The sequence below is a fragment of the Polistes dominula genome, unplaced genomic scaffold, assembly GCF_049000335.1.
Source record: "Polistes dominula isolate Pdom_NZ unplaced genomic scaffold, Pdom_raw_medaka contig_22, whole genome shotgun sequence".
Classification (NCBI taxonomy): Eukaryota; Metazoa; Arthropoda; class Insecta; order Hymenoptera; family Vespidae; genus Polistes; species Polistes dominula.
In genome coordinates this window covers 1-425000 of record NW_028300966.1, presented here as the reverse complement: position 1 = coordinate 425000, position 425000 = coordinate 1, and the positions used below count along the sequence as shown (strand labels likewise).

Sequence of the window (425000 nt, the reverse complement as noted above, 5' to 3'; positions counted from 1 at the left end):
GAAAGAACGACGATAAAGGATAGAAATGAACAGCTGACATCGTTTAGTTAAGAATTTTGCAAAGATCTCACCACATTCGTTCGTCTCTTTGTCCGGCAAAATGGCGTGAAATATCGAGGGTCGTTCCTAGTTGTAGGTACCTCTGTTACCCTCCAACGAAAAACGTTCTATATTTTCTCTAAACCGGTTTTGCGAGGACGTCCCTTATACCTTTAGAAAAAAAAAAAAAAAAGAAAAGAAAGAAGAAAGAGATAAAAGAAAAGGTAAGTACCCATGACGAATCTTCGAATAAGGGAACATCTTCGAAGGATACGCTATCAAATTCGGCAAACCTACCTATTTAAGAATAGTAACATCTTAGCAAAACTAGAGAATAGTAATATAATATCATAATTATTCATTATTTTCCTAACCATTAAAGTTATTCTTATTGAGAAATAAAAAACAACATGTGTGCAGATCACACACACGTATTAGAAGTGAGTTTTGAGAGAATGAGACAAATGCAGAATATCAGGTGTAGGATAATTGTAGGATTTATTTGTTATAATATTATTATTATTATTATGTTATAACATTTTCTCTTCTTATTTAGTATCTTGGCCGTTTCATTTTTTCAAATCACACCCATTCTAAAGAAATTTTCATTTCAACAAAAAAAGAAATGTATTAATAACTTCGTGAGTAACTCTTTTCTAACGGTTTCTCACTTTCACCCTTCTTTTCAATAAGGTACTTTTTCATAAATGTAAAAAAAAAAAAAAAGGAACGAAGGTCGAAACGTTGAAATCGTTTGCCCGTAGATCCCTCGCGATGACCAAACAAACGTCCCAGGAAAACAAGGAAGTGACGTCGTCGGTACGGTATCGATGATTATAATTAGCGGACCGATATACCGGAACAGGAACGGACTGATTACCGTAATCAGTCGCACGCAGTCGCGCGCGGCACGATTCTCCACGTGAGAGGTTGCTTGCTTGCTTGCTTGCTGTTACTACTATTCCAAAAGAGAGAATAATTCTTTGTATATGTGTGCTTTAGTATTGGTGGGTCGCGTGGAGGAGTACAAGAAAGGAAGACCAGAAGGAAGAAGAAGCAGAAGAAGAAGAAGAAGAAGCAAAGGAAGAAGAAAAGATGGAAGTGGTAGTTTTGTTGTCATGACACGAATGCGTGTGTGTAACGCAACTCTTTCCTCTCTCTTTTTTTTTGTTTGTCTCCTATTTCTCCCTTTTTCCTTATTCCTCTCCCACCACCTACTATCGTCGTCTTTCTTTTTTCCCTCTCATTTTTTGTCCTCATCCACGTATAACGCGACTATCATTATATACCGTGTATAGTACTCGGTGGGACAAAAGGCTCCCCATATGACGGGACCGACTATTCGTAAGCTAATGTATGTCTTTAAAAATATTACTCTATGATAATTAAACGTCTATGAGTACGGGCATTGTTACGCTCGTAACTTTGTGCAGCATTACCTGGAATGACACGTTGCGCTACAATGCTTCCGATGTCGTGAACGCCGTTCTGAACGACCAATCATTCCAACCAAATACAATAATAAAATAAAATAAAATAAAATAAAGTCTTACAGACCGCGGGAAAATTCTAACAGATAGACCTCTGACGTTTTTCTTACGAGAGAGAAAGTCTCAAGTTTTCCAAGTTCTCTCCAACAACTTTTCCTTAGCTCTCAATGATCTACGACGTGAGAATTTTCAAACTAGAAAATTATAGAAAGTGGTGATTGTGATTTACGATGACTATCGTTTACGTAAGTCTCGACGATTCGTGGCCTACTTTTAAAGTAAGAAGAAAGGAGAGAATAAAAGAGTCAAAGAGAGAGAGGAAGAAGATGAGAATCGTCGATGGTTAACGGAATTGGGTCAGTGGAAGATAAATGCGGGGTAGAGTACGAAATTTCGAGTGGTCTGCGGTTAGTCTGGAACACGTATATAAGTACACACACGTGTGTATCGATGATAGCTGATCTTTCTTATTCTCTTCTTCTCTCCTCAACTAATTTTCTTCAGAGATCGGCACACGTGAATATATTCAACGCCTTCTTTCATTTTCCCTTACACTCGGTAAAGTCATCTGCATTCGACCGACCGCAAGGCATCTGCCATTTCTCGCACTCAGTCAGTGAGAAGAACCCCCTAATTAATAATAATATTCGACGATGTGCATTGCGAATCGAACAATCGTTTCGTCGTGATAACATCGCCAACGTTTAGTCGGTAGTCGATAAGAAATCAAAGATTATCGTCAATATTTTTCCAATAGATGATAATACGTCTGCGAGATAACAAAATATAAAATACATTTTTTCCGCGATCGCGTAAAATTACAATATAACCCAACTTGAAACACCAATCATCTTGTAAATTATCTTATCATCTTAAGTCGCACAAACTTAATCCCTTAAACCTCGTGTATAAACTTATTAATATATAAAGATAAAATCTATTGGAGGATCAGAGGGAAAAAAATGTCACGTGACCCGCGTCAGAGGATGTTCGCAGGGGGAGAGAAAAAAAAAGGAAAAAGCCCAGAGAGAGAGAGAGAGAGCAGCAAGGAAGAACAAAAAAAAAACAAAGTTTTTGTAAAACAAGATCGCTTGGTTTTTTCTCCTGGTAGAAAATTATTTATATATTCTCTCCCTCTCTCTCTCTGTTTCTCTTTCTGTTGAATCGGGTGCATCTGCCGCGAGCGAATTCTCGGGGGTTGGTACGGCGACACGAGCGAATATCAGGGCACGTATATATCGGGGCGTGGCCGATAGTGTCGTTTCCTACAGGGCATTGTCCCAGGACGAGATGCACCTGGGAGTGAAGGCACCACGCCTCTGAGAGCCACGTAAGCTTTTCTCTCTTACACGCACACGCACATGCACAAGAGTACCCTCCTAGGAGCACGCGTGTTCGCGCGCACGCGTGAGTTTAGTAGATCGTACCACCTTTTCTTCCTTCCAACATATACATACATGTACAATATGATATGGTCATATGTGTTTGTATGAGTACGACATACGGGAGCAAAAACGAGAAAAGACACGATACAACCGCGACGGTCGGTCATTACGCGTCTATAGGCATTGTTCGCGATATATATGCCGGATGCTTCCGAAGAAGAAGACCAACGAAAGAAAAGTAAATGGTCTTTTTTCGAACCGGTTGCGTATGTTGCCCTGTTCAACAGTTACGAAAATTTATATTCTCCAACTAGAATTCCTTCCTAGAGACGTTCAAAGTAACCCCTCTATGTTCGTTTTTTCTTGTGTCATCCTTGTGCTTACATAAAAAGAAACAGTAAAAAATTATATGATATTAATGACAGTGGTGTAACATTCATTTTCCAAATATGAATTTACAATCGTATGATTATTATCACCAACATGACTCTTGAGAGAATAGTTTCCATTTAATTAATTAAATATATACGTACTAGGGGGTGCCCCGCCACGCGTTGCTGTGGCTCAAAATCAGTCCAATACACACGTCTTATTATAAAATAATATTGCGAATTATAAATTGAGATATAAACTATCCTATCTTTCAAGTTGGATGCAACTGCACACAGTGTGCAAAAATTTGATTAAAATTGGTTCAGTAGTTTAGGAGTCCATTGCGGACAAACAACACGTAATTTATATATATTAAGATGAGACCACATGTGAAGTAATAAAAAAAGAAAATCGATTAGATGTTAATCGAGTATAGAATAGACAAATAATTATAGTGTAAAACAGGAAAGTGTAATTTAATATAATATGATAAGACTCATATGTATATTTCGTTGTATAACTTGAAACTATTTCCATCACAAATTGTATTGTTTTATATTTTAAAGGTATGTACTTAGAGTCGAGTTGTAATCGAATGAAGATCGATAGATGCACGATGGTATATCGAGGTAGTGGAGAAGAAAGAGGCAACGAGCCGTTTAAATTAGCTCACAATGGCGGTGTCTTTAGAATCGCGACGATCCAACGACGCGACACGTACACCTAAGCGCGGCCCCAATACGCCCGGGGGCGGCAAGGGCGGAGGCGAAGCCGCCCCCAGGTGGGTCAGGGTGGTACCCGTTCTATCTCTCTTTTTCTTCCATTTCATCTTTTTCTCTCTCTCTCTCTCTCTCTCTCTTTCTCTATCATTTTTTTTTGTTCTCTTCTTCCTTCCTTCGTGCATAAATAACGTGACAAGGAGGACTCTCGAAGAACGACGTAAATTGTAGAAATACGATCAACGCCCACGCCTTCACTCTTTCCGTCTTTCCGTCTGTCCTCTTCTTCTTCTTCCTTTTCTTTATCTCCGAACGGCTAATTTTATCCTTCCAGGACGTTTAAATTTATCAACGATTTTTCCAAGAATTACAAAATACCACCGACATCTTTTAACATTAATCCTGTGTCTAACCTAGTTATATTTTTTGATTAAAATATAAACCATACTCTCTTTCTCTCTCTCTCTCTCTCTCTGAATAATTGTAATATATTCCATACGTTCGTTTTACATAAGAGGAAATTTTTGTTTTGCTTTTTTTTCAATGAAACACGATCGGTCGATCCGAACAATGAAAGACCGTTGCGTTTCCGAAAGAGGATGGTAGCCAAAGTTTTATCCGGAATGGCAACAGATGGAGAGAAATACGTCCAATAGGCACGTCAGTATCTTCGAAAGTGTTTCTTTGACTATGCATGCTCGTACCTGGCCCACATATGCTCGAAAAAAATAATCGTATGCAATATATCCTTTCCACACGGGAAAGGAAAGGGATATGCGTGTTACCGCAGATTCTCTCTCGCGCGCGCGCGCGTGCACTTCGACAATTGTTACTTCCGTTTACCTTCAATAACGTTTCGCAAGCGGAAATTGAAATAATTCATAAATGAATTCATTCATTATTAATTATCATTGAATTTCGTATAAATGAAATATTGTAATGTTATTTAAAAATATTCTTTTAGAGACGTGTATCAAATGAAGTGTAGAAAATGAAGTACCATGTACACCTAAACCCCCCCCCCATATCTACTCAACTTGGTGTTAACGAGGGTATCAAGAAGTCCTGTTTACATTGCAAAGCCCGATAATCGATGACAAATATTGAACAGATGCTCAACCGTATCCTCCATCACCGCCCTAAATTTTCGTGACACCTCACGATCGAGAATAAGATAGGGAAAGAAATAATCGAGCCAAGGCAAGTTTTTCGCGGTAACCTTTGCACTTTATTGTCGGCGTGGTTTCTTTTGTCCCAATTTGAAAACATAAATCATCTAGTAGTAGCAGATCGAGAGTGGGAACAAGAATAGGACAATCGATTTAGGTTTTTGGATGGTGCATCCTCCAGTAGTTTTTCGGTAGTCTTCAAAAGCAAACGTAGAAAATTCTCAGGGATGTGGTATTTTCCAAAATGCAAGCAGAAAGAAAAAAAAAAGAAAAAAGAGGCGCGACCACAATGTGAACGCGATGACAAATGGCGCTAGCCATTTCGTAGCAACACACAAAACGAAGGAAGGAGGACCTTCTTCTATATTCCTAGCCTATATTTTATATTATATATTATATTACTAGAATCTATATATGTACAGAAACTTATGTGTCATTCTCTGATACTTCTTAAACGCTTCTCGCGCTTGGAAACTCTAAAAGGATACTTCCTTTGTACACGGTTCTTACCGCATTTTACATCATCTCGATTGTATCGAAAAGGCAAAGGAGGAGGAGGAGAAGATGCTCGTAATAACGGACAATAAGAAATAAACGAATGTAAATGGACACAATAGCACATAGAACGATCAAGAGTTCTGAGAAGAAGATCGTTCTCGATTATATTCGCGATGACAAATCGTTTTACTCAAGAGAGAGAGAGAGAAAGAAATTCACCAAATCGTGGAATTTTATTCTCGATTAAACTGGATAAAAAAGTTAACTTTTAAGAATTATCGTGATTGACTTATAAAAAAGTAATCGAATGCATTTAACTTGAATTCTCAAAGAAGAAAAAATCGTATCTTCTGAAAATAACCGATCGGGCGTCTCCGAGATCGCGTAAAAGTCTGTCTCATCTTCTTCTTCTTCTTCTTCTTCTTCCTCTTCTCCTTCTTCTTATTCTTGTTCGTCGATCTTTGCTCCTAGTGTCACGAGCTTGACGCACGACTAGCAAGAATTACGAGTTCACGGGGCGATAAAGTTGGCTCGCTGCAACGCCCAGAGTTGAAGCCAACGAACAGATTTCTGTCGGCGGTTAACTTGTTTTATGGTCGTGCGACCGTCAGGAAAACGTTCGTACCTCTTTCTGCTCCATCTGCGCTTTATGACCCTTTAAGGAATTTTACTTTAACCGAGGAATCTCTCTGTTTAACTTCAACAATATCCGATTAGCTAACTGGTCTAGGTCGAACAAACACAAAAATCATTGTTCTAAGACGATTTATTATCCAAATTGAGAATATACTGTAATAAATGAGGAATACTAATAAATAAAAATACATATATCTATAAATAAAAGGAAGATAGGAGGAGGAGGAGGAGGAGGAGGAGGAGTACTGTAAAGAAAATGGAAATATGCGTGAAGGACGGTTGTACCAGTCGACGTCGATGGGCGTCGTCGAGGAAAGGAAAAATAAGAGGCAAAAGAAAAGGAAAAAAAACGCAAAGCTTTGGGGTCGAATGTCAAACGACTCGGCAAAGCTTCATCTCCTCTCTTGGAGTCGGAGTCGTCGTCGTCGCCGATAGTCGTCGGCCCAAGACCGATCTCACGAGCCGATTTTCTACATTGCTTTACGGTACGAGAAGGATCAAGAGATAAGAGTAAAAAGCTTTGCGAAGAGAAGACGACTCGAAAGATAGAGAAAGAGTTTTAACACGAGGAAGAGAGAGAGAGAGAGAGAGAAAGAGAGGTGCCTCCGACAGCATGTGCTCGGGGCGTGGACCAACGCGAAAGAGATATACTGCTTCGCTCGAGTATTTATGGCATATCCGCACTTCCTCCAATACTATCTTACACTTATTCCAACTGTGTAGAAATCTATACACATACGAGTTATCCAAAGGATACGCGGAATGCAATAAGAACCATCCCGAATAATTGTTTCTGGAAGTGCAAACGACTAACTCGTTTAACGCATTCGACACTTCTTTTTTACTTGTACCTTTTTTTTCTCTTATCGATTAAACAAATTTTTACTCGCATCATCAAAAAGAAATTGCAAAAGAGAACAGGTATATGTATGTATATATATATATTAAAATAAATGAAGAAGAAATAATAAAAAGGGGTAGAAGGGTAAAATAAATCAAAACAACTACGAGAGTTAAGTGAAAATCTGAAAGTCTTGAGAAAAAAACATTGTACGAGGGTTTTTTTTTTTCTTTTCTTTTCTTTTCTTTTTTGTACTTTGCGATCGAGTTTGAAAAGAAGTAATTAAGGGACCCGAGCGAAAGATAATCGAGTACGAGGTGACTTTGCACGACTAGATTTTGTTTTATTTCGCACAATTTTACATCCTTCTTCTTCTCCTTCTCACTCACTCACTCTCTCTCTCAGTGTTTCTTTCTTTTTCAGTATGAGTCGCGTCGCCTGACTTCTTCATCCGCACGATGATAAATTGTCGACGAAGGCAACGTACGTACGCCGGTGGTGCAATGTAACAAATAGTGCTGAAACATGCGCTCGGGTTCGACCGTAATTTCACTCCATTCGATATATCCAACCGAGATTTATGTATCTTCGCTTGCTCTATGAAATCGTTAAAGTCGAGACCTGAGAAGATACCTAACATATATATATATATTGTATATACTATCTCGAATCTCATGAGTCAAACGTTTTGCTTCTACCTTTTTCATTTTCTTCAATTTTGTTCTTTTTCTAATACCAACTCTAACATCTCACAAGATTCTCTTTGTGTAGCAACGAAAAAAGAATGAACATGAAAAATACGAATACACTTCCGGTTGAATTTTTAGCACTAACGTATTAACATTACTGCAGCGAACTTCCGCTAATGCGCCAATCTACACCTTAAATTGTTGCAACAAATCATAGAATGCACGCAACTCTGACGAAACCCTGACGAAACCTTGACGGTTGCTGTGTGCAAACAAGATTGCTCTTTATTGGCGCATTAGCAGAATTTTTGCTGCACTGGCGTTCGTATACTAATTATGTTTTTAGTCAATTCGATATGAAACTTTTATACACTGTAAGATTATTCCAAACAAAATATAGGGTTTCATTTAACAACAACAAAAATGTGTGTGTAAACAAAAAAATAGTTGCAAGAGTAAGATCCTATTTAACCGATGAGACAGAGACATCCTTTATAAATGCATACATATGTAAGTGCATAGTCTAAGAAGTAACATTAAGTAGACTTGCGGAGAGTGTTGAAGAAAAACGAGAGAGAGAGAGAGAGAGAGGAGGGTTTCTTAGGCGAATCATCCAAGGTAAAGAGAAGACTACTCTCCTTCAACAACGTAAGGTTGATTCTTCGGAGCAGCAGCCATTCTTCCACGGTAATGATTACCGAGCACTTGCCATACATGGCTTAGGAACGAGCACGGTGACACATTCATTACTGCAAGAGGTTTAATAGACCTCTTCGGTTCTTCCCCTTCGTGTGTAAAAGCATTTCTTGCAGGTATCAAAGTAACGCTTGTACCGTGACGTTAGTCAACGTATCCCTAGATGCTTCTCTTTTTCTTCCTTCATCTTCATCTTCATCTTTTTCTTCTTTTTTTCTAAAGTTACGTTCATTCGTGAGAAAAGTTTCATCCCCCCCCTGGCAATAAAACGAGCACCTTACTCGTCGAAAGGATAAGAACTTTTCATGCGTGGGAAAAACATTTTTGTGTTAAAATATCCTGCGTGAAAATATCTCTCTGCAAAGAGAGAGAGAAAAAAAAAAAAGAAAAGAAAAAGAAAAGGAAATGGAAAGAATCGTCTCGCAATTTCGATAGATAGATATATATTTTCTTTCTCTTTTCTCAAAAGAAAAACGTAAGGTCTTCTTCTTCTTCTTCTTCTTTTTCTTTTCTTCTTTTTAAAAGATCGGCTCAATAAAAAGTCCCTATATGAGTTAGAACGAGGCAATTAGTATCGGATGACGATAGGAACGTTTCTTCTGTATATGTAGCAACCTGCGTATAAACGGGCCCGCGGCTTTCTCTACGGGGTGCAGCAACCTGTACGCTTCTCTTGTAAAGATCGAAAAAGGGCGGCCCTTTTTATTCAACTGGCCTAGCAGGCTACTAATAGTTCGCTTTCTCATTTCATTCAGGATGAACCGTCGGGGATCCGATTCATACCGTAAAACTTCGTTCTTTCGGATGATCCCTTAAGATTGTGGTTTTCTTTTTTTTAACAATTGCTATTATTTCACATGTGAGAATCTCAATCGAAAATAATGATCATTATGTACCAACGTAAATAAACATATATTTTTAAGTAGATAGACGACCACCTTTTTTTTTCCTTCTCTCGCGCATAATTATTAATACTATTTTTGCTATATGACTAACCCATGGGGTATATTATTTATCATGGGTCCAATGAGAAAAACAACGGCAACGATCACCCTTGGGATTCGAGTAGACAGCGGATTTGCTCGGACAATAAATATCATTCGTTCCGATACTCGAGGCAAAAGGGCCCTTCGGCCCGGCATGCTTCGGCACAGTGTGTAACTAAACCGAAGGGCTGCTTACCACCATGTGTTTGTCTTCCTGCCAATATGGATCCGCCCTTTGCCCTTGTCTCGTTTTCTTCTCTCCTAAACGATCCTCCTAGCTACGTCTCGATTTCGTTAACTCCAAGTATCATTTCTTTTTTTTTCTTTACAATATTTTTTTTATTCGCACTTTTGATTTGAATTTGTGTCCAAGGAGTTAGAAAAAAAAAAAAAAAAGGTGCAAAAATATCCTTCGATTATACGAAACGTGTAAAAGAAAATGCTTATGGTGTGATCGATTTCCGATGAAATAGCTCAAAATAGTTCGTAGAAATGTTTCCCTTTTGGCTCTAGACTTTTACGATCACCGAAGAGAGGTTTGACCCCGGATCTAACTCGTGGAATCGTCGTCCTCCTTTGCTCGAGATAAACGTAACGATTGGTTAGAATGGAGGGTCAAATCCCTCTTGCTCGAGGGACCCTCGAAAACTCCTTTCCATCATTGTACAACGGAAAGAGAAAGAGTGGTAAGATAGAAAGGAACGGAACGAAACGGAACGGAATGGAACGGATAAGTGGGCAGTACTGGCTAAAATCGTATGGCCATGGTTGGTGCTTGACGCGTGCTGCTGGTGGACGCTTGAGAAAATGGTCGACGATAAAGCGGACACTCGGAAGAAGAGATCCCGGTGACTTCTCTTACCACTCTTTTACCGAAGAAAAGCTCCGAGCCATTTCCTGTTTGGCTTCGGGCCTTTTCTTCTCTTCTCTTGACCATAAAGCTAATACGTCCGTATAGCTATAGCGATTAGGGTATCTTTAGATCCTATTCCCCCTTCGCCACTGTTTTCTTTCTTTCTATATATATATATATACCGAGTAGCAAACTGCTTTAGCCATTGTTCGAAGAATAGAGGGATATCCAGGAAAAGTTTCTGACAAATTGGTCGCGTGTCGTCTAACATGGATGCATTTATGGATCATGATGATACTTAAAAGCGGAAGGAAGCTGCAACCAACCAGTTGGGTATACTTTAACGAGACTCTTGATGAATCGCTATCGGAATTGTGTAAAAACCTTTTCGAAGGAGGCAATCATTTTCATCGGCAAAAAGTTCCAGAGAAAGATGGGATTCGACAGAGAGAAATATCGAGCTGAGCTCCTCGTTCGGCAGGTCATAAAGATAAATAGTTAGCCAGCAAATTTACACAATTTGCGGCTGCTCGACGTGGATACGTGAGAGTGAACAAGAGAGAGAGAGAGAGAGAGAGAGAAGGAAAACGAAGGCTGAGGTAAGATAGGAAGGAAAGAGGCAATCTGAGGAAATTGGCAAGAGCGACGAACCAATTTCCGAAAGAGGCCCGCAAACACCGGGCCAGGGGTCAGCCGGGGTGAGGGTTAATCGTCGATAAAACGAGTCTCGTTAACGCGCCTCGTTGCTGTACAACCCTTTCGCTAAAAGAGAAACAGAAATATAAGGAAAAGAGAGAAAGAGAGATTCGCGACCTTCCAATGCTTGACACGTCTTTGATCATCCAACGCTACCGGTAAGGCGGCCAAGCATTTCTGTGAAATGAACATTCGCTTGCAATTTAATGCCAACTTTATAATATGATCCTTATCGTTTTCCTTTTTCATACTTGATTTTTTCTATAGGATTTCATTAAAAGATCATTTTACGATAGGTACAAGTTTCAATGAAAATCACAGATAAGATTCGTTTTCACGCGACTACTTTTTCTCCCTGAATAAGGGAGATGTACAATGGCGCAAATTATACCATGGAGAATTTGAAATTCGTAAGACACCAGATATCGCATTCCGTTCGTAATCTCGCCGAGAGCTATTCTTGGCAAAGAGCACACAGGACGACTTCGACTCGCCATAATGCACGTATCGTCAAGATAGAAGGAGAACAAAAAGGGAAAAGGATAATAAAAGAGAAAGAGAGAGAGAGAGAAAGATAGAACCCGAAAACGTAATTTTGCTCCCTCCCTCTCTCTCTCTCTCTCTCTCTCTCTCTCTCTCTCTCTCTCTCTCTCTCTCTCTCTCTCCTCGGAGGGACCACCGGCTGGTGCTGCTGCTGCTGGCTCGGCTGGAGGACGATTAACATTCCCAAAGCAATTGCACCCACGACGACGCGCCCGGGCCAAGCAATTGCTTTTCTGGAACGTCTGCCGAGGAGGAATCCTCGGAGGTTCCTATGTTGTATTTCAAAACAACGCCTTCAGATGGCAGCACCGATCGATCCTTCCAAGGAACAAGGGACTAAGTAAGGTAAACCATCGCCGAAGATATTGCAGTAACCGCGAATAATCAAAATGTTCACAAATATCTACCAAAATAAATTCAATTGAAACAACATTTATTGTTCGTACGATATCTAAATGTTAAGGTAAAATAAATCAAAGATTGTTTAAACAAAATACAAAAGTGACAACAATCAACGATTTAAAATGAAAGAAATAAAAGAGAGATTGTGGAAAGGTACTCCACTCGTCGTTTTATTTTCAAACGGAAACGAATTCCAAAGCCGCGAGAGTGGTCTCGAGGAAGGAAAGAAGAAAATTGAGGAAGAAGAGGGCGGAGGATAGGAAGAGGAATAGGGAGAGGACATAAAACGAAAAGGGAGATAGAATCGTGGTCGTTCGTTCTTGATTCACGCTGAGATTTTTGTCGCCGAGTGTCGCTATCGGGCGGCCTCATCAGCCGGATTACAGGCTTCGCTCGTGTTCGCGGTACCATCGTCGGAGAGTCGCGTGGATAGGCGGAGAACAATACTACTACTGCAATGGAAACCAAGTATAAGTACCTTCTACCTTTCAAGGGCTGACACGAACTAAACGGAAAGCAAACGAATGTACAAAAATTATGGTAAACGCCATGCTGCACTATTTTTCTGTTTAAATTGTTAATATTAATAAAAATGATATTACGTTGTTGTTCCTAATTTTTTTTTGTTTTTTTTTTTTTTGTAAGACTCAGAAAATTTTGATTTTGATAAAGAAAATTGATCTAGAAAAGGACAAGGTAAGAATGAAGAAGAGGATCGGATAAAGGATAAAGGATCCCGAAGGTTATATCGAGCGAAGGCACGTCGCGATGAAATGAGGAGCGGCAATGGCAAATAAATCGGCTTGCTGGCGTCACGTCCACGATCCGAGACGAGGGCGAGAACGCTCACGAAAGCTTCATGATGGACCCGCACGAATCGTTCTTCTCCATCTCTTTGATCTTCACCGGCACTAGAAAGTCCACCGCGTGTTCGATCCGTTGACAGAATTCGATCTTTTCCTTTTCCACCTACGACGATCCAACTCGATTCAACTCGGTTCCGCGTCTCTGAACAAAGAACACGAAAAAGTTTAATCTAATTTCTAAACAGAATGAGACATTTTATTTGATTTTATTTACTCGTAGATAATATTTACGTGATTTATTTACAATTAGTTGCACGTTCATTTATTCTCGTCTTTCAACAAAGTGTGCAACGAAGTTAATTTTACTTGCTGTATAAAAGTGAAACGTGTGTTTGTCCTCCAATACACATACTTATTTATCTTCCTTGATTTTTTTTTGATTTTTTTTTTATTATAATATTTTAATTAATTTTTTTGTCTTTCCTCTTAGATCATTTACCGCACGACACAGTGATTTATTGATTTTTGCAACTTTATTTTCTTCATCCTTTGTTTTTTTTTTTTGCCCACCTATAATAAATCGTTCTCTCGTTTCACGATATTGTAATTTATATGAATAATTTATAGGTAAGAAAAAAAAACAAGATCAAAGATTTCTTACTAATACTTGCGATTAGTTAGATATTAGTGTGTCTTTTTTTATAGTCATACTAATACAAACTTACTTTGTTAACTTTTTCTTTTTTTTTTTTTTTAATAATTCTTGGTAAGATATCAAGATTGTTCAATTCTTTATTTTACCAGTCTCTTATTTAAAACCAACTTAACTATGATTGACAATTATATTTGCCATGAAGAAATCTCTCTCAAATTGTTTTATATTGTAAACAATATGAGGACAGTTTTTAAATACTTTATCAACAAAACCAAGAAACTTTATTAGAAACTACAGTTAATGAATTGATTTACGAACTGTTGCATTGTGAAGGAATAACGAGAGAGACAGAACAAAATAAATTTGATCGAGAATGAGACGAGAAAAGACAGAAAGAAAATGTGAGAGTAAGAGAGAGAGAGAAAAAAATGAAAAAAAGGGAACCGGTACGCAAAACGACGAGAACTTTGCATCAGCCTGCATTAAAGACGCAGTAACGCCCTCCGACTTTAATAAGAACGCAACGTGACTTCGAGGAACCGCAACGTAATAACGAGTTTCAGTTTCGTCGTTCTTTTTGAAAAAAATAAAAAATAAAAAAAACAAAAACAAAAATTATGCGTCTCCTCGAACTACCGTGTAACGGCTCACCTTTCAGTCAGTCTGTGTCCTTTTTCCCTTTTCTATTATTATATAAACAATTGTAGTACAATATATTAGATGGTTCGGAAAGTTGTTTCATTTTTCTTTTGTAAAAATGAAGATAATTTTTGCTTCGAAATTTAAACTTAAACCTTTCAAGTGATCATAAATAATTGAAATTGATAAATTTAACCTCTCATCGATCTCATGTGTTACTATTTGTCGGTTTGCATCAACTAAAGCAGAAAATTGTGTCAGGAAAAAATGAAATTACTTTCCGAACCATCTAATATTACAAGCATTTACTCCCCCTAAAGAAAGATCGAAACAAACGTTTCACAGTAATCGAACACGCCATATCTTACATAAAACACGATTTGCCGTTTGTTCGGAGTTAGTAAATAATCCTTGAAAAATATAGAAGAAAAAGAAGAAAAAAAAACAGACAAAGTGACAGACACAGGTCAGTTAGAAAATGAATGCAAATGAATAGGTTTGTGTCTCTGAGAGAGATATTTAACAACTAAATAAAAATCATTTCTTGTTAGTTGTCAAGAATTGTGCGAAGAAAGAAAGTCGATAAACAACGAGAATAATAAAAGAAAAAATTAAAAAAAAAAAAAAAAAGAAAAAAAGGAACTAGAGAACACGCAAGAATAATTACACGATCAAGGACAAAAAACGCGATTCCATACGATAGGAATTAATCGTTGTTACACATTTATCGAAGTCTCTAAAGAAACCTTTGATGAATATCGACGTCTTTGTCTATAATTAACATCTTTTAAAGGATACGCGCGTGACTCGGTTACATCGAGAATTTGCAAAAGTGAGACATAAAGTTTAAAAAAAAGGTAACAGCATCGCGTGTGTCGCGCATGCGCGACCATCTGTGCCCGTTCCTTTTCCATGCGTGTAACTCTCGCGTATTCTACACCCCCGTGCATATTTTTATTATTTTATTTTTTATTTTGTTTTATTTCTTTCTTTCTTCTCGCGAAATATACAGAAACCACCACCAACTAGTAGTAGTAGTAGTAGTAGTAGTCCTGTTGCTGCTACCGTCTATGCAACGAAATTATTATCGAGTTATTATTACTCGACTAGCGAATCTAATAAGTAGTCAAGGTTTTATCTTTAATTTATGTGATAGCCGCGAGTATCCGGTGGAACGAGCAGACCGACGGGAACGACGACCATCGCGAAATCCGCTCGCACGCGTCATTGCTATAAACATATAAATATGGAAAAAGTAAAAATATTTGCTATCTCATTCAATTATTCCAATTTCAAACTATAATAAAACTAGGAGTGCCCCGCTACGCCTTGCTGTGGCTCACAATTAGTCCGATACACACGTCTTTAAGTCATAAAATAATATTGCGAATTATAAATTGAGGTATAAACTATCCTATCTTTCAAGTTAGATGAAACTGCACACAGTTTGCAAAATTTCATTAAAATCGGTTCAGTAGTTTAGTTTAGTTAGGTAATTTATATATATATATATATATATTAAGATTATACACATTACATCTAACGAAATAAGAAAAATGATAATACATGAAAGGAGCATATAGTTTCTAACGGGGGTTCTAATGATTAGCGAGTAAATTTTTATGTTGCTTTGGATTATTCGTATAGGAGGGGTCGTATAGGTCAGAAGGAAGAAGCAACTTTATCGATGCAACAACAACACTGAGCGAGAATTTTACCACGGCATAATAGTACACAGAGTAGTATAAGAAGGTAAGTGCATAAGATGGAAAAAGATTATGCAGAGGCGGATGTATAGGAAGATTTTTGGCATTTCGCCTCGACCTACCTCTCCCAAGGAATCCTAACATTTTTTCCTCTCCCCTGTTCGTTCAACCTTCCGCGGTCTATAATCGTGTATGCAAATCGTCACACGGCGGCGGGGTGAAGCAATCGTCTCGCAATCGTGCCTTATTAAGTCGTTCCGCTGATTTTCTGTATTCGATCGACGGGAACCCGATTGCCGAGGAAAGGACTACCTTGACCCCGAACCATCACCAGGTCGTTCGAGATTCACCGTGATCCGGAGCCACCGCGAAACCTTTTACTCTCCCAACTTTGCAACTCTTCTTTTCTTCCTTTGATCGAATAAAGATCCTCCGAGTGTGTGTGTGTGTGTGCGTGTGTGTATATAGAGTAAGTACTTAGTATTTGCACCTTTCATCGTCTATCTTCTTCTCTAGGAAATGATGCACCTGATGCCACCGTCTCCTCCTCCTCCTCCTCCTCTTCCTCCTCCAAATTACTACTTACCATGCAAATCGAGACGACCAAAAAGGAATATTTCAAACGGTTAGATTCCAGACTCCAAAACCGTTTCTAAAATCAATTCGCGACGAATGTTTTTTTTTTTTTTTTTGTTTATTCTTCTTCAACCTTATTCATTATTCTCATTCCTTTAAGGAGCATGGTTTACGGTTCCTCCTCTATTTGCATTTGAATTTCATTTATCCTGTGACTTGTCTCTCCTTTCACGAATTTCTAAATTATAGATTAAAAATAAAAAAAAGTAGAGCAAGAAATAATAATATAAGGGGGAAGAGACATTTCTATGCAGGTGTAATAATGGAAAGCTAATTCCCGATTATAGAAATTCGATCAACGGGAAGTCTTTTGTACGATAACAAAATGCTTATTGAATTAGCTCGATGTAACACGAGATCGGCATTCGTCGCGTCATTCAATAAAGAATCGACGAAGGTATCGGTCTAATAATCTGAAATCGGAGAGAAAAATTCGAGAAAACGGGCAAAAAAATGCGAGAACCTGATCTGCCAAATTCGTTCTATGGGGTCTCTTGTAAAAACGAAATTTCCAAAAAAAAAACCGATTACAACTATTAAACTTAGAACATACCTTAATCGAGATAAAATTTTGTTGCTAAATAAAATAACAAACAAAAAAGAAAAAATACTTCTAACATTGATTATAAATCAGGGGGACACGCGTATTGTGATGCTGAACCCTGTTTAACGTGGGAATCTCTAACGGGGTGATCACGAGCTTACCCCTGTAAGAAAAAAAAAAGGGAGCCTAAGGGCTAATCGTTCGATCGTTTCGTCGGCGTTGACAAATTTGTGAGAGGACAGATGATGGATGTCATTGACTGAAACGATACGACGACGAATGATCGAAAAGCGATATAGCTTTTCATCAAAACTCTTCAATTACAACCCTTCGTAACTTTGATACTTCAGATCTTGAGATAGCACATTTTTTTAGTCGATACGACCTTACATAAGTATTTATAGAGAAAATGAGAGAGAGAGAGACAACGAAAGTAGACACGTGCCTTGAAATTTTCAATTACCTTTTGTCGAATACACAAGTGAATATAATATGGGACTTTTCTAATCTACCATTCGATAAACATGATTTTACATCATCAAATCAAACGTAAAAAATAAAACTATCAACTATCTGTAATATCGAAATGAATAACGGAACGTTACATTGTTCTAAAAAAAATTAAATAACAAAAATGATGTTCTATAAAGGTAATAATAGAAAAAGCTCTTAACACTTGAATCGCTTTACAGAGGAATCTACTGTATTTTCCCTATCCAATATAAGTCGCAAAAAAGAGTCTTTCTTTATCCGTGTGTCATTTTTGGAGGAAAGTGCGGTCCATTTAGCATCATCCTATATTATCCCCTTAAAGCGCCGATCCGGATCGAAGTATTGTAATATCGTCAGGTAAATCTTGAGCTTGTCTCTCAATGCGCAGTTCTATGTACGTTCTGTTGATGGCTTCTCTGTCGGTGTTAGAGGCCCCGTCACTTTGATATGTAAATACACGCACTGCAGGGTGTCCCCGAAACGTGTACCACGAATTCACACGCATACAAGCGTTTATTAGATGTATGTGTGTATGTGTGTGTGTATAAACGTCTGCTAGACGAGATCTGCTACGAGGTATATGTATATATATCTATATGTATATGTGTACATATATAGGTTTGTATGCGAAACGTTAGCAGCAACCCTAGTCGAAGAGCAGCTCCCGATGTGCATTTGCTTCAACGAACATCCCACAATGGGCTTCTGACTATGAAGGCAAATCCACGAAAAGGGCGGCACGAGAGAGAGAGACAGAGTGAGAGAAGGGTGAGAGAGATCGAAGGGCTCGTCCTGAATCCACGAGAGACATCCAATATCGCCGTTATCTCCATTTGAACCGCGTCAATATTGACTCGGTGAAGCATCCTATCCAAAGTTGAGGAACACTTTTCAACCTCGATCAAGATCTGCTTTGCTTCGAACGACTTTATCGAAATATTGTATAAAATTCGTCGACTAAATTTCTTTGACCAGGTATTCCCTTTCAAAGGATTCCTAACTAATATTGACTGTACTTTTTTTTTTCTTTTTGTCAAATATTATTGAGTTTATTGTTCGTCACGATTGATTAAATCATCAGATGCGCAATATTGTTTAATGCAAATAAATTTCAAATCTATCGCGTGATTTCGTGTCACCCTTTTTATGGTGTGTTTCAATGACATTAGATATTTTAATATCAACAAAGATCGAAATGGGTAGATGATGGTAGTAGCAGGAGTTCGCATTACGTTTCCTCGGACATTTGCACGAAATAATTGACGTTACGCGACGTTAATTTAATAAGAACTTAGCTAATATTCGTAGATAAGCGGGTTCTAATGACCGCGTATCGAGGAAGTTGATCTACTGAAAGGTGCTTTTCTTGATTTCATTTTTATCATTTTTCTCTTTTTTCTTTCCCCTCCCCCTTTCTTCAAATTACACCCCAAGTCCTTTCCAACCCTTTCCAAATGGAGAACGACTGGAAATGATAGCGGTCGAGAGATATCTATCGTCGCATGCCAAAGAGTAATACCGTCGGTTAGCAAAGAAAATGAAAGAAAGAGATGGATTGATTATAAGATCGTTGCTTGCTACTCGTATTACTCGTGTTCAACGATGGGCATCGTAAGTTCCTACCGGTGCATCCGTCAGAAAAATTCTATATGACTACTTACATGACTATTTAAGTAATCCGTGTCGTCATCTTGCTTTGAAATATGTTACAACAATAAAGAGAAAAAAAAAACAGAGACATGAATTAATATTGAAAATCGATTAAAAACGAGGAATAAAGATGGGTTTGCTTAGAAAATTGATCGGGTTGAGAACGTATGCATATATCTATGTAAGTATGGTGTCTACTTGCTAAAGTTAGCTTGAAGAATCTTAGCGATCATAACTTGAACTCTTTCACTTCTCCTCCACCTCCTCATCCATGCACCCCTTTCGAACTCGTTGCAGCAAGCGCACGAACGCACGCACGCACGCACGCACGCACTCACGCAGTTTATTCGCATGTGCTGGTAATGGTGATGGTAGTGGTGGTGGTGGTGGTGGTTGCGCATAATGGTGCCCGTTTAATGTTAACGACGCCATTTTCTGAATATGGATATCAAGCGCCTTTGACTCGAGGCGCTCATGAATTTTCATACGCGCGAATGCTCTTTCTCTCTTTCTCTCTCCTCTCTCTCTCTCTCTCTCTCTACACTCCTTTGCGCCATGAAACCCTTCGAGCCGGCTTATACGGCCATTGCTTTTTATCCCGACTGTTACCATTCGGTTTCTTCCGCAATGCGGGGCCCCTCGCTCGATTTTTTTCTAAAAAAAATCATTCCCCATTTTTATCTGCAACTTCTTCTTATCAATGTCATAATTCGAATCATCTTGAAATTATCCATAAATTTTGATAAAATAAACCTTTTTCTCCTAAATGTAATTAAACTTTTGTTTAAATTACATTTAGTTAACGATAACGAAAACGAAACTATTCTCCACGCGCGTTCCATGTAATTTAGGTATTACACACAAAGTAAGTATATACATATAATTTATACATTCATCCAGATAATATCTTATTTATATACATATTTAACTCATATTTCATATACTTCTTTATCTATCTCTCTCTCTCTCTCTCTCTCTCTCTCTCTCTCTTTCTCTTTCTCTTTCTCTTTGACGCACATATCCCATCTTAACACGCCCATCTTAAACGCGTTATTATATACTTCCTTCGATATGAACATCTACGCTCTCGATCTCAATACACTTTTATCAAACTAACAATGTACATAAGTAAATTATTCTAACGATCTATTGGAATATTTTTTCTTAAATAGCAACAAAAATCTATTATTATAGAGTTAGATAGATCATAGACGATTCCAAAGATCGATTGGATATTATTTTCTTTTTTTTTATTTTAGGTTTTTTTCATTCAAATATATCGAAGATCCTAGTATATAAAATAAAGTCTCATGCAACGATTATCAAAAGGAATTTGAGATAAGAATTGTCACGTAGAGTACACATAGACGTACAAGTAACGTCCTTTACCTGCGGTTAAATTGAACATAACGTCAAGTGACGTCATTGTCAGCCAGGTAAGACCTACCACTAATCCCCACCATCGGTTATTCTCGTCGCAGGTGAGAAGGCGTGGCCTGTTCTCGACCAATCGTGTACTCGGGGCAGGCCGATACCTGCGGAACCTGATAGTTCACCTGAGACGCGCGCAGCCTAACGAATATTCGAAATTGCTCGAGAACGGTTTTACCGACGGCAATAACTGTCGATTAAATTAAATCAAATCAAATAAAATAAAATAAAATAAAATAAAAAAATAAAACACACAAATATTTGCACAATTTTCACGATCAAATAATATTTCATAAAGTATCGTATATTATATGATTACAAATAAGTGTGATACCTAAATGATAATCGAAGAAAATCAAATGTTACTTCGTAAAGTGCAAATTTGTCGATAAAATGGTAAAAACATGAAAGACTTCATAGCTACATGCAGCTAAGGTTAAAGATATAATCACGTTGAAATATCCTGAGGAGTATAATATCACCTTAACGTAGGATACTGCAAACGTAGTAGTGGTGGCATTGCGAAAGTTGCTACGCGTAAATAGATCCATTCTAGATACGTGATTATTAACCGCTCGCTCGAGCACGACCTCGCATTGTTTACCGATTTTATTATAACAACGCTCCTTCCACGATCGATCGTTGATATAATAGCTAAATGACATGGTTCGTCATAGACGCGTCGAAGCTATAATCCGGTTGCAACTATATCGCGGAAACGTGTAGGTTGTTAAATGCTAAATCGTGATACGGTGTTGAACGATTCGTTATATCTAAACATTTTAATAAATTCGAAAGAGCATAAAGTAATAATAATATGCAAAACAAAAAAAAACCCCCCCTTGATGAAATCATTGAAAATTATTCAATCATTTTTTTACTTTCAAAATATTCATGCATACTGATGCAATTCATTTTTCATCGTACTGCCTTACTACTACATTTTTTGTTTAAAAATAATAGTACAAATATTATTAGATGGTTTTGGAAAGTCGTTTCGTTTTTTTTTTTTGCTGACACAATTTTCTGCATTAGTTAAATGCAAACCGGTAATTAACAAGACGTGAGATCGATGAGAGATTAAATTTATTAAAAATTGTGCTATATGCTAAGTTGGGAAAAAATCACGTGCGAAATAAAATAAATTTCATTAAGATAAGTTGAGTAGTTTTGGAATTATTAGTGGACAAATATATTGTGACACTGAATTTTTATATATAGAATTAAATTATATATTTAATCTTATTAATTAATTAATTATTGTTGTTTCATCGGTTTCACGGTTTCTTCCGTTTCTAAAGAAGTATTCATTTCAAAAAGACAATATTCTGATACGACGATAAACGATGATTAAACGCAAGAAGAAGAAGAAGATCTAAATGAACTATTGAAAAGATTAAAGCAAAGTGTAATTCTCATCCCGGACATCCGTTTAACAGAGACAAGGCGTGACTCTACCGTCTTTCCCGTCTTTCACGCCGTGATCTCGATTACGGACGAGTTAAATAATAATATAAATTAAAGGAATGGACCTCCTGAGAAGATAATTCAGCGGTAGCCTCCGATATTAGATACGGCTGAGGTGAGGAGAGTAGCAGGACCTCCCAGCTGTCCTCCCACCGTCCCTGAGATTACAATAATTATCATTCTTATTTGTTCCTTCCCCTTCTCTTTCCTTTCGAGGGACTATTTTACCAACAAAGACTCAAGAAACTTTCTATCTCTTTTTCTCTTCCCTTAATTCTTGACTCAATTCATCACGAACTAAATATTTCATTTTAATCCCAAAATTAATTGCCAATCTGCCAACGAATCACGAATCAATCGCACGAGTCCAGCGGATCCACGTCGATCTCTTTCTACAAACCAAATCTAATTCTATTTGTTCATTATCGAATTACCAATATCGGCAAAAGAAAATCTCTGATTAGTATGCATGATAATTACAAATGAAATAATTATACCATTCGTGAGTTTATTGATAAGCTCGGATCTTCTTTGATAGCATTATTATTTCATTATGAATGATTTAAATTAAATATTTAAACAACATCTCAATTATATATAAGATCGAATCAAGTAGACATAATGTATGCTAATAACATGTTATTTCATTTCTAATACTTATTATATTATAATATTATTTATACCTCTATCTATCAACGACCACAAATGAGTACAAATGCTAATGAAGTTAATGTCACATGGAAAAACCTTACGAAACGAGTTATTTCTTTATCTTTTTTTTTTTTTTTAATCTTTATTAATTCCGTATTTATTATTATTACCTGTCATTCGTAATTTAACAAACAATGTAAAAAAAAAAAAAAATAAAAACGAGTAAAAATCGATGAAACGATATAAAATACGAGAAGATAATTGATAGTCTTTGAAGTGTTAGAAGGTAGGTAGGTTGGTATATGCGATGAAAGTTGAGATGTCGGTGATCATCGGTCCAGTCAAAAGGAATATGCTTGAAAAAAAAGAAAAAAAAGAAAGAAAAAACTATGTATATAAAAGAAAAAAAGAACCGGCTAGCCACCCGCGAAGATAATTTGATGGAGAGGCACCGCGGGACACTCTAGGGGCACCCTTACGGTGTCCTGGTGTGCACCCGCCATAGGAGGTCACCGACTACGCCCCTGAGATATGCGTCGCTTCACCCTTTGCCATTTCACCCTCTTCTTTCTCTTTACCGATACGGACCATTTTCTTAGTACACCGCTTAGCAAAACGCCCCGGAATCGTTGCAACCGCTACGCATTAAAGAAAAAAAGAGAATCCGTGAACCCGTTTTCGCGTTTACGCCCACCGGAAACAGCTGAGTTGTTCGCTGAATGCTGCTCCTTCGATGGAGATCCGTGAGCTTTAGGATCCGATTACGAAAAAAAGAAAGAAAGAGAGTGTACGTACGTACGTACGTACGTTTGGTTCAAACTTGTTCATACAACTTTTGTAAATTGTATATGAACCTTTGTAAACCTCTTTTCTTACCTTTTTCTTTTTTTTTTAATATCTACAATATCTTTGGTATAATCAGATATTTAGAAATTCTACAAAATGTATGTGGGATTCGTGAAAAAAATTGGACCACTGGACTGGGACTCGAACCACTGCTCTTTAACCAATTGAGCTATCCAGGGCTGCCCACCGATGACCAATCCTTCTCACGAATGCCCGGTAAGTTTGACATGGAGACGCTCGTCCCACATATATGAAATAATTTAATAATATAATAATACTGTTGCAATATACTGGAATAATATCTAACAGTTACTTTTGATAATCTTACTAACGGTACACAAGCAAATTTGATCTAAAATCTTAAAGCTTTATTATTTTATACCGAGATTGGCAGATACTTTACTTGTATACCTAGTCGTCGCATAGTAGTCAAGCGACCCTTCGTAGTTTATACCCTTCGCAAAGTGGCCACAGCCGGTCATCGATGAAGGAAACAAGAAGATTATGGATCACCCTTTAACTCCAAGTTTCTCCGGCGAAAAAGAAAAAGGAAAAGGGAAAGAGAAAGGGGAAAGCATATGCTTGAAGTTTCTACGAAACATCGTAAAAGAGAGCGCGCAGTATTTTAAAACCGTACGTGCGAAACTATTCTCTATCTTTTTCTTTCTATTTATATTTTTGTTTTTTTCAAGTTGCTCCAAAAGATGAGACCGGTTACGAATTTAATGATACATTAGAACGGCTAATGAGTTGAGTAAACATTATATTCGTCTTTTCTCGGTCCTCTTCCAAAAAATGAGAAGGGAGGTTTAGGGTTAAAAGGGTGGGAGAGTAAAAAATAAAGAGAGAGAGAGAGATAGAAGGTCGGTGGAACAAAGGAAAATCTTCGAAACTCTTCCCGGTCGGGTATCTCTCTGTTGGACCCAACGAACCCCGCCCATCCTACCGTTATTACGACTTTTTCCATAGCTTTTGTCGGTAAAGCAAAATTTCGGAAACTACCTAAGGACTCCCAACGGTGAACGACTTACGAGATCGTTATGGTCGCCCTCGAGAAATCAACTTTGGACTATTTTTCCCCCCCCCTTTTTTTTTAGATAACATCGACCAAAACTTTCATCAGTACAAATGATGCTTTTTAGAAAATGTCGACTTAAATAAATGTTGAAAGTTTTTTAAAACATTATTATTATTATCTGCTTGTATAAATATTCTATATAAGTTAAAGTGAAAGAAGAAGAAGAAGAAGAAGAAGAAATTGAACACCTTTCCAACACATGTTGAGTCGTCATTCTGACTATCAATGCAAAGAGGCAGAAGTTTCGCAGATGTTCGACGTGCTGTCCGGTTAGCGATTATTCCTCAGTTCTACAGAAGATAAAAGAGACAAAATTAAAAAAAAAAAAAATCAACTAAAGCCAAAGATCGTCGTCATCTGTGCCGAGAAAAAGCATCGATCATGGTTTGAGTTCGTGTCAAAACGAAATACTTCTATGAGCATATGTCGGACAATATTTGACAAAGTTAAAGAGTAGTGAAAGGAAGACTTCGTTAATTCATAATTTCCAATGGTATATAATACATCGGGGATTTCTTTTTTATAGGCAAGGAAAGGGGGGAAGGGAGGTCTTGGTCGAATTTCAGAAGGCAACAACACAGAGAGCAAAAGGAGGAGTATGGACCGAATCGGAGACAGGAGAGAAGTGTACAGTGTGGCAGATCGCAAAAGGGGAGGAGGAGGAGGGTTCTCGAAACTCGTCACGCCCACGCCCCTGCCGAGATAATTCTGGCCCTGGTTGCTTGGTTGCTTGCTTGCTTGCTTGCTTGGTTGCTTGGTTGCTTACCCGCGTGCTGCTTTCTCGCTTTCTTTCATCTCTTTTCTTCTCTCGCGTGCTCGAGAGAGGGCAACGGCGTAATCTTCTCGTATCCACGAGCGAACGTAACGCGCGCGTGTGCCCCGACTACCGTCGTCGGTGAGGAGTTCTTGTGCAGCACGCGCAGGGGCGTATCAAGGACGCCTCGGTCCAACGCCTCCGTCGACCCCTAGGTGGTCCAGGGCGTCGCTGGGTGGTACGCTTTAATTCCAAACGAGCGCGTCCCACTCTACCCTTCGTCGCCGATAAATGTATGTATGTGCATCCATACATATATATAGATTCTTACCAACTATTTCCAACTATTTACTAACTCAATATTCATTGTCCATTATCGATAAGTCAACTTTTGGAAATGATATCGTAACACAGGCAGCATCTGTTGATTAGATACGTTATAAATTCCAATTAATAAGAAAACGTTGGCAATAGCAAGGCCCAGTAGCCAAATCACAGATCGCATAAATACACACGGCTCATTAGCCACAGAGGGTCGGTATCATCCGGCTTTTATAGTCTAAGGTGACGGTAGTGTTGGTAGGACGAAAACATTCTCGGTTTACGATGGGACATAAAGCTGCTACCAGAAGAATATTTCAAAGGGATTATAACTTCCTTCGAGCAGCTTTATGTTTATTTCTTAACTACTTTATTCATTTAAAATAATTAAAGGAATAAAAATCAATTGGATATAGTTATTGAGAAAAACAACGAAATGAATGACTTACTCAAAGAGAATCAATTTTTGATTTTACCGAACGTAATGTAAGCTCTTCGTTAATAGTAAATCATAAAAGTGAAGTGGACGTATCGTTGCGAACTGTAATCCAACGTAGACTGATTGAAAACTGGCACGACTGGCTAGCGTTGCGTAATTTTATGCTTCTAATGATACGTTCATGATTTCAAGTTGAGAGACGCGAACATTTCCTAGTGTGTACGCTTCAAAAGGCTTCACCCTTAAATAATGACAGAGCTCGACATCGAAGCCGAGCAGCACGTACGATCCGGAAGCTACTCGCATTGTTACTCGAGTTACTTTTCGTCACGATGGATCATCCACCATCGAATCGTTTACATAATTTATAACCCCCATATATTTCTATTCATTTTCAATTCAGATTGAATTGTTTTTTTTTTTTTTTTTTTACAAAAAGAATTACGAAAAGTAAATAAAGGAAAATAAAGAAAAAACAACTCGCGACAGACAAAAGTTTCGTTTGTTCGAACACAAAGTGTATGTGCAACTCGTAAAAACAAAATTAAAAAAAGAAAAAAAAAGAAAAAAAGCACGAAAGAAATAGAAATAAACACATAAAACGCATCGTCCCTAGACGAGAGTTCCCACGAATAAAACCACGTGTTGGTTGGATATACCTACAATTAGGCGCCATTTTCAAGTGGAAATACATCGAGTATATAGGCAACACGCACGAATGGTAGCAAGAAGAACGTGCACTGTAGTAGCGCACCTGAGAGACGCCATGTTTCGACTTATCGATCGTAGTAGGTGTACTCGGGTAGCACCGATAGGACGCAATGTCACGAATGCATTATGCACATGACTCTTTTCTCTCTTTCTTTCAAAGTATAACAAAAAAAAAAGAAAACAGAAAAAAAAATAATAAAAGAAAGGAAGAACGTCCTATAGGACGCTCGTTTATCGGTGCAATGTGCCGTATTACTACGGAACAATGTTTCCAGTTTTCTTGTCTGATATGTCAGACAACGATGTAGAAGGATCGCTCGTAACTATTATTACCACACCTCGTCATTACGGTGTGCTGAAACCAGACGGTGAGTCGTAAATTTTGCCTCAGCGATGGCTACTTTATTGCTACTTAATGTTCCCTTCTTAACTAAAGCCAACAATAAACTTTCAAATGTCTACGAATAAAGATGTAAACATATTTTTTTTTGTTTTGTTTTAACTTGCAAATTCATTTTCCATCGGCCTATTTACTTTCTTTTTTTAATAATCACGTAATTCTTGTCGTCGTCATCAACAAAAAATATAATAAAATATCATAATGTTAAATATTTTGTAATATTATATAAAGGATAGAGGTAAAGAGTAACATCTCTGTAATATGAAAAGTGTCCGTTGAAATGCATTCAATTAGGGTGGCGCCACAGTAGCTTGAGGGTAAATTTACATACTATTTACAGTTCACGAAATAAAATCACTTTAGCTACACGTTTTCTCATAATAATTCTTTAAAGTTAGATTTACTACATTATTACATAACTCGGCATACTTCAATTCGTTTACAATTGCTACATTAATACCATACCATCTACGTTCACCAGCGCCATTCTGGAAGATTTTTGAACTATTATTTATAGAAAATGCTGGACACTTCTTCTTCACATTTTCTCCCATAAGAGATATTACTCTTTACCTCTACCCTCCATAAATATTATTAAACATCTTATCATCATAGGTATATGCATGTTACCATACAGATACATACTATAAAGTGGAATTTATTTCAATAGGTGGAAGCACGAACCGAATACACGTATGAAGACAGGCAAGGTAATACTGTAACACGGCAAAGGGTTGTAATTAGTTCACAGGCGGCACAAGAACCACCAACCGGAGGGTGAGCCGACGATTGGCAGTACGCAATTAATTAAATAATGATATAATTGCGCCGAAAGGCAATTAGCTGATTGATACACGTGAGCACGATGGTCGGTGGAAAGAGACACAAAGAGAAACAGAGAGTGAGTGAGTGAGAGAGAGAGAGAGAGAGAGAGAGAGAGGGGGAGGAAAAAGAGAGAAGCGATGCATCGAAGCCGGAGGGAAATCGTTTCACAGAAGTTGCATGCAACTGCACAAATGACGGTTAGGGCTATAATTTATTTGCAATTTGCATTCGATTTGCCCAGTGGAATTTATCGCGACGCGAATCGTGGACGGCGGTGCAATGAATCGATCGAGTTAAAGAGACGGTAAACAAAATTGAGCGGATCTTATTCCAGGGTCAGGATGCATCCCGGATGTTAGAAAGAAAATTCTCTTAGGTTTTAACAAAAATGAGTCGTCGTCGTTCCCTCCCCCCTCTCTCCCTCCCTCTTGAGTATTACGTAATTGATGCGTAGAAAAAATTCATATTGCAAAGTATTCGCTACACAGAAACATATCTTCTCGAAATGATATTCTATGGGGGAAAAGAAACAAGAAACGAATAAAATGAACTGTTTAGAGAGGGAGGAAAATATTTGGTTGAAAAAGGAATCCAATTTGTAAAGAGTTAATGATTATTATCAAAGACACGATCATCGGGGTACACGATTGTAGACAAGGCGAGAGAAAAGTACAAGGACTTAGGTTGTAAGAGACAATCGTTGGGTTAGGAGGATCGGTCGCATCCTGGACAACGTGAAAGAGTGACGTCCGCGTTGTGGCTAGAAAGAAAAAAGAAAAGAAAGGAAAAAAAAAGGAAAGAAGCGGCGCCAAAGAATCCTTTGATGCTCAACCGCACGGATGCTTTTTCAGGGAGCTACAGACGCATTAGTCACTCCTCTCATTCTCTTTCTTTCTTCCTTTCTTTCTTCCTTTTTTTTTTTTTTTATTCTTTTTTTCATTCTGATCCTCATCCCTCTTCAACGCCATGACCAAAGAAGGTAGGTACAGGTATCTAAATGAGCTGCTCACAATCTTTAATAGGCCGCAACAACGACCAACGCGTGTCAACTTTTTCAACTACGATTTCACCTTTCGAGATAATCAAATTTTGTAAATGTTAATCATACCTGATTGTATTTGATCATCATTTGAAACAAAATAAGAAAAAAATAAATACGATATTATTTTACAAAGTTTTTCATTAAATAATTATCTAAATATTCTTTTTAAAACATATTACGGTTAATTTATCCTCGATATTGCTTTTTTAAAGAAACACCACCATAGCTTATGTCGAAAGTACTCTTTTGTTCGTTATAAAACCGGAGTATAAAGCCATCAAGCTGCCACGAAACCACAAGTCCTCTTTTCTTCTTCTTCTTCTTCTTCTTCTTTCTTTCTTTCTTTCTTTTTAATCTTCCTATCTCTTCTTGTCTTCCCTCTTTGGTCTCTGATGTTGGCGCCAGTCGGGGAGAGCCAAATCACGGCCTCATTATAAAGTAATTAAAAGCGATTACTAATGCTATCTTTTATCGAAGGGAAGAGAAGAGAAAGAGAGAGAGAGAGAGAGAGAGAGAATCTTAACAAAGAAGCGGCAGTCAGACCCTCGTCTAACACCAATCCGTTGCGAGCTGAAAACTTTGATTTTCTCCGCATAATCCAATAATAAAAATCAACTGGTATACAATCGACGTTGTATTCCCCAATCCTTGACCCATCAATATCCGTCCTGGAATGGCCTTCGAAATAAACTCGTTACTCCTATCAATCGAATTACAATTGTCTAATTGCACTGTGCCATTTTTCTTTTTTTTTTTGGGACTCACAATGTCATTCTTAACAATTATAATATTCGAATAATTATGGAAAACTTGGGTGAGGTGTGGTGCGTTCTTTCGAAAATCTTAGGGGGTTAGTCTCGTTCGTATTAAAAAAGTGGTAGCGACAAAAAATGGGCCTTAACGGAATAAGGCCATGACTAAGCTACTGGCGCCGGGTCTGTTCCAACTCATTATCCGATTCTCCTCGATGATTTTGCATCTAATATTTGGGATCGAACTATCGATAATATCGATGGACGACTACTCCTCTTTGTCTCTCTGTAATTTTATAATACAAATTTATCATCGTCATCTTTTATTGTTCATTAACATTTTATATCTGTGGAATTCGTGAAAAAAAATTGGACCACTGGACTGGGACTCGAACCACTGCTCTTTAACCAATTGAGCTATCCAGGGCTGCCCACCGATGACCAATCCTTCTCACGAATGCCCGATAAGTTTTGGCATGGAGGCACTCGTTCCACATATCGATCTAATTAAATGGAATTTAACAATACCAAATATTCCGTTTTTTGATATCAATTTTATACGTAACTGTTAATCAAAAAGTATTTTTGTTTATTCGAGGTTTTATTGAATTTCATTTGATTTGTATGTAAATAGGTTAATAGAGTCGTAAAAGAATATTGTAATAGACCGATTCGTTAATCGAACAGATGACACATTGATGAATGTTTCTCGAAAAAAATAATTGAATAACTGAACAAATAATTAATCCTTTCTACGGGTTACCCCCGTATAAGCCAAACTTTCTTTTGAGATAATATCGACCTATATTAAAGCGTGGAAGCGGCAACGAAAAGAAGGATAAACAAACAAGACACGTCCCATCGATCATACTAATAACAGGAACGAATTCATAGCTCGTCTACGAATAAGAAATATTTACAAAAAAAAAAAAAGAAAAAATCAAAAATAAAAACACCTTCTTCTAAACGCGTACGCGTTGAATAAAACGAAAATATACATGGGGGGGAAGGCTCGTTAAATATGAATTTGATTTTAATAAAACTCGTGTAATTTATTTCAATTAAATGAAATTTATGATTTTTTTTCTCTTGTTGTAATTCGTCGCTCACATTGTTAGTTTATAATCAATTTGAACATGCTGAGTCATATCTATCAACAGTTATTTTTATCTTTACGAATTGACCATCCTGTATAACAACTGTGTGATTAGAGAGAGGTGCGACATACCTGCGATCCTATCAGCAAAATTCCAGCATCATTTTTCGCATACCGACAAAGCTCGAGAGCTCGAGTAAAGGGTACCAAAGATGATGATGAGGAGAAAGATACAAATTGGGGTCGGAAGAGCAAAGGTCCAATCCAACGACTTCAAGATCTTATCCAACTAATGGACAGAAGCCACTGCGGACAGAAGTTAAAGATCATCTTCTCTCTCTTTCTCTCTCTCTCTCTCTCTCTCTCGTATTCTATTTCGAAAGAATTCTAACCCTACGTGAGGAAAATCAACTCAAATGTCCGTTTCGATCTCTTGTTTTTTTTTTTTTTTTTTTTTTTTGACATTAATAATTAATGTAGTACGTCGTTGAAAAATAGAAGAATAAAAAAGAGATATGGTTAATGCGATTCAAACAACTTGAAACATATTATTAGATAGACAAGTATCTCTCACGGAAATGCGAAACTAGAATTGTATAAGTATATGTAAGAAGTTTCTAGTTTAATTTTTATTTTCTTCTTATTTTTTTACGAAACGCTTTCTCCTCTGTTCTATTCTAAAACCTAAAAAGAAGAAGAAGAAAAAAAAACGCTATAATTCCAAGCAACGTTAATGGCGCACATTAACCACGATCCTCCTGGTATTCGTTGAAAAGATACACGAAATTTAAACATCATCGTCTGTTCTATCATTTTTACGTGCAACGAAGAAAATGTTTCGATTCAATTTTTGATGCTCGATGATATAAAAAAAAAAGAAAGATGTAATTCTCGTCAGGTGTAAAATGAAAAAAAAAAAAAAAAATAAGAGTAAGAAGAAGAAAGGTTTAGTCGTGAAATAATGACGCGAAAGATGGCAATCTTGTTCTCTTTGACGTTCTCGAAGCCGCGCTAATTGGAAAGACGAGCGATGTGTCGATGGATACAATAGGACTCTTCTTGAAGAAGTGCTTGACCAGTGAAGTAGTGACTGCCCAGATAGAGAACCAACCGACAGGATCCACCACCCGCTGTCGAATGAACGAGGAAAATAATTTAATTAGCCGCCTCTTCGTAGTACAATATACTCGAGTGGCATTGATACATCCTTCGAGAACTACACCGGATTATCTCAGCTTTATAGTTCTTCGAATTCATCGGGATGAATCGTTGAAAGTCAACAATAAATAAAATATAACGTTATCTTAAAAACGAACGTTTCATTCCTTCGATATCTTCTTATCTTTAATATATATATAAATTACGTCACGTCACGCTGTTTGTCCGCAATGGACTCCGAAACTACTGAACCGATTTTAATCAAATTTTCCACACTGTGTGCAATTTCATCCAACTTGAAAGATAGGATAGTTTATATATTATTTTATAATTCGTTGACTTAAAGACGTGTGTATCGGACTGATTGTGAACCACAGCACCTCTAGTCATTTATAAAAGAGATGAACATTTTGTTATATTTTTTAATATTAGAAGTAAGACCTGTAATTTGATGAAAATAAATGTTCACAAAAAAACAAATAGATTATACATAATTTGACTCTATGTTCCCAATTATCAACTACAAAGTATGACGGAATATATAACTCGACGAGTTTGAGAAAAAAAAAAAAAAAAGAAAAAAAAACAGAAAGTTTCCATTTAAGTCAACCGATTCGGATGCTCGGAGCATCCTGTAGCAGCTTTACGTAGCCTAAGGCATCAGAGTTTCCGTCTTTTATAGATTTACTCACGCCCCCGGAACCTCGTTTACGTGGGCACGAGTATATTCGCCGATAAACATTTATCGTCCCCTCTCGAACAAAACGTCGATAACGTTATTATTACCATTACACAGCTTACCCGAGGCATTCCCTAAGTGCTTTTCGTTCTGCAACATCGAAAGTACCTATTTTTTAAGATGAGAATCGCGCCTCGATGCATTCAAGATGCATCCGGGATCGAGCGACGTTCCTCTGACTGCAAGTTTTCTTACTCGTCCTTCGATGATTGAAATTCTTCAAGGGTTCAAAAACCAATAATCGCGATACGATCGTACCATCAACAAAATTCAATGTTATTCGATGTTTGGCATATGTACGAGAAAAAATGCTTACGCATTAGACAAATTTCAAAGTATCGTAAAACTAAAGAGAAAATATCTACAGATATCGATCAGTTATCTATTTAAAAGGGTGTTAAAAATATATCCTAGTAATGTTTGCCATGATTTACGAGACTTACATCTCTTGAAAGTATATACAGATCTAGCATTTCGATAGGCAATTCTATATACGTTTCTCTGTTTATCTCGTAGAAAAGTCTTCTTACGCCGTAAAGCTTGAAAATCCACTTTCGAGCTCTGGGATCTTTTATATAGGGAATAGGATCGATGGCCGCGTTTGGACCAAGCTCATAAATCGTTCGCAGAGCGGTTAGCATTGTGTGCTGTGGTGATTTACCGGTGCAAGTCCATTAGTCGTAAAGCAATGCTCCTCGCCATTACTAGATGGCGAATGATAAGACAAACTGCGTTTCCAGCATATAATGCCTGCGAACGGACGGACGAACGGACGAACGAACGGACGTAACTCGCGTTCACCATACCCAAAAGGGTGAATCGTTTCTGTGTTTGAGTATACCCTTCCCATATATATACCCTATATTTCTATGTATGTATGTATGTATGTATGTACGTGCCTGTGTGTTGATGTAACGTCGTTCGCGAGTCCGACGCTTCTCCCTTTCATCGCCATCGCTCTCTTTCCTCCTCCAAGAGAGAGAATCCTACTACCATCAGCTTTCCCCACTCTCTTCTCCTCTTGGAGCTTTCAGGGAATTCTCTTGCTCTCGACGTCGTAATTTACGACGTTGGCCTCGTCATTACGAGACCAAACGCTTTCGTCGGACCTTCGTTAGTACAGTTCCAGAGATATCTAGGCAAGGGTAAAACAAAACTGGACGATCGTTTGCGAGTAATGCGCATTGTTCTATTCTATTTCTGATAAATCGTCATAACCCTTCTGTCAAAACCGTTCCCTTCTCTTCTCTTCTCTCTATTTTGTTGTTCCATACGATTTACCATAGTATGAAAGAAAAAGTCATCTAACTAAAATAAGTATATACTTATTAGTACAATCAAAACCATATCTCTTTCTTATTTTTGCCGTATATTCTTAATAAAGATATAAACGTAGGAAAGTGGAAACAATTTTCTTCTACTTCGTTAATGAACTCAACGTTAATCACCATGGATCGCTAACGAACACGATTATTCGACTTCTTCTTCTTCTTCTTCTTCTTCTTGGTTTTATGTTTCACGCGACTAACTTGGCAGACGTTCCTCGCACGAATGACTTTGTCTTACGCATAGTATATATAAACATATACAAATACAAAAACATTGATATTAATGTTTACCACTCTAATAAATATTTCCCTTTGATTTACGATAGTTTTATTATTTATACAACACTATTTGACGAATATTTTGTATATATTTATATTATACAATCTCTCTTGTATTATTTTAATTTGTATTTTATTTATATTTGCAGCATTCGTGCATTTAAAAATGCAAAATATAACGTAAATGATCACTAAAGTGAACGCAAGAAACATAACGAGATGAACGTTAAACCTTCTCTCATTCGCGTAAAGACGCTATTCACGATTTTATGGGGTCGTACACTTCAAGAGAGAGAGAGAAAAAGAGATAGAGAATAGTAAGTAGAATGGAAACGTTATATGTTAGTACCTGGTACGTTAGTGTAGGTGTACAAGAAGGATTCCGCAAATATTCGTGATCGTGGGTGGATCGTTCGAGTAATAGGACGACCATCGTGGCTCGTGTTCCGCCATACGAACAACGCGGATCTATTCGTGCATTACGCATCCTTCCGGTGTACTTAATTATGTAGTCGCAATGTTTGTTACGGGGGAGAGGGAAACAATGGCAACGATGAAATTGCAGTCTTCCAGTACCATACGCCCTCGCGAAGAAATATTTCCAAACGACTCATACGAGGAAACTTTAATGCACCTTGCAGATTGAATTTTAACTCATTTCATATTAGTATTCAAAACGAACCATGAAATTATTTTAAAAGAAAAATCCTATGCAGTTTTCTCTCTTTATCGTGAATCACACCCTGTATAATAATTTTACCTAGTGTAACACTAAGAATTTTTGAAAATAATTTCTCAATGATCCATCTACACATACATTGAAATTGCATTTTTTAATATAGATCGATATTACAAAAGGAAAGATTTTAAAGGATCGATGTACAATAAAAAGCACAAAGAGCAGAGGAAAAGTAAGGATTTTTCTTTTGGTAAGCTACTTTTATGGAGACGTTCGATTTCATGGCATTTCCGTGATGAATGTCTACATCTCTTCGTATCATTGTAACGGATTTCTTTGGTTCTTCTTTGCCGAAAGACCGTAACAGAACTTGTAACAGGAGACTCGAAGTAACAACAGCGGCCGGTTAAAATCGTCGGTAGACAGGAAACGATACAATGACAAAAGAACCGTCTGTAACATGGTGAATATATCGTGGGCGTGTATTGCAAAGACCGATTTCACGTATTTGTACAAATTTTATTCTATTTCAGTTTAATATCGTTTCGATTACGATAGACAAAAATATATATTTATATATATATATATATATACTATCTTACGTAAATGTTAAACACAATAAAATGACCGGTTACGTTCTGTTCTAGGTATGTTTAATATAAGAAGATAAAAAAAAGAAGAAGAGAAAAAAAATTAAAGAGAACAAAAATGTAGGGGGAATTGTGTTCTTTAATCGACGATATTATGTAACATCAAAGACGGAAGTCCCTAATTTTCTGCTATCCTTTCCACGCCTTGTACCATAGTTATCAACCTATACCCACTTCTCAAAAAGGATTTTGCAGAAATTTTTCATTCGTTCGTATTCGAGCTTTCATTATACGTATGTGTGTATTGGTTCTCAACGAAACCATCTGTCGGAGAGTGAATCCATCGTTCGCGATAATTTACTTTCGTCTCGCGATACCGATCAAATAAGCATTCCGTGTAGCAAACCTAAAGATGATTGTAGTCATTATTACGATTAGAATTTCTATCGATAGATACTTTCGATTATTCTTCATATATGATGTGATTTTGTAATCGTACGCAAATAAACTAAAACAAAAAAAATCTCTGATCTCTCATCAGATTTATCGTTCATCATCCATCTAATAATAATCAGTTAAATGTTCAAAATTTCTAATACGTTAGTTCGAATACTAAGATTCGGCACGTTGTGTTCGATATTAAAGCTAATAATCGCAATTATATATTATACGAACAGCAGCCCTTTTTCTTTGATGAAAGAATTCAACGAAGAAGACGGAAAGAAAAAGAAGAAGAAAAAGAAAAAGAAGAAGGAAGGTACCGGAAGTTGGTAGAAATCGGAGCACTGCTTTTTCTGCTTGCTCCTTCCTGTCACTTGAAACTCTTTTGGGAGCTCTGCCTGAAAAAACGACTCCTCCCTTCGAGGTACGCTAATAGACGACGATTCTATACCTAATAGGGTGCTGGGTCCCTCTCTCTCTCTCTCTCTCTCTCTTCTCTTTTTCTTTCTCTCTTGGACGTTCGTTATTCTTCTTTGGGTGTTTGTCGCAGGGTGTAGCTTAGGGTGCAACTGCCTTAGTCGATAGAGAATGTGCTACGGTGGGTGTCGACGGTTATGCCTATTGCATATCCCTCTCCCCGATACATTTTTTTATGGTTTTCAGAGATGCAAGAGCCCTTCTTTTTACCCTTTGCACCCTTCGCTCTCCTCTCTCTCTCTCTCTCTCTCTCTCTCTCGATTATCCATTGTCCTTTGAAATTTGAATTTCGATTCTTCAAACGTCGTCAACGATCTAATTATTATTTTTATTTAACGTTTGATTTTAATGATCTTATTTTTATTTTTCAATAAAAATAAAGAAATGAATTGTATTGAATACTCTGACGATAAATCGATTTATGTTAAAAACGTGTTTTGAAACAAATTAATGAAACGTAGGATACCTACTCCTGTCATATGCATTCTACTAACGCGTGCACGTAAAACTTGACAGGCGGTATATGGGACGCGTGCGGACATAGAGTGTACAGCTGCAACCCCCACGCCCACGACACACCCCCTTTAAGATTCACAGGGTGGCACGCGTTTTCGTCTAGGCCTAGCGTTACTTCTTTTCTTTCCCTTCCCTCAAACGTAACCGATGAGAGATTCTTCGATTGGGGACCATGACTCTCGAGAACAGATGACGATCGATTTATCATTGATTCGCTACGAGCTCACACATAAATCTATTTAAATAATTATTTAGATAGAGCATTTTTTTGAAATAATCTCCATTAAACCTTTTTTCTATTTCGCACATAAAGATGGATTTTCATTTGCAAGAATTGATCCTCCGTATAAATCGGGAAATAATAAAAAAATGTATGTACATATACAATGAGAATGTACCGAATAAACGAGTAGAAGAAAAAAGTAAAGGTAAAACGAAAGTTAATAAGAATAAAAAGTAAGAATAGACACAAAGTTCTCGGTGGATATTACGAATGGGTGTGGAAGCCGAAGAGTCCGCCTATCGACCTCGAACATCGCCACCATCCTCGCCACCATCCTCGCCACCATCCTCGCCACCATCCTCGACACCGGCATCGCCGTCGTCGTTCCGTTCCTCCGCGACTGCCAACCACCCCCGGGGGGCAGTAATCTCACATGGAGATCCGGCTTAAACGATAGGCCCCGTTTCCAGGACCGCCCTCGTACGCGAGAGACTCTTAATTTCCAAGCGAAACGAGCGCCACCACTACCACCATTACAACTACTACGACCAACCACCACCCTCGACTCTCCCTTGCTTTCCACGAAAATACTGTCTGAACACTACTCTCTTTCTCTGTCTCCCTCTCTCTTGGTCTCTCAGTCCACTTCTGCAGACATCGTCGTCGTTTACGAAACGGGCCACCCTGTGCCGTGTTATTACACCAGCCTCGAATATTTCCATATCGTTGGACTAGACGAAGTTAATGCCACTCTCGGTTAATACCAACGAACCAACCCCTTACAATTTAACAACAGAGGGAAAAAGGAAAGATGATTATCCAAAGACGACTTTCTCACTTCTTCCAAACGGAGAATTTCCTTTCTTTTTCTCTTATAATGGAACTTGCTTTTTCCCTTGAGATATACTTTTGTTCTTTTCTACGTAAACAAGTTTCATTTTATTTCATTTTATCAGGCTTATTATTTCGTTGAATGATCTATCGTTTCTGATTTCTCCAATGGATCTTCGTAGCAAGGATTTGTCTTATCGGTGAACGAATTCTACTTTGAAAGGAGGGATAAATGTTTAAGAGTTAGCCTCGAGGAGTATAAAAGGAAAGAAGATATCATCGCGCTGTCGAGTCGGAATAAAACTATAAACCGAAGAAAACAATTACCCCGACTCTTCGGTTGAAGAGATGCGGCTTAACGATAATAGTGCTTGCTCTCTCTCTCTCTCTCTCTTTCTTTTTTTCTGTTCGGAGGCAATCATCGACGAGATACCGATCCGTTTTTATTCGTCGTCCACCTTTCCTTCTTTCAAATCTACGAAGATCGTAGCCTAGGGTCATCCAAACGATCCGATTATACTACAAGCAAAATCCCGATGTCTTTCTAGTTGCGTTTTAGTTGGGTTTCGCAAAATATTATAAATGATTCCTTACCAATACGCGTGTTTAAGGTAAAATCTGGTTGTATTGCGTGTACTCGATTCGTTCCATAAGTCAAAAGAAGAATTATAAGGTAGGAAAAGATCTAACGATTGCATGATCTCAACTATGTTACAAATTTCATACGTTGGTAGGTACATACATATGTATAGGTGTATATCTGTAAGAAATCTACTACTTGAAGTTAACTTCGACGATCGAGATTCCGCGATAATCAAAGAGCGGGTTTTGCGAGCTAGCCGTTTTTCTACTATGAAAGAAAAAGCAGTCCGGTAGCTATGTTAGATGGATCATCGAGTTCGCATCGCGTTTCTCGACGCTATCGCGAAACGGTGAATCGGCAAGAAGCAAGCAAGGCTTTAAACGTCCTTTCAATTTCCTCGTCAGGTAGATCGGCTTGCATATCGAGAGAGAAGAAGAAGCAACAGCAGCAGCAGCAGCAGCACCGAAGAAACAGGAAAGTACTTACTTCTCTCGCACACAAACACAGAGGCACCGGTCGTTTTCTTTCGCGTGGCGAAGATCACAGTGTTCACGGAAGGCATCTAATTGCCAAGCTCTCAACATCTCGCAGCTCCCTTCCCATAAACTTAACGACCAGCCTTAACGGTTGGCCCTCCGCGGTATGCTAAAGAGCACCGTTTCTTCGGCTATTTCGCCAAGTACCCTGTTAAAGACTTCGATGGACCAAGTACGTTCAAAGCACACGCGTGCGAAACTCTACATTTTCTGAGTAATATATATTTTCCCTATACTAGAACGTGTTCAATGAATTTCAAACTATCGCGATAACATCGAGCTTATAACCTGTTGCTTAGGAAAGACCTCTTTGGACTTTGAGTTAGAACAAATAATCGGAAGTACTTATCCCTTGATCGACAACTTATGTACTTGCATATTGTAAATGATGAGTACTGAATTATAGACAAGAGTAAAAAATGAATCTTCATTATTCAACTTGTATAAGGAATCTCCTTTTGAAATGTTATCGATTCTTAGAAACCAGTCCTGATTTCGTGGTATCAGATATATCTACTTATAAGTTACTCCCCGAAGAATAGTCCCTCAAAGTATTTGATTTTTTCAATCGGTTTGCATGATTCCGATTGGAGTGATCGAGAAAAAGAGGTGGATAGGGGTGTGCCAGGGATGGAAAAATGGTGATTGGCGGGGCATTAGCGTAATGAGAGTCTCGAGTCGAGGGTTAAAACGATGACGATACGTGGCTACCGGCGAAGACTCATTCACCATGATTAGAGTGGTCTCACCTGTATTTTCGCCCAACGTATATTGTACAAGTACCTTGGCGAAAACGTTCGTGCAATTTTAATCCGTCTCTTCTTTCCGCCCCATCCCCACCCGCCTCATCCCTTTCTACAAGAAGAAAATAAGGAAAGAAAAAAAAAACACGGCTTTATTCGGTACGATGAACTCGCTTTAGAGAAAATCATAGAAAACGACGAAACGAGGAAACCGAGGGAAACGATTACGTTCAGAGGGGAAACAAAATTGTCGTGTCAAGGTACCGGCATGCGCGAGACTCTCTTGCATTAAGTATCAAGGACAAGCTCTGTTAGAAGGACGTACAAAATATGCACGCTGAAACGATGTTGCGTGTCTCTATCGATATGATTTATATTCTCCCTCTATTTCCAACCTTTATCCTACCTCCTCTCCTCCTTCGACCCCTTCTTCTTCAACCACGACCACCTTCTTCCTCGCAACGTGATGGCCATGCAAAACGCGAAATTCCGCCATCGGATATACGTTTCTTTGTATCCTACTATCTATCTATCTATCTATAGATATACTAGTTACTTTCATTAGTATAAGCATGCAATCGTATTTTATAATAGATACAATATTTCTCTTGGAAATTGAAAACACCGTGCCGTTTGTATGTACCACACAGGTATGCACGATCGGTTGCATTCGTACAGGAGTATTGGAACAATGGTTGTTGGTTACTCAACTAGAGTTGGTCAAAACGTACGATCATGGTGTATAAATAAATCAACGTAAGGAGGAATCTTATAGAGAGAAAAAAGAAAAGAATGAACGATAGGGCTTTTTAAAATGCGAATTCAAAGTAAAGGCTCGAAGAGCCGCGTGTCTCAGCTCCGTTCGACATTACGTATTCAGTGGCCAGCGCCATTTTGCCTCGACCATTTTTGCCGATCAAATCTTAATTGTTGGCTGGCGGCTGTCTAAGGAGGCGTGGCCACCGGTTGGTTCACTTTCAGCCACGCGATGCACGAACGCATCGATTTCTTTCTTCTTCTTCTTCTTCTTCTTCTTCTTCTTCTTGTTTTTCTTCTTTTGCCAATCACCGGGCCGGGCCCTTACTCCGATCGCGGGACCACGAGGACGCGATTCATGAGAAGAAAATGCTTGTGCGTATGCTAATCGTTCTCGAATTGCTTCGTTTCGTGAGCGATTAGCATTTGTATAAGTAGACATATACATACATGTTACTTTTTACCATAGAAGAAAATGACGAGATGAAATTAAAGTAACCTCTACCCCGCCATTTTAAAATTTCACCGTACAATATTATTATACATCTAATGTGGAAACTTATTAACAGAAATATATATATTGACATTAATGAAGTCAGTTGAATCGTGTTAAAATATAAGCATCGTATATAATATTAAAAAAAAAAAAAACAATTGTTGCAATTAGTTACTACGATATAAAGTACCTATATGAGGCGGTAATTATTGATTATCTAACAACAATCTCTAACGTTAATAACACCGATGCACGATTCTTGATAGTCACAAAGAAAAGATAAATGCTCGTTAAAATTACTCGACGTAATGCGACGAATATGATAAAAAAAATTTTTAAAAAAAAGTAAAGGAAATAAGTACGCGTATTGTCGTAAATGATAATAGAGAAAATTCGTGATACAAAGTCGTAACAATTAAGAGATATTAAAATCTCGATAGATCGTTTAAAATAGTTTCAAAAGATACGATTAAATTTACGACCGTAATCAAATTTTTGTTATTACAATAGGTGTCGATAACACTGCAAATGTTCCTTTTATTACAATAGAGAAAAATTAAAAAAAAATAGAGAGAATAATATACATATACTCTACTTAATTATCGGAAGGATGAAACGCATTGTAAAACTTATTGTTAGTCGATTTCGCTCGTGATGTGTGTGTATGTGTGTGTGTGTGTACGCGCGCGCTACCGCATGAATCCAAAGGATGGCACGTAATTAATTCGAAATTAATATAGCATACGGTGTAATCAGAGCAATATATGGCAGGGTACTGTGCAGTGCCGGCAACCTTCTCGCTCTAATCACACGTATTACTCTGATTGGCAACAATTGGTAACAATTGACGGGCGGAATCGAGTCTCGGAGGTTCCGCTACTTTGCCCGCGTTGTTTACGAGCAGAACTTCGAAACGTTACACCTTAATTGCGTGTCTACATGCTCGGAGAATTATCAGGGTTTCCTTCTTATGGCTGCCGCCTTGCTATTTCTCGTTAGAGACTTACGTACGTGAGAATTATAGCTTTCGGATATGTAAAAGTTTCCTTTCTTTTTATTCTACCTCTTAAAGGAAAAAACAAAACAAAATGAAAATGATAATACAACTAAATATATCTATATGATATATATATATAAGTAGGGGTGTCCCGCCACGCGTTGCTGTGACTCACAATTCGCAATAAAATAATATTGCGAATATTATAAATTGAGATTAAGATATAAACTATCCTGTCTTTCAAGTTGGATGAAACTGCACACAGTGTGTTGTATAGATTTATAATATGTATATCTATATGTTTCGCAAAAAAGGAATAAATTACATAAAGATTATAAATAGATAAAAAAAAAATTAATTATCTATCTCACAACTCAACCCCTCAAATTATTATTACACGATATATATATATATATATATATAGATATACACATACACCTTTCCAACTGACCGACCCTGAAATTTTCTTAACTTTCTTTTTCCATCTGGCGTCTACGTTTTACTTGCCAAATACGGATATGCAAAAGAGTAAAAGGATGGAAAAAGATGTATCGGGGAGGTATCGCATAAGATGGTGAAACTCGTGTAAGAGAATACTCCTTATAATCTCTCATTTGCCTCGTAAAAAGGTAAGAAAGAACGGATGTAACGCAGAAACAGCAACGAGTTTTACGAGCTCGTAATGCAACCGATGGAACATCGCTAGGGTATGTCCGACTTGTCGGTAAATTATTACACAACGTTGTTATACGCTGCTGATATTTTTTTTTTACATCAACGTCCCACGGAAGTATCTTTAGAGATTACCTTAATTATGGTTTAACTTGGCTTCATTGAATCTTTCATTTTTACCATCTGTCTTTGGTTGTATAAAAAGCATCAACGTAGGGGTTGAAAATTCATCTCCTTCAACTATATTTCACTTGCATCTTACTGGTGCAATTAAGAAGGAAAATAATTTTCTTTTTTATACGACACCCCAAAAAAAGGAACCATAAGAACCATAAGTAAAGGTAAGTCAATGAGAATTCTAAGAGGCGTGTAAGTATTATATTAGTTTGTACGATGATGTCTTTAACGTATTTTCTTCTGTAGGTTCTTCTGTACTATGCCAAGAGCACATTACGATGGTTACTTAAAAGTAGACCATTAATCTTTCTTTTCTATACCGAAATATACACCGTTGTATATGTTTCATTTCGTCTATGTGTTTTATACATAAATATATTACATGATGAGTATTTTTTTATAAAGTTATAGCCAATTTTGAAAGTAAAATTGAGTCGTTACTATAGCCCTTGTAATTTATGATTAAAAAAAATATTCGATACAGATGAGAAAGAAATAAAAATTTCCATTGATCTCACCACGGCAGTGGCCTTCGCGAAGGAATAAATCTCGGCGTAACGATCGGCACATAGATCGTTGTGAAAGAAATTAGTAACGCAATCCCTTCAATTCAGCGAATATCTAATCCCATCAAAATTCCTATAATTCGTAGCTCGCTAATATCCTTTTCATCGAAATTATCGACTGAAAAAGGGGGAAAAAGGGTATGGTGAAAAGAGGGAGAATCGATCGTTCCTCTCCTCCGTCTTCCCCGACGCGCTAGCAAGATGTTATTCTTTCAAGAGTGCAACCAGTGACGTCAGCGAGTTTGCGGTCTCCAAATTACAATATCGTTAAAACGAGCGAGTTGAGATCGTGTGCGGGTAAGCTCTCGCAGAGAAACAGAGAGAGAAGGAGAAAAAGAGAAGAAGGGTGGATGAGGAGGAGGAGGAGGACCTTTTTCGTTGGCCGTGCGCGTTCGCAGAATAATGGCCTCCTGATTATATGCATTATATGGACCAAGATTGATACGATACGTAATAAAATAATTGAAATAATCACATGGCGCAACGACGATTCGCGGTACGTTAGAACGATCGAACGAACGAACGAACGAAGGAACGAACAAACGATCCAACGATCGATCGATCGATCGTAACTTACAATGCTGACTTTTCCAAACGTGTCAAATCTTTTACTCAACATTTTGTTGATCTATCTCTAATCGATTACAAACTTTAATACAAATATATATATATATCTATCGAAGAAACAACAAATCTTTTCCATCGAAATTTTATCTATGTGTGTTGAATCTGTTCATGTTAATCGTTAATACTATTACAATTATTGATATTACAATGAAACGATTTAAAAGAGAGAGAGAGAGAGTATTTAAATAAAACAAACGTTTAATTTGAAATTCGTAAATAAGTCGAAAAGAGGATCTTATTTAAAGGGGCTGAATGATGTTCCACGCGCGAAGGCGTAGTCGCAGCCGGCGCGCCCTTTTCCCTTGCCGATCTCACGGCGCCACTAAAACACATACGCAACTTCGATCCTTTTATTTCATTCCTCGGCAATCTTAATATTATCCCAGGAATTACGGGCTCTCCTCCATGGTGATTCACGATCCCATACGCGCGCACGTACCACGAATTAGACTCGGATAATCGCGATCCGAATCCTTCAAATTTCTTTCCTTCCTTATACTATCCTTTATAACCATTTAGAAAAAGGAATTATTTTCTTTCTTTGTCGGTGAAACGAGTCAGAAATATTTCCTCCTACAAATTTATTCCATAAAATGTCATATAAACAATTGAACATTTGCATGGGAACTGATTGCATTCTTACCACCCTTTACACCTTGATTCCTGAAGGACTTTGATACTCAAAGGATTAACACCTGAAGGAATTCGTGATAATAAAGATAATTTCGCTCGAGAAAAGATTTGTTGTTTCGTGCAAATAAATGTACAAGCGTATTTTCTGCAATGTACAAAGATAACCTAAATTTCATAGAATCGATAAAAATATGTTTAATTATTGTTATAAATATGATACAATAATATGTCAATTAATACATATGATATAAATAATAATGATATGATAATCATATCGTAGAAATTCGCGCCAAATTTGATTGTCGAGAAGAAGAGGAAATATTACCTTTGGTCAGGGAGAGGCCGCACAACACGACTGTGTCGATAGAATAGAAAACTGTTTCGCAGCGGGAGACTGCCGGTCGAAGTCGTCTGACGTCATCAACGTGTGCTGTGTATTTGCCATCGTGAAAGTGCGACACGTTGTGCTAGAAAAATCATCGTACGTGGCTTGCCGAGAACAAAATAAACAAGGTATTTCGAATTAACGAAAAAATATACTCATTTATTTAGCGTACAAATAAGGCGTCGTTGATTTTAAAGGTGTTTCGTATTTCATGCTAGGAATCCTGGATAAAAACGTGTTCAATCGTTCAATAGTAGTTTAATAATACTCTTTGTAAGATGTCGACGACGAGCATAAGTTTCTTCAAAATCTCTCGTAATTACTTGTTTATTAAATCTGAATAAAACGAGCCGTCTTATCTTTTACGCTAGTGTCAGAATCGTAAACTTTTCCGTGATAGAAGTAAGGTTAAGTTTTCAGATGTAGCCTCTGCACTTCATTGATTCACTTTGGTAAAGACAGAGGGCAGCACTGAACGTGCATATCAGCGCTACGTGCGTCATCTGATTGGACGAATAATTTAAAGTAAAAAGGCGGTAGAATTCAAATTGACAAAATATGAAATTAGTAAAAAACAATGTTGATTAATAATGGTAGGTAAATAAAATTCGAATAGTTTAAAATTGGAAAGTTAAAGTTAGCGATAGAAGTTAAAATAAAAGAGATCGTCGAAGAGAAACGCCGTGGTCGGTCATTATCGTACGTAGATAGATCCCCGTGGGCAAGACGACGTCATAAAGGAGGAGGAACGGTCACGGCGTGATGCTGCGGTGCAGTGGTGCAGTGGTGCGACGATGCGGCGGCTCTTCGTCGAGGTAGCATCGCGCCCCGCGACCGAACCTCTTTCGCGGCTTCTCCATTATCGTAATTTGCAAATTTCCTCGGGATAGCAATGAAAAAAGGATGAAAAAAGGATTTAAAAAAAAGAATAAAAAAAAAAAGGATGAAAAACATCAACGCGGTTGGTTCGCCTTGGTCGTTATTCTTTTTTTTTTTTTTTACGGAGGACGATGGTTGCACGATCTCGTGGCAAGAAAGGGGAGCAGGGAGGAGAAAGATAGCAAGAAGAGCGATAGCAAAAAAAGAGGGGTAGGGCAAGGGGAGCAGGAACCGGGAGTAGACGGTGGCGGATTGGCGGCCTCGGGCGTACTCGCGGATTCTCCTTGTGATGCCGGTGATTCGCGGCTCTGTTGCCCACTAATCCTTGCTTGCCCGCCATCTTCCTCCTCCCTCGCTCGAGATATCGGTAAAAGATCCACGAGGAGAACATGGATCGCCGGTAAACACAGCGATCGTTCGACGTGCCGTTCTCGTATTAATATAATTAGTCACCGCGAGCGTTCTTCGAGAGCCCTCCCTTCCTCCCTCCCTCCCTCCCTCTCTTCCTTCCTCCCTCTTCGAGTATTTCGATTTCGCGCCTTCAGGCGCTTCCAAGCGACTCCTTGTAAAACGATCGAGACGATCCAACCAACCTCTTCCTCGAAGGATGCGCGACGCCAATTTTTAATTACTTCCGTTCTCCACCAATTTTGTCTTCTTGCTGCTTTTTCTTTTTTTACAGAATGGCACCGAAAAAAGTCGAGGAACCCGAAAGAAAGCCACTCATAGGACGAGTAGGGACTAATTTAAAAGTTGGTATCGTTGGAATACCAAACGTCGGCAAGTCTACCTTCTTTAATGTACTCACTAAAAGTCAAGCAGCGGCGGAGAACTTTCCTTTCTGCACCATCGATCCGAATGAAAATAAGTATCTGAATTTTTATACATTTTTATTATTCTCTCTGATCAAAGTTTTGTCAAGGCAATACTTAGTTTTCGTTTGTTCGTAACTTACTTCAACTCACAACGTTTTATTTATAACATTGATATATATATATATGTATAACCCGATTATGAATAATGTGTAATCGAGCGATTGAACGCTTAAGAAACGATAGTCAAAAGGAAAAGAATAAATTTTACGTCACATCGTCATACATATTAAGAAAAAGTTTCTTACGATTCGTCAAGGGCTACCCTCGTCAAGAATACGTTCCCTTTTGGCCACCAGCTCATTCAATTCCTAATCCAAAAGCCAACATTTACTATGCCTTTAACGAAGACACAAATCCCTTTACAAGATTTTCGAATACCTGTAAATGTTCGAAAAATGAATATCAAGCGCATTTTGAACCACCAACGGAGCCCTTTGTCCACCGCGATCCTTATTCCGAGGAAGAAACGAGAATAAAATATCTCAAAACGAAACCAGTATCTTTTGTTATATTCGGAAAGCCAGGTGTAAATAGTCGAGAACTCGCTATGATGATTGCCGACGGTTGGAAATGCGTTTTAATTTCTCCGGAATCTCTTGTCGAACAAGAAATACAATCTAAAACGAAAAAGGGCAAGTACATTGAACAAATTTTACATTCCGGTCAAAATTTAACTTCCGAAATCATTCAAAATCTAATCCAAAATAGAATTAATATGAGAGACGTTAGACATAAGGGTTATGTGTTGGAAGGGTTACCTTTTATTCCTAATAATTCAAATGTCGATCATTTGTTTTATCCTAAAATCGCTGAATTACGTATTAAATCGATGATAAATGAAATCAACACGGAAAATGATCACTTATCGACCTGTGAAACGATATTAACACCGAGTTCAAGCAATTCCGAAGATATACAAAAATCCTCCTGCAAAATGAGAATTGATCCAGAACAAGATATACCTAACCAGATCGATGAAATCTTTTCAACGTGGCCTTTAAAACCATCTATCATTATCTACATAATATGTCCCGACGAAGATCTTTTGAAAAAATACGAACTTATGAGAACAGATTCGTTGATCTTAAAATCTGTAGACTCCACTTTGTCGGTGAACACTATTGAAAATATTCAATTATTTACAGAAGATAATATCGACGATAATATCCAAAGTTCTGATTCAAATGTATCGGATACATTAAAAGAAAATAAAGAATATTTTTCTAAAGAAATGGACGAAATTCTAAAGAATGTGAAAAATCGATGCGAGTTATACAAACGTCTGGCTATACCTGTGATAGACAAATGGATTCTTCTTCAAAATCCTCAGAACGTAATACGCGTAGATGGTCGTACAAATCCTTTGCAAATGTTTGAAATTGTTAGTGTGCGTTTGCGTATATTATCATTGCCACGATTGTTACTTCCAAAACGGTTGATAGAACGAATCGACGAGTTAGGGATGGTAGAGGAAGAAGAGGAAGAAGAAAGAGGAAAGGAAAAAGAAGACACAAGGCAAATTACCTTGGAGGAGGAGCTCGAGGGTATGAGCAAGGAGAATGCTTTTCGAGAAATGGCGAGCAAGGAGTCCGTAGGTTTGAGGTTTCCTTGGAGACTGTCGCGTTGGAAATTTTATTGCCCGGTCGAATTGGCCAAAGGAAGAACCGTCGAAGGTTTTTCAAAATATTCCCTAACATTTCTCAACAATATTTTTTTTCTCTCATCCGATGAAGCACTTCAATTATTTTTAAACAATCCTAGAACATTTTTATTACCACCCAATCCGCGTTTAACTTGCAAGATTGCAATTATCGGTCCGAGATATTCAGGTAAATCGAAGTTGAGTCGAGAATTGGCACAAATTTTCAATGGTACGGTTGTCGATGTTAATAATTTAGAAAATAATTTGAAAAAAGATTACATTAATAATAAAATTATCGATGGTATGCGTGAAATGGTCGATGATGTTATACGAGAATTGAGAATGAAATTGGAGAAAGAAAGGAAAATGAGACAAGTGAAAAAAGAAGCTGATCTTAAAGCATGGTACGAAGATATCGTTTTGACTATTCAACGTGTGATGGACATCGTTCAATCTGAAAATACCATAACACCGCGTGAACAATACAAAGATATACGTGACGAATTGAAATCATTACGTAAAATATTACAAGAGAATAATATTGGACACGTTGAAACGGACCATCGTCTTTGGCAAGAAATAAAAAAGGATAACAATATTTTGCATGCTTATGCACCAGATAATTTAAGAGAAGATGAACCACCGATTAGAAAATTAACCGAACATGATCCTGAAGTTTCCAATATATTACAGAATCTTGTCAAATATTTGTACGATGAACCCATCGAATTAAGCACCGATGAAAAAGCTGATTTAATTATTAAACATATAGAAAATATTCCATACGAAATATTGGAAGATGGAATAAATAGAGACGGTGGTTTTGTTATCGATGATATGTACATGGAATTTGATGTTTGGACGAAAATTCTAAAAGAGAGTAACATTATTTTTGAAGACGTTGTAATCATTTTCGAAGAGGAACCATATTATCATCTTATTGAAAATTGGCAAAATTTTCAAACAAATTATGAATCAGGGGAAAATGAATTTAACGATGATATGTTTGAAGATGAATCAAACATACAATTAGAAAAATATCTTCAACATCTTGACGATTATCAATCAACTTTGAGAAATTTTCGATATGACATGAAAGAATTCAATCAAAATGTGATACTTTGTGAGATCGGATCAATCAAAAATATTACTAGTCACGTTGTTAAACAAATTAAAGATCGTTATGATTGGAAAGCAACTGTGATGAGTGAAGAAGATAAAGAAAATGAAAGATTGATAAAGGAAGAAGAAATGATACAAGATAATACGTATACCGAAGATGAAGATAAAACACGATCGATTAAAAGTCAAATCATTTCTAAGGATAATCGTCGATTAGGTGACAGTAATAATTATTGTCCTGTAGTGTTAACAAAATACAATATCCTTTGGAAAGGTAAAGAAGATTATAGTGCAATGTTCATGAATAAAATTTATCTATTATCCAATGAACGAGCATTACAAGAATTCATTGATAATCCATCGAATTTTTCTATTCCTTTGATAAAACCACCAATGGTGATACCACCATTACGAATTAGTGTCATTGGTTTACCTGGAAGTGGAAAAACTACTTTGTCAAATGCTTTGTCTAAAGAATATGGATTATTTCACGTTGATTATATGAAATGTTTAGAAAAATATATGACAAGTAGAAGAATGAAAGCTTTCACGTTAAAAGATAATCTGATAATTCCTGAAGAAACAGAACTCGATGAAATTGATTTACCTGAAGATATAAACGATATTAGATACAATACAAACGAAACTTTCATATTTATGTTTATCAAAGAATATATTAAAAATGGTGGAACATTAAACAAGTATATACTTCGTGAATGTTTTTTAAATTATTTTCAATCACCATTCGATAAATGTGGTCTTGTACTCGATGCTTTTCCAATTTGTTCTCAAGATGTAGAAATGATGTTAGAAAAATGTATGGTACCTGAAGTAATAATCGAACTTAAATGTAGTTTAGAAAAATCATTGGAAAGATTGTTACCGAAATATCTTCATTTTTGGAAGGAACAACAAGAAAAAGATAAACTTATCGAAGATGAAAGATATAACGAAGAAATGAATAATTATATTAAAAGACGAGACGAATGGATAGAAAAAATAATCCAAGAAAAACGTGAACAATTGTTCAACGAAGAAGAAGAAGAAGAAATGTTTGAAGATGAATCGTACGATTTTTCTATGAACAATAATTATTTCGAATTAAGTACGAACGAAAGAATCGAATTAGAAGAAATTTGGCGAGAAGAGAATACTGAGCCTGTGCGATTTATCGATTGGGAAGATATCGTTACAGCTAGAGAAAGAATTTCGAGACAATTGGAAGAAATGTATGAAAATAATCATCAAAAAATACAATTCATTCGTACTTCTATGGAAAATGAAACGATACCTTGGATAGAAATAGACGGTGAACAAAGTGAGCGCAAAATGATAATACAAGTACAAAGACATCTTGAAAACTATGTCTTTCGAGATACGTCAATGTTCGAAAGAACTTATTCCATCGATATGGAAACAGCCGAACGTCTTTTAGAATGTGGATATTATTTTCTAAGCACATTTGGTCGATGGTGTCCGGTTCAATTATATCAAAATAAAATACCAATTCAAATGTTTTTACCAATGGAAGCGAAAGATGAAGTGATACCTGTGATCCATCGACAGTATATTTATTTTTTATGTGGTCAAGATGCTGCATCTGTTTTTATTAAAAATCCATTGAAGTATCTTGAACAAGATTCAGTGACACCGCTCATTTCAATGAATCTTTCCATCATTGGTCCACCTAAATGTGGAAAGACAACACTTGCTGAACGTTTTGCCGAAACATATGGTTTAAAATTAATTTCAATCGATAAAGCTTTGCAATATGTAACGAGTAATTATCCGTGGACCAATTTAGCTACAAAAATTGAATCAAACTTTGAAAATAACGTTACTATTGATAATAAATTAATGAGTCGAGCTGTTGAAATGTATTCGATTAATCCACGCACAGCTTCTCAAGGCTACGTTCTCGATGGATTCCCATGTAATCGTGGACAATCCGAAGAGTTGGCTTTTCTCCATATACGTCCAATGATCGTCATTGATCTTAAAGCTGATTTGAAATTCTGTTTGGAATGTTTGTCTTACGTTAATAAGGAAGCTAACAAACCGATGGACTTTGGTGTTGAACATTTGATTCATCTTTACAATCAGTGGCAAATTGATCAAGACAATTATCGTGATTGGTTAAAGAAATTTTCGCAAAATATTTTTGAAATAGATGCGAGTAACAGCAAGTGGGGTGTATGGACTTATGCCGATCAAGTGGTACGAGAAAAATTGATGAACATTAGACGATACTTTCGTGAAGCTGATTACGACAAAGTTCATCATTTAAAAAATATGTGTGTATCACCTTACGAATTCAAATCATGTCAAAGTATTTACGAATCGTATTGTCCTGTTTGTCTATTACTCGATGACAGTATAGTTTCTTCAGGTGGACTGATCGATCGTATCGGAGTAGTACAATTTCGTGAATATTTTTATTGGATATGTACGAAACACAAAAAGGATTTTATCAAAGATCCACTTCGATATATTCCACCAATGAACACAACTATTTTACCAAAAATTCGTCCACGAATCGTAGATGAGACGATCGATTTGAACCACGCATGCTGGGCAAGACGTTTGCAAGCTAATGGATGCTGTTTGGTTACTTACGTCGACAGTTTACCCAATCGAAATCTAATCTCTGGCAAAATCGATTTAGCTGTTCTCTATGACGACAAGCTCTATCTCTTCTGCAGCCAACATTGTCAAGATCAGTTTCTCTTACGTTGGATGAAATATTGTGACATACAAATTCATTTTCCTTTCAACATACCCGACATTAATATCAATAAATTACCAATTATCGGATATTTAGAAGAAACGGTAGCAAAATGTGTAATAAAAGCTGTCAACGAAGTTGCAGTCTTTCGTCCAAAAATTCCAGGCTTGTCTGTTGCTGCTAGTGCAGCAATTTACATGGGTGTTCTTTTCAAAATTCGTAATGTATCTTGTACTTTTAAAGAAATGGATATTTATCGGAAAGTTAGCGAACGTATGAAAGCTCGTAAACGAATCATGGAAATGACGATTTGTAACATGAAGCATAAACTTAATCCTAATTTAAAAATTCCAACGAGTTATTATAAAATGAGAATTAATGTTAATTCTGATATACGACGAGTAAGCTCTATTAAATTCCGACGAACATCACCGACACAGATTTTAGATGATCCTGAAGATTCTTCCTAACCTTCTACTGGAATTATTAATTATTAATCAACATATATTCTAATATTATATTAATATAATGATTATCAAAAAGTATGATCTTTGAAATTGTTTGTTAAGGCACGTCGTGTACCAGTACCCGACGCAAGGTACGACTATTTATGCGAATACTTCAAACCGGCCAGGTAAGCAATCGTGCAAACATTATTTGATCATAGCTAGCTAGTCGAATGTCTCTCGAATACGTTATCGTCGTGTTGAAAAGGGAATAGAAAGAATCTATCTAACATTTCTTTACTTTTCTTACGTATTTACGTACATATACACTTGCAAAAGTAAACGATTCGGAATAACCAACGACATTTCCATACTTCCTTCGCCTTTATTCTCTCGCGAGGAGAGGAGACGATAAAAGAATAAAAGAAAAGAAACGAAACGAAAAGAGGTAGGGTGCACGTTTCGTAGCACGTGATCTGCAATGCAGATTGACCTAAATTTCTCTTACAGACGTTAGGAAGGAACCATTGCTAAGACTTTACTCAACTTTATAAATTGCAACTGTTATTTTAATTTAAGAATTATTTTCATTTTAATGTAAATTAATTTATCACTCCTACGCAGTGATGACTTCGAGGGTTAAATGTTGCTGTAATATAAGTTAAGTGTATTAAAATATTAAAATAATTATTAATTAATGAATACAAGTGTCTAATGGTGTCGAAAAACTCGAATTATATGATCGGAGTACCGTACTCTTCAAAATTCTTATATTAAATGTTGTTTATATGTCAGTCTAAAGGTGAATTCCGAGAAAGACGTTACTGCGATCATATACCTGGTGGTTTTTATTAACAATACACATTTCTTTCGATTAATTAACAATTATTTGAATATTCTAATATACTCTTCTTATATTATAGCATAATTTAACCCTCGAAGTCATCACAAAATATACTAAAATCAGAACGTTATAATGTTAAATACTTTTTATTAGGAATATTATTATTTTTTTTTTGTATTATAATATAATTATTTATATAATTTATTTCGACTAATTCATTTCCAAATATTACGCATGTGTACAGCGGTAATAATATTCCTAATAAAGCGTATTTAACGTTATAACGTTGTAATGTTGTTATTTTATTAATTTTTATCAATCATTTTCAATGAAAAATTTCAATCGAAACATGTGAAACAAGGAAAGAAAGAGAGAGATAGATGATAGATAGATAGAGTTAGTAAAATCGATCGAAAGGGTCGCATTTACACGGATAGTCGCGTTGATAGTCACCAACGATGGTTCAACGATGGTTCAACGAGATGCTCGTACGTACCTAGATATATGTCGAAAACTCCCAACTCGGGCAGAGTATCATCATGCTAGTTCTCTCACACACAAACACACACACACATACACACACAATCTCTCTTTGAATCGTGCGGAAACCGCTGTATGTGCTGCGGTGTCCATCAACGCGGCTAACCGTCGATGAAAACGGTGTTTACCTTGTCGCGCGTCATCGTCGTGCTTGCACAACGACTCGGTGAAATTGAAAATGCAAAGCAGTTAGGATCATGCAGAAGGATTGAAAAAAAAAAATCAAATTTTCGATTAAAGGATTACTCTTATCGTATCAAATCAATTTCTTTCTTTTTCTAATCAAATCTGTTTTCAATTAAAATGATTTATAACAATGAGAAATAATGTTGAATAAAAAAGTATAAATAAAAAAGTGAAACTTATTGTCCCCCTTTTGGAACTATTCGAATACGATCATCATCATACTTTCATTGACGATGTATCGTATACTCTCATTGATGGCACGTGTCCGAGAATTCGGCGATCTGTGATGAAAGCCGCCTATAACGCGTTCACCACCACCCTTCTCGTTTGCTTTTCCACAGCGCCTCTCTTCAAAGGCTAATTATTTAATGAGGCCGCTGGCATTAGCATTTAAATGTGCCTCGTTGTCACTACTCACCCTCGTTTCCATGCAACGCACGTGCATGGGCACCACCGTACACCCTCGACCTTTAATCGGAATTCTCCCTGTCTCTTTCTATCTCTTCTTTCTTTTCTTTATCAATAGGAGGGGGGACAACGTGAACGTATTTGAAAAATTTAACTTTACAGAGACATTCGAACAATTCCTTTAAGAGACTTGATAAATGAATCATTTTTTTGTTTGAAATTATTTCAAAAGAAATGTTGTATTTTTTCTTAGCAAAGTCCCAGCATTTTTAAACGTAGTGGACATCGCTGGTTTAGTAAAAGGTGCTGCCGAAGGACAGGGTTTAGGAAATGCTTTTCTTTCTCACATCAGTGCCTGCGATGGAATTTTTCATCTTTGCCGTGAGCATGATATTTGTATAATTATTATGTTGATAATAAAATTAATGAGAAAAATGAGATATCGAACGAATGATTGTATGTATATATCTACAGGAGCTTTCGAAGACGACGATGTTACTCACGTAGAAGGTGACGTTAATCCAGTACGAGATCTGGAAATAATTAGCGAAGAATTACGACTGAAGGACGTCGAGTTTCTGAATGGTCATCTTGAGAAATTGGAAAAATTGGTTGTTCGTGGTAACGATAAGAAATTGAAACCAGAATACGTGAGTGTTAACGAAAATCATTTTTTTATCGAATAATCAATCGAGTAAATTAAAAAGACTAAACAAAGTTGTTCTCGGAACAAATGTACTCCTCGATTCTCGTTGATCAATTTCCAAGCAATTTCCGACTTTCCAATTTAACAAAACTCCAAAACTCGCGTGATCGAACAATCGTCGAGATTGATTTCAAGTCGATTTTAACTAGTACGCTACTGCAGTAATTCTACTTGCGTGTTACAAATCGTTAATAGTATTTTGCCTGTGTGTTTCTTTTTGTTTTTTTTTCTCTCTCAACAGGATACACTTTTAAAAGTTAAAGGTGTTTTGGTAGACGACAAGAAGCATATCAGGTTCGCCGATTGGAGCGCAAATGACGTAAGTTTGCAAGTTTTCCTTCCCATTGTCGCAAGAAACATGCAATTTGCTCGTTCAATCGTTATAGTACCATCTACGATAACAACGCACATTCATGATCGTCTTTAACATTTGATTGCAGATCGAGGTACTCAACAAATATCTCTTCCTCACGTCTAAACCAGTTATTTATCTGGTTAATCTTTCGGAAAAGGATTACATTCGTAAAAAGAACAAATGGTACGTTTCATTCTAATTTCATAGAAATATAAAAAAAAAAAAAAAGAAAAATAAAGAAACGAAGTTTTAGATCCTATTAATAATCTTGATTATAAGGATAAACGTAGATTGTACAGAGATAATATTATTTTCACAAAATAAATCGCTAGATATTCGTAGGAATACTCGTCGTTTCATTTTCCGCACGTTTCTATCGACGTGGTGGTGGACGGTGAAGCGCGTTGCAAAACACTATAGAGAACGGAATTATTTATACGTGCGTGTCGACATGTAAACGCGTATTCATACGCACGCTCGAGGGCTCACTAACACTCCAATAGTTTCGTCGATCTATTATTCAGGAACGATTTGCAGAGGTGCATTGCGAAAATGATATCGTGGGAAAGTGCAGTTGAATTGTAAGCCTATCGCGTATACTCGACGTTAAGTTAGTGCATGATTCACAGAGCCCTTTTATAATCTTTTATTTTACATCATGCACTTTCACGCTATTATATATTTGAAAACAATTTGTTTGTTCGATCAAAAAAATCTCGAAACTTTCATCTAATCTTAACGATGTTTCAGGTTAGTCAAGATCAAAGAATGGGTGGATAAGAATGATCCAGGAGCTGTGCTCATTCCTTTCAGCGGTGCATTTGAAAATAAAGTTTTTGACATGGAAGAACCGGAACGAGCTAAATATTTCGAGGAAAACAAAGTCACTAGGTAGGCATCATTGCTTTCAAATCTGTTCATCCTTGATCGATACGACGAATGTACGTTTTTACAAATGGGAGATTATTTTTATTTGAAAGTTAAAAATTGTCGAAACGTTTAGTCGCATTTTCTTCAAATTCACGAATAAAGAAAGAGATAAAAATACGTAGGTCCATGGAATAACAGGGGGTTCCCACATTTAAGTATGCAACGAATTATCTTCTAACCGTACTAATAACGGCTGGGGACGACTCTTGGAACGTCTAGACTAGTTCTCTCTCTCTTTCTCTTTCTCTCTCTATCTTTTTCTCAACCTTTTTTCTCTCTCTACCTTTTTCTTTCTAACGCGAAGAGAAACTAATAAAAACTACGGTTGTTTCGATGAGAAGAACGAAGAGAAAGAGAGTTAGAGAACCGTATTATATTTTTACGAACAGCTATTCAAATTCTTACGAAATTGCATAAAAACTGGCCGCCGCCCTCGCGCGTACCCAGGAGAGAAGAGGGTATAATCTGTGCTGAAGGAGAGCCGAAAGGCAGAACGGCTGAGTTGGCTAGTGGGTCAATCGTACCCGTAGGGTGTTCAATGCACGTGTGCCACGTTCAAGCAAATTTACACGAGACTACGACATTGTATTGTTAACTTTTACAAATGGAAAATTATTCTCAAGTAGATTTAACTTTGCATACGATCAAATATGTTTTCATTGAACTCACCTTTGAAATACTAGTTCTCTTTATCATAAGATATTAATAAAACTATCTTTATACGAAAAATGTATACACGAAATAAGGAATAGTGTTTCACCTTTAATTTCACGGTCAAAAATAGAACACATCTGTTAGTATGTATTTGCCGTCGTCGTCGTTCGTTGTCGTTCGTTGTCGTTCGTTGTCGTTCGTTGTCGTCGTTTGTTTTCGTCGTCGTCGTCGGCGGCGGCGAAGTAGGTCTCTGAAAGTCAGAATGATAATATTACGGCATTAAGTCGTTCGGCTTTATGCGTATTCCTTGAAGTCTGGAGAGAAGTTGTGTTGAGACCTACCAAGTGGGAGAGCTCATCCCGACGTACCCTGTCATTAGACGATATTTGGCCCGAGACAATCATATTCCATGGTCCAACGTTTTGAACGTTCCTCCTTTTGAACGGGAATTCATCGTTTTGCAATCCGCAAAACTAAAATAGTCGCCCTTTGTACATACCGCTCTATCGACTTCAACTTTAATCGATTTAATGCGAGTGATTAAATTCTTTATTTTCTCTCTCTCTCTCTCTCTCTCTCTCTTTTCTACTTTCTCATCAAAAAATATAATAATAAATATCATAGAAATCTAATCTTACATTATTCATATTAATTCTTTTGGATCTTTTACAGTGCCCTAGACAAGATCATTGTCCAAGGCTACAAAGCATTACAATTACAGTACTTTTTTACTGCCGGTCATGACGAAGTTAAAGCATGGACTATTCAGGTAGTTTCTTAACTCTATTTTATATATGACTACACCTAAGTGACGATTGGACTCGTCTTTTCGCTTCGTTAACTTTTATTATTATTTTATTATTTAGAAAGGTACAAAGGCGCCTCAAGCCGCTGGAAGAATTCACACTGACTTCGAGAAAGGTTTTATAATGGCTGAAGTTATGAAATTCGAAGACTTTAAAAATGAAGGCTCGGAAGCTGGAGTTAAGGTATTGATTTATTTACACTACTGTATCTGCAACACTGACAAATTAAAACACCTGTACTAATTGTACAAGCCAAAGATATAACTTTAGAATTTATTGGCGGATATGTAAATATATATATCTATTTACGACATTCTTTTTCCATTGCTCAATAGGCTGCTGGAAAGTACAGACAGCAGGGCCGTAATTATGTCGTCGAGGATGGTGACATAATCTTTTTCAAATTTAACGCTGGTGCTGGACTGAAGGACGCAAAGAAGAAGTGATGGCACGCGTTCCTCATGTTGTTGCTCGTCTTTTTGTACATCAACATGATACTGCTCTCCTGTTGCATGCATCCACCTCATGGCAATCATTCTCAACCGCTTTCTCATGTTCCCTGATTTCATCTTAATTTTTTCCCCTTTTCAATATATATATATGTTTAACTTTAAATAGTGTCGATGAAAAAAGATGTCATACGAGCAATGTGAATATTTTTTTATTGATCAAATGTTTGCTATACTAAAGGGACTTGTTATTTCTGTTATTTTCTAAATAGCAAATGAAATGAAATAGAAAAACATGAAAATTAGTATCATCGTCATTAACATTAACATTTTTTTGTTTATCAAGTGTGTAACTTTTGTTTTTACAACATGCACGATTCTATTTAGAAAAAATGTAACTTTTTTTAAGTTTTTGTCTATGTAAATAAATAGCCTCGTCTCTTTGTATAGCACGCTGTGTGTGTGCTTATGTTGGAAAAGCTTGCATAATGTTTACTGTATCTTTATCTTCAAAGATATAACATTTCAAAGAGACAAAATCATTTTTGTACAAGTTTTTTCTCAAAAGAGATGATTGTATATGCGAAATGGACAGAAAGAAAGATTAAAAATTGAGAGCTATGAAAATAACTCACATCAATTTGAACATTTCTTAATTCAACAATTCTCTGTATTTATTCTACAAATGTTCAATAAATCAAACGTAGAAAAATCATGAAAATGAAATAATGCATTACCGTTTGCTGCTATCCAAAAGCATCAATCACATCTTATAATAAATGTAATAGAAACTCCTATGATAAAAGCTGGCGTTTCACATACCAACAGACGTTAAAGATGTTAAAGGGTTCAAAAGGTTCAAAGTTAAAAGATAATACTTTTCATCATTATCCTATGTAAAATAAAATATTGGGATCTTTTGCAGGGGCGTGGCGTAGCAATTACGACCTATCTACTCTAATTTTGAAGTTAGCCACCAGATAACGTATTCAAATGCTAGAGATCCCAATATATTTATTATATTTACATATAGTTTTTATTGTACATTTATATTTAACTATTTAATAGTAAATACGTCAATATGTAAAAATTGCATTGAACTTTGTCCCACTAGTAATGCATTGTAAGTATTTGTTTTTATTTACATTTTATTCAATTATATTGCAAATAACTTATCGTTATGTTCTATTTTACTTTACAGATAAGACGATGGATTTTTGGTGGAACTTTCCAATCGTTAGACTGCTATGCTTGCTACGAAATAATAAAGTTTTGGAGCCACCGTAGAACTTCTTAACTCGTGAGTTCAAATTAAAAGTTTCTCCTTAAAACGTTTTATTTAATAACAATCAAAACTCGTCATGGAGGTTTTATTAAGTAATCGAAATTTCAACCATTTGTAAAATTCTACTTCATCCGCCATTACTTCTTCCAATATCTTTTTCGTTCGAGCTTTGAGATTTATCGAACGTTTTGATGAATTATTTTCTTTCGGTCCTACGAATAAAATTGACTTTAAAATGTAAATAGTAAATTATAAAGAAAAGAAAAAAAAATCCAAATACTTACGCAACTTATTATATATTCGAAGAGAACCGATAAAAAAGTAAGGAAATTCCTTTTGGAGAACGTGTAAAGTTTCTTCCATGTAATCGAGAAGACCAACCACTGGATACCATCTAACAACGTTTGCTTTAGCTCTTTGTAACGCCCATTTGTTATTTCTCTTACTAATGGATGAAAAAGATAAAAATCAAAAATAGATTGAAATATTTCTGTTATTATATCAAGAAAATTAACCAGATAGGACTATTCATTATCACGTGAAATCATTTTCAAACAAAAGGGACGCGTTTTATATGAGATGAAGAAAAAAACAGAAATAGTTAAGTTTCTCTAACAACTATGACACAAGTTTCTATACACGGTATGTAGAAGCAGTTCATTGATCTTCATTCCTTGCTATGGTCATCCTCTTGCGCAACCTTTGCTAAGTAAGAGAATGTAAAATGACTTTACGTAACTTACCTTAACTTCGAGATGATCCCACGTATTAATGATAACGATAGGAAACAAATATCTTAGATATTCTCTGCTGTAATCTCATTCATGCGATCATTTAATCGAATCGACTATCGAAAGTTAAGTTATGATTCAAGGAATATCCTTAATCATTCTCGTAAAACTGGTTATTCTACTCTTTTTATTGGATAACTATATATCTACGTCAACGTTAATATACGTACGAGCAACGAGGATCCTGTCCGCAAAAATGAGAGATAGTTCCTCGATAAAGAACAGCAGCACCGCCTTTCCGATATCTGTTTAAAATCAAATGAAAATCAAATGTTTAAAATAAAACAAAATTAATTTTCTTTACAACCGAAAACAATTTAATGTCTTACCTATATAAAGTACGTGGATCCAAAGGATCCCTTACTAATGCTAAGAAAGTTGGTGCTTGACGACCAAATTCCGTAAAATTTAAAAACCTTACGTCGCCATCGAAACTCAATGGAATAGCTTCTTGCTTTATAATACTTGTAATCTCTTCCACGAGAAGTTCCTGTCGATTTTGACACATAAATTCAATTCATCGTACAATGAAATTTCTTCACAATTTCTCGTAGCTCGTAAAATATTAACGAAATATTGGGATCTCTGGCAGGGACGTGGCATAGCAATTCGACCTATCTACTCTAATTTTAAATTTAGCCACCAGATAGCGTATTCAAGTGCTAGAGATTCCAATAGATTGCAAATAATATTCGTTAAGTGAACGAAAGTGATATACTTTTTCTTACGAAAGCAGAGATACTTGTCTTAGTTGTTGAACGAATGAAAGGATCAACGACCGGTATTCCGGATCTTTGTGTGATTCCATTACTCTGATACATTCACATTTGCTCTTTTATCAAGAAAGTCAATATATATGTCAGCGTCAAATTGTATAATTCAATTCAATCGTAAAACTAATGTTTACTCGAAATAACAAAGTGTTTTTTTTTTTTTTTTAGCAAAGCAACTTCTATCCCATGTTATTAACAGATATTTATAAATATTTGCAATGATGGGACAAGATGCATTCATCGAGACGTTCAAACGTTTCCCATTTATGAGAAATGTCCTCGAGTGTCTCACACAAAGATGGGATGCATTGCGAAATGCATTTCTCGTTCTTATTCAACCAACTATTTCCTTTATTGGTAAACAAGTATTTTATACTTATATTAAAATTAACTTTAAATTAATTTATTGCAATATATAAAATATGAAATATTTCTTTTGCAGAGATTACTAAAATTTACCTGCTGAAGCGTTGTCAAAAGTCCAGAATCACCAGGTGGCAAACGAATATGTTTAAAGGCATTGTAACCTTGTAAACGTTGCAGAATCAACACCAATAGTTCTGCACCGGCACCAGGTACACGTGTCAGCATGAGTACGTGCTTATTCATCTCGGGCAAATTTCCACGACCTCCCAATTCAGCCAGGGAAGGCGTGACGTATCGATATGTCTGTTTAACAATCGTACGATGATTTATTGAAAAGCTTTAGACACACCTGTTGGATTTGATTAGAATGATGTGACTTCGTAAAAATGTGGAAAAACATTAAATAGAAAATATCCTTTTATAAATTACTTTTTATTGAATTCATTCAAATTTGAATAATTATCTCATGTTGAGAAGAATTTTTGATAGATAAATAACACATGTTTTCGCTTTTAAACCGGTTTACTCATAAACATACCTATTCAATAAGAGAGAGAGAAAGAAAGTATATCGTTCGATGTGATTCATTCGATAAACACGTTCGATGAATAAATAATTTGTTAAAAATGTGGATATTGTTTTATAGTGAAAGACGATGAAGAGAGAAGGACGTATTAAAAAAAAAAAGTAGCCTTGCAATTGGAAAAATCTACACCTCAGAAACGTGAGAAAGAAACATATAAAGCGTGAGAAGATCGCCTCGACGCGATTGCATCCTATGATGATGCACTTTCACTGGAGACACGTTCCTCTATTGAAGCAAAGTCGAATAGAGGATCGTGACTTCTTCAAAATGACAACAACTTACATTTATGATGTGTGTATTTATAAAAATAATTTTCATTTAAATTATTTTCAATTGAAACAATTAAATAATACAAATGTTTTTATAAATTCTTAAAATTCTATAAATTTGTATGAAATTGAAATGATTAATTTAATAAAAATGTTCTATTTGTTTGTTGCATGATCACCTGGCTAACGTTGGATCCATAATTTTCGACTAAACGAGCACCCTCTCTATCGAAATTACGAGGCTCAATAGTGACATCAGCGGAAGAGTTGAGTGTGATCGTACTTGACCTTGAATTTAAAAAAACGAACACGAGAGTGACACCAAGAAAAAAGCCAGGAAGAAAACCACGATGAACACGCATCACGATCAATGAACGACACCTTAATATTATGTTCAAAATGATCGTCCTATGACGTCCTATGAGCTCTTGTTTCGATTATCCGTGTTCCTGTGTAAGTCTACCGAGTAACTGAAGAGAATGTCAGTGGGTCAGAGACTTCGCATTGGCCGATCCCCACGTCTTCAGTGTAGTGGAGATCCGAGGGTTCCCCACCTTTTTCCTGTGAATCACAAAACTCATTTGAGATTCGACCACAGGATAAAATAATAATCAAGTTCATCGTTTTTTTTTTTTTTTAATGTCAAACGAATGGTCCTTGGAACTCATCGTCTTCTATTCAAACTGACTGAACTTTGGAATCTCCTTCAAATCATTATTTCGACTTTCATCGATTAGTAGAAGACAAACAAAAATTATTGATTATGTTAAACACTTTGTGTTTTATTAATTTATAAACAAAGTTTATTTTAATATAAGATTTACGTAAATAGACAAATGGAAAATGAGAATCAACGAACATTGTTATTAAAGTCGGAAACATTAATATACGATTGAGAAAGTCTTCTTACAACTGATACGAATAAAAATGCGTTCGGTGAAAGCTATGACAAATGATATGATTTCTACAGTGTATATATGCATGTAGTTACTTATATATTAAGCATAGAAATTAATTCAATGCTTTTTTAATTCATCGAAATAATCTGCATTACTTTCGATTACTTTGGTGCATCTTTTTAATTATTGCAATTAGATAAAGAAAATATTTCGAAAGGGAAGATATATATTATTTTGATGTGAAAAAAATCGTAGACGAACGCATGCCACCTCCATTACGATTTTTTAATACCAAAAAAAAAAAAAAAAACAAGAAAATTAAGATATAAATATAATTGAAAGAAATTTCTATCGCGCGAAATTCAAAAAGGCTTGAACCGCGCGAAATTTGAAAAAGTGAATGTTTGATTGGTCAATAATAATCAGCCGGCCGGCATGGTGGCGCCAGGAGTCCACGTGGTACGAAAGGTATGTGTGTGTACGTGTGCTTCGGGATTCTTCTACCATCAAGTTTATTTGTAAACACGCGCATCAATGCGCATTGCCTCGTAAGATGGACGCGTACGAATCACGTAAGAGAGATTGGGAAGATTTAGATGTTACCAGGGAAGAATTAAAAAATTTAACAGAATGTTTGAAAAAGGAAGAATTTCGTAAATTACTTATCGAATATGCGGAAGAAGTGACCGATCCAGAAAATCGTAAGATTTATGAAAAAGAGATCACACAATTGGAGAAGGAACGGGGCGTCGACGTCACGTTCGTTAACCCCCAGCCTGGTTACGTCATAAAAACTAGTGTCAATGGAGAAAAGAAATGTTTTTTAAATATTAGTAAAAGTGACATTGTTGCACGACCTACGAGTCATCCTTCATACGAGGATGGTCATCGTGGTTTACAATGGTCAATTCCATATACTCTGATACCTCCTCGCGATGACCTTGATAAAAAAAATGTTCGTTGTCTCGTCTTCGATGTGGTATTTCATCCTGACACAATTTACCTCGCATCGAAAAATTCTAGATTTCGTGACATCGTTAATAACACTGCAATAGATGGTGTAGAAAGTAATTTTAAGGTTAGTATATCCTTGATTATATTAATGTATCTTGTACTGGATTTATCAATTATCATTTGTTATTTTTAGGTGCAACTTGACAGGAAGAATTTGAAGTATCCTAAAATGAACTTCAAAGGTATCTCTCATCCAAGCGTAATTAGAAAACAGTCTAAAGAACCACCTAAACAATCTTCAGACATGAACCCAGAAATTTATCAAAAACTTATGTCCAGTTATGATGAGAGTCGTGAACAGCAACAGTTTAAATACAGAGAGGAGAAGCCCAAACGTGTACCACCTGAAACCATTTATTACAATAACAAGGAATCCAAAATAGAAACTGAGAATGGTGAATATGTCACTCCAAAATTCTTGGTAAAACATCAGACGAATGTTGACATGGAAGATTTTGTTGACAGTAGAGATGGAAAAATGTATGCAACTGTTCCTAAAAAATTAGTTATCATAATAGATTTGCCATTGTTGGGAAAGGCAACGGATGCTGTTCTAGATATTCAAGAACGCTCACTTTACTTGAAGAGTGAAACACCTGCTAAATATTTCTTACATTTACCCCTGCCATATAGTGTTGACGAAGATCATGGTAATGCCAAGTTTGATTCTAAATATAAAAAATTAACAGTAGTATTACCAGTCATTCGTAAATTAGTGATGTTAGAAGAAATGAAGAAAGAAGACAGTGACATGGACAGTGATAGCAATTGCTCATTACCTATTGTATCCAACGAATTAAGTGAAAATTTATCTACCATGGAGCCAACTATGAGTGATTCCCTTTCAAATTTAATGCTAGAAGAAAAAACTATACCAATAAATAACAGTGAAACTTCAGATAACAATGTGTTATGGACTACTAATTCGTTAGAAACTATCATACCCTTTATGAATTCCGATATAAAATATACACTGCCATCATTTGCCTGTAATATGTATGACAATCAAATAGCTTTTACAGTCAATGTTAAAAATGTTGATCCAGATTCCATAAAACATAGAATCTTACAAAATAACACAGGAATACATATTCTACTAGCATCAATGGGTGCAGGATTTTTCCCACAACATTATTCTTTATGCGTTAAATTAGAAGAAAGTTTTATAGAAAAAGATTCACTTATTATAGAACCATGGGATAATAATCTTGTATTTAGTATTAAGTTAAATAATTCTGACAATGTATCACACTATCTTGTTGGCGTGAACGAAGAGTTCATGGAAAGAAAAGAATTATCTAGTTCCTTGTCATTCAAGAATAGATTAAAGGAACTAATGGTAAGGGATTATTAAATCTTATTATATTACATGTGCAAATTTAGAATGATCCAATAAGCGTATACTTTTAGGATACAGAAAAGAAAGATTCTGAAGTACCATTAGAAGTGAAAGTTCGAGAAGAAGATAATTCTATCATCATAAATATTCGTTCTAATCAGCTGGATTCTGATGATGAACATGATGAAGATGAACAAAATAATGTAAATCAAAATAGAAAAGGTATTATAAAGTCAAGATCTGTCTCAGAAAGCAGTGGAGATGAATTACCAAGTAGTAGTGGTAGTATGTCGAAAGGGATATTAAAATTGCATCGTACTCATGAATTTTCACGTTCTGTATCTGAATCAAGTGCAGACGAAAATGGTATAGTTATTTCTTCTGCAGATTTTTCATGCAGTTCAATTCACGACCCACAATCTGAGTCGGAGTGCTGTAGTCTGAAAAAGACAGTACGATTTAACAACGTTGTATCTCGACAATTGTTCAGGTAAATGTCACATTTTCAGAAAGCTCGCTACACACAGACGAATTAGGATGAGGAATGATAAATAATAAAATATAATTCTGCAGATCTAACTCTAGCATTCTTGGTCAACGAAAGAAGAATCAACGTAAATTGCGAAACAAGAAACGCGCTCATGAGCGCAAATTAAGCGAAAGTGAAAATTCTGAAACAGAAGAACGTGATAAGTATAAGGTTACTCCAAAAGCGACACCAGAAACAGACATTTCTGAAAATGTGAAATCCATTCTCAGTCGTGAAAAACAGTCGTCGGATAAACAAAACGAGACTTATGTTAAAGTTAAAAAATTAAAAAAATCGAAAAAATTACTTTCGGGTAAACGTAAAAGTAGCATCGAAGAGGAAAGTACAGAAGATACGAACGAAATAGTAGTTAATAAAAATTCAGATCAAGGTGAATTTAAAAATGACTTAATATTTGATCTAGATATATAAATCATGCACTCATGAACTCAATTGAGAGATCAAGAAAAAGACAGATTTGACATCATGGTGGGTAACATGTACGATGATAAATTTCTGGTGTTACATGAATGATAGGAATATATTGTTCGTAATATTATTAACGATTGCAATAGAAATCAATCGATTTGTCACTAAATGTTTTTTAAAAAAATGTTTTTCAAGAATCCACATTAAATGTGATGATAAAAATTTTTTAATATATTCTAAATCTAAAGTAATATGAAAAAAAAAAAAAAAGAAAAAAAATCATATGGAAACATCTTTTACAATGTAGACATATTAAAGTCTACTATTTGATTGAAAAGATTTTCTTTTGATTATTATATTTTGTTATGATGAAATCAGATATTTTTCGTTTTTGTTTCGGCTTATTAAAGAATAAGCATTTGTTTTATAAATTATCATCTAAATAATTAATACTTCAAGAATTTCTCTGTTATTATTTATATCACTAATATATATTTCTTACGCACTTTATTTAAAAAAAAAAATTATTATACTTTATCAAAAAAGAAGTGTGTTTTAGAAAAGAATCTCTAAAAAGATATATTCAATATAAATCTTGTATCTATGTTTTGTTATAAAATTATATAATGCAACTTCTATTTATATTTCGGTAGAAAGAAAATTTAATATATACACGTTTTTAAAATATTTCTATTCGATTAATCCAATGAATCAATTTTTATTGGTACTTATATTATATAATATTTTTAAAACTAAAAAAAAAAAAAGATAAATCGTACCGGTGAAATTATAAAGAAAGGAGCGCAAAACCAAAAAAAAAAAAAAAAGTCGCATTATGTATTATGAAATTTTTAAATTACCAATCCCTTATTATAACAGATTTATATGCTAATATCATATATTTTATACACGTTAGAAAAACAAAAGATGAAAATTAATTAGGATAATTAATCCTAATACTTCGATCACATATCCTGTAGCTATGTTACACATTTAATTCACACAAAAAAAAGCTGCTTGCAAAAGAAACGAAGCAGGATAATATGCAATTATTTACTATTATTTTCGTTGCTTATGCAACTTATTGCACACAAAAATATTCAAATACATCCTATAGTATTTAATCGACTATTCCTGTATTAATATTGTTTAGTTATAGTAAAAAGACAGTAAAAAACAATTAAAAAAGAAAAAAAACAAACAAAATATTTACAAATGATTTGTTTTTCCTTTATTAATATATTTATTGAGACATAATTAATATCAAAGCAAAGTTATTTCAAAAAATGCTTTAATTGTTCTTTTATCAATTTTTTGGTGGTTTAATCATTCGACTTGTAGGTGGTGGAATCTTATCGAAGCCAGCATTGTCAAAGACTGGTAGTAAATCTCTAACTCTTTGACCAGGATAGATTGATGCAAGTTCATTCCATCTAAAATAAATAAATACTTAGGAAATATTAATCACTGTATCATTGCACGTATACATATATATATATATATATATAGCTTGCTAACCTATTGTTTTTATATTTAACAAGCGATTGTGATGAAGTTAATGGTGTGTCTGTAGGAAAATAAGTTGCTCCATAAAAATCTAAGCCTTGACTAAGCAATACACTAGTTTCTTCCAAACTAGCAAGAGTAACTCTTATAACAGGTGGTCCAGTGTAAATTGTTGCTGGCTCATTTAAAGATTGTGCTTCATTTTTTAATCTATCATTGATAGCTTTTACTAAATCATACATGAAAATAATAAAAAAATTGATTAAATAATGAAATAATAAAATAATCTTTCCTACGAATGATAAAGAAGATTCCTTTTTAAACTTACAAACAGTTCCAGTTGCAAGAGGAACTCTTGTTACTTCTACTATAGAACGGTATTTAAATAAAGCATGTCTGATATCATCTTCTGGTAATTCTTCTGGTACATCTAATACGTACACTGTAAATGTCTTCGCTGGTCTACATGGTATAGCAATCTATAGTCAAAAATATTATTCATTTTAATAATAGTCTTATATTGTATATAATTTTGTACAAGTTTTACCTTTTTATAAAAACGTGCACCAGTTACTTTATGAAAACCTTTCTTATACACTGCGTTATAATCGTCAATGTTGCTAAATTTAAAAAGTATTCCAGTAGCTGTTTTTGTTAAAGAAAATGCCCCGCTGAAAATTTTTATAGTATAAAAGATTTAAATGTATCGTTGAAGCAGTCTCATATATGTTTATTGATTTTAAATTTGGCGCCATTAAAAAACTAGCGGGAACGAGTATCATTTGTTTTGAAAAACGCGGGAAATAAGCGCGTCAGTGATCTAACGTATCGAAGTGCATTTGATTAAAGAAATATTAATGTAAGAATTCTTACCGAAAGTTCATTTTTTCACAGATAGACGCTGCCTTTTCTATATTGAAGTCGTGGCTAGGTGTTAATAGGAATGCACCCTTGGTGATGAAATCATTGTCGCTTATTTCCGAATCGGTTTCACGAGTTTGCCAATCATCGGAAATATGACGAGCCTCTTGATTAAGTCTAAGAAGAGAACTGCTTTTGGACGTTGACATGTCTCTTTTGTAAGTACAACTACGGCTCTCTTACCTTTGCAACATCTTTTATAGTCAAGATCATAGTATATGGGTTTGTCTAGTCCAGGTCTTTAAAATGATAGAACGTAATTCGTAACGCAATACGTTACGCGAGATCGCCTTCTTGACTTGAAACACAATCGAGCAGAAAAATCATGCTAGTACGTATGTACTGTATAATACTAATCGTTTCTTTCTATTTCTTTATACAGGGTGAAAAATTAACTTTTGTTCCTTACAACATTACTTTTTTCTCACAAATATTATCAAATTCATCTTCTGTCACACCTGTACTGTTCATTTAAACTACAATACTCGTATAGAATATATCGTTAATATTCATTTTTTATTCTGTTATATATTAATCATGAAAAAAAGCTTTTTTTTATACATTTTTTTATAACCTGTGTGATTTAAAACTATGATGGTAATTGAGAAGTTTTCAAAGTACCACATCGGTAAGAAAACTACCTTACTTATCTTCATTATCTATTATTGATAATACATAGATTTTATTTTATTAATTATTTACAGAATAACGTTTAAAATAAGATATTTCTAATGATAAGAAATTGTTGATCTACCCTATATATATATACACACATTGACATAAATTTAGCGTTTGTCCTTTGTTTCTTATGATCTACTCGAAGAGACGGATTAATAGGGCTTGTCTCTCGGAAGTTTATTCGTGGGCGTTGTCATCTATTGTTATTACTATGTGAATATTCGATCAGTAGTGTGTAAATCATTGTAAAATGTGTATGTATATACGTATACTACATTATTACAGAATAATTGGTTATTATCTGTTAAACTTCCGTTCCCTCGTTCGTGTTTGAAAAAGATTACGTGATAAACTAAAAGTTACTTATATATATATATATTTTCAAAAGATACTCTCTTATTATAATTATCTGATTATAATCTTGTACAAATAAATAACAACTTTGTATTATTTATTATAAAACCTTTATAAAATATTTATAATATTTATCATTAATTTAATATCAATACTAGATCTGTCATTTAGGATTTGTTTGTCGTCGTCGTGTGACATTTAACTTTCTTTTCTTCACAAGGTTTTATTTGTTACATTTTATGTGTGTCATATACCCTGCTTTTTTTTTAACAGTATTTTATTGTTACTTTATCATGTAAAAAAAGAAAGTATGCTAAGTTTGTTATTATAGTACTAATGTAAGTAGTGACAAAATAAAGATAATAAAAGTGAGGTTATCAAGTTTATAACTTCATAAATAACTTTACCGATTGTTAGTTTATGTTTGTTTTAATCATAATTATAACAATAAATTTGAACAAATCTTCTTGATTATGTCAATTTTATTCTTTTGATCATTTAATCATTTATTTTGTAGAATTATATAAAAATGATCTAACACTGTTTCTACATAACTTTAGTTTACTTATTACTGTTTTCATTACTTAAAAAACAAACTTAAATACTTTTCAATATTTCTGTATATTGAATTATATTGTTCTGAAGTATTTCATTTATTTAGATTACAAAATGTAAATATTATGTTTGCTGTTAAACAAAATCTCAAGACGACGCTTTTACATGGACCAGCAAAATTGAGCAAGACATTCTTATATGAGGTATATAGATGATATTATATCATGGTAATGAATAAAGATAATAGATAAAGATACATTATTCAACAATTTATATTTTAAATAAATTACATGTTTCTCGGTGTAAACAGAGACATTTTTTCTATTAGAAAGAAATATAATTAAGTAGAATAGTTAAAATATATTATTTAACAGGCAGCCATTTATTGGGCAGAAGAAGGTAATCGTGTTTTCTTTATCACACCGATACCTTTACAACAAATTCCTTCAGCTTGTCATGAAAGTAATCCTTCAACATACTATACATATAAACTGATTACATTTTTGTAAGTTTAATTTTTGGTTGTATTTCAAATAAAGTACATAACATTCAATATTTTTTTTTTGTGAAGTATGAAAATAAAAATGTACATATTCTTGTAAAAGAAAAGAAAAAAATCAACAAACATTTATGTATTATTATTACTGGAAATTATTAGAATTAATTATAGAAAAATAATAAATTTATAGGTATCTATCGGATTACAAATCTTTAGCAACACAATTAGCAGAATTGCATACATTTATTTCATTACCTACAATACTTTTGTTAGACGACATAGATCATTACATTATTAACGATGATGCAACAAAGAAAGAAGATCCTTGTGAAGAAAAAACAAAGATGCGTATTGCCAGAACGTTTAGTGTCATCTTTGATGCGATAAATTCGTGTTCACGAATTTCTAATACCATTGTAAGCTATACTATTAATTCATGCATAAACGAATAACACACGCAGTATTACCAGTTCATTTATTTTCTTAGGTACACGCTTGCGTGTGGTCTTCGTCGATTTTAAAAAAAACCAATTTGGATACTACGATATATTTTCGTAACATCTGGAACGTATCGGAAGACGAAGAGAAGAAAATCATTTCGTTAAAAAAGATTGATCGTGAAATGCATTTACCCACTGGCTATCCAATTTTCGAATATCACAAATTTCAAGACGGAACACGAATTTTAAAAAATATTTATCGTGAATTTTTTCATTGATCGATTGTAAGTTTATTTTATTTTATTTTATTTAAATATTTTTTCTAATAAATAAACAAAATACGTATATGCATTTAATATATATTTAATATATTGTTAGGGGCTGTACTGGTTTGGTTTGAACAATTCGAACCCATTGTTAAGCTCGTGTGTTTCCACGTTTCAAATAAAAAAAAAACAAGAAAGAAAGACAAGATCTTTTCTAAGAAAAAAAAATCCTTGAAAAAATAAATCTATATTTTTAATATTTATTATTAAATTAAATAAATATAAAATTTCAGGATATATTATTTCTTTGAAAAAATAAGATAGATATTCTCAAACGAAAAGACATAGGATGTTGTAAAAGAGACAAAACACATGTTGGAAGGTCAAATTCAGTAAAAAAAACATTCGTCACTCTTTTCAAATTGACAAGTAGAATTAGTAGCTGTAAGAGAGAGAGGTAGTTGGGATCGCTTTGTTAAATGATAGGAAGACCGGGCTTAGAGACATGCAGGCATGCATGTAGGAAAGCAGACTGGCAGGCAGACAGGACAGGACAGGCCAGGCCAGGGTAAGCCGAGCCATGCAGGCAAGTCAAGAGAAGGCAGACAGGCAGGCAGGCACAGGAAAGAGCCGTCGCTGTTGAAAGCCGGGACAGGTTACTTCGGCAGTAAGCAAGTGGCAAGTGTTAGTCGTCCGACAGCACTTGCCACGAATAGGCATGCGATGGTCCCGTTAAGTACCGATTTTACGTTTACTTGTCTTCATATCCAATCAAATATTGAACAGTGAATCATTTCTAACGTTTTGCAAAAGTGACAACGTTTAAATAGATTAATAAAAAGAGATATTACTTGATGAAAACCTTTTAAAATTGATTTTCATATAACATAGGAAAATAGAAGAGAGAAAGATAGAAAGATAGACAGAGAAAAGAAGAGTGTCTATCTGTTAGCTATTCGAGTGTCCAGTAACAGACAAAATAATGAGTAAGAGGATAGCATATGTCTGCAGGAGTACAGGAACGAGTGAATGCATTTGAGCGTGTGCGTGCACGTGCGTGTTTCTGATCCTGATCGACCTCGAAGACGCGCGATCATCTGCCTTCGAGGACACGATGCTGATGCTGACAATTCGTCTCGTTTTACTTTCGATCTTCTTTCAACATTTTGTTGCCGCTAATCCTATCACTTCCGCTGAGGTATTGTCAACAACATTTTTTTTAAATATTATTATAACTTATTGTCGAAATTAAACGATAACATTATTATTATTATTATTATTTTTGAAACAATTCACACGAGGCGATGCAGACGGCGCGTCATCGAACGGTTTAGATCGTTTATTATGTTTCAATTAAATAGTTGAAAAAGAAAAGCATTTGCCGACTATTCGCCTCAGATAATTGAAGCCATTATTCTATGCAATGCATAACTTGTACACTTATCGTGCTCTCAAGCGGTGATATCTGTTGTGCTAAATGTGCGCAGCTTACAAACATCTTACAGTCATTTCGAATGACTATTATATTGAATCGACTAAATAGTTTTTTAATGTTCGACGTTTAAAAAAAAATCATCTGTATAATTTGATAATAACAATATCTCTATGATAAATACGAGAATTATGATAAATAAATAATTACGATTTCTGTCCCATGAAGTACGTGTGTAAAAAAAAAAAAAGCAAACAAAATTTTTATTCAAGAGAATGAGAGAAAGATGAGAGGCGCCACACGATATATGAAAATTATTAAAGGATTACAACATTCTCTCTTTGAACGTTTTAACTTACGACGCGTAAGTACGCGTTTTATTTACACTGATTGCGAGCAGAAAAGTAAGACAAATATCTGCGGCCAGATTAAAGCTCAAAGTATATTTTCTTTTTCGCCCTCTTCTTTAAATGATATATACTTTGTACATGTTCAGAAAGATAGGTCTACTAAACTCCATACGTTTTAGATGAGAAGATACGCTTTTGTTATACCAAACTAAGATAAATATCTCTCGCTTTATCTATTTTTTGTTATTTATCGGTTCTATGTCTAATTAAACATTCATTATGTGTAAATGTTAAATCGAGTATCATAAGTGTCATCATCATCATCATCATCATCATCATCATCATCATCATCATCGTTAAGAAGAACATTTGAAATGGGAGGAATAAAATATTTCATCTTATCTTACGAAACAAGAAATCCTTTGTTTGCCAATGATCTTGTTAAGTTAAAAGAAAGGTGAAAGGCGGTACCTCTAACTAATGATCGAACATTTAAAGAGCGTGTTTTACATTTAATAATAGGCGCCTTGTACGTCTCTCTGTTAGTGATTAAGCGCGAGACTTATGTAGTATATATCTATCTATGTATATATATATATATATATGTATATACGTACTTACTTACGTTCGTTTGTACCGACGACCGAACGATAACTGAATTACATAAAACCTCGTTGGTAGTCATTATCTTTTCGACGAATAAACTTATATTTACGTTAGAGAAATAAATGTGCGGGAATAAAATCAACTTGAAATATAATCGAACTATAAGATACTGTATAAGAGGCTTATTGCCATTTAGAAACACGTTCTCTACCATCATCATCACCATCATCATCATCATCATCGCCGTCGTCGTCGTTCTCATCGTACGCGTCAAGTAAATTATGAGTTCAATCAATTTCCGTATTGATATCTTAATCTTCGACTTCACGATCCTTCTTCTTCTTCTCTTCTTTTCATCTCGTTATAAGAGAATCTCGTCGTTATTTATAACACTGCTCTACGTTCTCCCGATATACCTAATTAATTATGATAAAAACATGAAAGCTAGTTGTTCCATTTCGATCGATTGTTTATAAATTGTTTGCATACGTTTTACAATGAAATCAGAGAGAAAGAGAAAGAGAGAGAGAAATAAATAAATCAATACTTATTTTTTTTTTTTAATGTATTCTATTTTGAATACTTTTACTCTCTCGTTCGTTGCTAAGACTTGGTATCGAAAACACGTTCGTACAGTTCGATATTTACTTTCTCTGATTATTCTCTTTTTTTTTTTTATGAAACTTTTATATACCTGAACACCTATCGATTTTCTATTTCGAACTTGTATCTTTTTTCAAAGAATTTTCTTTCCTATGAAATAAACCGAAAAATATTCTCAAAAAGAAAAAAAAAATTCGTAAATAAACGAGACGAATTTCTGCTTGACATAATCGTTAGAAAAGAACAACGTTGTTAATCTCTCTCGAAACATTTGTTTAAGATCGACATGATGAAAATTTTACTATCTACTATCGCTTCTAAGATTATTTTGTTTAATTAATATAAGGTAAAAGGAATAACGATGATGAGACAGAAATAATAATTGATGCGAGACCGTGAACCCCGTAGCGATACGGTACGGTATAGTCCAGTGCGGTGTAGTGCGGTACGGGACGAAGAGCATCAGGTACAGAAAGCGTCTAAGAAACCTGTTTGGAGACAGCCAATATCTTACGAGGCCTTTTCTCTTTCTTGTTGCTTTTCACGACACACACGCACGTTGATGCATTCCTGCGTACGTACAAACAGTTCCTTCCGAATACTTACTGCCAGCTACTCTCTGTCAGAGTATTTATCCTTTTATTCTTCTTATTCTTCTTCTTCTGTTCCTCGTTTTACGTACGCAATGGTATGCGAGACCCTTCGGTTACATATGAGATAGCTTACGACTTTTCTTCTTTTTTTTATTCCTTTTGGGTAAACACCAATTAATGAATTACATATAACTAATTATACGACGAACAAAGATTTAATTCAAGAATAATTGGTTCAATCTAAAATTGTTCAATTAATCATTAAACGCTCAGCAAAGTACATTTTCGTTTATAATTCTATTATCCTAGGAACAATGCCAGAAGAAATTAGCCGAGTGCACGATAGAAGATAAAAGTGAACCGGTATGTGGAAGCGACGGTGTCACGTATCCTAGTCAATGTCAGGTCATTTCGAAGCAGTGCCAGGGTGAATCTATCCTAATTAAACACACCGGACCCTGTCCAGGTTCGTATGACAACTGTAAATATATCTATTAATTAGATGATTAAATAAACTCGTGGAAAGATAGCAAGACAGTATTAGTCATTGCTTGAGACACGATTATTAACGATTCTCTATTTAAAAAAGAATAAATTAAGAATACGTTTGAATAGGTAGGGGAAAAAAAAAAAAAAAAACATTAACGAAATTTGTTTAGAAATGCCAGCATGCTTTTCGGCGAGATTGTCGTCACGATCGAGAGTACGACCGGTTTGCCGACCAGATGGTACATTTGCGCCGGTGCAATGCCACATGGAGACCGGGTTTTGCTGGTGCGTAACATTGCAAGGACGTCCACTGCCGAATACCTCGGTAAGGCACCAAAGACCGAGATGCGAGAAACTCGCTCTCAGATCTGCCATTGCTACTAAGAGTGGACACAAGAGACGTTCCTCTAATTTGAAGGAAAATGGACACTATAACAATACAAAACGAAATGCATGTGGTCGTCTTGAAAAAACCAAGTTTAATAATAATCTCATAGATAATTTTAGGATTGAATATAAACGAACTAATATATCAGCGAATGGTGAGTGTTTAGAATTTAACAGAATAAACAAACAACGCTGTTATATTTTCATATTTTTATTACTATATTTAATCCAAATAAATCCATTGATAAATTCGCGTTGATCTCGTTCGTTCATTCTTAGGTGACAAAAACGTGGAACGCGTATTGTCTTGGAAATTCAGTACTCTAGATCTAAATGGGGATGGTTATCTGGATCGTACGGAGTACAAGGAACTTCGCAAAGTTGCTAAACAAGTAGTTAAACCTAAAAGATGTGCTCGTACGTTCGCCCGAACCTGCGACATCGATCGAGATCTCAGACTTTCTAAGCAAGAATGGGGTACTTGCTTATCCAACGATTTCACTCGTAAGTCTTTTACGTGTATCACCTTTTACCTAATTTTTCTTCTTCTTCTTCTTCTTCTTCTTCTTCTTCTTCTTTATTTTTTCTGTTATCATTTTATCGATAAATATTTTTGTCCTGAATGCGAGCTGATTTAAAGCCCATTAAATGCGTGGAATATCCTTTGCACGATTATTATTTACCATTTTTTTCCGAACTGTCATCATTGATAAATAATTTAAAAATTCATTATCATTTTTATTTCGATGCTTGCAAGCCGAATAATTATTTTCTTCTTCTTCTTCTTCTTTTCCTTATTCTCTTTCTTCCTTCCTTTCTCTTTTAAATGGATGGTCGAAATCTTCCTCGCATTAGTCACGCACGCATGATGAATCATTCTATTGGAATATAATTACGTTACTATTCGAAATATGAAACCGCAAGAGAGCAAAGTTTGATCTTTCTTTAGACATTTATCCTTTGCTATATCAGGAAGTACATTATATATACTAAATGGGGTTCCCCTTCCTCCTTCTCCTCCTCCTCCTCCTATTCTGCACAAATGATTATAGATTCTTTTAAGGATTCTTGGTAAAAGAAATACAATTATGTCCAGCATATCTATAATGGATATTAAAATTTAAATATTTAGTATATCTAGTTTATCTTTATCAATATTTCAAAAATCATTCGTTCTATGGATTAAAATAATTGGAAATAAGATGATCTCGTTACCATTGTATATGACATTTATTTCTCATAGTAAAAAATAATTAGGTACACAAAATAATAGTATTGCTATCATTGTTAAAATTATCCTCGAAAAAAAATGATATGTGGTTGAAATGACTGCTAATCAAATGACAGGATTATTGGAAACAATATGCGAAAAGAAGATGAAGAAACGAAAATGGAAACGTGTAGAGACGAAAAAAAGGTAAGTTTTTTTTTCTGACATTTTTTTTTACAATACTAATCCTAAACTATGTTAATGAACAAATTCTTCTATCTCTATTTGAATCTTTACGTTTAGAGTTGTTGTATGCTTCTTTATTATTATTCATTATGATTTCAGTAGGAATTCTGCGTCAACGTTATCGTATTTATTTGACCGAAGATTCAAAACTTCAAATACTACTACTTCTAGTTAAACTTCTTGTCATCGACTAAAGTGTTCTTCAAAAAATGAAGAAGTTAGTAATAAACTCTCGTATAATAAAATTGCTAGAAAGAAAAAAAAAACAATTTCTTGCTAATACAAATATACGTATGCAGGATGTTTCCTTTATCTCATAATGTTGAAATATTTTACGAGAGATTGAAATTATCTGACTAAGTATCCTAACATTTTTTCAATACATTTTTTTTGTGTTCTTAAGAAAATTCTTTTATAACTCTTTTATAACTTTATATATTGCAACATTACAAGTTAAGGGAAATACCATAAATATATTCTGCTATTTGTTGGAAAAAAAAACCTAATAATATATGTTTCAAAGTATGATTAACGTGCACCTCTACGAAGAAGGTGATGGGGGTGTAAAAGAAGATCAGGAGAAGGAGGAATACGACGAACGACGACGATGATTGGCCAGTGTTGAGTGAAATATCGTCATCGTCGGGAATAAACCTTTTTGGACCGATCGTGGTAGAAAAAATAATGAAAAAAAAAAAAATAAAGATAAACAAACTACGATCATTCTTCATATATACACGATAACGAGATCCTTAAGTGCAGTAGGATAATTAATAATCATTAAGCAAGAACACAAACTTGCGTTTTATCGAAAACAAACTATCGTTCTCGTACTAGTCTTTGAACGATACGAAGATTCATTCTTTGATATGCTGGACATAGAAAAGAGAGAACTTTTTTCATTGATCAAACGTTTGAAATCCTTTTTCCTCTTGACATTTGTCTCCTCCTATATATAATCTATCATACCAAAACTAGAGATATGCATGTATTGCAAAATATTGGAAACAAAAAAGTACAATGCGACAGAGAAGAAAAATTGTTTTAATGCAGTTTTTGCGTTGTTGAGATAATCCTCCTTCTCCTTAGCTTCGTTAAAATTTCGCACAAGTTTGTTTTGTTATTTAATAAGTGCAACAATAATGGGCAAACAATATTTCCCACCGGATGTAAGATAGGCAGGCTCGCTAGAAATGCACATGCATGTATTTCTGTTCTTGTTATTGTTGTTGTTGTTGTTTAATAATATGTAACATGCTTCGCGTCGAATTCTAATCCGCTTGAAAGCTTCTATCAATATACCAGCATGATGTCAAATAAATATATACTATGATTTCGTTTACTACTTGGTGGTTCATTGATCTTGGTAATGCATATTATTAAGATGCAAGAACTTACGTTGATACGCGTATCGACTATCAACGAGGGATAAAACTAAAGTCGCGTTAATGTTAAGTCGCGACGATAAATTAAGAATGGTTCTTCGAGACAGGATATATCGTAAAATGCGAGACCCGCTGGATAGTTCGTCGCGCTGAGCTATAATATTCACAAATTCTGCAGGAAGTTTGCCCACACGTACGTAGCTTTTCTCTCTCTCTCGTTTAGGAAGGAATTGAAGCAATTGACTTCGCGTAACACGCGCCCGTTTAAAACTATCCTCCTTATACTTCTCTTCTCTTCTCTTCTCGTTGTCGCGTCTCAAGTTTTTTACACCCACGCGAGATCTTTCGTCAATAAATACCTTATTTTCAGGTCGAGACAAAATTGAGAAAGGAGATTGAAGTATTTAGAACGATAAGAGGCTTTAGCATAAAGGAAATTTACAATAATTATATTTAAATGTGCAATTTAAATAAATCGTACTTTTTTTTTTTTTTATTGAAAACGATAGGTTTACACGATTTAAACGTTGAACACAATGGAGTCCAAAATATATGCGTTATAGCATGATCCCGTGCGTGCATGAGATTTCACTATATCTCTTCTTCTTTTGTCATTCACAATCACCTTACCCCCATTCATTCACACAACCCATCCTCGCCCCTTTATAAATTATAATTTGCTGCTACGCTTTTGAGCAATGGTGCGCGAATGACGCAAAGCAAACTGTACATATATAGGTAAAGCCGGTCGGCTGAGTGACATCATTGTTATCATTTAGTACGTTTGTTCTTGTCGCTGAACTCCGCAGCAGATCCTCGCGAGGTCCCCGAGGACCAGAGGACACAGGCCACTGATAAAGGTGAGTTTCAGTCCTGTAATGTCCTTTGGGTTAGTGCAATTTTCTTTTTAAACAAAGATATTTGTTTAGCGAGCGATAAGATAATTTATTATACGCGACTATTAATCTTCTAATATTTCATGTAAATATGTAAATATGTTATTTATTAAACTACTAACACACAAAATGTTGTTGACATACTAATATACTATATAGTAATCTCTATAACTTCATTCGCATTGTTCCAGTACTCAAAGGTAATGCCTCGCCTACAGATACAAGAACCACGTATTCTGATAATCCAGCCGATACCAAAGAAGAAAATGATGGTATGTTTCTTCTAAAACATGTACAATTTATTTTCTTTAGTTATTGTATTTTTTGCCAAGTAAATAACATAAAAGAATAATTTTTAATGCATCAGCAACGGACTGTTTATCGGATAGGCTATCGGTAATGGAAGATCAAAGAAATAATTCACAAGAAAAATTTTATATACCACAATGCACACCTGATGGTAGATACGAACAAGTCCAATGTTATTCTGGTTATTGTTGGTGTGTTTATCAAGACACGGGTAAACCTATACCTGGAACGTCTTCGAAAGACACTAAACCAAATTGTGATCCAGCACCTACACCTAGCAGACCAATAAAAGGTATGCATTATTTAATATTTACTTTTTACCTTGTTTTTTAAATCATTTTTGTCGCTCTTTTGTCCCGCAGGATGTCCCGAGATTAAAAAACAAATTTTCTTACGAAACTTGATGGATGTATTGAAAAAGAAAATGAAAGATTCTAATTCAAGTGAAATAACAGCCAACTGGCAGGCTTCCAAAGAAGAACAAATAGCCACGTGGCATTTTGTAATGCTTGATAAAAACAAAAATAAGGTGTGTAATTATTTTATATCATTGATGTAATACACGTTTAACTTGATGAAATTTGATCAAATAGGTACTGGAAAGAAAAGAATGGAAGAGTTTTCGCATCATGGTCTCTAACAATAAGTTGCTTCGTAAATGTGGCAAAAGATTGCCTAGGTATTGTGATATCAATAATGACAGAAAAATCAGTATGACGGAATGGTTGAGTTGCCTAAGTACTCAACCTGTAGCAACAGGTACCTTTTTTTCAGCTAAAAATTGTCATTATTTAATAAATGATTATTTTATTATTATAAATATATATTATTTTTTTAGCTGAAAGTTCTGAAAATTCATCTACGAACAAGCCAAAGAGGATGGGTCCTAATCCATTGGATCAATTTCTCAATGACGACGATTAATACAAATTTGATGTGATATGCATTATCATTTAATCTATGCAATGTTAAATGCATTGCAATAATTTAGTATTATTTAATCATGGAATTTAATTGAAAATTAGATTGACAAATTAGTAAAAATCATTTATTCATTTTACTTTGTTGTGCTTTTTTTCTATTCTTATCAATTTTCTTTTATATAATAATATTACCAATAATATTGGTAATCTATTAATAAACAAAAAAATGACTAAATCTAAATAAAAAGTATATTGTATATAAAAATCAATCGATCAAGTAATTTCGAAAGCTAAGCAATAATAATAATAATAAATCTATGAATATATTTTTGTATACTTGTCTTAGAAAATATAGATACCATTTGCAATATTGTTTGAAACCTTTAACACTGGAGAAGTTACTCTCGATTACCACTCAGTTTAACACGATAATTTGAATAATAACAATATTTATTTAGGTTTTATTTGGGCCAATACCATTTCATAAATGCTTTCAACAATACAAGACTTCAACATACAGCATAAAAGGGGATAATGAATTTATTAAAAAATTATACAAAATATAATTTACTTACTTAAGTGTATAACACGTTTTATATAATCTATTTTGTACTAATCATCAGAATGCATGGCAGTTACTGTGACGTAACAAGGATTGTCATATTAATACATTAAGCGACATATAAGAAATTTAACGCTCCGACGCCGGCAACGTTTCAACTACAACGTACGTTTTGTTTTTTTTTTTTTCGTTAAAAATGTAAATGTAAATCAACGTGTAAGACACCTACTAAACAAACAAAACAATTTTGCAACATTTCAGTGCCAGCGTTCAAGCGATAAACTAAGAAACCCGCTTTAACATGGGATCGGCGCTTAATGTGTTAAATTATGATGCACATTTTTATAAAAATTAATCTAAAAAATGAAGTAATACATATAACATATAACATTGTTATTGAATTACTTCAAATGTTCAATTTCTTCTAAGAAATTTACTATCTATTGGAAGTTGAATTAGATTTTGATGCACCGCCTGATGCTTGAGTAAAAGGAACATTGGTAGATCTTGATGCACCGGGTGGTACTCGAGTAACAGGAACATTAGTAGATCTTGATGCACCGGGTGGTACTCGAGTAACAGGAACATTATTAGATCTTGATGCACCGAGTGGTACTCGAGTAACAGGAACATTATTAGATCTTGATGCACCGGGTGGTACTCGAGTAATAGTAAGATTATTACTCCGCCTTGGTATAAAAAATTCAAACATGCTATGTGAATATCGTGCTAACATTTCAGTTAATTCACAAGGCATTGGATCTGTCCAGAAGAAGTCATGATCTAATGCTAAATTTGCATCATACCTCTTACCAGGATCAAGAGTAAGAAGTTTATCTAACAAATCAAGAGCATTTGAATCTTTTATACAAATCCCCAGTTTTTCGTTAATCTAAGAATAAAGACAAATATTAATGCAATATAATATTATTAATATAATCATATCAACACAAATATAGCAACATAAATGAATTCATTCACAAACTTTTCTTGTTTGATCCTTGGGCAGATGTATTTTATCATACAATGGACATTTTACTACACTTGGCCAAACTTCTTTCGTTATAGAGCCACACAATTGTGAAATGTATAATAACTGCCTTTGTTCTGTATCTCCTTTCAATATAGGCGTTCTGAAAATTAGCTTAATAATCCTGTACAACCACTTTTAAAAGCCCATACTTTTAATATATAATAAGTTAAGATTTCTTTCATATTTCATTAATTAAAATACATTATACCTTGTCCACATTTCAGCCATTATACATCCAGCAGCCCATATATCTATTGGTGGACCATAGTTCCTAGTTCCCAACAGTAATTCTGGAGGCCTATACCAAAGAGTAACGACCCTATTTGTATAACCCTTTGTTTGTTCAGCCAATACTCCACTAAATCGTCTTGCTAAACCAAAATCAGCAATCTTCAATACACCATTTTTCATAAGTAAAATATTTGAAGACTTAATGTCTCTATGTATAATCTGGAAAAAAAATGATTAATCACAAATTTGTTATTATTATCCATAAATATATTCGTATTGAATTATTTGTACGTAAACTTACTCTTCGTTTATGTATATAAAAGAGACCGTTAAAAATTTGTTTAAGCACATTCTTAATTTCTCCTAAATTAAACTTAACATTTGGATTGGATAATAAACCAGCTAGATCATGTTCGCAGAATTCTAATACGATGTAAAAAGTGGTTTGATACTCATTTTCTCTGTTTTCTACAAGTTAGAATTATAACTTATAAGATTACAATGAAACAGGAAATATTATCGCCACATTGCATTTTTTTCTTAAATGCAATCATTAAATTCATTCAAAGATAACCTCTAACTTTTTGGAATCAGAGTTATTTTTGTTGAAATAAATAAAATTTATAGAAAAATAGATACCTCCGGCTCTACAAACTTCTATAAGTTTCACTATATTTTCATGATTCAATAATTTTAGTATAGTGATTTCTCTCAATGCTGTTCTAGGAAACTGAAAATAAGAAATAATATAAATCATGTGAATATTAAAAGTAGTAAACTTCTAAAACGTCTTAACTATTTCATAAATTAACTGAATTATGCACTTTAACGATGACAACATATATACATACCTCTTGTGAACTATTTTCTTTTAATATCTTTTTCAAAGCTACATATTTGGTAGGATTTGCCGTATTATACCCTTTGAATACCTCACTGTTATTGAATAAAAGAAAATATAATTGAATTTCAACTTGAACTATTATCTAATATTTGAAAATGTTTCCTTATTGAAATGTTTTATTATCCAAAGATAATTAAGACATGGTACATCCATCGTCTTTGTAACATATAAAAATTGAAATAAAACAAACATTTCACTATATATATATATATATATATATATATAAATATATTTTTAGTATATATAAATTATACACATAAAACTGTATATGAAATCTAAAGACAGTATATATACATATATATATATATATATAACCTATATATATAATATAATACAAAGATTGAAATAGCAAAGTTTAGAAACTTACCCAAATGTACCCTGACCAATTTTCACAATCTTTTTATATTTCACAACATTGTCACAAAAAGGAAATGTAAAATTTTGCATATATTCCTCTCTATTTCTTCTATCCATGTTGTTTTTTCTAAGATTACAAGCTGTCACTTTAATAGATAATTTAAATAAAAATCAAACACTACTTGGGTTAACTGAATGGCGATCTTGAAGAGAGCACAATGAAATTTAAAAATGTCTAACCTGATCCCGCGTAATAACAATAGTATAGTAATATTTATGCTCAATGAACGAGACGCATGTCTAGGGTCTTTTTTCTAGTATTTCCGTTTTGTATTTTTATATACTTCCTGTGAAACACATTGATTATGAAATATGATTGGACATAGTTATTTGAGTGTTCCACTTTATGGCATTTTCATTTTTTATTGTAAACTAGCCTTAAATCACTATTGAAAATTGCATAGTAGAAAAATGGTGGACCGGTTAAACAATAACGCTTTATTATATGTTATTATTATTTTCTGAAAATAAATATTTAATATTAATATTTGTAATATATATTCAAAAATGGGTCTTTTAGGTAAGAGTTAATATATTCGATGACCATCATCGATATTTATTTATGTTATATTATGCATAGAAACATGTCAGGTGATTTAATTACTTTCTCATTAACTTAACCTAACATCTGTAGGGTGCGCTGTATTGGCGCCAAAATTTTGGCGGTATCAGTCACTTACTCACATTAACGTATCACTTTTAGTATATTTAGTAATAGATTGTGTAAACGGATCATTTATTTGGAATTATTTAGTGTTCTTTGATAACGTGTGAAATAATGTAATTTTTATATAATATGTTATAACATTGATTATTTATTTATTTATTTATTTTTTTAACTACAGTGAATTTGTAATATTGTTAGACAAATTTTGTTGACTGGTGTATTAAAGGGTATTTAAAACGTCAAATATGTCATTTTAGAATATCAAATTCTTTTCTTTTATAATTTTATTTCTTCTATTAACTAAATATTGTAACTATGTTTATAAGTTGATACAATTAATTTCTCTTTGATAAATTAAATGACAAAAATGATGTATTGTTTCAGTTCGACAAATTTGTAATATATTAAAAAAAATGCCTGGAACTCCTAATAAGATTTACAAAAGACCATTTACAGTCTGCGTAGAAGGTAATATTGGAAGTGGAAAGACTACTTTTTTAAATCATTTCAAAAATTATGATAATGCGGTGGTTTTACAAGAACCTGTAGAACTATGGCGTGATGTTGCAGGAGTTAATCTATTAGTAAGTCATTTTATTTTTATCAATAATATGTCAAAGATACATCAAAGATACATATGTGATATTAATTTAATAATTATATTTTAGGATCTTATGTATAAAGATCCAAAGCGGTACGCTTTTCTATTCCAATCTTATGTACAGTTAACGATGCTTCAATTACATACTTATAAAACACAATCACCTTACAAAATCATGGAGAGATCGGTTTACAGTGCAAGATTGTTTATAGAAAATATGAAACGTAGTAAAATGTTGCAAGATATTGAAGTTATTGTTTTAGAAGATTGGTACAATTGGTGTATAACAAGTGCTAACATAGAAACAGACATGATAAGTAAGATTTACACTAATCTATTTACATATTGAATTAATATTAGAATACTTTATTCATTAATACTGTTTATCGATTATATAGTATATTTAAGAACAAGTCCAGAAGTTGTTTACCAAAGAATGCGTATACGAGCTCGTAAAGAGGAAAATGCTGTATCATTGGAATACTTGCAACAAATTCATCAAATACACGACGAATGGCTACTACAACAAAGCTTGTTTTCTTTGCCAGCACCAGTCGTTGTCTTAGATGGAAACAAGAGCATTAACGAAATGGTTGATGAATTTGAAAAATGCAAAAGTACCATTTTTTCGGATAAAAATCAAAAAGCAAATAAAAGTGAAATAATAACAACAACAACAAATACAACTTTCTCACAGGCAAAATTGGATTATTAGAAATAAAATATAAATAATGTAGGTATTAAAAATTTCTGCATTTAATAATTTAAATCATGCATTTCTAGTACTCGATTTTGTTTCTTTTATAAAAATGTATTATGAGAAAAGATACACACAATCATCATTTTCTATAAACCAATAGAAATTTCTTATTTATTAAATATTATTTATTATTTGTGGGCTTATATATTTATTGTACAGTTAGTAAATATTTTAAAACTATTTACTAATATTCTTTCCTTCATCTTTTTATCAAATCAATTATAATATTATTATGAAAGATCTGCATCACATATGTAAACATTTAATGAGAATTGTAATTTATATAAAATATTGTAAATAAGGAAACAATATATATTTGTATGCAATTGTTTAAAATGACTCTATTAAATCAAATAATTTGTTGGAAATTATCATAAAAAAAATCACTTGTAATGTAGATGAAGTAATAGCCAGTATTGCTAGATGGCGGTACATCTTTTATCAGTCGGTAAGATAAAGTAACAGTTATTGCCGCTAGATGGCGGCATATATTGTACAGTCGGTAATAAAATACAGATTTTCCATTATGATGGAACTTTGTCCATTATGTCAGATTAATATTACTGACGTATTGTAAGTTAATATAAAAATATACTACATAAGTAAATTTAATCTTATTCGATATTGCATTTATATTATAAATATCACACGCACATATCACTTTGTTGTTATAATTTTGTACGAGAATTGGCTACTCGTTCCGCACAATCATACTCTTGACAAAACCATAAAACATCTATTAAATTTCCAATTTGTGCATCTTTCGTGTTAGCCTGTTTCCAATCTAAAAGCAACTGATACATTATCTGAAATAAATATAAATTGATATTTATTAAAGTATAAGAATTTGAAAAGTAAAATCAATACATTGTACAAAATGAATAATGAATTACCTCGTCTACACCTTTATGTCGATAATTCTCTTCAAACTGTTCAATCTGACCATCTGAATAAGAAAGTCTCCTAGCAACATCTTTCCAACCATGACCAATATGAGTTTTTATTATAAACATATCATCAAATGTAATTTCATCTTCACACCTAGTCAACGATTCAACATTTTCCGGCATTAATCTTGATTTAGGTTTTGAACAATTAGTAGTATCCATTGGGACAGATTTATCTGTTGTAAAATTGTTGATATTACAAATATAACTTGTCCTTGCTCCAATTTTCACTCCATTCGAATTAACAATATTGTAATTGACGACGTTTGCTGATTGTGCTGTAAATAAAAAGACAAAAAAAAATATACATTTTCTATGATACATATTTTTAAAATATATATATATATATACATTTCGTTGCTAATACCATTGTCAGTTTTGTTTGCATGATTAAAGGATTATATTATCAGGATATTCTGCTGTTAGTCTTATCGATAGTCTAAATAAAAGTATGGATATTCGTTCGAGCTTTTATCAAATACATATATCATGACTTGCTGAAACGTTTAACACAACTTGCACATCCATCAATATATAATCTAATTCTTGATGACCGACATATTATCATATTTATCTCATGAATTATTTAGAACGATCCCATCTACTTTCTAATCATTCATTAGCATATTCTTAAGAAATATGTTATCATTTCAAAGAACCGCAAATATTAATCAACTTGACTTATTTCAGTTGTATTGTACAATAACTAAATGAAGCCACCTATACTCGGTATACTTACAAGGTTTCGTTGTACGAGACTTCGTTTTCGTTTTAACATTTGGTTTTTTATATTCCCTAAAAGTATTTGTTGAAGGTAGATCCTCCTTGTCTATGTCGTTGTCATCGTTATCAAGATTTTTTGGTTTTTTAGGAGAAAAATCGGAAGTAGTAAAAGGTGTAGTAACACCACCACCATCACCATCACCATCACCACTCGGTGCTGATTTTTGTCGTTGCAATGGTGTTGCAATATTACTTTGTTCACAATTATTTTTCTTTGATATTAATTGTCTTATAGAAAATTTTCTCTTCTTTTCCTCTTCATTATTTTGTTGCAAATTATTCGTATAATCTTGAATAGGTACACGTGGTGGATCAGGTTTTGCATCGGTCGTCAATAATTGAAATCGTCGAGAGAAATCGGAAAGTATCGGCATTCTCGAGGAAAACTTGATATCCTGTTGAGATTAACAACAACTTGTTTACTCTTTATTTTTTCAAGTATTGTAATGTTACATGTATAGTAAATGAAATATTTATTTGTAAAACTATAAATAGGAATATACGTGACACCTTTATCGTTTTAAAAATATCTACATAATTAAAACGAACCAATTCATGAAGTAGATACTCATTTTGAATTTTTATCAAATGATAAAATCGATCAACTGAAGTATTCTCTTTCTATCTTTTATATGTATCCGGTATAAAAAAAACAAAAAGGGGGAGAAGGGATACGATAAGTTCGAACACTTAAGATGAATTTCAACAACATGAGTAGAAATAAATGAAATACAAATGGTGATCTATGCACTATATGCTGATTCAATGTAAAAAACAGATCATCATAAAGAGAAACGGTTCACTGACAAAGGCACATAATACTTGAAATAAGTAAATGTAAAATGATAAACCAAACGACCTCGCGTGATCTGGGTTTTCCAATGGTAAAACCGGTAACCATTAGCAGTAGTGCTAATCAAAATAATAAGTATGTTAAAACAGACGAAACAAAAGACGCGATGGTTGTCTCTTTTAATCTTTCCTTTTCGTTCTTACAATTTCTTATTAATAATGTAATTTTAATCTTGTAAATATAATAACTTCATTATTCTTATTAGATCATAAGAAATTGAAATGAATTATCTAAACATTTAATTAACTCGTGATATTTTGAACAAATGTTCTTCTTGTAGATAAATCTTCGAGATAAATCTTCGTTATAAAAAAAAAAAAAAAAAAAAAAAAAACAGAAAAAATGAAAATGAAAATGATTAATGGATATCTTCTTAGAAAGAATATTTTACTGTAAAGTATACTAATCTTTGAATTTATTTATTAATAATATATTCATCAAAATATTATTTCATTTGTTTAACATCGTACAAATTTACATATCCAAATTGATTATGTAATCGATTAGAAATACTTCATTGAAATATTTCAAGCATTTCTACGATAATCTCCATTTGCAGATTATTTTCGATCAAGGCCTTTATTTTTGATCATTATCCATTTTATTTGGTTTACCACAAACGCGGAAAAATAATATTCACAAAAACGTTCTTCTTATAATGAAACTTTGCAGAGGAAAATTCATTTACAAATACAACAATCGTTCGTAACATCTTCAACGTACACACTGTATAGATATCTTTTGTGTTTTTTTTTTTTTTTTACATTTTTATACAGTGTTTTTATGATAATAATATAAAATGATATGACGAGAGAGTATGTCCTTTTATCTTTCATTTTTTTTAATCTATTCCAACATGTGACATAATCTTGATTAATTTTGATACTTTGTTTGGTTTCATCATTGCATACACACACACACACACACCGATATGCAAATTCTACTTTCAAAAGTCATCACAAAAATACAGTAGTGAGTAAACGTATCTGTTCTTCGATTCTATGCATGTTGCAAACTGCATTTCTCAATGTAAGTAAGTAAATATTTCTGAGTACAGTTGAACATCTTCATCGATAAATCATATTTAATGTTTACTTGATAAAGAATTTCCTTGAAATCTAAGAGGAATGAAAATAATGCATTTTTTATTTGTAACTAAGGATTTGTATTTTATTCAATTAATTCATGGAATATGATTAAATTATAATAAATGATTCCTAATATCTATATATTATCTTATGTATCTAATAGAAAATGATGAAAAGACAATGAATGTGTTTACTTCGTTGGCGCTTTTTTCTTTTTTACAGAAAATAAAAAACACGACATGATTACTTATCTAAAATGATAAATACGGCGTCGTAATTTAAGAATTGTGAATAAATCAAGCAGCTTTTCATTTAAATTGTCAACTAATAACAATGTACTTTACATCTGCACTTACCTTATTATCACGAGATTTTGAAAACAATCTTGAATTTGTATATTATTAATTGTTGACACGTGAAAAGGAAAGATAGATCAATTGTTTATCAATAAATCGTACTTCTTTTTTGAAAGGTATATCTCAAATAAATATAGAAGAGCTACACAATGTACTGTCCAGTCGTAGAACTTTCAACAAAATGATGACGTCTTTATAATCATGAATTTAACGTGACGAACCACTGCGATCAGTTGCGACTGAGCTACTAAACGTCACGCGCACGCAAGCGAGACAAATCTAAAAAGAATGGAAAAAGAAAAAGAAGGAGGGATGAAAAACACTTTGGTACGTAGCATGTTTAATAAATAGTATAGTTCTTTTTTCCTGTTTGTTCTTTGAGGTGGCACAGTGGCATGAAAAATGATATGTTCATTCTACCTATTCACATTTTGGATGTTTCTCAAGGTCCACACAGAATAAAAGCAATCTGCATCAGTGTTTAAACTTCTTTCCTACTCTGTTTCAACGAGTTCTGTTGTTTCTTTCTTTATTATGCATCCAATTAATAGTTATGAGCCTTTCTATTAATCAAGAAAATAACGTCAGAGTTATCAAGAAAAGGCGGGGGAACAGTTATCTATTTTAGCCAATGAAAATCAAAGGAGAATCTCCCTCCATGTGGATGTCAACTGGTCATAAACGAACAGCACTATATACACCGTTTCACTTTTAACTAGGAGATATGCTTGCAATGTAGATTTTTTGTCAATTGTTACAAATTTAAAATTCACATCTTTCCTTTTCTTTACAAGTGCATTCTAAACAAGGAGAGAAAAATGTCACAAGATTTAATTAGTCTTCATCGTTATAATTTATTTTGTATTAGGTGAAACTTCCCGCGCAAAGTAGTTCTTCGAACGAATGACTGGTTGATCTGACGGAAATTGACGATTATATACGAAGTTATTACGCATGCGCAACATCCTCGGCTTTTCCCGTATTTCCCCCAATCACTTTCATCATTTTTTCTGGCGCGAATCGTTATGTCATTTCAATTATTATTTTCCTTTTTTTTTTTTTTTCTTTGAAAATGAATATTAAATTGTCTTAGGAAAAATGCTTGATAAATCATCATTTTAATGCGAATCTATCATCGTTGGAAATTATGGAAGAACAAAATTCTTTTGGAAATTATGCGATATCTGAACGTGCTTTAATGAAACTTGAAACTATTAAAAATGCGTTAAAAGATGACATTTGTAAAGCTGATTATAGGTGGACAGTGATAAGAAACAAGGTAAGAATCTTTTAATTTTTATTTTGTAAATAATGATCGCCATATTTATTTATTTATAATTATAATCATATAGAAAACAGATAATGGAGACACGGATACTGAGGAATCTGATGCAATGGATATCAAGGAATCAATGGATATTATGAATGCCACCCAATTACCCTCGACTCAATTTTATTTTACTCAAGTTACAAAAAATCATATTAAAGAAGATACTGAAGATAAAGATGATGTCGTTTTAAAAATATGTGATATTATTGAAGTTTTGTATGAGGGATTAGAACGAAATAATGGAATATTGGACTTTGTTCATTTAGAAAATCTATCGAATAATGATCTAATCAAAGTTTTCACAGATTTAGGTGAAAAATTAAGTATTAAAGGTATTTACAATTTGTGTTTGTCGATCAAAGATATTAATCTAGAAGATGGAATTAAATATATGGGTCTCATATGTACTTATGTGTTATTACCAAAGGTATTGGTTTTTATTTATTATTCTTTAACAAAAATACAATTTGTAATTCTTATATTTTTATTCAGATAATTCAACTAGAAGGATCATCAAGATTAATCACATCTGGTATTGGTGAATGCGTTGACAAATTTCCAGATGAAGTTATAAAATTTATTTTCATACCTATTTTAAATATTGATTTAAAAGATTCATCGATTATTAATTTTATCGTTAGTGCTTTTCAACCTGTGAAAAGATCTGTTCTTATTTTGTAAGTAATTTCATTTCATTCCAAAATATGTGTTGAAATACTATATTAAACAAATATGACAACTTATTTTTCTATATTCATTAATATTATTTTTCTATGTTCAGAGAATATGTAGAAAACACAAAGGAATTAAAAGAGTGGCATATATCTATTTTAGAAACATTGTTATCTGTAAAAGTAGACCAAATGATATTTGATAAATTAATAAGACTATTATTAGAAAAAGCAATTCTTTTTTCGAAAAATATGAAATTTAGCAAATTACTTTTGTCTTTTTTAAAAGCAAATACAATTACATCGGAAGAACAGAAAGATTTACTGAGAGAAATAATTGAAGTCAATGAAACCTTTTTAAAAAGGCCTATTGAAAATATTTTAAGAAAAATGTAATTAAATTATAATCTGTCAAATCATTTTTGTATTATATAAAATTTATATTATAAAAGTTGTATTATTATTTTTATATTGTGATTATCGTATATCTATATGCCTATACTTTATTATCTAGACCCTATATATATATATATATGTAGCAATGGTTTGCTATATATATAGTAATACAGTACAAGCATGGCTGAAGAATTGTCAGGTGTAACTATAGTAATATTTATAGCTGCTGGAGTATTAACAATATTGTTATTATTCATTTTTGCAAAACGTCAAATAATGAGATTTGCTTTACGTTCACGACGTGGACCACATATTCCTATTGGACACGATGCTAAAAAGGTATGCGTAATTTTAAGGTTATAATTATTTGATTTTTATCAAAGTACAAATTTAAATTAATGTAAGTATATTATAGTCGTTAAAAAGAGAAATTGAAAGACGAATAGAGGTGATACCAAGAATTCAATATGAACCACAACTTATAAGTGACTCCAGATATATTTTAACTCCTGGCAGTCAAGTTCCGCCACATTATTTTAGACTGAAAGCTGTAGACGATATTAAAACCTTAGGTATGTATATTTAATAATTATTGAAAATGCATATATATATATATATATATTTTATTGAATATTTTTATTAATATAGAAGCTGAAATAACAAAATATGATAGTTGTTTAAAAAGGCATCCATTTGAAAATTTAAGAGCGTATTTATTATCGACACTTGCTACACCATTAAATGGAAGTGGTCAACGTTTGATTCATCAATTTTGTGATTTATATGAACATGCTAAACATGATCCAACAGAATTTGGGGACGAAGAATATCAAGTATATACACGTTTGTTTCTTAAATTAATGGATGCGTAAGTACATTATTATTAATATGTTGAATAAAGTAACAAATCAATGGTTTCCATTATAGTCCTGTGGTGGTATTGATTATTTATGGTTTTTAGAGCTCGCCTTTTGAAGTCTTATCCAAGTAGTAAAAAATCTAGTCCAAGTCGTACACCAATAAAGAAGAACGTAGAAACTAAAAGAAGTATATTAGAACCAAGAATGCGTTTACCTGAGGATCAGGTGTTAACCGGGTCAAGACCAAGCACATTAACAGTAATGGCACTGGATAATAGTGAAACATCTGTTTAGCATTATGAGAATCGTCACATACAACATATGTGACGAGTTCAATGTGTATATAATATATATATATATATATGTGTGTGTACATATAATATTTATCTGATTTAAGTCTTTTTTTTTTTATATTTTTGTCCATATATTCATATAAAAATATAGATATATATTTATAGCTGCTTATCAAATGAGTATTGTAAGGTGAATATTATATAGCTAGAAATTTAGAATTAGATAGTTCTAATTTTTATATATAAAAAACTGCCCTTTTTGATATTTATTAGAAATGTGTGTGTTTATCATATAGAATTGAATGTTTAAAAAGTAAATTAATTGTATCATTGTATATTTATACATTGAAATCTTGTAGATCGTTTACTCTGCTAAATAAGTAAACCACTTTTTATTGTAATGAGGATGATGTTTTAAGGAGATTAATGAATTATGAAATGTAGATTTATAGAGTTCCGGTATAGGACATTTTCTCATTTGATGTAACCACTCCATTACCTGAGAAAAATATTATTCAAAATTACTCTTAATGTAGTATCAATTAAAAGTTATTCACATGTATAATTGTATATGTCTGCTATAATAGAAAATATCTAGTTGTTAAAGATTACCTGAGGAATCATATGATTTTTCCAATGTTGTAAATCAGCAAGCCTAGCAATAGCTTGTGGAAATAATCTTGTTCTAACTTGTTGTGAAGATATAATAGAATTTGTATCTAATATTATGCAATCCATTCCAGATAAATAAATAATAGAAATGAAAAAAATATCACAATAAAATATTATTTTTTGACTGTATTCAGATATTTCTGGTATAAGTGCTTGAATACGATTTATAAAATCGATAGCCCAATCAACTGTATATATTTTAGATCGCAATTCAGTTGGCACTCTTCGAACTTCTTGTAACAAATATAATTGTACACTGCAAATATATAAGATTTTTATTTTCTTAACAGAACATTATTAGAATTATAGCAGTGCTCATAAATTCATTGTGATTCATTATGACGTTTACTTATATTTTTCCTTACCTGGGCATAGTTGCAATTAGATTAATTAATTCGTTCATCCAATTCAAAGGCATTTGAATGCTATTTATAGATAATTCTGCCCTAATAGTTATAGCATTTTTCAGTTTTGTAACTGGTGTTTCCCACCATATATTAGGCGATGTCATTCTCTCGATGTGTTCAACTGGTAATGCTAATACTGCAGAAATATAAGGTTTATAATGATCTTGCGTTAAGTCTACTTGATCTAAAAGATTATCTAAAGTAGTAGAAAGCACTGATCGAATAGCATCATTTATTGTTTCATTTTTTAAAGCATTAGCATAAGATTGCATAATATTCTTGAATAAAATTACATTTGTATCATCATCACTTGATAAATTTGCCATAACATGTGACAATGTCGTATCTAACAATGGCTTCATTTTTTGTATTTGCATAGCTTCACAGAGAATCTCTAGATTTGAATATAATATCTCATGTTCTTTACTTTCTAATAATTCTTGTAGATTTTCATTAAAATCATACATTAATAAATGTTGTTCAACAAAGTTTCTGGCACTCAATGATATGACTGAATGATGACATGCAATAGCGAGACAGTATTCTTTAGCTTTATGAGATATTTCAGAAATGTTATGTAAAAAATTCCAATTTACATTTGGCAAAGGCTTCGGATATTTGAATGCAAGTATTCGTAAACATTCTAAAACGACATTTTCATTGATAGATTGAGTTCTATCTACACGTCTTATATATTCGCCGACTGTTCTTATTATACTTCTTTCTGGTAAGTATTTGAAATCATTTGGCTCTCCATATGGCCAATTATATATTCCAGATCGAAAATTTGAAACTTCGCGTGTTATAAATGAAATTAAAATATTACCAGCTGCATTCAAAGTCATTTTATTGACTTTCTCTAACATTTTGATCCAGCACGTGCCTGGTATATGCTGAAATATATCTTTTGATTCTGTATCAGTCGAAGTTGATGTAGCAATATCAGATTTAAAATCATCCGGTAAAGTTTCTAATGTAATATCTTCCAATCGATAGGAAGCTATTGCCTTAAGTGCAGCTTCACTTATCTCTGGATCATTTTGAATAACATATGACCATAATATCTTTAGTATATCGTTAATCAAAGTCTCATCTAAGTAACTACCTTTATTTGTAAAAGATGGAATATCCCCAAAGAATTCACATAAGGTTTTTATAACAATTGTACGTTTTTCTTTTCTCATTTTTGGTGCTATAACTTTCCAAACAGAGGAAAAGTGAATAACAGAAGAACTGCAAAGAGCAGAAATACTTTTAAGTGCAAGCGCTGTTGCAATACTACCATTTTTATCCACACACTTATTTAATATTTGTGATATAAGTGGAACAAGTTCTTCAGCACATTCTGGCCGTTCTTCGCAAATGTGCTTGATCACTTCAGCACAAGCTAGATCAGCATACCACGATTTATCAGTTTGTAATGTTTTAATAAGTGCTGATGAAAGATATTGATAACAGCGTGGATCTCTATCGTTCATCGTTGAGTAGAGTTTGAGAGCATAATATTTTAATGGTCCTTCAGTATTAAATAATGTTTGCAATGTCTTATTTATAAATACTACATTTTCTTTTGTTGTTACTAATTCCGGTAATATAAAAAGTAAGTATTTCAACTCTTCAGGATCACGAGATTTTGATAATTTATGCATGATCAGTGGTAACATGTGAGATGCAAAAACGATTATTTCTTTAGTGATTTGCATAAGTATATCACCAATGGCTATTGTTATAATAACATTCTTACTTTGTAAAAACAAACCAGAAAGTATTAATCTATATTTAAAACGTAAATCAATTGGACTTTTTGATAACATTTTTAACCATGATAAAATATTCTTATCTGTTACTGTATTTAACAATTCGACACTTTCTGTGTAAAATTGAACGTATGCATCAAAATGAAGTAATTTAGCGAATATTCCTTCTGGGTAGGAATTGTTGGCTTCTTTTGTCCATTTTACTTCAGTAAGAGCTTTATTTATTATAGTATGAGCTTTAGTTAATGCTTCAGCAGACAATACAGAAGGATAAGGCATCCACTTCAATATAGATGCTATTATCACATACATCAATGTTATATTGCATGACATTTTATTCAATACAAGTTCACCTGTAATTAAATTTCAAAAATATTATAAGTTACATGTTAAAACAAATATTGAATTAATTATTATTAACGTATACTTACATAGTTGTAAAACATTAGTTAAGTAAAATACAGGACATATCACAATCATTTCGGATATTAATGCCAATATAATATTTCCCGATAAATTATTATATTTATTTATAATAGTAGATATTGTGTCAAGATTTGCAATAGGATCGAAACCATGTTCAAGAAACCATATACATACAGATGACAATAATGGAAGTAAGGCTATACAAGTATCTTTGTCATTTTTGGATAGAGATGCTATTGCAAATCCAGAAATTGTATAATACGTTTCCAAACAATTATCTATATCATTTGTACGAAGCCATAATAGAATTTCGATCTGCAATTCTAAAGCATTACTCAATTCAATTAATTGCCAAGTTTTTTTTTTGCAACCATCTGATAAAGTTGAAGAAGGGTTGCATAAAATAAATAGAAAGACCGGTCTTAATATTTGTATACTATTCTTCTTTATCCTAAAATAAATAATATCTTATACAAAATGTTTCATTAAATGCATGTTAATACTTCAGAAGGTATTAATAAGTACCAATCTAAACCAAGTAAAAAAAGTCAAATGAACATATAAGTAATGATACCTTAGTTTTTGATTTATAGATGATTAATGAAAATGTTCGAAGTGCCTGCCTCTGATTACCAGAAATGCTAGTATATATAGTCTCAAGTCCATATTGTATCCTTTCTTGTACATCATTAACTTTATTTACTTACACATATAAGGTGCAGTGACACTACTACATGTGAGGTATAAAGCAGCTTGTGCTGAGGCAGGCATTGAGAACATTTTTTACTTGTTTTAATGCGTAGATTTACCCTCTGAAGTAGACATGCATTTATGAAACACCTTGTATATAACTGTTATCATATCAATAATATTAATATATATAATACAGCACACACTGTTCATCAGGATGGTTCATTATAAAATGCATTTGATCTAACACTGCGTGCCAAGAATTTCTATCTTCTTTTAAAATAGTGATAAATGGAAACTGAGGCATTAACGATGCATATGAACACTTATCTTCAGTAGCATTAAGTTTAAAATCCAATATCAGTAAATGACTTATGCTTACAGTAATGGCAACATAATTGCTAGAAATGATAAAATTATTATTATACACACATATATGTATATATATATATATTTATATTTATATTTTATATGACATAAATTTGTACATACTTTGTAGAAGAAATATATGATATCAAAGTACAGAGAGCCATAGTAATAGATATTACTTCATTTTCTACAAGTCTCACTAATGCTTGACATACAGACGAAGTAAGTAATTTATCTTCGCTTTCAAGTTTTGACGTAAGAAATTTAAATTCTGGTATCTACAATAATATACACAAATATATACTATAATAAATAAAGTAGTTCCTTGTAAACTGTAAAATGTTTTCCTAACCTTTAAAACATCATTAACTTTTCCATCTTTGTACTTATTTTTGATTATTTCATAAAGTTTAGATACTCCCTATAGGATAACAAAGAATGGTGTAAATCATTTTTACATACATTTATACACACGTGTACTTTCATAAGGTTCACCATAACAGTCTTGTCAAAATTGTGAGGTTAATCAATTAATAAAAATACTTACATGTGATACTAAAACAGGATTTTTTGAGGCTAATTTATATTCAATTACATCCATATTTTAGCAAATTAACGTTCTTCTATTATATTTTAAAAAAGTATTTAAGATATATTAACGTTTCCGATCGTTGTTCATAACTCTCTTTAGAATGCCTATATAACCTATATTTTAAAGTATAATATTAACGAAAATAGATTGTATTTTACATTATTTTATTGAGAGTCGAACATGTCAATTTTCCAAGTATAAAAACATTCTTCTTTCAACTTTATCTACATTCTTATATTTATCAAACTTACCTCAATTATATATTATTATAATATATTTTAGTTAAATATATTTCTGCGCAACTACACATGACAGTTTGAATAATGCGCATGCGTCGTAAGAATCGAGTGAGTCAAAAGAAAGCCTGTACTAACTAACAAAGTACAAATTATTCTGACAATCATATGCAAAAACGTTTATTTAATAAATATTATCATTTTTGTTAGTAATATTTCAACTATTAATTTATCAAAAAAGAATTTATATACATTTAAATCTGCCACGCCCGGTAATAAAAACATTATTGAGATTTTTTCATATATTTATTTGTATGGACAAGTTGGAGCATAGTGCACAATATATTTAATATATAGTAGTCTGGGGAAGGGAATCAGAGTACATTCTGGAGTTTGAACACAATATCTTACAATTTAACGACAAGATGCCTGCATTTCTGTATTTGCTTCTGTACGTTTTTATGTTATTCGTATATTCATATATTCGAGATGTATAATATATATAAAGCGCGTAACGACTCACTATTTTTATCATTCTAAAAAAAAGGAGACGAGAGGAATACAGGTCCTTTTTGTTTAGTTGTGTCGTGTTTTCTCAGTCCAAATATATATATATATATATATATATATATATATTATATATATATTATATATTATATATGCCACACATATACATCATATATATAATAATATATATATATATATATACATATATATTTTGTTTTGTTTCAATGTTTTTCTTTTCTTTGTCTCTTTTTTTTATTCACTCGACGATTTCTTTTTTTAATGTGTAATTATGCTACGTCGTGGCAAATAGTACTTGCTAGATTATATCTTAAGTCAGGAGATTGTCTCCAATTGCTAATTACATTCGTTTTCTATTAGACATTAGGGTGATAAAAGGGAGACGCGAGGGCGAGGGCGAGGACGAGGGCGAGGATGAACTGTGTGTGCGTGGGCAATCCTGATACGTTTTGTCATCATCTTCGTGGGATTAAATTTCTATCACATCTTCCGGTAATGTTATATGCAATTGCAAATGCGCTAGGTACATTAAGGCTTTTTACTTGCGAGGGCTGTGTTTGTTGTTTGCTGTTATTGTTGCTGTTGTTGTTGTTCTTGACATTGGATTAAATTTGTGAATGGAAACGTTATTATACGATTGGAGACAGCTCCTTTTATTTAATCTTCTTTCTCTCTTTTTTCTTCCTTCTTTCCTCGATCATCTTCTTCTTTTTCTCTCCCATCATTAGCGATTAACAATCTATATTAAATTTGTTTCAAAGCAAATACATTATACAGCCTATACACAATCGGTAGAACGTAAGTTTGTCTTCCTTTTTTTTTTTTTCTTCTTTTATTTATCTTCGTTTATTCTTGCGAAGAACGTAGGGCAGGGTCCAGGTACTTAGGCTATCTGCACATTTTCATAAAAATGTCCTTTTTTTTTAAGATCATTAATAGAGATGATACAGAGTGACTCTTGTTTTTTTTATTTTTTATTATGTACTCTCGGGCCTCTGACATTTTCATTCGTTCGTTCGTTCGTTCGTTCTTTCTTTCTTTTTTATTTTTATATTTTTTATAAAAATCACAGCGTAGCTTTAGCATTATTTTTTAAAGCCCACCCTTTTTCTTCTTCTTCTCCGCTGATGATGAGTAACCCCACTAAAACTGAGGCAACTCGTTTCATTTCTACTCTTCTGTTACATCTCTCCTCTCCCCATTTAGTAAAGAATTGATTTTTGTTTTTGCTTTTACTTGTTTTGTTTCGATTAAAAACACGTTTTTATCCTTTTCCTTTATTTTTGATTTGATTTGGCATTTATAATACACTATGCGATTAGATTTACATTTTGTTGTCCGATACCAGTGGCAACAGGAATAGTTGTTATTTTTGTCCCCCAATTGATATCATCACTCTTTTCATCTTATTCGATGACGATGATGATAATAATAAAATAATATAATAATTAATAATCATAATAAAAGATAATAATAATAATAGTAATAGTTGTTACTAAAACTAATTTTATGATAGTTTATACTTTATGTGTACCATATTATACGTATGTAATACATTTTTTTACTTTTTTTTTTTCGTTATCATCATAGCATTTCTTATTTTCTTGTTTTTTTTTTCTTTTCTTTCTTTATCATCTTTTTTCAACGACGCTGCACTTCTATTTTCTTCTTATCTTTTTTTTACTTTATAATCTGTAGTACAACTTTGTTTAGCATTTATTTTAGTAAACAAATAGCGTTTTCTAACGTTCAAATTTACAATCATTTTTTTAATGTCATTCTAATTATTTAGAATTATCATTCTTTTTTTTTTTAAATCTATTTGTTGCTTTACTATATATATATATATATATGTATATATATATATTCCTTACAATTGTCTTGTTAAACATGTAAATCAATTAAATTTATTTGAATACGCGTAATAAAATTTTTCTAGTAGGTAATTTTTCAAGGTATCATACAATCGTTTCTTTCTTTCTCTCTCTCTCTCTCTCGCTTTCTCTCTCTCATTTTTTCTCATTCTCTCTCACTTTTTTTTTATTTCCTACAAAAATTGAAAGTCAGCATTTTCATTCATTCCATTTTTTACAAGTTTTAAAATTACACCGATTCAATTTGACGTTTTCAATAATGAATGCACACGCGTCAGCACACACATACACACACGAATATTACTATTTATACAATTAAACATATGCTCTTCTACACACACACACACAAACACACACAAAATTTCTCTCATTTCTTTTCTTCTCTTCTCTTGTTCAACTTTCTTTTGCAACTTTCTTACGTAACTACGTTCAATAAAAATTGTTTCTTTGTAAATGGTTAGTAATCTAAGTTTAAAAGGTCATAATAAGTGAGAAGATGTACTCGCACAGTATAACCAACGGATTTTTCTTTTTCAATGTACATTTCATTTTTGTTCCTCTTCATTTTTTTTATATTTCTTTTAATTTTTCTTTTTCGACAATCGTGCAAGAACAGCTCCGAAAAAAAGGATCTCAACAAATATCCTTGTAGTAGTTTTGTTCAGTCTAACGAGATATCTTTATAGATGTTTTTTTTTTTTATGTCTCTCTTTACTTCTCGCAGCTCTCATTCGTTTCTCTTACGTACTCACTCTCTTTCTCTTTTTACATATATAGTGTATATATATATATATATATATTCTCAATTAAAATTCGACTGATTCGATTCACATGATTGATCATCAATTGAAAGGATTTTTTCTTCTTTGCGATTTACACGATTTAAAACCTTCTCTCTTTTTACTCCTTATTTCCTTTCATCCTCCACCATCACGCTGGTCGAAAAAGCTTTTCCATTTTCAATTGGATATTTCTATACACCTTAAATCGTATTGATAAAATACGATTGTTGGTCATTTCCTATATTTTTGACCTCGAGGTTCATTGGATCGATCTTTGTACGAGGACGAAGATAAGCTTTGTTGAACCAACGTGAATAGAACATTCATATATATATATATACATATATATATATATATAGCTTGCATTGTCAAAAGCTTAATTCACGATTTCTTTTATCGAACCGTAAATAATTTGGTGAGTCGATTGAATCAAATAACTCGTCTCGTCTCTCCACGCTAGCTAAAGCGCCATTTAATAAAACATCATTTTCGCGCGTTAATTAATTGTTTATTCATTTTTATTAGATAAAAACTTTACTAAGCTCTATTATGATATATTATATTTTACAGTTACATCTTATATATATGTATATATATATATATATATATTGATACGACGACGCTTGTCCGAGATTAATATGCTTACAATTATATTTTATTTACAAATTTATTTACAAAGGAAAATGTTTGATGAACCGCAAAATGTTTGTTTTGCATCCGGCCGCACCGAACTCAAATTACACGTTCATATTTTTTATTTATAGTATGTATATGTGCATTAAGTATGCATTTATTTATTTATGTATGTATGTATGTTTGTATCTATGTACGTATTTATTTATGTATATATATATGTATGTACACAAAAATCGGTTCACGCGCTTGCATCGAAGTTACAAAAAACAAAACAAAAAAAAAAACAAACATGAAGAAAGGAAAGACAGTAAAAAGTTGTTTTATTTCTTCAATCTCGTTTACGATACTTTGTGATAAGAATAGTTCGACGAAAGAAATGATTTTTCTCGGCAAGATTTAACTATTACTTTTCAGTCGGACTTTGACGACGATGCTCTCTCAATGAGGATCTCTTCGAAGGTAGCTGAAGTGCTTGTCCAGGGCTCTCTTCGTGATTTAAGTACCAACAGCCTCTTTACGGCTCGTCCAAGGTATGAGACAGAGATAGAACAGAAACAGAGAGAGAGAGAGAGAGAGAGAAAGAGAGAAAGATTGAGATTGAGATAAGAGAAAGAGAAAGAGAAAGAGAAAGAGAGTAAGATGGCGAGCAAGTAAATGAACTTGAAAGAAAATGGATAAGGCGATCCTCCAGAGAGTATTCCTTAGAAGAAGAAGAGGATTCCTGCTTAGGGTTGTCTGCCCGCGACAGCACCGTTCGAAGCCGGATGCGAGGCGTGGTGAGTTTGTGCGGAGCTGGTTCCGGCGGTTCCGGGTAGTACGGGACCGGGGGCCGCGGGTCACTTGGGCGGAAATGGCGAGATCACCGAGGCAGCTACCGCGGCGGCCTGCTGACTCGCTAGTACTGCCGCTGCAACACACAGAGACAGACAGCAGGCCATTAATTTTTTCCAATTTTTTTTTTTGGGGGGGATTTTGATACAAATTATTTTTCTAATACCGAGATAACTACTACTCCAATCAATCTCAAGAATTTTGTTATTTAACGCGCGTTTTTCGTTGGCAATTCTTGCCAATCCAGCCCAAGAATAATTGTTCTGTGCGTTAGTAGTTGAGAGACCTTTGCGATATTACCTTTACAAAACATATGAATTTAATCAAACATTTTATTTTAGCATTCACGATGGGGAGGAGAGTACAATACGAGTACTATATAGATATTTTTTAATTTCCAATTTTTAAGCGTTTATTATTATTTGCGAGAAGTACGAGGTGAGAGATTACGGAACGTGTATGTTATATGTGGTGTTTAGAAAACAACAGAAAAATATTACAAGGTTAGATGCAACACGTGTATCATTCGCGTTTTTTAAAAATCCTTCCTCCTCTCTTTCTCTCTCTTTCTCTCTCTTTCTCTCTCTCTCTCTGGCAGTGATAAGCTCTATTTAACCCTAACAAAATCCGATTTGGTCAAATTTAAACGAAACGTTGTTAATCATACAACGTGGAGAGTTCGATGCTCTGATATTATTTTCGATATGAATTGTGATAAAAAAATTGCGTTGCGTTGTATCAATCAAAACGATTTTACAAGAAAATTTATCCTCATTGCAATTGAATTAGCGGGATTTTTATTATTAACTTTCGCTGTCTCTTTTTTCTCTCTTCTCTCTCTCTCTCTCTCTCTCTTTTTCTCTCTCTTTATATATGTATAGTTTATATATATATATATATTCTTTATTCTTCCTTCATCATTAGCATGGTATCATAAAAGCTTTACACAACTTCCGATGTAAGCGCGCGTATTCTATCTGTAAAATTCATACAATGAATTTGAATGTGTGTTTGATAGCGCTAGATGTAGAATAAGCTTCATCTGGAAGACTACAGAGTCTAACGAAATATGTATGTATGCATATACATATATATAATTGTATATATATATATATATATATATATACAAGTCATACGTTTCGTTCGAAAAATTAAGGACTACTCTGTCCTATCGTTTACCGATCATTTATATATCTAATATTAATATTAATATTATTATTATTATATTATACTACTATTATTATTATTATTATTAATTTTAATATTATGATCATTATGTATAATATTATTATTATCATTATTATTATTATTATTATTATTATTACAATTAATATTATTACTAGTATTATGACAATTACTAAGAGTTTACATCATACGAGTTTTTAAGTGATTTTTCTTATTTTTCTTGTGGTTTTCGGAAAGTAGTACGATAAATAATTATCACAGTCTGAACTATATACCTAATACCTACGCACCTTATGACGGTACACGGCTTTTATATATGTTTCATTCTTATAACGGCCGCACTTATACTCCAATATTTCCAAAATATTCAGTCCGTTAACTATGCAATTATTGTATGTATGTAAGTTATATATATATATATATTTTAAATCGTATAAAACAAAAAAGAGAAAACGAAATATAAAGGAAGAAGATAGAGAGAAAAATAGACAGAAACAAATGCTATCGCCAGAGAAACGACAATGATGATGATGATGATGATGATGATGATGATGAAGATGAAGATGCAGATGATGGTGATGACGATGATGATGATAATAATGATGATAATGATGATGACCACACGCACGTTCAGGATCGTTGCAATTTTTGTCGATGGAATTCTATTACATACACGTTTATAAGAAGTTTGCTAGTTAGAGCGCTTAAAAACGTCGAAGTAGCTCTCTCTTTCTTATTTTTCTCTGTTTTTTTATTTTTTTTTTTATATTATTTATTTTCCTTTATCCTTTATCTTTTCTCTTTCTTGTTGTTTTCTATAGAAAAAATTGTGTTTTTTTTTTATTATCGATTTTTCGTAACAAAATAATAGTAGGTCGGCGAAGGCTACAAATACGCGATTAATATTCGTTTGATCTCTCCTTAAGGAGAAGAAAAAAAGCTCTGTTGTTTTTTTATTCCCTTTTTTCTTTTTTTCGTGCATTCCTCGTCGTCCTCCTCGTTACTTTTAATTTCATTTCATTTCATTCCATTCCATTTCATTTCATTTCATTTCATTTTATTTAATTTAATTTCATTTAAATTAATTTAATTTATTGAATTTTTAAATTTAATTTAATTTATTTCTATACTCTATTTTATTTATTATTCTATTTTATACTATGTAATAATGAATCTTTTTCTCCGTGTTCACTTGATTAATTTGTTTTGAAAATTGTGTGTTCATTGAAGCACCAATATGGTGTACACGGTTCACGCGCTCGGAGCGTGTGCGGTTCACACGCTGCCGAGATTTATTTTCTCTTTACCCGCTTCTCCAGCGATCGCGCGTTAATCTCGTTTCTATCATTAAATAGATATACGATTAAAGTCTTTAACACTGTCGATCGAAGAAAATCGTTTATTCCGCCGAAGCGCAGGACACAACACGTGCGACATGCAAACGCGTGACGAACGGTAACGTTAACTCGAAACAACCTTTTTTACCGGCCGGCCCCCTCCGATGATCCTCTTTTTCCAATCGATCGCTTTTCTTAAATAGGCAAGTCTAATCTAGGCTAGATTTTCAAGTCTTTACAATTGTGTTCACATAACTCTTGCCATGATTACTATTAAGGAGAAAACGATATTTCGAGGAGATGTTCTATCAGTAAGAAAGATGCTTACGCTCGAGTTTCCTCGAGATTTCTCATCTATTAAACCAAGAGAGAGGCACGGTCTCATCAAACATACGACGATCGTTCGACTCGTTGGTCCAATCTGAGTTGGAGTTCGTTTTCCGTTCATTTAATTATCCCGCGAATCGCCGGAAGCCTTACTGTCAGGGTCTGACGAGAGGCTTACCTCCGTAAGGAGCGGGGTACTGTCCCGTTAACAGGGGGTAGCCTAATCCCACATGGGTGTGATGGTGCGTGTGTACATGTCTCTGAGGTGGCGGCGATCTGCTGTCCTTTCCAAGATTCCCACTACCGGTATCAACCGGCCCAGATTGTTGTTGTTGACCCCCAGGTTGACCTTGTTGTTTGCCAGGCTGTTGACCCTGACCCTGAGGTGGACCTGGGCCCGCTACAGAAGTTGGTGGTCCGCTAGGCGGTCTGGCAGGCGTTGGTCCGGCCGAGGACGGACTGGCCGATGCCGCGGACGTTTTAGGCGTTGGCGATTTTAGGGCACGTTCCTGAAGTTCGTGGATCTTGTGTGCCGCATAATACTGACTTGCGTGGTGCCCCATTATATCGAGGGCTTTGCCAGCCGGTTGACGACTGAGATCCTCCGCCGTTGCGTGATATCTAGGTGGTAACTGATGTAGGTAAGGATTACTCGAGTATGGCCCAGGCACTAACATAGGACTTAGACCTCTGTAAACTGGATGACCAGGGTCAAAAGGTAATGCACTGTAATGTTGCGGTGGCATGTATCCCGGATGTATGTATGCGTATTGCGACGTGGGCGGTGGCGGTGGTCCCTGAGTCTCCATGGTAGGCTTCACGCCCTCTTGTTTGTTCTTAGAATCGTCGCTCTTGCCCAAATCTTGCGGTTTCTCTTGCTTCGGTTGATGCTTTGGACTCGGCGGTGGAGCTTTCGTCTGTTGACTTTGTTTGCTCGATTCTTCTTTTCGTCTCTGTTCTCCAGGATACAGGTAATACCTTCTGTCGTCTTGCACAGGACCAGGAGGTGGTGGAGGAGGTGCCGCTCTTTGACTTTGCGAGCTATGGTACACGTGATAAGGACTCATTTGACTCTTCATCTCGATACTTTCTTTTAGTATTTGATGATTTTCGTGTTGCTTGTCTTTTAAGCTCAATTGTTGCGATTGCGGTTCTTGTTTCATTTTGACTTTTTGCTCGTGCGCCTCTTGTTCCTGCACTTGTTGATTTTGCTGTTGTTGCTGTTGTTGTTGCTGTTGTTGTTGTTGCTGCGAAATCGCTTGCGGTGGCTGGTACGGATAGCCAGGAGGCATGTATCCACCGTAACCACCGTAATAGTGCGGCTGCTGTTGAGGTTGAGGCAAAGGCTGACTCAGTTCCTTCTTTTCCTTCTCCGAGACGACGCTTTGCAAACTCGCCATTGATGGCATTTGCGGTATGTTCAAAGGTTTCATTTCCTGTTTTGGCGTGAGATCGCTCGGTTTCTGGTCGACCGATTTGCTATCCTGAACGCTGGGCACCAAGTAAGGAGGTTGACCGTAATACGGATAAATTCCAAAGTGAGCAGGTAGATGCGTCGGCGCACTAGCCTTGTTGTCCTTTTCTTGAGTCTGTTTCGACTTGTCAGCAGGTTCTGCCTCGAGAACAGGCGCCGCGTCGTCCGATATGTCCGAATAGGCCGGACTTTGAACGTCTTCCCTCGCGGAATCCACTATCGGCGCTTCCAAAGGCGAAGGATGTGGACTACCACCGGGTGATTTCTTTGATTTCTTTTTGTAGCCTTGTGGTTTCGACGTTCGTGGATCCTTACTCTTATCTTGCTCTGGCATCAGTGCCGCCGTAGGCTTTACTTTGAATTGTGGCATCTTCGTGTGCAATGCAACGCTTGGATACTGTTGCATATGAGATTGTACACCTTGTCCAGGATGTCCAGTCGGAGGTGGTCCACTTTGTAAACTTGCTTGTTGCGATACTTGTCCAGCAAGACCTTGCAGACCTGGGTGCTGACTCGCCATACTTTGCAAACTTTGTTGTTGTTGCTGTAAATTAGACTGTTGAATGATGTGCGCTTGCGCTGGTTGTCCCAACTGCGTGGATAAGGGATGCTGCACGGGTTGTAACTGATGCGCCGGCGGCAATTGTTGTTGCATAGATGATTGTAATTGTTGTTGCTGTTGCTGTTGACTTGGTTGCATTTGAGGCGGTGGCACGGTTTGTAGTGATTGTTGGGCTTGTTGCAGTAATGGATTTTGTTGCTGATGTTGTTGAACTTGAGATGGTTGAGGAGGTTGAGGTATATTGAGTGGTTGTGGTATGTTTGTACTGGGATGTGGCGAAGGCACAGGCCTGGGAGATTGACTTGGATGAGGGCTCGGACTTTCAGGAGGATTCGTCGACGTTAACGACGTTTGACTCTGCTGCTGTTGTTGCTGTTGTTGTTGCTGTTGTTGCTGCTGTTGCTGTTGCTGCTGCTGCTGTTGCTGCTGCTGTTGTTGTTGTTGTTGTTGTTGTTGTTGTTGCTGCTGTTGCTGTTGTTGTTGCTGCTGTTGTTGAATACTTTGTTGTCGCGAGGAAGGTGGTACAGCGGACGTGGGAGCAGGTAAATCGTCTTGGCCGAACCTTAAAACACCAGGTTTGACGATAGCCTTGTCAGAAGTTAAAACTGGCATAGGTGTCTCTATGCCAGGCGAAGGTACTCGAGGTGGTGGCGGCGGGGTCTCCGGTGGTAAACTCGTTGCCGGTGGACTCGCCGCTCTGACAGGGGTTCCTTCTGGCTTGTCTGCTGGAGATTTTACCGGCGTCGCTGGACTAGGAGCTTCAATGTTGCTCTCGTCGTTTTCGGACATGCTGGTGATTCCCTCTTTCGTATCATCGTCGTCCGCGGAACCGTGCGCGTGACTCTGATGATATTTCAGTCCATTTATGTGTTTGTACTTTTTACTACAATTCGGTTCGGGACACTCCAAAAGAACCGGACTAGCCGGAGGTGAACCACTCGGAGGCGTAGGAGGTGGTGCCCGTCTTTTGTTTTTCTCTTCTTCCTCCGGACCGCGAGACTTTCTCTTCGTAGCCGGATCCGATCTCGGTGGCACAAAGGCAGCTGGACTTGGACTCGCCGCTGGTGAACCTTGTGCACCTCTTCTACCTTTCGCGCCGCCATTTCGTAACTTGCTATGTACTGAGCTTCTTGTCTCGGTAAAATTACTCAGATCATTCCCTGGTGTAGAATTAGCTGCTGCTCGGCCACGCTTTCCACGACCTTTTGGTGTACGTGCATCCAAATCGCTGGTCGGTGAATCGCAAAACCTTGGAGGTGCCCAATCATGTCGCGTGCAATCCAACAAAGTACCAACGTATGTTTTACCCCGCCACGTTACGTTCACGACCAATACACCTGCAACAGAGAGAGTACGTCCCAAATAGTAACGATCGGTAAAGATGTTATTTAAAAGAACATCTCTCTTCCTCCTACACCGGCTTAATTCGAATTTACGTTTACAGTTAAATGGATCAGTAAGTGTTACATGGAAATGGTCATAACGATCACAATTAATTATTCGACCTCTTATTACAACTCTTTTAAAGTTAAATACAATATGACGTAGCCGTTTATCTAAACGATGCAAGAAGAAGAACGAGAGATGCCTAATCTTACTCGATGCTGGATAAACCGGTTCTAAAAGACTGCTTGCTTGCTTGCTTGCTTGCTTGCTTGCTTCCTTCCTTCCTTTTAATATCGATAAATTCCACAAGATCTTACGCCTATCGGATAATAAATTTCGTTCAAAGAGTTATATATGTCGGTTACTTTTAACTTAACCATATTCTCTACCTTCTCAACAGAGATTGTATATTTAATTGAAAATAGGTATGCGATGATGATCTTGGTACCTGTCGACGCGTAACCACAAAGAGGATTAACATACTACAAGGTGTCTTTGTCTGGAATTTCATAGCGGATTTGTTCTATAAGGAACGTTTATATATTATTTATATATTAGAAAAGAAAAACATCGGCTGTAGAAGAGGAGAATAGTCGTCGGTCGAAACCTCGAGGCGTTTTGCTTGATTGAGTCGTTCCCCCTCGAGTCGTCGACGTCACTCCTATTTACCGCGAGAAAGATAAACGTATAGCCGAGGAGGACCGTGAAGAAGGGGGATGATGAAACCGTCCAACCAACCAACCGTCCATCCAACCAACCCTCGTCATGCGCCTTTTCAACCTTTCCAATTCTTTTCTCTTTTTTCTTTTCTTTTCTTTTCTTATCTTTTCTTTGCCTTTTCGTGTCAGCTAGTGGCACCTAAGTGACTAAATGCATCTCCATCTACAACGCGGACAAAACGGACAAAAACTATTGCAAGACTATTGTGTGTCCCATGTAATCATGTCAAAGTTATCAATTTTTCTTTGGACCATGGAAGGAAAGACAACAACAACAACAACAACAACAACAACAAATACGTATAACAAGATCACGAGTTAGGCTAAACAGCAAGAAAATGTTTTCGTGTAGTAAGACACAAGCGCGATGATGCTCGAGTTGTTAACTCGAGGTGAATCGATTAAAGGGGTTAATGGAAGCCAACGAAGAAGAGAACATCTTTTCTCCCACCATATCATGTTATACTAACTTTCCAACCTCGATAAATCTTTCTCCTTGCCACTTATTCGATCCTCTTTCAAACTTATTCATTCTTATCGTGTAATCCGATAATAAATTGAAGTATACGGTGGTAACGAAAGATATTGGAAATATTATATAAAATGTATGTATGTATGTATTCTACATAGATATATATATAGGTCGAGGTGAATTCGATTGTTCGGTTATACTTAGGATGAACAAATCTTGCTTGGTGCACGATGTTGGAATGAAATAAGAGTTCTACGTTGGAGCAGTGTGTGCCGTGTTGGTGAGTATTAGAAAAAGCGAGGAGCAAGGATAGAGAGAAAAAAAAACAAAGACGAAAGGTAGAGGTGAGAGAGAGAGATCCAAAGGGAGGAGCAAAAAGAGGATGAAAAGAGAGAAAGGAATAATGGTGTTCGTAAAGAAGCAAGATGGGATAGAAAAAGATGAAGACATATAAAAAGAAAGGAAGGAAGATGAAACGTAGGGTGAAATCGGTTGTGGAATAAGAACAGACGAGGATACTGGAGGGACTGTGGAGCTGGATCCAAAAGGGGCTTGCTTCCAATAAAGAGAAGCTATGCAGTTATATAGAACTTTATGTCCTCCTTGGTACAATCCCACGCGAAAATTCTCAACGGTTGGTGGTGGTGTATCTCCTATGAGAAAAGTAAGAAAGAAAGAGTTTGCAAGTTGCGAACGTTCCTATGGCAACAGAGAGATACGCTTGAGTGCTATCGACGAGGTATGTACATGTCACGAAGCTGTGTTATCGGAGGTGTGGTCGGTGTTAGGATCATACGGTCGGCTTCTAATCCTAATTAACGCATTTATCGACAAGGGCACTCGGGCCAAGGTATAGTCTATGTAGAAAACTCGTTTAACTTCGATTAAAAACAGGAGGAGGAGGAGAAGAAAAACTGGATCTTTTTCTTTTTTTTTTTTTTTTGTTCCAAACACATTCCATTTTCATTGAATTAATTTACCAATAAAATATGCAAACACTAAGTAGAATACATGAAGAGAACGTATTATTGAAACATATATATGTAATTATATTATTCATTGAAAGAATATTATTCATTCCAGTTATAACGCAACTACTATACTAATACACTGTATGATTAAGTATGTATTTGATTTTGATCAATGTAAAACTATCGAGAAGTAATTCATATGAATTATATATTCATCGTAATTGAAAACATTCGACACATATTTTCTAAACTTTATTGTACGATAAAAAATGAGAAAAGATTTTGAGACTATTGTCAATTTGCTTTTATGGAAAGTAACTTTTATATAGGGTGACACACTATGAAGAAAAACGCCTACGATATTCGATTATTTGAGAATTTATGACATCCGGATAAAACTTTTATAGAAACTATACATATCGTTGAACGTGTCTCTGTTTTTTTGTTTCCTAATTAAGAATTGACGAAAATTGTGGATAATAATAGAATAATATTCATTTTGTTCTATCTTATGTCAGAGTAGAAGAAAATCGATAGACTCGCGATGCTTTTCTATACATTTTATTACCTTTACACAAGTAACTATATCTATCTATCTATCTATCTATCTATCTATCTAATGTAGAATCTAGTAGGTACAGTCTAAAGGAAAAACTCGTTAGAATCTAATAGAAAATAGTTTAAGGATTTTGTGATGATATATCGTGAAAAATATCGAATAATGTTGTTGCCGAAACCGGTAGCAGCAGCAAGAAGAAAACGACGACGAGAGAAGGACGAGAAAGAGAAATGGCGTTTCAAACTATTCGCGATAATATCGAATGCGAGTCTACGATATCTCACAATTATTACCGAGCTGTGTTGTTGAGCCTCTAGAATTTACTGTCGCGATAGTAAAGCATATATACCCCGTTGATAAGATGTAATAACAGTATTTACTCTTAATGCCACGAAGGCGGTCTTCTAAGCGAATGTTTCGCAGCGTTTTGCAGCGGCATATGCCAAGGAGTGACACATTTCCGATACCATCAAGAGAAATAACTATTTTTAACGTCACCCATTATCGGATATTACTTTCTTTTCTTTTTTTTTTTTTTTTTTTTTTTATCACGAAAGGTTGTAGAACTCTTTTTAATAAAATTGTAATCAGTTAAAAATTGAACGTTCACAATGATTTTGCCAAGTTCACCGTCAAATTTGTCTCTTGAAAATGATACATAACTTGATGAACAAAAACAAAAAAAAAGTAATGTTAAAATTTTTTTTTATCATCGATTCAAAGTAAAAATGTAAAAGGATAAGAAAAAAGTAATAAAATATGAATGTGGTGGTGGTGGGGGGAGGGTTATCGAGACGTGAAGGACTACTACTCGTTCTCTTTCATCTCCTTTTTCTGATGACAACTCTGGACCACACACATGAGTGATGCAGTTTCGTACATACAAAAAAAAGAACGTTTCTCTCTCTCTCTCTCTCTTTCTCTCTCCTTAGGTGTGTTCTTCTTTTTTCGTTGACAAGAGAAACGTGTTTGTATATTGCCTTGCAAGTATAAGACGACTCTCAGGGCGATAGACTTTGTATGCTTTTTATAAGATCGATTGAAGGTTCGAGAGACAACAACTATGGTTAAAGAAAAAGATACGTGTTGTATGGTGACGTGTACCAAGAGTGGAGAACACGCGTTGTTTGTTACGCATGGTTGATTAAATTAAAGTCAAGGAGTGCATTGGTATTACAACAATGACAACAACAACACAACACGACGAGAAGGAAGACTATGGTGACAATCCACCACCACACCATTGCCTTGATCGTTCATTTGCATTTCTGCTTTATAACGGTTGATGTATTAATAATTTCACGTGGGGGCTAACAGGTTAATCTCCGGCAATAAACGTCCTATGAAATACGAATGCGTAATTATACGTTTATAGGTAATTAATGATCGCGATCGTGTAACAGAAATATAACGAACGACGATATCGATAAATTATACTACTTACTACTACTACTTCAACAAAATATCACTTTTAAATGAAAGAAGGAAGAAGGAAAATCGATTAATCCAATATGTTATTCCTTGATAAGGAAAATTTATATAACACATCGAAATATATCGGTTTCCTTTCTTATATATCTTTTTTGTTTTGTTTTATTTTTACATTTCATTCTCTTTGCTAATAAAATGATGAGATAAACCAGTTTTTTTTTCTCAGGTATTTAACATTTCTTTTTTTTTTTCCAATATTTTATTCGATATCTCTCCTTGAGATTTCTATCGATACTCGGAAGAAATATTTTTAAACAAGCTTTGAGATTAATCAGGTGAATAACACGCAAGTTGTTGTTTCTACTACTACCTGCATTTCATCGTTGAAATTCCATAACGATAGAAACTTCGTTTATTACCTTTTACGTCTACGTCTACATGTACTAAGTATATATACATGTAAGTGTTTAAGAGAAAAAGAAGGAAAAAAAGAGAAAGGGAGAGGAGAACGTGTTATTTTATTGAATGATCGCGATAGCAGTCATTATTTCTTTCTTTCTTTCATTCTCGTTATCTCTTTTTTTTATCCTTGATATTGCAACACACTCTAAACTCTCGCTACAATCAAATAACTTTCATACACTTTTTTTTTATAACGAATTAAACTTTTGAACAAAACGATGAGCTAAATAAATGTGCGTATATATATATATATATATATATGTGTGTGCGTTTGTGTGTGAGTTGGAAGAAAACTGGTCCCAAAGAAAGACTTGGATGCCAAGAATAATATAAGAGAAGCAAAGAAAGTAATAAAACAACACACGATAGGGCGCCGAGTCTCGACAGATTGGCCCGGTATTTGATGGAGAATTCGATGAATTTATGGATTTCCTAATCCCTCGTTATAGCAGAGAAACGAACCCTTCGGGAGAACTCCTATGGGATAACTCCTACGGGAGAATCGATACTTTCTTGTTCGTGACGTGCGCGAGAACCAACATGCTTTTACTGACAAGATAAAGAGTGATCGACTTTGGTATTACGTTGCAAAATCCTTAGGGAAAATTTTCGAACAACACATCGCATATATCCACTGTATTTTTTTTTATTATTATTTTCAATACTGACATATAGAATAACAAAATACGAAGGATATTTGTTCAATTTGGTCCAAAAAAAAAAAAAAAAGAAAATTGGTTAAAACCAGCAGAAAATACTTTGGAATTATTTCAAGAAAATACTGTAGTGGATGATGCAAGGTATGAAAAAAGCTTGTTTTACTTTTTTCCATTTAAAATACGTACAAACTTTTTTTACTCGATCCTTCAAAGTATTGGTAATAATCGAATCTGAAAGTCGTGCAAAGGAAAATTAGATTTTCTCGACAAAGACGAGAGAGAGAGAGAGAGAAATCGAACCTGTCGAATTATCGATCAATTTACTCGAACTTCCGTGACTATCTCTCTGGCTGTTATTAATTAACATGATATACGCTTCAAGTATTCAAATGGACAGACAGAGAGAGAAGATAGTATGGGATGATGTCCGTAACGATAGAGGACCATGTTCCCATTGTGGCATTCCCAATTAGTTATGATAAATTATACGAGATAAATTCATTTCTCGTTTAAACTTCTGTCGTTATTACCATTATTAGTACTGTCGGCTATCATTATTATTATTATTATTTTATGTATTACGATTATAACTAATATTATTCTTATTATTATTAATATTAATATTATTATTATATCATCATTGCTACAGACATTTCTACAACAAGCATATCTCGAATTGAAACTAACGCTGATGATATCTGTGTTGCTAGATTTGTGTGGTAGGAAAATGCTATGAAAAGCGTTGATTTAATTAACACGAAAAACACTAGTCTTGCATTACCGGAAAATGGCGTAATGCACCTTTTTTTTGCTTTGACACGTCGTCGACAGAGATCAATTTTGCGAGCGTGTAATATTTGCCGATAATGAAATTAAAACTAAGACAAACAGACAGACAGACAGAAAGAGAGAGGGAGGATCAACCAATCCTATTGAAGTCCTCTCTTTCTCTGCATTTTCCTTTTATATATGTAAAACCGTCTCCTCGTTAGATTAATTCCGCTCCAATTGCGCTTTATGATATTTTTTCCCTATTATTTCGTTGGAACATTTGTACGATACAAATATTGATAATTACACCTGATCAAGATTTTAGCGTGAAAAAAAAAAAAAAAATAAAGTAAATCATGCATTAAACTCACTCGTCGTACCCGTACAATATTTAACAATTGAAAGACCTGCTTCACAACTGTGAGATGTTAATAATCGTATTTAAAAGAAAAAGAAAGAAAAAGAGCTGTGATAGGTCCTCACCTCCTTCGGTCTCATGCCAAACGATACCCTCGAGCGTGACTGATGTGCCAGGCTCACAGGGTCCCAAACATTCGGGCTCGGTAATGGTCCCCACGCTGGTCCCAACACAAACGTCGGACATGTCCTGAAACATAGACGTTGGTACATCGGTGAGCTAGGATTAAATGTATGGTACACCATTGACTGTAATAGATGGTCGCTAGGTTTACAGGGTTTAGCGGTTTCGTTTAGGGCTTTCTGCGGTTCGTAGTAGATCGTCGATCAAGAGTATGGGGAAGGTGATATACACGATGAACATGCCGCGAGTTCAAGCCGCGGCTTTAAAAGCAATTAGAGGATATCTCACCAATTAACATTCACATCTGCCTTTCTCCTTTCTAGCGAGCGGAACGGCAACTTGCAATGTACGAAGAACACGATTGCGAACGAATTCGTTAACTTGTTACAACGCCTAATTCAGATAAAATCAACAACTATTTATTTGATCAATTGAAAGAAAATCTACGATCATTATCGAGAATCTATTTTCTTCTTAATTAACAAACGAGTACGTAAATAATGTTATACTAATATTATACAGTTTATAAAGGTGACGGTTGTGTAAGGGGCATTCGAAAAGACAAGGGAGAAGAAGAGAATAACGTTATGGCGTTGACATGAAACAGAATAGGAAGAAGGGTGGAAGGTAAGCAGTCTCTATAGTAGTAGTAGTCTCACCGCGAAATTACAATGGCAGTTTGAAATGCAAATCGCAAAATTTATGCTTGACTTCCATAATTACAGAAGCGGGTCTGCATTATCTTTCATAATGTGCATACAATACACGCGAACCGGCCGACGTAATCGCATCGTTATTATGGCATGAAACTATTTCGCTGTTCGCGCCGCATGACGTTACTATGACGGGGTTCTCTTTTTCTCTCTTTCTCTCTTGAGTGAGTAAGAAAGAAAAAGGGATATTCGAGGTAGATGGCAAAATGTAGGAGAGAACGTTTAACAACGCTGTACGAGTGAAACAGAGACAGAGAATAAGACTGAGGTGAGATGCTTGCAAATGGCTGGGAATAAATAGAATCCGACCACGATGTATTACGATGTGTTACGAAGATGTTGATTCTCTTGGAACCGATCCTTGGCATGTCTTTTGATAAATGTAAGAGTGATCCATATCCAAATAGTTTTTTTATCATTATCAACAAATGATTGATTTATAAGTCGGAAAAGCATCCTATGCTTAATATTAAACGACCAATTATTATATAATTGCTTATACAATCCGAATCCGGATGGAATGATTTAACTGTGTCACGACTTTGGCAAAACTTCATTTAAACGATTAACATGTTAGTTATCGAAAAACCACTGCCATACGAACAATAATAATCTTAACAATATGAAAAAGTGCAACGATGTAGAATAGTTGCAAATCAATTTCTTTTTATACTTTCAATCTACTTTATCGAGTAAACAGGATGATTGGTTTTTTTCGAATATTACATATAAAACGAAAAAGAGAGAAAGAGAGAGAGAGAGAGAGAGAGAGAGAGAGAGAGAGAGAATTTTGATTAAGATTCGTTGGATGTTTTTCTGGAACACCCGACGTGTTATTACCTCGCGAGAAGCGCATTTCAAGAGATCCTTGTCGATATCGCATGACACGCATCGACCTATCGACATCAGGGACAGCAACTCGATCCTTTTATAGAGAGAGAGAGAGAGAGAAAAAAGAAGAAGAGAAAATATGAACTGCGATCGAACGAACGTCCGTTGTATGGCATTTCACTTTTGCTCTTTTTCTGCCCCCCCTTTTTTTTTAACCATTCACTCACTCACTCATTCTTTTTCATCGTGTCGTTAATATCGTTGAACAATTTATTACAGTCGCATTTTGGGCCTGGCGAGAAACTCAATCGAAAAGTGGTTGGGCACACAATGAACGTGTTCAAGGATTAATCTTCCTTTTTCCAAATGATAATATTTTACTTAACTTGTAGAAAATAAAACGTTCAACTCTCTTTCTACATATAGTAATTGTCGTTTAGAAATAATAAAAAGTAAAAAAAAAGAGAGAGAGAGAAAATGGAGAGAATGGAAGAAGAAGATAGGGGAGAATTGAGTTTCATCATTCAGCGTGCGTGCGAGTGATCGTAGGTTAATGAATGTGAGGAAAGTTACACATGAGGGTAAGGGAAGAAGGGTTGTAACTATTTTATGAGTTGTACTCTAAAGAGAGATAGAGAGAGTGGCTTTACTTGTACGATGAAAATGAAAGAAAAATGGGGGAAAAGTCGAGGTAGCTTTCGAGGAGGGGCACAAATAGAAATATCAAATTGTAGATACGCGAGTACAAAAGGGAGAAAGAGATAAATTGAGACAAAGGGAGAGAATAATATCGTATAAATGTGTATGTGAATGTGTGTGTTCTCGCAAATGTTAGTGTATAAGTTTTAAGGGAGACAAAGAAATCGAAGGAAGAACGGTGGATAGAGTCGGTGTGTATTATAATAGGGCGGTAAACCGTCTTCAACTATTATGGTCGTATAAACCATTGCCGTGTAATAAAGGTTTCCTATCTTTTCTTTCTTTTTTCTTTTTCTTTTTCTTTTTTCTTACCCTCTTTTGCCGCAATTTGTTCGCAAGTTACGCTGTTTGAATAAAAATAGAAAAGTAAGAGTACAAGAAATAAATATAAACGAAGTACTTTGACTAAATTGAAAAATCGTGTAGCATTAGAATAAATTATATCGATATTATATATCGATAGCACTCTCATTTACGGTACTTTAAAATAATCGAGGAAAAAAGAGAGACATTTGTGTGACTAGGAAAGATTAGGATCGAGGAATACGTTAAAAGGTCCGCTGGTGGGGTACAGATAAAAATGAAAAAAAAAAGAAAAAGATTTTCGGTGATGGAAGAAAAAAGGATCTTAAGCTCCAAAGGAGAGACAGCTTTACGAGGGTCGCAAGATAAACGAGAGGAGGGGAAGTACGAGTCAATCCAGGTTCTTTTCAACGAAGGAAGGAAGAAAGAAAAGAAAGAAAAGGAAGGAAGACTCTCCTCCTTTCCAAAGGGAGACAGATTCCCTCCTCTCTTTCGGTCGATGGATAATCGCACACTGGCTTTCAAATCTTTCCGATCTTTTCGTTCGAATAAAAACTTAGAAATTTAATCCAGCTGCTGTCGATCCGTAAAGGGAGGAGGAGGAGGAGGAGGAGGAGGAGAAGGAGGTGGAGGATCTGGCAACTGGAGAAAAAACAAAAATAAGAAGAGAAAGAGAAAGACAGATTATTAATTTAATTATACGATCCTCTCTAAGAATGAAAACAAACAAACAAACAAACAAACAAAAAAACCTAGAAAAATGTGATTTCACGGGACGACAAAATGGTGACAGAGGGAGAATAGGATAATCTAAAAATCCGATCGCGAGCTGACAAACAAAAATAAAGATGAAGAATTAAAATGATGCAAAGAACGAGAGAGATTAGAAAAATATGATAAAAGAAAGAAAAGGAGAAAGAGATTTGTGCATGTATAGGTAAATGTTGATAAAGGCCAAATATATATATATATATATATATATATATATATATATATATATATATATATATATATATATATATATATATAGGAAGGAGAAGATAGATGGAGATAGACAAATAGATGAACCGATAGATATAGCATAGGTATAGATATAGGTAAGAGGTAGGGACGAGTGGTTACGGGTATGAGGGAGAGAGAATATCAGCCAGGCAGGCAAGCAGGCGCCATGTTTCCTCTCATGAATATATTCATGCAAGAGACTGCATATGTAGGTATTAGGCCAGCATCCCCCCCCGTCTCCTCCTTCCAAGCACTGTACGCGAAGCTAGTTAACAAGCACATAACGCCATACACACAGGGCACGTTAATTCCACGCGTGATAGACGCTTTGCTCTACGCATACACCAATTCGGATGAAGAGAGAGAGAGAGAGAGAGAGAGAGAGAGAGAGAGAGACTTGCACGACGAGCAAACTTTTAGCTTAAATTAACATCGGCATTAGAGAATGTTATGTTAAATAGTTTGATATATTTTATTAGAATCGTCCTACATCACATTCGATTTTAAATTTATCCTAATTATTACATATCAAGCAAAATCTATATAAATAATTTCTTCAATGAATCGAATTAAAATCGATATATAGCTTTTTACCTAAATCATATATTTATCGTGAAATGAGTTCCACGAACGATTTACCTATTCCCGTCTAATCAACATCTTTTACATGCTATTGCTGTAAGGTACACCTCACAACTCGCTTATTATAAGGAAAGTTAAAACGAACGAATTTGCACGCGGTTGTATGGAATCGAGTAATCGCGTGATAATTGCACTTTATGCAATTGCAGTTAGACCCTCACTTTCGAGAAATAATGTATGAATGAATGAATGAACGGACGGACGTACGCACCCACACGCACACGTGTAAATACTTGTTCCGTTGATATATATATATGGACTATATTATACTATTCGCGATGCACAAGGTGTCACGCAACGTAGCCGTTACGCCGTATAATTCTTTTTGCGATTAAAGATGATTTACGAGTCACGCACGATTTCAATGAAAGATCGAGCAAAAGAAAAGCCGACTTTTCCGAACCTTTCATGCTGCTGACCGAGATCCCCATCGAGAACCTGCATATTTTTGAATTTCATTAACGTATATATATGTAGAGAGAGAGAGAGAGAGAGAGAGAGAGGGTTTATTGATTTTTTCCAAAGGTCTCTTTTTATCCTTTCAAATGCGTATTTTATACGAACATGCAAGAGAATATTAACCCCACGTAACCTAACTTCTTTTATGGGTCTTGTAATATTATATCAAAGGTATTACAAAAATACGTAATAAATATTGACCTTCATCTTCTTAATATATATAAATTACGTCACGTCACGTTGTTTGTCCGCAATGGACTACTGAACTATTGAATCGATTTTTAATCAAATTTTCCACACTGTGTGCAGTTTCATCCAACTTGAAAGATAGGATAGTTTATATCTCAATTTAGTTCAATAAGATTCTAACAAATGGCGGTATAAGGTAATTCGTTGACTTAAAGTCGTGTGTATCGGACTGATTGTGAACATCCCTAGTATTATATAAAATAATGATTAATTTTTGATGTTGCAAAGAAGTTCTGCAATTATATACGCGTAACTTTCAAATGACGTGTCGTCGTTGTCGTTGTTGCAGATAATTATTTAGACGTGTGCGATTTGAAAATTAAATATTATTATGTAGAATTAAACTCGAAGAATTTCTAAATGACGATGAATTATGGCTTCCGTCAAGTTTTACAGAAAAGTTGATTACGAGAAAAGATTGGAGTTTCGTTTATAATAGTTCAAATAATCGCCGCTGTTATTTTGATTTTTCTTCTTGCGCGTGTGCTACCCAACAACTTTGTTCTTTCTTTCTTTCTCTTTTCCTGTTTTTTTTTTTCTTCTTCTTCTTTCCTTTCTTCGCGTTCTCCCACGCTCTTATCGTGTTCTCGATTCACGCTGAGAATAACAAAAAAAAAAAGAAAAAAATATACATCTACGTGCACCGGAGTTTAAATTTTTTATCCTCCATCGAGATAAATATAAAAAAAAAAAGTGTTCGCAGCAGCAACGAGTAAATTCAAGATGACTGTGATCCAAAGTAAACTTCTCTTCATCGAGTTCACGATGATCGTTTTATTTCTTTTGTTATATTTATGAACCTACTACCACCAACGAGTCAGCATTTATTTTATACAATCTCTTCAAATAATATCACCATTTTAAATATATCCCTTGATCTATACAGTATAAACTTCAATAATTTGAATGACGTTTTATCCGAATATAGATTGGAATCACGTATGTGCATACTAATACAATTATGTATTCAACGAAATGTATTCTAGGCTGCTGCTGTTTCAAATATTTACAGTTTAACGCAATAGATTTTAGTTTTAATTTTACATTTATAGTAAAAATTGTTAAAAAGAAAATATACACAACAGGGTGGTGGTAATAATTTCGTATACGTGCCAAGAACAACGTGGTGATGGCAAACAGTTATTCTCGTCATCCTAATTTTTTCTTTTTTTTTTACGAAAGAACAAGTTTTTAATTCCTCTTGCGTATTATTTGTTGTTCTCTCTTTGGTAAAAAAAAAAAAAAATATTTCTAAGAAGGAGAAGTCTCAAGTGAGGAATGCAACCACATTTCAACCCTACGATACTGGAGATCGTTTGAGAATCGATCAGTCGTTTCGAGAAGAACAACAACAAGAAGAAGAATAAGAGTTTCTTTTTAGCATCCAAGAGGAGAACGGACTACCGTTGAGGTTTTAACTTTCCAGTTTCTAATTAACTCTACTGAAATGACTCTCTTTTTAGGCAAAACGATACTTGAAATTAATTACACGTGTCTAACATTACAAACTTAAAGTTTTAATGTGGGACAAGTTTTGCGATTCATTATCGTTCAATTGATTGAAAGTTGAATCGTTTCAAAGAATCCCCCCACATGTAGGAACTTTGTTGAGAATACAAATGTTAGAAGAACAAATAGAGTGAGAGAGAGCTTAAAATTTGACCTCATTGAAAATGTACCCACGTATGAAAAAAAGTTTGACGTTAGATGAAAAAATGGAAATAATATATAAAACGAAATTGAAAGGTTCTTTTTGAAAATATAGAGAAATATAAATAAAAAGGGAAGGGAGCATTGAACCGAGAGAATAATATTTTATTAAAATAAAAAAAAATAAAATAAAATAAAAAATAAAACGCCTACGCGCTGAGTTGAAGGTAAAAGAAAGGAATTGAAACGGTAAGGCGGTAGGATTCGTTAACAGCCAGCCAATTACGATAAAAAGCCGGTCTTTGTTACCAGTCGGAGAGGAGGAGGAGGAGGAGAGCATTGCAACGATCAACTTTAATGGAAGCAATAAAATGCAGGTGCTAGTGCCGGCGCATTCCCTTTGGCTGTGAATCGAGCTACGGACATTGGCGTACCACTCGAGGATTATTCTTTCACAAAGTTTATATTTCTGGTTCGAGTAGGACGGAAATATTCCGACGCCGTTGTCGAGTTTAAGATTACAAACCGCGTATTCCGTAGTATGTAAGTATAATGTACTTACGAAACGCGGAAGTGTATCGACAATGTTAAACTTGTTCATTTCGCACAAACAAGCCGACTCTTTTATTATTATTATTATTATTATTTTTTTTTTTTTCATCTTCTAACAGATAAGATTTCAACATTATCCCCCAAAGTCGAGAGAATTAATTGTTTTATCGTATTATTTTCTTTGTTTTTCATTAATATTGAAGTACTCGTACACCCTTCTTCGTTTATGATTAAATAAAAAAAGAAAATCACATTATAAATCTTGTTGCTTTAAAGTTGTAAAACATCGAGCGTATTTAACGAGAGAACTTTCAAAAGTATAAACCAACCACAAGAGGATAGATGATAATTTATCTCGTTTTATGCCGTTTCTAATTCTCTTATACGCAGAGTCGAAGATATACACATGTGTATACGAAAGTACATATTTCACAGAGTCGAGGAGCGTTCTTCGAAAGGCGCGAAATTGTGTGGAACTTTGAAGGCAGTAGAGAAGTTCGTCTTTCTCTCAACTATAGCTAACACTAGACGGAGAGAAATGCTCGTTGTAGGATTTACAATCTTGTTGGAACACATATTCGAGTTTAAAACGAGTAACAAAACTACTGTTACATGCTGCTTGGATTAATCGTAACTATGTTGGATGATAAACGAATAGCTCTTTTTATATCAAAATTAATCTTATTTTTGTTGTTTTTCAAGTGAAAACTTCTTTAGAATGGGTGTGATTTGAAAAAAAAAAAAAAATGTAACGGAGTAGTAGGCGGCTATGAAACGACCGCGATACTAAATAAGAAGAGAATTACAATTATCCTACCACCAGATATTTTGTATTCGTCTCATTCTCTCGAAACTTAGTTTTTTTTTTTTTTTTTTTTTTGAAGATTTCACTTCTAACACGTGTGTGTGATCTGCAACATGTTTCTTTTATTTTTTTTTTCGTCGTTATTACAAAAATACATTTATATCCTAAGCACGTAAACTTGGACGTATGTAGATGTAACACGAAACTCCAATTATAGTCATCGAGAATGTAAACGTGGTTCGTCCTATTGCGAAGACTAGTTGGAGTTTATCGCAACTTAACAGAGACGCAATAATAATCTCTCTCCCACCCCCCTCCTCCTCCTCCTCCTCCTCTCCATGGAAGAGAAAGCACGTTAATCTCCCGCGGGGGATTCTGCTTTCGTAGCACTTACTGTGATTAGTTGCAGAATAAGAGAACACGAGGTTACTCTCCGGGGAAGATAGACTACGTTTACAAGGAGTTTCCTAGTTACACCGAAAACTCTTCCAAATCTTCGATAAAGAAACTTCTTCTTCTTCTTCTTCTTCTCTCTCTCTCTCTCTCTCTCTCTCTTTCTCTCCTTCTTGTATTTTCACAAGTTACGAACACCATGGAAAAAGAAAAGAAAAAAAAAAAAAAAAAGGTCGTCGTCTAACTAGAAACAAATTTGTTCGTCATGATTTTCTTCCTCTCTGAAATGTCTCTTTGATTTTCTAATTTTTACCGTAAACATTTGAGCTTTTTTGCGTTGAACGGATTGACGTCAGTATGCTAATGAATCTGATAAACTCACGACTATAGTATCATCCTTGTTCTAAAACTCTCTTTCCCACGAGAATAACACGTTTTTGCTGTATCCAATGGTACAAACGAATAATTTTAATATCCAATTTTTATAAAAGATAATATTAAATGTAATTAAATGAAACGTAACTTTGCATCATATCATTATTATCTTTCAAAACGAAATGTCCTTTTATTATGTAAAAAGAAATGAACAAAAAAAAAGCAAAACAGTTTTACGATCGTTAGATAATAAACTCATTTTTTTTTTTACAAGATTGTCCCAAAGTTAAGCTGGATGATAATCGGAGCGTGCGTTACTTCAAAACACCCTTCTTTTCATCGTGCCTTTTCGATCAGGATCGACGACGTAGAGAGAGAGAGAGAGAGAGAGAGAGAGTATCAAGGATAAAACGATGATCGAAAATGGCTCTCTTCCTCACCCACCTCCCTTAACCGCACCCTCCTCCTTATTCTCCTCCCGCAGGCTTCTGTTCGACGCTATCGTCGTCGTCGTCCGTTGTGTTCTCGTGAAAATAAAGCAAAACGTTTATTCTGTGTAAGAACGAAAAAGATCGTCGTAAATCGATCACGGTCTGTCGGAAGGATCAAAAGCGCCACAGGAAAGAGAAAGAGAAACGAAGATAAAAAGAAGATAAAAAGATGATAAAAAGAACCCTACTACTACCTCTTTTACTTTTTCTTTTCCTTTTCTGTTTTTTTTTTTATTTTTATTTTAAAACCCTCTTTTTCTTCATCGGAGATATTCGTTGCTTTAACGATAAGCGACGTTAACGATTAAAAAAAAAACTACGAGAAAATTATCGAGAAATTGTATTCTTCGAATTTACTCGAATCATTTTTTTTTTTTTAATGTATATGTCAAATTTATCTTGAAAAAATTGACTTAAGAATTGAAATAACCCTTTGATTGCTCTCGAACGAATTCATTAATTTGAACGTAATTCGTAGAACGAAGTTCTTACTTTCGTAAGAACGAAACAGTAATAAAAGTATTATAGTAAAAAAATTCACAAGGGAACGTATATATACGCCTTTAGCAGTCAAAGGGTTAAAATAACCATGACTGTTGCTTCTTCTTCCCCTGTCTTTTTAGATAAAATTCATTTTTGTTCTAATCGCATCGTGAATAATGTTATTTATTGTAAGATAAAGAAATTAATCAGTATAATGAAATGTCAAGAGACAAACAACGAAAAAGAAACATTTGTTTATCGTATCTTTTTTTTTTTTTTTTTTTTTTTTGAAAAATAACAAGATTAATGATATAAATACATTAAACGTCAAATTGTATTCCTGATAATTGCTCTCTGCCACCGCCGTGATGATATTCGTATTATTCTTTTTTATACTCGAGGTATTAAAAGAAAAGTTTAATAATAAAAATAATCAAAAAAAAAAAAAAAGTATTGTCGATTTGTCTTTGGATTTATCGGATCTACGAGAACAGTGGGGGCCTAAAAGATTAAAGCTCCATCAAGAACGAGGTGAGTGAGGTTTTTTCTCGGTGTGTCTGCAAAAAAGAAAAAGAAAAAAAATGTCCGCTTTTGTCGACGAACGTACTCTCGCTTGTTATCCGATAAGATATTAAGCCAATTACAACGTAGTCTGACACATGACGTGCCTGTTACCTATATACATGCATATATACATGCATAGTAGTATCCTTGTGTAGGAATCACGTTTATAGACGCGACCACACACACGTTGTTCACGTACACTATTAAACGACGCGTGTCTAACCGCATAGCATTAAAAAGTCAACTAGAAGACTGTGTTTAGTTGGTGTACGCATTATCGATACATATACAGGCTCGTAGATATCGACGAATGAAAAATATAACAACCATGCTCTCGTTATGGGTTTATTATAATATTCTCCTTATATACTCTCTCTCTCTCCTCTTCAACACGTGTACCTTTTTATAACTTTTTTTGTTTGTTTGAAACATATAATTTTCAGTTAAGCACACATTATCGTTCTCACGTTATCTAATAAATTATGCTAACTTATCAAATATTATTTCAAGACACGTTAACAATTCTGTTTCTCTCGTATAAATAAAGATTAATTTTAGAAATTTCGGTTTTTTTTCCCCCCCCGATCTCTGATATAACTGAGTAAATAATACGCTTTGTTAGTTATGTGGGATTCGTGAAAAAAATTGGACCACTGTTCTTTAACCAATTGAGCTATCCAGGGCTGCCCACCGATGACCAATCCTTCTCACGAATGCCCAATAAGTTTGGCATATCATTTATATTTCTTTTTCTTTTTCTACGACTTAATTATGTATTTTTTGGTTTTTTTTTTGTTTGGAAGTTTTTCTTTATTAATGCATTACTTTGTTAATTTTATATTCCTTTGAAACAATATAACTTTTAGATCCTATTAACTTTTTTACTTCTATAAAGTATAATTGTGTAATATCTTTTTATACATCTGTTTAACGATCTATCCATCTAATCTTTCTATTTTATCTATCTTTTTGCTATCTCTTTATTTCTCTCTTTATTTCTTTCTTTCTTTCTTTCTTTCTCTGTCTCTTGTTGCGTGTGCACGAGAAACACGTGAACCATTACTAGCGGTTTTCTCATTAAATAGCCGCTCCTGTGGTTTCTAATTACCTACGTGTTTATCATCTCTTTCGCTATCCATCTATTTTCAATTCTCCGTGGAACAAAAAAAAACGACAAAAAATAAAATAGTTAAATAACACTTACAATTTAAATGATAGGAAAAAAATAAAAAAAAAAACAAGAAATACTTCAAGTTGATACATTAGTTGTTATCAGTGAAATTATTATTCGGGGTGGTGGTCGGTGTGTGTCTTGGGTGAGTCACTCGATATATGGGAGACATCATTAAAGCTCGTACTTGGTAATAAAACGGGTTTGCAAGGTGTTTTGCATAAACGCTGAAATCAGATGCGATCGATTCGACGAAGCGCGAGTACTCGGAAGATCAGTAGGGCAAAAGCACGTGTGCGATCCCAAAGCGTAATTGAAATTGCAATTGTGTTGGATCGTTCTCCCTGTGGCTACATCGATGAGACAGGGAGACAGGGAGGAAGAGGAAGAGGAAGGAAGGAAGGAAGGAAGAAGCATGGAGAGAGAGGACAAGAGAGAGAGGGAGAGAGAGAGAGAGAGAGAGAAATTTAACGGAGTGGCTTAATGGCACGTCCACACAGTAGACCGACGTACATCTCGATGCATTTCGACGAGCTATCAGAGAACGAGCTTTCCTCGCTCGAACAACCACCTCACATTGCCAAACGTATAGAGACTACAGTGGTGCACAAACTACTCTTACAAATGCACTACCAATTTATTCATACAGATTACAAATGCGTTACGATATTAATTATTCTTTAATAACGTCAAGTGATAACTTTAGATTTTGTCATATTTCAAATTACTAGTATTACACTTTTAAATTAGATATCCGTATTGGTCAAGTTTGTAGCTTGAGTACCACTGCTTATAGACGTTTGATGGAAACACGACTTTGGTTGCTACTTGATTTATACATCTAGTAGTTTGTGCCATTAATTGTAAATACCCGATGTCTAACCTTTGCAGTTGAGTTGGTACAATTGTGTCAATGTTATAAACAATTGATAACATTTACCATTAAACTTTTCCAACGTGTTTGTTTGTTACGCTATTACTCGATTAGATACAATTTTGTTCTTTAAAAAGAACAAAAGAAGCTAGAAAAAGAATAGACGTGCGAAGGAAAGATGAGCGAGAAGATATCGTCATAGCAAAGATTTTGCGTTTCATCGGCTCGATTAAACGACGAGAACGCACCTCGTGGAATCTGCGACTATAAATATTTACTCTGAAAGCATGGCAGAGAAAATGTTTTCGTAGAGATCAACTATGCTCTTCCTCACATTCCGCACGGATGCATCGTACGCTTTCTCGAGTGTGTTACGGTTCACCTCGAGTGTATACGAGCCAACGCAATTGCAATTAGATCTCCGTAAGCAAGACGCGAATCTTCTAAAGCCTTTCCCTTATTTTCTACCCCTTTATCAAACCATCCACTTGACCATGATATAACACACTTTTCATCTTCATCTTAACTGCTGCCAAAGTTTTCTTTTCTTTTCTTTTTGTAGTACACATATACATGTACATATATTATTCTACATATTACATAATTGTTTTCTGAAAGACCAAAATATAGAATATTCTGTCAGAAAAAGAAATCTTTTTGTAATCCAAATCTAAACGCGAATGAGTTTGTCCCTTCTAAGCTTCAACAACGAATTACCTTCCGCCCTTTCGTAGTCGACAACGCGAGCCATCCCATTAGTAACGACGACGACGACGACCCTTCCTTCGCATGGAGTTCCCCTACTAGGAAAAGCCATGTAACAAGAGCTGAATGTTCTCCTAGCGTAAAGAAGACTCCACTGTATATGTGTAATACATATATGTGCGTGCGTCCGTGCGTGCGCGAGTTCGTTTATATACACACGGGCACGTGTGCATCGTGTGTAGGGAGAAGGGGAGAGAAAGGTTCAGGAAGTTATCAGTCCCGAGGGATTAATTCACCGTGAAAAATTAATTTTGTTCACCGCCAAGCTGGAATAATACCCTTTTCTCTCCCTCTCTCCCTCTCTCCCTCCTCCCTCCCTTTCCTTCTCCGGTTGAATGAAAGGCAAGAGAATCGAGCTCTGGGAATAACGCTTTCTCCTTTCAACGTACTGATTGCGGTTTGTACGTATCACCGTTACCAGCTTTCCGAGCTAAATCGTAAAAAAAAAAAAAAGATGAAGAAAATGAACGAAGGAAGAAGACAAAGTACCAGGAATTAGAAAATCCTTGAGAATGGGAACCAACGTGAAATGATCAATTCCCATTGGATCTTTTTCGTTCTATCCAACGACTCAAATTCGTATGGGTATTTCTCCCTTCGAGCACAGATGTGTGCCCTTTTAATGAATGTTTTCGATCCCTTTCTATCAGTTAGGTTTTATCCTCTCTCTCTCTCTTTCAAAAAAAAAAAAAAAAAAAAAAAAAAAAAAAAGAAGAAAAAATTGTTTCATTTAGTTTCGATTCGTTTCGTTTCGTTTCGTTTCGTTCTCTTTTTCTGTGCAATTTTGGAAACACGGGCACATACAAACACGCGGCAGCAGTCGATGTAGTCAGATAGGCAAAAGCGGCCTGTTAAATACATCCCCACGTGAGTTAGACGCGCGTGAACACGTATACACGCACACGTTCACAGATATTGATTCATAGAATGGCGCTTTCTCGCGCCATCTGTCAGTGAAACAAGGCTGCTGTACAATGTGATGGTGTGTGTGTGTGTGTTAGTGTGCGTACACGAATATCTGTCTCTATATTATGTTCTACAGCAGTTATATACAGTTTGTTACAAGAATTATTTTTTATAAAATCTATTACTTTTATTTATTTTTTATATGAAATATACTTGAGAATATACATTGTTCTTAATCCTTTAAAAATAGTTCAGAAAATTGTTTATGAATATTTTTGTAACATACTGTAAAGAAGTACTGTGCATACGATATATATATTAATATATACAAATTACGTGTCACGTTGTTTGTCCGCAATGGACTCGTAAACTACTGAACCGATTTTTAATCAAATTTTACACACTGTGTGCAATTTCATTCAACTTGAAAGATAGGATAGTTTATATTTCAATTTATAATCGAATATTATTTGTTTATTAACAAAGAATCAGAGTCATTAACAAAGACGTATGTATCGGACTGATTGTGAGCCACAGCAATGCGTGGCGGGGCACCCCTAGGTATATATATATATCTCTGTGTTCTCTCTTTGTCCATGTGTGTTAGTGTAAGAGCGTATATTATATCTCGTTGGCGGCCGGCTTAGTTTCGTAAGCCGACGGTTAGATAATATTTGCTCGCTCGTGTAAATAAACACGTGTATCTCTCTCTCTTTCTACGTACATACGTTGCATACGTTGATTTTCACGAGAAACGTGAAAGTCACTGGTCGACGATCGATTAATGAGCGTATTCCGTTAATTAAGCAGGAAGGAAAAAGAACCGTATATAGGAGGAGGATCCTTTTTTGAAAACTTCTTGATACACGTAAAAACAAAAAGGAGCAATTGTTGTTTCAACTTTGATGGACAATTGTTATAAGTGGCAGTAATCATACACCAAACGTCATACATTTGATATTTTAATTAATAATATTTGATTTGAACGTATCACATCTTAGAGAGAGAGAGGGAGAGAGGGAGAGACAGCTTTCACGTTCGGTAATAGGTCGATTGAATAGAAAATAGGAAGTAGCTCGGATAAATCCGTTCCCCATTGTCTTTCAACCCGTTGTGTACTTGTTGCATCGTCGATTACGGAAAAAGACGAGGAGGCGCGATAGAGTCCAGAGAAGAGAGTGTCAATATTTATGACGCACGAGAGACCGTTCTTTCTCTGTTCGATTTCATTTTCCATTTATATACAGAGCTATATATCCTCTATCTATAGAGATATGTAGATACATAGATAGATGGATAGCTTGATATAAATGTTTAATAAAGAAAGATATCGAATACAGATATTTAACAAATTATAAAATCTTATCTCAAAAACGTTCACAACATTTTCATTCTTTTTTTTTTTTTTTTATATTATTTCAAATTAAAACAACTATGAGTGAGAAAGGTAAATAGGAAACTAGATATATATATAATGGAATGTAGTCGTATTGGAATCGAGAATGTGATCTCGCGTTTGTGAAAGGAAGATCGATGAAATCATTTTGGAACGATGAGGTTCTGACGTATACGCGCACAGCAGACACCACATACACATCGACACATCATACATAGACTTTATACATAAAGAGAGATAGATACCGTCGGGTACAAAACGGCTGAATTGTGAAATGTCGCTTAATCACTGCCACGCCTCGATTTCCAAGCATTATCGATATGAAGGTGGACACGCTTCGATGATAAACAAATGTCTACGTATCGAGATGATAGAGAGATAGACAGAGAGACAAACATAGATAATCGCACGTCACAATTCTCTTCGCTTTCAATGATGATTTCATTCAGAATAAACCTATATTACCTAATAAAACGCGATTGTTCAACAACAACAACATTTATGAATATCCTAAGAGAAATTATTACGTGATTCTTCCAAAATATTTACAAGGGAATATTTTCAATCATTTTTCTTTTATCGTCAAATTTACAGTAATAAGATAATGAGAAAACAAATCAATTAAAATACCGTTAAAAAAAAAAATTAAACATGTATATTTTGAAATGTTATTTCTACGATGATTATCATTTAATATGACTGTATACACTATCAAGTTAATGATGTGGCGACTATCGAAATTTATGATATTGCAAACATTAATTTATATGTGGAAATAAAATAATCAAATTCTATTTAATCGTAGAGAATACGGGTAAAAGAAATTAGACAAATAAAATGAAATGACCGTCAGAAAGATAAAGAGAAAGAGAGAGAGAAAGAGAGGGGTGACAATCCTTCCTATTACGTCAGAGACCGGACGACAAAATTATCGTGAGCTTGATTAATCAAAAGGAATTATAACTCGTTTGTCTCCCGACTTAATTAGCCTCGTGTATCCTTGTACTCGTCATAGTTCTATGCTGAATAATACGTGCCACTGATACTTCCTTTCTCCTTCTAACAACTTATCATTAAGTAAGAGAATAATAATAAAGACTATTGAGATAACAAATAAAGAAAGAGAACGAGAAATGATGATGATGATGATGATAAATACAATTGTTTTATTCATGGATAGTTTGCTACCTCTTAATTCTCTGTTTCATAAAAATCTGGGCACGGTTCGCATTCTCCATTCCATCGTGTTGTTCAAACTTTCTATCCCTTTTTATTATTTTTTTCTTCCTTTGATAGAACAGCAAGGAGGACTCTCGCAAAGTTATAGAAATACTTTTTAGAAATACCTTCATTTCTTCTTCTTCTTCTTCTTTCGTTGCTTTCTGCTTTACGTAAATAACCTTCCCTGTTTCTCTATTGTGTACCAGAGTGAGTAAGATATATGTACGATAGGAGGGCAAACACGTTTGAAGAACACGCACACACACAGAATACTAAACTGGAATCGTTGTAGTCTCTTGCAGCACCAAACGACGATAACAACACGACGAAAACGACGACGACGACGACGATGACGACGACAACTATGGTAAAGACAAGGACGAAAACGAGACAGAGATAGAAGAAGAAGAAGAAGAAGAGATTGTTATTCGTATGGAGAGAACAACTCTCGTCGTGTCTTTCCCCTTTTCGACGAAACAAAATTCTTAAGTGAACAAAATTTAACAATAAAATGATTCCAAAACTGTTAAACGTTCAGGTGGTTGTTTAACAAATGATTTTGAAAAGAAACAACAAAATGTATAGGCGTTTGAGAAAGGTGCACCATCTACTCGTCATAATTTTAACATAATCAGAATATTTGATGATTGAAATAAATCGTTGTTAAAAAAGTTAGATAATTAAATGAAATAAACACGTTCGAATCCTCCTGTCCTATTTTCCTTTTCCAATTGTTCTATGGTGCATAAATCCAAGATGATTCTCGACAGTGATTATCATCAACATCGAACAACGCTTTGGGATTCCACCTTGCAAATGTCGAGACAAAGGTGGTAATTACCTGACAAATGAATGCCTTTGCGAGAATGTAGAAGAAGAATGCGAAAAGTGCTTGGCATAATTGTCACGTCAAATCAACGGTACCACGCTGAGTTTATCTCGCGTTTCTCATAAGAAAAAAAAAAAAAACAATAAGAAGAGACTAACAAAATGGGAAAACAAAAAAGCTTTTCTAAGTTATCCCAATATTATTAATCCTTTCTTACTTTGATCTTTCGTTTCCTCTTAATTTGTAGAAGAAAAAGAAAAGTAAAAAAGAAGGTAGGAAAAAAATCATTAAAGATTCTTCTTCTTCTATGGTGGAACTCTTTCTTTCTCTTTGTTCCTGCGAATATTTTCCCTTTTTTTTTTTTTTTAAATCTTTATTTGCGTTGAGAGTGTAAAAGAGGTAAAAAGGGAAAGCAAAAGCAAAAGAAAAGAAAAGAATTTCTTTGGCTCGGGGCAATATTCACGCGATGGTATCTTTTCTCGGAAGCAAAATAGCTCGGACGGACGGATTTGAAAATAAATCTTACACCTTCCTAAGAGCGACTCTCTCTCTTTCTCTCTCTCTCTATATATATATATATATGCACATACACCTACACGTGTGTCGAGAAAAGAGGTATAAAGGGTAAGCGGCGTTGTCCACAATGGTAGGAGAAAATGAAGTAACGACGTTGAGAGAGTAACGAGAGAGAGGGAGAAAGAGAGAGATCGTCGAGACAACGAGCTGGCTCGCTAATTGGACGCTTGACGAATTATTTGAACGTTGGTTGGGCTTTACGAGTATATTCGCAGCTGAGAGTGACTGGGTCGTCAACTGAAAGAGAAAGAGAGAGAGCCTTCGTCAAAATTTATTCTCCTAATAATAAAAATAAGACATGCATTATTTTACGAATATAAAACACCAAACGAGAGATTAAACGCAGCAATCGTTGCTAATCTTCAAAACAAAAAGGACATTTTAATTAAAACGAACGCTTAATTACCAAAATCACCGGTGTTACTGCTCTCCCCATCATTGCCCCCCCCTTTCTCCAGTGACTCTAAGAAAATTTCCGAGCCGTTATTCGTGACGCAATTTGGTCTCTACCCAAGCACCCTTTACTTTAACGGAAAAGGGCTAGGTAGGAGAAAGAGGAGGAGGAGGAGGAGGTCGAGGAGTTCACTCGGCAAACTCCCGAGACACGAATCGAGTTCGCTTCGACGCTCTTCCTCCTCTCTTTCCACCACCACCACCACCACCACTACCACCATTCAACCCTTATTTCTTTTTCCCGGACTTTGGAGTTTTCCCTCTTTTACCGTGAAATCTTACCCCCGGTTCTATACTTCCCTCCCTTTTCTTCCTACCCCCCATCTTTCTCTTCTTCTTCTTCTTCTTCTTCTTCTTCTTCTTCCCACGAAACTTTTCACTCCAATATTCCTTCTCTCTTTCTATCTTTCTATCTTTATTTCTTTCTGTCTCTCTTTATCGTTATGTTTTACCCTGTACTCTTCCATCTTTCCTCTAGGTGGAAAACTTTGTTTTCTTTCTTTCTTTCTTTCTCCTTTGTGCCCATCTCACACACACACACAATGTTAGCGGTTTTCTTCTTCTTCTTCTTCTTCGTAAAGTACTTTAAGCCCTTCTTGTCTAGGAGGAGTTCATACACGTACACCAAGAAAAAAGAGAAAGAGTGGTACGGACACGAAGGAGGAAGAAGAGAGAGAGAGAGAGGGAGAGTTGAGCTCACGCACGCACGCGTATGCGCGGCTAAGGGCGTGGCGCGTTCAAGGACGAGGAGCTCAGACCTAACCCGGAAGAATCTAAGAAGAAGAGGAAAAGAGAGGGTTTTACTTGCGAATGGTTACCCAACCTACTCTCCTGATCCTGGACGAAGGGATAACTGTTGCTCTCTCTCTCTTTCTCTCCTAACACGAAAGTTTTAAATAAATTGTTCATTGATTTTGGAATATAAATAAATACAGATGGTAGAATAAATTTGGTAAAAAGGGAGTTAAAAATAATTGATGAGAATTGAATGACTCTTTCCCTAGTTAACTCATTTCTCATTGAGTTGTTGTTTTATTTGTAAAAACAAAAAGAAGAATGAGAGAGAGAAAAAAGATATGATCAAAGAAAAGAAAAGAAAAGAAAAGAAAAGGGCGGCCATTGGAGAGATCGAAAAGAGCTTTCTCTCTCCTGTTAGCCAGGATGCAGCAGATCGGAATTGCGGTTCAACGGGGAAGGCCAAATTGCATGGACGAGCTGTGGGAGCGCGATCGTGAGTGGAATATCGTGTATCGTGTATCGTGTATCGTGTATCGTGTATCGTGTATCGAGTATCGAGACTCGATATTCGATGAAGCCGAAAGGGTTCGATAATAAGAGCCGTACCTGAATCGCGTTAAGAAAACGCGAACCCCATCGATTTGTTTTTAACGCTCTCTTGCTCGCTTGCTTGCTTGTTCGCTTGCTTGCTCGCTGCTGGTTCCTTTATGTACAACTCAAATGCAAAATTATTATTCTCTTACGGTTAAATAATCTTTCATCGAGATAACGATTCTTACAAAACTCGAGTAAAATTCAATGGACGCATATATTATTTATTGGATTGGATTGGATTGGATTGGTCTACATATTATTATTGGCAAACGGATACAGATTTGATTCATTTATTTTTCATTTTCTATTATTAAATTTACGATATTCGTTTTGCTGCATGGATAATAATTTTATTATGACAAATCCAATAATTCTCTTAATAGTTTTTTTTTTTTTAGAATAAATGTGGGACAAATTTATCTTACGATAGAAATATTTTTTTGGTAATATTTAATAAACCATTTCCGATGTGTTTAAAAAAAAAAAAACAAAAAGAAAGGAATTATAAATTCATATTGAATCATAATAAAATAAATTTATTAATTTATTAATTATTAAATATTATTGGATCGATGCAAAGGATGAAGAACGAGGGAGGGAGAGAGAGAGAGAGAGAGAGAGAGAGAGAGAGAGAGAGTCTACCTAATAAAAGATGAAATCTTCAAAAGGGCATACATCATATTTTCTTGTTCTTCTCTCTCATCCTTTCAGCGAAATATAGTCATGAACGTCGGCCATTATGATCTCTGAGAAGTCGAAGTGCTTCTTCCTTCTACTACGTTCGTTTCCTCTTACAATTCCTACTTGCAATTCTCTCTCTCTTATGTGCGTTTCAACGAACGCGCCGTATAATCGACGACGCGTGAAAAGGGCTGAAAGTAAGCGCTGAACGGAAAAGAAGAAAAAAAGGGCCGGAGGAGGTCTTCGGGTCTTCGGAGTTGGTTGGATAAGTCCGTGAAAATACAAAGAGAAAGAACGAACGAACGAACGAACAAACGAACGAACGAGATCTACTTTCCACTCGAATGGATGAGCAACATTTTCATTCTTTTTCTACTACTACTGTATAAATGGTATGTATTTTTTCTTATAATTACTCATTTCTAATCTTACACAACTTTTCAATTAAAATAGTATTTTTTTTTTTTTTTTTTTTTTAATCAAAGGGGTAGTAGATGATAAAACAACACTTTAACTGATTTTCTATCAATATCTTAAAATAAACAATAGAAATTTTCTCTATTGAATAAATACTACGAGCTGGGGATCAAAGTTATATATTTTATTATAAAAAAGAAATCAAAAGATTCTCGGCTTTTTCTCATCTCTGAACTCGATTTTTCTAAGAATATAAAAGTGAGGAGAAGAAGAAGAAGAAGAAGAAGAAGAAAAAGAAAAAAGAAAAGAAAAGAAAAAAGTAGGAACTCGAAGAGCAAAGAATCTAAAAGAAAAAGTAGAAGAGAAAAAGAGAGAGCGCTACTACGGGGATATCTGAAAAGGGACGACAAACGGCGTCGTCACCGTCGACTACGACGACTACTACAACTACGATGACTACGACTACGACGACTACGACGACGAAGTCGGCGATGCTCGTGTTTGTTCGCGTATTCATCCGTGTATTCCTGAGGGCGGAGACCGCAGAGTATTGATTTCACCCTCTTTGCCTCGCGCCGCGGTGTCAGCACCCACCACCACCCCTCCAACATAGTTGGAAACGGCGCGGCGTCGCCACCGTGGTGGTGGTGCTAGTAGTGGTGGTGGTAGTGCTAGTAGTGGTGGTGGTGGTGATGGTGGTGGTGGTGGTGGTGGTGGTGGTGCTGCTGCTGAAGCCACCACCCATTCACCCTCGCTTCCTCTCTTCTCGACATCCCAATTTTACTCAAAGCAGCCGCGTCGTTGCACCTTTACGCACACACTAACGTAAACGACACCATTACGATATCTTCTTCGTTCCCCTTTATCAAACTATCCATCCTCTGACTGGACCAATCAAGGACTCGAAGAATACAAGCGTTTTTCTTGATTTCTTGATCCTTATGTCTTTCATTAACCCCTATATTAAGCATGACTTGTCGTTTCTCAAATATATTCGCGATAACTAAGGAGATAATGAACCTGTGTATTGGTGTATTTATGTAAGTACTTGATTACTTTGCACGGTTCATTGGTGCGTAGCAAATCTGTAATTTCCTAGTAATTTGGTCGCGCGATCTTAAACGACATACACAATGATTTCCTTAAGAAAGATGTAGGGAGGGTGGTAAGAACGGAAGGAAGGAAGGAAGGAAGGAAGGAAGGAAGGAAAGTTGTGCAAGCGGAAAGTAATTTTAGGACGTAGTCGTTTGTCGCGAGGACGAGAAACTACCGGGGACTTCTCCTTCCTGTTCTTCCAAGTGTAACGAGGACGATATTCCAAAGAACGACTAAATAAATCCTTCCTTCCTTCCTTCCTTCCTTTCTCTCCTTTAATTTAACGTAACCAAAAGTAACGGTAAAGGTAACACAATATATTTTCTTATTATTATTATTTTTTTCTAGCGATGCAACTGCTGCAATTTATCGAGTGTTGCAGCACCTCCTCCTGCCTGTGTTATACGCACGGAGTGTCAAATGATTTTATACAAAAATGCCGTTGTACGTTGTGACCGTTTATTATGAAATTATCCAAAATGCGGACTAAAAGAGAATACGAACAAAAAAGTAAATGAAGGGAGAGAGAGAAAGAGAGAGAGAGAGAGAGAGAGAGAGAGAGAGAGAGAGAGAGAGAGGTGGAACGGGTGTTGAAATAATTCAACAAAAAATAACGAAGCTATGGGAAGAAAAAAGAAAAAAGGGAAAAAGAGAGGAGGATGAAATAATGGAAGCGTTGCAGAATGTAAATAAACGCGATGCTATCGACGAACGTCGAGACGGTATGGGTGAAACGTGTACGTGTATCTATCTATGATGAAACTGTGTGTACAAGCGGGGCTGGATTATTTCCCGTCCCCCCTCCCCAAAGCTCAGAGGGAAAGGGTGCTGCGATAGATCCACCCTCCGCGTTACCGAGTCTGGTTTCAGCCCTCGTTCCACCCCCTTTAGCGAACGTCGATAAACGTCAATTCGCAGTAGTCTGGGGTGCGATCAAAAATATTTACTAAACGACGCGTCGTCCTACGACTCGATCGAATCCCTACACCCAAGATGATCTTCCTCTTTTCTATCCTTCCTTGTCCTACGCGAATTCGGTGATCGGAAACCGCGAATCATGGCTTTCATGGCTACGAAATGAGGGGAAAAAAGAACAAAAAAATAAAAGGGAGAAAGAGAGAGTGAGAGAGAACCTGATTCCATTTTCTCTTTTGACGAACGCATCGAGATTTTCAAGCGATCAGAACTTATCGATCCAAACTCCCACATTTTGTTCGCTATGCAATCACAAAAGCGTTGAAACTCCGGCAATTCGAAGAGTTTTATTATCTCGAATGCTCGATAAAACAGAATTCTTCTATTTTGTTTTTTTTTCTTTCTTTTAAACGAACGGAACGGATATTTAAATCGCATTGGTCCCAATCACGCATTATGTAAATAACGGGAACAGAAATGAATTTTTCTCGACAGAGTTAGCTGGAGGGTTCAAAAAAAAAAAAAAAAAAAAAAGAAAAAGAAAAAGAAAAAAAAAAAAGGTATTTAGTAAAAACGCGATTCGTAGATGGTCGATCCAATTAGGTTCGGTTTAACTGGAAGAATACTGCTTTAGTTCGGTCTACTCGTTTTGTTCGTCTATTTGTTTCTTTCTTTAAAAGGAACTCGACAGCTGGAATCCAGGACTATAGGTTGTGTTGTGCGAAACGCACGTGCGCTGGAGGCTAATGCTAATGAGCGTAGACTCGTCTCGTAATTGACTGAGAAGTGCGAACACGCACAATCTATATTACCACCACCACCACTCCTAACTCTACCTATCTACTACCACCAACCCCTAACCGTATACCTACCGATGATCCCCGTCTATTCTTACGTATTGATCGATCATCCAATTGACACTGATCTATACGTCGTCGTCATCGTCGTCGTCAATCATTTCCATTTGTTTTTCTTACTTTGTAGATCTTATTCGGTATTCTCCTTCGATTATTTTCTTCCATTTTCACGCGAGTTTTAAGGATAGAAGATCCTACGGCAAGATTCGTGATCGAGTTTTTCTTATCAACGAGTATGCAGAAAACCTTTACGAAAAAGGAAATTACCTTCCATGTTCGCGTTTTTATTTTCTATTTGCTCGATGAGAAAAACGAGATACCTCGAGCTAAGATGATTCGATTGGTGATTGCTCGTTTCAACCTCGACGTTCGATACCCTTCATTCATTTATATATATATATATATATATATATATATATATATATATATATATATATATATATGTTGTTTGTCAAATCAATCAATTTACGAAATAATTATAGCGACTTGTTTAAATATGAAAGAGGACAGGATTACGTGCTTATACCATATACGATCGCGTGTGCGTGTGCGTGTGCGTATGCGTACGTGTGTATGGAAGTGTTATATAGGCGAGAAACGCGAGATCGGAAGGTGCGGAGAGAGAGAGAGAGAGAGAGAGAGAGAGAGAGAGAGAGAGAGAGAGAAGGTACGAGTCGATGTGTGCCAAGGCGACTCTGTACTGAAGCCTTCGTCGATTCTTCATCGGAACAAGAGGAGGAAGAAGAAAAATAAAAAAGAAAAAAATATAATTGAAGAAAGAATATATACATATATTCTGTTTTTATTTCTTGGAAATAATTCCTACTGCGATTTGTGAATGTTCAAGGCAAGGATAACTATTTTTTTTTTCTTTCTTTCTATCTCACACACATTTCCAAGTGAAAAATTCGTGTTGGCCTAGTGTCGAAGCTCAACCGACTCGACTCAACTCGACTCGACTCGACGCGTGCGGCCGAGCGTAAAATCGGATAACGTTAGAGACCTTTTCGAGGGGAAATAATGCACGGCTTTTGACGGACGGATCAAGGAACGATATGTAGCAGGATTTACGAGAGCTTGCTGAAAAGAGAAACAGAGTAAGAGAGAAAGAGAGAAGGAGGACAGCTCGAAGAACAGCTCGAAGAACAAAAATTCCTCATTTTTTCAATCAATGGCGTGAGAAAATCCCACAGTAGAGAGTATTTCTAATCAAATCATTTCGAGGAACGAAGTGACTATCGTCCAACGGTAGACGGTAGTTGTGTAGTAGCAGCAGTAGTAGTAGTAGTAGTAATAGTAATAGTAGTAATAGTAGTAGTAGTAGTAGTAGTAGTAGTAGTAGTAGTAGTAGCAGTTGTTGAGTAGAAGTAGAAGTAGTAGTAGCAGCAGCAACGGTAGTAGCAGCAGCGGTAACTCGCGAGAGATAAATGAAAAGCCGAGCGTACGGCTGTTTTCATTTTACATCGTTCGTGTTTTCCCATGAACTAATGAAACTAGTCGGCTAAAGGAGAAATATAACGTATATTTAGTGTTGTCGCACAAGTTTTGGTAGGTGTTAAGAAGTAAGGAGTCGGTAGAAGACTGACGTAGTAGTAGTAGTAGTAGTAACCGGGTTGGCTGTTTTACCTTTGGTTCGGAATTGGAGGTCTTCATCTTTTTGGCCGGAGGCGGACTAGCAGCGGTGTCGATGGCCTCCTCGGCCGGTGTGGTAAGGGGTGGTCCCGGAACGGAGGCCACCTTAGTTTGTTCCGGCTTAGCCGGGGCCCCCGCTGCGGTGGCACTGGCCGGACTCGGGGGAGGACAGGGCGCCGCGGCGCTAGTCGCCGGTGGAGAAACGGAAAATCCCGTTCTCGAGCTAGGTGGTGGTCCCTGAGTCTGTTGGGGCGCCGTTGCAGCCGGCGTAGGTCCTTGTGATTGGGTTGCTTGTCCCGCCGAGTTTTGACTCTGAGGTGCTGGCGGTCTGCTGGCCGTTCCGTTCATCTCTGGTTTCGATTGTTGCGGGGTATGATTGTTCTGAGGTTGTTGTTTGTCGTGCTTCTCGCGAGCTTTCTCACGACGATGTCCACTCGATCCGCGCTTAGAACCCGCCGTCGAGGATTGCGCGTTACCCGTGCCGGTCGCCGAACCCGGCGAGTGGCTTGGTTTAGATTTGTTCGAGGAAGACGATTGTCCGGTAGCACCTGTTTGCCCGCCGGCCGTGGTATTGCTACCACCGCCGGCGCCGCCAGCGCTCCCGGCACCACCGGCACCACTACCAGCACCACTACCACCACTACCAGCACCACTTCCACCACCGGCACCACCACCACCACCACCACCAGCACTACCACCACCCGCACCACCGCTTCCGCACTCCGAATTTTGAGAGTTTTGTCCGACCGAAACCGAGGATGAACCAGATGAACCACCAGCACCCCCCGTTGCCGCCGAGGACCCCGAAGAAGAACTCGACGTTTGGGAGGATCCGTTGTTGTTGTTGCTGCTACTGCTGCTGCTATCCTGTGAAGAGGCGGTCCCGTTGATCTCGTTCGATTTGACGATCTCGTGTTTGGCCTCGCTGCTCTTCGTGCCGGGCTTGGTACGCTTGATCTTCATTTTGAGGCCCTTGTCGACGGTCGCCGAATGTTCAACGGCCATCTTGCCGGGATTTCCGCCGGCGCTACCGTGTAACACGGCGTTTACCGCGCCCACTACAGTCGCGGCGGAGCCTTGCTTTCCTCCCGTAACTAGCTGCTGCTGCACCTGCGAAGATGTTGAACCGTTGCTCGTCTGATTGTTATTAGTAGTACCGTTGTTACCGCCGATGACAATCGGTCCGTTCGCCGTAGGTCCGTTGCCACCTGTGCCTACTACTAAGCTACAGGGGCTTTGGGCTCGGCCGTTTCCCGAATTACCGACGACGACGACGCAACCACCACCGGCACCACCAGATGAGGAAGAGTTCGAAGAGGAGGAGGAGGACGACGACGACGACGATGACGAGGACGAGCCTGAGGAGGTCGACGAGGACGATGACACGCTAGACGAGTTAGACGAATTCGAATTGGACGATAACGAAGAAGATTGATTAACCGCGTTCGATACTACAACGCTGGACGATACGACAGACCCGGATACAGAGCTGGACGAGTTAGACGAGTTCAAAGCTGACGCTGAGTTTTGAAGATGATGATGATTCGGATTATTTGTTGCCGATGCTGCCGAGGCAGGCGTAGAAGCCATGCCTGTCCCCGCCGAGGAGCTCAGTTTCTCGTCCCTCGTCTTCTCAATGTCCGCATCAAGATCGATTATAAGATCTCCTATGCCAATGTCCCATTCGTTGTCGTCGTATTCAAAGTTGTTGGTCGCATTAGTCGCGGCCGAATCCAGTTCACCGGCGTTAGCAGCCACCGTGCTTGTTTTAGCTTCGCGCTGCTGGCACGCACCACCACTGCTAGACGACGATGACAACGAGGATTGGGGAGAGGAAGCGGAGATGGAAGATGAGCAGATAGAAGAAGACGAGGAGGAGGACAAAGAGGAGGATGAACCGGATAAAGAAGAGATAGAGGAGATAGAGGATGCAGCTGCTACTGCAGCTCCTGACTTGTCTCGACCTTGATGATGATGATGATGATGATGGTGATGATGATGATGATGATGGTGGTGATGCCGATGATGATCCCTCCCAACTGTGTTACGATCTTGCCTTTTCTGACTACCACCGTTATTACTTCCTATGACGACGTTATTGTTATTGTTGATGTTGTTGTTGTTGTTGTTGTTGCCGCCACCGCTACTACTACTACTACTACTACCACCGCTGTTGCTGCCACTGCTACTGCTGCTGCTGCTGCTGCTAAGACTGCCGTTTATGTTGCCACCGTTGTCGCCGTGGTTGGTGCTGTTGTTGTTGTTGTTGTTGACGATATTGCCGTTACTAATAGCACCACCACCACCGATACACGGGGATGGTCCTTTGCGGTTAATGTTAGGGAGGCGACCGCCTAGTGGCGTGGTCGCCATGCCCTTGGAAACGTTTCCCCGGCACCCGCCAGCCTGATCACCGACTGCCCACCTTTTCTCACGGATCCCGAATAATGGCAGCGCGAGCGACACGCGTTCTTTTTACCCCGACCACCGCCCGCGAGACGCGCCTCGTCCATCGAACACATCACTTACCCCGCGGCTACTCCTTTTGGTGTTCTCGATATCCAAATAAAAAACCCGCGCGCGCACTTCTCTCTTACTCTCTTTATTTACTTTTTTTTTTTTTACTTTCTATATCCTCCCTTCTCTCTACACATTAACAACTCTTTTCTTTTTTTTTTACTTTTTAAATTGCGCGCGCGCGCGCGCAAAAACACCTTTTTTATGCACCTCCTTCTCTTCTTACTCTCCCTCTTGTGATTCCGTTGATATTTATTTGAATTTATATACTACATATATCCTGGATATTCCCAAACCTTTTTAGATCCAACGAATAGACTCCTTTGCACCATCGACACATAAAGCACTGAAGATTGTGCCCCCTCGGGGCCACGAACACAGGGTCACTACCGATCACGACACATCACCGACACAAACACGACCAATCTTATTTCGAATTCCTACTCTCTGCGATGTTATCCGTTGACTCCAAAGATCTCTGGGAAACTCGCCAAGATCTCTTGGGGTTCCGGCCTTTACTTCTTTCTTTCTTCCTTCCTTCCTTCCTTCCTTCCTGGATTCACAGCCGATTCATTTTTTTGTAGTCCGGTCACGCGACGTCTTTACGATCTTTCTTTCATGCCAAGTTAAACTAAGTTTCGTAGTGCGTTGGATCTGTAACGAAAAAAATAAACGAGCTTCGTTAAAACTTGCAAGTTGGTTTTGTAAAAGCAAGATTATCGAGAAAGTGCAAGGCATTATTATGTTCATAACGTTCAATGCTTTATCAGCAAACTTTGTATTATTTCGAAAGACATCTTTTGTAGTTTTATCACGATAATAAACAACAGCGTTAGAGGTAAAATCTTGGATGGATTTTTGGGTGATGGCCAATAATCAGCGAGCACATCGTTTAACAGTACGAGTGTATGTTCACGCACAGTAAAGCAGCTTGTTAGTCGACGATTCGATATAACTACGTGTTTAGAAAGTAACCACCACCAGCAGCACCCCTCCAAGATCTCTCATTTCCCTTTATTTCCCTCTCTTTCTAGTCTACAAATTGGTATTTCCACTTAGAGAGGAATTCGTGTCAGAGAACGATTAATTTTACCGGCGGCATTTTGGCCATCGTCCAAACGTACGTACGTTCGTTGGTTGGTTGGTCGTTCGGTTGGTTGGTTGGTTGGTTCGTTCGTTCGTTCGTTCGGCATCGGAGACGGCTGGCCGCGCGCGAGAAAGACCAACCCCCACCATCAGCATTACCATCACCACTACCAGCATCGCGCTACCACCAAAACCATCTCTTCCTTTCCTTCTAACCCCTTAACCACGATTTCAACTTCCACCTCCCTACCGTTCCCGCGGTTATATACACGCTAACTACCGACCATCGATCAGCTGTCCAACAGTCTGCCTGTCTACTTTTTTCTCTCTCTCTTTCTCTGTGTGTTAATTTATGTGGACGTTAACCGGTCGATGCTTTACCGTTAAACGTTGCTCTATTTAACTAGTAAGAAGATGCTCTCTTTCTTTGGGACACACTCGAGAGCAACCAACCCTCTATTGTTTCCAAAATGTTTTCTTCCTTTTTTTTAGAGCGTCTTCGAACTGTAAATGAAAATTTGGAATTGGCTCGAGATTGTCAATGGAATTAGCACGAGGATCGTTCGCTCGATTGGTGAAAAGGTCATCGAGGATGCAATCCAGCAGGTTGTCCTTCGCTATCGCTAAAACGATTCCATGAATGGAGATCGACGACATGCCTGGGAGAACAATTGGTAAACCCAAACTATTTGCTCCTGTTCCACACCACTCGCTTCCGGTAAACCCCGATCGTAATGACATCAATGAAGTCTATTGCCAACCATTCAGATAGAGTTTACTCCCGTTCGATTGCTACACAACCAACGTTCATGCATGGATTCTCCATTAAGGTGAAACAAACAACGATAAGGACACTCGTAATCATAACGATTATATGTGTATTAATCTACTTATCTTTTACAAATGACTATTTTTTGTCACGTCATAAAATCTATTTAGCATGGAACCTAATGGATTTCACAAGTTCTCCGATTACACTATCATCGTGTCAGATAGGATACGTTTGGTGGTTCGATCGTATGACTCACAGATCCCGTAACTCTCTAGCAAACTGAAAAAGTATAAACGTAACTCGATCTACTTCGATGTTTCACAAGATCTCGTGGTATTCCTCAGGAAAAGACGTTCAATCATACACTCAAAGTTGTATCAAATTTATTGTTCACGATGAAAACAGAGTAAAAATGTTTAACTTATTGTTTTAAATATGATATGCTAGCAATGTTAATACATTACTTACCGGCAGCCAACTGCACTGTAAACGTTTACAAATCATTAGCAATTCGCAGAAATATTATAAATAATAGAGACCGTTAAAAATGAATAATACACATTCGTAGGGCATGATGCACTCCTCCTTATCCTCTCCTCTCCTTTCCTTTGTCTGTCAGTTTTAATGACTCGGTTAGTATTACACATGCAAGGTAGAAAGCAGGAAGAGGCAATCGTTTATGCTAACGACGCTAGCTACTGTAACTTCCTTCGAGGAAGGGAGGGGAAAAGATCTCTTAACTACTTCAATTAAATGTCCACAGATTAAGATCTTAAACGTGCGTTAGAAACTTTATCGCAGATATCAGCGTGAAACTTTTTTCCTCTAAAAAAAAAAAAAGAAAAAGAAAAAAACTGCATTATCCAAAATCAAAGAGGGTAAAGGGTAAAGAGAGGCCCAGGGAGAGCTGATAAAAAAACGTTTGCCACCATTCTTCTCTCTTGTTTAATATCCCATGATTGATTTTGATTTGTATTAAATTTTTTTTTTGTTTCCTTCTTTTCCTTCCTCCCCCTCTTTTTGTTGTCCCCATCGATTTTGATGTCTTTTACTTCGTTTCTGTCTCTCCCAAGCTCCCATCCATTTCTCTTTCAATATCTATAATAAAAACCGGCCTCGTTTACCATATGCCCTCAAGCTGAGCAGTCCACCACCACCAATGCCTCTATAGCGCATTATAGAGGGTGCTTCAAAATAAAAATCTTTTCAACCAATTGGATTTGTTAAAAAACACAAAAACGAAAAAATACTCTCTCTCTCTCGATGAAAAAGATGAAAGTTTATTCAACGATCATTGAAATATTTGACTCTAGATTTCAAGTTTCAAATTGTTGTGAGATACTAACAAGAAGAGTAGTGGGTTTTATAACGGCCTGTATAAAACTACAGACAGACAGACAGACAGACAGCCAACTCGAATGATGACGATTCCGAAAGTCTGACAATGCGGCAGATGCTGTTCTCTTTTCTCTCTCTCTCTCTCTCTCTCTCTCTCTCTTTCTGTTCCTTCCTTTCTCTGTACTCTTTGACCCCCTTTCATCTGGACGGTTCGTTCTTTCGTGTCATCGTCGTTGTAAACAGGAGCTCCTACATACGTTCGTTCCATCTCGACAGCTTTCTCGAAAAGATCTTGTAAGATACTCACGTGATATCTATTCATTTGATTTGTTCATTATTTTTATTAACTAAACGTATAATTTTTGTTTAAGAGAAAGTATATTAATAATAAAGTATTAAGTTATCTTTTTGGGGACAGGAGAAGTAATCCTAATATTTGGAGCAGGTTGTAAAAAAATGAATGAAAAGAGGAATTTTCTTGTTCTTTTTCGCAGACTTTCCGTCATCCACGTCGTCGTCGTCGTCGTTGTCGTCGTTTCGCCGTTCTACGCTCGATAATTCCCATTGTTCTGAAGGGTTCTTGGATTTTTCGAGTGTGCCTACTTCGAGCCAACTTTTCGACCCTTATAGAATACTTCCGCGTCGGAGGGATATAACCGTCGGCGGTATTGTGTGCAACCTGCACTACTACATTGCAATTATCTTATCTTAATATATATAAATTACGTGTGACGTTGTTTGTCCGCAATGGACTCCTAAACTACTGGACCGATTTTAATCAAATTTTACACACTGTGTGCAGTTTCATTCAACTTGAAAGATAGGATAGTTTATAATTGCAATATTATTTGTTTATTAACAAAGAGTCATGATTATAATAACCCTAGTTATTATATATACATAAGACATAGATCTGTCGTTAGTTTGCAAATACATAAACGAGAATGATATAATTACGCAAGTTGAGATTTAGTCCTGTGATCGGGGAAAAGGGTTAACACACATATACATGTATGCATATAGGACCCAGGAAGTTAACAATTGCTATATAAAAAAAAAAAAAGAGGAGAGAAGGTATGAACCTGGTGCAGCTGCAGCTGCAGCAGCAACGGATCGAGGATGGCGTAGACAATCGTGGAGCACTCGTCTAGAAAGGAAACAGGCTTTCACCATTCCGCTTTCCATGATCGTTCAATTATTCAGTAGGGTGGGAGAGAGAGAGAGAGAGAGAGAGAGAGTACTCTTCTCAACGATTCCCATTCGAATGACGGAATGACGTGGCAACCAGTCACACAGGACAAGTGTAATGGAATATTAACTTGACGTAATTTCTATTCAATTTCGAACTAATACTTTATCAACCACATAGGATTTTTTTAATGGAACACAACATTTAAACAAACACAAAATACACCAGATTTGAATACACTGGACGTATTTCTTTCACAAACGAAGATTAACGATCGAATGATTTTTCTTCGTAAAACGTAAAAATACTGAATGTTGAATTTTTCTTTCTCGTAGGTTGCGATCTTTGTTCGCTTTGAAAAAAATTTAAAAAAATGTGATTTCTCGACGAAAATAGCGAAAGCAAGAGAGAGAGAGAGAGAGAAAGAGCAAAAACACGACGTACGCGTACACCAAACAAGATTCCACTTCCTTGCGGTATTTATTTTAGGAAAGCGCGGAAAGCAAGCGCCTGCCTACGCCGGCAGATCTGAGAGATTCACTCGGAGATTTGCCAAGTAACTTGAAAACTCGCGTTGCAACAGCATCATCGCCGTTAATAATCGTCGATGTCTGCCTGCCTGCCTGCCTGCCTGCTTGCCTGCCTTTACTTTCCAATCTACCTCTAACAAATTCATGGAAAATCTTTCATTACTTTTAATTGAAACAATGTTAAACGGTTACAAGTATCGATTCGCAAGAGCATTCAAGTAGCAAGTTGGTCACGTTTTGACACGTTGGCATCAAGGCCACCACCACCACTACTACTACCACCACATTACTGTAAATGGACACAAAAGAAGGAGAGAGATGGTCTGTTCGTTCAAGCTGCGAGGCCATGTCGTTGTCGTCGTCTTCGTCTTCGTCTTCGTCGTCGTCGTCGTCGTCGTTGCACAATCAACCAACCAACCAACCAACCAACCGACCAACCAACCGACCAACCAACCGACCAACCAACCGACCAACCAACCAATCAAGCAAGCACTACTACTTTAGATGCCTCTCATTCTTTCCTACAAATATTTATTTCCACGAATATGTTATCACACGGATGGATGAAAGGACACGGCGGTAAATTACGCCTCACGTATCTCTTATCTTTTTTTTTTTTTTTCTTCAAAAATGTTATCATTACTTTTTACATTTTTTTTTTTACCGTTTTATTTCTACAAATTACAATATTCCGGTTTAACAAAAAAAAAAAAAAAAGTATACTAACGTAACAAGAGTTACCAAAATTTTTATGTAAATTTTCATATAAATGCATATAAATAAATAAATGTATGTACATATATGCGTATTTGAGAAAAGAGATTTTATTTTCAATGAAAATAACGAAATCTATGAGACGTCTTGAAATAAATATTTTGTTTGTAAAAAAAAAAAAAAAAAAAAACTACCTTTGTCATCCAGGTAACTAAATTTATAATACACGTATGCATAATGTATACGCTTTGAATAATTAGCAGAATAAAAAGAAGAAGAAGAAATAAGCGAAGTTCCGACATATACTTTCCAGGGGTTTTTACCATGAACAACGTCTTTGTACTGCACAGTTGGGCCCCCTCCCTACCTCCCTCCCTCCCTCCCACCCTTCCTCCTCCTTCTTTCCCTCTTTTGGCTTAACATTTACTTTCAACCGGTGGCACGTTGCGTGATACGAAATTACGAGAGGTAGATGATAATTATTATGCAGCTGTCACCTGACTCGGTGTAATGGAAAAAAAAGGAAAAAAAAGAAAAAAAGAGAGATTATGCCGCAAGGTTCAGCAAAGAGAAAGGTGAATCCTCTTAAAAAAAAAAAAAATAAAATGATCGAAACGAGATCGAACGATTTTATATACATACGTCGACTTGGTATATAAGTTCGTGTATTAACCGATAAAGAGATTTAAGAAATTATAAGGGATTTGAAAGATTATAAGGGAGGCTTCTCTTTATCGATGACTTTACACGCCCATTTTATTTTCTTCTTTCTTTATTTCTTCTTTATCTTTCCTCTTTTCATCCCTGTGTGGTCATCTTGCATTTTTTTACGATCGCATTTACTTGCAAGTAAAATGCATTTCGCCAGGGTTCACCAATTTCTTGTAAATTCGCATATTTACGGGCATTCTCGAAAAGAAAAATATAAAAAAAGATATAAAAAGAGTGAGAGAGAGAGAGAGATTACTGCAAAGATACAAGCATAAAAGAAGAAGCATAGCCAGCCTTGAAAACGTATTCGTTGTGTGAGCCGGTTTTGTGCTTCGACCATCCTACTACCACTAACCACCAACCTATAGCTACACATATGTAGCTATATACTAGTTTCTACAGACATTATCATTAACTCGTTAAGAAGCCGAATAATATATCTACAGTAGTTGTATTCTAATATCTTTTTAGAGTGTCTCTTTTCAATGCATTCTTTATCTTTCTTTCTCTTTCTGACTAACTCGTTAAACGATAAACGACGTTACGTTGAAAACATGATTACATTATCCTCGAATACCACTCAGGGTTGTTTCATTCTCAAAGATTTATTCCTTTTTAAAATACAACCTCGTAATTGCTAATATAATTGTTAAACAATAACGATCAAAATAAAAAGCCTTTTTTCCATATTTGTTGTGTAGTCAATTTACAAATGAATTAATATTTTAATCATACAACTATGGCACAAAAAGTTGTATAACTGGCAAAATGAAAATCGTCGGCACCCCTTATTTTATTTTCTATTTCTTTTCTATTTGTCTCTTTCGTTGGTGCATCGAATGCTTGCAGCAGCAGCAGCAGCAGCAGCAGCAGCACGCTCTCGAAAAACTTCAATCGCAAATTCATTAGAGCCCTCCAAGCCGACGAGCTATGGAAACTCATCGCGGGTTGATGAAAAGCGAAGTGGAAAGTAGTTCACCGAACAAACAGAGATCTGCTTGGCCCGCATTCGAGTTTCGCTTAGCCTTTCTCCGTTCCTCAACCCCATTCCTCAACCCCGGTTACTTTTCTTCCCCCTTTTACCTTCTTTCACCTTCTTTCACCTTCTTCTTCTTCTATCTTCCTAACGTCAGTCGACCGATCACTGATAAAGCTTCTCTCTATATCGAGATTCCTATTAAATGAAAAATATTCAAAGGATTTCTATCAGGCCCATAGCTCCTTTTGCCATTACCAACCCCCTTCGTTTTACCACTTTCTCAAGAATTTCGAATAATCGAGAAGAAGATGAATTATATTTAAAGAAATAAAATATTTCATATTTTTTTTCTTCTAAACTTCTACATTTATCTACTACGTTTATACAATGTTCAAAACTCATTATACTAATTTATCTATCTTATTGGTACGTCTTAGATGATGAACATTTTTAATAAATAATTTAACACGAGGGAGAGAAAGAGAAAGAGAGAGAGAGAGAGAGAGAGAGAGAGAGAATCGTTGTTGAGTTATCGTCCAATGATGAATAGTGCTCAAAGAAATTCGTACAAGACGCAAGACTTTGAAATATTTTGTTCCCGGCCGACAGTCTTTGAAGCTGTGCCAAAAACTATCTATCTCTCTCTCTCTCTCTTCCTTATACTATATATATATAGGGTGAGCAAAAAAGTTTGGACCAATAAACAAAAGTCTTCGCAGGCGTTAAATCGGGAGACTTTTAGGAGATCGACTGAATCATTGAGAATTTAAACGCACATGCGACAACGTCCTAACAAATCTATGAACAATACTTTATAACATTACAATAAAACATTTTCTGACATAAGTTTATTTGACTTTAATATAATCGATAGTAAGTATCTAGAAGTTTGGTCGCAAACTTTTGAAACACACCATATATTATACTAGAATCGTTTGGACAAGGATAACAGCAACATTCGACGATCTTTTCTTCCATTGGAAAAGTATTGAGAAAATGATCTACTGGTAACGATCGGAGAAAACCTATATAACCAACGTCGACTACTATCGATGCTGTCAACCCACCACCCGTCGTCGAACTATGGACACGACCATTGTCCATGTTACTAACTAACTTTTACGAGTTCAACTCGATTTAACTTTGTCCCGATCCCGTTCAACATACCTTTTTCTATTTTATTTACAGACATTACTACTTTTGCTACAAAAACGCGATACGTGATTTGCATCTTTTCTATTACGATCGTTATCGTATCTTTTTTATCCGTCTATGTTGTTCTATTATAGTTCAAACACAATGTTAACAGAGTGAGACATTTAAATGATCAAAGCCTTTTTTAAATTGCACGCTCTATCGCCTATGTAAATACGATACATAATATGGAACTCGTTCAACCACGAATAAATATGTTCAAATGACGATTATAAACATTTCATTATCTAAATGAAGTAAATCAATAAATATATATTCGACATTAAGATAAAAAGAAAAAAAACTTTAACAGTTGAAGAATAAAAATCTGAAGAAAAAAAAAAAGTTCAAACGAGAGACAATTTTAACATCGTCGGATGTTTATCGGAAACCGGATGTGGTAACGAGCGTGCCTTAATAACGCAAAAATCATTACGGATTTCAAACTGACAATTTAATACTTCGTATCTTTTTTTTATAATTCTTCGGATAAAATAAAAAAAAGAAAAAAGGAGATAACAAGCAAACGAGGAGAGAACAAAAATGTTGAAATAATTAAAAAAAAAAAAAAAAAGAATAAGTTTTCATCGAGAGATCGAAGGATGGATCGATGAGTTAGTTGCTCGCTCGGAAATAAACTCGAGGATAAAAAAGGATCGAGAAGAAAAGCTCTCGTTTCAGTAATTTAACGGAAGGGAAACAGAGTCTCGTCGTCTCGAACGAGTCCCCTATCGTCGATCTCAATTAATACCACCAGCTATCCAGTCGTGCGTGTGTGTGTGTTTGTGTGTGTGTGTGTGTGTGTGAGAGATAATCGATCGACGAGATTCCGATCGGTTTTAGCACGAAGCGATTGCGTGAAAGGAATCGCCTTTTTCGATGCAAGTCACGATCGATCGATCGTTCGTTCGTTCGTTCGTTCGTTCGTTCCTCGGCGCTACGGCAACCGGTAAACTTCGAACGTCATCATTCTCCAAAGATCGATGATGATACCGAGTCAACTATTTTTTTTTTATCCAAAATTCCAACTAAATTCTTTTATTTTCTAATATTAACCATTTGCTCTTTCTTCTCTTTTACTCTGTTGGAAAAAAAAATAAAAGAGGAGGAGAATGGCTGAGAGGTCAAATGTTTGGCCTCGCGCAGCTGCTGCGCCTACCGAATCCTTGTAATCCAATGGTGTTAAAAGATACTCCCCACAGAGGAGAATTTCTACAAGTGAAATCTCGATAAATTTGCAATGAAAATGAATTCGTAGTTGTAAAGTTAATCAACTGACCAATAAGAAATCAAACAAAAAATGTAGGATATTGCAAAATGGAAGATAAGCAACTAAAAAGTTGATCGTACGCCGACACCCAGTCTTGGAGACGGCACCAACAGCTAGCACCAGCACCAGCACCAGTACCAGCACCAGCAGCAGGAATTCCAGCATCATTGATCGCGAAAAAGCTTAAAGCCGGTTCGTGCCGAGAGTAGAAACACCTTGCGGCTGCATTTTTAAGCACCTTTCACACGGAACGAGATACGAATATATTATATATTTAATCGAATGAACATTGCACCAAAGATTTTCACAGAGATATATCCTACTCAATTTCAAATCGTTTAAATAAATCTTTTGTTTAAAGCTAAGATAGAAAAAAGAAAGAATTAACACACGTTGGAGAAGGTCGATCATTAGACCGGATATTCCAACTCCATAAAAAGAATTTAACATGCCGGAAGGCAAGCTAAGTTGGATAGCTTGCTTTTTCGGTCAAGACTTTGTCTACGAGCATAGAACGAACCTCTGCCTGCCTGCTTGCCTGCCTGCTTGCCTGCCTGCCTGCCTCTTCGTTTATTTGTGTGTGTGTATGTGTGTGTGTGTGTAAGAAAGAAAGAAAGAAAGATATATGTAAGAGAATGAGCGAGCAAGAGAGACCGGTAGAAAGACGAATGGGATTGAAGCCAAGGGTAGCAGCCGTTGCTGTCGAGTAATGATCAGAGATTCTCAACTTGAAAGTAATCAAATTCACTCGTGTGTTCTTGGTTCTTCTTTCGTTTGTTTTTCTAATATTTAAATAGATATTACTCTTTCAAAGCTATAAGCAAGCATACGTTGTTGAACGATAACCATTTTCATAAATTCATATCAAGATATATTCCATTGTCATTTTTTCTCTCACTTTCTTTTTATCATGGATTATTGTACACGTAAAAGATAGATCCGTTCTTTCTTCCTTAATTTCCTCCTCCTTTCTTCCCTCCTCGCTAATAAAAGAGAAAGAGAGGAAGATTCATTCTTAACAAGCGAGCAAACTGTGTGCAATGGTTCTCATTCCACGGCTCGTAAAATATCAAACCAAATATTATTTATATATTTCAAACTAGGGGTGCACCGCCACGCGTTGCTGTGGCTCACAATCAGTCTTTAAGTGAAATTTCTAATATACTTTTGGAAGATAAATCGATCGAGAAATGAGAAACACTGTATCCCCCCCCTCGAATCTCTCTTACCAACGACTACGACTACGACTACGACTACGACTACGACTACGACTACGACGACGACGACGACGACGACGACGACGACGACGACGACGACGACGACGACGACGACGACGACGACGGCGGCGGCGAGAGCGCACCGATATAATTAGCGTGTTTAACTCTGATTTATAATGACACTGGAAACGCCTACTGTCCATGAGCCGTATCAACCGTAGAATCCACGTACGTACACGCAGCGTATGCATGTATGTAGAGACAGTTAATATAAGCGCGTGCTCTACTACTCTCTGCCCCTTGCTTCTGCCCCTTGCTTCTGCCCCCCTACCCCTCTCAATCTTCATTTCCCTCCTTCATCTAATTCCTAATTATCGTTCCCAATTACGCTGACACGAGATACGTGAATAACCACCATAACAGATAACAATACCGACAAGATAGAAACGTAAACATTGCTTGTATTATATAAAGATGAATAGCGTACCTAATTCTCACGATTGAAAACAAGTCAACTTTTGATAAGATGTCCTCCCCTCTCACTCCTATATACAGGGTGTTCACTCAAAGTTGTATCGTTTCTCGCAGGTGAATGTGTTCAATGAATTAATCGAATCTAATACACATAAATACGTTTGCGATAAGATAATGTAGAATAGAAAAAACAATGTGTAAATAAAATATGACGTTAAACTTTCTTACAATCTCTGTACAATGTTATTGTTAAAGAAATTAATTATTATACGATATTAATCGAGTCTAATAGAAAAGGTCAATTGAAATAGGAATTAATTGTAATTACTTTTTGTGAAAAAAAGGGAAAAATATATATAGGGTGTAAATGTAATATTCTGACACGACTGTTGACGATTGGATAAAAAGAAAATAAAGGAAAAGTGATAAAGGGTAAGAACGGAAAAGAAAGAACGATAAATCTTCGTTGGGAGAAAGCACACACACCTGTTTCTTCTTCGTTGCGTCGATAAGAAGAAGGAAAAGAAAGAAAGAAAGAAAGAAAGAGATGGATGAATAAAGAGGAAGTAGAAAGGAAAAGAAGGAAAAGAAGGAAAAGAAGAGAAAGGAAGAAGAGAAGACTTCTTGAAAGTCTCGTGCAAATAGTTACTCGGCTATGGACGCGCGCGGCTCGAGTTTATCGCGCATATATACCGGGTGTCTCGAGTAGATAGACTTTAATAGTCTCTCATTTATCGACTTTGCGTGGTCGCAAGATATAAATGTGTATGTGGGCGATATATGGGGGAAAGTTTGCAACGAGCTTACGTTGTCGTCGTCGTCGTCTTCGTCGTCGTCGTTGTCGGAGAAGGAGGAGAAATGACAAATCGGAAAGTTTAACTATGTTCGCGATATCGTAACGTCGACGGCGCTTCGAGAAAGATAATGTTGGATAACGGCTGAAATATGAGCTCTACGTTGCACCTCTAACCATTGCCAAAGTGACGAAGGGGTGGGAAGGGAAGGAAAGGGAAGGGAAGACGATCCGACGAGACATCGACGTTTTTATCTTCCTCTTTCTCTCTCTCTCTTATATATGTGTGTGAGGACGATAATTCACGCGATATCGTTGACAACAACTTTCCGTGATATCTCTGCAAATATATAATTATATATAATTTCAAAATTAGGATAGACATTTGTTTATAATATTATAAATAATCAAATTGTGTGTGTGGGGGAATGTATATTTGCCATTGTATATCAACGAACGTTATATATAAGCGATAAAATATTACAATGTACAATGGTAAATCATATTATAAGGAAAATAATGTAACGTCTATCTCAGAAGTTTGTTCGAAGAAGCTAATATTTGCAGTGATATCGATAGGACTTTGGTTGATAATAACCCACCTAGTAAACATATAATTCGATTCTTTTCTTGAAGGTAGTAGTAGAGAGAGAGAGACTCGTCGTAACGACGGACGACGATTCACGAGACTTTGTGTTAAACGACGATAACGTTTAATTCCATCAATGATTAATAGTCTTTCCTTTATCGATAACGTGCTATTAAAATTATTTAAACGTTTCTAAATACAACTTCCTAAGAATATCTTTTCAACATGTCAGAATATTTAGCTTTATACAAAGTGTTATTTTTTTTTTTTCTATTAACTATAAATCGTTTCGTAAGCTTATATCTCTCTCTCGGTAATTATATATTTTAATCGAAGAGAATATTATTTTTCATTGCTTAATAAAGATCCATCTATTTCTCCTTGTTTTTTTTTTTTTTTTTTTTTTTTTTTTTTAACTCATTCAACTTCGCAGCAAAAATTCTTCATCTTTTTTTTGTTTTTTATCTTTCCCCTCATATGGTTTCCCCAACGGACATAATAATTTATCGAGTTTCTTCTTCTTCTTCACGGTGGACTTAAATAATCTACTAACGCGTCCTCTTTCCAAATGTCCAACCTTTGTCGGCGCTAATTTCTCTCTCTAATCATTAGTTTCTCATTAGGCGTATACAACACACAAGAGAATAATTATTCTTCGAGCTATTTCGACTCTTCTTCTTCTTCTTCTTCTTCTTCCTCCTCCGACATGAAATTTGTCGATAGGACAATACAGTTATTGTTCGTCGAATAAGAGAGTTACGCAAGTTTTCAACAATCAGATTTTGTAGAAAAAAAAAAAAAGAGAAAAAATTGTTCTCACGAGTAGACACGACAGACTCGAGTGATGGCGGGCGATAAACGAAGATCATAAACGTGATTACGTTCGTTGGGACGGATACACTAAGTGAGATAGAGAAAAGAGAGAGAGAGAAAGAGAGAGAGAAATTCTAATCGCCGTTAGGTGGCCTTCTTGTTTGGATTCAATTACTCGTCACGCTCGGAGAACAAAATGCGTGCACGAACAATGGCCGAGGAGAGAAGAATCGAATGGCTCGCAGCACGTAATACACCTACCTACTCGTGCTTCTCAACAGCACATTTCTTTTTCCTTTTCTCTCTCTCTCTCTCATACACTTGGTTAGTGCGACGTACATTTCAAACTCGTTTCTCGATTCACCAAAAAGGAACGACGTTCAAAACGATAAGCATCACTCGCTTTCTCTCTCTCTCTCTCTCTCCCTTTTTCCAAGTCTACAACACGCTCGATTTCTAATCTTTTCTAACGCTTTTAACCTTTCATCTAATGATGTGCAAATTATACGTTATTATTATTATTATCATCATCGACTTTGCACGTAATATAAATATAATACCTTTATTAAATAATACAATTTCTCTATTTTTTCCTCAATAATAAAATATGATATAATTATAGTCATAGTTATAGTAATATTTCGTTTAGTTTAAGAATATTATTACGGTAGATTGAACAACACATAGGACGGACGACTCCTCTCTCACTTGATATGCATCGTTGGCACATACGACATGGCGTACATGACGACGCCACCAGACTCAACGTCCGTTTTCCTGTCACGCGATTTTTCCTCACTTTAAAAACGTCTTTCAATAATTTTATATCGTAGACAAAGAAAGAAACCTCATTAACACGCGTTCTTTGATTATTTGTCAATAAATTGTTAAGGCTTTTTTCTCTTTCATTCATTCATTCAAATTTTTCGAAAGAACAGTTAGCAACTAATTTAGTATTTCTATTAACGCAACATCAAACACTATTAAATACTATAGGCTCGATTCTCATTACGATCTTACTATCTGGCACCGTTTCCACCAACTTGAAGACTTATTGCGTTTCCTTGGCAAACTACATTGCCAGCTTCGATACTGCCAATACTCTTATACAATTTGTTGACGAGACCATTAAGAAGAGAATACTTGCCAAAGAGTCACAGTCGTTTTCTTTCTTACGAGGAGGTGCGAGATCACGAAAATATAAAACCTACACTTAGTTTCAATGTAAATTTGAACCTACGAGAGAATACTTTGAATGTTCAACTTTGGCACGATGACTAATGTTTCATCAATCATTTATATATGCGACAAAATAAAAAGATAGAAATAGAACACGATGCATATTTATGTAAGTACTAGGGGTTCCCCCTTCACGCGTTGCTGTGGCTCACAATCACAGTCCGATACGAATTACCTTATACCGCCATCTGTTAGAATGATATAAACTATCCTATCTTTCAAGTTGAATGAAACTGCACACAGTGTGGAAAATTTCATTAAAATCGGTTCAGTAGTTTAGCAGTCTATTGCGGACAAACAACGTCACACACAATTTATTTATATTAAGAAGAGAAGATGTAAAGGAGTCGCTAAAGTAAATATTCCTCTTTTTCCTCGTCATATTGTGTTAGTGGTGTGTGTAGTCATCGTCGCAATACTTGCAAACGAAACGACCAAGCTGTCTGTCTCTCCCCCTCTTTCAACGTGAGTCCCATTTCCGGTGGAGGGTTCCTCGAATGAGAAGAACCACCATCAACCTGCCATCAGAGAAGAGCAAGCGAGCGTGCAATGCAACATCGAAGAGCTATTTGTAATCGTTAAACCAACGGATAGAATCACTGTCTTTCCTTTACGATCGATCGATCGATCGTTAGATAGATCGATTGGTAGCCTGCTGATCTTCGAATTAAACTCTCTTAATTAACTTATTCATTAGCAAAAGAGAAAGAAAATATATGTTTAGAAATTCAATCATTTAACCTATTAAATACAACTCTTCCTAGAATCGTTCCTCCTTCTTCCTGTTTAATTAAGTAATTAATTAGTGATAGAACAAAAAAAACACAACCAGAAGAAACATCTCTTTAAATATATAAATAGGATCGATAAATTGCTAATGTGTGATCCGTTGAATTCGTTAAACTCTACTACTCTATGAAACGATTCTTTCTTTTGATTCTATCTTAATTAATGTATTCATTAGCGAATGAGATAAAACAAAAATATGTTTAGAAAATTCGATCACTTAAATAATTCATCAAATCATTCTCTTCATTTTTTCCACTTAATTAGATAATTAATTAGTAGCAAAGGAAAAAGGAACAAGAAATTTACGTTATCATAGTTCTTTTCTAAAAATATATCAATTAAATATAAATATTATTATCATATTATATAATCATTTGTGTTCGCATTATCACAAATTCAAAGTTACTTTTAATAATTTCTACTAATTGATTAATTAAATAATAATTAAAAAAAAAAAAAAAAAAAAGGAGAGAGAACAAAACAAACAGAGATAAATTATACGAGCGATAAATTTAAAAAAGAATTCAATCGAGCGTTTATAATGTCATTCGTTATCATATAGTTGAGAATTTGACTGGAACGTAAAAGATCTAGCATCGTTAAAGATCTATCTACAGGTGATTTAACATTTCTAATTGAAAAATGATCAACGCAGTTTTCAAATAGATTAGTTTTTGTTTGTTTTTTTTTGTTTTTTTGTCGTATGGATCATCCATATCCATTTTACTAATCGTCTTATGATCTGACCGAGAACTAAGTAATAATCCAACGATGATTAGACTTTTTAATTAAATGTTTCCTATAAACTAATCTAATAATAAATACTACAAATTAATTACTATTAATAACTTGTAATAATTGAAATAATTACGTTCGATTGATAAGAGAAAAAAGGAAAATTCCCCGACCAATGATGATTATCGTTCAAACGACTCAAATGTTTTTCTTATTTCAAAATATAAAATGAATTTATCATTAATGAAAAAACAAAATGATCAAATAATGAATTAGCTACTGTGCGTATATCGAGCGAATGGCACATTACGATCGATTGTATTGGATTAAGGCAAAAGCCTGTTAATTAATGGAGCGTATTGACCCTTCGATTAGTTGAGAGCAAGTTTCGAGAGCAGACCAACCAGACCAAACCAGACCAGACCAGACCGGGCCAGAGGGGCCTGGGCTTTCGCTCATCTCGTCGTTCGTTATGCGCGTTCGTTATGCGTTGACGCCCACCACTTCTCTTCCCACACGCGTTTCATCCATGAAACGCACCATTTCTATCGAGATTACAACTTATTGAAGTGAACATTTCTTTAGAATCGGGGTGATTTGAAAATCATCAAACGAAAGAACGTGAAACCGATGAAACCAAAATAATTAATTAATTAAATAATTTATTTCACTTAGTGATTTTTTTTAACTTAACACAAGGTTTCACTTCTACCGTGTGTGATTTGCACACATCTATTTTTTTTTTTTTTATGTAACGCAAAAAAACAATAAACTCCAATGGTCATTTTGATGGAAAAAAAAAAACAAACAAAAGTAAAAATAGCAAAAAAATACTTTTCTTTTTAGTTATTTGAACAAATTAACGAGGATCTATTGTTTCATCGTACACATAACTGTGTTGATATGTGTCACATATGCATATTTATTAATACATATATATATATACATACATGTACATATTACTAACGCGTCAAGTGTGCACGAGATAGTATCGACGGCAAATGTGTTATTAAACGCACGATGCGCTAAAATCATGTATGCGGCTTAGCACGACGGAATGCCGATGTAATTAAATTCGATAACTTTATCACGGTATTCGATTAATGCCATACGATACGATATTACGTTAGCTTGCCGAGAAGAGATAAAATGTAATTATAAAACGGTGCTGGCAGTGTTCAACACTCTGTCGTGTTTCTACACTATCTATATATACATATATATATATACATGCATATGTATATGTGTAACGTGTATGTAGTATGTGCTGCTAACGCGACGAGTAGTAACGAGTGGAGACAAAAAAAATGGATGAGAGAGAGAGAGAGAGAGAGAAAAAAAGAGGTGGACGCACGATCGGTGTACTCAAAAAATAAAATAAAAAAAAATAAAAAAAATAGAAAAGGCGAGGGAGAAAAGGCGATGGGGAAAAATCGGGGGAAAAGCCGAGAGATAAACGCGATATGAAATTTTTCTACCTTCGAGCGAATGCATTTTCTAGAAATTGGGGGGGGGGGGAGTGACGGCGGGAGAGGGGAAAGAAAATAAAAAAAATAAAAAAGAGAGAAAATACGAACAATAGGAATACGAAATTGATAGAACAAGCACGTGTACAAGATAGATAGATATACCCTACGTCATCGTTTATTTCTACGTTACATATGTATATGTTCGTTTTGAAAGAATCGAACAAATGCGGTGCTACGGAAAAACCATTTTTCCAAAACAAAGAATTCGTATAAACTCTCCCTCTCTCTCACTCTCTTTTAGGAAAAGAAAAACATCATTTTGTTATTCAACGTTCGTGAATGTTGCGTTAATGAATGAATAATATTACGAAGGTGTGTTTATATGAGAATGAAGTAAAAAAAAAAAAATCCCAAACGTAAAGAGGAAAAAGAAAGAAATTTACGATGATCTTCTCTACTAGAAGAATATTCTGCGAACAGCTGACGAGAGACTTGTTGTAATGGTTCTTTCCTCTCGTTAACTCGAGCCACGCACAAAGAAGGCATGCTTATCTCTTTCTTTCTCTCTCTCTCTCTCTCTTTCCTTATCTTTATCCGTTTCTTTTTTCTCTCTTCGTTCTTCGAAGAGAGACGAACCATGCAACACGTACACGCATATGCATCGAGCGCGAATCCGCTGTGAAAAAAAAACAAGAAAAAAAAAAAAATAAGAAAAAAAATAAGGAAATAAGAGAATAAAAATTACACGATATTTTCCTTGTAAAGAAAAAATTGTTTTAGATAAAAGGCAGACAAAAAAAAAACAAATGTATGTATAAATCGTTCAAAGTAATACGAGGAAAGATTACACCGATAAAAATATTATCTTTGCAAATACTAATTAAATATCTATACATCTATTAACTCTTTGAGGCATGGTGGGATTAAAAGTGTCTCCCACCTTTTTTGATACACCATAATGCACGTGGTGGGAGGACATCTTTAGTCCCGCTATGTAAAATACGCGGTGGTATTTTATGGAGAGTTACTATAGTGGTCCGTAGTAGCGAAAGGGTTTAATGTTTGCCATAAAAATAAATCAATTTATCAACAAATTTTCAAGTTTTATTCTCGAATAGAGCTAATAAAAAAAGAAAGAAAGACAGAAAGAAAGAAAGGAAGGAAGAAAGATAAGTGGGTGGAACAAGTATTGACGAAAGCACGCACGTTAGCGTGACACTCGCAATAGTCGTTTCCGCTTCACGGAAATCGTTCGATCCTATTAATCTCAACAATAAGAGTCTTATACTACTCGATACTTACAACATGCCCAGGGACGAGAAATTTAAAAAATCTTTGTCCAAAGTAGACAAGAAAATAAAAGAAATAAAAATATGTTTTGTTTGTGGAATTCGTTAGCAAGTGATTAAATCCTCCTTTGAAATAATCGTCTCGAATGACTCGTATAACTTTGCAATGAATCTTTGCATTTCATTTCTAAACACAATACTTTATGTCTTGTAAGTACTTCATTAGAAAATTTAGACTTTTGCAATGAATTTTCAGCATTTGCAGAATTTCGAGCACGTATATAAAAAGTATCAGAATAAAATGGAAAAACATATGTAGCTGTTCGAATGAAGGAATTTCAAAAAGGGAAAGAGGGAGATAGATGAAAAAAGGAAAAAGGAAAAAGGAAAGATAAGCATTAGAGCCTATTAGGTGAACACAACGAGCGCTACGATTAGACGTGTAAACTGGCTTAGACACTGCAATTTGCCTTGCACATAGAGAAAGCTTTTACCGCTTCGACGTAGCCCTCCTCCTCTCCTTTATCCTTCTCAGCAGACCGTTGTGTGTATCCATAAACCTTATGGCCTTTTAAGAAAGCGTCGACTGGAAAGAACCCATATTACTACTTTCCAAGTAAAAAAAAACTAAAAAAAAACTAAAAAATAACTAAAGAACTAAAGATTACTGACCACCACCACCACCTATGCCAATGGGGCATAGTAGTGAAACGAAAAAATAGTTTTTGTCTATAGTTTTCTCGACACCCAATATAACAAAACGAATGAACGAAGAAAGAAAGAAAGAAAAATTATTGATTGACACCACCATTTCATCTTTGTACGTCGCGAGAATTTTATTCATTGCACCAGGCCCAGGTATCTTAAGTAACACCTAATAACAATGTCATGTTGATTGTAAAGATTACGTTGTAAAACAGACTATATTTTTCTCTTCCCTTTTTCTTTTTTTTTTTTTTCTTCTCATCTTTATGTATATTCTCAAAAACACAAGTAACGATAAATAAAGATGAGAGAGAGAGAGAGAGAGAGAGTTGCATATAGCAGACGGTTGGTTAACAAGCATAAATCATGCACGACGAACACACGCTGCGGTACGAGTAAAATCAGCGAGAAACATCACGGCGACTTGTGATTTATACATCTTAAACGCCCCCCATAACTTTTCTACCAAGTTATTTCCCTTTGATCATTAATTTGTATTAACAAAAAGGAGAAAAGAAAATATCTCGATATCGTCAATCGACTAAATAATATTCGTGTAAGACGCGACCATTTCAACGAAAGATAGAGAGAGAGAGAGAGAGAGAGAGGGAGGGAGAGAATGAAAGAAATACTATCGTGACTTGACTGAAAATAGCGCGCGTGCGCGTGCGCGTGTTTAGGTGAGCTTTTAAAACATACATTTGTGCATCTATCTTTTTTTCTGCAATAGTTATAATGCGATAAATAAAATGAGTTATGTTAAAAATTGCATTAACGTTTTAAGACGTTACTTTGGAAAAAATAAAAAGAGAAAAACAATGTCGGCAAGTTAAGTTGCGTCTTATCGCTCGAGCGTGCTAGCTCGCACGCCGTTCGATTTACTAACGACTAACGGCTCGTTCTCGTAAGACTCGTCGGCACGTAGTCACAATACCTCGTGCAGGTCGATAAATAATCCGGGCAGCTCCACTGCTGCTCACTCCCCAACTCACACAACCATCTCTCTCTCTCTCTCTCTCTCTCTCTCTCTCTCCCAATCCTACTATACATGCGCTTACTACTACATCTACACACATATATAACCAACCAACACATTGAATACACGTTTATCCTTTGTCCCACGCGGAGATCGACGTCCGAAGGAGAAGGCATTGAAGAAGAAGAAGAAGAAGAAGAAGAAGAAGAAGAAGAAGAAGAAGAAGAAGAAGAAGAAAGGAAGGGACGAAACGAATGGTATGATACATGTGTAAATATATAAATATGAGAATAGAAAAAAAAGAAATAAAATAAAATAAAATAAAATAAAAAATCAACAGCCGTTATTTTCTTTTTATCTTTCGTACAATCAAAATGTTATACTCGTAAAAGAAAGTCTAAGAAAATATACTTACGACAAATAGTCATCGTCGAAATTCCAAAATTTCTTTTAGATTTTCTCCTGTAGTAATAATATTTACAGTCCAATCGAAGATGATAGGTGCACTAATGAAACTACACACAAGTACAGGAGCCACACATATACACGTTAAAGCATCGAAGGATATTTTTCCCAGTAGATAAAACGTAGAAATTCCGGATTATTTTGCTTGGCGTAGTGTATAAAAAAGGACGGAAATGCGAAGTTAACAAAACAGCAACAGAAGGACGATGTTGCAGTTGTAACGGTAACGATGTAGACGACGACGACGACAATAACAACTATTAACAATGAAAAAAAAAATATTTAATGCACTCACACTTCACGCGGTACTTTGCAAAAGCGGCATGGCCGACCAGCACCACTAACACACGTAAAATCGGTCGCACGTACGACGTGGCACGACGCGTTACACACACACGAAACCTGCTGCTGCATCGTCGCCGAGCGTTCGACGAGCCGAAACGAGACGAGTGGGCCCGAACGACACCGACTAAGAGACAGAGATAGACAGAGATAGAAAGAGAAAGAGAGAAAAAGATGAATAGAAGAAACGGGAGCTATGAAGAGAAGATACAGGGGGGGGGACGCATATATACACGAAGAAAGATATTAAGAGAAATATCAAAAGATGGAGAAAGACAGCAAGCTCTTGCCAGAGCATATAATACACCTCACGCACACTATTATAATATCAAGCTTGGGAAGCTCACCGATGCACTCACTTTTTTTCTTTTTTCCTTTTTCATTGACCGATTAATCGTCGTCCGTTGTTCACTTTTTCTTTATCCTTTTTCTTCTTTATAAATGGTTAATGTGACACGATTTAACTGTATAGGTAAAACTACGTAGTCGATAGCGCCGCCGGTCTTTCGCGAGCCACGAAAATCCTTTTCTACGATGTGTCTTGTATGTGTGAATGTGTATGTATGTTGTGTATACTCGTGTATGTGATGTGTGTGTATATATATGTATCCTCATTCACTACACTTCACATGGTATCATACCGGCTCGGGCGCTTGACGCTTACTGAGCTAACGCTATCCCTTCCCTTCGGTCTACCGGTGCTACGGCCGGCACTCGCCCCCCTCTCTTTCCTCAACTTTCCCTACCACCATAGCGCTACCTACACGCTACTTCTGCTGCTGCTGCTGCTGCCGTTGCTGCTGGTGCCGCCATTTCCTCTCCCTTCACGCCGTCACCTCCCTATCCGACCTCTCTAACACCGCGTTACTACTCTTTTCTACTCTCCTCTGCCAGTCACGCTCGGTCGCTCTGAATATCCTCGTCCTTTTTCTCTTCGTTCGTTCGTTCGTTCATAACGTCCGTCGTTCTGCATCACCACCAAGTGTCCGCCATACAATAATAATATCTTGATGATCTTTTTCGAAAACTGATTGAACAACTCAGCATCAAATATTATCTTAGAAAAATGTTAATAACTTGAATCGATTTTAACAACGTTCGTTCGGTTGTCATTGATCCAAGTATTTTCTAACGAAATGGCAAAGTAGGAAACGTTGGAGTTTTGCTAGCTTGGAATTACCACGCAACGATAATTCATAATCGCACCGGCTTTAAACCGAGCGGCAGACGGGAAAAGAGTTTTAAAACTCGAGTCCGACTTTAAGTGCCTCGGTAGAAGAGGGATTATCCTCGGGACTATGAATAAACTCTTTCTATCTCTCGTGCTCTTTCCATAGCTAGCACGAACAGAATATATAACGGATAGAGCTAATATTGCAAGGATGAATTTCAAGAGTGGTGTAATAGAGAAATGAGCCCCCGTTCACCCGTCTTACTTTTTTTTTTTTTTTTTTTTTTAAACACTTTTTACCTTTATTAACTGCACCAGGTAAGAGAAGAAAACAATGTCAGGAAATATAATAAGAAGTGACAACAAGTACTATTCTATGTTCTTATGATTACTACCATTAGGAAGAATGCATTCTGATCCATCCTAGATATTACCACCGCTGGGTTGATTAAAAAAACATTTAAATTATGAAGTCGATGAAGTAGGAAGCTAGCATGAACCAAGAATACAAGTTATTTGCATACGAATGTAAAAGTCCGTTTTCTCTTTATCTTCTAACTGGAATTTCTGTTCAATGTTAATGCAGTCGATGCATATGTACATATGCATTTATAATGTTTATCAACATTTGTTACACGTGATCGATAACACAGGAACCTGTAATGCAAAATCTTATCTCTGTTTCTTTTTTTTCATTTTGTATGCGCTCGGTTAAACATTTTCAAAATTATGTATATGGTTTAAAAGCGTGACCAGAAATTTCATTTTCTTTCAAAAGAAATATAATAAATAATAAAGATAAAAAGAAAAAACTATATATAAAGTAAAAAAAGAAGCAAGGACACGAAAAGCCCTCTCTCGTCTGGTACTCTTAAAGGCGTATGAATTATTTAAAGAGACGCGAGTGAGCGAGCGATGATATATGCACGCCATAAAAGTGAACTATCCTGACAGTCCAAGCTCGTGGATTATAAAATTTGATTTTTAAATAAACGACGAATTATATAGAATCCATGACGTATAAATATTTATACTGACGGTGAAACTGACGTCGACGCAAACGCCACGGTGCCACGGTGCCACGGTACCACCGAGGCTAGCAGCAACAACACGCGTGTATATTTTTACGTACACGTCTCTATGTGAATTTTTGCCCCTTGTTTTCCTTCTTTTTTTCCATTCGTTTATATTTGAAAAAGTTGCAAAAGTTGTTGATCCTAATAATAAGAAAAATTGGAATAATGTTTCTTCGTTTGCTCTCGTGCGTGCACTCGCTGTCTGTGTTGTTCCCTCGCTCGATCGAATTTCAAATCAAATATACAAATAAAATGATATATAATGTATGCAATAATATAATGAGAGAGGCAACAAATCTTGATATTTCTCATCTCATTTTAGTCTTTAAAGTAATAGACGTGTATTAACTATTAAAAAGTTTGTGCTGTTAAAAGATACAAAAAAATATGTAAAAGTAAAAAGAGAGAGAGAGAGGAGAGAGAAAGAGAAAAGTGCACGTTAATAAACGAGTTAAAGTTTCCTATTCTCCTCTCCTTTGAACTCTCCTTTTCTCTTTTCATCTTCATCTTCATCTTCTTCTTCTTCATCGTCTCATTCAAACGTAAAAAGAAATTCATATACATGGAAAGAGAGATGGAGAGTGCCGACGTGTCGGAGAAAACATGAAAGTTCGTAGTTGGCTCACGTATTTGAAACTTGAAAAATATATTTCTGGACTTCTCTGATCCCAGCTTTTCGACGAGACGTACCACCCTAAAGGAAATGAAAATGCGTTTGTTCCTATCTAAGATCGCGCTACTTTTCCTAAAACGTGCGTCTACATAAATAATATTTCCTACTTTTTGTTTCTCTTTCTCTCCTCGACTCTGTGATTTATTATTTTATTTATTTATATGTGTCGCAATAATGCTGAAAGAATATATAAATATAACTGTAAATAAATACATAATATTAAAATAGATATTAGATAAGTAAGAAATAAAAGATAACATTGATAAAGCTTTGAAACACTTGGAAGAACGACGATTACGCATGATCTATTTTGAAATGAAAAAAAAATGTAATCGACATAGTGCGATTTAATGATTAAAACGGAACAACAATAACAACAACAACAACAACAACAACAACAACAACTCTCGTTGGAAAGATAATCGTACGAGGGAATAATAAAGAAGCGAACGACGACACGCGTGTTCTACGCCATTTCGCGCATCCGTCTTAATCGTCAGCACTAACTTTCACGTTCCATAAAGAAAGACGTATAAAGAGTCTCGTATTATCTCCATATATTATCGCGCTCACACGAATATAACACTCGTGTACACGTGTAATATATATACTGTTTATCGTGCAATCGTATCATTCTCTCTTTTTCTCTTGAACTCTGACGAAACCACGCTTGAGTCGTGTAAAGCTTGCTCTTATCTATTTAAACGTCCCACGCATAGCGTTGAAAGACACGAGAATAATAAAAAAAAAAAAAAAAAAAAGACAAAGATATCGCTCTTTGGACGATATTGTTTTTTAAACTACGTCCGACATCTTTGCCAAGGGGTTAAACGAATTCATGCGAACGATTGATAAATATACGTACCGACAGAATATATTTACTTTCATTACGACATATCACTGAGATTCTTCGAATTTGTCAAATTCCGAATAAAATAATAAAAGGTGAGAAAATGCGAGCAAAGAATGAACATTGCAAAGCGTGACATTGTCGCTCTGAAGTTTTATGGAACACCTGGACGGATCGATGGAAAGGGATGTGTCCCTTTTTCCTTCCGCCATATACTTCACTACCCGCATTCGTTTGTAATAAATCGCTGAGTAAATATCCTTCTTCTCTCTCCCTTTTTATATCCATCTTCCTCTAGTATTTCTCTTCCAATTTTTCATTAAATACAAACTCGAGGAAAATTGTTCATTATCGAGCGTAAATATCCAGTGAAATATAATTTCGCAATAATCCCTTGTTTGAATTGTTCTTTATTTCACATTTGTAGTTTTCGTTTATTTATAAATTGTGCTCTTTCAATCAAAACCAAACGCGAATTTTGGATCCCTTCAAAAAGACCGTACGTATGTTTGTTCGTTTCATTAAAATTTAACTGTCGACTGAAAATTGACCAATTACACGTCCAATATTTTCTATCTTTTTATTCTCTCTCTCTCTCTCTCTCTCTGGACACGCGTTGAGTTGCATTGCGTTGCATTGCGTTGTCGTCCGTTTGCATCGAGCACAGCAAACCTCGATAACATCTACCAACTCAAAGTTGCTCGTGTGTTTGTCTAACCAGTTATCGTATCGTAAGCGACTTAATAAAGAGAAATGAATCGGCGAAAGATTTATTCCGTTACGGTAATACAACCGTGTGTGTTTGTATTTTCTCTACAGTACGATAGACGAAGAAAGAGAGAGAGAGAGAGAGAGAGAGAGAAAGAGAAAACCTTGCAGGATGCAATTACAGAAGAAGAGTATTCTAGTCGAATGACTCGAGTATCATAACCAAGCATATAATAAAAGTTATTATAAAATTGCATCTGTATGATCTCAACGATTATGTATTCTATTTGCAATCAAATAAAATCAAATTAAAACAAAATGTAGGTAAAAAGAACTAATTGATTAAATTGAGAATCATTAATTCATATGTTGACGAATTTGATCAACCGTAAGTAGAAATGTTTGAGAAATACTTGAAAAATGTTAATCGATAAAAAACAAAAAAAAAAAACTGTTAAAAGGCTCTTAACTCGATCGAAGTAAATAAATCTCACAAGATTATTCCTATCTCTTATCGATGAACGATGTAATACGAGTTATGAGATAAAAAGTAACCACTCGTTCCAAGAATTCTTTCGTTTGTTTGTCCTTTTCTTGCAAAGGTAAACGACGAAGAAACTAAGAACTTTTTTTTCAAACTTTTTTTATTCATCTATTGCAAAAGGCAAAACTTAGGAATTTTGTAGAATATATTTGGTTGGTCCAGCGATTGGAGACACGAATGTGTCAGTTTTGGTTTAGAATATACCTGGGTCATATTCTAAAAGAAGAAAAAACATATTCTAAAGGCATGGTCTGGTACAAGTAGAAAAAAAAAAGGAAAAAAGAAACCTAACAAAATGGGAGAAGAATTAAATAATTTCTTTTACAAAAAGATGAACGTTCTTTTTTTAACAAAAGAAAAAAGGGAAGAGGAATTCTATAGGATTTAGGATAATAAGGAAAAAAAAGGAAATCCAAAAGTAATAGAGTAATCAATCATTCATCAGCGGGAATCAAAATACTATCCAATTGTGAGACAATAAAAAGAGAAATTCTTCGAGAGATTTACATGATCAATGAGGAATAGATAAATGGATGAAAAAAACATTCTAAAAAAATGTAGACTATGTGGAGCAGAAAATCAATTGTCATTTCTTCGACTCATCAGTTAGCTATCCTCATCCACTGTTGGATGTAAGCCTCCCATCGGGTGGGTGGTCTTCCTCTGTTGCGAAATGCATTCTAACTGCAGACTAACTTTATCTTAAGTTATTAAACATTGAAGTTCTTATTCGTGTATAACGAAAAACTTTTAATACGGATCTTCAATTAGATTCAATAATTATCTTCGAGAAGATTACTAAACTAACGGAAACATCTTGAGATAACATCTAATACTATTGATAAACTACATTCTATTTCATTGGTGTTAATAATCGAATAAACGTCAACGCTTAGAAACAACGGAAAATACATGCTCGATCAAATGTATTTATATGTCATTTAATAAATATGTATGTATGTATTTATGTGTACGCGCGTTTATAACTGGCTTTTGTAATGCAGCAACGATTCGTAGTTGTAGTCGTAGTCGTAGGACCATAGGACCATTATGGAGGCGCAGATGTGCTCCCTACGATTGATCCTATTACTATCCTCGTGGGCATCTATCTGTCACGACGACGATCGATACCAACCGAATATCCATTAAGTTCAACTTAAGCTTAAACGACCTATATACCTTTACGAAATCAATTCTATAAACTATTATTTTATATAAAACTATTATAAATTGAAATATAAACTATCAACAGTTGGATGAAACTGCATAGAGTGTGCAAAATTTGATTAAAAATGGTTCAGTAGTTTAGGAGTCCATTGCGGACAAACAACGTCACACGTAATTTATATATATTAAGAAGATGAAGATTAGATTCATTTCAATAGAACATTTCTCTATTTGATTTTTATAAAAGCCTAAGGAAAGGAAAGAAAAAGTAATATTTGCATCGATCACCCGGTATAAGTCAATGATGGTTATAGAGAAGGGTCTCTCGTAAATGGCCCTACCGTACTGCTTCGAACACTTAGCGTTTACGGAGGCATCGTCGTCGTGTCTTCCACCCACTTCTCGTATCCCAGACATAGGCGTAATCGTTAGGGGACTACTAAAATCTCTAATCTTGTTATTATTCATTTTTACATTTGATCCAGATCAAAATGAAATCAAATATTATTTTCCTGTCTTCTTAATTTAATTAAGAACAGAGAATTTCTCTGGCACGTTGGAAAGTTTAACGAGCGAAAACGAACGAAAATGTTGATCTCAAGGAAAAAGACATAGTTGTTGAGATGACCCAAGGATATACCTGCCATAAAATCTTTCAAATTCCTTTTCTCGATAATAACTAAATGGTCTGGGAAATTTCGAGAGATGGGATAAAGAAGAATACAGCTGTTGAGGGCATAATTCTTTTCTTGGACCACCTCCGACGAGCTATTATTAGAAGAGTATGAAAGGAATAAAGAAGAAAAGAAGAGAAAAGAGATAGGAAAGAGAGTGGGAGAACATTTCTTTTTAATTCCTCGCAATTTGATGTGACATCTTTTACGTAACAATTTCAAGAATTCGATTTTTCTTTTTTTTTTGAAATAGCAAATTCTCTTGGCAATTGAAATAAAAAAAAAATGAACGTGTTAAGCTTTATCCATCTGTTTTTTTTCCCTTGGTTTCTTCTTACGTTAGTCACAGCAAGTTTTTCTTTTGCCTAGCTTGTCCCTGAAAACTTTTGAAACAGAGTGCTGGTCGTGGTTCCAATATCAAAGACAAGCTGTTGAAGAGAAAAGGGAGGATAAAGGGATGAAAGAAGAGCTTACCAGACGAGGGGAGAAATTAGATCAGGAGAAGTAAAAGGAGGATAGGCGATACCACCCTCGTTCCGATCAAGGACACAACACACATGTTTGTACGTTTCCACAAAAAGTACAACATCTTTTTTGGTTATGAGTTAAAGATAAAACATCATATAGTACGGATATAGTTGTAAAGACGCTTATAAATTTCATCGTAAATACGTTCAACGTGGCAGGTTATTAATTGTAACCAGAGGCAATAAAGCGAGCGAGCTATTAATTACGTAAAAGGCGATTCTCGTTCGATCGAACCGCTAAAGATACAAGACTACTCTTTGAAAAATAATATTTCAATTGATGAAAGGTTCTTTAGAAGGTTCTTTCATATTTTATGAAAAAAATTCTACGAGAAATTTGCGTTCGTAGGATGGTATTGCTCGTAAGAAGAAAATTTGTTCAATCTTTTTTAATTATAATAAAATCTATATAATTTTGAGTCTTTTGTTTCGTTTTTTTTAATTTGAAAAAGATTTCTTTGGCTCATTAAAAAGGAAAGGACGAATTTTATGTCTGGAACACGTTTCTAGTTCTGTTTCTTTTCTTGTTCTCTTTGTGCAGCACTCTCTACCACACTCGGCATCGCCGTTATACAGCCGTGGAAGGTTTCCTACCGAGGAGAAGCCATTAAAGACCTTGCTGTACGACGTTGGAAGAATGAAAATTGCTGCTCGAATGGAAAGAAAGAGAAGGAAGGAGTCTTTGAGGCCGTTAAAAGAGAACTTTCAACGCGGTGGCTTCCTTCTTCTTTTTCTTCTTCTTCTTCTTCCTCGAATCCCAAAGAGTTGACTTTTCTTTTCTATTAAACAACCAAGATGGTGCTTCTATCCTTTGACTAGTCATCTTAATATATCGATAACTTTATTCTTGAAGATGTTTCAATTTTTCATTAATTATAAAAGTAGGAATGTATTTTTTGGTACTTTTCCAATCAGCTTGAAGGATACCAATAACCCGTCGTGTGTGTTTTTAGCAACAGTGATCCTCTAATAACTGTGGGAAGGGTTCGAAGAGTGAATAAAAGAGATAGAGAGAGAAAGGGGGGTGGAACAATGGAGAGCACTCGGTGTACATCACGGACAATCGTCGTAGTCGGTGGTGTAGCAAGTCGACCAAGAGCTTTCGAAGGAAAAAGAGAGAGAGAGAGAGAGAGAGAGGCACCGGTTGTAAGTCCTTTGATTCGTCGACGTCGACTATGAAAGAGAGAGGGTAAAGGGAGAGGGGTAAAATCACTTGGCTTTCACATTGGAAGCTGCTCGCTTACGTGATCGCCCACGACGACGGCGGCACTTAATCTCGTTTGACGGACGATTTGTCACATTTATACTCGCTTGTAAACGCTTCCCGTCTCTCTCTCTCTCTCTCTCTCTTCCTTGATAACTCGCTGGAGAATAGAACTAGGCCAAACGAAATGAGGGTGTTTCGAGGGATACGCATCCGTCAGCGTTCGTCCTACACACAGAGTGTGTGTGTCTTGTATCCTCGTGTATTCTTTTCAAAACAAAACCAAATTTCAAATTTATCGATCATATAATATGTAGAAATTGTACAAAAAAGAAAAAAAAACTTAACCTAAATAAATAACAAACAACAAGACTATACATTGCCGATAATAAAATTGATAAATTAATCAATGAATTTTGTAGCCTGACATATGTACACATGTTAACTATGTTGCAAAAATAGTAGATAGACTTACAGCTAGTCAAATAAAAAAGAAATATCTCGATATAATAATACGCACACATTAATCGTTATTTCTATCGTGTCTAAATCATTTAATTTATCGATCGATATTAAATTCAGCTTGCATACATACATACATATATACATACATACATTATAAAACTGGATAGGCTTCACCTAGTTAAATAAGAAAATGAACGTCTCGAAGATACGCATTAATCGATATTACTTGATATCTACTCAAATTGATAAATTAATCAATATATTCTCAAACGATGTGTATGAAAACCTACTATTACAAAATAGAAAAGTCGACATTATCTTATATCAAATTTATTGAAAGAAAAAGGAATAAATAAATAAATAAAAAAATCGATAATTCTCGATGTCTACGATAATCGGTCGACGATAAAAAAGAAAAGGAGATAAAGACAAAAAAAAAAAATACTCGTGTAAAAACAACTAGCGGAAAGTAGAAGCGGAACGTTACCCCGACAAATTGATTTTTCACGGTACATCGCTCGTCCCCATCCCCATCCCCATCCCCAACCCCAACCCCACCCATCCCTCCTATGTTTTTCTCTTGGCGAATAATTTTCGATTAAAATCTCCTCCAACACTCTCGTATATATGCGTTAGCGATAATCACGGTTAATCGACTGGGAATTTTCTTCTTTCATTATTCCATTTTTGGAAAAAATTCTACAATTGCCTACATTTACTTATGTTTATAGACGAGTAATAAAGAAGCTAAGCTCGTTGGAAAAAAAAAGAATGAGAGAGAAACCGCGCAAGGACGATCGCCGACTCGAATTTCTTGAAGGAAGGCGACGTCGACTGGCTCAGAGTAAGAAACAGCTTGGACTTTTTCCCTCTCTTTAGGTTAGAGGGTGAGGAAAACAGAACGTTCGGTTCGGTTTGGTTCTTTATCGTAAGACGATCCTTTCTCGTCGTGGAACAAGGAGGCAGATACAACTTTCCTCGGCAAATAAATCGATCCTCCGAGTCGAAATTGGAGAAGCTTCCATTGGAAAATACAATCTGTTCTTTCGACCTACTACTACTCTCCTCCCTCTCCCTTTTCTTCCTCTTCATTCTTGATCCTTTACGAAGAAAAACTTGCCGTTTACCTGAAATATTATCCTTTCTTTTTCATAAATCAAATTGTCAAAAATTGTATTATACGTCAATAATAACGCAAAACAGAGAAATATATTTAAGCGCCACGACGATGACGAAATGCTTCAACTTTCCCATTTCAAACAATATTTCAACAATACCTATAACGCATAATAACAAATCACCGTGTAATTTCAAATTTACAATATAATAGTCCTAGGGTTCTTTTATATTTCCACTATTCTAGGAGCCTCACAGTTTGAAGAGTGTAAAAATGTTCCTCTTTCTTTCTTTCTTTCTTTCTGTTGTGTATCTTTTCATCCATCAATTTCATTCGAATCCTCTCTTTTGTCCGGCCTTTTATATTCTTTGTTACTTTCACTATCCTCTCTCTCTCTCTCTACAACTTTACATTCTTACTGTCTTTTATTTCCTCGAGGGATTTTTATTACTAATACTGTATTATAAACTTCATGCTTTTATATAAACAAGCCACCTGTTAGAGAATTTCCAAAAATCGACCTTTTTTTAATTTTTTTTTTTGAATACTTTAGTTCAATTCAAGACAATGAAAATTAGAGAAAATGTATTTTATATAATTTAAATATAATAGAAATTCTTTTAGTGAAAATATATTTTACCGAATTCAATTTGTCATAAAACACACATATGTGTTTTTCGGGGTTCATTAAATAAATATATACGGAACGTATTAATGTTACTTTCATAATCAGGTGCAGAGGCGTTATTTCATTATTGGAATTATTCGCATTTTCATTTATACACGTTTCAAATTGAAATTCATTATCACTGTTCGTAACAGTTAATAAATCATAATTAAATTTGCTGCGTATTTTTCAAAATCAACTGAATAATATATATATATGAAACATCCTATTGTTCTGATTATTTTTCAAATAAATTTTGTAGCAATGAAAGAAATAAGACAAGAAAGTTTTCCATTGACAAGGAAAATCAAAGAAGAGTCTCTTGATGAAGTGGCTAGCTAGTATAAGTACGTGTCACGCATCATCAATAGAAAAATCAGTAGGCAAAGAAAGCCATTTTTATTTTCTACGCACGATCTAGCCTTTGTACAGAGGTGATATGCTATATACGTGAACACAGGAGGCTTCTGTCTCTTCATCGCGAAACACCAATGCTGTTTTTCGAGTATGCTCAGCCTCCTGTTCGTACAGTGAAGGGTACCTGAGTGTCTCACTCTCTCTCTCTTTCTCTCTCTCTTTCTCTATTTTTCTTTGCATCTTTTTTCTACCCCTTGCTCAGTCGTGTGCATGCATGCAAGCAAGCAAGCAAGCAAGCAAGCAAGCAAGAGGGAGAAAAAAGATGCAAAGAAAAAAGATAGATAGATGGAAGGAGCAAGGACAGAGGAGAATATTACAACGAGCCACTCAGGAATCTCTTGGTTTCCCTAATAGGCAGCTGACTCCTTGACTCGACCGCGTTTGTCTATTGGTCCGCGAACCGAAAGAAGAGACATCTTTCTTTGTTCTTGCAAGTTTTTTTTTTTTTACTATTAGTATTGACTAAAAGTTTGTATTATTACTTTTGTATTTCGTCAAATAAATAAGGATAGAATATCTATCTAACGTACCATAAAGAAAGCATGTCGTTCCACTGGAAAGTCGTCGTTTCGCCGAAGAGTTCCCTCGGCCAAAGCTTCGTCTGAAAAATAATAACACGAACACGTTAAAAGTAACTCGCAAACACAAATGCAAGCAGCACGCGCTCGCACGCAACCAAGCAATCCGGTTGTATCGCAAAAACTTATCCTCGGAAATGTCCATAATTCGGTTTACGTGCTGTGACGCATGAAATATACATTGCGTAATTACGTATAATTTCGTAAAGGTAGTTAGTTAGTACTCGTACGTTTTCAAATAAGAAATTGACGATAAAATTGACGATAAATAAAATAGACGAGAGCGAGGAAGGAGGAGAAGAGAGATAGAAATTGTTATGAAACGACACAAATACGAGACGACGACGACGACGACTGCATTCGAGCGAATGCATTTATGCACACGTTAACAACATCTCATGTAAAAGAGATCCTAAGAAACGAACAAGAGGATAAACTCGAGGAGACCAACCAACCGATCGACCGACCGACCGACCGACCGACCGACCGATAGACCGAAACGGCGTTTGTATTTACACACCACTTCACTACGAAGATTGTCATTCGAACATTTTCTTTCCAATCGGATTATGACTAGCTTACTTACGAGTATATGATAGATAGTTGGTTTTATCCTCGCCAATTTTCCTTTATATCCTTTCAACAATGATGTATAAATAGTTGATAACAATTGAAAGCAAAGTGGTGTTTCAAAGTTTGTATAAAAGTTATCAAATGAAACTATGGGTAACCTTAGGGTGCAATTATAAGCATACTCGTAGGTAGAATAGTTAGAGGTAGTAGGCTATCTCAGTAACTAGAATGTCACGCATTCGCTTATTCTCTTCGATGGAGACAGACAAAGCAATTTATCCGATGGTCTATGCCGTAATTACACACCGAATTAACGACGTGGTTGCACAACGAATTAGAAGCAGGTACGCTATGGTTTCGCATTTGCAAACGCTCTACCGGCAGCCCCTGTTTGCTCCTGGATTTCATTAGGACACCCGTAAACATACATGTTCGACTGTAAACAGCGTGTTGTCAGAATTGGACTGTTTCTCATTTGGTATCTCCTATAACTTGCCTCGAACTTTAACCAAACGGAAACTTCATTCTCAGAAGGGATATTGAAAATCATTCGATTATATCAAAACAACAGAGGGATTGGAAAAAAAATGGAATATAAGAAAGAAAGAGGGTTAACTCGATGCATATTCTTTTAGGAGCAGGAGAACCAACCCTTCTCTCCTGTTCTCCTGGTGGATATCGAATAACGGTGCTTGCCTCGTGTTACGCGATACATCCCCACGAGTGTGAGTGAAATGCTAGATACACATACAGATAGTACATGTATACAATCGCGAGCATGCATGCATGCATAAACACGCGCCCATCTCTCGATAGGTCGATGTGGTTAGATGGCGCTTCGATCCACAGGGATAGGGATAGGGAGAAGGTTCACGGGGAAGAGACCACCACGCAATATCGTGTATGTATATAATACGAGAGACAATGTAACTCAGTTGGGTACGCCGCACAATTAGTGTGTACGCGGTTATCGTTGGCCATACCATGAAAGCGGGAGAGAGAGAGAGAGAGAGAGAGAGAGAAAACGCGTGTCGCTTGACGTTGCCAACGCCTATGTTGAATCGCGCGCGCACCGCACACACAGTGTTCCTACTCTCATGTAATTGTGCTTTTCCATCTCCGCATTGGTCGTATCTCCCCTTCTCGTTCTATCTTTCTCTTTCTCTCGAGCCGTTACCATAGGGAACAAAGTGGATACGAGAGATAAAGAGAGAGCAAGAGAAGCACCATGCGCTATAAGTATATGTGTCTATGTATGTATGTATATATGTACAGCTTCGTGTGAGTAACACGAGTAAAAGAGTAAGAGAAATGGCGCTATCTGTTCAATAAGGAGACGGAACGAGAGAAAGATGGACTTTGCGTGCGACAGAGATGCACGTACGATTTCGAGCCTTGAGGAAGAAGAGGAAGAAGGAAGAAGACGGATCGGTGAGAGAACGACAGAGAAAGAGAACGAGAGAGAGAGAGAGAGAGAAAATTGTCAAAGCGTTGAAACGACGAGGATGGCGAGAGAGAGAGCAAGACGAATTCTTCGATGCGCTCGAGCAAGAAAGAGAATGATGATTCGACGACGAGGACTTTGAGATAGAAAAGAAGAGACAGAGAGATGTATATATAAAGCGTGTTGAACGACAGAGAAATGACACGAGTAAATAGAAGAGGAAACGGGAAAGAAATAGACAGAGGAAGAGAGAGAGAGAGAGAGAGCAAGAACCACTCGTATATTCTCTCCTTCTTTCGCTCCCACTATTTCAGTATTATTCTATCTCTTTCTATCTCTTTGTACCCCTTTCTCTCTTGTTGGATGATTCGGTGTCTCTCTCTCTCTCTCTCTCTCTCTCTCTCTCTCTCCTCACACGTAGGAACGGTCGATCGCTCCTGCTGGCAGCCATTTTGTGCTTGCCCGTAGAGCCGACATTCCTGACCGGGGAAAATATTGGCCACGATTCCATCCTAGCAGAAGAGGAGACGACGACTACTACGAAGACGACGACTACTACTACTACTACTACGACTACTATGACAAAGAGGCAGGCGAGGAAAACGAGGAAGATACGCTCTCGAGGAAAATCATCTTATCGAATGGCGAGAAAGAAATAAAAATATAAACAAACAAAAAAATGCAAAACAAGGATCGAAGAAGATCGCAATGTTTTTGGCGGTAACGAGATGAAAGATCGAGAATCCCAAGGCGTATTCAATGATGTCGGGACCGCTCTCGAATGTCCTGCGGGTAAGGGACAATTCGTTCCAGGCCAGACTCCCTTCCGTAGTTCATCGGGTACAGTCTCTCGAAAAAGTACAACAGAACTCTCTTTCTTTACAGACGAATGAAAGAGAGAGAGAGAGAATATAATCTTACGAATATTATTTCTTACGTAGCAATAAATCAATCGATTATTCGATGATTGTGTTAATCATCATTATCTCATATACAGTTTGATATATTTGTCTTGTCTAAATACTCAAGAGGAAATAATATAAGATAGTTTAATCGTTTTAGAAATGGGATAGGATAACACTTGGATCCTTGGAAAGGATAATACTGATTGTAGGAGACTAAGAGTCGAAGAATTTGTCTATCTCTGTAAGAAGTTTATCAGAGAACCGTGACTGTACGGCTATGAGTTACGAGTGCCATTCCGCCGGCATGAATACGGGATGTCTTTTGGATGCGCTCCAGAAAGCTTTTCAAATTGAATTAGGAGAAAACGTTCGCTCTGCTTCTGTGCTGGCTCTCTCGGTGGTGTGGTGTTCTCCGGTGTGGTGGTGTTCTCCGGTGTGGTGGTGTTCTCCGTGTGGTGTTCTCTCGGTCACCGAGCCTTGCTTCGAACCAAAGAGAGAGGTCGAAAGGTTCTGTCGGGAGTGTCCATCCAAAATAGGATTAGATCAAAATCAATGAAAATTTGTCATCGTTTCTAAATAATAAAAAAACAAAGTTTATTTCAGTTGGAGTAGGATTATTGGAGGACCACCCAGTATATAATAAACAGTTTAGAATTTTCTACAGACGACGACTCGTTTATTATCTCAAACGAGGTAACATCCTCGAAAAATGTAAGTACTGTGTGAGGGGATGAAGGAGAAGAGGAAAAATCAAAATAAAAATAAGAAAGAGAGTTCGGTAAACGTCTCGACTCGGTGATTCGAAGTTTCCTCTCGAGAAAGAGGGTGCTTTGTAGGTGCGTGAGAGGGATTATCGAGCGGCCCGGCTTTCAGCTTGGAAAAATAAAATATCGTCGAAAGGCTAAAAAGAAAAAGGGGGGACGAGGAAGAAGAAGAAGAAAAAGAAGAAGAAGAAGAAGAAGAAGAAGAAGAAGAAGGTAGGGTAGATGGACCAGTACGAAATAAAATCGTTCCTTGTTTTGCGGAGCAACGAGAATGAAAGAAAACTTATATATGTATATATAGTGTAATGACGAGATGAATTGTTAACAAAAAAAAAAAAAAAACAACAACAGAAGAAAACAAAAAGGAAAAAATAAATTTAAAAAAACAACAAAATGAATTCGAAGTAGAGAGGCCGAAAAACGAGAAAGACGGCAACCCCTATTGAAAAGGGTAGCAAAAAAAGAGTTAAAGAGAGAGAGAGAGAGAGAGAGAGAGAGAGAGAGAGAGAAATATGCATTGTACTCGTACAAGTAGCGCCACGAAAAGCACTGCTTTTCTTCCCTTTTTTCGCTTTTTTCTCTATCTCCATTTCTTTCTTTTTTTTTTTTTTTTTTTATTATCTTTTTGTGTTTTTGTTTTCCTCCTTTATTTTTTTTTTGCCTTTTTCCCCTCTTTTTTATTCGAGAATGTTTGGCACTCATCCGGAAGCAGATCGTGCAAATATTAAGTCTACATCTTTCTCTCTCTGTGTGTGTATGTGGGTGTGCCGTGTGCTGTAGGCGAGAAAATTCCGTGCTTTCGTGCAATAATTGGATTGGAAACGTTGTTAACTACAAAAAAATTCCAGTTTTCACGAGTTCTGTTTTTTTTTCTCTTTTCTATTCTTTTCTTTAGTTATCACAATACATGCATGAAGATAATAATGTATAAAAAGAAGACAACCTTTAAATCGATACTCTTTACGAGAGAGAGAGAGAGGAATTAAAATGCCGCTAACGGAGCATTTGGATCGATCGTTCATATATTATTTCTTTTAATTTGTTAATAACATGAAATAAAATACATATGTCTGTACTCAATTCAAAGAGAGAAAGAGAGAGAAAACAAATGAAATCAAATAAAAAATATATTCTTTCTAACAAAATTGAATCTCGTGACAATTAAACGAATAATCTATTGGCATCGGATGATTAAATGTTAGCTCCAATTAATTCAAATGGAATTATTTATTTCAATATGAAAATATTAAAGTTAGAAAAAGAAATTTCAAGCTATTCAAGCTAATTCAAGTTATAATAGAAATATTTGAAATTTAATAATTGACGCTGACGATGAGAATAATAATTAAAAGTCATACACACATACACACATGTATATGAACTAACTCGCATTGTATAGCAGGATTTTAAACAAATTTCTAAAACAATCCCCCTAGTCGCGAATTTAGAGACGTATATCTCGCAGTTGACGAGTTAGCAATACTCGTCAAACTTTCAACCATCAGGAGACTAGTTTCGCGTTAATGAGTTTCTCAACGACTCTTCCACTTCTCTCTCCGAATTTCTCTCTGTGAAGTTTATCGTTAGCGATTTATTATTTCATTTATGTTCGTCTCGTCGTCGTCGTCGTCGTCGTCGTCGTCGTCATCGTCATTATATACTACTACTACTAACACTAGAGTTACGTAAACGTTCAAGAATGAAGAACAATATTATCGAACGATCAAATTTATTATTAATTTATTGAGCAATCATATTTAAAAATCCATTGGAATATTAAAGCGAGTTGCTAGTATTTAAAAATAGTTAGAAAATGTTGCGAACAAAACCAATAGAAAATTGATTATATTTTAAGTTTATTGAACCGAATTGGTTCGTCGATACGCATTTAAATTGAAATAAATGAGTGTGTCATGTTTGAATAGTTGATAAGTATTTTAAACATGAACTATTTAAATGAACTTAAATAGATATCTAATTGTAAATCAAATGGAAAATCAAAAAGATATGGCGTTTTATCAAGGACTATTACAAAGAAATAGGAGAAAGTAAATAAGATGAATAGGTTTAGTAAGTATAAGGTCTCGACTCGAGGAAACAGATACGATTACGATAAGCCGAGTATGTGTTAACACTGTTAACATTTAAATGGGGCCAGGAATCGAACGGAAGGGATGAGTGCGCGTACACGGGCATCAAAACAATCGGCTATTGTCGATTTCTATGCAAGCTCACCGCACTGCACCGCACTGCACCGCATTGCATTGGGTCCTCTTCTTCGACTATGCGAATAATTAGCGACTGTGCTAGTCACGAAGTAGTATCCTTAGCAAGCCGTTAAAATGCACCAACTACCTTCCCACAATACTTTGACGAGTTAACTTTATAATACATTAATAATAAACTTGTTTAAAACTACGATACGCGATCTTTAGCTACAATCTTTCTTTTCTCCCTACAGAGATATAGAAATCCCATTAGCGCGATCATGAAGTATTTTCTTTATATCTTATTTAAGGATAGGGGTCAAGATAATGATTTATTTTAGTTAAGAAGAATTCATTTTCTTTTCTATTAACCGTGATCGTTTGTCAAAGTTCGAAGATCGCGGCGTCTGCAATGCAATCAACGTTTTCTTAATTACTCAGCTTGGATGGAAAGTAGTGATGGTTGCTTTTCAGTTAATTGACTGAAGGGAAAAACAGAGATGAAATAACTTTTCTTAATATTATTTTATTTCTATTTGTTTGAACTTCATTACATCGTCGTGACGCACTTTAACGATCGTTCAAATGAAAATATCATTAATTAAAGTATTTCAATTTGGATAGCCTTTATCTAAATCCATAAAGCTTCTCCCCCCCCCCTCTCAACCCCCGTAACGCGATAATTAAACATTGATTTCCTTGTTGCCGAGTAAACGTAGATTTTCCAAGAGAATCTAATCGATGAGAATGTTCTAACAAACGTTTACCAGCCAGTTAGGTGTATCGAGCAAAGCCAAAGTAGGAAACGGCTGCCGGCTAACTCGTCAAATTAGTCCCTCTAAAGACTTTACGATTGATAAATAATAGATTAGACGAGTTCCCGTGTCGTTATGTGAACCATATACGACAGATTGTATAGTTATATACTATATATATATATAGATATAATAGGTATATAGAAAGAAAAGGAAAGAGATAGGAAATTCTTGACGACCCCCCTTCTTCCTACCCCTGAACAAATGCTCCTTCTCGAGTATCGTGTGAACATTTTTTTTATACGAGGGTACCGAAAAATTGTCAACTCAAAGCAAAAGTGAAAGGCCTTTTGAATGGTGGCCTTGGGAATCTATATTTGTAACTATTTCAAACCCAAATTTATTTTCCTGCCATTTGTACAATTTGAATAAACATTCAAATTCGCATAACCAAAGTAAAACACACCTTACTTTTTGCAATATGTTATTTTGCTTGTTGGTTTATTTTGTTTTTTTTTTTTAATTGTGCCTCTACCATCGACGTCGTTCCAACTCGCCATTAGCTCTTTCCGTACCTCGTTGAGAGATAAACTTACGATCCTGTCGCAAGTTACCACGTTCCTCCTGCGTTTATATACCTCCGGGGATTTTTTTTTCTCTCTCTCTCTCTCTCTCTCTCTCTCTCTTCCCTTGTGAAACGAGGCGTGTTTCACGAAGCCTAGCTTTAACACGCTCTTCTTTTCATCTCTGTATATGCTATACAGCAAGAAGGGAGAGAGGAAAGTGTATCTCGATGATCTTTACGCCGGCGCTGACACCATGAACGTCGTCGATCGAGTGATTGCATTGTACGAGACAACAACGCTGTGCGAAATCCAATTTTCCTTTCATCTTTTTTATTTATTCTTCCTTTTATCACATTAACAAGTTTCTTCGAGAAATGAAAAAGAGAAAGAAAGACAATTCAGTAGATTTGCCTTTTTTTCTAATTTAATCCTTTTAGACGTGACTTATTTCCAATGTAGATCGCATTAATATATCATTTGAGAAAAAAAAAGTAATTAAAAAAAAAAAAAAAAAAACTAGCTGAATAATAAAAGATCGTGCAGATAAATTGGACAGAAGGACGAAGTGACAAAATAAATGAAATCGTCTCGAACAAATTATCGTCCTCGTGGATTTGAAGAGGGAAAAAACGAAGGTCGAACTGCCAATACGAACATCGTCCGAAATTGTTTTCACATCGTCCTACCATCGTCTTCGTTTTACCTATACTACACTACTAGTTGCGAGCTGAAGCGTGTGCGTGTGCGTGTGTGTGTACGTGTGCGCGCGAATCGAATGAAGCACTTAAAGGGATTGCCGACGAGGTATACCCTACGTATCGACGAACATATACGACAAACGACGGCAGGGAGGAAGTCACTTAGTTTAATGAAAAAACCGAGGCGACTAACAGCGAATGAACTTCGCGGCAAAGCTTCTCCAGGGACTCTCTTAGTTTCGCGAGAGGATCGAAAGCGTCGACTTGGAACATTCACAAAACTTTTATTAAATCGCTCCAGGCGGACCGACCCGTCGTTCCGTCTCTTTCTTTTATTCAATGGTATAAATAATTAAAGGATGCCATAATTATTTTTTAGTTAATGAGTCTTTGCAACTTCAGATTTTGATGGTCAACGTGAAACCTGCTCGGAAACGCAGTATATATATATATATATACAAGAGTTCGAATGTTATCAATGTTTATTAGCGATTATTACGAATCACAATTTGCAGCGTAAGTGAAACGATGTTTTTCCATTCTTTCCATTCATTTGACTACTACTTGGACAACAAAGATAAAGATATTTTGAAAAAAAAAATGATAAAGCTAATTAAAAAAGCATCCTTTCAACGATTACACGTATCGATTACGACCAGTTAAAAGTTCAAAATGACTAATTACGTGTCAAAAGTTTCCGCTTCTCGTTAAAAAAGGGGGAATTATTTGGATAATTAAAGCAACAACGTGTATATAGAAATGTATTAGAGAAATAAATGATCGATTTGTCTTGTTGTAAAGAACGAATCTAGGATCACATAGAAAAACCGATTAGAAACATAATCGAGCTCGGTAAATTATCTTTCAGTTCACGGAGGTAAAGTGCTCAAGGCACTTCCATTCCTTATCGTAACGCGCGTCCCATGAGATAGAAAGGCAAAGAAAGAAATAAAGGAGAAAGAGAAAGAGAGAAAGAGAGAGAGACTGTATGGCCTTTGAACACGACATATAATTACCCGAGCGTCCATTTAAAAATAATACTTCGAGTCAAGATAGACGAGAATTGGAGAGAGAGAGAGAATGGGAGAGAATGGGAGAGAGAATGGGAGAGAACATGCGCATAGAATACGGCGTTTACGCGTCCGTAGTTTTATGTAGTATATGTAGTATATGTAGTATATACAGGCGCGCGCGTGATTCTTGCCGGGCGCGACTAATACAGACGTAAGTACACGTAACGTAGAGGATAGATACACGGATAGAGATCGTAGACAAACGGAGCATGCGCACGACAGAATCTAACGAATGTGTATTTTATACGTGGCTTACCATCATGCAAGTGGGGGAGAAGAACATTCAGGACCCGCCAAAAGAGAAAAGTTAAGTTTTTTAACTGAATAGACACCTGTCTTTCTCGTACCTACCGACCATTACCATATCCCTTCCTCTCTCTCTCTCTCTCTCTCCCTTTATTTACAAGAGAGACAGATGGTTCTCGTAAGTTGGACACTTCCGCGAGGAAGAACAAGTACTAACTGTATATACATCCCTATGAAGAAAATTTGTTAAAAGAGATTAACGAAAGAGAAATGTTTCCATATTTCATTTCATTGTATTTGTCAAATAAAAATCGAACAGAACGATTAGCTTTTCGCTCGTTCGATTTAGGACGCGCGAAGGATGCGCGCGCACATCCATTCACCCAAAGGAAGCCCTCATGCCACCCCTGCCTGCGATTCTGTTCTCCCCTTTTCTTTCTTTCTTTCTTTCTCTCTCACCTTTCTTATACTTTTCTTTCAACTCACCGTAATGCATACGCATATGTCTGTCTTCTTCTTTCCTTCTATATATCCGATCATTCGACTCTGTCTCTTTTTTTTCTCTCTCTATTCCGTCCTTCTTTTCACTCTAGGCGATAAGAAAGAAAGAGATGGCGATACCGAAAGTAGCTGTGCTAAGAAACGACACACACGCATTCACACGCATTCACCCGCGAGGCACCCAAGCTACACATACACACACACACGCACGTATATAAGTATGTATAGACGAAAGGATAAGCACGCATATACACAACATATACACGTAATACACACACGAATGTACACACGTACGTACACGCGCGCGTACAGATGTCAAAGAGAGGGAGGGAGGGAGAGAGAGAGAGAGAGAGAGATCGAAGCAACGTTTTTCTTTTTAATGTTTTTCCTCCGAATATCGTCAACGACCACTAGCAACGTAGTTCACGGAATCAAAAGGAAAGGATTAATTATTACACTAGCACACACTTTTTTTTCCAACTACAACGTTCCATGTCGTATTCGTAATCGTCTTCTCTTCGTCGTCGAAACTCCAATTTAAGGAGACACGTTGAGGAGCACCGCGCGTATCGCGAATCGTTCATTCGACGACATTACAATTATTCGCGAGAAAATTATTGACGAGGAGAGAGTAAACGAAGAGAAAAAAAATGCAGACACCGCACCTCCCTTGTCACAAAGCACTCGCGACAGACCACAACACATGGCTGCGGGCCTCCACCGAGTTCGGCCAAACTCGACAACACTCGACTAACTCCGTGCAGACTCGTCGCTAGCGATCGAAGGCCCACGTTACTTCATCTCTACGTTATCATATATTCATATAGAAAATGTATCGTTAATCTTTTTTCTAAACTAAACAACAAATCATTAAAGTTATGCTAAAGATCGCGTCAGATAAAAAATGCTCATTTCTCAAATAATATAATCCTACTTAATTCTTTTTTTTCCTTAATTGCTACTCGTTACGATAAGAACGTGTTACCGACTGCGTTTATATGAAAAGCTTATGTTCTCTATCTTTCAGGCAAAACTGGGCTCTACCACCATTAGCAAAGTCGTTAAGACGAGGCAAGAGGAAGTTGAAAATGTAAAGCAATATACATATATATATATACTACTGGTGCTACTATTACTACTATTACTACTACTATATGTACGTCGGTAGACCTTATGTCTTCAACATTAATCGACTGATTATCATCTTTCAAGCGAGCAAAATAACTCGTATTTAAGATATTCTACAAGTTGTTTAAATTTTTGCATCAACAATTCTTATAAATTCTTCTTTTCACGAGCTTCCTTTGTTCTCTACATAGGACCCATCACTGCTGCTGCTACGATGAGAAAAGGGTGGAAGTCGAACTCCTCTTTCTTTCTCTTTCTTATTCCCTGGCAAAGCCAAGCGATTCGATCCCAGCATTTAATTTGCACTTTATTGCAGCGATTAAGGCGAGCTACTCTACGACGTCTCGTGTAAGTAAAAGTCTGCACGTAGTACCTTACCCAGATCACGTTAAACATTTCCCCCGAGGAAAAAAGAAAAAGAGAAAAAGAGAAAAAGTCAACTTGGAGCCTAAAATCTTCGTAAAACTCCGTTGCATAGACCACCACCTTTCGTTTAATTAAAAACTGCCTTCCAATGCCCCTTTCTCAAGGAAAAAAAAAAGGAAAAAAATACAGACGACGACTGTATCGAAGGAGACGCGGCATATTTGAAATGTATATTTTTCTCGAGTGGTGTAAATCTTGGAAGAATTTCTTTCTCTTGATGTCTCTCTCCCTCTCTCTCTTTTATTCCAATTTTCCTCGCTTTTGATATTCACAAGCATCGATCTTGTTTCATCGAATTTATTCAACGATCTAAAAATATAAGAGATTAACGAGAACACTTGTAAAGAGGTCGAAATTCAGTGGTTCTTAACGATGAGAATAGTCTCCTGTTGGTTCCAGTTAATTTCTGTATCTAAAACGTGATGAGAAGTAACGGGGAATATGGGGGTAGAGAGAAGATGTAAATGAAATGACTATTTTGGAGAACGAAAGGCAAATAGTAATAGTAACAGTGGTTGTAGCAAATGTAGCTGAGTTGCCAATTTCCGATAGTAGACACATGTTTGCATAAACTAAAAAAAAGTGAAAGTTAATATTGTTCTAATATAGGAAAAAGGTTGTACATCTCGTGTAGGTTTACGGGTACGTCATTGCCGGCAACTCGAGGACGCTGATCGTCTTCTGCTGAAGGCCGCACGGTGTCACGACTAGCGTAGCTGGGAGAAGCCAAGGGAGCTGAAAGGAACACGAAGGAGCACGAAGGAGGACGAAGGAGGACGAAGGAGTCGGCGCATCGTGGTTGGCTTCTATGCCGGCTCTCTGCGCCGAGACAAAGGCACCTTCATTTTCTCTTCGTCTCCCTCACCCTCTTCCTCACCCTCTCCCTTCACTTTTGCTCATGGTTCTTTCCGCCTCTCTATTATATCGCCCTCCTTCCTTCCTTCCTTCCTTCTGCAAAGAACTCTCCTCTTTTTCCCGTCCTTCTGCTCCTCCCATTCTTTTCTTTTTTCTCTCTCTCCAGTCTATCTGTTAGTATATTTCTCTTTTATCTGTTTTTTTTTCTTTCTTCAGCATCTCAAGCCAAGAGACGAGAAAAAAAAAGAAAAAAAGAATTGGGTAGATTTCATCGATGACAAACAAGACGATGCGACGACGACGACGACGACGACGATATGCGGGCGAAGAAGTAGTAAAGTGACGGCAATTAGAAGACGTCCGATTGAACTCTTCTCCTTAATTTTCAGCTTACCGTCGTCGTATCAATTGATCGTACAACTTGAGTAACATTACCCTATATATCTGTCAACTATTATATAAATATTCATCATCTTTTCCAAACGATTGAAACAACAAATATGATTAAATAGCAAAGTTCATAGTGCTGTTATCAAAGAAGATAGAGTTATCCGAGCGTAAAGAGAAGGAAGATCGAAGATGGTCGTGTTTTTACTTACGCATACGCCCACAATGAAAACGTAGAGAAGAAAGAGAGGAAGTGTGCATATAAGAGTAATACGAGAAGATATATACGCGAGGAGGCGTAGGCGGTAGTAGCAAATAAGAATACCGTGAACATGCAATAAAAGGAGTAACAAAGAACGACGTACATACATAGCACGAACGAGAGTAAAGCTCGTACAAGGAATCTTCGATTCTCTTGGGTTTTCGCAGAGCGCACCCTCGTCACGCCTCTTTGATAAAGAGCGAGAGAGAAAGAAAGAAGGATCAAGCAAGAACGTCTATGTATCCTCGATGTAAGCGTGTATATATCAGCTTTGGTCCTCTCCCTTTTTTTTATTTTTCTTCTTCTTCTTTTTCTTCTCTTCTCTTTCGTCTGTTTTTTTTTTCTCTCTCTTCGAAGAGAGACTCGTAGAAGAGACCCCACAATGAACTACACGAAGAGGCTCGTGTTAAGGGTAAACGCGCATAGTAGCTTGGCTGCTTCCCTTACCCCTTTCCATTAATAACAGCTTCAGGGATCCTTCTCTGCCTTTTTAACAGTCGCACGTGAAAACTAACACGAGTGCTACTACCTGTCTCCTGCATGTGGCCAAATGCGAGAGCAAAGCTCTCTGCGGCTTCTAATATCTCGCCTTTTCGATTGTGTCGGTGTTGCTTGTTACAAAGCACCGCCGACTTTCCCTGAATAGAATGTGTACACTCGTTTCTTTTTTATTCTACTCTTTTAAAGCAACCCATGTTATACCACACCACCACCACCACCACAACTGCTGCAGCTACCCCACCACTTTTTTCTTTCTATCTTTCGTATTTCATCTCGTACGAATTATTCGCCAACATTTTTTTTTCTTTTACGTTCATTATTAAATATATATTATATTTTTCATATGTATTTTATTAAAAAGAGTTTGAGGAAAATAGCAACGTTTTTTCTTTGAATAGAAAGACAAGCGACATGGTCATAGATATGTGAGTCATCTGGTAGTATATTAAATTCTCTCTCTCTCTCTCTCTCTCTCTCATCCCTATCTTCTCGAACAAGCCCGAAGCCAGAGGATTAGATGGATCTGATCGCCGTTGTATAAAAGGGCTGATCGACATCTGCTCTCTAGTCTCTTGCGGTGACATACACGATCGTATTTGCTTTTGAAAAGTTGACAAAAAAAATGCAAAAAATATACGATGCAATGAAGTGTATATTTGCCTAATCGTAGGAAAAGAGACGACGTGGGAAGGGTTTGGAAAACATGAAATAATCATAGTCATGATTTCTCATTGCTACTCGAACGATTAATTAGGTACGATAAACGCTCTTTGCAATTGGTAGAAAGGGGTAGTCAGTCGATTTAGTGAAAATTAGAGCCAGGAAAATCAGTGCGTTGCTATGGAGTTTCGTTTGATAAAATATCTACCCTTCTCATTCGCCACACATATAGCTGAATTTTATGTAAGAGAGGGGGAGAGTGGGGACGTTGAAAAGCATGGCTCGTGAAACGATTCCCAGCCCTCGATCGTGTCGTCAAAGCGGTTAGTAGGGTTCATTTAATAAGCAAACTGATGCACGTAGCACGTATGTATGTACGCGTATGCATGTAGGTAGACGCGACATGTATATGTCGGCGGCGTTAGATCGTATAATTCAGTTAAATCATGGAAATCCTTGTTGGTAAAATATACGAAAAGAAATTAATTACGTGCTAAAACTATTAGTTTCAGGAAATAACGAGATTATATGTGAATTCACGCGAAGCAAGTATTATGGTTAAAGTATGAAAATGAAATTTGATCCCAAGTATGTAAGAACAAATATGTAATTCTACCTTCTTTCATACTGTTGTTATCGATCAGAGGATAAATATTTGAGAATTTAGGATCATATTAAAAATCGTAGTGTTTTCCTAGAACGTAAGGGATACACCCTACCTGATAAAGGAGGCTTGGAAGAACTAGCGACACAATCATTTGGCCAAATAAGCGTGAAATTCTCCATTTGCTTCTGCGTAGACGCAGTGGGTGGCTGACAAAGAAACCGAATCATGCTGCTTCGATTGTATGCGTGCGTGCGTGCGTGCGTGCGTGCGTGCAGTCACGTGCACGCTGCGCTTCTCATTCTATCTTTATTTCTCTCTGGCGTTGTCGGTGTTGAGAAAAGTTGCCTGGTGCACTCTCCGTTGTGCACTCTCCGTTGTGCACTGTTCGTCGTGATCGTATGCATTGGCCGTAGGCCGAAGAAAGAGAAAGATGTAGTAGATGTTTGCTGGCACGGAACGAAACCAAACCAAACCAAACCACACCAAATGCGAACAGGGATAAAGTGAGGTGTATGCATGTGTATGTGAGCGCGTGCGCTTACACGGAATAAAAGAGGAAGAAAGAAATGAAGATAGGATCAAACTAAACGAAGAAAAAGAGTAAAACGACTGATATATATATATATATATATATATATATATATATATATATATATGTGTTTCATAGAGGATACCGAAGAAAGATAAGGAGCAAAAGGGGGTGATAAAAGTGCGCACAAAATGCGTCCTACGGCACTGACAATACCTACTATTATAAGTTGGAAGGCAAAAAGTAAGCAGATTGAGAAGCGCTTTGCTTTATTTTATCGGAGGTTTAAAATAAGAAAAAATAAATCTCTGCTTGTAGCCCTGCCTGCGCAACATACTCTTTGACGCAGCAAACGCAACCACGGAACACGAGAAAGGTGCGAATAATCGTTTAGCACTTACTATGTACGCACACACTTCTTCTTCTCTCTTATGTTTTCTCTCTTTCTATCCCTACACGTCTACAAAGAAGACTATATAATTTGTATGGGCGTTCCTAGCGATATCGTTCATTTGGCGTCAGAGTGGAAGTCCTTATCCTTTGAAAGGGAACTTTTTATCCGATTATGAGAATTAAGTAAAGGTGACTGCGATCAACGCGACATTCACCGTCGTAAATCATTTTAATGATCCTATGATTACGTACGTCGATCCTTTTTTTTACTACTACCAATTACATTTACATACATACATGCATGCACGTGAAAGTCCCTGTGCATGTATGTGCGTGTTCTTATATTCAGATAATATCGTTAAGCTATCGAACAATTTCATAAATACTAGTATTAGCATCCAACAAATGCGATCGCATTATCGTATCAACCGGAGAACGATTTTCTCGATCTCCGACATTGCTTCCGAACGATTTCCGTATCTTATACGATCGACGACAGTATTACGAACATCGTAACAAGTTGCTCTCTTAACCAGCGGCTGTTGCATTTGCTCCTGCTGTTGCTGCTGCTGTGTTGCATTTGCTGCTGCTGTTGCTGCTGCTATGCCCGTGGCGATATTCAATGCAAAATCGACGATGCGTGCTAGTGTTCTACGCCTCTTTCTCTAGTTATTCTATCCTTCTATCTATCTATCTCGACTTTGTACCAACATGTAATTAGAAAATGATCTATCGCGTCGAAGAAAGTTATAAATATATATATTGTAGCTATTTATTCTTCTAACATATACGTAATATCATTTTATTAGATAAAAATACGATTTCCTTATTAATTATCAATATCTAAATGTTTAACAATTATATATGAAAATAAGAACAAATTTGTAACTATTGTAAGGATGAAAACTTGTTGTGAATCGACCTGTATTTCAAAGGTAAGTACGTGTACTGACAAGAGCCACCGTAACACCACCCCTGCTGCTGCTGCTGCTGCTGCCGCAATCTACAGCTTGGTTGGTATATTCACTCTGCTATTATAATTCCATATCCTCGTGTTATAGAACGAAATAGTATTACTCTAGTCCCACATTGACCTGCGCCCTCTTAACACTCGCATACACCTACGCACACGTATGATTATACATAAATGCCAGTTTACACGGTATTAAATATTATTTCGTGCCTCCGTGATCAAATTGATTTCATTATCGGACAATTTTAAACGTATTAGCATAAAATTATCGAAAATACGTATTTTTGATTGGACGTGGGTGAAGATGCGCGAATAACTTTGTATAATCATTTTAAAGGAAATTCCAACGACGTAGTTTGTACTTCAAAGATCGTCTTCGGGACGACGATGGACCAACGTATCCACGAGCGTATTTGCTTTAGCGACGTTGTGCTAATATACGTATGTACGTAAGTACACGTAGATGTGTGTGTCCATGTATGCGATGTGCGAGCGATTTGCACACACATAACATAGCGAGTTTCTTTGATGTCGAGGCCACGTCAAATACCGGCTTAGCTCCCCAAGAGCGAAGGTGCAATCCATCGTGAAATTGAAAAGTCGCCGACAACTACGATCCAGTCGAAAATTGATTTTTCGATGATCATGTGCATCCTACAATTTATCTTTGACGACAACAAATAGAAACATGAATAAAAGTACGATAACTTGGCCACATGCATATGCTTCCGATTTATCGCTTTTTAACTTATTTATATCGTTACGCTCGTAAAATGACCCTTCCTATCCCCCCCCCCACTTTTCCTTCGTCTTTGATTCCTAACTCGATGCGACGTGGAGGATGGTTTTTTTTCCGGTCTGAAAAATACAAGCGAGAGAGAGAGAGAGAGAGAGACTCGGTAAGGACGTAATTTTGATCGAATCGGTCTTCCGGAGAATGGCTCGTGAACGAGATGAAATACGGTGCACGGATGATCGTGGCATTAAGCGAGTTTCGATTCGTTAGTCAGCCTCCTCTCTCGTCGTTCTTTTTCTTTCTTGCCAGGTGAGAACGGATATAAAATCGAAAACTCGTTCCGAAGCAACGCGAACAACGCGAGAAAGAAAGAGAAATATAATGCGCGCGTATTATGTGTGTTTCTGTGTGTGTGTGTGTGTGTGTGTTTGCAGTCGAATGTTCGGGTCCATCGTCGTTGTCGTTCTCGTCGTCGTCGTCGTCGTCGTCGTCGTCGTTGGTACGCAATCATAACTGATTGGCGCAATCAGGTCGGCAGAACGAACAGATTGTTCCCGGGTATAATGGTGCACGCGCGCAAACCTTTGCTTTATCGTGGGAAAATCGGCATGTAATAATAATCGTTGTGAAAATCGCACACAACGGTAAATATGTTTTTAATCAAGTAAAACACAATTCTATCGGGGGGCTATTCGATTCGACACAAATACCAAATAAACAAGTACCTACGTAAATATGTGCATAAGTAGATATTACTACGATTTATTGTTTTAAATGGAATAATAAATAAAAATTCTATATAATTGAAAAAAGAAAAGGGAAACGGTATAGTAGGATTAAAGCTTAGGGATTATCACGAATATCGTTACAAGATGGTTTACTATAATAACCCTTATATACATATACAGGGCATATATACAAATGTACATAAATCATTAGTCTCTGAATATTTTCCGATAGGAATAAACGTGACGATAAGGGTGAAAGATATCCGGAGGGCAAAGTATCAACGTTGTAGCTAACAGCGCGATAGGAAGTGGCACCAAGGGAAAAGAGGGATTGTGTGCAAGCTGGCATAGCGATGCACCCGGTTGCAATGATTGTTATCGAGTGGAGGTTAGCGGACAGGCCACGTCGTTGTTTGCATTCGACGAGGTTTGGAAGGAAGTGCGGGTGAGAGATCGCATGGTGGCGGCGTCTCCTGATAGGCGGAGCCAAGTGGCGGTCGATATGAAACACCCCCTCAATGAAACAACCCCCGCCAGCCACCTTTATCTCCCTTCCTTCCCCTCTTTCCAAAAGCCTTCCTTCTCCATTCCTCCCTCTCTTCTTTACTTTGCCGCCACCACCACTACCACCACCACTACCACCACCACTACCACCACCACCACCACCACCATAAACTCCTTCCTTCCTAGCTTCTACCTCAAACTCAAACGCTTCTATATATGCATATATAGAATATCTCTCTGTCGCTCTCTTTCTACAACTTCAACCTTATATAACGTAATCCGTCATAACTGTAGCCAACGATACGGTCTTACCAAAAGAGATAATCACCGGTCAAATTTCGTTGATGCCAAAATGGTAAAAAGTCCTAAAAAGTAGTTCGCAACTATCAGTTTTCCCTTTCTTGATCTTTTATCCGGTAAAGGGTAGAGAAAAGGGGTTTACCGAGTGTTCCGGGTATGTCGATGATAATGAAGGTTTGTGGGTTTCCTAACTGGAAAAGGGGCAAAAAGGAAATAGGGTTTAGACGTATTCTCTTTCTTTCTTAGATATAAAAAAACAAAAAAAAAAACAAAAAAAAAAGAAATGGATTATAAGTTGTATTTTGTTGTTTGGTAAATTTGGTCGAAAAGCAAAGCACGTCCGACGGGTAAGCGAAAAGCAACGCGCTGTCAACGAATCGATATCCGGATGGGCGTGGCTTCCTCGATTCTCTCGCGGATGGAATAACGTGGAATCTCGCAATGCAGATGGTTCACGCTCGATGGATGGATGGATTTACCATCCATGGATTCCAATTCATTTTAATATCCAACTCCAACGGTAGTGTAGTATCAAAGGAAATTAAACAAAAATGGTGTTAAAGATGTAAACACCAAAATTCGTTATTTATTTTAACCAACGTAAAGTGGAATTAAAATCAACGTGGAGAATACTTTAATACCTATTCAATGGTAACGCGATAAGGACATGATTTATTACTACAATAAACTTCCATGTCGGTGGGATATTCGTGTCAGCCAAGCTACTTGTTTCGCTTCAACACCCATCGTTACGACGAGCCTTTCCTTTTCTCTCCCTCCCTCTCTCTTTCTCTCTTGAACAAGGGATCGATGTATGTAAATTACTGAACGGCGGACTGAAAAATCTGAGCACGGCAGATTTGCAATTTATATAGGAACAAGGAAGGACAACGCGAAAAGTAATCGGCCAGTAATAAATCGAGTTCTTTCTCTTTCTCTTTCTCTTTCTCTTTCTCTTTATCTTTTTTCCTTTGTTTATTCCTCGTGGGAAAGTTCGAAGAAATAGAAAGAACAATTGCAATAACAATATTGTATTATTGAAATAAAAACTAAAAAGCTGTTTAGCTATTAGAACTTGGAATACAAGATTATGGGAATAAACGGCTAACGTGGTGTAGGAAGCACGCATATCAAGAGAGCGAGAGAGAGAAAGAGAGAGTTATAGGTAGCATAAGCTCGAGGCAAAGCTGATGGTAGGAATATAGAGCGAGCAATGCCGAACGATATTTCATCGAAAATAGGGAACGTATAGTAGTAGGTAGCTGTGGTAGCGATCGATATATCTCATTATCCTGCTCGAGCTCGTAGCGACTCCATCAAAGCGCGATCCATCACGGTCCGCATACATAGACCGCGAACCATCGATAAGAGCTTTCTTGCGAGTTTATAATTCGCCTTCGAGTCCAAAGAAAACGCGCACCATGATGATGGTAGTTGGTGAACGACCACGCGTCACGACGATATCACGATTCCAAACCTTTTCCATAAATATCTTTTATTATAGTTGCTACTCTCTCTCTCTCTCTCTCTCTCTCGACATGGATTTTCTCCAAGATATTCGCCTTGTATAGGTTGCTCATACTACCTACAGCCATGTATGGAGAGCACAAAAGTTCAGGGGTGCAAATTTTGACCACGATAATTAGTCCTATCGAATAAACTAAATCGATTGATTATCGATATTTCTGACCACCTCAATTATATTCAAATAAAAAAGAGAGAAAGAAAATGGGACGGATTATGGGGAGAGGAACAAAGATGCAGTTAGCAAAGAGGCAAAGTATGAAAGTACTACATATGTACACAGTCTCGAGAGTAGCTGGTCGTATCAATAATAAGAGATTCTGCCGAGAGAAAGAGAAGAAAACTAACCTAAGAGAAATAAAGAAAAAAAAAAAAAAAGAGAAAAAAAAGAGAAAGAGAGAGGACTGGCTCATGTTTATATGCAAGTTTATTTCTTTCACGGTCTGGTCCTCATTCACGAGTCGCATTATCTCGCTCTCTCGCTCGCATATTCCGCCTCTTAGAGCAAAATCCCTCCTTTCATAAGCCCTTCCCCCTTTTTCTTCTTCTCTTTCTAGCTACCCATTCCTCGGTCCTGCTCGAGCCATTAAAATTCTGAGCGCCACACTGCTGAAAAATTACGACCCTTCCTTCCTTCCTTCCTTCCTTCTCGCTCCCGTCGCTAAGCTAGTCGTCCCTCTCTCTTTCACACAAACACTTACACACACACTTACACACACTCTATTCCTTCTTACTCGGTCCAAGCAAGAGAACACGTTGGCCGTCTTTCTCTCTACCACTTTTATCTCCCGCTTCGTATCTTCCTTTCGTCCTTCTCCAGCATAGCACCAACACAAGCCCGTGTTCGTCTTCGACTTCGTCTTCTTCCATCCCCAACTCGTTCCTTCTATCTCCCTTGCTCGCTCCTCTTCGAAACTCTACGGGAGAGTTCTCTTTTCTCCAAGCACGCATACACACACACACACACACACACACACGATCTCCCTAATGCTTGTGCTTTCTTACACACGCAAAATCTCCGTCTATCCATCTATTCGCCAGATTCCGTGCCTCTATTTTCATCTCGCTTTTATTTCTATCTTTTTCTATCTCACGGAGAGACAACTTCACCTATCCAAAAGGACGGGACATCGTAAAATATATTTATTTGAACAAAATCCCTCCTACATTCGCCAAAAAATAAAAGAACAGATATATCGCACGAAAATATCGTCGACTGTATCAAACTTTTTCTTCTAACTACAAAATAATACTTGCAGCATATACGTGTATAGAAGAAAGTATAGAGAACAAATATTGTTTTATTAGCATTGAACACTAACTAAATTAATTTCAAAACGTATCTCCAATATCAGCATGGATGCAAACTCCATAACCATGGATGGATTAGGCAGATTTTCACAAATAGGTATTGCTAGCCTTTGGAAACATGAGAGGGAGACAACCGAATGGCGTTAACTGAAAACAAGCGCTATTGCAACTCTGGACGAATAGCATTACGAGGCTCGCATTGTTCCTGGTATAACCAAATACGAGAATACAGCGTGTTCCTTCTCTCTCTCTCTCTCTCTCTCTCTCTCTCCCATACGTAGTTATCTCGTTCCCTTGGCTCATAGTCGTTCGACACAAAGCCTGGCACGTAACCAATCAATATTAATGACATATCAATTCATAGCTACAATGTGGCCAATTACAAGAGCTACGTCATCTCCTTTCCTCTTCTACCTTCGACTCGTCTCTCTCTTTTTTTTCCCTCCTTTTTTTCCTCTTTCGTTCAGTAGAGGCAAGTGAATGCGCCCTTTCGTTCGACTATAATCATTATTGTCCGTGCTTCTACCTGCGTGGCATCGCGACGTCTCGCACCATTGTCCGTCAATCTACAGTTCGAACGATCCGAAGAAAAGGGAAAGAAAAGGGAAAGAAAAGGGAAAGAAAAGGGAAAGAAAAGGGAAAAGAAAAGGAAGGGATGAACGACTCATTTTTAATGGGTCATTTAAATCATTACAATTCGATGAAGCAACTTATTACAATATTATTCTTATCAAGTATCTTTTGTTTAAATCATGTCTATCTAGCAGAGCTAGGTATATAGGTAACTAAGTCGATTTCATTAATCCTCTCGTTTATTTTCTCTTTTCGCACTGAAATATCCTTCCTTCCTTTCTTCCTTCCTTCCTACCCTGCTTCCTTTACGAAGGAAGAAATTTAATAAAGCCATGCCCTGGTGAAAGACGACTTCTACAGAAAGTCCTATTTTAAAGTAAAGAAAAGGGACGAAAAACTCTTCAAGAAGACGTTTCTTATTTATCGACTCGACTCGATGCACCTGCATGTACATCTATGTCTATATATATAAATAGAAAGGTATATAAGCGAGGAATTCGAGTTCCAACGTTTTACGAATTTGAAGTACAATTTTCGAAATAGAAAAGGACGAGAGAGAGAGAGTAAGAGCAGAACGATCTTCCCTCTCAGATGCAATTAAGTAAGAGCTACGAGAAATTCGAGGAAATTGCGACAAGACCAATTCGAAGTGGTTAGGAATTCGCTTGGAAAACTGAAATGATGATGGCTTCCAAGTTTCGAGTGGCTCCTGAGAACTCGAGTGGCTAACAGCTAGGTATAGGTACTCTTCTTGTTAACAAAAGCGTTTACACCGGAGTTAGATATACATATGTACATAATTGTTAACGCAATTCGAGTAGGATTAAAACGTTCCATCGTTTTTCGCCATTCTCTAACTTTTCTTATATTTCTAATAACACTCAACGATTCTTAACTTAATTCATTCAAATGAAATTGTTTACTTTTGCAGATAGCTAGGATATGACCGAAAGAAAGATGTGCCAAAGTCCGGGGGGGGGGAGATATCATGAAAATAATTTATATGCGTTTGAAGATTGCAAGTGGAGGGTGCCGTTCTTTCAACTAGTTTGTTAAAAATGTCCAACGATCCTTGCAATAATTTCAAGAATATTTCTCGATTCCTTTTAAAGTTGTCGCGAAACAACGAGGGTCGTACTTTACTAAGGGAGAAGAACTTTGTCGAGCGTAGTGAACAAAGTCGACGGAGAATAAAAAAAGAAAAAAAAAAGAAAAAAAAGAAAAAACAGAGAGAAATAAGAAAAGGGAATTGGAAAAAAGAAAAGTTAAGGTAAAACGAAAAATAAGGATAGAAAGGAAAAGAAAAGGAAAATAGAAGACAAGGGGTTGCTTTAGAATCTCATCACGTTTCGACCCCCTAGCAAGGGAGATGTTCACGGCATGTGGTCTCGCCTACTCTCGTTTCTTCCCTATACCACACCATTCCACTTCTATCTCACTTTGGTTCACGAATGTCGTCGTTCTTTTCCCCCTCGAGTTCGAACTCGCTTCTGAACAAAGTTACCCTTGTTATAAATACTAATTGCTTTATACAAACGCCCGAAATGTGTTTAACGTTTCTTCGACACGTGATCCCTTTAACGTCCCCTTACAATCCTTTTCACGTACTTATTTTCCTTTTCAATTTTTCATTCGACGAAACTGATCAAATTTCGCATAATATCGTAGCATTTTGTTAGTCTATGATGAGTTTAACCGAGAGAAGATATCTCGCGGACCGATCGATTATGTCATCGTATACGCCGTGACCAGGGAGATTAGATCGCTGGATCGAAACGGATCGAGGGAGGGAAGGAGGGAGGGAAGGAGGGAGGGAAGGAGGGAGGGACCTGGAGAGAAGGTGAGAACGTTTAACCGCCAAGCTACTTTGTCAAAGTAGGTTTGATCGACTACTACCCACCCGATCCGACTACTACACTCTCTATATATGTACCATGGCATATACCATCATGTAAATATATACATGCACGTTTGCACGTACAAACGTGTTCCTACTCGACGCATCAATAATCGTTTCTGAGATATTACGAGACTATCGAGGATAGTCTCGATCGAGTTGGACGAGGCTTGATAAATTCTGCAGTTGGTGGTTTTTGGTCAGTTCTCGTTCATTCTATCGATTTATAAGGAAGGAAAAATAATATAAAATAGTACAAAAGAGGGAGGAAAAATTGTCGGATAATAGATTACTCGACTGACAGATGGGTAGCTACCATGGCCGGAAAGAGAGATACAGTACGCCCACGATGGTGTCGGATTTACTAGAGAGAACTACTCGAGGAGGAGGAGGAGGAGGAGGAAGCCGGCAGTGACGTCTACGTTCTCATGCTACGTTCTCATGCTACGCCCTGAGACTATCGATTTTTTTTCTCTTCTTTTCTTTTTTTTTACTTTTCTACCTTCACGTTCAACGAGTCATACATTTTTCTTTACTCAATATTATTCTATAAATGCTTATACAAATATAAATATAATTCAAATGTAATTATCCTATCTTTTGACAATCGCAGCTCGTAGAAGACGTAGAAGACACGTTACGGCGTGAATGGGCCTTCCTTTCAAAGGGTTTTCACGGCTTGGATTACGGCGATTCTTCCTTCCTTCCTTCCTTCCTTCTTTCCTTCTTTCGCTTACCTGCGGCTCTGGCTTGCCTGCTTGCCGAGAAGATGCCTGCCTTCGGGGGAAAAAAAAAAAAAAAAAAAAAAAAAAAAAAAAGAAGACGAGATGAAAGGAGAGAAGACATAACAAAGCGACTTTGCTATGACGCCTCCTCGTCAACCATATACTACTACCTTGTAATCGATACGTTTGTTTACATGTTTAGTCAACCGATTGTCCCTCTACTCATGTCTTTCATTTCATCTCTTTCTGCTGAATATGATGTCTTTCAAAGATTTCTCTCGATAAATGGATCTCACGAAAGGGAACCTTTACTATTATAGTATCTCGTTGAAAAAAGAACCACTATTTCAATACCATAGAATAAATGTTTCAAAAGAAACAATTTATGAATAATATATATATCGTTGACGTTACTTGGATATGACTTGAGAACCTGTTCTAAATTGAATGCAAAGTTAGTAAACTCGAATTGTTTGCTTTAGGAGTATTGTTGAAAATATAATACAATACGTAAAAGATGAAGAAAGAAAAAGAAGATAAAACACCTGTTACTTTTTCGTAAAATGCATCGACAATTGGTTCGACGAAATCGTGCTAATTCGATTAGCGCGTAACGCGATTTTGTCTGCCAATCATTCGAGATCCTACCGTAAGTGGGCTAATTACCCTTTCTTCTAATCCTGCTACCATGCCACACAGTTAACCAAACCACCTACTAATTTAATTTCCCATCTTACAATCTTCTTTCTCTCTGCATGGTTTACCAAAGAATATTTTCATCAACTTTCTAAGAGGGGAAATTCTATTTACTTGAAAAATGCTATCTTTTTCAATGTTTTATTCAGAAAGAAAAAACTTGAACTTTTACTTCGTTACATTCGCTAAAAGTAAACGAATTAAAATGAAAAAGATAGTACAGGGTAAGATACTTTTAGCGAGTCTAATTAAAAGAGAAAATTTGTCAAAAGTAATAAGAAGAGGAAAAGATAAAGATAAAGAGAGATCTCATTGGGATGCACAAGCACGAGATATGTTGGGACAGGTTCATATGCATACGCAACTAAGTAAGGGGAAAAAGAGGAGACGAAAGGGACAAATAGAATGAATAGGAATTAAGGAAGAGAACAAAATGACACGAACGAGCGTGAATGAGAAAGAAGAGAAGGTGATGCAAGAAGGTGAGAGTAGAAAAGAGAAGAACGAGCATGGCACAGTAAGAATCCTAAAGGATGACCACACACACTAACACACACACACACACACACATTCGTTCCTAAGCGATAGAAAAAGAAAAACACGAAAGCGCTCGACCAGTTCTTCTCTTTGTTGTCGTCGGAGCTTCTCTCCTTTTTCTTCCTCTCTTTTTCTTCTTCTTTTTCTTGAAATAACTCCCTGCACTTGTTCATTTAACTCCCTTTCAACTACCGATCGAAAAGTGTATCCCTATTGTGAACAATGATTATCCCACCAGCTTAACTTTACCCTTCTCTCATCTTAGTATAATATATTTACAGTCGTCAACTAAAATATTGGCATAGATTACATTTTCCTACAATATCTAAAAGTGAAATACAACCTATGATTACGATTTCTTAGTAAACTTAAAGTGCACGTGTTGGAAACACGCCGAGGCTTGGCGATTAGCTTTTAATTATCGGGTTAACGTGTTAACGAATATTAATTGCATGGCTACTACAAGATTAACGAGCCAATAATGTAATCTCCTTCCAAATAAGCTAATGTACACCACATTCTTGTTTAAGACATGGCGACCTAATAAACGTTTTTATAGTACGATCAAACATGTCATAAAACATGAACGATAAAAAAGAAAACTTCCAAAAAGAGAAAATCAACTTTATATTCCGAGATTGCAATCTATCTATCTATCTATCTATCTATTTATCTATCACCTCGATAGCTTCAAATCGATGATTTTATTACGAGCTTAATGAAAGCTAAACGATCGGCAGTGTCACGTTTTTTCAATCGGCCTGATATCACGAGAACATATATAAGCACATTATTATTATTATTATTATTATTATTATTATTATTATTATTAATAATAAAATATATCGTATGGCTTTCAAAGAAATAGAAGTGCATTGAAGTTAATTATACCGAGAGCACGATGTCTCGTAGATTTCTCGATGATGTGTCATTAACAACATAGCATATACTAGATGGACGAGAAAGAGAAAGAAAAAGAGAAGGAGGAGGAGGAGGAGGAGGAGATTTAACGCCACTGCGATAACTACTACCTTCGACTCAACCGTTACATGGATTCTACGTGATTACAGAGTTACGAGTTACGAGTTATTTAAGTATCCCAGCTATACGAACGAGCCCCATCGATATTCACTTATACAATTCGCTCTCATTACCATCAACATATCTCTGTCAATCTATGATCTAATCATGCCAATGTATATTCATTTCTTTTTCCTTTCAATCCTGATTTTAGTTTTCACGATAAACCATTTAAATCAATTTCTAATTGATGATTCTTCATCTTTTTAATAATAGGTAGTACATACTACGATAAGTTTAAATCAAGTTTGAAAATATTTGAAAAACTTTTCCAATTATATAATATCTTGTTAGCTTATTCAATCAATAGGAAAAGTAAAATATACGGTTTATAAACGATTTCCGCGCGACCAAGTGTAGGTAGATATACATTGTAAGTTACTTCCTTTGCTTTAACAGGAGAAACCGAATAAAAACGGGGGTGAAAACTATTTGAAAAGACAAGTTGGTAAACGGAACCAAACTATTTTCGTATTCGACGAAGCATAAAAGTAGCGCGAGTTTGTAGCGGTATTCTCAATAAACGTGCAAACTCGGTAAAGACTTGTCTCTTTCTTTTTACCTGTTTTCTTTCTACATTTCTGGGTAGGAAGGAAGGAAGGAAGGAAGGAAGGAAGGAAGGAAGGAAGGAAGGAAGGAAAGAGAGAGCATCGTCGCGTCGATCGGTACAAGTGACAAATTCTTGAAAGTGCTGCCCTGTTCATGGAGGCTACTTCAATGGAGCGATTTCAATGTAAATCACTTGATCGTCGGCACATACATTTGATCACGGGCAACTTGGAGAGGGGTATTCAGGACAGATCGGCTTGCCTGTAGTCTCCTAGCTTAGACTTAATTACTACGATTAGCGTGAGAGGCGGGTCGCTATATCTGCACGTATTACACGCCAGAGCCAAGTAACCAAGCAAGCAGTCAAGCAACCAGGCAGGCAGGCAGGCAGGCAAGCTGTAAGTGTATACATGTATATATGTGTGTGTGTATGGTGTAAGAGATAGAGAGAGAGAGAAGGAAGCAACCTCATCTCAGTCAGCTCAGAGGTTTGGAGAGTTCAAAAGCGTAGGAGTGGTGCGAGGAAAGTGAGTAACCCTCTTGTATCACTACCACCGTCAAACCAAAAGCCTACACTGGTGTAGGGACCCCCTCTTCTAGCTGTTCACCTTTCTCCACCCTTCCTTGCAATGCCGAGTCAAGCGATTCGCGTACCCTGCCTTCCCGAATAAATCCCATTCGTATCCTTTCTTTTGATTTTCTCTAGGTACCTTGTAGTTTCCCCTCGAGTGGGAATCAGCAGCACACCTATAATCGAAGAATTGATTCGAGCTCGCTCGCTGCCATTTTCAAATTCAACAGAAAAAGAAAAGAAATACAAATGGATCCAACATGGATGCTTGCTAAAGTTTTCCTTAAAAACGTCAATTCTCACTTTTTAATCGGATTAACTTACGACACTTTTCTCGAGTCTCTCTCTTACCGTTCCTAAATAATTTACCATGAAGTCAAAGCTCGAAAGCTGCTCTCGGTTTCCGAACATTGGCGTAGAACTTGGATCGTTGGTGCTTCCGCCGATGACTACTTCTCTCTCTCTCTCTCTTTCTCTCTCTCTCAACAGCTTCGTCGCACACATACACGCGTTCTTGAATCTCGGCTGTGTCTCTCACTCGTTGGTTCGTTCGTTGGTTCGTTCGTTCGTTCTCTCGGTATTACGGTATATACCCACCGCGAGGATCTCGGAAATGAAGTCGACCCTCCACACCCTCCTTCTCACCCTCCTCCTCACCCTTCTCCTGAGCTCTCCACTAAAAGCCTGCCGGGGTTGTTACGCAGACAGAAATTCAATATAGCCGTTACTCTTAGGCGGTTGTATGTACTTACCATCTTCTCTGTACTCCATGCGCATAACGTATTATTATCGTATGTTAGGCTAAAGAGAAGGAGGGTTTTGACTGTGTAAAAAAAGAACAAAATAAAAAGTAGAGGGGATGTTTTTTGAGAAGTATACACGCCCTTTCAGAAATACTTTCGTGAGCCCGAACCATTTCGATATTCATCCTTGATTACGTTGGATAAGTCCGTAGTTGGATTACGCTTTAACGATAGAAATCCTTTATCCCAATTTCATCATGATTTTCATTATGAGGTAATATCGTGTAAAATTCTAGCGACAATCTCCTTACGTTCCGTGAGAATGTTCATATTGTCGATAAAGTAGAGAATTTACCTTAACGACCCTCTCTCTCTCCCTCTCTCTCTCTCCCTATATATATATATATATATATATTCGATTTTCTTGGTGAAAATGACGACGACGACGACGACGACGACGACGACGATATCAAAAGCGATTCTTGGCGAATCTCTTCCTTAGCATTTCAAGAGAGAGAGAGTAAAAAAAAATTGTCGGTATAAAAGTTTTGAAGGTAATTCTTGATAGAAAAAGCAAAGTGTGCACCCAAGCGAGGTGCACAGGTAAGAGTGAGTAGGTTGTATGTATAACATAGGTTAAAGGGAAGTAAAGCAGCAAGGCGGAGTATTAAGCGTGGAGATCAGATCTTAATGCGATTTGCATTGAGTAGGCCAAAGTTTTTCCTTCGACGAAGCGTACCCCCGTTGCGTTACCGAGCGCATTAAATCGAGGAAATACAGTCGTCGCGTGTTCACCTATAATATATTACGTTTCTCCTCAGAGATGTAGGTACAAACGGTACGCAAGATAAAAACAAAGAAAAGAATAATTAATTTTTCTCGATCGAATAAAGTTACTAAAGGAAAATCATTCTATTTTTGAAGCGAATAAATCAAGCTTCAACGAACAATCGAGTCTACAATAGAATTTTGTAAAAGACATTTCTTCTTTCCAATAGGATGATTTTCTTCTGTTGCTTTCTTTTTTACAGTGACATAAATATGTACACTCGTACACATATTGTATTGGATATATATCGTTATGTCAAAACGTAATACAAAGAGAAAGGTATACCTATATCGACCTGCGCGTTATCTCGTCTTTCGAATAAATATTGAAACCATTCTTACCGCTCTGACACAAAACACAACTAATATAGAAAAATTCGTAGTTCCCGAAGGGGAACTACTGCCTTAGAATAGTTTTATTATGAATGGAATACAGACAAAGGGCCTTCTCTCTTTGTAGACTATACCTAATCGCACGCAGTAGCGACCCTAGAAAAAAAGGATCATCCAAATCTCAAGCTGTAAACATCCTATTCCACAAAGCTTACCATTGTATTGGTAAACGATCCTGCATAGAAAAGTGCATTACGGATGACATTAAAACCAATTCTCTTTTCTTGACATTGCTTTTCTTCAAAATCGTACATTCTATGTTTATCCGGCGGGTCTTTACAAGTGGTCACGTGTATCCCGCTTAACTGTAAAGCGTCCTAGCAAAACATAAATCGGATCGGATAAGACGTAAAACCGTGGTCGAAGTAGACCGGAAGCTCTCTCCATATATGTATACTAAACAAGAGAGAGAGAGAGAGAGAATAAAAAAAGGTAGGGTGCTGAGATTTGCGGTTACGTCACTGGCCGACTACCCTCGAGCAGTTTTGTGGGTTGCTAGGAAACACCCCGCACCGAGTCCTCTTCATCCCCCTGAACGAAGAGTGCTGGAGCTAAGGAGAAGAAAAAGGAGACGACGCCGGCTCCGCTTTTATGTTGTTTCTCTCTCTCTCTCTCTCTCTCTCTCTCTCTCTCTCTCTTTCTTTCTTTCTCTCTGTTGTTCGCTCCAATCTTAGGACGCATCTCGCACGTAACTCCATTGGGGGTTTCCATGGAAGGGTGAAAGTATAGAAGCGAATTCGACGTATACGAGTTGTTTAGTAGATACGATCCTCGAAATAGATATTTGTCACCCTAATGTGACGGGACAAGGGGCCGCATATCAAATGACACGCTTGAGAACGTCTTCTCGAGCCTCTATCTTACTCCCTCCAACTCGCCAAAAATGTCGACTAACGATTAGTGAGATGAGAGAAAGAAAAGAAGAATAATACACATGTGCTTCAAATATATGCGATTATTTTCTTAACTCTTGACAACTTTTTGACAACGACACCGAAAAATGATCTTTGCCTAGAGCAAATGAGATAAATGCCAAAAAATGTTCAAGCAATTGGATAAGAAGGAAAGATACAGCGATTTGATTTACGCGAAACGATTCGAAACCGCTTGACGGATCCATCAAGATTCCAGATAATTGAAAAAGGAGGCATCGTCGTGAGAACAAAAAGAAGAAGAAGAAGGGGAAGGGGAAGAGAGTAGAAAGAGAGGGGAAAGCTCACCTCGGGAATCTTGTCGTTCGCGCGTGGAATTCCAAAGTTTTTCTAGGGGCCGATTAAAGCCGGCATGCCACGAGTATCCGTATACAGGCTCCTTCTGGCTCATTTGCCAGAGATCTCGTCTGAAAGTACGTAACGGCATACCAACTGGGTGGGCCCTCGTACTAGAAAGGATACTGCCTTCGTGTCTTCGAGAAGGAGATTAGAACCGAGATTTTCAATCGATAAAATTGATAATATAAAAGTCCAAAGGGAGGAAGAACCTTCACCACGTTTAGCTAAAACGCAGCAAGAGATAAAGAAAAGAAGAATAATGCAAAGTAGTTTGTAAATGAAATTAGGACTTTTCTACACACATGCCAATATACGACGACGATACAACTTAAACGTTCTTTGAGCAACATGGAGAAGAGAAAAGGAAGAAGAGGAAGACCCGGAGGGAAGAATGAAGTTGGGTGTGAGAATGAAAAGAAATAAAAAAGAAAAGAAAGAGAGAAGTTCGAATAAATTATGAAGTTTTCGTAGAGTTCACGAATAATCGTAAATGTGGTTTTGGAAGATGGGAAACGATCTTTGAGAGGGCTAATGAAATGCTAAAATGAAAAGAAAGAAGAACTGGAGAAATACAATAAAAAGAAAAAGAAAAAGAAAAGATGAAGAGAGAACTCTGAGCTCCAGGCGATAGAGAAAAGAAGAAGAAACTGGAGAAGAGTGGGGTGCGGTTCGCCTTGAAATAAGAAATACAAATAAAAAAAAATAAAAAACGAAGGATTCAAGGCTCGGGACAAAAGAAAGGACTTGTCAGGTAAGAGACGCCCTGCCCTTACGTTCCCTGCCCTTACGTTCCCTTCCGTTCCCTTCCGTTCCCTCGAACTCTCTTCTATCACTACTATTTTACTCGACTCTCATCCTTCCTGCAGCGTTTCTTTCGCTTCCATTGAACATCCTTTCGTAACTACTTACTTCTACTTACTTCTACATACTTTGTACCATAGCAAATAACGGAATATGATATACTTCAGAATCAAAAAGGTTTTCCAACTCTTTGGAGCAATTGCGAAGTAAGAAAAAAATAGTAGAAAGAGAGAGGAAGCTGTTTTTACAGCATGCAGGACATCATTCGTTAATTCGAAGAACTTAAGCGACGAACGAGACAGCTTTGTTTTCAAGTTCTTGGAAAAAAGTCTGCGACGCGAGTCCTTAACTAAGGTTGTTAGAGGTTTGTTCGGAGAGTAGAAGACGACTGAAAGGATCTTACCGAAAACGACGCTTCATTGCACGAAGAATATAGCTTTAGAGGAGAAAAGTTAAAGGAGCATTTGGAAGCTGTGTGGGTCCCCCTACTATCCAAGTACAATCCGACTCTGACTGACTTCCTCCTTTCTTTCATTCCTTCTTTATTTCAGAAAAGGCAACAAAGGCGTTCCCCTTCATTCAACGACGTGGTTTTCATAATGCACCGCTAAAGGGGTTTGATAAAAACGAGCAAATGAGAAATAATCACTGGAGCTGCCAAGGAAAAGAGGGGAGGAGAGATAGCGTAAGAGTGGCGCGCTCTGACGGTGGCGGTGGCGGTGACGGTGACGGTGACGGTGGCGGTGGCGGTGGCGGTGACGGTGACGGTGACACCCGAGCAGCCCTCCGGCTAATGGAAATAAGTTCGCCTTTCCACCCTCCGGTGCCGCCGTCGCCGAGGGTAAGCCCTTCCCAAGAAAGAAGGAAAGAAAGAAAGGTGGTATACCGCTGCAAAAGAGACAAATACAGCACCCGGGGGTAGAGCTTTCCACCGAATTAGACGATAAATATCTCTGATTTACTGCGTGCACAATTTTACACGCAATCGTTGTATCCTTCCTTAAATACGTATTTACTTGCATGTAGAATTAAGTAGAAAGACAGAGAGATAATCCGTAATCTAAAGTAAGACTCCCTCATAATTGTCCAAGTCCCGGGCATCATAGTGTTAATTCGTTTACTCGTTTTCACGTCCACAATCGATGGGTCGATCTCTTTGGATAATTAACTTCCCCGGACTCGGACAAACTCAAGGGGAAGAGATAATTAGCCAATTAGGCGTTACATGTCACACTGTGCATATAACAACACACATAGATGCGATCGACGCGATTTCTCTCTAACTGACAATGACTCAAATTACTCTATATATTTAGTATTGAGAAATTAGTACAGGTAATTAGCCTTGGAGAGGTTAAACTTGAATGAATAATTCGTTAACGAGCGGAAACAACTACTCGTCGATTTGGAAAAAAAAGAGATGACTTTCTACATCTATCTATCAGTTACTTTCTGTAACGAATGAAGATCGGCGGCAATCGTCGATTCGTATTTTAAGGGACGTGCGCCCGATCGATCTCTGTTTTGCGTTTGACGGAGCGTGAAAGCGCACGCGGAGGCCGCTGTTCACGGCTAATTTATTCCTCCAAATTCTTCAAGAAGATGAAACAGATGGAAGGGCAATCCTTCCATCGGTGGTGCGTCGACGAAACCCTGACAATAATACGATATAAAAACTGGAAGCCGCAAAATATAACACAAACTGCGATGCGTATAATTAAGGAAAAGTATTATTCCCTTAGCATATACTCTATATCCTTTGGAATCATTTTCTTTTCCCTTGATATATTCTTGAAGAGAATCGATCATCGCGAATAGAGAGAAGAAACGTTGCAACGTCGTAAAGTGTCGTACGTCGGTTTATAAACTATTTATGCTAATGGTCCGTAGGAGGGCCGTACCGACGACTCATCGCTGACAGTAAAGTCGTAATTGCTTTTGCTCGAATGCAATTACGGCGTTTTAACGATGACGCGACGCACTTAATTGCATTTATACTCGCGCGGGATATCTACGTAATGAAGAAGACAATGCCACCAGGAGGGCTGAGAGGGGACCGTAGCCTCTGTCCTCGCGCGTTTCGATCGCCTTTTCTCCACATTCTTTTTTGCCCTTGCCTCTTTCATCCGCGACATTCTCCAAAATCCTTAAGCTTAGCGCTAAAACGCTATGAAAAGTTCAACAAAAATCGATTATTTTCCTTAGAGAACAATTGAAAGGATACCACCAGTCGTTGATTAGCTTTCTACCACATCGAGAAACCTACTACTAACGACTTGCTCATACATAAGTTTACTGCCCTTACGTTGGATCTTACTTAAAGTAATAAAGTAGAACTCGAAATGAGAGTTAGCAATCCGGACGGACCCAGCGGCTCGTAAATTTCTAATACCGCACACGTTTCCCCTTCCCTACTCGTTCTACTTCACTACTGGACGACGAAGAACACGTTTTCAACCCCATTCTCTCTTCTTCTCGACCCTTGTGCCACACCCCCTCCCTCTCCTCCTCCCCCTATCTTTCTTTCTCTCTTTCAGTCGCAACAAAGGGAGGACGACGGACGACACAAGGGTCCGTTCGAATAACAAGGATTACTGTGGGATTGTTCCGCATATCCGGACACCCAATCCTCACCTTTCTTTTTTCTTTCTTTTCTTCTTTTTTACCACGATTATTGTCATACGTTAATTATGTTTGTCGAAGAAGATCGGTTAAAGTTTTGAATGTTTTAACTAGCAAACAAGTTAACTCAAATTTAACGAGTAATTATTTGTGAATAAAAATATGATTTCGAGAGATAAGAAAAAAACATTCCAAATGTTCTATAGCTGTTAATTAAAAAGTGATGTTTCATTCATTGATATATCAACGATTAGTTATGGCCATTTCTTTCAAACTGTTATCATTTATATCTACCATTGTGATAAGTCAACGATAAACTTTTACCGACCGTTAGGAAACTGCATTACCGATCATGACAATTTAATCAATAAAGAAACAATGTCTATTATTGCTAGTTTCAAAAAAAAACTCATTAAAAAGATAGAGAAAAATAGGTTAAAAGAAAGAAAAATGAAAATAATCGAACAAGGCGAAGTTGATAACGGGATATATAAGTTATGCTCGACTTCCGTTCAGCCGACTAAATTTTAACACGGGTATACATATGACCTCTCTCTCTTTCTCTTTCTCTCTCTTTCTCTTTCTTTTTATTTCATATATAGACACGCGTGGTATTCGTTATCTTATCTACAACACGTTTTACTACAACGACGACGGATTGCTCGCTAGATATTTTTACTCGTCTCTCTATAAAGATGAATAACATATACATATATATATATATATATATATATATATACACATGCAATGCGTTACGTTGTTATTATTATCAATTATCTTTGGCGCAAATAAAAATAACAATCAAAGAATTATCGAACATGGCTTCGTTCGATTGATTTAAAAAGCTGAAAAAAAAAAACAATTAAAGAAAAGAACAAAAAAATGAACAAATCTTTCACGTAAGTATCTTGATTTAATTTAACTGCGATTCTGGAAGATATCTTTACCCTTCGTACGAGATAAAGGATCGACTTAGGGTTCGAGTTCCCTGTACGGAATGAGATTACGTAATCCTATCGATTCACGAATCCTATATTTCGTTCTGTAATTATTTATCGCGATTTCATTTGTTCTCCACGCATCCTGAAAAATACTTTCCTTTTTTTTTCTACCAGAGAACAAAACAATTAGTGTAATTGATTTTATATCTCTTTTTTTCTCCTGACCTCATATCTATCGTACTACATCTGTCTCTATTCTTTTCTCGCATATATATGTACATGTGTATATATATATATATATATATCTTTCAACTAGGTTGCAAAGCACGCAACTTTGTGTGTCCGCTTTAAAACACGTTGTTTCTAACGGCATATCTTTGTAATATGAGGATTACATTTGCTGTTAAAAAACTTCGTACTTTCTTTTTCCCATATTTTCTATAAATGAAATTACAAAATGATCAATTATGTTTATGTTGCTATAGACATAGGAACATTCCGTTAGGTTTGCCTATTGCAAGTTAGAGGAAAGGGGGAGGAATTGATGTCTTCCGAACGAAGTCGAGCGATGTAAACGAGGGAGTAAATCGCATTCATTATGCAAATCTATGATCGCGTTTATCCCGGCTTTAGAAACTTGGCTACAACATTATACACTACTTTAATCGTTTCTAACTTTACCGCGCGCGCGGACTGTGTTTTATGTTAGACGAATGAAAATACAAGATTCCAAAATGTGCATGTGTATAAGCATACTGTTGTCTTTTCGTTTGTTTGTATTCTACATACATATATAGAGATTGAAAGTCGAGCGTGTATAAACAGAATAATATCGTCGACTTTTTAATGTCATTTTTAACGAGCACGTTTATCCAATTAACTATTTCCGACGAAGCGGTAAAATCCGAGGATATTCACTAGCGTGAGATTCCCCCCCCCCCTCTCTCTCTCTCTCATTCCTCCATTCTTCGAAAGATTCGCTTTACGATCCCGGACACGAAAGAGAAAGAAAGAGAAGAAGAGGGCAAGAAAATTTATTTGCCACCTCGACGAGCAAAGTCGAGTCGAGTCGAGTAAAGCCGAATCATCTGACCGAACCATCGCGCAATGTCGAATCGAGCAGAAATTTATTTTTCATTGCAACATACGGTTATGGACAATTATGTACCTAGAATGCGACATTATTCCTACGAATATATCGCATCGCGGTAGGGTAAACGAGAAAGGGTAAATCGGCAATTGCGGTCGTATTAATGCGGTCGACGCCGATATATACCCCACCACATCTGTATATACATATATATATATAGTATATGTATACATAATGTATATACACATGCTAACTATCAGCCTGGATACGCGTAATTAATTTCCCTCGATTAAAGAGCCACCTCGCCGGTATATTATACACACATACATATAAATGCATATCAATGTATTACGCGTCGATGAAAAAACTTTTCTCCTTAAATAAATGTGATATGTTACTTTAGACAAAAATAAACTTTAACTTCTTTATTCCAATGTGACGTTAGATGTTGTAGAAATCTTTAAGTATGTAAACACTTGAGAAGAACTTTATCCTAAAGCGTATGTCTCTTATCACTCGACGAAGTTTATATCGACAATCCAATGCAAGCTATGTATGGTACTTGAGAATGCTGTGTTTATAGAGCTAAACGAATACAGCTATCTTATGTAAATTATAGTACATATTCTTACGAATAAAATACAGAACGAATGAGAGATCCTTTTAATGACGTTTTTCACCAGTCAAGACAAAAGAGACCAAGCAATCTTTTGTTTTTTATTCTCTATAGTTCGTTCTCTCATCAGGTAAAAAAAAAAAAAAGAAAAAAAGAAAAAAAAGAAATAAAAAGCTAAAGAAAGTATAAAATATAGTGTCTTGCGATAATGTATAAAAAACAGCTTACTCACGTTTATCGTAGATTTCGATGTGGAATTAATAGTAGAGTTTGTCAGCCAAATCGAAAGGGTCATAACGTTTGTTTATCCTCACGTCCAATACACTGTCAAACGGTCGAACTATGTCCATTTTTTTCCATTTATCTATCAACTATAAACCATTGGCGCCATCTTGCCAATGATCTGTCAATCCTGACTCTTTCAAATTGACCATAGCCGATATTATGCCTCCCCACTCGTTTTTTTCAACATTAATCTCACACAAATACAAAAGCACACAACACATAATAGTAATAAACAAATTTACAAGATTAAACACAATTTAACACACTATTAATCGAAAGATTAAACGTCACGACGTCGAGTTTTCTTAACCAACATCCCCGGATCTTCGATAAACAAGAATCCTCCGACGAAATCTTCACACGGTCTAAACTATGATAAAGATGGCTGACCGTCGACCAATCGCGTGGCTCTGTTCAGCGCGCTCCTTAAGTCCGATCTACACTTAACATTACATGAACGAACAAAAATTTTAATACAGAAATCTTTCCACATTTTTTCTTATATTCATCGTTCTAATGAATATTTATTGCATTTATTATTTATAAATAAATGTATTTTAACATTGTATTTATATATATTAATTAGGTCGGTTTCGACGATACAATCATGTGGCGAAATTAAGAACTACTATTCCAGTCAAAACATATCTTTCATTGCTATAATATTTTTGTTTAAAATTATTTTTCTTTTTTATATAATTATAATCTTTATTGACAAATATTTTAATTTAATCGACATAAATTTATAATGTAATAAATATTATTATTTTATATGTTGTATTTATAGAAAATGTTTTGACTAGATAGCAGTCAAAATGTGGCGATCGTCACAATCTCAAGCGTTAGTGTTTCATGGTTATTTTATGTAGGCTTATCGTTCAGCGTAAACGTGAGTGTAAGTTTTAAGGTTAGATATTGGATATTGTAACTTTTTTATTCATCGATGAATGTGTGAAAGGTTTAAAATATTTGAAAATTTTAACTATCTATTATTATTATTAATTGGCATTAAGAACTCGAAAATTTATTGCCACAAATACTAAATTTCGCCAGTGTTCCATCCCTAAGTGTAACTCCTTCATTCGCGGTCTTTGTAGTCTATTTCCTTAAGATCTCCAAATAATATTGTCCTCCTATCTACATCTCGATCAGTATTTTATGTGCTGTTTTAAGTATCTCTATGTTTTGTAAATATTATTTTATATCATTCGTTAAATGTTCTAACACTGATCTAGTCCACGTGGTAACATGTTTTTTTCCTTGGCTCTTACAAAATTCTCTTAAGAATTATTTATATTGCTACTAATTTGCATTGTTTAGTTTATTGCATTTAATTTGTATTATTGATAATCTTATTTTCTTTTAGAATCACAATGCCGGATATAGAATCTTTTGATGATGTTGTGGTAACTACTACCTCCACTATACCTGCCGCACTTTCTGCCGAGTTACCAGAAATCAAACTGTTTGGTCGGTGGAATTGCGATGATGTGCAAGTCAATGATATGTCTTTGCAAGATTATATTGCTGTAAAAGAGAAGAATGCTAAATATCTACCACACTCCGCTGGCCGTTATGCTGCTAAACGTTTTCGAAAAGCTCAGTGTCCTATCGTAGAACGCTTGACAAATTCATTAATGATGCACGGAAGAAATAATGGGAAAAAATTAATGGCTGTCAGAATAGTCAAACATGCCTTTGAAATTATTCACCTTCTTACGGGTGATAATCCTTTGCAGGTAATTTTTTTGTCATAGTAGTTACTTGTTCATATATTAGTATGATTCTTATGATATTTATGATCTTCTATAGGTTCTTGTGACAGCGATTATTAATTCAGGACCAAGAGAAGACTCTACCCGTATTGGTCGTGCAGGTACAGTTAGAAGACAAGCAGTAGATGTTTCCCCATTACGTCGTGTTAACCAAGCTATTTGGTTATTATGCACTGGTGCACGAGAAGCAGCATTCCGTAATATAAAAACAATCGCTGAATGTTTAGCCGATGAACTTATCAATGCTGCGAAAGGATCATCGAATTCATATGCGATCAAAAAGAAAGATGAACTAGAACGTGTTGCTAAATCCAACCGATAAAAACTTGTCATTTATTAAACATTTACATAAATCTTTTGTTTTTCAAAAATTCTCATTAAATGCCACTCTCTATGTAAATAGCATATTTAAAGTGATTTATATAACATACAGTTATTGCTCTTTCTACCCCTTTCTTTTTTTTCTTTCCTTAGAATAATTCTTAATACATTTAATGTTGTCAGTCATTGATGACTAAAAGTAATCCTTTGCATTAAAGTGCACTTGCAATGTATGCAACTACTATGACAAAAAAATAACCTAGACAATAATATGTTTAAAAGTAAAAAATAATAATCTTGTTTGAGAAAGAAGCAAATATTATAATACTGTTAAAATACATTTATTTTTATCATATAAAAAATGATTTACGTGTTGCACATTAATTTTTAATCATTTAACTAAAAAAATATATTGGGAAATCTGTATTTTAGGCTATCTGGAGATTCACATCACTTTTCACTTTCGAATTTTACCAACGAGAAAATATAAAATGTATTATTATTAATAACAAGTACACTCTTAGACACCATAAATAAAACTGACATCTCTCGAGTTTGACATGCGCAGGCGCTAGTGTATCACGTCGATACGCAGGCGCTAGTGTATCGCGTCGATGCGCAGGCGCTAGTGTATCGCGTCGATGCGCAGGCGCTAGTGTATCACGTCGATACGCAGGCGCTAGTGTATCGCGTCGATGCGCAGGCGCTAGTGTATCACGTCAATGCGCAGGCGCTAGTGTATCACGTTGATGCGCAGGCGCTAGTGTATCACGTCGATGCGCAGGCGCTAGTGTATCACGTTGATGCGCAGGCGCTAGTTTATCACGTTGGTGCGCATGCGCTAGTGTATCGCATCGATACGCATGCGGACATCATTACACTAAAATATGTGCTGCTGTCTAGTGGTGTCAATACGTGATGGTTGTTAATTGAGCAGTTCTATTATGGTTACCTAATAACAAAGTAAAGAAAAGACAAAAATTTCGAAATGTCACTTGGTAGTGGTCTTAATATTTTAAAAGCTGAAATATTAAAAAAACGCAAGCAATTAGAAGAAAGTAATATTTTAGTGAGTATTATTTTCATATATTATTTCTTACTTTTGAAATGTCTCGCTTTCTATTTATGTATAATTATTTTTATTTATTTAGCAACAAAATAAGAAATACTTTAGAAGGGGAGAACTAGAGTCTCAATATAAAACAGAAAATAATGAGACTTGTGATAATAGTATTAATATTGTAAAATCTGATGTGAGTGAAGAACAAGAAGAATCCGTGAAAGATAATAGTTTGGAACAATCAACGTTACCTAGGCCAGAAGTAATACGAAGATTAAGAGAACGAGGAGAACCTACATTGTTATTTGGAGAATCAGAAAAAGAAGCATTTAAAAGATTAAGAAAACATGAGATTTTTGAAGCAGAAGTGAACAAGGTAATACATTGTTTTTTAACTAACGTTTTATTAACTAACCTATGTAATTGTTAAAATGTATAAAATGATAACACAAAATGATATTGTTTGTTAAAAGGGCTTCAGAAATGATTTCCAAGAAGCAATGGAACAAGTAGATCAAGCATATTTAAATGAAATTTTGACATCTACTAAATCACAAGACCGTAATGTTAAAGGAGATGTCAATGTACCAGAAGAAGGTACCACTTATGAAGATATACAAAAAATGTCTGACAAATTAAACAAAGGCGATAGGGACTTTGATATAAATGTTATCATTCAATTTATCCAATTCTTAGTACAAGTATGGGGTAATCAATTAAATAGTAGAACGACTGAAGAAAAAATGAGTACGCAAGGTAAAATGGCTAGTGCGACTTATGCTCAAACAAGAGAATATTTAAAACCTCTTCTAAGGAAATTAAAAAATAAATCTCTTCCCGAAGATATAACTGACAGTTTAACTGAAATTATGAAACATTTACTTGAACGTAATTATATTTTGGTATGTATATTGCATTTATGAAATAGATAATAGTTTAGATATATGTATGCATTGTTAACGACTTAATTAAGAAAATTTGTAATTTTAGGCTAGCGATGCATACTTACAAATGGCGATAGGAAATTCTCCTTGGCCTATTGGTGTAACTATGGTTGGTATTCATGCTCGTACTGGAAGAGAAAAAATCTTTTCGAAAAACGTAGCGCATGTAATGAACGATGAAAAACAAAGAAAATATATTCAAGCTGTAAAAAGGTTAATGACTAAATGCCAAGAATATTATCCTACAGACCCTTCACGTTGCGTGGAATATGCTAAAATATAGGTACATAAACAATAATTATAACATATATAATCTTAATAAACTAGTAAATTTGATAAATATTATTATTCCATTATTAAAAATCATAACTGTTATTAAGATATAATAAAAAAGATTATTTTATATAGAAAAGTAAGATATATGATCTTTGTTATAACTTCACGTTTATATAACGTATAAGTATAATAAATAAAAGTTATTTATAATACGTCCTTTAAATTGTTATTCTATTGGTATTATAAACATCTAACATATATATATATATATATATATTTGAATGTAGGAAAGAACATCATTCGAAATTGATCTTACGAATATCTTATAATAATTATAATACACATTTAATCAAATATAACGTTTATTTTATTTGATCATCATGCAAAGAAAATTACTATTCATTAAAGGGTTTTTAGTAGTATTAACAATTGCATATGCAGACGAGGAATTTACAAAAATCATAGAAAAAAGAATCAGAAGCAATCCGTTAAAAATTGCTATGCTTAAACTTCTATCAAATAAAGAAAACTGTACGTACTATAAAACTATCATTAATTTTAATATTTTATTTCAACTTATACACATTTGTATTTTACAGTTAAAGAGGAGTTTCTTGAAAGTAGAAAAGAATTTTCAGAAATTATTCAAAATTTACAAGAAGAAGATGAATATTATCTTCAATTGCAAAGGATTAAAATTTACATAAAAAATATAGTATCAAATATTGAAGAATCTATATCAATAATAAATAGAGTTCAAATTATTTCTGACAATGAATCTACTCCAACAATTGAAAAACTAATAAATGGTAAGTCAAATTTATATGTCTTTTATATTTATATATAAAAGAAATAAAGAGAAAAATCAATATGTTTATGGGTCTCATAGCGTTTTTCTTAATATTGGAGAGCACAGCTGTTTTTGGAGATGTCATTTCTACTTTTCCTGAAATAACTACTTCCATTTTAAAAATAGAAAAGAAGTGGATAGATTCACTTACTGTGTCTCTGATATTTGCTAGAGCAATGGAAGATTTGTTAGATCCCTCAACTAATAATGTCATTTCTACAGCTCAAAAGCAACTACACGACATAAAAAAAGGACTTAAATCAAAAATAAACAAAATATCAAAACATCAGGTTTATCCGAAATTCTTAAGATTGGAGTTATGAACATTTCTCTGATAATTACAAGAAAATAATAAGAAATATTTCATGCTGTAATTTAAATAATTTGTTCAAAAATTGTGTTAAAGTATTTTTATATTAGGTTGCCTTTATATATATATATATATATATATACAATAAAATACGATTTATACAGTATAACACAATTGTTTTACACTTTGAATATAATATGATTTCTATATAATATTATATATATTATTTTTAATTCCATTTTGTGTTTGTGTACAATTAAAGCGTTTATAAAATCAACATTATCCGTTACAACACTTGACATTGGTTTACATTTCCTATTGAATTAATATTTATATTTATATACGTTCTTAGAAATGTCCTGTATATATATATATATATTTAAATTTAGAAAAGAACTTTATTCTATTGTACATTTTATCTTCGCATACATTATATTCAATTTGTTGTATCATCATGCAAGTAAAATTACCGTGGGTGTTAATATGTATTCAATTGTTATTAGTATTATCAGCAGTTATGTATATGCAGACAGAATCCACAGAGAATAATACCAAAATAATGAATAAAAATCTATTGGAAGATGTAATATTTAAATTTGAACCAAACGACACATCGTGTATGTACTTTAAAATATTTATTTTACATAAAAATCTAATATTAATATTAATTTCTATTTATATTTATACGCGTTATAGTTCAAACATCCCTTTTAGAACGTAGACAACAGTATGCAGAAATTATTAAAGCTATTGAAAAAATGGATTCATATGATATGAGATTTGAAACGATAATATTACTTACTAAAGATATTATTGAATCTAGTCAAAATAGTTCAACATTAGTAGAAAATTATATAAATGATGTTCCTGGTTATGATTTAAAAGAATGTATTATTGGAGATGGTAAGAGTTATATTTATATTTAGTACAAAATAAATATCATATAGCCAATATTTGACATAGTATGTTGCTAATATCATTTTTGTTAACTTTATAGCCTTGTTTACAATACTAGAAAACACAGCTTTTCTTGGAGATATAATTTTTCATTTTCCGGATATTATGCAGATAATATTAACAGGTAATGAAGAATGGATGGAAACGTTATATTCGTCTTTTCATTTTGCTCATAAAATGAAATATTTGTTTGACGAACAGACGATTTCTATCATTTATTCAGCACAAAAAGAATTAGGTTTTAAGAAATGAACGTTTGGATTTATTAATTTCAATTTGTATGTGTTAAGTCTAAAATTTAATTTAATTTAATTTAATTTTTGTGTGGTATATCTTTCCATTTAGAATATTCCATTTACATATATAATATTAATATAAAATAGTGGAATAATATTTATCAATCTAATCATATACATTTATTTCAAATGGTGATTACAATTGTTGTAATTAGATTTTTGAATACAATTATAGTTTAAATATGTACAGCTCTCTGGACAAAAGAGAACTTTTATAAATGAACCATTTGCTAATTGTTTCTATAATATATTAATTAATATTTTCAATGACTAAATAGATTAAAATCTTATACTTTATAAATATATTTATGTAAGTACTCAAAATTTGCTGTATCGCAAATTGAGTAATAAGAAATCGACATTGTTAACGTTTTTCAATACTTCAAAACTTTAACGAATCAATTCGCGATATAACAGATTTCGTATTTTTACCAATATATACACATATAGAATAATAGAATAATAGATATATCATTTTTAATTTGTAATATTTATCATTTAGAGAACTACAAACTCTCTGCATGTTTCTCTTTGGCACATGAATTCACTTTTACTTCATTTGAAACATTTCTTATAACTATTAACAAAAAAAACAAAAAAAATAGAAATCTATTACACTACACGATACACGACAATGATTTATCAACTATTTTCTTGAATAACTTACAATTAGATATCTATATATATACATTATATATATATATATATATATGCCACATATTATTTTTCATTTCATTATTTATATTATTCCTTCTTTTAAATTAAAAACAATTTTGTACTTTTTTCTTTGGTTTAATGAAGATAGTAAACTAATAATATTTTTTATAAAAGTACACAAGTTAAAGAACTTATTACTTCCAATATTAATACATATTCTTACTCTTATTTATACTTTAATTTCCAAAATTATATATTAATTATTTTTGATAGATTAATTATTAATAGTTCAACAATATTGTTTTTTTTTCTTATTAATGACTCATTTTTTAAATGAGCAATAGTATATAATTGTATAAAAAGATCTTTTTTTTTTCTTCATATTAGTGGGCATATTTACAAAATTTTTATATTATCTTTTAAAGATTGTTAATACTCCTGCGAATCATAAGCCAGAAGGCATGCAGTAAATGAATGAATAAATAAATAAATAAATAAATAAATGTCTATATGTAACAATTGTACAAAATTTCTTCGTATTTAGTATATGTTTTTCACATTTTGCTTGATTCTGCCATCATAATTATTATGTAGTATCGTTATCAATATTATTTTGAACTTTTTGTAAATATATACATGCTCTAAATACATATTACTTTAAAATCTAACGTGTACAACAGAAGGAACATTATTTATAAGTATGACAGATCTACATCCAAATGTTAGTTAGATGTACCAATATCACAGTGACATAAAAGCATCAAAATTAGTTTATTACTTACTCTGATTAAAACGTTCTTATTAACTGTGTTTTGCCCAAAATGAATGTGTTTTCCAACGCCAATACCATCCCATTTCAATTTGATTGAATCCAGTTGTAAATAAAGATAATCCAATAAAAAAGATAGCATGTATCAATGCCCACAGTTGAAATATTGGAGAAACAATTAATAATAATATCGTCATACCTATATAAATATTGATTATATTTAAAAGTAAATGAATAATATAGTTTCATTAGAATAATGTACTAATGTATTATTACCAGTTAATATACTCCAGAAACTAAACGCAGCTTGTAATGGAAACATTTTTGCTCTTGGCCATACTTCAGTAGGAAAACTTTTCTTTTCATAAAAAGTTTTCAATATTTTTTCTTTGTTAGACCATCTATCTTCTAACCACTGTCGTAACATCAATTCATGTGTCGGTATATCAGAAAATGGTATTCGTTTGATATAAAAATGTACTTCATGAGGTAATTTGCCTTTAATTAAATCAATTTCAGACTGTGGAACATAATCGGGATATGCTATTGTTAAATCATATATAGCATCAAGATAATTTGCTCGCTGGAGATGTTGCACTAAGTAACTAAATCCTGTAGTTTTTGGATGTAGTGTATAAATATATTGAGGTAGTTGATGTTGTAAAGCATATTTATCAGACTTCTCTTTACTAGTTTTTGTTAAATCTGTACCCTCTGGGAATATAAGTAATTGTGTACGTCTTTTTAGTGCTACCAAATAGTCCAAAGTACGTAATAGACGACCTTTGTCTTCTTCCCAACGACGTGTTATGTAGAGGAAGCCATTCATTTGCATTATCCATCCTGTCAAACATATCAGAATGACATAGTTTATATTATAACATTTACAATGATTGTTTTTTTATTCACCTGGTCCTGGTATATGTCTTATTGGATCTTTCAAAATAAATTTCAATCGATGACAAGCTATATCAGGCATACAAGCTTGATACATCGCAGCCCATAAAAAATTCCAGTCTACTCGTGTTCTGTGATTCATTACAAGAACAGCTGATTCGTTAGGAGAAATGTGATCTCCTGATACCAAAATTTTCACACCAAATATCTTTAACAGCGCCTAAAATAAATGTATCTAACATTCATTGTCTATATAACAAAATGAAATAATGAAAAAATCAATACAATAAACTCACTGTGGGATAAAGTTCCCAACAAGAAAATAGCAAATCTCCACATTTTCGAAATTTTGGAGGACTGAATAGCAAAAGTGGTAAAAGTGGACAAGCAATAAATAAGAAACCAGCTACGATACTACCATACCAAAGAGCACAGTATAACATACCACGCAACAGTCCACGCATTACAGCCTGTAAATATAATTTAATACAAAATCAAATATTTCTTATTATTTTCATCTTCATTTTAATCATTATTTTATTATATTATACATATATTAACAACTATTATATTATTTGCACTATCGTTCTTCTTCTACTTTACAATAATAAACTTCTACTTACTTTGACATAAATTTGACAATTCAACTATTCTTCATAGGCATTGAATGTCAACTGCTTTCTTGTGAAATATCGTTTTTCTTAGGCTTCTCTACAACCTTGTTACAAGGGCTTCACACTGTACCACCCTTAACACCCTCTCTTCTTTACCCAGTATCAACTGAGTTGTGGGATGCTGCTGGACCATTATTGATCTTCTATATACAGGGCTACAATCCTCAAAGAATAACTTATGATATGCCATATTATGCTATTAATAAATAATTCAACAATTATTTAATACAAATTAATATGAAACTATTGAAAAGCACAATGTGAAAATACAAAATATATACATATATATATATATATATATATATATATATATATAAAAAAAAAGATGATTATCTTATATAAACCAAATATAATATATGTATAAGTGTGTATGAGCGAAAACAAATATTGTAATCAAATCCATTTATTGGGCCAATATAGGCCGTAAATTAGATAAACATCTAAAATTAACGACCTTTATTTAACAAATAGGAAAAAGATATCCAAAAACTACAAAAAAATAAAATATAACATATTCCCCGCAATTAAATATAACTGTTAAATTTACAGATATTTTTGTACTAAATAATATTATTATAGTAGTCATAAAATATATAATGGTTACATTTAAGAAAATTGATAGAAAGAATACAGATCTTGATGTTCTATATAATAAAGGAGCATAATTTATATGAAAAGAAAAAATAATCATATAAAAGTTACAAAATTAATATATATATAAATATATATATATATATATATATTTTTTTTTTTTGAAGTATTAAATATCATTTTAAAAAACCATATTGATTATTGTTACATTTTCCAGAATTATAATACGATTATTTTTTCTACAACTCACTGTTATTACGTTGTCATCTATATACTACAGTAAGATCATTTTCACTTGTTTAGTATTTAGCTTTCATTATTCAATAATTAAGCCATAATACCATTAGTATTTTGTTTGTTTTTTTTTACAAATTTCACTATACAATAATATTACTATCAAATCTTATTTAGTTTTTTTTTTTTTTTTATAATCAAATTAGAAAATATTATGCTGAAAAATGTAGAATAAGCAGCTACACTTCAGATACTTTTTTAAAGATATTTTGAATGTGTTTCCAATAATTTTTTTGCTTCAGATTGTACATTCTGTTCTTCTTTGGTTACAACCGATTGTTGACAAATGTCATCCAACAAATGAACTGCCTTTTTAAAATTACTTTTAGCTATGTAGGCTTTGCTAAGAAATAAACGATTTTCTAGATGTGGTACAGTTGCTAATTCTTCAGCTTGTTCGAAACTTTCAATTGCCTCATCGTAGGAAGCATTTGGAGGTTCAGCAAAAAATGTTGATGCTAACTGTTTGGAATATAATTTTAAAATAAAAAAATAATTAAAGATATTATCAGTTGTTAACAGAAATAGAATATTATTACAGATAAACATACTTTTTTTTCAAACCAAGATAAACCAGACAGTTCAAATTGAAATCTACCAAGGAGATGATGTAGAGAAGGATCTTTTGGGCGAATTTTTAAAGCTATCATTACATGATTCTTAAAGACAGTTCCATTTTTTATTTTTTCTGCCGTTGGCAGATATTCACCGTGTGTACCTATGAGAATAGCATACCATTTATGAAGATCTGCATCCTCTACATCAATAACTCGTTCACAAGCTTTGAGTCCTACAAAATAAAGTAGTATATAATGTAATTTTAATACTAATACTAATATATAGATATATATGTATATACTTTACTATCTCTCTCTACTAATTGCAAAACTACCTTCACTAATAATTTCAGTTTTATGTTCTACATCAGTAAAATTAGAAATACAACTGTAACAAGCTCTAGCAAATCTCCATATTACGCCTACATTATGTGGATGTAATTCGATTAATTCTTTTAATTTATAATATGTGGTACATTCATTCTGTTCTTCCGTTCTGTCTTGTGCATCAATTGTCATGAGTTCTGTTTCCAATTGGTTTATTGACGTTGATTCCCTGTATCACTAAACATATAATCTCTTCCTTTCATGATATACATTTTGATTTAATAATAATCATACAATTATTTAAAATAATTTTGATATATGTCAAACCTTGATTCAATATCTTCAGTACCATCTTCAACGTCTGAACAGTCAAAAAATTCATCATCAGCAATATCAGTTCCTGCTGTAGAATATGAGTCTAAATCGTTTTCTGTTGAAACATATGTATTATCATTAGAACTTAATGTATTTTTTCTATTCAAAGACGTTGATCTCTTCTTCCTTTTTTGTTGTTGTCTAAAAAAGACATTAGATGTTATTATACATAACAAATACAATATTATTTTATTTGATATCATTTATACCTTAGTGCTTCTACTTCTTTTTGTAGTTTGGCAAGACTTTGATAAACAGGTTCAAGACTATTATTCCCTGCTTGGTATTTTTGTTTATTGAGAAATTGTTGATAAAAAAACATACCAGCCACACTAATAACACCAACAGTAACTCCAATCGCAGCTGCAATTAGAGCTTTACTTTCTAAATTACTCATTATTCTGTAAAAATAAGAATGATAGAGATTTCAATAAATATAACAAGTAATATAGTACACGTTTTATAATGTTTCAAAAAGATTTATACAAAACTACAATACTTTTTTTTTAAAGCAGATGGAAAATGAATACATTTATATCTAGTTTGAGTATTTTCTTCTTTGGTCGTTGTATACTAGCCGTAGTATGCACTGCAAAAGACACGTATGTTTTTTATTTTATAATTTCATTTATTTTTCAAATACAAAACAGCAAATAGAAATCATAAAAACTTTTATCTTATCATGCTTAGTAAAACTGAAATAAAATGTAAGCAACTGAATAGGATCACAAGAAAAGGAAATAATTATATTATTTTTAAATAGATCTAATGTAAATCATTGAAAATTAAGAACTATGTTCAAATTATCTATTATTAATACAATACACATGTTCCATGATAGGTTATAGAAATAAATATCATGTATGTATATATATATATATATATATGCACGATATATTAGTTTCGATAATTTAAAAAAATTCTGATATTACTTAATGTTTTTGTTTTTGCTGTGTTGTCACAAATTAGTATTCCATAAATGTTTAAAGTCCATGAATGGTCGGCATGACACGATTTGCCAACAATAGCTTGACAGAGAAGCTGTGATGAATAAATAAATTATGGAATTAATTATTCAGATGTAAAAATTATTAATTTCCTTTTAACGTTTTACTAATTATGTTATCTTACATAAACAAAATTAAAAAAAAAATATATATATATATATAAACGTAACTCTCTCTTATTCCTTTTAAAAAATATGTTACATTAACTTACCGTGTAAATTTGCACTACACGAAGTAAATATCGTATATATAATAAATCAAATTTATAATGTTTTTTTTTACGATCTATTTATTAACTAGATAATATTTACACGCATAGTATAAAAGATCAGTATAGTCATTTGATGAATGAACAGACTTATGTACGTACGCGCACGCACACACACGCATATTTTTAATTAGTATTAATAAATGTAGAAAAAACGACAAGCAGCGCCATTTGTTTCATCATTTAAATTTGGACAATATTTAAACACGAATATATATTAATGAAAATATTAATTTATTAACATCAAGAATTTTCGCATAAATAGCATTAAATTGGACAATCTCTTTTCGTCGTATATTTAAAATATATATTGATTTAATCGAAAAATATTAGTATTAAAAATTGAAAAAGTAAAATGCAAAAATGTTGGCTGGTGAAGTCAAAAAAGAAGAACCTCAATTTATATTTCATACGTATGCCTTATGCAAGGTAGAATTTGAAAAAACTATGAGATATCATAAAACTTTGTAATTGTTTAATACTTTTGCAGTATACAGATATGCCAGAAGAAATGAAACAAGAAGTTATGGAAACGTGTTCTACTGCTGCTGAAAAACATGCTGAGGATTATGAACAAACGGCACGCATGATCAAGGAAAGTTTGGACAGAAAATTTGGCGCGCCTTTTCAAGTTGTTGTTGGTGAATCTTACGCTTGTGCTATAACCCATCAAGAAAATACTTTATTATATATGTTCACGGGTGGAAATATTGCTATTCTTGTTTGGAGAACGGTTAGCCAATACAAATAATATGATTTTCATATTAATTTTATATATTTTCAATTGTGTGTTTTTATTACTTTTATTTACTTATAAATATACTTATGTTATATTGTGTAGAAACATTAATGGTATTTCTTAATAACTATATACACAGAGCACACATGTCTTTTCATTACATATATATATACGTAAATATAAATTGTAAGTATTATTCAATAGTGTTATACTTTCATGGTATTTTGATTTTCGTATATTTGTTTTATATGAGCAGCACGATGTTCTTCAAAATATTGTACAGACTAGATTAATTAATTATATTGCATTTCAGCTAATGCATTATTAACATTAATAAAATGCACAAATCATAAATGAAGATTTTGCAGATTTCATAAAAAGTGACTTCTTCTTTTGTCTCTTTGGACAAATCAAATTATGCAGATTTCCAAATGCATATTGCTAAGTTACCAGCACAATACATGTATAATAAATGTTTCAATTGATACGTTATCTCAAATCCATAACCTTCGCCAACAACGGTATGCCAAGAAGCTCCAAACTTTTTATCCATCGTTTCTTTGATCATCCGAGATACGCTCTCATAATTATCGGCATACTTTTCTGCAGCAGTCACGCATAATTCCATTGCTTCTTGTTTCATTTCATCCGACATGTCACATTTCTATAAACAAACATATTTTAATATATTTCATATAAACCTTTTCTACATATGTTACAGATATATTACAACAACAACAATTATAAAATCAAATGAGAAAATATTGAAATGTTGAATAAAACAAATATACAAATAAAAAAACCTTGCCTGTTTACCAGGCAAAACGTTTGACTTATTGATCAAACGTTTTATCAAATTTCATTTCTCATATGAATGGGATACTTTGCACATTGAACTATTGTTACTCACTCTGCAAAGTGGATAAGTGTGTAGAATTTTAACAACGTCGTCTTTTTTCACTTCTGTCATTTTGTAAATAATTTAATACATTCAAAAACAACTCCAAATAGAACGATACCCGATTTGTTACGAAATAGAATGGTTGCCATTTACCAGGCGTACGCATGCTTCAGAATTGAATGAGTCATTGAAGGAGAGGGGGTTATTGTTTAGATCCTAGATTATCTTGTATCACATGTTACATTTTATAGGTTAACACGTCATATTTTCAATAATAAATATAAAATACATACACCTCTTAAAATGGCATCACGATTTAGTGGTGCTTTACAAATTACAAATTTAGATGATTTCATTACTCCATCACAGGTAAATAATCAGTAAAAAAAACAAAATTACAAGATATTAAATAAATTATTATTTTTGCTTTCATAGGTTAAATTACAATTTTGTTCTTTTTTTTTTTTTTTCTAGGAATGCATAAAGCCAGTTGAAATCAAAACGTCTAAAAGTAAAACAGGTGCAAAAATAAAAATTGAAGAAGATGGAACGTACTATTCGTTAAAAGAGGTACATTTAACAATTGTTTTTAATGAAAATTTATGAGTATTTACATAACCTCATTATCTAAATCTTACTATGTTTGATATTTTGTAGAATAATGTTCCGGAAAAATTAGAAAAAGTTGAAATTACATTAGCTGATTGTTTAGCATGTAGTGGATGCATTACTTCTGCTGAAAGTGTGTTAGTTTCTCAACAATGTCCTGAGGATCTTTTAAGAGTTTTTCAAGAAAAAGTAAATCAACAACAAGTAAGTAATCTTATAGATAGTTCAATCTTGATCAGTAATTAATGAAGACATTGTAAATGTACTTTTAACGTCAATTTTTTGTCATTAGAATCAGAAAAATGAGTGTTTGATGTACATAGTAGTAAGTTTATCTGTTCAACCAATATTATCCATGGCACAACGTTACGAATTAAAACCAGAACAAGCTTTACACAAGCTTGCTGGATATTTTTACAAGTTAGGAGCAGATGTAGTTTTAGATATGAGTATCGCCGATGATTTTGCACTTTTGGAATCTGCCAAAGAGTTTGTTGAACGTTATAAAGTTGCAAAAGAAGGTACTGACAAGCAATTACCAATGTTAGCATCTTCATGCCCAGGTATCTTTTTTTTTTTTTTTATTACTTTCTCTTTTGAAATATAATTTTTCGTTTAAGATGAAATATTTTCTTTATAGGCTGGGTATGTTATGCTGAGAAGACCCATGGTAATTTTATTTTACCATATATAAGCGTAACCAAATCACCACAGCAAATTATGGGATCATTAGTTAAGTATCATTTAGCTGAAAATATGGGTCTTTCGCCAGAACAAGTATATCATGTTACTGTTATGCCTTGTTATGATAAAAAATTAGAAGCATCTCGTGAAGATTTTTATAATCAACAAAAAAATAGTCGAGATGTGGATTGTGTTATTACGTCAAGTATGTTACTTTTATATGTCATATATAATCAGTTTTATTTATAGCAAATTTATTTTCAGTCGAATTGGAACAAATGCTCAATGAAAGTCATTTAACTTTGAATGATATTGAAGATGGAGAAATTAAAAAACCATTTGGATTATGTAATGATAAAATAAATAATGATTTATTGAGTCATAAAGGATCTGGATCTGGTGGTTATGCTGATTTTATCTTTCATTATGCTGCAAAGCATTTGTTCGATGAAAATGATGCAACATTGGAATTTAAAAGTTTGAGAAATCCTGACTTTCAAGAAGCAGTATTAGAAAAAGATGGAAAAGTATTATTAAAATTTGCAATAGCTAATGGATTTAGGAATATACAAAATCTTGTACAAAAATTAAAAAGAGGAAAATGTTCTTATGATTATGTGGAAATTATGGCATGTCCTTCTGGTAAGTTTTAACTTACTACTTTAATTATTTTACTCGCATATGATAAATCTTTATATATATATATTAGGATGTTTAAATGGTGGGGCACAAATAAGGCCTCAAGATAATATTCAACCTCGGGAACTTGCATTAAAGCTTGAAACTATGTATCATGATTTACCAATTAGTACACCTGAAGAAAATCTAGCTGTACATAAATTATATGAAAAATGGCTGAATGGAGAAAATACAGATAAAGCTGCAGCTTATCTTCATACGCAATATCATGAAATAGAAAAAATGAATACAGCTCTATCGATTAAGTGGTAAAATATATATTATTGTAAAAAAGAATTTTGTGTAAGTATCTATATACAAGGTATTTTATCTAAATAGAATCACTCTTAAATATCTCCCTTCTTTATAATTATATGAAAAAACTTTTATTATCTAAAGATTTATCATAGCATCTGTATTTGTATGTATATACAAAGTTGCAGGAATATGACTCTTTATTGATAATTACGTAATAATAAAATCACATTGTGTTTGAAGTGGACAGATTGTCTTCATTAAACATCTGATTTTATAATATATACATTTATAAGTTTATTATAATTATATTATTTCGCGCGATAATATGTAAATAGAACGTATTTAAGTGTTTAAATTAATTACAATATATTTATTTATGAGGCCATATTTTTACCTAGATAAAACATTTGAAAAATTAAATATCGAATATTGTTATTTAAGATAAGTAACATTCAATTAATTTACAACTATAAGTCTATTAATTGTCTATTAACTGTCCTTTTTTAAGTAATTTAAATATATTTATATATATATTCATATCATTTAAGATCATTATTTTGGTCTTTTTTTTTTTTTACATACAATTGTTATTATAATATATTACTTTTATATCAAACATTAATTTTCATGTAAAATAAACTTTACTAAATGCAATTCAATTATCTTGGCATCTGTGGAATAAGTTTTTTTTTTTTATAGTTATACAAAAGGACTAACTAATACTGATATTTTATTATATGCTATTATTTAAGTTTTATGGAGACAATTTTTAATCCATAAAACCTTTCAATTGTCTATCTACATAACGTAGACAATGACTTACTTATTTAAAGAAATTTGTAAAATAAAAAACAATAGACAATGCCAGCTAATAACATAATATAAATATTAATATTTATTTTTTTTAGCATTTACAATAACAAATAATAAATAAACAACCTCTCATTAATAACAAAAATTTTCTAATGCATCTATCTCGACAAAAAATATAGTACTTTTTCTATATGATTATAACTTAAAAGCAACATAAATTACAAATTTCAGCACAAATAGTTCTTTTCAACTTCTACCAAGTGCATCACATATAAGCTTTAATAATACTCATGTGTGAATTATTAATTAGAAATTCAAATTATTTGTCAACAATTTCAATGTATTGAGATAGTAATCTAAGTATAGTCAGAACTGCTACTTTGTAGAGTTCTATATCAGAAAAACATTCATTAACTCTAACTTTTTGCTCTTCCGATAGTATTTCTTATAATTTAAAAAATCCATTGATCATTTGCCTTGATTCCTTCCTCCATAAATCATATTATCCCACATTAATATCACACTTTTATTGTTGAGTAAAAATTATCTAGTATTTTTATTACATATTAATTCCTCGTTTTCATTCATCTCTTTAGATTCCGATTTCTTTAAATCTATGTCAGATGGATAGCCATCTTCGATATACCTAATTGAATCATGATCAATATTATTATCTTCCTTAATTTCATATGACTCCATTAACCATCCTTGATTACTATCTATCTCTCTAGAGACAACAAGAAATAACTCCTTTTCTTTACTATCTATTTGGTCCTTGAGATATACAAGCAATTCATTATCCTGTGTAAAATTATAGTAATATCATAATTGTTTATTAAGTTTATATCTATATTTTGTACTAGCAAATAATATCATTTTAATAACTCACTTTTCCTATAAGTTGTGGTGAATCTAACTTTGAATCTAAATTATAAAAGGTACCATGAATTTTTTTCAAGGCAATCCAATGACGCCTTTTCAATGGGAGTAATACAAAACCCAGTTTATATTCTGTTGGAACATTTAATATGAAGCCTTCAATATTGTCAAGGCAAAGACACTTTGGATCTCTGTAAATGTGAATATTCACAGAAAATGATTAAAATATTATCAAATAATATTACAATGTTATTATATGATGTTGAAAGTTAAAATTTACCTGCGTTTGTCAAACCAAACTGCTTCACGGCCTCTTCGTTGTAATGCAGCCATAATAACATTAATGTCATAATTTCCAAGTCCTAATAAAGATTTGTGAGGATTAATCCACACTGCAGGACTTAAGCTATAACAAATTTGATCTAATTCTTGTTTACTAAAATCACGTTCTTGAAATAAATTATTTAATGCGTGTAGAGCACAAAGCTCTTTTACCTATAATCGAAATTAATTAATGATCTTATTAAATCATTATTTCCAATGTTGTGGAAAAAATGTACGTATTATTTACCTGTCTTTCATGGTAAATAGATCCAGTCATATCACTTCCTGTATTTGCCACCATCGTAACTACATAATTTCCTTATAAGTATATCAAGAAAGAAATTTCAATAAGTAAAATTAATCGCTTGAATACCAACACACGATGGATTATTTATTTATAACCTCTGTGCATTTGACACTTTTATAAAGTATTTACTTATAGGTAGAATATTACACTTCGTTTATTTCCATTGGCTATCTCTTTAATTGTATATATACATATACACACACACAAATATATATATATATATATATATATATATATATATATGGCGCATAATGTTATGATAATATTCTATTCTGATTGGTGAACTTTGTTGATACGAAAAGAACGATCCAATCCTTTCTCTGCTTATCATCTCATTCAACTATCGTTTACTATAATTGTTAAATATAATTTCGAACAATATAAATTTATATATAGATATTTTTTCTTAATCATAAGATTCGAATAATATTGAATTTTTATATCTGTAAAAAAAGAAAAAGAAAAAGAAAAATCCCGTCCGGTACATTGATGTCCATTAGAAATGCTCCTTTATGTTGAATTGTAAAAGATCGTACATTAGAAAGTTTGCATGATCCAAAACTATTCAATGATGCGGATCATTGCTATTTACAAATAAAACGCGTATTAGAGATTTTGTGTTTAAAAATAGAATAATAAAATTGATTTTGATAAAATAGTGCTCTGTTAATTTTATTCATAAGAATATTTGTTGAAAGGGATGATTCTTACTTAAACATTGTGCGTCTGAAATTTAAAATGTAATATCACGCAATCATTGACAACTCATTTCGTAATTTTCAAGTGTCAACATGTCAGTTTTCTTTGGTTCCTTTTAAATCCACATTTACAAGCAACTACTATAGGTATTTCAATATTATTCAATTAAATTCAAGTTGTTATTAATTACAACATATATTTCAATTATTGATATGTATATATTAATAGATAAAATTCCATTATGGAACGTACAATATGTTCTCATTCATATGTTTCATCAGTCAATTATTGTTAAAATTATATTCTGCATATTTTGTTCCACCAGTTATAATAAGATCAAAATGAACATTTTCAAAACTAATTGTAGATAAATTTATTAAAATTATTTATCTAAACCAACAATATGTAAAAAAATATTATTATTGTTATACCATAACTTTCTACAATAAGGTATATCTATTATAACAATACTATGAAAGTTTTGTCAAACATTAACATTAAATTCATTTATTGATTTATTCAGGTACAAATTGGAGAAAAGATCGATTACTTTGTATCAAACAAATGTTTCAATGTATTTTGAATTTATTGAAAATTTGAACTATAACACATTTAAGAAGCAGTACAATGTTATTTAACTAATAACCAAGTGCACAATTTTCGTATGCATCAGTTATGCATAGATTGAAGTTAATAATTTATAGAAAAAGATTTGGATTTAAATATTGGAAAATGATTGATATCTACATGTGTACATAAAGCAATTCCAAAACCGAATAAAAACAAGCAAAATACAATAGATAAATACAATTTATTACTAATTCATAATAAATAGATCATTTGTAAAAAAAAAAAAAAAGAAAATGTCTAGTTCTGGTTCAATTATAACATCAGCTGTTGCGCAAACTTCAGGGAAAGAACATCTATCACCAACTGTGATAGACTATTCGAGTATCAGAGGAAAGGTATATCTCTTTTAGATTTGATAAATCTTGTAACTAACAAATATGTGAACTTTGTTAACAATAAACTATTTACAATTGTAGAATGTATTAGTTAGTCCATCGGAGGATCAATATGAGCTACTGCTTAAAAGACTAAAAGAAAGGATTCATGATGGTGGAAGCGAAACTATATTTGACATTGGTATTGCAGAAGGTACATATCGTAATAATAATAAGTAAGATTATTAACACATTAGAATATATTGCATAATTAATTATTTGACTATGCTTCTTGTAGATGGTTCCGAGGATGGATTAAAAGAAGATGAATATGAAGCATCGGTAGCTACTTTACAATCGCTCGCTGCTACATTAGAAGCTGATTGTGTACTCTTACGTCAAAGTAAAGTAGATCAAGGCTTGACTGGACAATGCCTTGTACGGAGGCGGCTGGACCTGCAAGATTTTCTCGAAATTAGGTTTTTCTAAATAATTATCAAAATAATAATGAAGCTATTATTAATTTTGTTAAAAATATTCAATGAAATCTTGTAGAGTTGCTGTTGTTGGTAATGTGGATGCAGGAAAATCAACACTTTTAGGAGTACTGACACATGGTGAATTAGACAATGGAAGAGGTTTAGCTCGTCAAAAATTATTTCGTCATAAACATGAAGCTGAAACGGGACGTACTAGCTCTGTTGGAAATGATATACTTGGATTTGATAGTGTTGGTACGTGTTAAAATCATTTGCGTTGTCAATTTTGCGTTACAGTATGCTTATATGACAATGTATTTGTATTTTAGGAAATGTTGTCAATAAACCAGAACATGGTTCCTTAGATTGGGTAAAAATATGTGAGAAATCATCCAAAGTTATAACGTTTATTGATCTCGCTGGACATGAACGGTATCTTAAAACAACTGTTTTTGGAATGACTGGACATGCTCCAGATTTTGGTAAGCTGTTTTAAAAGAACTAGTTCAACTTTTTCTTATTAAAACTATTTTGTGTTTAAGGCATGTTAATGGTTGGAGCAAATGCTGGTATTGTTGGAATGACTAAAGAGCATTTAGGATTGGCTTTAGCTCTTTCAGTACCTGTATTTGTGGTAGTAACCAAAATTGATATGTGTCCACCAAATGTCTTACAAGAAAATTTAAAATTGCTTATAAAAATATTGAAATCACCTGGCTGTAGAAAAGTTCCCGTCATAGTCAAAACTCCAGACGATGTTGTTGTTAGTGCAACTAATTTTGTATCGGAACGGTTAGTTCATTTAATTACACAAACTTATAGCTATAAACAAAAGATAAGAAATTTAAATGTTTTACTTATTTATAATACAGATTATGTCCCATTTTCCAAGTATCTAATGTGAGTGGAGAAAATTTAGATCTTCTTAAAATGTTTTTAAATCTTCTGACTGCTAGAATAACTAGTCATGATGATGAACCAGCAGAATTTCAAATTGATGATACTTATTCTGTACCAGTAAGTTACAAAAAAATAATTTCTTTTGCTATTCTTTTTTTCTCTTTCATTTTAATCCAAGTTTGGTAATCTTTAGGGCGTTGGTACTGTGGTGTCTGGTACAACTTTGAAAGGTGTAATTAAGTTAAATGATACTTTATTATTGGGGCCTGATCCTTTGGGACATTTTATACCCATCACTGTAAAAAGTATCCACAGAAAAAGAATGCCAGTTCGTGAAGTAAGAGGAGGTCAAACAGCAAGTTTTGCTTTAAAAAAGATAAAAAGATCACAAATTAGGAAAGGCATGGTGATGGTTGCACCAGCCTTAAATCCTCAAGCATGCTGGGAATTTGAAGGTGAAATCTTGGTGTTACATCATCCTACAACGATCAGTTCTCGATATCAAGCAATGGGTAAATTAATTACACACACACACACACATACACACATCTGTTTTACTTTTTGTATATATTATAAAATTGTAACAACATTTAATGTTTCATTATATATTACAGTTCACTGTGGCAGTATAAGACAAACTGCTTCTATTATCTCAATGTCTCAGGATTGTTTAAGAACAGGAGATAAAGCATTGGTACACTTCAGATTCATAAAACATCCAGAATATATAAAACGTGGTCAACGAATAGTTTTCAGAGAAGGTCGCACTAAAGCAGTAGGAAATGTATCAAACCTTATTCCTCATTCTAACACTATGAATACACAAATATTCAGAATGAACAAACCAAATAAATCACAAGGCAGATTAAATAATTCTTCTCTTAATCAAGTAAGATAGAAGTAGAATAGAAGAGATTATAATAAAATAAATATTGAAATGTAACTTTGATGTGTTTCATAATAGCATAATTTTAATTAAAATTGTGTTTGCATTTTTAGCCACAAGAATTAAATGAAACAAGTTCAACATTTGAATTTCAGAATGCAAAGCAAGAAAATATGCCACAAAAATCTGGCACATCTCAAAACAAAAAAGGTATAGGTCGAAGAGGTAGATCTCACAATCTTATCAATGCTAGTGTACAACCTCTGTCAGAGCAAAACCCTCCTACAAAAATATAAAATATATTTATATACAAAGTACATATATATATATATATATTGATTTTAAGAAAATCTTTAATGTTTTAGAATAAATAGATTTTTGTAGACAAAAAAAAAGAAAAAACATTTCTCTTAAAGAGTCATGTTTAATTAGTTTTAAACAAGATTACTGTTTTTGAAGTCTTATTTTCCAATGTATAAAAAAAAAAAAAAAAAAAAAGAAAATTAATTTTTTAGAGTACTTTAATATTAATGATATAAAATAAAATAAAATTTATTATAAAATTAAAATTGAAAGTTAATTTTTGTAGTAAAAATTACAAATTTAACTCTAAATTTAGAAAATCTTGCCTCGTTATAAATATTTGTCCAATTGAAATCGACGCAAGCATGTCTGCACAATTGTACAAAGTTTATTGAAATATTAATTATAAAGTAATTAATTGATTAATAAGATTGAAAAAGACAATCAATGTGAAAAAATCGATATTTTAATTGTACGTTGGCATTAATATAAAAATAAATATCGATTTAAAATGACATTGTTAGTTTATATTTTGGAATATGTAAAGTGATGGTTGATAAATAGTTAAGTAGTTTATAGATATTTAATATTTAGTATCTACAAACAGAGTTATGTTCAACAATTGAAATTGAGAGTAATGGAAGACATGCTTGTATGTAAAAATTACATTAAATGTATTTTCCAATTTTTATTTATAATATTTAAAAGTTGTTAGTTTTTGTATTGAAACGTTTTTTTTTTTGGTACAGCTATTAATGATAGAGAAATGGACCAAATATTTGATCGAACAATTGATTATTTTGTTGTTTTTTGCAAAATTTGTATGGAAATGGACTTGATCTCTTAATGAAAAAAAAAAGCTATTAAAACATAAAGATTATTATCATAAATTATTACAAAAATAAGTAACTGTACTTATATAAGTTCTATAATTTAATAAACATATAATTAAATAAACCTTTATGGTAGTGTCTTTTTTGTGTATCTACTATAAAAGTTCTTTTATATTAACAATAAAACACAATGAATGTATACATTTATTCTAATTAGTAATATTTATTAAAATCAAGGACTACATAGAGAGTACAGAATTATTCTATTGATAAGAATTTAAATCCTACGAATAATTGCACTATATACATAGTCATGTATTTACTTCTTTTTAGATTGTTTAATTTGTTTTAGTTCATCTTTCATATTATTGGCAAATTTTTTCAATATCTCTATTGCTTCCGATGGAGATTTTAATTGATTTGTTTGACTCATTGATTTTGATCGTGTAAATAAATAAACTACGAATCTAGCACTTTGTCTAATTGGTTTAGAATCTGCTAACTTGTTGATTAATTGTTCATTATTTAATAAATATCGCATAATAAAACGTATAATACCCATGTTAAATATAACTTTTATCAAAATTATTTTTTATAGAAAAAAAATATCAATATTTATATTTTAGGTACTTCAAATGTGCACATATTACGATATTTCAATAACAGTTCACGCTTAAGTCGTAGCTGTTTACGAAGAGTTTCAAGTTTTTGTAACTGTTCTTCTTTACTATATTCTATTCCTGGTAACCGCTTAATCTGAAAAAAAAAACAAAATAAACTTTATCTTTAAGATGTTTTTTTTTTTACAATATTTATATATAACATATGTACTTATAAGAATTATTATTACCTGAGTTCTTGCGGAATCCAATTTCTTTTGTAACTCTAGTATTTTATGACTAGTATCTTGTGATTCTTTTGCTTTTTGAGTTGTATCATGAGGATCTTTTTCCACGCTGAAAATAATTGAATGATCATCTTTAATTACATTGTACATTACAAATTGTATTATTATTATGTTACATTTTAGTTTTCCTAACCTCAAATAAAATTAGAGAGAGAAGATATCTTATACGTATTATTTATAAGAAATATGAAACGCTTAGTAAACCTTATAACACATGTTAAATCTTCAATGTATATATAACAGATTGGATGCAAAATTATTTCAACACATTTAAAGATATGTATATAAATAATATTTAGATAAACAATACGTGTTTTCATATATCTAGTATAAGACTTAAAATATAAGCACAGTAACTAAAATACATACCTTCTTAATATGTCATAAATAAGAGGTAGTATCTCAATATCTAAATCATCAACTGTAAATGAACTTCTCATAGGGTTTTCTTCCGTTAGCTCTGATGTTTCCATGATAAAAATAAATTAAAATTTGATATATTATAGGCCAGCATCTCCCTGAACTATTCAAATTTAATTTAATTTTATATATATTGTAAATGCAATGTCAATACTAGAAACATAATAACCTAGGTATATTGCATATATCGAGTCATAAACTACGTTACCTTAAGACATTCCTTCGATGAATAAAAAAAGCTCGTTTGATTACAGCGCTGCAGTGTTTGTCAGCGATGACTGTCATGGCGCGATGGCGCCATCTACTGGTACAATAGATGATACAGTAGCGTAGTTGGAATTAACATCACATCCTCCCTCTAAACAACGTTCATGATTTATAATAGTATCCTTTCTTCTGCCTTAAGCCTCGTTGCAGGTCAGTGCGATTTTATTACAAGTTATTATTAATAATCAAGTTGCATCGTAGAATATATTGCATATCCAATAACGTAATTTTTACATAAATTTATTTGATAAGTAATTATAATAAATATTTTCCAATTTAATATTTGATTCTTCAAATTACAGACAAAAATGGGGCGCCGACCAGCTAGGTGGTATGTATTCATTTATAGAACATTTATAGACATTGCAAAATATTGTTATTATATAAAGAATATATTTTGATAAATATTATTCTTAATAAAATTGATTAATAAAGTATATTTAATGTAATTCACATGTATAAGTAACAGTAGTTGTGATTTAGCATTGCATGGCCCATTATGTGTATTGTGTTTTTTCCACAAAAAAGATACGCGAAAATTTAGATTAAATTAAATAATATTTCCATTATGTTTCAGTTATCGCTATTGCAAAAATAAACCTTATCCTAAATCAAGATTTTGTCGGGGTGTTCCGGATCCAAAAATCCGTATTTTTGATCTTGGAAAGAAGAAGGCTTCTGTAGAAGATTTTCCATTATGTGTGCATTTAGTATCTGATGAATATGAACAACTTAGTTCAGAAGCACTTGAAGCAGGTAGAATCTGCGCCAATAAATACATGGTTAAGAATGCTGGTAAAGATCAATTTCATATTCGTATGAGACTCCATCCTTTCCATGTCATCCGCATTAATAAAATGTTATCATGTGCTGGAGCTGATAGGTTAGTAAATTTAATTAGCATTATTTTGTTAAATTGTTATTTTTAATCAAAGTTTTATAAAGAGATTAAAAACAAAAATTTGTTTTTTGTATAGGCTCCAAACTGGAATGAGAGGTGCTTTTGGTAAACCTCAAGGTACCGTTGCTAGAGTACACATTGGTCAACCTATTATGAGTGTACGTTCATCAGATCGGCATAAGGCTGCTGTAATAGAAGCATTACGTCGTGCTAAATTCAAGTTCCCTGGTCGTCAGAAAATTTATGTATCTAAGAAGTGGGGCTTTACGAAATATGATCGTGCTGTATATGAAGAATTAAAAGCAGCTGGTCGTCTTGCTCCTGATGGTTGTAATGTTAAATATTTGCCCGAGCATGGACCACTCGAAGAGTGGAAAAAATTCCGAAAAGTTCTTGCTACAGCATAAAAGAAACTTTTGAATAACAATTTCAATAAAAAAGTTAATAAATATTTAACATTGCTGTTATTTTATCCTTGAATTTCTAGTGAAACACATACAATATGGTGATGAAATTGGCAAGTTTTACTTAAATAAGAATAATAATAATTAGAGCACGTTTTTGTAATTAAAAAAGAACGTTATTATTTTAAAATAATGACATTACATAAATTTATATATTTACAATCATCAGTACTTACATTTAACATCAAAATATAATTTCTATACTAATTTAATATAAAGTAAATATATATATATATATATAATAAAATGATGAATAAATTACAATATATACATGAACTAAAATAAAATAGGACGATGATTTTTAAAGAGAGCATAATGTGATATTTGCTTAAAAATAAAATTATATCCTGCTTTTGTTTTTAAAATTCTACAAAATTAATGAGAATGGCATGTAATATTATTATCATCATTTTCTGTATTTTGAATCTCATCATCAATGTCATCACATATTCGATGATTATGAACATCTAAAACTTCAGTACTGGTTGCTGCATCTAACAGCGGAGATAATTTTTCTGCTTCGCTATCTTCGTCTTGTCCTTGGCCCTGTAAATACTAATGTATATGGTTGACATAAAGAGAAAATTGTATCTATAATACAATTTTGATACTATAGAAGAAGAAAGTTGAACAAAATTTGAATTATCATGTGTATAATGAAAAAGTAAAAAGAAATAGTACAATTTTATAACTTACTTCGTACAAAGAAACAGGTTGTTTTTCATTAACTAATCTGAGAGTATCACGTGATCTTAGACCAGATTTATCACGAGAATGTCCAGATTTGGTTCTTACTGCAGGAGATCGAGCATGTAAATCTTTTTGTGATCCTGAATTTTCATCTCTTGCAAGAAGAACTGACATTCTAAATTCTGGAGTGGGACATGGAGTGCCACTAGTTCTAGCACTCATATCTCCATCCTTAGAAGACAAATGCTTTGAAATAGGAGTACGTTCGGCCGATCTGTAAGAAAATATTTTTTATTCAATAAATTATTGTAGAATATTATTTTGAAATATATACCTGTTCAATGCTTCTGCAGCTTGAATGGCGCTTGCTGTGTCTGTATCGGGTGTATCAGGAGATTCAGGTGCAAGGACAGTAGTTCTTGGAGGATATGGACCATTTAAAGCTTCTATAAGCGATACTGCTTCGTAACCTGCTGGAATATTTTCGCAACTACCCTACAAGTTTAAAAATGTGTTTCTATTGTGTTTTATATTAAATATTATATATTATTTGTAAAAAGTATAATGTTACCACCTCTGGTATTGGTGGGTTAGATATAATAGTTCCAGTTGCTTTTTGAAGCGCTTTAATTTGTAAAAGAGCTCGAAAAGGAGCACGACAAATAGGACAATTGTTTGCTTGATATCGAAGGGAATCTGCACAACCATTGCACAAACACAAATGTCTGCATGGTAAAATTAAGGTATCACGTACATCACACATACAAATGACACATTCAGAACCATTATCGTCTGTATCTTCGTCGCTGCCTTGTTGCTGTACAATATAGTATTTTTGAATGATCAAAATACGTAGAATATTTGTATATATATATATATATATGTAATTATATATTAATTTACCTTTGCACTTTCAGTATTTTTATTCTCAATTCCGTAAATTTCTTGCAATAAATAACAAAGTCCATCTACATAAAGTTTTTGCTTAAGTGCTTTTAATACATATGTTCCATCTGAATGTTTTTCTACTACAGCAATGGTTGTGTGAGATTGTTTTGGTTCGTCTGATCCTTCCTCTGCTATACAATATATTGCTATTGGAATAATCTGTTAATGTAAGAAGAAAAAATCGAAACGAATAAAATACAGAATAACTTTTTTGTATTTTGAAACGTTATATTGATAATACATACTTCTCTGTCTGCATTGTACATTAAATCATCTTCGTTATAAAGACTTGGATCAAATATATGGGACGTTTGAGAGAACAATTGATTAGCACCCTTTTTGTAGTGATATGTTTCGGAATTCATAGAAGGATCTCTTGGTACATATCTATAAAAGTGTTACATTTACTCTCCCTCTCTCTCTCTCTCTGTTTCTTTTAGATGAATATTAGAAAAAAAAAAAAAAAATACATACGTAACCCCTTTGGTTGTAACTTCTTCTGTACAAAAATAATATATTGTAATAGCACATCTAACGTCGCAATCAAAAGTAAATTCAATATTGAAACGATTTGGTTTCTTGTCAGCATCGCCATCACCATAACGTTTTACATTATGACACTGGGAAGATGTTGAAGTTTGGTCCACATTTCTTACCAATCTTAATGACTCTTTTCTGATATTTACTAAACTTTTTAATGTTTTTGTAGGATCATTTGTTTGTGGTGGTGGATATGGAAACTGTAACATATACTTTGACTCGATATGTTGTGCAAATTGTTCAACATTAGTATAATATAAAAATGGAATTATTCATACAGGTGTTGGTCGACTGCCTAAAAAATTTAAATCTGCATTTTCTCCAAAAAGATATGCTTCTGGTTGTGGAGTATCGAATCTTTCACCACCCATAATAAAATGACTACCAAAATAGCTTCCTATTGTAAAGATATATAAATTATATATTTTTATTAAATGTAAATATACATGTATAATTATACTAACCAGAGCGTGGAGGATATTTATATGCATGATTTGAAACAATATCAACTTCTTCTACACCAGCATTTTGTCTGCTTGTTAATGATCCCATTATTTTTAATAGTATATATATAAAAAAAAAAAAAGAAAAATTCCCAGTAGTATTAGGCGGTACTAAATTTCAAATATTATTTCAATTACAATTATTTATAATATGTCGATAATTAAAGAATTTTTCTGAACGTTTAATCCAATTATATAGCATTTATAGTTTCATGTTGTCAAACGAAGAATTCTATATCACAGAATTGACGGACAACTCCTCTGTGGATAAATCTTGATAAAATCCAGATCATTCTCCATGGATAAAAGGTTAGGTAAAGAAACGAATTTAAGGTGTACAATTGTATACTTTTAAATTGAATCCTTTTATTTGTATCGTTAGTTTATAAATACAATTATATGTAAACAAATTTCACATTGATTTAAATTACGCAATTGTTATTGATTTTATTTGATTTTAAATGATGATTATATTTTATTGTACAGTATAAAATGTCATTAATCAAAAGTAAAGGCTGGTTTACAATGAAGGCACGATTTTATTGACTGTTTGGAAAGTCTCTAACATTTATAGTTAATGCTTTGACTATGTTTTCATCTCATGTGACCAGGCATTAAAGTTGCAACTACATCAAATATGTATAATTTACATACTTTTTAAAAACAGTGTTGGATTTTGGATATTGTGATTATTTTATTTCTATTTACAAATATTAATTATATATTATAAATAGAGAAGAGAGAATAATAGTTATTGTAGCTTTGATCAAAATAAAAAAATATCTCATCATTTATTAAATTCCAATATGCATATCTATTAGACTACATTGTCTAATATATAACGAAAACGACTCTCGTTTTGATCTGATAAATAGAAGAAATTTTTAATCCTGATATGAAATATATCGAAATATTATTAACGACATCAAAATAATGATCGAAGAAAGAACAATTTCAATTAATAATTAATAGCGATTGACACGTTCAACTGAGAACATGGCGAATGTGTTAACAGAGGTAGTCAACCAAACTGTTTTGATATCATTGTATGGTTAATAAGAAAAATACTATTATCTTCATTGCATTTCGTAATTTGTTCCATTAAATATAAATATTTAATATTCTAATTGAAATTGACATTTGTCAGTTTATGTTAAATTTGTGCATTTTATATCTTTGTATAATTATATGAAATATATATTTCAGGTTATGTTTTAAAAATTGTTTATGATTGAAAAATTAAATTATTAAATAATTGATACAACAGTATCACGATGTTATATGAAAGCAAGTTAAGTGTTTTTATGAAGATTCACATTCAGTACTGTGATACAAACTTCGTTAAGTAAATGAATAATATAAATTATTTCATTCATCTGTACATTATTGATTTTATATACAAAATTATAAAAAGTACAATAAATATACAAAGGATAAGAAAGTGTTGTACTGTAAAGTGTAATGAGCGGATCTAGTTTTCGAGAAAAGGTCATTGAACCACGGAATATTCATCCAAATGGCCCAATTGGTGCTTATCGTGGGACCTGTTCATCTCACCCTCGTTTTAATCATCCCCGTTTACTTCATAATAGATTACCAACACTGGACAATTGGTCAGGAAGATCGAAGCACGACTTACGTTTTGTCTCTTGGAACAATGTTAAATTTCAACGTCCCATATTTCGTGGTGCATCCCATTTTCGTCACCATAACAGAGGATGGAATCATAGAGAAAATGTACGTTTTCCTAATTCTAATAGATCATCCACCGTGCCATATTCCTCAGAACATAATAAACATGGAGGAAGTACTAAAACAACGTTTATGCAAAACTTACACGATGGAGAGGATCAATCAAAAAATATTAAACGTAAACAATGTTTACAAGCAATTCCTTTACTTGGATCTGAGGAAGAACGTCAAAAGAAAATCACTGAGACTGCAGTTAGATTAAAAGAAAAATTATCTATCATTACCAAAGAAGATATTACTAATCTTTGGGGAGATGATCTGTCGTCGTCTATTGTACCATCGTCTAACATAAAAGACAAAAATACACTTAAGTTAGGAGACGAACAGCCTGAACTTAATCTTTCTTGTAATAATTTTAAAGATTTAGATAAGATTGACTCGGACAATGTAAAGTCTGATAAAAATAATGACATTAATGAAGCTAGAAGTGCATTTAATTTTATACATGACAATGTCAAGGAAGTAAGAAATAATATTAAAGACAGATTTGAACAAAACGCGACAGATATTGAAAAAAACATTCTAAGCGATGAATCTGTCACGATTATTAATGATAACATTGTAACAGAAAGTAAATCGCTAAAAGATAATGATACCATTAAAGATAAAGACACCAATTCTCCACATTGTACGTCTATTACTTTGTCAAATATTTCCGAAGTATCTAATACAGAATTAACGACGAATTCTTTGCAAGGAAATACAGGAAAAATAAATATGTCACAAACTGATAATACTCAAATATATGATCATGAATTAAATGCAGCAAAATCTGTGAATACATCATTACAGTGTCAATCAGAATATCCAAATTCTGATGATATGCAGGAATCTCATTGGAAAGCATCATCAAAATATCAAACACACTCATTTCGTAGAAAACTGATTAAATCAAGATGGTCACATAGAAATCATAGATACGCGTATAATAGATCACAGAATGAATCAACAAGATTTAATCAGCATTTGCATAGAAATATAATGCCTTTAAATCAAGATTCACAATATAATGTATTATCTTCGTTTGATATAAACAGATCTCGATCGCAATTTCCTACAATGGCAAATGTAATACATAATAAGGATAATTCGCAAAGTATCACTTCATGCGTAGATCATAGTAGTGTACCTTTGGTACCTGTTAACATTTCTTCAAGTCAAGAAGATATTCTACAAACAATGCCAGTTTTTAATCCATGGGAGTCATCTACTGCATTAAATTATAATCCACATAAAGAGCAAATAATGAATGTACCTAATTTTAATCCTCAACAACCACCACCAAATTTTAATAATCCAAAAGGCACATTACCATTATCGTCTGTATTCGATCAACAACAATATCTTTTGCCTGAAAGTCCTTTGCAAACAAGTGCACATCATCATCATCCCACTTCAAGTCCCACATCTTCGAGTCTTTTATCAACTGCTTCAATAAACTTCTCCCCAATATTAACTCATACAGCATCTATACAACAAATGACACTTCATGATACAGTAACATCATCTGCAACGATAAGCAAAGCTGAACATCAAGCATTGCTTTATAACAAGGCACCAAATTCTGCTCCAATTTCCAATTCAGATAATCAAATGAAGGATGAATTTCAAGAGATACAAGAGGCAGCAATACAGTTTGCAAAACAAGCTAATATAACAGATGATAAAGTAAATATTGATACATCTGTAAAACAACAAGAAGATATTAATGATGTATTGCCATCTTTTACACAAATACATGAAAATATTAATAAGGAAAAGGAACAAGAATCGAATTTCAGAATAACCGAATCTCACGGATCATCTAACTTTGAACATGAAAAACAAACATTAAATGAAAATGATAATGTTGAAGAAAGTACTTTTGCAGATAAAGAGACTCGACCAAAAGTAATGTTTCATTTAAATCCCAAATTAAAGAAAATAAATAAGCAAGGAAAACAGCATCAGAGCATTGAAGATGGCGAGAGAGAACGATATAGTTCTTGTATATTTCCACCAAATGATTCCGATCAAATATATGCAAAAGAATATTCTAATCAGAAGCTTGAGGAATGTGCTGCTAATGAAATGATTAGAAGTAATCAAGATAAAACTTGGAAACATAATATAGAAGTAAAAGACATTGATACAATAAATAATCTTATTGACGAATCACAAAGGTCTTATTCAGAGTCTCGAATTTCTGTAACTTCTGATAATTTGATCATGCAAAGAGCTCAAGATTTTATAAAAAGAAGAAAGAAAGTAGAATCTCCTCCTGTGGCTGAATCTTCATGGAAAAATAGAATTATCAATCGTTTTTTGAAAATGAGTAAAAATGATATTCGTAACATGATCAATAATTCTAGTCTTCGAAAGTTTAATATTGCCATGGAACATCTTGTTAAAGAAAAAAAATCATTATTGTCATTAGAGATGCGAAATACTGAAGATGAAAAAATAAAAAGTTATGATAGACAAGAATTCATGGATCAATTAAATGCAATGCTAGATCCAGCGGCTATCGTTGATATTACTAATTTACCTACAGACTTTATTCATCATTTAAGTGAAGTATTACAACTTGATGTCATGCCTCTAGAATCAAATGAAAATGTTCTTCATTATACTAATGATAAATGTCAAAATAATCATTCACATGTATCTTCTAATGAAGAAGAAATACTAAACAATAATATTATTTCAGAAAATATTCATTTAGAAGAAATAAAAGACGAAGATAATATAGTTTCATCTTCTATCATTGCAGAGTCAAATATTAAGAGCAATGATGATAATATAGCTTCTTCAATTACAAGTTCTTCATCTAAAACCAATAATAATACAATATTAAACTCTAATGAAATGTTTTCAAAGACACCATTGGAAAATAATGATCTAGAAATTGATCATTACATCAATAATATACACGTAGCAGAGAAAGATATTACACGAAAAGACATTGAGAAAAGAAAAATACATCCGTTGCGCGTTCTGCCTGATGTAGGTCATATACTTGGAACTGTTACTAGAAAAGCATCAGCAGCAGGCGAATCAAAATCAATAAATTTGGAAGAAAAATCAAAGTCTACAATGAAAGGAACAAATAAAACATGCGATGAAATAGGAAAAAGCTCAATACCCACAGATCAACTTACATCAATAAATCCTACATCATTTACTTCCAAAGCAAAGATTTTGGATTCTAGCAAACAACATGAATGTAATTCAGGAAATGCATATATATCTAAGTCTAAAAGATATAATAGATGGTGGACTAGAAGAGAAAGAGATGAACCAGATGCCTTTAGAAATCTTACGAAGGAAGAATGGGAGGCTAAACATGGGAAAAAGATGAAAAGTTCTTCAGCATGTAATTTTTCCAAAACACACACAAGTAGATATAGCGATAATACAAATGTAACTAATAAAAAATATAATAGTAGAAGTTCCTATTGTAAAAATTATTCATCTCCGCGCTCATTTAAAACAAATACAAGTTTTTCCAATCGGAAAAGTGCATTTAGCAAGAAAGTATCGAAAAAGGATAATGTAGAAAATGATTATAATGCGAGCAGTTCAAGTTCAAGTTCAAGTTCAAGTTCAAGTGAGACTAACGATACTAATAGTACAAGTAGCGAAGATAGAACACCATCGGATGTTGCCAAACTTCTTAAGGTAATTAAAGAAAAAGAAAAGATAGCTAAAAATAAATCATTGAATGAAACAATAAGAGATGAAGTAACAGCTGAAATTCATCGTAAATGGAATGCGGAAGATAGAAAAAGAAAATATCATAAGAAGGATAAAAGAAGGAAAGAGACAAAATTCAAATATGAGGAAGAGAGAAAAAAAAGAAAAAAGAAAATATCTGAAAGTAGTTCTAATTCTGATAACAATCAACCTTGTACACCTAACTTACTTACAGAAATGGAAATTAAGAAAGAAACTAACGTTAAAGAAGAATTCGATGTTGCCATAGAAGAAGATTTCGAATCTAATATACATAATATAAATAATACGTGTTCTAAAAAGCAGGAAACAGTAAAAACCGTGGATAAAAGCGTTGATAAAAGCGTGGATAAAAGCGTGGATAATAAAAAAATAATGTTGGAAAATGCAGACAAATGTACAATAAAAGAGAGTAATAAAATAACACTGGTCCCAACAATAATACAATTAAAACCGCAATTACAATTAATGGCAGAAACATCAAAATCTGTAGAAGAAACGGAATTTATGAAAAATACGGCTAAAATAGTCTCCAATGCGAAATGTCATGAACAAAATAAAACACCTGCGTTGAATAATGAAGACAAACAAAAAATCATTTTAAAGAAATGCCATAAAGATGAAAATACATCAAAAAGAAATGAAGAAGATTTGGAGTGTCCAAATAATAATACATTAACAAATGTTTCAGAAACAGAGCAGCACACTGTTCTTCATAATAATGATAATACAACGAAGAATTTAACTAATACATTATCATCCATTGTAAAGGAACAAAGTAGTGGTAAGGAACAAATGTTTCATGCAGAAAAAGAAGCATTATCCTACAGTCCTAGCATTCCTACAGTTCAGCCTACAGTTGAGCCTACAGTTGAGCCTACAGTTCAAGAATCAAATAGAGAAAAGTTAATAGATAATAAAGTAACATCTAAAAAGATAGATATAAAGGCATACAAAGCACGTAAATTACAACGAAATATGAACAATGAGGAAAAAATAAATGAGGAAAAAGCAGTAACAAGTAATAAACATGCAATAAATAATGACACGTTTAATGATAGCTTCTCAAAGTCAATAATAGAGGAAACACAGAAACCAGATATTGACGTTTCACCAAAAACTATGTCTTCTAATGCAAATTTGAAAGATACAAATTCTATTACACAAACGAATAAGATATCAAGAGATTGTAATAAATTTAAAAATATTAAATCAGAAGGAAGTAGGGAATTAAAATTGAAAAAGGAAAAACTAGAGAAGAATAAAAAGAAAACTGATGTAAAGAAGAAAATAAAAGAAACGAAAGAAATATCAAGTGTTAATGATGACAAAATAAATAATACTTCTGATGTTTTGAAATCTTTCAAAAATGAAGTTGAAAATAATGAGGAGGTGGATGTTACCAGTGGTAAACACGAAAATGTACAATTTATTACTGATCATTTATTATTAGCAGCAACAAATGCAGAATGTCCAATAGAGAAAGTTTCTATTAAAAATGAGGAAATTTCTGTTAATTGTATTATACCGTCGACAAGTGAAAATAATGAGACCATTAATAATGATTTTAATAATGCTAAATCAACGGATAAGGAAAAATATATAGAAACATCAGAAATAACAAATAACATCCAAAGTAAAAACACTGACGAAAGAAGAGCCATATCTTCTTCCAACGAAATATCTGTGGAATCAAAAATATGTCCTTTTATAAATACCGAAGAGATTAATTTGCCAAAAAATGAAAGTAAGAAGCAGGCCCAAGAAAACATAGAACCTTGGGATTTACCAACATTTCATGAAAATATAACAAATTTAGAAAAAGTGTCCAAATGTATAGAATCTTCTGTTGATTTTCAATTGAATAAATCTCTTGAACAAGGTGAATCATACAAGGATATGAAAGTATCAAATAATAACACAAGTATTACTAATATAAATGTAATTCCTCAAAGTAAACAAGGTAGAATTCTAGAAGGAGACACTGTAATAGTGAGTCAGATTAATGAAAATTTATTAGAAAATCAAAACAATCTTAATATTGGAAAGAATATAATAAATTCTACTTCAAACATTGATGAAGAAATTAATAGCAATTCAATAAAAAGTAAATTAAATTCACCTGAAAGTACTAGTAGTCCATTTAAGGGATTTGTTGAATCCAATAGCTATCAAAACATATTGCATTTAGAGACACAAAATACAGTTATTCCTAGAAAAGATATTGCTATAAAAGATGAAGAACACATTGCAAAAGAATTGCAATCATCTTCTAATGATAAATTTCATCTGCATAATATAAGTTATGAAGATACTTCATATAATAATATTTCTTTTGAAAGTAGTCTCAAAGATTCTTTAAAGACAGTTCAACAATTGAATAAAGAGGAGACAGGAGAATCATCTGATAGAAAAGATTTCAGGATAAACGATAGTGCAGTAAGTACTACAAGTAAAAGATATGCAGATAATAAATATGCTGAAAATTCTAAAAATAATGAGATAAATACAAATAGTTTTCAACACTCTGAATACTCGGTGGAAAATAACGAATCTATGCCAACAATAAATGTTGAAAAAAATACTGACAATGAGCGAGATGAAATATTTCTCGAATTATATGAATGTGAAGATAATGCAGTAATGGAAAAGCCAGATATTGATATTGTAAAAGATTCTTTAGTTAAAGAAAAACAACCATCAGGTGAAAAAGACATTTTAGATTTTCTACCTACATCAGATATAAATAATACAATAGATTCTTCTTCATTCAGTAATATATCAAATGAAACTTTGAATAATATAATTAATACTGACACTGAATCATCTTTAGCTTCGCTAATTAATAGCAACACAATTGGAAATAATAACTTGGCTGATATGCCAAACCAGGATAATATTGGAGATTTTGTTATTAATATTAACTCGGGTAGAAAAGGAAACACAAATGACAATAATTCATACTTAAATAATGATATTTTTACTAATTTGAATTATAATTCACTTTTGTCTACGGAAAGACTTCGGAAATCGTCCATACACGATACACCAAAAAAGTTAACATTTCCAACAAAAGCTTCTTTAAAAGAAACAACAAATATTACTGCAATTATGGATTCTGTCAAAGAAGCTATGAAATTGAAAAAATCTAATTTAACAGAACATGACAATCAGAACACAGATCATTTGATAAGTGATGATCAGATATCTCAGAAAGAAAATATTGATAATGCAATTGTCAATTTGGAGCAAGATAAATCTTCACAAGATGTAAATGTATTATTATCATCATCTCAAACTGTTTTGAATAAAGGAAAAACAATACAGGATGAAACTTTGATTCCATCTAGTCATACTAGTTTAATTAAAGAATTAATAGATAGTAAAAAAGTATATAATCCTGTCGTTCAATCAGAAAGAATGAAAGAAACAAATAGACCGATAACAGATACAATACAATACTATGTTGAGACAAATAAAATTGATGAGGTAGATGACATAGTAGATACACAAAAGCAAGCTCAAACGAGTAATAATACTTTACATGTTACAAACAAAAATATAAAAGAAGAAATAATGGCTAGAATGATAGAGATAGATGTGGAAATTCATAAATTAATGACAGAAAAAATGACTTTATATCAAATGTTAGAAAACGATTCTTTAGTATTAAATAAGTTTGCATTAACTACTAACAATTTAGGGATAGAAACGAATAGAGACAAAACATTAATAAAACTTCAGACGTCATCTACTTTAACATCGCATACAATGGAAAATACAGAGCTAAGCTCTGTGTCTAAAATGATTCAAGATGAAATAGAAGAGCCAATAATTACTAATATTAATGAGAATAAAGAAGACAAATCTTTAAGAAGAACAGAAGAAAATATCAATTGCACAAGAAACATTTCATCTGATAATTCTAAAGATAGATTATTATCAGAATGCAGTGGAAGTTCGCAATCGTCGTTACCGTTAATATCTAAAGATGAAAATGATAAAGTACTATCTGAAAATCAAGTTGATGAATCGACTGAAAGTCTGGATACATGTAATTCTATAAGAGAAACCTCGAGTAGTGGTAGAAATAGTACATCACCGATGATTAGTATGACAAAATCATATAAAGAAAATCAGCAAGTAGAACCTAAAAATAATAATTCAACGCAAGCATCCTTAATATATTCTGATGATAGTACTTGGGGATCTTTTGCACAATTATCTGAAAATATGGAAGAGAAGAAACATAACATTGGTCTTGCTCTTTTAGAGGAAACATATAAACGAGAAATGGCAGAACATCGAAAATTAAAAGCAAATGCACGTAAAAAGAAAAAGAAAGAACTACATAAGTTCTTGAAAAGTGTCAATTATTTAACACCCGAAGAAGAAGACATTCCTTTGAATGCATTGTATATTAAAAAACTGCAACAAAAACGAGATCTACTTTATTCATTGGATGACATGAAAGAAAATTCAACAGCTATTGATAACTGCGAAAATTCATTTCAATCCGAAAAGATTTGGGAACATGCAATAGAGGTAATAAATGCCGTTGCAGAGGATAGAGTAAAAGACTTATATGAGGAAAACAATGAAGAAAAAGTGAATGAAAATTTAAACACATCGTCAAATAAAATAAGGCAAAATGAAGGTACCAAATACTTGGCAAAATCTTTACAGAATTCCAATGAAAAGGAACCTACTTGCTCTTCATTAAGTTATGATCAAAAGAACAATTCTATTAAACATTCATCGAATATTACAGATGAGAATGTAATTCAACAAAGACAAATAGAAATAAGTAAAACAGAAGAAGAAAAGAATGCAATTAAAGACATTGAAGTACAATCTAGTACAGTTTCTCCTTGTAATAATCAAGACGGGAATTTGGATATAAAAAATATGTCAATTGATGGTGATATTAGTCAACAGAAAACTTCTTTGATCGATGAAACCTTCACTACTAGTCATTTTAATATACCTCTTCTTACAGATGCTAATCAATTAAATGTTACAAAAGAAAAATTATTCAATAAGGATCAGAGTAATCATACATTGCAAAAAATTGTAATACCTGAAAGCAGAAACAATTCTATAGAAGTTATAGAAAAGAGTTTCAAAGGATCTGCTGTTGCTGCTGCTGTTGCTGCTGCTGCTGTTGCTACTGCTGATGATGAGAAAGAAGATTGTTTAGTAAATCAGAATACCACTGTTAATAACTTAACATTTGAAAAACTTAAATATAATAGTAAAACAGAAGAAACTATTAAACAAAAAACAGAAGATAAAGAAATGAAGATACCAAAAGTCATATACGAAACAGATGAAATTACTTCAAATATACCTCAAATTAGTAATATTCAAGATAATAAAACATTCAAATGTAAAGTCAGTAATAAAAATGCTTCAATACATAAGAGTTCAAAGTCTAGCGAGGATAATATAAAGCATTTAAAACATGATGATACTAATTCAAATGAAGGAACAGATTCAAGAATATCTTCAATACATCAAGAACTTGAGAATACATTTTTGAATATAAAACGTAATCGTAAGTTTCACAAGTTAGAAAGTAGTAAGGATATAAAATATACCAAACCTGTAGAAGATGAATCATCCATGAAATATCAGACGTTCATATTGAAAGAGAATGTAATCGAACGGTTTTCACCTGATGTTGATTATCAATTATTAACACCTAAAATAAAAAACATTGCAGTTAAAAGAAAAATACATAACGAATCAGAAATGATGAATTGCAAAGTAAGATTAGTTGATATATTTAAATCAAATATTTATCAAGACATTAGAGATAAATTTAAATCTCATATACCTACTTACAAATCTGCTGCAATAGAAGATACGATAAATTTAGCACATTTTGCTACATCATCTAAAACTAATTCTTCGATTATAGAAACAAATAAGTCTAAAGATATAAGAAAAATAACAAATATATCTAGCAATGTGCAAGAAGAAACTTCGACGATTTTATGTCAAAATGAAGTAATAAAAACATGCAATGTTTTGGATCATAAAAAAGAATTCAAATGTTATCCTAAAGTAAATCCATTACTTGATGATAAACATTTATCCTTGGAATCTAATAACAAAGGCACATCAGCAACATCAATAAAAGCTGTTCCTTCAATTGTCAAGATGAAAATTGAAGATCAAAATGAACAACTCGATATTACAATTGTAGAAGAAAGAAAAAAAGATAGTCGTCATTGTATAGTAGATTTACATAATGATGAGGAAATACCATTATTAGACGAAATAACAAAAACTGAACAGCCATTGAGAACACAATATATAGCTCATAAAGGGCCTATATTAGATATTAAGGTAAACGCATACAAATTATATAATAATAATAATAATAATAATAATAATAATAATATAACAACAATTTGTGTGTGAATTAATAATACAATAATATTATTTGTTTGAGGTATTTGGTGATACATTTCTGGCAGCCAGCGAAGATGGTTCAATATATAGATACAGTCAAAAATCTAATGAAATATTGAATATTTATAAAGGTCATAGATCAGCAGTTACGTGTATGTACATCCACGAAATAAGTAAGCTTGATTATACAAATAATTGGGTATATACAGGATCTTTGGATGGAACCTTACGTTGTTACAATGTTAAGGTAAATACAGTAAAAAAAGATCAATCATTTTTCAGTTGTTATATTATATCTTATTGTTTGTTTTACTTTAGACTGGCACGCAACTTAATAATATTGCAAATGTTGGAAGTCCTGTTCAGTGTATGGATCAAGCTTGGGGTATAATTTTTATTGGTACTAAATCAGGACATGTTTCTCGTTTTCATATAAAGGTTTGTTAGTTTTGGAATGTAATTTAATTTCAGTTTAGTTTATAACATTGATATATTTTTTGGTATTATAGTTTGGTGCTATAAAAGGTGATAGCATACAATTTTCTGATAAATCAGTACTAGCTTTGAAAGCAACAAATGAAGGTCCACGAAAAGTTCTCATTGTAGCATCGCGTAATCAACCAATAACAATACGCGACGCACAGAATGGATTGTTTCTTCGGACAATTTGTGGAGAAAAAAATCATACAGTCTATAGTTTAATGCAAAATAACAATTTGATTTATTGCGGTACAAGTAGTACCTCGATACTTGTTTTTGATTTCACCGTTAGTATATAGAATTTGTAATTGTACACAATATAATACACTATTACAAGTGTCCAATTATTATATTATATATTTTTTTTATAGAATGGAGAACAAAGAGCACGATATGATGCAGGTGTAGGTATCGTTTGTATGCGACTCTATCATAAGCTTTTATTTGCTGGCTGTTATGATGGAAACATTTATGTTTTTAATATTCAGGTAATAATAATTGTTTCAACTATTTAAATACTTCAAATATTTTCTCTATAAATTGTTAAATTATTTCTTTTTATAGGATCATAAACTAGCTTGTAGTATACCTGGACCAGGAAATATGTTACTAAGTATGGAAGTTGTCGACAATAAGGTATTGACAAAGTTTACAAATAATATTAATAATTTGACATATAAATAGATAGAATATAAGATATGATGATAGAATAAATTTATTATAGATTATAGCCGGTAGTAAAGACAAACGGCTGCAAATGTGGCAGATACCGAAGCAATTACAAGTGGTATTACGTGAAATGTCATAACAAGTATAAATTGCACATAAATCTAGTCTCATGTTGAGGATAGTATTGGTCTATAATTTACTTCTTTGAAGGCAATGTACAGTATACCTGATATAAGTTCAATTGCATACGCATGTTATATATATATATATGTTTAATTGAAATTATAAAGGGCATACCCAAAACTAAAAACTTGTCAGGTAAATATTTTCTTTTAGTAAGGATACTACATTCAACAACTACTCGTTGCAGACAATTTCAATAATCTTACTTGGCTATGGCCTTTATATTCGTAGAAAGATAGTAGTGTACACAACACTGACTGCACATATTTATATTTATAAGTAAATTTGTACAGAAATTAAATTATTATTATAAATATAAGGATTAGTCGTCAATAGAAGAAATTAAACAAACAAATCTCTATTCTTTAAAAATATAAAGAAAAGAAGTAATTCTTATATTTAATTGTCATATATTGATATGCCATGATTGCTGATATTGATGTAATAATAATTAATTAAATCACTATAAATTAATATGATATGTAAAATAAACCTCAAGTGCCTTGTGCACATTAGAAAATTTTTGTTTTCTCAAAATGAGATAATCTTTTTTGTATTATTTTATTTTTACATATGAATACTTCTTCAAAATTACACAAATTATGCTTTAGATGATTTTTACACAGAAATATGCATGAATGTCTATTTTATATATTAGATATATTTGTAAAAGATCATTTTACTTTGTTTAGACTTTATTTTAAGGATTAAATAGTATTTTATAAATAATTATGTTTTGAGTTATAACATATTTTGAGAAAATAAATTTGAATAATTCCTAACATGTAATTGCTACTATAATCAATATCTTTTATATATTAAGTATTGTGTAACATTGGATTCAAATATTAATGTTCACAGAAAGCAATTTTTATTTCACTGATTATTCATGAATTGTATATATATATATATAAATCATAATTCTGACGTTACTAAAAAAAATTTGTTAAAAATAGTTAGCAATTAAAGAGCTTTTCGTATTTCTGTATGCAACATGGTTTTAAACTATGATAAAAAAGAAAATAATATGCTCTACTGTACACTTTTATAAGCATTTGTTCTATATATTTTATTACTAATTTATTGAAATATTACTATGCATATTATGATATGCTAATATGTGTTTTATGTCGATGCACTACTCTTTACACAATAGAACAAATTGTACTTATAAGATCAATTTTCAAATATACATTTTCTTTATGTTCACTATGTATTAAATATTTGTTATAATATATGTTGTAATAAAAAATATTGTTTGAGTATATTCATGTATACAATTGCGTTAAAACTCATGAAATATAATAAAATATCACTGTATAGAAAACGAATATTGATAATATTCATAGCTTTTTGCTGCAATTATCTCCAAGAACTCGTATTGTGTTAGATCAATATTTCTATATACATATATATATTCTTTTCAAATCAATTGAAGTCTTATAAAGTTATCATAAGGAATTTTCATTATTTAGAAGAAATATAGAAATAGTAAAAAGACATGTGTTTGTGTCTTGGTGCTTTGAAATCTGGTAAAACACTGTTGCTGAAACGTCTTCAAGGCGACGAAATAGACAATGCCACCCATACAGTACCAACTAATGGTATCAATTTATTTACAATTAAAAATAATACTGGTGAATTTGATATAATTGTTCGAGAGATTGGTGGTAATATGGCACCAATTTGGAAATATTACTTCGACAAGGTAACAGTTAATGGAATGATTCCCTGCCATCACCATATTGGCTACCAGACCAATGATTTGTAACGTACATTGTAACACACATAATACTTTTTATTATTAGGTTTATAAATTAATTTTTGTCGTGGATACTAGCAATCTTTGCCAGATAAGTGCAGCCGGTGTATTATTGTATTCGGCATTAGTCGAACCAAGATTAAAACATATAAAAATTGCACTTATTTTAAACAAAATGGATCTCTCTTACAGACAAATGAGAAATGAAGCTCTTCTTATGCTTCAATTTGCACGTTTGAAGAAAGAAATAACTCAAGAGATAATTGTAATTGAAACTAGTGGAATAACAGGACAAGGTATTGAAGACTTACGTAATTGGTTATTTGACCCATATACTTTAAAAACTGTAAAAAGTGTCAATAGATAAATTATATCTCCAAATTGATGACTCTCTTTATTTACACTAAATTTTACAAATATGTAAATTTATTGCTATATTTGTATGAAATGGTTAAAACAATCATTTTATTATAATGAAACACAAATAGTAACAGTGTAATATTTATACAGTTGAAAACTCTGTTACTGTATTAACGTAGTAGACAGTAATGATTATTAAAACGATGTTAAATGATGGATGAGTCGAATAAATGATAAAGCTGCAGTAAAATTGAATTTAAAAAAAAATCTCATATATTTTGTTTTCATATATTAATTTATAATTGTGTGAAGATAATGTATATTATAATAAGAATAACAGAGAAGGAAAAATATAATATTTACTCAATTCGTAGGAATCTATCAATACCATTCAGTGCTTGCAAAAATATGTAGCATTAATGAAAAATGCCAACATTTATTATAGCTGCGAAAGTTGTTAATTTTCCAAATATTTTCTATATAAAAAGATAGCTTGTTCATCAATTCTAATACTTTTTCTACAATTTTATGAATATGATAATGAAAATAAAAATAAAAATAGTATTTAATTAATTCTATCTTTTAGTATATCATAGATGAAACTGTATTTACATTTAATTCTTTTTAAATTTTCCTGTTTTACCTTTTTTACCTTTTTGACCTTTTTGACCTTTTTTTGTATTAACACATATATACGTTTTAGATGCGGGTGACTGCATAAATCAGTCAAACACAAGTTCAATGTATTCTCGTTAAATCTTCAACAATTTTGACGAGATCATCAACCGTTGCTTCTTTCTTCATGCCGCTACCATCATCAATCTGAACAGGAATATAAATATATTTGAAAATATACACAAAACAATGTTTATATTATTGTATGAAAGATAAAAGTACGTGGGCTTACCATAAGGCCCATTGCAACCTCAGCCATTTTGTCGTGTGATAAATCAAGAAAACTTTCGATTAAATCACCATCTATAAAGCCCTCACATTGTTCAACCTTTAAGTCAGTATTAAAGCTCCTCCAGAAATTATGTTCAATTTTGCCGACACTTTTGATCACACATGTTAATCTTTCTTCCAAGCTATGAAGAAACTCATAAAATGCAAATGGAATTTGAGTAACTAAACCAATAGCACCGCTCACTGTTCCAAATAGTACACAACCTTGTGTAGGTGTACTCGATTCTCCTAAATTTTGCATTACCAAAGAACCGTGGCGGAAAATATTGACCATATCACCTAAATGAAATTGTCCAACTTCTTGCATTTGTTGTCTTTCATCCTCAGAAGTAGCTGCACTGTAAGTATGTATTCGTAATATGATATTTCTTATATATACATATATATGAGTAATTGGTATTTGACATCTTACCTATCTTTTTGACAAACGAAGAGATTAAAGCAATTTTCAGCTCCCAAGAAAGTATCATCATCTAAAATTTCAATACTTGTCATCCAATTAGGATTGTAATCTCTGGCTATTTCTTCAAAACTACCTTCCATAGTTTTGTATTGGAGAAGCGTTAAAGATCTCATAAGATCTCCAACTAAGACAAAGTCGCCTTTGGTTTTAAGATATAATGCTATAATATGATTGAAATGACTACATTCTAGCCTGAGTTCCTTCTCAGCAGTCCATTCAAATAGACGAACTGTACTATTAATACTTGCAAGAAGTTTTCCATTAAATTCTACTAATGAATAACATGATCCTTTGATTTCTTTTTCTGCTACTTGAGTAAGTTTTCCGTCACCCCAATGATACATTAATATTCTGCCCATTCTTGGTTCAGTTTCATCGGGATTTATTAATGCAGTTCCTACTACATAATAAGAGGTTGGATCTTCGCCTAATTTTGTAGATATTAATGACAAAGCATATTCAGTAGGCATTAAAGTGTGTGCATGAAGAACTTCAAATGTGTGTTGATCTATAATAAGAAGATTATGTACTTCAATTTCTTGTCCAATCTCATTAGCTGCATGTCCTGTTGGTTTATTATGAGGTGCTACATGACTGCTGCTGGATGTTGAAGCTGCTTGAGTAGACGCAGAGTGTCTAACAATACTGACTCCACTACTTTCTTGTACATCTACTCGCATCGATATAACGCCAAAAGTTTCCGAACTTTCTTGATATGCAATTCGCCTGGGTGATTCTCCAAGAGGAACAGTTCGTATATGTAATTTTTGAATTTCATCAATTGTTCCTATAGTGACAGTACTATCTGTTGCCAATGCCAAGCTGTCTGGATATGATTCTGCGTTCAATGAACACATATGATTGACCTCTTTCAAGTTAACGTTGCTAAATACAAGCTTATGATTAGAAGAATATATGACTGTTGGCCTATCAGAACAAGCAAAAACATTGGTCGTAGATAAGGATCTAAAAGTTCTTAGTACCGTTGGTTGTGTACCTAATGTAACTTTTTTTATCCGAGAGAACTCCAGTTTGTTTATGCAGAGTAAAATAATACATACTACCATCTCCAAGTGCACACAAAAGATATGTATTACCTTCAAAACAGGTCATTAAAATTGATCTTGGTATGATTTCACCGCCTAATAATTCTTTATTTATTTCATCCAATGCGGGTAAAGTTAAAATTCTAACAGAAATGTCTGTCCATAAGCCTACTGCAACTATACGTGCTTCGGTGCTTTTATCCAATGGAGAAATATCCAAACATGCTACCTCGTGCTGCAATGTAGCAAATCCTTTTGGAATTATTTTACCATCTATGATTTCCATATAAAATAAATCATTACCAGTAGCGCATAATACTTGAGTACCATTACAGGCAACTACGCTAATGGTTCTTTTATTTTCAGGTTGCCATTGAGATATTACAGATTTACTTTCATTCGAAATCAATCTTGCAGAACTTGGTGTTATTTGGATAAATAAATCATTAGTCACATTTCCAGTATGAAAGGTTTGTTCGTCTGCAACGAAGCCTGGCATATCAGTTTCTTCAACCTCTTCGCCATTCAAAGTTAATATTCTTGTCTGGCCAACAAAAGAGAGTACTAATGTATTATCAAAGTTACTACCATTAACTTTAAGAGCCCACATGCCTTTAATGCCTGGCAAATCGATACTTGCATGCTCTTGAATGCCAATACCATTTCTAATGATTCGAAGAGAGCCCTCTTTAAATGCACCAGAACAAGTAACCATTTGACCCTGTCCTTGTCTTTCAAGATCAACAATAGCCATATCAACTATTGGTGCTAAATTTGTAAATGTTTCCATTGGTACACAATAAGATCCATTTTCATCTGCCTTGGTTATTAATCTAATCAATTGAGAATCACCCAAACGACTGCCAATAAATATTACACCATTATCCAAATAAGTTATACATTCTGGAATGCTAATTTCACCTAGGAGCTCTACTTTTAAGTCTTTTACTACTTGTGTGCCATCGGGTTTCTTTTCGTGTTCTAAAAATAACATGAACAAATGTCCAGCTAGATCTCCTAATAAATACCTATAACCTTGATTGTCTACTTTGGCATAGCATGTTATAGTACTATGTTTAATGACTGGAGGTACGACAGCTACATAAGTAGCCCCATCATGATATACGATACTTTCTTGCCCTATTATAATTGCACCACAAATTGGAGAAGGCACGGGAATAATCATAATTGCTTCGCGCTCCACATTATCTTGTTTCCATGGTATTTTAACAAACTCTTTATCTCTCAAGGAGATTTCATGTGTTTTCACATGCCTTCCATTGACATCTTGATGAATTAAAATTAATGTAGGATTAGCGCATCCGTGCAAAAAATTAACATCTTGTACTTGTTGCTCATCCATACGAATCGACGATGCTTTTAATTCTGGATTATGTTTATCCAAAGGAATTATTTTAAAAAGACCATCGTATAACCTCAGTCCTATTACACGTGCTTTAGGATCAATAATAGCTTTGATACCAGTTTCTGAAGCTTTTCCAATACGATCAGCTACATTGCCATGAGCTCTGGTTCTGATTTCAATATCTTCTCCCTCTCCGATGCATTCCAAAATCATAGCATTGTATCGTGTTGTTAGAAGAAATAATAAATCTTTCTTTTCGTACTATAGAAATAGACAAAATCTTCATTTACAATTACATATTTATGTACACGAATGCCAATTTATATATATATATATATAGAGAGAGAGAGAGAAGAAAATATAATTAGGAACAAAAAGGAACAACAAAAGCCAAGAATAAAAGTATCCCTATGAAGCAATCAACATTGAACAATTGAGATAACCTTACTTACCGGTGGTCTGAAGAATTTGATAACAGCAATTTTTCCATAAATTCCAACCTCCTTCAAGGGTCTCAACCCTTCTGGAGTGACCAAATAGATTTCTAATCGTACATTTTTTGCTAATATTACATTGAGATCATCACTCGAGGTAAAGTTACCTTTGAGAAAAGAAATAGAAATGAAAAATTGTACAATTCACGTTAACTATTATTTCAAGGAAATTAAATTACTTACCAGTTACACAAGCACTTACAGCCGTAGGTTTATGTGCCGTCACCACGTAATGATGAGACATAGCTTTCATAATATTTCTTTAAAGTCGTTAGAAAAGCCGTTTAACGTTATAACTGAAAATCATAAATACTTATCTTAGACGAAGTTTAAAACTGTTGAAGGTTCTTAATCAAGGGCTCCAATTTGGCCCGTCACGAAGTTAGTTGCGTTCAATTCGATTGCTACTTTAACCTCTATCGATATATTTTTAAATTCAATTCAAATATATATATACACTTTACTATTATATTTCTGACATATTACTAAATTAATAATCTCTTATCTATCTCTTTAAATAATGAAATGTTCAATGAATAGAATTTATGAAAAATATTTATATAAAATATATTTTATTTTTCGATTATAATGCGCGCGCGCGATCTACAAATTTGAATTTTCAATATTTCGTTATGTGTTGTTGAATTCTTGTAATAATAATCAACGCTCGTTTAATATCCAAGAATTATATATTAAAAAAAATTTATGTTTTTCTTTTTTTTTTTTTTCTTAAGATCTACTTAAGTAAATATAAATAATCCCCTCATATATGTATATAGTTATATTTAAAGTGGGAAAAAAAATGTAACTTTCATGCGAATCGAGTTAACCAATAGAAATCGACCACATGTTATCAGAAAGTCGATTCTAGTCAGTTGTCATTCTTGTTGTACGGTAAATCTCCTAAGGAAAAGGATGATAGAATTTGATAAAAATATCAAGCTTTCGCTGTATTATTGTTTTAATAAAAGATGCCACCATCTAGCATCACAGAGAATTATATCTTTTGTTCAAAGTCCGCTTACGTGAAGAGTGTTAACAAAAATGTAGACGCTATGACACCGAATAGGTTAATTGTGTTCCTTGTCTTTGTGTCAGGGATTGCAGTCGCCGTTATTGGTACATTGTTGACGCAGTATATATGTGGACTGTCAATAGATTATACAGGTGTGATTGTAACATTTGTCAATATAAGTTATTCATTACAAATTGATTTTCATTCTGTTATTTTTTTGTAGAACAGGAGTTTCATCATGTATTTTCGCCATTGCCTCCGGAGGGTATTTTAAATGTTTACGATGAAGGTGCAATGAGCATCATATTGCAGTCATCTGAAATGAAAAATTCTGAGATAGAAAGAACAGCTGCATCTACGGCTGAAGCACTATCATCATTACATTTAGCATTAGAGATGAAACTTTCTGGAAAACAGAAAAAAGCTGTCAAGTTATTCCAACATGCTGTAGTATTAGCACCGCATCATCCCGATGTTCTAAATCATTATGGAGAGTTCTTGGAACAAATGCAAAATGATGTTATTAAAGCCAATGAGTTTTATGTACGTGCCTTAAGTTATCAACCAAATCATAAAAGTGCCTTAATCAATAGCCAAAGAACTGCACGCGTTGTTGAAGAATTAGATAGAAGATTTTTAAGACGTATTGATCAAAAGAGAAATACGTTATCTGCCATACCAGATAACAATGCTGCATTAATACGAGCTAAAAAAGAAGCTTATTTTCAACATATTTATCATACCGTGGGCATAGAAGGGAATACGATGAATTTGGCCCAAACAAGAGCCATTGTCGAAACTAGGATTGCTGTTGCTGGAAAAAGTATTGATGAACACAATGAAATATTAGGATTGGATGCTGCCATGAAATATATCAATGCTACATTAGTTAATAAGTAAGTTTTTTTTTATATTATCATTACAAAATTAACTTCAAAGTCAGACATTATTGTGTAATGTACATGATAATAATTTTCTAATGATTGCTTTGATTTATATTTCCATCTAATTTCAACTCTCCGGATTAATTTTAAAATACTTCTTAACATTTATTATTTATCTTATGGTTTCGGTTTGAAGACACTTTTATAGTGCATGAAACACACCCCCCCCCACCCTCTCCTTACAAGTAATTATTTCTTCATTTATTACAAATAAATATTTGCATATAATTTGATCATTATAATAAATTCTTTGAGATTACGGCTAAATGCTATATCTAATGCTTTTGCTTAGATTGAATGCTCCAGACTGGAACGCTTATAATACAGCTTGCTGCGGTACTGAAAGTGATCAAACGTTCCAAACGTGAGCATTGTAATATAATCTCACTTAAGCTAACCTCGTATTGTCTTATAAATGAGTGATTCATTGTTTTTTTGTTTTTTTGTTTTTTTATATTTTTAATCATACAATGCTCTGCAACTGAGGGAAACGATTTGTCTTGTAATCATTCGAACTTGTACATTTATATGCTATACTATATCTTATTGAAATATTTGTCTTATTTCAGAGTAGGATCAATCTCAATAAAAGATATATTAGAAATACACAGACGAGTTTTAGGACACGTAGATCCTGTCGAATGTGGACAATTTCGACGTACTCAAGTTTATGTAGGTGGACACATACCTCCAGGTCCTGACGATATTCATTACCTTATGGAAGAATTTGCTTTGTGGCTAAACAGTGAGAGAGCCATCAGAATGCACCCAGTGAGGTAAACTAATCTTAATCTTAACAAATAAATTCATTCATTTATTTAGATGAAAACAACTTATTCAAATAATACATATAATAAACATCTTGTCCAGATATGCAGCTCTTGCCCATTATAAATTAGTGCATATACATCCGTTTTCTGATGGTAATGGTAGAACATCTCGATTATTAATGAATATGATACTTATGCAAGCTGGATACCCTCCAGTCATTATACAGAAACAACATCGTCATAAATATTATGAACATTTGCAAATTGCTAATAGTGGTGACGTTAGGCCATTTGTCAGATTTATAGCCGAATGTACAGAACAAACATTGGATTTATTTTTATGGGCAACTAGCGAATTTTCTCGACAAGTTCCAGCCTTGAGTCAAGATACATTATTTACAGAAAAGCAAAATACTATCATATTAGAGGATGAGAACAGTGATGATTTTGAGGATGATTAATAAATTAAATAATCAAAGTATTACATTAAATGTAAGAACAATATGCCAAAGATTATATTACAATTTTATATTTTGAGTCATCAAATCGTTGATCTTATTTAAATATGGTATATCTGCGTGCTACAGTTCTATTTTATATCAATCATTATTCCAATGCAGATGGCAATGCAGAGAGACATTAAGCTTAGATTATGAAAAAATTAAAACTAATATTCGATTTTTTTTAAATTTTAATGAAGTCTTGCCAAACATTTATTGTAAAATAGTTTTATATTTTGTAAAAATTACAATAATATATATATATATTTGTCGTCGTCAACGCAAATTAATTCAAGAGATTTATATTATTTATATTTTAATATTTTAATATTGTTCCAGCACAAATATATTTGTTATATTTTCAATTGTTTATTCATAGAAATAATTTCTTCCATATGCATTCTCTGTTGTTATTGTTGTTGACTCTTATATAAATTTAATGTAATATTTCCATTATGTGTGTACATAGTACAGATTTCAATTCAAATCTAAATCTGTGATGCAATGATGTAAAAAATTTGTGTAAGATATGTTTAAAAAAATAAGTAAGTTATTTAAATATTATATCCTAATTGACGGAAACCATTTGTAATTATTACTTGCTGGTCAAGTTATATACATATATACATATGTAATATACAAACTATTATAAATATTAATAAATATGTAATTTATAATCAAAAAATTATTTGCTTTTCTTTTTTCTTCGATATATTTGATATATATTTGAATGTTCAAAATAAATAATTATAAATAAACTTTATAGATTTCATAACTTTATTTGAAATAAAAATTAATTTTTACTATAGATTGAAAAGAAAAAAAAATGATGATAATTATAACAACAGGAAATATTAGTCTTTTATTAGGATAAGAAACCGATTATATGGTTTTATTTTTTTTTTTTTTTTATTCATTAAGCAACAACGTGAAAACTCTGTTTTACATGGATGTACACATATATTGAATTTTGTGTACATCGATTAAAACTGCTCAGAAGTTGACTAAATGCATATGATATTATTCGGAATTTTGTATATTGTTATTTCGTAATTGTTCTTTCTCATAAATTATTTGATTATAAAAAATAAAACGTTAACATTTCTCGCTAGTAAGCTTTTATATCATCAATATATACGTTTACTACTTATACATAAAACATTTCTTTCAGAAACTTCTGTACTATGCTGTTTGTTTGTTTTTATTCTTCTCTCTTTTTCTTTTAATAGACAGAGACACATTTCATCAGTTACATTTAGCCAATTTTGACTTCTGTCTAATTCATCTTTTTTTTTCATATATATATATATAGAATCCTTAATTTTACGTAATACGGCATTAAGAATGTACGGCTGGATCTGGTATTAAAAATACGAAATCTCTATTAAATCGACGAAAATACTAAGCGCCTACAATGACATTCGACCTAATAATACACCTCAAATTTGTTTTTTGTTAACACTTAGCGCCTGGTAGAATCAATAAGATAATAAATACTTATTGTTCCTATTTCAAATAAAAACAAAAAAAAACAAAAAAGAACAAAAAATACAATATTCAATAAATTATCATCATCTTTTTATATGTATTCTTCATTTTGACTCTGTCAAACATCAATTCTTATGGTGTTTGTAAAAGCTGATATATATATATAATACATGGAAATATTTAGTAGAAATATGCTTTTTTTGTTCAGCAGCAGAAATTTTCTAAATATTTTTGCAAACTTAACTATAAATAATCTTTCTTTTTCCTTGTAAATTATTTATAGTGTAATGACACGTATAATAATGTGACATGTATAAGTTGAAGAGCGATTATCATCATCCTTTTGCATGCATCAATTGGTTTATGCTAGAAAAGCTTTTAAAAACAAAAACAATATTAAATAATTTATTAATAATTAATGATTGTTGTGAGAGCGATAAGGCTGCAAGTATAATGTAAGCGAAGGAATATATACGACGAGGAGATAACTATTAGAGCATGATACGCATGTTTACAATTAACTACTTTAAAGTCTTTTTTTTTCTTTTTTTGCAAAAAGAAAAACATTAAAAAGAAAAGAACAAAAATACGTTCGCAATATCGCAATACGAGGAAAAACTAAAACACTTGAAATTGATGATCTTGGTTCACCATCGTACAAGTTCCGTTTTTTTTTTTTTATCATTATTATTCCCTAAATTGTTATACTTTTGAAATCAGTCGTTATTTGGTTTAAACGCGAGTATCACTTAAATGTGTAAGGTGTAAATCTATGTAATTAAGTTTATTTCATTCGTTTCTATGAATTGTTTTCGAACTATTTTCAAACTATTTCATACACTAAGGCTTGCTTTAGTTTTATCCAATAGTACACACTGGGTCCCCCACGAAAATATACTTAGAATCTAATTCAATGTATTTTCTAGGTAATGTGTGTGTGTGTGTTTTGCGTCATAATACAAGTGTACACATATTTATCCTAGTGAGATAATCTTGATTTTGGTATAATAAGCATAAATCTTATGAACTGACTCGCATATTGTTCGATAGACAGTATATGTATGTCTATATATCTACAATTTTAATTTCAATTTTCTTTTTAAAATCGTTTAAGATTCTGATTAAGGAAATAAGATTCATGTACTTGACAAATATTGTATAATAATGCTGAAAAGATAAACAGATATATATATATATATATGTATATACAGAGAAAGAGAGAGAGCGCGTGGAAAAGATAAAAATAATTAATAAAAAGTATTGATATACTCATTAAAATGATATATATATATATATAATATTACTATAAAATATGTTCAAAATACACCATGATATTTCTTGCGTAGTACATGCTCTTTTTCTTCGTCTAACTAAGAACCACATACAATTTTTGTCTCTTAACTATATTCTTTTGCACAGTAAGATTTGTCCAAGGTCTAACAAAGATAAAAGTAAATATACAAGATGTATATATCTTTGCAGTGAAAAAAAGCTCCTCGTAAGATTAAAGTTTAAATGTAGGTAGTAATTAATGGTGTGAAAAAGTACACGCACTCTTTCACAACACCTGCATTTGTCGTATTTCTCTCTCTCGTAGTTATTTCCAATTTGTCCTTTATTTTCGGATTTTTATTAATGTCTACATTTATATAATAGCTCTCCTAAAATAGTTGCAATAATAATGGTACGGGGTTTTTTTTTTTTTTTTTAATTAATTTGTAATGAAATCTGTTTTGTAACACACCAAACGTCCTGCGTCTTCTTCTTCTTCTTCTTCTTCTTTAAACGAAATGATATACTTTTTTAATGCATTTATTATTATTATTATTTCCTTTTCTTCTTAGCTGTTATAATATATTCTTAAATACATATGAATTTTATTTCTATGCATCACTTTGTTTGAATTTTTAATTGATTAATTTCTAGTACAGTACATACGCGTTATTTTATCAACCACTCTACTAATCACTACACAAAGTACCACCAGCATTTTTATTTCTTGTCTTTTTTAATTTTTTTTTCTTTCAATTATATTATTATAATAATACTACTATTATTTTGTATTTTGTCTTGGAGCAAGCGAGGACTATCTTCGAACTTTTGATACAGCTCATTTAGTTTGATGTGGGGGGAAGAGGATTAGAACGAAAGTGATCAAATTTTCACCGATATAAGAAACAAGATGAGTAAAATTACTTTATCACAGTATTTTAGATAAACAAATGCGTGTGTGTGTGTGAGACAGTTAAATATTATAGTATGTATCTATATAATAATTGTGAAAAATATCTTGTGATCTTCGTAATGTTTATTTATTGTATCGATGTGGAAGTTACGATATACCTTTTTTTAAAAAAGTATACACACGATCGTACCATTTTGAACGAGAAATAATTACAAAAAAAAAAACAAAAAAAAAGGACGGAAATGAAAAACGCACGCGTATGTAATAAAATATAAATCGAGAAGAAAAGGTGATAATTAATCCAAACATTTGAAACATTCTCGGTTTGTTAAGAAAAATCATTGTTAATTCAATCGGACGGGTGTTGTCTGTTTTCACTTGAAAATAATCATCAGTTACATTAAAAGTTATTTCTAGTTTTGTGTGTGTTCGAATCCTTTGCTCCTTTTATTGTAATCTTGCAAGATTTCTTCTCGTCAATGAGCTATATAAATGGTGGTATAGAGTCTGACTATAATCAGTACTAATGATTCTTAAAGGAACATCAAAGTATCATTACCAATGACTAAAAAAATGTGATGTTTAAAAGTCAAATATCGGCGGTCTCTCTTTTCCTGGAAAAAACTGCAAATGTTAATCTGCAAATATTTCAAAAAGATTTGTCTTTTTTTTTTCTTCTTTCTTTTTAATATATATATATAATATTTATATCGTTTTTCTTCTACTGATATTTTAAAAAATAGAAATCCCTTCTCTTGATTTTATTTGGAATAAAATAGAGAGAAGAAAGAAAGAGAAATAAGAGAGAAAGATAGGTAGAAAAAGAGAATATTTTTGTTCTTATATCAAAAGGCAAGAAAGGTGTGTCGTCGATAAATATGTGTATACAGTCGTCAGGTAACTGTGCTAATCTCAGACGATGAAATTACACTGTTATATTTCCGACTCTTCTAAGGGTAGAAAGAGTTGACACGCTTGACATAAGGAGGACACGATGTGGGCGTCTTTTACAAGTTGTTTGCTGGCGTCTTTTCTTCCTTTCTTCCTTCCTTCCTTCCTTCCGGTAATGAGTGTATGCTTTTAGATTTTTACGTCTTTAATTATATCGCAAGTTGCGCGTTCGCGTCATCTTCTGACTGATTTGTTCTTCTTGCAGTAACTGGCTTCGAAATTGACTGACTTGGTCCAATGCAGCGTTCAGGCTGTCACGTTGCTGCACCAACAACTGCTCCCATTTCTGGGCATACGCTGTAACAGATAACATTTATATCTGTCAGCCTACAACTATTATAAATCTAACAATGAAGGTAGGAAGTTCAGAGTTAAAAGTTTTTATCACAAAGATGATATTCTGGATGATTTGGCAGAGAACCAACCCTTTGTGACACTCCAGATTATTACATATTACAAATGTATGTAAATTTCACTCTTCATATCTTACATATTTTGCTTTTTTAGTCAGGGTTGCGTCATTATTGAACATCTAAGTAGCTATGATGATTAATCTTAAAGCAAATGAATTATTTTCATTAATAGGATGATTAAAGCGTTATTTTTGTTTGATTCTTCTTCATTTTTTATATCATCAGCAAGGAGAACACAAAAGTCCTTTCATTATTCTATTAAAATACATTGAATTAGCACAAAGAAAATATAGCTATTATTCAGGTAATCCACACAAAAATAATATTTATTAACAATAATCTTGATTTTGTATACATTACAAATTAATAATATATATCGGCAATTAAAGAATACATATAGCTACTTTTTCAACGCACCAATAATAATTTGAAAATAATTTACCTTTTCGTGTATGTGTGTGTAGCAGTGGCTTTTTTGCTTATATAGAGAGGAAGAAGATTAATTTCATGAAAATGCACTGAACAATCTTGCAGAATGCTGCGCAATAAAAGGAGAGACTAAATTATAAGAGAAAAGAAAAAAGTTGAGTTTATTCTTCAAAATGTTTCACATTATTTGTTGCATACCACGAAAGATTGATTGAGTATCGTTAAAAAACATTATTTTTGGGGATTGACAACACTAGATTAAATTGGCATCGAGTTCACCGACATAATGATTATTTCGCGGAGCATATGTAATTAGTATATGTATAATTATAATGTGCATTTTATATACGAGTGTATAAATGGCAAGCTGCTTTTTGTGATATTTATATAGAATTGTTTATCGCATATTATCGTACCATCCGAAAATAGTTTTCTTTCTATCAGACGCCTATGCAACGAGAAGCTCCTTAGGTAGGGTGACTCAAACTTTGTTCTTTTCCTTCTGAAATCTGTAAGTGTTCTGGCATTTTAGTCAATAAGCTCTAGTCTATTATTTTCAAATTGTCGATTTCAATTTATACATTGATTAAGTTGTTGTATTTCGTTCTAATAACTAATTCATTTTCTTTTTTCTTTTTTTCTTTTTTGCTGCAAATGTTTAAGTTTGATGGTAAATAATATCAAGTGTTATATGATAGTGCATTTTCTGGAATGAATTGAAATAAATATTCATAACATAACATACATACGGTTTACAAATATTATTTTCTTTATAAGATTTTGTAAAACGTATTGTTAATAATATCGTCGTATTACAATAACATGCTTCTTTCGGTATATAAAATAAAAAAAAATATATTAATTAAACATCTTATATCAAATGTAAATGTAATCATCACACATAAATAGATCCATGTACAAAATTGGAATGTAACTTATAAGAAAACTATAAATTTATCTTGTTATTGTTATCCATGGAAAAGAAGAAGAAGAAGAAGAAGAAGAAGAAAAAAAAGACACAAACATATTCACGTGCATGCAGCAACTGAACTTAATTATAAAAGTCAAATGCTCAAAATTTCTATTTAGTTATTAAATTAAAAGATATGCCGAAGCATTCCAATTGTACTCATATTATATTTCAATTACTTGTCGATATTATAATCATATTATTATTTGTTTATCGCTTAGTAATTTAATATAATTTCATTGACTTTAAACGATAGTATTTGAAGATTTCTTTGCTCAAATTAATAACTATACACTACTCTCATTCTTGCCTATTTTGTACATACATAATAAAGGCAATATAAACGGTAGGCAAGAATGAAAGTAAAATTATATTTTTAATAACAATGTAGATAAAGGTTAATAATTTTCTGTAAAATGGTTGAAAAATAGGAGAGCCAGCAGCTTGTTTGTTCAAATGAGACGTTTTATCTTTAAATTTTAAATTGACCCAACATTTTGCCGAGCTTCTGCAACATTCAAAAATATTGCAAGATACTAGATCATCTTCTTGAACGTTAATAGAAGAAGCAAGTTTGTTATCTTCGGCGAAATGATTATTGCTATTAGATACATAAAAGTCATTCTTCTGTACATTTTTTGTACTAGTATTTGGTTTGTCATCCTCTTGCGCCAGCAGCTTGCATCTCAAATTTATATTACGATCAGAATAAATGTCATAATTCAAACATATATCTTCTTTACTGTTATTATCCTGATCAGATTTCATATTATTATGCGAGTCCAATTCTTCTGTATGACAGTTGATGGGTAACTGATGATAATTATTATTGAATAATTGTTTATCTGTTTTCTCGATACCCTTCAACAAAACTTGGTCATTAAAAGTAAATTCATTTGAATGAAATATATTTGTATTTGTCAATGGTTTCTTATCTTTGAAAATATTAGAATTATTGTTACAAGTTGTTGTTGTTGTAGTCAATGCGTCGCATAAATTTTTATTACTATCACGTGGCAAATATTTGTATTTTCTATCATTAAAAAGTTGTTTATATTTTTTAGATCTATCGGAAAAAGTTCCAGACCAATGATATTTCGATGCTTTCTTTTTTCCAGGCGCAGTCCATTTAGAACGTTGATTTACGCTCGATTTTGTGGAACGAAATCTTACCACCGACGACGACGACGACGACAACGACGACTCTTTATTAATCGTTTTTTTCACTGTAACGGAACCTGTACTTTTATTGTTTCTTTCATTAGATTTTACAAGTGTCATTTGACTATTAATTATCTCATCATTATCATCATCATCATCATCATCATCATCATCATCATCATCATTATCATCATCATCATCGGTAGAGTTGGGACTCGTATAGCTTTTGCATTTTCTTTCGTCCTTTGAAGAAAATTTCAGTGAATTCTTGATACTTGTTTTATTGGTTGCATACAAATCATCCCGTTGTATATTGTTATCTGAAGAGTCGTTCGTACTGTCGTTTATCAAAATCGTTGCATTTAATGTCGTATTGTTGCTTCCCCAGCTCCGGTTTAACGTGAAGATTGAATTCGCCTTAGTCTTAGAGCGCGAATCTGTTATAAAACGCCACACACTGTGATAGTACAAAGTTTTTCGTTTTTTTTTGTTTTGTTTTTTTTTTTTTGGTTTTTATTTAGATGGGAAACGAAAAACATACTTTTTTCTGTTTGTAACCTTAAGAGTAATTAATTTCTCACTTAAAAGGGAAAAGAAAAGAAAAAATAAAGAGGAAAAGCGAAGAATAAAACATCAAAGAATTTCTTTGCATTTCACAAAGCTAATGCTAGTGCATTATTACTATTAATAACACAAATATAAATTCATGCTGAACTTTGAAAGCGATACACCTTATTCGTACGCTTCAGTATGTTTATTGCCATTATTAACTAACGGCTCTTTCTATTCAATTTCAAGATAAAATGGAGTAACAACAATTAACTTATGGGAGCATATTCGTGGTAAACATAGAAACGGTTCATGCTTATGTGAAAAAAAAGACCTTACCTTCTTGATCGTAGTCCACTTCGTGTGTTGCACTGAATACACTGTGTGCTTCATTGAGAAATCTGGTCGAGTTGTCCATTACCATTTTGTGTGTATCTAATACCTCCTCTTCTAACATTTGTAAAACAGAAACTGCTTCGTGAAAAGTATAGAGGTCTTGCGAAAGTTCACCTTCCTAATTAAATCGCAAAGATATTCCTTTTTATTTTTTACTGATTCCTTCACTGATTACAACAATAGGGACAAAATAATAGTTACAGTACTCACATTCAAAGATCGAAGTTGTGCAAGATCACTGTCTGAAAGAACGCTATTGTTAGCCTGTTCTTCTATCTTCAGTCCTCGATCATCGTCCGTAGGTGAAACTTTGATTTCCGATGGATCAGTTGCAGCTAATTCCTTTACTCTATCCGCGTACCTTAATGTGTTTAATGAATGCTCGCAAGAACTCATACCAGGACTAATCATCGCTATCTATAAATGACATTTTCTTCTTGATATACAACAGGTTTACAATAAACGTTTAATATATAATAGAAGGAAATTTGACTAACCATACAAGTTTTGGATTTTTCACCAATAAAACTATCCCTCAACACCTGAGTCAATTTACTTGCCCTGAAAGGCAAGTGTGCTCCTTTACGACTTAGAGCACGAATACACTCCTTTAACGCTAGCAAGGATTTATTTATCTCAGCACCCTCCATACCTGTGCCGAATTGATGACACCAAATTCATATATGTAAAATAATACACGCACGCACGCACGCACGCACGCACGCACGCACGCATAATATATATATAGAAAAAAATCTCACGCGTTTGCCTATTCGCTGAAGAAGTATCGGCGCCTCTTTCATTTCCAGCAAGATCAACTAGAGAAAATTTTCCGTGCACTCTGTGCGTACCCGAGGTTCTTGCTATTATTTGAAATATCGCGTGTGACCTCGAAGAATTGGAATTTGCGCTGGTTTGACCACTCGTTCTAGCGCTGTTACCATGTTGTATCAATTTTAATACCTCATCACACGTTTCTACTACTTTTTCCGTTAGTCCAACTATTTGAACCTAGAACAAAGTCATTAATATTACATATTTATTCTTATATTTATTCAATATACTGACTGATTTGAATAAGATTTATTAATTAACACAGCTGCCATACTTGTTGTTTCCCATCCTCTAATACTCTCAACTTCTCTTTATCCGCCAAGAGATCAAACACTTTTCCAGAATAGATTTCGAAAAAACTAGCAGAGATAACGAGATTTAATGGACGATATTTCGCCATTTTAAGACATTTGAAGACATCCTTAGCAACCATAGCGTATATACCCTTTTTACAGTCCTGCGTTTTACCATTAAAATCACCACCCATAGTATGTGTTTTTCCACTACCAGTTTGTCCGTAGGCGAAACATGTAGCCATACCACCTTCAAAAATCGTCTGTACCAATGGCTTTGCTGTGTATTTGTAGACTATCTCATTGTTACATGTTTCGTCAAACGCATAATCGAACCTAAAAATCTGATTTTCCAAATATTTCGTCAAATCTACTTTGGCTTTTGGCTCGTGGACTACCATTTGACCTTTACTGGGCACACTGATCACGTCGACTTCTTTACGTGCCACTTCTTTCTTATTCAATGGTCGTTTTCTCACGCATACAGTGATCTGATGATCCTCAACGGTATCAGTTTCTCGCAATGGCCGAAATTCTATACTATTCTGATATTCTCTGAAATATGAATGAACATTTTTATCAATCGTTCAATCGTTTATCTCTAGTAACGAAATTATTCATTAAATTTTCATTTAGCTAACCTAATCATGGCAAGAAATTCCCAATTAGGATTGCCTGGATCTAAATTCATCAGAGCTTCCTTTTCTTCTTTAAGTTCTGCCTGGCGTTGTCTCCTTTCTTCTCTATTTTTTTTCAGTCTTTCTACTTCCTTAACGACATTGGATCGTCTACCTCTACCATTCTCTAATTGTGCTTGTTGTTGCTGTTGTGCTTGCTGTTGTTGTTGTTGTTGTTGTTGTTGTTGCTGTTGCTGTTGCTGCTGTTGTTGTAACTGAGCTTGCTTTTGCTTACTCTGAGGGACACTCGTAAGATTTAACTGTGTCATCGGTGCCGGTGGTGGTATATTCTCTAATTCTCGTCTTCCCGTCAATCCAGAAACAGAATCACCATGACCATTTACTGACGTTACTGGAGCCATAATGTTTGTCGGTCGACCTGTTTGTCGTGATGTTTGTCTCGTATTCACTGAAATAATCATTTGATTTATTTACTATATTAGAAGAAAAAAAGGGAAATTAAAAAAGTTATTCTGATAACTTTAAATAAGTGATTTTTTACTTCTTTTCATGAAAAATGAACGAATACATTCGTCTTACCATCATCGATCTCCAAATGAAGTACTTGATCATTATCATTTCTAAATCTTTCGCAGACAACTTTGTTTCTTCTTTTGAAACAGTACAATAGAGGATCAAATCTCATGATTATGAAAGTTTATTGAATAACTTTTATAAAAAAAAGAAATAATAAATGAAAAGTCCGAAGAGTGAGCAGCTAAGAACGAACCACTCGACTGCTAGCAACGTATACGCTATACTGAAAGTTCTGGGGTCCTTGCCCTTGTGTTCTAGCATATAGGCTACGAATATCGATACTTTTCTATGTATGAGTTTATGCCTGCCTGGCCACACGCGACACACTTACTAACATACGTTCTTGTATTCGTAATATCCGGCTTCATTCTACATGAAGAGAACGATGGTGCATACAACCGTAAATGCAGTGTTAGGTCAGCCGAATTGACTTATCGAACGTGTTTTTCCACACTAAAAACTTTGTCATGTTGGATATTCACGCGAAAAGACTTTCAACATTTGAGATTAATAGTTTCTATATTGGACTCGATGATGATGATGACGACGACGACGACAACAAGGATTAATAAAACGTACCTTTAACTGGAACCGACGGCCTCGAGGAGTACTGTAAAATAAACAAAAAAAAGATACGTTAATGATATTATCGTAAGATTAGGTTTAATGCCCTCTTGAAAAAAGAAAGCAAAGCAACAAACTTTATAGAAATAATACAAAGTTTGTTCTCGAAATAAAAAAAGAGGCGGCGGCCGGTGCTATAAAAAAACGTTCTCTCTCTTTTTTTCTTTTTTCATATTTACTTTTGAATGAATTTCTTTTTTTGTTCATGCCGAGTGTATGATACATATATTGCTTGTGTATGTATACGTTGTTTCTGAGAAAGTTCCAGTACCCATCATTCCAGTGGTAATAAATATAAGGAAGAGATTATTATTGAATGAAAGGGAGAATAATAGTGTAAAGTTGAAAATAGTGCTTCCGTGTAATAAAGAGAAAGAATATATGAAGAATATATAAAGAATATATGTATAGGAAAGAAGGAGGAATTAGAGATGTTTAGGGGTAGGAGGAGTGCGCGTTACCGAAAGACGAGATGTGACTCGTACAGGAAGCGTTGCGGATGTAAGGCCATTTCTTGCGGTGTGACCGCCACCACCGTGTCGTCCGAGTGAACCTTCTTCCTGATTTTCCAATTCGTCAACCCCCTCATCCTCCTCGCCGGAAGAGTCCTGTGTTCGTTGTTTTTATTTATTTATCACGCGCGCGCGTGTGTGTGTACGTGTGTGTACGTGTGTGTATATTATACGTTTTGCTTGGCACAAAAAAGGGGAAGATAAAGGAAAAGAAAAATGAAAATTGAACGTTTTATAAATGGGTCGATGAGACGTCGCCGATACGTCGGCGAGAAAATGATTTATTTCATTTTTATTCCGGAGCGGATTTCCGAGGTCGACGATCGATCCATCCATCGGTACACACAGATCCATGGTTAAGAAGAGCAGCGTCCATGAAGGAAAAAAGATGTTGCGATGTTAGTAACATGAATGATGGAACTACTCGCACGTTACAACTTGGACTTGGTCAAGAGGGGGAGAGGAAGGATTTGTCGAGAAAACAAAAGAAATAAGGAAAAGGAACATTTCACTTTGTGTCCCTAAGCCTCTACAAAAATACATGTCATTTCATGTCATCATGTAAATTTCAATCTAAACTAATTTTCTCTTTTGCGTAACATCCGTAGAATAGTACAAATTAAGAAGTTACATATAATATGAGTGAAAGAACAAAAGAGAAAAATATTACACGTTACGAACACTGTGATATCGGTTTCAACTTTTAAACAAAATATTATTACTCCGCGTAGATGCATTAGAAACCGGATTAGTGACCGGAAGTAGGATGAATCATCAAGCTTGTACACGAGTATTTCATGTAAAATTCAATGAAAACTGGCGAAATTTAAATACTGAACGATGAACGATCCTACCTGAAGAACATACATGTACTGAAACATGCTTAGGACCGATCCTTAATGTTACTTTATCGGTTAAAAGAGGAAGAACCATGCTATTCTTTTCACAAGAGAGATATTATATACGTATCCCAGGCAACGAGTAAACAGAATTCGATTCTGACAGTCAATAATAAATGGTTACTTCATTCCTTTCACTAGAACTAATAACATTATACATCCTACTCCCTAATATAATATTTTTGAAAAATCGGCCATAAATTCTATAAGTATTGTAATAATAATAATAATAATAATAATAAATGTCAACGTACCTTTACTAATTCTACCACATTATTCATTTGCGGTGGTCCCATCGTCTTTTTATTTAATTCCGGATTCAAGGCGAGAATCGCATCGATCTCCACCTAAAATCAATACAAATGAAAACAAATTAGATGAAAAGGATTCTTCTTCCATATTGAAAAAAGCTTAGATAATGAATTGAAATGACACGCGTTTTACCTTTCGGCGTGGTATCAAACTCGGCATATAAGGCATTATATGATTAACGCGTTCTACCGAAATTGATTTATTTTCTTTCTAATCAATTATGATACTCGTATAGAGAAATATCACAGGAAACCTGTTAATCGAGCTCAGAAGAAATCACATCGAAGTAGCTTTGAAGCTTGTCGGAAATAGACTCACGTTCCCATTAGCAGTGCATGCTATTGCGTTCGTCGCTGTTGCGTAAGCATCAATTCAAAAATAGTGCGAATAACCGTGACCTACGATTTTTCTATTTCTCATAATTTATACAAATTCAATTGCTTCAACATTATTATGTTAACCCCACTATAAAAGAGATCCAAGTTGTTCAATAGGTGCTTAACTTAATAGGTGCGCGCAATTGAAATTCATTATTTTAAGGGGAGTAGAATTTGGGGACATATTGAAAATGAACAAAATAATGACTTACCTCTTTTCCTTTGGTTTCTCCTTTTTCGAACCATTCTACAGTCACGGTACGTTGCTCCCAATTGACACCAGAGACGATAGCCGAATGAACGCGACCTGAAAGAATAATAAAGAAAGAAACAAGTTAATAAACATACAACAAATTCATTCGATGACATAGTTTTATCATTTATTCATTTAAATACAGGCCGGATTAAAAGTTTGTAAATAATTTTTTGTTACGATATACCGTTCTCTTCGTTTTGCGATTTAACAGGACCTATCATTTCCCGTTTAATTCGATTATGAGACGAAGGTCTTGGTATCATGGATCCTCCTTCTCTTCCTTTATCTTTTTTTCCACTTGCACGATTTTCGTGATTATCTTCAAGTTTTACTTCGAAACTACAAGAATTCAACTTCTTTTTCAAATCTTTCTTATCGAAGGTAGCTGATTTTACAGAGGTCGACGATTCATCGACGTTCAATTCAAACTTGTTTTTGCATTTATTTATAGATTTTTTATTTAGAGAAACTGAGGGGGAAGAACGTTCGACAACATCTTTGCTACATTTCGATCTTTTAATGCTATTTTTCTTCTTCTGTTTCGTTGCTATCAGGGATTTGTCTCGATTCTTCGATCCAATATCGTAATCATTAGAAGGACTTTTGATAGGAAAGTTGATCCTCGATGATATCCTCTCCTCGTTTCTTCTAGCTCTAGAAATTTTCAACGAATTCTCCGAAAACGTATCATCTTCTTGCCTTTCACCAGTTGTTAACAACTCAAATGCAGGACTAGATGTACTAACGGACGTTGCTGTTGATTTTTCCAAGATTTCTTCCTCCTCCACCGATCGATAATCTTTCGAGGAATCCTTGCTCAAAGAATCCTCGCTGTATCGATGATCCTCTTCCTCACCCTCCTCCTCACCCTCCTCGTTACTTGAATCTTGATATACCGAGTCTTCATTTTCGATCAATCTATTAAAATCATTTTCGTGACTAAATCTCTTCTCGTTGGTCGTCCAAGTAAATTCCAAGAGGAGACCACCATCACTCGTGGAAACTTCATCTCGATCGATTTTTTTGTCCAATTTGTCCTCTCTCTCGTCCAACAATATTTCATCATCCTCCTTTTTATTATTCACTTTGAGGTTCTGTTTTATAACCTCGTCCACGTTAAAGGATTTATCGCAACTCGGCGATACATCGAGCGGAGGAGGAGGAGGCAAGGATGAAGAGTCATCGAAAATTTTGGATTTTTTTCTATTGTGCCGATTGGTCTCTTTCAGTTTGTTTTCTTCCTTATCAGGATCCTTTTTTTTGGAGCCACAAACACAACGCGACAACCACTCCATATTTATAAACGACGTCTTTTAAATGGAAATAGGAAAAAACAAGGACGACATCCTGACGATTTGGTTCATCGTCCTGGATGCACCACACTACCTGGATGCTTCGGTCTTGGGATCTTCAAGTAGTTCCTCGCAAAGAGGTTATTGTCATCTCGCCATCTGTGACGAAACGATAATCCTGAAGATGTTTCGATCAAAGGAAAATCGACCCTTCTTCCACGAGTTACGACAATCGAATGTCGTTGTCTTTTCCGATTTACCCTTCTCTATCTGGTGTCCCGATGCAACCGGTCCCCTGTGTCTTTGTGCCTTTCCCCAAGGTGTAATCTTACCTACCAGTCGGTTTCGAGTGTCGAAGTTACCGACTCCTTAGTAGAGTCACTCACTCCGGTATACCGATAACCGAGTATCTGTTATCGAGTCGATTTTCATTCGTAAATATCAATGTCTCTAACCATCGACCAATTTCTTTTATCCACAAAAAATCTTCCTCGTATCTTCTTAAATACACTTTATAGGTTTACCACTAAATCCTACAGTTAATAATATCAATTCTTTTACTTGTTCGTTGTATAATTAACAAAAAAACGGAATTTTTTCTTTTGCGGTATGCCGCATCGTTTCTCGGCTTTCTACTTTTGTGGTTCGAAAATAGAAAAAAGAACAAAATAACCGAGAGAAGAGACGTAAATTAATATCACCGAAGAGACGAGAAGGTTTTTCACCAACTTTCCTCCACTGAGAGTCGATATAGAGCCGGAAATAGAAAACCTTCTCTGTGCTCCAGACAAAATGTCTGGAAAAAGCCACACACACAAATGAGAGGAGAAGAACAAGAGAAGTCTGGCAGTCCAAATTCTTCGAATTCTTTGAAATTCTTTGTAAAAATATTCGCAGTATAGCAAATTCTATGAAATGTAACTTGTATGTAAATAATTTGTCACTGATATCTCATTCACGATCACGTTCTTTTCAAGTGAACCTTGTCTTAGCATTTAAACCATCGACAGGGAAAACAATGTCTTTAAAAAGAGAACGGATTAGCGGAACATCACCACCACCACACCACCACCACACCACCACCACAAACAACGACGACGACGACGACGACAACGAAAATAATAGTGGCGGGAGAATAGCAAGAGAAGCGTCATAACTTCGTCTCGTTCGCCCTGACATCGCTGGATCGACTGACAACATCCTCTGAGAGAGAGCTTGTTTTAATAAACGCATTTATTATGACGCTCGGGAAGTCATTTTTATAGTCCCCTCTTCGTCATCCCTTAAGTAAACAATTTCTCGACTCGACTCAACTCGATTCGACTCGATGAACTCGATCACGTTACGCGCTATCGAATCTTTCCTTCATACATACATGTAGTATACATGTATTATGATTATGTTCTCAAAAAAGTTCTATCACAATATCGACTTCATTCTGATGTATCCTAATTAATTCGAATGACAGAATAAGTTTCTCTTTTAGCAATTACGCTCGTTCATACTAATACAAATTATTTGAAAATCGATTAACATCAAGAAACACGTACATGTCCTCGTTTTGTCATCATCAAAGATGTATGTAATTCGTCGTCGATAAACTTCCTAATTGCCAGAGAAATTAGCTAAGCATCGTTAATAGAGTTCAACTGGGCTAAATACGAGAGCACATTCAAAATTCATTTACCATTACCATTTACCAGTGTACAGTCTGCTGCAGCGTCTCAACGACGACATCGATGTTTCTATGCAGCTTTTCCTATGCAGCTTTTCTATGCAGCTATCTATGAGGTACGAAATAACAAACTCATCTAGTATTCGTGATAGACAACAACTCGACTCTTGTGATGCGTGACTGTGCTCGATACACCCATATTTATTTACACTGCACTCGGAAGTCGAGCCGATTTTCTACGTGCCGCAGCCACAGCATACGGCGATCGTTATGCACCATTTTTTCTTTCTATTTTTTTTTTATTTACATCCGCCTTGATCTTCAATCCGATGGTTCGTGAAAAATTCGCTAAGAAATAACACGAGTTTCCGTTGAAATTTTAATCAAAGTATTTTACTCGCTTCCCGATTAAAAGGCACGTTTTAAAATAATCAGTTTGGGGGTCCACCACTACCCACCCGCTGGTCTACGGTCGTCTATCGAGCATCAAATTTAAGCGGTTATTTCCTGTCGCAGATCCATCGCGTGATAAAAAAAAAAAAAAACAAACGAACCATATCCACAGCGTCATTCTCAATTTACATTACCTTTAAGGGTTTATTCTTTTTCCTCAAGTTTAATATTAAAACTTATCGCGTTCTCGTTACCAAACTCGTATTCCTGCAGATTGGGAAAGAAAATGGCGTCGAGGCAAGACAAGGCAAGGCAAGGCAAGGCAAGGCAAACGTGATTGTCCCTGAATCTCTCGGGTCTCGTTAGCGGCATCGAAATCTTTCCTTATTCGGAATCGCGTGCCTTTTTTTAAAGGCCTTGACATTTATTTCTTTCTCGTCAAATTTGGTTACGCACACGAGGTCATCAATGGTTCTTCTTTTCCTTTTTACTTTTTTAATAGGAACATATAATAAATAGATTTGCTCTTAATTTATTGCAAATAGTACATGTTTTATCGTAAAGGTGACATGGTAAATGATTTCTTAAAATAGCTGACGGTGCAGTGAATTTAACTGCACTGAAATTGAATTCAATTAGTGACGCAAGACCGCCGCTTGCTTTTTCAGTCTTTGTAAGTGCAGTAGATTTCAACGCGTTATTTTAATGGACCATTTTTCTAACCGACTTTTCGCAACAATCAATTCACCTTGGAAGATAGCAAAATCTTTCTCTCATTTGCAATCACAAATCAATTGTTTATGAATCACGATGAGAAATAAAATAAATTGAATAAAGGAGATTAAAGAAAGAGTTAGCACAATAGGAGCGCAAAATTCAAAACAAATTGACGGAAGGAACTGGCAACGCCATCGTTCGTCAGTGTCAGTACTTACAATGTAAAAATCTCCAGCCGTTCACCAAGTGAGCAAAGCAAATTGAACTACATAACAGAGTTACAAGAATAATCCTGGCCTTTCTCTCAATTGATCGATACAAGCTTGTGTATGCTTGTTGGTTGACAATGGAAACGTTGTCACCTTCTCCTCATCAAAGTGCAACAAATAAATGAACACAACACGCTTAAATACCGATCGAGTTCAAGTTTGAAATTACCACTAGATAGCGCAACTGGAGGTGGAACTGTTTTACCATCGAATACAAAAAGTTTGTTGGATTCTCGCGACATCTACAAATGATTAATAACGGATCAACTGTTTGAAATGTCGTTGAGGTTAGATTACCAAATATGTCCGCGTTTTTCTACGCACACACGCGCGCTTACGCACGTGTAGAAATGCATATGTATATGCAGCAGAACATATGACATGTGCGGATATAGGTCTGTATCCGATAACCACGAGAGAACGCAAAGATATATTATGTCACTTTCGCGTGTAACTTTTTAAAATACGTATCAAGGGATTGCACGCGGCGAACTACCGCGAGTCGGTTTCAATCGATTCTCAAATTTATTGAAAATAAATGTAACATATATTCATTTCATAGGAATATTTCTTACTTGATGATATATGCGCACGTTGCTACGTGAGGAGTTAGGGATATTGATAGACGCTTATTTTACCACTTTTAAATCTATTTAGCTAAATTATTAATAATAATTTACATTGCATATTAATGCAATAACAAATAATATCCTTGTCAAAATAATCGTGAGATTGAAGAAATAATGAATTTCTTAATGAAATAAATTCAAATAAATTCAAATAAATTCAAATAAATTATTAAGGAGAACTGTTGTAACTGCGAAACAATGGGGCTTCTTTAGTAGAATAGACGGGTCATTTCACATCAACGGATGCTCGTTTCCACGCAAGGCGAGCGTTCGCCAACGCCATTTTGATGCTGTTTTATACTACACTTCTCTATGCTATGAGAAAATCACAAAATCATTTTCAAAAATATTCATCAGAGCAATCTAAATTCATTTGGAACCGACCAAAATTATAATTTGTCTTTATATAAAAGAAAGAACGTCATTTTATAGAAACTGCAATCAGTCAATCGTAAAAAAAAAAAAAAAAAAAAAACAAAAACAAATGCGCAAATAGAAAAGAAATCGAATTCTTTGTGGGCGATTCGCGATTAACACATCTGATGAAATAAAAAAATGGATATATACATATGATCACGATCGATTCTGCAATCGCACGATAGATCTCTGACAAGCGGCTTTATGAGTCACATATATAACAAAAAAAGACATGTTTCCTGCTTCCGAATATAAATTATTTCTATTTTGTTGTTGCATCTACTATTATACAAACTCATAGCAACGCGTGGCAAAGTGGCCATAAATGTTATATACACATTTTATTCTCATAATCAATAAATAATGCAATGTGTTGCTAGTGAAAAACGTCCAATGTAGGAATAAAAAATAATCTAGGATCTATCGATTCGCTATATGTACATATACACATATAAATTTCTCCTGCATAAATAGATTTCAGCTAAGCATGACTGCTAAAAAGAAAGAGAACGGTGACACAAAGTTTATTGAATTAAAAAAACTTCACTGTAATATCATACATAAAGAACAGAAAGACAATACACGAAACAAAGCACGTCAAAGTGACCGAAGCGGCCCAACTCGAAGAGACTTCGATCTTTTATTCTTTTGATGAGAGAGAAACTCTTGAAGAAGAGAACAATACACGTACAATATAATATGCCTGACATACGAGAAAGCTCACGTTTCGACTATCCAGAAAGTATACATACATATATACATATGTACGTGTTTTTCATAAATTAAATGCAGAGAGCTATGCGGAGAGCTATGCAGCAGTCGACGCTTTCTTTTCTTTTTCCCTGCGAATATTATATTAATAAATCGAGGATAAATTCTAAACATACCTAACATTAAAACATATAAAAGAGGTCTCAATTTTCAAACATCGCTAGACACAAAGGACTCGGAAGTGGCATGGGAAAACGAACGAGGAGAAAGATACAAAATACAAAATACAAGAGAGAAAAAATACAGAGATGGTGACGGTAAATGACGTAAGATAAGATAAGGTGAGGTTTGGTAAGTCAGGAGAGCCTCCTTATGGGCGTCCTTATATGGTTGCAGCGCCCACGTGCACAACTCGACAAGCTTGCAGCAGCAGCAGCAGCAGCAGCATACAAGCAATCCTTGCTTTCGGGCAAGGACTATGCGCGACTCTCTGGATTATTTTTTTCTTCCTTAGACATTCACATTAGACGTATACATGAAAAGGCGTAGCTTACATTCAACACGTTCCGTCTTTCTCAAATTCTATCCTCTCTCTCTAATGTCACACGTGAAAATATACGGAGACTGACTATATGCAAATTAGAATTACCTCTTTAGTCTAGTTATCGCACTTAATAAGACCGGAGATTTCGACAGGGTTTGAAAAAATTGACAATGAGTCACTTGAGATAAGATCGATATGTTTACTGGATGCAACGAAATATAACGCGATCAATGTGATTTAGTTCTACAAAGCGTGGGATTGAAAAAGAAAATCAAATGCAAAACGATTCGCGTGCAAATCGATGTAACATCTAAGCTAGCCAACTTAAATTCCGTTCTTTATCGCGCTTCTAAGATTGCAATTATGCAGATTCACGTATGTATCAACTTATCTCTCTACGGAGATGCTTGTATACATGGTGGTATTGTATGTATGCCACTTGTTGCATCGACGATATTCTATTTTCAAAGTAACATTTTATTTTGACCTATGCTTCATTGTTACTCGCATGTATTCGCAACATTAATTGGTCCATGAATTATTTGATATTAACGTCAAAAATCTGAATACGATATAATTTAGCAATTTATCTAGGGCGTGTCTTGAAGTTAACGTACTTGATCCAACTACATATACACTCACGCGTATTTAGGACTAGTTTTGTTCGTATTAATCGAGGCGCAACGTAATCTCGGATGAAGGCATTATCGCTATCATAATTATAATTATAATCATAATCATAATCATAATCACTATCGCTATCATTACTAGCACTTGCAGCGTTGTTACATTGAATTCGCACACGCGCCTAATTGACGAATACGCTCCACTTTCTTGAGCTTGGCCCATTCTTTCTTTCTTCTTACGTACAACACGTTGTGTTTATCTCTTCGATAGAAAAAAAATAGATTCAACACCAAGAAATCTATCTCTGTCTCTTTCTTTCTTTATTTCCCAATGATGAAAGTTACGATGACTCTTCATCTAAACTATTCTTAGATGATCTTTTACGGGTATATCAACTCTGTTGCTAGTGGTCTGTCCACTGTCGCTTAACCGAGCTCCAGATACCAGCGAGCGTTCAAAATAGAGCTTGTCCGAAAATAGACCTGCACTGTCCGTGAATGCCTCTTTTAATGCATAAGATAACAACAACAACAACAACAACAAGATCAATGAGCTGGATATAAAATTTCGCTACGAATCGTTGACGACAATACTCGAGAGAGTATTCTTTGAGATTCTCCTTCACTTCTTCTTCTACTTCTTTTCTTGAAAAAGAAGACAATTTTGCTGATGCTGCTGTTTGTATACCGATGGATGACTATCGATAAAGCTATACGTTGTTTCCATGGTATAAGGTGCATATAGACAAGTGTCATTCCTACCTACTTTTTACATCCCAACCTGTAAAAAGGATCGATCGTCAGTGTCATTCTATACAAGGATTGGTCTTTTTATTGATATCGATGTTTGCGTACGCGTTAACATGTGACTGCGAACGAGATTCGCAATCCTTTGTGCAATTTCAATGAAGCAAATCGAGCGAAACTAATTTTCGTTGGCGTTGCACTGTGTATATCCTCCTATCGATTATGCGACTCCCACGTATACCTATGTTTCTCTGTGTGTTTAATAAACCGCATATAGACGAATCTCGAATAATTCCAAATCATTACTATCACATTATCATAATCCTATTCTCTTGGCCTTAGTTGATTTGACTTTGAAATTTGATGGCGTTAATAGATGAACCGCAAGTTTTCATCAAATGTACGCTACTAACGGGTTAACCGTAATACTTGTTAAATGCCTGTAACTTGTCACGGCAATTGTGCGTCCGAAGTTGTGGAAAAATTAATTGGATGACCGTTAAGTTCGCTAACGAACCAAAACGTGTTCGTTATAAAGCCGTACGAAAAGATCCGTGTGTGTATCTTTGTGTGTATTATGATGTAACAAGATAGAGATCGTCTTATTGTTAGAAATACGTTTAGATTTATGCAATGTAAAGCATTTGAAACTTGTTTATGGCGACGACGATTCTACTCCTGTTTTTTCTCGATTGACCATGATTTCTTTCACCAAAGATACGAGATGATCTTGTTCCGGATAACCTCGGAAAAAGAATTCCATAATCAGAGTACTTAGCAAGGAGATTAGATTTAGTTAATTTGTTGGTTGTCTCCTTCAAATTGTAAGATCGTGAAAAGGAGCCGAAGGTAAGCTTTTTTTTAACAGAAATTTCTTCCTTTTTCGAAACTCGTCTCTCCAAAGTGCTCCGGTAAGAAGGAATTTTACTTCTTGTGCTATCTATTTGGAATCGAATATTGAACAAGCGTAGTTAGTAACCATGCACGATGTTTTACATGGATTCCTTTGCATGTGTGTTATATCCATCAGAGAGAAAGAGAGAATTCCCTTTCTTGGAAAACGATCTGACTCATTCGACGTTGAAGAACACAAGCAAGCAAGCAAGCAAGCAAGCAAGCAAAAGAAACCTTGCCGACGACCATCTAGTAATATACTTGTGTTTCTATTTCTGCATACATTTAACTATGAGTAAATCTCTCTGTGTATATAAACATTTCTAAAAGATACATTTCAAATTCGGAGTCCTGAGACATAAATATTCAGATAAACTAATTCTCGAGTGATAAGATTCCACTGATATGTTATAGTCAAGGACGAACAGAGACCTTACATAGTGGTGTTAGAATTAAACTCGACAATTTTTTGTATCCACCGTTAAGAGATATTACATAATTGAAACATAATAGTAAATAAAGTAAATCAAAGTCAAAGTATAAGTATGGAATTGCAGCGAATGAATCGTCGGCTTTAATGTTGGCATTCGAGCGTTCTCCGATCGATATATGCGAAATCGACCACCACCAGTACGTTGCGGTCCCGTGCAGGAAAGAATTCGCGTAGATATAGGATGATGTTGAATTTGGATCGGCATGAATTTATATTTACAAGTACAAGTTAGAATCTTTTGGAAAAAGAATCTTTGCGTGCTTGCAAATATTCGATGTACCTATCGTTAATTATCGATCGCACCTATACGTAGGACCTTACACAGGAGTAACGAGTAAATTGTAAACTTTAAACGAGGGGACCTGTAATGCATGACTCATACCACAAGCTGTTTTCTGCCAAGAGAAATAGAGAGAGAGAGAGAGAGAGAGAGAGAAAGAGAAAGAAACTCTCTTCTATACTGCGGCCAAGAATGCGGACATTTATCTTGAAGGAATATAAAATTTCCGATTTCCGAGAAGACAACTAAAAGTTATTCCGGTCTAACCAAGATAAATGGCTCGCTACAAACTTTGGGATGTCATCAAAATTTGAATATTATTATAAATATGGTTGCAAAGTGGTTAACAATGACACGAATTGGTGCCTATTATCATCGCTTTCATAGGCATTGAACAGAGTTTTTGTTACCGATAAAGTTTGCTACAACGAGATAACGAGCCAATTTACAAGTAGAGAAAGAAAACTAAATAGATAAAAAGCATATATTTGAATCGATCGTCATGCAAGTGTATGCAAAACCTTTTTCTTCCGTAAAATTTGGAACTTTTGTTTCCTGTCTATACGTTCGTCGTTTGATAATCATTGAGATAATCAAGTTTAAATAAGCGATTTCGATGAACATACAATCCTGGGTAAACAGTTACGAGCAGCACATTTTCAAGAGATCGATAACGAATACGTTATCATTTCTTGGAAAAAGAAAAAAAGAAAAAAAGAAAAAAAGAAAGCATTGTAACTCGTACGTAGAATTTTTGTTCGCGCCAATAAACAAGCGATGATGATGATGATGATATCTTCTTGTTGTCCCATTTCAAGAAATTCAACTCGATCTAAATGATAATAGATATTGCGATCCATCCTTTTCTATGTTGCATGTTAATATTTTTTCTCGTGTAAACGTTCCAAATTATAAAGCAGCTAGAGAATGAAAGATCGATGCTCGGCTAACGATGAAGGCTACGCCAAGGACACGAGATTCTATCGAAATACTTCTTTCGAATAGTGTATAGATGCGTGTGTAGAGATCTTCATCATTTGCCTATAAATTGACTTGAAATTTCTTCACAATTATAATTATTTCATACAATAGTTTGAGAGATTGAAAATAAACGTTAGAAAAAAGCTATATATAGTTAGTAGCAACGTCACACGGAACATGACCGTTACGATACTTTTGATTATCATGAATTTAAAAGTTTAGCGAGTAATGAAGACAAAAGAGAAGAGTGAAGTAAACAGAGAACAACATGGATTAGTAAATGAAAGATAGATGTTTATACCGGCGATTTGGGTACGAGAACATGTTCCGTTGTTCATCCGCGGTACAACCGCGGTACAACCACGGTACAACCACGGTACAACCGTCACAGTTTTCAAGTGATAATACGAGACGCTCGATAATTTAAAGAACGAGAGGGGGGCATAAAATAAGATGAAAAAATGCCAATATGGCGTCACACCCAACGGTCACGAGGAAATTAGTTGAAAAACTAAAGCAAATACTAATGCGAATTGTGTATGGGAACGCGAAGATTGGAAAAGAAACGATATAGAAGAGAACCGGTCATGAAGCTGATGTTGGAGAAGTAGAGAGAGCCCACGCGCGAAATATTTTAACGGTCGACTTCGCGAAGGGCTGCTCAAATCCTTATCGATACACCCGCTAGACAAATGGAAGGGGGGAGGGAGACCGTTCGCGGCAAATTTCACGCGCAAAAGATGATAAGAGGAGATGAAGGCTAGAATGCCGCGAAAATTTGAAAATTCTCTTTCTCTCTCTAACAACAGTCAGCAACGGTAAGGGTAAGGGTAAGGGTAAGGGTAAGGATAAAGACAAAAAAACAGAAGGACGACAATGCACTCACCGTCAGTTCTCTTGATGTTTATGCTATTGCCGGTTTCGATGTTGCACATGCCGCGGTCCATGGTCATTTAGTCCTTCGGCTGCATAAAAGATGACTTCTTTCCTTTTATTTCAAATTTCGACGTTCTTTTCCAAAATGGTAAGCTCGGATGATCCTCGGCGGTTAGAAAGGAGCCGTTTCTGCAAGGGTGTACGTTAGTTTCTGCCAACACACGTCGAGTTAACGAAAACGGTCGGAAATCGTCGAGAAAGACGTGAGAAAGACGTGGGAGAGAGAAAGAGAGATAGAGAGAGAGAGAGAGAGAGAGAGAGAGAGAAAGAAAGAGAGAGAGCAGCGGCGCTTGCGGTGGCGCCGATCGTAAAGACGATCGCGATGTTTCTTCAACTCGCTTGACGAATAAGAACGAATAAGAACGACGAGAGTCACTGTCTTCCTTTTCTTCTTCTTTCTCTTGTTCCTTTTGTTCCTTTGGTATCGTACCTACCGTTCCGTTCAAACGTAAAAAACAGGCGTCGTCTCTTTCACTCTCCCCGAGCAATGCACACGCCCGATTGTCGTTTCAAATATCCTTTCAAATGTCGGATCCGCACGCGGAACGTTTCGACAAGGATTAATCTCTTTTTCCTGCTTGCTTATTTGTCTTCCTTCTTCCTTTTTCTGATAATTTGATAGTACTCGTCGTCGGTTGACGCGACGACGATCATCAAGACGAGAGACGCTCTACACCACTAGTCGTCTTCGTTCTCGTCTTTTTCTCGACGACGTTAAAACGAAGCGCGCTAAAACGCCGATCGCGATAACTTTAAACGTACACAGAGATAACGGGTACACGCTTGAAATCGCCTTTACGAATCACATCCGGGGAAGGTACATTGAATCAAGCGAGAGACAGACGTTCACTTTTCTGCCGGGATACTGCCAGTGTTGTCCGTTATTGACAACGGAAAGATCGCGAGCGCCAGCTCGCGGTTGGCTGCTCGTGGTTGGCTGCTCGCCCTGAATTGCTCGAGTTGCCATCTACTGGAATCGTCTCTCAAACAACCATTTCCTAAGAGGCGCTTCAACTGCCATCTCTCAACTACAATTTGAAACTTTAACGCTAGCAACATTTGGCGGCAATTTTTCAATTCAAATATTACGTCGAAACGAAAAATAAAACATTTTATTTCGAGTGATTCAAATCAAATTCGAATATTTATATTTAATTTAGTAAAATTTGTTGGACGATGGTAATATCGCTTGGCGTACCCACGACTTGAGTTCTTCTATATCAAAATCAACATCTGGAACGACTACTTTCTCGATGATATGTTTTACCCTAAAATTATAATAATAAAATAAAAGATTATACGATCTCGTGCGTTTAGGGATATGGGGTTGGACTTACGTATCTTTTCGTTGAACTTCGGGTATACGCGAAGGAAGAGTTCCCTGTTTTAAGTTCTTAAAGACCTATATTAATGAAAACAATTCAAAAGACGCGAATGTTTAAGATATATATATATATATATAATAAAATTTTGCCAAGATTAAAAATACCTCCAAGCTGCGCTTTATAAGCTGTTCGTTAAGACCAGCACTTTTCGCTACGGAATGCGCAAAACTGCAAGTAGTATTTCCAACTACTAAACGATAAAGAAATGCAAGAGATTCGTCCTCGTTTGTTATGAATTCAAAAGTCTGGAAACAATAAACTAGATTTAATACAGTGTTCTGACAAATGAACGAATTGGAAATGATTAAAGTACTTGAGCTTCAATCATCGAATTTTCAAGCAACAATTCTGTTACGCGATGAATATGAGTTGCAGCGAATACATGAGGACAATAAATGGCTCTTTCCGCGAAGCTATCTAGAACGGCAGTCAGTAATGAAAGACCATTTATCTCTGATGTGCCTTTGCCAAATTCGTCGATTATTATGAGTGAATTTGGGGTAGACGCATACAAGGCCATATTTATCTGTAAATAAATGATTGTTATGAATTTATTCGGTTCGTTTGTAACGAAATGTGTTACCTGTCGAAGACTTTGCAAAAATGCACTCGCATCTAACGAAATACTATCTATAGTAACAATTTGTGTTAATATATGAGTCATAACACCAATGGTCGCAGATTTAGCAGGTACAAAACAACCGATATGAGCCATGAACACTATAAGTGCCACCTGCTTAAGATATATACTCTTTCCGCAAGAGTTCGGACCGGTTATAATTTTGACAAGGCTTTTCCCTTGTCCAGAATAAATATCGTTCGGTACATATGTGGTATGAAATTCTTGTAAAGGATGTCGTCCTTGTTTCACAGCTATAACTTGCGACATGACCACATTTGGTCTCACGTAATTATGATTCCGTGCCACTTGGGAGAAGGATAGCAATCTGCCGGAAGAGAAAGAAATTTTCTAATGATAGACCATACACCCGGCTGTCGTGTTTCTACAATTATCATCCAACCGATAGAGAACGCATTTTTTATCTATTATTTTTTATCTGACGTAAGTCGCCATGTTAAAAAGCTGACGTGAAAATTATGCGATGTCATTCGACCTTTATTTCTATTATATCAAAATTATATCTACTCACGTGTCTAATTCTGCACACAGTTGTATTGCAACTAATATAGAATTTGCATGTTTGTTTATATAGCGTACCAATTTTAACATAATTTCACTTTGTCGTTTCGTTATTTTCGACATGATATCTCCTATGCTATTGTCTAATTCTATAATTATTATAATTCAACAAGATAAAACACATTTAAGTAAAGCGATTCATTGTAGTATGATTTTGTATCACGAACCTCTAGCACAAGGACTCTTATAATAATGTACACCGTTTATCGTAAATTTAAATTCTAAACCAGGAATATCATCTGCCTCGGGTGGAGTACGTTCCCATTGTTTTATAGCCAATACGTAACCGATATTTGGTAGATAAACCATATTACAACTTGTAACAGATGTGGGAAGATTATCTTGCATATCTTTTTCTCCCATTTTTGTTAAAAGTTGAGGTAACGCGTATTTTCGATTACGTACTACAAAAGTTTAAATATAATGATAAAGTTGAAACACAAGTAGAATTAAAAAGAAAAATAAACTTACGCTCGTCTAATTGAGGATCAACGTCGGATCTAACAACAAATGTATTCTCACGTTTGCTCGCTTCAAAATCAACAATTAATTCAATGAAATATTTCACGTAATGCATTTCATCCGTAATAGTGTTAACTATTTTTCTGAATAATTCTATCTTGTCGTCATAATTCTCGCAGATATACGCGATGTAAATTATGTTAGTAACAGTCTACAAAAAATATATACTTTAGTTATTATGTTAATTGTTTCAATTAAAAATTCCGAAATAGGAAGACAAACTTTATGCAATCTTTGCCAATCCGAAGCTCTCGCTCGTGGGCCTAAATAACGACTAAGTATTGCATTTGTTAAACGATAAATATCTTTCAAACAAGTTGTTAAATTTTCAACGACACTGTGATTTGTTGGGTCCAAGAAAAAGTCTATCGCGTCGAATCTTTGATTGAGTACTACGATGTCTCTTGTTGGATGCCGAATTGTTTTCCTATGATGATTAATAAATAAATAAATAAATAAATAAATCAGTTGATATCTCCTATAAGAGAAAAATATATATATTTAAAATATTAATACCAACCATAAAAATTGTACACCTGGCCTCGACTGACAACAATTTAATAATGCAAATAAGCTACCACTTTGCATTTTTGTAGACGCATTACCGAATTTAAAGAAACTTGGATGATATTTTGTTTGAACGATATTTAATGCTTTGTAAGAGTCATCGTCGATCATTACAAGCTTTTCCCTTTAGAAGGAAAAATAAAAATGTCATTGTTGTTGTTATCTAACAATATATCTTAAAATATAACTAAAACTTTAGTTAAATAATTGGGTCGAATAAAATAAGAAGACACTTACAAAGTAATGCAATTCAAGGAGATAAAAGATGCTTTGCCAGAAGGAGCTAGAGTAATAGTATTCCAATGTTTATCGATAAATTTTAAAAGTAATCCTAAAGCATAGATCATCGCATGAGCTTTAAAATCAAGCAAAGCATTTAAAAATGTAACTCTTTCATTATTGTCAGCATCTTTCGGTTCTGAATTGAGTTTTAGACATCGAACTCTGTGATAACAAGTTTCGTAACTATTTTCTTTTTTTGCTAAAGCCTTAAAAATCGTTTGAATGGATTTATCGCTCGAGCTAGAACTTTCATTATCCTCTGCGGTATCCACCATAACGAGCTTTTTTATACAATTAAGAAAATCGTCGGATATTCCAAGTATCGTGATAATGTAATGTGGTTGACATTGTTTAAAAATTGTCTTTGTAATATTAAAATTAACAGTGTCATCATGAGTATCTTCCATTACAAATAACTCTGACGTTACGATATTGTAATAAGCTGCACCCAAACGATTATTCACCCACATCAAAGATAAAATGATCTAACAAAAGCATTAATTTTGTGTATGTTGTAGAAACAATTGAAATATAAACAATAATAGATACTTGCCTCATCTCTATTTTCTAAATCTTCTAAACGTTTTGCATTACTAGTGCTACTTTGTCCAGTCGGTAAATTTCCCGTAAAAGATTCCTGTATTATTTTTTCTCTCGATTCAGAATCCTCCTCGTCGCTGGTCTCTTCAAATAACATTGCCTCGAATTCTGATTGTCTTCATAAGAATAAGAATATTTATATCATAATTGTCATTTCAAAGAAAAAAGAAGCAATATAGTTTTACCGGTTTGAAAATTTGTGCGGTAGAAATGAATTTGAAAAGAGACAAATTATTCATACATACATGACATGATCTTCTAATTTTTTAATAGTATTTGTTCTTTCAGAAGAAGTCGTTTCTTTATCATTTTCGTACTCCATATTATTAAAAAGATTGATTTATTTTTAATACAACAATACTGCTGATTGCCGTTAATTATCCTCGATTATACGAATAAGTAGTAATATCTACTACTCGAGTCAGTTAAAAAAAAAAGAGTCTATAATAAAATTTAATATGTTTACATTTAGATATAACTGTGCATGTATTAATGTTTACATAATTAATTATTTGTCAGTTCATAATTAATAGAATGGCATATCAAGATTAATGTACAATTTAAAAGTGTTAATAAATACATCATTTAATCTTGATAGTACTTTTGATATTGTCTACGTAATGGCGCCAAAATTTGAAATCGAATGTCTATATTAAATAAAATGTTTGTAAGTAAATAATATTTAATACTTACGTTAAATAATTACATCTACCAGTGTGCATAGTTAAATTTATGCGAATAAGAAAGACATCTTTATAACAATATAATTATTTAATCGAATACAATTCATTAGTATAAATTTGTTGAACATGTTATCTGTACATAATTACAAAATATGGACCCTAAACCATTTGGAATAGTTTATTTGATGTAACTATTATTCCGGCACACAGTTTTGTTGGAGTGCATTCATTTATAATGCAATAAGGTATTTACCATATGCTAATAATCTTTGATTCGTTGTTGTACTTATCACACTATCATATCTTAAGATTATATACTAAACGAGTGTATCAAGAATTACATGGAACACATTTGGTTAGGAGAGTTAGATCATGTTATTTGTTACACGATAAATTATTATTTGACATTAGTTACTCGTATGAATTGAATATTGTTTTAAAAATAGCATCTCTCTCTCTCTCTCTCTCTCTCTCTCTCTCTCTCTCTCTCTCTCTCTCTTCTCTTTATAAAATACATTTTTCTTTTAAATTAAATCTCATATAACCTAGTTTCTTGTTTATTCTATAAATTGTGATTGTAGATATTTCCAAAAATATTGAATTTTTCATTTTGTACGAAAGTTTGTATTATTTAACTTGGAATGGGCTGGGGTGGTGGTTGAGGGTTAAAAGAAATTGGTCGATAGCTCTTCTCCCTCACGAAAGGTTGAATTCCGTTTATTGTAAAGCCATTAATGGGATTTCGTTGTTGCTTGATTGGTTCCACTGGACTTTCATCCTCCGAACTGACAGCTTCCTCGCTTCGTTCTGGGCTAGCCGACCTATTTAACGTTTTCTCACTCTTTTCACTTTTGTCTTCGATTCTGACATACATGCATCATTTATATTTTCTTTGTGCCCTATGTACCTCTCCCTTCGAGAAACTTTCGTATAATCGTAAGCTACATCATAATTAATGAAGATCCCAATCAAGGTCCCAATGATCCATCTATGTATTATTATTTATATAGGCAGGCACACCTTTTTCTAGCCCAATACGTAAATTATTTATAAGCACGTACAACAGCGTGATGCATTTGTTTTGTTTTATTTTGTTTTGTTTTGTTTTGTTTTAATCAAAGCGTTGTTAAATGACTAGAAGTGTTAAATCTACTTACTTTACTTTCATTTTAAAACCTGCATGGAATCAAAATCAAAAGCCAAACATTAGTAGGAGCTCTCGTTGCGAATAATTTATACGTTTTTAATATATCAGTGTTATATGCTTTTTCAATAATAAAAGATAAAATGTTATATGAGCGTAAGATGAGGTCATGCAGCATGCTGCTGGGCATAGTATTTTAGATGTTTAAGATAATCGATAATAGAATTTAGAAATGAAATCGTCTATTCAAAGAATCTTCTTAGATCCATTCCAACGTTCTACTTATTCGCCTATTTGATCAACTGAAAGATTATCGATGCTACCTAACCAGTATTTAAGCATGGAGAAAAGACAGGAGACTGGCTCGAACATACCTAGAACGTAGAGGTTTTCCTTTGCCACCTGTTTGTCTAGAATGTGGCCTGGTATTTGGTTGCGATAATTCACTATCGCTGCTAGCTAAGGATGACCTCGCTGCAACGGCGCCGTGAGCGAAATCCTTTCTATTATACGGAACATTTGTTAAATGCGTTTTACAATTCATTTTTCTTAATAGCAAGAAATTCATATTAATCGCTTAAACAACAGCTGTTACCTGTAATTATCAGATCTAGGAGTTGAATTTAGATTCGTAGCTTTTTCACGACCGTGGGGGGCATTTGCATCGACAAATACTGCAGAACTTTTGGGAATATCGCAAATGACTTTTGGATGTACGGTAGTCTGTTTGTACTCTAAATGTGATGAATTTTCCGGTGTCCAAGCGTAATATTTCGGTCGATAATCTTTGTATTCTCTTTGCTGTTGTTGCCTTGATTCAGAACTAGTTGCTCTTTTTCTATGATGTTCGTCACTGCTAACGCTATTCTTACGATTCGCCGTTAGGGTACCACCAAGTGGAGCAGATGTTGGTGACGAGGCTGACGATGACGGTGCACCATCGGGATCAGCTCGAGACAACTGTGACGTGTCCCAAGCTGAAGGCAAACTACTGTAAATCGAAGCGTTTTAAATAGAAAATCAAGTATGTAACTTGTACGTTGCGTATAAATATTAAGTCATCTAATTTCTACCTGAGATGTTCGTCCATATTATATAATCGAAGTTGCTGTCTAATATTCGCTTTCTCTCTTGCCCGTTTCCGTTGAAATTCTTCCTCAACTTTCCTCATAGCTTCGAGCTCTCCTTTTCGCTGATGCTCTTTAGCTTCAGCTTCGCGAGATAATTTCTCGGCTAGCCTACGTCTCTCGATTTGTCTAACAGTTGATTGAAACGTAAATCGTTTACCTTTAGAAATATTTTTCATTGGTGCTTTGATTTCGGAAGAAGATTCTTTATTGTCTTGCACATTCTGTGATTGTTCAATGATAGGCGAGGTGCTTCTCTGTTTCATCTCAGACACATTTTCGCAGGACTTTGAAAAATTGGAAAATTTATTATGCGAATTCATACTTTTCTCAGCGAGAAAACATCTCTCCCCATAGGATTTCAAATGTTTTGACTTTCGTGATTTTTCCTCGATCGTGGAAGACTTTTTCAGATCATCAACGATATTCTTTTTATACTTCAACGCGGAATTAGCAAAATTATGATTTTTTAAAGGACCATTGCTCTTATAATTCAAATGTTGTGCTTGATAATTAGTATCGTTGGCTTCTGGTAGATACATGACATGACCACCGGAAGCTAAATAAGAAAAAGACGGAGGTTTCATGATTGCAGGGAAGTCGTTTCTATTTTCAGGATCTTCTTGATCATCGTCTTCGTCGTCGTCGTCGTCGTCATCGTCATCGTCGTCGCCATCAATGTCATCGTCATCGCCATCGCCATCGATGTCTTCATCGTCGAAGTCTTGTTTCCATCCAGAAGGCGAGGATCGAGTCACGTCCGTAATTTGATTGAGTTGCAAGGAGGTTGGTGCACTACTGGACAATAGCCAATTGTCATCGAGCACGTCGCCAGAACGTTTCTTTTCGAGATCCAACGGACCGAGACCGAATGCTCCTGACATCGTTCTCTTTAACTTTTGCAGTGAATTGAACGCGGATCCTTCTTTATTACCCTTCGTTTCGGGATTATAAAGATACATCATCCTATTGTCGTCGCGTGGCAAAGAGAGAGAGAACACGTGAGCTTTCGGTGTAAATTTCATTGGCGTCGGAATCGGAGGTGGAGAATCTACGCCAGCATCGCTGCTCGATTCTTCGCCTAAATCTTGTTGAGGAGTCCATGCGGGTGGTCTCGTTGCCGATGTTTTTATTCTGTTCATCGTACTAACGTCTAAAGAATCGTCGTTGCCAGCTCCAGCGTCTCCGGATATACCCGAATCCCCTGATTTATCGTGCGAGCTTCGAGGTCCCAAAGCTATCAATGGTGGAGGTGGCCTCGACAAACGTTCGATCTTTTCTTCAAACATGACCTGCAATTTACATTGTTTACAAAATTATTCAACGTTCGATCGTTTCTTCCTTCCTATTAGAAAGTTCTAGTTCACTTACAGGAATCTCTTCGCTAGCGGTACTCATCGTTGGACCGGGCGCTTCTAACGCGGACAATAATCTCCATGCTGCTGAAGGAGAAAATCTCGGTATTTCTAATTGCTTTTTTGGAAGCGTAGGTCGAAGTTTAAGCGAAATATCTTCTGGTCCGTTTTTTATCTGAAAGAACAGTTTATCAAATCGTCGTTCAATTTGTCAATGCTCGTTAAAACTTACTTCGTCACGGTCGTCCATCAAATATTCGTTCGACTTGTTGATTTCTCTAATTTGTAGTCTCGATTGGATTTGCTGCATTTGTTGGTCCACGCTATTTCGCGATTCTTTGGATAAGGCCTCACCCATGCCAAAATAAAAGGTCTTTGGCGTTGACTTTTCTGTACGCGGTAATCTGCAAAGTACAATTCCTATTGTAGATTTGATATTTTAGAACAAATATGAAGATTCATGGCAATGATCTTACATGTGCCAGTTCTCGACTGGTTCCTTCGTGTTCGATATTTTCATGAGCTTATCTTTGGCATTTGGATCTATTTTTTGTATCAGCACTTCACCATCGGACCATCTTTTGTCAATGTTCTTCGAGTCATTCGTTTTGGTGTCTCTTTTACACCACTTGGGATCTGAATTTTCTTTATCTCCTCTCTTATGTTCCTGTCGTTCTGGTGTACTTTCTCTACCAGATCCTTGTCCTCGAACATCAAACTTATCTTTGCTGCGATGTCTAATTGGACTCTCCGATCTGGTCCTTCCAATATCGACGACATCCTCAAATTTTCGATTGTTCGATAAATCGCTCGATTTGCGATAATCCTCCAAATCTCTTCTTTGCTTGTCCGAAAATCTTTCCTCTATAGAACGTCCAAGCGTATCGAGCCTATCTTTTAATGACTTTCTACCTTGTTTCGTAGGTTCGTCTTCGACGCTCCTCTTTTTATTAACTACTCCATTATCCTCTCGTTGTTCCTTGTTCGTCCTCCGCGCATCATTCTTACGATTCTCGCACGAGGTTGTCTTGTTTTCCATTCGATTACATTTCTCCACTATAAGTCTCCTCTCCTCGTTCATGCGCGAAATGATTCTATCTGAAAGGATCGAAATATTATAATATTCGTATATTAAATATATATGTATATAATTTCATTTATAAATAAAGATATATGTACCTTCGACAGTTCGTTCCTCGATAGTCGTTGTTTTCGAATTTCTTTTCTCTGTCTTTTTTTGTTCCTCGTTGATCAACTTTTCTTTCGTACTCTTTGAAAGCTCTACATTCTTACGCTCTAAGGACGCGGACGCGACATTGGAGAAATCATGCTGACCGGTCGACTTCCTGCCACAGTTCAACTTATTTCTCACTTTCCTAGCTACTTGCATCAGTTCCGCTTGGAACTCAGGGCTGCTCATACTCCTTTGAAGCGTGTTTTTTCCATCGAATCTTTTCGAACGTCTCAACTCGTCCCTGCACCATTGATCTTGTTGTTGTTGTTGCTGCTGCTGCTGCTGCTGCTGCTGTGGCGGCTGTGGCTGCGGCTGTTGATCCTGTTCCCGCCAGGATGGCCTTTTATTATTTTCGCGTTCGTTCCTCCATCTTCTTTCGTTTTCGAGGGCTGCCTCGTTATTACGTTCTTGGTGGGATTGGGTAGACGACGAGTTGGACATCCAATTGATCTGTGCCCTTTTCGTTTCCGCTCTTGTTTTAAAAAGCCGTGACTTTCTGGGTGGCGGCTGAACTTCTTCCTCGTGTTTACAACGACCATCCTGGCCAAGTTCCCATTTGTAAGAATCGGGCGAGGAACCGTCAGCCATAACATTACCAGGTGGTGCTGGCGCTTTGTACTTTTTCTTGCCTTTATATCGACTCTCCCGTTCTTTAGAATCTCTTTCGGGATAATAACCGGTACAATGACGACGTTCTAAACCGTGTCGTTGCCTACTTGTCGTATTGGACCGTTCCGTTGGAGAATACCTCAAGTCTGGCTCACTACCAAATCTTTTCAATTCTTGCATTTCATTTTCCATACAATGAGTATCACTTTGATAATGACAACAGTGATGATCGGACTTGCGTGATCTAGATATGCCGATGTTTGATGCCGAAGTACTTCTACTACGAAAGACCCCTTGCTAAATAGAGAAAGGGTCAATACATATTTATTAGATACTATCGATTCCAAATTCTTGAAATGAAATCGAGTATGCGTTTAATTCAACTATCACGTAACGAGGCAAATTTATAAAAAATTCAACAAGACCTATTGTTAGTATAATAATGAAATAACGGAGTATTTCGAAGGTCATGTAATACATTCCGAGGGTTTCTAGTAAAAAACGGCTTTCTAAAACGAACGCTTAACCGGGTTATCGATGCACCGCCTGGTTCGTCACAAATTTTCTTCGAACCTAATTTATTTGGAATCATACAAAAACGATAAAAAAAAAAAAATATATTATCATTACTATATGTCAACGTTTAAAGTACACGATATCTTTCAAGATCAACTGTTCTTTTATTAGAATATGACTAAATGTCTATATTAGATTTTAGAGAGAGAGAGAGAGAGAGGGAGAGAGAGAGAGAGAAAGAGAGAGGAAGGCACATGCGCAAACACAGTTGGTTACCTTATTAAGATCGTGTGGCAACGTCAGCGCCGAAGGTCTGCGTCCACTTATGGTCCCGCCGTTGTGGATAATACTACCATTATTGGTAGCACGGAGCCTTTGGTTGGGTGGCTCTGGGAGGACCTTATGTCCAGGCGGTTGCGAGTGGTGTCTCGTCAGTTCCCGTGGGAAGGATTGAGTCCATCCTCGAGCCATCTCTTGAGATAACCCATTCGAGGGACACTGTTGATGGGAACTACCGTTGTTACCCATCTTCCAGATTAGTCGTCTTTCTGACGATGAATCTCATTCGCTATCCATCTTCCATCTGCAAGACAAGAATTCATTAAAGATCATCGTAAGGGCTGGACTATTTGTCGGGGAAGTGAATCTCCAAAAGTCGAGGTTCGAAAATGCATAGAAAATTTCATAGTCATTCTACGGAGATGATATTTACAAGTTACCCACTAACTAGATGGTAATAGACTGTAGAAAATAACGGTGAATATACTTTCATAAAAATAATCCTATAGTTAGTATTTGTAATAAAAGTTGCAAGTTAAAAAGAAAGGTATCGAATTAATTTTGACACCTGAAGGATAGATAAATAATAGAGATAAGTGGAGAGAGATAAGTGGAGAGAGAGAGAGAGAGAGAGAGAGAGAGAGAGAGTAACGACCAGGATGAATCTTCTTCTTTCCAAAGTAATCTCTGCCATTTACCGCTGTCGATGCACCTGCCCAACGTGCACACGCGACCCGTCGATCGCGACCGGTAGTACCGCTAACCAGTGACTAACAGCAGATCGCAAAGTGCCGAAGAACAATCCGAGGAAATGCTGCAGTATCTTAATGAAACCTTTGGCTATAGAGGAAAACTGGATTTCTCTTAGAAATATTGCTAGATTTGAGCGGTATCGAGGCGGACCCGTTAAATAATAATAACGCAAACAGGTTCTACCTTGGATGCGTTGGAGAAAACGATGTCGCTCGCGTATCGGCATATTATTATTAGAAACATTGAAAATTAAAAATTCAGTGTTTGCAATGGACGCTTATCGAAGCGTCATTGCGGAAAATAGTCGAAGGTAACTTTATACGCTACTAAGCTCATTACTAAACTAATCGGTCGTCCCTTTAGGATCAGATTCCTTGGCGCTCGGCGCTTGCCAAAGGAACGTTTCACTTCCGCTAGAGAGATGGCGGAGACGAGAGATTGATTGATCATCTAGTGGAAGGGGAGATTTCTCAGAGTTTCTCCGGAAGACAAGTCCGATCTGAAAGCCGGCCGAGGTTTACGCCTCTGTCGGTTAGGATCGGTTAGGATTGGTTAGGATTGGTTAGGATCGGTTAAGAGGCGACTTTGATTGCGTGGGCGTTTGTGCTGGAAATGTGACGGAGTTAACGGATAGCCTTCAGCATAGAATAGCTTAAAATCTCTCGATCGAAATCGTGAAAAACGTTGAAGAAGATATTCTCCTCTTCCTGTATCGATTTAAGAGCTGCTGTTTTTCTAAGGAGAAATAACGAAATAAAGGACGTTTACCCTACGCGATGACGAGCGGCACGAGGACTCGCAGGCATAAAGTGCCGAGTGGTGCGTGACGGACGCCAGTGGTTATGATAACTCGGGCGTGGGATGGGGAACCGACCGAGTAGTAGTTGTAGTAGAAGAAGAATCACCCTGGAGAGTCATCGAACCTATGATGAGAAGAAGAAAGATCCGATTGGATCGAATAAAGTACGCGTTACGTTCTTCTTTTTGCAGCTTGTCGCCATTTTCGATGATACCTCTCTCTTCTATGCCCACGCCCTTTTCTATAGTCTACAAGTTTGCTACAGTTGGATGTTTGCGCATAAGCTACTTCCAAGAGAACTAACTGATGAATTAGAGTTGTGTATCTTAATGATTACCTCTTGCCACTTTCGATCGTAAAGAACAAAATGCCGAACGAACGAAATGCCGTACGAACGAAATGCCGTACGAACGAAATGCCGATCGAATTTCCCGGAAGGTATCTTCATCTTCTACCAACTCGTTGGAAGGGGCCTTCGGCCTTTGGCGGATCTCTCGGGCCGCTTCCTTTACCTTCCCTTCTTCCTCTTCCTCGCGGTGGAACATTTCGCCGGGAGACATTCCGCCACGCGAGAACGTAAGCTGGAATTATGGCGCTCTTCTGACTCGAGCCACAGGAAGGACCGTGATATCGTAAAAGGCATAGAACGATGAACCAAGGATAACGTACTCGAGTCAAATAACAACCCTTGACAGGATCCCTATAACCTCGGAAATCGTTTTAAGAGACTTTCATTTATTTGGAGAAAAATACTAATCACGTCGATGTCTGAATATCTTCTCGGAAAGTTCGCATCATCCTAACTGAAGGTGGTACCTGGGGTATAGGGAGGTGTGGTAGGCTCGTGGATATTTAATATCCATAAGGTAATAATAGAAATAGAAATTTCTCTACCGACTGTACGGCAGGCACGTCACTGCACCGCCACGGATGTGAGGTGACTCCGAAGTGAATGAATCCAGGAAGGTAATCCGATGCAGTGTAAAGACCCGCTCAGCTGTGAGTTCACGATCCTCCTTCTCCTCCTCCTCCTCCCTCTTCTTCTTCTCTCGTAGATGACGAATAATACCGGAAGTAGTTTTAGCGCGTAACGGGTTAGATTTTTCTCTATACAGGGCAATACGTCCTACGCAAGCAAGCAAGCAAGCAAGCAAGCAAGCAAGCAATATCGACTTTGAATAATTCCGGAAATGTTTTTCTATCAAGGAACAATCAGAAATAGGGCGAATAAAGTATAATAAGATCTTGGAGAAGTCGTATATTTTGTAGGACGAGCAATGCAAGCAATCTTCCAACTGTTGTAATTCTCGACGCGGTAAATGCAGATTGTGCCAAGTATATGTCTAAGCTTGTCTCGCAACTCTTGCTTAATTGACGCTGAGATCCTTTGGATGCCATTCGCTCTCCGATGTTTTCCTTCTAGGGTTAACTGAAGTCTGAGAAGCGATAGATCGCGCGTGGCTACTCAATCGGTATGTTATATATCGAGTACCACTTTTCCTCATTAAAGAGGAAACCGCGTCACCGGCATCGCACCTACTACTGGAAGAGCTTTAATTAATCAGGAATAGTAATGCCGAACCATCTGTCGTCGTAGAAACCTATTTGGAATCGTTCGCGATCACTCACGCGTGATTGTACAAATATGTGATTCTTATTTCACCTTCCTTTCAAATACTTAGCAGATACTTTACCGATATTACCACATATTAGAAATATTGAATTTTCAATAGTAGTAAGAGCAGTCGAAAAACGTTAGCAAGAGAAAGCTTAGGAACGTTAGTTCGATCGGTAAATCATAGCTAGAAGGCAATTGAGTGGATAAGAAGGAGAGAGAAGGAGAGAGAAGGAGAGAGAAGGAGAGAGAAGGAGAGAGCAGGAGAGAGATTAGTCGTGTAGTAGGGTAGAACGGTCGAGAGAGTGCAATGGCTCGTACGTACGCAGGATGCATCTAGAGGCATCGAGAGGCATCGAGAGGCATCGAGAGGCATCCTGCTGCATTCGTACGTGTCCGCGATTCGTAATCGTGCTACGTAATCCGCAACGGATACTCTCCTCGCGTATTCCTGCGGCCGTAGACCTGCGTGCCATTATATAATTAATCATTTAACTCGAGTTTGTCATGTGGGACCGCGTTCGTGACGATACTCGTTATAATTAGACAATCGTTGAAAATACTTTTTTTTTCTTTGGGTCAGCACCAAAAAGCCACATTAAAATAAAGACTAGAATAGCGACATCAACTTTTATCTAATCTCTATCTTATGCAAATAGCAAAAAGTATATATAATTATGAAACCACGAGAAATATTCTTGGAATGACTAACATCGTGCTTAGAAATAAGCACAAATTTCTATGTCAAGCTGCATTTCTATGCATGTTTCGCTGAATCGAAATGTGACGACGTCGTAAGGATATCAAAAGAAATACAATTGGAATGTTTTTTTTTTTTCTGAAATTCGGTTGCATAAATAAACAAATAAATGAAAGTGTTCGCTTTGACCGCGAGTCAATGGTTATGCTAATTGCAGTGATGTAGGATTTGTGTCACGGTTAGAAAATAAAGAAAATAAAGAAAATCCTATCCTACGTACCTATATATATTGTAGATAAAGAAATGTATGTATGTATGTATGTATGTATGTAAGTAAGTAAGAATATATGGCTCGTTGGCAGCGTTAATGCGTCGTCGTCGTCGTCGTCGTCGTCGTCGTCGTCGTCGTCGTTGAAGTCAATGGAAAGGAGTATTTGACGTCGTAAGCGACTCTTATGAATACGATTGTACTCCTTTATGCGTTCATTTGTCATTTATTGACGGAGCGCAAAGGAAGCTGATGCGAGTTACGTAAATTCCAAGAGGAGAAAGTCAAAGATGAAGGAGAGACTATGACTTTCTTATCGTAAAGACGAAATGCTAATTACAAATACAACACCATGATTTAGTATACACATTACAACGACTAATTTACACATTGTCAATTGCTTTTCGAAAGTTGCCAGATAAATCTCAGGTAGCGTCTTCTTGTTTAAAAATACGATCGTAGAACTACACCTTGAAGGATCGAAGATTGACTTGAGTTAGATTCTTCTTATTTGCATTCCTGCATGAAGAAAAATATACTAATTGTAAGTCAATATTAATCTTTTTCTTACGTTCGAACCTTTCTCCTTTTTTCGTATCTGTGTAGTAAATGCGAAGGAATAACGTGGTCGAATGTAAACGTTATTTTTTTTACGTCGAGTCTTAAATAGAAATTCAATACAATCTACTTTTAGATTAGAAATATGCAATGACAAGAAATTCATAGTATCGACGGTCCTCGAGAAAAACGAAAGTGTGCTGTCATTCGTATATTTGACATAATTCTAATCTCGGTTCATCTTTCTCGAGCAAAAGAAATATAAATCGAGCTTTCGCAAGAAGAGTCACGTCAAGTTTTCTCCTCTTCCCCCGGAGTACGGATCTTCTGGGAAGATCTCTCCTTTGCAGTATTGTTTACGACTCGAGAAAGAATCTCGTCGCCTCATGTCTGTCATGCAAACACACACACAAAGATAGGTAATATATAGAAAGAGAGAGAGAGAGAGAGAGAGCACAGGTGTAGGAGGGCTAGACCCTAGTCCTGGGTCTAACATGTGAACATACAAAATCAAAATATATCTAAATTATTTTCAATTGGAAGTATGATAATAAGTATGTAACGTTTAATCCAACGTATATATGTTTAAACAATCTTAAATATAAGAAGAGTGTATAAGAAACGTTATAACATTTTAATTGAAATATTTTTGGCATTCTAATGTAATTATTTGATCACACCTGCGCAGTAGTGGCTACGAGGGTTAAATTAATCAATGAGAGTGCCTGCCTCTATTTATTAGGAATATTCTTTTGGTTATGGTACATGCGTAACATTCGGGAGAGTAGGTGAAAGAGAAAAAGGAAAACGAAAAAAAGGGGCACGTTAAGATCCAGGTCGCGGACCTCGTGCGAAAAAGAAAGTTCTTCTTGGAGAATCGGCGCGATCGGTGAGAGTGGAACTGTCCCTTTTGTAGCTCCCGAAATCGTTTTACAAGTCCATCTTGATCGAAAGTAGGATCGGAGGAAAGGTGGATTCGGACGAGTTCCATCGATACGTAGAAAGTCGCAGCAAGTATTCGATAGGATTGGAAATTTGGTTGATCGTTTATTGCATCGTCTAGGATTAATCGCGTTACCGCTATTTATATTACATTCTACGATAAGATGGAGCTGGAGGGAATTAGAGGAGATCGCTTTGAGCGGATGCTGGGAGATTAAAACGGTATACACCCAAGGATTATTATTCATTTCCGCGGAATGCAAGCGTGCAAATTCCATTGTAAAACCGTCGTAAGTTAAGCACTCGGATAAATACAATCGGTAGGTATTACCGCACGAGTAACTGCGCCTACTTTTGTAATTGCGTTTCATATATCTTCCACTTGTATGCGCTTGCCGCACCTGAACACTCGGTTTAATGAAACGCACGTGAAATAAATGATTTATAGCTTTGATGATCGCGCATTCGAACTCGAATAAATTATCCTCCCGTTTTTTCAACTTTTTCTTCGTTAAATAAATTCAAAGATTCCTCGAGTTCTTTATGCAAAAGCACGAAAACGTCCTTCCTCCAATATCTTTCGAAAAGGAAATAAAAAAGGATGTTTTTGTTCTCGCGTGATTTCACCGCGTAAAAAGTTGCCGATCATTGACCGATCGTTTATACGACGAATGGAACTTTCGAAAAGTAAGCGTAGAAAGGGTAGGGTCATTTGAGGCCAGGCCTATATGAATATTTTACGTCGTTAACCTGAGAAAAAGGTCGATGTTCTCGACGACGACGACGACGACGACGACGACGACGACGACGACGACAACCACGAAAATGATGGCCAAACTTTACGACGAATTTCACTGTAGCAAAGCACCGCAAAATGCTACTTGCTTTCCCTGCATCGAGTATGCTTCGATGTTCGAAAAAGTGAGATCAAGAGAGAGAGAGAGAGAGAGAGAGAGAGAGAGAGAGAGATGGAGAGACGCGAGATTCAAGCAGATCCTTTGGCGGTCTTGGAACCGTTTAATTTCGGCCAGACCGATTATTTCTCCGTCAAAATCAAACCCTCCGGCTGTTCTGTGCACTTCCAAGACAACGACTACAACGTTGGATCTGCATAAAAAAGGAGAACGTCATGCATAAATTCCAAAACTTACCGAACCACAAGAGTATCTCTTTTATTTGTGCTTTCTCCTTTTCGCACTCGCCGAAATAATAGCATATCAACTTGGATCGGTAGGAGAAATCAATTTGGCGAAAATACAGAGAGACAGGTAGACAAACATGGGAAGAAGAGGAAGAAGGAAATGAAGAATGAGAAAAAGATAAGATGTAGGAAGGCACTAATTAACGCTAACGCGTGTCGAGCAAACATAGGCGAGGCTAGAAGCCCAAGGCCATTGACATTGTACCTTTCTTTCTATCTAGACGTAGAACGATCCAACGAGACACTTGTTCTACTACGAAATTTGTTTCTATCGTAAAAGCAAATCGATGACAATGAGAAAACGCTGAGCTCTCGTTCTTACGACCAATCGCAAGCAAAATGACTTCAACAATGGGTGGGCACCTTGAGCAAAGGGGGAAAGAGAAGCAAGGGGAGATGATAATTATGAAGAAATGTATGCGAAAGAAACGGGAGAAACTCGACAATTACCGGTGGAGGAGGAGGAGGAGGAGGACCGTTCGTTCTTTACGACCAACGACGTACTCCTAAGACTTTCGACTTACATTAGCTTAATAATCAATTTGTAATACCAAAATCCGATTGAATTATAGTTGGTAGTAGCATTGGTGGTAGGGTTGGTACGAAATGGCGGGCGCATGAGAAAGAACAACGGTTCAACGTGGACAGGTCTAGGAGTTGCGTAGGAGCGTTGGTATTAACCGCATCCGACGCACGATAATCATCATAACGGGCACATCCTTCAACTCGCCGCTTCCGAGTGTTCTTTCCTTACTTTCGCGCAGGACAATGCCCACTTTTACCAATGCGTACCTACATCGACTTCCTCTTTTCCCAAGCCTCGAGGATTCTCATTTCTTGACGTTTTATAGATTTACAACAGTAGAAAAATAATGTAACTTGGTGGAGAGGAATAGTATCGATGTTCATACGCAAGTAATGGGATATCAGGAGTTCGTTGACGGGACAGGTAGCTCGTGTCTACTCGGCCGTGAACGCGGAAACGTAACACGGTTCTGTGTCACGGCCATGTCGCCATGATTTCCTTACGCATACGGAATTTCACGTACAACCTGGATGCAAAATAAACTTTCTTCTTGTAGGATTTAAACGTGATTCTAATTCTAATTCTAATTCTATAATAGACATCGAAAAATAGACAAAATGGACTAAATGAATAAGTTTGGCGAAAATTGGATGGAATAAAAGAGATTAGCTTACACAGAGTTCTCGGTTAATGAACCCAACAGATCGGTAAAGATAAAACGATTTTATCTGTACGGCCTCGGATGGAAGGATGGTCTCGGTCCACGGAAGATGCTACAAAGATGCTGGAAGGAGGATCGACTAAAAGACCACGTAATCTATGGTGTATAAATGTATCGTGTTTGCATATGTGTGTGTGTGTAGACGAAATGCGTCACGGCTATGAAATCTCCACCTTCCGTGTCCTTTATATTTCCCGTTTCTACGAAAAATGATACATGCAAGTTGATACGTCTTCTTTTTCTTTCCCTTACCTTAATTGTAAGACAACAATTGTTAATTACTTGAAGAAGTTACGACGATCGGCGAATTTCAAGAGGCGAAACGTCTTCAATGTATATTAATCAGTCCGTAAGCGCGTGCTTTTATAACTTTTGCATCGTTTCATTTCCATAAAGACATCGGTTTTTGTTCGACGCCGTGCGAACATAATGACAGTCATTAGGACCTGTACAACCACGTCGTAGGTGTTAAGATGCGATTAATTATACCCCGTAAATATGTTCCTCGCACGTATTACTTTTTCTTCAATTCTTAGTGATTCCCAAAAACCGGGTCGCACGAACAACATTTTGACGATTCGTTACGAGGGGCTCATTAACGAGAGAAAAACCAGCAGAAGAATTCAAAACCAATGACATCGTGCAAATATATATCAAAATATAATATACTTGTAAATATTCATTAATTCGTTGCGTTTTTTTTTTTACTTGACGATAGTTCCAATTGACAGAACGTTATTCGACCTCGAACTTCCGATTGAAGATACTTCTCGAGGGCAAAAATAATCGAGCTTACGTAACGATTATAACTAAATAATAGTTTCTCACGAAGTTGCCGAAAAAATCGTGGTCGCACTTCTTTGCGGTTGAATCCTTTCGATTCGCGTTACAAAAAAGAGAAATCTACTGGGCACTGAATAATCGATAAAAAGGATGAAGATTGACGCGCGTAATTCGCTTAATAAAGGAATAAAATTGAAGAATAATCAAGATCGACGCGCGTAACTTAAGCGTAAGGTAAGCAAGTTGGTATGCAAGTTGGTAAGCAAGTTGGTAAGCAAGTTGGTAAGATTGAATAAAATCTAAGCGACGATGCAGTAATTATACTTAACTTTGCATATCGATGATGATCAAAGTGGCTAACGAGTCACAGGGATCATCATATTAGACTCACCGAGAATAATGCTGTAGCAGCAAATAGAGTTTGCAAACTAATAGTCGATCGTAATAATAAATGTCATAGACTGTAGGTAGAGAATCTAGAAAGTGTGTCAACGATTTTTACAAGACTTGCCCGAGCAAACGAATGAACGAACGAACGAACGATCGATCGTGAGACTTTCGAAAGTCAAGGTCAATGTTACGCGATCACAATGATCTACGCCCCGAGACGACAATAAAATAAAAATGAAACGAAAGACGAGAGGTGATAAAAAAAAAAAAAAGAAGAAGAAGAAGAAGAAGAAGAAAGAGAGGAAAAAAGCGAAAGGGTTATAATTACGGTAATCGATTGCTTCCGTAAAATCGAGCGCTTTGATCAAATTTCATTGGTAGAGATCGAGAGGTCTATTCGAATTGCAGGCCTCTTATCGGAGCCAAGGATGCATGAGTTAATAATTAACCCTTTGACTAGTTTCCCACCGTTTTTCCCACCGTTTTCTAGGCAATAGAAATTCTTCGAAATTCGCGCACGCGAGAATGTAAGCATTTGATGAATCATCCAAGTTGAAATTTGTCTCGTTTGAATTTGTCGTCCTATTTTATCGAGCCCAAGGATGTCAAGAACGGGTGTGTTGCCAGATGAGAGTTTGATTCGCGAGGCATCTGGGTCATGCTTGTTCGCCTTGTGCAAGTGCACAATCCTGCGAGGTTGTTGCATCGTGCGCGGTTGATCGCAGGTGTTGCGCACAAGCGACAACGATAACAACAACGATTGGAAACTCCTTTCACAACCGATCTCTTATCTTTCTTTTCTTAAAGGAAATGCCGAATAAGGAAATCAGAAAGGAACGTGTGTGTGTGTGTGTGTGTGTGTGTGTGTGTGTGTGTGTGTGTGTGTGTGTGTGTGTGTGTGTGTGTGTGTGTGTGTGTGTGTGTGTGATTTTTTTTCCTTCGGAAATATGAAGATTACTCTGGACAGATAAATTGGAATCGTGTTTTGCGAAGGTAGAACGCAAACGATCGGAGTTAGTACGGTTTTACGGTAAAATCGTGTATTACAAAGAGAGAAATAGAAAAACTGAAAGAGAGGAGAAAGATCGGGGTGCACCAGCGCCATTAGAAATCATCGCCTGCTCTCGAGGAATTTTAGAATGCGGAAGGAAAGCCAGCAGATGTGGGGGATGAAGAGGATCGGAGAGGGATATAGTTAGTAACCGGAGAACCCACTCGTTCGTTTCAATTCTCCGGCCGTGCACCGATGCGGCCGTTGATGGTCGATCGTGCTTTTTCTTTTACCTCTTTTCTATCTAGATATTAATGTATCTATGTGTGCACCTAGGTACCCTAGTAGGTGTATACTTGCCTCTATACCTGCCTCTATACCTGCCTCTATACCTACCACTACTACTACTACTCCTCCTCTCTATTACATCCGTTTCTACTTCGCGATGACTTCTATCTTTCTTTCAAGGACGATCGAAATACGATTTACTTTGATTTTCAACAAAATTGCAATAATATCGCTTAGGGAGATCCGTTAAGTTCGACGAACTAACTTGTTACGGTCCATTAACAACTCTCGCTAAATGCTACGTTAATGAGATTAATTAGATGGAGAGGGAGAGGGAGAGGGAGAGGGAGAGGGAGCAATTAATTCGCTCGCTGAAACAAAAGTTGCGTCAGGTAACGGTTCGAATGAAAGATCGAAGGAAGAAGGTTCTCCCCTTCGACACGTGAGATAATCGAGCGATTAAGAATTCCGTGCTCGTTGTTGGTTGACATCGGTTGACATCGGTTGACATCAGTTGACAACAAGTTGCATCACGAGCCGCCCTTAGCGAGAAATTAACGAGTTCTGTTCACTCCGGGTAATGATCCTTCGCAAAAAGTTTCGTGTATTTCGTTGGCGTCGATGAAACTAACTTAAATGATAATGACTCGCTCGGCGAACGCGACCAGATTTATAATCGAGAAAGAGACGAACAAAACCCAAACGTGTGGAACCCTTCGACAACATACTTTACTTTCTCTTCGAATAAGAAAATTCGTCTACGAATTTATTACGCGTACGATTGATTTAGCTAACAACGAGTAAAAAAGATTATTAGAGCGCACACAGTTAAGCCCTTTTATCACCCAAGGCGGCAGGCGATCTGAACGATGAACGGGCATTTATCTAAAAGAAAGGGATGATGAGAGAGAGAGAGAGAGAGATAGTAACGATGGTACACCGTTGTAAGTACGTAATCACGTAGGCATTGTGCTAACTCACAAATAATGAAAGCCGGGAGCGCAACATCCGTGAATCCTATGCGCCTTCTAGCCCCAACGAGCATATTCCTTTTCCATCGAGAGGGAGAGAGAGAGAGAGAGAAGAGAAACGAGCGGCTTATGCGCGAGTTGGGTCCGCAAAGGTATGCGCCACTGCAAACAAGCCATAATGCTCGCACCTAGGCGGCCCTCTACAGGTCCTTTCACAAATCAAGTCTTCTAGATTATCCTTTAGTCAATATTTAAGTAACGATTTCCTACAATCAATCCTATTGTCGGCAAACAAGATAAGTATATTCGGAAATGATGTTTCCGTTCCGTTTTAACAGCCAACGTTACAAGTTGAAAGAGATTTGTAAAATTGTTCTCGGAAAAAGAAAGAAAGAGAGAGAGACATGGATCGAACACAAGACAAAGTTTCCTCGCTTGGAAACTGTGGAAAAGTGCATCGAAAGATTCTCACGACTCGAAAGAACGAATTCCTGCTATCGCCGGCTGTCTCAGGGTTTGATTGTCCCGCCTGTTCTACCACGAACTCTCCTCTGTTATGGCCAAATGCTTGGCATACTTCCCTCCACCTCCTTCTACTTTCGTCCTTTAAGGACGAGATACTCTCGTTCGTTCCTTCTTCTCCGTTGAAATGAAAGCTCGTCATACTGGGCCGAGTTCTTGCGTTTTATTGCGAGATACGTTCGCCTTCTATTACACGTTGCCTCGCCTTCTTCGAGAAAAACTTTAGCTATATCTCCTACCTATGTATGTTAGCCACACATACCTAAAAGCAAATAAAACGTTTCTCCGTGAATTTCTGAATGAGAAGAAAAAGTAGTTAAAAAAGTACTTAACTAACCCACATTCCAGCGCTCGTCAAAATTGATGAGATATTAATGAGCTTCGAAGCTTTCTTCTCCGCTCTCTCCTCTGCCCCCCCCTTCGTTAATTAAACATAAGTTGACTTTATTGTTTACTATTTTAGGCACGCATCATAGAAAAATGTGTGCCACTTGTCATTCGGACGATTCGTTTGTTTCTTCAGGGCTAGGTAGAGGGTATATTAGGCGCGTGGGTCGACTCGTCGTATCATCGTTAAAAAGTGAAAGTAACTTTGTAGTTGTTGTCCTCGATGTCATCCGTAATATCGCAAGCGAAACGACTTGTCGAGAATTAACGAGTTATTTTTATTCCAAATCAAAATTCGAGGTGTCAAAGTATATTGGCATTAAGCAACGTTAAACATTAAACAACAAATATTTCATCGCAATTTACGATCTAATAAAAAGATATTTAAAAAAAGAAAGGAAATATACTCGTATATCGCCGAATGCCTATATAACATACATAAAAGGCGATAAAAAAGAAAATATGTAAAGTAAAAGATTTTTTGTCGATCGATCGATCGAAAGTAAGTACGAGTGAAAGTGTCTTATGCAAAGCTAAGAGAGGAAGAACGCGTGTTTATTACTCTTTCCATTGAGTGGACACATTCTTCTTCTGTTGCGACGACCAGGAAGAAGATCAACGTCCCCGTTCTTAATACACCTTAACTACACACCTTTTCTCCAAATACCTTCGTGCAAGGAAATGACTAATCTTTTGCATAAGTACTTGGCAGCAATCTATATGCTTCTCTTACGTCACTAGACGAGTTAACTCGCCACATTTTGATTACTTTACTTATATTAATATAGGTACCCAACACATTGACAGATTGAAAGAAAAGGAAATAATTAAGAAACCAAGAACTAAAAATCGGTTCGATCGGTTCGAACAGCAAAGTTCTTAAGCGCGATGTTGCATAGAATGTGCACGCATATATACACAAACAAACACACACACGCACGCACACACGTACACACGTACGATAGCCAACGAAGTGTGGCAGAAATAGCATTACGCAGTAGGTACGGAACATGTAAACGCGTTGCATTTGGATCTTGCGAATACGTTATTCGTATGTATGCATTTGTGTATATATGTAGGATAGTATACGCCCAATGTAACTGTATACCCTGGTCATAGATGTTAATCTGCCACATAATTGCGCCGATCTGGCCGCTTATTTATTGGCCTGTTTCTAGCAGCCGGCGGTTGGTTCAACGGCGCTGCAACGATTTTCAACGTTCCTACTCGGTTATTGCTTTACGAATGGTCGCTTCAACTAATCGGTGGAAGCCACGGGTGGAAGCCACGGGTGGAAGCCACGGGTGGAAGCCACGGGTAGAAGCCCCACGGGTGGAAGCCACGATCTCTCCTCCTCTCTTCCTTCAAGCTCGTTACCATGATCGAAGGGGGAATCGTTAAAACGCCTGATTTCATTCTTTCTACAAACAAAACTGAAAAGCTCACAAAACCATTTAATGCATTTAATTAATCGAGTCATACAAATTTTGTTTCATTTGTGCTTCCGTCATTCAATACTCAAAAGAAGGGACCAAGTGAACAAGAGATTGAAAATAGTAGTATAGGTAGGAAGAAGGGTTTCTCAGGGAGTCCCACTCTTTTATTCACTCGGCACGCGCTGATGACTACTTTGGTCATAAATTAAATTGCCTCGTCGTAGGACGAGAGAGAGAGAGAGAGAGAGAGAGAGAGAGAGAGAAAGTCCTTGAAGATTCTCGGCTGCATATATCAGAGCGCAGCTGCGTCGACCTCTTCGGGCGAGTAAATCAGTTTTATCGCAGTGGATACGAGTCAAACGTGAAAGAATAAAACAGACAAAAATAAGAAGAAAAGGTGCAAGGAGGGTGAGGAAGACAAAAAGAGGCAGGCGGACGGACGGACGGACGGACGGACGGTCAGACGTAAGGAGTTACGTGTGTATCCAACGAGGAGGATACCTGCCTGCTTGCCTGCCCACCTGTGTGCGCTCCTTGCCGCGCGTTTCTATTACATTATGGGTTATATATGGCGTCAAAGGTCACTCCTGTATTTAATAAGTAAACGTCGAGGGTCGAAAACATGAAAACCGGCGTGAACGAAAGTGCAAGCGAGGCGTCGCGTGTTTTCTATCGACGATAGGTCGTAAGGCTAAATATTTACTCCAACTGAACGAATAGAGAGAGAGAGAGAGAGAGAGAGAGAGAGAGAGAGAGAAACGTTCCTTAATTGCACGCACGCGGGACAAAGATCTACACAAAATGATCAAAGATTCAATCTCGTTAACGAGATTTATTTCCCTATTATCTTCGTCGATCGATTTTTCTTTTTTCCTTTTTTTTTTTTTTGTTAAAGAGAAATTTCTACAAAATAATTACTTCAACTATCATTGTCGTAAAATCCTCTTAACTACAAACTTGTTATCTTTTTCTCGTTTTATCTTCCATCAAATATATCGCATAGTCTTAACTTTATAACTGGGATACGCAGCAATTTCAATAAGGATTTGCGTATCGCACGGTATTAAAAGAATTTACATATTAGTTGGGATTACTTCTAGCAACGAGACAGCTTTATTCGCAGGGGTTTTAAGCTTTCATTGGTACCACAAACGAAAAGCACTAATCTGACAGAGGGAGTATTTACACGTGCAATTGTAATCGTAAAATCCACCGTCTGTAACCCATACCTCGAGGTAAACGATAAGTTAACGTAATGAAAAAAAAATCAACGATACGATTATCGTGCACGCAAGTCCCTACTCGACAGATATACAAGACAATAATCTTCTAATTGATCGCGCAAAAATGAATGTGGGAAAGGAAAGCGTTGCAGCAACTTTTGAAGCAACCCTTGCAAAAGTGCATTTGTTTCGCTACAAGTTTGGGAAAGATTTACTGGTTAACTGGTTAACTGGCGCTATTCGGCCCAGTAATTAACCCTTTCGATCGGTAACACGAACTCGACAATAACTTCGATCTCCGTTAAGATTCTCTTCAATTGGACTTACGTGACCCGGCACAACACGCTCGCGTGTTAAACCTCCTTCTCGCGGACTTCGTTACAGGTTTTAAGTACCGGTCTTGTCAAGTACTTGTCTAATCTCTTCCGAGCACCCTCAAGCCTTTCGATATAATCTCGAGAATGAAAAATCGCCCGATTCAACGCAATATAATAATGAATCACGGTCACTACATACACCTTTTTATATAGTATACAAAAATGTCATTGATGTCCGTCAAACTATGCTTTATCGTGTTGCGCATAAGTAACTCAATAAGACATAACTCTTTAATGAAACTTTAACCTTCGCTTCGAGCGTGGCCGTGCCTTCCTCTCCTATGTTAAATATGTAAACGGACGGAATGTGTGTACTTCATTGACTCACGTTCTTACGAGTTAAACAATTATTGCACCACATTCGTGTTTTATATTCGTTTCCTTGTTCGTGTCATTTTTTTTTTTCTTTTCTTTGCGCATACTTTTACCTTACACAATTATTTTTTATTTTGCATCGCTTTTACATTTTAGCAATAAACCTTTAAAATGAAAAGTCATCGAATTATTGGCAACTATAGTTATAATGTTAAACGTGTATTAATGAGTACAAAGAAGATATGAATCTGACTAGAAACACAATATGAATACTTAAATGAATATACGAGGCCTAACTTTCGCGATCCGCTTTGTTTACTTGCTATCGTAAAACGCGTGAGAAAATGAATTCCATTCCACTTTCCTCATAAATTTCTAATCCCATTACTTAACAGACATTAAAAAGCAACTACCGAAAATTTCTCTGAGATGTCTATCAAATTTTCCGATCTCCATTCTCTGTGTTACTTCATTTTTTCTTGTTTCTGCTTCAAATTCTTTTTACGCGTACGAAATGAGAAAAAAAACAGGGTTGAAGAAAGAAAGAAAGAAAGAAAGATTTTCTCGAGTCCAATTGGACGGTCCAGTTCCTCCGAGAACGGAAACTAGGCGAAATGTTTCTCACACGCATGCATACGTCAATATACTTCTCTTATGCAGTACCAACTCGAATAAGTATAGAAACTTTCCAACCGAGACATAACGTGTCTCTCCCTCCCTCTCTCTCTCTCTCTCTCTCTCTCTTAACCGATGGGCGTATCAACACTTCGCACTTCGAACGAGAAAGTCCTTGGCGGACTTCCATTAAACTTTAATAGTATCGGCGTTGGCTTTCTTCTTAATTGTGACCCAGATCGTCGATGACCGGAGGGTAAGATCGAGACAGAATGACAAGGAGAAAAAAAAACAAGAAAAAAGAGGCAAAGAGAAAAGAAGTCGAGAACGAATCGTCTCGCGAGGAAAGCAAAGAGAATCAAAAATATTCTACAAATTGTGTAAGACGATGAGTAAGCTCGTTGCGAGACGAACAAGATTCCCGATTATTATTGTTATTATTATTCCGAGTGTGTTCCGCTTTTAATTAAGATTCTCCTGAACCTTCTAAATGAGATGATACGATAGAGATTGGAAGAACAAAATATATGATGCAACTGCGTGAACAAAGATGTCTGTCTAATTAATTTCTCGTCTAATGCATCTAGATAAAGCTAATCAAAAGAAAATCAAAAGCATATACTTAGAAGTAGAAACGAAACAAATACAAATAGAATATCTATCTTCTTCTATGTTATTAATTGTCTTTAAGAAACGAATCTTCTTTTCTGGTCCCGAAAAGGTAACAATCCACGTGGCACCTGTCACGAGAGAGAGAGAATACGAAAACGTCGTTCGAAAGTTGCTCGGCAGCTTTTCCTTCCGCCCCACGCCACCCCCCCCTCTCGTTTTTCTTTTTTTTTCTTTTCTTTTCTTTTCTCGATATCACTGAGAGTTAGTATTACTTGCCCTCCTCTCTCCGTATCTTATCTCTCGTCGAATTAGAGAAGCATCGAAACGAGACTGGTTTGAGAGATGATCGATTATGGTTGAACGATGATCTACTTTCTCCCTGTACGCGCGAAGGTCGTCTTATTATTACTCGGGCGAGACGATAAATCTTACATCTTCGAAAATAACGTTACGCTCGTGAAAATATGGGGGAAAAGAAAGAGTAAACATATATAAAGAGAGAGAGAGAGAGAGAGAGAGAGAAAGAAGAAGATACGCCCTGATACAATAGCATGGTACAGACTCATGGCGGGTCCGTTCTCAAGGAAGTTGAGAAGGCTTCGTCGTGAGACCTTGCCTCGTTAATTAAAACCTAAACCCCAAGCGAAAGCCTCGAATTAACGCCCCCCTCGTCGAAAGTGCATGCCGACTCGCTGCTGCTGCTGCTGTTGCTGCTGCATGAGAAGATTAAGACGGATCAACTGTTCGCATAGCAAATGATTTGATTTGCTTTGATGATTTACTGTCTCGGTACTATTGAATCGTTAAATAATCCACCACAAAGTAGCAGCAGCAACAGCAAAACACCAAGTACCGGAATCGAGATTGGCCGATCGCAGGCCAAGGACACGGTCTCACGGATTCGACCCGCCTGCTTCACTTTCCATTTCTTCGGCTTATCGTTCTCGTTCAACCGCTGAGCTGCCTTCCTCTTGTTCAACGGAATCTCAAGCAACTCGAGCGTATTTATCAAGGATAGAAAACAAGAACAAAACCTATGACGAATGACTTTCCATGTGAAATGACGTCTAAGAATATTTGGACATTGCAATATGGCTTTGAAATAGAATCAAATGTTAGACCTCTCGTCGATCAAATTTCATACTGGTGGATATACTTTCAGTTTCTTACGAAAGCTTCCTTATATTCCTATTACTCCCTTGAGAAACAATCGCTCAAACTGAATAATATCGCAACCAAGTTGCTTTCAAAACTTATTGTTGTTGTAACGATGTTCGTCAACGTATTTCGCACCCACGCGAAATGAACGAACGAACGAACGAACGAACAAACAAATACATGGACGAGTGAGCACTTACGCACGCGTGTTCAAACACTACTTTCGCTTGTGATTTTTCAAATTCCGTAAATGGTTCGCAAGAGAGGAAATTACGTAGGGAAATGGAAAATCGAATGGTTGCACCTTACCCGTTTCTTTCAACTTTTTTCCCAAAGAAAGTCTCGTACTTAAGGAGGACGAGCAAATAAGATTTCATTCTTGCAAAAGGTAATTAATTTCACTTTTAACTGCTTATTATGCGTATAATTGGCAATTACTTAGAGATTTAAACTGCCGCTTATATTACTTATACCGATCGCGTTGCTTATATGATACATACGTATGGGTACATATGGGTACAACATATGGGTACGTACATTTACGTCCGACTCGGCATTAATTGTTCCTTGCATTTTATTGCATGCCCATTCTCCTATCGTTTCTTGCTCGTAATATGTTTGCCTACGTGCTATGTAGTACTTAGCTTACAACGTGCAATACTTTTGCAAAGCTTTCGGAAGGAAAACGAAAAAAAAACAAAAACAACAAAAAAGTCACTTACTAATTACAATTCAATTATTTCCAAACTCTATCCAGCACGTAAGAGAACGAATTTCCTGGCTCAGAATCCATGGGAATTCATGGAAATTCATAGCTATCTATGGAAAAAGAATTGCTGCTACTAGTTGCCACGATAGTATGGTAAACTACATATTCTCAATAACATCATAACGATAGCAAGTATATAGATCAATAAATTTCTATATATTCATTGAGATTTCAATTTCAAATTGATTTCATGAAAAAAGGAAAGAGAAAAAAGAAAAAAGAAATAATCAACAAGGTCTATCTTAAACTAGCTTATAAGACCAATCCTACGCAAGATCGTTCTTCGCAAGGTCCTTTTAAGAATCGATCGAGCGTTCCTTGCTTTATAGAACCACTGTTCAACCTATACTTTCCCTGGCATACATTTGCAAATACAAATATACGTATGCATTTGTGTACGTATATATGTATGTATTATTTATCTGCATACGTAGGAAGAAACGATCGCACACGTATGAATGAGAAAAAAAGGAGGAAAAAAATACAAAATATTCGAGAAGGTGAGAGAGAGAGAGAGAGAGAAACGGTGGAAGGCGTACCGCGTTCGTCAAGTAAATATGTAAAAGTAAGCTTGGTATTCCGAGCACGTGGTCCGTGGAGCACCAGAGGAAGGCATATATTTATCTGGCACACGTATAATACGAAACGAGTTGCCGCGATTAGAATCCCACAAAAACGCCTTGCAGGAGTCGTTCACGCGTGCTAGTCACGTGTATATATATATATATATATATATATATATATATGTTTATATTTATCTATATGTATATGTATTTATATAAAGAGATATCTTTGAAAGTTGTATTAGTTAGTTACACTGCGATGCAAAAATCGAAGCGATCGTATATCGAGCTACGTACATAAATCCTGCAGTTGATCAGGATGCGATTGGGATGCGATTGGGATGCGATTGGGATGCGATTGGGATGCGATCGGGATCAAGATCATTTTCTAAGATAAGTTACGAAATCTCTTCTTATTCGCATCCCTTTGCGCATCCCTGCACACGTATTGAACAAGACTATGCGAATTGCGTTATAATCTTGATGATACGCACATTTTCTACATGAGAATGTAACTCGAAAATCATCTCAATTCGTTACTTTATCTATCCAAACTTGTACGAAATATCGTAATACTATAACAATAATAACAACAACAACAACAACAACAACCAAATCAAACGTTAACCGTAACGAGAATGAAGAATCCTTTAGTACATATCAAGTTATTCGTTACTAGTACAAAAAGTAATGAAACCTAAGGAAATTTGATCTCTATCGTTAGAATGATGGTATGAAAAGACTCGGTGAAAAGGTAGGAGCATTATCTCTCTTTCTTATTCTAAAGATCGATTGAAGACAAGCAGAGGTAGAAGATAGGCAATGCTAGTAACGTTGTTGTTATTGTTGTTGGTTGTCGTTGTCGTTGTCGTTGTCGTCATCTTCGTCGTTGTTACCGCAAGACTCACCGACAGAAATGGTTACCATGGACGGTCTCGAAGAAATCTTACACGAGTATACTTGGCATAATTATATGTGCGTACCAACGGCCAACAACGTAACGTGCCGCGAGTGAAACGAGCCGTAAGTACCGAGGGTAAATAGCCGTGAGACGTACACGCGATATGTGCTTCTGCTGCTGCCGTTGCCGTTGCTGTTGCCGTTGCCGTTGCAGTTGCAGTTGCTGCAGCTTTCTACGAGTTGCCATATATATATATTTGTATGTATACGTACGTGTGAGCACGCATGCGAAAATATTTCTTTGATTCGACTTTTTAGTCAAAGAAAAAATGTAACAATTGTAGGAAATTTGATTGGACGTACTAGAAATCGTGCCGCTTGCATGCCACTGAGCTTATTTTGTAACTTTAGCAAAAAGAAAATTTGAGAAAAAGTAATAATACCGAAAAAGGAAAACTTTTGGTTGAGTATAGACATCGAGTTGGCGTTACGCAACCACTGCTGGAATAATAAAGGCCGACCTTGCAAAAAGAGGCCTGCTGGAATGCAGATCCTTTCAAAGGATAATCATTTCTCGGGAATACACCGTAATACCGGTATTCAGGGTTCGATGCATATTGCATGGAAGCCGTTCCGAACGGTCTTAATATATAGCTCGCGTAGCATCGTTCGTCAATGATTGACAAAAGAAAAATCTTGTCGAACGAGCACAATTCGCTTCCTAGTTGTAGCCTAATCTATCGGTTTAGTCAAATCTTAGGTAGGTAGGTAGGTAGATATATACTATCTATTTGTATAAATCAAAGAAATAGTTTGTTGTCTTGTCGAAGGATCCGTCATCTTAGCCGACTTTCTCTAACGTAAACACATCACCGACCAAACCTCTGATTTCCCTCGACGGAAGATACCCAAGTACATAGTTATCGCATAATGCTATTTACGGACGAAGAAATCTATTTGTCGAATATAAGTATGCTCGTAAATACCTTCCTTTCGGATCGTACAAGTTGGAAAAAAAAAACGTGATAAAAATAAGACGCTAGATGGATAGCTATCGATTCGAGAAAGCCGGAGGGTTTGAAATTATAAAGTCTAAGAGAGAAGGAAATGAAAAATAAAACGGATGCTTTGGCTCGTAAAACAGAGTTTGACAGATTAAACGGGACTTCCGCGATGCGACTTGTCCGATCCCGCGGAAACACAAACGGAAACAAAAATAAGAAGAAGTTGCTTTCTCTGCGAGTGCGAGAGAAAGATGAACGGGACTGTGGTGCATTGCAGTTGCAGTTGCAGTTGCAGTTGCAGTTGCAGTTGCTAGTGGTGCTGCCGTTGCTCTGGTTGCTTGCCGCTGGCTAAGGCGAGTCTCCTCCTCGAGAAGAGAGGAATGTTCGTGAAAGTCTCGAGCCATTGAGCACGACGAACGAGTAGTCCTTATCGTCGGCTCTCGAACATTAGGTAAGACTTTATGGTGGTCCGAGCACACGCCAAGGTCTCCTTTCTCTGCTACTACTCCTCTTCTTCCCTTCGCCCTTATTTCTTCAATTATTCATTTAGCAAGAATCTCCGTCACCTTTTTCATCGTCCCACGAGAGAAATCGAGATCGGAGCACAAGCCGCGGAATTCCATGAGAAAAAGTGGAATATCTGAATGGTAAATGAGAGACGATCCGCGCGTAAAAGATTATAGCTGAATAAACGTCAGTCCCTCCTCTCTGTGAGGAAAAGGATATGTATATACTTGATCCTTTTGCATATTCCGAGCAAGCAAGTACGCTGTCTTTCCGAAGGTCGCTAGACCAGATTGCATTTTCCATAGAACTATCGAACGTTGACCCAAGTAATATACAACTAAAATAATACACTTATTCCTTCGTTTGCTAATAAAACGCTTTTCTATAGATAATGCAATCTGTGGCAACAAGTAGACAAAACGATGTTACGTTATTACCTCGACGATATGCGGTAAGCAGCATCCGTGAGAGGCCACTTTGAGTAACAGCTGTTTGCGCGAAAAACTCTCACAATCCTTTACGTTCGAATTATACGACGAGCGCACTGGACGAACGCTTTCTCCGTACCCGGTGTATGACCCACGATGACATCCTTTCGATTCCACTTCATTTCTTATCTTCCAAAATCTTACAAATCTTTTCTTCTTCCTTCAATTTCAACGAATTTCAATGAATTTCAATGAATTTCAATGTTGCCTCCTTGTCAAAGTATCACCCTTAATTCGTATTCGAAAGTTCAGATTTTCTAATTACAAATTATACTTATTACAGTATAATACATACAGTATTGCATTACTATGCTAAGGATATATAATTAGTAGAATATATTATAATTATTAGTACAATGGGTTGGTCCAAAAGTTTCTACTTGATTTGAAAATTAATTAGACTTTTGTATAAACTTGTAATTACTATCTATACTAATAGAAGTTATGTGTGCTATGAATTGAACATTATAGAATATTGTGTGGTTTTTGTTCTCTCTCTTTTTTCCCGTATGCAAATTCACAGATGAATGACAAACAAGTCTCGCACGGTGAAGAATTGTACAATACGTAGATACATAAATATATAGATTCGTACATAGAACGGTGAAAAAGAAATAACGATTGCTTTCCGGGAGCTCGGCCTAAAAACCGAATATGATGCTGGCTGGCATCGGTGATTGGCGAAGTATGGAAAATGACCGGCGAAAAGAAAAGAGATAAAGGAAAAAAAGAAAAATAGACAGAAAGAGAAAGAGAAAGAGAAAGAGACCCTTCGCGTTCTTGGAACGTTAACGTGCCGTGACGTTGCCCCGTTAGACACACTCCGACCAAACTCGGGCCGCACTTTAACTTGGATCGTGAACTTTCTTCTTCCCGCTCTTTTGTATCCCCAACGGATTCTCACCGTAACGATTCCGATCTTTTCTTACAGGAATAATATCTTTTCTCTTGTTCTCTTTTTCTCTTGTTTTCCTTACTCTGTAACTCTCTCTCATTCCGTTAAATGTGTACTTCTAATCGCAAGAAAAACACTCAGTCAATATCAATAACATGAAACGTTTGTTTTTGTTTCCCTCAGTCAAGAAATACACGAAGAATAAGATCAAATGAAACATTTATAGGAAAGGTGTGCCGGTCACGCACAAAAGAGATTCAACTTTTGTCCCTCTCCATCATCCTTTATTTTTCAAAATAAGTCCATCTCTCTGTCGAGAAAGCCATAACATCTTTTTCCCTTGGCAGTCGTAAAAATCGCGCATTGTGTTTGGCTGCAAGCGGAAAGATGCTCGTTTCCATCGGCATTGTTTTCTGCTTCCGAGGATCGTTCACCGATCGTTCCGAGGATCCTCTCCTCTTCGGAGATGTTTAGGATTTGAAAAGAAATTATAATATTGAATGAAGTTGAAATCAAACAACTGTTTAATTTGTTTCTCTAAAAGACGCAAAAAGATCGCAAAAGAACGCAAGAGAAATCGAGCATACCTTACGTATGCGTAACGTAACGAAAGATCTACGAAGAAATATTACACAATTTTCATCAGCTTTTCTACTACTCCAATATTTACAAACAATATTGTTGGTAAATTGGAATTCCGTTAAAGTACTAAAAGCAAGAATTAGGAAATGTTCTTCTCTCACACAATGTCGAACAATGTGTCGAAATGAACAAACTACTTTTGGTGTCTAGGCTTATCTATCCGTTAATATAACGCACACCTGCCTTCTTTTTACATATGCGGAAACATTGGTGAAACTTGGGAACAATTGTAAATAGGGCGTGCAGCTTGCTTCACGTTTCAGCAAGTAAACAGACACGTGATCTACAGACCAGTTCGAGTGAAAGATTTTAATGTTAAAAAGAAACGAAAATTTCTTCTTATCTGTAATGTTCGACTTTCTAAATGTAACTACAAATGAATTAGGTATAAGATATAAAAGAATATTAGGAACGGCGGGCCGATTAGCGCGTCAACAAGTTTTGAATGAAAAAGATTTGGAAGTGAGTTGTTAGTTGGCGGGCCGCATGAAAGCGTAGAAAAGGAAATACGACGACTGCATTCGTAGCTACGCTTGTTTCCTGTAAAACGTTAGATCGTCGTCTCCACTCACCGATGATCACGCTCCCTTTCCCACGTTGCTGAGAACGTCAAGATCCGACACGCTCCTTCCAAGACTGCTTTCAACTTTCAAGCTAAAGTTGAAGCTGAAGCCGAAGCTGAAGCCGAAGCTGTTTTTGGTCGATGCCAATACACAATCCTACCGTTCGAACACTAAATCTTGATAAACTTAGAACGAACGCTCACTTTCGAAAAAAGGACACGGTAATCGTTGAAATAATCCCAGTAAATGTCTCGGTGGATGACGTTACAATGCGCGCTTAGAATGCTGTGTTTACATTTAAATCGAAATAAAAGAGATCCGAAGAGTGCGCGCAGTGTGCGCGCAGTGTGCGCAGCGTTACCACGTCGATGTCTTGAAAGCAAGTGCGAGCGGCGCGCTCGCTGCTTCTCCTAATCGAGATCAAGAACCCTCTCTCTCTCTCTCTCCTGCGCAGTTGTTTATCTCCCCCCTCCCCACGTACAACGGTGCATCTCTTTCCTCTTTATTTTACAATAAATTACAACTAATATTTTCTTCTACGCGCATACGCATATTTACAATACATAATATATAAGGGCAAAAGGGGGGGAGGGGGGAGGGGGAGGGGTGTGTATTACCTGCAACGATCTTCTTCGAACCTCCCCATCATCTCCATTCTCCATGTTCGCTTCCTTGGTCAGCAAATTTTTGGTGGACGAGCGCAAAATTACAAAGCCTCCGGGCGATCCTTTTCTTTTTTCGTCGATGCACTTAGCCCCCACGCGAACCAATCACGATGTTCCTCACGACGAAAGAATAACCATTTGGTGGGACCACCAAGATTTTTACAAGAGGGTCCACTTTCGCGAGAACGGATATTACGTTAATCTCGAGCAGTCAGAGTTTTTTTTCCTTTTTCTCCTTTTTTCTCTTCTTTCTCGGTATCGAACTACGCATTCTCTTTGGTAAGAAACAAATCCAATCGATCCGATCTACGGACAACTTTACTTTTCTTTTTCTTTTTCCTTTTCCTTTTCCTTTTCCTTTTCCTTTTTTTCGAATGTCATAAAATTTAATGAAAAACACGACTAATTATGATTATCGAATTATTATCGCATACAGCATCGTATTATGTATGAAACTTTGAAGAGGAATCGTCAAGAGTCTCTAAACCTTTCCCATTCACGTGGATGAAATCTTGCGAGTCTGATGAATAGAATAGATAACGTGCAAAAAAATGAACGGAGAAATAAAGATGAAACAATGAAAAGTGAAGAAACACGCGTTATACTACTCTATTACTGTAATCAAATGTCAGATATAAACCTGTATAGAGAGAGAGAGAGAGAGAGAGAGAGAGAGAGAGGTGTTCTTCGAACCACATATAGAAATTGCAAACATTCGATTGAAAAATTCTATCAATAGAATATTATATATACAGTATATTACAGTATAACTAAATGTTCAATTCGTTAAATAATTCCAAATGACGAAAACAAAGGCGCGTCTTGATCGTTAAGTAGGTCTACGTTTAAAGATTTTTCAAGCAACTTAATAAATCCGCTTTCATCGAATAACATACTTTAGCTTTAACTTGTCTGCGAATGAAGAATTTGTTTTTGTGATTTATATTCGCGAACCTTAGCTTAAGCATTCGTAGGAATGTTTTATCCATATGCGAACCGCGACAATCGCAATCAATCTACGAGCGTGTACCACTCACCAAGCGTGTACCACTTTCCAAACGGAAGATGATACAGGATATAAAACCAGTCGAACTTCGTAGATTATACTAACACAAGTAAGTACCTCCTAATTCTTATTACATTAAAATCTAACATTAATTAGAGTATCAAATTCTTATGAAAGTTTACATCGTGTTATAGAATCAAAACTTGATTGGCTCGTTAATTGCAGTCTACAAAGAATCGAAAATTAAAACACCACTTTCGAATAATGATTCTAATTGACAAAATACAAACTTATATGTATTATAAAAATGTTTTCCTACGACAACTTTAAACTTTAACTTAATCTATCGAATAGAATTAATTACACATTGGCAAATTGAAGAGACAAAATAATTGGGAAAATTGTAGCGCCTATAATTTATAATACATTATTACTACACGTATTACTTTGAGTGTACACGCACACATATAATATATACAAATATATTCAATTATATATGTATATATATTATATATATATAATATATATAAATTATTATTCTGTATAGAGTTGCCTGTAAATAAAATAAATTTACTTGTGCGGTGGCCACTTCCATTGATCGGCTGGAGCTTCTTCAATTAAACTTTCCCATGGTTTCCATACTTTCATTCTTTGTACCAATGATAATTCTAATTTGGCTTGTTCGATAACTTCTTCAAGGTATTTCACTCCTAATTTTTCAGCTGCTACTTCTCTATCCTTGTTCTATAACAAATGATATAATACAAATCAAAATGATAACATATTATAAAGCATTGAAGTGTAAAAAAGAGTAATAAATTACATTTTTTAAAATCTCCCTTCGTTCTTTGATTATTTGCTCTGTACACTTTCGATAAGTATAATTTTCTGGAAAATTTTGCAATCCATTTAATATTTTACGGTCAAGAACTTCCAAAACAGCATAAGGATTGTGAATCATTTTCAAACCCGTTAGTGTAAACTGAAAATATTACAAATATCAGTTTGTTTTATTATGCATAAATATTCGTGCAAATAAAATCATACATAACATATATATATATATGTCATCATACATATGATATTCTATACGTAATTAAAAATACTGACGTAACATTTAAAAAGTAAGAAATATTACAAAAGAATACATTAGAAGATTTCAATTAAAATGTACCTTTTTAAGCGCATCAGCCATTGTCGTCTATATTATGTTTTTTTATTCTAAACAAATATAATCAATTCTTTATTCACTGTTATCGCGTTGCAGGTTATGTAGAGACTGCAGGTCAGATCTGAAGATAGACACTGATTGCAGCAGTGGCGCCACCCAGCGGAGATAGATATCAAGCAGAACGTAACCTAATTTTAGTACTCTTAACAGGAGCAAAGAGAAATTAAATATACCACAATATAGAATATAAAATAAATATAGAAACTATAAAAAAAAATTCGCACTTTCACTATGTACAATGAAAATATTCATTTATAAACGTTTAAGGTACTATACACATAATGTTTATCTTTAATAAACTAATAGATATAAAGTCTTAATATAGATGTAGAAAATTAGTTTTATATGTCACTAGAAACTGATGCGGCTTGAATGCAAAGACCACTTTCAATAATCAATGATCAACAACATTTAATGTATTAAAGATTTTTATTTAAATGTTTAATAAATTATGATGTTTATCGGTTGGATTTAGCGACACGTTCTAGTTCATCTTTCTTTTTGATCGCATATGAATTCGATGATCCTTTCGCAGCATTGATAAGTTCATCGGCTAAACATTCAGCGATTGTTTTTATATTACGGAATGCTGCTTCTCGTGCACCAGTGCATAATAACCAAATAGCTTGGTTAACACGACGTAATGGGGAAACATCTACTGCTTGTCTTCTAACTGTACCTGCACGACCAATACGGGTAGAGTCTTCTCTTGGTCCTGAATTAATAATCGCTGTCACAAGAACCTATAGAAGATCATAAATATCATAAGAATCATACTAATATATGAACAAGTAACTACTATGACAAAAAAATTACCTGCAAAGGATTATCACCCGTAAGAAGGTGAATAATTTCAAAGGCATGCTTGACTATTCTGACAGCCATTAATTTTTTCCCATTATTTCTTCCGTGCATCATTAATGAATTTGTCAAGCGTTCTACGATAGGACACTGAGCTTTTCGAAATCGTTTAGCAGCATAACGGCCAGCAGAGTGTGGTAGATATTTAGCATTCTTCTCTTTTACAGCAATATAATCTTGCAAAGACATATCATTGACTTGCACATCATCGCAATTCCACCGACCAAACAATTTAATTTCTGGTAACTCGGCAGAAAGTGCGACAGGTATAGTGGAGGTTGTAGTTACCACAACATCATCAAAAGATTCTATATCCGGCATTGTGATTCTGAAAGAAAACAATAGTATCAATAATAACAATTAAATAATATACAGACTTTTTAGCAATATAATTAGACCGAGTAAATTAAAAAATAACTAAATAATAAATCAAATTCAGTTGATATCTATTAGTGTAGAAAATAGTGTAGAAAATATTTCAGACATATAATAAATAATTATATTCTAGTCGAATAAATAAATTAAATAAATTAAATAAATTAAATAAATTGAATTAAAGCCTTGATGAATTCTTAATAGAATATTACAGGAGGCAATAACAAAAAACATGTTACCATGCGTCAAGACCAGTGTTAAATTGTTTATTGAACGATATTAAATAATAATCACAAAACATACTGATGTTTTAAATATAAAAATACTTTGAACCTTTCATACTAATATTATTGTTATATTACCAATGAATAAAAAAAGGTACAATATTGAATATTTTATCTGAAAACTTACGCTCGTGTATTCCTTGAATCAGGGAGCAAAAAGGAAAGGCCATAAGGTATTCGACACTTTAGTTTGTGACGATTTCCGGATTTTGACTACTGTCTAGTCAAAACATTTCCACAAGTAGAAGATATAAAATAATAATATTTATTACATTAAATGTCTGTCGATTTAATTAAAATATTTTTCAATAAAGATTATAATTATATAAAAAAGAACAAGAACGATTTTAAACTAAAACGTAGCAATAAAAGGTTTGTTTTGACTCGAATAGTAGTTCTTAAGTTCGCCGCATGAAGTAAGAAGTAGTACACTGCTTTTCCGATTAGATGTCGACACACATCTTACCGGTCGGTAAAATAAAGTAATAGTTATTACCGCTAGATGGTGACAAATATTTTACCAGTCGGTAATAAAATACATGAATGAAACGTAATTCAAACAAGATTATTATTTTTACCTTTAAACATATTATTGTCTAAATTATTTTTTGTCACTGCAGCTGCATTCTATTCGCATAATAATTCACATGGAATCCCTACAAGGAAGATATTATTGAGAAACTAACAATAAGTTCAATTTAGAATGATGTCCTTTTGTAAAAGGAAATGTATATATTATTTTAAACATTAATACAAACATACATAACGTTAGAAAAGATTCCTGCCAGTGTTGAATTTAAGTGGAAAAATAAACAGAGTATAAATGTTTTTGCAAAATTTATTTTAATTATATAAAACAGCTTGAGAAATATTTGCTATTTCATTGAAAAAGAAATGTTCATACCTGATAATTTATTAATATCGGAGAACTACGCTATTTGATGAATTTTCTTTTTCTCAATTTAAGTTCAGATTTGATCTTATGCAGTCGTGCTTGAGCTTCAGAAATGATATCAACGGTAATGTCATCCAACAATTCTTGCATAAAATCAGCATATAACAAAGACCAAGTTAGTATATTTAGCCTCTTCTCTTCAAATTTTAAAATGTGTTTAGTTGTATCCGGAAAGTTATAAATTATATCTCCGAAAAAAACTGTTTCATACAATATTGACAAGAGGGCTATAAATATATATATGTATATAAAATCAACAACAACAACAACAACAACAAATGACATTTTTTGTGCAAATATAAGTAAGTATAAAGCATTAATCAATTGGACTTACCATTTATAACTTTTTCTCTGATTGAAATAGATTCATCAATAGGACTAGAATTGACATTACTTAACATTGATATATATTCCTCAATGTTTCCTATTGTATTTGTGAGCAACTCGTTAATCATTTCAAATTGAAGATGATATGTATCCTGTTTTTTTAAATGAAAAACAGCTTCTGCATGATTTTTTTTAATTTTACCAAACTCTTCTCTCACTGTAATAAAAATATATGGAATATAAAATACAAATTGAAATAAAGTATTATAATTAAAGATCATCTTGTAGTACGTACAGTTGTCTTTATTTGTTAGCAAATGAAGTATAGCAATTTTTATTGGATTTCCATCAATTTGTTTTTCTCTAAAATGTGAAATTTCTTCATTCGCATATGAAAACGTTGCTAACACTAACAAAAAATGAATATAAAGTAATTGTATTTCCATGATGACTAAACAAAGATGTATATTATAATTAATGTAGAATGATGTTATTTCGTTAATGTAAATATATTAGATGTATATAAGGCAAGTTGAGGACTTGACACTTCTAAGGACGTATATAAATAACAAACTAATTCCTTAGTCAAATGTATTAATACAAATAGAAACATAATAATAAAAAAAAAAATAATGATATTTTGCAGCAGTTATATTTCTTCTTGATAAATGAAAATTTGTATTGAATTGTGAGCATGCGCATATGCAACTGCTGATAGACTAATTAAAAATATAATAAAAATACCTCATGTGTATAAATTTATAATTAACTAAATGATAAGAAATTATGTATTGTTTCATTGTACAAGTTGAATGACAACAAGGGTTTCTACATTAAAAATGATTTCTAATGAAAATGAAGACATTTTTGATAATCGACCGAAAACTCCTCCAAAAGAAAGTTGCTGTGGCAGTGGATGTAATCCTTGCATTTTGGATGTTTATGAAAAATTATTAAAACAATGGGAAGAAAGAAAGAAAAATAACATACTTATAGAAAGAAAGAAAAATGTAATATCTCCAACATCTTTGAATACTTTCGTAGTTAGCGACAATTATAAAGCATCGAAAGATTATATTTTTCTATGGTTAGAATATAAAGGTAGCTGCTTCTCAGTCGTGTTTATTTGATAAATATCTCATTTAAGATTTCATTACAAATTCGTACTAATATTAATTCGTAATAATATTAAAGGTAATATTAATAATAATAGATCCTTATACCTAATTCCTGGACAATATATTATATTACGTTATGGTTCTATGTCGAAAGCTTACACACCTATTTCTTGGTCAGAAACAAGTTTGATGCTTTTAATAAAAGTCTACCCATCAGGAAGATTTAGTCAGCTTTTAAATAATGCAAAGAAGAATGACGAATTTGAAATCAGAGGACCATATGGGGATTTTATATATAACATTAATAGGTGTGTTATTATTAGATATATATCAGTATACTATCAGAAATCACAATGTATCATGTTTATTTGTTCTTTTATTATAGCTTCCACGAGATCATTATGTTCTCTATTGGATCTGGAATTACAGCAGTTTATCCTATAGCTAAGGTTATTGTTGAAAATGAAGAAGAAGAAACGAAAATAAATTTCATTGCTGGTTTTCAATCAATTTCGTGTGTACCTTTAAAAAAAGAACTTCAAAATTTAGCAGATTATTGGAATTTTGTATGCACATTACATATATCAGAAGATTTAGTTTCAGACACCAATCAAAGTATTCATGGTATTAATATTGAAAATGAACGTTTATCTAAACAGTCAGTATATAATTACCTACAACGAAATCAAAAACCAAATACAACGTTAATTTTAATATGTGGAACTGATGAATTTAATCATTCGATTGAACAATGGTCAAGAGAAAATAATTATTCCCATATACATGTATTCAGATGATATAAGATTTATTTATATATTCAATATTAGAAAAATCGAATATATTAATAGACATTTTTTTTTCAATTATCACCAAAATCTTCATAATTCACTCTTCATTGTATTCCGATCCACATTTAGTTTATTTAATTGCATTGTAAATCTTGTTTCTATTAATCTGTTTTTAATTGAAACGAGAGTATCAATAATATTTTCATCCACCGTATCTTTCATTAAATTAGTATATAGCAAAGGTAATACAATCATTTCATTCAATTTGTCCGGAAATAGCGCATCTCGTGTTTCTACATTTGAGAGATCACGAATAAACTTTTCAAAAATTGAAATTTGCTTCGATACCAGATATAAGGCTATAAAATTAATACAAATGACAAATAAATATTCATCTTTCCAATAATGTTATGTTTGTTTTCGCTTTTTGTTTTTTTGTAAATTCTAATATAACTTCTGTGTCAATACAACTTACTTTCTAAAATAGAATTTCCCCGTGCTAGACTTCCATTGCTTTTCATAAAATAAGATTTCGTATTATCTAATAATGTTACACTGTTTTCAATGTCTTTTACTAGATGCTCAATAAAGTCTATAATAATTATCAATTTATTATAATAATTATCTTCTTCGTCAAAACGTTGAAGAAATTTGTCATGATTTTCTTGACGATTTAAAAACAATTTTCTACCTATAATAACAAAAATATATTTATAACTTTAAATGGATATAAAATTGATATCTTTTGAAATCAATCATCTGATAGTACATACATAAATTTTCATATGATTGTATTTTAAGCAGGGCATTTGTAAATGGATCAATTTTAAATGGTGCTTTTTCAAATTTCACTACTATTTCTTTCTTATCTGCGATCGTTGATAGCACTAATAAGAACTTAATACACATTAACAAATATACACTTTTTATTTTCATTACGATGATTTGATTATGACGCAATAATTATTGATTTTGAATTTTAGTACAATGTAGTCCTAGATTTTATCTAGAATGATAGAGCTTTTCGTAAATTCAAATATATATACTAGATATGTATTAAACAAAATGAATGACATTTCTAAGGACATAATATATAATAAATTATAAGTGAAATTTAAATTCAAAAGAAAGTATAAACTAACGTTATAAATATACTTGCAGAAATCGTTCATTTTAAATCTAATGATAATGTGACATACAAACACACACACACACACACACACACACACACACACACATTGATCAAATCAATTAATAGGACAGGATATATTTTCTTCACAATGAGGACAGGAACCATGTAAGTGATCAAATGCAACCTGGTTCCCAGCTACTGCTTGTAACCACTGAAATAATAATACAGATTTAATAAATGAATGAAAAGGAATATTTGTGTAGATTTCTGAAAAACTTGACGTACTTGTAGCAAACATTTGGTATGAAAATGTTTTCTGCATTTAATATTATCGCAAATTTTATTTGGAAATTGTTCCGTATCTGATTCTAAAGAGAAGCAAATACAACATTCTTCATTCGTAAACATACAATTTTGATCGTCGACGCTATCGTCTTGTTTTTTTTGGGAGGGAAATTCAGATATATCTAACAAAATAAGTAAGTTCTGTAATATATTTTTTTCCGAGTTCCAGACCTGCAAATTTGCAACAGTAATAAACATAATCAAATTATACGAATAGAATTGGTAATTGTTAATCATAACACATGTACTTACACACATGTTCTTTGAAATAATATCTTTTTGTCTTTGTACATCAACATCACTGCCTAAAAATTTCAGATTTGGAGGCGAAGTAGGATTTAGGGGATCTATTGTAATTAACATAGATAATGATTGTGATAAGTAAATACGTCTAAATAAGTGACACGGCCTTGCAGGAATTGGATCTAGTACATAGCAATTTCTGCAAATAAAAATATTATTAAATAAAATATATATTATAAAAGCAATGTGTGTGTGTATGTTGTACCTATAAACATTAATGTTATTTAATTATATATATATATATATATATATATATTGCAATTTACTTATCAATTTCTGACAGGACTTTCCATAAGGCATCAAATCTTTCTACTTGTTGTTTAAATTTATTTGTTATAACAGTTAAAGAAGATATTTTTTCATGAAAAGATCCGAATGCAGATATCTCCGGTAAATCATTAGATATAACATTCCATGGATTGATATTGTCATTAGTTCTTTTCAATACAATATGAATGTTTTTCAATGATAATTTGATTGTATCTAATGAACTATTAGATGATAATGTAACGCCCTTGAACAAATAAAATGATTAAATTACATATCTAATATATATAGAATTATATTCTTACAACTTACAGATTTAGATTCAAATATATCTTTTAAATCTTGAAGTATGGCAGTAGGTGATTGATCAATTGGTACATTATATTCTTCGATAGTTTCACTCTACATTAAAAAAATGTGACTTTAATTAATTACATACAATATTTTGTATATATATATATATATATATATATATATATATATTAAATGTAAAATATTAATGTAAACATAAACTCACAATAAGTGATTGTAGTAATCTCAAAAAAGATGATACCGAAGAAGAAGATTTCTGAATTAAATCATTTACACTTGTAACAAATGTTTGTTTTTGTAAAAAAGCATAGCTCTTACCAAAATTAAGCACTGCATCGTGTATCAGTGGATAATTTGGTAAAATTAGTTTCAGTCTAACTCTTTGTTTTTCTATTGCATTAGAAGGTATTGTGATCATTAGAAATCCTTGCCATGTAACTGGTGAAGTAGAAGTAAGTATCATTTCTGGATGCCATTGGAAAATAGATTCACAATCTTCAATCAGCATATTGCCATATATATTTCTATAATAACTAAAATATCCAAATACTATGAACTATGTCATTAAAAAATACATCCAAAATTGTTTCATTAAAATCTTCTTCCTAGTTAGAGTTATGGTTATGGTTCATTTAATCACTTATCATTTTCATGACAAACTTTGTCTTTCTTCTTAGTTCAAATTTCGCGCGTTTTGACAAATACTCTTTGAACTTTGGTTTGAAACGAATTGAAAGTTATTTCCTTAATGTGTGATAATGAGTCATGTCTCAATTCTTTTTGTATTTCATGTTTGATCAGCTGTCACTTTGTTACTTAGGACAATAAACATTCCATTTAGATTACCATATCATTTAAGGTAAGTTTAATATATAATTACTATTTTTACTATTTTTACTATTTTTACTTTGTTCAAAGTGTAATGAAGTAATTAAAATTTATTAACAAATCTTTGTTCATTTTCTTTTAGGTTATGACGACTCATTCTGTACATTCTGGTCCGTACATTCTTTTTATCAATGTTAATTCCTATTTTATTTCGTTCATAAACATAATAACAAATTATGCGGAGTCTTATAACATATGTTTTAAAATGTTGCTCTTTTAATTTTTCAATACATAATATAATATTTCTATATTATATTCTAAAGTGTGTATATAGTATTTCTACAACGAGTGTATAGTTTTTATTTGTACAATATTTGTACAAAAGCACAAATATACAATATATTTTAATACAATATAAGAATTTTAAAGAAGAAGAAGAAGAAGAAGAAGAAGAAGCATAGATGAAATATCTTTAAGGAAAAGTCTTTTTATTTGTTGAAACATCGTTAATAATTAATCCCAAATTATTTACTTTAACATTGACAAGATAATATAGACAGAATATATAGTATCTGAATATATAGAAAGACATTGTGAATGAAATATGACATCTTTAAAAGATGCCCCATGGGGCTTACGAATGATTGAATATGTAATGTCAAAATGTTGTTCTCATCGTCGTATAAATCGACTTATATGGCATCAAGGAGGCATATTAGCCCTTACATATTTATCATATACTTGTTACCATATGACAAGGAAACCTATATCTGTGGTCAAAAATGTATTAAGTCTTAATTGTAGTCGCGTATTACCGCCACCTGATATTATAATTAATGATACCAATCGAGATACATGGTGTGATTGGGCTCCATTTGGTAAATAATATTTCTTTATATTGTTTTAATACAGTGCATATTTTATACACACAAAACTTATTCTTATATTACTACATTTCAATAGAATATTTGTATTTCTATAGATACACCAGATGCTCCAGCATTACTCGGTATGTTGGATTCAGCATTCCTATTTGCATACGCAGCTGCTATGTTTCTCAGGTGATAGATTTAAAGTGAGCTTACTAATCATCGTAACATCCAATAAATTGCATTAATATTAATTGATTATTTTTGTTTTGTTTGTTTTTTTATTTTTTTTTTATTTAGTGGTTTTATTGCTGAGCGTGTTAATCTGCGTTATTTTCTTGCCCTTGGTATGCTAACGTCTGCTATTTCTTGTTATTTATTTGGAATTGCTAAAACGTATAAGATACATAACTTTTGGTATTTTATTTTCATTCAGGTTGGTATTAATATAATATAAATGATATATAAAAATGATATACGTATAAGAAAATTGAGATGAATTTTTTGTTTAGGCTGCGGGTGGAGTATTTCAAACTTCTGGTTGGCCAGGTGTAGTAACAGTTGTAGGAAATTGGTTTGGAAGGGGAAAGCGAGGCTTAATTTTTGGAATATGGAATTCTCATACATCTTTAGGAAATATATTGGGAACTTTACTTGCAGCTGAATTTGTTGAATCTAACTGGGGTTTAAGTTTCATAATACCAGCAGTAATAATGGGAATAGCAGGATTTATTATTTTTTTATTCCTAGCACCTACACCTATTGATGTAGGATGTTTTCCTCCTAATTCATTTGGATATAGAAAACTAGATGCAACTAACAGTTCAGATGAAGATAGTATTGGAGATATCGAAGAATCTCGCACTATTGGAGAAGATGTAAGTTTTTATGTATATAATGATAATATGATAGACTAATCGCTATTCTAATTACAGCTACAGTCAGTAAATAATAATATCTCTATTTTGTACCTAATTACTAAGTAAACTGCACGTTGATACATAAAGTATAAGCATGACAATTATATCACCCTTTATCTTTACTACCCTCCCAATTATCTTTAAGTTAAAAAATCTTACTACTATTATTTCTTTTTCCTGTTTCTTTTTCATATATACTTTATACTTTGGATCCTGTTTTGACCATCCTGTATATAAAGTATGATTAAATAAAATACCTAACTTGATTATCTCGAATAACTTTGAAATTATACACAACAAGAAAAAATGCGCTATTTTAACTTATAAAGAAGTCATGTGTATTTCACATTATGTTCCTCTTGATACCACGTAATGGTAAAATTAATAGAAATAATGTTTTGTTTAATTAACAATTGAAAAGTTATTCTCCAATGTAATCAAGCTCGGTGCCTTATGTTTCTTTTGTAGTATTCCACAGTAACAAATAATTTTCTGGTGTGTTTAAAAATACTGACAAATTTCATATATAGTTGATTCGTTTTGAATTCATATAATTTATGCACTTGACACAATATGCCCACTAAAAAGTACCCATTTCCTTTACCTAGCGTGTCATCTTTCGCAGTGTCTACCGTGAACAAAACGTTACTAACGTAAGTGCATGCATATTTTCAGTGACATTGTAGTTAAAATATATTAATTATGATATATATTTTATAATAATATTTACCATAATGTACTAAATTTGTGATAGTTAAGACTCATATAGATTTTTATTTTGAAAGGATTCAGCAAACTTAAGATCAGAAACAAGTCCGATATTATCAACAAATAGACGTTTCCACCATCATACCAGAGAGAATGCTATTGGATTTGTTGGAGCTGCCAAAATACCCGGTGTACTCGAATATTCCTTTGCATTATTTTTTGCAAAACTTGTAAGCTACACGTTGCTTTACTGGTTGCCGCTGTATATTGCAGTTTCAAGTAAGTGAATTAATACAGATAAATGAAATAAATGAAACATTATATAAGTATTGTTCGTTGAATTATGAATAACATTATTGATAACAAAATGATCATATTATTTGTATTTATACTTTGTAGGTACATACAGTACAACGTTAAGTGCATATTTATCAGCATTATTTGATGTAGGAGGTATTGCAGGTGCAATAATTGCTGGCGTTTTATCAGACTACAGTGGAATGAGTGCTTTAACATGTTCTATAATGCTTGGACTTGCAATTCCAACGGTAATATTTTACTTTATTTACAAAATATTCATATAAAATCATATAATAATTAATTATATTGATAATTTTTGTTTTTTAGTTATTTATTTATGATTGTTTGGAAAGTATGAGTTTGGGTGCCAGTATACTATTATTGTTAATAACAGGACTGTTAGTCAATGGACCATATGCTTTAATAACAACTGCAGTATCTGCTGAATTAGGAACTCATCCTAGTTTGGGGGATAATTCTAAAGCCTTGGCAACAGTCACTGCAATTATTGATGGAACAGGCAGCATCGGTGCTGCGGTTGGCCCATTATTAACAGGATTTGTTTCACAATGGGCAGGATGGCATAATGTATTTTATATGCTCATGTTTGCAAACATGTTAGCTCTACTTGTAAGTCAATTTTCTAATTTCTACATTATATGCAGTAAGATATGTATATATATATATATATATAAGAATTGATAAACTTGCATTTTAAACAAATATTATTTCAGTTTTTATCCAGATTAGTTTATAAAGATATACGATTATATGCCCAGAGACGAAGGATGGTATAAATGAAATGTATCTTGCGATTAAGATACAAGAAATTGTTTACAAATGAAAATTGATGTATTATTATACATGTATTATATACTTATTTGTATATACTTACAAAATGACTCAATATTCATTGAAATTGAAAGATATTGAAAGATATTGAAAGATATTGAAAAATTGATCATTATCGTTAAATAAATGATATATTTTTACAATAATTGTGTCTTATGAATAAGTAGTTAATTCCTCTCTTTAAAGTAAAAATGTGTATTTTATATATTAGCATATAGGTAGGAATTTTTGTATCAAATAAATATAATAATAAAATATGAAAATAATCAAGGAATACCAACAGGAATAATATAACTAATATGATCTGCAAATTCTCCCCATGCAGCTCTTTGTGTTTGGAATGTTACGATCCATGCAACAAGGGCAATCGTCCATAAAATTGCTCCAATGCCGGAAAATATGACATCTAAAATATTATATTTATGTCTATTCACTAAATTCGTTTTAGATCTAAATCATTGAATACATACATCTTTTAATGTACTTTTGTTCCTCATAAGCTGGTACAATGAACGCCTCTCGTATAAACCAAATTGCATTAACAGCCCAAAGAAATGGAAGTAGGGCAAATCCTGCTATTGTGTGAAAGTTAAAATTAAACAAAGTTAAACAAAGTTAAAACGATACACTTTATAATCAAATATGACTTGTCATCAATTTGTTGATTTTGTGCCTTTTTTGTTTTTTTTATTTCGTTATCGATCGTTAATACCTACCACGAAAATACCATCGACAAAGATATAATTTCCTTTCATTTGAAAGCTTTGATAAATCCATATTGCTTGAATAAAAACAAGTTAATTATATAAATCTACTATAAAGTAGATTTAACCTAGAATATTTCAAATGACTTTCTTTGTATTACACTGTGACTGGTGACAGTTCTAATGGAAATTATTTGCTATGTGTTGGTATCACACGGTATGGATTCGCACCATCTTGTAGAGTTTTACTGAATTAACATTTTCCAATGAATCCTCCCCCATAGTATCAAAACATTACTTTCATATTTTTCAATTGTTTTCTTAATCAAATATTGATTTAACAATTTTTCTAAATATTTCATTGTATCAGAGTTTGTATATAGTGTTTGTATATAGTTTGTATATATATATATATTTATGAATAACTATTGAATTGAGAGCATATTGTTGGTCAAATGGATTTTTACCTTATATAGGTTAGTTTAGTGACAATAGGATAGAAGAGCAAATTTCACAAGTTCGTGTGTATATCACAGTGTGGTGGTGTGTATAATAAGTGATTCAACTAAAGTTTTGAGGGAAACGAATTCCAAGATTATTTATATATAGTTACTTTAGGTTATTGTGCAAAATGGCAGGGAAACATTATTTGAGTGATACAAAGAATCCATTTTTTGAGTTAGAAGATGACGTAGATGATGAAACATTTTTAAAAAGTGCACCAACAAGGGCACCTAGCTCATCGCATAATTATATTAATAATTTTGACAATGAACTTGAATCTAAACGTCAGCAGTTAATGCAACGTAGAAAAGAAATAGAAGAGCGTACTATTCATTCGTCGGAGCGATCTATTTCTCTTTTGAGAGACTCTGAACAGATTGGTGCAGCTACAGCAGAGGTTAATACATATATATATATACACTACCATATAAATAACTTTTATTAAAGGATAAATGCAATTTCAGGAATTAATTAGGCAAAGAGAACAATTAGAGAGGACAGAAAAGAGGTTGGATGATATTAACAGCGCATTAAGATTTAGCCAAAAACACATTCAAGGTATAAAGAGTGTTTTTGGAAGTTTAAAAAATTATCTCAGTGGAAAATCCTTGGACACTCCTGTACCATCTACCAAACTACCAGAATCTACAAGTTTTGGATCTACATCATCGCCAACTTTATCTAATTCCTTAGATCAAGTTCAAACTAATATGGCTAATAATCACCCATCGCTTAAACTTCAAGGTCTTGTAGATGATGATGAAGATCAAAGAATAAGTTCCTCGAAAAATAATATAACAAAAGTTTTAGAACAAAATTTAGATGAAATGAGTGGGTCTTTGGCACGATTGAAAGGTTTAGCAATAGGACTTTCAGAAGAGATTGATTCACAAAATGATTTAATTGACAATATAACGGATAAAGCGGAAAGAACAGATATTACATTACAAAAACAGAATAAAGATCTTACACATTTACTTAGAAAGTAAAGAGCTACGAGGAGGATATCTAAAGGAAGAATATTTCCTTACTTCTTTTGGAGTATATGGAACATGATTCAATATAGCTGTCCTTGCTGTGTTCATATATAGTAGATTAAATGTTTATAATATAAACTTATATAAGCTCTTAACACATAAAGTTTATAAGATAATGAAATTATGTGTAAAAATGGCATGCAAGAGAATCGTCCAATGATCTTTTAATAATAATCCTAATAATAAAAGTAAATTACAAAATAGAGTTTTATCAATCAAGCATTGTTTTAGTTTTGTTCAAGTGTATTTTAAGAGATCGATCTATGAAATATTAAAATAAATGATTAAAGTAAAGTAAAGTAAAGTAAACGAAGGTAAAATAAAATAAAATAATATCATTTATATATTGATTGTAATACAGTATAGAAATAGTTATCTTGAAATTATATAAGGTACGTTTAATTTTCTAAATCACCTTATTTCATGCGCGCGTATAGAGAACAAAGATATTATTAATGTAAATAAGTATAAAAGAATATATTAAACAATTTTTCATGTTTAATGTGTATAATTATATATATACATATATATATTCTACATTTATATTAAATACTTATAATCGTAATACTTTATATACTATATAGTTTTTAATATTACTGCCACACAATATTATTGTTAAATAAATTCTTTATTCGTTGACGTGAATATTAACCATATTTGGATTTATTTCAATACTAATTAGGATAATCGTGTGTTTCCATTGATTATTATTTAATAGTAATATTTGGAAGAACAAAAAGATCTATTATTACAAAGTACTAATAATGTCACATTTGTTAGTTGATTCGATAGAGAATACAATAATTTCAAACGAATATGCCATTTAGCCCATTGGATTCATATTTGACATCATGTTCATCATCGTACCTGTAATATATTTACGTTTGAAACAGAAAACTATCTATATAAACTCAAATAGAAATGTATAAAAAAGTGAAATGAAAGTTTCACCCATTGCTCGTTGTGCCATAGCCATAGGATTCATAGCTCCTGGTGCACCATTAGCTCCGTTCCCATCAGTTCCTGTTCCTCCGTCGCTTCCCCCTGTATTACCTCCGGTATTGCCCCCGGTATTGCCCCCGGTATTGCCCCCGGTATTCCCCGTTCCACGACCACGACCGTAACAAGCAATACTTTTAGATTTGAGAAAAGCATGTTCGGTACCATCGATGCTCCTACCCATTACGATCTGAATAAATTTACATCGTATCTTTATTGATAATCATTATTTATGATACTTAAACGAGTATTGGTAAATCTGAATATTCCATGATAAGGAAACGCCCCGTTTATTACACGATTACACATAGATAATATTAATACACAACTTCTACATATAATAAGTAGTGACAGTATTTTATGAACGTTTTTTGAAATAATAACAAATCATACCGTGATACAGAATATGGCAAAAAGCAATAACCAAAAACCTTGAAGGAACTTCATCCTTGCGGACATATGAAAAATAACAATTGTACTTTTTGTCACGCTTAGACTTTTATACCAACACATACTGTAATTATAGTATTTATTTTCTTTTTTTTAATACATATAGCGAAACTTCCGGTAATCACTAATGGACATTTCATGTGTGCATGATTCACGTGTTGTTAATTATTAATAATACACCTATGTTATTTATTCTTATCAAATTCGCATCGCGCACATTCGTTCTTACTTAGATATTTGACAAGATTTAAAGTAGAAATACTATTTGAAAAATGCTATTTTTTTAATAAGCATTTTTAATACGTTTGATATTCATTAACATCGTTAATAACCGATGTTGCCTCGTACGCTGCGCGCTCCGCTTTTCTTTGAGATGCAATAGCCGCGTGTTCTTCAGCTATCTTTTGATAAAGCTGAAAATGTTTGTCCTTTGCTTTTAACACACTAGCAGTGTCCTAGAAAAACGATGTGAGTTTAATTTAGTTAAATCTTCAATAATATGAAATAGATAGAGAGAGAGAATAATAACCCACATAACATAAAAACTTTCTAAAAACTTTCTAAAACACTAGAAACATTTAAAAACCTTTATCTCTATATACTCCATCAGTAAAATATTGAAGTAAAATCTTTTACGAATCTTTTTCAAAATATTCTAGAATGATGCCTTTTGATGCCTCTGATGCGTTTCTGAAAGATTTCAAAACCTTTCGTGTTATGTGGGAATCAATTTTCCTTACCCTTGGAATATTGATTGGAACATCGTGCGCATTGGCTTCAGCCAATTTTTCGTAAAGTTGAAAATGCCTTTCCTTAGCGAGTTTTACAGCTTCGGAATCAACGGGTTGTCTAAGCGTATCTTCGTAATTTATCAACGACGGATGAAATCCATTTTGGTCAGCTACATATTCTATTCTTCGAACTGTGTTCTTAGGATCAACGAACGAATAAGATCCTAATAAGCAAATAAGTCCACGTATAAAGGTGTCCAAGTATGATAATATAGAAGATATAAAGTTATAAGAAGATTTACCATAAATGGTTCCAGAACCATCTCCGGATTCTTCATGAGTTCGATCAACGTGTCCTGGATATCGTCCCGCTTTGTATTGAAAACTATAGGGTTTTGGAGATAACGTGGTGGATGGTGGTAACGTACTGGTAATTGTCGTCGAAGAATATTCTGATAAAATATGTGAGACGTCTCCGAGACAGGAACTCGATAAAACGAGGACGATCTAATTGGAAAGAAAAAACATTTACTTCTGTTGATACATTCGCACTGGAATATTTTCGTATTTCCTTAAACTAGTAGAAATATGAAATAAATCCTAGTACAATATAATCAATCCTATAATAGTTACACTTACGATTAAACTTTTCATTTTTCTTAAATCAATGATTTGACAAAACTTATTATTATATAAATAACCACCGACGCCTTAACCGACTGCTGTGAGAGGATTGTCTTCCAGTGAAAGTAACATAAGAAACTAAAGAAAGAGATAGTGAAGGTAATATGTTTAAGGGTACCTTCACACCATCAACTCGTTTATTTGATTCCATCATGATTAAATATATTGACGATGATGGAATTTCTTGTTAAAGAATATTATTTTTTTTTCTTTTTTTTCTTTTTTTTCTTTTGATTTTGCAATGCAACCGTGTTATGTAATACTTTGTTATTGATCTGACGTTATACAAGTCTGAACTTATTGTATGATTGTGAATTTTAATTTCTATCAAAGTCCATTTGTATTCTAAGAAGAGACAAGGTTTATCGATTTTTTTACAAGCACTTTTTTTCTGTTAAATCCTTGCTATATATTAAGAGTTTCTAATTGTTCGTAGTAATAAAAAGAACAAAATACATAACAGTCATCTTTTAGTCATCTACTATTACAATTACAGCGATAACGCGTTACATCATAATTACGTATGCATTTATTTATATAAGAAAGAAATCACAAGATTTTGATGTGATTTGGATGTAATTTTAGTAAGTAATCGGATAAAAAGATCGGAAAAAGTCGGATAGATTGTTCAATCAATTTCGAGCTTTTTGAAGCTTCCTTCAACACCAAACAGATCCGTTGCTGTTTTTCCTTTACCGGGACGCAGAGATTCATTAACGCGACATAAGGTTTCCTCTTGTTGAAACCAAGCACGATTGTCATCTAATTTTTTAATTTGAGCATCGTTCAAGTCCTTCAAAGGACCTGCTTGCCCACCCGATTCGTTTGGAAGTATTTCCAAGGGTATAAACTTAGCCAAAGTTTCCATAGTCGAGTGCATGTGAAACTGCGAGAGAAAATAAAATGTCTTATTATTATTGCGAACTTTTATTAAGCGAATTTTCTTTGACGAATTTTTCTTACCATGTCCATCAATTCCTTTTTCATAAAAGGCTTCATCATATTAAGAATAATGTCCATAACCGGCGAGGTGTTCATAAAATGGAAACCCTTAAGACGTACAGGTAAAGCTTCTTGCAAGTAGTAAAGAAATTTTTTCAATCCCATAGGATTTAGTCGACCCACGTGTCCAAGTGCAACGTTCTTTGTATCAAAGAGGATAATGTGACCTTTGGAAGTACCTTCTTCGTGAAGCCAGAGATCAATTACCATGTTAAGGAATTTCATACCATCGTTATAAACGTAATGCGACGGTTCGGTATCTATCAGTCTACCATAAATGATTTTGTAACCATCATTGGTGGTTTTATTCAAAACCAAATTGGATCTGTGAAAATAAATCTCTAATCTGTTAATCTAATGAAATAGCAATGATTAACTTATTAGTAAATGTAAAATATTTATTTACACTTACACTGTTTGAAATGCTTTTCGAAGGTCCTTCGAGCCAATAGGATCTCTGTTAGAAAAAACTCTGGTACGTGAGTTCGTACGGTGTAATAAGTATCGATGGTATTTTTCGTTGGCTCTATACGATAGTAATTACTGTGTAAAAAGAGAGCCAACTCGCTGTCGGAGATTTTCGGCAAATGAGGTTGCTTTTGACACCACTCTCTCAACGTTCGTATATCGTCTTCCTTCAATTCTGGATTTTTCTTTAATTCCTCTTCGAACGAAATTCCAGCTTTTAGTGTCATCCTATATTTTATTGCTTTTTCTTTTCTTTGCGCACAAAAATATTTTTTTTCAAGATTTGTCTATCTTGGATTACTGGCCTCTTAAGAAAAACGAATTAGACTAAAGGATTTAAGCGGAGTAACATACGATTGACAACTGCGTGACATGTTGATGTTACCCTGTATATATAATTTCATAATCGGACAAATCACACGAAGTCATTTAAGGATATTTTTCGTCATGTGGGTCAGATGAGAATACACATGCGTAATTACACATAATTATAAATGCATTGTTCTCCTTTTATTTCTTATTTTGCTCCTTTAGAAAAGATTTGGTACCATTGACTTCAAAATTACGAATGCAATCTTAGCATAGATAGCATATTTCATTAGGATGATATAAAAATGTAAATTCACATATGTCATATATATATGATTTAATATAAAGATTTTGGAATGTGTGCGAAACACATCAGTTCTTGATTCTGTTGATAAAATTTGTAAAGGAGTTAAATACAATTGTAGTTTGGAATCTCCTTCTATTCTGTAATTATGTTATTGCGTGTTAGAGAAGAGTCTTAAAAGAGTTATATCATCGAAGTATTATGATGTAACAGTCGATTAATAAGCAAAAAGTGACTCGTACAAGATTTTATTTCATAAGATCGTATTAATTTGATTGAATAATGCAAGGATAAAATAGAATTACCATGTGAATATATTAAAAAATATGAAAATATAGACCTTCCCTATATAAATATATACGCATAAAACAACGCATAAAACGCAGCTAATAAAAGCAAATAAAGATACAAAGATATAAAGATAGGTATAAAGGTATAAAGGTATAAAGATATCCGCTCAATCGATCTCGAGTTTTTTGAAGCTCCCGTCGACACCAAAAAGGTCATTTGCAAATGTAGGCTTCCCAATTCTTAACGATTCGTTAGTCTTATTCTTTGCCTCATCCATTAAAAAGTATTCGCGATTGTCATCGATCAATTGGTTTTGCTTGTTAGCGAGATCTTTGATATTACCGCTTTTGCCACCTATCTCATTTGGAAGTGCATCAAAGGGTATGAATTTTTTCAATTTTTCTACAGTTGTCAAGTTTATCTAACAATAAATTTCATCATTAATCCTTTATCCTATAATAAAATCAAATTCAAGATTAAAGTGAACTCACCAATTCATATAGTTCCTTCTTCATGAAGGGCTTTGCTATATTTAGTAGAGTTTCAACCGCCGAATTCCAATTCAATACATATATTTGTTTCAAACGAATAGGTGCCGCCTCTTGTACAAAATATATAAATTTCTTAAGTCCCATAATATTTATACGACCTACATGACCCAACGTTATGTTCTGTACATCAGTAATAAACACCAATCCGTTAACTGGTCCTACTTTATAAGTGCCCAACTCTACTGCCATTAAAAAATATTTAGTGGCATCATAAAAGACATAAGAAGATGGATCAGAATGCGCCAAATCTGCATATATCATTTGATATCCTTCCTTGGTTAATTCCTTCACTGGAAAAACACGTCTGTTTTCAAGGAAAATAATATTCCGTTAAATTCGTTCACCCTTTCTTCTTTCCTCTTTCTTACACATTCACATTTAACACATTATACTATTAAAATTACATGACATTACATACTATTAAAATGAAACTTACATGATACTGGATTGTGTACGAATTTCTTTTAAGAATGGGTCTCTATTGGCGAAAAATTCGGGCACATGAGTTTTGAAAGTAAAATAGTTTTCTATCGTGGTCTTAGTTGGTTCTAGTCGATAATAATTACTGTGAAAAAATAAAAGTAATGACTCGTCGTTTATCTTTGGCAAATGAGATTCCTTATCGAGCCAATCGCGAATGATTTGTAGATCCGATTTCTTAATATCAGGATTACTTTTCCAAAATTCTTCTAACGAATATGATACTGTAGGTACTATAGCCATTGTAAACTGAAAAACTTATTAAAACTACGATAACTGACTTTCACGTGTATCAAATGATAATTTTAGTTCGTATTACTTATTCATTTTATAATCTAAATAACGTTGGTTTTCTTTTTTTTTTTTTTTTTTTTTTTAATGTTTTACGTTAATGTTGCACGGAACGTGGAAGAAGAATATGTTTCTTACTTGATAGCAACCGATCTAATAATGAGTTCTACTTATATACATATGCATATATAGGTTGTTCCGAAACTTGTTGTACCGAGGAAAGAGAAAGCTTGACGTAAAACTCTGATAGAAACCCTGACGCAACCTTGACACTAATCCGACACGAATTTAGGACAAAATTTAGGACAAATTTCTTCATTTCAATTAAAAAAGACATCTTCCAAATCTACTACAAATCGGAGCATTTGGTAAAAGATATTTGATAAAGCAATTTTTAGAACATCCTGTAGATAAACTTGTTTATTACAGTACTAAACTTGTCATTTGTTTTTTTATCAAGTTTATCGAGATAAACGTTTTTTTTTTGCAGGAGATCAAAATACACATACACTCATTACGAGTGTGTAATACAATGGAATTGGAAATTTGTTTCTATTGTAAGTAGCTATTTTACAAGGATATTGAGATAATTAGATAGTATCATCATTAACAGAATTTTATAAATATATTATTAATTATGAAATGTATGTCAACCTCATTCCATAATAATGTAATATACGCTTAAGGGGAATGTGATGGGGTTAATTGTTGGCCATTATAAAAGATCAAAGTACAGAATAAAAGTAGTTGCTATAATATGTACGTATAACTTGAAACTTGAAACTTGAAACTTGAAACTCGTTTAATAATGTTTCATTTGATCTAATGTATGGTATATGTATTTGATTAGAATAGCATCATTTATTTGATTTTGTGCGTTAATCTATTTCAAGCTTCTTGAAACTCCCCTCGACTCCAAAAAGATCCGTTACATTTTTACTTTGACCAGATCTCAGAGCCTCATTTACTCGACCATTTATCTCATCCTGTAGGAACCAAGCTCGATGATCTTCGATCTTTTTTATATATTCTTCGTGTAAATCTTTGGTAAATCCTGCTTTACCAGCTACATCGGTTGGTAATACTTCTAATGGAATAAACTTTGCGACACTTTCCAATGTGGAATGCACGTGCAACTAATAGAACGATGATCAAAATTATTGTAATTATGGCATACTGTATTACATAGCATATATAATTTAGTAGATAATCAATAATAATAATAATCATACCACATCCATCAATTCTTTTTTCATGAAAGGTTTCATCATATTTAGAATGATATCCATCACAGCCGATGTGTTCATGAAATGTAAACCTTTCAGACGAACAGGTAAAGCTTCTTGCAAATAGTAAAGAAACTTCTTCAGTCCCATAGGACTTAATCGGCCTGCGTGACCGAAACTTACATTTTCCATATCAATCAGAATCAAATGACCAATTCCTGTACCTTCGGTATAAAGCCAATAATCCAAAACCATGCTAAAATATTTCATACCGTCGTTATAAACATAATGCGAAGGATCGATGTCAAGTAGTTTGCAGAAAAGTATTTTATAACCATCTTTCGTTGTTGTCTTCAATGGTATTTCTGCACTGTAGACAACATTTACATCAAATATTATTATTATTATTATTATTATTATTATTATTATTAAATGCAACTTCAACTTTACTTACACAACTTTCATTATTTCTCGAAGCGACTTTGATCCAAGCGGATCTCTATTAGAAAAAAACTCTGGAACGTGAGTTCGTACAGTATAGTAAGCATCTATCGTATTTTTTGTTGGCTCCAATCGATAATAATTGCTGTGTAAAAATAATGCCAATTCACTGTCCGTAATTTTTGGTAAATGAGGCTGCTTATTGCACCATTCTCTTAATATTTGTATATCAGAGTCCTTTAAATCAACATTTTTCTTTAATTCTTCTTCATAACTAATTCTTGGTGTTAAACTCATTTTCTTGACTGCTGTAATAAAAAGCTGCAAAACTTTTCAAAGATAAGTTCAATCTTTCAATGTTATAACAAGAATGAGACTGCTAACTAGGAGACGAACAGCTTTATTTATAACTGATGAATAAAAACATAAATTAATCGATATGAAAACTGTAATTATATATAATGTAATTATCAAAATTACGATACAGAGATGGAGAGTATAATTTCCATATTTGATGCTAAAATTATATGTCAAAGAGTAAATTTATATTTCTTTATAATGAGATGTTATTATTGAAGTTCTACAATTTTTCTTATTATTAAACACACATAGATTGGAACTATTTAAGTTCCAATCTACGTATAACATTTATTAACATCCAAAGATATACTAGTTATGCAAATGTATTTCATAAAATAAAATATTACAAATGTGTGATTGAAATATTTGAAAATGTCGCGCCTCGTGTACGAAATGTTGGCGCTATCTCTCGTCGGCCGTAGAAAGAGCAGTGTGCAGTGACGACTTTACCAACGGAGTGTAGTACTATTTTCCTTGTACACTTGTGGTCTACTCAGTTTTTCATTTTATCGACCATTAACGTGTCGACTACCGCGACACACATCGACGTCTCGTATATCAGAGTATATGCCTCTTAACCCCGGTTAAGGGGCTGTGTTTGTTGCTGCTGCTGCACCTTAACTGGATGTATGAAGATCATTACACGTTTCCTTCTAACAATTTTCTTTCAATTTCTTTCTACTTTCTTTGATGGTTAGTATTTTCATATTACGCTCAAAAATTATCTAAAAGTGATAGGTTAGCGTATTATGAACCGTCTGGATGATCCTCCAGGTCTCATGAAAGGCAGAAAACCATCTTTTATCGGAATGAATGGTATGTATGTTTAACGATTCAATAACAAAGTTGTTCTGGTTTTTTTGTTTTGTTTTGTTTTGATTTATTTATTTCTATTGATTATTCCATTTTGCTGTTATATTCGGTTATAGGAGGTACGGAAACAGACGACCAACAGCGTCTAAGGTTCCAAGTTGAACTAGAGTTTGTTCAATGTCTTGCAAATCCAAATTACCTTAACTGTAGGTACAATTTTGCTATCACAATTTGCTCACATTTACTTTTCTCATTTTTATTATTTAACTTTTGTAGTTTTAGCACAACGAGGTTACTTCAAGGATGCCACATTTATAAACTACCTTAAATATCTTCTCTACTGGAAAGAACCGGAATATGTTAAATATTTGAGATATCCCATGTGTTTGTACTTCTTAGACTTATTACAATACGAACACTTTAGAAGAGAAGCTGTCAGCTCGCAATGCACCAAATTTATAGACGATCAGCAGATTTTGCTTTGGCAGCATTACACTAGACGTAGGATAAGACTTTTACAAACAGCAGCGGAGCAGACTCCACATGTAAATCCACAAAATAATGGTATTGTACAATCTAAAGTTCCTTAAATGAGAGAAAGAGAGAGAGAGAGAGAGTGGTACGTCTGGTACGTCTGGTACGTCTGGTAAAGTTAGAAAATTGGAACATTTGATATATATATATATATATATAAACTATAGGAGATATTACTTACAAATATATCCTCCTTATATTGTCATTTCTTTTATGGATGAGTTGTTTATTAATCATATTGTTAAACTGTGATATATTTTGACATAGAAATACCATATTTTACATGGCCAAACAGTTTTGTTCTTTCTTCTCAGTCTCGTTAAAAGATTTGTAAGATTTTTATTGTTAAACGCTTTTCATTCCAATAATAAATTGATATGAATTCAAGTAAAAAATAAGTATATACAATAATTGATTAAGTTTCTAAATTATTCTTACAAATGTAAAATAATAAATACATAAGTCCCTGATAAATAAAACTTACAATTTATCTATAGTGGTAAGCGCATTATACACATTTACATCAGAATGCTTGTGAACCTGTATTCAAATTGAAAACAAATAAAAAAGACATTTTCACTAAAGAAAATTTGCAATCGCAATCGCAATCGCGGACGATTAGTCGGCATTTTTGTTTTCCGAAAAATTAACTAATATACCGTTTCCAGCATCCACCCAATCCTCCGAAAAAAGTTTCTCTCTTAGTATTTCTCTCTCCTTAAGATCGTCTTTTGTAATATTTTCATCTTCCTTAACTATTTCCTCATCGTTTATTTGATCATTTCTTTTTTTAACGAACATCTCTTCAATATCTTCTATCGTATCGGGTAGAATTGTATTCAATGTTTCTGGCAAAAGGATTGCTAATATACCCGAAATAAAACATAGAATAGCAAGGATCGCTAATGGCATACTAATTGGCACATATTCTCCCTAAAAAAGAAAACAAGAAAGAATAAGAAGAAAATAATAGTATTTGAATAATTGACAAATGATATTGTTAATCACGTTACCGATGATAACACATGAGGTATACTTAAAAAACCAATCTCAGCAAAAACTGTACATAAACCTAAACAAGTTCCTCTTACGACAGTTGGAAATAGTTCAGCAGTGTAGAGATATATTACAGCAATAGTGCTTATTACGGTTACTTTACCAAATAACAATATTATAGTCTTCGTGAGATCTATTTAAACAATAAATAAAAACAATATTATCAATAACAATTCATTTTAAAATAATAAATCAATCAAATAAAAGCAATGGAATTTTGTTTGAAGAGTTAATCACCTTTCCAGCCTAAAGATGATGAATCTATTAGAATCATTAAAATAGATAAGATAATGAATATCGTGCCATTTGTAAATTGACATATGCTTAATGGTATTCGTCTTCCATATCTTGACAATACAAAATATATAAAGGTATAAGCAGCAATTTCTAAAGCTCCTCCTAATGCAAATGTTACGTGTCTGTTTACGTTAAAAGTTGGCAGAAGCGATGCTAAAAGATAACACGCCATAGAAGATGAAAACCTTGAAAAATAAAACAAAAATAAACGATCCAAGAGTAGCTAAGAGCTAAGAGTATTAAGCACAACTAGGAAGGCTATTGTAATGTAAATAATGAAAACTAATTAATTAAGAATTAATTTCACAAGAGTACATTCAGCAGCTAAGTGAATAATTATATATTTTCAAATGATTACCACTGAAAAATCATCGCAAGACTATACTTTCTTGTTAATGGTCGTTTAAATAGCTTCTGTAAGCTTTTGTTTTTTACTTTTGCTAATTTTTCGTCGACATTGTCGTCTATTTTGATTTCATTATCATTTGCTTCTTCGAGCTTTCTTGGATTTCTAAGCACGACGATTATTTCTTCCTCAATCCTCGGGGATGTATTTTCATCATAAATGGACTGACAACTTCTTTTAGATTTTCGATTATTGCTCGAACACGATGGTGGATTTTTTATTTCACTTTCTACGTCCTTTTCTCTTCGTAATTCGACGTCCATCGATGACAGTCGTTTTTTCGATGATGTTTGGTCGATGGAATTTCTCGAATTTCTCCAATTTCTCGAATTTCTCGAATTTCTCGCTAAACAAACAACAATTTCTATTCAATAATATCCAAATGATGGATGGATTTTGTTAAGAAGAAATATTTTACAATCCTCATACATTGCTCCTCCTCTGTCTGCTGATTCGAATCTGGTGTAGTCAGCAATTTGGTTTCGAGAGTTTTAGATTTCTTCAAGTCGACACTCGAAACGCGTGATTTCCTCCTTTCTGGCTTCACTGGTATCGGATTTTCTTTAATTACAACAGGCTCAGACTTAATAACATTCTCTCTGTGTATTCTCATGCAACACCCGCCGTTATATTTTGCGATTCTTTCCAACGCCATATCGGCTTCCGTTAATTTATTTTTAGCCAACAGCCATCGTGGGGATTCGGGTATTATCCTGTAGGATAAAAATGTCATTTCAAACAAGTTCAACTGTCAACTGTCTCCGACTATTTTCATAATCATTGTAAACCATGTACCAGATATATAAAACTGTTATCGCTGTGGGTACGGAAACAGCCAGCTGCAGAATTCTCCAATCTGGTATAGCGTAACTTAATATCGCTAGGAGTATCAAGCCGATAGCCCAAGCGATTTGCATGATCAGAGCAACGAGAGTTCGCAATTTACTGGGGAACAATTCCAGGGATAAGATGTACGTTGAGTTTTGTAGGCCTTGCACGAAAATACCTTGGAGACCACGAAGTGCCAAAAATGTAGGATAATTCTATAATTAATGTTCGTCGATTAATGATTATAGCATTAATAATAGCAATAATAATAGCATTAATAATATCGTTAGTCGATTTTACCTGCACGACGTAAAGCGCAACAGCCATAGTGCCTTGCGTGTATAGACAAATTGCTTGAACTGGTAATCTTCCAATCCGATCAGCCAGAATTCCAGCAACCCAAGCACCGATCAAAGCACCAAAATAATAGATTGCTGACGCTAGATAGGTCAAATATTTTCTGTCGCATATCAAGATCCATTCGGTGACAACGCTGTTCTCACCGGGCTCGATCGCGAATCGATAGTCGCCGCCGGAACAGGAGGAGCTCCAGTTAGATTCAATTGTCGAATTATTTTCAATTGGACAACCATACGTTATGCTCGTTGTATTCTTTGGCTGGAATATAATGACGACATTTTTCTAAATTCCTTTTTTCATTGAAACTAATGTAAGCCTAGGACTGAACAAGCTTGAACAAGCTGCACTCGTGATGAGATTACCTGACAATAAAATTTCGGTGTGTAATTATGAAAAGCCGGTAAGGTATGATTCATTGATACGATGATGTAGTTTATGCAAAAAATTAATACAAGAAGCATCTGAAAACAACCAACTTTGACCGTTTCTGCGTTCATTCTTTTTCCATCGTTGACTTTCATCTTTGCCAACTTTTTCAACTAATTTCAAATATATATTTTCTTCGATATTATATAATTATTTTCTTTTTTTTTTTTCTATTATTTCTTCTTTCTCTCTTTATTATCTCATACACCAATTTGTCTCGCACGGTCACCAAATTCTTACAAAAATTCACATTTCGATTAGGAGGTGATCTCGAAATTCCGAACAAAGGATTTTAACGGATTGCATAATCACGATTATTCTTTCATCTTTTCTATCCATTTGATGATTGAAATTAAGCCGAAAAGCATGTGAACATTTGTATCTTCAACGAAGAAGTTTGAAGGAAAGTTCGAAATAAAGTTCGAGCATGCGCCGGCGAATAGAGTGTCATCAATGAGGGTGTACCACGCACTGCCGGTGAGACGATCGCCAAGAGTCCTTTCTCTCCCTCTTTTCGTCTCTCCTCCCCCTCTCGAAAAATAGTGCCGAGAAAGAGGAATATGCTCTGAAGAACAGATAGAAACGCGTGTCTTCCTAGCTACCGCCAATATTGATTCATTTTACAATACATTCAAACTACTATTATTCATTGTTAGGAAAGTATTAGTATTATTATAAAGTAATAGTCGAAAAGTAATATGAACAATTTCAAAAATATTCAATTATTGAATTAAAATTATCGTGATCAATAAGTATTGTATTATTGCAATATTTGAAACATGGTACCGCGCACATTACTGCAATAGGAAGCAAATGCGCTTGCGGAGTTCATAGACCCTGACAGGAGGACATTATCTAACTTACTGCAACTGCGCCTACACATAGGCCTACACATAGGCCTACACATAGGCCTACACATAGGCCTACACATAGGGTGTCAAAGCTCTCATACAAAGTTACATGTCACTTTTCATTAGTATTTATATTTCGTTAAAAACAACAATTCTTCTTCTACTTCTTCTTTCTTCTATCGGTCATTTTCAATTAAATGTTCAACATTGTATTTATTTCTTTTTATCAAAGAAATGCTAGATCTCTCATGCTTGAAGAAACCATTTAGAGAAGTCACGAGGAGATCAGTCAGGCGAAAATTCCGCACCGTAGAATGGCATTTGATGTGGAATGATATCGGATCAATATACCCCAGAGATGCATTTTCTCAGATGTGTGTGAAATTAATAATACTTCTTATTGTAATATTTCCTTAAACAAAAAGATCTTGACAATAACGAGTGTCGTAGAGTCATCATCGTCGAACGGCTAGTTGGTTTCCTTCGTTTCTGGAACTGTTTTCGTATTCTAAGACTGTCACGTCCGGTCCCAGTCGCATCCTGCCTTTCATTACGAACCTAATAAGAAGGGGCAGCAGCAGCAGCAGCAGCAGCAGGGTTTGTTCCTTTCGCTCGAATCGACTAATCGACCGGTTAATCCAAAGGGAACGTACGTCCTTCGATGGCTTTAACGAAGTGCGTCATTGTTGTCATTGTATATCCCTTTCTTGGACCGGCTGCTTAGTCTCATCGTCATCGTCATCGTCATCGTCATCGTTCAACACTTGCGTCGTTTAATTATCATTCAATTGACCGACTCTCATCGTTTATTCATTCACGAACGATTATTTTAGTTGTAGTTGTAGTTTATAGTTTTCTACCTTGGTCCTACTACAATTTTCTAGGTAACCGGGACTACACTATGCTATACCGACTTAATTAAAATATCAAAATAAGATTTACTATTTACGACTGATGATGAGAATAACTTATCGATCAATCTTCTTTCAAATCAAATTCAAATCATGTACAATAATAATGTGCGTATATTTCTTCTTGTAAAAACGGTTAAGAAAGAATATTTCTTGATTGCGTTTGGTTATCGTTCGTATCTTCTGCTAGCAGCTCGTTACTGGCGCCCCAACCTTACGCGCATATCATACTCGAACAGGAGATGGCCTGGATGCCTTTTTTCGTCGTTTACCGTTATCGTAGAAGAAGAACTTTGCTTCTGCGATCACGAAGCTAATGCTTATTTCTCTTCTGTCCCTTCACGAGCGCTTGTCTAATTTTACAATTTACCGCCAAGCCTCGCCTCGCCTCGCCTCGCCTCGCTTCGTCACGCCTTTCCGTCTACATTTTACCAACAATATTACAATTACTTTTTCTATATATTTTGGTTTGATAATAAGTTATTTTAAGTGCGCCTATTTGTGAAAATCGATCGATTACTTCTTCTGTTGCTTCACGTGCTTCTTGTGTCAAGAAAAGATCTAAAAGATGAAAGTGACAACGACGTTATTTGCTTTAATATTCATATCTTTGAGCGTAAGTACAATTTCTATTCATTTTTAAATGATCATTTTACGATGTCATTGCGCATATTGATGATTTCATTGTTCATCGATTGTTCGATTGTATTTTATTCAACAACGTTAAGAAAGATTTCATATTGTGTAAAGCCACTGACTTTTTTCAATGATTATTTATAGATCATACAGGTCGAATGTCGATCTAAGAAAACGACGAAGCAATTGTCGTTGCAAAGTAAGGAGACTAATCCGGTGAATTTTATAAGATTGCTAGTGATGAGACTAGTTTTTGGTGTGGCTACATCGATGGGATTAGGTGAAAATATTTCTGGTGTTCTTGGAGGAATCTTCGTACCTCCTGGCGCAGAAGATTATGCCGACTATGCTGACGACGATCTGATCCCTGATCTATTCTAATGAAAACTTCAATGATCTGCATTTTAAGCAAGGAATGTTTTGTTCTTTCAAATATTTCATTATTAATTTATTTATTTATTTCTTTATATGTATGTATGTATGAATGTATGTATGTATGTATGTATTTTGTAATTAATATCGACTTGACGACGGCAAATGAAAATGACTGCTGTGACCTAAATGTTAGTTAACAATTATGGACAGCACGATTGATATGTGCAGCATTATTTGATCACGTATGACAAAAGTAATAACGGTACGCGGTACGCGGTACGCGATACGCGCGTGCGCTAATTACATGTTAAAGTAGTATGTATAGTAGAATTTATAGTTTATCTAGCACAACAAATATATTTGCATATTGTTCATGATTAATCTTCGTCGCTACTAATTACGAGCACACAATCGTCTTCGTTTACATTACTTTGTATATCTTGATAACAACCGATCATCTTTTTTATCAAGTCACCCCAAAGAACGTTAGTATTACAGGTAGGACATGTACCCTCGATCGGTAAAATATGATCGTCTGTAGAAAAACGCTTAGCTAAACAAATTAAATGTGCTATCAGTCGACAGTCCGGTTTTATACACCTAATGGAATTGTCTTTTTCACTGATCAATCCACAAATTGAACAAACGAGTAGATTATTTTCTTTTATTGGACTTTTGTTAGTAACCTTTCGTGGTAGAACTTGTCCGTAACATATTGGCATGTGTAAAGGCGGTGAAAAGGAAGTGGAATACAATTGTGCAAAGTTATCGTCCAGCCAACGAATTGTTAAAGGTAAACGATACCAAGGTCCGACTTTGAGCATTTCCGAGAGAACCATCAAATAAAATTCGATCGTTTTTTCAGTTGATTTCTTTTTCGGCACATGTTTTAAACGTCGACTCTCGTGAGGATGCTGCCATGCCCATTCGAACTACGCAATAAATAATAAAATATAAACAGCAAGAATGCCTAGGATGCCTTTTGTTTGTTTCAAATATTTTGTACGATAGTTTACAACATACCCTCAATGCAGAAGTACTGTTAAGAAAGCCGTGAACTATTAACACCATACTCCTAAAGAAACAAAAAGAAACAGCAAGAAACAAAAAGAAACAAAAAGAAACACTTGTACTAATCTTTTATTACGATATTTGGATGTTAATCGTATATAGTAACAGTAGTAGTTTACCATGGACCTCTTTCGCTAGTTCTCCATGCACCGCCGTGTTTTTTACCGGCATTGTGCTGTTTAATTCTACGTTGTGGATCTACGGTGTAACCTATATAAATTCTGCCTTTGTACTTTGGATTCAAACAATACAATAAATATACTCCATAAAAGTGTTCCACTATTTCTGTCTCTTCCATTATTTCTTCCTGCCATTGAATACGTCTTATGAATATTTATTCATTCAGCTCTAGAAGTAACATTTCATATTAGCATTAAATTTTTGTCATTACGAATAAACTATACATCAAATTCAAACTGCATATGATGTGACTGACACCTTTTGTTTAAGCTTCAATTATATTGAGGTTAGTTGAGGTTAGTTGAGTCATTTTAATCACTACTCTTCATCATCCTACGCCACCTATTGACACAATTAAATATTAACACGTTAGAAAACACAGTAACATATGGTAAAACAGTTAAATTCATCATTTCAATAAATAACATTCGCGTGGCCTAGATTATAGGAAAATATATAAACAAAAAATATTACATAATAATGTAACATCGACGTACGAGTATATATTTTTCAATACTTTTTTTTTTTTAAATATATCCATAGAAGAGATTACATATAATTGTATATAAGATAGTAATACGTAATGATAAGGTGCAATTGTCGAATTCCCTTTTTTAAAATAAAACAACACTTAATATATTATAATTCTTTTTAAACACATAGAGCTTTAACAACACTAACAGTAATATATATCTATATATTTATTTCTTCTGGCTTTTTCTTTGTTATTTTTTTCTTTCTTTTCTTTTATTTGTTATATATGCTACAGAATATAACGTGTTATAACGTGCGTGTAACTCGCGTCATCGTCGAATTCGTCGAATGACTTCATTTTTTTTTTACATAAATTGTCACTTGTTCATTTTCTCTTGTTTTCTTAATAATCTTTTCAACGTTACTTTCCTACATCATTATTGTGCGCAATTACATTTGACACATCTTGAAAATCTAAAATAACTAAATATAGAAGATTATATCAGATTACTTGTATGAAATATTTATAAAGCCGAAAGTCAAACGAAAGTCGTGAAAAATATCGATAAAAGTCGTAACGATCATCGACGATGATCCCTTCTTGATGATGATTAATTAATTTGTCCAATTTATTCCACTTTATTCTTATTATTGTATTGTCCACCATTATTCGTTGGAAATAATGAATCGACGATGATCGTATTTGACGATTGGATGAACTGAATGTCTAAAATATTATTATACTGAAGATTTCTTTAATATGCGTGATTCGCTACGAAAAGTGCAGCATCGCCGGCAGCTCCTGTGACGCCTCCCGCGTATTTACCAAGTGCTGATTCGCTGTTGGCCTATTGTTAAGAAACAAAAAGATAGATATAAATGAATTTTTTCATTGATATTCTTTCGAAGCAAGACTTTCAAAAACTTTGAAAATAAATCTAAACTGTATATTTTATAAATAAATACTTAGATATTGTCATATACTCACTGTTATATATAAGAGTACATAAACAGCGTCACACACACAGAGTAAGGAAAGAGAATTTTAATATGCATGAGATTTGACATACAAAGAAGTGCCACCAGCTTTGCTAGAAATACTGCCAGCAACGTATTTGCCTTGGCAAGCAGCACTGTTTGCCTAAATAAGCATAAGATTCATGGGGACATGCAAAAAAACAAATTAACCACTATTCTATTATAAGAGAGATGATAAACTTTGTTATCGTAGTATTAGTAATGGTAATAGTATTAATAAAACAATCACATTGGCAGACAAGTAATAGAAAAGTAATAGAAAAGTAATAGAAAAGTAATAGACTAATTTAGAACATAGACATTACCATTGTACTTTGTGTAAATAAATAAATAAATAAGTAAATAAGTAAATACTATTAAAGAGGATAGGCTTACACACATTGATTGAAAGAATTCTACAAATAATTAGATATTATAAAGAGAAAGTAACGCAAAGAAAGATAAAGGCAAAGAAGATTTTACCTTAGCCCTCTTGATAAGTTCTTCCTGTCCCGCTGTTACTTGATCATTTTTACCAGCCCAAGCACGGAGAACGGAGGCCTGAAGGGCACGACCATAGCTAAAGGTCAATGCCCAAGGTTTCTTAGCCGGGAACTTGTTGATAGCGTCCAAGTTCACTGAGGCCTCTTCTTCGGATTGTCCACCGCTCAAGAAGGTGATTCCAGGTACTGCAGGTGGAACTGTACGCAACAACGCAGTTACAGTTGCTGCTGCAATTTCTTGAGGTGTTGCCTTCTTCGGACAACTTTGACCCGCTGTTACCATGTTTGGTTTCAAGAGAGTTCCCTCGAGATAGACATGATGATCGGCCAATGCCTAAAAAGTTATTATATTAAAACGATATAATAGCTAGGAATCCCTTCGTTGATAAATAGTGATTGTTTGTTCCTGTTGCATTTTTCTAACCTTGTAAACAGCAGAAAGAACCTCTTCTGTAACTTGTTGACAACGGGCAAGATCGTGATCACCATCAGGAAGTATTTCGGGCTCAACAATCGGTACGATTCTTGCGCTCTGACAAATCGAAGCGTAACGAGCGAGAACATTCGCGTTTTCTAAGATGGCAAGCTTGCTTGGCGTATCCTTTGTAATTTTAAGAACGCATCTCCACTTGGCGAAATGGCAGCCATCCTTTTTGTATTGAATGCAACGTGCTTGAAGATCATCCAGTCCCTGAGTCGTACATTCATCGTTTGTACCAAATAGTGGCACGACACCCTTATCAACCTTGATACCAGGAATAATGTTACGTTGTTTCAAAAGCTCGACGAATGGTGTACCATCATTAGCTTTCTGGTATAGAGTCTCATGAAATAGAATCACACCAGAGATATGTTGTCCAATGACGTCCTGTTAAAATAATAATTTATTTTAAGTAACATTTCAAGTTAAATTTAGTTAAAACTTTGAAAAGAAAAAATAATCGCGTACCTTTGCCGCAGTAAAAAGTAATTGTCTGTATGCTCTTCGGTTATCCTCATTGTTCTCTACGTTAATGTCTTTTAGACGTTTACCAATCGTGGTCGTAGATTCGTCAGCAGCAAGAATTCCTTTTCCAGGAGCTACAATCTGCTCAGCAATCCTTTTCAATTCTTCCTTTAGCTCAGGTACGGCTTTATCATACTTTTCGGCTACCATTTTCTACCAATGGAAATCATGATCAATTGTGCAAATTGTCAGTTAAAAAATAAGAGAACATTAAAAGGAAAAGTAGTTGCTAAAATTAACTGAACATAAATATCATCGTAACCCTGTTGACAAATAGTGTCAAATGTGTACACGTGCTTCTGTTTTCTTTTTTTCTTTCCCACATATAGGAGAGCACGCGCAAACACTCTTTTCACTCATTACGTTCGCATGCACGCGTAATAAAATCAAAGTATATACCATCATAATTCCTCTTACATGTCCTAAATTCGTGATCCGAAAATCTCCTAGCTCCTAGCTTTTTACCTGTCTTCTCTTGCCTAGATCTAAATAAGTGGGAAAGTGTATATTTCTTTAACTGACGTTATTTTTCTCCTAGATTGAGATATTGATCAGTTGGCATCATTAGGGCAAATGACAATTGTTAAAATCTTTCAGCATCTTGCACATTTTTTCAACATAGCATAGAAAAATTGATTAGTTTTAATTATCTATCGACATTTATAACTAATCGATACACGCAATCGTATAGAAATTTGAATACTTAAATATATTGTTGTGGCGCAATACGATAAACCTGTTTGTTCTTGGTTCCTTAAACACGCGGTATTATAATACTCATACTAACGAAGGAACAAGCGAATGTAAATTAAATTCAATGAAATGAGTATCAAGTATGTTTTTTAAAAAAAACATTAATCGAGAGTAATAGTTCGAAAAATCATCACGTGTGTGTATTAAACGTGTTTATATTCGCATAAGCCTCATTTCTATCTCAAGTCCTGTTGCAACAGTCTTATTTATTACTTTTATAATATGATTACGGAATACTATTATCTATAAGACGGATTTATTACTATATCGAGTTAAAAAGTTGGCATCACTTAACGTTTTCTTTCTTGGCCAAGTTTCACTATTTGTTTAATATCGTCCATTACCTTTAAATAAAATTTCAAACATATGCGTATATATATATATATTGTTCCATTCTAAGAACTATGTACTTTGAATTGACTTACTACGCATCCTTTTTTTATTATTTTAAGCTCATCACCGATTGTCCAAAGTGTCAAGATTAATTTCGTTTCATTTAATCATGTTATCATATTTCGTTTTCAATTAAGGTTAGTTTTCGTATGACAATTTTCTAATACAAAATATAATTATATAATTATATTGCACGAGAAACACTAAGAACAACACTTATACGACGATTATTTCTGTATAAATTTCTGTATAAATTTCTGTAAAAATTTCTGTAAAAATGTATTATTCGTACATTCTTAAGACTTAATATTTCTTATTTTTACACTGCGACAAAAATATTGAAAAGTAAGGTTTAATCGATATCAGTATAGAGAACCATTATATTATCATTCGCGTTGTCATAATTATTTGAGTTGAAGAATACGATAAAATTGGGTGGCGGCCGAATGTCAGTCGAATGTCAGTCAAGGTCAAAGCTTCATAGTGTTAGCCATTATTTAGTATAACTTTTCTCACTCTAAATCATCTTTTCGTGGATTGGCCGAGGTAGCCAATAATAATAAGCGTTTATTCAACAATTTCGATGCTAGTTCCGACTTACCTATTATTTCGATAGATTTGACTGTCGTTATCGAAAATATGCACAAATGTTATTCTAACAAACTCCTCTACCGGTGGATTCAAGAGCAACTGAAGAAATCAAAGGAACACGAATATTTCAAAGCTCTGTGGAACATTATTCGCGCATGCGCGGGAGTGTCCGCTGCATAGTGGTGCTCAACCTAATATTTTTTATCAAAAGAAACATGATGTTATTGTATATTTTGCTTGCTTCTTACATTAGGTGTCAAAATTAATTTGATACTACAAATAAATAGTAAATACCATTAATACCATTTCACCATTTCATCATTAAATTCATTTCTATATATCCTAAATAAATATTTGTATTTAGTAAAAAAGAAATGATGAAATTATTTTTAAATTTCGAATGGCACCACGTGATCAGTTTTATTCGAGGAAACATCTAATAAGTATTCTCATTGGTGGAATTCCGTGGGAATGACGAAATATTAACCAGTAAAAGAGTAATATGTTGTCCATATGATACGATGCAGCTGGCACGTAGCAGACAATTGACGAATCATCCACACACGTTTAATCTCAGTTACCTTTTGTTGAGAACCTTCGCTTTAAAGGTCAATCAAGGGCACCTTCTTTTGACATTCTAGCTTCAAATGTTTGACATTTTTTTTCACTGTCAAGACTAATGCACTATTATGCAAGATCTTCTCTTAAATATTCTTAAATATTTTCAAAGATATTGGATCAACAAATAAAATAATACACATGTTTCATGTTGAGAACCTAAATATCACGAAATATCATTATTTCGATTATTAAAATAAATAATTGGAATTTGCATATCAAAAGGCAAGCCATATAGCTTGTCCGGTTAGCTCCGATAACCGTTGTGAGATTGTTTTTCTTATTTCAAGCGTAAATATATTTTTCTTACGTTGTAAAAATAACACAATGATAAAATTGCACGCGTATGATAGACGACGACGACGACGACGACGACGACGACGACGATTGATAACGTTGTTTTCGTTAACATTTAAATATATGCATTATTATTGTTTCCGATTATTCGTAATTAATAAATATTTTTTGCTCGCACGTTTTGTATGCTTAATTTTCCAAGTGATGCCTCGGAGCATAATTTAGCTTTTCCCAGTAATATCGAGTGTGCCGCTTCCACGTTTGCTACATTTCCTTTCCAAGTTTTAAGAACTTCATTCTTGAATTAATTAAATACGTTAATACCACATTATCATAAAATATATTATAATAAAACATAAGCTAAGTACTTGTAAGCAGCGACCGTAACAGAAACTCAGAGTCCATGGTTTTTTTCCTTCAAGCATATTTATTGCGTTTAAATTTAATATCGAGTCGTTGTCGTTGTCGTGGTCGTGGTCGTGGTCGTCGTCGTCGTCGGTTGCTTGTCCATTGCTTAAAAATAAAATCGTTGGTACTGCCGGAGGGACTGTTCTTTGTAACGCTTTCAAAGTGTATTCAGCTACAATCTAAAAATAAGTCAACTGATATTTAATATCTATCAGTTAATAATTCCAGAATAAAATGACTACTATTATATTTGTACTTATCAACTGACTTGTGGTGTATATTTTTTGATATTTTTAACACCTGGCAATACCATTGCAGGTTTGAGAATCATTCCCTCCAAATAAACTCTGTGCTCGTTGAAAGCTCTAAACAAAATGGACAATACCTGTTCGTGAATTTGCAAAGCTTTTTCTATGCTATGTTCTCCAGTAGTTAATATTTCTGGTTCTACGATTGGTACCAAACGGGCACGTTGACATATAGTTGCATACCTAATTGAATAGAAACATTAGCTGGCTTCAAATTTAGATTTGAATCTACGATATTGTGTACTAAGGGGTATTGTGTATTTAATAATTTACCTCGCAAGCGTGTTCGCATTTACCGACATGAGCAATTGACTCGGTTTCGTCTCTGAAATAGAATAAACACATCTCCACTTGGTAAAGTAGCAACCTTCGCGTTTGTATTGAATACATCTTTCCTTCAAATTGTCCAAGCCTTCTGTAGTCAATTCTTCTTCGGTACCACATAAATTAATTAGGCCTTGATCAACTTTAATGCCAGGCACAATGTTTCTTTGTTGAAGAAATTCGGCAAAGTTGATGCCATCGGTTGTTTTTTGGTAAAGTGTTTCATGATGCAAGATAATTCCACTGATATATTTCGTTAATTCGGGCTACGACGATTGTGTAGGAATCGTCTTTATCAATATACATCCTTTGTTATCCTAAAAATTGTATACCTTCAAATGTATACCTTGTAAGCAGAGAATAACATTTGTCGATATTCTCGTCGAGAATTTTCTGTATTTTCTATTCCAATTTCTCCAAATGTATCATTTAAACTCATGGGTGATTCATCGCTAGCCAATAAACCTTTTCCAGGCACACTGAGTGTTTCTATGATTTTTTTTAATTCAATAGACGATGCTGCATCGAGATCGCTGAATTTCTCACTCACCTGTTGTAATATATATTGGTAAATGTTTAAATATCAAATGAAATCTTAAATAATAACTATTATAATGATAAAATACAAACTAACTTTGTCCTTACAAAAACATCTTGGCGCTGCTGATGCCATTATTTTGATCAAACTATTAACATACTTACAAGTGTAATTTCAATGTTCATATTTTGTATTTGTCATTATTTTCAAAATATCATTTCAATGAATTTTTAAATTTCAATGGTAACTAAGTAATGTATTTTTTTACATTGACTGATAGCAATTAAAGAAACATGAAAAACAAATGATTGCTTAAAAGTTTGTGCTTCCCCCTCCCACGACTTTTTTTCTTTCCTTTTTCTTTCCTTTTTCTTTCCATTAAAAATCTTCTATTATATGTGTGTTTATACTGAAATATAAATATTAATATGTGAATATAGGATAGTATTCCACACATGTGAAATAAAAATAATACTTTTACCGTCTATTAACGTTATTATTATGTCAAATAATTTGTTGGCGCGATGAAAACCTCTGTTATAGTAAAATATAGATGGTCCACTATCAGTGTATACAAACATGAGGGGTTGCCTTTAATCTCGCTTTAGTTTTCGAAATTGAGAACGATCAAGTCGGTTGAACTTTTCATCTTACATCCATGCAGAAATAGTTAAATAATCCAATCGTTCGATTGCGACATTCTATGTTTAAGTTTTATTTTCTAAAGTTATTAACTGTTTGATCATTAAAAAGAGAGGTTAATGGTCGGTATAAGTAAAAGTTGATAGTGTAATTACAAATAAATGATAATTAATTGAATATTTGTGTGTTATTTCAATGACATGTAGAATATTAAACAATTGCTTATTATACAATAAAACATAATAATTATAATAAATAATAAATAATAGGTAAAAGGTAAAAATTGAATAGATATAATAATGGAATAAAAGTGAATATGGAAGCAGAATTGACTTCCACATATATGTTATAAATGCTTGTTTTGTAATAATAATTATACGTGTATTATGTTTATATCACGTTTATAAGGACTTGGATATTCATAGATTATATATATATATATATATATGTTTGGTTAAAAATTAAGAATGAGTAGCAAAGAAAGTAATGAAAGCAAGTGCGAGAGAAGCTCGAGAAGTAGTAAACGTAGACACAGAATGAAGGAACAAGAGCAAACTATTAACAGCGATGGATCTGATAATAAGTTAAAGAGAAGAAGCGCGTGCAGTAAAGATAAAAGGAAAAAGTCAAGACGCAGAAGTAGCTCGAGTAGTTCTAGTTCTTCCAGTACTTCCAGTCACGATGCTAAATTGCAAAAGATGAAGAAAAAAATAAAGATTGTGATGAGCGCACATTTAAAGAGTATAAAAATGGAATTGCTGTACCGCAAAGAATGGACAGGTCTATAAACAACTATAAAAGTTTAAGGAATTACAATATGTTCTCACATAATTTCAGAGAACGCGGTGGTAATACAGGTACGAGAGGATCATATAAATATGGAAGATTTTATAATAGAAATAGAAGAATACCGTATAACAATTATCAATACTATAGGCGTAATAATGAGGGAAGGAGTTATTATACGCATTACAATAATAGAGTACCTAATTACAATAGATCATCGCGAAATAATCAGGATTTAAATATTGATTATCACAGAAATTCAAACAAGGATGCATCTAATCAATTTGTGGGAGAAAGTAATTCTAGAGACAGCAATTCCAAACAAGATAAATGTTCATTGAAAATAGACAAAATACATAATATCAAAACCAATGTTGTAGATCCTTCGCATACAAAGATTAGAGAAAAGAGAAAAGCTGATTGTTTGGAGAGAAAGTCTGATCATCGTACTCAAAAAAAGAGGAAAAGAAGATCTTCCTCCTCTTCTTCCAGTTCATCCAGTACAAGTAGTACTAGCAGTGTTAGTAGCAGTACCAGCAGTACCAGCAGTACTACCAGTAGTAGTAGCACCAGTAGTTCTAATAGTACCAGCAGTTCTTCTGATTCTTCTGAAGATGAAAGAAAACGTCAAAAGCTGAAAAAAAAGCTAAAAGAGTGAAAAAAAATGTGAAAAAGCATAGGAAGAAGAGAAAGTTAAAGAAAAATTCGAAGAAGAAGTTGAAAAAATCCTTGGCTACTGAAAGTAAAAAACGTACTTCTGAAAAAACTAAAGATACTCTTACGGAAATGCCACCACCTGAAATATCAGAGAAAGCCAAACTAATGGCTCCTATTACAAAAGAAGAATGGGAAAAAAAACAAAATTTGATACGCAGGGTATACGATGAGGAAACAGGAAGATATAGGTAATCTACCTAGGCTACCTTTTCTTTTTCCTTTTTCCTTTTTTCTATTTATTCCATACTATACTATAATAAAATTATAATAACTATTTTTTAGATTAATTAAAGGAGAAGGTGAAATAATAGAAGAAATTGTTAGCCGAGAACGTCATAAGGAAATAAACAGACAAGCTACCAAAGGAGACGGAGATTACTTTCAAGCGCGATTAAAAGGAAACATTTTGTGAATTATTTTTATATATATATAAAAGTTATGCTTTTTAAATAATTATTAAGTTATTGTGAACGTCAGTATCCTGTATTATTATTAAATCTCTATTATTATATCTATTTTGTAATGTTTCAACAAAATAGCTTACAATCTAAGATACTTTAACACGTGTTTAGACAAATCTTGTAGATGATAATAAAATTATGAAATAATATCTTGTCTGAACTATACTTTAATAAAGGAAAACTTATGTTATTAAATATTGAAAATATTAAGAATGCTTTTTTTTTTTCATTCAGTTACTAATAACATTACAACACAATAACAACAACAGCTATTTGCCATATATGCATATTCTTTAATTTTTTCTCCATCGATCGATGTAGTTAAAAAAAAAAAAACCATAACCAACCATATGGTTATACCATATATATATATGTATATATATATATATGTAATTATTAACACATTTGATGTGGATGACATGTGATTATTTGATCGTTATTTTGTCAACAATGTACAGCTAAATTATGATACTTATAAGACGACTTTTAAAAATTGATAAAAAAATAAATTATATATTTCATGCGATATAAATTCGATCCTGCAATTTATATAACAATCAATTATTCAATACATTTGAATATACAATGTTGTATGACCGTTGTGGTAAATTGCATCATCTGTAATTGGTGCACGACACATTGGACATAATTTTCCCGTAGACAGCCATGTTAATACACAAATTTCACAGAAAATATGTTGACATTTGAGTATAATTGGTACTTTATATTCTTCACGACATATTGCACATATTCCACCAGAATTTATTAATTGCTCTTCAGATGGATTTGATCCTAACCTCTAAATGAAATGTACAATTATATAATGTTACTTAATAAATTGACCTGCAACCAAAATTAATAACATACCTCATTCTTTATAAATCCCAATAATGTTGTAAGGAAGAACTTTAAAGATTTTGTCGAATCATTTATTTTATTGATAGTATATATTGCAATTAAAATGAATCCTACTATTTTTTCTGAACCTTGATATGCTTCATTCAAATAATATATCCATGGTTGAATTGGTGCAAAACGACGACAAAGTTGAGATGTAGCTTCTAACATCACATAATATTTTCCCTAGATAAAAATTCATTATCAATAATTTTTTGTATAAATTTATATATATATATATAGAGAGAGAGAGAGATAAATGTATGTGTGTGTGATTTACAAATTTTACAATATATACGTATATAAAATACTTACACGTTTGTGACATGCAAGTAGTCTTAGAGGTAAACAAGTTAAGATCACTTTAAAAGCAATAGTGATCAATTTTATTATAATATCTGTTGCAATTACTGACCATATAAGCTCTGAGAGTGAAAGAGGTTGAGTCGTAGATACATTTATATCAAAAATAACATTTAAGATGAAAAAACAACCTGCTATAAAGCACATAATTAATAATAACAAAAACCAACTTCTGTTTTGTTGTTTGGCAATCTCGTTCTTAAGATTATTATTGGTATATAAGAAAGTTACGAACAATAAAGTAATATTAATTATTTCTAGTCGTTGATCATAAGCGCCTTTAACTAAAAGGATTAAAATATAAGGGAAATATTTTTGCAATACTCTTAGTAATAGTACTGTCTCCGGACTTCTTTTCGGGCCCATTTTCAACTCTTCCATTATTAATATTATTTTGTCTTTCTGTTGCCATTTCATTCGTTGCTTCATGCATATTATTTAAAGGATTATCATTTTTAATATGATGGTGATGATTATGATGATGATGATGATGATAATGATGATGATGACGACTATGGCTATGGCTATGGCTATGACTATGATTACAAGGTGCAAATTGATTGTCTATAATAATATTGTTCATTGTTTGATTATAAACATTATAGTTACTTGTCGAACTAAGAATGGTTCTTGTTTGATTCTGAAGTCTTGGCAAATTTACTAGAGAACTAAATGTAGTATAATTTCTCTATAAGAAAAAAAGAAAAGAAGAATTAATAAATTAATTAAATAATACAATATTCTTACTTGTAATTAAATATAATACAATTTTTATATTTATAACATTGAGCTATACTTGTTGTATGAAAAGTTTAATTACTTGAACTGAGGAAGATAAATTAGCCAAAATTCTGGAATGTCGAGGTAACCTTATATTAGAATCATACATTGGAGTATTAGTTGTACATTCAGGTGGTGAATTAGTCAAATGATCCACTTGATTTGTTTCAGTAGTACTCGTTTCAAAACTAATAGATCTATTTTGTAAAATTGTTAATCTCTCTTTTTCTGTCATTATATATTTTGAATGAATGATTTTGAATGAATTTGTCAAAATTATATTAGAAAAATGGAGATAATAAGTTACATTTCAAATTCAAATAATAAACATATTGTTGCATTTAAAATGCAAGAAATAATATTTTTCTTAGCTCAAATTATAGGAGCCGATAATTGTGTTGTATTTGTCTCTGGTAATATAAATTTTCAATATTTTGTAACACACACGCACATACACACACACACACACACTCACATTACTTGTCTATCTTACAGACCGTGCGAGTTTTGAAGTGAAAGTTTATAGTTTAAAATAGATTGTAATTTTGCTATGAAACACTATTTATGCATATATAATTTGTGCTTAGTCATAAGCGAAACGCGTCTGTAGATAATGAAAATATTTGTTTGGCGGGAGTCGCCATATTGTAATTATAATTTTAAACGAATACGAATGTAGAAACAATTTGGAACATTATTTCATTATTAAAATACATTGAATTTTTATTCTTTCGATCAGGAGAAAATATATATTTACATTTGTATGTATGCATGTATGTGTGTAAAGATCTCGTTTAAGAAATAATTGACAGGACAGTATTTACAGTAACTTACTTTTTCTATCAAGTTATTTTCGGTATTTGTTTAATAATTCGAATTCTTTTGTTCATTTTGTTACGAACATTTCTAAGTGAATAAAAATATGTATAAGTGCTGTTTGATTTTGGCTGTTCGATCGGTGCATTAATCGCTCTAGTCCAAATGATGGAAGCAATTGCTCCCAGTGCTCGAGACATACAGAGTAATACTTGATTAAATTTCATATCTTTCAATCCATAAAACTTGGAAAAGATTATTTAGTTATTGCATTATCAACCATTTACTCTTAATGTAAGAAGGAAGACTTAATGAAAAAGACTTAATTCCATTTGGTGGAATTTATAAATTACCTGGAATATCGGACCAGCAATAGTGGTTTGCTCTGGAAAGATAATTTTGTTTTTTGTATTTTTCACGAGAAATGCCAAAACTCGTGTAATCTCTTGAGAAAGCTGAATTCAATGTGATGAAAAATTGTTCATAATTAATTCATTAATTATATCAATGTAATTGTTAATTTAATAATAATAACAACAACAACAACAACAACAACAACAACAACTCACCTGTGTTTCCTTATTAGCAGGCAAATACGTTTTAACATGATTTAAAAGTGCCACATAACGTGGATCGAGAAATCGAGTTTCTTTGTGTCCAATCAACTTATTTTCCTCCATAAAAGAAAGCAAAAAATGTTGTAACATTTCTTCCTTGGGTTCGGTACCCAAAGCGTTTTTTATTTTTTCTTGAAATTCCATGTACTATAGTTAGGTTATAAAAAGATGAAGTTTTTAATATTTCAATGGAAAATTGTAGTATTATAGTTGTGATTTACCTGAGACATAGTTCCTGTAATCGGTTCATTTTCATAAATCAAAACTCCCGAAGATAACGCTTGACTAATATCGAGATACGAAGCTCCAGAAATTTGTGTTATATGAACACCAGGTACACCACCATCTTCGTCGCTAAATAAACAATTAAATTAAATGTTCAAACGTAACTATCAATAAATATTATCATTATTATTTCATTAGTTATTTGAAATGCTATCAATGAAATAAGAAGGATCATATTGATTAAAAAGGCACGTTTATACCATATCTTCTTTATGTATATACACTACACATTAAAAACAAAGTTTTGTATCACCGCGGTTCCAGGATTTCTCCTGAACATAGACGTTGGACTGTTCATAGATGTCACTAAACCCGCACAAAGATTTCAAAATCTCCTGAACACAAACGTTGACTGTTCATAGATGTCACTAAACCCGCACAAAGGTTCCAAAATCTCCTAAATATAGACGTGTACCATGTTCATAGATCTATGATGTTCAGTGATTTATGAACAACTACTAACTGTACCCTTTGTGCGGTACAACATGCAATGTGTATAGTTTTCATGAGCAATAAAAAGAGGTAACAACTTTGTTTGATCTGTGTATATATGGTATATATGTTAGAATAATACTTATTTAATTATAAACATACGCATTTAAGCTGACGTATAAACGAAGAAAATCTCCAATAGACGTTGTTGTTCTGCCTTTCAAATCCTCCGAAGTATTGCTCAAACATTCTAAAAGAAAATCTATCCAGTCACCTTTTTCCGTCACGTTTCTCAACTCTCGACCTTTACCAACGAGGCCGATGATGGCTGGTAACGCTGCTAATAGTTCCATACTGTCCTCGTAAATATGCTTATTATTAGAAATAAAAGAGAAAGTAGTACTTAGAAGTCTTGTATCTTTTGACATATGAAAAAGTTGTCACATTTGACACTCTGTTTGTTGCAAGACACGTTTTTTAGTTATCTATTACCTCCCAATGAGTATGACTCGGAGCTCCATTCTCGAGGGCTTTTTTAGTATATTTATTTGTTTCAAGTATAGTCAAGGCGATTGACAGTCTTCCCAATGGTGTCACGTTGTCTGGTAAGTTTTGAAGAACAGAACCAACGATTCCACCACTTGGTCCTGACCACCATTCCTTTCTTCTTAGTCGTCGAGATGACCAATCATTGATTAACGAAGTTGTTTGTTCTTGAGTAGGTACGTCGCCGGTTAAGAGTAACCAAAAAACAGCTTCTACGCTTGGAGACGTTCCTCGACGTGGAAGAAGGTTTAAAACTTCTGGGATAGTCAATCCACGGTACCTGATCTAATCATAGTCAGATAAGTGTGTTTATCCTTTTTAAGATTAGACACATAACGTTTGTAAAAAAAAATCATGATATATCTAAGTAATTTTAAATTGTTAATATTACCCCATACTTGGGATCATTTTCTGATGTTTCCCTGACCATCATGTTGACACCTTGAAGACCGTCGTATATATTGTTTACAGTAATACGACTGATCACGGATTGACCGTGTTCTTTTCGAAAATTTCTAAGAAGATCATAATGAATCGGAATTTTTTCGCAAAGAGCTTCTTTCAAATTTGTACTCGTACTCGGAATGCCTCTCGTTGTGCTGACCTTCGTTCCAAAAAAATCTCTTTTTATATCCAATCAATATAGGATGATTATCATTACAATGATTGTGATTATGATAAAACCTTAAGTAAATATCGTTGTCCTATATTGAAATTAGATTTATGAATGTTAGTATTTGTGTAACCTCTTTTTTGGCTATTCGATACAATTTGATTTCGATAAGTTTTCACGAAAAACATTTTGTCAAATTTGTCTTCTCGACAGTTCGGACATAGCGAAAATAATAAATTCAATGTAGAAATTTCTTTTCAGCGCGAATATACTGAACGATTTCATTACATTATGATAATTTGGATAATTTTTGAGCCCATTGCTCGGCCATGATTATGACAAAAACAAAGAACATATGCGTGTGTAGTTGTGTGTGTGTGTGTGTGCGTGCGTGCGACAAACGATATACAAAGGATATCGGTTAAATGAAAGAAATAATTCTGTTGTTACAACAAAAAAGATGATTCTCCTTGGAATCTTTTATTGTACGACTTTAGAATAGAAAATAAAAGAGTCACGTTTCACACATAAAATAACACTTTTCTTTCCTGTGGGTACAAAGATTTTCAACAAATACGTCTTTTGTATCTCATATGTGCTGTGTCTGTGTATATATATATATACACACATGTATTACATATATATGTACACATATATAAACACAAACCTATGGATGTGGTTTAGTAATCGATTTACGCGTCGTCGTGTGCAGCAGCATGTATGTGACATACATACGTTGTATAAATTGTTTTAAATAACAATCCGATGGAATAACAACCGGAACCAATAAACAACGATATATATATATATATATATATATGTGATATAATATATAGTATGTATATCACAAAGTCAACTCACTCTTTTTATCCTTACAAGCTAAAATATAAATTTCTTTTCTTCATATTCATGTTACGTATGTATATAACAACGATATTTATTAACACACATGCACCGTATACATGCATATATGTACATGTATATATGTACACATTTATTCAATGTCCATTCGCAAACGACGTCAGAATTGCTACGATTCTTTTATTACTTTTTTTTGTTACTTTTTTCTTACTGTTTTGTTACTTTGTTCTTTCTTTTCCACCTCGTACATAATAATGATTAATTATCTTAACAGTAATTATTTTAAAAAATAGATGTGTATACTATTGCTTCTGTGAGGTAACTCCCGACAGCCCATTTCTATTATAATATTATTTTAGGCCGAAAATCAAAAAGAATTAGGAATTACCTACAATGTGATGAGATTAAATGATCGCTATTGTTAAATCTCGTGCGCGTTTACAGATTTCGGCAGTTATATAATTTTGTAATATATTTTTCTTTTTTTCTTTTTTTCTTTTTTTCTTTTTTTCTTTTTTTCTTGTTTTCTTCTTTTCTTTTCTCTTCTTTATTTTTCTTTTGTATGGATTTGTGTTATTTGATCTTCTACGTTACGTTATCGCATTACGTTTCACAATTCGAGTCAACACTAAGAACTGTCGTCTACAGAGAGACAGACAGAGACCAACTCGAGTAAGCTTTATAAAATGATTCATGTACACATTGCTTAGCAACCAACCGGTCGGCAAAAAATTCTCTCAAAATTGCCTAACATTTATTCGAATCACGTTCGTGCATGTATGCGTGAACGTGTTTGCTTCTTTTGTGTGTGTGCGTGTGCGTACGCGTGCGTGTTTATCTAATCAAGGATTAATCATCTCACACTTTTTATACAGGGTGGGTCAAGAAGCGATTTTACAAATTATTTTTTTTTCTCCTTAATCCTTTTAAATAGGGTATTGGTTTAATCGAATCGTTTACACGCTTACACACACGTTCATTTTCAATTGTACAATTTTTGATTAGTACGTAATCTATCGTTGTTTTTTTATCTATTATATGTATCTTTCTTTTTTTCTCTTTTTTTTTTCTTTTTTCTCTCTACGTATGAAAATTCTAATGTCATATTATAATACGATGCATTGTTTAACATTGGTTCTCGCAAGAAACAAAACGATTTCTTATATTTTCAATTGACGAGCGCGAGTAACCCTTGCAGCATTGTACTATGTTGTATAGTACCATGAAATTGTTTGATTATCACAACGATATCACACGTTTGATGAGTAATATAAAGAAAGAAACAAAAAAAAAAAAAAAGAAAAAAGAAGAAGAAGAAGAAGAAAATGAAAAACAATATTTAGCCAATGAAAAAAGGAGTAAATCAATGCGAATCCTTCTTCGAGTCGGAGAAGAAAGAGTTTTTCGCTAAAATGCGATCGCAAAGATCGATTACGTCCATTATGTGATCTCAGTGTCAAAGAAGAATACATTTTTCGGCATTGTCATGTTGATGAGAACGCAAAGGTTGTGACGACGAGGACGACGAGGGTGCAGGTATCGGTGATGGCGGTCTTCCTTCCACGGCTTGAATACTCTTCATTAATTCTCGAAAAACCTGTCAAAACGAAGAGATGAGAGAGAGAGAGAGAGAGAAATGTTGTTTTGCGCAATAAAAGAGAAAAGTTTGAAAAAGGAATAAGACCTGTACGACACGACAGTTGAATCTTGCGCTGCACTCGACGTAACCGCATCTCCAATGTTTTCGTACGACATTGACAATATTCTTGTACCTAGCACTGGAAGCTACGCTGCTTGATAGCTCATCTTGTTTATTACCGACCACTAAAAGAGATACACTTCTCATGTCCCTCGCCTCGAGGATCTGCTCGCGTAATTTTCTGATATACTGACACGCAACATGAAACATAATGCAATATTATTTGAATTTTCTTGATAGAATATTATTAGCATTAATAATTATCGGTTATACCGCCACATACGTACTTGGAAGGTATCCTGATTGCTCAGATCGAATACGAGAACGTAGGCGGTAGCGCTACGTAGTCCATAATAACGGAAATCCGTCCATTCCAGGTGCGAACTGATAGGAAAGAATGGAATCGTAGGTACATCTGTGATTTTCAATTCGTACAGTCGATCGGCCAGTACAACGCTCGGGTAAAACGTCTCACGTTTTTTAGTGGGCCTGTATTCCTCAGAGAATTCGCTCCAAACGAATTGCTAAAGTGAATCAAGAAAATATCTTTTATGGTTAGTTAGCTGACGGAAATTACCTCCGAAAATGAACAGAATTCATTCCTATCTATAGTCATTTTTTCTTTATTTATTTATTTCTTTCTTTCTTTCTTTCTCGCTAAGACGAAATAACGAATATTTATGGAATCAAATAAAATTCTGTAATTATACATTAATTAGAGAAAGAAAAGCTCACACGAATTATACTGGTCTTTCCCACGCCAGGTGCTCCGAGGAAAACGACCTTAACACGATCCAGACTGTCTGCCGGGCTTTCCTCTTCTTTCGATCCGCTTTCCACGTTTTCGCAGCTTATTGTCTCACCGGCCCTCCTCTCCAAGTAATCTAGATCCAGTGCTGCAAAAGATGAAAACAAATTGGTGTAAATATTATTATTATATACCATACAACTCTGCATGGTTAAATAAAAATACTATTTGATAGTGTAGATATATTTATTCTTACTTGATCATTTGTATTTCATATAAATCATATATATTTATATAAGTTTATCATGATTTGTGATTGATTCATCAATATCGATTCAATGGTAAAATGGAAAATGGTATTATTAAAAAATGATTGATACTTACGGCATTTTTTGGGCGGCGGGAGGCTTCGCCTCCTTCTGCCGCTCGCAGTTTTTGTCCCTATGGTTAAAGATGGATCTTGAAAATAGATTTATAGATAGACCTTTATAGATCTGTTTGCTCTTACTTTTTCCCTCTGCACTTTCCAAATCGAATCTCCCTTTACGATAATAAACGAGATAAAAACTCGCTTTTGTTTCTTTCTATGATTATTTTTACAACGATATACCTCCTGCTTCTCGATAAAAGAAAATAGAAAAGCAAGAACTTGTGTCGATTAATGTCGATTGTGTCGAATTTTGTATTTTTCTCATTTTTTTGTACTGCCTCGTTAATGCATAAACCTGAATTATGTTTGTTTGTTTGTTTGTTTGTTTGTTTGTTTGAATTTCATTCGTTTTACGATGATACCTCCTTACGATGATAATTTACGTTGCTTTTTATTGTCGATCACGATAACAAAAATATACTAATGATCTTTATTCATTAATTGGAGAAAATAGATTCTTCTTCCTTTGAAGGTACTATAGAAAGACAAAGGGGGGAGGGAGAGAAGCGAGATCATTTCTTTCACTATTCTGACAATTACGTAACGCTTTGTAATTGTAGGAGCCAAGTTTATCTTATTAACGATAACGCGATAACAATATTCTATAAACTATATTCAAACACCATACAACACGATGATTAACGATTAATAATAATTGATTGTGCGCAGTTTGCCGTTCGACAAACTAATATTATTTTACAATTTTTTTGTTTAAATGTAAGACGCGCGTTCGTCGTATACAGGGATATCTCATGCGTAGCTGTTGCTCTTCTTTCCCTCCTTTCTCGCCTCGTCTCGTCTCGTCGTGTATTGTTCGTCGTTTATTGTAAAATATCGTTGAACGATTTCCCAAAGAAAATCTTTTCGTCGTTTCGAAATGAGTTGCAGCATTCTGATAATAAGCTACGAACTTTCTTCATTTTCTTTAGTATTGTTCTGACTTTTGGGTATTAACACTTTTTTTATCATTTGATCACACAAAGGTAAGACGATTCCATAAACGTAACACGCGAATTAGAAAACGAATGGGAATTGGAAGGAAGATGAGCTGGACCAAGTACAGCCACCAGCAGTAGTAATAGTAGCAGCAGCAGCAGCAGCAGCCCCACCACCACCACCACCACCACCGTCACCACCACCGTCACCACCACCATGCACGAGAAACCTATTCAGCGAGACGTCCGTCCGTCGACGACTTTCGAAACGATCGAAACTACCCTTCGACCGAGTCACTCTTATTCTGCGCATGTGTGCACCCACATTCGCGCCAATTTTATTTATATTCAATCATTATACATACATATGATTACAACGAACGAGATTAAACGATCCAAACTTTTTTTAATCTTCATTTAGAAAGATTTTTATTACATAAATATAATTACACTTTCACACAAATGACAATTCTGTAATACTGAACGTTCATGAAATATTTAAAGATACGTTATATATTATAATATATTAAATCGATTTAATTGTACGTGTATGTTATAAGTTTTCTATTAATAGAAACAAAACGAATCGCAGTAAATATTATATTTAATAACAGTAATAATAAGTAGATAAATTTTGTTAAGTTTAAGATTTTTAATCTCATTGGACAAGAAATTTCACAACCACACGAGTTAATATTAATCGTGCAAGTTATAGAGAAAAATGTACATTACCATTAAAACATCTATGTAATTATTGTACTGTATTTATTACAAATTATTATCTGAATATTATTTATTTTACGTATACGTAAAATCCATTTATCTTCCTATCTATACACTACTATCGTACATCGACGTCGCATGAATAGAACAAAAATGCAAATTATATGCAATTATATGTATATAAGAAATTAATCTTGCATCTTTGTTCTTTTTCTTAACGAGATTTTCGAGAAGTGAGTAAGCAAATCACAGAATTTCTCTTTTATATTGATGAGATACTATTGTCTGATATTCCTAGTCGACTAATGCAATGATCAAACAAAACTTTAAAAGAACCTTCGTGTCTCCTATCGTCCAACAAACTGACACATATTTCCGGTGATTTTAGCGTAATATTTTCCCCCCGTATTTATTTCAACATTTCTCTTACGTAAACTGTTAATGCAGCACAGAGAGTATTACTTCTATTAAAGATAATGTCATCGTCCGTCATCGTCCGTCATCGTCCGTCATCGTCCGTCGTCGTTTGTCGTCGTTCGTCGTCGTCGTCATCGTTAATTGACAAATAAGAAATTTGAATTTTGATTCTTTCGGAAAATTTAAATATATATATAGATATATAGTTACAATAAGATAATCGATCATTCAATTGAGCTGTACCAACACCATAAAGTAAGTCACGACAGCTCCCAATACCTAAAAAGATACGAAAAAAAAAAACCATAAATCTCGTGATTATAAATACATCAGCTATTTACATCATTATTTGCAAATCATTATCTTACGGAAGCAAAAAGATCCAAAGAAACTGTGAAAAATTTAGCTCCGGAGATGGACATTGCTTTTTGACATTGTTGACACACAATTTGGACGAAAGTTTTGGCCTCCTCGGAGCCATCGTACCAGTGACACGAATAAGCAGCTTCCATAACGGATGAACTCTGTTAAATTTAAGTTGAAATATTTATATTGAAAGATTGACAAGTGAAATGTGATTTGACAATTGAAATATAAAAAAAGCGTACCTCTTCTATCAAACGATTACCGAATATGCAGAATAAAAAGACTTGGCCGAGAGTATACAAGAGATAACCTATTACCGTGGCTGAATAGACGTCAACGGCGTTTACCTGAAAAACAATTGAACAAAAAACGACACTGATAATAGAAAAAAGTGAATAAGTGTCGTAATTCGGTTAATTATCCATTGATCGTCAAAGTTTACCTTGGTAGCTTGATATGCGAGAAGCGTCAACGTGATGGTAGTTGTCAACATGTGAAGTAATAGAGCTATACCATAAGCATCTCCGATCGCAGTAACCAATCTGTACAAATGACATATACAAGAAAAGTTCAATTAGTTGAAATAGTTTGATTACAAAGATTTGTCGTCAATCAATATCAATACAAACAAATTCTCCTACTATGTAGGAGCGTTCGATACAAGTTAAGTTAAAGATGAATAAGAAAAGATCGAAAGAAAGTTGTTCCATTTTCTTAGCTACTGACTCTTTTTTTTTTTTTTACCAGTACAGTGTCTCTGTATAGAGATTGAGAGAATACTAGTCTTAATACAAGTTTTAATTTGACCCAGATATCCAATCATATCGTGCAACTAAAGCTAAAGAACGGGGAACCCCTTACTATAATATTTATTTTCTTCTCAGAGAGATATTATTTGAATAATTAGACTGATTATTAACAATAATGCTTATTTGCAATAGGCATCAAGATTTTCGACCAATTCGTCAAATAGAAAGAAATTGAATAATTGAATTAATAAATGGATATTTTTAATCGAGTCCTCGAACTTTGTGTTTAATGTTCATATTGAAAAGAACGCAAAATGTTTTTACTTAAGTTAGTCATCAGAAGTTGTAGTTGTTGTTGTTGTTGCCTACGTTTCGAACTAATGCGACTGTAACATCGATGAAACCTTAGCAAAAGTGTATATGCGTGAACTATACACTCGTTGTACAGTCTACGACAGACATACACCCCGTGAATTGTCCAACGAATTGTTTCAGCCTGTAGGGCACGTCCCGCGTTGCGGTCAATAACGCGCTGTTTTAGAATAAATACTTTATCGTCGTGGGAAAAGGCACAAACCATGCATTCATCGAACACCCGACACGCGAAATATTCCGGCCACGAGAGAGAGAGAGAGAGAGAGAGAGAGAGAGAGAGAGAGAGACCTGTTTACTTCCACGTAAAATCTTAAGTGATTATATATTACATATATTAGGCAATCTAATGCGTATCCTAACGTTGTTTGTAATTTGTATTTGTATTTTTTTGTAATTATTTTCTGTTTTTTAATTAACATTAATAACGTAATAAACTCTTAATCTTAAACATTAAATTGTAACTCACCTAACGACGTGTTTGTGCCTTTCCACCCAATACTTGATAGCACTTCTAACGAGCATTTCTTGTTTCTTGGTCAATCCATTCGGTCCTACACCACCATTGAATGTCATTCCTGCCGTTGGTCGGAAGGTCGCCGTAAAGTCTTGTCGATTGCTGTATATACCACGGAGGTCAAGATCCAGCATACTTTCACCGCCTGGCGGAGGTTGCGGGGGTGGTTGAGTACCTTGCGTATCTCTCAGATGCTCGGCACTTCCAGCCTTGAATTTCGATGCGTATCAATAATCCACTTATAGTCTTGATCATAATTATATTCATATCTTTTTCATACCTTGAACAATTCGCTACTGTTTGGTACAACCGTGTCAAGAGTTGCGCTTAGTTCCATCAGGGGTTTCATTATTTGCTTGAGATGTTGTAATTGTTCGCAGGCAAAAAGGAGCCACGAACAAAAAAGAACGTCGAGAGAATTAGAGTTCATCATGGTGAAGAATAACCAATAGAATTGATATACCAGGGTCATAACGTGTGACATGCCATGACTCGGATCGTAAGGATACCAAGAACGAAGCATCAATCGAGGAATCTGTATAATCGTATATTAATCAAAGTAATTGATGAAATGACATAACAAAGTTCATGCGAATGGAGAAAAATCTTCATTAACTGTTACCTCCATTAAAGTGGTCTCGTTAGTTTCAGGATCGGTGACTTTTTTTACAGAATCACCGACGAACGTAATACCAGTCCAGGCAAAAACCGAAAAGACCGTTGTTGCTCCAACGGCGAAGAGCAAAGTTCTCATTTTTTTCAATGCTATCGCGTGATACCTGGCATTGCTTTCGGCAAATAATGGATGACTATTTGGATTATTCCAAATAGCCAGTACTCTATAAAAGAGCTTGCTCCTGACCGCAAAATATATTATTTTAACGACAGGATGTGTGAAGAAGAGTAAAGTAATTGTATTAGCAGTAAGATCGTCGACATCACCGCTCTCAAGGGCTAAATTTACCCCAGCGAGACCGAATTGGAGGAGGATCAAAAATAAATGAACCTGACAAAATGATTAAGTAGTAAGTTGGTATTAGTATAGTAACTAGTACATAATTATATATGTACAGAAGATACTCACGCAGCAATATATTTTCTGCATGAATTTCGTCGAATTTTCAACATAATTAAACATAAAATGTCCACCGAATTGCATAACGCGAATATTCGGCAACAAATCAGCTACCAAGCCTTGTTGTTTTAACTTCATCTACAATAACGATCAAAGTTTGAATATTTCCATTTTTCTATCCTAGTAGCTTAGGCAAAACGTTATATCGATCATGTTGCGATTGGAAAAGTATCGTGGCTTACCTTGACGGTTGCTTTTATTCACAGTCAAGAGATAAAATAATAAGTTAAACAACACTAGTTATATATGTTAATATATATATATATATATATGTAAGGAGATATACGATATATTGGGGGAGTCACTTAAGAAAAATATTTTTTTATTTTATTATCCTAACAATTGAACTATTTGACTTGTGTTTCTTTTGCGACTATGTGTTTCTTGGACGTTGTCACAGTCAGTCTTGTATCACCTTCAAGAGCGATTTACTTACTTGCCACCCTCTTCTTCTTTCTATTCTTTCTTTCCCTTAGTTCTCCCTCTACTTTCTATGAAACTCCCCACAATGAACAACTAAACATCCGACAGACAGCCAAGAAAACCCCTTCCAATCTTAAAAGCGCCAAACGTGGACCAATCGCGTGCCGGTAACCAGGCGTAGACACATTCTACCGACCCCTGCGGAGCGTCCCTTGACACCATGTTGTTTCTTTTATTGTCGTAGCAGCTTCTATAGACACGTGTTTTTAATAATTCAAATTCCATGCGACTCAAGTCGAGAGTACCTAGACTTTTCATCGAAACCGACGAAATCGAGAAGAAACGACTTTCAACTTGTACAAAACTCATTTTCTTCTTTCTAGTTTTAATGACGGAAAAGGAATGCCGGAACTAGGAATATTCTTATAATAGCTCACAATTAAATTATTATTTATAATATTTCTTTACATCGTAATCATAATATTTCTAGGTAATAAAATAAAAGTATTACAGATATAGTAATTATTAATTAAATGGACTTAAATTTTGTATCAAAATAATAATACGCGAATAGAAGGAAATACGATAATTCGAGTGACCTAAGTAATACGGGCACGGGCACGGGCACGGGCACGGGCATGAAATATGTCATCGTATCGACTAAAAGAGAGCCACAGAATAACCCCCCCCCCCCCATTCGCGTGTACACAGTTGAATATGTTTTATTATTTAGGTTAATGTACTAGTACGATGTTATACTACCAACCAACTGTTCAATGACAAATTCTTAATTATATTTGTATACTTAGTTTGAAGCAATTTATTGTTAGCTTTGTCGAATACGCGTCATTAATTATAATAATACAAAGTATACAATTAATTTTTAATAATCGATTTTAATCGAGCGCGATTTATCGAAAATACCAAAAACAAAAAATCATTTTACTGCGATGCGAGTCATTTGTCCGTTGCTCTTGGAATTGACTTATTTTAACGTTATTCTTTTGAATTTTTTTTTTTTTATCTGGAGATAAGAAGAGAAAAGCTGACAATTGTATGAAACTTGGAGTAACCTAATTCGTAAACTAAAATGTTGGGAATTAGTTTATTATTAGTTAGTTGTTTCGTTGGACTTTTTACAATCTTTTCTCAATCCAGTTGTTTTTTGATTGGTCGTTCAGGTATGCACTTTTATCGCTAAAGAACAAATAACTTAATTCAATAGAAATAGATTTTTTAATAGGTATTCCGTCCTTCTTAACAATACCAGAATCCTTTAATTCGGTTGAAAATGTGTCTCACAAAAGGATACTGAACGATAGCTTGTATGGCGCTAAATTGGCTACATTGGGGACTAAGTCTGACGAAAAAATGACTATAAACCACGCGAAGGAAATTCAACGTAAAAAAAGATTAGGGACAGGTTTAAAAAATTCGGAAGAACTGTTTGCGATCAAAACTAACACTAGTTTCTTGGAACATAACTCAAGCATGGCTTTCTCTAAGAACATTCTACGAAATGTTATTTTGACTCTCGTTGACACGACTGGACAAATAAGAGACGAGTTTTGGAATGATTTCGAGCAAACTTATTCCTTTCCAGTACACGGATATTTTCAAGTACGAATATTACAAACGATTTCAAACAATCAATGCAAATAAAAATACAATTATTTTATATTTTAATTAGATTCATTTAATTAGATCGACAATCAGGAAGAGAACGGACCTATAAAAATAGAATTGAACGAATTTCTGCGAATTTCTGGGAGAAAAGAGAACGAATGCGAATGTCAGCAAACACTACGTACACGAGTATCTGAATTATTGATTTGGTCTCGTCGAGTTAAACATATGACGACTAGTAAGTTATATTAAATACATATATTCACAATGCAATAATCATTGACTATTTTTAATTTAGGGGTTTTGTCAGCTATCAATTTCTCCATTCCCTTCGTATCCGATATCGATGACGAGAATGACGACGACGACAACGACGACGACGATGACGACGACGACGACGACGACGACAACGACGACGACGACGACGACGACTCATCATTACGACGTTCCCTTCATTCGCAACAAGGAAATTATACGAATTTACAAAAGTATTATCGAAAAGATGTTTCGAGTAATGGCAATTTATGGGACGTGTTTGATTTATTTAGCAACATTAAAACTGCTTTATTTCGAGCGATTATCGATTCTCTAAATGGATCTACCAATAAAATGGACGATGAATTTTCCTTTCAAGAATCTTCTTCGTCTTTACGAATGAGTTATATTGACTTGCTCGATGGAACAATGAAAAATCTAAAAATAATTTCAGGTGACAAAGGTTACATGCTGGTACTTGTTATTCCGGAAAACGAACTTACCTCTGTGATGGATCTCTTGCATTACCAAGTCAATTTCTTCTTTTCATTTTTATGAACTTTTTATAAATTTGCACTTTACAAACGCTTTATCTACGATATTTTCTTTACAATCTCTTCATCAGATTTCTTCATCCGATACTCTCGTCATCGTGACAGAATTATGCTCCAGGGATGATATCAAGTATCTGTCATTTTTTGCCGATGGACCAGAAGCTTCGACTCTTGATCGTCGCATATGTACTATTAAAGAACTTGCAGATATCATTAAAAGTCTCTTAAGTCGTTCTTGTCGAAGGCAAGATTGTCGCGATGCGAATCAACATTTTCATGATATTCCAATTAGAATAGCTCGAGACACGAATGGATCTAAATTTTGGCAAAATGTTAATAGTTTGTTCAAATTCAAACGAATCGTTAAAATTGCTCGATTTTATATTTTTTTCTTTTCTTTTGATAGAAAAACGTATCAACTCGATTGTTAATCGATAAACATACTACTCTGTTGGAAAAGATCGATGTATCAAGCACGTCTCGTATCATGTTGAACAAATTTCATCAGTTTATTGGCACGGTGACTTATTTGATCGTTTCGATGACTCTCAATTCCGATTTTTAATACAAATTTTGTACAAATTTGGAGTTGCTTCGAACGGTCGAAAGTGTACGAAAGTGTCTGTATAGGAGAAATTTTCCGAATAAATAACATTCATTACGTAATTACATAGATATATCTGTGTTGTTGTTGTTGTTGTTGTTGTTAAGGAATAATCGAGCGTTAGTTTCGAGGCGTTACCCTAATTCGTTCAAGAGTTCGATGTACGAAAGCAAATAAACATCGATATCATAACACTTTTTATTTTTGTTACCTAACTTAAAAGCAATTTCATACAATTACAACACAATCGCTTACGATCGTTACGATCGTTACGATCTTACGCTTTTCTACACACGTGAATACCTTTCGTCATATCGAGTTAACGCAACCAACCCCTTTCTGACTAACCTGACGAATGATTTTGTAAAAGTCAACAAGTAAAAAAATGATTTTGTGCATCGTCTTTTTTCATAGCTTTCCAATTGTGTGTTTAACATTATAAATTAATAATGATAAATTTAAATACAATATATTTATCGTTATGCGTTATATTATATTATGGTATATATTGCATACTGGTATATACCATCACAGTAGTTATTTTTTTCTCCTTTTCCCTTTTCCCTTTTCCCTTGTCGGGAAAGGGGAATCATCCAATGGCATGAAAAATCGAAATGTAAAAAAATGGCTTATACAGCATTTTTTAATTGCACGATAACGTTATGAAAAAGTCTCGTGGATCGAGAGTTGGTAAGTAGAGAGAGAGAGAGAGAGAAAGAGTGGGGTATAGCACGATATAAAAGAGAACCGGTCCAAGAGTTAGGTTATCCCACTCGGTCGTTCGTATAGGATCTCTTGGACGTCGTGCGAGCACCGTCAATTCTCATATTTCTTTTAATCCCTTTCCCAAAGTACAAACTTTCGTTAGTGTTCTTGTTACTCGCGGTTATCTCGCGGTCTATACATACAAGATAAAACGTGAGTATTTTTTACCATACAGTTAGATTTTTTTGCATTTTGCATTATTTGCATTATTTTGCCTTATTATTTGCCAATTCATTTAATTATAATTATTAATGAGCCAATATATTACTTGTCGTTTATTATTTTTTTATATACTGCACATTCTTTTAACGCAAATGGAAAGATTTTTCAATCGCATAAATCATTTGTGTGTGTGTGTGTATTTTTTTGTTGATCTCTATGATGCAATGTGCCATCGTAAATAAAACATAATAATTACCTATTTACGCGGTATTATAATCTCTTGATTAGATCTCGGTCAAGTTCTTAATTGACGTGTGTTACTTTGAAAAAGAAGAAAAACAAAACTTACAAGGAAGAGAACAGATTGTCGTGTTTGCCCATACTAGATATTCATATAAAGGTGCATTTAAAGAAGTTTCTGTAAAAATCTTCTATTTCATGATCCATGAGCCATGAGCCATGAGCCATGAGCCATGAGCCGTAACAAGTCCAGAGAAAGTTTGGGTTGAGCAAGCTGCCTTGGTCAGCAATAATTTCTCACATAAGCGTTACACTGCTTACATTGTGCAACCAATGTTATAGTATATTATTACACATTATATTTATAACAATAAAGTGAGATTAAATTCAAACAAATCGCTGAAATCATAGTCGTGTCGAAATATAATGACATTTGCCTTTTTCGAAGAATTTAAGAATTATTTTCAAAACATCTTATTTTGTTAGATCACGTTAGATCATTTTGAAATAATTTTTTTTTTATCATCAGGGTTGCGTCAGTCTTACAGTCGACAAATTATTCGATTATTGCCGATTCGATTTCCATTATCCATCTATATCCAACGTCTTTATCATAGATCAATTAAAATTAACGATAATTCTAATGCAAGAAATGCTCTTTCATTCGTAGATGTTACTAATACAACCGAAGGATGAAATGTCCACATTAATTAGGTCACAACTGAATGAAAATGTAACGACTCGAGATAATGATTTGAAGATGATCAAGGAATGGCTAGCCAAACAGCCACATTTACCTGAAATCGATGGTAAAAATATATCATCTTATGACGAAAAAAAAAAACGAAAAAAAAAAACAAAAAAAAAATGAATACCTCGAATACATAATCATTTTTGATTATACTTATTTGATTGATTGTTCTATTTTTTTGTTCTTTTCTTTTTTTTTTCAGACGACCAATTGTTAATGACGTTTCTTCGTGGATGTAAATTTTCTTTAGAAAAATGCAAGAAGAAACTCGATATGTATTTTACGATGCGAGGAGCTGCACCCGAGTTCTTTGGTAATCGTGACATCACGCAGCAGGAGTTAAAAACATCAGTCAGTCTAATGTAAAAATACTCACTAATTTTATTAGATATATTTCATATTGTAAAAATGTATTTATATTATAATTATTTCCACACGTTTACATATACAGACATTTTCCACCATTGCCTGGCTTGACGAAAGATGGATGTAGAGTGACAATAATGAATGGACAAAGAAAAGATATAATACCAACGAATGCAGCTAATCTAATGAAATTAGTGTTGATGATAGGAGATATTCGTCTGAAAGAAGAACTTCACGGTGTAGCCGGTGATGTATTTATTTTTGATGCGACCGTTGCGACACCGGCACATTTCGCAAAGTTCACTCCAACGCTCATCAAGAAATTTCTCGTTTGCGTTCAAGAGGCTTATCCTGTGAAATTGAAGCAAATACATGCAGTCAATATCACACCGTTCGTCGATACCATCGTTAACTTTGTTAAACCTTTTTTGAAGGAAAAAAATACGAAATCGTATTTTTACGCATAGCAAAATGGAAACTCTTTACGAGTATGTACCTAGGGAAATTTTACCTACCGAATACGGTGGCGATGCTGGGCCTATTCAACCGATGCATGGTACTTGTCTACCTATTGTGTATACACCTATTAATATCAAGATAATCATTTTTTACATTACAATAATCTTCTCATTTCCATTAAATTGTTTTATTTTCATTTATAGACGCTTGGGTTAAAAAATTAGAAGAATACAGACCGTGGTTCGCAGCACAAGAATCTGTCATAGCAAATGAAGCACTACGTCCAGGCAAACCAAAGACTCACGATGATATTTTTGGTATCGATGGATCTTTCCGACAATTAACGATCGATTAAAATCATCGAACGAATCGGAAAAATCAAGTTGAAAAACGCAAGTGTGTTACTAATGGCAATGTTCCTTTGGATATATTCGCGTTGCTTGAGACTTAAACTTATCAAGTAATTGCCCTTCGATAGTCGAATAGTCAAATTAGTTACCTTAACGAAAGCATGTTTTGCATGTTATAGCTTATTTTTTTTTTATTGATTGAATATCTTATTTTATATAAATATAATCGAGAGATAAATATAATCAATTTTCGTTCATTAGAAACAGAATAGACGAAGATTAATTTACAAACATACGGGGATATTAACTTTCCTCTTCCTTACTTACTTCCACATATTTATATCAAAAATGAGCTATTCCCTTTTAGAGAGGGAAAGGAAACATATGAATCTTATTAGGTTTCAGTATTTCAAACAGTAAATTAAATAAATGTAAAAGGAAAAGAAATAATATAAAAGGACAGAAAATCAAATATAAGGCTTATCACTAACAAAGGAAAGGAAATGATAGAAAATATGTAACATTATCAAACTTATTGGTTTACATGTTCAAGGAACATGCTTCTATTATCTTTTAATAGAAGACAGAAAATGTAAGAGAAACCCGATACCCCGATACTCCGATACTCCGATACCCCGTTGTTTGAAAAAGATCGTAGTGTTATCAATACCAATACATAATTATCTCCCCCAAGTCGAATTTGTCGATAAATTTGATGTATTTCACACACGCATACATAACAATAAGAAATATATCTTACATAGAGAGTTCTCTCCTTCTCCAGAACACTCGTCCCCACCTCCGCATTTTTTAGTAACTCGTACGAGTACACGATGGTCGTCGTCCACGGTCGTCATCCATTCGCGCTGCTAGTTAGTCAGTCAGTCAGTCAGTGAGTCAGTCAGTCAGTCAGTCAGTCAGTCAGTCAGTCAGTCAATCAATCAATCAATCAATCAATCATAGTACTCATTAAGTTAATCGATTAATTACTCAGATTACTTTCGTTAATCAACGGTACAAACGTTTCCTAACGTTTTCAATTTGGACATGTTTTAACAAAGAATTACCTATGTACTACGACATAAGATCGTATCGTATCGATGAAGACGCGGCAAAGAGACGAGTACGCTTTATGCATGCAAATCGTTTCATTCGATGACTCTATAACGGCCAAGAAGAACGAACCGACGAAACGACGAAAACTATCCTACTGTACAAATCAAATCCTACTTTATTGTCTTTTTTTTTCTTTATCTCCAAATTTACAAAAGTCAGGATTAGCTTCCTTTTTTCTCTCTCTCTCTCTCTCTCTCTCTCTGTCTCATTAGATCTAATCGTCAAATTTTCATTTTTCACCAAATTTTTCATTTAGGTGAACAAGTGTTAAGTGTTAAGTGTTAAGTGTTAAGTGTTAAGTGTTAAGTGTAAAAAGTGAAGTGAAAAGGGAAAAAAATCACAATCATCCTTTGCTCTATTTCATTTTTTGCAAGATCAATTAATTCTTTTATTTGATTCTATACTGAAATATACATATATTACTTGGAAATTGTTGGAAGTTTCGATGAAAGTCAATTGATAAATGAATCGAATAATAATTACCTTTTTCCCTTTTTCTATCCTATATCGACATGAATACGCACCGTCGTCATCGATACTCGCAACATATTGACCATTAATGGTTTTTTCCATTCAACGTTTTACGCCCACGCATAGAATTAGATATAAAGATATTAAGATTATTACATTTGATAAAGCTATTATTTATATTTGTCAATAATTTGTCGATAATTTGTCGATATTTTCTAGATATATACGATATGTGTGGTCTGCGATACACACTGTAAGTAATGTATTCCTTTTACTGAAATACATTACTGAAAAATGAACACCAAGAGTGACGGTAAGAAACTAAGAATAGATTTATCCTAAAGTAAAGTGATAGAAAGGAAAATAACTTCAATAATAATATATTCTAGTAGGAAGAATGAGAAGGAAAGAGAAAAAAATAGCGTCTCTATAGAAATTCTTGATAAAAATTCGTGAGACGCGATTATTATTCTCTTCCAATGAATGTTACAAATTCATTCGATGAGAAGATGAGTAGATTATTGACTTCGAATGGAACCAACGTCAAGAAGTAGAAGCAATTATGCAGAGATTTATTCAAGTATCGTAGGAACGAGGAAGTCATACGAACGGATACAGCGAAAGAGATAGAAAATGAAGATCAAAATCATCTTCGCGTGCGCCACGGTGAGTTGGATTGATTTATTTCCTCTAAAGAATTTCGGGAAGTATTATGTGTATACACGCACGTACGCTCGCTCGCACGCTCGCACGCACGCACGCACGCACGCACGCACCAATAGTTTAATATCCTTGACAAGTTATACTCTACTGTCAAATATTTATTTACCTTATCTATACAATAAAGTATTATAGGTATTATTCATTTGTGATTATGGTGTGATAACCACGAACGGAAATAACAGCGAGGCGATACGACTTCCGGTTCCCATCTCTTTTCTTTCATTTTTTCTTTCATTTTTTCTTTCATTTTTTCTTTCCCGTTTTCTTTCCCATACGTAACTGCCCACCCTATAATTATGCTGAAATATGTTCATTTTGTCGATTTTTATCTCTTGATTATATATTGATTTATAAGAAATACAAGATTCCAAATGTAAATTTATCTATATAAAAGAATATAAAAAAAAGAAATATTTGTGTCAATAAAGAATTCTAATGGGATGTAAATAAAAAAGAATTTTGCGTATAAGTTGTAAGTTGAAAACGTAGGTAAGATCTGTCTACATCTCTCGTACAGCTCTCACGCACGTTTACTGCTTCTAAGAAATTCTTTTGTATGACAAACGCCAACACCTTCCGCAAATACCGTCCTTATTGTAAACTCATATAGTGCTGTACTATCTTTTTCTCTTTCTTTTTCTCTTTCTTTTTCTCTTTCTTTTTCTCTTTCCTCTTTCCTCTTTCCTCGAGGAGGAATCAATGCGACGAGAAAGAGTCTTCCGGCGTTGAACAAATCACATTTTTATGAAACTAAAACAACTATGATGGAATATTTGTCTCTTGCGATGAAACTTGTAAAATATAAAACAAGAGAAAAATGATCAATTTGCTAATGTGGTAAGATATATCAAATATTATTGCATTAAAATATAAAATATATCCATTACTTTCGAAGTCATCGAAAGTAATGGATAGAAATAAATCAATGTTAAATTTGTTTTAAGAATAAAATGTGTGACTATCTATTTAATGGATAATTAATAAATTCCTAGCACTCGCTATTAAAGAGAACTAGTTCCAACATAGATGGCAAGTACCAATGAAAAGATCTTTTTTCGACCTTACAGTGTTGTTAGTTCGCTATCATAATTATCGATCGATACATACATACCAGGAAAGAAAATCGATGATAATTAGTTATACAAATAATAACATATTTGTATTTAAATAGCTAGCAATTTGGGTAAAATAATGGGTAAAAAATAATAAAATTGGCAGGCTTTAACGATAACATCTGTGGCCTCGATTACTAAGATAAGCGGTGAAGAAGCCTACGTGAAACCAATCCACGAAGGTGAGGGAGATTACGCTCGAGTCTTGGAGCTCTCTTTATTATTCTACGAAGCGCAACGATCTGGTAAACTTCCGGAGGATAACAGAATATCCTGGAGAGGTGATTCCGCGTTGAACGATCATGGAATCAATGGCGAAGATCTTACGGGTGGTTATTACGACGGTGAGTATAAGGTCCAAATGTAATATTATCCATTCCATTGAAACGTGCGATTAGCTGGTATTCAATTATCACTTTTACTTTAGAGTGTTACGTTAGTAACAAAAGAAAGATAAGACAACAATACAAAGTTATATTATAATTATATTACTTTGTCGTTAAATTTTTATAAGTTATTTTTTCTTGTATATTCAACAGCTGGTGATTTCGTGAAATTTGGTTTCACAATGGCATCAACGACAACCCTTTTAGCATGGGGAGCTGCTAGTTGGCCCGAAGCTTACGTCGAGGCCGGTCAAATTGACGAAATTCGCAAAGCTATTAAATGGGCTACTGACTATTTTATCAAGTGTCACGTAAGCGAGTTTGTCTTTTATGGACAAGTCGGAGACTTTTCTGTCGATCACGCGTATTGGGGAAGACCAGAAGAATTAAATACAACGAGGCCAGTTTACAAAATCGATCCTGATCATCCAGGTATGTTTATATTAAATACGAGTTGTAATGTTGTCCTAATTACTTTTTTGTTGTTGTTGTTGTTAATTGTCCTACATTTTTCTAATGAAGGTTCCGATTTAGCTGGGGAAACTGCGGCGTCACTTGCAGCATCCAGTATCGTTTTCAAGAATGTTAATCCAGATTATAGCGAACGTTGTCTGAAGCATGCAAAAGAGCTTTATAATTTTGCTAATAAATATCGTGGACTTTATCACAGTGCTATTCGTGGAGCAGCGCAATATTACGAAAGCACTGATTACGGGGATGAGTTGGCTTGGGCCGCGGCTTGGCTCTTCAAAGCAACCAACGATTCGAGGTATCTCGAGGATGCCGAACATCATTATCAACATTTTCATCTTAAAGAAAGGCCAAATGAGTTCTTCTATAATAAAAAGGTTGCCGGTGTTCAGGTAAGATCATCGATTAACGTTAATCATTCATTATGTCACCATTACCATTGCAACATTACCATTTGGCTAAGTAGGTTTTGTTAGCTCAACTGACGGGTCAATTGGAATATCAAAATGCCGCGCGTGCTTTCTGCGATTTTTCTGTTCGACAACAAAAGCGTACGCCCAAAGGATTATTATATATCGACAAATTCGGTACCCTTTGTCATGCTGCAAATGTAGCCTTTGTTTGTCTGCAAGCTGCCGATTATCCCAATATCGGTGATTCCCAGGAATATCGTCAATTTGCAACGGATCAAATTTCCTATATGATAGGCGATAAGGGTAAGCCAATTAAACACAGCTTTCATGATATATACATATACATTTATATACATATGCATTTTTATAATGAATTAGGAAGAAGTTACGTGGTTGGATATGGAAATAATCCACCTACGCAACCGCATCACGCAGCTTCCTCCTGTCCAGATAAACCAATGCCTTGCGGATGGCCAGAATTCGACAGACAAGAACCCAATCCTCAAATACTTTACGGTGCTTTGGTATCTGGACCCGACGAGGCCGACGAATTTCAAGATCATAGAGAAGAATATATTTATACGGAAGTGACGCTAGACTACAATGCCGGTTTCACGAGCGTTTTAGCGGGACTCTTGCAATTACGAATTAAAAAAGTAGAATGAATATACTTTTCCTAATCAATATATACTTCCCTAATCTTTTTGTTTTTTTCGTTTTTTTTCGTTTTTTTCGTTTTTTTCGTTTTTTTCTCTTTTTTTCTTTTCTTTTATTTCATAGTCTTACATTCATACTGTATTTTCTAACATATTTTCTTTTTTTCTTTTCTTATGGAGAGGATTAATATTATTAGTCATAGTAAACTGAATTCTTTTCTATACAATGTTGATTGTTCTGTTGATTTTATTTTATAGATGTATTTTTGTTTCCTTGCAGTAAGCGCGAAAATACATACGAAGACGTTAACCGTTTATCAGATCGAAGATTAGATTAAAATATTATAATAATTTGTTCATTTCTTTTCTTTCTTTCCCAATTATAACGAAATTATAAAAAGAAATCCAATCCATAGTGGCTATGAACTATATTTTTCTTACTTATCCCTTGATCGTAATTTCCTTACATTTAGCTCGTTATTGCTTTTTTTTTCTTCTCACTATTAGGCTGTGTATTACATCATATTATAGTATGAGTATTTAAATATCTAAAAGACATTATCATATTTAAACATTATTTTTTATCAGCTTTATGTTTTACAGTAGATATGATACAGTAGATTTAATTATAATTGTATTATAATCAATGTTTTTGATTATTCATTAAATTGACTATGATTGTTCAATGATAATTAATAGGAACATCGATAAAACAATGGAATTAAACAATATTGACGAAATCGTAGAACAAAATCAAAAAATCGTTTTCAATCGAGTAAAGTATTTTCTTCACGATTTATTTATTCAATGTGAATTTGATTAGTAGATGTGTTCGCTCGTGTCTCTAACGGGTATTTCCAAATCATATTATTGCCTGGAGCATAGTAAAAGTATGCTAAATTATCGAATTGCCAAAAAAGTATCACGAGTATAATGAATATTTCACTGATACAATCCTAATAACTGTAACTTTCATTTATATATAATACATATTGATATTCAAATTTTTCCTTAAGATGTATTTTGGAAAGATTGTAGACAAAATAAAGTCGTCAATATGTATATAATAGTGTTCCTTAAACTTTCCCAACCATTCCACGAATTATTTAGATATATTACGTTATTTGAATACATTTTAATTACATAGTCGTGTTTGAAAAATCGACTATGAATCTCATCAGACTTTAATATAATATACTATTAAAACTAAGAGAGAGAGAGAGAGAGAGAGAGAGAGAGAGAGAGATTACATTTCCAAATTGATCATAAAAGTATTGGGTAATACATTATAAGTTGAGAACATTTTCAATCGTATCTGGAATCAAAGACATCGTAATAAAAAAGAAAAAATATGGAAAAATAGCCAGTCAAGAAATGTAATTCCGTTCACGTAGTAAGTTCGTAAAGGATAGAACAAGCATACCTTTCATTCGCAGTCTCTGGAAACATTTCCATGGATTGAAGGGAAGGTGGAAGAAGGGAGGTGGAAGTTGTCGAATATTACGGGCGCGATGGGAATGGTACCGGTCTAGTCGGTTCTCGATCGTGCCACCGTGAGCCACGGTGAAACACCAGATATATCGCTAAAAAACCACATATATATCCTTCAAATTAAACCACCTTCTTCTACTCCTCCTCCTCCTCCAAGAGTGTGTCTAAACTCATTTGAATATATATAGGCACGTGTGAAACGGCTTAAAGGTGAGTGCCTCCTTTTTTTCTTATACATTCTTCTTTCACTCTGCTTATAATACAGTCAATACCGAATAGCGAGTCGTATTTAATGTAAGATTGAATTTAGGGGCATTAATTATTAACTCGTTTCACTGCATACCTTGGCATTAACAAAACCGAAAGGGTCAACACACCTTTACCTTGAAATTTTTTAATCGATTTATTCAGCTTTTCTTACACATTCTCCTGCATCCTCGTATCGTGATCGTTCATATAAACGCTAAAGAAAATATTTATACATTAAAGACATTAAAGAATTTTTTGTTTATTCGCAAATGCACTTTTATACTATTTAGATCGTAGAAAACCTGCAGTAACTGAATACATACCTGTAGTACCGAAGTTACATTTCTTAATCTCCCCAACATATACATATCTGCATAAGAAGATACTGTTCATACTGCTCATACTGTTCACTTGTTGTATACACTTGTTGATACTACAGCCAAACTAACTTCTTTCATGAAAAAACTAGTTAACTCTATTTGATCTTTTTTTTTTTTTTATTTACTTTATACTTAATCTTGTTTAAATAAAAGGAAATGAAAAGAAAATAGAAAAAAATAGAAAAAAAATATCCTTAAAAGAAAGTGCGAAACTGCGTGACTTTTGTAATCAACAGTAAGAGAGCCGGTGCAGTTCTCGGTCAGTGAACGTAACGGTCTTCTACACGAAGAAGAGACATACAGTACGTCACGCATTACGTCTAAGCCTTGCACCATGTTAATTGTCGACCGTGATGCTGAACAATTAAGAGAAAACAAAAGTTCTTTCGCGAGAGATAACTAGAAGAGATAAATAGAAACACCTCAAGACACACATAGAAAATAAAAATGAAAATACAAATGAAAATGAACTCTTAAGGAAAATAGACGAAATAGAATACAAAAACTCAGGATATATTGAAGGAGTATCTGACAATGAGAATTATAGGAAGAGGAAACTTGGCTTGCAAAAATGTTACATAACGTAGTACACGAATATCATACACGAATATCATACACGAACATCGTACATAACGTACAGGGGGGATCAGAGTTTCCTCTTGAATTTTTTACTTTGCGAGAAAGCGAGAATTTCCACGGGAAACCACAAAAAAAGTTAACAACACTTCATTGGGTCATTTATTTTCCAATGGAATCTATGTGACAATTGCTACGTAGTGGTTTTCCTATCAAAATGAATACATAAGATAAAGTCTCTATATAATAATTATTGATTGAAATCAATTATTAACACTTCAGGTTCCTTTCCCTTTTTTTTTATATGTTCTCTGTAAATTGGTGTGTGTGTGTGTGTGTGTGTTCATTATTCATTTTTAATCTAAACAATACCGCGAATAAGAATATTAATCAAGGAATAAGTTATTCTTTGTGCTTGTAATGATGTTATAGATGAGTTGTAACTGCCCTTTGACCACGGCCACAGGGCCAACATTGGCCTCTACTTGTGGCGGAGCATCGTTCATGCTGTTCATGGGTCTCCTAGAAGTGTTTTTGCGAAGTCAGTGCGACCTTGAAGATCCTTGCAACAGGCCTATACCTCCGAAAAATGTGAATATGAGGCAAGCCGATAATTTGATTATGTTATGTTAATGTTAAATATTATATACTATAGTTATAGGGATTTGGATAAAAGATGTGCGAAAGAGAAAGTTATCCAAGATTTTATCCTTATCAGTAGATAACTAAATTATTTTCCAAATATCCTAGTAAATTATTTTGTAATTATATTCAACTAAAGCCCTTCTTCGCTATCTTCTTTTTTCTTTTATTTTTGTTGAAAAGTCTTAAGAAAGGAAAATGAAGGACACTTTAACGAGATTTCGCAACAATGATGAAATTAACTGTCACCTAGTACTGTTCACGTAATGCTAGTTGTGTGGTGAAAATTGTCTTCTTTTAATAACGAGACATAATATACACGACATAGTCACACACACACACACACACAATAATAATAACAATAATAACTCTCTCTACATTTATTTTTCTTACATTAGAGTCTCTCGGAAGTAAAAAGTGTGCATGTACACGCATCCATGCATCATGACATTTTTTCGCGTGTGTATTGTCTACGTGTGTAAGTCTTTTTTTACGTCACGTAGAAACAACTAACGAATACGATCCATCTAACGAGTAATTTAATGCAGAATATAGTATCAGCTTTTCGGAAATATTGAGGCATCTTCTAGACTTGAATGGTATGATAAACAGTAATTGAACTTGATTAAACGAATTCGTAGAACGCGTTTTGATTTTTTCTAATGATAGAAAATGTCATACTATTTGATGCAATGCATGTTCTAAGTTCAAGATTGCATTTATCAATATGTTCAGGCTATAATGTAATGTAATGTTTGAATGTAAAAATATTTAAATATATATGTAATTGCTTATAGATACGCGATTACATGTGGGCGTGGGTATGGGCGTAGGCGTGTACATGTTATTGCACTCAATCGTAATATTCCGTGACTACTCGTTTAGCAAAGTCATGGGAAAATCACCTTTCGCTCAATTAGAACTAATCCAATTCTTCGTTAAACTTAATTTCATAAAAATACAATATCCTATAACGATTATTCGACAAATGTTCTCTATTAAATGATGTATTAATAAAGATTATATAGATGATAATAATAAACATTTGTTTTTAGATACGATTTCGTGGTGATAGGAGGAGGTAGTGCTGGAGCAGCGGTAGCAGCGAGATTGTCAGAGGAGCCAAGATTTTCTGTATTATTGTTAGAAGCTGGTCTAGATGAACCAACCGGTACACAAATTCCATCGTTCTTCTTTAATTTTCTCGGTAGCGACATCGATTGGCAATACACGACAGAGAGCGAGGATCAAGCGTGTTTGAATAAAGACGATAGAAAATGTTATTGGCCAAGAGGAAAAGTACAATTTTATCACATTCTCCATCAAGAAAAAAAAAAACATTGAGAAAAAAAAGAAATAAATTTTTTTTCCATATATGCGCTACCGTTAAAACGTGAAGAATCTATTAACTTATAAAATAACAGGCTCTATTACATTAGAGTGCATTAATATTATACATCGACTAGTTTACTTATTTCTACATATATTAATAATTATTTCATTAGCTCAGTTTATACGTTTAAACGGTAACGTATGCGCGCGCGTTCTTATATACTTAAATATCTATCTATTTACGATTAAAGGTTCTCGGCGGTACTAGCGTTATGAACGGAATGACCTATATGAGAGGCTCCAGAAAGGATTACGACGATTGGGCCAAAATGGGCAACGTTGGTTGGTCTTATCAAGATGTCTTACCGTACTTTATAAAAAGCGAAGATAATCTTCAAGTGTACAATATGGATATCGGTTATCATGGAGTTGGGGGACCGTTAACGGTTACGCAATTCCATTATCATCCTCCTTTGAGCTCTGCCCTTCTTGAAGCTGGAAAAGAACTTGGTTATTATTGATAAGAAGAATTTTCATTTATACATACATACTATTTTACGCTAATTTTTTTTAATTCAACGGATTGTTATTTTGTTGTTATAGGATACGACACGGTGGATTTGAACGGAAGAACGCACACCGGATTTGCCATAGCACAAACGACCTCGAGAAATGGTTCTCGACTTTCGACGGCTAGGGCCTTCCTTCGTCCCGCTAGGAATCGTCCAAATCTTCACATCATGTTGAACTCGACGGCAACAAAGATTCTCTTGGACGGTAATAAGAGGGCAGTTGGCGTGGAATTCATTCATGACGGGAAGTTGAATCGAGTATCAGTTGCGAAGGAAGTCGTCGTAAGCGGAGGTAACTAATTCCTTCCAACTAATCTTCGATCTTCTAACGAGAGATTCTGCTTTTTTTATAGAAACTTATAAGATCCCTATAATTTACGCTTACATTACTTCACGATTAAACTTATTATCGAGATATAATTACGTCCTTGAAAACGTAAATTACAGTTCGACGCAAAGTACAACAGTTCATTGCTAAAATATAATTATATCCTTACTTATTATTGATTTGCTTAAAAAAGACACTTATGATTATTGATAATAATTAATAATAATCATATTATTTATTTTTTATATTATGATATCTAACAAAGGTGCCGTGAACTCACCTCAGATACTTCTGAACAGTGGCATTGGGCCACGAGATGAACTGAATGCCGTCGGTGTACCCGTAATTCATGATCTTCCTGGAGTTGGCAAGAATCTGCACAATCACGTTGCCTACACATTGACTTTCACGATCAACGACACCGATACAACTCCTCTTAATTGGGCTACGGCAATGGAGTACCTACTCTTCAGAGACGGACTCATGTCTGGCACAGGTAAATTAATAACTAAATATTTGATCTTTTATTTGATGCAATTCAATGTCGCAATAAAAATAAACCTTTATTACGTGCATACACATTACGTGTATATCGTTGGTCGCATTGATCGTTACATCTCTTATGGGATCGTGTTGTACGTCTAGTGAAAGTTTATTGCACAATTATCCTCTTCTGTTTTTTCTTCTCTGTATTCGTCGTCGGTCCGTTTCGATGATGTAACACTTCTGAAATTATTATATTTCGTTATATTTATAGTTTGTTAATACAAAAATCGATCAATTTTTAATAACTTTTCACGACAAAATTTGACATATACTTGACAGATACCAAAAAAGAAAAAAAAAAAGAAAACAAAGCGTTCAACGTTAGCTAGTCTATTAGCTACCTAGTTTCGAATAGAACTTTTGCTTCGATTCAATGAACTTTGCGAACTATCACACCTTGCTGTCGAGAAGTTATTTCATCTGCATTACTCGTTGCGTCGTCTTGTTTTTATGCTTGATCGATTTGAAAAGCCTTAACAATTCAAGGACGTTACATTGCAACTTCGTGAATGTAAAACATATTCTGTTTTTTTCTTTTTTTTTTTTTTTTTTTTTTTTCATTCATTATGATAAATAATCATTTATAATGCGTTTAATGTTTGAATGTTAAATACAATAATTCGTCGATTTGAAGTTTCGAGTATAAATAGGTATGTAGGTAAATAAATATAATATTTCGATAGTTTCAAGTGCAGACATATATAATGTACGTAAGATCAAGACCATGACATAATATTGCTTTCACTGAGTTACTACCCACGTAAAAGGTTCTAAGTTCAGCGTTGCATCAAGTAGAAATATTTTACAACGTTAGTAAGCGTAAATATTACGTTCCATAAAAAGATAAAAAAGTTCTATGATAACATTAGAATATTTGAAGCATTATGAGAAATGATATTGAAAAGCTTTTGATTAATTGAAACGTAAAACATTACACTTAATGTAAATCATTATAATACTTATATCTTGGAGTTGGTCACGCTTCATGACAAATGTAGCGGAAGAAAGCAATGCATGAGAAAATTAGCTAGTTTAATTAGATCAAAAATAATGCATCATTTATTCACGCATTTTACGGCTATTGATTCAACGAAGGAATTGAATCAAATAGAAAGAAAAGTAAGCGATATACGGCGATAGCATGCATCAAGAAATGTCTTCCAATTAATCCCTTATTGGCAACTAACTAAATCTTTCTTTTTTATTTTTGTACACATGTTCCGTATATACTTTTCGCTAAATTGGTTCAACCGTACCCTCGAGCATATTCGAGGTATTCAGAACGTAATCTAGCCTGCAGACAAATCGATAGTAGGAAAGAAATAGCTAGAGGGTTATAGAGGGTTAACTGACGACAATCGTTAATTTTGTATTTTTTGATTGATTGATTTTGTTATTTTCACATTTTTACAAGACAAAGAAAAATAAACGAATGAATAATAATAATAATAATAATAGGTTGTTGTCGATAACACAGGTATATCTGAGGTAACCGCAATGATCAATACGAAATACGCTAATTCGAGAGAAGATCATCCAGACGTTCAGCTTATATTTGGTGGCTATCTAGCGGATTGTGCCGAGACAGGCATGGTAGGAGAAAAGAAAGGGACAAATCGTACCATTTACATCATTCCAACTTATTTGCATCCTAAGAGCCGTGGCTATCTTCGTTTACGCAACAACGATCCTCTATCGAAACCTTTGATCTATCCGAAATACTTGTCTCACCCGGACGACATAGCTGGATTAGTTGAAGCCATCAAATTCTCCCTTAGACTATCGGAAACTCAAGCTTTGAAGCGGTACGTATTACATGTTTTCTTTTCTTTTCTTTTCTTTTAACTACATATTTCCTAACGCGTTACAATTTCATTTTCTCATATGTGTTTATACAGATATGCTTTCCAATTGGATCGTACACCGGTTAAGAATTGCGAACATTTGAAGTTTGGATGCGATGCTTATTGGGAATGTGCCGTGAAACACGACACATCGCCTGAAAATCATCAGGCGGGTTCCTGCAAGATGGGTCCACAAGAAGATCCCTTTGCTGTCGTAGATAATCAATTAAGAGTTAGGGGTGTACGAGGTATTAGAGTAGCCGACACTAGTATCATGCCAAAAGTCATTTCCGGCAATACGAATGCTCCAGCTATTATGATAGGTGAAAGGGCAGCTGATTTTATCAAAAGAACGTGGATCGGTTGAGTGTTATGAATTTATATAATAATATTGCAGACAGATTTTTATCATCATGAAAATTTTGATCGATCAAACTTTTTCATCAAATCGAATATATATAAATTCTTTTTTATTAAATTATATATTTAAATTTCTGATAAATTTCACTTTCATTTACTTTCTCTTCGAGTATATATAAACTTGAGTTTATATGAAAAAAAAAAAAAAACAAAAACAAAAACAAAAAACTGACGTATAAATAAAATCAATTAAAATATGACAAGTCATTTTTAAATGCATTATTTTATTATTATAATATTATTACTTAAATAATGTATAAGTAATACATATATAATACTGAGTAAGAGTAGCGTAACAATATAGATATAAGAAAAACAGTGAAAGTAAAAATACTTGTCTATGCGTAACATAAAAATATACCTGAGATCAATGATCCAATTACATGACGATACTCAATTGATTAGATCATTTTAGAAATCATACAATTATAATATTTCGTGAAATAAAAGATGCTTGAAATATCAGTTATGACTACGCCTGCGTTTATTGCAGTGATACATTCTACGTATCTTTTGAATGTCTCGTTTACTGAGTCCCTCTCGTTGTCCAAGCTCAACCTCGGTTTTGCCCTGAAAGATTTCTCCGATAAGACCCAAAAGACCACCTGGTACCTACAAAACATATATGCCAACGCGTGTGAGAAACCAATACCACCACACATCAATACCATGAACTGATATAAACCGATAGCATGAAAGTTTATCGATAAATCAAACTTTCATACAATATATTATGCGTCAATGCAAAATTAAGCAGCAATATACATATACGATGCGATAAATAATATTTATACGTGATGATGATTTCTTACTTTTGGTGTTATAGTTGCTTTTCCATTTTTGGAAAATGCATAGGCAGAGTAATGCATCACGCTGCCATAGTCATAGCCAACACCAAAGTCATCAGTGATTTCTCTCGGTGCCTTTTCGAAATTATTTTCGTGGCCTAATCGACAAGAAATAATCAATGGAGACAATTGATCCAAGATCAATAAGAAGATACATGATAAGATACGAGATAAGATAAGAGTATTTATTTATTTTCATTTACCATTAATGACGTTTTTCCATATAATAGTAACGTATTCATCTCGTTCGTATCTACTTTGTTCATGAAAAAAGCCAATAGCGTGCATCAATTCATGAATCACGGTACCCTTTTTGGTAACACATCCTGGTACCTGAAGATTCACATCTTGCCGCCCACCTATTCTACCTACGCTACTCCAGCAACCGGTAGTACCTGCTGTAATTCTAATGTAATCATTCTCCTCCCCGGTATATTGCTTAAACTTAATACATGTATATTTGTGATATTCCTCCATAGCCTGATAAATGAGTTTAAGTTGTCTATCATCTAGGAAATACAAATACGAATACGAATGTATTGAAAGTAGCTGAAGCTCCAAGAAGTTTATTAAACTTTCAAACAAACAAATTTCACACAATATTACCAAAATAAGGACTGATCATGTAAGGAATGGTACCATTGGGCCATCTAGCAGTATTTCCTTTCAAACCGTTTCTACTCATTCCAAGTGGAAAAAGGATATCTCCTTCAGCGTAATTACCCAATTCTTCAGGATTAACAGACATTCCTTCGTGCCAGTTAGCCACTTTAAAACCTGTCTCGTTACTTGGCAAACCATATACTGCATCCCCAAGATGTTGCAAATGAGATGATACAAGTCCATCTAAACTATCCACCGAATTGTCAGAGACATCTCGACGTCCATACGGCCAAGCAAACGACAAACTTGTCGATAAAATGATTGCTAATGTAATAATTATTATACATGACGGATCGTTCATACTGTATTTCGACGAGTCTACTAATTGAACTTTTAATAGAAAATAATGTTTCAGACTTGAAAAGACCGACTGAAAACCGACTAACAAAAATACGCCGATGATTTCTGTCTTTATACTCATCAGAAGAGCTAATGCCCCACCTGCGAATCGGCCGACACTTCCGTACGGAAGTACTCGGGGACAAACGAGTTGTCCTGATAAGTCCAAATGGACTTTGGGTGACGCGGGACCTTAAGATTTATGGTTTATTTAATACCTCCAAATGTCCTCGGATAAAAATGGTCAAGAAAAGGAGTGTGCAAAAAAATACGGATTATTTATTATACGGAAACATTTCACAAGTTCATCGTTTGACAAGTGCCAATGGATATTTCATGCCAATCTTCTCGAGAGTATTTTCTTTATTTTATCTATATATACTATCCTATATAATATCCTACTTATCTTTAATATTTCTTTCACATTTCTTCTAGCGAATATTTTTTTTTCCTTTTTTTACGATCATGTAGCAAGTACATTGCACAACATGACTATTTAAGAAAGTAAATATGAATAATTATACGAACAACTATGTACAGAATTAATTCTCTCTCTCTCTCCCTCTCTCTCTCTCTCTCTCTCTCTCTTGTGATATAAAACGCAGGTGATCACCTTGCAGGTTATTATACTGAATTTAAAATACTGAATCCTCGTATATTGACAATTTTGGGTTTCACAAAATTTAATATTTCATCGAGAATGAAAATATCCAAAAGTTAGACCATTCCATATCATTGATTAATATAAACTCTGTGGTATGTTTTTTTTTTTTTATCCATATAACCTTTCTTTTCTATTAAGCGAAGATAAAAGTCTTACCGAGAACGAGTCATTCAGATGCAAATATCACTGAACAAACATTTGTCACCGATACTTTGAGAAAGAGCCTTGTCAAATTCTACAATAGTAACACTTTTTCAACGAATCGAATATACATACAGGGTGTTCCATATAATTCTTTTCACGATTTTTCAAGTACTTGTGATAACCTGACAAAAAAATACTTATATTGCAATTAAAAAAAATTTTTCAAAAGAATTTATCATTATTAAACACAGTATTAAACAAACCCGGACAGCCCAGCCCCACCAATTCTCCAGGGATCGCCAGGGGTCCCTTACTAATTTCCCGGGGAATTTTTTTTTATTATGGAAATAAACAAGTAAGAAAAAAAATAACACACACATAATGCCGAAATACGACTTATCAACAAACCGGTTCACAAAATCTATCTAATACTCGCAATGTGTTATAGCTATTGTGCTAATGTTAGCCATTCATTTACATAGATTTATAGTTTTACTATTTCCTATAGACGATAATCTCTTTTCGTAAACTAAAATTATTATCCTTTTTTTGTTCCTGTTATCATATAGGTCAGAAGTTCTGTATCTATACCATATACGTTAAAGTGTAAGTGCCCAATTGGACGCCAAAGATACAAATTTTTAACTTAACTGGTATTTTTAGCTTTCATTTATAATGTTCATGAGTAGCTCCTAAAAAGGAATTCTTCATGTGCTCGTCAATAATTTATTTAAATAATTACAACCAGTAACTCGTGCCGATTTGAACCTTTCATCCAAAGGCATGATTGAGTACTAGAGGGACTTTAAATAAAAACTCACGGTTTAAGAAGTTCTGCGATGGCTCCAAAACACTCATTATATTAGGAAATTCTATTCATGTCAAAATCTTTTATCAAGTTTTATACACAGTAATAGAAGATATTATTTTTTTATTAACTGACAAGAAAAATTGATGTATTTGTTAATTAATATCTTCTTTGCAAAGATCTCCATGTCAATTATTATGCGAAAAGAATGCAGCTGCTCTGACTAAAAATAATCTGGACAATAATATGTTTAAAGGTAAATATAATAATGTTGTTTGAAGAAGAAGTAAATATAATACTATTAAAATACACTTACTTTTATCATATAAAAATTGATTGGGGAGTTGCATTTATTTTTAATTAATTAATAAAAACATATTGTGGGTGTGTGTAAGGTAATCTATATTTTATTACCGACTGGTAAAATGTGTATCGCCACCTATCGGTACTAGATAATACTTCACTGTACCGACTAGTAAATTTAGGCTGCCATCTAGCGGAAGTAAATGTTACTATGTCTTACCGATTAGTAGAATATGTTTCGCCATCTAGACAAAAGATAAAAAACCACTAGGGCAAAATCAAGATGGCTACCTGTCAATGTAATTTGAATACCGTAAATACAGGCTATGTGCAGTGTAAAGTATTTAATTAAAAAAATCCTTTTAGTGATGCAATAATCAAGTGAATAATATTTTTTATTTATAATAATTCGTTTCATATTCTTTATTTAGTGATCGCCAATTCTGGATGAAAATAATTAAACTGGATAAAGTGCTGTGGGACAGTGTTATGTCATAACCTTAGAAAAATAATTTTCTTAATTAAATCCCAGAATGCAGATGAATTCCAGACGTTCTTTTTATCAAATTATTATAACAAATACTAGTAAGTAAAGTATATATTTTGTTATACGAAATTCTACTAATTATTAAAATATATGGATTATTTTGTCTTTTAACTTTATGCATTATGTAAAATTTTTCTCTCTTCAAACTTATTTTGATATACATATAAAAACTACTTTTAAAAATATTTTTAGATCAGATCAGCATGCAGATCTACATTTTAAATTCCAATCCAAGAACGTTATACTCAAAAGAAGAGGAGTCCATTACACCATTGGATCAATGGATATATATTTCATTTTCTTACGGCTAACGATTAGAAGATTTGTTGTATTGATTATGTCATCCGAACAAGAGTTTTATTCTATAATATATGGTAAATAGAATATAGGTGCACTAACAAAGAATAATCAAGAGAAGAATTTGTCAAAAGGTAAGCATTGCAATCTTGCATTTGTAAAAAACAAACCTATATCAAACTGATTGATAAACTGATTCATTTAACAGGATAGGTAAATAATTTGACTAAAAATGCCTACTCATTATTATCAAGATTGATAAGAAGAATCCAACAATACTGCAACTAACATTATTATATTAAACACTTATATGTCTATTTTGCACCCCACAATAATACACATGCACATACACAAAAAAGGATTTCTTGTATAAACTGTTGTGCTGCGACTTATCATCGTCGACTGTATCGACATATAATTTTATATAAATGAACGGGGTGATTAATTGGATCAAAGAAAATGTAAAATCAGAAAGGAATTTGCCTCGACTGTGTCTTTTATGTTAGATCATCATCATCAGCAGCAGCAGCATCATCATTAATATATACTCTATATATACACATACATATTTCAATTCTCTTGCGTGACCATAAGAGTATAATTTCATGGAAAATTAATTATTATATTACAAAATATTTCGATGCATGTACAATTATATGTAGTAGTAGTAATTCATGTTACAGTAATCGACTTTTATTAACTGAACAACAAAAGAAAGTGACATTTATGAATTATTTTTAAAAGATTACATAAACATACTTGCAAAATAAATATTGTTTCAGATAATAAAAGTATTATTATTATTATTATTATTATTATTATTATTATAATTAATTTTGTGGTTACGGATTAATGATAAAAAAACATTTCTTATTATTTGAATTTTCGCGGGCAACACATTGCTGAGGAAAAAATCAAGATGGCTGCCGTGTCGTGTACTACCACGTGCACTATTAAATATTTAATGAAAGAAATGCAATAGTGATGCAATCATAATCAAAAGAATAATATTTTGTATTTAGAATAATTCTTTTCATATTCTCTTCTCTTTTTAGTGATTAGTGATTGCCAATTCTGGATGAAAATAGTTACAAATGGGATGTATTGGTGTGTGGTACAATAGTATTACGTCATAACCAAAGGAAAATAATTTTCTTTATTAAATCCGAGTATATATAGATGAATTTATATCAATTTATTTTAACAAATATTAGTTACTACTAAGGTACATCTATATGTATTTTGTTATACGAAATTTTACTAATTATTAAAATATATGTGTGGATTATTTTCTCTTTTAACTTTATGCATTATCTAAACATTTCTGTCTCTTTTCTTAGCAAAACAATTTTACATGCAATCTCATACATCAATTTTCCACGCAAACCAATGACACCATCCAAAAGGAGAGACTCCACACGATCATGAGGGTTTTTTAAACCGTCACTTCAACTTTCCACGCAATCCAATGACTCCATCTATAATCAAATATCCCATACAGTCATGAGGGTTTTTTTTAACCATCACTTCAATTCTGCACGCAATTCCAGTTTAATGCACTCTGTGTTCTTATTATACTTGCACTGCGAGCAAATCATATTTATATTGTAATATTTAATCAAAAGAATACGAGAAGAAATGTATATCTTAGTTATCATCACAAGATATATGGATAACACACGTGGCAAATACATTATTATATTTCCGACATTCAATTCATGTCAAAATTTTTTATCAAGTTTTACGTACACACGGTAATAGAAGATAATACCTTTTTTTTAATGGCTGATAAGAAAAATTGATGTATTTGTTAATAAATATCTTCTTTTGCAGGGAATTTCATTTCATTACTATTATTATGGAAAAAGAATATGCAGATGCTATTATTAAAAACTAATCTAGACAAAAATATGTAAAGAGGTAAATATTATAATACCATAAAAATACATTTATTTTGTTATCATATAGTATAAATGATTGGGATTTTATTAACTTTTTAATCAATTAATAAAAATGTTTATTAGGAAATTAGTCTTTTATCACCGACTGGTAAAGAGAATATGTATCGCCATCTAGCAGCGGTACTAGCTATTACTTCTTTGTACCGACTGGTAAAATTATGCTGTTATCATCAAATGATGGAAATATTTAATTCACTTACCGACAAGTACAATATGTTTCTTCATCTAGACGAAAGAAAATACATCGCGCTTGGACACAATCAAGATGGCCGCCTGCCGTGTCGTGTACTGCCACGTGCAATAAAGTTAAGTATTTAATTAACAAAAATTCAATAGTGATGCTTTAATTAAGTGAATAATATTGTTTTTATTTACAATAATAATTCAGTGTTCATATTCTATTGTTTTTTTTTAGTGATTAGTGCTCGGCAATTCAGCTTAAGAAGAAAACCATTGGACTTGATGTGTGATATCTTGTGAAGAAAAAAAACCATTGGACTTGATGTGTGATATCTTGTGAAGAAAAAAAACCATTGGACTTGTGTGATATCTTGTGAAGAAAAAAAAACCATTGGACTTGATGTTAGATATCAATGCTTAAGAAGAAAACCATTGGATTTGTGTTTGTGATCTAAAAAAGAAAACCATTGTACTTATTATTATTAGTATTATTATGTTAACTTAAGAAGAATATCATTGTACTTACTATTATTATGTAAATGTAAAAAGAATATTATTGCACTGTACAGGTGGACAGGTCGACAGGAAAAGTATACCATTGCACTTTAAAGAAGGTTACTTGTCGACTTACAAAGTATACCATTGCACACTTTAGGTTACTTTGGATTACCACGTTTTGTGTCAAATTTTATTTCTTTTTTATCACCTATCCTATCATCCAAGCCATTTAATTTTCCTTTAATAAAATCAACCATTACATGTAAGTATTAATTATTGTAAATGTTACAAGTTAAGAAACTTATATGTTTTTTTTTGGTCGTATAAGGTATTTTTTTTTTTATTTATAATGCATGAACATTTTATTTAATAGAAATATTTTAGTAGACAATTGAATTTATTATTAAAATATATACATTTTAGCATATTAATGAAATATTTTTGAAATAGAAAGTTTAGAATAGCATTGAATTTGAAGTTATGTTAACTGAAATAGAAAATCATTGCAGTTGTGGTTATGTCACTGTTTATACTTGCACTAGAAGCAAACCATATATAGAGTAGTAATATTTTATGAAAAGAATATTAGATAGAAAAAATGTTTCCTAGTTATCACAAATTAAGAAAAGAAATGGTTAATAACATTCTAATGTTTGCAGTTCTTATTATATGTACTAAATTTATTAATGTACACTTATTTTATTGGGAATAGACTAAGAGCATAAAAATGTATATATTTGTATGAATTCATTTGTGTTTTTTTTTGTAGAAATACCATCATGTATTTTATAATGAAAATAGGATGTTGTTTAAAGAAGTAAGTATTATAATATTGGTTAAAATACATTTATTTTTGTGATATAAAACGTGAGTTAATATAATATAATTAATTTTTTATAAGTTTACATAAATTTTTACTTTAGTTACCGACTGGTAGAGAGAATATGTATCGCCATCTAGACGACGAAAGAAAACACATCTCTAGGACAAATTCAAGATGGCTACCTGCTGTCACATTGTACTTTTGTGTAAAGTATTGTGTAGTAAAGTGTAAAGTATTTAATTAACAAAATTTCTTACAGTGATGCAATCATAATTAAGTGAATAATATTGTTTTTATTTATAATAATTCTTTTCTTATTCTCTTCTCTTTTTTTGCAGTGATCACCAATTCACCTTAAGAAGAAACCCATTGGACTTGATGTTTGATATCTTGTGAAGAAAAAAAACCATTGGACTTGACGTTTGATATTTCCTTAAGAAGAAATCCATTTAACTTGATGTTAGATATCTGCTTAAGAAGAAAACCATTGGATTTGTGTTTGTGATCTACAAAAGAAAACCATTGTACTTACTATTATTATTAGTATTATTATGTTAACTTAAGAAGAATATCATTGTACTTACTATTATTATGTAAATGAAAAAAGAATATTATTGCACTGTACAGGTGGACAGGTCGACAGGAAAAGTATACCATTGCACTTTAAAGAAGGTTACTTGTCGACTTGCAAAGTATACCATTGCACACTTGAGGTTACTTTGGATTACCACGTTTTGTGTCAAATTTTATTTCTTTTTTATAACCTATCCTATCATCCAAGCCATTGAAATTTTCCTTTAATGAAATCAAACATTATATGTCATTATTAATTATTGTAAAATTTAATTATGAAACAAATTTATGTGTTTTTTGTCGTATAAGGAATTTTTTTTTTTAATGCATGAACATTTTAATAGAGAATTGAATTTATTATAAACACAAACCTTTTAGTATATTAAATAATTATGTAATAACCACGTGAGTTGTACATATAATGAACGGAACGTGTTAATTTAATAACCATTGCACTAAAGGTTATGTAAAAAGTTAAATAGAAAACCATTGCACTTGAGAGAGGTTATATGTAATTAAAATAGCAAATCATTTCACTAAGTATGGATGTTAGCATAAGAATAATATCACTTTACTTGTAGACATATATGTGTAATAACGTATAATGAAAATTATTAATTTTTTTAAGAGGCTATATCACGTTAGAAAGATAAAATTGGCACGTCTGGTGGTTATGTTACTTTAAGAAGAAATAAATCATTACACATGATAATAGATTTTTATTATATTATAATAAGTAGACGACCACAGCACATTAGTTTATAAAAGATTTTAAACAACAACAACAACAACAACAACAACAACAACAACAATACTTGCACTTGTGTATATAATAAGATAGAATAAAAAAAAAATAAAAGGCAATGTTATTTTAAAGTAAAGTAATGGATGTCATGCGAGATTGACAAGAGGGAGAAGCCATTACAACTTGATGTATGTCAGCTGTACAGTTCATTTGCATATATAATTACGAGATGGCGTCTTGAACTCGGTAGCGTTGGGCTTGCCAATAAAGTATAAAGGGAGGTGAAAAGCGCATGGATTTCAACGCATCGGGGTGCGACCCCGACTCTGCAGAAGCAGAGTACTCCTGTGGCTGCGCTCAGGAGCAGGTTGCAATACACGCTTAGGCCTGAGCGTTGTATTCAGCTTGCTCCTGAGAATGACAGCCTTTGGAAAAATGGATGAGGAGTAGTAGTAGTAGTAGTAGCTTGAAATAGTAGTAGTAGTAGTGGAAGCATGAAATAGTAGTAAAAGCATGAAATAGTAGAAGCATGAAATAATAGTAGTAGTAGTAGTAAAGAATTAGAATAAGAAAATTGGGGGTCTTCTAGTATTAGAGGGGGCCTGGTCTCTAGTTAATGGGGTGGCAATCAATCGTGAGGCCGTGCCTGTAGCCGATTTTACAGGTCAAGGTCATCGAAGGTCAAGGACATCCAGGGCAAGGTCGCGCGCGAGTTTCATTCATTATGTGGGTCAAGGTCACGCGCGAGGGTTCGTTTATTATGTGTGTGTGCGTTTTAATATTCACGCGCGCGAGGGTTAAGTCAGTATGTGTGTATCAATTTATTTATTTATTTTTTTTTTTTTTATTGGGTTTATTAGGAGTTTGTGTGTTTATGTTTTTTTTTGGGTGTAGTTAGAATTTGTGTATATGTTTTTTTGGGTATTTTAAAAGTTTGTGTATATGTTTTTTTGGGAATTTTAAGAGTTTGTGTATATGTTTTTTTGGGTATTTTAAAAGTTTGTGTATATGTTTTTTTGGGTATTTTAAAAGTTTGTGTATATGTTTTTTTGGGTTTTTTCAAAGTTTGTGTATATGTTTTTTTGGGTTTTTTCAAAGTTTGTGTATATGTTTTTTTGGGAATTTTAAGAGTTTGTGCATATGTTTTTTTGGGTATTTTAAAAGTTTGTGTATATGTTTTTTTGGGTATTTTAAGAGTTTGTGTATATGTTTTTTTGGGTTTTTTCAGAGTTTGTGTATATGTTTTTTTGGGTATTTTAAAAGTTTGTGTATATGTTTTTTTGGGTATTTTAAAAGTTTGTGTATATGTTTTTTTGGGTATTTTAAGAGTTTGTGTATATGTTTTTTTGGGTATTTTAAAAGTTTGTGTATATGTTTTTTTGGGAATTTTAAGAGTTTGTGTATATGTTTTTTTGGGTATTTTAAGAGTTTGTGTATATGTTTTTTTGGGTTTTTTCAGAGTTTGTGTATATGTTTTTTTGGGTATTTTAAGAGTTTGTGTATATGTTTTTTTGTTGTTTTTTAAGAGTTTGTGTATATGTTTTTTTGGGTATTTTAAGAGTTTGTGTATATGTTTTTTTGGGTTTTTTCAGAGTTTGTGTATATGTTTTTTTGGGTTTTTTCAGAGTTTGTGTATATGTTTTTTTGGGTATTTTAAGAGTTTGTGTATATGTTTTTTTGGGTTTTTTCAGAGTTTGTGTATATGTTTTTTTGGGTTTTTTCAGAGTTTGTGTATATGTTTTTTTGGGTTTTTTCAGAGTTTGTGTATATGTTTTTTTGGGTTTTTTCAGAGTTTGTGTATATGTTTTTTTGGGTATTTTAAGAGTTTGTGTATATGTTTTTTTGGGTTTTTTCAGAGTTTGTGTATATGTTTTTTTGGGTTTTTTCAGAGTTTGTGTATATGTTTTTTTGGGTATTTTAAGAGTTTGTGTATATGTTTTTTTGGGTTTTTTCAGAGTTTGTGTATATGTTTTTTGGGTTTTTTCAGAGTTTGTGTATATGTTTTTTTGGGTATTTTAAGAGTTTGTGTATATGTTTTTTTGGGTTTTTTCAGAGTTTGTGTATATGTTTTTTTGGGTTTTTTCAGAGTTTGTGTATATGTTTTTTTGGGTTTTTTCAGAGTTTGTGTATATGTTTTTTTGGGTTTTTTCAGAGTTTGTGTATATGTTTTTTTGGGTTTTTTCAGAGTTTGTGTATATGTTTTTTTGGGTATTTTAAGAGTTTGTGTATATGTTTTTTTGGGTTTTTTCAGAGTTTGTGTATATGTTTTTTTGGGTTTTTTCAGAGTTTGTGTATATGTTTTTTTGGGTTTTTTCAGAGTTTGTGTATATGTTTTTTTGGGTTTTTTCAGAGTTTGTGTATATGTTTTTTTGTGGGTTTTTAAGAGTTTGTGTATATGTTTTTTTTGGTATTTTCAGAGTTTGTGTATATGTTTTTTTGGGTATTTTAAGAGTTTGTGTATATGTTTTTTTGGGTTTTTTCAGAGTTTGTGTATATGTTTTTTTGTGGGTTTTTAAGAGTTTGTGTATATGTTTTTTTTGGTATTTTCAGAGTTTGTGTATATGTTTTTTGGGTATTTTAAGAGTTTGTGTATATGTTTTTTTGGGTTTTTTCAGAGTTTGTGTATATGTTTTTTTGGGTATTTTAAAAGTTTGTGTATATGTTTTTTTTGGGTATTTTAAGAGTTTGTGTATATGTTTTTTTGAGTTTTTTAAGAGTTTGTGTATATGTTTTTTTGGGTTTTTTCAGAGTTTGTGTATATGTTTTTTTGGGTATTTTAAAAGTTTGTGTATATGTTTTTTTGAGTTTTTTCAGAGTTTGTGTATATGTTTTTTTGGGTATTTTAAAAGTTTGTGTATATGTTTTTTTGGGTATTTTAAAAGTTTGTGTATATGTTTTTTTGGGTTTTTTCAGAGTTTGTGTATATGTTTTTTTGGGTATTTTAAAAGTTTGTGTATGTGTTTTTTTGGGTATTTTAAGAGTTTGTGTATATGTTTTTTTGGGTTTTTTCAGAGTTTGTGTCAGGGTTGCGTCAGGGTTGCGTCAGGGTTGCGTCAGGGTTGCGTCAGGGTTGCGTCAGGGTTGCGTCAGGGTTGCGTCAGGGTTGCGTCAGGGTTGCGTCAGGGTTGCGTCAGGGTTGCGTCAGGGTTGCGTCAGGGTTGCGTCAGGGTTGCGTCAGGGTTGCGTCAGGGTTGCGTCAGGGTTGCGTCAGGGTTGCGTCAGGGTTGCGTCAGGGTTGCGTCAGGGTTGCGTCAGGGTTGCGTCAGGGTTGCGTCAGGGTTGCGTCAGGGTTGCGTCAGGGTTGCGTCAGGGTTGCGTCAGGGTTGCGTCAGGGTTGCGTCAGGGTTGCGTCAGGGTTGCGTCAGGGTTGCGTCAGGGTTGCGTCAGGGTTGCGTCAGGGTTGCGTCAGGGTTGCGTCAGGGTTGCGTCAGGGTTGCGTCAGGGTTGCGTCAGGGTTGCGTCAGGGTTGCGTCAGGGTTGCGTCAGGGTTGCGTCAGGGTTGCGTCAGGGTTGCGTCAGGGTTGCGTCAGGGTTGCGTCAGGGTTGCGTCAGGGTTGCGTCAGGGTTGCGTCAGGGTTGCGTCAGGGTTGCGTCAGGGTTGCGTCAGGGTTGCGTCAGGGTTGCGTCAGGGTTGCGTCAGGGTTGCGTCAGGGTTGCGTCAGGGTTGCGTCAGGGTTGCGTCAGGGTTGCGTCAGGGTTGCGTCAGGGTTGCGTCAGGGTTGCGTCAGGGTTGCGTCAGGGTTGCGTCAGGGTTGCGTCAGGGTTGCGTCAGGGTTGCGTCAGGGTTGCGTCAGGGTTGCGTCAGGGTTGCGTCAGGGTTGCGTCAGGGTTGCGTCAGGGTTGCGTCAGGGTTGCGTCAGGGTTGCGTCAGGGTTGCGTCAGGGTTGCGTCAGGGTTGCGTCAGGGTTGCGTCAGGGTTGCGTCAGGGTTGCGTCAGGGTTGCGTCAGGGTTGCGTCAGGGTTGCGTCAGGGTTGCGTCAGGGTTGCGTCAGGGTTGCGTCAGGGTTGCGTCAGGGTTGCGTCAGGGTTGCGTCAGGGTTGCGTCAGGGTTGCGTCAGGGTTGCGTCAGGGTTGCGTCAGGGTTGCGTCAGGGTTGCGTCAGGGTTGCGTCAGGGTTGCGTCAGGGTTGCGTCAGGGTTGCGTCAGGGTTGCGTCAGGGTTGCGTCAGGGTTGCGTCAGGGTTGCGTCAGGGTTGCGTCAGGGTTGCGTCAGGGTTGCGTCAGGGTTGCGTCAGGGTTGCGTCAGGGTTGCGTCAGGGTTGCGTCAGGGTTGCGTCAGGGTTGCGTCAGGGTTGCGTCAGGGTTGCGTCAGGGTTGCGTCAGGGTTGCGTCAGGGTTGCGTCAGGGTTGCGTCAGGGTTGCGTCAGGGTTGCGTCAGGGTTGCGTCAGGGTTGCGTCAGGGTTGCGTCAGGGTTGCGTCAGGGTTGCGTCAGGGTTGCGTCAGGGTTGCGTCAGGGTTGCGTCAGGGTTGCGTCAGGGTTGCGTCAGGGTTGCGTCAGGGTTGCGTCAGGGTTGCGTCAGGGTTGCGTCAGGGTTGCGTCAGGGTTGCGTCAGGGTTGCGTCAGGGTTGCGTCAGGGTTGCGTCAGGGTTGCGTCAGGGTTGCGTCAGGGTTGCGTCAGGGTTGCGTCAGGGTTGCGTCAGGGTTGCGTCAGGGTTGCGTCAGGGTTGCGTCAGGGTTGCGTCAGGGTTGCGTCAGGGTTGCGTCAGGGTTGCGTCAGGGTTGCGTCAGGGTTGCGTCAGGGTTGCGTCAGGGTTGCGTCAGGGTTGCGTCAGGGTTGCGTCAGGGGTTGCGTCAGGGTTGCGTCAGGGTTGCGTCAGGGTTGCGTCAGGGTTGCGTCAGGGTTGCGTCAGGGTTGCGTCAGGGTTGCGTCAGGGTTGCGTCAGGGTTGCGTCAGGGTTGCGTCAGGGTTGCGTCAGGGTTGCGTCAGGGTTGCGTCAGGGTTGCGTCAGGGTTGCGTCAGGGTTGCGTCAGGGTTGCGTCAGGGTTGCGTCAGGGTTGCGTCAGGGTTGCGTCAGGGTTGCGTCAGGGTTGCGTCAGGGTTGCGTCAGGGTTGCGTCAGGGTTGCGTCAGGGTTGCGTCAGGGTTGCGTCAGGGTTGCGTCAGGGTTGCGTCAGGGTTGCGTCAGGGTTGCGTCAGGGTTGCGTCAGGGTTGCGTCAGGGTTGCGTCAGGGTTGCGTCAGGGTTGCGTCAGGGTTGCGTCAGGGTTGCGTCAGGGTTGCGTCAGGGTTGCGTCAGGGTTGCGTCAGGGTTGCGTCAGGGTTGCGTCAGGGTTGCGTCAGGGTTGCGTCAGGGTTGCGTCAGGGTTGCGTCAGGGTTGCGTCAGGGTTGCGTCAGGGTTGCGTCAGGGTTGCGTCAGGGTTGCGTCAGGGTTGCGTCAGGGTTGCGTCAGGGTTGCGTCAGGGTTGCGTCAGGGTTGCGTCAGGGTTGCGTCAGGGTTGCGTCAGGGTTGCGTCAGGGTTGCGTCAGGGTTGCGTCAGGGTTGCGTCAGGGTTGCGTCAGGGTTGCGTCAGGGTTGCGTCAGGGTTGCGTCAGGGTTGCGTCAGGGTTGCGTCAGGGTTGCGTCAGGGTTGCGTCAGGGTTGCGTCAGGGTTGCGTCAGGGTTGCGTCAGGGTTGCGTCAGGGTTGCGTCAGGGTTGCGTCAGGGTTGCGTCAGGGTTGCGTCAGGGTTGCGTCAGGGTTGCGTCAGGGTTGCGTCAGGGTTGCGTCAGGGTTGCGTCAGGGTTGCGTCAGGGTTGCGTCAGGGTTGCGTCAGGGTTGCGTCAGGGTTGCGTCAGGGTTGCGTCAGGGTTGCGTCAGGGTTGCGTCAGGGTTGCGTCAGGGTTGCGTCAGGGTTGCGTCAGGGTTGCGTCAGGGTTGCGTCAGGGTTGCGTCAGGGTTGCGTCAGGGTTGCGTCAGGGTTGCGTCAGGGTTGCGTCAGGGTTGCGTCAGGGTTGCGTCAGGGTTGCGTCAGGGTTGCGTCAGGGTTGCGTCAGGGTTGCGTCAGGGTTGCGTCAGGGTTGCGTCAGGGTTGCGTCAGGGTTGCGTCAGGGTTGCGTCAGGGTTGCGTCAGGGTTGCGTCAGGTTGCGTCAGGGTTGCGTCAGGGTTGCGTCAGGGTTGCGTCAGGGTTGCGTCAGGGTTGCGTCAGGGTTGCGTCAGGGGTTGCGTCAGGGTTGCGTCAGGGTTGCGTCAGGGTTGCGTCAGGGTTGCGTCAGGGTTGCGTCAGGGTTGCGTCAGGGTTGCGTCAGGGTTGCGTCAGGGTTGCGTCAGGGTTGCGTCAGGGTTGCGTCAGGGTTGCGTCAGGTTGCGTCAGGTTGCGTCAGG

At 34.5% G+C, this 425000-nt stretch overlaps 66 protein-coding genes and 9 long non-coding RNA genes across 146 annotated transcripts; 35 read left to right on the top strand and 40 right to left on the bottom strand.

Moving 5' to 3' along the window:
• Positions 1-11484: 11484 nt before the first annotated feature.
• On the bottom strand, positions 11485-46347 carry LOC149032426 (uncharacterized). Of its 3 annotated transcripts, none has more exons than XR_016176747.1 (4): positions 45560-46347; positions 45328-45469; positions 45013-45167; positions 44456-44942 (listed from the first exon to the last, which is right to left on the bottom strand). It is a non-coding gene; the product is annotated as an uncharacterized LOC149032426 (long non-coding RNA). The 3 variants fall into 3 exon arrangements; XR_016176746.1 differs by having other exon boundaries at positions 45013-45147; XR_016176745.1 differs by lacking the exons at positions 44456-44942; positions 45013-45167 and adding an exon at positions 11485-13022.
• LOC107070662 (obg-like ATPase 1) lies at positions 45375-59584 on the top strand. Its single transcript, XM_015329075.2, has 11 exons — positions 45375-45515; positions 46949-47130; positions 53204-53264; positions 55308-55435; positions 55529-55704; positions 56002-56079; positions 56201-56298; positions 56866-57006; positions 58372-58468; positions 58566-58688; positions 58841-59584. Exons 2-11 carry the CDS (start codon positions 46950-46952, stop codon positions 58949-58951), a joined length of 1194 nt encoding a protein of 397 aa, XP_015184561.1. The 5' UTR covers positions 45375-45515; position 46949; the 3' UTR covers positions 58952-59584.
• On the top strand, positions 47138-53196 carry LOC107070661 (adenylate kinase 9). The gene has a single exon (XM_015329074.2). It carries the CDS (start codon positions 47287-47289, stop codon positions 53098-53100), a length of 5814 nt encoding a protein of 1937 aa, XP_015184560.1. The 5' UTR covers positions 47138-47286; the 3' UTR covers positions 53101-53196.
• Positions 59585-60262: 678 nt separating the features above from the next.
• On the bottom strand, positions 60263-63386 carry LOC107070673 (uronyl 2-sulfotransferase). The gene is made up of 6 exons (XM_015329100.2): positions 63204-63386; positions 62263-62472; positions 61360-61520; positions 61201-61275; positions 60524-60684; positions 60263-60451 (listed from the first exon to the last, which is right to left on the bottom strand). Exons 1-6 carry the CDS (start codon positions 63384-63386, stop codon positions 60294-60296), a joined length of 948 nt encoding a protein of 315 aa, XP_015184586.1. The 3' UTR covers positions 60263-60293.
• A 937-nt stretch (positions 63387-64323) lies between these two features.
• Nop17l (PIH1 domain-containing protein Nop17-like) lies at positions 64324-68440 on the top strand. Its single transcript, XM_015329099.2, has 4 exons — positions 64324-65001; positions 65071-66276; positions 66348-66766; positions 66850-68440. Exons 1-4 carry the CDS (start codon positions 64324-64326, stop codon positions 67235-67237), a joined length of 2691 nt encoding a protein of 896 aa, XP_015184585.1. The 3' UTR covers positions 67238-68440.
• Positions 68441-68442: 2 nt separating this feature from the next.
• LOC107070665 (uncharacterized) lies at positions 68443-69986 on the bottom strand. Of its 4 annotated transcripts, none has more exons than XM_089173135.1 (5): positions 69845-69986; positions 69614-69790; positions 69288-69411; positions 68753-69219; positions 68443-68667 (listed from the first exon to the last, which is right to left on the bottom strand). In XM_089173135.1, exons 1-5 carry the CDS (start codon positions 69853-69855, stop codon positions 68541-68543), a joined length of 906 nt encoding a protein of 301 aa, XP_089029261.1. In that variant the 5' UTR covers positions 69856-69986; the 3' UTR covers positions 68443-68540. The 4 variants fall into 4 exon arrangements, with proteins under 4 accessions (XP_089029261.1, XP_089029262.1, XP_089029263.1 ...); XM_089173136.1 differs by having other exon boundaries at positions 69614-69778; XM_089173137.1 differs by lacking the exon at positions 69845-69986 and having other exon boundaries at positions 68753-68969; positions 69069-69219; positions 69614-69810.
• On the top strand, positions 69681-73374 carry LOC107070666 (uncharacterized). Of its 6 annotated transcripts, XM_089173139.1 has the most exons (7): positions 69688-69819; positions 69894-69992; positions 71355-71451; positions 71623-71753; positions 71938-72163; positions 72235-72471; positions 72566-73374. In XM_089173139.1, the coding sequence occupies exons 3-6, from the start codon at positions 71374-71376 to the stop codon at positions 72463-72465; spliced, it is 666 nt and encodes a 221-aa protein (XP_089029265.1). In that variant the 5' UTR covers positions 69688-69819; positions 69894-69992; positions 71355-71373; the 3' UTR covers positions 72466-72471; positions 72566-73374. The 6 variants fall into 6 exon arrangements, with proteins under 6 accessions (XP_089029264.1, XP_015184571.1, XP_089029265.1 ...); XM_089173138.1 differs by lacking the exon at positions 69894-69992 and having other exon boundaries at positions 69681-69819; positions 72940-73374; XM_015329085.2 differs by lacking the exon at positions 69894-69992 and having other exon boundaries at positions 69681-69819.
• Positions 73367-82019, top strand: magu (SPARC related modular calcium binding-like protein magu). Of its 4 annotated transcripts, none has more exons than XM_089173132.1 (10): positions 73367-73651; positions 76347-76503; positions 76697-77068; positions 77193-77417; positions 80567-80614; positions 80842-80922; positions 81018-81251; positions 81322-81488; positions 81553-81718; positions 81798-82019. In XM_089173132.1, the coding sequence occupies exons 1-10, from the start codon at positions 73568-73570 to the stop codon at positions 81881-81883; spliced, it is 1620 nt and encodes a 539-aa protein (XP_089029258.1). In that variant the 5' UTR covers positions 73367-73567; the 3' UTR covers positions 81884-82019. The 4 variants fall into 4 exon arrangements, with proteins under 4 accessions (XP_089029258.1, XP_015184579.1, XP_015184578.1 ...); XM_015329093.2 differs by having other exon boundaries at positions 80564-80614; XM_015329092.2 differs by having other exon boundaries at positions 80534-80614.
• Positions 82020-82397: 378 nt separating this feature from the next.
• On the bottom strand, positions 82398-85208 carry LOC107070668 (Cyclin-dependent kinase 9). The gene is made up of 7 exons (XM_015329094.2): positions 84980-85208; positions 84560-84644; positions 84348-84438; positions 84010-84176; positions 83686-83927; positions 83430-83577; positions 82398-83336 (listed from the first exon to the last, which is right to left on the bottom strand). Exons 1-7 carry the CDS (start codon positions 85084-85086, stop codon positions 82881-82883), a joined length of 1296 nt encoding a protein of 431 aa, XP_015184580.2. The 5' UTR covers positions 85087-85208; the 3' UTR covers positions 82398-82880.
• A 211-nt stretch (positions 85209-85419) lies between these two features.
• dnk (deoxynucleoside kinase) lies at positions 85420-87180 on the top strand. 2 transcript variants are annotated; one of them, XM_015329064.2, is made up of 4 exons: positions 85420-85549; positions 86081-86280; positions 86365-86614; positions 86696-87180. In XM_015329064.2, the coding sequence occupies exons 1-4, from the start codon at positions 85537-85539 to the stop codon at positions 87010-87012; spliced, it is 780 nt and encodes a 259-aa protein (XP_015184550.1). In that variant the 5' UTR covers positions 85420-85536; the 3' UTR covers positions 87013-87180. The 2 variants fall into 2 exon arrangements, with proteins under 2 accessions (XP_015184550.1, XP_015184551.1); XM_015329065.2 differs by lacking the exon at positions 85420-85549 and adding an exon at positions 85703-85809.
• Positions 87181-87516: 336 nt separating this feature from the next.
• Positions 87517-92212, bottom strand: imd (death domain-containing immune deficiency protein). 2 transcript variants are annotated; one of them, XM_015329071.2, is made up of 4 exons: positions 91505-92212; positions 88744-89182; positions 87951-88282; positions 87517-87863 (listed from the first exon to the last, which is right to left on the bottom strand). In XM_015329071.2, the coding sequence occupies exons 2-4, from the start codon at positions 89159-89161 to the stop codon at positions 87726-87728; spliced, it is 888 nt and encodes a 295-aa protein (XP_015184557.1). In that variant the 5' UTR covers positions 89162-89182; positions 91505-92212; the 3' UTR covers positions 87517-87725. The 2 variants fall into 2 exon arrangements, with proteins under 2 accessions (XP_015184557.1, XP_015184556.1); XM_015329070.2 differs by lacking the exon at positions 91505-92212 and adding an exon at positions 91085-91225.
• On the top strand, positions 91273-93554 carry LOC107070658 (uncharacterized). Its single transcript, XM_015329067.2, has 5 exons — positions 91273-91411; positions 92178-92363; positions 92437-92841; positions 92907-93091; positions 93196-93554. The coding sequence occupies exons 1-5, from the start codon at positions 91373-91375 to the stop codon at positions 93479-93481; spliced, it is 1101 nt and encodes a 366-aa protein (XP_015184553.2). The 5' UTR covers positions 91273-91372; the 3' UTR covers positions 93482-93554.
• Positions 93555-93580: 26 nt separating this feature from the next.
• LOC107070660 (lipid transport auxiliary protein 1) lies at positions 93581-94713 on the top strand. Its single transcript, XM_015329073.2, has 4 exons — positions 93581-93820; positions 93897-94053; positions 94130-94349; positions 94443-94713. The coding sequence occupies exons 1-4, from the start codon at positions 93662-93664 to the stop codon at positions 94633-94635; spliced, it is 729 nt and encodes a 242-aa protein (XP_015184559.1). The 5' UTR covers positions 93581-93661; the 3' UTR covers positions 94636-94713.
• A 239-nt stretch (positions 94714-94952) lies between these two features.
• LOC107070657 (focadhesin) lies at positions 94953-99920 on the bottom strand. The gene is made up of 9 exons (XM_015329066.2): positions 99799-99920; positions 99503-99660; positions 99308-99376; positions 99079-99233; positions 98793-98987; positions 97902-98347; positions 95672-97823; positions 95247-95562; positions 94953-95133 (listed from the first exon to the last, which is right to left on the bottom strand). The coding sequence occupies exons 2-9, from the start codon at positions 99554-99556 to the stop codon at positions 94999-95001; spliced, it is 3522 nt and encodes a 1173-aa protein (XP_015184552.1). The 5' UTR covers positions 99557-99660; positions 99799-99920; the 3' UTR covers positions 94953-94998.
• A 147-nt stretch (positions 99921-100067) lies between these two features.
• Positions 100068-216785, bottom strand: LOC107070625 (uncharacterized). Of its 5 annotated transcripts, none has more exons than XM_089172929.1 (6): positions 216373-216785; positions 178604-178674; positions 142613-145789; positions 117230-117353; positions 107459-110653; positions 100068-104507 (listed from the first exon to the last, which is right to left on the bottom strand). In XM_089172929.1, the coding sequence occupies exons 3-6, from the start codon at positions 144989-144991 to the stop codon at positions 104437-104439; spliced, it is 5769 nt and encodes a 1922-aa protein (XP_089029055.1). In that variant the 5' UTR covers positions 144992-145789; positions 178604-178674; positions 216373-216785; the 3' UTR covers positions 100068-104436. The 5 variants fall into 5 exon arrangements, with proteins under 5 accessions (XP_089029055.1, XP_089029051.1, XP_089029053.1 ...); XM_089172925.1 differs by having other exon boundaries at positions 107459-110657; positions 117231-117353; XM_089172927.1 differs by lacking the exon at positions 216373-216785 and adding an exon at positions 188369-189107 and having other exon boundaries at positions 107459-110657; positions 117231-117353.
• Positions 178683-194891, top strand: LOC149032425 (uncharacterized). Of its 4 annotated transcripts, XR_016176694.1 has the most exons (6): positions 178683-187942; positions 189411-189473; positions 189703-189859; positions 190572-190772; positions 191009-193981; positions 194057-194891. It is a non-coding gene; the product is annotated as an uncharacterized LOC149032425 (long non-coding RNA). The 4 variants fall into 4 exon arrangements; XR_016176692.1 differs by having other exon boundaries at positions 191009-194891; XR_016176691.1 differs by lacking the exon at positions 189703-189859 and having other exon boundaries at positions 191009-194891.
• Positions 216786-217169: 384 nt separating the features above from the next.
• LOC107070628 (small ribosomal subunit protein uS7) lies at positions 217170-219590 on the top strand. Of its 3 annotated transcripts, none has more exons than XM_015329007.2 (3): positions 217170-217320; positions 217792-218164; positions 218238-219590. In XM_015329007.2, exons 2-3 carry the CDS (start codon positions 217799-217801, stop codon positions 218520-218522), a joined length of 651 nt encoding a protein of 216 aa, XP_015184493.1. In that variant the 5' UTR covers positions 217170-217320; positions 217792-217798; the 3' UTR covers positions 218523-219590. The 3 variants fall into 3 exon arrangements, with proteins under 3 accessions (XP_015184493.1, XP_015184492.1, XP_015184491.1); XM_015329006.2 differs by having other exon boundaries at positions 217180-217332; XM_015329005.2 differs by having other exon boundaries at positions 217279-217383.
• Positions 219451-221013, top strand: Prp18 (pre-mRNA processing factor 18). Of its 2 annotated transcripts, XM_089172938.1 has the most exons (5): positions 219451-219590; positions 219673-219957; positions 220055-220178; positions 220278-220483; positions 220572-221013. In XM_089172938.1, exons 1-5 carry the CDS (start codon positions 219510-219512, stop codon positions 220806-220808), a joined length of 933 nt encoding a protein of 310 aa, XP_089029064.1. In that variant the 5' UTR covers positions 219451-219509; the 3' UTR covers positions 220809-221013. The 2 variants fall into 2 exon arrangements, with proteins under 2 accessions (XP_089029064.1, XP_015184485.1); XM_015328999.2 differs by having other exon boundaries at positions 220055-220483.
• Positions 220668-221982, top strand: LOC149032424 (uncharacterized). Of its 2 annotated transcripts, none has more exons than XM_089172939.1 (4): positions 220668-220808; positions 221210-221332; positions 221401-221610; positions 221691-221982. In XM_089172939.1, the coding sequence occupies exons 2-4, from the start codon at positions 221302-221304 to the stop codon at positions 221972-221974; spliced, it is 525 nt and encodes a 174-aa protein (XP_089029065.1). In that variant the 5' UTR covers positions 220668-220808; positions 221210-221301; the 3' UTR covers positions 221975-221982. The 2 variants fall into 2 exon arrangements, with proteins under 2 accessions (XP_089029065.1, XP_089029066.1); XM_089172940.1 differs by having other exon boundaries at positions 220675-220808; positions 221243-221332.
• A 433-nt stretch (positions 221983-222415) lies between these two features.
• Positions 222416-224390, top strand: LOC107070629 (uncharacterized). Its single transcript, XM_015329008.2, has 3 exons — positions 222416-222578; positions 222658-222864; positions 222959-224390. The coding sequence occupies exons 1-3, from the start codon at positions 222416-222418 to the stop codon at positions 223168-223170; spliced, it is 582 nt and encodes a 193-aa protein (XP_015184494.1). The 3' UTR covers positions 223171-224390.
• On the bottom strand, positions 223312-226478 carry LOC107070630 (lysocardiolipin acyltransferase 1). Of its 2 annotated transcripts, none has more exons than XM_015329011.2 (5): positions 226161-226478; positions 225834-226007; positions 225550-225757; positions 224917-225483; positions 223312-224676 (listed from the first exon to the last, which is right to left on the bottom strand). In XM_015329011.2, exons 2-5 carry the CDS (start codon positions 225999-226001, stop codon positions 224594-224596), a joined length of 1026 nt encoding a protein of 341 aa, XP_015184497.1. In that variant the 5' UTR covers positions 226002-226007; positions 226161-226478; the 3' UTR covers positions 223312-224593. The 2 variants fall into 2 exon arrangements, with proteins under 2 accessions (XP_015184497.1, XP_015184495.1); XM_015329009.2 differs by having other exon boundaries at positions 223312-224839; positions 226161-226472.
• Positions 226479-226816: 338 nt separating this feature from the next.
• LOC107070631 (regulator of microtubule dynamics protein 1) lies at positions 226817-229733 on the bottom strand. 4 transcript variants are annotated; one of them, XM_089172936.1, is made up of 8 exons: positions 229574-229733; positions 229288-229396; positions 228855-228944; positions 228565-228756; positions 228308-228496; positions 227989-228209; positions 227648-227886; positions 226817-227558 (listed from the first exon to the last, which is right to left on the bottom strand). In XM_089172936.1, exons 4-8 carry the CDS (start codon positions 228750-228752, stop codon positions 227295-227297), a joined length of 1101 nt encoding a protein of 366 aa, XP_089029062.1. In that variant the 5' UTR covers positions 228753-228756; positions 228855-228944; positions 229288-229396; positions 229574-229733; the 3' UTR covers positions 226817-227294. The 4 variants fall into 4 exon arrangements, with proteins under 4 accessions (XP_089029062.1, XP_089029061.1, XP_015184498.1 ...); XM_089172935.1 differs by having other exon boundaries at positions 228565-228944; XM_015329012.2 differs by lacking the exon at positions 229288-229396 and having other exon boundaries at positions 229574-229731.
• Positions 229734-229906: 173 nt separating this feature from the next.
• On the top strand, positions 229907-230391 carry LOC107070634 (dynein axonemal light chain 4). The gene is made up of 2 exons (XM_015329016.2): positions 229907-230059; positions 230121-230391. Exons 1-2 carry the CDS (start codon positions 229994-229996, stop codon positions 230379-230381), a joined length of 327 nt encoding a protein of 108 aa, XP_015184502.1. The 5' UTR covers positions 229907-229993; the 3' UTR covers positions 230382-230391.
• Positions 230387-231436, bottom strand: LOC107070633 (dynein axonemal light chain 4). Its single transcript, XM_015329015.2, has 2 exons — positions 231280-231436; positions 230387-231033 (listed from the first exon to the last, which is right to left on the bottom strand). The coding sequence occupies exons 1-2, from the start codon at positions 231337-231339 to the stop codon at positions 230785-230787; spliced, it is 309 nt and encodes a 102-aa protein (XP_015184501.1). The 5' UTR covers positions 231340-231436; the 3' UTR covers positions 230387-230784.
• Positions 231437-231468: 32 nt separating this feature from the next.
• On the top strand, positions 231469-234039 carry LOC107070632 (putative cytosolic Fe-S cluster assembly factor AGAP009023). The gene is made up of 7 exons (XM_015329014.2): positions 231469-231639; positions 231745-231840; positions 231928-232083; positions 232172-232442; positions 232520-232768; positions 232828-233205; positions 233273-234039. Exons 1-7 carry the CDS (start codon positions 231574-231576, stop codon positions 233512-233514), a joined length of 1458 nt encoding a protein of 485 aa, XP_015184500.1. The 5' UTR covers positions 231469-231573; the 3' UTR covers positions 233515-234039.
• Positions 234040-234368: 329 nt separating this feature from the next.
• On the bottom strand, positions 234369-235990 carry Josd (Josephin domain containing). Its single transcript, XM_015329017.2, has 4 exons — positions 235763-235990; positions 235472-235686; positions 235202-235382; positions 234369-235113 (listed from the first exon to the last, which is right to left on the bottom strand). The coding sequence occupies exons 1-4, from the start codon at positions 235814-235816 to the stop codon at positions 234856-234858; spliced, it is 708 nt and encodes a 235-aa protein (XP_015184503.1). The 5' UTR covers positions 235817-235990; the 3' UTR covers positions 234369-234855.
• A 365-nt stretch (positions 235991-236355) lies between these two features.
• On the top strand, positions 236356-240994 carry GTPBP1 (GTP-binding protein 1). 2 transcript variants are annotated; one of them, XM_015329022.2, is made up of 11 exons: positions 236356-236667; positions 237045-237486; positions 237568-237679; positions 237764-237944; positions 238021-238199; positions 238274-238426; positions 238487-238736; positions 238817-238961; positions 239038-239356; positions 239459-239733; positions 239886-240994. In XM_015329022.2, the coding sequence occupies exons 2-11, from the start codon at positions 237385-237387 to the stop codon at positions 240024-240026; spliced, it is 1857 nt and encodes a 618-aa protein (XP_015184508.1). In that variant the 5' UTR covers positions 236356-236667; positions 237045-237384; the 3' UTR covers positions 240027-240994. The 2 variants fall into 2 exon arrangements, with proteins under 2 accessions (XP_015184508.1, XP_015184507.1); XM_015329021.2 differs by having other exon boundaries at positions 236358-236667; positions 239844-240994.
• Positions 240995-241065: 71 nt separating this feature from the next.
• Positions 241066-242380, bottom strand: MED9 (mediator complex subunit 9). Its single transcript, XM_015329025.2, has 3 exons — positions 242143-242380; positions 241717-241822; positions 241066-241622 (listed from the first exon to the last, which is right to left on the bottom strand). The coding sequence occupies exons 1-3, from the start codon at positions 242244-242246 to the stop codon at positions 241482-241484; spliced, it is 351 nt and encodes a 116-aa protein (XP_015184511.1). The 5' UTR covers positions 242247-242380; the 3' UTR covers positions 241066-241481.
• A 119-nt stretch (positions 242381-242499) lies between these two features.
• On the top strand, positions 242500-243812 carry RpL10 (ribosomal protein L10). The gene is made up of 4 exons (XM_015329023.2): positions 242500-242610; positions 242763-242791; positions 243038-243343; positions 243438-243812. The coding sequence occupies exons 2-4, from the start codon at positions 242769-242771 to the stop codon at positions 243766-243768; spliced, it is 660 nt and encodes a 219-aa protein (XP_015184509.1). The 5' UTR covers positions 242500-242610; positions 242763-242768; the 3' UTR covers positions 243769-243812.
• Positions 243813-244172: 360 nt separating this feature from the next.
• On the bottom strand, positions 244173-246939 carry Mrgn1 (Mahogunin ring finger 1). Of its 2 annotated transcripts, none has more exons than XM_015329057.2 (9): positions 246468-246939; positions 246282-246400; positions 245938-246203; positions 245709-245850; positions 245419-245622; positions 245090-245332; positions 244850-245010; positions 244522-244789; positions 244173-244380 (listed from the first exon to the last, which is right to left on the bottom strand). In XM_015329057.2, exons 1-9 carry the CDS (start codon positions 246553-246555, stop codon positions 244201-244203), a joined length of 1671 nt encoding a protein of 556 aa, XP_015184543.1. In that variant the 5' UTR covers positions 246556-246939; the 3' UTR covers positions 244173-244200. The 2 variants fall into 2 exon arrangements, with proteins under 2 accessions (XP_015184543.1, XP_015184544.1); XM_015329058.2 differs by having other exon boundaries at positions 244173-244371; positions 246468-246938.
• Positions 246940-247098: 159 nt separating this feature from the next.
• Positions 247099-261057, top strand: LOC107070600 (uncharacterized). Its single transcript, XM_089172924.1, has 8 exons — positions 247099-247523; positions 247713-258326; positions 258433-258639; positions 258711-258830; positions 258902-259159; positions 259244-259360; positions 259437-259508; positions 259597-261057. The coding sequence occupies exons 2-8, from the start codon at positions 247968-247970 to the stop codon at positions 259678-259680; spliced, it is 11217 nt and encodes a 3738-aa protein (XP_089029050.1). The 5' UTR covers positions 247099-247523; positions 247713-247967; the 3' UTR covers positions 259681-261057.
• A 135-nt stretch (positions 261058-261192) lies between these two features.
• On the top strand, positions 261193-262406 carry LOC107070653 (ADP-ribosylation factor-like protein 16). Its single transcript, XM_015329061.2, has 2 exons — positions 261193-261432; positions 261533-262406. The coding sequence occupies exons 1-2, from the start codon at positions 261226-261228 to the stop codon at positions 261851-261853; spliced, it is 528 nt and encodes a 175-aa protein (XP_015184547.1). The 5' UTR covers positions 261193-261225; the 3' UTR covers positions 261854-262406.
• On the bottom strand, positions 262123-266572 carry pic (DNA damage-binding protein pic). Its single transcript, XM_015329059.2, is given in 6 exon segments — positions 262123-262668; positions 262754-263150; positions 263225-264289; positions 264291-265948; positions 266140-266288; positions 266365-266572. Coding segments are annotated over 6 exon segments (3423 nt in total). The 5' UTR covers positions 266435-266572; the 3' UTR covers positions 262123-262584.
• Positions 266573-267025: 453 nt separating this feature from the next.
• Fic (FIC domain protein adenylyltransferase) lies at positions 267026-273829 on the top strand. 3 transcript variants are annotated; one of them, XM_015329101.2, is made up of 5 exons: positions 267026-267348; positions 267420-268092; positions 268433-268504; positions 268710-268916; positions 269011-273829. In XM_015329101.2, the coding sequence occupies exons 1-5, from the start codon at positions 267153-267155 to the stop codon at positions 269369-269371; spliced, it is 1509 nt and encodes a 502-aa protein (XP_015184587.1). In that variant the 5' UTR covers positions 267026-267152; the 3' UTR covers positions 269372-273829. The 3 variants fall into 3 exon arrangements, with proteins under 3 accessions (XP_015184587.1, XP_015184588.1, XP_015184590.1); XM_015329104.2 differs by having other exon boundaries at positions 267209-267348; positions 267425-268092; XM_015329102.2 differs by lacking the exon at positions 268433-268504 and having other exon boundaries at positions 267027-267348.
• A 2234-nt stretch (positions 273830-276063) lies between these two features.
• Positions 276064-285640, bottom strand: Klp10A (kinesin-like protein 10A). 3 transcript variants are annotated; one of them, XM_089172930.1, is made up of 12 exons: positions 283458-285640; positions 283230-283324; positions 282583-282675; positions 281379-281525; positions 280873-280903; positions 279721-280165; positions 279061-279634; positions 278714-278963; positions 278450-278604; positions 278163-278369; positions 277896-278070; positions 276064-277444 (listed from the first exon to the last, which is right to left on the bottom strand). In XM_089172930.1, exons 1-12 carry the CDS (start codon positions 284566-284568, stop codon positions 276147-276149), a joined length of 4581 nt encoding a protein of 1526 aa, XP_089029056.1. In that variant the 5' UTR covers positions 284569-285640; the 3' UTR covers positions 276064-276146. The 3 variants fall into 3 exon arrangements, with proteins under 3 accessions (XP_089029056.1, XP_089029057.1, XP_089029058.1); XM_089172931.1 differs by having other exon boundaries at positions 281403-281525; positions 283458-285639; XM_089172932.1 differs by lacking the exon at positions 281379-281525 and having other exon boundaries at positions 283458-285639.
• A 9186-nt stretch (positions 285641-294826) lies between these two features.
• LOC107070645 (mutS protein homolog 5-like) lies at positions 294827-299840 on the bottom strand. Of its 2 annotated transcripts, none has more exons than XM_089172933.1 (13): positions 299680-299840; positions 299388-299550; positions 298790-299319; positions 298506-298676; positions 298208-298412; positions 297935-298136; positions 297631-297867; positions 297414-297552; positions 296846-297209; positions 296576-296788; positions 296367-296507; positions 296215-296279; positions 294827-296145 (listed from the first exon to the last, which is right to left on the bottom strand). In XM_089172933.1, the coding sequence occupies exons 1-13, from the start codon at positions 299754-299756 to the stop codon at positions 296034-296036; spliced, it is 2619 nt and encodes an 872-aa protein (XP_089029059.1). In that variant the 5' UTR covers positions 299757-299840; the 3' UTR covers positions 294827-296033. The 2 variants fall into 2 exon arrangements, with proteins under 2 accessions (XP_089029059.1, XP_089029060.1); XM_089172934.1 differs by having other exon boundaries at positions 295963-296145; positions 296618-296788.
• Positions 299841-300186: 346 nt separating this feature from the next.
• LOC149032423 (uncharacterized) lies at positions 300187-332784 on the bottom strand. 4 transcript variants are annotated; one of them, XM_089172898.1, is made up of 10 exons: positions 330873-332784; positions 306379-306685; positions 304923-305883; positions 304220-304841; positions 303976-304147; positions 303760-303918; positions 302335-303680; positions 301857-302252; positions 301636-301764; positions 300187-300938 (listed from the first exon to the last, which is right to left on the bottom strand). In XM_089172898.1, the coding sequence occupies exons 2-10, from the start codon at positions 306628-306630 to the stop codon at positions 300749-300751; spliced, it is 4227 nt and encodes a 1408-aa protein (XP_089029024.1). In that variant the 5' UTR covers positions 306631-306685; positions 330873-332784; the 3' UTR covers positions 300187-300748. The 4 variants fall into 4 exon arrangements, with proteins under 4 accessions (XP_089029024.1, XP_089029026.1, XP_089029025.1 ...); XM_089172900.1 differs by having other exon boundaries at positions 301857-302249; XM_089172899.1 differs by lacking the exon at positions 330873-332784 and adding an exon at positions 308828-311543.
• A 139-nt stretch (positions 332785-332923) lies between these two features.
• ND-13B (NADH dehydrogenase (ubiquinone) subunit ND-13B) lies at positions 332924-333868 on the bottom strand. The gene is made up of 3 exons (XM_015329035.2): positions 333709-333868; positions 333358-333516; positions 332924-333278 (listed from the first exon to the last, which is right to left on the bottom strand). Exons 1-3 carry the CDS (start codon positions 333727-333729, stop codon positions 333105-333107), a joined length of 354 nt encoding a protein of 117 aa, XP_015184521.1. The 5' UTR covers positions 333730-333868; the 3' UTR covers positions 332924-333104.
• A 307-nt stretch (positions 333869-334175) lies between these two features.
• Positions 334176-335552, bottom strand: LOC107070641 (small ribosomal subunit protein uS7). Its single transcript, XM_015329032.2, has 3 exons — positions 335413-335552; positions 334582-334954; positions 334176-334508 (listed from the first exon to the last, which is right to left on the bottom strand). Exons 2-3 carry the CDS (start codon positions 334945-334947, stop codon positions 334224-334226), a joined length of 651 nt encoding a protein of 216 aa, XP_015184518.1. The 5' UTR covers positions 334948-334954; positions 335413-335552; the 3' UTR covers positions 334176-334223.
• On the bottom strand, positions 335439-337013 carry LOC107070643 (uncharacterized). Its single transcript, XM_015329034.2, has 4 exons — positions 336863-337013; positions 336575-336784; positions 336190-336467; positions 335439-335941 (listed from the first exon to the last, which is right to left on the bottom strand). Exons 1-3 carry the CDS (start codon positions 337011-337013, stop codon positions 336220-336222), a joined length of 609 nt encoding a protein of 202 aa, XP_015184520.1. The 3' UTR covers positions 335439-335941; positions 336190-336219.
• LOC107070640 (NADH-cytochrome b5 reductase-like) lies at positions 336398-338630 on the top strand. 2 transcript variants are annotated; one of them, XM_015329030.2, is made up of 4 exons: positions 336398-336542; positions 337376-337668; positions 337762-337993; positions 338071-338630. In XM_015329030.2, the coding sequence occupies exons 2-4, from the start codon at positions 337380-337382 to the stop codon at positions 338480-338482; spliced, it is 933 nt and encodes a 310-aa protein (XP_015184516.1). In that variant the 5' UTR covers positions 336398-336542; positions 337376-337379; the 3' UTR covers positions 338483-338630. The 2 variants fall into 2 exon arrangements, with proteins under 2 accessions (XP_015184516.1, XP_089029044.1); XM_089172918.1 differs by lacking the exon at positions 336398-336542 and having other exon boundaries at positions 337380-337668; positions 337864-337993.
• Positions 338472-339415, bottom strand: LOC107070642 (uncharacterized). Its single transcript, XM_015329033.2, has 3 exons — positions 339247-339415; positions 338949-339164; positions 338472-338832 (listed from the first exon to the last, which is right to left on the bottom strand). The coding sequence occupies exons 1-3, from the start codon at positions 339407-339409 to the stop codon at positions 338564-338566; spliced, it is 648 nt and encodes a 215-aa protein (XP_015184519.1). The 5' UTR covers positions 339410-339415; the 3' UTR covers positions 338472-338563.
• Positions 339378-341475, bottom strand: Fancl (E3 ubiquitin-protein ligase Fancl). Of its 3 annotated transcripts, none has more exons than XM_015329039.2 (6): positions 341038-341475; positions 340833-340922; positions 340520-340767; positions 340203-340392; positions 339891-340121; positions 339378-339816 (listed from the first exon to the last, which is right to left on the bottom strand). In XM_015329039.2, the coding sequence occupies exons 1-6, from the start codon at positions 341338-341340 to the stop codon at positions 339721-339723; spliced, it is 1158 nt and encodes a 385-aa protein (XP_015184525.1). In that variant the 5' UTR covers positions 341341-341475; the 3' UTR covers positions 339378-339720. The 3 variants fall into 3 exon arrangements, with proteins under 3 accessions (XP_015184525.1, XP_015184526.1, XP_015184524.1); XM_015329040.2 differs by having other exon boundaries at positions 339891-340392; positions 341038-341088; positions 341151-341300; XM_015329038.2 differs by having other exon boundaries at positions 339891-340392.
• Positions 341476-341549: 74 nt separating this feature from the next.
• Positions 341550-345455, top strand: MFS16 (major facilitator superfamily transporter 16). 3 transcript variants are annotated; one of them, XM_015329041.2, is made up of 10 exons: positions 341550-341691; positions 341803-342538; positions 342643-342721; positions 342830-342965; positions 343042-343407; positions 344058-344102; positions 344235-344436; positions 344557-344705; positions 344785-345087; positions 345192-345455. In XM_015329041.2, exons 2-10 carry the CDS (start codon positions 342265-342267, stop codon positions 345252-345254), a joined length of 1617 nt encoding a protein of 538 aa, XP_015184527.1. In that variant the 5' UTR covers positions 341550-341691; positions 341803-342264; the 3' UTR covers positions 345255-345455. The 3 variants fall into 3 exon arrangements, with proteins under 3 accessions (XP_015184527.1, XP_015184528.1, XP_089029028.1); XM_015329042.2 differs by lacking the exon at positions 344058-344102 and having other exon boundaries at positions 341551-341691; XM_089172902.1 differs by lacking the exon at positions 341550-341691 and having other exon boundaries at positions 342361-342538; positions 342830-342876.
• pen-2 (presenilin enhancer, gamma-secretase subunit) lies at positions 345422-346232 on the bottom strand. 2 transcript variants are annotated; one of them, XM_015328962.2, is made up of 3 exons: positions 346026-346232; positions 345780-345884; positions 345422-345715 (listed from the first exon to the last, which is right to left on the bottom strand). In XM_015328962.2, the coding sequence occupies exons 1-3, from the start codon at positions 346084-346086 to the stop codon at positions 345576-345578; spliced, it is 306 nt and encodes a 101-aa protein (XP_015184448.1). In that variant the 5' UTR covers positions 346087-346232; the 3' UTR covers positions 345422-345575. The 2 variants fall into 2 exon arrangements, with proteins under 2 accessions (XP_015184448.1, XP_089029048.1); XM_089172922.1 differs by having other exon boundaries at positions 345780-345881.
• Positions 346233-346295: 63 nt separating this feature from the next.
• On the top strand, positions 346296-347755 carry Snap29 (Synaptosomal-associated protein 29kDa). The gene is made up of 3 exons (XM_015328961.2): positions 346296-346556; positions 346632-346914; positions 346982-347755. The coding sequence occupies exons 2-3, from the start codon at positions 346645-346647 to the stop codon at positions 347504-347506; spliced, it is 795 nt and encodes a 264-aa protein (XP_015184447.1). The 5' UTR covers positions 346296-346556; positions 346632-346644; the 3' UTR covers positions 347507-347755.
• Positions 347756-348244: 489 nt separating this feature from the next.
• On the bottom strand, positions 348245-349278 carry LOC149032422 (uncharacterized). Its single transcript, XM_089172921.1, has 3 exons — positions 348947-349278; positions 348506-348743; positions 348245-348421 (listed from the first exon to the last, which is right to left on the bottom strand). Exons 1-3 carry the CDS (start codon positions 349064-349066, stop codon positions 348378-348380), a joined length of 402 nt encoding a protein of 133 aa, XP_089029047.1. The 5' UTR covers positions 349067-349278; the 3' UTR covers positions 348245-348377.
• On the bottom strand, positions 349066-350538 carry LOC107070607 (Cuticular protein 57A). The gene is made up of 4 exons (XM_015328966.2): positions 350374-350538; positions 350037-350241; positions 349744-349958; positions 349066-349458 (listed from the first exon to the last, which is right to left on the bottom strand). The coding sequence occupies exons 1-4, from the start codon at positions 350386-350388 to the stop codon at positions 349300-349302; spliced, it is 594 nt and encodes a 197-aa protein (XP_015184452.1). The 5' UTR covers positions 350389-350538; the 3' UTR covers positions 349066-349299.
• Positions 350539-350615: 77 nt separating this feature from the next.
• Positions 350616-352380, bottom strand: LOC107070605 (alpha-tocopherol transfer protein-like). Its single transcript, XM_015328964.2, is given in 5 exon segments — positions 350616-351304; positions 351382-351745; positions 351833-351884; positions 351887-352140; positions 352243-352380. Coding segments are annotated over 5 exon segments (978 nt in total). The 5' UTR covers positions 352293-352380; the 3' UTR covers positions 350616-351046.
• A 353-nt stretch (positions 352381-352733) lies between these two features.
• Positions 352734-354214, bottom strand: LOC107070604 (retinol-binding protein pinta-like). Its single transcript, XM_015328963.2, has 3 exons — positions 353780-354214; positions 353284-353647; positions 352734-353213 (listed from the first exon to the last, which is right to left on the bottom strand). Exons 1-3 carry the CDS (start codon positions 354064-354066, stop codon positions 352959-352961), a joined length of 906 nt encoding a protein of 301 aa, XP_015184449.1. The 5' UTR covers positions 354067-354214; the 3' UTR covers positions 352734-352958.
• A 305-nt stretch (positions 354215-354519) lies between these two features.
• Positions 354520-356512, bottom strand: LOC107070606 (alpha-tocopherol transfer protein-like). The gene is made up of 3 exons (XM_015328965.2): positions 355795-356512; positions 355347-355710; positions 354520-355250 (listed from the first exon to the last, which is right to left on the bottom strand). The coding sequence occupies exons 1-3, from the start codon at positions 356076-356078 to the stop codon at positions 354993-354995; spliced, it is 906 nt and encodes a 301-aa protein (XP_015184451.1). The 5' UTR covers positions 356079-356512; the 3' UTR covers positions 354520-354992.
• Positions 356513-356660: 148 nt separating this feature from the next.
• On the top strand, positions 356661-358077 carry MED31 (mediator complex subunit 31). The gene is made up of 4 exons (XM_015328980.2): positions 356661-356834; positions 356916-356957; positions 357071-357160; positions 357231-358077. The coding sequence occupies exons 1-4, from the start codon at positions 356771-356773 to the stop codon at positions 357542-357544; spliced, it is 510 nt and encodes a 169-aa protein (XP_015184466.1). The 5' UTR covers positions 356661-356770; the 3' UTR covers positions 357545-358077.
• On the bottom strand, positions 357897-362553 carry LOC107070608 (organic anion transporter 3). 2 transcript variants are annotated; one of them, XM_015328968.2, is made up of 9 exons: positions 360798-362553; positions 360376-360693; positions 360043-360290; positions 359677-359960; positions 359200-359593; positions 358782-359026; positions 358502-358677; positions 358148-358421; positions 357897-358028 (listed from the first exon to the last, which is right to left on the bottom strand). In XM_015328968.2, exons 1-9 carry the CDS (start codon positions 360954-360956, stop codon positions 358012-358014), a joined length of 2115 nt encoding a protein of 704 aa, XP_015184454.1. In that variant the 5' UTR covers positions 360957-362553; the 3' UTR covers positions 357897-358011. The 2 variants fall into 2 exon arrangements, with proteins under 2 accessions (XP_015184454.1, XP_015184453.1); XM_015328967.2 differs by having other exon boundaries at positions 357897-358421; positions 360798-361426; positions 361726-362553.
• Positions 362554-362740: 187 nt separating this feature from the next.
• Positions 362741-364065, top strand: LOC107070618 (uncharacterized). The gene is made up of 2 exons (XM_015328983.2): positions 362741-363239; positions 363404-364065. Exons 1-2 carry the CDS (start codon positions 363192-363194, stop codon positions 363638-363640), a joined length of 285 nt encoding a protein of 94 aa, XP_015184469.1. The 5' UTR covers positions 362741-363191; the 3' UTR covers positions 363641-364065.
• slx1 (structure-specific endonuclease subunit SLX1) lies at positions 363693-365285 on the bottom strand. 2 transcript variants are annotated; one of them, XM_015328978.2, is made up of 4 exons: positions 365144-365285; positions 364825-365053; positions 364658-364709; positions 363693-364566 (listed from the first exon to the last, which is right to left on the bottom strand). In XM_015328978.2, the coding sequence occupies exons 2-4, from the start codon at positions 365001-365003 to the stop codon at positions 364012-364014; spliced, it is 786 nt and encodes a 261-aa protein (XP_015184464.1). In that variant the 5' UTR covers positions 365004-365053; positions 365144-365285; the 3' UTR covers positions 363693-364011. The 2 variants fall into 2 exon arrangements, 1 of the variants encoding a protein (XP_015184464.1); XR_016176675.1 differs by lacking the exons at positions 363693-364566; positions 365144-365285 and having other exon boundaries at positions 364583-364709; positions 364740-364965.
• Positions 364287-364760, top strand: LOC149032421 (uncharacterized). The gene is made up of 2 exons (XR_016176685.1): positions 364287-364427; positions 364500-364760. It is a non-coding gene; the product is annotated as an uncharacterized LOC149032421 (long non-coding RNA).
• An 83-nt stretch (positions 365286-365368) lies between the features above and the next one.
• On the bottom strand, positions 365369-369792 carry Ald1 (fructose-bisphosphate aldolase). Of its 2 annotated transcripts, XR_001476289.2 has the most exons (6): positions 369633-369792; positions 367829-368038; positions 367304-367747; positions 366860-367213; positions 366348-366500; positions 365369-366207 (listed from the first exon to the last, which is right to left on the bottom strand). XR_001476289.2 is itself a non-coding variant. In XM_015328977.2 (5 exons), the coding sequence occupies exons 2-5, from the start codon at positions 368033-368035 to the stop codon at positions 366115-366117; spliced, it is 1098 nt and encodes a 365-aa protein (XP_015184463.1). In that variant the 5' UTR covers positions 368036-368038; positions 369633-369792; the 3' UTR covers positions 365369-366114. The 2 variants fall into 2 exon arrangements, 1 of the variants encoding a protein (XP_015184463.1); XM_015328977.2 differs by lacking the exon at positions 366348-366500.
• A 541-nt stretch (positions 369793-370333) lies between these two features.
• Positions 370334-372350, bottom strand: LOC107070614 (fructose-bisphosphate aldolase). 2 transcript variants are annotated; one of them, XR_016176673.1, is made up of 7 exons: positions 372212-372350; positions 371924-372127; positions 371527-371843; positions 371214-371436; positions 370906-371124; positions 370551-370835; positions 370334-370399 (listed from the first exon to the last, which is right to left on the bottom strand). XR_016176673.1 is itself a non-coding variant. In XM_015328976.2 (6 exons), exons 1-6 carry the CDS (start codon positions 372248-372250, stop codon positions 370692-370694), a joined length of 1146 nt encoding a protein of 381 aa, XP_015184462.1. In that variant the 5' UTR covers positions 372251-372350; the 3' UTR covers positions 370334-370691. The 2 variants fall into 2 exon arrangements, 1 of the variants encoding a protein (XP_015184462.1); XM_015328976.2 differs by having other exon boundaries at positions 370334-370835.
• Positions 372351-373529: 1179 nt separating this feature from the next.
• Positions 373530-374201, top strand: LOC149032420 (uncharacterized). Its single transcript, XM_089172919.1, has one exon. It carries the CDS (start codon positions 373530-373532, stop codon positions 374199-374201), a length of 672 nt encoding a protein of 223 aa, XP_089029045.1.
• A 101-nt stretch (positions 374202-374302) lies between these two features.
• Positions 374303-374870, top strand: LOC107070612 (ADP-ribosylation factor-like protein 6-interacting protein 4). Its single transcript, XM_015328974.2, has 2 exons — positions 374303-374448; positions 374543-374870. Exons 1-2 carry the CDS (start codon positions 374330-374332, stop codon positions 374670-374672), a joined length of 249 nt encoding a protein of 82 aa, XP_015184460.2. The 5' UTR covers positions 374303-374329; the 3' UTR covers positions 374673-374870.
• Positions 374871-375249: 379 nt separating this feature from the next.
• LOC149032419 (putative citrate synthase, mitochondrial) lies at positions 375250-379983 on the bottom strand. 5 transcript variants are annotated; one of them, XM_089172903.1, is made up of 8 exons: positions 379849-379983; positions 379404-379742; positions 379074-379282; positions 378416-378548; positions 378147-378341; positions 377931-378032; positions 375589-375804; positions 375250-375520 (listed from the first exon to the last, which is right to left on the bottom strand). In XM_089172903.1, exons 1-8 carry the CDS (start codon positions 379888-379890, stop codon positions 375287-375289), a joined length of 1470 nt encoding a protein of 489 aa, XP_089029029.1. In that variant the 5' UTR covers positions 379891-379983; the 3' UTR covers positions 375250-375286. The 5 variants fall into 5 exon arrangements, with proteins under 5 accessions (XP_089029029.1, XP_089029033.1, XP_089029031.1 ...); XM_089172905.1 differs by lacking the exon at positions 375250-375520 and adding an exon at positions 377596-377822 and having other exon boundaries at positions 375613-375804; XM_089172907.1 differs by lacking the exon at positions 379849-379983 and having other exon boundaries at positions 379074-379265; positions 379404-379545.
• On the bottom strand, positions 376128-377002 carry LOC107070610 (ring finger protein, transmembrane 2). The gene is made up of 2 exons (XM_089172920.1): positions 376802-377002; positions 376128-376669 (listed from the first exon to the last, which is right to left on the bottom strand). Exons 1-2 carry the CDS (start codon positions 376994-376996, stop codon positions 376262-376264), a joined length of 603 nt encoding a protein of 200 aa, XP_089029046.1. The 5' UTR covers positions 376997-377002; the 3' UTR covers positions 376128-376261.
• LOC149032418 (uncharacterized) lies at positions 378545-380061 on the top strand. Its single transcript, XR_016176683.1, has 3 exons — positions 378545-379001; positions 379083-379516; positions 379634-380061. It is a non-coding gene; the product is annotated as an uncharacterized LOC149032418 (long non-coding RNA).
• A 1344-nt stretch (positions 380062-381405) lies between these two features.
• On the bottom strand, positions 381406-383847 carry LOC107070601 (ras-like protein family member 10B; the record flags this gene model as incomplete). Its single annotated transcript, XM_015328959.2, has 5 exons — positions 381406-382528; positions 382616-382819; positions 382918-383154; positions 383366-383526; positions 383763-383847. Coding segments are annotated over 5 exons (828 nt in total), but the record flags the coding sequence as incomplete, so codon positions are not given.
• Orco (odorant receptor co-receptor) lies at positions 383394-389337 on the bottom strand. 2 transcript variants are annotated; one of them, XM_015328973.2, is made up of 10 exons: positions 389205-389337; positions 388972-389100; positions 388510-388893; positions 388168-388422; positions 387840-388096; positions 386692-386791; positions 386492-386596; positions 386252-386407; positions 383763-386162; positions 383394-383526 (listed from the first exon to the last, which is right to left on the bottom strand). In XM_015328973.2, the coding sequence occupies exons 2-9, from the start codon at positions 389098-389100 to the stop codon at positions 386112-386114; spliced, it is 1437 nt and encodes a 478-aa protein (XP_015184459.1). In that variant the 5' UTR covers positions 389205-389337; the 3' UTR covers positions 383394-383526; positions 383763-386111. The 2 variants fall into 2 exon arrangements, with proteins under 2 accessions (XP_015184459.1, XP_089029035.1); XM_089172909.1 differs by lacking the exon at positions 389205-389337 and having other exon boundaries at positions 383763-383819; positions 383887-386162; positions 388972-389109.
• Positions 389338-390535: 1198 nt separating this feature from the next.
• LOC107070613 (uncharacterized) lies at positions 390536-393095 on the top strand. Its single transcript, XM_089172923.1, has 6 exons — positions 390536-390626; positions 390689-391065; positions 391150-391309; positions 391370-391857; positions 391952-392242; positions 392287-393095. Exons 1-6 carry the CDS (start codon positions 390536-390538, stop codon positions 392443-392445), a joined length of 1566 nt encoding a protein of 521 aa, XP_089029049.1. The 3' UTR covers positions 392446-393095.
• Positions 393096-393245: 150 nt separating this feature from the next.
• LOC107070622 (alpha-tocopherol transfer protein-like) lies at positions 393246-395846 on the top strand. The gene is given in 6 exon segments (XM_015328991.2): positions 393246-393402; positions 394322-394460; positions 394605-394764; positions 394854-395205; positions 395207-395324; positions 395431-395846. Coding segments are annotated over 5 exon segments (921 nt in total). The 5' UTR covers positions 393246-393402; the 3' UTR covers positions 395583-395846.
• A 141-nt stretch (positions 395847-395987) lies between these two features.
• Positions 395988-401992, top strand: LOC107070620 (uncharacterized). Of its 6 annotated transcripts, none has more exons than XM_089172914.1 (8): positions 395988-396591; positions 397384-397477; positions 397557-397830; positions 399106-399343; positions 399539-399817; positions 399908-400248; positions 400323-400572; positions 400648-401992. In XM_089172914.1, the coding sequence occupies exons 3-8, from the start codon at positions 397798-397800 to the stop codon at positions 400932-400934; spliced, it is 1428 nt and encodes a 475-aa protein (XP_089029040.1). In that variant the 5' UTR covers positions 395988-396591; positions 397384-397477; positions 397557-397797; the 3' UTR covers positions 400935-401992. The 6 variants fall into 6 exon arrangements, with proteins under 6 accessions (XP_089029040.1, XP_089029039.1, XP_089029038.1 ...); XM_089172913.1 differs by having other exon boundaries at positions 397554-397830; XM_089172912.1 differs by having other exon boundaries at positions 395988-396789.
• LOC107070623 (uncharacterized) lies at positions 400969-404056 on the bottom strand. Of its 2 annotated transcripts, XR_001476293.2 has the most exons (3): positions 402794-404056; positions 402349-402508; positions 400969-402240 (listed from the first exon to the last, which is right to left on the bottom strand). It is a non-coding gene; the product is annotated as an uncharacterized LOC107070623 (long non-coding RNA). The 2 variants fall into 2 exon arrangements; XR_016176688.1 differs by having other exon boundaries at positions 400969-402508.
• On the top strand, positions 402494-409770 carry LOC107070619 (glucose dehydrogenase [FAD, quinone]). Its single transcript, XM_015328984.2, has 8 exons — positions 402494-402626; positions 404054-404223; positions 405319-405562; positions 405847-406105; positions 406199-406459; positions 406761-406991; positions 408519-408846; positions 408940-409770. The coding sequence occupies exons 2-8, from the start codon at positions 404054-404056 to the stop codon at positions 409250-409252; spliced, it is 1806 nt and encodes a 601-aa protein (XP_015184470.1). The 5' UTR covers positions 402494-402626; the 3' UTR covers positions 409253-409770.
• LOC107070621 (zinc metalloproteinase nas-4) lies at positions 406849-413197 on the bottom strand. Of its 7 annotated transcripts, none has more exons than XR_016176674.1 (6): positions 413088-413197; positions 410760-413005; positions 410357-410662; positions 410118-410251; positions 407057-407221; positions 406849-406982 (listed from the first exon to the last, which is right to left on the bottom strand). XR_016176674.1 is itself a non-coding variant. In XM_089172917.1 (6 exons), the coding sequence occupies exons 2-6, from the start codon at positions 411987-411989 to the stop codon at positions 409768-409770; spliced, it is 849 nt and encodes a 282-aa protein (XP_089029043.1). In that variant the 5' UTR covers positions 411990-413005; positions 413088-413197; the 3' UTR covers positions 409510-409767. The 7 variants fall into 7 exon arrangements, 6 of the variants coding, with proteins under 6 accessions (XP_089029043.1, XP_089029041.1, XP_015184473.1 ...); XM_089172917.1 differs by lacking the exons at positions 406849-406982; positions 407057-407221 and adding an exon at positions 409510-409917 and having other exon boundaries at positions 410760-411004; positions 411976-413005; XM_089172915.1 differs by lacking the exons at positions 406849-406982; positions 407057-407221 and adding an exon at positions 409510-409917 and having other exon boundaries at positions 410760-412145; positions 412227-413005.
• LOC107071149 (uncharacterized) lies at positions 413010-415206 on the top strand. Of its 4 annotated transcripts, none has more exons than XR_016176680.1 (4): positions 413010-413027; positions 413506-413659; positions 413814-414052; positions 414127-415206. It is a non-coding gene; the product is annotated as an uncharacterized LOC107071149 (long non-coding RNA). The 4 variants fall into 4 exon arrangements; XR_016176679.1 differs by lacking the exon at positions 413010-413027 and adding an exon at positions 413288-413414; XR_016176678.1 differs by lacking the exon at positions 413010-413027 and adding an exon at positions 413297-413409.
• A 1248-nt stretch (positions 415207-416454) lies between these two features.
• On the bottom strand, positions 416455-416726 carry LOC149032417 (uncharacterized). The gene is made up of 2 exons (XR_016176687.1): positions 416586-416726; positions 416455-416510 (listed from the first exon to the last, which is right to left on the bottom strand). It is a non-coding gene; the product is annotated as an uncharacterized LOC149032417 (long non-coding RNA).
• On the top strand, positions 416680-418004 carry LOC149032416 (uncharacterized). 2 transcript variants are annotated; one of them, XR_016176682.1, is made up of 3 exons: positions 416680-416819; positions 417327-417374; positions 417481-418004. It is a non-coding gene; the product is annotated as an uncharacterized LOC149032416 (long non-coding RNA). The 2 variants fall into 2 exon arrangements; XR_016176681.1 differs by having other exon boundaries at positions 417327-418004.
• Positions 417602-418522, bottom strand: LOC149032415 (uncharacterized). The gene is made up of 2 exons (XR_016176686.1): positions 418325-418522; positions 417602-418175 (listed from the first exon to the last, which is right to left on the bottom strand). It is a non-coding gene; the product is annotated as an uncharacterized LOC149032415 (long non-coding RNA).
• Between the last annotated feature and the right edge of the window lie 6478 nt (positions 418523-425000).

Coding starts and splice junctions, on each gene's coding strand:
- LOC107070610 (XM_089172920.1), bottom strand. CDS start 376,996: ATGACAGAAAAAGAGAGATTAACAATTTTACAAAATAGATCTATTAGT. Junction 376,670..376,801: donor ATTTATCTTCCTCAGTTCAA/GTAATTAAACTT, acceptor TTTTTCTTATAG/AGAAATTATACTACATTTAG.
- Fancl (XM_015329038.2), bottom strand. CDS start 341,340: ATGCTGATTGAAGATTGTGAATCTATTTTCCAATGGCATCCAGAAATG. Junction 340,923..341,037: donor GATTACTACAATCACTTATT/GTGAGTTTATGT, acceptor TTTTTAATGTAG/AGTGAAACTATCGAAGAATA. Junction 339,817..339,890: donor ATACCAAATGTTTGCTACAA/GTACGTCAAGTT, acceptor TTATTATTTCAG/TGGTTACAAGCAGTAGCTGG.
- LOC149032422 (XM_089172921.1), bottom strand. CDS start 349,066: ATGTGTTGGTATAAAAGTCTAAGCGTGACAAAAAGTACAATTGTTATT. Junction 348,744..348,946: donor TTGCCATATTCTGTATCACG/GTATGATTTGTT, acceptor AAATTTATTCAG/ATCGTAATGGGTAGGAGCAT. Junction 348,422..348,505: donor TATGGCACAACGAGCAATGG/GTGAAACTTTCA, acceptor AATATATTACAG/GTACGATGATGAACATGATG.
- imd (XM_015329071.2), bottom strand. CDS start 89,161: ATGCCGATACTTTCCGATTTCTCTCGACGATTTCAATTATTGACGACC. Junction 88,283..88,743: donor GTCTCGTACAACGAAACCTT/GTAAGTATACCG, acceptor TTTTATTTACAG/CACAATCAGCAAACGTCGTC. Junction 87,864..87,950: donor GACATAAAGGTGTAGACGAG/GTAATTCATTAT, acceptor TATTTATTTCAG/ATAATGTATCAGTTGCTTTT.
- Nop17l (XM_015329099.2), top strand. CDS start 64,324: ATGTTTGATTGGTCAATAATAATCAGCCGGCCGGCATGGTGGCGCCAG. Junction 66,277..66,347: donor ATAGATTAAAGGAACTAATG/GTAAGGGATTAT, acceptor GTATACTTTTAG/GATACAGAAAAGAAAGATTC. Junction 66,767..66,849: donor GTATCTCGACAATTGTTCAG/GTAAATGTCACA, acceptor ATAATTCTGCAG/ATCTAACTCTAGCATTCTTG.
- LOC107070604 (XM_015328963.2), bottom strand. CDS start 354,066: ATGGCTATAGTACCTACAGTATCATATTCGTTAGAAGAATTTTGGAAA. Junction 353,648..353,779: donor CGTACACAATCCAGTATCAT/GTAAGTTTCATT, acceptor CCTTGAAAACAG/ACGTGTTTTTCCAGTGAAGG. Junction 353,214..353,283: donor AGAAGGAACTATATGAATTG/GTGAGTTCACTT, acceptor ATTTATTGTTAG/ATAAACTTGACAACTGTAGA.
- Prp18 (XM_015328999.2), top strand. CDS start 219,510: ATGTCACTTGGTAGTGGTCTTAATATTTTAAAAGCTGAAATATTAAAA. Junction 219,591..219,672: donor TAGAAGAAAGTAATATTTTA/GTGAGTATTATT, acceptor TTATTTATTTAG/CAACAAAATAAGAAATACTT. Junction 220,484..220,571: donor TTGAACGTAATTATATTTTG/GTATGTATATTG, acceptor TTGTAATTTTAG/GCTAGCGATGCATACTTACA.
- slx1 (XM_015328978.2), bottom strand. CDS start 365,003: ATGGAAGAGACAGAAATAGTGGAACACTTTTATGGAGTATATTTATTG. Junction 364,710..364,824: donor ACTAGCGAAAGAGGTCCATG/GTAAACTACTAC, acceptor TTGTTTCTTTAG/GAGTATGGTGTTAATAGTTC. Junction 364,567..364,657: donor ACAGTACTTCTGCATTGAGG/GTATGTTGTAAA, acceptor TTTATTGCGTAG/TTCGAATGGGCATGGCAGCA.
- LOC149032420 (XM_089172919.1), top strand. CDS start 373,530: ATGGACAGGTCTATAAACAACTATAAAAGTTTAAGGAATTACAATATG.
- Josd (XM_015329017.2), bottom strand. CDS start 235,816: ATGGTGGCAAATACAGGAAGTGATATGACTGGATCTATTTACCATGAA. Junction 235,687..235,762: donor CTATTTACCATGAAAGACAG/GTAAATAATACG, acceptor TTTCGATTATAG/GTAAAAGAGCTTTGTGCTCT. Junction 235,114..235,201: donor CACCACAACTTATAGGAAAA/GTGAGTTATTAA, acceptor AATTTTACACAG/GATAATGAATTGCTTGTATA.
- Orco (XM_015328973.2), bottom strand. CDS start 389,100: ATGAAGTTAAAACAACAAGGCTTGGTAGCTGATTTGTTGCCGAATATT. Junction 388,423..388,509: donor ACGAGACCACTTTAATGGAG/GTAACAGTTAAT, acceptor ACGATTATACAG/ATTCCTCGATTGATGCTTCG. Junction 386,597..386,691: donor TCGCATATCAAGCTACCAAG/GTAAACTTTGAC, acceptor ATTGTTTTTCAG/GTAAACGCCGTTGACGTCTA.
- LOC107070614 (XM_015328976.2), bottom strand. CDS start 372,250: ATGGCATCAGCAGCGCCAAGATGTTTTTGTAAGGACAAA. Junction 371,437..371,526: donor AATGCGAACACGCTTGCGAG/GTAAATTATTAA, acceptor CTATTCAATTAG/GTATGCAACTATATGTCAAC. Junction 371,125..371,213: donor TCAAAAAATATACACCACAA/GTCAGTTGATAA, acceptor ACTTATTTTTAG/ATTGTAGCTGAATACACTTT.
- LOC107070608 (XM_015328967.2), bottom strand. CDS start 360,956: ATGAAAGTCAACGATGGAAAAAGAATGAACGCAGAAACGGTCAAAGTT. Junction 360,291..360,375: donor TTGCGCTTTACGTCGTGCAG/GTAAAATCGACT, acceptor CATTAATTATAG/AATTATCCTACATTTTTGGC. Junction 359,961..360,042: donor ATAACAGTTTTATATATCTG/GTACATGGTTTA, acceptor TTTATCCTACAG/GATAATACCCGAATCCCCAC.
- Mrgn1 (XM_015329057.2), bottom strand. CDS start 246,555: ATGGGATCATTAACAAGCAGACAAAATGCTGGTGTAGAAGAAGTTGAT. Junction 246,204..246,281: donor TAGGCAGTCGACCAACACCT/GTATGAATAATT, acceptor TATATGTTACAG/TTTCCATATCCACCACCACA. Junction 244,381..244,521: donor AACCTGTTTCTTTGTACGAA/GTAAGTTATAAA, acceptor CATATACATTAG/TATTTACAGGGCCAAGGACA.
- MFS16 (XM_015329041.2), top strand. CDS start 342,265: ATGACATCTTTAAAAGATGCCCCATGGGGCTTACGAATGATTGAATAT. Junction 342,722..342,829: donor GCAGCTGCTATGTTTCTCAG/GTGATAGATTTA, acceptor TTTTTTATTTAG/TGGTTTTATTGCTGAGCGTG. Junction 344,103..344,234: donor GTGAACAAAACGTTACTAAC/GTAAGTGCATGC, acceptor TTATTTTGAAAG/GATTCAGCAAACTTAAGATC.
- LOC107070629 (XM_015329008.2), top strand. CDS start 222,416: ATGCAAGTAAAATTACCGTGGGTGTTAATATGTATTCAATTGTTATTA. Junction 222,579..222,657: donor TGAACCAAACGACACATCGT/GTATGTACTTTA, acceptor TACGCGTTATAG/TTCAAACATCCCTTTTAGAA. Junction 222,865..222,958: donor AGAATGTATTATTGGAGATG/GTAAGAGTTATA, acceptor TTAACTTTATAG/CCTTGTTTACAATACTAGAA.
- LOC107070606 (XM_015328965.2), bottom strand. CDS start 356,078: ATGAGTTTAACACCAAGAATTAGTTATGAAGAAGAATTAAAGAAAAAT. Junction 355,711..355,794: donor CGAGAAATAATGAAAGTTGT/GTAAGTAAAGTT, acceptor TGTTGTCTACAG/TGCAGAAATACCATTGAAGA. Junction 355,251..355,346: donor AAAAAGAATTGATGGATGTG/GTATGATTATTA, acceptor TCGTTCTATTAG/TTGCACGTGCATTCCACATT.
- pen-2 (XM_015328962.2), bottom strand. CDS start 346,086: ATGGATTTATCAAAGCTTTCAAATGAAAGGAAATTATATCTTTGTCGA. Junction 345,885..346,025: donor TTGTCGATGGTATTTTCGTG/GTAGGTATTAAC, acceptor TTCACACAATAG/CAGGATTTGCCCTACTTCCA. Junction 345,716..345,779: donor ACAAAAGTACATTAAAAGAT/GTATGTATTCAA, acceptor ATAATATTTTAG/ATGTCATATTTTCCGGCATT.
- LOC149032423 (XM_089172898.1), bottom strand. CDS start 306,630: ATGGGTAACAACGGTAGTTCCCATCAACAGTGTCCCTCGAATGGGTTA. Junction 305,884..306,378: donor TGCCACACGATCTTAATAAG/GTAACCAACTGT, acceptor TTCTCTATTTAG/CAAGGGGTCTTTCGTAGTAG. Junction 302,253..302,334: donor AATATGGACGAACATCTCAG/GTAGAAATTAGA, acceptor TTCGATTTACAG/TAGTTTGCCTTCAGCTTGGG.
- MED31 (XM_015328980.2), top strand. CDS start 356,771: ATGAAGATCATTACACGTTTCCTTCTAACAATTTTCTTTCAATTTCTT. Junction 356,835..356,915: donor TCTTTCTACTTTCTTTGATG/GTTAGTATTTTC, acceptor ATGATCCTCCAG/GTCTCATGAAAGGCAGAAAA. Junction 356,958..357,070: donor ATCTTTTATCGGAATGAATG/GTATGTATGTTT, acceptor ATTCGGTTATAG/GAGGTACGGAAACAGACGAC.
- LOC107070660 (XM_015329073.2), top strand. CDS start 93,662: ATGGCTGAAGAATTGTCAGGTGTAACTATAGTAATATTTATAGCTGCT. Junction 94,054..94,129: donor AGACGATATTAAAACCTTAG/GTATGTATATTT, acceptor TTATTAATATAG/AAGCTGAAATAACAAAATAT. Junction 94,350..94,442: donor TTTCTTAAATTAATGGATGC/GTAAGTACATTA, acceptor TATGGTTTTTAG/AGCTCGCCTTTTGAAGTCTT.
- LOC107070666 (XM_089173138.1), top strand. Junction 71,452..71,622: donor GCAAGACATTCTTATATGAG/GTATATAGATGA, acceptor ATTATTTAACAG/GCAGCCATTTATTGGGCAGA. Junction 71,754..71,937: donor TATAAACTGATTACATTTTT/GTAAGTTTAATT, acceptor ATAAATTTATAG/GTATCTATCGGATTACAAAT.
- GTPBP1 (XM_015329021.2), top strand. CDS start 237,385: ATGTCTAGTTCTGGTTCAATTATAACATCAGCTGTTGCGCAAACTTCA. Junction 238,427..238,486: donor TGGACATGCTCCAGATTTTG/GTAAGCTGTTTT, acceptor TTTGTGTTTAAG/GCATGTTAATGGTTGGAGCA. Junction 238,962..239,037: donor ATGATACTTATTCTGTACCA/GTAAGTTACAAA, acceptor GGTAATCTTTAG/GGCGTTGGTACTGTGGTGTC.
- LOC107070661 (XM_015329074.2), top strand. CDS start 47,287: ATGTGTAATCGAGCGATTGAACGCTTAAGAAACGATAGTCAAAAGGAA.
- ND-13B (XM_015329035.2), bottom strand. CDS start 333,729: ATGGCTGATGCGCTTAAAAAG. Junction 333,517..333,708: donor TGGCTGATGCGCTTAAAAAG/GTACATTTTAAT, acceptor TAATATTTTCAG/TTTACACTAACGGGTTTGAA. Junction 333,279..333,357: donor GAAGGGAGATTTTAAAAAAT/GTAATTTATTAC, acceptor CATTTGTTATAG/AACAAGGATAGAGAAGTAGC.
- LOC107070673 (XM_015329100.2), bottom strand. CDS start 63,386: ATGCGTGTTCATCGTGGTTTTCTTCCTGGCTTTTTTCTTGGTGTCACT. Junction 62,473..63,203: donor ATGGATCCAACGTTAGCCAG/GTGATCATGCAA, acceptor ATTGTTAAACAG/ACATATCGATACGTCACGCC. Junction 60,452..60,523: donor TCGAATATATAATAAGTTGC/GTAAGTATTTGG, acceptor TTTTATTCGTAG/GACCGAAAGAAAATAATTCA.
- LOC107070658 (XM_015329067.2), top strand. CDS start 91,373: ATGGAAAAAGAAAAAGAAGGAGGGATGAAAAACACTTTG. Junction 92,364..92,436: donor GGACAGTGATAAGAAACAAG/GTAAGAATCTTT, acceptor ATAATCATATAG/AAAACAGATAATGGAGACAC. Junction 92,842..92,906: donor CTTATGTGTTATTACCAAAG/GTATTGGTTTTT, acceptor ATTTTTATTCAG/ATAATTCAACTAGAAGGATC.
- Klp10A (XM_089172930.1), bottom strand. CDS start 284,568: ATGGAGTGGTTGTCGCGTTGTGTTTGTGGCTCCAAAAAAAAGGATCCT. Junction 283,325..283,457: donor ATCGCAAAACGAAGAGAACG/GTATATCGTAAC, acceptor TTATTCTTTCAG/GTCGCGTTCATTCGGCTATC. Junction 278,071..278,162: donor CACAACTTCGATCTTTGAAT/GTGAGTACTGTA, acceptor CGATTTAATTAG/GAAGGTGAACTTTCGCAAGA.
- LOC107070633 (XM_015329015.2), bottom strand. CDS start 231,339: ATGACAGAAGTGAAAAAAGACGACGTTGTTAAAATTCTACACACTTAT. Junction 231,034..231,279: donor ACACTTATCCACTTTGCAGA/GTGAGTAACAAT, acceptor GTTTGTTTATAG/AAATGTGACATGTCGGATGA.
- LOC107070662 (XM_015329075.2), top strand. CDS start 46,950: ATGGCACCGAAAAAAGTCGAGGAACCCGAAAGAAAGCCACTCATAGGA. Junction 56,299..56,865: donor ATTCGTAAAAAGAACAAATG/GTACGTTTCATT, acceptor ACGATGTTTCAG/GTTAGTCAAGATCAAAGAAT. Junction 57,007..58,371: donor GAGGAAAACAAAGTCACTAG/GTAGGCATCATT, acceptor GATCTTTTACAG/TGCCCTAGACAAGATCATTG.
- LOC107070632 (XM_015329014.2), top strand. CDS start 231,574: ATGGCATCACGATTTAGTGGTGCTTTACAAATTACAAATTTAGATGAT. Junction 232,443..232,519: donor GTTAGCATCTTCATGCCCAG/GTATCTTTTTTT, acceptor TTTTCTTTATAG/GCTGGGTATGTTATGCTGAG. Junction 233,206..233,272: donor AATTATGGCATGTCCTTCTG/GTAAGTTTTAAC, acceptor TATATATATTAG/GATGTTTAAATGGTGGGGCA.
- LOC107070668 (XM_015329094.2), bottom strand. CDS start 85,086: ATGGATAGAAGAAATAGAGAGGAATATATGCAAAATTTTACATTTCCT. Junction 84,439..84,559: donor AAGAAAATAGTTCACAAGAG/GTATGTATATAT, acceptor TCTTATTTTCAG/TTTCCTAGAACAGCATTGAG. Junction 84,177..84,347: donor AGAAGTTTGTAGAGCCGGAG/GTATCTATTTTT, acceptor TCTAACTTGTAG/AAAACAGAGAAAATGAGTAT.
- RpL10 (XM_015329023.2), top strand. CDS start 242,769: ATGGGGCGCCGACCAGCTAGGTG. Junction 242,792..243,037: donor GGGCGCCGACCAGCTAGGTG/GTATGTATTCAT, acceptor ATTATGTTTCAG/TTATCGCTATTGCAAAAATA. Junction 243,344..243,437: donor TCATGTGCTGGAGCTGATAG/GTTAGTAAATTT, acceptor TTTTTTGTATAG/GCTCCAAACTGGAATGAGAG.
- LOC107070612 (XM_015328974.2), top strand. CDS start 374,330: ATGCCACCACCTGAAATATCAGAGAAAGCCAAACTAATGGCTCCTATT. Junction 374,449..374,542: donor GAGGAAACAGGAAGATATAG/GTAATCTACCTA, acceptor ACTATTTTTTAG/ATTAATTAAAGGAGAAGGTG.
- LOC149032424 (XM_089172939.1), top strand. CDS start 221,302: ATGCTTAAACTTCTATCAAATAAAGAAAACT. Junction 221,333..221,400: donor TCTATCAAATAAAGAAAACT/GTACGTACTATA, acceptor TGTATTTTACAG/TTAAAGAGGAGTTTCTTGAA. Junction 221,611..221,690: donor AATTGAAAAACTAATAAATG/GTAAGTCAAATT, acceptor TGGGTCTCATAG/CGTTTTTCTTAATATTGGAG.
- LOC107070634 (XM_015329016.2), top strand. CDS start 229,994: ATGTTGGCTGGTGAAGTCAAAAAAGAAGAACCTCAATTTATATTTCAT. Junction 230,060..230,120: donor ATACGTATGCCTTATGCAAG/GTAGAATTTGAA, acceptor ATACTTTTGCAG/TATACAGATATGCCAGAAGA.
- LOC107070600 (XM_089172924.1), top strand. CDS start 247,968: ATGAGCGGATCTAGTTTTCGAGAAAAGGTCATTGAACCACGGAATATT. Junction 258,327..258,432: donor GGCCTATATTAGATATTAAG/GTAAACGCATAC, acceptor TATTTGTTTGAG/GTATTTGGTGATACATTTCT. Junction 259,160..259,243: donor TACTTGTTTTTGATTTCACC/GTTAGTATATAG, acceptor TTTTTTTTATAG/AATGGAGAACAAAGAGCACG.
- LOC107070613 (XM_089172923.1), top strand. CDS start 390,536: ATGTTGGGAATTAGTTTATTATTAGTTAGTTGTTTCGTTGGACTTTTT. Junction 391,310..391,369: donor AGTTAAACATATGACGACTA/GTAAGTTATATT, acceptor TTTTTAATTTAG/GGGTTTTGTCAGCTATCAAT. Junction 392,243..392,286: donor TGTTCAAATTCAAACGAATC/GTTAAAATTGCT, acceptor TTCTTTTGATAG/AAAAACGTATCAACTCGATT.
- MED9 (XM_015329025.2), bottom strand. CDS start 242,246: ATGGAAACATCAGAGCTAACGGAAGAAAACCCTATGAGAAGTTCATTT. Junction 241,823..242,142: donor ATTTATGACATATTAAGAAG/GTATGTATTTTA, acceptor AATTATTTTCAG/CGTGGAAAAAGATCCTCATG. Junction 241,623..241,716: donor TGGATTCCGCAAGAACTCAG/GTAATAATAATT, acceptor TTTTTTTTTCAG/ATTAAGCGGTTACCAGGAAT.
- LOC107070618 (XM_015328983.2), top strand. CDS start 363,192: ATGAAAGTGACAACGACGTTATTTGCTTTAATATTCATATCTTTGAGC. Junction 363,240..363,403: donor TAATATTCATATCTTTGAGC/GTAAGTACAATT, acceptor GATTATTTATAG/ATCATACAGGTCGAATGTCG.
- magu (XM_015329092.2), top strand. CDS start 73,568: ATGCTGATGCTGACAATTCGTCTCGTTTTACTTTCGATCTTCTTTCAA. Junction 80,615..80,841: donor GACACAGGCCACTGATAAAG/GTGAGTTTCAGT, acceptor GCATTGTTCCAG/TACTCAAAGGTAATGCCTCG. Junction 81,719..81,797: donor TACTCAACCTGTAGCAACAG/GTACCTTTTTTT, acceptor TTATTTTTTTAG/CTGAAAGTTCTGAAAATTCA.
- Ald1 (XM_015328977.2), bottom strand. CDS start 368,035: ATGGTAGCCGAAAAGTATGATAAAGCCGTACCTGAGCTAAAGGAAGAA. Junction 367,748..367,828: donor TACTTTTTACTGCGGCAAAG/GTACGCGATTAT, acceptor TTATTTTAACAG/GACGTCATTGGACAACATAT. Junction 366,208..366,859: donor AACTTATCAAGAGGGCTAAG/GTAAAATCTTCT, acceptor TCTTAACAATAG/GCCAACAGCGAATCAGCACT.
- LOC149032419 (XM_089172903.1), bottom strand. CDS start 379,890: ATGATGGTCAGGGAAACATCAGAAAATGATCCCAAGTATGGG. Junction 378,342..378,415: donor TTACAGGAACTATGTCTCAG/GTAAATCACAAC, acceptor ACCTAACTATAG/TACATGGAATTTCAAGAAAA. Junction 378,033..378,146: donor CTGCTAATAAGGAAACACAG/GTGAGTTGTTGT, acceptor CATTGAATTCAG/CTTTCTCAAGAGATTACACG.
- Snap29 (XM_015328961.2), top strand. CDS start 346,645: ATGGCAGGGAAACATTATTTGAGTGATACAAAGAATCCATTTTTTGAG. Junction 346,915..346,981: donor TTGGTGCAGCTACAGCAGAG/GTTAATACATAT, acceptor ATGCAATTTCAG/GAATTAATTAGGCAAAGAGA.
- LOC107070653 (XM_015329061.2), top strand. CDS start 261,226: ATGTGTTTGTGTCTTGGTGCTTTGAAATCTGGTAAAACACTGTTGCTG. Junction 261,433..261,532: donor GGAAATATTACTTCGACAAG/GTAACAGTTAAT, acceptor TTTTATTATTAG/GTTTATAAATTAATTTTTGT.
- LOC107070631 (XM_089172935.1), bottom strand. CDS start 228,752: ATGAGTAATTTAGAAAGTAAAGCTCTAATTGCAGCTGCGATTGGAGTT. Junction 228,497..228,564: donor AAAGAAGTAGAAGCACTAAG/GTATAAATGATA, acceptor TGTCTTTTTTAG/ACAACAACAAAAAAGGAAGA. Junction 228,210..228,307: donor ACTGAAGATATTGAATCAAG/GTTTGACATATA, acceptor TTAGTGATACAG/GGAATCAACGTCAATAAACC.
- LOC107070619 (XM_015328984.2), top strand. CDS start 404,054: ATGAGTTGTAACTGCCCTTTGACCACGGCCACAGGGCCAACATTGGCC. Junction 406,992..408,518: donor CGGACTCATGTCTGGCACAG/GTAAATTAATAA, acceptor TCGATAACACAG/GTATATCTGAGGTAACCGCA. Junction 408,847..408,939: donor GAAACTCAAGCTTTGAAGCG/GTACGTATTACA, acceptor GTGTTTATACAG/ATATGCTTTCCAATTGGATC.
- LOC107070643 (XM_015329034.2), bottom strand. CDS start 337,013: ATGGAAATACAATTACTTTATATTCATTTTTTGTTAGTGTTAGCAACG. Junction 336,785..336,862: donor GCTAACAAATAAAGACAACT/GTACGTACTACA, acceptor TTTTTATTACAG/TGAGAGAAGAGTTTGGTAAA. Junction 336,468..336,574: donor CAGAGAAAAAGTTATAAATG/GTAAGTCCAATT, acceptor ATATATTTATAG/CCCTCTTGTCAATATTGTAT.
- LOC107070657 (XM_015329066.2), bottom strand. CDS start 99,556: ATGGATGTAATTGAATATAAATTAGCCTCAAAAAATCCTGTTTTAGTA. Junction 99,377..99,502: donor ATCCTGTTTTAGTATCACAT/GTAAGTATTTTT, acceptor GTTATCCTATAG/GGAGTATCTAAACTTTATGA. Junction 99,234..99,307: donor AAGTTAATGATGTTTTAAAG/GTTAGGAAAACA, acceptor ATATTATTGTAG/ATACCAGAATTTAAATTTCT.
- Fic (XM_015329101.2), top strand. CDS start 267,153: ATGCCACCATCTAGCATCACAGAGAATTATATCTTTTGTTCAAAGTCC. Junction 267,349..267,419: donor ACTGTCAATAGATTATACAG/GTGTGATTGTAA, acceptor ATTTTTTTGTAG/AACAGGAGTTTCATCATGTA. Junction 268,917..269,010: donor ATCAGAATGCACCCAGTGAG/GTAAACTAATCT, acceptor CATCTTGTCCAG/ATATGCAGCTCTTGCCCATT.
- LOC107070625 (XM_089172925.1), bottom strand. CDS start 144,991: ATGGCGACCACGCCACTAGGCGGTCGCCTCCCTAACATTAACCGCAAA. Junction 110,658..117,230: donor TTTGGCATGAGACCGAAGGA/GGTGAGGACCTA, acceptor ACTCTCTCTGTT/GCAGGTGTATTGGTCGTGAA. Junction 104,508..107,458: donor GTACCCCGCTCCTTACGGAG/GTAAGCCTCTCG, acceptor TGTGTGTTGCAG/CGGCAGTACTAGCGAGTCAG.
- LOC107070621 (XM_089172915.1), bottom strand. CDS start 411,237: ATGAGTATAAAGACAGAAATCATCGGCGTATTTTTGTTAGTCGGTTTT. Junction 410,663..410,759: donor CATGATCAGTCCTTATTTTG/GTAATATTGTGT, acceptor TGTATTTCCTAG/ATGATAGACAACTTAAACTC. Junction 410,252..410,356: donor ATGGAAAAACGTCATTAATG/GTAAATGAAAAT, acceptor CTTGTCGATTAG/GCCACGAAAATAATTTCGAA.
- LOC107070642 (XM_015329033.2), bottom strand. CDS start 339,409: ATGAAAATAAAAAGTGTATATTTGTTAATGTGTATTAAGTTCTTATTA. Junction 339,165..339,246: donor ACAATCATATGAAAATTTAT/GTATGTACTATC, acceptor TTGTTATTATAG/GTAGAAAATTGTTTTTAAAT. Junction 338,833..338,948: donor GGGAAATTCTATTTTAGAAA/GTAAGTTGTATT, acceptor TTAATTTTATAG/CCTTATATCTGGTATCGAAG.
- LOC107070645 (XM_089172933.1), bottom strand. CDS start 299,756: ATGGAGTACGAAAATGATAAAGAAACGACTTCTTCTGAAAGAACAAAT. Junction 298,413..298,505: donor CCAGGTGTACAATTTTTATG/GTTGGTATTAAT, acceptor TAATCATCATAG/GAAAACAATTCGGCATCCAA. Junction 296,789..296,845: donor TTTTGCAAAGTCTTCGACAG/GTAACACATTTC, acceptor ATTTATTTACAG/ATAAATATGGCCTTGTATGC.
- LOC107070640 (XM_015329030.2), top strand. CDS start 337,380: ATGACAACAAGGGTTTCTACATTAAAAATGATTTCTAATGAAAATGAA. Junction 337,669..337,761: donor TCTATGGTTAGAATATAAAG/GTAGCTGCTTCT, acceptor ATAATATTAAAG/GTAATATTAATAATAATAGA. Junction 337,994..338,070: donor TTTATATATAACATTAATAG/GTGTGTTATTAT, acceptor CTTTTATTATAG/CTTCCACGAGATCATTATGT.
- LOC107070628 (XM_015329005.2), top strand. Junction 218,165..218,237: donor CGGGTGATAATCCTTTGCAG/GTAATTTTTTTG, acceptor GATCTTCTATAG/GTTCTTGTGACAGCGATTAT.
- LOC107070665 (XM_089173134.1), bottom strand. CDS start 69,810: ATGTCAACGTCCAAAAGCAGTTCTCTTCTTAGACTTAATCAAGAGGCT. Junction 69,412..69,613: donor TGTGAAAAAATGAACTTTCG/GTAAGAATTCTT, acceptor AAAAATTTTCAG/CGGGGCATTTTCTTTAACAA. Junction 68,668..68,752: donor GTTAAATATAAAAACAATAG/GTTAGCAAGCTA, acceptor TATTTATTTTAG/ATGGAATGAACTTGCATCAA.
- LOC107070620 (XM_089172914.1), top strand. CDS start 397,798: ATGAAGATCAAAATCATCTTCGCGTGCGCCACG. Junction 399,818..399,907: donor AATCGATCCTGATCATCCAG/GTATGTTTATAT, acceptor TTTCTAATGAAG/GTTCCGATTTAGCTGGGGAA. Junction 400,573..400,647: donor CTATATGATAGGCGATAAGG/GTAAGCCAATTA, acceptor ATAATGAATTAG/GAAGAAGTTACGTGGTTGGA.
- dnk (XM_015329064.2), top strand. Junction 86,281..86,364: donor TTGCAGGAGTTAATCTATTA/GTAAGTCATTTT, acceptor ATTATATTTTAG/GATCTTATGTATAAAGATCC. Junction 86,615..86,695: donor CATAGAAACAGACATGATAA/GTAAGATTTACA, acceptor TCGATTATATAG/TATATTTAAGAACAAGTCCA.
- LOC107070630 (XM_015329009.2), bottom strand. CDS start 226,001: ATGCGTGGACTGTTGCGTGGTATGTTATACTGTGCTCTTTGGTATGGT. Junction 225,484..225,549: donor AAGACATATACCAGGACCAG/GTGAATAAAAAA, acceptor TATGTTTGACAG/GATGGATAATGCAAATGAAT. Junction 224,840..224,916: donor TTTCTGGAGTATATTAACTG/GTAATAATACAT, acceptor ATATTTATATAG/GTATGACGATATTATTATTA.
- LOC107070607 (XM_015328966.2), bottom strand. Junction 349,959..350,036: donor TGGTTCTGGAACCATTTATG/GTAAATCTTCTT, acceptor TTTGCTTATTAG/GATCTTATTCGTTCGTTGAT. Junction 349,459..349,743: donor TTCCAATCAATATTCCAAGG/GTAAGGAAAATT, acceptor TCGTTTTTCTAG/GACACTGCTAGTGTGTTAAA.
- LOC107070641 (XM_015329032.2), bottom strand. CDS start 334,947: ATGCCGGATATAGAATCTTTTGATGATGTTGTGGTAACTACAACCTCC. Junction 334,509..334,581: donor CGGGTGATAATCCTTTGCAG/GTAATTTTTTTG, acceptor GATCTTCTATAG/GTTCTTGTGACAGCGATTAT.